Source organism: Natator depressus, chromosome 2 (genome assembly GCF_965152275.1).
Source record: "Natator depressus isolate rNatDep1 chromosome 2, rNatDep2.hap1, whole genome shotgun sequence".
NCBI lineage: Eukaryota > Metazoa > Chordata > Testudines > Cheloniidae > Natator > Natator depressus.
The window spans coordinates 116,343,681-116,877,988 of NC_134235.1; the positions used below are offsets into that span (position 1 = coordinate 116,343,681).

The 534,308-nt window shown below is 43.0% G+C and overlaps 8 protein-coding genes and 1 long non-coding RNA gene across 13 annotated transcripts; 5 read left to right on the forward strand and 4 right to left on the reverse strand.

The window, feature by feature from the left end:
• Window positions 1–356: 356 nt before the first annotated feature.
• SLC22A23 (solute carrier family 22 member 23) lies at window positions 357–162,161 on the forward strand. 2 transcript variants are annotated; one of them, XM_074944930.1, is made up of 11 exons: window positions 357–896; window positions 31,105–31,208; window positions 34,024–34,178; window positions 115,544–115,712; window positions 127,495–127,622; window positions 138,121–138,216; window positions 141,103–141,205; window positions 145,012–145,244; window positions 148,976–149,008; window positions 149,699–149,822; window positions 160,841–162,161. In XM_074944930.1, exons 1-11 carry the CDS (start codon window positions 357–359, stop codon window positions 161,187–161,189), a joined length of 2,034 nt encoding a protein of 677 aa, XP_074801031.1. In that variant the 3' UTR covers window positions 161,190–162,161. The 2 variants fall into 2 exon arrangements, with proteins under 2 accessions (XP_074801031.1, XP_074801032.1); XM_074944931.1 differs by lacking the exon at window positions 138,121–138,216.
• Window positions 162,162–170,397: 8,236 nt separating this feature from the next.
• Window positions 170,398–179,131, reverse strand: PSMG4 (proteasome assembly chaperone 4). Its single transcript, XM_074944933.1, has 3 exons — window positions 178,890–179,131; window positions 175,996–176,071; window positions 170,398–171,030 (listed from the first exon to the last, which is right to left on the reverse strand). Exons 1-3 carry the CDS (start codon window positions 179,106–179,108, stop codon window positions 170,909–170,911), a joined length of 417 nt encoding a protein of 138 aa, XP_074801034.1. The 5' UTR covers window positions 179,109–179,131; the 3' UTR covers window positions 170,398–170,908.
• A 19,513-nt stretch (window positions 179,132–198,644) lies between these two features.
• On the forward strand, window positions 198,645–202,743 carry LOC141982653 (tubulin beta-2 chain). The gene is made up of 4 exons (XM_074944932.1): window positions 198,645–198,819; window positions 200,659–200,767; window positions 201,099–201,209; window positions 201,466–202,743. The coding sequence occupies exons 1-4, from the start codon at window positions 198,763–198,765 to the stop codon at window positions 202,524–202,526; spliced, it is 1,338 nt and encodes a 445-aa protein (XP_074801033.1). The 5' UTR covers window positions 198,645–198,762; the 3' UTR covers window positions 202,527–202,743.
• Window positions 202,744–204,274: 1,531 nt separating this feature from the next.
• LOC141982655 (uncharacterized) lies at window positions 204,275–223,224 on the reverse strand. The gene is made up of 3 exons (XR_012638168.1): window positions 223,049–223,224; window positions 208,279–208,381; window positions 204,275–205,277 (listed from the first exon to the last, which is right to left on the reverse strand). It is a non-coding gene; the product is annotated as an uncharacterized LOC141982655 (long non-coding RNA).
• A 231-nt stretch (window positions 223,225–223,455) lies between these two features.
• Window positions 223,456–226,671, forward strand: LOC141982657 (tubulin beta-1 chain-like). The gene is made up of 4 exons (XM_074944938.1): window positions 223,456–223,597; window positions 224,507–224,615; window positions 224,902–225,012; window positions 225,401–226,671. The coding sequence occupies exons 1-4, from the start codon at window positions 223,541–223,543 to the stop codon at window positions 226,459–226,461; spliced, it is 1,338 nt and encodes a 445-aa protein (XP_074801039.1). The 5' UTR covers window positions 223,456–223,540; the 3' UTR covers window positions 226,462–226,671.
• BPHL (biphenyl hydrolase like) lies at window positions 225,400–252,688 on the reverse strand. 2 transcript variants are annotated; one of them, XM_074944939.1, is made up of 7 exons: window positions 252,533–252,688; window positions 245,177–245,280; window positions 242,394–242,560; window positions 235,619–235,772; window positions 234,080–234,211; window positions 231,016–231,139; window positions 225,400–227,161 (listed from the first exon to the last, which is right to left on the reverse strand). In XM_074944939.1, exons 1-7 carry the CDS (start codon window positions 252,658–252,660, stop codon window positions 227,074–227,076), a joined length of 897 nt encoding a protein of 298 aa, XP_074801040.1. In that variant the 5' UTR covers window positions 252,661–252,688; the 3' UTR covers window positions 225,400–227,073. The 2 variants fall into 2 exon arrangements, with proteins under 2 accessions (XP_074801040.1, XP_074801041.1); XM_074944940.1 differs by lacking the exon at window positions 252,533–252,688 and adding an exon at window positions 250,601–250,712.
• Window positions 252,689–261,246: 8,558 nt separating this feature from the next.
• Window positions 261,247–373,781, reverse strand: LOC141982656 (ribosyldihydronicotinamide dehydrogenase [quinone]-like). 3 transcript variants are annotated; one of them, XM_074944937.1, is made up of 17 exons: window positions 373,732–373,781; window positions 359,810–359,937; window positions 316,695–316,859; window positions 312,049–312,179; window positions 310,629–310,742; window positions 306,815–306,916; window positions 289,587–289,789; window positions 285,744–285,897; window positions 284,469–284,606; window positions 281,796–282,036; window positions 279,117–279,266; window positions 277,777–277,853; window positions 274,891–274,987; window positions 269,587–270,195; window positions 266,570–266,647; window positions 264,398–264,550; window positions 261,247–262,522 (listed from the first exon to the last, which is right to left on the reverse strand). In XM_074944937.1, the coding sequence occupies exons 2-17, from the start codon at window positions 359,928–359,930 to the stop codon at window positions 262,236–262,238; spliced, it is 2,820 nt and encodes a 939-aa protein (XP_074801038.1). In that variant the 5' UTR covers window positions 359,931–359,937; window positions 373,732–373,781; the 3' UTR covers window positions 261,247–262,235. The 3 variants fall into 3 exon arrangements, with proteins under 3 accessions (XP_074801038.1, XP_074801035.1, XP_074801036.1); XM_074944934.1 differs by lacking the exons at window positions 306,815–306,916; window positions 310,629–310,742; window positions 312,049–312,179; ... (1 more) ...; window positions 359,810–359,937; window positions 373,732–373,781 and adding an exon at window positions 297,978–298,090; XM_074944935.1 differs by lacking the exons at window positions 261,247–262,522; window positions 264,398–264,550; window positions 266,570–266,647; ... (8 more) ...; window positions 359,810–359,937; window positions 373,732–373,781 and adding exons at window positions 305,606–305,794; window positions 318,136–318,288; window positions 320,982–321,065.
• A 161-nt stretch (window positions 373,782–373,942) lies between these two features.
• DUSP22 (dual specificity phosphatase 22) lies at window positions 373,943–433,148 on the forward strand. The gene is made up of 7 exons (XM_074944941.1): window positions 373,943–374,313; window positions 381,848–381,881; window positions 393,836–393,918; window positions 410,229–410,278; window positions 423,033–423,107; window positions 424,764–424,935; window positions 429,902–433,148. Exons 1-7 carry the CDS (start codon window positions 374,293–374,295, stop codon window positions 430,085–430,087), a joined length of 621 nt encoding a protein of 206 aa, XP_074801042.1. The 5' UTR covers window positions 373,943–374,292; the 3' UTR covers window positions 430,088–433,148.
• Window positions 433,149–474,160: 41,012 nt separating this feature from the next.
• IRF4 (interferon regulatory factor 4) lies at window positions 474,161–490,796 on the forward strand. Its single transcript, XM_074944942.1, is given in 10 exon segments — window positions 474,161–474,529; window positions 474,531–474,585; window positions 474,588–474,805; window positions 475,509–475,695; window positions 476,680–476,768; window positions 477,376–477,517; window positions 479,986–480,093; window positions 481,547–481,900; window positions 487,232–487,344; window positions 489,864–490,796. Coding segments are annotated over 10 exon segments (1,779 nt in total). The 3' UTR covers window positions 490,008–490,796.
• The last annotated feature ends 43,512 nt before the right edge of the window (window positions 490,797–534,308 follow it).

The window sequence follows — 534,308 nt, forward strand, 5'->3', positions numbered from 1 at the left end:
GCCCCCGGCTTGCCCACGGGACCCGTAGCGGGTGCTGGGGCAGGGAAGCCGCGGCGTGGCCGTGCGGAGCGGAGGCGGCTTTGCAGAGGCTTCCCCAACGCGGCTGGGCGCCGGCGGCGGCGCGGGGCAGGCTCGGTTGCGGCTGCCGGCGGCGGGGGTGTCTCGGCCGAGCGCGGCTTGAGGCGCAGGGCAGGGGGGGTCCCCGGCCGCGGGCTGCGTGGGCGGCTCGGGTCGCCCTCCCCGGGCGTGCGGAGCCTGCGGCGCAGTTGGCAGCTCCGCGCTCACTTCGAAGCGCCCAGGCTCGGAGCGCGGCCGGCCCCATCCCGCCCCCTCGGCTCTCTATGTGAGGCTCCCGGATGGCGATAGACCGGCGACGCGAAGCGGCCGGCGGAGGCCGGCAGCTGCCCGAGGAGAACGGGTCCCTGCCGGCTGGGGAGGCGGGCTCGGCAGCCGCAGCGGCGCCGGCGGTGGCTCCCCCCGCGGCCGCGGAGATCCAGACCCTGCCGCCGCCGCCGCCTGCCGGCGGCTCCTGCAGCCCCCTGCTGCTGGACTACGATGGCTCCGTGCTGCCTTTCCTCGGCGGGCTGGGCGGCGGGTACCAGAGGACCCTGGTGCTGCTCACTTGGATCCCGGCCCTTTTCATCGGCTTCAGCCAGTTCTCGGACTCCTTCCTGCTGGACCAGCCGGACTTCTGGTGCCGGGAGGCGGACGGGCAGGGCAACGGGACGGGCCACTTGACCCGGGGCCCCGCGAACCACAGCCAGAGCGGCATAGGCGGGATGCTGGGGGCCCCGGCGCTGCCCACCCCACCGCCGGGAGACAACGCCAGCCAATGCCACTGCCACGAGTGGCAGTACCGGATCAGAGCCGGCCTCGTCCAGAACGTCGTGAGCAAGGTAAGGAGCAGGGGGGGCTCCCCCGGGCATCGCCCCCTCCCGCGGCGCCGCCCCCGCACTGCGCCCCTGGCCACTCTGCTCCAGGGCTGCTGGCTTATTGGCAGTCCTTAATTTGTGCCGGGTCTGAGCCCCCACACCTCTAGGCTTGGCCGTTCGTAGCCCTCGCCCCTGTGGGCTTGTTGCCTCAGTTATGAAAGTAAAAAAATTGCTTGAGCCCCAGCACCTGATTGCTTGAGCCTTGACACCTCTTTCATTACAAATTAAGTATTGCTTATTTGTCCCTCCAAGCAGGGGCGCTGGAACAATTTGTATAGTGGGGATGCCTAGAGCCATTGAACCAAACTGTAAACACTGAAAATGATGGAAACCACTTAAAGCCAGGGGGTGCCAGAGCACCCCTAGTTCCAGTACTTTTGCCTCCAAGCTCATTAACACAAGCCCGCCTGACAACTGCATGGGCTGAGGGGCTACAGAAGCTAGAGGACAAAATATGCAAGGTGGGTTTGAGTGTGGAGTCCTTCCCCCAGGGGAGGAGGGACACCCCACTTAAACTTGTGCTCAGACATCTAGGAAGGAAAGCAGGCCAGGTGGCAACTAGCTGGTGTCTGGGTCACATGCTTCTGAACCCTTATCTACTTCCTGAATGCCAGATTCTTTATAGGTTTGTTTTTCTAATGGGACTGGCATGAACAAGATATATTACCGGCAGGTGTTGGTCAGAAGTTACACCCAGCTGTGTCATTGAACCTGAATCCTTAACTTGCAACAACTCTTGTTAATGTAATTCTGGGCCTCTCATAAACACAATTGTCAGTATTGCCAATTTTTGTGGCTGTTTTGAACATGCATATACACATATACATATATACAACCTGAAGAATAGGTTGGCACCACTGGGCTTGTCATGAAGCATTTGAACCCACACATCCAGAAGCAAAAGCAATCAATAACCCATTAGCCAGCTAGCCTTGAATAAATCCCATGCTTTGTATCCTGATGTACTCTTTGAACTAATGTATTTAAAACCCAGCCGCTTTTTTCCTTTCCTCCTCTTTCCTACCTACTCCAATATTATTCTAGACTTCTGTCTCAGGTTTATGTTTGAATGCATTTTTGTTACTACATTACAAAGTCTTGAGAGACAAGAAATAGGACATGGGGTCTACAGTCAGTGGCTGTTTTACTGATATACTCATCTAATCTTCACAGTTTTCAGTGCTAGCACTAATCTCTCAAGAACTACAAATCCATTGGGCTAATGAAAAGACTATTTTAAAATAAAACCTTTCTACAGTTGTATCATGGTTGTCAGCAAACAGCAAAAAGAAAACACTTCTGAACAGAGAACCTCAATCATTACACAGGCTGCCCCTGTACCAATACAGCATACTAAGTAGATCAGTTTTAGATTACACAACAAAAGCTGTTGAGGGTGGCAGTGAGGAACACAGATTTGAGAATCACACGAGTGGTATGCACTGTGAAATATAAGTATTTCTTTTTGGCAATGTACTTAGTGAAGGAATAAAGGGAGACACATGCATTTTAGGTATAGAAATCATTCTAATCAAAAGGAAAAATGTATACTGCTTGCTTTGTATTGCATAAAGTAATCCTGTAAATCATAAATGTGGTTTATAGTTAAAGCTACAATGAACTGTCAGTATTTCCATATATGCTAATTAGCATATGTATAGCATATGTATAACTTTGCCGTTACACGTGATGAATTTTTAATATATGTTTGTTATTTACATTAGTGGTGCAAAAGTCTTTTTTGTACCATCTGTATACAATTCATTGATATTAGTAAACAACTGTAGTTCATGAGATATAAAACAAAAATGTTACATCATGAGAGTTCCCTTAATCTCAAACCCCCAAAGCTCAGCAAAAATTAGTTCTCACATGGGAACTCTGTTTGGATTAACTGTGCTGCATTGCTTTCCACAGCTAGACATGCAGTAATCAAGTGACCAGTCTCGTTGCTCTTTCTTGCAGCCAGCACAGGCTCATATCAGTTATTGGAAAGCATTTCAGTTTTTCAGCATGTCCCTCAAAGTGTACATGGTGTGAAAAAATCAACCAGATATAGAGCAAGCAAATAAACCCCAGAAAAATTCACAAGCACAATGGGTCAAAAATCTGTCATATTCCCTCTGCAAAGATGAACACACACACACTGAATTTAGTGTTATGTGATATAAAACTGCAAATCTGAAATTCAGTGTTTGGTGGGGACAGATTTTCTTCTGTTATGACTGGAGACTGAGCTATGCATATGTTCTAGGGCAGTAGTTTTCATCCTGTGGTCCATGGATCCCCAGGGGTCTGCAGACTGTGTCTAAGATTTCCAAAGGGGGTCACACCTCCATCTGAAATTTTTTAGGGGTCCACAAATGAAAAAAGGTTGAAAACCACTGCTCTTGGGCAGTGGTTCTCAACCAGGGGTACACATACCCTTGGGGATACGCAGAGGTCTTCCAGGGGGCACATCAACTCATCCTTATGTTTGCCTGGTTTTACAACAGGCTACATAAAAAGCACTAGTGAAGTCAGTACAGACTAAAATTTCATACAATGACTTGTTTATACAGCTCTATATAGTATACACTGAAATGTAAGTACAATATTTGTATTCCAATTGATTTATTTTATAATTATATGGTAAAAATGAGAATGTAAGCAATTTTTCAGTAATTGTGTGCTGGGACACTTTTGTATTTTTATGTCTGATTTTGTAAGTGTCATAAAAATAAAGGGAAGGGTAACCACCTTTCTGTGTACAGTGCTATAAAATCCCTCCTGGCCAGAGGCAAAACCCTTTCACCTGTAAAGGGTTAAGAAGCTAAGATAACCTCGCTGGCACCTGACCAATGAGGAGACAAGATTGTTTCCCCCCCTCCGGATTTGAAAGTAAGGGTTTGTCTGTCTGTCTGTGTGATGCTTTTGCCGGGAACAGATCAGGAATTCAGTCTCAGAACTTCTGTTAGTTAGTAAGTAATCTAGCTAGAAATGTGTTAGATTTCCTTTTGTTTAATGGCTGGTAAAATGTTCTGGATGGAATGTATATTCTTGTTTTTGTGTCTTAAGGTTTTGCCTAGGGGGATTCTCTATGTTTTGAATCTGATTACCCTATAAGCTATTTTCCATCCTGATTTTACAGAGGTGATTCTTTTACCTTTTCTTTAATTAAAATTCTTCTTTTAAGAACCTGATTGATTTTTCATTGTTCTTTAGATCCAAGGGTTTGGGTCTGTGTTCACTTGTACAAATTGGTGAGGATTTTTATCAAGCCTTCCCCAGGAAAGGGGGTGTAGGGCTTGGGGGGATGTTTTGGGGGAAGACGTCTCCAAGTGGGCTCTTTCCCTGTTCTTTGTTTAACACGCTTGGTGGTGGGAGCATACAGTTCAAGGACAAGACAAAGTTTGTACCTTGGGGAAGTTTTTAACCTAAGCTCGTAAAAATAAGCTTAGGGGGTCTTTCATGCAGGTCCCCCACATCTGTACCCCAGAGTTCAGAGTGGGGAAGGAACCTTGACAGTAAGCAAGCAAGTGAAGTGAAACTTGGGGATATGCAAGACAAATCAGACTCCTGAAAGGGGTTCAGTAGTCTGGAAAGGTTGAGAACCACTGTTCTTATGCCTAAAGCAGGGAGATAGCAATCCTAAAATACTGTGTCTGTGTGTGTATAAAACCTTATTGTGACGTTGACAATAAAAAGAGCAGAGAGCATTACTCCTTCATCCTGTAGGCTATAGCTGTGTTTTAAAAAATGCATTCCTTGGAACAATTTAGCACATAGGGCAAATCGATTTTAATGGATAAATAAACAGCTACGGTCTCTGCTGTCTTTTTTAATAAAAAAAAAAAAAAACTTTAACAGACTTCAGAGGGTTTTTTTAAGTATAGTTTTTATTTTTGGTGTGTTTGCTTCTTAAAACTTGGCAGATCTTTCCCACTAAGCTGTAATACTATATAATTACAATTATAGCATTTTCTAAAAGTCAGGATGCCTCTTCAGTTTTGGTTTATTACAAAGGAATGGGGAAAACATGCACACAACAAAGCATCATTTCACCCTGGCTCAAGTTTTCTCAGGTGAATCCATGGGAGTTTTGTCACTGATGTAACTGGGAGCAGGACTGGGCCATAACTGCTAATTCCCATATAGGTATTCCAGCTTCCTTTGTAAAATGGAGCTGCACTGACTTATTCAGAAAGATGGATGCTCAGGTCTCCCTCTTTCTCCCTCCTCTCCCCCACTAAATAAACTTGTTCTTATTACGCAATGTTCCGATCTATCTAAATAGGGTTTTATGTAATGTATCTTGGACTAATATACACTCAGCTGTGTGATAGCCAGGGGTTATATTGAAACTGCACACAGAGAGCCAAAAAAGCGTAAATCAAAAAGGCACTTTAACTCGGCCAGTATATCCTCTGTTTTTAATCTGCATTGCTCCCAGGTAATAGAGGAAGAAAAGTGAGCTCTGTCACGTTCACCTACAATATCTCAACTGTAAAATTCTTCATGTTTTTTGGTGCAAAGTGTGTTTTGTTGCTTTCTACTTCTTTTGTGTGTGGGTTTGGAATGTCACCTTCCTTTGTTCTTCTCTGGCAGGCAGTTGTCCATTAATTAAATGGGTCACTTGAACTAGCTTCCCACCCTCTCTCCTCCCAGTACCCTTCAACAGACTGTAGCCTCTTGCCCAATGTTATACCTGGGACTTGCGGGGTTGAGGTCTTGTCACTTTCAGCACAGCTTTTCAGGGTATCCATTTCTGCCTCTTCTTGGGTCTTTGTTGGTTGTAGTGTTGAGTTAGCTGGTTGATTAATCTGCAGCAGAATGTTGGTTTCCTGGGGCCATGCATCATTCCTTGCCTTTCTGATATTTTTCAAGAAAGGCAAAGCTGCTCCAGGCGTGAACGAAGCACTGAGTTCTTGACTGAGTTATAGGGGGAGCTGCTTTTGAAAGTGCTGTCAGTCATGAGGAGCTGGAATCAGTAAAAAGGACCACACCGTTTATTATTTAATATTGTTGAAATAATTACAAAGAAGCAGCTAACTACATAATTCAACCACAAGAATCTCAGTGGCCATATTAAATCACAGATCTGGCTTACTGTCCTGATTCAGTGCATAAATCATGGACCTCGGCATGGTACTTAAATGAATCTTCTTCTCTAGATGTATTTATGTATTATTACAGTTAAATGTTACTTTGAGAACTTGGACTTGTCTTGTTTGTTTTTCTCACACGATTCACTTGTCTTGCCTAGATATCAGATGCAAATTTAGATGAGGGTACTTCCTGTTCATAAATGTCCTGGGCTGAATAAATTCTTGAGACAAAAAAAGTATCAGTAATGATCGTATCCACCTTGGTACTTTTATGTGGTACTTTTCATCTCTAGGGCTATGTCTACACTACTGCGGTAAGTCAACCTACGCTATGCAACTCCAGCTACATACCTTAGGTTGAGTTACCATGGGGTCTACACCGCGGGGGTCGATAGGAGAAAATCTCCCATCAACTTACCTTACTCTTCTCATCTGGGGTAGAGTACAGGGGTCGACTGGAGAGTGATCTGCAATCAATTTGGTGGGTCTACTAGACCCGCTAAATCGACCGCTGGTGGATCGATCTCAGAACGTTGATCCCCACTGTAGTGTGGACCTGCCCTCAATCTCAAAGCACTTTCCAAAGGAAGTAAGTAGTATTACTCCTTTCAAGCTGTCTGGCTTTCCCAGTTAATCTGGTTAGGAGAATAGGCATCTGCTTATCCAATGCGATATAGTGCATCCTACATTGTCACTCAGGGCATGGCTACACTGGAAACTTCAAAGCACTGTCGTGGGAATGCTCCTTTGGCAGCGCTCTGAAGTGCGAGTGTGGTCACGCGTGAGTGCTGGCAGAGAGCTCTCCCAGCGCCCCTGGTAATCCCACCTCCATGGGGGGATTAGCTCCGAGTTCTGGGAGCTTGTCTACACTGTCGCTTTAAAGCGCTCAGACTTGCTGCGCTCAGGGGAGTGATTTTTCACACCCCTGAGCCAGCAAGTTAGAGCGCTATAAAATGTAAGTGTAGACAAGCCCTGTGATGTGGACAGATATACTCTTCTATACAGTCAGTTTCTTTATAAATTGGGAAAACATTTTCCCACTCCCTTGTGTAGTGGAGGATGTACGCACTGGCTGGGGAAGCTGCTTTTGCCCTTCCATGAACTTCTAGCTGCCTCGTGTATGCCCTGTTCTCAGCTTCCAGTTGATCCATGCCTCTTTGTTCTGCTTTCTCCTCAACTTCTTCATTGGCCTTGTGCCTTTGATAGGCTCTCTCCTTGTTGGTCTTGACAGTGTCCTGGGCTGCCTCGGTCTCCTTGATCCGCAGTTCTGCCATCTGTCTCTGGTGCTCGTGTTTTTCCTGGGCTGCCAGGTGATGAACTCAGGCCTGTTCCACTGCAGTGTTTTCCTCTGTGGTGCCTGCCTCTGCGGTGTCTGAGGCAGGAGGGTCCTTGGACGCCGGGTCAAAAGTTATGAGAAAAGCTCTTAGCACCTGAACTGGGATTTACTTTTTGTGGGATATTCCCCTCTCTTTACATAACTGTTCAAGTCTTTTCTATCAAGACCATCCTATGACTGGGTTCAATCACTGTGTCTCTTCTTTAGCCTTTAAAAACTCTCAATGTCAAGTTTAAACTTTTAACAGTGCTGGGTTATGATCTATAAACCCAGTTGACGTGTGGCATATGAATCCTGCCAAGGTTATGCCAGTGTCAAGTTGTCTGGAATGGCTCAGGAGCATGAGCACCACCCTCAGGGCAGACTGTTAAGGAGAAGGGCACACACTCCAAATTGGTTTTGAGTTCTGTAATTAGATTTCACCAACCAGGTGTCAGGTGTGAATTCCTCAGGCACTACAACAGCCTCAACATGGAGTCACAGACACTCCTATCCATTTTGCCCAGGCAAGCTTGTCTTTGTGATAGATGGTGCCATACACCAAAAATCACAACAATTTTCAGATTTCTCCCTGTCCCAAAGGACAGGTCACTTACTCTAGTCACTTTACTCCTGGGGGACTTCTGCGCCAAAAAATTAAATTGACAAATTTTATTTGTCAAAATAACACTGCATAATCAGGCCAGTTCCAATTATTTTGGTAATTTATTTCAAAATACCTGTCAGCAAGTATTTCTGTAACAACACAAACACACAGAAAAATTGCCCCAGGAGTAGAGAGTTAAAGAAACCCCTATGACAACCCAGTTCTTGTTTCTCTGCCCCCTCCTACCCCCAGAGCCCAGCCGGGAAGCCAGACACTCACAACCCCTCCCCCCTCAGAGCCCAGCCATGCCCCACCCCCAGCCAATATACCCAAACCCCCTTCCCCCCCAGAGCCCAGCCGTGGGCCTCCCCAAACTAGATGCCCGCACCTCCTCCCCCCAGACTGCAGCTGTGGTCCCCCCAGCCCAGATAACTGCCCCCCTACCCCCCAGAGCCCAGGGATCCAGAGGGAGAAACAGCCTGCTGCTCCATCACAGGCTTGTGTGGAGTTTCGTGCACACTGCTGTCGTCTTCCCTCAGGGTTTTTGGGGAACTGCAGTTGCTGGGAACTCTCTACTCCCCCCATGCCCTGCAGTGTCTTCTATGTGTGAGCTGGCCTCTGCCAGGTCCAGCAGCCTCTTGTGGTGGCCAGCAGCACTGCAGCCCATTTCTAGGGGGTGGGGGGAGGAAATTGTGTGCAAAAAACATTAATTTCTGCAAAATTCTGCATTGCGCAGTGGCGCAGAATTTCCCCGGGAGTATCAGTTGGACCTTAGATCTCACACCAAAGAAAATACTTGTAGTTAATCTTATAATAGATTAACTAAAGATTTATTAACTAAGGAAAAGAAATTAGTTATTTAGAAGGTTATAACTGCTAAACATACACATACAAATGAGTTACCATCTTAGGTTCCAAAAGGTAATAGAGGCTGCTGTAATATGCAAGCCCTATATGTCCTCTAGGGCTAATCCAGTCTAGGGGTTCCCTTGCTTAGGCCTTCCCAAGCAACACAGAGATCCAGTTTCTTTCTGTCAGGGATTTTTATTCCCTTCCCCCAGAGTTCAAGCTGATGGGATGAGTCCTTGTGCACATCCACACCCATGAAGAGGAGAAGCAGCAGACAAACAAGTCTTTTGTCCTCTGATGTTCTACAATGATTTGTCTGGTGTCTATGGGCCATCTTTTGTTGGGCAGGAGATAACGCTTCCTGTGACAAACTAGTATGTAACACTTGCTAATGCTTTTCTCCTGACTGGGGGGGTGTGTGTGTGTGTGTGTGTGTGTTACAGTTTGAGCAAACACTTTTACAATTACAGAGCAAACACTTAAATATTACCTTATAACACAGGATGCAGATATTATAAGTGAGATTAATGCATCTTACAGACCAAACACTAAGCATATTTTTATAAACCAAATAGCTATTTTACTAATCCTAACACACAGGTGATCCAAACTGGTTTCCAGCTGTGCCTTTTTAAATATTCAAGTGATGCCTAGAGGCCTTGGCAGGAGCTAGCACCTGGTCTACCTGCATCACTACCCCCATTTTACAAATGGGGAAACTAAGGCACAGAACACTGACATGATTTGCTTAAGGTCACCATAGCATTAAGGAGGAATGCTGTGGCATTACTACAGTGAAGTGAAATAGTTTAGAGACCATGACTTTTTCTTTTTCTTTTTTTCTTTTTTCAGTCAGATGAAATAAGTTGAAGCTGCCAAGTCTGTGAATGTATCAAGGGGTGGTGAGTTCTGAGAACCAATAGCAAATCAGTCCAGGGATTTAGGTGATGTATAGCTACTTAGGGCAATGTGCCAATAAAAAGAGGCAGCTGCAGAGTTTGGGGAGCTCCAAAAGGAGTTTGGAATTAGCTCTCTTCTCTTTAAAGCCTGGATCTATTAATCTTCTGGGCGCTCTGCAAAGCCTATCTTTAATCCCACAGCTCTGGGGATAGAACTGAGGTAATGTGAAGGTTTAACCTATGTTTTGTTAGGTTTTTTTTTTTTTTTTTAGTTTTTGTTGCCCTTCTCTGTACTTTTTCCAATTCTAATATCTTTTTTGTGGTGGGTTTTTTGACCAGAACTGCAACCAGTATTCAAGGTGTGGGTATATCATGGATTTATATAGTGGCATTACAATATTTTCTGTTTTATTTTCTATCCCTCTCCTAAGGGTTCCCAACATTCTGTTCGCTTTTTTGACTGCCACTGCACATTGAACAGACGTTTTCAGAGAACTAGCCACAATCATTCTAAGATCTCCCTCTTGAGTGGTAACAGCTAATTTAGACCCCATAATTTTGCACATAGAGTGGGATTATGTTTTCCAATGTGCATTACTTTGCACTTATCAACATTGACTTTCATCTGCCATTTTGTTGCCCAGTCACCCAGTTTTGTGAGACCCCTTTGTAACTCTTCAATCAGCATTGGATTTAACTACTTTGAGTAATTTTGTTTCATCGGCAAACTTTTCCACCTCACTGTCTACCCCTTTTCCATATCATATATGAATATGTTGAACCGCAATGGTCCCAGTACAGATCCTTGGGGGAGCCCACTCTTTATCTCTCTCCACTGTGAAAACTGACCATTTATTCCTAAACTTTGTTTCCTGTTGTTTAACCAGTTACTGATCCCTGAGAGGACCACCTCTCATCCTGAAACTGCTTACTTTGCTTAAGAGCCTTTGGTGAGGGACCTTGTCAAAGGTTTTCTGAAAGTCCAAGTACACTATATCCACTGGATCACCCATGTCCATGTGTTTGTTGACCCCCCTCAAAGAATTGTAATAGATTGGTGAAGCATGATTTCCCTTTACAAAAGTTGTGTTGACTCTTCCCCAGCGTATTGTGTTCATCTATGTGTCTGATAATTCTGTTCTCTGCTATAGTTTCAATCAGTTTTCCTGGTAGTGAGGTTAGGCTTGCTGGCCTGTAATTGCCAGGATGGCCTCTGGAGCCTTTTTTTTTTTTTTTTTAAATTGGCCATTACATTAGCTACCCTTCAGTCATCTGGTACCAAGGGTGATTTAAGCAATAAGTTGCATAGCACAGTTAGTAGTTCTGCAATTTCATGTTTGAGTTGCTTCAGAACTCTTGGGTCAATACCATCTGGTGCTGGTGACACCTCAGTTCCTCAGATTTGTCACCTAAAAGGAATGACTCTGGTGTGGGAATCTCCCTCACATCCTCTGCAGTGAAGATCAATTTAAAGAATGCATTTAGCTTCTTCGCAATGGCCTTATCGTCCTTGAGTGCTCCTTTAATATCTGGATAGTCTAGTTGCGCCACTGATTGTTTTGTGGACTTCCTGTTTCCAATGTACTTAAAGAAAAATTTGCTGTTTAGTTTTTGTCTTTCGCTAGTTGCTCTTTTAAAAAAAAAAAAAAAATTTTTTTTTGGCCTAACTATATTTTTACACTTTACTTGCCAGAGTTTATGCTCCTTTCTATTTTTCTCAGTAGGATTTGACTTCCAGTTTTTAACGGATGTCTTTTTTAGTCTCTAACCACTTCTTTTACTCCGTTGTTTAGTTATGGTGACATTTTTTCGGTCCTCTTGCTGTTTTGTTTTTGTTTTTTTTAATTCGGGGCATATATTTAGTTTGAGCCTCTATTACAGTGCTTTTTAAAAGGTTTGTTTACTTCTTTAAAGAGTCAGTACCCAGCAGCTTGCCACATTAACTGACGTTAACAATTACTTCAATTCAAACACAATACTAGAATGGTGTAGATTAAAATAAAACAAGTTTATTAAATGGGACATAGTTTAAGTGATGCCAAGTAAAAGAAATAAAGGTAGAGATGGTTACAAGCAGATAAAAGTGAAAACATGGGTCTAACAGTCTAAAACTTAATCTAGCAAGGTATAGTCTTTGCTTAAGATGGTTTCTGTCAGCAATTATTCTTTGTCCAGCATGCCTGACTGTTTCTCAGCCAGGACCTTCCACAGAAGTACGAGGTGATGGTTTCCCTTATTGCTTTAGGTTCCTTATATTCCTAAATAATTGTCTTTGTTCTCAGAGTTAGGAAGGTCTCCTGGGGATTCAGTCTCCTGTGTCTCTCTGGGGTGCAAGAGCCATTTTAATTCTCATTTTTTCCTCTCTCTCTCAAGTTCAGGCTCGAGACAGCCCTTGCTGGTTTGTTTGATAGCTTTGTTTATAGCTAATATGTAAATTGCGGTAAACCCACATTCCTTTGTCTAGAACAGACCTGTTTATTACCTTTACCTAGGTTAGGCTGTCATCTTAAACATGTTCTAGTAACATTATATAGAGGGAATTCATAACTTCACAAATAAGTTTAGCATGCATTTTACAATGATATTAATGACCAGCGTACTATTAGTTTTCAAATGATGCCTCACAAGGCATATTTTGTACAAACATCATTGCAGTAATGTGTAGGTGTGAATACCTGGGTGCTTAGCGTCACACAGTTCCAGGAGACTGTCACAGGGGTGCTCAACACCTTGCAGGATTGAGCCTTTTCATACCTGAGGAAAACAAGGTGTGCTTTGCAGCATGCCCAGATAACTGACTAATATGGACTCAGGCAAGCTGGGTGGGGAGAGAATGGGTGTTTGAGCACAGAATGGTGGGGAAGGAACTGAGTTCCAAAGCTTGAAGGCATCTCACGAGAAACCTCTGCCAGCATGTCCTTCCTTATTAAAGTGAGGGTAGTTGGTACAGTCATCCATACTACTGTCAATTGCAGTAGTTTCACATCAGGTGAGCCTTCATATAACAATGTTACAAATCACTTACTGCCTTTATAGGGTATAACACCTTGCTCGCCACCCAGAAAATAATCAGCAGTTGGCACAGATGTGAAGCACAGGTGTCATATGCTCTCTATAATACATTATCCTGCACCCACTTCGTATCTGAATAGTTTCAATGTACAGACCCATTTATAGTTATCTCGATGTGATAAAGACATATAGTAGGTGATGGCACCAAGGTGTACTCATACAAAAGAAATGATCACCATGTCCTTTCCAACTACAGATGGAAAAAATATATTTTTGGCCAGTGCTGCTCTCTGAGTATTCAGAAGCAGACCAAGATCTGATAAAATATCTAAATTACAAACTTACTTTGCAAAAGATGAGTTCACTTCTTTAGTCAAGAAATGCGGATATAATATATGCCACTTCTGGCTGCATCCTTCAAACTGCCAGTGTTATCTCAGTCTTGTCAGGGTCAACTCTCAGACAGCTAGCCCTCATCCAGCCTCTTAAAGACATGGGTTCATTGTTTCCGCTGCATGAGCTGGGTCAGAAGTGATACAAATGAAAAATAATTTCTGTTCCAGCTTACGCCTTCACATATCACAAGAACATGAAATTAATAGGCAGCAGGTTTAAAACAAACAAAAGGAATTTCACACAATGCACAGTCAGCCTGTGGAACTATTTGCCAGGGGAAGTTGTGAAGGCCAAAACTATAACATGGGTCAAAAAAGAACTAGATAAGTTCAGGTAGGATAGGTCTATCAATGGCTATTAGCAAGGATGGTCACGGATGCAAAACCATGCTCTGGGAGTCCCTAGCCTCTGTGTGTCCGAAGCTGGGAGTGGACAACCTGGGATGGATCACTCGATGATTGCCTGTTCTGTTCATTCCCTCTAAAGCACCTGGCATTGGCCACTGTCAGAAGACAGGACACTGGGCTAGATGGACCATTTGTTTGACCCAGTATGGCTGTTCTTATGTTACCTACATATTAAATATGCCTTCTCTCTTCCCCCCCCCCCCCCCCCCCCGCCAGTTCAGCAGCCTCACATGCACATTGAGTAGGAAGAGTGACAAAACAAGTTCCTGCAGTACACAGGATGAGTTCCAAAATTACTCTGAGACACCTTGAGGAAAGTAAGAATGACCATTCATTCCTGTGGAGGGGGTGCAGATGTGTCAACAAAACCTTACATTTAGAGTTACCCAAAACAGTTGACAGATTGAGAAGAATTGGTATGGGTGCTGCTTTGTGCAGTTTGATACTTTGACTTTAGATGTGTTCACAATCATAGTTGAATTCCCACCAGATCTTTCCAGAAAAGTTTATGTAAAAACAGCTTTTATAGCAAGTACTGCCGCAGAGGAAAGGCTTAAAATATATATTTTTCTTTTACAACAAATGAATTTTAAAACTACAAAACACTGTGCATACTCTGAGAATTTTCAAGCCATCATGAGCAATTCACACACAGAATTAAATAATCTCTTAAACTTGTTTCAACTAGAGGGCATGTGGAGAGTCAAGGACCAGGCTAAATCCACAAATCTCCTTTTATTAGAGATTTGAGGAGATAGCAAAATTGCATGCTCTGAAGATTTTCTGGAATTACTGCTGGAGATTAAATGTGGGGATTCAGTGTCTTTCCTCACAGTTGTTCTATTATTGGTCATCAAGGTACTAACATAGGAAACACTCAAAAAGCAATAGTGATTTGTAATGATGGATCAAATTAAAGTGTGGGATTTGGCAAATGAGGCAAATCACGAGGGTGGTTATTTTGTGTGTCCAGAAATTTCAGAATTACGAAGATGTTGATGGAGAATTCTGTATAAATATAAACAACGAATTATTTTGTGTTTGGTGTTGAAATCGTGCATAATTATTTGGCTGAACTACAAATACTTGTTGGTGAGCTAATGTACCATATTTGTTTTTTTGACTTTGGCTGTTTTGGGATCGAAATATTTTTAAATGGTCAGTCTGGGAAATACAGAATTAAACTTTTAATCTAATGCTGCCATTAGAAATCAGGGAAATCAAGAGACTTGTATGTCTAATGCAGATTAGTATAATTTTTTTCCAGTTATATAAATTAAAATTTGTTGGCTGGCCTACGTCCTCAATATAAAATACTTCATACCTGAGAATCATGACTTTAACGTACCATAAATAAAGCTTGTAGTATTTATGATGGATTTTTGCTAGTATTAGTTTAATTCTTCTCTTCCATATAACATGTTGAAATCTCTCTTCAATCTATTTAGACTTGATATAGATTCTTTCATACAATTTATATCTTTGTGTGAGACCTGGTGTTTGCTGGACCAGCTCCTTAGTTTGCTCTAAAAATCAGGTGGAATATTTTGATCTTTTCCTGGAATTAAGCAAGAACACTTTAAAAGTATTGGTAACAATTTTTGGTTCTGTCTTTGGGGGTCCTCAATAGTTTTCCTCCACTCCCTTTCTCTACTCTCCTTCATTCCAAAAGCTGTAATCTGCAAAATACGAGAGTTGTCAATTCTTTGGGTCATAGTGGTGAGAGACACTTAAAGGATGAAATAGAAGGCATCAGTTGGACACTCTGACGTTCAAAAGGTCAAGCACTTCTCATCATGAATGTTAAGTGTGAAAATAGATCAAAGCCTTACATTACAATTGACGATTCCAATCTTCCTACTAGTATTGCCCATCTTTCTTTTGAAAGAAGGACATGTTTTTGAGAGCACTTCTGAGAGCCCACTGTAAGAGAGCAAACCAGTTTCTATTCCACTCCAACCCTATCTAGGTTGTGAATGTATGGATTCACTAAGCATTCAGTTGTCTGAAAAATGCTTGCATTCAAAGTGTTAAAAACTTGTTCAGCAATCGGATGAAAAGAGTGTTAATATGTAACTAAAACGTTTGCGCTTTAAATGGTAAGGCTCTCTTTATGATTGTTAAACTGCTATTAAAACAGGTCTGAAAACTTGTTTAACGTTATACCCAGTTGTCACAGAGCCAGTGCCACAAAAATGTTTTGTTTAGAACAATGGTCATCAGCAGCTGAAAACTTAGCAATGACAATTGTAAAACATTGTTTTCCAGTACCTTTCACAGTTGATTCCTGGTGATACATGCTTTTGCTCCCAGAAATTTCATGGTGCTGGGATGAGGGAATTGGCTAAAGTTGTCTTTAAAAAAAAAAAAAAGAAAAAGAAAAAAAATTGATGTAAGGATAAATCAGTTTTGTGATACTAGAGTGTCATTTTCATCTGAAAAAAACTGTAATATTAAAGATGCATGATTACAGCACAAAAAGACTGGATTTCTTTTCATGGGGGAATAGGCTAAGGGTTAGAGGTACTTTTCCCCTTGTGTTTTTTCAACTGATTGCTCCCTGTGCCATGAGGGGAAATAACTAAAGAGGAAGTAGTCATCTTAGAAACTCAGTGTTCAGTTATTTGTGCAACACAGTTTACATCCTTTGTTTTTGTAAATGTCCTAGATAAGATACGATACGCACAGAAGAATTCACATAAATGAAGAATTCCACTGAACTTAAAAGAACACAGTAGCCTCTGGCCTAATGGAAAAAGAGCAATGTTCAGTGCTGCTGCGTAGAAGGAGCCATGGGTTCAGGAAGTAAATGGCATCTGTTTACTTTCTGGGCTGGTAGCGATTATACAGATCATAAAGAAAATGGCAAACTTGTGCCTTGATCTTGCTAGCACTTATGTACGTGCTTAGCTTTTAGGCATGCATGTGAGTGTTTGCAGGATTGGGGGAGTTTAGGAGAAGCACACAGTATTGCTGACCTTAAGCATTCAAAAATCATGAGTAGGGCACTAAACAATCATGAAATTAGCTTAAGAAACGTGATTTTAAAAGATTTTTTGATGGTTTTTATTTTCCTTCTGGATTTAGGTTTAACATTTTCGAGATTTTCTCCGGAAGTATGTGAACTAGAGAAGTGCCTTTTTTTTTCTTTTCTTTTTTTTTTTTTTTTTTACCAAAAGTAATGTCTCCGATCTTCACAAAATCACAGCTTGGGCTTTAAGAAAAATACCAAATATTACGAAACTTGGATTGAGATCAGATGGCAAAATACTGTACAGTACTTTTGGGGGAATCGGAGCACAGGTTTCTGATGTTCATGGAAACTGAAGGCAAAATGATTGTAAGTGACTGTAATGGGATCGAACCTGGGACCTCTGAAGCTAAATGCATGAGCTAAAAGCCACATGGCTCTTAGCTAAGGCTATAGAGCAGATTTATTAATCTCTCTCTAAGTGGTCTCGGTGTCCCTAGATGGGACAGAACACCACACCCAGGAGGTGTGTGGGTTACAACTGTTTGTAGGCATCATGACAGATCTCCCAGGGCTTTGATGTTAGGCCAAGATCGTGTTGACTTTATTGAGGTGAAAAAGAGACTCTGATCCCATCAACTGAAGGGCAAGTAATCTGGAAGTGGAAGTCTCATATTTTTGGGATGGGTGAATTCTAAGATGCCTGGAGGTAAAGGCATATCCCTGTCTCCAAAAATAAACAGGAGGTGAGAGAGAAGTGGGAGGTTGATGATGCTAGTATTATTAATTTAATCCCTTTAAGCAGTTAGAGAACTGTTTGCGGGACATATGATTAACAAATCAATATTAGCAATGATTGTGTAATTAGTAAACTTCCTTCCTTGTTTTTCATAAAAAGCATGCCAAATCTGTTATCAAATGTATGTACCTCTTACTGGGGCTCAGGAGCAACAAAGCTGCTAATAATGTTAGCTGTTCCTGATAAAACTGAAACCTAAGAGTAGCTGATCTTTAGTGTCATAGTACTAGAATTTCAGAAACTTTTACATGCCTGAGATCTTGCTGGGATGGTCAGTGGATTGTTTGAGGATTTTTCAACAGCATAGGTTTCCAAGATACTGATGATGGAGTTATCAGGGGGTTAATTTTTATAAACTTCCCAGTGTAATTGGCATAGCCATGGAGCAAAGGTATTTTTCCTGATGGCTCAAGAGGAAGAAAAGGCTTACTGTATTAAAGTATAGACAGGAATTCCACTTCTGTTGTTAGCTGTTAACTTTAAACTTTGTGTGTAGAACTTGTATGGGATGTAGTAGAATGTACTAGGTTGGGGTGTGACATTATGCCCCATATCAGGGGTGGCCAACCTGAGGCTCCAGAGCTGCATGTGGCTCTTCGGAAGTTAATATGCGGCTCCTTGCATAGGTGCTGACTCTGGGGCTGGAGCTACAGGTGCCAACTTTCCACTGCTCAGGCCCTGCCCCCACTTCATCCCTTACCCCAAGGCCCCCGCCCCTTCCTGCCCCCTCCCCTGAGCCTGCTGCACCCTTACTCCTCCCTCCGCCATCCCAGAGCCTCCTGTACCCTGCGAAACAGCCGATCGCAGTGGGCAGGAGGCACAGGGAGGGAGGGGGAGGCACTGATGGGCAGGGCTGCCGGCGGGCAGGAGGTGCTGAGGGTGGTGGGGGCGGGGTTGGCTGATGGGGGCTGCTGATGTATTACTGTGGCTCTTTAGCAATGTACATTGGTAAATTCAGGCTCCTTCTCAGGCTCAGGTTGGCCACCCCTGCCCCATATCTTCATAGAAATATTATGATATTAATATGGCATAACTAAAATATGTTTTGTGCAAGATGGGGATCATGTGAGGTATCATTTACGGAATTATCAATATTCCTAACTTCAGATACAGTTGTAATTGTTACATATTTCTGTATGTGTATTTGGGCAACACCTAAACCAGAAAGTATGCAGTCAGCCTGGATGAGCCGTTAGGAAGGACAATAGGACTTTGAAGATACTAATCTCCATCTTTCCTGAGAAGTTTCCTGGGATGCTGCTTTGACACTGCAGGGTCATGTGATTGTGTCACCTGGTACAGGATACCATCTTGAAATGCTGGTACTCTTCCATAGGAAGGGGTTGGGGATCAAAACTGGGAAACAAAAGATTCCCGCCATATGCAAATCCTATTTAAGGCTGGGGAGTAAATTAATCTGGGCTCTTCTCCGCTGCCTCCCCGCCTAAGAATGAAAACTGCTGAGAACACCTTAAGGAACAAAGCTGGGGGAGGCAGGCACTGAATCCAGGAGAAAAAGGTCAGCCTGTAAAAGGAATTCCTGGAGATTTAAGCTGCAAGCAGTGTAGTTTTTACCTTCAAGAAACTTTGCAACCTGCTTGAAACAACATTTAGGGTGAGAAATTATTTGTAGCCAGTATTCCTGAGTGTATTAAGTTTAGTTTTCATGCTTTGTTTTATGTTCTCAGTAATCTGCTTTGTTCTGTTTGCTATCCCTTATAATCACTTAAAATTTACCTTTTGTAGTTAATAAACTTGGTTTTTGTTTACTTTGATACCTAGTTTGTGCAATTCTTAACTGGGGGAGGTGGGGAGAAAGTTGTGCATATCTTCCTCCACCTTGAGGGAGGGGGTGAATTTCATGAGCTTACGCTATACAGATCTCTATACAACACAAGACACTATAATTTTGGGTTTACACTCCAGAGGGGGTGTGCACTAGAGTGCTGGGCAATTCCCCGAGCTTAGTCTTCCCACACAGAGCTGATTGCAGACTGAGATTCTACAGCTGGGCGAGTCCCTACCTGTGTGTGTGCTGGAAGGGGGCTTGAGAGCCTGTCACAGCAGCACAGAGTAAGGGGAACTCAGGCTGGTGGGACAGGTGGGCTCAGTGGGACCCCAGCACATCAGGTGGCACCCCAGAAGGGGGGGGGTACAACCTGTCACATGAGGGTTCTGGGGAAATATAACGTTTTTTGTTTTGTTTTTCCCTGAACAAGAAAACCATATCTTAGGGCAATTCTATAACTGGGGATGAAACCACAAGATCAAATACAGTCCTCTAGAGTAATGCAATTGACAAATCACAGAATCTAACAAGAACCATAAAATCAATAAATGACTTGGAATTGCACTAGTTTTCCATCTCTCTAGCCACAATAGAGACAGAGCAGATGATAATAGCTTTTCTCAGAGAGAGCCTGCGGTATTTCTAGCATGTTAAAGGCGAGCTGTAGCTGATGGGTTTTATTTACCAAGCTTGTGGGTGGGGGTGCAGCCTATAGAACCTACAATAATGCATCTTTTTAAAAGACAGTGATTTTTATTGCTTATATTGGTTGGAAATGAGGTGAGGGGGAGCCCCATGGTACTAAGTAGTAGTTTAGTGGACCATTCAGTGTAAAATGATTGACAAACACACAGAGCTATTTGGCCCTCTGCCATAGAAACCTGGGGCAAGTAACATAACCTGTGTGTGCCTGCCTTTCCCTGTAAAATGTGGGTGAGCAGATTTGCTTCAAAAGAGTGTTTATAAAGTGTTGGGATGGCAGATGATCACACATACATACGTAGATAATAAAAATGTTAACACATCACCTCAGTGCAATGTTAACATTGAAATATCAAGCTTTAGAAAATCAGGACATTTCAGAAGTTAATGTGGAAATTTCAAAGGGTGACATTTTGGGCAAATTACAAGCATCTGAAAATGGTGTTGTAGAGGATATTTTTTTGGCAACTGTAACTACGGTCCGTGCTAGCACTTGCTGTATTAAACATGACATGAAAAAATTTATTAAATACACAGCTTTGTGATATTCTGCAGAAAAGTAATTTGAAGGATAAGGATGGGAAACTATTTCATAAATACCATATACACAACTTTCTTTGGAGGACTATTAAGCACTTTTTTCAAAGCCCGTATAGTATTTTTAATTATAGGTAGTGACGCCTATAGTTAATGTTGCCTGGCACTTTCCATTTATAAAACCCTATTTTCAGTTGCGTATAACTTTGCCAGGATTGATCTGTTGGGGCTGAAATTTTCTATGTTGGGTGTGTGCCTCAGTCTGAATTGTTTTGAAAAGTGTCAACTAAAATGCAGTTTCCAAGAATGAGGTGAGGCGAAAAATACGTTATGTCTATGGGTTTAAACAAAATAAATGAATTACACCATTTTGCTGAAAAGCTCTAATGGTTTGGAGCAGGGACTTGAAATTTAGTGGGAGTTGTCAGCTGGTACTTTTTTGCAGTCTCTATGAAAATTTACCCAAATTTTGGCCAAGTTATAAGCCTCCAAGGGTATGTCTACAGGGCAATAAAACACCGGCTGTTGACCCATGTCAGCTGACTCAGGCTCACAAGGCTCAGGCTGCATGGCTATAAAAGTGCATTGTAGATGTTCGGGCTCTGGGATCCACCCCCTTAGTGGGGTCCCAGGCTTCAGCCTGAGCCCGAATGTCTACATTGCAATTTTATAGTCCCGCTAACCTAAATCAGCTGGCAATGTAGACATGCCCCTAGAATCTCAGTCTACACATGCCCTGTAGAGACTTATTAGCGTTTGCAAGCTAACTATTTATTTGAAGTCTAGGGCTCGGTTTCAGTACTGGTACGGCAGCCATCTGTGATGAAGTTGGGAAGATTTACAGATATCTTTTTGCTACTTGGAGTCCAGCATCTTAGAGCAACATGACCCTGAAACAAGGAAACTTGTTTTCCCAAAACCTCAAAAGACTTGTTTGCTTTCTGTGTTTAATTATAACCATTCTGATCTAGATTTCCAATAGCACTTGTTTAAAACTAGCTCTTGGTAACTGAACTCACTGTTTTCCAACTAGATTGAAGTATGTTTGATTACAGTGTAGTGCTTTATGTGATTATTTTTCCTCCCTTCCGCGTCCCTCCTCCCCCACCAACACAAACAACACTCCCCGTTCATAAAATCAGAAACAACTTAGGCAGAGAAAATATTTCAATTAGTGCTGGTCAAAAAGGGGGTGGGGGATTTTTTATTTTTACATTTTAAAAAAAGTTTTCCACTTTTTCCCCTTTAAAATTTCATCATCATTTTTCTAATGTCAAAATTTCAACTAGCTATATAATTAGTCAAAAGTGATGAAAATTTTACATAAGAACGGCCATACTCAGTCAGATATTCTGCCAAGAAGCCAAATAACTCTTGGAGGAGAGCAGATCCAACAGGTTGATAAATACGTTTATTTGGGCCAGGAGGTCAACATGCGCCACGATCAGAAAGGCAAACTGTCACGCAGAAAAAAACCTGGATGGTGCTCATTCAGTGAGATCAAGGACATCCTCCAAGGAAAGATCAGCAAAACAACTCATGCGAATCTTTTTAACTTGACAGTGTTTCCAGCGATGTTATATGGCAGTGAAACATGGTTGCTGACAAAGACTGAAGAACATCAACTGTCTGTCACACAGAGGGTGATGGAACGAACATTTTTGGGCATCCCCAGTGAAACAATTAGGCAGCAGTCTGGAGTGCAAGACGTTGTCAAAAACAGGGTCAGCAAAATGCGGTGGGCGGGACACGTGGCCCGACTCAGCAACCAACAAATGGACCGCAGCTATATCCAAGTGGTATCCGCAAGAACAGAAATGGCCATGCGGTCGACCTCCAAAGAGGTGGGATGACTTCCGAACAAGGAGATACGGACATGCATGGTGAAGGAGGGCCAGAGCGAGAGAAGATTGGAAGATGTGTTGTGATCGGCTCAGTCTCAACTGATGAAGGACCGACAGTCTACGCAACTAGCCTTATAGTTTAAAGTTTTTTCTCATATCTAACCTAAATCTCCCTTGCTGCAGATAGGATCTGGCCCTAAAAGCTCAGTACTTCAGATTTGCTAGTTTAAATGTGTATCCTTGTTGCTGATGATTGTAAGGTGCGCAAAGAGTGTACAGTGTTGTAGTTGTGCGGATCTAGGGGTAGAAAAAACTGTTAATAAATATGGGCTGTGACTCTTAAGAATTATGGATGTCAGCAAACCACCAGAAGCAGAACTTCAAATGTAATAGTTGATCTGGCATGTCGCCTTGGAAGGTTCTTCTTTTGGTCATTTTCATGTGGCATGACTGCATGGCTATTTCAGTTCAGCATCTTTTATTATTTCTAGTGTGTTTGCTTATTTTAAAAACTTCCTTATGCAAAAAGTGTGGTCAGCCTGCATCCCTCTTATGAAGGAAGATGCATTTTTTAAAGTGGTTTTAAGTGGTTTTAATGTCTCTGTCTTGTGACATGGCAATTCTGGGAACCAGCTGCTGCCCAGCTCTTCCGTAGTCCAAGGGAATCTTATTTCATCTATGCTTAAAGAAAAAATGAGCCCATGTACAGGCATTATGGTGCAGTGTACCGACTCTTGCTTGTTCTTTCTTTGTTGGAAGGGGTGGTGATTGTCTGAGCAGCTTGCTTTGCGAGCTTGAATCATGTCACTCTTCTCTGTTAGAGTCTCTTCTTACTCCTAAAGGCAGATTATTAGTTTCTGTTGGAAATGCCTCAGATAGTGAGATACTATACTGAAGAAACTCTATAATGATGTCTCAACAGAATTTATGGTGGAGGTCTTCCTGTAAGCATCTAGAGACAGGGTTGCCTTTTCATATATTTAGCATGCCCTCTAAATCATAATACAAAATGAATAATTTGAAATACAGTTTGATAACAAAAACTGTAGTTCTAGTTTCTGGATCATTTGTTTAAATACATGCCTTTAAAGTAGTTTTTAACTTCTCTCACCCATTCCCAAGCATTATTTTTTGCAAGGGTGTTATGCAGTAGGTATGGAGAGCAAAGACAGATTCAGAGATTTGCAGGAAAAACTGTCAGGATTTGGTGACCGCCTGGATCTAGGGGGAAGGAGGAGAGTGGGGAATTGGAAATTACCTTAGGGCTGTAAGCCTAGGTGAGGTGCAAAATCTGGATAGAGGTTTTTGATGCTGTTTAATAGCATAGTGAATGCACACTACTCCTGAGGTAATTCTGCACCAAAAAAAAAAAAAAAATTCTTCACACAGTATTTTAAAATTCTGCATTTTTTTTTGTCAATAAATAAATGTGGAGGCTCCAGCATGGCAGTGGGGAGCAGAGGCTACTGGCTGCACAGAGGTGGGAGATCACCCTGCAATTTCCTCCCCCCATCTCTCCGGGACATAGACTCAGCGGTTTGGCTGCACCCTACCCTGACACAGTGCAAGGGCCAGGCCTGCCCCAGAAATACCCCAAGGCCCTTTCCCTCCATGCCATGTGCACCAGGTATGGGACAGGCAGGCTCAGCCCAGCAGGATCCAAGCATGGAGAGGTTTAGTGGGCGGGGGAGGAGGGGATCCAGGTGTGGGTTGAGAGGGTTCTGTGTGGGGAGTCCAGGTACAGTGGGGATCTGGATGCACAGGGGCTCTTGGGGTGGGGGTATGGGTGCATGGGCAATGGGACTCTGCAGGGGGGTCCAGGTGAAGGTGGTTGGGGCTCAGTGGGGGGGGGTCTGGGTGTGGTGGAGCTCAGCAGGGGGGTCTGGTGCTTGGAGAGTGAAGCTTGGTGGCGGGGTGGTCTGGGTGCAGCTGGTTGGGGCTCAGTGGAGTGGGGGGTCCAGATGTGTGGGGTTTGTTGGGGTGGGTTAGAGTATGGGGGGGTCTCTGTGGGGGTGGTCTAGGTGCAGGGGCAGAGGTCCAGATGCAGAAGGGAAGGAATGGGGGGTGGGTTTCTGGGTGGGGAAGGAGGGTGAGGCTCATATCATGGGGGCCAGATGCACAGGGGTTGGATGAATGGGGGAGCAGCTCCCTGTACAGTGACAGAAAGGGAAGAACCTTTATTGATACACTAGTCACCTTAATAATTAACAAACTTAGGGCCACGTTCTGAAGCAAAGTTTCAACTGACTTCATTGTGAGTCATGAATTGGTAAACACTGAGTAAGACCTCTATGGATTTGGCCTGTGGTAAGGAGGTTATGAGAGAGTTACTTTTCAGGTGTTTAAGTTTTTGTCAGACACACAATGAGAGGAAGCATCAGAATAATCTGGTTTGGTTTTAGCCTATGGTGTGGTGGCTCATCTAAATCAGGTAAATGTTAGGATCCTAGGTTTTGCCAAAAAGTACGGTTACATTATAGAAACACCTGCAACTTGTTACCAACAATGTATCAACATGTGGCAAGCTCTTTAAATTGCTGTGGTGTTGTAAACTGACTTGGTACTGCTGAATTCTTTAGGATTTCTTCAGTCATTTTGAAACACAATGTTAAATGTAACAATTGTAATCTATTACCTCAAATGGTCATTTCATCCCATCTCCCAAACCAGGTGGGGTTGGATGGGAGACATCCAGGGCAGGTCCAAGGAGCTGTTGTAAAAGGTGTCATAGACTCAGCATGCAGCACTCTTCCTTCTGGGTCAATATTGTACTAACTCCCCACTGCGGTGTTGGGGGTACCGCGCTGCCAGAGGTCTCTCTTTTGTTAAAATGTGAATATGGTATATCCATCTTCACCACTGTCATGTGATTAGGATATGTTTTGTCCACAGTATGCCTTTTGAGGTATCCTTCTAAAAGTCTTGATCTGCTAGACATTAACATCTCATTGGATTGTATGTGCTATCATCCTTGGTAAAGTTATGAAGTTTGGCGCTGTGTGTGTTACTGAAACATGTTGTGAGGTTGAAAACACCCACAAGCAGCCTTTCAGGTACAATAGTAAAAAGGCCAAACAATGTTAATGGCTTATTGAGGAAATCATAGAATATTAGGGTTGGAAGAGACCTCAGGAGGTCATCTAGTCCAATCCCCTGCTCAAAGCAGGGCCAACATCAACTAAATCATCCCAGCCAAGGCTTTGTCAAGCTGGGCCTTAAAAACATCTAAGGATGGAGATTCCACCACCTCCTTAGGTAACCCATTCCAGTGCTTCACCACCCTCTTAGTGAAATAGTGTTTCCTAATATCCAACATAGACCTCCCCCACTGCAACTTGAGAACATTGCTCCTTGTTTTGTCATCTGCCACCACTGAGAACAGCCTAGCTCCATCCTCTTTGGAACCTCCCTTGAGGTAATTGAAGGCTGCTATCAAATCCCCCCTCACTCTTCTCTTCTCCAGACTAAATAACCCCAGTTCCCTCAACCTCTCCTCATAAGTCACGTGCCCCAGCCCCCTAATCATTTTCGTTGCCCTCCGCTGGACTCTCTCTCCAATTTGTCCACATCCCTTCTGTAGTGGGGGGACCAAAACTGGATGCAATACTCCATGTGTGGCATCACCAGTGCCGAATAGAGGGTAATAATCACATCCCTTGATCTGCTGACAATGCTCCTACTAATACAGACCAATATGCCATTGGCCTTCTTGGCAACAAGGGCACACTGTTGACTCATATCCAGCTTCTCATCCACTGTAATCCCCAGGTCCTTTTCTGCAGAACTGCTGCTTAGCCAGTCGGTCCCCAGCCTATAGTGGTGCATGGGATTCTTCCTTCCTAAGTGCAGGACTCTGCACTTGTCCTTGTTGAGTCTCATCAATTTCTTTTGGCCCAATCCTCCAAGTTGTCTAGGTCACTCTGGACTCTATCCCTTTCCTCCATCGTATCTACCTCTCCCCTCAGTTTAGTGTCATCCACGAACTTGCTGAGGGTGCAGTTAATCCCATCCTACAGATCATTAATGAAGATATTGAACAAAACCGGCCCCAGGACTGACCTCTGGGGCACTCTGCGTGATACCGGCTGCCAACTAGACATTGAGCCGTTGATCACTATCCGTTGAGCACCACAATCTAGGCAGCTTTCTGTCCACCTTATAGTCCATTCATCCAATCCATACTTGCTGGCAAGAATACTGTGGGAGACCGTATCAAAAACTTTGCTAAAGTCAAGATATAGCACATCCACCGCTTTCCCCATATCCACAGAGCCAGTTATCTCATCATAGAAGGCAATCAGGTTGGTCAGGCATGTCTTGCCCTTGGTGAATCCATGTTGACTGTTCCTGACCACACAAGCACAAGGGTTACCCCGGGAACTGTGTACAGTAGAAACCTCTCAGAGAGCACAACACAATGGGAACTGTTTGACCCAGGTCACAGCAAAAGAGCTTTCCAGCAAGTGGGAAGAAGATATAAAAGGGGGGAAATGACATCATGATGGTACCTCACTCTCCCTACAACAACACACCTGGAAACACTGGAGGAATAAAGACTGAACGGGGGGAGGTGATGGTCCCAGGCTAAGGGATTGCTAGCCTGTGTATGAAAACCTGGAAACCCCAAGCTGCAGAGCCAAGGCAGTTTGTGCCTTAAGAATCTGCCAGGCTGTTTATCACTCAGGGTGAGAATTTGCTAATTCACATCCTCCCTATCTAGTGTGTTACGCTCAGTTTGCGGTTTTGTTTATTTACTAGGTAATCTGCTTTATTCTGTTTGCTATCACTTATAATCACTTAACATCTACCCTTTTGTAGTTAATAAACTTATTTTATGTTTTAATCCAAACCAGTGTGCATTTGACTAAGGGGTCTGGGGAAAATCTCAGCTTGGTTACCACAAATGTGCATGGTCCTCTTCACATTGAGGGAGAGGCGGACCGGTAGTTAAACCCATATACTGGCCAGATTTGACCAGGGCAGGACGGTACTGCTCTGGGGTCCTAGGCTGGGAAGCGGGGTGTGTCCCTACCTATGTGAATGCTGGTGAAAGTGCAAGCTTGGAGGGCTTTGCAACTTGTCACAGCAGCACAGTGTGAGAGGGAGTCCAGGCTGGTATGGGTCAGAAGGCTCAGTGGCAACCCAGTTCCAGGTGACACCCTGGGGGGAACCTGTCACACAGTCCTTTTGAGGTTATTGATCCTAGGGTATTATTTGCAAGAGGAGGGGTGTTATGCTTGGTATCCTGGCCAAATTCCAATCTGAGTAAAAGAATCTCTCAATGTAAATTCCCCTGAAATTTCAGTTAAATATAGTAGTCCTCATGTCTTATCCTAGGGCTTCATCTTGCAAACATTTAAACACATGAGTACCTTTTCTCCCCCAGAATAAATTACTGTTCTTCTTAGAGTGCTTGTTCATGTCCATTTCATATGAGGTGTGTGTGCTCACCACATGCACTGGTGCCGGAAAATTTTCCCTCTGTGGTATCGGTAGGGGACCGACTCTGGCGCCTTCTGGAGTGGTGCGCACATGCTGCGGTATAAGGAGTGTCACTGGCTCCCCCCACCCTCAGTTCCTTCTTGCCGCCAGTGATGATGCTGAAACGTCGTCTGCTTCGGCTAGCCCTTTTCACTTTGTTCAGTATTTCAGACTTTCTTGTAAAATAGTTGTACATAGTTAACAGTTTCCCTTAGTGTTAGTGTTTTACTTAGTTGGTCCCAAATGGGACTTAGCCTAGGGATGGGGCATGACCCAGTCCCTAGGCTTTAAGCCCTGCGATCACTGCAAGAAACTGATGCCCATCAGCAATCCGCATAACAGTTGTTTCAGATGTCTTGGTAGGTCGCATATAAGCGACAAGTGCCGAATTTGAAAGTCCTTCAAACCTTGGACTAAGAAGGAGAGGGACTTCTGCCTCAAAGCGCTCCTCATGGAGTCAGTACTAACTCCAGCACCGGAGCAGTCGAGGTGCAACTCTGCCCCGAGCACCACAGCATTGGTGCAGAGTGTCCCACCTGCGCCGATCCCCGTCCCTGGCGTCTTCCAAGAGGCTAAAGAAGACTGGGAGAGGAAGATCTCCTACATCCCTGCTAGGAGAAGGAGAGGGCAGGAGGGGAGCCAAGGCCCAAGGAGGGTGGCTTGATACCTCCTACCAGGAGTCTGGCCCCAGCTCAGGTTGAGTGGTCCCGCCCACCCCGACCCATGTCTGCCATACCGGACAGTGACGGGGGCCTTCATCAGTTAGAGGTCCCGTCGACGCCCTGCAGGCAGCGCAGGATATCCTGGCACTATTGGTGCCGCCCACACCGGTTACAGCAGTACCCTGGTCTAAGGGTAAACCCGCCTTGGGTCCTTTCTATAGGTCCCCAATCTCAGTGGCACCGTTCCCCATTGCAGGGGACGTTCCTCCGGTGCTTGATCGCATGGAGTCACCAGGCCTCGAAGGCAGAGAGGCAGGCTCAGTGAAGCCCTCGTCAGTCTCCGGACTCAGGGCACTGCTCGCAAGGTTCGAGGCGTGCCTCGCCTGTGACATGGCACAGGCCTGCAGAGGGTCCGCCCTTCCTGGCATCAACAGCACTGGGACCAGCCCAGTGCTTTACCCATGGCTCGGTACTGGTCGCAGGCCCAAGACAGTCGGTCTCAGCAGTGGAATTATCAGCTCGCTGATACGCATCACCGTGTCATGGATCCGTGTCATAGATCGGGGAGTAGGTTCTTCCTGGTGACCGACCCGCTCCAGCTCCCGGTCCCGCTCTAGATCCCGGTACCAGTTGAGCAGCGTGACTGAGGTGTAGGTCACTGGGACGTCATCACCAATCCACCAAACCCTGCCGGTCTCCAAGGACTCGCAGAAGGGACTTGTCCCGAGCAGATAGCTACCTTTCCAGGCGCATACAACGACAAAGTTCAACTGCGACCCCATCTGGCCTTTCTGCCAAAGCTGGTGTCTTCCTTCCATGTCAATCAAGACATCTTCCTCCCGGTGTTTTGTCCCAAGCTGCACATCACTAATGAGGAAAGGAGCTTGCACGCCCTGACATCAGATGTGCTCTGCCGTCTTACCCAGAGTGTACCAAGCCCGTCCCCAGGTCAACCCAGCTCTTCATCACAACAGCAGACAGGATGAAGGGCCTTCTGGTGTCATCCCAGGATTTCCACCTGGATCACCACCTGCATCCAGACGTGTTACGAGCTAGCACAGGTCCCACTGATGCTGATCACGAAGGCCCATTCAACCAGAGCTCAGGTGTCCTCAGCAGCCTTCCTGGCACACATTCCCATCCAGGACATTTGCAGAACCATGGCATGGTCTTCGGTTCACACATTTACGGTGCATTACGCCCTCACACAACAGGGCATAGACGACGCTGGGTTTGGCAGAGCTGTGTTGCAATCTACACGTCCATGAACTCCTACCTGCCTCCATTGGTACTGCTTGGGAATCATCTAATAGGGAATGGACAGGAGCAAGCACTTGAAGAAGAAAAGACAGTTATCTGTTCCATAACTAGTGTTCTTTGAGGTGTGTTGCTCATGTCTGTTCCATGAGCTGCCCTCCGTCCCCACTGTCGGAGTTTCCAGCAAGAAGGAACTGGGGTGGGGTGGGGGGGGAGCTGGCAGCCAGGGCCGGCTCTAGGCACCAGCAAAACAAGCAGGTGCTTGGGGTGGCACGTTTCTAGGGGCGGCATTCCAGCGCCGGCAATGCCACCCCTAGAAATGTGCCCCAGCTCGCCTCTGCTCCACCTCTGCCTCCACCTGCTCCCCTGAGCGAGCTGCCTGGGAGAGAGGGCGGAGGCGGAGGTGAGCTGGGGCCGGGAGCGGTTCCTCTACCCCCCCTCCCCGTTACTTCCTGCGCCTCCCCCCGCCCGACCCTCACTCACCTCCACTCCACCTGCTCCCCTGAATGCGCTGCCTCTCCCTCGCCGGAGAGGGACGGGGGAGAAGCGGAGCGGCGGCGTGTTCAGGGGAGCAGGCAAAGTGGAGGTGAGCTAGGACAGGGGTTTGCGGGGGAGGAGGTGGGGCCGAGTTGGGGAGGCACGAAATAAAAGCGGGGGCTTGAGGACATGTTTGTATTGAAGTTACTGGGATCCAGGAGAGGAAACTGATGTGAGGCCACTTGCAGGTTGCCCTGGGGTCATGAAGGGTCACTCGGGAGGAGACCACTCATTTACACTCCCGCTTTGGAGTACGACAATTTCAGCAACTGAGATGGTTTTAGAGTGCAATTCCAGCACCTTCTTATCCTGGCACCGTAAAACGGCACTGTGGAAAGAGCTGAATCAGGCCGACACATTCTCGCACTTGATTCTCCTACTGCTCTTCTTACATCTGTGTCAATAGAACGTAGCCTTTCCTAAGTGCAGGCTTGTTTTTCTTACACCATCGTCCCATCTTACTCTAGAGAAAGTGGAGTACTGACGGGGGCTACTATACTGTGTTGCAAAAAGGTTACCGTCAATTGATCTGAAGTAGCCTGAACCTGGTGACTCTGAGGCCTGTTACAAAACTGATCATCTTCCCCAGGCATTTGAAAACAGAGGATTAGGGAAATCTGAGATTTGAAATTGTCTAACTTCCTGGTGGTGGTTTACATAGAATTCTGCTGCTGACATGTTGGGGTATTATTTGGATATATTTTTAAGTTAGTTTAAGACTACCTAGAACATATGGATAGATGCCCATTTTTATAAATCCAAATAAACTTGGGAAGAAAGATTTAATGACCAAACTTATTAGTGTATAACTAAGCACCTGATCCAACTCTCACCAAAGTAAAGGAGAGTCTTTTCATTCCCAGTAATGTGAGTTGGATGTGGACTTGAATAATGAATTAAGAATATTTTTAAGTGTGAATGCTAAAATTGAAAAGAACACCTACAACAACATCTGTATGTTTAAATGCACCAGAGAGGAATCAGGTATGTTTCAATGTACCTATCTCTTTTCTTCTTTCAGTGGGATCTCGTTTGTGAATCTTCCTGGAAAGTCCATATTGCTAAATTCTCCCTACTGGTAGGCTTAATCTTTGGCTACTTGATAACAGGATGTATAGCTGACTGGTGAGTGAAAAATCTTTTAATGCTATATAATTTAAATGAATAAAGATGCTAAGTATCTCTCTAGAACTTTTTTAAAAGTTTCTATTCAGGAAGAACCTTTTAATAATTAGATCTGCAGACCTCTGAAAAGAGTAGCATGAATTGGCAGTATAAAATTGTTTTAATTGCTTGGGCTGAGTCACTTATAGCATGATAAATAACAAAAGGAAAATACTTAACTATTGACTTCTAATTATTTGCTGTTGACACACTTTGGTACTGCTGTCATGACAGAGCAGAATTAAATATTTTCTAATTATTTAAAAATGGAGCGTTTGTTTTAGATAGCACTAGCCTCTAGTGTTCTGTCAAATAGATACTACAATTACAAATTACTTTTTAGCCATATTTGCTGGTAAAAGGGACAGTGTCAACTCACATTTGGCCCAGAATGTTCATCTTATTTTTAAAAGGCCTTTACAAACCTTTCCACTGTTTTGCTATTTTTTAAAAGTTGTTTTGAAACAAATGAACATTCCCTTGCAATGTTTGAAACCCAAATATTGCAGCATTAAGAACATACATATCTGCATTTCTCAAAGTGTGGGGGTATATCCCTCTGGATTACTGGGGAATGGGAACATTGATAGAACTCTCAATTATTCTCCAGAATCTGCTTTCACTTTAAAAAAAAAATCTCTAGCTGGTATGATTACAAAGAAAAACTTTATACTATAACCAAAGTGATATATGCTTGAGCTTGCAGAAAGCCTGAAACAATAGCTTTATGGTATGAACCTGCCCCATTCATTCCAGTGGATGCTAACTCAGTTGTCAATTATTATACTTTTTTCACTACTGATTGAAGCATGGAAGAGATGAGGGAGATGTGGTGTTATGAAGATTTACATGATTACTGCTCACTTTGGTGCCATACCTCACAGCTGTAAGGAGGCGAACCCTGCAGCATGTGTGAAGCAACGTGGCCCAAAGCTTCACAGCATCTTAATTTCAATTTTAAATAATAAAATAATGTGGCATTTAAATATTTATTTAATGTCCAGTATTAAATATTCATTGCTCCTCAAAATAAAGCCTTATGGATATGTATGATGGCATATAGTTTTATTTCATTTAAATAAAATTCTAAAATTAGGGTAGATCTTAAACAACATGTGACAGAATTGTGGGGAGATGGGTGAGAGTATATGATTTGTTTCATTGCCCTGCAGAAGGGTGTGGGTAGGGTGCTCAGCTTTTAAAAGTTTGGGAAAAACAGATGTAAGTGACCAAATTTACAAAAGGGAAACTGACTTAATTTATTTGCATTGTCTAAGTTGAGAGAAATGCATGAAATGAGAGAGCATAAATAGTGACATAAATTGGATTTTGAAAATTTTCACTTTTAATAATCTGAGCTTGTGGTAGTTACCTAGATAAAGAAATTTGTTTGCAGCATACAGATTTTTAAGTTGATGGTGTTCCTTTAGAAGGAAACTTCTAAAGCTATAAGTGATGACCGCATGACACTATCTTGATTTTCATTTACCAAGTAATTATTAGGGGAAATCTTAGCTGTGTGGGTAGGTATAGGTGGAAGATCTATGGGATCCAGCATGTGGAGACTCCATTTATTCGAACTGGGGACCAAATCCTTATCCAACAACCAGTGCATTATGGATGGTAGCACGTGTTCTAATACAGTGTGCTATGGGCAGTTTGTCACACTCTGGGCTAGCACAATGTGCTACCAAAAAAATGTTTACTGCTTCTTTCTACAGGAGCACCGTGATCACTGGAAATTGGGCTTACCTAGAATTTTCAGTGTATGGCAATATTCATGCTTATATATGCACAGAGTTTGCCCCTCACATGTTCTCTTCAGACCATTTTTCTTTTGACAGCGGTGCATATTTTATAGCATTAGATGCATGTATCTGCAAGTGCATCTGAATATCCCATCCCATACACTGCTGGTTGCACAAAGGTCCATGGCTGCTTGCATCCTTTGTCCAAAACAAAATGACAGGTGTCTGGCTGCAAATAATGTTGAAACCTGTGGCCCTTTGGAAATATTCTGCGTTTCATAGCTGGTGGATTGTGGAATCCAGGGGGGTGTTGATTGAGATGAATAAAGCAGTTCAGTCCTTTTAGAGGTATTGCTTCAGGTTCTCTGAAGACTCAGGAAAGTGATGCTTCTTCAGTTTATACTTGGTTTACATTTTTGAGGCTGTTTCCACAACCACCGGGGCTAGAAACTTTAGTTTTTAACTAAACGAAAGCTGAGATTTGTGGAGCTGAAGCATGTGGCAAGAGGAGAATTCGCTGGTAAATTTAATGGGCATGGAAAATGTCTCTTCTCTTGAGGGGAAGCTTCTATTAATCAAGTGACCTTTCCTCACTATGGAAAACTAAGGGCTTTTTCCCAAATGGCCTGTCATAATTTTTGTTAATGGCTTGCACTCAGTGCAATTTTTATATATTTATTTGCTGTTTTGTTCACTTTCAGGCTTTGAAAATGGCTCTTATATTAAATAGTGATGCACTTAATGCTATTTGCTTTAATCTGTTCATAAATGAATTTGTCCATGAAATCTTTGCAAGACTAACCAAAGCAATAATTGAATTTAATAAGCAGAAATGTGAGAAGTGTCTGTGTGGGGGGGGGGGCGGGCGGGGAGGGAATGTGTTGACTGCTATTAAAAACTGGTAGCAGCATTTGGGAGGAACTATGTAACTTGTTCCCAACTGTGCCTATGTCCTCTGCAAGACATAAGCATCTAGTATTGTGTCCACCTTGGATTTTAACACTATTCTCCCCACTTTCCGTTTGTAGGGTTGGTCGACGGCCAGTGCTACTCTTCTCGGTTATATTCATTCTGATATTTGGACTGACTGTGGCTCTCTCGGTAAATGTGACAATGTTCAGCACGCTCAGATTTTTTGAAGGGTTTTGCCTGGCTGGAATAATCCTCTCCCTGTATGCACTGCGTGAGTATTACCTTCATCATTTAGCCAAAAACATGTTTTGCTTAAATACACAGTCTGCTATGTGTTATACTTCCTGCAGTATGTCTTTCAAGAGACTTGTACAAAAAACAGTTGAATCCCAGAGTTCTTTTGTGTCTACTGCATTGGTTTTGTTCCTGGAAATTCCTCCTCCCCCGCCCCAATTCCCATTTTTTTCTTGCGTTGCTGGAGAATCAGCCTATGCAGAAAACGTGTTCATGAGTTTGCAAATGGAAGAAAGGATTAAACAATGTTTATTCTTTTGAATTTCTTTAACCTGGGAGTTGCCTCCTGTGTCCTGGCAACGTTCACGGCATAACAGATGTCAACATGATTTCACAACAACTCTTTTCAGCGATTTGAAAAATCCTTGTCTCTTTGTATGTATGGTGGCACGTGATTTTTACTGAGATGTCTTTGATATTAGTAGCTGGGGTTATTCCTCTATATAGTCATTTAGAGAATTGCGAAAGAGAGGGAAAATTGGTGAAGTCTCATGCTCTTTCTTTGAGTCACATTGTTCTCTGAACTGCTTTGCTTTGTTTGCTGAGAGAAACTGGACGGAAATCTTGTGAGAAACTAATGCTTGCTCACTGTCGTGTAAGGAGAGAGGACTGCTGGTTGATATGGTACACCTAAATGATGTCTATACTGCACTTAGACAGCCTCATGCCAGCTGACTCAGGCTTGCAGGCCTCAGGGTCAGGGGCTGTTTAAATGTGGTGCAGACATTTGGGCTCAGGCAGCGGTCCGGGTTTCTGGGAACCTCTCAGGATCCTAGATCCTGAGCTCCAGCCCAAGCCCCAACATCTGCACTGAATTATAGAATATCAGGGTTGGAAGGGACCTCAGGAGGTCATTTAGTCCAACCCCCTGCTGAAAGCAGGACCAATCTAAATCATCCCAGCCAGGGCTTTGTCACTGGAATCAAACAACCCCTTAACCCAAGCCTTGTGAGTTCGAGTCAGCTGGCATGGGAAAGCAGCAGGTTTTTAAGTGCAATGTAGATCTACCCTTACTAGCCAAAATTTTCAAAAGCCTCCGGTTCTCCCCCCCCCCCCCCCACCCCCAAGGTTTTGGCTCAGCACTATATGAAAATCAAGCTCCTTTAAGGCATCTCAAGTCAGGGACACAAAAGACTAGTCACTTCTAAAATTGGCTGCTATTTTTATTAATCAGAGAGTTAAAAACAGTTATTAAGTGTGACTTCCAGCTAAATTAATAAACATTCTTCAATGTCCAACTCATAGTTTAGGCAGGGGAAAGAGAAATGGCATAAAAGATAAATCCCTAAATCTGATATTTTCACAGGCCTCTGCCTCTTTCTCTCTCAACCTCTCTGCATTATACTGGAATATAGATAAAGATATTCCCTTCCCAGGAGCCACGCAAAACTGTTTTGGTTGGCAGCTGTGTCTGGAGTACTGCCGTAAATACAGTGGAATGACCATGTACAGTAGCATGACCATAATTAGCAGCTAGTATCTTATCGAGAAGAAAGTATGGCATTTTATTCTTTTATTTCTGGCACTGAAAAAAAATTTATCAAAATATATCCTGGAACCTTCAGTACAGTTCTTCATAAAGTTTTATTTATTTCCTATTGTAAAGTAGATTAATATTCAGTCCATCAATCTCAGGATTTAGCACAACATCCTTAACCTGCACATACATAAGATCCTTCATAGTGCTGGGTTGTTCTGTTTTTGTTTTTTTGTCTTTAGGTTACATTGAGAGGAGATAGGGTGATTAATATATACAAGATTTTGTTCAGTGCGCCATAATAAATTCTATGGTACCTCGGATACATTTTCTTCTCCTGCCTTTGCTCATATAATTCAAATCCGGCCCCAGCTTTCAGTGTTACTAAGTAGAAGTAAACCGTACAGGTGTTTACAGCCTGCAAAGGTGGTTAGCCTGCCACAAAGATGTGTTTTAGCTTCCTAGTTATGATTGGACTTAGTGCCCACCTAAGGGAAATTATAAATGACCATCTCAGATGCTTTGGGAATGGAAATAGTATTAAAGTGTTGCTTGAAAACATAGGACTGCTAAGTTTTAGTTTCCTTGCAAGGCATTTGGAATGGCAGAGTTAGAACAGCTAATGATTTCTTTCCTTTCGAACACCCCTAATACACTAAGGCAGCGGTTCTCAAACTGTGGGTCGGGACCCCAAAGTGGGTCGTGACTCTGTTTTAATGGGGTCACCAGGGCTGGCGTTAGACTTGCTGGGGCCCGGGGCTGAAGCCGAAGTCAGAGCCCCACCGCCCAGGGCTGAAGCCAAAACCCGAGGGCTTCAGCCCTGGGTGGCGGGGCTCAGGTTACAGCCCCCCTGCTCAGGGCTGAAGCCCTCAAGCTTTGGCTTTGGGTGGTGGGGCTCAGACTTTGGGTTTGGCCCTCCTGCCCAGGGTCATGTAGTAATTTTTGTTGTCAGAAGGGGGTCACAATGCAATGAAGGTTGAGAACCCCTGCACTAAGGGTAGGTCTACATGGGAACTACACCTGAGCTAGTGCAGGCATGTTTACTCGAGCTGGAATTACACCTTCCCTAAGTGCATTAGGGTGTTGGGGAGGAAAGAACCTAGCAATGTAGCCATGGCCGTGTAGTGGGCTAGCTACCCAGAATACATACTTTGCGTCTTGGATGAGTACATACTGGGGTGGCTAGCCTGCGCTGCTGCGGCTACACGTCTATTTTTAGCGCACTAGTCCAATCAGAGGTAGCACAGGTATCTCTGCTTGAGCTGAAAATCACACCTTCCAACCCCAAACTGAGCATTGGAGAACTCACATTCTTTCAAAGACAATGGTGAGATTGAATTGTGTGAGAGAAGAGAGGTATCAAATCCTCAGAAGGGTTTAAAGACACAGATGCTCTCAGAAGAGGTCAGATGATTCAGAAAGAGATTGAGGCGGAGACTGTTGGGAAGCAGTCTTATCCCGCAGAAGTTGTGGGAGCGGGGCTCTGAGTTGAGAGGTCTACCTTAGGTAAGATAGATGTGTATAGGCTGTTCATTGTTTTAACAATCCTTTTCTCTTGCTATGCTGTGTTCCTATGTTAAGATTAAACAGTACTTTGTTTTTAAAAAAAGGCAGTTCTGGGTCACTGTATGAACCACTGGTCACAGATCCCAAAGGGAAGAACTGAAGGTAGCTGAACCTAGTCAGACCTGTTGGGGGTAAATGCAGTTGATACACAGGGCACTGTAACCCAGCACTCTGCCTCAGAGTGGGAGAATTGCAGAATTCTGCCTCAGAGAATTTGAAGGCTCGAGGCCTGACACCAGAGAGACGGGGGCAGTCAGACACACCAGAAGAGGGGACAGAGGTGTGCAGCTAACCCTGAAACATGATACACACGCAGCAGCCAGAGGCACGCTCTCTCCCACTGCTATCCTGAATTGGTTTGCTTGCGGCCTCCCCCGGGTTATTAGTCATACTGAACAAAGTGCACTCAGCAAACATGACAATTGCTGAGCATGAGCATGTGATGAGGAAGACATTGATCATTTTTTTGGTTCTGACACAAAGGTAATTCCCATCCTTAGCTCGCTTAGTCTTGTAGGGCCATTGCTCTGAGAGTTGTTGTGATTGACTTCTGCGTGGCACCACCGATTGCTTACTTTAGCTTTATATTTAAATAGACAGGAAAACACTACTAAGGCCCAGATCCTGCCAATGACTCTGCATAAATAGCAATTTGTGACACATTTTGCTCCATTAACTTCATTGGAATTCCATGCAAATGCAGGGGTCCTATAGTGTAGAGTGCAAAATGGAGACCAATGGCACTTGGCATAGGATTTTCTTATCGCTAAAATGCGATGACACTTGTCATATTCATTAAGAAGGCACAGTCCTCCACGCTAAAAATCTTGAAGGGGAAAGTATCTTTCTGGGTGAGTAGAACTGGCGTACTAACATCCGTGCATGTTCTTCTCTTTTATCGTTTCAAATGATTTTGTGCTATTGCAAAGAAACTGATGTTATTGCAATGCATCCCTCTCAGTGTACCAGAATGAAGAACAGAGCTGGAGCATTGCCTCCTAAGGCATAGCACAAAGCAAAGGGAACAGGAAACTAAAAATGATAGGGAAAGAGACCGCCTGCAGTGCAACTAAGATTTTTTTTTCTCCCCTACTTTCCTGATTTTGAAGTTTTCTATAATGTGAAGCAGTGTGGTGATAAAGGAAAATGGCGATGATGTGAACTGAGGTCTCTCAGTGGGTGAAAAGGTTATTTTCTGCCAAATGCTGCGGACAGCTTTAACATGCCATCATTCTAATGACCTTACCTGAGCCTAGATAGCATGAGCAGTGGCACAGATTTGCACACAATCATAGAATGCTCAGTAATTTCATGGGTGACTGAGCTGCAGACTGCTTTGAGAAATTAGAAAGCATAAACTTGAATGAACAGGTACATAGGCTCTGAAAATAGGTTTGTTATAAGGGAGGAGATGTATTTCCATGTCACTGCAAGGGGGTTGGTGCCCCTGAGCCTCGGTGCACAATAAAAGGAAGTAGGGCCACATTGTTCTAGTCTCTTTAAATTTCCGTGGAGATACCTGCTGTGGAATTTCTAGCTCATTCTTCAAAAGACAATTCAGATTGTCCAGTAATCTTTTCAATTGTGATGTCTCTTGTATAATTAATAAGCTTTATGGCTTTGTTTTCTTAACCTTTTAATCCTTTAAAATGGACAGACTTTAAGTTGGCAAAAGTTTAGCATGGGTCCTATTGACTCACCAAGAAGGGAGGCTGCCTTTTGATGATTTTTTTTTTCTGGAAGACTTGTAACCTGTAGTCGAAGGCTAGAGTTTTAGCTGAAGAAAGGCGCAAGACCTGTACAGAGCAAATCCAGCTACTAGGCTGTGGGTTTTCAGGGCCAGATTTGCAAAAGAACGATGCTACCAATTAGGCAACAAAATAAATGGTCAGATTTTCAGCATGGTAACTGCTGAGCTTTTTTCAAAAATGTAGCTATATGTGTGGGAATGTGAGCTCCTGGGTTCTGAGCACTTTTGGTAATCTGACCTTGAATGGGTACGACCACTCCAGCGTCTAGTCAAACCCTCAGTACACCATTATCTTCCCCCAACCCTTCAATAACAAAACGAACAAATATAGCCGAAACGAGTTACGTTAAGTGTTGGAGAGAGAGAAATTGTTCAGTGCAGTCCAAATCTGAACGACTGCATGACTAAAGCTATGAAATGAATCTTTCAAGAGGGGGAGGGGAACATTCAACCAGCTTCCTGACAGACTGAAATGAGGTTTGACTTTGTGATGCCTTGATAAGGTTCTGTTCTGGTGACAAGATCAAGGTTTTAAAATTAACAACTTCTTGTTTATATAATCACTGTCTACCCTAACTAATTATATTCAGCTTTGGTGCAGCAAGAGTGATCACAGACAGATCCTTTGAGAGAGGTTTTCACCGGATCTCACTTCAGTGTATCGAACAGTGCAGTATTGAATATTGCTCAAAGAACAAATTCAAATTTCTGAAATATCTGATCGAGGTGCAGGTTTCTATACATGGTATATTGGTAAGTTTACTGCTACTTAATTTTTTAATTGCTGCTGTATAAGAAACATTAAGTAAAATAATATAAATTAGGGAGCCCCCAAACTGCTCAACCTAGGTCTGTGTTGACAACCTTTCAGTAACCCCCTGTGGATTGTGCTTAACCTGCAGAAAATGAAGCAGGATGCAGCCCACGAAACTACAGGTCCCAGCATGCAATATTTCATTAAAAAAAAATCTCCCTTGCTCCACATTCTCTTTCTCAGCAAAACCAAATCTTGACCTCTGACCTTATCAGGTCACCTCAATCTCTTTATTCCTGCTCCCCATTATTTTGTGTTGGTTTTTTTTCTTCTTCAGGGCATATACTCTCCCTTCAGGGCATTTGCTGACTGCTCCATTTTAATCCTTACATCTTCTGCACTTTAGCATTATAGTTGCTCCAGAATGCATTGCTCCCTTCTGACACTTGTCAACCTTCTCTCCTCCCGGAAGTAGCATTTGAAGATGACAATATCCCAGCTGTGACCCTGAGATTACGTTGAGTAAAGGTTGGAAGTTTGTCAGGAGAGGAGAGGAAGTATTTAACTTTTTGGGAGGTGAGAAAAAGTTTGAATAATTCAAAAATTGGAACTGGGTTTTATTTAATCTGAATCAATTTACTCATCCCAGTTACTGGAATATTTCAGGTATCGGCTGTACGGCTAAGAGAAATCCATAGAGTCAATCCCACATGAGATGTAAAATCTAAACTTTTATTTAATGTATTTTGAGCATAATTGGAAATGCAGCCCAACCATAGTGCTGTGGATAAATACTCTTGTGGATGACCGTGTTATCCAATATAATGGGTCAGATGAGAAAAAATCAATCCCACAATTTTCCTTGCTCAGAATACAGCCTGCAGTCTCCATGTGAAGTATCCTCTTCTAATTGTTCCAAAAGAGCTTCAACAGCTTTGGTATTCTTGGTGTGAGAAGTCTGGTCTATCTCACAAACACATTATATTTCCGGGACAACAGTTGTGGTTTTCAGGGCTATTTTTATCAAGACACTCAAATAGGAAAATAAGAAACTCCTCTTAACTTAAATACTGAGGAAACTTATTCTCATTTACACTAGGGTCCTTTTATTAGAGCTGGTTGAGAAATAGTTTGTGTTCCCATGAAAAATCTTCAAAAAAACTAACAAGTTCTCCTTTTTGTTGAAATTTTTTGCTGACATTTTTTTTACATTTTGTCCAAAAAAACCCCTCTGAAAACTGAAATTTTAGTTGAAACCCTATGAGACACTGGCTTCCTCACCAGCCTGGACAATTATCAGCCACACCAAATAAGTCTTTAGCTCTTGGTTTTGGGCTCCATTTATTGTCCAAATGACCACGTACTCACGCAAGGAAAACAAAGCTTCCATTTCGGGGCTTTCTACCCAGTCACCATGTTGCCCAGTCCTGACCACTAAAGTCTTCCTTCCTTAGGGACTGCTGCAGGTCACTGTCCTTTCCTGCAGCTTCTCTCCACGCTCCCCCCCATCTGAGCCACTTGCTGACTTTTGTAATCATTTAGTCCCTGTGACATTCCACAGGGTACAATCTGTACCGTTGAACAGCTGTGTCCCCTCAGTTCTTAACCTGGGATGCCATTTACACTGCTTTGCTGTAAGAGCAGCCACTCCTGGCCTGTTCACACTAGCATGTAAATTCACTCCCAGCTGAATGATATGAGTGCTTCTAGTCAGCCATTCCTGAATTATATTGCAGAGCAACACCAGCAAATTCCCAGTCCCAGATTTGTCCCCAGAAATGTGCATTTTGTACTGCCCAGTTCTTTCCTTCTGGACAATACACTCTCGTAGAAAGTCCATTATTTCATTAATAGAAAATGACAAATCCTGTTATCTCAAATGGAAGTTTCCAAACACACACTGTCTTAGATAAAACAATAAAATAAGTTTATTAACTACAGACAGATAGATTAGATAGATTTTAAGTGATGAGGCATAAAAGTCAGAATTGGTTACAAAGGAAAAAGGTAAAATGCAAATACTCAACTTAATAAGCTAAGTGAACTTGAAGCAAAGAGGTGTTTTTTTTTAACCCCTTGCTCATAGCAGTCAGGCTGGCTCTTTCATCCCTGACCACTCCCCCAGTTCAGTGGTACTTTTTTTGTCTTTCAAATGGTGTTTGATGCTATGAGTGGAGAGAAGTGATTTGGGGCCTCTGTTCCTCATTTTTATACCTTTTCCTACTCTTTTATACCTTTTCCAGCCAGTCTGTTCCATTACCAAAATGTAAATTTCTTCTTCATGCCAGAGAATAGCCACTTAAAACTGGTGATAGTCTGTTTGATTATGCTGACATCTGACTGAGATGCTGACTAGTTATTTGTCTCTGAGGAACTGGTTTGGGCTGCTTCCCCAGATTTGGAAGATGCCGTAGTAACATCATAGAGTAGAATCTTATACCTTTACATACACAGTTGCCACACACATTTTACCAGTACAATAAAGATCAGCAAATGATGAGTTCAAATGATACCCGACAAGGCATACTTTGTATAAAGTTTATCATAGTTGTGTAACAGTGGTAAACATAGGGTACAGATTGTCCCTTCCCAGTTGGTTCTGATGATTCACCAAGGCTGGCTGGCTGGCCAGCCCAATGCCTCTGGCCCAGAAGGGTATGTCTACACAGCCCACAGAAATGAGCGTCCCCACTCAGGTTGATAGGCTCAGATTAAAAAGGCTCACACTACCACTCTAAAAATATCTGCATAAAACCAGGTGGGCTTCAAAGCCTGAACTCCAGCCCAAGCTGCAAATTGAAAACACTGTCTATACAGCTATTTTGAAGGAACTAGCATGAGTCCAACTAGCCTGAGACTATCCACCAGGTGTGGGCGGCTTGCTCCTGTTGGCTGTGTAGACATACCCTAAAGTAGTGATTCTCAACCGGAGGTCCGCGAGCCCTTTCAGGGAGGCTGCAGAGCCCCATGGCTGAAACCTGATTCCCCCAGGAGAGGCATGGGGCTGAAGTCAGCAGGCCTCCCTCTCCCCCAGGCCAGGAGCAGTGGATGGATGAAGCTGGGAACCCCAGAGCCATGCTCCCTTCCCCCCAAAGCTGTGAGTACCACTGGGAGCCCCCCACGCCGCATACACAGCCCTTAACTACCCTCTGAGCTACCTTCCTGCCCACACACACAGCCCCTAGCTACCCTTTCCTTGCACCCTGAGCGGTTTGAACTGAGTCCCACTTCGAGTTATATTTTTGGTTGTGTCCCCCCACAGCCCAGACAGGCTGGGTGGCCTCATGAGTGAGTCAGAGGATGGAGGCGGTGCTCCCTCCCTGGACACTGCTGTGTGGAGTTGGCTCCAGCCCTGCCAGCCCTCCCTCTCTCCCCCCAGATAGAAGTAAAACTATGCCTATGCCCAAGGGTTCCCCCACGGCCCAGAGCCCCATGCTCTCCCTCCCCGTGCCGGACCCTGGCATTTTTATAGCATGTTGAGGGGGCCTCAGCAAGAAAAAGTTTGAGAACCTATACCCTAAAGGGGCAAGCCACCCTGTTACAAGCCCTCATACCCCCCCTCCCCCGTCTTTGTTGAAAACAAACATTTGCTGTGGACATTTTTTTTTTTTTAATGAAAGGCATTTTTGTTGGGGGAGGAAGCGGGAGGGAATACAAATGAAAAATCCAGCCCAGCTCTACCTTTTAGATCACTCTGACAGTGTAAAGAGGTGTTAAAGTGGGTGTAAATGTAAGTTTTGAAACGTTTCCATCTTGACACTGCTTTACCCTGCTAGATTAGTATAGAGAGGCCCTTGGTGTAAATGAAAATCATGCCCTGGATTTCGGATTGACAGTGAGAAAATAACTTTGATTCTTTCACGTGAACTTGTATTTTTTTCTGTCCTTGCCTTTTGTGGCAGAAACTAAGGAGCATTTTTTTGTTCTGTAAATCTGAAAACTTCACAACTGCTCTTCTTTTGGCACTACGGTCTCCCTCCTGTGTTGATTCCAAAGGGGTGATCAGTGGGGAAACCAGTGAAAGATACTTTTAATTTTGAATGCTCTTTGCACATACATGAGATGTCCTAACCTCCTTAACTTCAGTGTACCTGGTCTAACCATGCCAGGATGCTTCTCCCGTTCTAAACTCTGACTTTGTTCTCCAAGGTTATTTTCCCTTCTGCATTGCAATAAACAAGTACAGCTTTTAATATCATATATACATAAAGATTGCTGTCTGGCTGTATGTTTAATGCAACATATAAACTAATATTGGAAAAGTTTAGCAACATTAAGGCTGAGAAATCATGGGAAGGAATTGAGAGATCTGAGCTGAGATTTAAAATGACAGATGAGAAAAGTGAAGGGAGAGAGTAATGGAGCTATTATTGGTACTTTAATAATTGTATGTTCTAAAGATAACCCTACTGTTTGCCTCAGGGACCAGAACACACATATCAGTGTTTGAAGATAGCCATTGCTGAGTTTCTATCCCCAAAACACAATTTCAAAGCAAAATAATGCAGTAGTCCTGGGAGGGTAGGTAGCTTTTTTTTTTTTTTTTTTAAAAGAAGCATTTGATTTAAAAGGAAATTGTATCAATTCTGTATTGAACATCCTGTCAGTCCTCAAACCTAGGAGTTTGTGAGTGAGCGAATAGAAACTGTATTGCAGCAGGGAACACTATATCATCTGAGTGTTACCTCCAACGAGGGTTCCCTATAATTGATGTAACAGTTTTATGTGGATACAGGGGAACTTCTGAAGGGTCACAGTGCTTCTAGCAGCAACAGGGCTACCAGCTTGTCCAAGCGTGTGTTCTGTTCCTTCCTGATGATGATTACGTTCCCAAATTGGTTGGTAGCACTGCGGGGGAGAGAGTGTCTTTCTAACAGAATGTTTGTTTGCTGCCAGCAACCATAAACTCCATGTTAGCCTCGTTCCCAAGGATCCAACTCTCCATACTTCCTGAACCACTGGGAATTAACAGCTCTCTAATCTTTGCTGCACAAACGATGGCATTTGTCCATTCTGCCATGCTAAGTTATTGCATTTACAGAGAACAGTTACCTCAATCTTTGTGGTCACAAAAGTCTTTGTCCTTCAGTTATCACGGACTTACAGTTAGCATTGTACATTCAGGATTTTCCTGTCTGCAGTGTAAATGATTCAGAGATGGAGGTGTGAAAGGCTCCCTGTGCTCTCGATAGGTTTCAGTATCTTTCCCAAGTGAGGATCTGCTGTACTGGAGTGTTCCTTGCCAAAGCCATTTGTGTTCAGCCTCTTCTGATAGAGTTTAACGTGTAAAGAGCTGTGGGACCTTGGATGAGAAAACGCACTGGAGTGCAGAGCATTATCAACATCATGTATCACTATTAAAAATCTAAACTTGGGGACCAATGCACTCAAACACAGAAAATGGATAACTGAAATACCTGGATAACATATATGGCAAAAGGTTAAACTAATCCCCTGAGGAAAGGGTGACAGAAAAGAGAGGATTGTCTTCAACATAAAACACAAAGTAATTATGTATCTGTTGAACTGATGGTGATTAAACACATTGACCAGGTGGTTTTTGTAGAAAATCCTTTAAGATTTGTCCTATATAAAGTTACCGGGAAGAGGAAGATGGAGTGGAACTCTTGGGGAGCTCGCATTGGTACTGAGTAAAGGCCTCTATCCTGCACAGAAAACCATGTAGGCAGGCAGCTGCATTGTGATTGGGGCCTAAGAGAAACTCTTCACCATGTCAGTAGTACTGTACATCCAGTATTCCAGTCCTCAGTGAGAGGCCAGTAATGAGAGAGGTTGGGAGAAAATGTGGGGGAAGTAGAAAATACAATGTTGGGGGGAGGGGAGGGACTGAAGACAATTATAAGAAAGGATACATCCATGATTTATTGTAGGAAAGAATATGGAGTGAAGTTAGGGAGGAAAAACAAGAGACTTATTAAAATTTATAAATTGGGAGAAGCAGCTTGTCCATATTATGGTTCCATTCTAAAACCTTGTTATAATTTTGGCGTAGAAAATTGACTTAGTCTAAAAGTTGACATATTTACATATAACATATGAAGGCAAAAAAGAATGTTTCTGTGAAGTGTGTGTGGGGGGGAACGTCATAAAATAGCTTTTGATCTGAAAATTCATTAAAAATTACTCTGCATTGAAACTTTAACCTCTCTCTGAGATTTATTTTATTTTTTAGTCCTCTGTCTCCAAAAGTGACTTTATCCTTATCCTTTCTCTACGGGGCAGAACTAAAATGTCACATTTGACCACTTTGGAACTAGTGTAAGAGAGGTTTTGAAATCTATATCTGGACACAGGCAATATTAGCGAGGCTCAGATTTGGCTCATTATGGAGAGAGGTTCAAGCGTGATTTTTGTCTCAAGTTTGGTCCCATCTCCTACTTCGGGTTTTCTTTTGGTGTCTATGCTAGATCTGGAATAGCATACTGAGTACCTGCTTGTATTCATGGATCTTTACCAGGTGTGTCTGGCCCATCTCTAACCCCTTCTTCAGGTGGCACACTTTCTTCTTCTTCATCACCTGTCACTGTTGCATTTCAATAATCTATAGTTTTCCAAATATCCCTCCCAGTGATATCCTTTAGATCCAACCTCCAAGCATTGATCAGAGCAAGTAGCACATAGCAAGATGGAGGACATGGGACTCCTGATAAGATGGGGTGTGATTAAAAACCATTTCACTTTAGCTAGAAGAAAAACCATCATTTACACGAAATAGTGAGGCGTGCTAACAATCAAAGGTTGCACGTAGGTTTGAACTATGCATCACCTAGTTATTTGAGGTTGCAAGAACAAAAATGCAGTACAATTAAGAGTATTGACCATAAAAAATCTGTCAGAGCCTAGTGACTGCTAATATGAGAGCAGTACTGCTGTGTGATGCCATGATATCACAGAGATCCCATCATTGGGTTTCAAGTGGCTGGTGAAATTTGTAATGAGATATTAATGTCTTTAACAGTTAGGCCCAATTTGCAGTGAGAGACACTGTTGTCTGTTATGATTATGAAATACTCTAATTTTCCCCTATTCTCACACTTCTTCTATGCATGTACTCTCCCTGTGGCAGCTTGCACATTGAATTTATAGTCTGATGTCGCTCTGCCCACAAGAATGAAACATGAAGTAAAAAATTTTATGGGAGATCAGTTGTTTCAGAAACAACTCCCTTGTCTGTACTAAGTGGATTAGAGCGGCTTAACGAAGGCTCCCTCTCCCCGATTCCTAGATGGAATATAAAATTTTAAAATATCTATTCATAAATCTAGCAAAAGTTTGGCAAAGTTTCATATTCTTGTCAAGCAGGTTAACGGCAGGTTCAAGAGCACTTAATTGTGTCCGCTGTAAATGCAGAATTGTATAATCCCCATCATTGACACTGTTTTTGCAAGGTTATTTGCTTGTGCGTGTAGTTATTAGTTTGTTTTTTCTTCTTGGTAATAGGTTGGAAGTATCCATTTTACAAAAACATCCTGCATTGGTATCAGGAAATAAATGGCAAAATCCTATTACAGAATATAGTCGATTATATGAAGTGGTGGTGTTTAATTTCACTTGCTAAAGATTTCTGAAGATGTGAGTGTTTTTTCTAAGCAGCCTTTCTCTGCAACTATGCTAGAGAGAACCAACTTTTTTTAAAAAAACAGGACTTCAAGCTATCTCTGTTTTAAATAAAGCAGCCATCCTTAATTGAGGAATCTTCACTGGTGAAAGAACACTTAGTTCTTGTTGACCCATTGCTAGGGACACTATCATGTACGTACCTACTTATGTAAATTTCTACAAAATTAGGCCTGTAAATTACCAATAAGCAGAGCTAATATAGATATAATCTTTAAAAAGCCTATAATGAGCAAGTTTTGAAGCTCCTCTAGGCTTTAAAATTGCCCATCTCAAGAAATTCTCAATTTACAGGCCTAATTTTGTAGAAATTTACATACGTTGAACAGGTGAAACTTCTTCCCAAAATGGTCATCTTCATTTGAGCAGACAGTCTTCACTTTTTTTCTTAGGACATCTCTGTCCTGTCATAGGGAAAAATTAACCAGGCAAAAGAGAAATGCTTCTTGCAGATCCTTTAAAGAAAAGCATGTCCATTATTGGTATCTGTGGTTCTTCTTTTAATTTAGCACCCTTCAGCTCTTGGAATGAGCAGGCTATATCCTTGGGCTCATTTAAAAGAGAAAAAATCCACTGAAACTTGATTAGAGAACCAGATATGATCAGGTCTCAGTTACTGGACTTCCTTCTCGCCGGCAAGCTTTTGCTAGCAATGTGCGAGGAGTTTCAGCAGAGAATAAATAGAAACCTGCAGTCAGCAGATGACAATAAATAGTCTGTTGCTCAGAGTAAAGCTTTCTGTCCAGTGACTTGGCAGCGAGTGACTAGGCCCTCAGGAGCAGAAATGCAGCATTGCAACGTTACAGTACTGAAGGTCAGCTTCTTACATGGAAAAATGAGAATACACAGCTTCATTGTTTTCTTTTTCTTCACTGAGCTTGTTCTGCAGGAGAAGGCTAATTTTTATAAGCTTGTTGTATGTAGTGGGTGAATAAAGGAATAGATGTTGCTGTCAGTGTCCAGTGTGCAAGAATTGAAAGATGGTTACAGGGCTGACCTGTTTTTCAACCTCCCGCTCATATGTATTGCAAGAGAATCTTGATATCTTTATTTGGAACTGCAGTGGCATGTTTTGTATTTTTTTTGTTTCCCCTCCTCACCCCCCTCCCCGTTTCTTTCTTCATTTAATGAATTTTAAACTGTCACTTAGGAGTTGACATGAAAATGTGTTGCTGAGTAATTATTACATATGAAAACTGGGCATAATGGGCTTTAAAAAACAAGGTCAAAGGGGATTTATTATGCTGCACAGATTGGAAAAACATGTAAAAAAGAAGTCTGAAGTAAGAGTGATTAAGTTTCTGATACATCTGCGTTTTATTTGGGTCAGGAATTACAGCGCTGAGGAAACTCAGTTTCCATATCTTAAACAGTTAGGGAAGAGGAGTTTTTCCTCAGAATAATCTATCTTTTGAAAAGGAGAGAGAATGGGAAAAATCAGACATGATACCTCAATCAGGTATGCTGTTGGTTTGTGCTAACAGATATGTAACAAGTATCCACTTTGGAATTGATTTATACACAAATACCTTTATTCTGGTGGTATTGGACTTGGAGTATTGTTTTGTGAAGTAGTATGATGCTTTCTAAATTAGGATGATAGAATTTCAGGATTTAAAAAAAAAAATACATTAAAGTAATACATTTAAAATTTGCCAGAGTACATAATTTCCAGAAACTGTATACAGCATTAGAATTGCATCTCTCTCTCTCTCTCTCTCTCTCTCTCTCTCTCTCTCTCTCTCTCTCTCAATCGGGGATCTCAAACTCAAATCACCACGAGGGCCACATGAGGACTAGTACATTGTCCCAAGGGTCGCATCACTGACACCTTTTCATATAAAGATACAAAAGCCCTCCCCCACCCCCACTCCACCCCTTCCATGAGGCCCCACCCCTGCCCCAGCTATTCCAACCCCTTTCCCAAATCCTTGCCCCGGCCCTGCCTCTTCTCCGCCTCCTCCCCTGAGTGTGCCATGTCCCCGCTCCTCCCCTCTCCCTCCTGGAAAGTCCTAAGCCCTGCCAAACAGCTGTTTGGCGGTGGGAAGTACTGGGAGGTAGGCAGAGGAGCAGGGACTCAGTGGGGGGTGAGAGGGGCTATGCGGCCCACGGGCCCCGTGTTTGAGACCCCTGCTCTAAATCTTTAATGAACCCAAACTGTTGTGAAATAAGATTTACGCTTCATGGGGAAAAAGAAAAGGAGTACTTGTGGCACCTTAGAGACTAACCAATTTATTTGAGCAAAAGCTTTCGTGAGCTACAGCTTACTTCGTCGGATTGAGCTGTAGCTCACGAAAGCTTATGCTCAAATAAATTGGTTAGTCTCTAAGGTGCCACAAGTACTCCTTTTCTTTTTGCGAATACAGACTAACATGGCTGTTACTCTGAAACCTGGCTTCATGGGGAAACAAACATATATACAATACATTAAAAATTTATTGGTAACCTACTGAATTTATCTAAAAACTAAATTGAATTAAAACTAAACCAATTTAAACATAGCAGAAACCTCAATGCTCCAACACAGACTTTATTATTATGTGGAATTTTCTGTTGGGGAAAATTAAATTAAATATTTTATTTTGGGTTGACTTTTATCTTTGTATCTTGAGCTGCTATGGTGCTTTGTGGGAGTTGCAGTTCTGGATCCTTCATGCCCCCATTCTGCCCTTAGGGCCCAGCTCCATGGACTACATTTCCCATGAAGCTGTGCAGTCTCTCCATGTTGAAGAGCCAACATGGTGCATCATGGGATCAGAAATGAGGAGAGATTGGGTTGAAAACAAATATCAAAATATTGGAATTTCCCACTGGATGGAAATTCTGTTTTTTCCATCAGTTCTAGTATATTACACGGACAATTTAGGCACAATAAATTTATTCACCTCTTCCCTTTACAAGTTTGTTGTGAATTGAGACATATTTACAAGAAGATCTTCAGTAAATGTGATTCAAAATGTCTTGTAACATTCCTGGATGATGATAGATAATATTTAATAGAGCTGAGCATGTAAATATTTTATTTCTGCGAGGCGTATGCAATTGACTCCCTTCTATTAAAAGTTTGCAGTTATCCCAGGAATCACAGTAGCCATTTACACTTACTTACTGCAGTTTCTCTTATACTGTGTTTGATTTCCTGTAATCCTAAAATTGAAGGAAGAGTTCTTTTCCTGTGTGGAGCCCCACTAAAGTCCTCAAATTGCAGGATGAAGGCCTAAAATTGTGTGAAACCATCTTCTATTATCATTTGGGATCCTGGTATAATTCTCAGTTCCTTAGGAAAATGAGTCAGTACATGCTGCTCTGTTTTTTATTTGTGGATTTGTTTTGTGTCCATATCATACCTACCCGATGTATTGCTGAGGTAAGCTGACAATTTTTATCGTTACATGAATCCTGTGTGGAGTGTACGTTGAGACTTATATATACACTCCACACAGGATTCATGTAACGATAAAAATTGTCAGCTTACCTCAGCAATACATAGGGTAGGGGTGTGTGTGTGTGTGTGTGTGTGTGTATATAATTCTCATTCTCTCTCTCTCTCTCTCGCACACGCACAGAGAAAGCTATGTTAAAAGAACATTGAGTGCTTGCTTGACTTTGTAACTTTAAAGTTAGGAAATGCCAGAATTAAGGTTGCCTGGACAAGCAAAAACAAAATATTGAATATCTGCTCATTAACTGAGCACAGCCATCCTCTGTACTAAATGAGACCAGTATCCTGTGAAGAAAGTAGTGTATGACCATGTAGACGGTATCATAAATGCATATGCACAACAGGGCTGAATTAAGGTTAAATGGGCAACTTTCTTTCTGGCATTTCTTATCTTTTACTTTACAACCTTAATAATGTTCTTTTTAACATAGGGATTTGTGTGTGTAATCTCCTAGGGTTTTAAAAAAGCAAACTGAAAAAACAAATTCCATCAGGTGGCATCGTATTGACATCCATCCACATGAGTCATCATCAGGTTTGGAATCATTATATCCACCACAGAGACTTCTGCACCTTGATCTAACAGAGCAACTGATCACAGTAGTAGGTTGTCATCCTTTGTGTACTGACATTAGATGGGGATGGGACACTTTGGCTGTGGGTTTCACTGACAATAGAGAAATGAGGATACTCTGGAATCTTGGGTTGCATTCCAGGCTCTGGACAGGAATGAACTCTAGTGGGCACATACGCTTCTGCCCCATCCCATACTACTTGTCCCTGTCCCAGTCCTATTTCTTCCCCATCCCTGGCTCCTTGTCTCAGTCCCATTCTCCTCTCCTAGACAGTTCCAGTGTCCACTCCTCGAGCTTCTCATCCCAGTCCCTTTCTTCTTGCCCAGCAAGACCTAGTTTCACTCCCCCAGACTCCCAGTCTGTGTTCTTCCCCAGTCAGTCTCAGTTCTTCCCCTCCTAGTCCAGTTTTTCTCTCTTCCTCCCTCTCTAGTCACCTATGTTCCCTGTCCCTACTGGTTCCTAATCCAGATCACCCACCCCAGGCTCCTCATCTAATCTCCACATCTCCTCCACCCTCTCCCAGCTACTTGTCCTAGTCTCTTTTCACAGCCAGTGCCAGTTCTCCCCTTGTGCCCTGACTCTTTCAGATCTGTTTCTCCACACCCTCACCTCCTTCTCCCCACCCCACTGGTTCTCAGTCCCATATATTCCTCTAGTTCCTCATTCTATCTCAGTCCCCCCTCCTACCCTCCTCCCATTTCCCTCCCTGGCTCCCACTCTATCACATTTTGGGATTCAACCCAGACCAGTGAGAAGTTGCATCCCCAACTGCCCTGTATAATGTTTGATGCCTTAAATGCTTTGCTGCTATGGCTCACAGACCAGACACCAACAGACAAGTATGCAGATTCCTGTGTGTCTGTGTGCTTGCAGCCCTGGTTCAGTACTCTGATTCCAGCTGCCTGCTTGTTACACCCTCAGTTCGAAATTTCCCCCAAACTGTCTGCCCTGAAGTGCCCTCTCCTGGAATATTCAGGGAAGTAATAAAGTCCTTAGTGCTTTTAAAGAGACAAAAGCAGAGTGTATCACTTTAACTGGAGCTAACAATCTTTTCAGTTCAAATGCAGAACTGAGTTGGATTATAGTATAAATAAAACAGGTTTATTAGCAAAAGGACATAGACTAAATTTGATACCAAGTAGAAGGAATTGGAGGTAGAATGGGTTAAAAACAAACAGTAAAAATATGCTTTCTAGTAGCTAAGACTTAACAAGGTACAGCCTTGGTTCAAAGTAGATTTCTTACCAATCTTTTTTTTTCCAGCCTTGACTGACTTTCTCTCAGTTGGGACCTCCCACAGAAGTACAAGGTGCTAGTTTCCCTTGACTTCCTAGGTGGAAGATCTTTGCCTAAACACATTTCTCATATATTGTCACTTCCCAGAGATTTCAACCCTCTTGGTTGAAGGACCCATCCTTCTCAGTTTGCAGGAGCTCTGGCCCTATGTCTGTCCAGTGATGGATGCCAAGATGGCTATTTTTCTCTCTATATATCTTCTCAAACTCACTGTTTTGGCCTCAGACTCAGGGTGACCTCATGCTGTTCTTCCTTTCCTGTGGATTTCCCATCCCCCTGCTGATTCGTATGTAAATGAGGCTTACATTGTTTTGATTCCACCATGCTTAATTTACATTGGAGACAGGAGGGTAGTTGCCTGCCCTCCTGTCTGGGAGAGAACCTGTTTCTCTCCCTTTATTTGGTCACAGACTTTAGGGCATAATATTTGTGAGTATCCCTAACTCCTCTTATAGTGTTAATACCTACATTTCACAATGATATTTATCACCAGTATGTCACCAGTTTGCAGATGACACCTTATGTGACCCATTTTACCTACAGGTCATGACAACAGTGAGTTGGGGAACTCTGGGCTGGTCAGGCCAGCTGAAACTCACTGCTACATACCAGGGAGTCCGTAGCCATCTGGCACTGGGGTGCTCTTAGGATCACACCTCCCCCCCTTACAAAACAGCAGGACGGTTAGTCATTTGTTGACCTCAAGGCAGCAGGTCAGAGCCCTCTTTTATGGACAGGGCATCTGCCACCATATTTCCGTTCCCCTTTGTATGGAAAAAAATACAACCCTGTTTTGTCTCCTTTGTTCACAGTCTCCAACACACAATGTCAGAGAGTATCCATAATTTCACCTTCAGTGTTGTTACAAACATTTCACAGTGATATTAATAACCTGTGTGTTTCTAGATTTCAAACAATATATTCCATGTCACCTTTTCAATAAATACCACAACACCAGTGTGTTAGGTATAGTTAGGTCAGGCCTGACGAGAGCTGCTGATACAGAGTAGTGAACAATTTCCCTCTCTGCCTCCCACTGCCAGTCTTCTTGCCTAACTAATCCCAGTTTCCCCCAACTCCCCATCCTAGTTTCTACCTACCCCACCCCCAGGCTTCTTGTCCAAGTTGACTCCCATCATCCCTATTCCCAAAGGTCTGGCTTTTGTCCCTGTTGCATTTGAATCAGGCAGCTTCCTCCTCCACAGTGCTTGGACTTAGCAGTGGAGACACTGATAGCACAGGAGAGACAAGCTCTCATTTCAGGGGTCCAGACCTGCCACAGCCTACAGCAGCCCATAGTTTGAAAGTCCTGCTCAGCTCCAGGGTTGGAGCATGGCCAGTGCAGATGAAGTCTTTGGGAAATTTAGCTCCTATAATCTGTCTACCAGCCCTGCCTACGTTTATAACTTTCAGATTCTTGCAGTGGTAACATTACATTCTTGCAGTAATGACATTATTGACTTTACTCCAGTGTGAAGAAAGACAACAATATTCCATAGCTATGATAAATTTTTGTTCAGATACTTTGAGCCATTTCCAGTGAGAGACCAAGAGGAAAAAATAAAAGAAGAAAGACAGTAAAGACTAGTTAATGAGTTATATTTCTGTGGGTTGGAGGGAATGAGGGGGAAGTCATGCATTTGCAAATATTTACCTTCAAAATAACCAATCAAAATGAGGCCACCACCCAAAAACTGCATGGAAAGGGAACTAAAACATCATCCTGAATTATAATTATCCCAAAACAATGTGGGGTCATTATGCTCTAAATTTCAACTCTGATGATATTTTGATAGACTGTACAGTAAATGGCAAAACTTTTACACCTCCCAGGGTTGCACAGGATTATATGTAACAAGTATGTGTAACATGGGTACTTTAAGATGATGAACATAATTAAGCAGACCTAAGGAGGCAGTGTTTGCTGGGTTTAGGGCTCTAGTGATGTGTTCAGGCAGGGAATTTTCATCCCCTATTCAGGCAGCTGGGCTGTATTTCATGCTGCTGTTAAACTACACAATGTTAGTATTTTCATTAAGAGACTATCTTCACCTCTGTCATGTTATCAAGTTTCACATGAATGATTTTGCCCTCCAAATTGTATCCTTATGTCAAACAGTAAAGTATTCTGTGCTGCTTCAGTTGCTTGCTTGTTATGCAAACAAACTAATTGCATCTCATAAATTCAGGAAGCTTATGCACATAACTGTGGAACAAGTACACCAAGTTCTTGCATAAAGGCTGAGTAGTGCAGTTGTTTTTAGGACTTCGTCAGTTGCTAAGGAAAAAGTACAAAGGCTATGGGATACATGTGTGGCTGGCAAACTACTTTTGATTCAGTGGTTCTCATTCAATTGTTTTGATTCTTCCCTTCTTCAGAAAAGAGGTATATGATGTGAGTGTTTGTAGTGATCATGATTTCCAGATAAAGCGCTTAATGCTGTTTGTTAATTTGGCGTAACACCTCAACTGAAATCCCCATGCACCGTGTCTTAACCCTGCAATGTCCTCCATCATAATGACCTCTTCTTCCCTTGTGGAACACTTTCTCCTTGGAACTTACGTGCTAATACTATTCCAGAGCAGTAATTTGAACGCTGAAAGCATCATTAGGATTGCTCACTGTGCCAAGTTTATTTATTGGCATAATTGTCCTAATAAAATATCTTTTTGCAGTGATGATGTGACCTGAAGAAGAGCTCTGTGTAGCTCGAAAGCTGGTCTGTTTCACCACCAGAAGTTGGTCCAATAAAAGGTGTTACCTCGCCCATCTTGTCTCTCTAATAAAATATCTAACAGATCATTATTATTAACTTGGTTATTTACAGATATGTTTGTCCTCTTGCCAGAGGTCAAGAAGAAGCTCTGTCCATGGCTATGGATGTTCTAAGTGAAAAGGAAATCATTGAAGTATGTGAGATTTTACTCTTAATTTAATTTCATAACTCAACACCTGGAAGGATAGCAAATCACAAATAGAACTGGTGTAACTAGCAGGAAATGTGTGTGTCCCCCCCATTCTGTGGGGGACAGTTTTACATAGAGGGACTTTTGGGAGATGCATCTTCAAATAGATGTTACCTTTGTGCCCCATTAAACGAGAAATTGGTTTTCAGCAGCACTTCACTAGTGTATCCAAGTCAAGGCAGACTGATTAGCTGGAGGACAGCCAATTTTGTGATTGTCATCTCCTGTTTAATACTCACCATGTGTTTTGATACACACATCCGTGTTAAAACTCCTTCCCTCTGGAGACATCAGTATACAATACAGTAAATGAATTTGTTAGGAAATAACTTGATAGAACCAAACATCCAGCTTCCCTGCTTTCCTTTTAATGAAGAGAAACATTGTTAGCTTGAATCATGTAACTCTGAGTTAGTCACAACAAATGGTGCAAACCTTTATTTGTGCTTTTCTACATTTGATTTATAAATGAGTGGTCTGGAATACACCTGAATATATTGAAGTGCAGTTTGTTTCTTCTCGGTAAATGTAAGATATTCCACACCTGTACATAGAATGTGTTCAGATAGGTCACCTAGATTTCAGGACAGAAAACACATTTTTAAAGCAGTTTTTGTATGTGTGTATTAGTGGGAAAGAGGGTCTTCCAAAATTACTGTGACCAAGGTTGTCAAAATTTGGGGGGGGGAATGAATATTTCTTGTACCAATTACTTGCTGTTTCGCAACATAAGAACGGCCGTACTGAGTCAGACAGTACTGGGATCTTGTTTAGTCTTCTGATAGTGGCCAATTCCAGGTGCTTCAGAGGGAATGAACAGAACAAGCAATCATGGAATGATCCATCCCCTGTCATCCACTCCCAGCTTCTGGCAAACAGAGGCTAGGGCCACAGAGAATATGGTGTTGCATTGTGCCCATCCTGGCTAATAGCCATTGATGAACTATCCTCCATGAATTTATCTAGTTCTTTTTTGAACGCTGTTATAGTTTTGCCCCTCACAATCTCTTCTGGCAACGAGTTCTACAGGCTGACTGTGCATTGTGTGAAGAAGTACTTCCTTTTGTTTGTTTTAAACCTGCTGCCTATTAACCAGCTCTACTCATTACATTCTTACTTGCATTAATTTGAAGAGAAGAAAGGATGGAGGTGATAGAACTCCCTGGAATTAACTGCCTATGGAAAAATAAAGTGTGTATTTGAATTAAAGAACAAGACCAAATCCCCTATTGTAGCGTCTTGTCTGCCCAAAATATACTATGTCTCTGAAATACCAAAGAAGTTTGATTGCTATGACTGTTTTAATAATTCATTTACCCTTTGATGGCTGCAGACTTTTTGTCTAGAGTAAAATGTAGTATTCGTTTCATATCTCATGTGTCCGCCATTTAGGAGACACTGCCTGCAAATCCAGGACACGAGTCTGATAATGGGGAGTTTTTTCCATCTCTGATTAGTGTAATCATATCTATACATAAGCATTTATAATGACCCCTACAGCAGGGTTTGGACACGGGACTTCTAGCTCTATAGCACAGACCTCTACTACTTGAGCTAGAAGGGTAACTCCATTAGCTGGCAATAGGTTGTTACCTTCCATGGGCTAGCTTCTAAAAGGAGACATGATCTACCCAGTGGTTCTCAAACTGGGAGGCGTGACCCTCTCCGGGGGTCATGAGGTTATTATGTGGGGGGTCGCGAACTTTCAGCCTCCACCTCAGAGGCTTGCTGTGTGAAAGGGGTTACCAATACAAAAGTTTTGAGGACCACTGCTGCGCGTGCGTGCACACGCACACACTTCCCCCGCCCCCATCCTCTTCCCCCCCCCCGCTAGTAGTCTGAAAATTGTCAGCCTGAAAGAGTAGATCTTTATAGATGGAGAAGGAGCTGTTTCCCATGAGCTAAATGCTGACTCAGCCCCTGCCTGGGTCCCTCCCACAGCTCCTGAGAGAGAGCCTGTTTGGCTCGGCATTGCTGGGACCTGCCAGCTTACACTTTGATTTTTGGGCATGTCTGTTGTTAAGAATCATTTCTGTTGGCTTGTTGTTGTGTTTAAGACACACACACAAGTGCATATAGTGTCTCAACTTCCTGAGGGTGCTCCAGTGAAGGCTGTCTGTTCAGTGAAAGTGTCATCAAGTAGGTGTGTGCTGTATTTCCCATCCCTCCTCCTCCCTCTTTGCCCCATGGCTTTCAGTTATTGAAGGTCTGTCAGGTGTCATTCTCCTTTCGTCATGGCTCTTAACTTTCCATCATTCTGGAGTGTGATAGAGAAAAATAAATATTCTGATTGTTTTGTTCACGCCAATCCTCTCCTTTTTTGAATTGTGAATATACTGGACTGACTGAGTATAATATGACCATACTATGATATATAATTTAAGAAGAGAATTTTAGAGGCAGTTGATTGTAGATTATGGTGCACAAGAGGGGACCAATGTAAACCTCTTCATACATCCTTGATTTATGGACCCCTGACTAAAAAGCATCGCTCTTTTCAAGAGGTGACAGAAGAGGAGGGATTGGGAAGGCTGAGTTTTGGAGTGTTGCAGAGGCAGTGTTCTTACTCCCTGGGGAAGAGTGTGCCTGGAGTCAACCAGTAGCAATCACCTAGGTCCAATTAAGAGTGGTTTGTAAAGGCTTCCACAGGGAGCCATATTCAACTGTTTGGCTAAAGGAGGGGAAGCTGTGATTGTCTTTGGGGGCTAGGGGCAATGAAAGAGAGGGAGATGGGATTGGAGGGGAGACTTGGAAAGATGTCTGTTGGCTGGGGAAAGGGACTGAATGGGGAAACCTGCAACAGAGGGAGGCAGAAATATACAGATGCAAAAATGTTAGGAGTGTAAATTAAATCCAAGGGGTGGGAAGAGATAGAAGTGAATAGTTGAATTTTAGGACTGTATTTTAAGGTTTACAGATACTGGTTGAATGGATTTATGGTCAATACAAACTCTGATTTTAAACCTCTCCCTTTCTACCTTACAATCCTCTAATTTTAACTGTGTGTTCATGCGTGTCTGGTGAAAGAGAGAATTCCCTGCATCACAACAACTGAAAACTACATTGAAGCCTCTTCTGCTCTCAGATTTGTGTGTGTGTATGGGGGGAAGAGGAGGGAGGGAAAGAGAGTTATTGGCTTTGTAATGTGGGAAAATGTCCAGGAGAGATGTGACAGGGATCATGAATCTGGCTTTATGACTGAAGCCATGTTTCAACCCATTTTTCTAGAGACAAAATGCTGGTGTGATAACTCCTTACCCTGCCTAATCTTTTTGAATCAGGATATGGAATTTGTCTTGAGTGTCTGTAAGTCAGAGCATGCTAATTACATGGAATGGAGGAGTAATACAGTTTCAGAGAAAGGTACCTTACCTTTTTGGTGAGACAGTTGTCTGTTTTCTAATCAGTAATCTAATCTGTAGTCACTCAAAACCAATCCATGTTGCACTGTTCCCCTGTGGTGGTGTGGTTCATCACACATCTGAAAAGTCCTGGTTAGAATCAGTGACTAATAGAAAAACAGCATTGTGTTTATATTTACTTTTCAATCATTGTTCCCAAATATGTTGTTGGACAAGATGTTTTAGCTGAAAGCCAAAGAAAGCACCAATGTCCTTGCAGAGTAGATTATGCTGTTCCTTCCCATGATCATAGAAATGCAAACGTGTGTGTGTGTGTGTGTGTGTGTCTGGTTTTTAAATTGCTTTGACATACAAAATGTTAATACAGTTGCACTTTGCCTCATATTTAAATCAGATCATTACAGTGATGCTGTCGCAAAAATATGGCCTACTTGCTCTTTGTTTATAAATCCATGTGGAATTTACTCCAGATCTTGTTTATAAATTTGTTTAAAATTCACCGTTCTGTCACCAACAAATATATACACTTAACTCTCCCTTCCCCATAAATCTATCAGTTTAGGTATGAAGGTCAAATTAAAAACAATGAACATGATAAGCTTCATTCATCTCCTGTAGCAGTAACTTCTGAACAAAAATTGAGGCCAGTTTTCAAACTTTCTTGTTCCTATTAGGGAAGCTAATCCTATGTATGTCGGGTGTTTGCTATACAGACATCAAAAGGCACATTTGAGCACCCAAGGCCCCAGACCAGTAACGCGCTAACACATATTTGTTACTTTAAGCATTTAAGGCTCAAGGTTTAAACGTGTACATTTAAGCACCAGGCCCACTGAAGCCAATGAGTGCTTTCTTCCATCCCTCAGGAAATGTGTGAAGTACACAGTACTTTGCCTGAATTTCTTTACCACGAGTAGTTATGTTATTGTAACTGTGTGTCCTCTGGAAAATGACCCTGTGGTCATGTTGGTTATTACCCTGTGTAGTAAAACAGCAAAACAAATACTAATTAATTGAATGTAGAGATGGGGAAGGAAGCAAAATTAACATGGAGAAAAGAGCTTCAAATATTAATGTTGCTTTATAAGGGAAACAAATATATTTATGGAAAATGAGGCAACCTTGTCAGGAATAACTGAATGGCCAAATATAATTAACAAGCCTTTTGGAAAACTTGTATATTTCTCTGTCTTATTATGTCATTAATGTAGCTGCTTTGTGATGAGATTTCTCAAATGTGTTGAATGCCCTAGTGTGCCCTGTGCTTGCGGTGCCGGTAGCACCTGTGATCACTACTGGAGAAATGAGTCTGCTTATTTGGGGCCAGTGGAGAATGGGAAGTCAGGTTTATTTAATATGGATCTGATCTCTGAGCTTGCTGGCATTCTTTCTTTTACAGCTGGCAGACTATGAGAAAGAGAGAGAATCTGGAGACCTGCTCATAATTGGATAAAATGGGACTGCTAATTATGTTTGGGAAGCTTGCCTAGATTGTCATAAATATTTCTATTCACCTTTAAGACCAGTTTTGTTTTAACAAAATATGAAAAGGGAGAAGAATCCACAGTGATTGTCATTATATTTACATACATTCCTCTCCCTCCTCCCAGCAGTGATCTGCTTTTGCTTAGACCCTGGCTTCTCTATGCATGGAAATATAAATTAAATACTGAAATTATTCCTCTAGAGATATGTCCGTACAATTCAAAAGGTCAGGGCATAGCTACCCCACCCCAACAAGCAGGGCAGGGACAAGATTGTGACCTTGCTTCACTCTTGCTGAAGGTGGGGGAAAGTAATCTGTGTCAGGCTTACTTCCTCCTCTATGCCAGTTCAGTTCTGGGGTGCTGGATAGCATGCTGGGCAGCAGAAGAAAGGCTTCCCCCAATGCCCACTCGTGCCCACCCACCTGCTTGGGACCTGGGTAGAAGCCTGGTAGAGCTGTGTACATACAAACATACAGGCTCTGGCCATGTAGGTAACCTGTACAGGGAGAGCAAGGGGTCGCCTTATGTCCTGTTACTCCTATGCACGTGCATCAGGACTTGCAATTGAGTTATTCCTGGTGGAGTTCTGTACAAAAAAATTAAAAATTCTGCACACAATATTTTAAAATTCTGCGTATTTTATTAGTTAAAATAATGCAATATAATCATGCTGGTTTCAATTATTTTGGTAATTTATTTAAACTATAATACAATGGATGGAGAATGGGAGTGGGGGGCATTGGAGGAAGTCACCAAACCCCCTCTGTCTAATAGTAACGGAGCTAGTACTGACCCTTTACTTCTAGTTAATAGTCAACAAATATATGCAGCCATAAGCTCAGTGTTACATCACAGTCAACTGAAGAGCAAGTGAGGGCTGGGGACTCAAAGTCACAATTTATATTGGCTACTGACAATCTCCAGAAAGGTCAGTAGCAAACAGTTCATAGAGCACATTTTGATAGGAATTTTTTTTCAGTCCAAAAATTTAGACCAGTTCTGATCACTAAAGCACCATAAGCATTTATAAGGCCACACTGTCCTTTACAATAAGGCTCCTTTATAGCACTTTGGCAGCATAAAGGATCCTTAAAATTTTTACACCTGTTTTATGCTCCTGGGGGAATTCACTAAGAACAATGGGAACAATTCACTAAGCAGACAGGCTGCTACATTCTGCTCTGGCTGAGGGAACAGAGCCTGCCCCGCTCCTATCTCCTCAGAAACTCCCCAAAGCCCCATCCCTCCATTCCGAGAGTGCCACAATAGTGAGCGAGAAGGACAGTGTCTGTCTGTCTGTCTGTCTCACAGACGCATGACTGCCCAGCTCCCAGCAGTGATTTAGGCCGCAACTGGCTGCTCTGAGTGCCCAAATTAACCTGCCTACACTGCTGGGGAGGGGCGTGTGACCGCTCTTGCTTCCCTTTGTTTTCCTGTCAGAAATCATTTTTCTGTGGGAAAGCAAAGAAATCTGTGGGACCATGAATTCTGCGCATGTGCGGTTATGAAGAATTCCCCCAGGAGGATTGAATGCTTGAAGAATAGGGAAGTGTCTTAGTCACTTGCTTATTTTTTTGTCATGCCTTTTGGCTTTAATCTTTAAGAGATATAAATGGGGTGAAGAAAACACTGTGCATTTTAGGTGTGTATTCTACTCCTTTGCTGATCAGGAGAATCTGCCTAGGTCTTGATTTCATGCTGGTTTCCTTCTATACGCTCAGGTCTCCCCCCAGCTATCAACCAGCCTATCCAAGTGCATAGGTTGGGTGGTATGTCTGCAGTTCTTCCCTCATCCCTTGTCTCAGTTGAATCCAGTCTCATGCTGTATTGGAGTGTGTTCTTCAGTGTATTCCCTCCTCTTCTTTTAGGTTGTGCAGTAGCACGGCAGAGCATTTGTTATGCTTGAGTGCTATTTATAATCTGTGACATGCATAATAACTGCTGCCTATGTTTCAGGCCCTGTGTACTTTGTGACACATTAAACCTAAATTATGTGTCAGCGCTGTCTGATTTATGGGGCAGTGCTGCACTGAAGCCTGGGACAAACTAGAAAAAGTGCACCACAAAATGAAAATATAGAACCACTGCATATTATTTACTTGCCACTCAGCAGAGAAACGTCATTCCTGTGAATTTTAAGAGTTCTGAAAAAGGGGAATCTTTATGGGCTATGGTCAGCTGCGGGAAGTAGGGGTCAGACCCCAGTAAGAGGGGCAGAAGTGGCTGAATCAACTGTGGGAGGGAGTAAGAGGGGGCTTGCAGGAGGAAGCAGCACCTCTTCAGTGTGACTTATGAGCTCTGCATGACAGGTATATGCCTCTGCTGCACAGCCCCGAAGCCTTGCAGCGCTTCTGCAGAAAACCAATAATATTTATTGTTTGTATTACCATGGGGCCTCGGAACCCTAGTCATAGACTTGGACCCTACTGTGCTAGGCGCTGTACAAACACAGAACAGAAGACCTCATCCTTGCACCACCAGTGGCCTCCCTTTAAAACTTCTTTGTGACCGAGCATTATGTACGTCACCTCAAATGTATCTTGTTCAAAGATTGTATGGATTATAAATTGATGATCATGAGAGATGAGGCTAAAGGTGTATTTAGCTGGTTCTTCTCTGTAAAGAATATATAGTTTTTCCTTGCTGTGACCCTGTTTGTAAGGGTGGTGGAGCTCACATGTTACAGAAATGTTACACTGGATGGACTTCAGGTGGAGTCTTGATCAGCTCTCTCGATGAGAGAAAAAAGTGGAGGGAATTCATCTGAAGGCAATTTACAAGATGTGGTGAAGTAAAAATGTGCTGGTAACGGAGACCCTTCGGCCATGGGCTCTTTTTTTTCTTTTTTTTTTTTTTAAGTAACCCAAGTGTTCATTAAAATTGCAGGGTGAGGCACTATTTAAAAGTGAGACTCTTCTAGTGGCAGGCAGGCTCTGTAGACTAAACAAAAAAATCCCTAATTGCTAAAGGACCCATTTAATCCCGGATACTCTGGATGCATCAGAGAGCAAAATTTGGCTCAGTATGTGCTAAGGATGTTGTTTAGTCATTATTGAAAGAGAGGAAATATACGCTTACATTCCCTATCTCCTGTGGCCCAAATTGTTGCTGGCCCTATTTGGGTGTGCCAGAGGCAGACGAAGGTGCAGGGAAGATCCATGCGGGAGACATCTGTAACATGGATGCTAAGGTGGGGATTGCAGCTGAAGAGGATGGCTAGTGCTACCAGCAAAATGACTGTCCATGCTTGGAATAGCAATGAGGCCCATAGCATAGTACCAAGAGCACTGGGGAAGGACAGGGTGCACCATTTCAGAGGTGTAATCAGGCCCGCTACCAACCACACTCCCTTCAGCCAGCAACTCTGGAGGCTATGTGCCTTGTGCAGGTATAATTCTTCCCAGGCCTGCTGCTCAGCCAGTGCACTGCCTCCCTGCTCAGCCACCTCTGTGAGAGCTCTCCTGTGATCGTCAGGTAATCTATCTGTGCAGAAGGTAAACTTGTGCATGTGGACAGTCATGCAGGCAGACCATACAGTGCTCAAACTGAATGATAACTGAATGAAGATTCTTTTTAGTTAAGTTAAAACAGACTATTTTGTTTGTTTTAAAACAATTAAAAAGGCAGCCTCTCTGTAAAACATGGCCAGGACTTATACCACCATGATGTAGTGCAGCCTCCCAGGGTTTTCTTTAGGTAATAGTTTGCTCTGTGGCGGTGTGACCTCCTACGTTCCGAGCTATTCTTTTTATTAAACAGGCAAGATGCAAGGAAAGAGAGGGGGAAACATGGGTCGATAGCATTGCTTAAGTGCCAGCCAATTCAATACCGTGGTTCCTCACAGAGTCATCGTCAGTCTTGAGGAAAACGTTTGAAGGAGACAAAAGGGCTCATCAACTGAACTAAATTATTCATCAGAATATTAAGAGGAGCGTGCCAAAAAGGGGGGAAAAAGTGAACCTCACACTCCCTACTGCAGCCTGTAATGATCTAAAAATAGAGCTTCAGTCTCTGGGAAAGACCAGAGAATTTTAATTAGCTCATCATGCTGAGCAGCTTCAGTGTGTTTCAGCATGTTCTACACAAAGGTGTTGCCAGGCATTCTTTCCTGTTATACTAATTTTTCAGTTGTTTAAATAAAAATGGGGGGTGGGGTGTGTGTGCGCGCACGCATGCGCAATCGGTATGCCAGTTACCTAATATGATAAATCTTGTGACTAGGGAAAGGCCACTGGGGCCTTCTGTTCATTCTCCTTTTATTTTCCCCCTTTTCCTTCTTTCCTTTCATTTTTGTGTAATTTTTTTAAAACTCACTGATGTTTGTTCTGTCATTATCCATTTCAAACAAGTTATTACCTATTTCATAAGGTCACACTCCTTGATAAGTTTTTTATCCTCCCTCTTCCTTTTTGAATTTACTTTTCCATACAACCTTTTTGAATGTGTGTGTGGTTTTTTTTTTATTATTTGAATGTTATAATTTCAAAGCTTCTAAGATGCTCCTTTAGTTGACTGACTTATAGCAACTCCAGATGGTTGAAATCTGCTAACTGTTTGCTGGCCTATGTTAAAGAAGCTGGCGGTCTCCGCTTATTTTCTTGTGGACAGGCGTCTACCCCCTTACTTGTCAATTTGTCAGCACAAAAATGAGTGATCCAGTGGGTGGTTGAAAGCTTCTGTTCTTCCCCTTTTCATCTCTTCTCCTTCCCCCCCATTGCTGTTGTTGTGGGAAGTCTAGGCTAAAGAACTGAGGCTTTTGTTGTGTTCTAAACGTGGTTAGGTGCTGGTGGTGATTTACATTACCATAGCACAGCGGTTCTCAAACTGTGGATTGAAACCCCAAAGTGGGTCGCGACTCCATTTCAGTGGGGTTGCCACTGCTGGCTTAGACTTGCTGGGGCCCATGGCTGAAGCCCAAGCCCCACCACCCGGGCCAAAGCCAGAGGGCTTCAACCCTGGGCAGTGGGGCTCAGGTTACAGGCCCCCTGCCTGGGGCTGAAGCTTTTGAGCTTAGGCTTTGTCCCCCCACCCCGGGGTGGTGGGGCAGCGGGGCTTGGGCAGGCTTAGGCTTCAGTCCTCCTTCCTGGGGTCGTGTAGTAATTTTTGTTGTCGTAAGGGGGTCATGGTGCAATGCAGTTTGAGAATCCTGGCCATAGCACATAGGAGACATAGTTATGGACCAGGATCCCATTGTGCTTAGGCACTGTACAAATACAGAACAAAAAGTCCCTGCCTCAAAAAGCTTATAGTCTAAGTAAAGCTGCAGGCAATAAAGTACCATGGTAGCTGGTCCCTCTTTCTGAGTTTCCCCGTCCTATGTTTCTGGCCTTACTGGAAGCAGGATGTACCAGAAATCTCATGTATTTCCCTAGCCCACAGGGAATCTACCAGAAATAAGATGTTAATAATTATTTCTAAATTAACTTTGTAGACCACAGTCACAGAGAAACATCTGAATATTTTGGATGGTGGTTTGAATAAAACTCTAAACCTGTGGAGGCTCGCCTCTTGAAGCTAGTCAGAAACTTTCTGTCACAACATTTTTTAAGATTTTTTGACAATCTTGGGGAATGGGGAATGGGAATTTTCATGCGAAGGAAAATCATTTTTCTGGAAGAACTGAAAATGAAGAGAAATTTCAATTTTTCAGTGAAAACTTGAGACATTTTGACCAAAAAAATTTTTTTTGATGATTTTCAACATGAAATAACTCCCCAAACAGCTATATTGCCCTTCAATAATGCAGACATCTCTCCATTCCCCTGAGATGTAGAGGACAAAGGGTTATGCTCCAGGCAAGTAGCAGGAGTGGAAAGGCTATTATAAGAACCGTAAAATGTGTTGATTCTTCGCAGGGAATTTTTCATTTGGGCATTCAAGTGCTGATAGTAACTTAGGCAGTTTTTATTTTTTAAATGTATTTGTGGTGCTTGGCAACAAGTTGGGCACTTTCCAAACTGAAAAGAAAGTATGGTTCTGGCCCTGAAGAACTCATAATCTAAAGACAGGCAGACCGAGAGTTGGGGGAATAAGTAAAACATCTAAACAGTTAAGTGAATAAAATTATTCACCAGTCACTCTTCAAGCTTGACATTCTCAGTCAGTACATTTTCCATAGGCATCTGTGCAGAGCTGGCCCTTCATAAGGGTCTGAGACGTGAAGAGTGTAAGACACACTGTCTATAGTGGGTGGCATGGGAGAAGTCACTGAGATCTTTGTGTGAGAAGCTGAGAAATAGTCAGAAGAGGACAGCACTTTTCATTGACCCATTAGGATGTGAAATTGGGTCCTGCTGGTTAAAAGTTACGAGAGCGGTTATCAGTTTCATAGTTCTCTCAATGGAGAGAACTTTTCTATAATAATAATAATAGTCTTTTCTATAATAATAATTATTATTCTGTAGCACTGTGTTTGGGTACTTTTATGTTTTCTCTAGCCGTTTAGCTCCTATGGTTGCTCTTTAGGTATTTTTTTTACATCCCCACTCAGGCTATGTCTACATGGCACACCCTTAGCTGTGGCATGTAGGGTATGTGTGGCTACATGCTGTAGTGAAAAGCAGGTTGCATTCACACTACTGTGTTAGCTACCTGCAGCAGTGAAAGGCTGTGGCAGTGGGACATTATGCTGCTAAAAATAGCAGTGTAGATGGGAGAGGCACTGCTGGGCATGCAGAGAGCTGTGTAGGGTACATAGTCTAAGGGTTCAGGCATGTCTTTTAACCTACTTGCCTAAGCAGTGTCTCACAGTCTGTGCTGCTATTAATACCTGTGCTAGGGGTGTGTGCGGCCTGTGTACTTTACACGCCGCTGTAAGAAGTGTGCAGTATAGACCTACCCTCAAATATCTTCCCAGCCAAGTCTGCCAGAAAAGTTTTTCATGAAGATGATATAGTCTAGTTCATTGCTTGTAGACTTATTAGGTTTTAAGTATCTGCATTAAGTGGCATTTACCATCTTTAAACCCAGACAATCCTTATCTACTGTAACTCCTTATTTTAGGCTACATTGTTCTTACTTATTTAAAGTTCTATCTAATTTGAAAAACCTTGGATTTTGTACCATTACAAGAGCTTTCACGAATCTTCATGTTATTATTGGTGGCCTGAGGACACTGTGATTTGACATTAATGAAAGATATGTCTCTAAATCCCTTAGATTGCTTTGAAAATCATAATAATGACATCCAACAAGGCCTGTAGAGTGCCAAGCAATGTGCATACAGCCATGGTGCAAAAATAATTTGGAGGTTCTTTTTCTCTACCGATGCAAAAAAATTGTTTGGGTTCTAGCTATCTTGTTGTTATAACTATAGGGATGAAAATGGATTTTTAAGCAATGTTGGAGTCCAGAATGCCAAAGGGCAGGTTTACACTAGTGCTTACTTTGATATAACGTAAGTCACTTGCGGGTGTGAATAAGCCACCTCCCCTGAGTGACGTAAGTTACACTGACCTAAGCTCCAGTGTGGATAGCACTATGTTGGTGGGAGACGTTATTGGTCAATAATTAAGTTACAGTGATGAAAGGTCACCCTGATTATCACTTCAGTCTTCTCTCCCGTAGCTGAGTTTTGAGGATTGTTCTCTCCTCTCCTCTCCTCTTCGGTTGTTAGATGTGAAACTAACATCTGAGGAAATGGCATGGAGAAACCACTCAAGTCTCAGCCAAGCAAGAGGGATTAAAAAGATAATATGGTCCAGATGTCCAGTCAGCAGCAATGATGATTAAACTAAACCCTGACCCCGACATCACTCATGTCAGAACACTGGTGTGTCAGAGATCACTGAATCTTTATTGCTGCAGCGGAAAGGCTGATCGTAGTAAATTTCTCTTGCAATAGAGCTGATTAATATTCACTATTTATGCTGATAGTCAACACACACAGAAACCCCACTAATTGTTTCAACAGAGCAATGTGGAATCTAAATTCCCATGGTAACTTTTTTTTTTTAATGCAGATATTTGTCATCACCAGACCCAGGGTTTCAGGAAAGATAGACATGGTAGAACTTGTCCAGAACCTGATGGAAATTCTGTCATCTTTAATTGATGTTCCTTTTTGTAAGCTGCATATTTCAAAAAGCACACATCCCAACTTCCTTTGTGTCTGATTGATTGATCTCCAAAGTGGGATGCAGCTCAGGCCCATCAGGCAGGCTATGGAAGCTCTGTGCTTCCACCCATGCTACCTTAAAATTCATGATGCTATTAAGGGACAGGTCTCACTTCATTAGGCCAGCAGCATTAGACTGAACTGACTGGTGTTCTGCATATGGTAATGAAGCAACATTTCATATTGACGATACTCTGAACACCAGTTCCAACAACATGCATAATAAGCAAGTGAAAACCTTTACAGTGCAACTAGTCCTACAAAGTAGTCCATAGCATCTGAAAGCAAAGTGGTGCAGCAGCTGACACAGAGATGCCTACCCTAATGGCACAAAGCGTGCAATTCCAAATGTGCTGCAACCAGCATCTTCAGCTAGTATTAGAAGATGCTTTTGTTAAAACAAAAACACACATTATATGGTGGCTGGTTATGTTGATTTCACCTGCAGCTGGGATATATTTACTTCTGTATTTATTACTAAGGTTGGAGTTCTGGAAAGGTGGTATCTTACGTACCAAATTAAGTTACATATTGTACTCTGTCCAGAGTCTGAATCATCTGACTTTGTTTCCTTTGGGAATTTTATTGGAAAATCATCAGACATCAGCAAACTGGTGACAGTACAGTATGCAAAGCAAAAGCAACTGAAATGAAATAAATTTTTGAGTGAGGTTAAAAAATAAGCATGAGTTACAATCTCTCTTAGAAGTCTTGTTTAGCTGACAACTTGACAAATAAATTGTGTATTTAAATTCTGGTTCCCTGTTTTTTGTGTCTGAGTTTGCCCTTCAATTTAAATACTAGTTATATAACAGGTCATGATTAATTTTATTACATTAAATACTTAACCATTAGTAGCACTCGGATGTCTTGGGATGAAACTAAAGTTGGAGTGAAAGTTAAGGGCTTGTAGTGGAGTTCTGTGTGATAACATTCCTACTTCCATACCTCTCTGGTGTGGCTTCATACCACAGAGCTTCTATTGCACAGAAAGAGAGACCACTGCATCTTCAGTAAGTTGTTAAATGTGTGTGTGTTTTATTAAGCTTCCTTGTGGTGTACTACATTGAAATACAGTTCATTAGATTGTCCGTACAATAGAGCAGGAGTAAAGAGAATATTTTGCTTAGTGTCTATCCTGCCCCAGACCAGGTTGAACTGATAATGGATGTTAGTATTTAATTGAACCCTGCTAAAGTTATGAATGTTACTCGTGGTGCAGCCTTTCCAACATGTTAGCGGTTCACACTACTAATAATGAAATAATAGTTTTATAGACCAAGCACTGGGAGATTCTAAACAATAAATATAATCTAAAGTTGCTTTTCCAGCCACTAAGTACTACATAATTTGAAGCTTTGTTAATTTGTTGGATCTACTTAAGTTTCTCTCCCAAAAACAAGGGTCAGACTTTCTTGTCAGAAGCAAACATTTAACGCTTCGTTTCTCTAATCCAAACAATCTCTACTGTTGGCAGCCAAACTGCCTATGCGGCTCCATGCTCTGTTCTGCCAGCACATTCTTCCTCCCTTATAATATCCTATTTGCTTGTAATCTTGTATAGTGCATCTTAAGTACAGACTTCTTTAAAGAGTGGCAAACCTGCTTAGTTTGAGGGCAACACACCTTTATATGTGGGTTATTCTGATGCGTCAGTTTGCACTCTGTACTTCATATTTTAATTTCTGTTTTTCTAAATAGACCATTCCTGACAAAATAGAGGAGTAGATAAAATCTCAATGGGGGAAAAACGAAACCTACCGATCAGTACTCCTGCAGCTTCATCTGTGGTACCAATAGTGAAAACTGTGGTGTGGACAGGACTCAAGATCTTCTTACCACTGTCATCTCTACAGTACAACTCCCACCATTGCTGCCACAGGTGAAGCTGCACCAGTGATGAATTAGGGATCCAGCTGTTGCCATTGTAGACAAGGCCATGGTGCCTAGCTGAGATCTTGGCTCTGCAATGGTGCTGCAAGCATGAATGGAGATGAGCCAGGAGAAAAGTCCAAGAGATGAAAGCCTTCTAGCATTGCTTGTTGGCACTTGCGGTGAGGTTATAATGTATATCAATTTTCATATTTTCTTTTTTTGTGCCTTGGCAGCTTATATCTGAACTCATAGATCCAAATCAAACTCCTTGGAAGTGGTTCTTGCAATCAAACTTTGTGGCTTATTTGATTCAGTGACAGCGTACCTCAATGCGTTGTGCCTCTGTGTAATCTAACAATTTAAAATAAACTTTTAAGGGCTCTCTGGCATGCTGATAAGCCAATAGCACTTAGTTTTGATGGAGTGTCTGTCCCCATATGAAACACAAGTGTCCTTCCCTAGGTTCTGTAATTTGTCAGCTATGGTTGTATCTGTTATTTTCATTAACCTAGTTGTCATTTATCCAGAATGAAGTGTTAGTGGTCAGAGCATAGACCTGGGAGTTGGGAATCCTGAGTTCTGGTTTCAGCTCTGCTACTGTCTCACTGTGTGACTTTAGATGCGTTACTTATCCCTTTGTCTTAATTTCCTCATCTGCAAAATTGGGGATAATATGACTTAATGTATTGTGAGTTAATGTATATAAAACAATTTAACATTGTGTGTGAAATGCAAAGTAGTATAGAGTCACAGTAGTGTTTCTAATTCCATTGTCAATAGCAGTAACCATCTTTCCATCATAATTCTGCTTTTTTATCTACCTTCGATACACTCCCTCATTTTTTCACATATGTATGTTTTAAGAACTCTATCTGAACAAAAACAAAAAGCCTGGCTAAAGTCCAAGTATTCTGAAAGTGATCATGGTAACTCGTTAATAATAAATTCTTTTTCAAAATACATGAGTATTTGCAGCCTATTTTTTGTCAGGTATTCTTCATGTACTAGTGATTGGTTTCAACAGTAATTTGTCATCTGTTGGACCAAAGAAACAATTGTACTTTCAGCCCAGTTAAGTAAAACCCACTTTTTTTGTTTGTTTTTTTGTTTTGACCAGGATTAACAAAGAGTAATCAGGTTTCAGAGTGGTAGCCATGTTAGTCCATATCAGCAAAAAAACCAAGGAGTCCTTGTGGCACCTTAGGGGGTCAGTGCTAACGAGCCAATTCAATTAAGGTGGAAGGGCTATTCAGGGCTATTCCACCTTAATTGAATTGGCTTTTTAGCACTGACCCCCCACTTGGTGAGGCAACTCCCATCTTTTCATATGCTGTGTATTTATACCTCTCTCCTGTATTTTCCACTCCATGCATCTGATGAAGTGGGTTTTAGCCCAGGAAAGCTTATGCCCAAATAAATTTGTTAGTCTCTAAGGTGCCACAAGAACTGCTCATTGTTTTTAAAGAGTAAACAGGTTTATTTTATTTGTGATAACTGTCTGTTTACACATACACCCATAAAGCATATTTAGGATTTGTCTTCAATTTGTTTTTAAATGCTGTACTGCTTATTTCACAGGCTGGCTTTCAGAATTAATCAATTTTAAAATAAATAAAAGGTGCTCCTGGCTAGAGCTGGAATTTGAGAGGGAAACAAACACTGTCCCCCCTCCCCCCCCAGACTTTTGGGACAGGGATTTATGAGGTCCCACTAAAAATATGACTGTGAACTGGTCAGTTAAGTAGGTGCATTAAGTTATGCAGTTAATGTAGGTGGTCAGTTATGTAGGCATAACAGAACAAAGAGTGAAATAAGCAGAGGGAGAATTAGATTTTTGTTAGTCATCCAACTGCAATTCTGATGGTAGGCAGTTAAATTGCCCTTAATATTTCAGCTTGTTGGCATTTGTATTGTTTCATTGTGTTCATACTGTACTTACTAAGTAGATCAATACAGCTGATAAAAATTTCCAGCTTCCTGCTACAGTATTGCCAACTCCATGCTTTCAGAAATCATGAGCTGATCTTCCAGAATCAAACGACTGGCTTAAAAAATCATGAAATTTTAAAAAAAATAATTTTTGGAATTGTTTTATTTGCCTTCTGGTGCTGGAGCCATTAGGATCCATGTTTTCTCTGCAACCACAATAGCTAGAAACTTTATTTTTTACTGAAAGTTGAGATTATCACATAATAACCTGACTCCAGGAATTGGGACCTTTAGGAAAATAATAAAAATTGCAAGACTTAAAATTGTGAGAGCTGGCAACTAGTTAGCTCCAAATGACTAATCAAATATGCGAAAGGAATAAAAAGCAAAAAAAAAAAAAAAAACCACCCCAGCCTATGAATTGCATTTGTATTTAAAAGTCATATGGCTCACAGATTCAAGCTAATACAGTGACAGTATGTCTGCATAGGAAAATATAATCTGGTGAACATTACTTATCCAGTGAGAGTAGCTGAGACTATAACCCTGTAATATTTATATGATATTTTACAGAGCCTATTCATAATACTAATTGCTTCACAGTATTTAAATGAAACAATATACTGCAACAATATAAAGCCTGTTAATTGAAGTGCCCATTGTTAAGAATGCCCATCACAGTAATTGCCACATGAAACACATCCTATCTCTGACTGGGTTGGTTCAAGTAAAACTGGGCTCCCTGGAAAGTTGTGGATGAAAGGCCTACATCCGTGAAAGCCCAAAACTTAAGTATGAATTTCTACCAGTGAGTGTGGGGGTTGGAGTTCAGCTCCATGACAGCCCTGTGGGCATAGAATAGGTAATGTGTCCAGAATGGGAGAGGGGGTGGTAAGTGAGGGGTGGGAGAGTGAGTTACAGGAGTAGTGGGTCAAGATTTCCAGGAAAATAGGAGATGGAATGTAACCTGCGATTTGCCCCCTTCTGAACACATCATGATTCTGTAGGGACTTCAGAGTTCCTGTCACAGAGCGCTCGGTCAGCACGTTTTCCCAACCATGAGGCCCTGAGAAATAAACAGCACATTGGCTCTGGTGAGGCCTCCATGACCTATGAGCCGCCTGAGGATTGGGCAACAATGTCTGAACTTCCTCTGTCTCACTCATCTATCCCACCTTCTCAGCAGCTGTTCAGCCCACTGCCTTTCCAGACAGCCCAGCGGGGGGAGGGGGGGATAGTGCTTTGCAGCATGCCCACAGGGGTAATAAAACTAGGATATGGCAGACAGTGAAGGGACGCAAATTCCAGAACAGAAGACCCTTTCTAAGCATGTGCTGCTAGCAGCCCTCTGCCCTTTTTAAATCAAAGGGGCACCTCAACTGATAGCAGCTGGGGCAGTGTCCCAGCAGAAGAGCTGATCTTTGAGATAACCAGTTCCAAAACTCTTAGTGGCTTTATAGATTAAAATAAACACCTTGAATTCCACCCAGAAATGTATTGACAGCCAGTGGAAATTATGGAGCATAAGAGTTGTACTCTGCATAATCCACCAATACATGACATGCTGTATTTGCACCAGCTTCAGTTTCCAGCTAGTCTTTCAATGCAAAGCACTCCACAGTTATTTAATATCGAGGTCACAAATACATGAGTAATCACTGTAGTGTTGTCAACTCTAATGAGCTTTCCACAAGTGACATGATTTTGGCTTGGGTTGGAGTCAGTCTCGGGATAATGAAAGAAGCTCCTCTCGCAAATTTGAGCCCTCTGATTGGCTGCCTGCCTCACTTGCCTGCCTCCTGGGGTAGAATAACCAGTCAGAGCTGCTGCAGGCAGAGCTCTCTCCACTCCCTATAGCAACCCAAATCCATTCTCACAGGAGGGCAGGGGGGACAATGGAGCTAAAGAGCCCAGGAGTTCAGAGTGACTCTGCTCCTTCTTTCCTCCTGTGAGCAATGGGGACAGGATGGTGCTTCTACTCCTCCTCCTTCCTCCCTGCAGCACACAACCTAGGAATGGGGAGCGGGGGTAAAAAGCCCGTGGAGCTGCCTCCCCCAGCCTGAAAGAAGGGAGAGGGGACCCCGCTGCAGTCTGGGAGGGTGGGTGAAGAGCCCTAAGAGGAGCAGAACTGAGACTGGGGAAGGGATAGCGGAACTGACGGGGTGGTGGGAGAGTGAATTTATGGAGGTGGGAGCAGAGTAAGTGCAGAATTAATTGCTGGGCAGTGAGTGAGCAGACGGGGGAGGGGGGAGCAAGCTCCTGCAGCAACAGCCAAAATCGCCTTACCCGGTAAATGTGAGCACATTGGCAACGCTAGCTGTCATGAACACATTGGGGATGGGCAAGGGGGAGTTTAAAAATCAAAAGACAGACCAAACATACACAGTACAGTCTTGAGGTGGGGGGATGGGGGTCTTCCACGCCATGATTTTTTGGGGTCTGACTCATGATTTTTGAGTTGGCAGGACTGGTAATGGTGGCAACGGTCTGTACTGAGGGAAAAGGCTGCATGCTCAAGTGTGCAGGTTTCAACTGAGGCTTTGAACTGGAACGTTTTGTATCCATTGTCACTGAAAATTTTAAACGTAGAGTGTATTAGCTTATACCAGCACAATCTTAGCGTCCGCAACTAATTTGTGTTCAAGGCCTTCAAAGAGCATATAACTTCAGATGTAAGGACAAGGCACGGATTTTAAGTGGCTAGCAGAATAGGTAAAAGCTCAGATGGCATTTAAACATTGCTTGTCACTGCCAAGTTTCCATGAATAAAATGTCAAACGCACCTTTTAAACGTGAGATCTTAGTACACGCCCACCTTCTTTGTAAGTGGCCAGGGAGAGAGCTTTTCACGTCAGTATGAGTTTTATTATATACAGCTCTGTATAATCGTTATAGTAACTGATCTAATGACAATCTCCTTATAGGCCTCAAATTTTGGCTCTCCTACATGGTGTCTTATTAAAGAGGAGTGAGAGTGATGGAGCTAAACTGGTGTTTTTAAGTCTCTCATAGCTGTACTGTCTCAGAAAACGCTTGTGCATCTTGAAGCCTTCTGGACAATTGATTGCTTTAATGTAAACATTCCAGTCCTTGGAGCTTAGAAGTAGGTGGTGAGTGAAAAAGGGAAGGTGGAGTGGTTTGGAGATACCAAGGGAGTGGCCTCCATTTCTAGATTGAGATAAATAGCGAGGTGGATAGCACTCAGAATGATTGATCTGACTTTCATAGAATCATAGAATAACAGAGTTGGAAGGGACCTCTAGAGGCCATCTAGTCCAACCCCCTGCCCAGAGCAGGACCAATCCCAACTAAATCATCCCAGCCAGGGCTTTGTCAAGCCTGACCTTAAAAACTTCTAAGGAAGGGGATTCCACCACCTCCCTAGGTAACACATTCCAGTGTTTCACCACCCTCCTAATGAAAAAGTTTTTCCTAATATCCAACCTAAATCTCCCCCACTGCAACTTAAGACCATTACTCCTTGTCCTGTCATCTGCTATCACTGAGAATAGTCTAGATCCATCCTCTTTGGATCCACCTTTCAGGTAGTTTAAAAGCAGCTATCAAATCCCTCCGTAGACTAAACAATCCCAGTTCCCTCAGCCTCTCCTCCTCCTTTGTTCCCAGGAGACTTACTGAAATTTGTGCTAGGGCAGGAATTCTGATGCTCATGTAATTTTACCTCTGATTATGAGATCAGATTCAGCTAATTAACCTGCAGGTGTGAAAGGGTAGATTTTGGTGGTGTTTGTTAAAATCTATCTTCAGGTATCTTGTCTCAGTTTAGCAGCGGGAGGCAAGTTCAGTAGTGGACCCTCCTTTAGTGAGAGTATTAAATCCCAGACCTCAGAACAAACACTACTGTGCCCTATGCTCAGCATTTCTGTGTGGGCTGGCTTTCCTGAGTGAAACTGAGATATCCTGCATTAAAGGACTTTACCAGAAAGGTCATCCAGGCTCTCATTGAGAATCATATAAATGTAGGGCTCAAAGGGACCTCAAGAGGTCATCTAGCCATCCCCCGATGCGGAGGCAAGACCAAGTATACCTAGACCGTCCCTGACAGGATTCCACAATCTCCCTTGGTAACCTATTCCAGGACTTAACTACCCATATAGCTCGAAAGTTTTTCCTAATATATAACCTATATCTTCCTTGCTGCAGATTAAGCTAATTACTTCTTGTCCTACCTTATGCGGATGTGGAGAACAGTTGATCACCTTCCTTTTTATAACAGTCCTTAACATATTTGGTATCTCCCTCTGCCCCCAGTCATCTTTTCTGAAGACTAAACACACCCAGTTTCTTTAACCTTTCCTCATAGGTCAGATTCTCTAAACCTTTTATTATTTTTGCTGCTTTCCTCTGGATTTTCTCCAATTTGTCAGTATTTTTCTTGACATGTGGGGCCCAAACCTCAACACAGTACTCTAGGTGGGGCCTCACCAGTGCCAAGTGGAATGGAACAATTGTCTCCCGTGTCATAGGTACGTCTCTCCTGTTAATGCACCCTAGAATACTATTAGCCTTTTTGGCAACTTCATCACATTATTGGCTCACATTCAATTTGCGATTCACTGTAGCCCTGAGATCCTGTTCAACAGTACTACAGCCTTGCCATTTATTGCCCATTTTGTATTTGCATTTGATTTTACCTTCCTAAGTGTAGTAATCTGCATTTGTCTTTATTGAATTTCATTTGTTGATTTCAGACCAATTCTCCAATTTAACCAAGGTCCTTTTGAATTCTAATCCTGTCCTCCAAAGTGCTTGCCGCTACTTCCAGGTTAATGTCATAAGTATACTCTCCACCCTAGTATGCAAGTCATTAATGAAAATACTGATTAGTACCAGACCATGGACAGACCCCCTTGGGATCCCATTATATATATCCTTCCACTTTGACAGTGAACCATTAATAACTAGTCTTTGAATTCATATTTTCAACCAGTTGTGCACTCACTTTATAGAAATTATATCTAGACCACATTTCCCTAGTTTGCTTATGAGACTGTCATGTGGGACTGTCTCAAAAGGTTGGCTAATATCAAGATAAATCACATCATCTGCTTCCTCCCATCCACTGGACCAGTAACTCTGTCAAAGAAGGAAGTTAGGTTGGGTTTGACATGATTTGTTCTTGACAAATCTGTGTTGGCTGTTATTTATTTCTCTATTATCCTCTTATTATTCCATTATCTTTCTAGATATCAAAATTAGTCTATAATTGCCCAGGTCCTCTTTGTTCCCCCTTTTTAAAGATAGGTACTATGTTTGCCCTTCTCTGATCCTCTGGGACCTCACCTGTCCTCCATGAGTCCTTGAAGATAATTGCTAACAGTTCTGAGATTGCTTCAGCTAGTTCCTTAAGTGGCCTAGGGTGAACTTTATCAGGCCCTGCTGACTTGAATACATCTAATTTACCTAAACATTTTTAATTTACCCAATCTAATTATCTAAGTAATTTATCTAATGTAACTGACCCTTATGGTCCATTCTAACCTTGTGATTCTGTGAATCTGTTCCTTCCCTACTCTGGTTTGTATTTCTTCCCCCTTGTGGTTAATATTAATTGTGCTAAGCATCTGGTCACAATAAACGTTTTTAATGAAGACTGACACAAAATAGACATTAAACATTTCAAACTTCTTGATGTCATCAGTTATTAGCTCTCCTTCCCCAGTAAGTCATGGATTGACACTTTCCTTCATCTTTCTCTTGCTCCTACTGTATTTATAGAAACTTTTCTTATTGCCTTTTGTGCCTTAGCCTTTTTGATTTTTGTCCCTACATGCATGTGTTGTTCTTTTATTCTTCTCCTTGGCAATTCATCCATGTCTCCACTTTTTGTAGGATGCCTTTTTGATTTTTTCATGTCACTAAAGAGCTCCTGATGAAACCATATTGGCCTCTTACTAGTCTTCCTATCTTTCCTTTGGATCAGGATAGTTTGCTGTTGTGCCTTTAAATATTGTTTCCTTGAGAAAACTGCTAGCTCTCCTGAACTTTATCTGTTAGATTTTCTTCCCATGGGATCTTTCCTATTGTCATAGCCTTGAATTTGGCATCCCATTTAACTTAGCACCCTACGTGACTATGGACGGGCCGCCGCAGTTCGTGAGAGGGGGAGCATGTAAAGGGCTGATGGGTGGGCAGCAGAGGCAACAGGTAACCAGCCGCCACCTGGCGCCTGCCCACAGTCACCAACCACCGCAGCACGCAGCCAGTGCCAGCTGGAAATAGGATTGGGGCGGGGCCCAGCTGGCCGAGAGCGGGTACACAGCGGGGACTGCGCTGAAGGACCAGCAGGGGGAACGGCCAGCCCCGCATGCTGCAACTTTGCCCTACCACCAGCCTTGCACACCACCCCCATCGTTAGCCACTGGACCCCCCCACTCACCACTGGTGGGCGAGTGGCTGGCAAGCAGGGATCCAGCCAGCACCAGGACCCACCAGTACTGATGGGGCAGTAGACAAAAAATACGGGACAGTTTGCCCGTTTTTAAGAAAAAGTCGGGACACCTGCCGGAGGGCTTAAATACGGATGGTCCCTTTAAAAACAGGACATCTGGTCACCCTAGTGTGCAACCAACCACCTTGACTTTGTCCTTTTACTTATTTAGGCTGGGATTTTTAGGGGAACCTAATTCCCATAGGATCTTCTAAAAATTCCAGTTTTCTTTCTTTCTGAATCACATCTTCTTGGAAACAAAAAACTAAATAACAGGAGCATGTTTGAAAATAGAGTGGGGTTTTCATGTATTATCTGGCATCTTCACAAATTTCAGGAATGCACGTAGCATGTCAGAAGGTTAGAATTGATGGTATTTCAAAAGCTGCTGTTCATACGAGTGAATCCCTCCTCAAGGAATCTCTGATTTTAAACAAATAAACCATTATTTTAACAGAATAAAAGATAAATCTAGGATGTTGCACTACTTTCACGGATACCCGCTATGCAGACCTTTTGTGGCAAGGTTGCAATTTTCACACCAGGTGGAAATGTGGATTTTGCATTTAGGAGATGTGTGAATAAATCTCTCAGGAGATCACAAATCATTCCTCTGTGTCAGGAATGCAGAGGGGAAATGTCAGTATCAATGTGTGTATATGAATATATTAAAGCTGGTGGGAAAACTCCAATTTTATTTCCATGGTAAACTTCTAGCAAAATTATTTTTATTTGAAATATTACATGGAAATAATATTGGAACACTGATTTTGTTTAACATTTTTGTGGAAAATTTAGATTTTTTTTCATTAAAAAAAATCAAGGAACAAAAATCTCACTTGAAAATGAAACAAAAGTATGCGAGCATGCGCGTGTGTGTGTGTGTGTGTGTGTGTGTGTGTGTGTGTGTGAGAGCGAGAGAGAGAGAGAGGCGCAGCCCTAAGGGAAAGATGTCGGATGACAAATGAGATGTCTCACTGCTTCCAGACACTTTTATTGTTTTTCTTTTAATACCAGTATTTCCTCATGAGGAATTAGCAAGCTAAGGAGTATTTTGTTTCAGTTTAGCGACTCCTTTCTCTTTAGGAGATAGGTTCTACCTCACTGAAACAATCTATGTCACAAGCTATCTTTTCTTACAGATCGAACTTGATTTTGAGTGGTGTGTTGGAGGGGGTGGTAGTAAAGGAACCTATCTAATGCTTTTACTTGACCACCTTGCTTTCAGATTTCACATTCAAGAGACTGTCTCAAAATCTGATCAGAGAGAGAAAAATTGTTTTTCCTCAAATGGCTATCTCTTTAACTTCCTTTTCATTTAATAAGGTGAGGAGAGGGGATCCTCTCTGAAAAATCTCCTAGCTGAAAGGAGGTCCTAAATGCAGAACAAGCACCTTGGAATATATCCCTCTAATTCTGACCCCGTTTGGATTCTGTCCTGATGTTGATCATGTCCTAGCAACATTAATCTAATAGCATCCCTTGGCTAAATCCCTAGGGAATCATCAGGTTCTTATCTCCCTTCTGGTTGTAGGCTCATGTACTGAACAACAGAGACTTGGCTTTTTTGAGGATAAACTTTAAACAAACAAGCCCACTGAATATTGCTCTGAAATCAGTTACTGTAGCATTTCAAGAATTCTGCATGCCAAGGCTAGGGTTAGGAGCAAACAACATAGCTTATGCTCAAATAAATTGGTTAGTCTCTAAAGTGCCACAAGTACTCCTTTTCTTTTTGCGAACATGGAAAAAGTCACTCAGACTGAATGAAAATGGAAATTAGAGGAGAGGGAAGTGAAGCTACTCATCCTTGAAGATTGCTTCTTAATCTCAACTATACTCCTTGGTATTAGATACAGAATATATAGCTGCAGATTGGTATGCATTTATTTTTTAATATAATAAGTTCTTGAGGTTTGCTTCACTGCCAGCATTGTAAATATACTAAGAAATTGTTTATCTATTGCCTTCCCTTCTCTCATCCCGAAGATGTTAAGCCACTTAAGGTTTCCCAGCATATTACATTAGCTTCAACACAGAAATATCCATTTGGAACTCTAATAGCAGTATGTAACAGATTTCTTATGTGGAATATGCTTTACAGTGGTAGAGAATTTAATTTGCTAACAGAGCTCTTTAGCTGTTGCTTCCTTTGCTATAATCCTATATAAACTGCATTGGTCTTTGGAGAGTTCTTGGGTCTCAGTTACTGACCACAAAGACTATATTATAGGAACTAATTTTAATGTCATATCAATCTAGCAAGTGGTTCATTTGAATATTTGTCTTTTTTTTCCAATTTCCAATCCTTTGCATTCAAGAATCTCTTGCAGTCATAGTCCACTAAAATCACCTAAAATTCCCATATCATTAACGAATTCTAGGTGCAAGGTTTAAAACAAAACACAAATGCATATGAGAGAACACACACATGTGAGAATACATTCCTCCTTCCCTTACCTGCCAAGACCTGAGGATTCTTCTCCATTTTACTTGCAGCAATGGATGATATCTCGGATGCCTATAAGATTGTAGGGGGAAGTGCTGTTTCCAATGTTTGTGAGGCCAAACATTGCAGTGAAAGCAGAATCCCTGGTGCTGTTTGTGACAGGAAGCAAAAGTCCTCCATAGTCTGTAACTTACTCATACTGCATATTGTGGGAACTTAAATGCTTTCAACACTTTTTGTAAAGCTTTGCTTTTCACCTTTAAAAGGAAACATTAATTGTTGAAATGGGCTGCAACACGTGGCACAGTAGCTGTGGCCTTGGATATGTGAGGGGCAGGATGGGTCTATTATGAGATGCAGCTTCTCCTGTTGTCTTTTCCCCCCAATCTCTCTTCCTTCTACTCTCTTGGCAGGCTAGTTCCTTCACTGTCACTTTTAATCAGGGGAAGAAGCCAGAATTTAGGTCAGACTAGATCACAGTGGTCCCTTCTGGCCTTGGAATCTATGAATCGACTGCTCGTTCAAAGCAGGAAAACATGGTAGTGTTTGATAGAGGATGTTGTCATTAAGGAATATCGATCTTCACTACATTATGGATGTGGAAAGTCTATGTCCAGGTGCGCCTATGTGCGGTGCAGATATACATATGTTCTGCCTCTAAAAACACACATGCATATTTGAAGAATCATAACCCATTGGTCTGAGATTTATGTTAACCTCTATTTTTCTTTCATCAATTAAATATATTGAATTCTCTTACACAATTTAAAATTAAAAATAAAGGTTGGTGTGAAGAATTTTTTTTCTCCTCTTTCCTCCTCCCCAGCTAAAAATATTTGGCTGAGATCTGAAGGTCGTTCAAGTGGGTTGGAGGTTTGTTTTTCAGATTTCCTCCACCCACACCCAAAGTAACAAGCTAACTTTTGTGGTAAAATGAATCAAAAACTAGTGTATCAGCTGCACATACGATAATAGTATTGTCAGCTATTAGGCATTGTAATCCATAAAAAAAATTCTGCATGCGGTAGAATGTAGTCAATCATATTTTCATATTTTTGTCAGTAAAATATTTGTCTTTTTAAATTAAGCAGTATTAAAATAGGTGTTGCTGTACTTTGGAAACCAGCTATTGTCTATGTAACGGTAGTGGTGGCATTTCAGCACATGGCAATGTGATTCTTATATATTTCAGAAACAGGATCATTGGTATTCGGATCCTTTGGGTAGTATAAATGAGGGTCATTATTATTTATTTAACTGCATATAATAAATCATGCCATCTACTGCGTTATATGTGAAATCAAGGAGAGAAGGATGGAGTAGAACCTCACGTTCAGCTTAGTACTAAATACCAACTATAGTATGGGGCAAAAGCATTAGAAATAAACTCTAGGCCTTATACAATTTATGTGCATTATATTTTAATTGGGGTCTCGCTCGTCAGAGGTAGGAATGTCTTCCTATAAAAATGTCTGTCTGTGTCACATTGAGATCATGGAGCAAAGACCCATAGGTTGTTCACTGCTCTGTGTCAGCAATTCTTGTCAGACCTGAAATACTCACAACACCTAACACATTGTCGTAATCTATATCTAAGAGGTGTCATGTAAGATATCATATGTAACGTGGTAACGTGCTAGTCCTGAAAATCATTGTATGGTGTATGTATGGGGCGTGTACAAAGAGTTATAAATATGTGCTAGAATTATGTTCTTAAAATGTGTTTGGCAAGCTATGCACAAGCACAGTCTGCCCTAGACAAAGGAACATGTATTTGCTTGTCTGACCAGCCTGCTCATCAGGAAGAAACAGTGAAGGTACATATACATAAAAAGTGAATGAAGCCATCAACCTAGTGATAGGGGAGATAGTCTCTTAATTTTCACGATTTGGGGGGGGGGGGGGAGGAGATTGCAAAAATTAACATGGCATCAGCTCCCTGATAGACACAGCAAGCTGAGCCCCCAGGAGGGCTTCCTGCCTCTTGAAGCAAGGTCAGTGGACTTTGGGATGATATAAGGAGAAGAAAAAGCTATTACTTAAGGGATTCAAGCGGCCAGAGCTTTGGCTTCTTCAACCAATGGTGTTGAAGTCTCTGGGAACCAAGTTTAGGGGAGAAATCAGCCTCGGCAAAGATTCTAATTTGCTGAAATTGTTTTACCATTAGAAGTGTATGTGGTTGCTTGCAACCCTTTCTGTCTTTATTCCTTATACTTGGTATCACTTAATCCTATGTCCTTTTGTTAAATACATTTGTTTTACTTTTACTATAAACCAGTTCAGTGCTGTGATTGAAATAAGAGTGTGTGTCAAACCCCAGTTAAATTAATGAGCTGCAGAGTATTGTCTCTTTAATGCAGCAAATAACGGAATGATTTCTGAGAATGTTCCACAAGGGCTGGACACTGCAGGGCAGGTGGTTTTGGGGAAATTTGTGACTGGGAGGGTGTCACTCTGAAAAAAGGAACTGAGTGGTGGCAGCCAGGGTGTGATCTTCATGCTTATAAATAGCTCTTGGTGTCAGGGCTGTGAGCCACAGCATTTAAGGCACCCAGAGTTGGAGGGCAAGTGGTGACACAAGCCCTTACTGGTTTGGGTTGAATCCCAGAGAATCACACACACCTAACTCCCAAGTTTCTAGTAGGAGGGGCTAAATGGGGTAATGGCAAAAAGATAGTGATAACAGGTGGGTGGGTGTATTTGCTTCACAAACTATAACAACGTTGTTTCTGTAGGGTTACGCTCTGTCTGAAACCCTTCCAGAAAAAGGCTGATTGCTGATCCCATGGTCTCAAAACCTTGTCGGCTTAAAGCAGAAAAGAGGAGGAATTCTCTGAAAACGTTCCTCTTTGGGGTATTCTTTTGAGTTGTATCCTAAGTAAGGGTTCCACTGTCTACTGTACTTCTGTTTGAAAGAAAGTTTAAAATTGGAAGGTACTGAGAATTTCTTTGAGGTGATCGAATTTTCTCTTCCGTATTTGAAATAAAGTGTATATATACTATTAATGTTTTCAAAAGGTTTAGGGAGAATAAATGACTACCTGTTGGAAGAGTGTTCAGTATTTTAGCAGGAAATTGGATCTGCTATAAATGCCAAAATAAATAAATAGATCAAAGTGTTCACACGTGGGTGTTAGGCACCTAAACCAACATTTAGGCACAGAAAAAAATGGCCTGAGTTTCCAAAGTTACTTGAGATCCTGAGGCTTCCACTGACAGCACCTTCGAACAGTTGGGCACTTGTTTTAGGTGCCTCAATATAGAGATGGCTACGTAGATTTAAACATCTGAGGCCGTGATTCTGCAAATACTTTGCATCAGTGTAGCTTTACTTTTTGTGAATAATCCATTACATTGAAAGTTACTTAGATGTGTAAGAGTTTGTAGGATTGGAGCTGGCCTGAGTTTTTGAAAAATGTGGTCTTAGTGTTTATCCGTGACATTTACTTGGATTCTGAAGAAATTATATCTTTAAAAGATTTTTCTTACATCTGAATGAGGGTCTCTCTCTTTTTAAAAATTGACTTATTTACTTGCAGACTTGTAGTAAAGATTTGAACTGCCTTTTCCGTCTGTGTGTTTACCCTGTAGCAATCATTACACTTCTTAATTTCTAAATGGAAAAATATTTTGCAGGTATTTTTCATTCATTTGCATATGCTGACTTATCTCTTATTGGATCATCAATGATTAATCAGTACAACCGTACCGTCATTTTTCCTCTCTACACTACCTGGTCTGTAGTGTAATTACCATACAAAACTTCCATGCTTTTTAATTCAGACATAGTACACAAGATGTTGGTTTTTTTCCTGGCTCTGGTGGACTGCCTGCTGATTTGTTTCTTTGAAGGAGGATTTTGAAGATGAAGCTGCATCAGCTCTTTGAATTCTAATCTCCAGTGATATTAGTGAATGGTTCTGTACTAGTCACTAGGTCAATATTAAAACCAAGCACTGCTGTCCAAATTACTGTGATCTGTATCAGTATTGTCAGTTTCTGTTATCTGGAATTCAGAAATTGGCCCTAAATTAATCTCCACAAAATACAGAAGGTTACAAGTGACAGTCCTCAGTCTATACCCTTGCAGGCCCAGTTTTAAGAGGTGCTGATTACTGTTAACTAAGGCTACAACTTTGGCATGGACATTTTTAGTAAATTTCATGGTAGAGATTCAGGGGGAAAAAAGATTAATCATGGAAAAGGTACTATCAGGCAGCAGCAGAGACAGACAAACAAACAAACCAACCAGCAAATACAGTACTGTACTGTGCCTGTACTGCATCTTAAAGGTAGGTACATCAGGTTGCCTGTTCCCACCCCTACCCCTTCTCACCAGGGTGTGCGGCAGCCACTTACAGGTAGGAGGTGGTGAATGCAGTTTTCCCCTCTTCCTCGCCCCTGGCTAGGACAGAGACAAGCTTGCAAGGTCAGAGCCTGGGAAAGAAACTTCCTCAGCTGCTACTGAAACCAGGCTTGGAGTGTAAGCTCCTGCCTGCACACTGTGCTCTGGAGGAGGAGGTCAGTTTTAAAGGGCCACAGCCTGCACTGTGCGCCCGCTGACACTCCAGTGCCCCAGGGGTACCTCACTCATCACACTTGCAGCCAGGGGGCTATAGCCAGCTGCCTGACCCGCCCCCGCTCCGAGCAGTCTGCCCATAATGGCTTGTTCAGAGTTACAAACATTTGAGACTTACCAGCAACCTCCATTCCCAAGGTGTCTGTAACTCTCAGGTTCTACTGTACACAAGAGTTTAATGCGACTGCTGAAACGTGAAGCTTGGGGTGAGGAAGGGGGTTGGAGAGCGAGCCCCTCCCGCACTCAACCCACAGAGGGGAAGGGGGGAGGCCCCTATCCTGCAGGACTGGGCATTGTGACCTAGCACACAGGGTCATAGAGCTATTCAGTTTTGGCCCATCCACCTCTCCATCTATGGCCGGGCAGACAGGCCAAACCTTTGTAGTGCCGTGACCCCATGCACCAGGTGACACCACCACTCAGTTTGGGGGCCTAATCAAATGTGTCTTTATAACCAAGATCTTACAGACTTTATTGAAATTCATGATTTCCGTGACCTCCATGACAAAGTTGTAGGCCTGCCCTTGACTCCTCTTTACTTAGCTCGGCACCTCCCAGCATTGAGCCAAAAGTGAGTAGCTGTCATGAGGAAACAGCCACTCTACTTATTCTAATAACCCTGCCAAACTCAGCAATTAAATGGTGGAAAGAGTAACAAACATGCTGTGTTCTCGGTTTCATGCTTTGCTGAAATACAAGGTCCTGCCAAGGTCAGCTTCGCTGGCAGTTGCTTTTCTCAGCCACTTGTATATGTGTGTTTAGTGTCAAGCACTTTTTATTTAAAGAAACCATATGAAACACTTGTATAGTTTAATTATTTTTCATGCTCTTTAGTTTGTAATGTCACCTTAGAAGCTTGAACATCACCTTCTCCCTATCAGCCGTGCCCTTTTCCTATGAGGGTGAATGTATTGAAGAGGCTGGGGTAATCTGCATTTCCAATAGAGCTGAGTTCCCATGGCCATTTTTGTTCTGATTGCTTCTTTGGTTAGGCACAAGCATCACGGATTATGTCAATGCAACTGTGAAACTGCGGGTAGTTAATTCAGTGAGTTTCAGGCTTTAAAACCCTAAGTGCTCTCTTATCAGTGTGTTTCCATGTTTAAAGACCCCCCCCCCCTTCTCTAAGATAAATGTATTTTAATCAGAATGTGTGGTGGTGATTTGGCTGTGTTGGGCATGTGCTATTTTCAGCAGTGGAGTTGTTTCAGCTGTGGAGTAACAGTGTTCTGGGCAATAGTTTTTGACCAGCTTACAAAATAATTTATAAGTGGAGGATAACAGCCCTGGAAAGGGCCTCTTTCAGTAATAATTTAGTAATTCAGTGTAGCCCACCGTCCAAGGGTTTTGTTGCAAGGTTGTTGTTTTTTTCTTTAGACTTGTTGTTGGGTTTTGTTTTGTTTTTTTGCGTGGCTACAGCTCCCAGAGTTTTCTTAAATTATCTGTCCATTGTGGGAGTATTGGTTTGCTTCAGCCACCAGCAACGTTACTATCAAGCAACTGATAATAAAATACAATACAATATAAATTACCCAATTTTAGAATAAAGATCGTCCATGCCTAGCAAAACTTTTGGTGATACTACTGTGTAATCCTGTCATGGAAAGGAATAGATCCGGGGGCCTGATCTCCACTCCAGTGACTGCTTTTTCTCTTCAGGGAGCATCTGAGTTAGTGACCATTCCCCTGCTGTGGTGTCACCTGTAAATCAATCACTGAAGATCTCCATTTCTGGGGACAGCTTGGCTGGCCTACTGCCTGCTCTGGACCAGTGAACGGAATCAAGTAATTTCTCCATTGGCTTTTGCTGTTCTTTCCCTTTAAAATTTGAGACCCCCTAGAGCAGTGGCTCTCAAACCTTTTTACTGGTGACTCCTTTCACATAGCAAGCCTCTGAGTACGACACTTTTTTATATATTTAACACCGTTATAAATGCTGGAGGCAAAGCAGGATTTGGGGTGGAGGCTGACAGCTCGCGACCCCCAGTTTGAGAACCCCTGCCCTAGAGTGCTTTATGCTAAAGGCCTTCCCTTCTTTTCCACACAATCAGTAGTTCTTGCAAGAGGGAAAGGAAGGATTTCCTGAGCTCAGAGTGCTCTGCAGGGTGTGCCTTTTAAACTAGAAGATGGTAGGCCAGAAGAACACACTGTGTCTGTCAGCAGTAGACCAGAAACACCTGCTTTCTACAGAAGAGAATGTACATCAGAATGGGACTTGGACTGTTTAGATCCCTCTGGTCTCTTTCCGAAGAGCAAAGCCATACATCGACATGGGCATGAAGCTAGTTGGCTGTATGACCTTTCTTTTCATCCCTCCCCCCGCCCCATCAAAATGATGAAGCTAGTGGGGAACCAGGGCCTGTTGAGAGAATGGGAGCTGTCTGGGGAATATTGGAGACGTAGGTCTCAGTGCCACAAAGATTTAGATCCCAACTTTTTAGTGCTTATCCAGACCCAGACTTCAAAACTACTTGAGATTTGTTCCTGGACAGTTATACCCACTGCCTTCTTTGCAGGAGACCTCCCTCCTGAAAGGACAAATGCCTTCATAAGGACTTCACAGTACCCAATAGCAGCTGGAAATCCAAATTAACTGTCCATTTGGTAGGTGGTGATAAAGACAGTGTGCTAAAACAGAGGTTGAGGGCATAATACGGTCCCTTCTTCACTCCTCCGTTGGCCCCATGACTCTATAGGAGGAGGTGAAGTGAATACATTTTAGTAGGTAAAAGGTGGTATTCTAGGAAGGAGATTGACAGAGGCACTTGATATGCTTGGATGGAAATCTGTCAGTGCTGACTGGGAAACAGCTGTGTGGGATTCCATGGCAAAAATGTGTAATTTTAATTCTGTTTTGGTACCAGTCTTGGTGGTACTTCTATTGTCAAACCCTGCTGTAAATATATTGGAGTCACATGTAACAGCAGTGAATGTTAATTCTGAGAGTCCCTTGAAGATGCTTGAGGAAAGAAAGGAATCCTTATAAGAATAAGGAACCAAAATTGGATAGAAGTCGAAAGACGGGAAATGGGTAACTGCCTTATTTTCCATATTCATTTTAGTGGTATGGAAAAGACCATATATCTGTGACCACCAAAGTTTATCAGTTTTTCTCGGTGCCTAATCTACAGTTGCAGATTTTGCCTGGGTACCTTGAACTGACTGACATCTTCTCCATGAGAAATTAAAGTTAATTCAGGTACTGCAGAGCTTTGCATTCCTTTTATAGGCAGGTCTTGACCTATTTATACACAGAGAGAGAGAGAGAGAGAAATGTATGCATCTAAAACTCTCTCAGAAATTGCAGGTAAAAATTAGTGATTAATGCCATAGTTAGTCCCACTATTTTTTAAAGTATAAAGCGAACAATGCATATTGTACCTAATATGTGGACATGCTCGGGGGGTCATAGTGACTACCCTTCTATATTTTATAGTCTCTTTAAGTAAGTATTTACCATACAACGAATACAAATGTGATGGTTAAATTAAGGTAAAACTAAAGAAAATAGACACCAACATAGATGGCCTTAAATCACCAGGTGAGTGTTTGCAGTGATGCAAACCAGTGCTAAAGACCAAATAAAATAAAACCTCCTCACAAAACAGGCTCCTCTTTGGACTCCAATAGATCACATGTTGTAAAGAAGGTGTTTGGCTGTTCATTCAACAGCAGGCAAGGATTTGTGTCCTTCAAGTGTTTAGTGAACAATAGACATTTCCATTGTGCAGTCTAAGATAAGACTGCAAAGGAAGCAGGTTTAATTTGATGCTCTTTTTGTTTGTTTGTTTATCAGTTTTGCTGACAAGGTTTAATTGAAGAAGTGTGAAAATGATGTTACTTAGCAATATCAAATTTAACTTCTGGCTAAATTTAGAAGCCCAGTGCAACAGCTGTCCTAACTATTGGTCTTATTTTCATATGGTTAGTTAGCTAACATGCTGTGTCTCATTTAACAGTCGATATCCATTTATCATGATGACTAATAACACATGGCACAACTTGCCTAAGGGCTTCTCTATGCATGAAAATTAATCTGAAATAAAGTAGAATGTGAATTTAAACCAAATTAACTATTCCGGATTAATTCCATTTGCGAATGCTTTTATTCTGGAATAAGTGCCTTATTCCAAGTTATTTAAATCCCCTTTGGAAGTGAATTAAACTAATTCAAAATAAGAGTGTCCACAGCTTAATGGAATAGCTGTTCTGGAATAAATCCCCACAAAAACAAGCACTAAATATTAAGATCTATTAAAACAAGAGAATAAGAAGATACAGGAAAGGAAAATAGCAACACTAATAAAAGACTGTCTTACTTAGAAGCATATGTTTAACATTGTTGAACTCGAACACTTCTTTCTGTTTTCAGTGCTTAAAGCAAGCAGAGATTTTGAATGCCATTTCCCTTTAAGAATGATATAATTGGTGGCTCTCCCGAGGGCCCAATTTGTGCATTCCCCCGTTCCTTCCCCTCCACCCACAAATGCACTGACTCCAATGGGAGTTCTTGGTTTGCAAGGAATATAGGTTCTGGCCCTAAATGCAAGAAAAAGGTTCATAAATGCTTATGTTTAAGGCCCTACTTAATTTGCAATATTGTGGATTCTGCAATGTTAGGCTTCCACCATAGTTTTGATTTTAATTAGCTTACTTTGCACAGTCCACAATTTTGCATACATTTTGAGGTTTGCAACACCCATTTTCCCCCCATTAGTACAGTAGAACCCCATTTATCCAAGCGGCTAGGGCTCTGTGTTAGAGGGCTTTCCCTTCACCCTCTCCCCTGGTTCTTGTCACGTAGACAGAAAGCAGAAGACCAAAAGTCAGAAGCGCAGACAATACAATGTTTGTTGGGATTAATTTCCAAGCAAACATATTCCAAAGCCCTTCACACCAGTCAGATTTATCTCTATATGCTGATAATCTGTGCCCCAGTGTTCCGTTCCCAGCTTTGACACCGCAGAGCATTTACCCTGTGTCCCCCTTCCCAGCTCTGATGCCACAGAGCCTGGCCTGTGTCCCTGTTCCCCCATTCCCTATTCCTGTTCCCCCCCCCATTTAACAAACATGATTCCAATTTCCCTTCCCCCCACTTCCTGTTTGACCCCAGTTTATGTAGTAATAATCTCAGCTATACCTTAACCAATTATTTTACTGAATTTAACAACCAATCCTAACATATTGTAACATAATTCTGTAACCAATTATATCCCACTACCCTAATTAATTTACACCTAGCAAAATTAATTATATATCAGACAGAAACAATTAGAGAACCAGACAGATTAACAATAGAAAAGTGGGGGCCATAAAGATAAAGCAATACAGAAATGAGGGTTTCACAACCACAGCCGTCGAAAAGTGATTTCTTGCCAGACAGGATGCTAGCAAACTAAGTTTTCTTTAAGCATCTTAAGATCTGTTTCTTTATCTGGTGGTGATGGGCACTAATCAGGACAGGATAGTCTTCCTAACAGCCCAGTACCACCTTATTTCAATGTGAGTGGTTTGGAATGTGAGGCTGTCATCATATGCTTCCTAGCTTATGGCTGCCCCTGCTGCTTCACCAAAGGCCTTAGCCTAAGAACAAGGCCTCAGAATATCCAATGAAAGAAGGTCCATACGCAGGCGGACTGTGATTTTGATTCTTTGTTTTTATACCCCTGTAACTAGCTAAGTGATAAAAACACACCTAAGTTCTTAAAGTATAGGCCTTTACAGGCAGGCCTGAATATCTATATTCTAACACTGAGGCTCTCAGTCCCATGCATTAATGACTGTAATAGATGACTGCAGTAAATGACTGCATAAATGACTGCAGTAATGACTGCAGAAAAATGTCTGGTTATCAAAAAAATATTAGCAGGTACAACATAATACTTGAGTGTTTATATTGTTCTAGCTAATTTTTCTTTAACAAATAGGTCTTCTCTGGCTTTTCCAAATTACTGCAATTAATAAAGGGTCATTATTACTTGTCCATGATTTTCCATGTCTTTTCTGTAACTGAGCCACAATTATTTGACAATCATCCCGCGATTCAAGTAGGGCCTTACTTATGTTCTACGAATTTTTGGCTAAATAAAAAGGTAATTTTAAAATGATGTTGTCACTATCTAATTGACTACAACCTCCTTCTTATTGATGTTAAATCAAGAACCTTCATCTGCTCTCTGGTTAGTATTTTTACAGTCTCTGTTGGATGCTTGAGCTGAAGCTGAGCTAAGGTCTAAGCCCTTCCTTGGTTGAGCCTTTTTAGATGGAGTTTTAGTAGCTTTGACTTTATCATGTCGCTTGATCTGGTCAGACTTTCTGGATGCTGTTTGTGCTAGGGTTCACAGGCTGAGGCCAGAAGGGATTATTGTGGTAATTTAGTCTGACCTCCTGCATAGTGCAATATATAGAATTTTACTCAATGTTGCCTGTATCAAGCCTCATAACCTGTGGTTGAATAAATTCTCCTCTTGACTCAGTCCTGCTCAAAACAGGCAATACTTCTGGCCCTGCCAAGAAGGCGGCATTATAAATAACAGAGACTAAAAAAGAAAATTTAAACAAGAAAGCTCCTTGATTCCTGCCTTTATGCTGTGTGTCTGTATGATTGTAGATTATTTAATGTTCTAATTTTGTGTAGTTACCTTTGTTTTTGAAAGATTTACAGTAAGATCTATTTTTTAAAAAGATTTACGTTGCTTCTTGGTTTCTTTTTCGCTCCAAATTCAAGACGCATCCCAATTATATAGCCCCCTCTGAGCTTTATCCTTCACTGAGCAAACACCAGATTTCAGTATAATAAATATGACTCTTGTCTGGCACCATTTTCCGAGTGTCTTTGATAGCTGAAAGGTTTACGGCACACTCAAATGTCTTTAATCTTTTTTTTTTTCCTTCCTGATTTTGACTGCAAACATCACTCGGGGATACAGATGAACTGTTCACATCTTCCTGGCTTTGATAACCTTTATTTTAAAAGAGTCATGCATCAAAAAATATGGAGTTGCAGTGACTTCACTTGTTTCATTTTTCCCAATACCTGCCTTGTGTTCAATTATTTTTAGTTAGTGGCATTTAAACTGGAATACCGTGATTCATTAGTGTCTTGGTGAAATCTGCATGCTGGGTGTTCCGTTGTTTCCTGGATGGACTGCGTGGTGATTATCTTAATGCCATGAGAAACCTTGTGCGTAGCTCAGATGAAGTCTCAAGTGAGCCCTTAAAAAGTTACTACTCTGTCTCCATATTTTAACTATTTAGTTTTATATTAACTCATGTGAGATTTGACTCTTGAAGGCAAAAATGTAAAACATTAATTACTCACTACTGTTTCTGTAAAATCATTATTTTTAATCATAAGTTTGCAAACTTAATACTTGACTATTTTGTGAAGAAATGATGTAAGGGAATGCTGCAAAGTGCAATTTAGAATGTTATTCGTTAGATTGTCCTTTGAGGCCTCAATTCAGCAAGATACATGCCTAACTTTAACTATTTGAGTCTAATAATTTCATTGGAAGACAATGGAATTATTAGACATATACCTTTGTAAATTGATGAATCAAGACCTGAGTGCCCTAGATATTTTTTATATCTGTTTGTAATAATCTATAAGTCATTCATGACATGGAAATTCCAGTTGTATTTTATTTTGTGATAAAGTTTCTGTAACAACTTCAGGTCCTAGTCCTTCATTGGGATCTGCTAGTATGGGCCTTTGTAGCTTTGGGCCCATTCTTCATGAGTGCTAAGGTCTGTCATTCTGTCTGTCTAGGTTCTTATACGGACCCCTTGAGCACAGTGTCTGAGCACCTCATAATCCTTCATTTTCCCCCTCACAATAGCTTTGTGAGGTAGGGAAGCATTTTCCTCATTTCAGAGGCACAGGGCAGATCATAAATAAACACTGTGTCAGTGCTGAAAAATGAACCCAGATCTGTCTGTGCTAGCGGATCCCAGTGCAGATCTAGACCCATCGCTTTTTGAGTTCTCTAATGTGGAACTACTGACTGATTGTTCATGGCTCAGTGTGGGGAAAAGAGAACCAGATGTGAGGAGGCTGCACTGGAGCTCTAGGTCTTCCCTGTGTCTCAGAATCTGCAACCCTTCTGTTCGCCTCTATTGCCATTAAAGGGGACGTTAGGATGGGAGCTTTTCTTCCACGTGACATGTCAGAATGAGTCCACTGTCCAAAGGAGTGGTGACTGGATGTGTCACATGTCCCTAGGACTGCATGTGTGGCAATCAAGGTAAAGGTCATGTTGTCACTTGCATAATGTAAATAATGTGAGTGTTTCAATAGAAACTAAAACAATTTGATCGTTATCATAATGGAAAGATAACTGGTTTTTGTGTGTGTGTTTGTAAAATCTTTAATATTTGCCTACAAAATATCACATTGAAGAGAAAAAAATTATGCTAAACAATGCTGTAGTTAGCAGTAATTACAAATCTCAGTCTGTGAAATGTATAAAGAAATATTTAAGATTCGGGAAGGAAGAGTTAACAGCCATAGCTGCATTTCTAACACACACTATAATTATTAAAGAATTATTTACACATTTTCTCTACCTTTTTCAGTTAAAATTACATGATGTGTGCACAGTTCATTAACCTTTTGAAATCAGAACAAGTCAAATACATTTCTCTTCAATGCAACTGGACGTTTCCCAAGAAACTCAGTTTCTCTTTAATTTTGTGTAAATTAGTTAAGCACATTTTTGTGGCTTTTGCTTAGACCAAACCATAAAATGTCTTCTTAAAATTCTTAAACAAAGCATTGCCATTTACAGAAACAGACCATTTGTTGGAGAAAAATGATTGTCTTTTCAGGAAGATTGATTATGCAAAGTGACTGAGTACTGTATTTCTCCAATGTACTTGTTAAAATACTTCCTTCTTGGATGTTAACACTGTGAGAATACTGTCAGAACCTAGCTACTGTAAAACAATAGGAAATGGCAGGACTTTTCCATCCATCCTGTAGCAGGACTTGAGCTTCTAGCAACATACTGATGCAATTGCTGTCTTTATCCTTTGAAAACAACACTCATGCCTTGGGTACTGAGTAGTGTAATAACTTTATAGATTTTTCAAGACCAATTCTGAGAAAATGGCAAAAACTGGTGGAGGATGTTAGGGTTTATTTAATTTACTGCATGTTTTTTGTGGCAACTTTGGGAAAAAAATGTTGAAATGCCAGATGTCAGCTATTTACTGAACAGTTACTTTGTCACTGCTCTTTGCCGTCAAGTGAGATTTTCCACTTAAAATAAAAAGAAATTCCCAGAAAAAAACTTTGTGAGGTAAAGTTGAAGTACATATTGGTTACCCAAGGATAAAGCCCTTTCCAAATGTAGTTAGTAAAACAGCCATTTAAAAGTCAGGAAATTTTGAGTTAAGATGAAATTTATCAAAACCCCCAAATTATTATTATTTCTATTGGGATAACACCTCAGTTCCCTTAGGGGGGACCCCATTGTCCCAGGCATTGAGCACACAAATAACAAAAAAACGTTCCTTGCCCCAACGTGTTTGCAGTTCAAACATTTCTGTCAAGCTCTTCTTCCAGGCTGTCCAACTTTAGCTTTCAGAAGCTGGAGGATGCAGCAAAATGCAATATCAGGAAGATTTCTGTGCTACCACATGGCAACCGTGACCCCTGTGTAAGAAATCTCATAATCGTAGATTAAAAGTGAGGGGTGAGGGCTCTGAAAATTTGCCCAGAATCCTTGGTGCAGGTAGCTGCTGCTGAAGCACTATGAGATAAGTTACCCAGAATGTCCCACCCACAATAATTGCCAATACTTTAGGTATGGATTTGAAAATGTGTATGTATGTGTACACACACAGCATCTTTTCTGGCATCCCAGATTTTGCTGTGTTACTTGTAACTAGTTAAGTTAACCATGCCTCTGCCTGGTTACAAAAATACTATGCTTAGTTATATTGGGGACAGGGCCAAAGATATAAAAATGGCAACATTTCATCAGCTTTCTATTGTGGAATCCGATTTTCTTTGTGAAGACAGCCCTTCTTAGTCAGGAGAAACAGTCAGTCCAGTGAGGTTTCCTTCCTCAAAGCTTTTCTAAGCAGAAGACGATAATCAAAACACAAGAACCTGGATTTCCATCCCCCTTAGAACTTCCTACCAGATAATTGCAGTCCAATGTGTTCCATAGTACTGCTGTCACAACCCTCTTTTTCCAGCATATCCTCTGAGAGAGCTCATTTCCTCCTCAGCCTCTTCTTATGTTGCAAGCTTCTTCCAAATATAACTTCCCTCTCCCAGACATTAGCTTGAAGTTTGCTGTATTTGTAAGGAATGATGAAGCTTAAGATAACAACCTTATTATGCTGGAAAGTGGGTGGGGGGAAACTTCTTTCTATATCAGTTGGAATGTTACCAGTTTAGGGCCAAATTCTGCAAAGTCTCTGTGCACAGAACTCCCATTAACTGGGAATTCCTTGAGCAGCAGGATTCTAAGACCAGACCTCAAGATCTATCCCTTTCTTTTCTCAATTTTAAGCTAGTGTCTGCCCTATCATGCAGCTTACTTTGTGCTCCCCTGTCTGTGTCAACTGGTTGTCTTTCCTCGTATGTTTATGCCCTGATCTCATAAGTGCTTTCTGTCACGCTGTCTAGAGTGGCTCACAACTATGTGTAGGCAGATACCCTATAAGCCTATAATTAGATTTCATCAAGCCAGTAACAAAGGTGAACTCCTGGATCACTATAACAGTTTTACCATGGAATCACAGACAGTCCCTTTAGACTCTTCAGTCTATCTGGACACCCAGGCAGACTGAACATAGTGATAAGTGGTCACACCAAAAATCACATAACATTCAGATTGCTTCCAGTCCCAAGAGACCAGTCACTTACCCCAGATCTACTGGTATCCTAGATTTTACATCAAAGAGAGTGCCAATCCTGTTATAAGAAAACAAACTAACAAATTTATGCATCCGATGAAGTGAGCTGTAGCTCACGAAAGCTTTTGCTCAAATAAATTTTAGTCTCTAAGGTGCCACAAGTACTCCTTTTCTTTTTGCGAATACAGACTAACATGGCTGCTACTCTGAATCCTGTAATAAAGTATCTAAATGTTTACTAACTAGCAAAGATAAATAAGAGAGTTATTTACAGATTAAAGCCAGCAAACATACACACAAAAATGAGTTACCATCTAAATCCTAAGAGTGACAGAGTTGTAGTGATCTGTCGATTAAAAGTGTCTTTCAGAGTGGACTGGGAAGATAACCCCCCAGGGCTGTCTGGCTTTGATTTGGTTTCTCTGGCCATGTGACAGTTCAAACAGCAAAGAGATGAAAAATCTTCACAAACTATTTCCTTCTTCCAGCATTCAAATTGATGGGACAAGGCCTTCTGCACGTACTTCTCCATGGGTATGATAGGGCCATTAACCAATCCTTTGCATTGCAATGTACCTTGATGGCCCATCTGATTTTGATACTACTTCTGGATGGGTGGGGGGGTGGGCGGACGGACTGGACAATTCATGTGCCTGGGTTCACAAGTTCCGAACAAACATTTTCAAAGTTCTAAAGCAAAACTTACATATTTTCTCATAGCATGGAACAGTGGTTCTCAAGCTTTTTTTTCTGCAGACCACTTGAAAATTGCTGAGGGTCTCGGCACACCACTTAATGATCTTTCCAAATGTTGCTTGTACCATTAGCTAACTATTGTAAAGCACTTTGGATAAAAGTGTTATATAAAAAAAACTTTAAAATAATAAATTTTTTTTTGTTCTACGAATAAAAGTACACAACTCGTATTTCAATATCCGTAGTCTTACCTTTCTAATGCGATGGATGTGCCCTCTCTCCCCTGCTGCGGCAGCCCCCGAGCTGGGGCGGGGGGGAGAGTCTCTCCCCAGCCACAAAGCTGAGGCTGGGAAGGAGGGCCGTCTCTCTCTGGTAGCCGCAGCCCTGGAGCTGGGGAAAGTCCCCTTTTTCTCTGGCCGCTGCAGCACTGCACATCCCAAATTCCCCCCACCACCTCTTCTCACCCCACTGCCCCCTCCCATCTACACCCTATTCCCCCCCAAGGCCACCACCTCACCTTACATATGCGTCTTCTCCATGGTTCAGGCACCTAATTAGCGGAGCCACGCCTGTCCAGCTCCACTAATTAGGTGGGTGGCCCTTCGTTCTCTCATGTGTGGCCGCCCAGGCGTGCACCTTAGAGGGAACTATCCATGGACCACCTGAATGGAGCTCGCGGACCACTGGTGGTCCACAGACGACAGTTTGAGAACTTCTGGCATGGAATACAGACATTGCAAGTGAGATTAATGCATGCAACACCTTACAAGCATTTCATAGCCCTGGTCTACGCTACGGGGTTAGGTCAAATTTAGCCACGTTAAAAATGACCTAAAAATGACTGCGTCCACACAATCAACCCCGTTCCATCAACCTAAAGGGCTCTTAAAATCGACTTCTGTACTCCTCCCCGACGAGGGGAGTAGCACTAAAATCGACCTTGCTGGGTTGAATTTGGGGTAGTGCGGATGCAAATCGACAGTATTCGCCTCCAGGAGCTATCCCAGAGTGCTCCATTGTGACCACTCTGGATAGCACTTTGAACTCCGATGCACTAGCCAGGTACACAGGAAAAGCCCCGGGAACTTTTGAATTTCATTTCCTGTTTGGTCAGCATGGCGAACTCAGCAGCACAGGTGACCATGCAGTCCCCCCAGAACCGTTTCTACGCTCCCCCTATCATCTCATTCCCTGAGGTTATCAAAGATTAGAAGGCGAAAAAAACACTCGCGATGACATGTTTTCCGAGCTCATGCAGTCCTCCTGCACTGATCGGGCACAGCTTTTTGCACGGAGGCATTCAGTGGCAGAGGCCAGGAAAGAATTAAGTGAGCGCAAAGAGCAGAAGCAGGACGCGATACTGAGGCTAATGGGGGAGCAAGCAGACATGATGAAGTGTCTGTTGGAGCTGCAGGAAAGCCAACAAGAGCACAGTCCCCCACTGCATCCACTGTATAACCGCCTGCCCTCCTCCCCATGTTCCATAGCCTCCTCACCCAGACGCCCAAGAACGCGGGGCGGGAGGCTCCAGGCACCCAGCTACTCCACTCCAGAGGATGGCCCAAGCAACAGAAGGCTGTCATTCAAACAGTCTGATTTTTAGTGTGGCTACAATAAGCAATGTGGCTTTGTCCTTCCCTCCTCCCCCACCCCACCCAGACTACCTTGTCCATTATCTCATTTTTTTTTAATAAAGAAAGAATGCAAGGTTTCAAAACACTAGTTACTTTATTTCGAAGTGGGGAGGGTGGCTGGCTTACAGGGAATTAAAATCAACAAAGAGGGTGGGTTTGCAGCAAGGAGAAACGCACACAACTGTCACACCGAAGCCTGGCCAGTCATGAAACTGGTTTTCAAAGCTTCTCTGATGCGCAGCGCGCCTTGCTGTGCTCTTCTCATCGCCCTGGTCTCTGGCTGCTCAAAATCGTATACCAGGAGATTTGCCTCAACCTCCCACCCCAGCATAAACGTCAACAAGCAGCAATAACAGTGGGAATATTGGTTGCACTGAGGTCTGACCAACAGCGCCAGTGAGCTTTTAAACGTCCAAAGACACATTCTACTCGCTCAGCCTATAGTTGAACTGCTCCTTACTACTGTCCAGGATTCGTGAGCCATGGGGGCAAGGGGTAGGCTGGGGTAGGTGTGACCGCGCAGTGCTGCCGGCTGGGAGAGCAGCCTGAGGCAGAAGCCTCCAGCTCGCAGGAGACCAGAGTTGCAGTGGAAGTGGTGGAGCCGTACACCATGCCCTGGAGGTTGCTAGGAGCCAGGCAGGGAAGACGTTCCCAGAACTCCCGGCCAAGCTACATGTCCGACGAGGACGGCTACCAGTCCTACTGCACCATCTGCTGCAGAGTTGCAGGAGAGCCAAGCTGCGGTGGAGCCATACACCAAGGACAAGGACGGCTAGCAGTCCTACTGCATCGTCTGTTGTGAAGGCACCCAGGACCTGCTGCTGTGTAGCAATGCCAGCTGCTGCAGGTGCTTCTGTGTCGAATGCTTGGAGGTCCCGGTAGGGCAAGGTACCTTGGCCAAGGCAAAAGAGCAAGAGCCCCGGAGCTGTTACATGTGTCAGCCACAGAAGTGCTATGGGGTGTTACAGCGCCGACCGGACTGGAAAGTACAGCTGCAAGACTTCTTCACCAGCGACAAAGGACAGGAATATGATGCACCTGAAATCTAAAAAGGCCCGCACATTTCCCAGAGTCACTACCCTTGATAATAGAATGTCAATGATTGCATTGGCTACTTGAATCACAGCAGCCCCTACAGTAGACTTGCCCACAACAGCAGTGGTGATGGTGAGCTGAGCGGGCTCCATGCTTGCCGTGGTATGGCATCTGCGCGGGTAACGCAGGAAAAAAGGCGCAAAATGATTGTCTGCCTTTGCTTTCACGGAGGGAGGCGTGACTGACGTACCCAAAACCACCTGCGACAATGTTTTTGCCCCATCAGGCATTGGGAGCTTAACCCAGAACTCCAATGGGTGGTGGTGACTGTGGGATAGCTACCCACAGTGCACTGCTCCGTGAGTTAATGCTAGCCACGGTAGTGAGGACACACTCTGCCAACTTAATGTGCTTCGTGTGGACATACGCAATCGACTGTATAAAATCGAATTCTAAAAATCGACTTCTATAAAATCTACCTAATTTCGTAGTGTAGACATACCCATAGAGTCTGAACACTAAATACATTCTTATAAGATTAATACCTATTTTGAGCAAAACTAACCTAGAGGTGCACTGATCTGGTCTCCAGCTATGAGTTTGTCAGTTCTTAGCTATGCCTGCAGTATTGGCAAGAGCTGGCACCTGGCCTGCCAGTGTCACACTTTCTCCCGTGCTTAACTTTATACATGTAAATCTTTGCAGGATTGATATCTTATGAGAAGATCTTGGGGGCAGGGACCATCTTTGGGTTATAACTTTGTACAATGCCTAGCACACTGAGGCCTGGATCTCTGGTTTGCGACCTCTTCATGCTATTACTACCAAAATGGTGTTCGATACATTTAGATGACAAAAAAATGGCTGTAATATGACTTTTTTTTTTTAAATTGGTATAAAGTTAGTAAAAAGAAAAGGAGGACTTGTGGCACCTTAGAGACTAACAAATGTATTTGCGCATAAGCTTTCATGAGCTACAGCTCACTTCATCGGATGCTTATGCTCAGATAAATTGGTTAGTCTCTAAGGTGCCACAAGTACTCCTTTTCTTTTTGCGAATACAGGCTAACACGGCTGCTACTCTGAAACCTATAAAGTTAGTGTTTAGGTAAATGAGGGAGCAGCAGCGGCTAGAGCCTGGCATATTGCAGACAGCAGCTTCACAAGCTTCCTTACCCAGCTCCTTATAATGCCTCTAAACTCTTCCAAAGCCAGGCAACTCTCACAGCTCTGGGTCCCTCTTAAACAGAAAGTACTAATTTTGCCTGACTATTACCTAATGGAGACCAGACTCATTTCACTTGTTAATTTCAGTAAGTAGGAATTTGAACTATGTCTACAAAGGTGAAAGGCCAACTGACTTCACCAAGTACCTTCTTCCAAAATTACATTTGATGGCCCTGATCCTGCAATTGCATCTATGTTGGCAGACCCTTGTGAAGCCCCATTAGACTCAGGACAGGCATCATGGATCAGATTGTGGAATCTGGGCCTATGTTAGGTATGCATTAAAATCCTTGTGTTAGGCTCTGTACAAAGGTGTAATAGTTAGTCCATGCTTTGAAGAGCTTACAATCTAAGCAGCTGAAAATAAAACATGGAAACCTATCATCTGTTTTAATTCCATTTCAAATATATAACCCGCTCCTAATTTGAATACAGCCTCGTATCTTCAACAAATATTATTATCTTTCCAGGTGTATGTATCGTCTGTAGAAATCATTCCATCAAAAAGTGAATCAGAAGTAAATTTTTCCTCCAGAGAATAACTTACATTTTCTGTATGTTCACACAAGTATGCTACTTAGCAAATAAGAGCTGGTTGGAAAATGGAGGGGGAAACATTCCCTATCCTTTTTCCAACTGTTTTGTTGTTGCTATTCTGTTTTTTTGTTTTTTTGGTGGTGGTTTTTTGTTTTGTTTTGTTTTTTTTGGTCAACTAGAATTTTCCAACCAGCTTTCCTAGCAAGGTCACATTATATCATTTTAATATTATCTTTCAGTTAAATTTTGTCACTGAATGTTTTTGGAAAGTAAAAGCAAATAACCTTGTCCTTCTGTTGTTTTTTTGCCATACAGCTACAACCTGCACTGTGAAGTTCAGTCCTTTTTATTGTTGATCGAGATAGGTATTTTACCTACAGATGCTTCAGTATAAACCCTATATCATTGTAGCATGTTATTGCTGAAGGCAGACATACCCATTAATGCAAAAACAATCTGTCACTTGCAGTCTGATCATCTCTCTTCCTCCAGTGAATGCACATTGATGGCAGCAGCCGACATAATTTGCCATGTCTAAATCTCCAATTTTCACATCACGTAGGACGAGCCTGTCCAGAGTGCATGACATTAATCTTTAAAACAATTATACCTTAGAGGCCAAATGTGTGACAGCCTTTTACAAGCATGTTTACTATATGCTTCTGATGTCTTGGCTGTCCTGGACATGTTTTCTGACTCTGTTCCATGCAAACTGAATATGGACTCTTTCTGATGCTGGTATGATGGTGATTTCCTCCCTCCCCCTTATAGTTCAACTCTTTTACAGTGCTGATTGGCCCTTAGAGTAGGACACTAGCTTTGTTTAATAATTTCTCTTGGTATCGTATAGAGTTAGAAATACTTGTAAAAATACAAAATCTGTAAAAGGTGAACAAAAGAATGTTTTTGTTTTTTTACTAAATATGTACTAACTATAAGGCAGGACCTCGTTGGTGTTGCTGATCTAATGTACAGCTGTTCCTTCAGTTGGGGATATGTTTTTTCAGACTAGAGGATAATCTATAAAATAGAATATTTGCATACTTGATTAAAATCTAAGGAGCTCATGAGCAGGGAGTATGCATCAAAGCTATCCATGTAAAGGTCTCCTCTGTGCTCTTATCTCTCTAGGTCAGTGGTTCACAACCTATTTACCATTGTGGGCTGCTTATGCGGCTTTCTGTGTTATGTCAGCCACATCCACACTATACATATACATAAACACTACCTGTATGGTCCTGAGGCTATCACATGGGCTGCAGCTGTGTGCTGATTGGGCCACGGGTTGACAGCCACTGCTCTGGCTGATAAGCTAGAAAGCGAACAGTTCAAGGCCTGTTGCCTAAGTTTTGCCAGCAATACAGAGTTCCATCAGGAAAATGCTAGAATCAGAAGGCTGATGTAAACGTATTCACTTGTTCTGTTGAATGAAATAATTGTGGAAGCAGATTCTCTCACCAAGTGCATTTCTTGTGCAGAATTGGCACCCAGAAAGGCTGAGATGCAATAGTCTGTCTCTGTGGAGAGGGTGGCTCTGGAACCCTGCTAGTGCATATGAGACCGGCCTTTCACCATGCTTGGCCATCTATTAGCTTGGAAATGCTTACCAGACCTGAAACAGGATGATGATGTGCTGCTTGTTTGTTTGTACCTTTTGAAGACCTGTGTCCCTTGGCTCTTTTCCCTATTGTGAAATGCAGTGGAGCTGAAAGTGACATTAATTGAAATTCACAAATGGCTATTGTGGATGATCACTCCCTGTTTATTTAACAGAAGAAATTGTTATGCAGATGCATATCTAGTGAATGCCTTTTCTCTTCCCTGATTGAAGTGATTGTAATGTTATCAAAATTCTGAAACAAATATGCTTCAAATGAACAACTCCACCATCTGTAGAGGAAAATTAGCCCCCAAGACACCTCTTGCACTGTGTTTTGTGTTGGCTATTCCAGTTTGTAGCATGCATGTGGAGTGTTTTGCTATCAGAGAAAAGAAAAAAAGGCCACCATGATTTGATTTTACTACAACAAAAGCAGCCACCTGCTATGAACAGCAGCACCATTAGATTTGTGAGGTATGCATGTGACCGAGTATTTCCTTTGGAGCATGTTACCTTCTAGAGGGAAAGGTCTAATGAAGCAGCCCCGTGTCACTTAGCATTGTTATAGTATGGGATTAAAAATATCATAGAAGTTATCAGTTATCCGATGAAGTGAGCTGTAGCTCACGAAAGCTTATGCTCAAATAAATTGGTTAGTCTCTAAGGTGCCACAAGTACTCCTTTTCTTTTTGTTATCAGTATAGTGACATTGTGAAAACAGGAGGCAGAAAGAAAAGGAGTACTTGTGGCACCTTAGAGACTAACCAATTTATTTGAGCATAAGCTTTCGTGAGCTACAGCTCACTTCATCGGATGCATACTGTGGAAAGCGTAGAAGATCTTTTTACAGGAGGAAGAAAGAGACCCTGAAATGGGAAAAGAAGGTATAGAATGAAAGGAAGAAAGACACCATTTATCAGAATGGTAGGTAGCACTTGTGAGGACACACTGGGCTATGGCAGTCTTGAGCTGCTTGTTTATAATAATCTCATTAAGTATACAATTCTGGACACTGGGACTAGAGTGTGTATGGTGAATCTGTATGTTACTTGGTGGTCTAGAGCTTTTGTAAATTTATTTTGGGCCCATCTTTTCCTTTTTTGCAGTATATTGCTGATACTCGCATACGATGGTTGTCATTAAAAAGCTCCAGTATTTGCCAGGAGTTACTTTATGGTGGCATAGAAGATACCACAATTTTCTTCTAGAAGTAGATTAGGAAATAATTGTGGTAGCAATAATTCTGTGGTATCCATTAACTTTTAAATGGCAACTACTGTAGTTTGCCATGGAGGTAAGTGTGTGTGTCTCTGTGTGTATTATAACAGGGAGGGAGAGTTCATCTTGAATAATTTTGACTCTTCTCAAATATCATGAGTAGTGGAGTTTGAATAGAACATTATTGTCATGTTTAGGAGGGACTGGGGTGACTGGAATGAAGAAACCGATTTTAAGGAAAGAAACTAATCTCTGCCAGCCAAGATGTGGGAGAGGAGGAAGAGATGGGATGATCTTTCTGTATATACAGCTCAGTCTTCAGCTTCAAGTTGATTTATGGTTTAGCCCCATATTAGAGCACACTGCAATGTTCTAATATCTAGATGACAAAGGCATGGGTTGTGGTAGCAAGGCGCACATCTGGAAAAAGTGGCAACAACTTCCTGGCCGGAAGTGGATGAAGGAGAGCCATCCTGGCACCACTGCTATATAATTATCTAAGAACAGCTAGGAATCTAACAATATCCCAAGATTGTGAATGTACCAGGTAATAAAAGACAGACACGCATCCTCAATTAAACAGGCAGATATAATCCTCCCCCATCCTACCAGCCCTAACAGCCTTCCCTGTCACAGAGTTATCTGTAAAACATGGTAATCTGTGAGAATGAATCTGGGGATGGGGTATACTTATGGAGGGGGGGGGGGGTCATTAGACTGTCCTGCATACTCTCAAGAGAGTAGTCAGCTGCAGTTGGCTCTCACAGAGGCCTCTGGAAACTTGGGTTCCATTAGCCTCTGAGTGTGGCCTATCAACATAGGTTTCCTTGTCCCCCATGGAGAGATGTACCACAGCCTTAAGTCATAACATTTAATGATTGGTCCTTGATTGGTTAAAATTTCGTATTGTCTCATCTCCGGACCCAGTTCATACTCCAGATCCAGACTCTGGCCAACTGTACGAACAGCGCCAGCAGCCACCTAGGACAGTCCTGTACCATCATGATGGCTGTCATGTGTGAACTGTCCCAGAATCATTGTCATCAGTGTGGATGTTCGATATTAAGCTCTGTTGGCCTTGGTCCTCCAATTCCATCTCAGCGGGGGACTTCAACAGACAACAAAAGAGCTTTACTGTGCAGTGGGCTGACACGCACTTTAGCACCCATTTCAGCACCATCCTGGCACTTTCAGACAAAATCGATGAGCTGCATGTAGTTCAGTTTTGGGGGTGAGAGACCTCCTGAACTTCAAATCAGACACTAACATCACAGTCACACCTGGAGCCAGCCTGTCAATCCTTGTATTGAATACCTGGCTGGAGCCAACTGGGCCTGCGGTACCGTCTACCCCGGTTTCAGTCATACATAGAGAAATCGTTACATTAGAAAATATGCCTACTGTTTGTGAAAAGAAAAGGAGGACTTGTGGCACCTTAGAGACTAACCAATTTATTTGAGCATAAGCTTTCGTGAGCTACAGCTCACTTCATCGGATGCATTCAGTGGAAAATACCTATGTGTGTATAGTTCACATTTTAATGCAAGTGGACACATAAGAAAACATGAGCCATTCTGTGTGGAAACCACCCTTGGAAAGCACCTGTGTCATGTGTGGATGCATTTTAGAATAACTTGTATTATACTGTGCTATTTCAAGACAGTGGAAAGTAATCCAATTTCTTCTATTCAGTCAATGCAGTTTAGTCTATTACTTCTCCCTCTACTTGATAAAGGATTGGATTTCTCCAGAGAGTGAATTTGATTTCTCTTTTCTTTCTCTGTCGCTGTCTTTTGTTTACATGTGTTGTCTCTGCATTGTGGTGTGTGATAACCTTTCCTTATGCACTTTGCTTTTATTTATTTAATCTATCTTTAATTAACAGAATTTCCACGCAGTCCTTCCTTATTTGCTCCTGGTGCCAGCACAGGTGACCAAGGAAGACCGTTCTTGGTCTCAACTCACCCAGGAGTGAACACAGCCTGTAGCTGGTGCTATTGCAGCCACGCTGAATCGAAGTTGTGTAAGCTGGGAGCAGAGTGTACTCCGCGTGTGTATGAAGTGTGCAATGTTTAGAGGGTTGGGTCTGATAAGCCTCTGGAAATTGGGATATTGATCCTAAATGTCATCGTCTTTCTATTTTCAGTAGGGCCTAGGAGCCCCAACCAAGTTTGGCGGCTCCATTGTGCTAAGCATTGTACAAACACACAGTGAGAGATGATCCTTGCCCCAAGGGGAGCACTCCGTTTAAACAGACAAGTCAGACGAAGGGTGGCAGGTGAGACAGAGGCACAGAGAGATGGAATGACAGGTCCAGGGTTACACAGCACGCCAGCGGCAGAGCCAGGATTAGAACCTAAGTGTTCTGGATCTCAGTCCACTAGACCGATTGGACCAGAACCACAGGGAGACACTCATTAGGTCTTTTGGCCACTCGACTTCAGCCTTGGCTATGCTCAGGAACCTTGGGAGGAGGGGAGAATGAAGAAATTAAAAATGAAAAGTGTATTTTTTTTAGTGGATGATTTCATTTTTGAACCACCGAAATTTAGTTCTTAGGCTTTTATACTGTCACCCTTCACTCTAATATCTGAATCCCTCCCTAGTAAAATTGATAGCAGTGTCTCTAGTGGACTTCAGAGTCTCTGACCCTTTCTCACTTGTTTGTTTGTTTGTTTGGGGGTGAGAGGGGCATGCTGTGGTGGTTTTTTGTTTTGTTTTTTTGTAGGGGAAGAGTAGTAGAAGGGGGTGTCTGTTGTGTCACTCTTGTTATGATGGAAACGCTTTGTCAAAAAGGTAAGTTTTTGCAACATTTCCTCAGGATGGTTGTACCCTAGAGATTCATGTCATCTCTACTCTGAAATTTGTTCCATAGCTAGATTCTGTCAGCTGGCAATGCTTTTTTCCTGGGCTCTGTTTGTCCTAGTGGAGCCCAACTATCTTGGTGGCTCATAGGTTGAAATCAGGTGGGATGTTCCAAGGTACAAATGGCAGTTAGCACCTGGAAATCTCTCTAACAAGTAGCTGGTGCTTGGTCCATTAATTGCTTCATGGTTTGGGATTAGAGCTGGATGAGCTAATCATAGGGACTCTTTCAAAGTCTTTAACCTTTTCCCTTTTCATGTGTTTTTTGCAAACAAGTTGTGGCTTTTTAAAATAAATGTGTTCACAATTCATGCATGTGCAAATACCTAATAATAATTCCTAGCTCTTTTATAGCATTTTTCATCCATAGATCTCTAATGAGAACAAATGTATCTGCTTCAGAGTTGTTGGCAAATGCCCAAAGCAAACAGTTTGCTATTTACTTGTTGTTACTTCTCTAAGTAACAAAAAGGGGAAAGACATGATCAAGTCACCAGGCCTTTGATTTGCGCAGGTAGAGAAGGGAACTGTGTGTGGGTTTGAAGGAGCTAGGTCAGCATTTAGGACATTTTTAACAAGGTCTTGCTTGAGAAGTCACTGCTAGGGGGAAATAAAAAGGCTCTTGTGTTATAATATTGGGAGGGAGAGCTGAGAACGAGGGTACTAATTGCTGTGCCTGATCATTTCAAATCAATCAGCCCCTTGTAACCTGTGTACTATTTCCATTGCTGCATGTAGCCTGTCGTTATTGGTTTTCTTTTCATAGACATTTTCTTTTGACCACCTCCAGAGTCTTGTAGGAGAGAATTGTTCTGGTCTGGAGTGGAGCTGAACTCCAGTGAATGTTACCTCTGTTAAGTTCCTCTGCCTCACAAGCTTTCAGTGATATGACTGGTGGAAATCCTGCCAGCATGCACCAGTCTGAAGCCGTAATCACTCATTTTGTACCACCTTCAGCAAAAATGATGCATCAGCTTGAACTGCATCAGTTTTAGCTTGGCGTCCTTCACAGCTCTTGAAGCTCTAGTCTAGAGACTTGTCCAATCCTGTTCTGAATACTGTACATTGTTCCCAAATCTTCCTCCCATTTAGATTGTGTACAGTGTTGTGATCACCTACATTTTGTCAATCAAGTGGCAATATATCAGAGGCTTCTGCTTTCATAAATCTTTACCCCTTGCTAGCAGGCTGGCGAAGAATGATTGATCTTTACTGGGCAATGCAGAGCCCATTGTCTTTTACAAGCTATTTCTAAGCTTCAGAAAGCTATAAAATCAAACCTTTCAAGGCTAATGGCTCTCTGAAGATCCTTTAAGGATTGTGTACAGGTTTAAAATGCACAGTGTCCTATTTGTCTACTCACATAGGCCAAAAGAGTTACTTGCTTTCTACACTACTTTCTGAATTATTCACGAGACATCTATATCCACATTAAACAATTTAAATGATATGCACCTCAAACACTGTATAATCATTATACATTGACTTCCTAATGTTGTTAAGCAGTAGTTTTTGTGCTTACTGAGAACACACTGGATGCATTTGTAACATTTCCTAAAGTAGCTCAGAATTCTTCCACTTTAGATTGTGGTGTGGCAATGAACTTGCTTTTCTTTGTGGGGACGTCAGTCTTTGAAACTACAACTCATTTATTGCTGATCTCTTCCAGTTTCCTAAAGATAGTTTGCTTAGTGCGTAGGGTGCTGTGACTCTAGAAACTGTGTTAAGTAAAATGCAGAAGTAATAACAAGGATTGTGGGGTTCAGTGTACTGAAAAAAAGTAATTTCTGTATTGCAAAATCCAATTTACGAGTTCACAGTCAAAATCAAGAGTCCCAAGGAATAACATGGTGTTCTATTGACTGATTCATAAGAAGGGATGACGCAGTTGCTTGGAACTCAGATTTGTAGTTAGCTTTCATGTAATTTTGTTAACAAAATATTTAGTCTTATCACAGACCTAGTCAAGGGAGTGTCAGAATATACAATGAGGATCTAATTACTGGTATAGCTTTAGAAAATCAAGAAGGACAAACAGTATGATAGAGCCATCTTTAACATGTGGCCCTCATGTATGTATATTCATTCATAAAAATGCATCTTTCGTGGTTTCTAGGCATGTGTATGAAACATGCATATACCACTAAACATCTATCAGTGATAGTAAAGAACTCTGTATCCATCTGAGGGAAAAAATACTCACCAGCCCCCTCCTTAAAGCAACATCTCAAAGAAGAGACTGAGAAAAAATATAACCCATAGGTTCCGTAAGGGCCTGATTCTCCCCTCCTTACACCAGCTTTATGCTGAAACTTGCTGAAACAGATGCATTTATACTGATACGAAACTTGTGTACTGGATAGAAATCCAGCCCCAAAAGTCTATAAATCTCTGGCTCTGTCTGAGCAAGCTGGAGAGAATGCCAAAACTGAGGGCCCTTCACTGAGAAGGTTCTGTGTTTAAAAACAAATGTAGAAACGGGCAATTCAAGTGTCCCAGCTAATCTCAACTGCTTTGTTAGAATGTAAACGGAGAGCCTGGATTATAGAAATTCTACTACTGTGTTGGAATGTGCTTGGGGTGGGTGAGGGATGGGGGGTTGGGACTAGTTTGGGAGTTTTTGTTTTTAAAAAGAATATTATAATATGATGCATGCGGTCTGTACATTGGTACAGTGGAGATTATCAATTGACAGATTTTTGTTTGTTTGGAGTTTAGATTGCATTATTTGGAACTGCTCTTAATGCAGCACAATCCTTTTTTGTCTCAGTTATACTGGCATTTAAAGGCCATAAGGGATCACTGTGATCATCTAGTTTGAAAGCCCTGTTCATGCCTACTTTTGAATCAGGAACCTGTTCAATGATGGGCAAATGTGATCCTCACTGTACTCCAGAAACTAGCTCCTGTGATTAGAACTCAGGACCTCCTGGTTTCTATCCTGCTGCTTACACCTCCAGACCACACTGCCTTATTATTTGAAAGGGATTACCAACAGGCTTTCTAAACAATATATAATACATTAATTGTTTTAATTGTCATACGTGGTAGTTATAGATAGAGCCCTGCGTGGATACAAAAAAATGGATCCGCATCTGCGATATTTAACTTGTATCCGACTCGCGATCCACACTCCACTTTTATATGTATCCTCACCAGCACTCTATCTCACTGTTACAGCCCTGCAAGGATGTAAAAATTGGATCTGCATCCAATCCATGAGCCGCAAAAATAGTAAACAATACATCCATATTGGATGCAGATATTCGAGGATATAAACGGGTATCCACAGATTTGCAGGGCTCTAGTTATAGATCAAAAATACCCCTCAAAGAGTGTGCAGGAATGTGCAGTTCAAAAATGTCTGTTGTACACATACGCACATTTCTGCAAATCACACATTTCCACACAACTATGTGTATATATAGCTTTTTCCACACAGGGAGTAATGGTCCTTAAATTCATGCCAGGATAGGTTAAGTTAATAGCTGCAGCATTCCTGTATGTACCCTGTACTTGCTACAGTGCATATATTGAATGGAGGCAATAATGAGGTTATCTAAACAAAAATACTTATTTTCTAAGATAATTGGCAGGCTTTTATGGGCCACCACTCTGTGCATTGATCAAATCTAATCCTTCATATCTCTGTTTCCCCATCTGTAAAATGGGGATAATGATGCTTACATCCTTTTGTAAAGTGCTTTGAGATCTAATAGATGAAAAGCTCAACATAAACGCTAGGTGGTATTATTATTGGTATCTGTGATGGGGTAGGCTGCCAGAGAGGGTTGTAGCTCCTAGTGGTCAGCCCACCCTACCACCTTGATTGGCCCTTTCAGGGTTTGGAAAGGTCCAGTGGATATATGTAGAGGCCTAAGGGTCCTGGGATTGGGAATGGTGATTAGGGAAGGAATCTGGAGGATTTACCTTTTAATGACCTGAAACAAAAGGCAGGGCAAGGGTCCCCTCTCACCTCATCAACTGGGAAGGATTGGGAGAAGCATAGAGACTGCCTCCTCCCATGCAGCCAACCGATACTGATAGGAAAAGGCTGGCCTACTGAACCCTCCATTTTGGAAGGCTAGTTGGGAAGGGTGTTGGGCTGAAGGAAGCTGGCAAAAGCCTTGCAACTAACTAAGGTGTAAGGCAAGAGGCCTGACACGCACAAACCCCAGATCCAGAAAAAGGGCTGAAGGGAACACTTGCTTGAAGGAGGGAAAGACAATATACTCTAAGGCAAAGAGACTCTTGGAATACAAACCCAGTCCCAGTGCGAGGGAACACCTATTTAGAGGAGACTGATACTGACTGTTTAAGGCGGTGTCCCCAAACTGGGGGAGAGTGTCCGCTTAAGGGGTGTGGAGGAATGTTCGGGGGGCGCACGGCAAGGCTTGGGCTAGCCTCCACAGGGGATGGGGAGGGAGCGCCACCCAGTCCCACTCTGCCCGCGGTCCCGCTTCTGGCCCCAGCCCCGCCTCCAGCCGCAACCTTGGTCCCTGACTCCTGGCCTGGCTGCGGCTCCGCTCCCGCTGCCAGCCTCGGCCCCCAACTGCAGCTCTGGCCCTAGACTGGCCCCAGTCCCTGGCTCCAGTTCCAGACGTGGCCCCTCACCCGGTCCCGGCTCCCTATCACAGCTCCCAGGGCGGGTAGGGGGTGGGCAGATCACATTACGGGTGAAAGGGGGCACGGCATAAAAAGTTTGGGAACCACTGGTTTAAGGCCGGGGCAGAGAACTGCTAGCAGTACAATCTAGCTGCCATAGGAAAGAGCTGAGACTGGCTTTTAGGAAATTCTTCTGTAGCTGGTCCCAGGAGAAGCTGTGAGGAACCCCACGCTCAGGGCAGGGGCAGCAGAATCTGCATATCTTGTAAAAATACTTATGAGAGAGGTAAAGGTGAGAGCAGCCAAGGGAAAATGGTGAAGGGACTGAAGGAATGGTCGTTAGTCGTCTAAACAGGGTCCCTGGGCAGGAATCCAGAGAAGAAAGTGGGCCTGGGTTCCCTCTCCCCCAGGCCAAGAGGAAAAACACGGGTATCAGGAATAAAAGAAGCCAGGAACAGCAAATGCCAGATAGAGGCCAGAAGACAGGCTTGAAGGACATTCTGATTTTGAATTTCTATTTTCTGGACTTTTCTGTTAACCCCAGAAGGGGAACGGACTGAGCAGAGACCTGGCCACATATCTCAGACTGTTGTGGCACAGGGATAACTGAATGGACTCTAGGTTAAGAAAAATCCCTGTAGCACCACACCCGGACACTAGGAGGCACTCTTGAGGTGAAAGACCCCTTATGACAGTACCATGTAGTGTATGTGGCAAAAACAAAAGGGGTGTGTGCGGGGGGTTGGGGGGGTGTGATTACAGTGACTCTCTTTAGTTTGAATTAATGGGAACAGGCTACATAGCACTCCTCCCCCAAAGGAATAGATTAGGAAACTCTTAGCTAAATGGGAGAAACATAGGTTCTGTTATACGTTCATACTATGGATGGGGTAAGTTAGACCTCCATACTGCAATGGATATGTGTGGGCATACCTCTGAGTCTGCATGGAGTCACATGAAGTCAGTGGTGCCCTGTGTGGGCTGAAGGGTCTTTTATTCATCACAGTGTCAGATATTAGTGCGGTATTGTGAGAGCCCTTCTCTTTGACACAGTGATGTTTAGATTGCCTTGTTGACAGGGTCAAGAATGCTGGTCTGCCAGGTGTCTGCTGAGAACTACTATTGTAGCTTCTTGTATCTTTTAAGACTGATGCCACAGATCTTTGGGAAGTCAAGAGACTGATCTAATGTATATTATATTTGGAGGTTTCAGAGTAGCAGCCGTGTTAGCCTGTATTCGCAAAAAGAAAAGGAGTACTTGTGGCACCTTAGAGACTAACACATTTATTTGAGCATAAGCTTTCGTGAGCTACAGCTCACTTCATGCATCCGATGAAGTGAGCTGTAGCTCACGAAAGCTTATGCTCAGATAAATTTGTTAGTCTCTAAGGTGTCACAAGTACTCCTTTTTTTTTTATTTGCATTAGTGATGCTATATTTAATAGACACATCGAGTTTGTGCTAATGTTACTTGAAAGTCATGCTAATCCAGTAACTATGGCAATTTTTCATCTTCTCCAGAGAAGTGGGAACAACTTGATCATACATATATGATAGCCCGGAGATTATTTTGCTTGTTTTCTTCTCTGAAGTTCTTTGCTTTTTTTATACAATCAATAGTTACTGCAAATGGACAGTTACATCAATTATGCCCCACTGAGTCAGAAATGCAATTATACAATTTTGACACATCTTTCTGACTTCATAAAAAACTTGATCTTATTTCTGCAACTTTCCATAACTGACACTCACCAAAGCTCAGCCATTGGAAAGTTGAACTTGCACCTGTCTAATGCAGATTTTTTTGTTTCTAAAGCAACAAATCTACTTGTACTTACTGAAAGAATAGTGGAGTGTGAGTGACTATGATGTTTAATTTAAAAAACAAAATAGCTTTATGCTTAAAGGCTATAAAAACATAACTTAGAGGACACCTGCCCACCAAGGAAAAAATGGAATTGGTTAAGCCCAGTGTACTTCATTACTGGGAATGATGCCATATTAATGTGATGGGAGCTCTGTGTTTAATCTTGTTTTACTAATTAAACTGTAAAATCCTTTTTATATGCAACAGTCAGTGTGTTTGGGGTTTATTTTTCCTCCTCCTCTCCCCACCGCCAGAACTGGGTTGTGGTTTGTTTGTGGCTGGGATAATGAAAATTCTGACTGCTTCACTACAGATACATTTTCCTTGGTATTGGTTGGCAACGTTCCTGTTCCAGCAATAACCTGCTAGCCTTGGAACAATGTGATAAACGTTCTGCTCAAATCCCCATCCCACATACAACTTGGCCTCTGATGAAGACATTTTATCTCCCTCTTCTCCCCTTCCCCCGGTTTTCCATTATCCATCATCTTAATCATTTCATAATAATTTTAACAACAAAATAACTGGCAGAGTTCCAGGGAAAAGCACATTGCCTTTGTCAATGCTATCATGGTGACAGACATTTTTCTAGCTTATGTATCTATTTCCACTTGCAAATAAGGGCTGCACAATAAGTATTTGTGGCAGGCTTATTATGCCTCAAGATTAACCCGTGGAAGCGGATGTAGACAAGCAGAAAGTGTAGATTGCAGGGTGCCACTGTAGTTCTAGCTGGAAAAAAAAATCGATCAACATTAGGATGTAGTTGTATGATCTGAACCAGTTTTATTGTTACATTTCTGTTGATTTTGAAAATGTGATTCTGCTAGATCCAGCTTCATTTCAACTATCCAGAATCCAAGGATTTTAAGGAGTTTTATCAAGCAACCCTGTGTCATAAGGGCTGCTGAGATTACTGATGATGTCAGTGGTGATGGATTTCACTGAAGAGGGAAGAAAGGGACAGATGGGAAGCGGTCTTGCTGAAAGTTGAGTGAGATCCCCGGGGGTGAGGGGGAAACAGCACCGAAAAGTCCAATTTGAAATGGGATTGAGTACTAGCATGATAAATTTGGAGGAAGGTGGCTTTCTATAGTGGCTGGAGGGCTAGATCCTGCAAAGTGCCAAGCACTCGCAACTCCCATGAAATTCAATGGGAATTGAAGGCACTCGGCACCTCTGGGGGTTTTTCAGCATCTTGCAGGATTGGGCCCTAAATCTTTGGGACATGTGAGCTTTTACTTGCCATAAGTCTTCAGTAAAATATTTTCTTGAGCCCAGGACTGAGTGAAATACTTTCTAAACAGACTGTTGTATCCACTTGGTAGATCAAATTAAAAAAATTGTGATTGATGGTAGTACATTGGTTCCAGTGCGATAATAAATGATTAATGAGCTCCTCTGTCATTAGGGATCGCAAAAAAAATGTCCTTGCGTTGACCTTCAAATTTTGCATGTGCCTTTTTGTTTCAGGAATAGAACTCTGTCCTCCTGGGCACCGGTTCATGGTCACCATGGTGGCAAGCTTCATTGCAATGGCAGGACAGTTCCTCATGCCAGGGCTGGCTGCCCTCTGCAGGGACTGGCAGGTTCTCCAGGCCGTCATCATCTGCCCCTTCCTGCTGATGTTGCTTTACTGGGTGTAAGTATTTCCGCCTTGTTTCTTGTTTGTAAAGATGCTCGCTACTAAGGCTGGGTTATGGGGTGGTTTTGATATCTGGGATTATTATAGTCTGTATCGAGCTTTTCTTTTTCACAGTTATAAAATGTCTCCTTCAGCAAATAGGTAAATCTGAAACCAAGCTTCAGAAGAAAAAAACTCTTACCCTCTAAGGTAGCTTCCTCTACTTACTTTCCCAGTAGTGGGTGGGAGGGAGAGGAGAGTTCTGCTTTGGTGAGCTGCCATATGTGCTTCATACTACTTTGGGGAGGGGACATGTTGCAGTCACCAAGGATAAAAAATTAGAAGAAAAATAGGTTCTCACCAGCAGGGTGTTGACAATTGTGCCGCAGCCTTAGTCCTTGGAGATCCGTGTTTCTAAAGTCAAGTTTTCCCCTCAAACCCAGAGCTTGGTTCTTGCCTGCCCCTTCAGTCTCTTTGGCCTGGGCTAGGTTAGGATTTAAAGCAATGATGTTAGCATGTATTGGCCAACGTGCAAACTAGCCCATTTTAAATCTAGTGTAGACAAGGTACATTGCCCTTAACATGTGCTGAGCTCATGCTCCCTGAGAGGGTCTCTGCACAGCAGCTGGGAGGGTATTTCTCATCTTGGGGAGACAGATGTGTAGCACACTAAAATTAACAGTGTGGCCATGATGGCGTAGGCAGTGGCTCAGGGAAGCCACCTGAGTCCAGACCCAGGGGGTCAGGCAGGATTATACTCCAGTGGCTAGCCTGAGCCACTGTCCATGTCATAACAGCCATGCTGTTATTTTTAGCATGCTTGCTCAAGCAAAGCCAGTGTGTGTCCATCTACCCATGCTGGGAAGTATCCTAAGGCTCCCACGAGGCTTCTCACTCAATCCGCTTAGTGTTAAAATCTACACTGCCTTAGGGCTTGGCTACATTTGCGAATTACAGCGCAATAAAGGAGCCCCGGGTGCCCTAGCTCACTACCCATCCACACTGGCAAGGCACGTAGAGCACCCGGACTCCACGGCTACAGCGCTCCTGGTTCTCCACCTCGGTGAGAAGATTAACGCTTGGTGTGCCTTGGCTGAAACACCCGGGCATCAGTGTGAACAAGATGTTGCATTACTGCGCTCTGAACAGCCTCCGGAAATGTCCCATAATCCCCTTAAGTCAAGTGACCACTCTTGTCATTGTTTTGGAATTGTTGCAGGAATGTGGATATGCCCTTTGAAAGCTCCGTTTCTGACTCCCGGCATGCTTATCTGCTCCGAGACAAAGCAACCATTAGTGTAGAATGCTGTGTGTGTGAGAGAGAGGCAGTGGGCAGGGTCTGCTGCTGTCTGAACTTAGAAGACAGCATGCTGACATGCTCCCAGCCCCCCCCTAAAAAAACCCCACATACACACAACACACTCCCCGTCACACTCCACCCCCTCCCCCCCATTTGAAAAGCATGTTGCAGTCACTTGCGTGCTGGGATAGCTGCCCATAATGTACCACTCCTAATGCCGCTGCAAATGTGGCCACGCCAGCGCGCTTGAAGCTGTCAGTGTGGACAGACTGCAGCGCTTTCCCTACTGCACTCTCCGAAGGCTGGTTTAACTCAAAGTGTCTACATCTGCAAGTGTAGCCATGCCCTTATCTGTGCTGTGCAATGTAGTTGTGTTAGTCCCAGGATGTTAGAGAGACAATGTGGGTGGACCAACTTCTGTTGGTGAGAGAGACAAGCTTTTGAGCTGACATAGAGCTCTTCTTCAGGTCTGGGCAAGGTACTTAGCGTGTGGCAGCGAAATACAAAGTGGAGGAGATTGTTTAGCATAGGTAGTTAGCAAATGTTGTAAGGTAAAGTGGCTCGTTAACACCTCTGCAGTCACAGGACAAAAAGAGGGAGTTAATGGATTACAGATTGTTGAAGTAAACCATAAATCTGGTGTCTCGGTTTTGTCCATGTATTTTGGTGTCTAGCAAAGTTATGAATTTAAACACCAGGCTTGTCTTTTGAAAGTGTCGTGCAGGTTTCCTTTGAGGATGAGGACCAATAGGTCAGCTATGGAGTGATGGTTTTGTGAGAGTGCTCACCCACAGGTGATAGGGTGTTTTTGTCTTTTATCACTTTCCTGTGTGAGTTCATTCAAGAGCGTAGTTATGGTCTGGTTTCACATAGTTGTTGTTGGGGAATTTAGTGCACTGGATGAGGTACACGTTGTGAAGGGCACATGTAGAATCCATGGATCTTGAAAGTTGTGTTGTGGGGAGTGTTGATCACTGTAGCAGTGGAGATATGTCTGCAGGTTTTGCATCTGTTTTGAGAGGATCTGGTGCCGCTTTGAGTTGGTGTCTCCTGGTCTGTGCGTTTTAGCATGTGTACCTTATCAAATGTTAGTTTTACCTAATCTGTTGTTTTATTTTACTTCCTACCCTTCATCAGTTGTATTGGCTGAATGTTCACTGCTGTTCAGTCATTCTACGCCGGAATACATTGTAGCATAACAATTCCTGTTTTAAACCGTACATATTGCTAGTGTACAATACCAATACCATCCTTTACAAGTATTTTATTTGATAGTGTTTAACTGTCCTTTAGGAAGAGAGGTTTCAGAGTAGCAGCTGTGTTAGTCTGTATTCGCATCCGATGAAGTGAGCTGTAGCTCACGAAAGCTTATGCTCAAATAAATTGATTAGTCTCTAAGGTGCCACTAGTACTCCTTTTCTTTTTAGGAAGAGAGATGATTAACTAGCATAATAACGCACCAAACAAACCAACAAAACAAACTTCTGTGTAAAGAGACTTTTTTTCATATTATAAACACTGCCATGTCAGAATTTGATTCACTACCGGTAAACTCAATGCAAAGGCCCTGCTGCCATTAATGGGAGTTGGAAATCTTAACCTTTTATCCCAGACTAAACAAAGGCCTTTATGGCACGCAACTCATTTTTTCGTAGGGTAATTGTGGGGAAGATGGTGAGAAACAGAGGAGTCTGAAGTTTCTCCCCCCCTCCACAATCAAAACAAGAGCCCACTGATCCCTTCTTTTATAGGCAAATCCTGCTCCCAGCTGGAAAACCCTCCTCTGGTGCTTCAGTTTGTTTAGCAATTGATTGCTTGGAAAAATCACGTAGGGATCTGTAACATTTTTCCCCTTCCTCCCCAACCCCATAAAAAGTTGCTGTTGGGGTATTTCCTTCCCTCTGTCTCCTCCCCAAAAATATCAAAATAAGATTTAAATCCTCTTCGCATCAGGATACCAGCTGGAATTTATACCAGCCGGAATTTATCACATCGCTCCTTTTCTTCCATCTCCTTTGGTCCATAGTGCTGCTAAAAAGGATCCAGTGCAGGCTGGGAAGAAATGCACACCCCCACCAAGCCAAACTAGGGAAGATGAGGCCAGTCTCAGAGGCCATTTGCAGGAGCCTCGGGGGTGTCTCATCTGCCTTTCTTCATCCCTTTGGGAGTGACTGTGTCCTGAAAAGCAGATGCCAATGGCTGGGGTGGGAAGCGGCCTCTCGCAAGGCATGAGGACAGGAGCTCCTCAACAAGTCCTGTCATGCTCCACTTGCTGGCCCCGACCTCCTTGAATCAATAGCCACCCCCAGGTGTCCCCGCACAAGGTGCATTCTCCTTCACACCGCGCACAGTCAACCTGTGGAACTCCTTGCCTGAGGAGGTTGTGAAGGCTAAGACTATAACAGGGTTTAGAAGAGAACTAGATAACCTCCATGAATTTAAGTCTATTAATGGCTATTACCCAGGATGGGTAAGGAATGATGTCCCTAGCCTCTGTTTGTCAGAGGGTGGAGCTGGATGGCAGGAGAGAGATCACTTGATCGTTACCTGTTAGTTTCACTCCCTCTGGGGCACCTGGAATTGGCCATTGTCGGTAGACAGGATACAGGGCTGGATGGACCTTTGATCTGACCCAGTATGGCCGTTCTTATGTTCCTATGGTTTTGCTACTGGCCAAATTCTGCCCTTGGATATGCACCTGTAAATCCCATTGAAAACAGGAGGGGAAGGATGGAAGGAAGGTAGGATTAGGACCTGCTTATACGGTATGATAATGGTAGCAATAACCAAAGTATCAAAACTTGTGGAGTCTGATTTTTCTTGAACGAGCAGAAAGGGACTGAAAAGATTTGTTTAGTTATGCTGGGTGTACAGTACACGTATGCTGCATGCATACCTCTCACCTGTCACATCTTTTTAAGTGGGATGCTCCTTTTATGAAGCAGATAAGGTGGTATCATTTTTATAGTTCCTTTCCTCTCAACTAGGGTGTAGGAGAGTAGTTAATTGGGCACGTACTGTGTGCATAGTTGAGGGGGTGGGGGGCAGTGAACTTACATTTAATTGTAACAAAAGAAAACTTGAAAATTGCCCTTCCTTGTCGCTTGTTAATTACCCACACAAAGTAATCAGCTAAACAGTAGAAAGGTCTTGTGACCTACCATATTGTCTCCTCCCTCATCTTCCCCCCTGATTTGTGATCCCTGATCCCTCTCCTACTCTGAGAGTGCTGTTCACTTCCCTCATACATCTCTGGGTCTAATCTTCTTCCATCTCTGTGCTTGCTTTGCTCCCCCCTCACCCTGTATTATAGATACCATGCTGTCATGGGCTGTGTAATACCTAAACAGATAGAGCTTGGAGCAAAATACTTATTGAGAGGGAGCGGAGCAGCTCTATACAAAAGTGCAGGGGTGCAAGGCCTGTAATAGTCAATGACAGAGCTGTGGAATCTGGATAGTCCTAGACATGTGGAAGACCATAGAAGTTTGTGCGTAAGCCAGCTCTGAGAAATGCACTTAAAGGCATGTACATGAAAGAAGTCAGGGTCCTAACTATGCACTTAGGCACAGATTTCAGATCACCAGGATACAGAAGGCTTTCTGTTTCCTCTTTTTGGTATTAGATGCTTCCTGGAACTGGCTGTCCTGAAGGTCAGCAAGTGTATTAATAATTAAAACAAAGAAACCCGACATACTAACTAACTGTTAAGGTTGTGAAAAGGGCTAGCTGCGTTGGGTGTAGGTGCACAAGTGCCATAAGCTGAGATTTATCCTTTCCCCATTCTCCTCAAATGCAGCAGCTTGAATTTTAACTGGTTGCCCTGATGCAACCCCCTGGTGCAAACACAGTTTACTCTAGTGCAGTCAGGGCCGACGCCTACCCATACACAAACTACGCAGCTGATAGGGCACCAGGAAATTGCAGCTGCGTGCTGCTCCAGCTCCTGCTCCGCCCCAGCCCCACCTTCACTACACCCCTTCCCCAAAGCCCCTGCCCTGCCTATTCCTGCCCCTGCTCTGCCCCCACTCCCCTGAGGACTGCAGCAAGGGTTGGGCCTTCACTCACCAGCGGTGGGAAGTGCAGCAACTTGACCCCAGCCATGCCACCGATGAGTGCTGGGGGGCGGTTCTCACCCTGCCCCCCAATTCCCAAGGCTTGGAGCCAGGGGAGAAGAGCAGAGCAGGCTGGGCCGGGTCACTCCACTTCCCGCCGCCCCATGAGTGCTGGGTGGGGCCAGACCCTGCACTCACCGGGAGACAGGAAGTTGAGCGACCCGGCCCCAACCCACTCCACTCCGCTGGCTTGTGCTGTGGGGTGGTTCCCCCCCCACCCCCCCAAGCCTGCTCCTGCCCTCCCGCGGAGGCCTGGGGCCAGCCCTTCTCCCCCTCCCCCCCCACGGGGGGGCTGCGTAGGGCACCAGAATGGCTTGGGACAGCCCTGATTGCAGTCCACTGGTACCATTTACTCTGTTTGCAGGCTGGGGTCACACTCCCAAGTATGCCTTGAAATCTTTGGCACTGGCTGCAGCAGTATTTGTGTGCCAGTGACACCCAGTGCAAAAATTCTAAAAGGCATCTTCTCCCTTCCCCATCTTCACTTGTGTATCTCCTTCCTCCTTTCTGCATTCTCTCCGTTTTACTGTATCTCTCCTGTCCTCCTTTCTGTGTTTTTTCCCTTCCCCTCTCCCTTTTTAAAAAACTCCTTTAGACTTTTTCTGTGGTTTGACTTTTTCCTTGCTGTTAAGGATTGTTGTTTTGTTGTTTCAATGCTCCTCATGCTCCTTCCCTCTCTCCCAGTGGTCTCTGCATGGACAGCAGCAAGAACTTCTACACACTGAAACCAGAAACTGACAGTAATTCTAGTTTTTCCCTCTTCTGTTTTTTCTGTGGGTAAAGGGCTTGTTTTACCTTTACTCTAGAAGGAAAGGAAGTCTACCAATCATCTGACTGCAGCCAGCTCAGCTTTAGGCACTGGGAAACTGACCAACCCTAATCAATTACCCTTAGCAGAAAACTTTTTAAGCTCTTTACAGAGAGTACTCCAAAGGGAAAGATGGGATGGGTGAGGTAAAAAAGGGGAACTTTGCCAAAGCTAACAACCGGTTTTTCCCCATCTGACTAGAGGAGAAGATGTGGGAGGGTGACTACCCATCTCAGATTAGGCGGGACAGTCCCAAAATGCAGAGTTCAAGCCCTGATTCTCAGCTGAGTGACTCCGGAACAGCATTTGTCCCGGATTCCGTGTCAGTCTCTTCCTGGGTGGGGCTGAGGTGGGCCTTAGCCCCACTTGGCCATGAGGCCTCACCCCCCAGCCAGACCAGAAGTTGGAGCCAGGCAGTAGTAAGAACCACCCAGGGAGCTCTGGGCACTGTGGGGAGCCCCAAACCCTCCACCTGCCCTGGCAGCACTCCCCCAGGTGGGAACACGGGCTAGGGACTGCTCTTGGGCACCTAACCCCTACCCAGGGCAGATGGAGTGTTCTGGGCTGCCCACAGCAGCCCGGGCTCCAGGGTGGCTCTTACCATGGCCCAGCTCTGGCTTCCAGCATGGCTAGGGGGTGGGCTCCTAGGGAAAGAGGAAGAGCAGGGGGTGGGGCCACAGATGGGGTGGGGTTCCTGCATGTGTCCCACTTTTGCCTTTTGAAAAGGGGGTAACCCTAGGGAGGAGCAGCAGTTTGACAATAGAGCAAATGAAAGAAAATGGAAAAATTTCCTATTTTGTTTGTATTCTGAAAAGATGTTGGCAAAGCAGCTACTTGTAAACATTCTTTTACTATCCTAATTTAAGCCAATGCAAGGAGATACAGTTGTAGCGAACTAGAGATGTGAAATCAGGCTTCAGGGCTAACTTCTCTGTTTTGTTTGCTTGCTTTTTTTTTTTTGCTTTCAAGTTTCCCATCATGCTGCCTAAAGTTTGGAAGTCAGAGCTGCAAAAATCCCACCTGTGTGCGTGCACGCCACAAGTCTGACAAGTCCCTGTGTGAGTTCACACAACTGAAATTGAAACAGTAAAAGAAAAGTAAAATGCATTAAATATTTAAAAGAGAATTTTAACTTAATATGTTGTTTAATCTCCTGGAGTTGAGACAAAGTAATTAGGGAAGTTTATTTGAGGACCTCAAGATGCATGTAATCCCTGATTTTTATCTTCTATTTTTTGGTGTCTTCTATCTCCTGCTGTTGCTCATCAGACTGAGCAAATAGAGCAACTGGAAGTCTTTTGCCTTTGGGCTTGAGCATGTCCAGTGCTGGAATTGTACACAAGCTACAAGGGAATGAGACACTTTTCTTTCTGTTTGCTCCTGAATGACCAAAACAAAGATCTTGGAGGACTGGAAATCCTTTTACCCTCTCCTCTCCTCTCTTCTTTTTCCAGTTTATGTCCCTGACAGGCTGCACAGGTTGGAAGCTGTAGCCTGTCCAGTCTTTGAAATATTTTGTTTTGAATCATCTTACTCCAAAAGGAAGTGTTCAGTTAAGGTTAGATGTGTTAGACCCCAATCCTGCAATTGTTAGTGCACAGGCAGACTGTCCACATGGAGGCTCCATGCAGCAGTCCACCTGCTCGCTATTACTTATTGGCTTGGAGCCTCATAGAGGAAAATATCACCTTTATACAGTTGGGGACAAGATACTTACACAGGTATTGAGGAAGTGAGTGTCTCTGAAGAGGTAGATGTGTGTGTATGTTTTTTAAAACCTCAGCCCTGAAGATTTTCCTGTGCTTGCCAAATATAGATGCCAGCTGTCTCATTATGGCTACAACTGCTTCAGGGCTTATTCATGTTTCAGTGCCCAGGCCTATTTTGCTGTGGCAGCTGCTGAGAAACACTGCCTGCTTTCTGACAACAGGGGCTGTTGTGCCCAGTAGGCTGTAGGCCAGCTGGTGAGTGCTCCTTGCTCTCCTTGCCTCCACCCCTCTTTGGTGTAAGCAGAATTGGGCACAGTGTGGTTTAGCTCCAGGAGAAGGATGGTGACCAGCTGCTCAGTGAAATGGTGGCAACAGCCCCTAGCCCAGCTCTGCAGTGTGTTGCATGATTGTATGCCCAAATACGGTGATTTGGCTGAGCAGCCAGCTAGCCACTTTCTAGTGCAGTCACCCCATTTTCATACATAATTGCCAGCACTGTGTACGCAAAATGGGTATCTGTTTTTAAACAGTTTGACCCTGACCATTATTTTTAGTTTCTTTCCCCTCTGTCCTAACTTTTCTCTCCCCAATTGCCACTATACTCTTCCTTTCTACCTTCTTTCATTCTCTCCCTCCCTTCTTGTTTCTAACTCCCTCTTTACTAACATCTTGTTTATTCACCACCCCAATGATCTCTTTGGCACTGGGGCTCTCACCTTCCAAATGTATGTGAGGGGAATGTTGTGGAGGGTGAGCAGGAGCCAGAGTGAATCTGAAACTGTCACCCCTCCTTTTCTTGAAGTCAGTGGAACTACTCACATATGTAAAGTTAAACTAAGTGTTTGTGGGATCAGGCCCCACATGTGGGTGAGTTGACTCTCAGCCTTCCTTTTCAGTTACATTATTCAGAAAACATACATGATTGATGGGTAGGGTGAGTGGGAATAATTTACTTGTCTGTCCTTTGGACTGTGAGCTGCACAAGGCAAGGAAACTGCCCTCTTCTCTGCTGGAGAGCTCCTAAATCATTCTAGCCACTATCGGAAAGAATTATTGAAAATAAATAATAATCCATGATGCAGCATGGAAAAATTGGGACAAAAAATGATGCTTTGGTACTTGGAAGGAATTTCTACCATGGAAACCGTCTTCAGAGCCATTAACACCATCCTTTTCCAGCAGTTGCTGTACAAATAGGACTTCGCTACGAAAGGTTTTTCTGGTGGCTTTTGTTCAGTTACTAAGCGGACTGTTCCAAAGGATCATTAGAGTAACAGCTATTGCTGCCAGCTATCAAGGGCAAAACAGTGGATGGTGTGTTGCATTCAGTGGCTTTTTTTGAGTCGATTTGCAAAATGTGCCATTTCCACAACAATATGTTCTGCTCGAAAATTTGCTGAGGCAGACACATGATATCAATGCAGTATAATGAGCTGTCAAAGGGAATGGCTCTCCTATTTGCAATACTTACTTACTGTTCTTCGACACGTTGGATTGGAGGTCATTTTTCCTTTTCATTCTCCTTATTTTAATGCATAAAATCCATATGCTTTTTCTTCATCTAGGATTGCATTCAAGCCAAGGGTGATGTCTTGACTGTATTAACCTGAAATGGCGGCTGTTTTATGGTTCAGCTCCTTTACTCCATTCCTTTGTCACCCTGCTCCCTTACGTACATAAGAGTTGAGACTGCATTGGTGACAAAGGTCACCGCACTGTGGTGGAATTTCTGACTAGTATAACTTTATTTTACAATGCATCTGTTACACAAACTGTGTCATCAGATGCCCTAGAAGATTAAATATACTTACTGAGTTAAAGGCAAAGAGAAATTGAGGCCTATACCAGGGAGAAGACCGCAAATCTTGTGGACCTATTTCAGCTGTGTGCTTTGTAAAGTCCCGCACATGCCTGTTTGGCTCAGTATGAAAATAAATGGATTTGAAAATATAGAGAAGGTTAATAGTTAAGACAGAGATTTAGGGTGAATGTCTACATTTAATGGAAATAAATGAGAACGCTATGAAAAATATATATTTTTCAGGAGAACCACCCCCAAAATGTTGTATTCATGGTACAAAATTGTGTGTTTTGTATTGCAGCATATGAGTCCTTTCGTGATTATTGCTTAAACACCTGTATCTGATCAAATGCTTTTTAGTTCCTCCTCATTGGATATAGGTCGTGGGGCAGCAGGTCGGATCAGAGACATAGTTGACAGCAAGGGTTTTTTGTTGTTGTTTTTAATGACATCCACACCAGCTGCCTCTTAGTTCCTGATTTATCAGAGCTTTCATATGTGAACTAGTAATTTCTGACGACATCTACTACTAATCTGTGTTAAGCCTGCATCTCTTAAACAGCCTACCCTTCATCAGACAATCTGTTAGTTCTCCAAACTTGCACAAGTCTTACCTTTAGATTTGGTTAGATACTAATAGATTTTCAAGGCCAAGCAGTACCCCTAGATCATTTACTCTGACTTTCTTTATAGTACACGCTGCTATATGCAGGTAAAACTGATATTTTTCATATATTCTGTCCTTTCTTGAGGTACAATGTAAATCAGATTTCTGCGAACTCATATCCACATTGCTCTTTGAAGTTCATATCAAAGGTGGATGTATTCCCAATGTTGCTCATCCACCACCCTCAGGAATAATGACGTATTAAGCGTATATGGTGTGTCCTCTCACACTCTTGCTAGTAAATAAATCAGAAGTAAGTGTGTGAAGTTCCCCTACACGGTTCAGCACTGTTTCCTGTGAGATTTATATTCAAAGTGGCATTCCGTTTTACTTGACTTAATTCCATATTTGATACTGTTGTACAGAGGAGTATCCCATATAGGGTGTTTTTATGCAGCATATCACACAAATAAAGCCATATTATTTTCACTAAAGGGAGCTTTCGTAGTAACAAAATTGAACATAGTGTTAAGCTACTTATTACATATTTATCCAGACTAGGAATATACGTATCACTGCTCTGTCAAAATACCTTAAAATCTGTTTATGAAGCTGGAAATTTTTGACTTATAGGGGAAAAAATAGTGTTTTGCAGATAATTTTAAACAATCTGCCTTAAAACAAAATTAACATTGCATTGTAATCATAAACAAGTTCAACAGGGTATTTTCCCCCTCCAGCTTTAAAAGACTTCCAGTCACTTCCTTAACTAGAGCGCTGGGTGAGAATTGCTATTTGGAAACTCTCCCACTCTTTTACTCAGTTGGCAGCTGGTGGCTTTTGCTGACAGTGATTCCTAGGGCTTTTCTACATGGCAAGTTAGTGTGCGGTAGGCAAGCCAGGGTGTGAATCTGCAGGGCGCCAGCTTGCTGCTCTCTAACTCAGCATCTAGATACTTCGACAGCCACACTCCAGGACTTTTATTGCGCTGTATCAGTCTCCACACAGAGTTAGCACATGGGGAGCTGGAGCACTGTAGATTCACACCCTGACTTGCCACACACTAACTCACCATGCAGACAAGTCTCCCCAACCCTTTCGTATATTGTACTAATGCGCACAATCCTGTTACCCGGCCTTATTTTGTTTTCTATTACCCCATTTTACAAAAGATGTGATGCAACAGGAATTGGTTTCTATGTGCATCTGTATAAAAGAAAACATGGTGGGAGGGTGAGATATTAAATACCCCTAGATAGTTTACATAGTGGGAATCTTACCCTTTGTTTTTGCACTGTTTGCAAAAAAAAACATTTTTTAAAAAAAATGTTCAGGCAATTCTTACTTTACCATTTCCATGTTCTTTCTTTGTTCTCAAATAGTGTAAGTCGACAAATGCAGTTTCCGCCTGTTGATAGATCCTTGGAAGCATCCACTAACACATTTTGTATCTCTTGAAGTATTTTCCCGGAGTCCCTTCGGTGGCTGATGGCTACACAGCAATTTGAGGCATCCAGGAAACTTATTCTTCACTTCACTAACAAGAACGAGATGAACATTGAAAGTGATATCAAAGGAGTGATGCCCGGTGAGTAGGTTTGCCCAACAAGCCAGGCAGTGGAAGTCCAGACATACGAATTGCTTTGGTTTTTTTGCAAGTATTCATGTGGCATAACTGCCCCGGATTAAATAATCAAGTCACCGTCTGTAAAATTACCCTATTTATTCATTCATTTATTTATTTTACAATTGTTGAAATACAGTCCTGAACTCAGTAGCTGTGTTTAAATTACTCTGCTTATTGGATAGTCCTAGCAGTTATATTATTTCTCATTTTTCAGTGCAATATGTTTTTAGAGGCATCTCTCAGTACATTTCACCCTGGCTAGAGAGACCACCATTAGCCTTTTGCTATTTGCCCTTGTCTATAAATGAGATTATGCTCTTCAGAACACATTAATTTATTCATACGGAAAAGTGGCAGCAGCCAAGCAGCAAATTCTAAGTAATATCAATGAAGCAGATCTAAAAATAGTCCCAATTTCTTTCTATTTCTTAAAATCTTACTTTGCTAGTCATTTCAGTTTCCTTTTTAAGTCACTGAATTTTTAAGACAGTTTCCTGGTGATGGTCAAGGTGGTTTTTGTTGGAAATTTAAACCCGGTTGGCTGGTTGCGTGAAGCTTTTAAGAAGAGCCGACTATTATTGTCACTAAGGTTGTCATTGACACGGTGACGTTATTGTCCTTCAGAGCATTTCAGAAAGCGAAGGGCTTTATATGGCTCTGTCTGTGTACAATTATAACAAAGGATAGAATTTTTCTGAAGCTCCACCAACTCTGTTGTTGCACCTGTCAAATTCTTGTCACGCTCCCGTTTACTCTTCAAAGCACTGGCAGTACCCAGAAATACTCATTTACAATGTCCCTTAGAATGAGTATCTGAACGGTCAGTCACCCAGAAACCAGCTAGTACATTTTTTCAGTGTACTTCTATAGCTTAACCATTCTTCGGTTAAGTCTGCTCTCTCTGCCCATCACTATGAATTAGTGCATTTCACCCAGTGCAGAAAACTCATCCACGGCTTCATGAGCAACTGAAATCCCAATTAAACCCTTAACATGGGAATAGATTAATCCATAGGTTCTTGCGATGGCCTCTCTGCACTCAGGTGAATTTCACCCACAGAGTGAAAAATGTCACTATTGCACCAGAAGCTAATAGACTAAATGATATTCTTATCCTCAGTTATTTGTACATTAAAAATAGAAATCCTAGCCAGATGTTTGCTTCAGCTTGGTATTTATACCAAGTGGTCTGTTATGTGGTGTGTGGCCCAATCTACTCCGTTGTCAAGCTTATTTGATTATAATATTGTTTTACGTATATATTGTTGTAAACTGTCAATATATATTGTATCTTAGATTACAGTACGTGTATGTAAATTATATGAAATATAAAAAAACCCGACATTAAAAAAATGTTATTTAGGAGTTAGGTTGTAACTAGAACTAGAAGTACTAGAAAGTACTAGAAAGTTAGGAAATACTAACTACAAGTACTAGAAAGTTAGGAAATACATAGAACACCATAGAACATACATAGAACACCATAAATTTGGCAGCTTGAATTCTCCCTCATGGGCATCCAACCTGTTGAGTGAATGGGACAGGATGAAGTCTGTGATTCACAACTTAGCTCCTCTGGCACAATGGAACTTTCTATAACAGGAGTCGGCAACCTATGACATGGGTGCCAAAGAGGGCACGCGAGCCGATTTTTAATGGCATGCTGCTGCCTGCCGGGTCCCAGCCACCGGCCCCGCTCAGCCCGCTGCCGAACCCAGGCAGGGACCCCGGCAGGCAGCAGTGTGCCATTAAAAATCCTGCCCACCCCGGCCCGCTCTTCCTCCCCCCCACCCCACCCCGGCAGGGTGAAGAAGCTTGGTACTGTTGGCTGCTGCTGCTGAGTTGGCAAGCTCCCCCCACCTCTTCCCCCAGCGTGCTGGGTTCCCGCCCCTCCTCCTCTCCCTCCCTGCCGTCCATCAGCTGATGGCCCTTGCGAGGGAGGTGAGGGAGGGGGAGAAGCTGAGCCACAGCTTGCTCACTGCTCCAGGGAGGAGGCAGAGAAGAGGTGGGGACGGGGCCTTGGGGAAGGGGGGTGGAATCAGGGCATGTCCCCTCCAGCCCCACGACCCCAGCCCACACACCCAGCCCTCTGCCCTGACCCCTGCACCCCCCTCACACACACCCAGCCCTCTGCCCTGACCCCTTCACCCCCCCACACCCCAGCCTCTTCCCCTGACCCTTGCACCCCCCATGGCCCCAGCCCTGACTCCAGCACCCCACACACATGCACCCCCCACACATACCCAGCCCCCCCCCACCCATTGCCCTGACTCCTGCAGCTCCCTCATATGCCCCCAGCCCTCTGCCCTGACTTCTGCACCCCTCACACATGCCCAGCCTCCCCACACACCCCATGTCCTGATTCTTACACCCCCCACATTCCCGCCCCCACCCTGAGCACCAAACAGGAGCTCCTGCACCCCCCAAACCTCCACATTCCCACCTGCACCCCTCGCACCAAATGGGAGCTGCCCAGGTAAGCCCTCCACCCCCAAACCTCCTGCCCCAACCCTGAGCCCCCTCCCTCATTCTAGCTCCTGACCAGACCCTACACCCCAGCCTGCTCCTTCACCCCCAGCTCTGTGCTCAGTGCACTCTCACCCTCAGCTCAGTGCAGAGAGAGAGGAAGAGAATGGGCTAGAACCAGGGAGAAGGTAGGTACCCACTCTATGTGGGCAGGGCCGGGATCCCAGACAGGCAGCGGGCTGAACGGGGCTGGCAGCCGGGACCTTGGCTGGCAGGAGCCGGCAGACGGAACCCCGAGCCGGCAGCGGACTGAGAGGCAGCAGGCTGAGCCGCTCAGCCCACTGCTGGTCTGAGTTCCCAGTCGCCCACCCCGCTCAGCCCGCTGCCAGTCTAGTGTTCTGGCCGCCGGCCCCTTACCAGCCGGGGTCCCAGCCACAGGTCCCACTCAGCCAGCTGCCAGCCTAGTTGAATGGAACCCCAGGCTGGTGGTGGGCTGAGCAGGCCGGCAGCGTAAGATCAGCATTTTAATTTAATTTTAAATGAAGCTTCTTAAACATTTTGAAAACCTTGTTTATTTTACATATGACAATAGTTTAGTTATATAATATATAGACTTATAGAGAGAGACCTTCTAAAAAATGTTAAAATGCATTACTGGCACGCAAAACCTTAAATTAAAGTGAATAAATGAAGACTCGGCACACCACTTCTGAAAGGTTGCCAATCCCTGTTCTATAATAAGGCTAAAGCTCTTCTGTGCAGAAGACAGAACTTTTTGGGGGGCTGGTCCACAACTGTGGAATCAACTCCCCCAGGAATTAAGGACCATCATAAATCTCCTCACCAAATGCAAGGTGCATTTTTTTTTTTTACCTTGCCTTCTCTAACATAAACATATAGCAGTGAGTGTTAGGGTGACCAGATGTCCCGATAAAATCGGAACTGTCCCGATATTTAACCCTTTGTCCCGCATCCCAATCAATGTATGATCAGGACGCCGTTTGTCCCCATATTCAGGTAAGGAGGCGAGCGGGAGGGAGGCGCTGACCCTGTGGGTGCTTCCGGGCTGGAGCACCCATGGGGAAAAATTGCAGCCAAGCTCCCCCCTCCTCGCCTCCTTCTCCCCTCAGTGTGCCGCATCCCTGCTCCTCCCCCGCTCCAATACTTCCCTCCGCATAACAGCTATTTGGCAGCGCTTAGCACTTTCTAGGGGGGAGGAGCAGGTACGCGGTGTGCTCAGGGGAGGAGGTGGAGAAGAGGCAGGGCAGGGGTGGGGACTTGGGGAAAGGGGGGTGGAATGGGGGTGGGGCGAAGGGGGTGAAGAGGTGGGGGGTGGGCGAACACCCACCCTGCAGAGGGGAAGTCGGTGCCGTAGGGGTGAGTGGCAGGCGGGTGAAGAGGCGAGTGGCGAGAGAGCGGGCAGGAAGGTGAGTGGTGGGTGGGGGACTGAGGAGGGACACAGCTAGCCAGTGGCAGGCAGGGGGATGAGGAAGGGTGCAGTGGGGGGGGGCCTGAGCAGGGAGGGGGCGGGATGCGGAGCAGAGTGGGGGCGGAGCCTGTGAGGAGCGGGGGGGGGCTGTGGGCGGGGCTGATGGCACCCCAATGTGTCCCAACATTTTAGTGTGGTGATCTGGTCACCTGAGTGTGTGTGTGTATATTATTGAAAACCAAACAAGAAAACCACACAACTTCCAAAACAAAATACATGATAGATATTCCTCGTGTTGTTTAATGCACTGCTGGAAGGTGCTCAGATACTATAGTGAAGAGGGTAGCCTAAGAACCTATATAGAATAGAATATCGTGTCCTATGGAAAATATATGTGATCATGTAATTAAAAACTGTATCCTAATGCATACACACAAGGGGGTCAAATTAAAGGCACACAGGCAACTTTAAAATGAGCATATCCTAACTTTATACTACTTGAATTTGCAACCTAAATAACCTTTTTTAACTGTGGTGGAAGGACTGATTTTGTGTATTTAATTTTTGTATGTTTACAATTTGTATTCAGTTTAGTGAGCTGCATTGACTTGAAATCTTTTATTCATCTTATATTGTGTGCTATGGCATAGGGCTAAGGTGTTCTATTAATTAAAAACAAATTTCCTAGAGGTTTTTTTAAAAGGAAAAAGGTAAAAACAAATTCTGTCACGTACAACGATAACCTACAGGAGACATTTTAACAATATTTTCAATGGAGGAAAATGAATTGTTAACTATCAGAATGGTTTTATGGCTATTGTCACGCATAGTCATAGCTGGTTATTTTTTCACATCAGTGGTCCCATAGCAGGGACATATAAAGATGACTCCCTGTTGTTCATTATTAAGAGGAAGCCTTACTTCTATGTGTGAGACATAAGAACGGCCATACTGGATCAGACCGAGTATCCTATCTTTTGACTGTGGCCAGTGCCAGATGCTTCAGAGGTAATGAACAGAACAGGGCAATTTATCAAGTGATCCATCCCCTGTCGTCCAGTCCCAGCTTCTGGTAATCAGAGATTTATTGACACCCAGAGCACGGGGTTACTTCCCTGACCATCTTGGATAATAGCCATTGATGTATCTATTCTCCAAGAACTTATTTTATTATAATTATTATCTAATTATTTTCTGAACCCATTATAATTTTGGCCTTCACAACATCCCCCAGCAATGAGTTCCACAGGTTGGCTGTGCATTGTGTGAAGAAGTACTTTTTTGTTTGTTTTAATCCTGCTGCCTGCTAATTTCATTGGGTGGCCACTGGTTCTTGTATTATGAGAAGGAGTAAATAACACTTCTTCACTTTCTCCATGCCATTCATGATTTTATAGACCTCTGTCATATCCCCCGAAGAGCATTTCTTGATGCTATAGCTTTCGTCTCCATCTCTGGATACATCCACGCACATCAGCTGTCAATAAATTTTGCTGACATTACCCTTTGCAAACTTAGTCGAGATACTGTTAAGAAACAGGACACGTCTGTTTCTGCCTCCTCACTGATGCCAATGCTGTCTTTTTCTCTCTCCCTAAGTTTTTGTTCAATTTTCTTTGTTTTTGTTTTGTTTTAAACTATCTTGGCAGCCCCATACATTAAGGTTTTCCTGTCTGCCATGCTGGAGGGATGCATTATAGAAAATACTAGCAAGAGGGCAAAATGTTCTTAACTGAAAACCTTTATTTGCTTAGGTTAATGTTAGAGGTTAAATCAAGAGAGTGATGGGGGATGTCAGAAAAGTCTTGGTTTTGAATTATTAAAAATCTGATCTGCATGTAAACTGTAGATTTGTGACTACACAGGTTAGTAAGCAGAGAAAAACAGATAATCATTGCGGTCACCAAGGCAAATCCTAGAGAGCCATAGCCATCCATCTCCATCTCTAGCTAGGTTCTAAAGGTGATCTGGCTGGATATTCAGTTTATGTTCATTGGCAACCTTATTGTTCCACCAGAGCTTTTGGTGATCGTGTGATTGCCAGCCATGTAGCAGCATTCCTTGGTAAACATGCTTTGTGATTTGCTGGTCTTCCGTTCTAATAATACATCCATACCAAGAAAGCCACCGAAAACAAACCAATGCTGATGGAAGCAGTTGCTGAGTTCATCTACAAATACCTTCACTGCTGATCTTGTCCTGCCTCTTACTATGCAACAAGTGACAAGCACAACAAAAGCATTTTTTTAAAAGTCAGTCTGTTGTTCTTCAGTCTTCTTTGGCACCCACATTTCACTGACATGCAACTGAGTTGGTATAATTGTGGTTTTATAGATCTGCAGCTTTGTGGTAACCTAGATGTCCCGATGTCTCCACAGAGGCTGCTGAAAGAGCTGGAACGTGGCAGTGGCTGCGACTATAGGAACATTAGTATTTTTCCAACATCTTCCAGCACGGTCTATGATGCTTCCCACGTATTTGAAAGTTGCCACTTGCTCGATATCACTCCTGACGTGTTAATACTGAGCTGGCTGTAATGGAGGCTGCTTGTTGATAATGGTCAGGGACTTAGTTTTTTCTGGATTAATAACCAGAGCAATGTGTGTTGCTTCTTGCCAGAAGAGAATGGCTCTTAGCTGCAGTGATTCACCAGACTGGGCAAGGAGATGTCATTAGTGTAATTCGCTGTCTCAAAACAAACTGACGTTCAGCTTGATGCCACCGAGAGAGTCTCATCAAGTTTATCCGTCAGCCAGTCAGTGGCAATATTGAGCAATGATGGTGACAGGATGCAGCCTTGCCAAACTTCTGTGGGAAATACGGAGCCATGCTATGTATCTGCCACTGATGCAAACACAGGTTTCTGTTCCATGCTAGGGCACCTCTGTCAATGACCGTATTTTCCCAGGAATGCCGTATCACCTCATGACATCCCACAAACTTGCTCGATGCACTGACTTAAAGACCCGACAGAAGTCTATAAAAAATGCTGTGTCTGGCTTACTAAATTCAGCCACCTTCTCAAAAAGCTGTCTCCGGGTGAAGAGCTGGCTGAAAGTGGAGGGACCAGGTCTGAAACTGCACTGAGTATCCTGGCCATTGCCCCACAGTGCATCACTGATTCGAGACATAAACTCAGAAGCAAGGACATTCCCTGGGACCAACAACAGTGTAATACCTCTAGCTGCTACAATTGTCGTTATCATCTTGTTTGGAAGAGGCAGAATAACACCCTTCTTCTAGTCATTGAGGATGATGTTAGCATGCCATATGGTCTGGAAAAATATGCAGCTATGGCACAATACTCTCCTCTGTTACCCTACAGGGTCGGTGCGTTCACGTCGTGAGGGCGTTTCTACTGAAGCTGACTGACCACCCTGTGACAATCCGCTCAAGTGTCCTTGAAGCTGAAAAGGTCAAGGGTTTGTGTCTGCCACTGGGGCAAAAATGACTAATGAAAACCTGGTCATCAGTGCAAAAGGGCCATCCTGATACCTTGCAAGTTGGCAGCAAATGAGGAAAGCAGATGCTTCTGCTTTATGTTTTAAGTGTTGAGTGAAGGATGGGTGATAAGCTTGTATTTGTACACAACAGGTGTCGGGGGCAGCGTCTCAACATTGGTGCAGAAATTCCATATTTTCATTTTTCCTATTGTAGAGCTGTCCACTAGTCTACTTTAACAGCCTTGTGTCTTCCAGCAGAAAATACAGTGCATAGCTTTGCTTTAGCTAGGATCCATTGTCTCTCACTATTCTGACTCGCCATATTATCTCACATAGCCCTGTGTGACAGAATTACACAATACATCTAAATGATAGACTGCTTCTGTAGATCCCTAGCAATGAAAATGTGAAGCAATCTGCAGCTGGAAAACCCACTGTAATTCTGCTTGTATGTTCCCATCAAATTAATATGTGCGACACAACAGATGATTACAGCAACTACTTTAGTCACAGACGTGCCCTCAGGAAGTTGGTGAATGCTGATTCTTTATTATTGAGCTTATAAATGGGTGAACCAGTTTTTGGGTGGAGGGGGAAACTCCTTGGACTTGAATTTCAGTCCAAACAGTGAACAGATTCTGAGCCCTTTGTAAATTTTTGATGTTATTCCCACTACCTGGTGAAAGTTCTCATCTGTCCACTTGCTGGTGATACTGCAACTCAAACTGCCTCAGTGTGCACCTGAACCAAAGCTTACTGGAGTCAATGGGAAGATGGACCACGTGAAGAAAAAAAGTAAGGGGAAGAAAAATTGGAACCCCCTGGAAATTCACACAATAGAGCCCCTCGGGTGAATGAACAACCTCCCAAGACCACTCTTAAAGGGTCTCTCTGAAGGAATAAATGGAATGATTTAACAGCAGTCCCATCCACACCTGTAAAGGTATGCAGTCAGGTCAACAAAACCTCATATAAGGTACATCTACACCGGAGCTGGAGGCATAATTTCCAGCTTGGGTAGACGTCTGCATTCTTTGATCAAGCTATGTAGCCACGGCAGAGTGAGGGGCTAGCCGCCCAAGTATGAAACTAGGGTTTCAGATGGGCTCAAACTCGAGTTGGCTATCCCATTCCACCACTCAGACAGTTATGGTTATGCTTCTATTTTTAACATGCTAGCTCAATCACAGCTAGCGTGGGTATATGTAGCCAAGCTGAAAATTATACCTCCAGCTCCCGTGTAGACTTAGCCATAATCAACAGCGTCAAAAGCAGCTGAAAAGTCTAGGTACGTTGGCAGAGACATCTGATCCTAAGTTATCAGTAGGAGCACAACCTTACCCAACAAAACCAGCACAGTCTCAATGCCATAACTGCACCAAAAAGCAAACTAATGAGAAAAAACAAGCTTATCTGAGGACTCCTAGATGACTGCAAATTTGCATTGCTCCAACCTTCTCAGTAGCCTTGCACAGAGCGGTAATGTGGTGTTCATTATAAGCTATACTTTTCTGAGAGACAGAATAAAGGAGAAAACTCCTCCTCTTCTGGTATTTTTATTTTTCATTGCTTAACAGCCACCTTGATTTTTGCCAGGAACAGTTTGTTTCATGAAGATATTTTGCCTTTAAAATCATATTGTCACCACCAATTAGAAACTGAAGCATACTAGTTAGAGTTGATTTGAAAAATGAAAAACTAGTTCACAAAGAATTTGAAATTTCTAAGTTCTTTTCATTTCAAACTTCATAATCAACCCTTTTTATTGAATTTTTTATCAAAAAACATTGTCGACATTTTTGTTTACTAAAAACCTGTTTTTAAACAGAAAATCTCAATAAGCATGGCGATAACATTTTTATAATATTTTTGATAAATGTTTGTTAAAATGTAACTTTTTTCAAAATAAAGGAATATTGTGACAGTGTTGACAGGAAAAATTTTGCATTCAAAGAAGTAATTTTTTGATGGGAAAAACTTCCACCAGAACTAATCCAAGTGTTTCCTTCGGTGAGGCATAGAAACAGCCTGCATTTTAGGGTAGCTAAAAGACAAGTTGTTTTTAACCAAACAAGACTGTAAATCACAAGGAAGCATATAGATGACGGATCATCTTGAGGAAGGAGAGGAACTGTTTGTTGAGGGATTTTGAAGTCACAAAACTCCATTCTGCCTCTACGTTATTAAAGGGTTGTATTCCATTTTAAATAGTTTGTATATTGTGGTGATAGGATACACTCTACACTTGAGACAAAGAGCCAGATCCTCAGCTCATGTAAATCAGCATAACTCCACTGCAGTCAGGAGAAGTGCACTGATTTACACCATGTCAGGATCTAGACAATTATTTACAGTTAAGTAAAAGGTGATTTCACCACTGTTTTTGTTTATGCCGTGCTATGGGCTACTAGAAAGTCTATACTGGTAATTGTCTTAGTTTCAGACCTGATGCTTCCATGAAAACCTGCCTTTGTGCATGTTCCATTGTTTTTTGTAAATTCCTTGATGAAAAATAACTATTTGACCAGACTGAACAACCAAATAGTCCCTTCTTTACTTATCTCTGAATGAAAATCTAATCTGGAATGCCTCTCTTGACATTCAGGAGGCAGATGTTCATTTCCAAGATATGGCCAATCAACATAAGAGAGTTGAAGGAATACTTAAAGTGTACAGGGAAAAAATGCAGATAGAATTGCAAAGGCAGTCAGCAGAGAGTGAGTAATCCAATTAGAAATGAGAACTTGCAGGGAGTTCCATGTGACTCAGAAAAAAAGGTGAAATTTGCAGCCTATTTCTAAATCACAGGAGCAGAATTGCTTCTGAAATAATATGCATTCCTTAGCCCATTCAGATGTATTACTATGGTGATAGAATGATGACAAATGCTGTATATCAGTATAGTTCCATATGTGCTATTTGATTGTTTTTCAGCTCTCTCTGTGTGTGTGTTTTAAGTAGGAAGCTACATTTTAAAAAAACCCAACATTAAAATAAGCATGCAAAGTCAAGCACTCAGAAGTTAGGAATAGATTGCCTGTGCAGCTCTAATTTGGTCTCCTTGTGTGTATGCGCATGAAACAATCTTTAATTACATGATCACACACTATTTTCTCCACAGGACCCCTGCCTCAGTCAGTGCACAGGATGGATGATGGTCGTGGAATGAAGCTGTTGTCTGTAGGATCTCTACCTCATTTGTTGCAGAAGTTGGAAGGTGTGTAGTGAATGATACAGAGGATTGCAGGCAGAGAAAGAACAGTGTCATGGTTAAGGCAGCTGAATGCTGCCCAGGAGCATTGGATTCTTTCCCTGTCTCTGCCACAGAGTTCCTCTGTGATGCTGGGCAAGTCACTTAAACCAAACTTTTCACGGGTGGCCATTAATTGTGTGTTCCTCATTTTCTGGGTGCCTGGCTTGATTCCCTGGCGTCTGATTTACAGATGAGCTGAGCATTATCGGCTGTAGCTTAAGTTAACGGGAGCTGTGATTTGAACATGTAATGTTCTATATAATGCTAAGTACTCTGAAAAGTCAAGGCCTTCATTTATTCCAGTGGGGCACCAAAAATGGTGGATATCTTTGACAATTTCAGCCTAAAACTCTGTGCTTCAGTTTCCCATCCATAAAATGAGGGTGGTAATACCCCTAGGCTCACTGAAAAGTTGTAAAGATAACTTCATTGATCTTTGTGAAGAGTTCAGATGCTCCAGTGAGAGCACCGTAGAACTGCTCACAAGGAAACTAATAATTTTGTATTCAGTACAGGGTTTGGCTGGTGTGCATGAAATAAGGCCTAAGGCCACACATTGAACAAGGAGGATAAAAAGAAATATTAAATAACTCCCCATTCACTGCATAAAGAGGGAGTCTTGTGGAAAAAATAGCATGTGATTAAAGACTGTATCGTAATGCATACACACAAGGAGACTGAATTAAGGTTGCAAGTGAAACCTTTACTCTGGCACTTCCTAAGGTGTGTTGGGAACCTTAATGTTCTTTAATGTTGATTTTAAAAAATGTAATTTACTACAGGTGGGCATCATGGGCTAATAAAATGAATACAGGGTAGGGAGTCTAAGTTCTAATCCTATCTCTGCCGCTGACTGACTGACTGGCGGTGAGCAGGTTACTTCCCCTCTCCGTGCCTCAGGTCTCCCTCCTGCAAAATGGGTGTTGTGAGGATTACTTCTCTGTAAAATACTTTGATGATGAAAAGAGCTGTGAAAGTGTTTAAATGTTATTGCTACTAACATTTGAAAGTGTAAGATACGCATATTCCCCTCCAGGGCTCTAGAATCAAACCATGCCCATGGACTAGAGGTGGTTTTGAATGTCCTTTTGCGGGGCTTTGGTTGATGAGCTTTGCTTCATTCTCTTTGTCACAAGGCAGAAGGGAAGAGGTAGGCAAAAGCATTATAAATTTTGGGTTGGTAATAATGGGCTCAAATTAGTTTCATCTGAAAGCAGCACTTCACCCCTCTCCCCCACCCCATTCCCTTCACTTTCTTTACTTCACCAGTGGTTTTCATTCATCTTCTTTTATCCTGTATCCCATTAAAAGGTTGGGAAAGATAGAGGTACTAGAGACAGCCAGACTGTTAATGTATGTATGAAGTGAGCTGATGCAAACTACTGAGGGAGGCTATGTTGCAGTCTCATAAGCAGTCAGTATATATTGTGACTGGTCCAAGACTTTTTGGATGGCTTTTTGAATGCATAAACAGGGGAATCTTGAGTAGGAGTAGAGAGGTTATTTTACCTCTCTATTTGGCGCTGGTGGGACTGCTGCTGAAATACTGTGTTGAGTTCTGATGTCCACAAATCAAGAAGGATGTTGATAAATTGGAAAGGGTTCAGAAAAGAGTGACAAGAATGATTAAAGGGTTAGAAAACGTGCCTTATAATGAGAGATTCAAGGAGCTCAGTCAGTTTATCTTAACAAAGAGAAGGTTAAAGAGTGACTCCATTATTAGTACCTACAGGGGGAACAAATATTTGATAACAGGCTCTTCAGTCTAGTAGAAAAAGATATAGTATGATCCAGTGGTTGGAAGCTGAAGCTAAACAAATTCAGACTGGAAATAAGGTGTAAATATTTACCAGTGAAGGTAATTAACCATTGGAACAATTTACTGTAGGTTGTGGTGGATTCTCCATCTCTGGCAATTTTTACACCAAGATTGGATGTGTTTCTAAAAGAACTGCTCTAGGATTTATTTTGGGGAAGTTCAATGGCCTCAGACTGGATGATCACAATATTTTTTCTGGCTTTTGAATCTATTAATCTAGAAGTGTTGAGGCAGGTACAGTTTGTACTGCTGGAATGTAGAACTGTTGTGACGTTTCTAGCCACAGCTGCTTAAGTTTTTACTGGGCATTTATCCTTGGAATCATTTGTAACCGTTCCAATATCTTGGAAAATATGATCTAATATGTTTATGTAGCAGCTAAATTAATCTCGGGATTAGATGTTTGGGTAATACAGTGCTCTTCATTCTGTTTTGTACCATTCATAGACTGTTTTTGTGCAAATACCTATTCTCTAAGGGTTGTCTGTATTCCACTACAAAATGGCAAAGACAAGGAAGTGTATGGTCTCCAGTCCACTCCTTAGATAGCACAGATCCATATTACAGAAATGCTATCAATTTTGTCACACATGTGAGGACCCTGTCTGTGAGAGGCATATCACTAGCAGAGTATGTTACTGATTAGGACTAAAGTACACCGGAACATCTGCTGGTGTATCAGGCAACTTGACATCTCTCAAAGACCATCCATCTACATTCCATCCCTAACTCCCCAATTTTTGTTTTACATATATTTTTAAAATTGCGAGTAGCATTGGAATCTGCAGGGAGCCACATGCAGCCCTCCAAGACTGCAGAGAGGATCAACAACACATAGAAGGATAAGAGAGAAACAAGGAGTGTGTGTGTGTGTGTGTGTGTGTGTGTGTAGCGTGGTGTGGCCTCCTCAGAGCTCTGAGGCAGGAGGGAAGGAGAACCCTGCTGGCTCTCTTCCCAGAACATCCAGAATAAAATCTGAAATCCACTGGCTACTCTGCTCCCTCACTACATGACCTTCTGTTTTGTTTCAGAGCTGGAGAAGGAGCTTACCAGGAGGCCCAAGAAGGTCTGCATTGTTAAAGTGGTGGGAACCAGGAACCTGTGGAAAAACATTGTAGTATTGTGTGTGAACTCGTAAGTCCAACATATTCCTGTCAAGTATGTTGAATGTTTTTTCTGTTGGTAAACTGAAAGTAGATGTGGACGGTGATGGAAATATAGAGACTCTTCTGCCCCATTACAGGACCCTTAACCCAATGTCTTAGATAGCTGATCTTTGATAAGAAGAGTGAGCTGTACCAGAAGAGTGATCTCGTGTAGAAGCTTAAGGAAGTAGTCATCTGACATTTTAAGCTGTGGAGCAAAAAGCATAAGGTGCTTTCTTGGGAATGGTAGCTGTGCAAGTGCATTGTTGTGTCAGTGACCAACTGTATATCTCTGTCTTGCAAAAACTTGCTACTCTGGGTAGGATTTTCTGAATGACAAGAGCACAAGTTGCACTGACTTTCACATGAATTCCACTCTCTCCTCCCAGTTTTAACAGGACCTGTGCTCCTAAGTCACTTAGGGTACATCTACACAGAGTTTTAAAATCATGGTAGCGAGTCTCAGGCCCTGCGTCTACAGACTGAGGCTCATGCTACAGCGCTAAAAACAACTGTGTAGATGTTTAGACTCAGCTGTAGCTCAGGCTCTGAAACACAAGGTGCAGGGTGGGCTTTTGAGGCTGAGCTCCAGCCCAAGCTGCAATGTCTGCACTGCAGTTTTCAGCACCGTAGCTGTACACCTGGGCTCTGAGACTCTGCCACAGGGTTTAAAACAGTGTCGATGTACTTTTGAAAATCTCACCTTGTACTTCCAATGGATAATGTCAAGGAAGCAGATCAGTCCGAACTGGTTAATGTCTTTGGTGTATTCGATGGTGTCCTTTTTAAATTTAAACCAAAAGGTTCAGTAGTTTCTTGTTGGGTCTTGTTGAAAATTTCTCTCAAGTGAGAGGTCAAGCTGTAGATTTCCATTATCCTGGATTAAAATTAATGACTACCAGTTTCAGTTGCATGTCTTAAATTATCTGGGAGGTAGAAGGGAGCAAGTGAGGTGAAAAGTCCAAGGATATTACCATCTTATCTTTATTTCATCTTTATTTCAAATAAAGCAGCAGGGAAAGGAGGAAATAAGCACATATTGTTGATTTGAATGTAATCAATTGCACAATTATAAAACTGTTTGCATAAATTTATCTACAATCTGTTTAATATTTTCTAAAATTTAATGGATTTATTTGGCAAGGGAAGAAGTTGCCTGGCAATAAATACTAAGCTGTGGCCTGTATAGTAGCTGACCATGATGTCCTGAAAACTGGACAAAAAGGGCTTCAGTTCCTCCAAATCATTAAAGGGGTATACAGGGAAAGTGTACTTTCTCAAACACAGTAGTGTGACACCTACATTTTAAGGCCTCAGTCTGGCAAACATCTACATGAGCGAAGTTAAGCATGTGCTTAAGTGTTTGCAGGATCACACAAAACTGAGAGAGCGTCTCACGTATGAAATAAAAGTAAATGTATGGGCTTGAAATCTATTTCAAAATGACCCTGACTACTTTTGAGGGTGGGGAAGGGAACAGGAGAAAGTGAAGGGGTAGCCATCGTGGTGTTTCCTAGTATGTCAGGTATATAAAGTGCCCATTTGGATCACCTGTGTGATTTTTAAATTGGGATGGGGTGGTGGTAGTAAGACCAGAAATTGCCCTAGAAAAATTATGTGTAGAAATATAAGTTCCCTGCCCATAGTTGGAATTTCCACTTGATTTTAGGGCTCCAACCTGTAATCTTCATTCTCATGAGAAGTTACAGTGACCCATATGATTATGAATTGCAGCATTGGATCAACTGATCCTGCCTGGGTGAGGCCCATTGATTCTAAGGATCTGTCTGTGCTGAATCAGTTGCCGGATCAGCGCCTTAATTTACAGTGTCAGTTGGTGAAAGAAGTGGTGGGCTTTTAATAACCACTGCGATGGCCTCATGCATTTTGGAGCAATTTTTTTGCTGCTAGACTGAGTTTATAGCTACAGTAACTTAAGTGGATTTATGAACATTGTATGAATTCCCCCTTCGCCCACCCCACTTTTAATTATACTTGTTTGGAAATTCCGAAGACCAGAATAAAAACAACACAAAGGATGATTTTTGGCCATTGTCAGTGGAGAAGTTCTGCATTCTTTGAAGAGTCTGAATCAAATTTGTGTTGGTCAGGCAGATCTCAAGTTTATTTTAGGGAAAGAAGAGCCTATTTTTCATTATTATTATTATTCCTTTTGCATCATGTAGTCTGTCCTGAGATTCAGGCAGTTGTGAATTTTGGGAAAAGTAAAACATTTCAGGGGAGAAAAAGGAAATTTTTTCAGGGCACATTGATTTATTTCAAAAATAAAAGGCAACTGTTTGAATCTCCTCAGAATTTTAGGATGTTAGAATAAATCCCAGGGATGTGGATTAAAGGGAAGAGCACAGGTAATAAATTGTATAATGCATTAATTTATCTCATGGGTCTTCAGTTTATCACATGGATATATTTGTGTAATATATTAGGGTTGTCTAGTTGTATATTAAATAGTGTTTGTAAGATATCAAGCACCAGAGTTAAGACAGAAAATAAATTCTGTACAGATTTTTCTGTAGATTCTGAAAGCAAATGAAATTTTGTACAAGAATAAACAACTACGTGTCCTGTAGTGCATTCTGTCAATGTAAAGTATATCAATTTTGCAGTTCCAAAAGGTGCACAATTCTATCTTGGCTTTCACTGACTGGTCTGCTATGCACAGAGCTGTCATTCACTTAGCTGTTATAAATCCCCACCATTTGTTTATTTAAAAAAAACAAAAAGCTTTCCATAAAAATCGTTTCAAATTCCTGAAATTAAGGAAAATCCTGATAGATGGTGTACTGATGTAACATACTAGCCATTCATTCTGGAGACTTAGGCCCAAATGTGGCTTAATGATGCACATGTGGAATGAATTTGGCAATACTTAGTCTACTCCTTAGTTAATGTAGCAGGTCACATTACCTAAATGCTACAGAATTTGCCACAGATATGAGGCCCTTTTCTGAGAGAGGTGTCGCGCTGCCTGAGGAGGTACTGATAGCACTAAAATACACCAGTAGCTCTGTCCGCACATGAAATGATTTTACATTGCACTAAGATCTGGCACTATCCATATGAATCTCACCGTACCCACCATTTATTTTGTTAATAAATATTTGAAACAGGAGAAATGGTCGATAGAGGAACCTGTTTTCATGGAAAAATAAGTGGAGGAAAGTAATGCTGAAGTATGGCATGAATCACAATTCAAGCCATAGATTTTCTGTTTCATAACCATCATAGTAACAAATTAAATACAGGTTCAGTCTGTCACTTTAAATATTCATTTTAAAAGTTATTTTGCCAGCAGCACTACCTTGGGGATTGAGGTTACTATCTATGGTGTGATCTGTTTCGTATTATGCTTCCTTGCAGCCCAACCATAGAGCCCTTCTTCATAAAACTGATCACAGCAGTACTCGTTCTAAAGGCCAGATGTTAGATAGTAACTGAAGTCTATTAAATTAATCTGAAGGTTGCTTCCAATCACATAATAAAAATGTAATCTCACATGGCTTGATTTGGGAACTGCTGTTGCTTAGCACCTATTAGAATCAGGTCAGTTGATCACAAGTCTTTTGGTTTGATCAATTTTTGATCATTGTTTATTTGTATTACAGTAGAACCTTGAGGCCTCAAAGTAGCTAGGTGGGCTATGTGTTGTATGCGCTTAGTAAGAGAAGTCTCTGCCTCAAAGTTTTTCCTTTTCTTTCCAGCTCCTTGTTGCATTGCAATATTTGCTTGCCTGTTCAGAAGTCGTCTCCCATTGTCACTTTCTGTCTCCCTTAGGCTGACCGGGTTTGGAATACATCACTGCTTTGCAAAAAGCATGATGGGTCATGAAGCGAAGATGACCATCACCCACAATTTCTATGCAGACTACTATACCATGGCAGGGATTGCTCTGGCATCCTGCCTGGCTATGTGCCCAGTCGTTGGGTTTCTAGGGCGAAGAGGAGGACTGCTGCTGTTCATGATTCTGACAGCTCTGGCATCGCTTCTACAGTTAGGCCTTCTCAACTGTAAGTGAGGGCATAAGTGACTTGCACCTTGATACTGGTCAGAGAGCATTACCTTGCAAAGCTGCATGAGGCCTTGAATCAATGGCTGTTCTCAACTGACATATGGAAAAAACCTGTCTATTGCAGAACAGAAGAGCAGTAAATCAGCTCTCTGTGGATGGTGCAGATTCATATGCTCTACAATCCTGCTGAAAGCGATAGGGAATGTAAGTCACTGTAGATTTTGGCCCATTCTCTGTACATATTCGACTACAGTGAAACTCTTTTGTTCTCCCTCCAATTTCCCCTTTATTCTTTTGGTTCATTGTTCTAGGTGCAGGGATTTATTCTTGTAGCAGAGCTCAGAGCTAGTCACCCACGCTGAGAAGAGTTAAAAACAGAGTGGATTTCAATCTCCGACGATGTGTCAAAATTGATTGTCTGGGTTTTTAAAAGGGGGAAAAAAAGAGTTTTCTGTTGTCTTAAGACAGAGGTGGGCAAACTACGGCGTGGGACTGTCCTGCCCGGCCCTTGAGCTCCTGGCCTGGGAGGCTAGCCCCCTTCCCCTCCACCGCAGCCTCAGCTTGCCACGCAACCAGCGCTCTGGGCGGCGGGGCTGCGAGCTCCTGCTGGGCAGCGCGGCGCTGTGGCGGGCTTCGGCCGGGCCGTGCGGCTGTCAGTCCTGCTACTCTGAGTGGCATGGTAAGGGGGTGGGGAGCGAGGCGGTTGGATAAGGGGCAGGGGACAAGGAGAAGGGGGGGTTGAATGGGTCAGAGGTTCTGAGGGGGGCAGTGAGGGGGCGGATAGGCGGTGGGGGCCAGGCTGTTTGGGGAGGCACAGCCTTCCCTACCCGGCCCTCCATACAATTTCAGAACCCCGATGTGGCCCTCAGGCCAAAAAGTTTGCCCACCCCTGTCTTAAGAGAATTCATGGAAATGGCATGCAAGTTTTACCAGATTCTTTTTTCTCCACGGAGGCTGCAAAGGAAATTAGTTTCCCATTCTTGGTTCCTTCTCTTTCTCAGATTTTCTGACATGCAATGAGTATGCTTAGGAAGTTGAACTGATTGATGGCAGAGTCCCAAAATTCCCATCCTCTTATAATTGCAAAAGAGGCAGTCTCTATCGGAGACAAGAACAGTATATTCCAAGTCTGTGGGTCGATGCTGGGTGGGTTCAGGTTGTTTCTGGTTTTGCCACCCTTCTAAAAATAGTTAAAAAAAAAAAAAAAAAAGGCAAGTATCTGAACATCTGTCAAATTGCCTTTTGGAGAAAAAGCCAGAGGGGAAGATGTCTCACTACTATAAAGTTAGTGGGAACAGTCCCACCCAAACTGGAGGTGTGTTCTCTATCTCCTCCCTCCCCCTTGGTAAATTTGTGTGGCCACACATTAGCAATACACAGTTAGCAGTGTAATTAAGAAATATGTATAGCACATGCACGTGTCTAAGTAATTATTGTCACACTGCCTGCTATGGAACGCAGCTAAGAACACCAATCGCAGGTCAGACTGACAGAATACAGGGCATATACCCTCAACCGGTGGATTAGTCTGTCAGAAGACTTAATCAAGCCAGTAACAAAAATGTGTTTCCAAAATACTGTACTGCTTATTATGAAGCCAAAGATAGTTCCCTTCGGGCCCTCTAGCCCCTCATGCACCACCCAGACAAACCAGACTACAATGGTAAATGATTATTAAAACCAAAAATCATATGTATTAACTTCCTCCAGTTCCAGAAAACCAGACACCCGCCTGAGGTCAATATATACTCCAGGATCTTACCAAATACCACATTGTAGTCAATCTTTAGAAAAGTAACTAAAGATTTTTTTAATTACCAAAGAAGAGTTATTAAATGATTAAAGTGAATCACATACATTGCAGATGATGGCAGAGTTTATAGATCAGGAGAATAGCAGTGATGTTAAATCTGCTAGCTTGCAGTAAGTTTTCCTGGATCACCCAAAAGATTGGGGGTCCTCAGTCCATGTTCAAAGCTTCCCTTTGTTAGAAATCATAGTCCAGAGATGTGGAGCAGGCAAGAGGCAAGGACGTGATATCACAGTCTCAAATTTATATCCCCAGTCCATGTACCTGGAAGGTTACTGGCACAAACATGGGAGTCAGGAATCACATGTTCTGTGTGCCCCTGCTGAGTCATGAGGCATCCATTGTCTACATATTCTCTGAGGCGTGGGGAAGGGGCCCATCGGAAGAGTTGATTTCCCTTAATGGCCCATCAACCATGGCTCACTGGTCTTGATGTAAATCTGTTCTTGTGGGTGTTACCCAGGAACACATGTTGAGTTACAAACACATAGCAAAGATTCATACAATGAATACAAAGATTCACATACAATGATAATACATGTGTATAAACAGGGTAACCATTGTTCAACAGATTACAACTTTTCCAGTGATACCTTACAAGGTGTGCTTTGCATAAGATTTATCACAATTGTGCACCAGTGTTGATACATCAGTGGTTGCAACAGTGTCAATACATGAGTGGTGATACCAAAACATGGTCATCTTCCTTTTTATACAGTGTCACAATAATACTCTGCATAATGATGAACTACAAAAAGCATGCCTTTGAAGAAACAGAATTATGGTAGCTAGATTACAACTATTTCTAAATTATTTTTGTTCTGCTGTGTTCCATTCTGAAACTCGAAGATGGACATAGAGAATTAATGAGAAGCTTTCTGTCATGCCCATGTTAAAACATTCTGTTCCCAGCTGCTGAGAGCAACCGAAAGTCAACAAGAGGTGCAACTTATTGTCACTGATGCACTTCTTAACATATTGGGTTTTTCAGATGTGCCCCCATCATATACTGTTTGCCCTTTGTCCCCCTCCCATTTCTAAAAACTGCCCATACAAAAGTAGGAGGAAAAGGCAGCCTTGAACTCTGGAACAGCTTGTATCCTTCTACTGCGGTCTGTCCCCCTCCATCACATCCCACCATCACTCCTTATAGGCAGCTAGGCAATGGTGTGAAGAGAAATGAATGGCCATGCTGTCTGTGTAATTTGTTAAAGGGTGTGTGTGTGTGTGTGTGTGTTGTAAGACCTCTGACAGAGGGATCTCCTTCCAGATTTGAGGGTTTCTCCTGAGTCAGAACTTCTTTAAGCTCTCTGGAGTAACCCAGCTGCTGGGATGTTCTGCCAGGCTCGCATAACTATTGTTCCGCTTTTTATGTAGCATTACTTAGCGCCGCGTGGGAATGTGGGCCAAAAAGCAGCTTGTGAATAATTTTAAACACTGTAAACTCACTTTGGATTTTGGCAAGGGAAAAATATGTGTTTTAGCAACGCAGGGATGCTGATTGTAATGGTTTCCTTCTCTAACTAAAGCCCCTGTGGCCATTCCCTGAGGGTTACAGCAAAGCTTGACTGCAGTTTCTTTTCCTCCTTTGTTACCAACAAAGAGACTTTTGTTTAAATTCAGTGCTAATTCTGGGTCTTTTCAAATGATTTACCACTGTGCGTTTATTATCATCATCTCATTAGAATTCTGTCCTCCAGTTGGGAATAGGCCTGGAAATTGCATGCCATGTCAAACTGGTTTTGAAAGACTATTGCAATCCAGTCATGATACTGAAAGGAAAGTTTATGGGGAGGAGGTGGAGGGCTGTAGTTTGGTTTGGTATGGGGGGGAGGGTGTTGTGTGTTTGTTTTTCACTTTGAATAAATCACATATTTAACTCTCTCTCTCCCTTTTTAATTTATCTTTTGCGGATCCAGTGATTGGAAAATATAGTCAACTTCCAGGCTCAGGTACTGTTTACTAATGTCTATGCAGTGTTTTAGAACTGCTTGCACTCTGACTGGGTGTATCTGAAAGGCCAGAGTCGCTAAGGATACAGAGCCTGAATGCAATAACTGCTAGTGTTCATGTGCAAGGTTGCTGTTGAGCTCAATGTCCTAGGGCTCTTCTTGTAGAGCTGGTTGCTTATTTTTACAGCTCCTGTTCAATGCACCTGTGGCTCTGATCAGTTGCAGCATAAGGATTTTTTTTGCAGGTCTGTGGTAGAGATGAGAACATTTTATTTATATCTTCCTCTATTGCAACATCTGCAATGTCTCAACCACAGAATTGTACTAGGTCATGATTAATTCTGGTTGTCTCCATATGGCTACCAGATTTGGGTGGGAAGTGTCCAGTGCCTGAAAAATTGTTTGGAGACATTTCTTGAGCTTTACCTCTTTGTGGTGGCTGTTGATAAAAAAGTTGGAGACTGTTTTTACTGCTATTTTTTGGCAATATGTTACGATATTTTTATTTATGTTTTGGGTAGTTGGTACATGGCTTATTAAATATTGATTTAAATAAACGTTGGGGGAGGAGACTCAAACTTGCATCTAAGGTAAATGAGTGACTTAATATGGTATTCTTGTTTTATTTCTTGGGGACTATATACTGATTTTGCTGAGCTCAATTTCCATGTGCATGTGTCTGTCTAACAGGTATGAGTGACAGCGTCAAAGACAAATTCTCTACTGCATTTTCCATTGTGGGTATGTTTTCTTCGCATGCTGTTGGAAGTCTTAGTGTTTTCTTCTGTGCTGAAATCACACCAACAGTAATAAGGTAAGATCTCCGAACTTCCCATGTTGGGGTGGGGAACCAGTTCAGATGTCCTTACTTTATTAATAATTTATTGTGTAATGCAAACTTTTATTTATGCAAGGTGAAATCTCTAATAATCTGATACTGTCCAATGGACTCTGGGATGTTCTGTAGTTTGAGCAGTCTCTTGGGAGCTACCTTGCATATAAATAAAGAGAGTTTTATTTACATCGCTTCAGACAGTTTCACCCTTTCTCCCATCATGATAATTCAATATTTTAATTAACAACTTGGATGTTGGAATGAAGAGAATGCTTATAAAATTTGCAGATGACACCAAGCTGGGAGAGGTTGAAAGCACTTTGGGGGACATGATTAGAATTCAAAAATATCTTGATAAATTGGACAATTGGTCTGACATCACATAGGAAGGAAAAATCAAACACGCACATGCAAAATGGAAATAACTGGCTAGCCAGTAGTATTGCAGAAAAGGATCTGGGGGTTCTCCATGTCCATCAAGGGTAGGACAAGAAGTAATCATCTCTGTTTGCAGCAAGGAAGATTTAGGTTAGATATTAGGGAAACATTTCTAATTATAAGGATTGTTAAGTACTGGAATAGGTTATCAAGGGAGGCTGTGGAATCCCCATCATTGGGGGTTTTAAAGAACAGGTTAAACAAACAACTTGGTGTAGGTATATTTTATCCTGACTCAACATGGGGGGATTGGCTAGATGACCTCTTGAAGTGCCTTCCAGCCTTACTTGTCTATGATTCCTTAATTATCAACAATACTTTTTACATTAAGAATCGCATGAGGCGTTGTAGCTAAATTTGGTTTGATCTCCAGTTCTTCCACTGTGTTGTGCTTCAGTTTTCTTGCAGGCTGTGAAATGACTGTGTGCATGCTAAAAAGGGAAGCCTGTGCTTAACGTGCTTTGCTTAATTGGAGTATAACCATTAAAATTATGCTGTTGTCACTTGGTTTAATAAAAAGTACCTCTCAGTATCCCCAGGGGTTTGTGAAAGTAGTAAACGCATGCATAGGTGCCAACTTTTACTTTTCCCCGGGGGTGCTCCACATCCTCTCTGTCTGAGGCCCCGCTCCCACTCTGCCCCCCCCTCCCTGAGGCCGCACCTTCGCTCTGCCTCTTCCCACCCTTCTGCACCTCCTTCCCCCAAAGCCCTGCCATCACGCCACCTCTTCCCGCTCCCACTCCACCCCCTCCCCAAGGCCCCTGCCTGCCCGTCGCTTGCTGGTCTCTGCCTCCACCCCATTCCGAGCTGCTGGTGGGTGCTGAGCACCCACTGTTTTTTTTCCATGGCCCTGGAGCACCCACGAGTCGGCGCCTATGCATGCATCTCAAGTCTGCACCCAGGCCGTTGAGAGAGAAGTTTATGTCTGGCCCTGTGTGAGTGTTCTAAAGGGGGGAATAGGCACAAGCAGCCCTGCTTCCGTCCAGTGAAAGCTTCAGCCAAAATTCAGTGGCAGGTTGGTGAAGAAAAGAGGGGGGGCAACCGGTACAGCTAGCAGTGATAACAGCCCCAGAGGTGATGTCAATGGAACTGCACCTTTCAAAGGTGTATCATTTCCCTCTGCATTCATCCCCTCTCCTCCAGCACAAGTGGTAGCATTATGCCTTTCAAAGGCCGTTTAGTGGTCTGCCTCTTCCCTCACCTCCTCAACACAGGCCTCTCTTAAAGGAGTCAAATAATTTGCCCTAAATATGGCCTTTGATATCCTGGATAATAGTGAAAATGGGAAGTTTCCCAGCCCTTTCTTTGCAATATCAGTTTTCCATTTTATTTATTCACTTCTCTTCTTACAGCATAATCTCATGCACTGGTCATACACTGCATTTGTACATTATGGATAACAGTTGAAATAGTGCCAAAATGATTTAGGTGCTTTAGGTCCCATTGACTTTCAATTGGATTCAGGCTCTTTAAAAAGGGAAGGTGGGGTGGGGGGAGAGAGAGAGAGAGAGACTGAAATGTCCTTACAATATTTTGTCATCTGTGTAGAAAAGGGTCAAACCTTTCTTTTGTTTAACTCAGTGTTGTTTTTTCCAGCTGTGTGGCGTGAGGTACATATTTCACAAATTACATCATTTTGCAGAGGAAGCTATTGGTTGTAGAGAAGAGAGTGTAAGCTAGTTTGAATCATTACTAGCTTTTGCTTGCTAAGCAAAACTCACCTTTCATTTGCTATCATAACTATGAAAGGGTTATTTTAGGATATCATTCCAATAGGTTGTGTTCTCTAGTTAGCTTTTCCTAAATTACAGATGAAAACGTTTGTACCTTAGTTATTTTTCTCACAAGAGATGATAAAGTGGAAAAGATTTTCTAGTTAGTCATGAAATTAAAAATTTAAAGGGACACATCAACATGTAATCAAATGCAGTTGTTGGGTTTTTTTAATTGTTTCAGGAATTGTGACTGTTTTTTGACTCTCTGATGATTTTTATGGTTTTACAATAGATTTTTCTTTTTTTGAATTTTCTCCCTGTTATGTGAAAGAACTAAACAGAGAGGAAACTGGCCAACTGAATGACTAACCAGAAGAAACAGCTAAATGTTGTCAAATGGACAAAGCAAACCAAAAATGTCCTTTTCCTCTAATCCCACACCAAAGGCTCTTAAGCAAAGTAAGCAGTCATGGGATAAGTGGAAATGTCCTCTCAGGGATCAGTAACTGGTTAAAAGACAGGGAACAAAGGATAGGAATAACTGGCCAGTGTAGAGAGGTAAATAGCAGGGTCCCCCAAAGATCTGTACTGGAACCTGTGCTGTTCAATGTATTCATAAATGATCTGGAAAAGGGTGTGAACAGTGACACGGCAAAATTGGCAGATGATACAAAATTACCCAAGAAAGTTAAACCCAAAGATGACTGTGAAAAGGGATCTCACAAAACTGGGTGACAGGGCAACAAAATGGCACATGAAATTCAGTGTTGATCAGTGCAAAGTAGCACACACTGGAATACATAATCCCAACTACACATACAAAATTAGCTGTTACTACTCAAGAAACAAATCTTGGAATCATCATGGATAGTTCTCTGAAAACATCTACTCAATGTGCAGTGGCAGTCAAAAAAGCTAACAAAATGTTAGGAACTAGTAGGGAAGGGATAGATAATAAAACAGAAAATATCATAATGCCACTATATAAATCTATGGTACACCCACACCTTGAACACTGTGTGTGCAGTTCTTGTCACCCCAGCTCAAAAAAGATACATTAGAATTGGAAAAGATACAGAAAAGGGCAACAAAAAATGATTAGGGGGATGTAACAGCTTCCATATGAGGAAGGATTAAAAAGATTTGGACTGTCCAGCTTGGAAAAGAGATGACTGAGGGAGGATATGATAGAGGTCTAATAAATCATGAATAATGTGGAGAAAGTTAATAAGGAAGTGTATTGACCCCTACAGATAACACAAGAACCAGGGGTCACCCAATGAAATTAATAGGCAGCAGGTTTAAAACAAGAGGAAGTATTTCTTCACACAGTGTGCAGCCAACCTGTGGAACTCGTTGCCAGGGGATGTTGTGAAGGCCAAAACTATCACAGGGTTAAAAAAAGAATTAGATAAGTTTATGGAGAATAGATACATCAATGGCTATTAGCCAAGGTGGTCAGGGATGCAACCCTCATGCTCTGGGTCTGACTGCCAGAAGCTGGGACTGGACAGTTCTGTCCATTCCCTCTGACGCATCTGGCACTGACCACTGTCAGCTGACAGGATGCTGGATGGACTGTTGTTCTGAGCCAGTATGACCGTTCTTATATTCTTAGCACATTTCAGACAGAAGTGTGATTGCTAAGCTGATGATATGCCTTTGCTCAGGTGTCATGAAATAGGCATCTGGCCATTTCTCCCTCACGCCCTTTACAGGGCAATTGTCTTTATGAAATACTACCCATAATGAATTGCAATTTGGCAAAGCATCTTATTTTCAGGACTTGACCTATGTTCAACTGATGTTCCAATCAGAGTCTTGTGGGAGGGCGTAGTAAGGGAATTGGGGGAGTCATTGGGTTTTTCAAACTAATTCTTCATATTTTGTTTGTGAGGAAAAATAATATCAATATTAAGGTGCTTACAAGTAGATTGGCTGTTGTATGATTGCTACCATGACAATCAATAGCATTTCCCAACACTTCTACACTGTTTTCAATAAGCAAAAGGTTGTTTTTGAATAACCCCAACATCAGGTTCCAAGAATTTATCTTTTCCTGCTAGAATCTACAATATATGTTTCAGAGACCTAAAGACTCTCAGGAATAACACAAATATTTATTGTTGAGAGCCTTATTACCCTGACATGTTAATGCTGGTCAGCCCTGATTCATCGTTAAAGAGTTCTAATTCCTTGTGCCAAGGAGTTCATTAAAAAGCTCCTTTCCAACACTGAACTAAAGCACTAAATGAAGCTGATAATCCTCCTCCAATAAGCATGATGACAGAGCCACTGAGGGTTGTGCTACTTACCAAAGAGACCAAGGTTTTAGAAAGGAGTTGATTGGGAGACTGTTTTGTTTTCTCCTTTCTTTCCCTCCCCTGCCAGTTTCTAAAAGGGGGAGAACAGTACCGGTTCCTAGACCCCTGAGGATAGGGAGTAACTACGTATTGCTTGGCCTTGGCATTGCTAATACCACTTTCCCTCTCCTTACTGATAGCAGCAGTGAAGAGAAAAGGTATGTGGGAGGAACAGTGGGGATTTTAGCCATCAGCCACTGTCCACTGATGGCTCTAACTAAAGTAAATTCCCAGTGGAGATTAGGGGAGTGGAGATTGCTGAGGTTAAAATCAGATAATCACATCAGGATTTTAAATCACAGCACTTCACACAGTGGAGTAAGACTGGGGCTCTAAGGCACAACTGCAATACAAATAAATAATCTTTTCAATAATTGAAGGGGTTTTTGACTCATTGTCACATCAGACCACTTGCATTAGAAAGGGTCAAATACTTGAGAAAAACTAAGGTGGGATTAAAATTGCTCTTTTGTGCTTCTAAATATTAGAGAGAGGTGCAAGCCATATTCCTGGATTTAGTTTCACTTCAGTGAAGAATTTCTGAGATAATATTTTGCTATTGTTATTTTAAACTCTTATTAGTAAAGTGTTCTGGTGATGTTTAAAGCTCTAGTAGACCAGAAAAAGTTCTAAAATATGAATAGGGAAACCTTTAAAGACTACCAATTTTGAACCAGGCTCTTTCAACGTTTGCACCATTGAGGATTACAAGAGCAGTTTTACAGTCTTATAAATGATCCTCTTGTACTATTCTCGCTCTTATTAGCTTACATAAATGTGAGCAAAGCCTACTCTCTAGTGGTAACACAGAGAATGGCAGAAGTCAAATACAATAGCTGCTTTCTTAAGATCTGATATGCTGTAATGTAATCTTTGGAGGATATACATTAATTAAGACTGAAAAAGCCACATGAGGAAGCTATTTTACAAACGGAGAAATTGAGGGAGAGGTTTGATTTGTCCAAGGTGTTGCAGTGTGTCCATTTCAGACGCCCAAACCACAGCTTGAAACATTAGGCCGCAGTCTATTAATATTCAATATGTTAGAGAAAACTGAAACAAAAAACTGCACCATCACATCTCAGGAAACTTCTTGAGTGAGGAAGAACAATATCTGGGAATCGAGCACCCCAGAAAAGTTGTAAATCCTGCCTGCTGTCACACCACGCATGAGAAAGAAAAGTGAACTGCAGAAGTGTGCTGCACTTCTCAACAGAGTTGTTTCATTGCTTCACTCCTGCGCGTCTATTGTACATGTCAGCGAGGAAAACATCTGCAAATGTTGAACTGACATTATTTTAGATTATAAAAAAATGCAGCAAAAAATAAATAGTATAGTGTTTTCAAGCACTGATAGTGCTCCCTGATTTTGTTTCAACCTACAGTGAGAGAATATCTCTCTGACTTCAACTACAGTGCTACTTGACATACAGTGAACCTAAAATTGTTCCTTCTCCCTTAGTTTTCCTTGCAATGCATTTAAATTCCTCATTTAAATGCCTTTAAAATCCGGGTGAGCATTTTTTTTCCCCAGTCTTTGAGGTACAATACTGAATAGATGACAGGTTCTCAAATTGGGGTCATGACCCTTCAGGGGGTCATGAGGTGGTTCTGTGGGGGTCACGAGCTGTCAGCCTTGAGTCCACATTAAATGACATTTTAATTAACTCCCTTGTTTTTAATTGGGGGGGAGGACGCGGCATGGCGTCACACTCAGAGGTTTCCCATGTGAAAGGGGTCACCAATACAAAAAGTTTGAGAACCACTGACTCTGTGGACCTGATTCCCCATTGCCCTGCCCCTAGCGTAGTCATGTGCACCAGTACAAAATGAGCATATCATGCTGCTGTGGTAGAATTTTACACCCTCTTTGCACTAATGTAAATGACTGCACAATGTCCAGGGCAAAGGAGAATCAGCCCTTTGTCACTATTGCACCAATTTGGGGTGTGGTCCTGCTAACACGTCTGCATTTGAATACCTAGTCCTGTGGGACTACCCATGCGAGTATAAATTCAGAAAGTTACTTAAATGTGACAGGGGGGATTTAATTGCAGAAACAATAGATTTAGGTAGGTTTTAATTTTTCAGTGAAAAGTTGGCTAAAGCTTAATGCCAGACCCCAAAATTTCTACTACCAACACAAAATCCAGTAAACCCTGCAAAAATCCAGTTTCTTCTATAAAAGCCTGAGAAAATCACTCTTTGTCTCTGTAAAGTGAAAGGTAGATAATTAAACATTGCAAGGAGGGATTGCTTTGCTCTTGTCTACTGGTCTGAGCAGAATATTTTTGGTGTCCTACACTTCCTGCACTTAAGCAGCCAAGCTGTAAATTCATGGATACTGAAAAGATCCGGGATATGGGGATTAGCTTTTGAGCAAGACGGCTGGTGGTCAGAGAAAATCTAGAAGTCAGAGATTTGTAGTGCTGGGTTTGATTTATATCATAGTGTATAACCTATCTAATGGTAATAAAAAAGTAGCAGTGCAGCTTACCACCGAATTTGAAGTTTTAGTTGTGTGGAAAAGGGAGGAAGTTGAGCACCGGGAGAACTGGAACATGTTGACTCACAGGAAAGTACTGTCTGTGCACAAAGGACACAGAATTTAAATGTAATGGGGCAGTATGCAGGTATCAGGCCTTGAAAGGGTACCACAGAGAGTGTCATGGGTCCTGAGATCATCATGCTGCTGCAGTAGTGGAGTGACACAGACACAGAAGCTGTGGCTGACAGGTGACTGAGTTCTGTGCTGAGAGTGAGGGTGCGGGAGCACAGCAGAGAAAAGTGCAAAAGAAAATGGGAGTTACTGGGAAACCTGCTACTGGGTTTCAGGGCAGGGGAGAGATGAGCCCTATCCAGTAGCCTGAGGGAGAACCTAAAGTTGTTGTTGCTGCACTGAGGACCCATTGTAAGGTGAAACCAGTCCTGGGAACAACTGCTAAGGGTCAAAGCTGCTGTTAGAGAAAAGTGCCTGAGGGAATCCATCTGCATCTGGAACAGCCATTCTACCTAGACTGTAGGGCTGGAACTTTCAAAGGGGCCCCAGGGGTTAGTTCTGATTTGCAGGCATGCTGAGCGTTCACAGCTGCACTTGAGGTCAGGGGGAGCTGTGCTCTGAAGATATGAAGCGCTATGTAAGGATAAGTACTCTGAAAGATCAGGTCCTAAGTGTCTCAGATTGGGCAACCAAAATTAGTGTATACTTTTGATCTTAAACTCTCTGCATAGGTGGCAGCCCCCCTATCAGCTCCCCTTCCTCCCCATGCCTCCTGCCCGCCGCAATCAGCTGTTTCACAGCATACAGGAGGTTCTGGAGGGCGGGGGGAGCGGAACTGGGCAGGGAGAGGCGGAGCGGGAGGTGGGAAGAGGTGGGGGAGGAAGAGGCGTGGTGGGGGTGGGGCCTTGAGGGAAGGGGTGGAGTGGGGGCAGGGCCTGGGGCAGAGCTGGGGGTCCAGCACCCCCCAGCACATTGGAAAATCAGCACCTGTGTCTCTCTGTGCCATAATTCCCCATGACTAAAATGAGGATAATGATCCCCCCCGCCCCACCTCACAAGGGTATTGTGATTTATTTTCACAACATTTAATGTTTGTGGAGCCCTCAGATAGCATTGTGATGAGCACCATAGAAAAGCCTATGAGGACATTTAAAATTGACTCCAGAGCTGGGTTTGAATAGGGAGAAGTGGTCCATACATTGAACAGTGAAGAGAAAACAAAATTTTGAAGAGCTGCTCATTCAGTGAACACCATCATTCTGTGCACTGAGTGAGGCAGGGATCATGTAATTCATGACTGTATCATAATGTTTACACAAAAGGGGACCGAATTAAGGTTGCCCAGGTAACTTTAATTCTGATATTTCCTAACTTTTTTGAGTACTTGACTTTGCAACCTAAATAGGGTTTATTTTACGGTGTTTTTGTGTGTGTAATCTAAGGGCACCTCTACACCAAAAACTTAAGTGGAGTTATATTAGGTCAATTTACAGTCACTGGTGCATGTCTACACTACCCTCCTTGGATCAATGGTGTGTGTCCTCACCAGGAGCTCTTCCACCGACCTAAGAGGGGCAGTGTGGAGAGCTGAGAGCCTGGTCGCTCCCTGCTGGAAGCCTGGCTGCCCCATAGGCTCCTGGGCTCCCAGCAGACTGCTCCCCACTCTGGCTCCCTGTTCCCTGCCGGGAGTGTGGTCTGGCTGCCCAGGGCTTCTCGCCCCAGCTCCCAGGCTGGAGAGCGGGGCTCTAGCTGGAACTGTGAAACTGACAAGAGAGCTAACAGCTAATGTAAGTAATGCAGTGTCTACACAGACAATGTCGCCCTAACTACACCGACGTAAGCGCTACGCCTCTCATGGAGGTAGAGTTATGATGTCAGTGTAGTGGGGCACTTACATCAGCGGGATAAGGCTGTAGTGTAGACACTGACATATTTAAGTCGACGTAAGCTGCCTTATGTCGATCTAACGGTATAGTGTAGACCAGGCCTAAGTATATGCCAGTGTTTGTTATAGTGTAATGAATTATTTATAACAATGGTTTGGCTTAATAAATGCACCTTTTTGTAATCTCAAAACATTTCAGAAATGCTAATTAACCTTCACAACACCTTTGGTAGGTATTATCTCCATGTTTCAGATAACATTGCTCTGCCTCAACTTCCCTACGAGACTCGTCCAAAATCACACAGTCAGGAACAACTCTTGACTTCCTGTCCTCTGTTCTGACCACTAGACAGTGCTTTTTTTTTAAAAAAATCTACATTTTCTGACTGTCCCAAAGTATTTGCATCCAACACCACAGCGCTTTATAGAAGAGGGATTTCAGAACCTGGTATTTCTTATAGCAGATCAAATCTAATATCATATCTCCATCAGTGGCCCATGTAAAATACGGCAGAGGCAGCAAAAGCCCCCCCTACACTGAATAATGCACCTGTTATTTGTTACTGGGCTTCCTTTGGTCTTCTCTAAACTAGAGATATTTATCATGCTAAGGGAAGTGTGGTTTCCATAGCATGATTGGACATATCTGCATGGGGGAAATTTCTACAGAGTTGTCTACACACACAAGTTTTACCACTTTAATTATAAGGGGTACAGCTTCACCACCCCACCCCCTTTGTGTGGACAAAGTTATGCTGGTATAAAGGTATTTTTCTATAGTAGATTTCAAACTGCTTTACAAAGGAGGTCAATATAGAGTCATAGACTTATTGCCAGAAGGGACCATCAAATCATCTTGATTGACCTGTACATCTCAAGCCACTAACCCTGCCCAGTTGTCACTACAATGATCTGAATAACCTGCATTAGACTGAATTATTCCAGCTTTCCAGATACTATTGTGTGCCATAGGCAGAGAATAGAGGGACTGAGGTGCTCCAGTGCCTGAGGCTCCTGCAATGGCAGGGAATTGATTGGTGAGATACAATTATCCCCATTGTACAGATGAGGAGACTGAGACATGGAGAAGTTAAGTGAAGTTCCCAAAATCACCCAGCAGACCAGTGGCAAAGCCAGGACTAGACTCTTCCCGTGTGGGATTGGGAATAAACAATCCGAGACTAAAGCAATTTATAGCCATATAACTGCATCCCTGCTAGGAGCCATACCTGTCGAACTATTTCAGTCAACAGTCACTCCCCCCCCCCCCCCCAAAAAAAACAGTACCATAACTGTGTGTAATCAGGCCTGCTTTTAAAATAGTCTACACTATGACTGTAAATTAAGTATAGATTGGCCTGAGCCACTTTTAATGAAACGCTGTCAAGATCACATTGGACTCTGGTTCTGTAAAAGCAGGGCGGACTGCCTTAAATCGTCTCATCAGGTCTACACAATAGGTAGGCTCTAATAGGGTTAAAACCTGTTAGAAAATTTCCCCAGCACAGAGATGCCCATTGTGACCGTGCACAACAATGCTCCAGCTACTTGACATGGCTGTGAAACACGGCTTGGATTGGACTTGCTTTCAGTAGGGCCAAGTGTTAGTTTAGGCTGAACCATGTCAGCCTGCATCAGTTTAGTGACAGCGTGGGCAGCACTGAGTCGGTTCAGACTGAAGCCATTCAAGTAGTTCACCTACTGCTGTCCCACGGTGCGCAGGAGACCTTTCAGAATCTGCTGGAATGCGTCATTGCTGGGAGCTGCGCTGGGCATTGTAGCTCGGGTACCTGGAGAACGTTGCAAGTGAGACTGTTTGTAGCAGCTCTGGGGTGAACCTGGGCCAAAGGAGCAATGCGTCAAACATGAACATGGACGCACTGAGCCATCTGCACTTCATGCAGGGCAGTTCAGTTAGGAAGGGATCAGGTGGCTGGTGTAGGCAAAGTCGTCAGGCTTTGAGAATGAGGATGTAAGCTTTGCTGACCTCTGCGGCCACTGCTTGTGTTTTTGGTTGGTTGGTTTTTGTTTTGTTTTTTTTTTTCAAATACACAGCTGCTGTATTCTGTATGTGTTGAGACTGTTTGTCTTTGTAGGGGAGGTGGACTCGGACTTGTCCTGGCCAGTGCAGGCTTTGGTATGCTGACTGCACCTATAATGGAGCTTCATAACCAGAAAGGCTACTTTCTGCACCATGTGATCTTCGCCTGCTGTACGCTCATTTGCATCATCTGTATTCTTCTCTTGCCGGAGAGCAAGAACCAAAACCTGCCTGAGAACATCCCAGACGGCGAACACTACACCAGGAAGCCCCTCCTGCCACACAAGAAAGGGGAGCAGCCTTTGCTTCTGACAAACTCTGAACTCAAGGATTACTCTGGCCTCCATGATTCGTCAGCTGTGGGCGACGGGGTGTCCGAGAATACCACTGCCAATGGGATGTAACTGGGTGGATTTTTTTATTTTATTTTATTTTATTTTTTTTGGGAAGAGCACTTTGGGTGGAGGTGTTTTGCATAGGTTTGCAGACCAGTGATGGAACAGATGGATACATGGGGGAATTCAACTCTGCTGCTAAAGTCATTTATTGTAGGAATCTTCAACTGGTGTGCAAATTACTTTTGAAAAGGTTATGGGGGAAAATAACGCATCTGAGAAAAGAACTGCCCGGAGATAACCCTTCCAAACTTTCCTTTCCTGGAATTAAATGTTTGTATTTATTTTGATTATCATTTTAAAGAAGCACTTTACTCCCCTTTCCTTTCATTGATCACATGAATGAAGCCATCTTATTTCAAGAGGTGCAGCCATTCCAAAAAAAGAAATGGTGTGATGTTTTCTGTTTTCATTTTTGTTTTTTGTGTTTTGTTAAAGGAAAGAGGTATCTCTGCTGCAAAGTTGAATCCACTGAAACTTACACGAGCATAACATTAGCTCTGCCTGTCTAGAAAGTCAAATCCCCCAGGTTGCCTGCTCTGTTTGTACAAACAACACAAAACCTGTTGTGATTCAAACTCTGACTGCATTTGATTTAGCATAAATTAGGTTTTGATAGTGTTCCCATATGTATTTAAAAGTTATTTTCTAAATTAGAGTTGATTTTGTACTGTAGTTAAAGCAGTCAGCAAACTACTACACAAATTAGCTTAGTTTTTTCAATCAGGATCAGCCTTATACATTATCACAGTCAGCTCTTTTAGAGATTTCCTGCAGGTGATTAATAATAATATAAACAATGGAAATGTGTTGACCAACAGTGATAAAATTAGTTTTTAGCAAGAATGGTTTTAACTAACAGGAGGTCCAGTATCTGTGTCCTAGTGATCCAGAGAATATTTCTGGTTAAAGGAGACAAAATTTAGGAGTATTGGCTACAATCTGAAATGCTTGCTCCAAAAGGGAGTTTAGCTGAAATTTCCACGAGTACAAGAGCTGTGACATTGCATGCCCTGATTGTTTAAAGCCTATTCTTATTTAAATGGATAAATATTTGAGTGACTATTAGAAGAAAAGGGAATGAATTGATTATTTAAATAAATACTGAAGATGAAAAAAAGAAAGGGCTGTTTAAAATGTTACTTAAGTAGAGGTCAAGAGGGCATTCCTTATGAAATGGGTCGTCTTTAATTATACATTTTAAAACCTCCTGTCCAAGCCAGAGTTGTAATTACTATATATTTTCCTGTCTCCTGTTTGCTATTTCTGACCCAAGAATGTGCTCTTGTAGACTCTCCCTTTAAAAAAAACAAACAAAAACACTATAGGATGACTTGTTTGATTAAAGTAATTTAAAATGCCTCTGCTTAGTAAAGTAAGAAGCAAATCGTTCATTTATTGTAAAGATGGCTTCTTGATAATAGCTGGGTGACCTCCTTCTTCCAGTCCCCAAGCCAGCAACAGATTTACATTGGCCATCAGATTTTGATTCTTGTTGTGTGAATGTCTTAAGGATCTAGTTAATACAAGGACATTCTGAGCTTAAAAGCGCTTTTGTATCATTGTTAACAATACCCCCACCGCTACCTTCCTTGCCTTGTCCACACAGGCCATACATTTTAGATTTGCCCAGTGGCACAGCCATTTAAATGAACAGAGCAGCAGGATATGTAATGTTGTATTGAGCATCCATATGATTGCCACTTTGTTTGATGGACATCTTGCATTCGTAGGCATGGAAAGGCTAATCTGCACTTTCCTCTTCTTCCCTGCCCCTTCTTTTGCTCTATATATTGTCTGTTAACTACTGTACCTACTACTTACATCCTCCATTAGGCTGCCTTTGTCCTCTTGTAACCCACATGAAATCAGCAAGTCTGTGAGCAGTGTACTAAGCCACACAGCCGCAGATGCTGATGAGTGCAAGAGGACGAGCAGGTCTGGAGAAGTGACAAAGATTGTTGTGGTTGGAAAATCAATGTTGTCTTAAAGCTGCTAACTTTTGTACAGAGGATGTGGACATTTGGGTTCTTTTGGAACCACATAAGAAACACTGGACCAGTTGATGGTAATTTTGCCTGGAGTTACGCTACTGTTTTCATCGTAGTTAGACTTGCTGTGACCGCAACAGACCAATTTTTCTTACACTCTCTAGTTACTGAACGGTTTGAAAGTGGCCACCTCTCCTTCGTTTTGTTCTGCGTTCAGATTTTTGCAGTCTGCATTCACCTTGAAAATAAGGCCTTTCAGTTTGTGCAGTATTCATGTGCCAAATTTGTGTAATACCTTTTGCCTTTTATATGAAGCTTGTTACAAGCCACATATCAGGAGAAGTGGGTTTATATCAAAATCTAGAAAATAAAACGAATAATCATCAAGGGAAGGGGGCCTTGACGCAGGAGAGCAATAGAGAGAGCAGAAGATTGTTTGAAATCGGGCATGCGCATAGGCTCAGAGCTGTTACGCAGCACCTTGCAATCCATACACCATAGAACAGCTTTTCAGTTCACGATCTCCGTGCATATATACTCAGGCTACAGTACAAACCATGTCGACCTTTCACAAGCCTATTAGACGGACTGCATTTAGCACTGTTATGGTCCTGGTGTGTCATCGCTGTTGTCCACAGCACTTTATAGTTTCCTATTCTGGTGTTTGCTCTTTCATTACAAACAGTCCCAGCAAAAAGAACTGTTTAAACATATCAGCCTATTTATATAAGAAATAAATACATTAGGTGACGGGAGCACTTGGCAATTTTTTTTAAGTTAATTTTTGTGAAATTGACTTTTGTGTTTTGTTTTGTTTTTTAATTTGCCTGAGATGAGGCATTTGGTACTGGTCCTTTAAAATGAGGTCCCAACACCTATGGTTTGCTTGACTCAGCCATGGCAAAAACAGCAAGTGATAGTCTGTCTCAGTAGCTCTGTTATAGCTCATTTGAGAGGAAGAAAGCCTGTTTTTTAAAAAGATATGAGCCATCAGCTTTTGTGGAGTGTATCTGAGGCTGGAAAGTTTCTGGGGAGAGACAGACAGGTACTAAACGATGCAGGAGGTTATAAACAAACATCAGTTTCCTAATGTGTTCTGTCCGGTTCTTTGTACGGTTGGGTACTCTGGCAGTTTTTTAACAACTGTCTGTCAAGCCATAAGCTTCTCGGTCATGGTTCTCCACAGCGCAGAGGAAACACTTTTCTCAGCCGACTACTGTTCCCAGTCAATGCAACAAGGAAAACATTCAAAGCTTTGCTGTCCGTTTAGGCCCATTTCTTTCCATGAGCCCTCATTTATTCTAGCCCACTAGTGGGGTTTTTAGTTACCATTTAAGGGGTGTGTGTGTGTGTTTGTTTTTGTTTTTAGAATTTTTAAACAGAATGTGAAAATGGCATTACACTTGATCATTTTAAGGGGTGTTTTTTTCAGCAATGTTTCTGTTGCTAAACACACTGAAAATAGATAAGACGGGAAAAACCATGTAATCTCTTTGCCACTTTTGAAAAGTGTTGTTTTGGTTAAGCAGGGTTTGGTTTTGTTTTAACATGGAAGTATTTTTCTTAAATGATGCCACTTCCTGGAGCCAAATGCTTCAAGAGCACCAAATTGGAAGCAGAAGTGCCATTAAATGAACTCTGAATGTCAAGTCAAATTGCACCTGTAGCTAGCACATAAAGACAACACTTAAGTGCGGGTTAATCTCCCACGCTTTAACTTAAAAAAAAAAAAAAAATCCTCATTTTAACTGTATTGTGTGAAATGTCTTGGGAAAGGAGTACAGTGTGTTTATGTCTAGTGGGTGAGACTTCCCTCCCCCCCCGCCCCCAGTTTCTGATGAAGTTTTATTAAAGAATGATGTTACTGTATGTTTTGATCATGAGTAGTCTGGTGGTGCTTATTCATAGCACAAGCGTAAATCAAGTACTGAAAACAGTCTTACAAGCTAAATGTCTGCATGATGTTACATCTGTTGTACCTACTGAAAAACTTTGTATGTAAATGTACAGAAATAAAAAGGTGTTGCCCCATTAGCATACTTCCTTTTGAATGTCTTTCTTGCCTTCGGTGCGATGAGAGTTTAATGCTGTGCTTTCCAAAACACCCCCGCTACTGAAGGAGTTGGATGAAATTTTTAAAACCTCCCGTAACAGCCCTAACCCTTTTTATTTAAAAAAAAAAAAAGAAAAAGAAAAAAAAGGATTCTCTAACTAAGGGTGCTTCAGCCACCACATGCCGCCTTAAGGTTGGGCTTCAAGGAAGAGGATATGTTGCAGCTGAAGCAGTTCTGCTGCTCAACTACAAGTTCCATTTGCAGAAAAGACACAGCATGATCCACGGCCCTGGGACTCAGAAGACCAGGATTCTGTTTCTGACTTGCTGCACAGCCTCGGGCAAGTCATTTCACTCATCCGTGCCTCTTTCTCCTCCCATGCTTCGTCTGTCTTGTCTGTGTAGACTGTAAGCTCTTCAGGACAGGGGACTGTCTTACTCTTTGTACAGTACCTCTATGCACTATTGTAATCTTACGGTTGCTAATAAAATTGATCTCTTCTGGGTTCTAGAGTCCACGTGGAAGGAACCAAACAGTGTTGACTTTAGTTGGGGATAGACAAAGCATCCTTTTACAATAGGTTATTTCTGGGATCTAGCTGTATACAATAAGTAACATTTTCTACCTTCATAATTTTACACCTGTCTGGCTGGCTCCTGAAGTGCTCTCCCCACTGCTACTAAATTTGGCTAAAATATCAAGGCAAAAATATTGTTTACCTTAGTTGGCTACTAACCCAGAGGTCAGGCTAGCTGACTCTGTGTCTCGAGATGTCATCCAGTGCTTTAGTCAAACCTGAGAAGACAGCTGGCTTTAGGAAGATGAAGACCGCATACAGTTTGACAGCTTTGGCTTGAGTATCACTGGCATATGCTATGAGGCTTGGGGAACCTTGATTGGTGATTGCATTGTCACCTATACTATTGATGTATGTATGCATTCATTCACCGTGATTTCACAGAGGCTGGGAGCTGCTTTCACATCAGGAAAGCTGATTTGGTACATTTCATTTAGTTTTCCATTGCCCATATTGCCCGATTCCCTCAGTATATTATTGCTGTTTCCTTGCAGGAAAAGGGCAACTCATCCTTCTCACTTGCCTAAGGCAAGTGAGGTTGACACCATGACCCAAACTGTCATGAGGGCTCTGCTGAGTGAAACTGAGACACAATTTACATGTAGAATCATGCTGCATTTATGTTGCATTAGGGCCATATTTATCCCTTCCCCCACTAGGACTAGAGAAAAAGGAGCCTTCCCACATCTGTTGTGCATATTGCACAAGACCCAGGGACAATCGCAATCTCTGCACTTTTAGGAACACAAGGACAGCTCTCTGCAGGGCCACACATTGCTCCAAAGAGGGTGGGGTGGTCCAACCCGCCTCAACTAGCCAGGGAGCACCCTGCACTATCCAAAGGGATGCTTCAGCATACATGCTCCTACCTGAACACCCGGGGGGGTGGGCAAGAAGGGAAAATACAACCTGAGAGACAATCTCTCTCAGCTCCCCCGGGGCAATGCTGGCTCCATATTATGCCAGTGTGAGGCAGTATACTCCAGTGGCTAGGGCACATGACTGGGAGTCAGGAGATACGGGTTCCTGGCTTTGACACTGACCTGCTGTCTGACATCTTGCAAGTCATTTCATCTCTCTGTGCCTTTGATTCCCCTCTGACCCTCTGTCTTGTCTATTTAAGACTTTAAGCTCTGAGGTAGGGGCTGTCTCTGATTGTGTGTGTGTGTATAGTGCCATGGGTCCTACACTCAGCTGGGGCCGCAACTTGGTGCTATAATACAATTTGTTAAATCATATTGACTCTGGCTAATTATAATTTAACCATTAGTGTACACACTCTTGAGAAGAATTCACACGCTTTGTGGCCAGCAAAACAATGCTTGATGAGGATGGAGTCTGTACTGTTCTGTCTAAAATGCATTGCTTAGAAACACAGGTGGTGAATGGTGACCAGGGAATGAGACCACTTAGTATAGTGCATAAATACACAACAGGAAAGTTAAGGCTGCTGATCTGAACTCAGTTTCCAGGCTTATCAATAAAATCACAACCTTAGCTCTGAATTAACACAGCTTTTGGTTGATCATAGAAGTGTAGGATGGGAAGGGACCTAAGAGGTCATTTAGTCCAGTCTCCTGCACGCAAGACAGAACTAAGTAGTAACTACTGACAGGTGTTTGTCTAACCTGTTAGTAGAAACCTCCAATGATGGAGATTCCACAACCTTCTTAGGTAATTTGTTCCAGTGCTTAACTGCCATGACAATTAGGAAGTTTTCCTAATGTCCAACCTAAACTGCCTGTGCTGCAATTTAATCCCATTGCTTCCTGTCCTATCCTCAGAGGTTAAGGAGAATAATTTTTCACCATCCTCCTTGTAACAACCTTTTATGTACTTGAAATTGTTATGCCCCAACCCCCCCTAGTCTTCTCCAGCCTAAACAAACCTAATTTTTTCAATTTTTCCTCATAGGTCATCTTTTCTAGATCTTTAATCATTTTTGTTGCTCTCCTCTGGACTTTCTTCAATTTGTCCACATGTTTCCTGAAATCTTGCACCCAGAACTGGACATAGTACTCCAGCTGAGGCCTTATCAGCATGAAGTAGAATGGAAGAATTACTTCTCCCAGAATGATGTTTGCTGCTTTTTTCTTTTTTTTTAAATAAAGTGTTACACTGTTGACTCTTAACTTGTGATCCACTGTAACCCCCAGATCCCTTTCCTAGGCAGTCGTTTCTCATTTTGTACGCATGCAACTGATTGTTCCTTCCTCAGTGGAGTACTTTTCATTTGTCCTTATTAAATTTCCTCCTCTTTATTTCAGACCATTTCTCTAATTGTCCAGATCATTTTGAATTTTAATCCTGTACTCCAGAGCACTTGCAACCCCTCCCAGCTTGATACTGTCCACAAACTTTGTAAGTGTACTCTCTATGCCATTATCTAAATCATTAATGAAGACACTGGACAGAAGTCGACCACCCCACTCAATATGTCCTTCCAGTTAGACTGTAAGCCACTCATAACTACTCTCTGGGAATAGTTTTCCAACCAGTTATGCACCCACCTTATAGTAGTTCCATCTAGGCTGTATTTCCCTAGCTTGTTTATGAAAAGGTCATGTAAGACTTCTGATACTGTCTCACTAAAATCAAGATATACCATATCTACCCCTTCCCGCTATCCACAAGGCTTGTTACCTTGTCAAAGAAAGCTATTAGGTTGGTTTGACATATTTTGTTCTTGACAAACTGATACAGTTACTTATCAGCTTATTATCTTCTAAGTGTTTGCAAGTTGATTACTTGATCCATTATCTTTCCAGATACTGGTCTCTAATTCCCTGGGTTCAACAGAGGCCAGGTGAAAGCATAGGTTTTGGTCCTTACCTTTATACTCTTATTGTAGAAACAGGGGCTGGCAACAGATACTATGTATTATAATTTATTTATCAAAAAAACTCTGAGCAGAGACTAGATATAACCAGAGGTTGAAGTTGTATTCTCTAAATAAGCATTATTTGCTATATCTACCTTTTAACTACTGACCATAAAGCCATAATAAACTAGGCTGAGATGGCTTTTCTAGAGCCTGCCAGCTTCTTTGTTTCCAGGGAGCTATTCTAGCAGCATTAATATTTTATACTTACAGCGGAGACTTTCCATGCACTCCAGTGTGAGGTTTGTTACTTTACAGCTGGGGAAACCGGTTATGCAACTTCCTCACTGTCACAGAGCAAGTCAGGGTTAGACGGAAACAGAATTCGTGTCTCCTGCCCTTCAGTGCCCCACTGCTCAATCATGAGAAAATCCTGCCTTTGTGCCACTAGAACTTCATCCCTCAGGCTTTTTTAGGTCAGAGTCTCACACACTACTTCAGAAACTCCCTTTTAATAATAGCTTGCACATGTACAGCATCTTTCACTGGAGGATTTGAAACTGTTATTTAAGCTTTGAGAGATAACAAAGCACAGAGGGCTCAGGGAAGGGAAAGACGAAAAAAATCCTAATTTCCAGCCCATTCAGCATATTGACAACGATCACTGGGAATAAAGACTCATCTCTACAGCCATCAGGTTTCCACCGGTCCCGTACATCAGTGTTTTTCAAACCGTGGTATGTAAGGCGCTGGGTCGCCTTGCTCTGGTCAGCACCACCAACCGGGCCAGTAAAAGTCCCGTCGGCGGTGCTGCCTTGCTAAGGCAGACTAGTGCCTACCTTTCCCAACACCACGCTGCACCCTAGAAGTGGCCAACAGCAGGTCCATCTTCTAGGCATGCGCCCTGCCCCCGCCCTGAGCACCGTCTCCACACTCCATTGGCCAGCTCCCAGCCAATGTGAGCTTGGTGGGGGGGGGAGGGGGGCAGAGCCACTTGCAAGCCTCTGCCTAGGAGCCAGACCTGCTGCTGGACACTTCCAAGGCGCAGCACAATCCACAGTGTACCCTGGCTGCACCGTTGAAAAGGAGCCAGCAGAGGTAAGTCTGTGCCCCAACCCTGCACCCACATCCCCAGCCCTGAGCCCCCAAAACCCCTTCCTGCACCCCAAACCCTTCATCCCCAGCCCTGATCCCCACCTGTGCCCCAGCCCAGACCCCCTCCCACACCCTGAACCCCTCATTCCCAAGCTCTGAGCCCCTCCCACAGCAAACCCCTCATCCCCAGCTCCGTTGGGTCGCGGGCATCAACAATTTTCTTCAACTGGGTCCCCAGAAAAAAAGTTTGAAAACCACTGCCTTACATAATGCCTGTGTAGAGTTACTTATTCCAGTGCCCTTAATGTCAAACTACCCCACTGTATTTTCCCGTTCAATACCCTTCTAAAGTGAAGCTCTATTCTGAAGAGTGTAAAAGTGGCAGTGTGGTGGTCCATGGCTATTGCATCTAACTCAGGGGTCGCCAACCGGCGGCAAGCGAGCTGATTTTTAGTGGCACTCTGCTACCAGCCAGGGTCCCGGCTGCCGGCCTCGATGGACAGACCCCCGGGCCAGCAAAGGGCTGAGCGGGGCTGGCGGACGGAACCCCAGACTGGCAGCTGGCTGAGCAGCAGCAGACAAGACTCTAGATACATAGCACATACTTACTAAGTAATAAAGCACACTTTAGGATCAAACATTTATTTCCTTTTCAGCGGAAAATTCCTTTCCCTTTGGAAAGAACAAATTTCTGCCATTCTCCCACCATACTGCAAACGAAAGTGATGTCAATGTGACTTCCTTTTATTTAATTTGCTGATTTTTCACAATAGTATGCCAGGCTTTCACATAAGCACTAGAAGAGATTTGTTTTCTCTTTCTCTAATTATGATACATAGTATGTTACATGTGCAACTAAAATGCAGAGAACATTCCCTGACTGATTACAATTTCTAGGTAGGTCAAGCTCCATGCATACACAAGTTTCCAATATCTTGCTTAACTCACAACATTCCTCCCCATATCCCTCAATCCCCTTTCTCTACCATCAGACCATCTTTAACGAAGCAGAGGAACTCAAAAAGTTTGGAAGAAATAAATTTTTTAAGTTCTACTCAAGTTTGGCCCAAACAATTTTGTAAAACAAACACAAAGTTCCAAAATATTAACTCAGTGCCTGTCAATATGGAAATCCAGTCAGTTTATTTCTTTTTAAAAAAAGTAACAAATTAGCTTACAATGATGCAAAGTTAGAACTTCTCTGGAAAAGCCATCATTTCTTCCTTGATTCTGTTCTCTATGTGTAATGTGAAACTGCTGTCTGTATTCTGAAGATTGTAGCTGACGAAGATCTGTTTTTTAGTCTTCCTGGCTAAAATACAAAACCAAGAACAGTCATCCGTTACTCGTTCCTATATTAGTGCTGGTAGTAATCAAACATTTTATGGAGAGAAAGGAGGCAAGTTTTCCATTCCGCAATACAAATGCACTGACCTGGACCAACCACCTCTAAAGTAGTCGTATAACCTATATACCTACTCAGTCTGGCTTGTTGGCTAAAAACCTTAGGTAGCAGACAGCGATGAGTGCTGTGTGGCAGATATGGCAGTTAGGTTAGGGCCTGATTCAAAGTCCACAGTAGTTAATGGAAAGGCTTCAATTGGCTTTGGATCAGGCTCTTAAGCATAATGTAGTTCAAGATAAATTATAGGTTATACTGGACTCCTTACCAGATTACACAGACTAAATTGAAGAGATAATTTATGCTCAAAGATGATTTGGGGAGGCGGGGGGATAGAATTAAGTAATTAGACATTCAAAAAAGCCTAGTAGAAAAATTCTAGGATAATCTAATGATAAAGTAGATACCATATTACCTGATCTATGTACATTATACCAGTTATTTTCCATGGCAGACCTAACAGTGGTGGTTAAAAAAAATAAATCCCCAAACTGTGGAAAGATGGCTCTAAACGATCAGCAGGGGAATGGATGACATGAAAAAAAGTTACAGTATAGAAAATAGACTTCCTAATTTTGATAAAATAATACCTAGGCACTCATACAATGCCATCTTTAATGAACTGTGCAAACTAAGCAATGGGTGATATGTAGGCAGCTTGGGAAACCTGAGGGACAAAAACTGAGTTGCCCAAAATGGTAACTGGCGATAGGCTGAGATCCATAAAGATATTTAGGCTCCTGTCACTGAAATAAATTGCAGTGTTATTGTAGCCCTGTTGATCCCAAGATGAGAGAGAGACAAGGCAGGTCAGGTAATACCTTTTTGGAAGTGAGGAGCCCTTGTAATCTTATTCATGGTGTCAGAGCCAGAAAAGAACTCGGGTGTTTTGAGCTACCAGTCCCATGCCCCTTTCGTATATAAGGCCCAATCTGGCAAAGCACTTAAGTACAAACTTAAATGCTTTGCTGAATCATCACCTTAGTACATCACTCTCACGGATCTTGGGAGACAGACCAGTCCTCGCTTATAGACAGCCCCCCAACCTGAAGCAAATACTCACCAGCAACCACACAACAAAAACGCTAACCCAGTAACCTATCCTTGCAACAAAGCCCGATGCCAACTCTGTCCACATATCTATTCAAGTGACACCATCATAGGACCTAATCACATCAGCCACGCCATCAGGGACTCGTTCACCTGCACATCTACCAATGTGATACATGCCATCATGTGCCAGCAATGCCCCTCTGCCATGTACATTGCCCAAACCAGACAGACTCTACGCAAAAGAATAAATGGACACAAATCTAACATCAGGAATCATGACATTCAAAAACCAATAGGAGAACACTTCAACCTCTCTGGTCACTCAATAACAGACTTAAAGGTGGCAATTTTGCAACAGAAAAGCATCAAAAACAGACTCCAACAAGAAACTGCTGAACTGGAATTAATTTGCAAACTAGATACCATTAACTTGGGCTTGAATAGAGACTGGGAGAGGCTGGGTCATTATACAAATTGAATCTATTTCCCCATGTTAAGTATCCTCACACCTTGTCAACTGTCTGAAATGGGCCATCTTGATTATCACTACAAAAGTTTTTTTTCTCCTACTGATAATAGCTCATCTTAATTAATTAGCCTCTTAGAGTTGGTATGGCAACTTCCACCATTTCATGTTCTCTGTATGTATATATATATCTTCTTACTATATGTTCCATTCTATGCATCTGATGAAGTGGGCTGTAGCCCACGAAAGCTTACGCTCAGATAAATTTTGTTAGTCTCTAAGGTGCCACAAGTACTCCTGTTCTTAGTACAAAAGTCATTCCTGAACACAAAGCCACAACTAACAAAGGAAACAGCATGAAAAATGCTTGAAATGGCAATGGGAGAAAGAAATGTACACCGCAGATTTCCAAAGAGGACAGACAGGTATCTTCCTTTCATAAATTCTTTCACTTAGACCGTACAGGAACAAATAACTTTTCTGTGTACCAAACTAGATATTAATTTAAGACAGGATTGTTCCCCAGAATATTCCAAGGATTATCTTCTGTATCTTAAAAAAAAAAAAAAAAGATAGTCAGGAATTCCTAAAAATCTCAATCCACCTCAGCCAGCTGGAAAATCAAAGACAGAAAGACTGCACTCTTCTGAATTTCTCTTTTAAAAAGCAATTTTGAGGCAGTTTCATTATTATACCAATCAATTCAATTGACTTATCTTACATTCTAATAGAACGATCAACTTCCTCTTGGCTCAGTGAGACAAGGGAGCCCTATGAACTGCTTCTGAAACGGATTCATTTTCTTTTTAACAATTCGCACAATAACATTAATGGAATGTGGCTTGTTGCGCTAATGTGGCCCCTGCCAATACCAGGGCAGACATGGTACAAAGCCTCGTGTTATCATCAAGGCTTAAAAATTCTCACATTAAATAACTGGAGTACTAATTCTAAACTGAAAGTTGAATTAATTGCTACACCGCTTTAACCAACAGACTGAGTTGTGAATTACTTCTGCACCATGTCTGGCCTTAGTCATCTGGAAGAGACATGAAATGCAGTTTCCAATGCTTGTGAATGCTACTGGTCCCTTGACGCTTTTTGCAAGAGTAGTCCCGTGTCCTGGTTGAAACTCCAATAGGACAGTTAAATCCTGCCCCCATCTAAATTGCCCTGCAGAGTCAACAGGATATATGCCCTGCTCATTTTATTCTCTTGAAATGAGAAGAGAAGGGGAGATTTTGTACACAAAATACTACAATGATCTCTGATGTTACTCTGTCTCCTCATCCCCTCAGAGGGGTGAGAGCTGCAACTTCAAAGAACTGGATGGGTTTTGTGCCACTCAAGCTAGTGAAACTAGGAAAATTAGGAAAAACTTTTTCACTAGGAGGGTGGTGAAACACTGGAATGCATTACCTAGGGAGGTGGTGGAATCTCCTTCCTTAGATATTTTTAAGGTCAAGCTTGACAAAGCCCTGGCTGGGATGATTTAGTTGGGGATTCGTCCTGCTTTGAGCAGGGGGTTGGACTAGATGCCCTCCTGAGGTCCTTCCAACCCTGATATTCTATGATTCTATAATTCTATGAAACATCGGCCCAGATCCTTAAAGGTATGTAGGTACCTAACTCCCCTTGAAATGAATGAGTTCAGTGCCTAAATACCTTTGAGGATCTGAGCAGTAGTTCTACAGCTGGCTGATCCATAGCCACACAGAGCAGATGCCATTCCACAGAGCCTGCCTGCTCTCCTTTAACCTAGGCAGCATGACTAGCTCTTGAGCTGTACCGAGCACAGCAAGTCCTTCTACACAGCAGAAACGCTGGTTAACCAGCAATGAGATCCACAGCATCCTGATTCACAATCTCAACATTGCAATAGTCTTGGAGAAGAAAAGGTCCTGTAGGATTGGGAGAGGGCACAAACATGGAGGAGAGTTACTGCTCCCCAGCTCATGGACTTACCACTCCTGTTCTGACTACTTGTGCTCTCACCTATAACGTGGGTAGAGGGGAGCATTCAGTTAATGGGTTCACTTTCTGGCCTACAGCAGTGCTGTGAGCTATTGGACAGATGCCCCATTTCACTGCTGGGTGAGGAGATTCCTGTGTGCATATGTCCATTTCCTTAAATCTGCAATCTGGGCCAATAATTTGTAGAGTGCTTCGGGATCTTTCTGGCTGAAGAGAGCTGTAGAAAAGTAGGATGTAGAGGTAGCCTTTATTTACGCATGCACAATTCTGCACATGTGTGTGTGCAAGCATCGGTGCTGGCATCTGCAGAGTGCAGGCGCGTGCACATTAAGCTGCCTAATGCCTGTGCATGGACAGGCACGAGAATTGGTACTTAAGCAATGAAAGACTATTTAAAAGTGCATATGCAAGTGTTTGGGGCGAGGGAGTGGATAGGGAGAGGCCGACCTGAAAGTTTATTCCTGTCCCGTATTAATCACTAAACGAAACACGGGGATTACTGAAATGCAAAGCCCTCATTATATTCGTTATCAATAATGTCCCTCAGCAGCGGTGCCAGGAGATTCCTAGGATAACTCTCCTATTACCAGCAATGAAACCTAGTGCCTTCTGCCTTTCAAACGCTGTAGTTCAGCAGAACCTCAAGAGTTACGAACTGACCTGTCAACCACACACCTCATTTGGAACTGGAAGTATGCAACCAGGCAACAACAGAGACGGGAGGGGGGAAACACACACAGTACTTTGTTAAACAAACTACTAAAACAGTAAAGGGAAAGTTTAAAAAAAGATCTGCAAGGTAAGGAAACTGCTTCTGTGCTTGTTTCATTTAAATTAAGATGGTTAAAAGCAGCATTCTTCTTCTGTTTCAAGGCTGCATTAAGATAATGTTCAGTTGTAAACTTTTGAAAAAACAACTGTCATGTTTTGTTCAGAGTTACGAACATCTCATGGTTACATACAACCTCCATCCTGATGTGTTTGTAACCGAGGTTCTACTGCAGCTATATAGGTGTAGAGAACGGTAGCACTGACTCAGTAAGGTATTTAAGCACATGCCTAACTTTAAGCAGGTGAGCAGTAGAAATGTGAAAAGTTAGGCATGAAGAATTCAAAGCCATAGAATAAAAGTTTTTCCTCAAGAATGATTCACTCTAATACTTTGCTTTAACACAATGCAAGCTTCAAGCATGGTCAGACAATATTTAAGCTCATGTCTACATGAGACAAACATATGCCTCTTACTGAGAAGTCAGGCAGCATTACTTGTAGTGACAGCAAAGGTGATTCATTGCCAAAGATGTGAGGTGAGAGCAAAAACAACCACAGAATTTAAAAAGCACAAGTGTGTTATAAAACATCTGAACCATTCAAGAACGCACCTAGTCGCTGGGCTAGAGAATTTGAGATGGTGTCAGAAGCATCTCCCAGGAGTGATGTAGACACTGGAATGGAGTCCTGAAAAGAAAACAAAGAATCAGTTATTTATTCTGTACTAAAATTAGCTATTTTTTCCCTGAGGAGATGGCTGCAAGTAATAAGTCACAACAATACTCACTTTTTCTGTTTTGGTTTTAAAAAAGAGGAATCCCAAAAGACTTACATTTCCTACAGTCATTTGAGTCCCTATGTCCTACCATGTCAAGGTGAATTCCACCAAAACAACCACCAACCAAATCACAGTGTCCTTTACATTATATAAAGATGGTGGAGGGGAGTTTCAAAACACCAAGGAGCACTTACAATGAATTTGTAATTACACTGACTAGTATTCCCAAAGCCCTGAGGCACTTTTGAAAATCTCCCCTGGTGTCTACAATTTTTTTATACAGTGTATCCATTAAAATAGTCTTTAATTACACACACCCATACTATTTCACAAATAATACAATATATAGTTTTTAAAAAAGAAAAATTCCATAATCTGGAAATACTTGAATAAACACCACCTAAATATCCTGTCCCATTCAAGAATCCAATTCTGCAATCCTTGCTTACGCTGAGAAGTAAACAAGTAATTTCACTGAGACTACTCACATAATTGTTACTTATTGAGGAGTGCACAACTGGGCCCTCACTGAGGCATGGGCTCCTATGAAGCCTGTCACTGAACAAACACTGCCTCATAAAAAACTTTATGCACTGGACACATTTTCAAGTGTGTGTACCACTGTGCATGGTCTGACTATGTCTACATTGCAATTAGACACCCAGAGCTGGCCTGTGTCAGCTGACTTGGGCTCATGGGGCTTGGGCTGTGAGGGTGTTTAATTGCAGTGTAAACATACCCTATGAGGAAAGTTTCCTACACAGTCCTGCCCATTTAAAGTGTACTATATTGGCAGTAAATGATGAAGGGCTCCTAACACAATGGGGTCTTGGTGCATACCTGGAGCTCCTAGAGGCTACCGCAATCCAAATCACAACACATAGCCATAGACTTTAAGGCCATAAGGCCTGAGCATGTGGGCAAGACGCACCTGGGAAAGAATTTGCTGTAGTAACTCAGAACCCTGCCCATCTAGTGTCCCATCTCTGGCTTTTGGAGATATTTTTGAATTAATCAATTCAATCCCCATTTACTCGCTCAAAGAGGTATAGTTCCTTACTATGTAGTAAATAAGATGTACTCTTCCACAGACCTGTCTCATTCAATGCCCAGATCTTGAATCCGCTAAAAAAAATTACTACACAGTCAAAATTGTCATGCTGGCACAGCCTGCTATGTCCCCCTTGGGAATACTGGCAAATTGTTGTCACATATATTGCAATTGTCAAAATCTACTACAGATGAGCAAAGTGCAATTTTCAATTGAGCCAAATTAGCCAGCCAGTTTGTTGAATGGAGCATTCAAATGGGAGTCAAGAGACCTGGATTCTAATCCTGGCTCTGCCCACTATCCTGATGCAAGACGTTGGGCTGTTGTGTCTCTTCAATTCTGTGCCTCAGTTTCCCCCATCCATAAAATGGGGATAACACTTACTTTCTCCTGTAACGCGCTGTGAGAGCTACAGAGGAAAAAATGGTCTAATACAACACCCACTGAAATCAATGGGAGTCTTTCCATTGACTTCAGTAGTTTGACCGAATCCTCTAAGAGTTAAGAATCATGATAACACTTGAAGACGCTTTTCTGTCAAATTTTACCCATTTCTCTGCCAAATAATATACTTACACCCTCCATCTATTTGACAAGATGCTGCCATGAAAGGGACTATTCCCTCTCCCTCCCACATAAACTCTTCTAGTTCTCAAAAGCTGCTCAACTGTTCATCCTAAAATTTCAACTCTTGGGAGGGAAGTTCAGCAAAGGTATAAATGACAGAAAAGGGGTTCAAATGGAAATGCTTGGGTAGTGTGTAGACTACAAAAATAAAGAGTGGGTAAAATTTTCAAAAGCATTTAATCATGTAGGAGCCTACATCCCATTATTAAAAGTAAGTCTAATTGAAAGTAATGGAATTTAAGCTCCTAAATAAGTGCTTTTGAAAATTTTTCCCCGGCCTGGCCTACACCTAAAACTTAGGGCTGGGTTATCTAAAGTTAGGTTGGCTTGGCTTCATGACAATGCATAGGGCATGCAGCCCCAGGTACTGCCTCTCAGAAAGGTGGATTTAATACAGCCACATAAGAACCCCCTTCTATTGCTGTAGTAAGTGCCTATGCTATATCAGTTTTAGGTGGGAAATGATGTTTAAACACCCGGGGGTGGGCGGAGCTGCCTACCCCCCAGCGGCTCTTGCTACAGCCCTAGTTGCGTCTACACTGTGTGACCAAGTTAGGCCAGCCTAACCCCCAGTGTAGACACAGCTAAGTCAATCATCCTTGGACGAATTCTTCTGCGGGCCTAGTTGTTGCCTCTGGAGGGGATGGGTTGACTACAGGGATGGCCAGACCCCGTCCCTCGCTGGAGCAAGCACCGACCCTACCACGCGCCGCTGGGTGCACCCAGCCCCCACTGCGCAACTTGGCACCTCCACCCGGGTTTGCCATCTGTAGAACTGCATTAGCCCGCCCCATCCTCAGCTACCCCCAAGGCGGGCCAGGCCCCGTTCACACCATGTCAAAGGGGATCCGGCCTGTTTACACGAGGGTTTAAAACGTGGCAGGCGCTAAAACCCGCTTTGCGAACATCGTCCTTGGGGGACCGGGCCCGCCGACCACCTGCCGGCCCCGGGGGTCCCGCGGGGGCGGGGCCGGGGCTCTGCGGCCCCGGCGGAAAGGGAAGGGAGGCGGGGGCAGGAGGCCGGTGAGTGGGGAGCGCGGGGCACTCACGTGGGGGCTGCACATGGCCACAGCCAGGCTGCGGAGCGCGGGCTCCGCCCCCACCCAGAGGAAGAGCGAGTCCCGCAGCCGCATGGCGTGGAAGTGCACGAGCTGCTCCCCGGCGCGCCCGCAGAAATCGTGCAGGGAAATCCCGGCCGGGGGCGCTCCCTCTGGCGCGTGGCGCGGGGACCCCGCCGCCGCCGCCTGCTGCTGCTGCTGCGGCTCCATCCGCCTCGCGCCCGGCCCCGCCTGCCGCTGCCAGGCCAGAGCAAACGATCCCCGAGCGCAGGCCTGGCCCTTGCCGCGCCCAGCGGCGGTGGGCAGGGGGCCAAACCCGGCCCGCGCCACGGGAGGGTAGCTGAGCTCCTCCCCTCCCCCGCTTCCCCCCTCCCGCTCTGTCCCTCCAGGTTGTTCCCAGCTGCCCCGGCCTTATTCCTGCTCTCAGCCTTCACCCCCAGCTGCTGTCCCTGCAGCCCCCCGGGGCGCCCCCTGAGCTGAAGCTGGGGGTGCTCAGGGCCTCTAAAATCTGGCTGTCCAGCTGCAACCCCTGCCGGGGGCCTTCCGCTGCAACCCCCACTTCTCCTGTAGGGCGTCGGCTTTGGTCCAAATCGGAGATGGGCCTTGGGACTGAGGGTCCCCATATTGTACCCGACCTATGGGGGGGGAGGCGGTGTGGACATGTAAAGGCAGTGCTCCTCAGTCCAAGCCTTGTTACTTCCACATCCATCACGTTCCGGCAGGATCTGGCTAAGGTTTAGGGCCATGCCGCGGGCCCCCGCTCCTGGAGGCACAGGAGCATATCACAAGCTCAGCTTTCTTTTCAGGGTTGTGAAGCGGTGAAACTTGAAAACGTGACCCGTGCAGCTGCTGTTGGCCGCAGTCAGCAGAAATCCTGATGCTATAGCTCAAAAATATGAACTGCCCCATGCATCTCACTGGTATGGGGTGGGGGGTGTTTAAATCCAAGACCCACTGCTCTGGAAAACCCTGTCAATTCTATCCATCATTGGATTTTGTATGTGGTGAGAAGCATGCGGTGGTCCAACTCACCCCCCTTGCTCCCGGGAGACATGCTCGCTGCTCCGGGGGGGCTCATGTTGCCACTCCTGAGATGAGAGGTTGGAAGGAGAAAAGACCTCACAACCACTCCAAGCAGGGGCCAGGCCACTGAAGTCCCCATCTCGTACTGTGCCTAGGGTCCTGTATTGCCTAAATTTAGTCATCCTCTCAGGATGCTCCTGTAGATAACAGCAAATATACAGCACTCTATCCATAGATCTCAACGCATTTTACAAGGGATAGTAAGCGTTATTATACCCACTTTACAGGCGGGGAAAGTGAGGCCTGGAGAGTTTACAGGCTTGCTTTGAAGAGTTGCTACGCCACCACAATTGTATTCTAAGTCAATTGTAGGTGCTCTGCACCTTTGAGAATCAGCTTTTTTTATTCAGGAGCCTTCATATGGATTTAAGAGCCTAACAAGGTATCCAAGTCTGAAAATGTTACCTCTTGTCTTTTATAGAAAGATTGTTCTGTACACTACTCTAGGCTAGGAACACACAAAGTTACTATGTACATAGGAAATATTGAAAGGCAAAGATGTGTTTTGTTTTTACCCAAAGGAGAATTGTGAAAGTGTGATTGTGGAAATAATCAAGTAGCCATCACTACACACTCGCTTCAATACAGGAGAAGTAGGATTTGATAGGCTGGGGGAAACCCGATAGGTGCGGAGGAGCATGTGGATTGGACAGAGACATCCCTTAGGGGAGGATCTACTAATGGAGATTCTCTATGTCTTAGTAAGGAGAAGAGTATGGAAGATGATAAAATACAGGTAGGATCTGATGAGAAACAGTCAAATGAAAAAAAGTCTCATTCAATTACATCATGTAAAGGGAGACAGTTAAAAAGTGACAAGTTTTTAAAAGTGCTTATATACCAATGCTAGAAGTCTAAATAATAAGATGGGTGAACTAGAGCATTTCATATTAAATGAGGATATTGATATAATAGGCATCACAGAAGCTTGGTGGAACAAGGATAATCAATGGGACACGGTAATACCAGGGTACAAAATATATCAGAAGGACAGAACAGGCCGTGCTGGTGGGGGAGTGGCACTATATGTGAAAGAAAGCATAGAATCAAATTCAGTAAAAATCTTAAATGAACCAAACTGTACCATAAAATCTCTATGGATAGTAATTCCATGCTCGAATAATAAGAATATACCAGTAGGGATATATTACCGACCACCTGACCAGGATGGTGATAGTGACTGCGAAATGCTCAGGGAGATTAGAGAGGTTATTAAAATAAAAAACTCAAAAATAATGGGGGATTTCAACAATCCCCATATTGACTGGGTACATGTCACCTCGGGACAGGATGCAGAGATAAAGTTTCTTGACACCTTAAATGACTGCCTCTTGGAGCAGCTAGTCCTGGAACACAGAACAGGAGAGGCAATTCTTGATTTAGTCCTAAGTGGAGCACAGGATCTGGTCCAAGAGGTAAATATAGCTGGACTGCTTGGTAATAGTGACCATAATATAATTTAATTTAACATCCCTGTGATGGGGAAAACACCACAGAGGTCCAACCTGCAGCATTTAATTTCAGAAAGGGAAACTACACAAAAATGAGGAGGTTAGTTAAACAGAAGTTAAAAGGTACAGTACCAAAAGTGAAATCCCTGCAAGCTGCATGGAAACTTTTTAAAGACACCATAATAGAGGCTCAACTTCAATGTATACCCCAAATTAAAAAAACATGGTAAGAGAACCAAAAAAGAACCACTGTGGGTAAACAACAAAGTAAGAGAAGCATCCTTTAAAAAGTGGAAGTTAAATCCTAGTGAGGAAAATAGAAAGGAGTATAAACTCTGTCAAATGAAGTGTAAAAATATAATTAGGAATGCCAAAAAAGAATCTGAAGAACAGCTAGCCAAAGACTCAAAAAGTAATAGCAAAAAAAATGTTTTAAGTACATCAGAAGCAGGAAGCCTGCTAAACAACCAGTGGGGCCACCGGACGATTGAGATGCTAAAGGAGCACTCAAGGATGATAAGGCCATTGCAGAGAAACTAAATTAATTCTGTGCATTGGTCTTCACGGTTGAGAGGATGTGAGGGAGATTCCCAAACCTGAGCCATTCTTTTTAGGTGACAAATCTGATGAATTGTCTCAGATTGAGGTGTCATTAGAGATGGTTTTGGAACAAATTGATAAACTAAACAGTAATAGGTCACTAGGAGCAGATAGTATTCACAAGAGTGCTGAAGGAACTCAAATGTGAAATTGCAGGACGACTAACCATAGTCTGTAACCTATAATTTAAATCAGCTTCTGTACCAAATAACTGGAGGATAGCTAATGTGATGCCAGTTTTTTAAAAGGGCTCCAGAGGTGACCCCAGCAATTACAGGTCAGTAAGCCTGACTTCAGTACCGGGCAAACTGATTGAAATGATAGTAAAGAACAGAATTTTCAGATGCATAGATGAACATAATTTGTTGGGGAAGAGTCAACATGGTTTTTGTAAAGGGAAATTATGCCTCACCAATCTACTAGAATTCTTTAAGGGGGTCAACAAGCATATGGACAAGGGGGATCCAGTGGATATAGCGTATTTAGATTTTCAAAAAGCCTTTGACAAGGTCCCTCACCAAAGGCTCTTAAGCAAAGTAAGCAGTCATGGGAAAGAGGGAAAGTCCTCTCATGGATTGGTAACTGGTTAAAAGATAGAAAACAAAGGGCAGGGATAAATGGTCAGTTTTCAAAATGGAGAGAGGTAAATAGTGGTGTCCCCCAGGGGTCCGTACTGGGCCCAGTCCTATTCAACATATTCATAAATGATCTGAAAGAAGTGAGGTAGCAAAATTTGCAGATGATACTCAACTACTCAAGATAGTTAAGGCAGACTGCAAAGAGCTACAAAAGGATCTCTCAAAACTGGGTGACTGGGCAACAAAATGGCAGATGAAATTCAATGTTGATAAATGCAAAGTAATGTACATTGGAAAACATAATCCCAACTATACATATAAAATAATGGGGTCTAAATTAACAAGAGTCATTGTGGATAGTTCTCTGAAAACATCCACTCAATGTGCAGCAGCAGTCAAAAAAGCAAACAGAATGGTGGGAATCATTAAGAAAGGGATAGATAATAAGACAGAAAATATCATATTGCCTCGATATAAATCTATGGTACGCCCACATCTACTGCGTGCAGATGTGGTCGCCACATCTCAAAAAAGATATATTGGAATTGGAAAAGGGCAACAAAAATGATTAAGGGCATGGACCTGCTGCCATATGAGGAGAGATTAATAAGACTGGGACTTTTCAGCTTGGAAAAAAGACGACTAAGGAGGGATGTGATAGAGGTCTATAAAATCATGATTGGGTGTGGAAAAAGTAAATAAGGAAGTGTTATTTACTCCTCATAACACAAGAACAAGGGGTCACCAAATGAAATTAATAGGCAGCAGGTTTAAAACAAACAAAAGGAGGTATTTTTTCACACAACGCACAGTCAACCTGTGGAACTCCTTGCCAGAGGATGTTGTGAAGGCCAAGACTATAACAGGGGTCAAAAAAGAACTAGATAAATGCATGGAGGATAGGTCAATCAATGGCTTTTAGCCAGAATGGGCAGGGATGATGTCCTTAGGCTCTGTTTGCCAGAAGCTGGGAATGGGTGACAAGAAATGAATCACTTGAAGTTTACCCATTCTGTTCATTCTCTCTGGGGCACTGGATTTGGCCATTGTCGGAAAACAGGATACTGGGCTAGATGGACCTTTGGTCTGACCTAGTGTGGCCTTTCTTATGTTCTTATGAACCCAAAGGAAACATTTGATATTTTGAAACATTTGAAGCAAATAGGAAGCTTGAGTTTTAGGTCTCTGCTAGTCAAATATACAGGAAGATAAATACAGAAAATATTACACAGAAGCGGAATTGCATCTAAATAGGTGCAATCAGGAAAAGAACACAATAGAGAGAATTCTGACAACAGCTGCAGTTGTGATGGCTGGAGTCCACCAGATGGCACAGTAAATTGGCAAGATGATATGCCAAAGCTAGAGGTAAACTGGGATACAGCTGGCTATAATAAATTACACTCCATTTTCCCAAGGATCTGCAGAGCCAAAGTCCTGATTCTTGAGTGTTTTCCAACATGCTATCCCATACCAGAAATCTCTGGGAGGATAATGTTGATACTGTCCTTACTCAAGTCTGTAGACAGCAAGTTTACTCAGAGGGAGGTTACTGGTATTTGCTGATGTGTCTGAAGAAAGTGCAATCCTGAAGGAAAGGTGCTTCCTTGGGGATGACCACTCTGTCCTCCTCTTTCAACCACCAGGATACAGCCAGGCTGTTTGCTTCCTAGTCCTTCATAAGATAGAACTTTGTTTGTTGTGATCCTCACTGACAACAGCTGATGTAATGAATCCGGACATGTCTGCTCTGCTTTCAGGGGCAGCGAGTTATATGGGCCTGTGGTACCCATGTTCCAGGAATATTCAGGGCCCAGGGGCCCAGCTCCACCAATGTTCAGGACCAGGTCTCTCCCCCGCCCCACCTGCCACCCCTGCGTGCCTCTCCCAGAGTGTATCTCAGCCCTGCCTGCTGCCCCTGGGCCTCTCTCCGCGCCGCTCCCAGAAGCGGCTGGAATGGCCCTACGGACCCGGGGGGCAGGCAGGAGGTCTCCGTGCGCTGCCCCCGCCCCAAGCGCTGACTCCGCAGCTCCCATTGGCAGGGAACTGTGGCCAATGGGAGCTGCGGGGGCAGTGCCTGCAGGCAGCGGCATGCAAAGACACCCCCCCCCAGCCCTCCCGCCTAGGAGCTGCTGCCAGACGGATATGCGGGTCGCCTTCGGGAGCCGCCCAGGGTAAGCACTGCATCCCTCACCCTCTCCTGCACCCCAACCCCCTGCCTCATCCCAAAGCCCGCACCCCACACCCAAACTCCCTTCCAGAATCTGCACCCCAACTCCCAGCCCCGTATCCAAACTCCCACCCAGAGCCCGCCTCCCAACCTGCACCCCAACCCCCTGCTCCAGCCCAGAGCGCACACCCTGCACCCAAACTCCCTCCCAGAGCCTGATCCCTCCCCCTCTCCTGCAGCCAATGTCCCTCCCAAAGCCCAAACCCCCTCCTGCACCCAAACTCCTTCCCGGAGCCTGCCCCCAAACCTCCTCCCGCACCCAAACACCCTCCCAGAGCCTTAGGCAAGTGTGTGGGGGGGTGGGACTTGGACCCATTCTGGGCACCACCAAAAATTATACAAACCTGCCGCCCCTGTCTGCTTGGGGCTTCAGTGTTCCCATTGTATGGAAGGCTGTGGACTTTTAAAATCTGAAAATAGTATGTAGTATGCTAGTATAAACAGACTGATAACCTCTCCAGAGTTAGCTGGCAACCAAGGTTCCATTATAATGCTCATTTTCACCCTCCAACCCCCCTATGTGTCTCTGGCAATCCACAGCTCCATGTTTTCAAATTTTAAGGGTTAACTTTCAGGTTGAAGCAGAATTTTTTTCACTCTTACATTTAAGGAAAATTTATAAAAGACTGAAAGTTTCCAACCCTTAGAAATCATTTATTTCTGATCCTCAGCCCTCCTACGTTATTATTCTGCTACAGAATGGCTGAGTGTACCCGGGCATGGGAATCCTCAGCTTCTGTAAAGCTGACATAGCTGACTCTGTCTCACAATCCCCCACCTCAGGAATTGGGAGGAGGAGCAAAGGCAAGGCCAAGCATGATGTGTGTTCCCTTGGATGTCTCCACCAGCATAATGTCCCATAGGGGCCCATTACAACCTGACTCTGAACCAGTCCATGGCTTCTACAGGGATAAGAAGAGTGGAAAGGTGGCAAAAAGCCACCTTTGCCCTCCCTCCTAAGTGCATTTAACTCTGGCTCAGGCTACCTAATGATCTGGCTCAAAATGGGTAACATTTCTTTGTATCACGCTGTATTGTTAATGTGATCACATTCTAACTCTGCATTTAGTGGGGGGTATAATGTAGAAAGATTTATCCAAAACCAGGGAAAATAAATTGTTTTGCAGTGTTGTAGCTGTGTTGGTCCCAGGATAGTACAGAGACAAGGTGGGGGAGGTAGTACCTTTTATTGGCCTAACGCTGTTCAAAAGTTGGTCCCATAAAATATATTACCTTGCCCACCTTCTCTATTCATCACCACTAATGCATGGTGTCCGTCACTGATGCAGAAAGGAAAACAGCGTGACAGATCAATTTCCACCTAAAGGCAACCATACAAACATAGGGCCAGATTCTCCATTGCATCTGAGTAGAACCTGGATGCAATGGAGTGGGGTGAGTGCCACCAGGGAGTCCCCAGTTGAGGATCTGACATAGCAAAGCTGCACTCCACCACACCCCTCCCCACCTCTGACATGCCACCTTATGCTGAGATCGATGGAAGTAAGGACTGCTGATATGCTGGTTGGGGGCCAGAGAGCTCAGCACCTTGCAGGACTGAGCCCTAGCTCCTCCAATGGCTCTCCCCATTTCACTGCATCAAGTTCAAACTTCTTTTCCTCACCTCTCAGGCCCTTTGCTATCCTGCCCCACCCTACTTGTCTGCTCTTATCTCCAGGGACACTGGAACAATTTATATAGTGGAGGTGCTGTAAATCCCGTATATGATGGAACCCACTTCAAGCCAGGGGGTGCGGCAGCACTCTCAGCACTTCTAGTTCCAGCACCTGTGCTTAGCTCTGATTGTGTTGTCCCCATCGCCTTTGCTTCACCAACTGTAACAGCCTGCTACACCCATTTGCCACTGTCTCACACACACAGCTGCATGCTGTCTTTCATAGGACTCCTTAAATATGAAATCCCCTTCTTGAACTGATTTATAAGGTCCTGTAACCTGTTCCTTCCTGTCGCTTCACAATACCCACCTCTGCTGCACTTACCATATCTAGCTATAATAAAGCAACTGCAAGTGTGTCTATATTATTTCTTGTATCCCTCTCCCCCTGCCCTTCATATGGCAGTTGTCTCCTTAAGCTGTAGGTCTGTCAGGGTGGGGTTCATGTCTTTATGTGTTTGTACTGTGCCTATGGAGACCTGATTCAATACAAGTGACAATAAACCAATAGGGAAATTTAGGAATGAATCCTAGGCTCTAATGATGGAGGCCCCATCACACATGTTCATCTTCTGCAACAGTGTGTTATATTCTCTGAAAGTTTCCCCGTCTCATTTTCATTTTAATCTCATTCGGTGTTGCCTTCTCTCCTACGTGAGCACCTGCAAAGAGAGCTCACTCGCTTGGAAACTGCGCCTATCTCCTCGTGTTGGGTCATGTTTCTCTTCAGCCCATCCAGGGTTTGATTTTCTTTAAAAGCTGCTGAGAACTGAGTACCTTTTGCCATTCATTGGCATTACAGGTGTTCAGCACTGTGAAAATCAGGGTCGTAACAATCTGCACAATGAAAATTCAGGCCCAGAAATCCTATATTCTGCCCAACCCCAGGTGTCTATCTCAATACGTCAGACTTCTGTCTATAGACTGTTCTGCATATTTAATACATCGCCCGGAATACAGCTGCTCTGTGTGGAACATTGCACACTCCTCTTTAAGACTGAAAGAGAAAAACACCCATCCAGAGAAGTGGAGGTAATGGTTGCAGTGGGTTTGAAATGCAGCTGTGAAACATGCTGCAGAGTGAGTGGACTTGTCTTGGGGCAGATCATTTGGTGTGAAATGAACATATTATTGACAGTTCTGGAAAAGTATAAGAGGCAGAACACAAACAGAGGGGAAACTAACTATATAACAACCTACACTACCCGTTACCTTTTTAGCAATCTCACCTTTATTATATGGCAATGAAAGTTGAATGTAATTTATTATGTTATGTCACATCTCCTATTTATGAGGCTGCAATTAGTAGGAGCTGTGCTGTAAAGTTGGCTATCACAATACCAATACAGTAGATATAATGAAGAGTATACACTACTTGTGTGAGTGAATATGATGCTTGCATAGTACTTTGGCCAGGTCTACACTGGCACAGTTACACCACTGTAGTGTACACTGTAGTACAGATTAACAGAAGGGGTTTTTCCATCAATGTAGTTACTTCCCTTCTTCAAGAGGCAGTAGCTAGGACAACAGAAGAATTATAATGTCAACAGCTTACTGTATCATCACCTTTTCCCTTAATACAAAAGAAAATCTTCTTTGATGGGGTTTGTAAGTCAGTTGTTCAAATTTCTCTCAGTAGATTGGCAGGGAGTCTTTATGGAGTGAGCAGATTCTCTGCCCCCCATAATGCCATTCTACCAACATGTTCTGTATGCACAGCATTGCTTTACATTATTTTAACAGAGCTCATCTGATGACCAGTGTGATCCAATGATCAGCGCACAAATCAAGACTTCTAGATTTCATTCATGACTCTTCTACTGCCCCTGCTACAAATCACTTGTGCTCTTTGTGCCTTATTTCATCTGTCTGTAAAATGGGATAATTAAATAATACTGACCTAGTTCCCAAGGCTTTAATGAGGATTAAGGGGTGGATAACACTTTTCATGTCAGCGCCTCTATATGTGCAAAGTAATAACATTTTCCTGTTGTAGAATGAGACATTCTTTTCCTGTTGTTATGTGAGTCACTGGATTAGCTTGTCTTAGAGCCAGCAGAATATTCACAATGTCCAAATTCATACACAGGAAGTGCAATGGTTAATGACTCCCTCGTTCCCTGCAGGGGTTAGAAGAGGTTTTCCCTACTAGGTTCATCTAATAATTTACATGGATATAGCACCTTTCACTTTGAAGGATCCCAAAGCAGCTTGCAAAGTTTGCCTCTAATGCCCGCATTTTGTGCATAAAAGTGTCTATTGAGACTCGTGGTGTCAAGAAGTGCACCAGAAATTGGAGATTACATACCTGTGATCTATCTCGTAAGGCTCTGGGGAAAATAGGCAGGCAATGGAGGTGTAGAATGGAAATGAACATTGGAAAGGGTGAGAAAAGCTAGGTAGAGTAATGAGTGAGTAACTAAAAAGAAAGGTAAGAGAATATATTAGGGAATTTCTCACTCCCCATATTTCAAAATTATGTCCCTAGCCTCAATATAATATATGAAAGGGATGATGTATCCTGCTATATTTTGTGTCAGAAATAGCTCTGTGTAGCCCACTTTGTAAGTGTGTGTTCTTTGTCTCCATCTACAGTGGATAAGAGTCTAATACAGCCCCCAGCTACAGAGACTAGCTCTTTTGCTCAAGTTGCAAAGATTTGTGCTTTCTGATCTATAGATCACTTATTCAGTCCATGCTGTACTGGTGGCACCTTAGAGACTAACCAATTTATTTGAGCATGAGCTTTCGTGAGCTACAGCTCACTTCATCCGATGAAGTGAGCTGTAGCTCACGAAAGCTCATGCTCAAATAAATTGGTTAGTCTCTAAGGTGCCACCAGTACTCCTTTTCTTTTTGCGAATACAGACTAACACGGCTATTACTCTGAAATCAGTCCATGCTGTTGACCACAATGGTGGTCATCACGTATATGGGGGCTTGACTAGAATTCAAATTGCGTCTCAGATGCTTGGGATGAGCTTCCTTTGTCCAGAAGAAAATATGTAACCCACTGGTAAGATGTGTGTTATTGTGGTGGTTACAGAGCTTGGAGCACCTCTGTCACCTACCTGGTCTTGCTGACTTCATCTTTTCAGGTTCAGCTTTGTGCATTTACCTCTCCCAGGGCAGAATTCTGCAATTCTCCCACTCTTACACTGGGTCCTGGGCACCAGCACCCTGGATATCAATCATGCTTATCCAGTAGGTCAGACTGAGTTCTTGCCCCATGTCTCTTTCCTTCAGGAGTCTGTGACCAGTGGTATCCAGTGACAAAACAGGCTTTTTACAACAAAGTATTGTTTGTTTTGCAGTAGGAACAAAGCATAAGTGGTTAAAAAAAGTTTTTAAAACAAAAACAGCCTCCATGCATGTCTATCTTACCTAAAGGCTTACCATCCCCCACTGGTTTCAGAGTAACAGCCGTGTTAGTCTGTATTCACAAAAAGAAAAGGAGTACTTGTGGCACCTTAGAGACTAACCAATTTATTTGAGCATGAGCTTCCCCCACTGGTAACTTAGGCAGGCCTAGCTTCTTCAGATACCTCAGCAGGTGCCTGCCCTTCGGTCTGGTTCCCCCAGACAAACCTTCCATTTCTGGAGAGGGAGAGACCTTTTTTAAATTGCCGGAGTTCCTTTGTTCTGTGTTCCCAGGCTTTGGCCCTTCTGGACAAAACTAGTTTTGCTGGTTGGCAGGGGAGGAGAAGGTAAAATTTTCAAATATTCCTGGCTTTGTCCCTTAACAATCCTCAAGTGTTTATGATGGGGTAGATTTTCTTGAGCCATTCATATATATTCATACAGTAAACATCCCAGTAATCAGGTCAACATACAGCAGCCGTAACTTGTTACAGAACAGCGCCACATCTGTCACAGTTATGTGTTCCCCTCTCCGTGCCTGATCGACAGAGGACATGGCTCTTTAGCACAGGCTCTGGAGGTTCCTGGTTCAGTGCCTACCATTAGTTTACATCACACATGTATGTGATTTCCCAGCACAAATGAGCCTCATAGCCACTACTCTCATCATCTAATCAGTGTATCTGCAAAGTGTACATCACTCATTATTACCAGAGGATGCTTTCCAGAGCCATCACTTATGGACCATATTCCTGGATCTAGGGTTAATTGCAAAATAATGTTTAGCACTCTGGAGTAAATCCATAGAAGTCAAGGGAGTTGCTACCTATTTAAGCTGGTATAATGAGAGAAGAATTTGGTCTTTAGGCTATCTCCTTTAAATGATTAATGGGCAGAATTCCAACAGGTTTAGTTTGGCTGCATGTCTCACTTCAAAAACCTTGAGTCACATCATTGAACTCTTAGCTGATAAATATGATTTTCCCTTCTGCTGCACAGAAAATGCCAGAAATCACGCGCCCTCCTCCCTTTTCAACTTGTCTTCTTATCTGCAAAGTGTGATGCGGCAAGCTGCTGCCATAGCTATGGAATCACAGAAGCAGCTCTGCTCAGCAGAAATTTTAATGCATGTGCATGCACTGAGTTCCATGTGACATACATCTGTTATGCATTTTTCATGGAACAGACACAAATCAGGCGGAAATTGTCCTGAAATACTGTAGTGAATGACAAATAGAAAAATCAGGATAAGAGGAATTCACTGCATTTGGGAATAATACCTTTAGTGCATTCAGAGCCTGATCCAACGTCCATTGAAATAAACAGAAAAATGCCCACTGACTTCACTGGGCTTTGGATCAGGCCCTTAATAAGTAACTATGCACATTAATTGTACAGAGGGAACAGGAAACACTGGAAGTTTGGACTCATGAGTTTCTGCCTGATGGATCATTCAGTTACACAGAACCGCACCCACTGGAAGACAAGTCTCCAAAATTCAGTCTCCAACTGAGACTCAGATCTATCACAGCGAAGGCCATTCACATATAAAGGCCCTGTGTCTCCACCCTCCTCCCTGCCTCCTTCTATTTCACCCCAACTCTCCTGGAAGACCAGCTCCTACAGCATAAGGAGATGGTCTGGAGATGACCCTTCAGATCTGCCAGCAGTTTGAGGCTATGCCTACACTACGAGTGCTACAGTGGCACAGCTGCAGCACTGCATCATGCTGCTGTACCATAGCCACTTGCTACAGCGCTGGAAGGGTTTTTTCTATTCTCTGTAGTAAATCCACCCCCTCGCCAGGGGGTAGGTAGGTCCACAGAAGAATTCTCCATCATTCTAACAGTGTTTAAACCGGGGGTTAGGTTGGCTTAAACTAACAAACAAACAAACAAACAAACACACACACACACACACACACTGCGTGATGTCGACCTAGCTAGGTCGACCTAAGTTTTAGGTACATACCAAGCCTCAGTTTGACTAGGACTCTGCCAGCTTCTGTAAACCAATCCCAGGTAACGGAAGACCTAGCTAATACCCTGGGACTGTGTTAGCACAAGACTGCTATGCTCAGAGTAAAGCAACACCTGCTCAGTGGCCCCTGAACTCTGCCTTTCTCAGCTGCAGCCAGCCTGCTCCCAGATCTGCTTCCTGCTGCCTCAGGCTGAGTGACAGGTGGTAAAGCAGAGCTGGGGAGACTTCTCTCTATGTGGCTAGGAATATGGGTCAATTCCAGAAGGGGAAGGGGAAGCCATGGTATTGTTAGGGGTGGGGGAGGACATTGGAGAACTGTGGAGGCAGAAAAGGGAACTATGGGGATAAAGGGATGTTCACTGAGGAATCATGGGTAGAAAAGAGGGAACTGTGGGGGCAAAGGGAGAAGCTAAAAGTTTTTAATAGATGATTTTTTTTAATGAGCTGGAGGGTTTTGTGTGCATGCTAGTGATCTGAAGGTTAGTTTTCACCTCCTTTTTCAACAATATCAGTGTCACCAGCATGTCCACAGAACCTTCTGCTGGATGCAACTCATCAGCAGAATTGTCCCCTTGCAAAACTGTTAACATGTGGATAACTATACTCTTCCTGCAGCTAGCTGAAGCCACTCCATGCAACAAGCAAAAGAGAAGGGAGGAACTTGAGAGAACTGAAAAATGCTTCATTTAGCTCAGTTACAAAGATGACTGTTTCAATAGCATTCCTAGCTCCGGCTGGCCCAGGGAGCAATGGACCAAATGTATCTCTGAACTTGAATGCCCAGTGTCACAGTACAGTATTTTGCTACCAGATGCCCATGTTGGAGTATTTTGCATAAGAAGAGAATCCTTGGGTTAGAGAGAAATAAGGTGAAAGCCAAAAGGCTCTAGTCGCAAAGAGAGTTTTTCTTGTGCCCAAGAATTCAGTCCACATCTCCTGTTCCTAAAGTAGTTTTACCCAATTTCTCAAGCCATGCAGATAAGGATCAGATTTGCCCAGTCTTATTTAAATTACAAACAAATACCTGATTATGAGATAAAGCACCAAGAATAACCCAGAATAGCAGGTGAATGTTATTATTATTCATGCCTTGTTTTTTCGCACACAGCAAATTTGTTCCCCAGGAATCTAGAAACAGCTGTATCAGCAGCTCATGTGTATTGATACTGGAGCCTTATTCATATTCATACCAGGAGAGCACTGCACATAGGAATAAAAAAAAATCATTTCTTCTATTGACTGGTACACCACACCATCAATATAGGTAAATTAGGCTATGAGATTTATTACAGCAAAGAGTCGTTTGTCAATGGGAGGCCTAGGGAAAACCATGGAAACTCTGCCCCTAAACTGTCTGCTCTCTGACTCTAACTGTTCAATAACTGCCTAGCCAGGGAAAGCATTTCCAATTCCTCCTAGACATTTTTCTGTGGCTTATATTCTCGTTTGCTAAATATAGGCTGAGACATTATTGGACCCTTGTATTATCACTTGCCCAAATAAGGGCACTTCTTTGACACTTAGTAAATAATGGATAAACAAGCCAATACATAACAATCCTGTGTTGGACTCAGCACGTTCTGGAAAGTACTGCGTTCGCTCTGTGAGCATATCCTGGGCAATGCAGAGTGCCCTGTGAACCCCGGTTGGCTTCTACTGCACACCTACAATCTTCCCAGTGACATCTGTGTGTTCTGTTTCTATTGACAAGGAGACACCTGAGAGCTTTTCAAGTGAGATTGGGGATGCCCATCTCAATGGATATTGGATGGGGTTTTGGCTCAGAGCTTTGGTTGGGCTTTGGCATGGTAGGGGAATTCTGTATTGTTATCTTAAAGCAAAAAAATTAGTGAGCAGAGGTGTAAAAGCTGGAGCAAAAGGTTGTGTTTATTTGTAAAAGTAAAGTAATATATTGTAAACATTAATAAATAGAAATTAGGCATAGAGTGACAGTAAAACCTATAATTTCACAAGGTGAAAGTTAAGGTTAATTTATATGTATTGAAATTTTAAACCTAAAATCACCCTGGTTTAGGCTCTGCAATTTGATCCACATGGGCAGACCATTATTCACTCATGCAGTCCCACTGAAGTCAATGGGGAATTTGCACAGACACAGGCGTCCAGCTATGAGGATCAGATTTCAGAAGTGGGGGTCTATGCTTGCATGTTTTGGTCCATTCCCCCATCTGTCACATGTCATACATGTTTGAACAGTAAGATCCTGGGAATACGGGCTGTTTGTTTGGGGCAGGCCAACGTTGGTGGCCTAGCACAGTGAGCTCCTGATCCTGACTTTGGGCACTCCTTCAGTACAAATATTAAGAAATAAGTTTAAAAAAAACAATACAGGGTAACTCAGGACTGTGCCCTATATTAAGACCCACAATCCACAGCCCGGAGACCTTTGTGTCAGCTCCCTCCTTTGAAGAATTTCAGGAATGCAACACAGCATAAGAGGACAGAAATATATTTTCCCCTGTAGAGGGAAATGCAGCCCTTTCTGACTGACACTGCAACATGCACCACAAACTGTGCTGCTGTATGAGGCACGGATTATTTCCTTACTATGAAGTAAGATTGATTCTCTCTCCTGATCTTTTATTACCTGGACCAAAAGGGCCTTTGCAACTCTCTCAGAACCTGGAAGGGACAGTCAAGTCTCTCTCTCAACAGGGGACATTTCAAGTGATGAAGCAGCAGGGTCAGAAAGGGATCACATCCAGCCCTGTCTCAGCTGGAAGGATGGTAGCCATGGAAGAGAAGGGTAGGGGGAAGGGTAAAGTGGATAAAACCAGGTTGATCCTCTGAGCTTCATTAGGTAAACTCTCAAGTGACATCATCTTAGTCCTCCTTTCATGAGTGCAGTGGGGATAAAAGTATAACCCCATGGCCAGCCCTTTGCTTTATGCTGCAGCAATTTTCCCACTCCTGCGTTTGCAATGCTTTTAAATGATGGGAAAAGAACGACATGAGTGAAAATGTTGCAGAGGTTTTTTGTTCCCTTCCTTTTTGTGCAGGCTGCTTCTGAGGCTATGTTGGTTGCCTAGGAAACTGCAGCAGGAGGAATTTGATTGAATGTGTGGCCAGACTGAACGTCAGAGCTGTGGGCAGAGTTTCGATTGAGTGAGAGAGACCCGAAGTCAATGGAAAGATTCTCATTCACATCAATGGGTTTCAAATACAGCCCTTACATAGACGGTTGTAATATCTGGTATTTAATTCCCTCCCATCCAATAATCTGAGTTTATTCTTATTGTTCATTTTTAGGAGTAAATACCTGGGTGGGTTTTTCCCCTTCCCGTATTTACTCAATTGTTTTCTTGGATTAGCTCAAAATTTGGCCTCTGGCTCTTCCGGGATGAACTAAAAGTAGGGGTGGGGGATCTTAAAGGTCAGCATTTCCCTTTGGAATTTTTAGCTCAGAAATACTTGTATTTGGGATATATATTTTATGAAAACCTAGGCTCAGATTTGTGATTCGGTGGGGTTGTAAATAATCAGTTTGACCTTAATACTGAAAACCTGTTTATACACATAATTATGCATACATTAATAGAATGTCTATACTGTATACACTTTTGCACATTGGAACGTTGATAGTTCTGCCAGTAGCTAGCCAATATGCAATTTATGGGACCCAGCATAACGTTTAGCATTGGTAACACAACTACTGCAAACTCCTCCCAGTTATACAATTAAATTTGCACTAATTGTGCTGCAAGCTGCAGTCTTTTTTTTAGGACAGTATACATAGCTACAATGCAGTGTTTACTGTGAATAATCTATGTAAACATTATTCTGAATCGTTACCTGAAGGATCTAGTGGTCTGGTGAAAATAGGCTTAATAAAATGGAAATTATTTTTAGGAATGTAATTATAAGAATTAGATGTAGAATATATGCTTAACCTGCCACAAAAATGTTGGCTTGGAATTAAAACTACACATAGTTTGCTAAGTGTAGTCAACCAGATAATTAAATTGCTCCTTGTTTAGACCTGTAAAAGCAGATTTTTACAGGGAATGTAAGTGATCTAATTGTCTTTGAAATCACTTATTAAAGATAAAACCCAACTCAGCAGCTTTCAAGCAGACCAGTTTGGAAGTTGAATGGCTTTTAAAGGAAAGGATGCCAAAAGAAACAAGTGGCTATCCTAACAATGCTCTGCAGAACACCTTAGAACATCACATCCGATCTGCAATATTCAATATTTAGGCGTACTGAACTGTATAAGGAAGATTTGGAAGGATTCGTCATTGACAATGATTGGAGAACAGAACAAAGAAAAGAAAAAAAATGTAGCAAAATGCTGATGTAAATTCTGGACTCTGCTGCATTTTTTTATTCCAGTGGAATATCTGGCAGATTTATTAATATAAAGATTTGCTAAAATCTGAGGGGAAAGGCTATTTCCTAATCTTATAATATGGAAACAGTATATGCGTTTGGGCTCTGGGTTTAATTTCTATTTAATGGAAATTCACAGCAAAATAAGTATACATGTGGACATCAAACGAAATGTAAAGTGAAATAGACCATAATATTGGTATCCTACATGATTTGCTGAGCACAGAAAAACATTCCTAGTGCAGCTGCAGCATAAAAGATACTGCTCCTACACGCTTTCAGAGGTTCGATCTCTCTGTCTTGCATTATTACCACGTTCACTTTTGAATCATTTGCTCATCTTGCCCCTATCTGACATATTTGGAGTTCTCCCAGTAATCAGGATATTGATGTACTGTGATAAAAAATAAAAGCAAGCAACCTGATGAAACAATTATAGACTACCGTATCACACACATTCAACTTCCCACCTTCTCCGGCCCCTCATGCTCTGATAGCGTAGTGTAAATCTGCAACAACATGACAAACCGCTACAGGTTTGCTACAGTTTGATCGGTTTTGCAGCAGAGGTCAGATAAAGCTATGCAACAAGAAAATTTAGTCTATGTTTTGTGCACGACGATCGCAAATAGCTGCCTGGCATGTGGACAGAGGTCAATGTTACATTGCTCGGGAGCAGCTAGGAGGATTAAATGCAGTCTCTGTTGTTGGAATATGAAAAGCTGACCTCATCACCTAGAAAACATCAGGCAGCATTACTCATGGAATATCTGGAAATACGGCCAAGGTTTGCAAGGGAAAAGAATAATAATAAAAAAAAGCCATTAGCAACATAACCTTTGCGGAGGAAAAAAAATCCTGCTTTGTGGAAATGAACCGGTTTAAAGTCTCACCGCGGTTGATCCTATTTTCTGCAGGCTGTTTCAAAGTGATCCAATGTCTCATTCCAGTGAGGAAGGTCTAAATGCAAAACAAAAAAGTATATGGCGGGGAATATTTTTAAATTGGATTGTATGCAGATCAGGTTGTGAAGTTTTTTGTTAAGTTTCACAAGAATCAGTACTGACAGCGGTCTCTGATCTCCTTGCAGATCCCTTAGCTCCTCCCTGGACACACCTATCGGCAAACAGCTAATTGCATGTATGGTATATGTGTGTGTTTGTGGGGATGGATATGTTAATAAGCAGCAATGTTTCTTTCTAGTATCCTTTTTCATTGTTCTTTTGTTCCACGAAACCGACGAGCTTATGAAAGCCCCCTTAATCTCCTCTCCTCTCCAGCAAAAATAAAATAATCAAATGACAGTAGAGTTGCTATTTAAACACTCATTGAAAAACAGGCTGGGTATCACACAACTGCATGTTTCAGAGCCCGAGCCATGTCTCAGACAGAGCCCATTTTCCTGTCCTGATCCTGGAGCGGTCCCTGCTTTCCACCAGGTAGGAGGATGCGTCCCTCAAGAAAACCGGATATATATTAAAAACCACTTGTAACCCTCACACTGTATCTAGCGGCTCTTGCAGGGTCCGAGTTTTGGCGATCACCCCCATGGGACCACGAAGGACATCTGGGGGATCTGGCGTCCCCCAGCCAGTATTCTGTAAATACATGAGGGCTCTCAGACGTGGAAGAGGGTGTGTAGAATTGCAGCGAACTCCTCTCCTTCCCCCTCCCCCAGCACCTTGCAGTGTTTGATGCTGCAGCAAAGGGAGCTGCCGAAGAAACAAAAGGCTGAGGAAGGCGGATGCGGATGGATCGATCTATGTTCGAAACAGGTTAACGTCTTCCATTCGCACAGCCTGGCTTCCCTTCACTCTTTTGTGTAAAGAAAAGGAGGACTGTGGCACCTTAGAGACTAACCGATTTATCTGAGCATAAGCTTTCCTGAGCTACAGCTCACTTCATCGGATGCATTCATTTTGTGTAAGCGCCAGCAAAGCACTTACGCTATGAAGGCTGCTCTTGTACTGCAAGGGAGACATTTCCCTCCGTCCAGTTTGCCTTGAGCTACCTGCCCGCAGGGTTCCCTTTGATCTCCGTGTTATACAGTGTCCGTGAATGTTACTCGGCGGAGGGTGCAGAGGCTGGGGCCGTCTCGCCAGGGCTGGAGGAGAGCAGGGGGCTGCTCCTCACCCTGCTCGTACAGCGCTACTCTCGCTCTGCACGGGGGGCCCTGGGGGAGCAGGAGACGCTCGTTGCCCCCCAGGCTGTGACAAGCCCCCTCCCAGCTGCTGAGGCTGCGGCTCCCCACTCCGCCCCCCGCCTAGCGCCCCCCGCCTCCCGTGCCCAGGAGACAATGCAGCAGCAGCAGCAGCATCCCCCGAGCGCACGGCGAGGCCCCGCCCCGGCATTACATCACCCGCTTGAGAAGGGCTGCGGGGAGCGGGCCTGTGACGGAGGGGGCGGGGCCAGCAGCCCCCCTCTATAAAAGGAGGAGCTGGGGGGCCGCGCGGCTCAGAGCTCACAGCTGCAGGTGCCGGAGCCAGCCAGGGAGCAGGAGCCGTAGCCGCCAGCCGGAGGCAGAGGGTGTTTGTGGCCGTGTGACTCGGGCGCCATGCGTGAGATCGTGCACATCCAGGCTGGCCAGTGCGGGAACCAGATCGGAGCCAAGGTAAAGAGCGGGGCCCGCTCGGGGCGGGGGCCCCCGCTTGTTGTGTCCCTCGCCCTGGGGCTGGGAGAGGGCGGCTCAGTGGGGTGCGCACGCGGGGGCTGGAGTTAATTAACGCTCCGCTCGCCTTGGCTGCGCTGTATTATATAAGGGCTATTCACGGTCACTGTCCAGCGTGTCCAGCCTCCTTCTAAAAGGCGGCTGCTTTAGCGCCTGGTTGGCTTGTGTCCACACAGTGTAACGCTTTAGGGCTGACCTGCGTCGTCTTTGCTCGCGCTCCTACTGAGAGCCGCGGAGAACCGAGGCGATTCCGGCAGCGGGCCGGGGTCGGGCGAGAGAGAGTCCTCTCTTCACCCAGCCTGGCTGCCGTGCTCTGAATCACAGCCCCTGTCGCCGGCGCAGCCGCAAGCCCAGCTGCGGGCACCTCCCTGCAGGCTCCAGCCGCCTCGCCCTTTGCGCGCGGGGATGCGACTTCTCGGGCATGAATCCGATCCCCGCGTGCTCGCCACGCCCTCCTGGTCCCTGTCAAAGCCGTCGGGCCGCCCGCCTAGCTAGGGCACTGCAGACCGCCCGAGCCCGCTACCCGCGACAACCTGCAGCTGTGGTCCGCCCCTCCCAAGCCCACAGCCCCCGTCTTCTGCCCTGCGCCTGGGTGAGTCTGAACAAATGGCGCTCGCACTTGCTGGTGACTCTTAAAAAATCAGTTGCCACGTTGCTGCTGTTCTTCCCCGTCATGGATTCGCTCTAATTGTAGCTCTGCACCTTCAGCTGCTTCTGACGAGGAGACGCCTTGTCTGCTGTGTCAGTCATCCTGCTGCAGTTACCGGTTAGGTTAGCCCACTGGCCACACACTACAGGAAGGCGGGGGTGGGGGGGGGGAAGGGATGTAGATCAGGGTTCTCAAACTTTAGCAACCTGAGGACCCCCATTTTGATTTTAAAATTTTCAGGGACCTCCCAGCCTCCCTGCTTAGCCCTTGCCCTGCCCCCTTCCCCTGGGCTATGCCTATGCCCCTGCCCCACCCCTTCTCTGAGGCCATGCCCCCACTCACTTCAGCCTCCCTCCTTCCATTGCTTGCTCTCCCCCACCCTCACTCACTTTCCCTAGGCTGGGGCAGGGGTTTGGGGTATGGGAGGGGGGTGAGCGGTGCAGGAGCTGGTGTAGGGGGTTGGGGTATGGGAGGGGGTGCAGGTGCAAACTCTGGGCTGGGGAGGGGGTTGGGGTGCAGGAGCAGAGGCGGAGTGCAGGCTGGGGGAGGGAGTTTGGGTGAGGGCTCTGGGCTAGGGCAGGGGGTTGCAGTGTGGGAGGGGGTGCAGGGTGTGGGTTCTGGGCTGGGGCAGGGGTTGATGTGTGTGGGAGGGCGTGAGGGGCTTACCTCATGCAGCTCCTAAAAGCGACTGGCACATATCTCTAGCAGCCGAGAGGGGTCTCCATGCGCTGCCCCTGCCTGCAAGCACTGCCCCCGTAGCTTCTGTTGTCTGCAGTTCCTGGCCAATGGGAGCTGTGCAGTTGGTGCTCGAGGAGGGGGCAGTAGACCCCATGACCCCCTCTCCACCCGCCCCAGGGGCTACAGGGCTGTGCCTGCCACTTCCAGAAATGTGGGGGAGCCAGGACAGCTGAGTCTGTTCCCCAGCATGCTGGAGATGTGCCAGGGAGGGGGAGGAGTTCCTTAGTGGGGTCTGCAGAGCCCTGGAGTCCCTTCGAGGACCCCAGTTTGAGAAATGCTGCTGTAGAGCATTAAAAGGCCTGCTGGCAGTATGTGGAGGGAGGAAGGGAGGGGAAGGTCACACAGCTGACAGCCTAATACAATTATTAACTGCCCTTTTCAAAACCACATTTCAGTTTTGGGAGGTCATCAGTGATGAGCATGGCATTGACCCCACTGGCAGCTACCATGGAGACAGTGACTTGCAGCTAGAAAGGATCAACGTTTACTACAATGAAGCCTCTGGTAACTTTTTGTTTACGGCTCTGTGTCCTCCTGAAATCAAAACTAAATGTTCTAAAGCACATACGTGCATCAGAGGTTTATGTAATTAACTTCAGTGCATTCTACACTCGGTAAAATGCTCCCTCTGAATTTGTATTAAATCCTTGGCAAAGCTTTAATGCCTACTTCAAATTCAAGTTGTCACTTCACTCAAGGCTGTTCTTTTTAAATACCATTTCTTCACTTGTCTGGGCAGTAGCAGTCTGTCTCCAGTGAATTGTGAGGAGCACAGTAGCCCACTTGTTAAACAGCTGACTGCAAGTCTGTAATCTGGCTTTTATTCCTCCCACAGGTAATAAGTATGTACCCCGTGCAATCCTTGTTGACTTGGAGCCTGGCACAATGGACTCTGTCAGATCTGGACCATTTGGCCAGATCTTCAGACCTGACAACTTTGTCTTTGGTATGTAATTGTATGTATCTATGGTTTACTATTGTCAAAGCTTTAAATTGAACACCCACTCTGTGCCTAAAACTAAAACAAAATTTACCTAGCTCTGTGAAACTTGCATGGTACTTAGCACAATGGAGCCCTCATCCTTGCTAGGAGTTCCTAGTACTGCTGTAATATAAATAATGTTCTGTCCTAAATGGAGCATGTGAAACTTCTCCTTCATATTCTGGTGACTAAATCAGCATCTTTCCACTCCACCTTCCAGGTCAGAGTGGTGCTGGAAACAACTGGGCAAAAGGCCACTACACAGAGGGAGCTGAGCTAGTGGACTCTGTCCTGGATGTGGTAAGGAAGGAATCAGAAAGCTGTGACTGTCTACAGGGTTTCCAGCTGACCCATTCTCTAGGTGGTGGCACAGGGTCTGGGATGGGAACTCTCCTCATCAGCAAAATTAGGGAGGAGTACCCAGACCGTATCATGAACACCTTCAGTGTAATGCCATCTCCGAAGGTGTCAGACACAGTGGTTGAACCCTACAATGCCACCCTTTCTGTCCACCAGTTGGTGGAAAATACAGATGAAACCTACTGTATTGACAATGAAGCCTTGTATGACATTTGCTTCCGCACGCTGAAACTCACAACCCCTACCTATGGGGACCTCAACCACCTGGTCTCTGCCACTATGAGCGGTGTGACGACCTGCCTCCGGTTTCCCGGACAGCTGAATGCTGATCTCCGCAAGCTGGCAGTCAATATGGTGCCTTTCCCCCGTCTGCACTTCTTCATGCCAGGGTTTGCCCCGCTAACTAGCCGTGGCAGCCAGCAGTACCGGGCTCTGACGGTGCCAGAGCTAACGCAGCAGATGTTTGATTCTAAGAACATGATGGCAGCCTGTGATCCCCGCCATGGCCGCTACCTGACTGTGGCAGCAATATTCCGTGGCCGAATGTCCATGAAGGAGGTGGATGAGCAGATGCTCAATGTCCAGAACAAAAACAGCAGCTACTTTGTTGAATGGATCCCCAATAATGTCAAGACGGCTGTCTGTGACATTCCCCCCCGTGGCCTCAAAATGTCTGCCACTTTCATTGGGAACAGCACAGCCATTCAGGAGCTGTTCAAGAGAATCTCTGAGCAGTTCACGGCCATGTTCCGGCGTAAGGCTTTCTTGCACTGGTACACTGGTGAGGGCATGGATGAGATGGAGTTCACTGAAGCAGAGAGCAACATGAATGACCTGGTATCAGAATATCAGCAATACCAAGATGCCACTGCTGATGAGCAAGGGGAATTTGAAGAGGAAGGAGAGGAGGATGAGGCTTAAGATAAAAAGGCTTAGGAAAATCTTTAGTAAAGGCAGGCAAGTGTTCTGAATGAAGTCTGTTCACAGTTGTGGTGAAGCATGCTTTATTATGTCCTTTGGTACCCTCCACTGTTGCCTCTGTCGCCAGTTTTGTAACCTTGACACTGTAACAGTAGTTGCAAAAGTAACTCTAAAAATCTTCTGTTTAAATGGCTAACTTCTCAAATATAAAAGGCATCTGTGTTCCAAATGGTGTCTTAGACTTATTTCTCTCCTCTCAGACCAAGAAAAGCAGAGCTGGAACTAGCTTCCTAATTGCAGTCTTACATTAAATTATGGGTGTGATTGGCAAATAGCCTGAGAAGTTGTGTACCAGTAAAGGGATCCAATCACTTGCACTGACATGCTAGTAATTAAGATAGTTAATAATTTTTGGAGAGAGTAAAAAATGCAGTGCCCTGGTGTAAAAGTCAAACAACCAATCTATTGTTGGGAAAGTTGCTTTGACTAATAGAAACAAGACACTTCACTCAAGGATCTTGCAACTTCTGTTTACAGGAATACATGATAGTGAGGTCAGCTAGACAGTATTAACTTATCAAAACTGATTTCACAGTGTGCCTGCAGCCTTCCCTTGTCGTTCAAGAACTCTTCTTAATGCACTTGTTACAGGGCTTCCAGCATGCTGGGCAGCTTCACCTCCCTATGACTTGAATGATCCTGAGCAGCCCAGTTCCCATTCGTGAAATGGGAAAAGTGTATGCAGAGAGGCAGGAGGTTAGAATTGCATTAGCAATATTGTAGTCATGGTTGAGAGGGTATGTTCATGCCCAAAGAGCTGTTCAGGCAATTAATTCTTATTCTCAAAGGTGAACACTTTCCAAAATAGCAGCTAAGCCAATGCACCAACATGCTACGCTTCTGGTCAAACTGGATCATTCTAGTACGACTTGCTTGGAGGTTACACACAACATAATCAAAACAGAACTTAACTACCCTCTTGCAGCAGACTTTTTTTAAAAGAAGCCTACGAATGGCTGTATCCCACACTAGATCTTGGCCTCTGCAGAATTCCTGCTGGCTTGTAACTTTAATAGTAAATGCAAAAAGAAATGCACTTCACTTTCACAGGAAGGTCAGAGGAGGCAGGAGCCTTCTAAATTATTCTCCTTCAGTTGGGGATGTGTGTAGGGGGGAAGAGTTAAAAGGCATTTGCTCCCAAAGGCCATAGGTAACCTGAGGGTGAAAACTGCAAGGGGACCAGTGACCCTATAACACATCCTAAGGGGCTCCAGGTGTAGAGGGCCTTTGGGGGGGCTCCCTAAACTAGAGTAAATCCAACCCAGCAATGTAGGATGTTGGAGACAAATAGCCTCTTTGGGCAGGTTCTGACTACACTTGTTATGTCCTGGCCTATCTGTCATTACTGCAGGGAGCAGCTCTTTTACACATTAAAATTTTTCATGTCAATAATTCTCATTAAGGTGGCAAGTACAACAGTGCATTCAAATGTTTTGTTTCATTGTTTCTCTTTATTCAAACTTTACTTGACACAGACTTTCTCTTCAGGCTGAAAGTCAAAATGACAGTGGTATAATAGTGGGCAATAACAGAAACACTCCCACTGTTGCTTAATAAGGGCCCTTAAGATATTGAGCTCAACCTCTGCTGAGCTAGGAGCACAAACCCAAAGGCCTGCTCTCTGGCCTTAGGTGAAATGCTTGGTCAAGCTAATCTTGCTTGACTAAGAGTGAGCCCACCATCTGTATTTAACATTGTTTTTTACCTTACTATTTTACCCCAACTTGTCTGCTTACACAGCTCTAGCTGTGCTGTTGTGATGCTTTATGCATCCGATGAAGTGAGCTGTAGCTCACGAAAGCTTATGCTCAAATTTGTTAGTCTCTACGGTGCCACAAGTCCTCCTTTTCTTTATACCCTAAGTTATAGTGCCTCTTACTGAACCTCAATTACCTTGGGCCTCATGAGAGTCTTAGGCTTTGTTTTAAAGGTAGAAGATTTATTTACTTCCCCACCCCCTGTCTTAGAGTTCAGCTTCTTATTCTAAACCACAGGGAGGGGGATGCATCTTTCAATGGGGGCGGTCCCTGTACAGCTGTTAGATCATGCCTCCTAGCAAAACCACTTGTTGTGCCTCTTATACCACAGCAGTGTTATGGTTAAGATGGTTCTAGTAACTCATTGCACTACGCACCCACTCTTGCACTCAATAAAAATCATGTAAAAGTAGGCTGCTTTGGCTGTCAAAGTAACCCTCCTTTTGAATGGCCTGGTGGGGCTGCACTTGAAATCTTGTCTGCTTTCATGCCTGCTCTAACGGTGTTAAAGTGTACAATGCTGCCTGTGTTGCCTGGAAATTGGGGGTGGTGTAGAAGGGCCAGCACTTTCCTTTTTAGGGATGGTTGCCTTGTGGAAATTACAGCAAGGATAACTATGCAAAGGGGGCAGACTATTCCTCCATTCAGGCACAGTCTGTAATCTCAATCATCCCTGTGACACAAATCATATGTAGCTAAAGATTGGGGGTAGTATGGTACTACTTACCGTAGCTGTGACTGTTACAACTCTCATTCACCCTCAGTGCGTTTAGTCTCCCATTCTATTTTAGCATCATCAATATGTCCATGAGATAAGGCTTACGGGGAATTAGCCTACTAAGTACTGATGCTTTCAGTACTGCTCATTTGCTAGAAAGCAGCATGCCTTCCTACCCCTTTGACGGTTTGCTGTCCTGTGTGGGTTTTGCCAAATCTGCCAAAGAAGAGAAGCATTAAGATAAATAATAGGATATTTTTGGATAGAGTATCTTCTACAAAGCTCAGTAACCTGTCAATCAGTCCATGCAAATATAAGGTTACAGTCTATGAAAAATTATCTCTGGGCACGAGGTGGGGAAAATATTGGATTTGTGGGGGTGCAGGAAAAATAAATTATAAGCCATGGAGAGAAGATGGGTTTCACATTTGGAATAGGTACAGGGGTTCTCAAACTTCATTGGACTACAATTCCCCTTCTGACAAAAATTACTGTGCAACCCCAGGAGGGGGCACTGAAGTCTGAGCCTGCCCCAGGTGGCGGGCCAAGGCCAAAGCCTGAGCCCTGCTGCCCAGGGCTGAAGCTCTTGGGCTTTGGCTCCAACCCTGGGTGGTGGGGCTTGGCCTTTGGCTTCTGTCCCAGGCCCCAGCAAGCCTAATGTCAACCCTGGTGATCCCATTAAAATGGGGTCATGACCCACTTTGGGGTCCTGACCCACAGTTTGAGAACTGCTGGGATAGGAAGATTCAATATCATTTTATACCTAGAACACTAGAATCCAACTGAACCTTTAATATACCCTGGAGACTGCCAATTACACAAACCTAAGGATTTCGTATTTCAGATAATGAGCAGATATGCCCTTCACTCCCTCACCATGGTTACACTTCTCTCTCACAAAGAAAATTTGTGCATCTAAGCAGGGTTCCAGAATAGAATCTGCCAACCCCTCACTGCTATAAACAAGCATTTGACAGAGGCATCATAAATGTCCAGTTGGAGTGCATCTCCTCTATTATCTTGTGTATCAAATGGGGCCTCTCTTTCAGATTCGACTGTGATACATGAGGAAGGCTTATGCATTCTAAATACCTCAGATAGTCTCTATTTAGCAATAGTTATGGGTGCAATAGAAAAGATTTTGGCAAGAAATATACAACTGAGACTTAGTGCCAACCCTAATTGGCGGTTTCCAGTAAGGCCTCACACATCATTAATAGTTAGAACCAATGCAGTCAAAAATAAGGGGATCAGTTCCTGTCATGTAATTGTGTGAGGTGGATATCTGCAGAATGTACCTAGTGGATATGAATATATAAAGAATATAATTCATGCAAACAATTCTGACAAGAAAACTCTCACTGTCGATGGTGTGGAGGTACTACACTACTATGACAGGGCTGGATAATCCCTACATAGTTATATAGGGTTGATTTATTTAAAAGAAAAAAACACAACAAACTCCTGAGGTGAGGGTCTGGTATCAGTGAGATTGCCTCTTCATTTTTCCATTCATTAATTACCTCTGGGTCTCTAGTCTTTCCTTGTGCTGAAACTCTGCCTGGGGAAAGCTGGAGAAAGGATAGGTCAGTGGTTACAATGCTAGCTGCACTTTTGGGAGAACTGGGTTCGGTTCCCTGCTTTACCACCAACTTTCTGTGTGACCTTGGGCAAGCTAGTAAGGCCCAGATCCTCAAAGCAATGTATTGGGAAAAACAAGATTTACACGGGAACCAAGGCAAAGTTATTCAATTGCATTGTGATATGCTTCTGAAACTTGGCAAATGCCAGAAAACCACAACAGGAAACTTAAAGCATTCCAGCTGAGATGCTTACAAAGAGTAGTTGGTGTCCACTGGTGGAAAAAAGTAACCAGTGCTGGTGTGTTACAAAGGACTGGCCAGCAGACTATAGAGACAATGATTTGAGAAAGAAGGCTGAGGTGGTTTGGACATGTTATATGGCAATATCAAAAAACAATATTCCTCGCCAAGCTCTTTACTGGATATGACCTGGGGGAAGATGGAAAAGAAGAGGACAACTGATAAGAAAACCATTGAGAAAGATGTTGCTGTTATGCAAACAGACTATAATGGAACAAGAAATGTGGCATTAGATAGACAGAGGTGGAAAGACTGGGTTGTCTCACGTCACAAGGCATGAGAGCATCTAATAAAATAAGAATAGATCCTCATAGGTATTTAGGAGCCTAGTTATGTGCCTACATACCTTTGAGGTTCTGGGCCCAAGTCTTTCTGGGCTAAATCCACGAAGGGAATTAGGTGTTACAGTCCCTAACTCTTAGGTGCCCTGTCACGTAGCGGAATCCATAGCCATGGATTAGGTGCCTAGGCTCCCTATACAATGCCTGGGGAACGTTAGGCACCTAAGAATGGGATTCAAATAAGCCAGCAAGCTGAGTGGGTGGCTGCCTAAGCTAGCCAGTAGGAAATCCAGAGAAGAGTGTGGCCTAAGCCTCCTCATGGAGTTAGGTGCCTGCCTCTGGGCCAAAGGGATTCTCAACTGTGATCAGCTAAGCCCGGTCAACCCTTTCTTGTGAAAAACAGTGGAGCAGGGAAGGTGTTGGTTGTGATGCTGCTGCTGTCACTGCCACCCCCTTCCTCTTTCTATCCAATAACCCCACGGTCAGAGTACTCACCCAGGGTATGGGAGACCAAGGTTCAACTCTCCTCTCTGCCTGATTTGGCTTGGACCCAGGTTGCCCACCTTCCGGGTTAGTGCCCCAGCTGTTGGATATAAAGGGGGCAACTCCCCCTCCTTGGTTGCCTTTTATGTGGGCTCAGTGTGCTCTGAGAACACCTACGACCGGGCCCCACAAAGGCACTCAGATGGGGGAACACCTCGTTTGAGAACCCCACCAGGGCTGAGGCATGAGCTAAGGCAGCTCGGTGCTGTCAAAACTTAGGTAGCTTTGCACATGCTTACAAGCAGAAACTTAGGGGAATTTACCAGTGGAGACTTAGGTGTCTAGGGATTTTAAGCACCTACAGGGTTAGGTGGCAGCTGAGCAGAGGTTTTTTTGAAGCCCTTAGTGGTGCCTAAATGTTAAACTTACACACCTAAGATGGCACTTAGGTGCTTCAGTACCTTTGTGGATCTAGCCCTCTGTGCTTCCCTCTATAAAATAGGGGTACTAGTGAGGATCAACGTGTTAAAGAGTGTGGGATGCTCAGATACTATGGGAATGGATAAGTACCTTAGATAGACGATAGCGCTGGTGCTGTGTGTGTCCTCCAGGACTCAAATCCACATGGCCTGTTCCATTGAAGTCAATGTCAATCTTTCTACTGGATGTTAAACTGGGGTCACAGAGAATGAAAATGGCAATGTGGGTTAGCAATGTGGAGAAGGAAAGGAGGGACCCCATAATCTTCAGCTCCTCTCTATGTGGGTGTTGTCAAACCCATACCTTTTATTTAAGTTCCCCATTGTTGTTTAGCTTCCACTGCAGAGCTGTGGGAGAGCAGTGTCAAGAGAGGAAGCCAGTTTAGAACTCTCAGGGAAGAAGTAAAGGGGTGTGTTGGGGTGTCTGGTGATGTGAGGCACGTAGAGGAAAACTTTTGCATTTTTCCCTCCCTGCCCAAACCCTAGAACAGGGGTAGGCAACCTATGGCACGCGTGCCAAAGGCAGCACACGTGCTGATTTTCAGTGGCACTCTCACTGCCCGGGTTCTGGCCACTGGTCCAGGGGGCTCTGCATTTTAATTTAATTTTAAATGAAGCTTCTTAAACATTTTTAAAACCTTATTTACTTTACATACAACAATAGTTTAGTTATATATTAAAGACTTACAGAAAGAGACCTTCTAAAAACGTTAAAATGTATTACTGGCATACGAAACCTTAAATTAAAGTGAATAAATGAAGACTCGGCACACCACTTCTGAAAAGTTGCCGACCCCTGCCGTAGAGGGTTAGGGGTGAGGACAAATCCCATTGCTATTTGCCTATATGGCATGCTCCAGGAATACTGTATAGGATTAACTTTTCCATAAGAAAGGTAATCTCAGGGGCCTAAATAGGTTTATACTAACATTTGCATACCTAATGTTGTGTAAACTATTCTAGCCTCTAATTAAACAATTGGTGTTGTCTCGTTTGCTACATGAGTTTTTGATTTAATGAGCCCTGGCTTTTTTGTTTGCCCCAATTACCAGGAGATGAAACATTCCCTTAGGGATTCCAGGACTTTCACTTGTATTTGGCTCACACCCTTTCTCCTCAAGGGACTCTTTATTTTCCTCTTCCACCTGTATTTGTGGCTCCACAGCTTGAGGGTCTGCTTGTATTTTTCTGGCTCACCTTGAAGCTGTGGGTCAACTGTCCCCCTGAATCCACCCTGTATATAGCAGGCACTGGTTTCTTACTTAGAAACACAAACCCCACCACACACTCTTTCTGTGCAATATTCCCCGGTTCTCTCTAAATATGTGCTTTTTTTTTTTGTAGGAACCAATTATGATGCATTCCAGCTAGTACTAGTTGATGTCAGTCCAGCCAGTTAAGGCCATTTTCACCCCCTTGTTCAATTCTGCAGCATTTACACAATTAAAAAAATATATTAGGCGCCAACTCTGCAGCTGGTTATATCAAAGGTTTCTTTCTGCAGTACGTCCCTGATATAAGATTCAATTACAGTTAAGGACCCTTGCAATCCATCCATCACTACCTGCGCTGTGTGTTCTCCTTGTACAAGTGGGAGTGGCAGCACCTGGACCTAGCTGCTCCTGTGTTGAGCCTCAGACACCTCCATTTTGGATTCTTTCTAACACAGTCCAAGTGCACAGCATGCTCAACTGTATGAAAATTCAAAATAGAGGCACCTGGGCTGTGGCATGGGGCTAGCAAGGTGCTGCAGGACCCAATGCATTTTGGGAAAGGAAGGAGACTGATTGGACCCCTACCCCATTGGACACTACTACAAGTGGAGCCCCTGCAATGCTCATTTGAATACAAGCCAGTGGGGGGTTGGGGTCATGGGAGAGTTCTGAAAGGACTACCTCCCAGGGACTAAGCAATCAAGAGAAATAGTGCAGGTGATAACCTTTCTGTATCCTCCAGCAGTTTAACAAGGAAATTGGTTTCTCACCATTAGTTTCAATTTGATGCAAACTATTTCGCTCTCCATAAAGTCACGCTAGTAGAAAGAGAAGTGATAGCTATTCAAACACTTGTCAAAAGGTTACCAGTTTACATTCTCCGAGCAAGCAAGACACAGTTTAAGGTTAGCCTATTCTCCTCACCCGCCCCTCCTCAAAACCTTTAAATGTGGGTGTGATGTTACTGACGTCTACTGTGTGCATCCGATGAAGTGAGCTGTAGCTCACGAAAGCTTATGCTCAAATAAATTTGTTAGTTTCTAATGTGCCACAAGTACTCTTGTTCTTTTTTTGACATAACCTGTGACGGTATAGATCATTGTTGCAACCACTGTTATATATTTGCAGCAAATATTGTACAAAGGTTGTTGTGTAAGGTGTCTATGGAAAGGTTATGATTTGCTGGTTATGATTATATTATCCGTATGGGTGTATCATTTTTGCAGTTGAAGTTATGAATATTGGCTATGTACTTCTATATCAATGTGTTTTGATTCTAAGTAGCCTCATTGAAGCATTTGGTAAGCTTCTTGAGAAGGGACTATTCTCAGTAAGTGCCCAATCAAGAAACACTTAACTGATAATGGATTTTGGGAGATGCCAATCCACATCTGAGCTTTCCTGGGAACATTCAAACTAACATGTAAACAATGGTGTTGGCCTGTAAAGAACTAAGTCATGCATGGACATGTGGCTTGCCCATGTGACTCCAGGCTCCTTCTTGCTGCTGGGATCGTCCACAAGGCAGAGGATATAAAAGGCTGCTGCAGCTCCTCCATTTTGTCTTCAATCCTGCTTCTTGCCTCTGGAGAGACTTTGCTACTGAAGCTCTGAAAATAGGATTGAATGACCCATCCCAGCTGTGGATGTACTCCAGAGACTTAATTTGAACCTACAGTTTATTCCATCGCTGCTACAAGCCTGAACCAAGAACTTTGCCATTAGTGTATGTAATTGATTCCATTTGACCAATTCTAGCTCTCATCTATATCTTTTTCCTTTTATGAATAAACCTTTAGATTTGTCAGTAAGATCTAACTTGTATATTGACCTGGGTCTGGGGCTTGGCCCTTTGGGATTGGGAGAACCCTTTTTCTTTTACTGGGGTATTGGTTTTCATAACTATTTGTCCCCATAACGAGTGGCACTGGTGGTGATACTGGGAAACTGGAGTGTCTAAGGGAATTGTTTGTGTGACTTATGATTAGCCAGTGGGATAAAACCAAAGTCCTCTCTATCTGTCTGGTTTGGTTTGCCTTGGTGTGCAAAGGAACCCTAGCCTTGGGCTGTAACTGCCCTGCTTTAAGCAATTTGTCCTGAATTGGTGTGCTCAGTTGGGTCCCACCAAAGCCAGCATCATTACAGTGGGATTCTGAATTCAAGGAAAGGAGAACTGAGTTAGCCCTACTAGTTTCTTATTTAATCTTTGACTTTTGTGCAGTAGCTAACCCTTTCCTAATGTACCTCAGTTTATCAATATTTTTGCACTTGGCTTCCTGGATTAGTCAAAGGCATTATTTTTTCTTTTGGCCATAATTCATCTATAATTGAAGTGATGGAAGTGTTAACAATACTCCATCTCAAATGGACTCTGAACACACTTATATTGAAAGCTGAGACAGATGTTTTAGGCACCAAGCTATGCCATCTTTGTTGAGTGTCCATCGTTTTGGTTTCAAGCAGGTTCTCACATTTTTCTGTTTATGCAATCGCAATATACTGCCTATCCCTAAAATTAATAATGAAAAGATCCAAGTGGCGGCGTTAAGCTCAAACTAAGACCTACATATATAGAATGGAATTCTGGCTTATTGATCTGTTAAATTTTGCTTCTTTGCTAAATGCATAATCTCTGTCTTATTATTTGTATTACAGAGGCATCTAGATGTTCCTTGTCCTAGGTATTGTACATCCATATACTAAGAGCCAATTCCTGCTGTAAGAGCTTACAAACTAAATAGATAAGTCAGACAAAAGGTTTAAGGGAAACAAGGCACTGAAAGGTGAAATGACTTGCCAGGTCACACAGAAAATTAACGATAGAGCCAAGAAAATACCCACTTCTCCTGAGTCTCAGTCCAGCATCCTATCCACTGGATTACACATCCTCTCATCCAGTCTTATCCAGATTGAGCATAATCTTTCAAGAAACTAAATACTACAGCAAAAAATATCTGAGTAATTATGATGCTCAGTAAAGCAGGCTTGGATTAAGCAGCTGCAGGACCGTGAGAAAAATGAGAACTCGTGTAAGATTCTACCGGAGAGAACATAAAAATGTTTTAATTGAGAGGAATACTAGATGAACTCCAGAGAAATTTTGCCCCAAGGCACTACTTTGGTTCTGAACTCAGGGTGTAACTGTAATTTCTACTTGCAAACCCATTATAATTAGCAATGTCTGAAAGTTTATTTGGAAAAAAGAAATTTGTCACCTAGTCAAAATGGTACTTTTATAGCTCTGTTCTGATACTACAAGTTAGAACCAACTTCTCAAGCCAACAGATAAGGTTTTGCGTTTGCCCAGTCTATAGTTAAATTGCAAGTAACTATCTAATTGCAAGATAAAGCACTGAGACTAAGGAACAAGAGCAACTCTGACTGGCATGTGATTGTTACAATTCATACCTTGCTCTTGCTGGCATACAGCACATTTGTTCTGCTAGAAATAGTTGTATCGGCATCTCATGTATATTGATATTGGAACCTTATTAACATTTATACTAAAAGAGCACTGCTCACAGGAATAACAAATACATTTTCATCTATTGGATGGCACCCCATCAGTGTCGTTATCTGCTGAGTCCAATATTCATGGCATAATGTATATTTATCATCAGGGGCAGCATTTGCTATAGGGTAGGAGGACACTTCCTCCCCCCAGCCTTGGGTTTGATTGCCCAGACTTTTAAGCAGCTGCCTAGGGCAGTAAATTTCTGCACAGCTGCCTAGAGTGGCAGACTTGGCCCGGCTGCCTCTCTATCATGACAGGGGCAGCTGGGCCAAACCTGCCATCCTACGCCTATGAGGAAGAGGTCGGCACGCTGAAGTTTTGCCAAAGTAGATTTTCTTGAGCAGCCTCTGGTGCTGCTCTCCTCTCTCTGCCAGTTGGACAGGAAGCAGCAGCAGTGGCCTGGGCAAGAGCTGAGTGTGGAGTGAGCTAGGCCCTGAATCTTCCCCAGGCCACTCATGGTTGAGACACGTGACCCCCAGATTGCTCCCCTCACTCCCTGGCATAGGACTAGCACACCACCTTCCTCCAGGATGGGACACCTATGAGCAGCCATGGCTTCAGCAGGGAAGTGGATGCAGGGATGCTGACATAACTCCCCGCTGCCCTCCCTCCCCCAATTTTTCTAAAATGATGATCCTGGTTATTATGTTTATTATGGTGGTGCCTACAGGCCAAATGAGAATGAAGCCCCATTATGCTAGGTACTATATAAATATAGAATAGGAGAGACAGTCCCTGCCCAAAGAGCTTACAATCTAAATAGATAAGAGAGACACAAGGTCAGGGAAGAACATGAGTTTCATTCAAAGACAGCTGTTCCCATTGAAGGAAAGTGGATCTTTGTAGAAATAACATCGCCCTATGCCCACAAATTGTGCTGCATCTCTCTCTCTCACACACACACACATTCTTTCTATTTTATCCTTAGCCAATCACATGGGATTTAGACAATGTAAAACACAAGTACAGGAGACTATATGCTAATGCCCTTTTTACTTATGAACAAATCAGCATCAAACACAGAAAGCGTATGAAAGACCGATGCCCTAGCCAGAGTGACCACAAGTGATGGCGTCACAGCAGGCATTGTGTAGTGAAGTTCTCAGATCTGGCTCAATCCTGTTAATCCACAAATCAATGCGGCAGCCCCACAGCTGGCACCAGGTAGGGTTAGGGCATGCACCCCTTTGTACGTCAATGGAAAGTTTGAGAGCACGGTGTGCTGGGGTGTTTTTGTCTGTCCTGGTGACATGGCCAAAAAGCACGCAACACAGCTTTTAGATATAATGAGTGACTGGAGTAAGGCCAGATCGCTGTGAGACTATGACATTTAGCACAGAGTGAAACCATTTTATACTCAGGATTTGGCACTGACTGCATGGAATGCCTCTAGCCGCTCCAAGTCTGCCTGTAAGCTGGTCCAGGTTTCTAACTCATAGAAATACAGGTAGTACACAGGTTTAATAGATCCTGAATTTTGGCTCAGCACAAAGATGTTATGAACAAAGAAGTTTATTTAATCGATCTATATATTGCTCATCACTGTTGTGTCTGATTACCTATCTAGCACATAGTGGGCTGTAATTAGGAAGTAGGAATATTGATTCTTCTTATGAACTTTTATTACATGATGTAAAAGCACCTTCATAAAGTTTCCCAGCTCCTTGCTGAGAGGAACAGTCTTGTGTTTCTCAGCAGTGCATACAGTACTTCAATTGCAGCAGGTCCAAAAGGTGATCTCAGGCAGGCTTCATCAGCTGGAAGAATGGTGGCCATGGGGTAAAGGGTGAAAGACAAAGTGAATAAAAATAGATTGATCATGAGTAGGGCCCTACCAAATTCCCAACCATGAAAAACATGTCCCGGATCGTGAAATCTAGTCTCCCCCCGTGAAATCTGGTCTTTTGTGTGCTCTTACCCTATACTATACAGACTTCACAGGGGGGAGACCAACATTTCTCAAATTAGGGGTCCCAACCCAAAAGGGAGTTGCGGGGGGGGGGTCACAAGGTTATTTTAGGGGGTGGGGCGCAGTATTGCCTTCAGATCTGCGTGTCTGGAGTGTGGCAACTGTTAGCTGGGCACCCAGCTCTGAAGGCAGCTCATTGCCAGCAACAGCACAGAAGAAAGGGTGGCAATACCATGCCATGCCACCCTTAATTCTGCACTGCTGCCCTCAGAGCTGGGAGGCTGGAGAGTGGCGGCTGCTGACTGAGGGTCCAGCTCTGCAGGCAGCAGCGCAGAACTAAGGGTGGCCATACCATACCATGCCATCCTTCTGTGCTGCTGGTGATGGCAGCTCTGCCTTCAGAGCTGGGCTCCTGGCCAGCAGCTGCCACTCTCCAGCTGCCCAGCTCTGAAGGCAGTGCCGTAGCCAGCAGCAGTGCAGAAGTAAGGGTAGCAGTACTGTAATCCTCACTATAATAACCTTGCCAAACCCTCCCCTCCCCCCAAACTCCTTTAGGGGTCAGGACTCCTAAAATTACAACACTGGCAAATTTCAGATTTAAATAGCTGAAATAATGAAATTTACTATTTTAAAAAATCTTTGACCGTGAAATTGGTATGGCCTTAATCATGAGGATTCCAATAGGAAAAGTCCCCAGTGAGTTATGTAGTCTGTCCTCTATGTGTACCCCAGTGAGATTAATACCATGGCCAGATATTTGGTCTATTGTTTATGCTGCAGCAATTTCCATACTCATATTTGCAATATTTTCAAACTATGCAGAATAATTGACAAGAATGAAAATGTTACAAGGGTTTTTGTTTCCGTCTTCCTTGTGCAGACTGTTTCTGAGGTTGTGTTGGTTGCCTAGGAAACTGCTGCAGTAGGAATTCGATTGAATGTGCTCCCAGACTGAACATCAGCATTGTGGGCAGTGTCAATTGATAGACGTGTATGTGTGTGCACACCCACAATGTATACGCTGGATGCTATGGCCCAGATCCACAAAGGTATTTAGGCTCCTAACTTCCACTGATTTCAAGGTTTTTGTGGATCTGGGTCTTTGGTTTTTTTTTTTTTTTAAATTTGTAATATCAAAGAATCCTGAACATTCATGATGTTATGTTAGCTATTATATTTTTCTATCTAAACACAGTCTATGGCCAAGATTTAAAAAAGTGGGTGCTTAAAATTAGGCTCCTATAGCCATATTTAGATACCTAAACAATTTTCAAAAGTGTTCCACTATGGATGCTGTTGGGGGGCTAAGCACTTTTGAAAATCAGGCCAAATTTTCAGGTATCTAAATAAGTTTTTAAAACACCTTGATACTATCCCCAGTTATATATAATATATGGAACAAGTGGGGAAAAAAAGGTTACAATGAAAAGACTGCTCAAGATTACAAAAGCATGTGTCTAGCAAATTTGGGAATATAATGAAGATTTCTTGACTCACAGACCCGTGCTGTAACCATTGCAGCATCATATCTCCTTAAACAGCTTTTTAAACTTCCAGTCCTCACAGGACCAAAATCATAATCTTGGCAACACAAAGCAAACACTCTAGCTGTAGGTGTAACCACACAATTAGAATATGCTGAATTCACAGATTTTAAATTACCTATCGCAGAGGTTGCTTATTGTTAAGCAAATATTGTTAAGTACCATAGAAATATATTGAACATTATGAGGAAAAATTAATAATACAACCTCGAATGTATAAGGGCTTCAGCATTCAAAAAGTCTGTTCTCAAGCTGGTGCAAAGATCTCTGAGCAAGCACAATCCCTTGATAATAACCTGACTGTGTGTTTTGCTACTGCAAATGTTGTAGTAATAATAATAATAATAGTGTGGCAAAGATCATGGGGCAGATCCATGATAATTTACACCAGCTGAGGATCTGTCCAGGAGCCTCCTAGAAGATCCCCAGCTTGCAAGGAGGAAGCTCCACTGGAGCAAATTGAGAGATTCCAGATTAGTGGCCGCTTTTGAAAATTTGTGCCTAAGTGATACACCCAAGGTCAGAGCAAGCCAGTGTCAGAGACAAGGACAAAACTCAGAAGTCTCAACTCCCAGTTTTACCCTCCAACCAGTAGGCAATGCTCCTTCCTTTAGGTGTAAACACCAAAACAAGATTTGAGGTGAACTCAACAACTTTACAATACATTTTATATTATTGTTTTAAAAAAACAAAACACATTATTGTGAACAACTGAGTCCTTTGCTTCACTGGCCCCATCTGACAGCTCTGTAATTATTACATTGTAACTTCACCATTACTCTTGATATAGTGATACTGTGACCAACAGGCCATCAATCTGATGATACAGTTAGCGCCAGATTCCCATCTCCTTCCCCCAAGCCCTACTTTCAGCACTGTGAATCTGTCATCAATTTTATAAGTGGACTTGATGGTTTCTGCACAATTCATTTTAGACTTATCAAATTGAAAATCATTCCATGTTTCTTACATGATGAATAGAGCAGTTGGAGGAAATTTTGGGTCAGTATCTCTGGGGTGGTTGAAACAAATCTGAGGCTCCCTATCAAGTCTTTAAATTACCCCCAAATCTTGAGCCATGTCTTCTGGTGGGTTTAGTGCCACAAGGAGTGAGGGGAGGATCTGTGAAATAGTTAGAACAGGAGCACATCGCTGGGTGGGTGGGGGCTAACTGTGGACAGAATCTGTGTATGTTAGCACTGGTTGGGGCACAACAAAGAAAGAAATCCTGTTATCCCAGGGGGATAAAATATCATCATCACAGAGACCTCTCTGAGCACAAATCAGCTCTACACCTCTATATCACACAGTGCAGGTAGCAAATCTCATGCTAGCATTTCTACTTTTCCTATGTGTGGTCAGTCTCCATGATGCAAGGGCCTCATGTCTGCAGGCTTGGGCAGCTGTAGGTGCTGCCATTAACAAGAAGCAGATTCATCCTACTTGTGGTTGAAATAGGAAAAACTGGTCTTTTCACCGAAGCAAGCATCAACCAACATTAATCATGTAAGACCTGGAAACCGATGTGGGTGGAACAATTAAAAAAAAAAAAAAAGGCAATACATGCTCTACTGCTATGCTGCAGTTTTCAACAGTAGCAGTGGCCGTATGACATATTCCCATCTAACCCCTCTCCCCCCACAATCTGAGCACTGCTCTAAAAGAAGCAAACAGATTTAAGACTTTCTCTACATCTAGGTCACTTGATCCCTCCCCAATCACCTGGCCATGCAAAATGAGGTCATTTCTACACAACTCCGTATCAACAACGTTGTGTAATTTTTTTTGTTTGTTTTTTTAAGTACAACTTGAACTATTTATATTATTCCTAGGTTAAACGAATTACCTGTTCTTGTAATTGCTTTGAAAATAAAAAAAGCGATGTAAGCCTTTAGTATTATCATACTTTGCTAAGGCAGGAAATACTAAATCACTAAAAATCACAATTTAACAATTGGAACGAATCTATTATAATTTATGCAAAATATAATAAGCAGTTTATTCAGGAAAGCAGTGTGCACTTCAGTTTCTTAAGACTGATGTTTTCAACCTACTGGTCTCTGCCATCCAGTGTAGGAGATGTGATAGCTTTCTGGTGAGTGCCTGAATTTTCCCTTTAAAATCTATGCATATTTAAAAAAATTGTGATCAGTTGCAGCAAGCCTACGCTTATCGTCCAAGTTCAGTGGTTCCCAATGCTGTGTTCAAATTATATATTGGATGTGAAATGGGAGCCTGACTGCAGAATTCCAGATGACCATGGATCTGTGAGTTTAAATTGCGAGAAACCTATTCTAGTACAGGAGGCCTACCTGCAACATATCTTCAATTAATTAGGATCAAGAGAGGTCTAAATCCAGAGCCTCAAAGGTTATTTATAAAAAGAAAAGGAGTACTTGTGGCACCTTAGAGACTAACAAATGTATTTGGGCATAAGCTTTCATGAGCTACAGCTCACTTCATCGGATGCATTCAGTGGAAAATACAGTGGGGAGACTTATATACATAGAGAACATGAAACAATGGGTGGTACCATACACACTGTAACCACAGTGATCACTTAAGGTGAGCTATTACCAGCAGGAGAGTGGCGGCAAAAACCTTTTGTAGTGATAATCAAGGTGGGTCATTTCCAGCAGTTGACAAGAACGTCTGAGGAACAGTGGGGGGGGGGGGGGAATAAACATGGGGAAATAGTTTTACTTTGTGTAATGACCCATCCACTCCCAGTCTCTATTCAAGCCTAAGTTAACTGTATCCAGTTTGCAAATTAATTCCAATTCAGCAGTCTCTCGTTGGAGTCTGTTTTTTGAAGTTTTTTTGTTGAAGAAAAACCTTCAAAAACAAAAAAACTTCAAAAACAGATTCCAGTGAGAGACTGCTAAATTGGAATTAATTTGCGAACTGGGTACAATTAACTTAGGCTTGAATAGAGACGGGGAGTGGATGGGTCATTACACAAAGTAAAACTATTTCCCCATGTTTATCCCCCCCCCCCCCCCGCACTGTTCCTCAGACGTTCTTGTCAACTGCTGGAAATGGCCCACCTTGATTATTACTACAAAAGGTACCCCCCCCCCCCCGCTCTCCTGCTGGTAATAGATCACCTTAAGTGACCACTCTCCTTACAGTGTGTATGGTAACACCCATTGTTTCATGTTCTCTATGTATATAAATCTCCCCACTGTATTTTCCACTGAATGCGTCTGATGAAGTGAACTGTAGCTCACAAAAGCTTATGCTCAAATAAATTTGTTAGACTCTAAGGTGCCACAAGTACTCCTTTTCTTTTTGCGAATAGACTAACATGACTGCTACTCTGAAACCAAAGGTTATTTATGTGATTTCAAATGAAGATGGGCACCTAAATATCTTTGACAGTGTGGGGACTACTGGTTAGAGTACAGGATGGGGAGTCAGGAGATCTGGGTTCTAGTTCTGGGTCTGGTACTTGCTCATTGTGTGGTATTAGGCAAGTTTGTTGCATGATTTCAATTTCCCCATCTATAAAATGGGGATAAAAACATGTCCATTTTTGTATGAAAAGTGGTGTATCAGTGAAAAATCTGTCCATTACATAGGTACAGATAAGAAACAAGTCCAATATTTTTAGACTGAATTTAGTAGTATGCAGCAAGTTGGAGGTTTTCTGTTTCTTTAAAAATATTTCCCAAGGGATCAAAAGGTGTAAATGTTCTGGTTGATTTTTCTGGTCCAAAAACACACAAACAAAAAAACCCCTCACCCAACCTGCTTTTAGAATCTCTTCCTTAATAAAAAGCACAAGAAAAAGAAAAGTTGAAAATAAAATTTAGGATAAACAACTGGGTCATTCAAAGGCATTATCCTGCCTCTGAATTGAGAGATTGTAGTGGATAGAGGAATCTGGTGATATAAAGACTTTCCAGTCCCCTTCCCCCACTATCCTGCAGTATTTACTTATGATACAAAAGAAGAAACAAAAGGCATTACTCTTGTTTACCTAATAATCCCTGTGATGTGTTCCTGCCGGGGTGCCACCAGGAACTGCGGTACCACTGAGACACCCCCACCCCCTACCAGCCTGGGCTCCCTTTACACTGTACTGCTGTGACCAGCTTGCACTTTCACCAGCAGATGTACAGGTAGGGACACATCCAGCTGCAGTTACATGCAGATGCTGTGATCAGCTCTGCATGGGAGGGCTTCAGTTAAGGAGCTTCCCAACTATTCAGGCATCCCCTCCCCCCATCGGAATGTAAACCCAAAGTTATACTGTCTTGCGCTGCACAGGGAACTGTACAGCACAAGCTCATGAAATTCGCCCCCCTCTCAATGTGGAGAGAAATCTACAATAGGTTTCTGTTCCGAGTTATGACTCCCACACACTGGTTTTAGACAAAAGCAAAAACAAGTTTATTAACTACAAAAGACAGAGTTTAAGTGATAGCAAACAGATCAAAGCAGATTACCTAGCAAATAAACAAAACATGCAAACTAAGCTTAATTTAGCAAATCCTCACCCTATGTAGTATTCGTATCTGATCTAAGTGATGATACAAGCAGGCTGCACATTCTTAAGGGGCAAGCTGCACTTGCTTACAGCTTAGAATTCCCAGATGTTCCATTCACAGGCTAAAAATCCCTTTAGCCTAGGTCCAGCACTTTCCCCAGTTCAGTCTTTGTTTCTCAGGTGTTTCCAGGAGTCTCTTTGGGTGTGGAGTCAGTGAAGAAGCACATTGATGTCACTCCCCTCCCTTATATAGCTTTTGCATATGGCAGGAACCCTTTGTTTCAAAGCTTGGTTCCCACACCAGTCAGTGGAAAAAACCTGATATCCCAAGATGGAGACCAGTACAAGGTGACCTGGGCACATGTCCCTGTAGCGTCACAGCAGCCATGCATTGAAGGCTGTCTGCAGCATCCTCAGGAAAGCCCCCGGGGTGGGAAATAAGTTTCTGCTAAGGCCTATTATTCTCTTTAATGGACCCTCAACCTGAATGGGTCCTTCCCAGCCAGCCATCTAGACTGGGGCGGGGGCAAACTGTGGGCCGCTTCCGGCCCATCAGACATATTTATCTGGCTCTCAAGCTCCCGCCAGAGAGTAGGACTGGGGGCTTGTGTCACTCTGCATGCATCCGATGAAGTGAGCTGTAGCTCACGAAAGCTTATGCTCAAATAAATTGGTTAGTCTCTAAGGTGGCACAAGTACTCCTTTTCTTTCTGCCTGCCCAGCGTTCCAGCCGGCGAGTGGGGTTGGGGGCTTGCCCCACTCCTCCCGCCCGGCGCTCCCCAGTCCCTGACTCACAATTTCCTTGATGAGCACCATCTTCCAGCAGGCACAGCCACACTGTGCAGGCACGACTTCACCGCACTGTTTCTAGGATCGGAACCCTGTCCCTACGTGGCAGCTCCCCCCCACACGGCAGCACACCCAATCCCCTCCCAGTCTCCTGTGGCCCCAACCTTGAGAGCCTCAAAATCACCCAGGGGCCGCACCTGTCCCAGCTAGGGTGTCTGTGCCCATGGCAGTGCCTGGTACGGCACCTTGGTGTCAAGGGCAAGGCCCCTAGGAGTCCCCGGTACCACTCCTGTAGAGCCTCCCCACCGCACCACATGAGTCCCCCCCCCCACCTCACTAACATCTCTTATAGAGGCCTCCCCATGCTACACCCCATAGAGTCCCCCTCCCCCACCGGGCATTCATGGCCCGCCATACAATTTCCATACCCAGATACGGCCTTGAGGCCAAAAAGTTTGCCCACCCCTGATCTAGACTGAGATCTTTTTGCCTAGTGAGCATACACAAAGGTGTAAACACATTTGTAATACAGATATATAGTCAATATTCCTAACTTCAGATACAAAAATGATACATACATACAAACAGGATAATCATATTCAGTAAATCATAACCTTTCCAATGACATCTCATATGACTTACCTTGCGTAAAATGCATTATGATTGTGTCATAATCGTATCATAATATCACCATGAAGAATATGGGGTGCAGTGCCACACTCCCCTCTACCTTTAACACATTATACTTAAGAGCCCTGTGGCACTAGAAAGCTTGTCTCTCTCACTCACAGAAGTTGCTCCAGTAACAAAAAGAAAAGGAGTACTTGTGGCACCTTAGAGACTAACCAATTTATTTGAGCATGAGCTTTGGTGAGCTACAGCTCACTTCATCGGATGCATACTGTGGAAACTGCAGAAGACATTATATACACAGAGACCATGAAACAATACCTCCTCCCACCCCACTCTCCTGCTGGTAATAGCTTATCTAAAGTGATCATCAAGTTAGATAAGCTATTACCAGCAGGAGAGTGGGGTGGGAGGAGGTATTGTTTCATGGTCTCTGTGTATATAATGTCTTCTGCAGTTTCCACAGTATGCATCCGATGAAGTGAGCTGTAGCTCACCAAAGCTCATGCTCAAATAAATTTGTTAGTCTCTAAGGTGCCACAAGTACTCCTTTTCTTTTTGCGAATACAGACTAACACGGCTGTTACTCTGAATCCAGTAACAAAGTTACCTCCCTCCCACCTTGTCTTTACATACATACAGGCGCTCAGCTCATATAAGGCATGTCACTTAGCTGACACAGCTTGTTACAGAAGGGAAATCTGTCCTCCTTCACTTCTTATTTTTGAACATAGCAGGATCCTTCTTGACTGTCATGCCCAGGACTCACCGTGGAGGGTGCAGAGGCTGGGGCCGTCTCGCCAGGGCTGGGGGAGAGCAGGGCGCTGCTCCTCACCCTGCTCGTACAGCGCTACTCTCGCTCTGCACGGCGGGCCCCGGGGGAGCAGGAGACGCTCGTTGCCCCCCAGGCTGTGACAAGCCCCCTCCCAGCTGCTGAGGCTGCGGCTCCCCACTCCGCCCCCCGCCTAGCGCCCCCCGCCTCCCGTGCCCAGGAGACAATGCAGCAGCAGCAGCATCCCCCGAGCGCACGGCGAGGCCCCGCCCCGGCATTACATCACCCGCTTGAGAAGGGCTGCGGGGAGCGGGCCTGTGACGGGAGGGGGCGGAGCTCCGTGGCGCGAGGGGCGGGGCCAGCAGCCCCCCCCTATAAAAGGAGGAGTTGGGGGGGCCGCGCGGCTCACAGCTCTCAGCTGCAAGTGCATGAGAGAGCCAGGGAGCAGCCGGAGGCAGAGAGTGTTTGTGGCCGTGTGACTCGGGCGCCATGCGTGAGATCGTGCACATCCAGGCTGGCCAGTGCGGGAACCAGATCGGAGCCAAGGTAAAGAGCGGGGCCCGGTCGGGGGCCCCGCTTGTTGTGTCCCTCGCCCTGGGGCTGGCAGGGGGCGGCTCAGTGGGGTGCGCACGCGGGGGCTGGACAGATGCTGTTGCGGTGTCCAAGCGAGGTCGCTAAGTGGGGGTGGTGCTGGAGGTTTGGGAACAACTCCATGTTTACCTAAAATAATCTTCAGCTGACCCCTTTGAATCAGTGCATCAGAGCACCTGTTTCAGCTCCCCGTTGAGTCGCCACTTCTACTCCATAAAAGATAATGGCACTAAAGGGAAGATTGGGCATTGTCTCGGCCGGGCGTGGGGAAGCGTATTACGACAGCCTGATTGCCGTGCTCTGAATGCACAATGGCGCTCAGTTCCTTGCTGATGCAGCAGACAACTCCCTGTAGGCTCCGGATGCCTCGCCCCCTTACACGGGGAGGTAGCTGTGCTTGGAGCAGCGTCAGAGATGCTTCAAGGGTGTCACATCTGTGTAGGTTCTTTCCTGTAGTATCTAACTGGGTTCCTAATGTGGGAAATTTCCTTTCTAGTGTCTAGCAACGTAAATCACTTTGAAGACTGCAACTGATTAGAGATACTGTAATTCTTAAAGCCTATGGTAGCATTTCTGAAAATGATACATTAACCTAATTGTAACAAGCATTTGCTTACTGCCTGATGCTGCAGTTTCCTGCTCTTCCTTCTTAATCATAATTGCAGCTCTACCAATTCTTAACTGCTTCAGGGGCAGGGGGGTAAACCCCTTGTCTGTGTTTGTCTCATCAAGGTGCAGTTATTGGTTAGGGGCCTCGGCAGGGGCTAGGTCCATGGAACTGGAACAGACATGTTGGCAGCATGTTGGATCACCCCTGACAGCCTAATGCAATTACTAAGTGCCCTTTTCAAAACCCTATTTCAGTTCTGGGAGGTCATCAGTGATGAGCATGGCATCGACCCCACTGGCAGCTACCATGGTGACAGTGACTTGCAGCTAGAAAGGATCAACGTTTATTACAATGAAGCTGCTGGTAATTATACACCACTTATTTCTTCAGACCTTCATAATTTTACTAAGTAAGCCAAAATAAGTCAGGTGTATCGATGTACAGTTCATTATTGTTGGGACACTACTGTAAAGGAATTTGCTATTGACCCTTTGTTAAAGGACACTGAGTCTTTCCAAGATGGCTCTACTTAATACTCTTTCCCTTCTGTCACTGCAGCAGTCTTTCCAGTGAGCTGTGTTGAGCCTGCTCAGAGCAAAGCAGCTTGCTGACTGCAAGTCAGTTATACTGGTTTTTGTTCCTTTTACAGGTAACAAGTATGTACCCCGTGCAATCCTTGTTGATTTGGAGCCTGGTACAATGGACTCTGTCAGATCTGGACCATTTGGCCAAATCTTCAGACCTGACAACTTTGTCTTTGGTATGTAACATTATGTATAGCTGCAGCTGCAGTAGTCTTTGGCTCCTGTGTTGAGACAATGAATCTGAAACATCCCTGTAGAGCTGCTGATATTAATGTCTCTTACTGCATACATTCAGTGTGCCCTCTGTTTTTGGGTTGTTTGCATGAAACTTAAATGGAATAATTTAGCTTTTAACTTGTGGACTTGTAAAGTCCAAATACAAATGGAATCACAGTATACACAATAGTCCATTAATTGTAGTAAATCGATATAGCTTGGTAAAACTATTCCCCTTTGTCCATAAATTAGGATTTAATAGCATTTGTGCCTTGTACACCATATCCTAAACAGAGTATGTGAAACTAAACTGGTGACTAAATCAGCATATTCCATTCCACCTTCCAGGTCAGAGTGGTGCTGGAAACAACTGGGCAAAAGGCCACTACACAGAGGGAGCTGAGCTAGTGGACTCTGTCCTGGATGTGGTAAGGAAGGAATCAGAAAGCTGTGACTGTCTACAGGGTTTCCAGCTGACCCATTCTCTAGGTGGTGGCACAGGGTCTGGAATGGGAACTCTCCTCATCAGCAAAATTAGGGAGGAGTACCCGGACCGTATCATGAACACCTTCAGTGTAATGCCATCTCCGAAAGTGTCAGACACTGTGGTTGAACCCTACAATGCCACCCTTTCTGTCCACCAGTTGGTGGAAAATACAGATGAAACCTACTGTATTGACAATGAAGCCTTGTATGACATTTGCTTCCGCACGCTGAAACTCACAACCCCTACCTATGGGGACCTCAACCACCTGGTCTCCATCACTATGAGCGGTGTGACGACCTGCCTCCGATTTCCCGGACAGCTGAATGCTGATCTCCGCAAGCTGGCAGTCAATATGGTGCCTTTCCCCCGTCTGCACTTCTTCATGCCAGGGTTTGCCCCGCTAACTAGCCGTGGCAGCCAGCAGTACCGGGCTCTGACGGTGCCAGAGCTAACGCAGCAGATGTTTGATTCTAAGAACATGATGGCAGCCTGTGATCCCCGCCATGGCCGCTACCTGACTGTGGCAGCAATATTCCGTGGCCGAATGTCCATGAAGGAGGTGGATGAGCAGATGCTCAATGTCCAGAACAAAAACAGCAGCTACTTTGTTGAATGGATCCCCAATAATGTCAAGACGGCTGTCTGTGACATTCCCCCCCGTGGCCTCAAAATGTCTGCCACTTTCATTGGGAACAGCACAGCCATTCAGGAGCTGTTCAAGAGAATCTCTGAGCAGTTCACGGCCATGTTCCGGCGTAAGGCTTTCTTGCACTGGTACACTGGTGAGGGCATGGATGAGATGGAGTTCACTGAAGCAGAGAGCAACATGAATGACCTGGTATCAGAATATCAGCAATACCAAGATGCCACTGCTGATGAGCAAGGGGAATTTGAAGAGGAAGGAGAGGAGGATGAGGCTTAAGGCAGTTAGTACCAGAGGAACTCTACCAGGCATGTGGTCAGAATGAACTCTGATAATGGTGATAAAGCATGTTCTTCTTGGCCGTGTACTTGATTATCCTCTGTCGGCATTATGTAACCTTAACAAAGTTCTCTATGTAATAACTGTAAAGTCAAGTTTATTGACGGCTTTGATCTTAACTTTAAGACACATAAAGGCATGTGTTCAAAATGTCTCCTGGTTTGTTTGTTTAAAATAAGTCTCCACTTCTCATCCAGCATCTCTCTTTATATATAGTCTTGTTAACTGCACATTCAGTGCTTCCTGATATGGAGTTAAGTACTTGCTAGATAACAATCTTGATCCAGTCAGACATATTTAATGCTGCTTCACTAGTTACTTTTTTACAGACAGATTCATCTCTGCCATGCACTACTTTTTTACCAAGCAAGATATAGTAAGGATCTTAAAGGTAGATTAAGTGGTATAAATGCAAACAATTTCCTTTTACAGTTTCTTATAATGGAGAATCAAACGGCCAATAAGTCAGCGACATGACTGGGATGGCCACAGAGGGAGAATATAATAATTAAATATACTAAGATAACCTTACATACTTAATTTTTTTTAACTCTATTGTAGGAAATCTTCTACTAATCTGTTGAATTCTTCTGCAAAGCGTAAATGTAGATTATGCTTTCCTTCTGGCATCAGAAACAACCTAAAAAAAGATAGTCATGTAAATGCTAAACATATACTTGCATATAAAACACATAGGGCCACTGTATGACCGTGGTAACCAAGTGCAAAATTTGAAGCAACTCCTATGGTTTTTTCTTTTTAAACACTCTAGATTTCCTTTGGTGTAAAGTCAGAATCTGGCTCCTCCATTTAATAATTAGCTGAGTTATTCTTAAAATTGAAACCTTGACAGTCTATAGCTAGTGCCTACAAATCTAAATGCCATCTCTGGGGAAGACAAATTGGTGTTGGATCAGGGAAAAATGTGTTAGATGAGCTGTAATTGTGAATCTCTGGGAAATTTTCTCTTTAAGTCAGCTACTTGCCAGAAGCCAGATACTTGGTTTCCACTAGCGTAGTGGTTCTCAAACTTTTGTACTAGTGACCCCTTTCACATAGGAAGCCCCTGAGTGTGATGACCCCCCCCCCTCCACCCCCTTATAAACTAAAAACCCTTTAAAATATATTTAACACCATTATAAATGCTGGAGGCAAAGTGGGGGTTGGGGTGGAGGTTGACAGATTGTGCCCCCCCAAGGTAATAACCTTCTGACCCCCAGTTTGCAAATGCCTGCACTAGCGGGTTTAGAGAGTTAACATTCCAGAGGTAGCATGAGATGTTAAACATCTCACTAATGTCTCCTATGAGGCAACACTGGAATAGAATCTACAGTACTTGCCTTCAGGGAAAAGAGCAGGGTGATGGTCATGAGTTGAAGTGATCCTCTGAAAAAGGGGAGGGAGTAGCAATGCTGGAGTGGATGGAGGAGACTTGTGGTGAGGGCAGTGTGACACTAAGTGTGCCAGCTAAGTAACTAATGGGTTGGGCTGGGTATTAAGTTTTGCTAATGGAGCAAACCTGTATGAATTCTGAATGAACAGGGAAGCCTGTAAAGTAAACTCTAATTTTCATTTTGACAGAGGTTAAACCAGCTAACTAAACAGAATTTACCTGTTTTGTCTTCATAAAAATGGCTTCTGTTTTCCTAATCCTACTCTACTGCTAGTGTGCACTGTGTGTTGGAAATAGTAATAAAATGGAGCTCTAGCTGACAGACTAGTCACAGCTAGGAAGAGAATGAACAGCTGTATTCCACATGCTAAGAGGATGCATTGCCACAGTTTCTAGATGAGGTGAGCACTGCTTCAAGATTTTGGGTAAAGGGGTTGAGAGTAACATCTCTGGACATATTTGTATTCTGTACCGTTTATTATTCCAAAAACACTGATGCACTTGAGCAAAATAGTTGACTGTCACTTCATGTTTATTATGAGACCAGTGTCCAGTAGTAAAATCTCAGTAAATGTGTAGATAGAGCAGCTATGACCTTAGCATTCAGTGCTAACTGGGCTTCCTGCTCCAGCTGTAGTATTTCAGTGCTTTGTTAGCTCTGCTGAAGGGGACAGCGATTAGATATCATGGCACAAGGAGTGCAGGGGCAGTAATTCAGATGGGTGGAAGTGGTCTTAATTACATGGTTTCACTTTTAGATTAACAGATTCCAAGGTGAGAAGGCACCATGGTATATAGCTCAGAGGCCACAGACCTTCCCTAAAATTAATTTCTAGAGCATATATCCTTTTTATTTAATAAAAATTAAAAAAAATCCAGTACTGATTTAAAAATTGCTAGTGATAAAGAACCCACCATAACCCCTGGAACACTATTCCAGTGGTTAACTACCTTCATTGTTAAAAATTTACACCTTTATTTCCAGTCTAAATTTGTCTAGTTTAAACATCCAGCCACTGGATCATGCTACACCTTTCTCTGCTAGATTGCACAGCCCACTTAGACTGTAATGAAGTCACCCCTCAACCTTCTCTTTGAGCTCCCTGAGTCTATTTATCTTAAACAATTTCACTACAAGAGATGTTTTCTAATCCTTTAATCATTCTTGTGGCTCTTCTCTGAACTCTCTCCAATTTATCAACATCCTTCTTGAACTAAGGGCACTAGAACTGGACGTGGTATTCAAGCAGCAGTTGCACCAGTGTCAAACACAGAAGTAAATAATCTCTCTACTCCTATTCACGATTCTTCTATTCATGCATCCAAGGATAGCATTAGTCCTTCTGGCCTTGGTGTTACACTGTGAGCTCATTATCAGCTGATTATCTGCCCCCACTCCCAACTCTTTCAAAGTGACTGCTTCCCAGGATAGAGTCCCCATCTTGTAAGTATGACCTGCCTTCTTTGTTCCTAGATGCAGTTCCAGGTTTACAATGGTGCCAGAGATCAGACACCCTCCCCCATGAGCCCCAACCACCTCCACCCCCACCCAGATGAACCCCACCTCCCCTGCACCCAGACCCCTGACTGCACCCCTCCACCCCCTTTCCCCCAGCGGCTGAGCGCTAACTACTTTCACTTGGTCTCCCTTGCAGACTCCCATTACCCCTGCACCTGGAACCTCCCTCTGCATCCAGATCCCCCACTGAGCTGCCTGCACCCAGACTGCCCCACACAGAACCCTCTTACTCCTATCTGGATCCCCCACACTTGGATCCTGCTGCCAGGTTGAGCCTCCCTGCCCACATCTGGTGTGCCTGGTGCAAAAGGGGCAGGGCCCCAGGGAGTTTCTGTGGCAGACATGGCCCTTGTGCTGTGTCAGGGTCAGGTTCAGCCTCACTGCCAAGTCCCGGTCCCAGGGGGGTGGGGGAGGCTGCAGGGTATTCTCTCATCTTGGTGGCCAGTGCTTCTCCCCTGCCATGATGGAGCTTCCATGTTTGTTTATTGTTAAAAGAAAAAACTGCAGAATTTTGAAATATTATGCACAGAATTTGATTCAGAATTCCCTCAGGAATATGTGGTGCTGTAATGGTGGGACTGTGAAGGGGGTGCTGGACAATAGGTGATCTGTGAGTGAGGGAGCTGGGCAGGGGGTATGGTGTGCAGGGTGCTGTGCAGTTGTGGTGGGAGGTCAGCGGGAGGGGTCTCTGGGCAGGGAGTGCTGGGCATAGCAGGTCTAGGGGCATTGGGCATAGGGATCTGTAGGGGAGGTCTGGGCGAGGGGGCGCTGGGCATAGGGATCTGTGGGGGAAGTCTCTTGGTGAGGGGATGCTGGGCATAAGGGCAGGGCGCTGGGCAGGGGGCAGTGCGGAAGGGGCATGCTGGCAGCACAGGGCTGGGCGGGCCAGGGTGTGTCTAGCAATTTTGGGTTTGTAAACATTGCCCTTGTGCTTGGCTGAGAGGGACCACTCCCGCTGTGCTGCACCTAATTGCCCCCAACTGGCCCCTCGCTCTGCTGACTGCCCCCCCATCACATGCCCTATTTCTCCAATGGGGGCCCACAAATATATTTGGGGCCGGGCCCATAACAAGTTAATCTGGCCCTGCCTAGATATGCACCTTTACATTTGGCCACATTAAAATAGGTACTGTTTGCACCCACACTGCTCTAATCAGTGACCCGTCCTCTTCATTATTTACCACTCCCCAAATCCTTGTCACCTGCAAACTTTATCAGTAGTGATTTTGTTCTCTTCCAGGTTATTGATAAAAATGTTCATAGCATAGGGGCAAGAACCAATCCCTGTGGGATGCACTAGAAATGCATCTGCTCAATGATGATTCCCCATTCTCAGACATTTTGAGGCTATCAGTTAGCCAGCTTTTAATCCTTTTGACGGCTCACTCCTTTTTAAAACAGTACTATAATGTAAAAAGGATAGTCTGCGCTGCTCTCAATGTACCATTCTGGCGATGCTTACAAACAACTCCATCCGTGTCTGAGAAATTCTGCCTAAAGATTTTCCATTTCCATATTGTGTGTTCACTTCTTCCCTTCGCAAAAGGTGCTTCAAAACTGTGCAGCTGAAGGCATGACTCACCGTGATCCTTTGATGTGCGTATGAAGGTAGTCCGCGTGAAACTGTGGTACCAAAGGGTCTTTTCCACCATGTATTATAAATGTTGGACACTTTATGTGAGGCAGTAAATGTTGACAAATGTTACCTGAAAAACATAGGTTAAGGTTATGCTCTTTATTTTAAAATATGAAAGTTTAAAACTGAAAAAATTGTTAGAAACTAGGGATTTCTATTGTAGCTGTGATCACTAGTACCCATTGGCATGTACAATGTAGTCACCCTGCCACAGAGGGATAATAAGCAAGTGCCAAACGTACGCTGCCTAGCATCAGTACACAAACCTCTTTCACCAAAGATGAAATACATAATATATTTCTACTTCTGTGTGATGAGCTGTTTACTAATGAACCATCACTACATAGCAAAGCCAGTGCATGAAATATTTGTGGCACCCACTTTTCTAAACATTCTAACTGCACATAACTAGACAATGCATGGATTGCTTGGCTATAATTCATCTCTTCCGTCTCTGAGGTCTATGCCATCTCATGTTTATGCTACTGTTGGTTATTCTAGGTTATCAAGCTGCAGGTTACCTGACAATTTTTTTAAACCTACGGTATAAAAATTAAGTATATAAATATACAGTAATATCTGCTCATAATGGACATTTCTCTTTGTAATAGGTGTCCACCTAATCTAGAATTAACCAAACCAATCAAAGGTTTTTTTTCTGTTCTTTCATTTAATGTAAACCTGAAAATAATGTGCATTCTGCTTCCCTTTTCCACACATCTCCATTATACTGCCACACAGCAATACAGTTTATGCACTCTTTTTGGCTAGCTTTCCATTCTTGGCTTTGACTCCTGCTTTCATGAGTGAGTTTGTGGGTAAATCAAGGAGGGGAGAAACTTTCATTTGATATTCCAGACATTCTCAAACCATTTTTGCTTTCAATTTACAAGGCTTTCCTCACAGATATCGGCAGCCTTAGAACCCAGTTCAAGTGTATATATTCATGCTGTCCCAGCTCTCAAGTCACTCGTTGCTAGTTTTAAATAATGATGCCTCCATCTCACCCATTACCTTACTTTTTTTCCATTATTGCCCAGTAATCATTTTCACTTGGTACTTTTCATCCAAGGATCTTAAAGCACCTTTTCAATGTTGTTTAAGCTTCAGAACAGCAAGTACAGAAAGGTGAAGTCGCTTGCCCAAGGTTAGAGAGTCAAGAAATAGACACAACCGTCCTCTGCTTTAATCACCAGATTGTACTTCCTCCCTTAGCACAGTTGGTACACTTTGCAGGAACATTCTTCAATTTTGCAGCTTTAAGCCACTCATGCAGCATCTCCTTAAAAGTCACCATCCTCAGTGAGTTTATAATTTATTTTTTAGAGTTTCTTGCGCCATCAGCTTTCCTGCCTATTCATGGCAAATAGTCTTGAGAAATTTTAAGCAACAGGCTGTGTTTGAGCACAAGTTTTTGCTATTCTACTTAAATCATGTTCATGCATGATTAATTCCAGTTTGAATGAAAGCAAATCTAGTGTTCTTATTTGTCCCTTTTCTTGATTTCATCCACTGGTACCTTGATGCATGACTGGCTCTCAGTACAAAAGTAGCTAACTGCCTTTCACAGATGACCTAGTGTACACTGGATCAGATCGTGCAAGATGCTGATGGCTGAGTGCTGCCAACTATTGCTGACTGCAGAGGGAGATGAGAATGCTCAGCACCTTCCAGTGCTGGGTCCAGTTACAGCACCTGGGCAAGTCCGCTAGTTGTTAAATGTTTCCAGGTGGTCTTTTTCCAGGGAGACTTATTTTCACAGGTGCTGAAAATTGTGGCCACTAAAGGTTGTGACTACTGCTTGCAGATGGCTGTCAGCCAAGGTTTCACTGCATATATACCCCAGACTTATACTTACCCCTATCTAAGGGGGTGCTATTTTTTAAAAAAAATGACAAAAGAACTGGAATACAACTTGTTAAGATGCCTCCCTACTGGGAGAAATTATGGTACCAGCTGACTGGCATCTTTCTTACAAGTCTGTCTCTGGATTTGAAGAAGTAAAATGTAAGGAAACACTTTCCTTGCAGTCATTTGATGCCTACTGTCTATTCAGAACCATTGTCAGATATTTACTATTTTGGTTTTAAGGACTAAAGGAACATGCACATAAGGGAATCTTGGGCTCTTTGCCTTGTGTGCACCATATGTACTGTATATATTGTTTGCATTCAGCAATTTAAAAGCAAATTTGCTATGAATTAAAACAGAAAATTGCTGTTTAGCAATTAGGGTCAATCTTATTTGCAAAGTCTATAGGAAGAGTTTATTCCCAAAGATTTTTAAGAGTCAAGCTTAAAAATAACATAGTTGTTCCTGAATTGTAACTGACTTATTTTAGATGCTTTATCTTTGGCTGCATTATTTTAAATATGCTTTGTTAAATCTGAACCACAAATCTTTGAAAACCAACCTTCCCTCCCTTGCTTTCAATACCTGCTGCTACCTGTAGAAACCATAAAACGAATGCTCTTTTGGGCTATGTCATATCTCTCAAGTGGAAAATATTCCCTCATTGAAAGAGAATTGAAAAGGAACCTGAGAAGAAACTCTCCAACTACATCTATTTAAAAATGATATTTTTAGTAACTTGGGGGGGAGGGATAGCTCAGTGGTTTGAGCATTGGCCTGCTAAACCCAGGGTTGTGAACTCAATCCTTGAGGGGGCCATTTAGGGATCTGGGGCAAAAATTGGGGATTGGTCCTGCTTTGAGCAGGGGGTTGGACTAGATGACCTCCTGAGGTCCCTTCCAACCCTGAGATTCTATGATTCTAGGCTTGTGGCAAAGCAAAGGCAGAGAAAAGTGTCAGCTAATGACTTCCAAAAGCTCTTTCCTCCTGTTCATCACTTAGATTCTGTGAAGTGTCTGCTGTATTCATGAGCGCGAGTCCGCTGGTTCATAACACTGTGCAGTGTGTGCATCTCGTTCTTCCTCTGCTGGCTGCTAAGAGCAATGTTGAGAGATTTTTAGCTGCAACTTTTCTACTGCTGCAGTTGCAGGAATCTTACCATCTGGCTTGTCAGCAAACTGAGAGATTCCATCCACCCAGGCCTCACAAGTTTTTGCAAAATATTCATGTCCATACACTTCTTCCATTGGTTTCCTGATCTTTTCACTCCATTTTGAAACATCTCGGATAGCTATGTAAAATGGCATTGAATACATTAGACCCTTTTCAATAAACAAATAGCATTCACATAAATACTTGAGTGTGCATTTTAAGAGCCAATTACAAATGTACATTTCAGATGCAAAATTCTGTCAAAGGTTTTTTTTTTAAAAAACAATCCATGGAAGGGGGAAAAATAACAAATTAATTTCAATGTCTGTATCAGAGTCCTTTCTGAGTTCAAGTTGCAAATTGTTGCTACCGTGTTTGCAAGGGGTGGACAAATATGCTCTCTGCCTGCAGTGGGAGGGAAGGAGGAGGGAGGTGTGCTTGCAGGATGAGACCCCAAAGCATGTACAGTCCTTTTGGTGGGGTGAGGGAGAAGAATGTTTATCTGGAATCAAAGTTCAAATCATAACTATTTTTATAGAAAATGGGTAGGGTATAAATGCCCTGCTCTAGGACAGCTTTCTGCTCTGGCCTCTGGATGGAAGCTGGCACCTGGGTTATTCACTAGTGTTCAATGTCAGGAAGTCTTTACTAAGGCATTCCAGTATGCTGACATCATAGTACATTTGCCACATTCTTAGAGGAAACCAGGATCTGCCTACTCAGTGGAGTCCTGCTGACTCACTGCATGTTACTCAAAGCTGTACAAATAATCTGGAATTCTACTTTACTCACCTGTTTGCCAGGTTTAAAAATTTTGTATCTCTCCAGCTGACAATAATGCCCATAAAGCAAATGTCCCCAAGAGTGATAACTACCATACAGCATCAAATTTGGATACAAAAGCAAATTACAAATAATTTTCAATAAATAGCAATATGCAATTTCTAGAAGAAATAATTTTCCCAGACATTTCTCAGGTCACTGAAATCAGATTTTTTTTCTGCGTGCTAAGTTTCTTTCTTTAGGTTTTTCAGCTTTTGTTTTGCTGGAAAAGTTGCAGTTAGCCAGAAATCCAGGGTCTCTCTACTTTATAAAGCTTTTTTTTTTTTTTTGTCAATAGAGCAAAGAATTTCAAGGGAATTAAAGTGGAAAAGGAAACATGGGTGATTCATTTTTTCCTGCACACAAATGAATTTTATTTGTCATTATTTTCTGATTGTGTATTCTGACCTCAGGAGGGGAAAAGTTCTTTCATTATATGCTAGAATACTAGATATTACACACTTTTTAAAAGTTTTGCTCTCGTTCCTAAGGAACGTTTTTCCTTCTTTTTTATTGCACCTATGATGGTTTGGGGGAGGAGGGTTTGTGTCACTAAGATTTTTAATCTATTCCTGTATTTACTAAAATAGGGAATTCTGTGATGTGTTATTTCCTTTAAATTGTTATATGTTTGTAATTATTTTAAAGGATCAATACAAAGATACAAGAAGAGACTAAGTTATTTGCCATCAGACATGTCTCCATTCACGCAATTAATACTTACCATTGTAAAGCTTCAGATCCTCTTGAGTAACAATGGCGTTTGCTCCCCAAACAACTAACTTATGGATAAGGGTTGGATATTTTGCAGCTGCTATGAGAGCTGTAATCCCACCATCACTCCATCCCAGCAAAGAGAACTTCTTAAACTTCAATGCCTTGATTGGTGTGACAAAATCACAGTAAAAATCACTGGCCTTCACTACTAAACAGTTGTATCTACCTGCAGTCAACTGTTTCTTGAAAATGAATAACTTCAACCAAAATCTCAAATTAAGTTAAATTACGATTAACACACACAACTAAAATGGAAATACAGACTCCTTTGCTGAATGGTGGAAGACTTAAGGACAAGTTCAAATATCTAGAAATTATATTTCCCCCCACTATGGTTTGGGCTATTTAATGGAGTAAAGGCTAATTACATTGACAGTAGATTTTACATTAAAACGGGCAGCAATTGAAAAAACCCTATTTAAAGTAAAAGTGAGTGTGACGCTGCTAGAGATTCTTGGATTGCCTTCCTGTAGATTTGAAGAATCTGTATGGCAGTAGGTGACTGCATCTTAGATGAGACTGCCCTGGTCTACACTAGGATTTTACATTGGTAAAGTAAGTCTCTCAGGTGTGAAAAATACACATGCCTGAGAGATGTAACTGTACCGCACTAAACCCCAGTTTAGACAGCAGTAGACAGAGGGAAGAACAATTTAGCTACCGCTTCTCGGGGAGGTGGATTACCAATACCAGTGGGTGAACCCCTTCTGTTGGCATAGGTAGTGTCTAGACTGTAGCACAGGGATCGGCAACCTTTCAGAAGTGGTGTGCCAAGACTTCATTTATTCACTCTAATTTAAGGTTTCGCGTGCCGGTAATATATTTTAACATTTTTAGAAGGTCTCTCTCTCTAAGTCTATATTATATAACTAAACTATTGTTGTATGTAAAGTAAACAAGGTTTTTAAAATGTTTAAGAAGCTTCATTTAAAATTAAATTAAAATGCAGATCTTATCAGTTTAGTGCAGTGGTTCTTAATCTGGGGCACGCACCCCGTAGGGGTGCGAGATGCCCTTTCTGGGGGTGCAAAACTTGAGAGATTTTTTTAGAAGGTAAATCATACAAAACACAAATTAAGCACAGGCACATAAGTACAACTACTTTGTTTCATCAAACCTATGTATTTCTTAACATTATACATTTTTTAACTATTACTGTAATATACAAAGTTTGTAAGTTTTCAAGTTTTTAAGCTAATTGTAGTGTAATTTTTGATAAGGGCTGCAGAGTGTTGAGCCCCGGCCAGGAGCAGAGCCCTGGGTTGGCTGCTGGTACCCCAAGCCAGCAGGAGGGCCCGAGCAGGGCTGGAGGCCCGGACCCCAGCTGGCAGGGGGCTGGGCAGCTGGAACCCCAGACCAGCAGTGAGGTGAGCGGGGCCGGCAGCTGGTATCCCAGGCCTGCAGCAGGCTGAGCGAGGCAGATGGCCGGGACCCCGGTTGACAAGGGGCTGGTGGCTGGTACCCCAGACTGTCAGCTCACCCGCTGCCGATCTGGGGTTCCGCCGGCCCCGCTCAGCCCGCTGCCGGCCGGGGGTTCCGTTCACTCAGGCCAGCAGCGGGCTGAGTGGGGCTGGCGGCCAAGACCCTAGCTGGCAAGGGGCCGGCGGCCAGACCTCCAGACCGTCAGCAGGCTGAGTGGGGCCAGCAGACAGAACCCCAGACCGGTGGCGGGCTGAGCGGTTCAGCCTGCTGCCGGTCTGGGATTCTGTCCACCGGTTCTTGCCATCCGGGGTCCTGGCCGCCAGCCCCGCTCAGCCCGCTGCTGGCCTGGGGTTCTGTTCACCCAGGCAGGCAGCGGGCTGAGCAGGGTCAGCAGTGGGGACCCTGGCTGGCAGCAGCGTGCCAGTAAAAATTGGCTCACATGCCACCTTTGGCACGCGTGCCGCAGGTTGCCGACCCCTGCTGTAGCATTTTAAGTATAGACAAGCCCTGAGAAGCAGTTACTAAAGAGTCTTAGAAAAAATAAAGGTTAATAAAACCTGGAAAACAAGAGCTGGTTTGCTGACACTTGTTAAATATCTGTTGTGGGTTTTAGAGAGTGTACGTGTGTGAGAGCTACCTAAACTGGCTGAACTTTTTAAAAGCATCCACTAATTTAGAGTGCTTCAAATTTTGAGTGTCCAACTTGAAACAGCTAGGGCCTGATTTTATGAGGTTCTGAGCGCTCAGAATATCAGCTAGAGTCAATGTAAGTAGCTGTGGGTGCATTTCACCACTCAAAACTAGGCTTAGAGGGTCCAAGTTTTTAAAAGTAACCACTAAATTTGTTCCTGCAATTGCGTGCACCCAAAATCTGAGTACTTCAATATCTAAGCCAGGGGTCGGCAACCTATGGCATGCGTGCCAAAGACAGCACGTGAGCCGATTTTTAATGCCATGCTGCTGCCTGCCGGGTCCCAGCCGCCGGCCCCGCTCAGCCTGCTGTCGAACTCAGGCCGGCAGTGGGCTGAGCGGGGCCGGCAGCCAAGACCCCAGCAGGCAGCCATGTGCCATTCAAAATCCTGCCTGCCCCAGCCCGCTCTTCTCCGCCCGCCGTGGGGACAGGGTGAAGAAGCTTGGTCCGCAGCTGCTGCTGCAGGGCTGGCAAGCTTCTCCCCTCCCACATCTCTTCCCCCAGCATGCTGGGTTCCTGCCCCTCCTCCTCTCCCTCCCTGCCTCCAATCAGCTGATGGCCCTTGTGCGGGAGGGGGAGAAGCAGAGCTGCAGTGCGCTTGCTCCGGGTAGGAGGTGGAGAAGAGGTGGGGAAGGGGGCTGGGAGCATCCCCACAACCCTAGCCCACACCCCCAGCCCTCTGCCCTGACCCCTGCATCCCCCCAGGACCCCAGCCCCCCCCATGCCCTGACTCTTTCCCCCCCCCACATTCCCAACCCCACCCTGAGCACCAAACAGGAGCTCCTGCACCCCCCAACCCCATTCCCACCTGCATCCTCCCACCAAATGGGAGCTGCCCAGGTAAGCACTCCACACCCAAACCTCCTGCCCCAACCCTGAGCCCCCTCCCTCATTCTAGCTCCTGGCCAGACCCTGCACCCCAATCCTCAGCCTGCTCCTTTACCCCCAGCCCTGTGCTCAGTGCACTCCCATCCTCAGCTCAGTGCAGAGAGAGAGGAAGAGAATGGGCTAGAACCAGGGAGAAGGTAGGTACCCACTCTATGTGGGCAGGGCCGGGATCCCAGACCGGCAGAGGGCTGAGTGGCAGCAGGCTGAGCCGCTTAGCCCACTGCTGGTCTGGGGTCCCAGCCGTTAGCCCCGATCAGCTCACTGCCGGTCTGGGGTTCTGGCTGCTGCCCCTTGCCAGCCGGGGTCCCGGCCACAGGCCCCGCTGAGCCAGCTGCCAGCCGAGGTGAATGGAACCCCAGGCTGGCAGCGGGCTGAGCAGGCCTGCGGCATAAGATCAGCATTTTAATTTAATTTTAAATGAAGCTTCTTAAACATTTTGAAAACCTTGTTTACTTTACATATGACAATAGTTTAGTTATATAATATATAACCTATAGAGGGACACCTTCTAAAAAATGTTAAAATGTATTACTGACATGCAAAACCTTAAATTAAATTAAAGTGAATAAATGAAGACTCGGCACACCACTTCTGAAAGGTTCCCGACCCCTGATCTAAGCAATTTGGTACAAATCCACCTTTTTTTGTGCTTAGAGGCATGGTTTTGGCATGTTAAATGTGAAGCTGGATTGAAGCCACTTAGAAAACATGATCTGAAATTTGAACTGTTCTTGGTTATAACCGTATACTTTAAATACTGCTTCATGATGAGTTTCAATTAAAAATGTTTATGTTGAAATGATTGCCTTCCCCTAAGGAAGCAAGATTGTAGCCCACAAAGACCTTACTTTATCCTATGTACTACTTCCCCCTAGAACTTGGCAGATTCTAGGTCACATTCTCTGCTGCACCAAGATCCACTAACAGCAGGAAGAGAGTAGTGGGGACAACCAGGGAGCCAGTTACGGCTTCCTATTTCTATGGGCTATCTTGTGCTGGCTCCGGTCCTGTAGTATGACAGCATTTCACTTGAAATTACCTCCGTCCAGGGCCCCATACGTAGTGTGGCCATGTACTGTCTGACACAATTGCAGATTGTTTTTAAGTTGCTGTATAAAATAAGCTTTCATTTGAGTCAAATGTAAATCAACACAAGTGATGTCTGCCTGAGTCTGCAGTCAGCCTGAAACAATAATTCAGAGACACGTGAACTGATCCCTTTTGGCTCAATGGGATGTTAAAATGGAAGTATCAGAAGGTTTTAAATATCAATATTAACTATCTCATTGCTGAAAATTTTAGAAGCAATGCTAACGTGCTTATTGGTCATTGCTGGATGTAGTGGTAGGCATCGGAGCAGGGTGCAGTGAAGCAGGCTTAAAATGTTCTTTTCCCATATTAAATTCCGCTAGTAGTTATAAAGAGGTTTTTATTTCAAAAAGGGATTTAATTCAGATGGTAGATGGTGACACCTGTCTTGCACTGTTATCTTGTTCTTCAGAATCTCAGCTTTCATTTTATTAAGAAAAGCTTATAGCAGTGAGTTGGGAAGAAAATTTCAAAATATATGAACCAAGTCTAACAGACACAGATGCTAGCTAACAAAGCTATTCCTGCAAAACCCCCAGGCTGGCCACAACTACGCTGGCAGAAGAGTGCTTCTGTTGGCACAGCTAATGTCATTTGGGGAGATAGTGTAGCTATGCCAGCAGAACTCTGTTGGCATACACTGCATCTCCACAAGGGGGCTTGTCAGAATAGCTAAACCACTATGTGGCAAAGGATTCGTAGTGTAGTCAATACAAGTCTGTAGAAAGCCAATAGGTCTGAGGGCTTGTCCGCACAGGCAAGTTATACTGGTATAAGCTAAGATGAGAATTTAAACTGATATACCTTATGATTCCCCATGTGGACACACTTATTCTGGAAATCCTAATCTTCATTACTAGGGCTGAGTCTTTAGCTACTGTGCTATCATACAGTATTTGTGAGAATGTATAAACAAGTTAATCCATGCTTCATAAGTAGGCTTGGCAGAATTTGTTTGTTTTTTTTAAATAATTTCAATGGATAATGTTTGTTTTAAGCATTTTTTAATTTTTATCAACTTAAATTTTCAGTTGTGGGAAATTATGCGAGGGGGGTGTCAGACAATTATTTAATGACAGTGGTTGTTGATATTCAAAAAGATAAAGCTTTACAGCCATTAAAAAACAAATTGTCAACATCACATGTCAAAATATACAAAGTAAACAGCCTGAATTAAAACTCTAATAAGTTCTCAAGCAGCATTTTTTTCTTTGCCTATCTGTAAATTTCTGTTGATTGAAATAATTTTTTTCATCAGTTTGTATAAAGTGAAATCAATGTTTGACATTCCATAAAAAAAACCCAACCCTAATCCTTCCAAGCCTATTCATAAGAGAGATTTCAATAATCCTTTAATATACGTACTTATAAACATACAAATCTTCAAAAGCGGAAGATATGCTACACAGTTTTCTGTTGCCAAAAAATCTAGTCAGTTATACTTTTAACTTTAGCACTGATTAAATGTGAATGGGATGCTGCCCTGCATTCTACCCAATTGACTACAAAGCATCGGATTATGTACTCCTTTTGAGGACAGCATCTTTTTTTTTCTGTCATGCATTCATTAACTGTTTGAAGAGAAGCAGGTAAAAGGAGTTCCAACCTTTCACATTTGGAAGCCAGTCACCTGCTCATGATAGCATTTTTGTCCTGGTTAGCCAGAGTGGTACTGGCTTTGTACATTAGTCTGCATATACTGTAAATCAAGGGGCAACCAGATTTCATGACTAGGGAAAAACATTTCTCCTGTGTTTCCTGTCAGACTTATTTTGGTTCAACTAATCTCCTTATGCAGCGTACTTTAAGAAGGCTGCATTTTCAATTTCCCATGGGTCTGCAAAGTTGCTGCTGTTAAAAGAAATAACTGGCTTCGCTGTCCAAACCCTATCTGATATTTCTGGAACATATTGCATTGTCAGGATTCTTAACATGGCCAAAGATTCTGTGTAGTTTAACATAAGGAATTCCATTTACAAGTTGCCAATATGGTAGTTAATATTTTATTGTCAGGCTTTCCTTTAACATTAATGTGGCACAATCATTAACAAAACAACGGGACGACATATTTTTCACTTTATGATTCTACAAATCAGGCTTAAAAAGCAGGAAAAACAATGACAGACATGAGTCATGTTTTTTGTACTCACAATATGTGTAAATTATATTTGGTGTGGATTTAGGAAGCCTCTGACTCCCCATTCTAACTATTTCAGGAATAGACCTTACAATGGAAATGTCAGTTTAGTTTGCAGGGATCAGATGTTAAACCTCGTAGCTAAGACATTTTGCAAGAACCTGTCACTCACTAGAGAACCTGTCAGCTACAATCATTAACTGTAGGTCTTGTTTTTAATATATAGTTTTCCTGGACTTCATTCAACTATAAAGTCACAAACATCCTCGGATAAAATATTTGGAATAAGAACGTGCTGCTTCCTTACATAATTAATTCCATGGCTAAATCATCTGTGTGATAAAAGGGAGATGGAAGCAGAATGTATCTCCATCCATTTTAAGCACTTTTGCATAATTTAATATCAGCAATTACTACTGTAAACATATAATCCTTGACTTCATCCCTCCCCACCACCATTAAGGAAAACCAGACTTTATCTCAGAACAGATTTACCTGCATCAGATCAACAGCATCTCTTGCATCCCTTTCAAAGAAATCTGGAGGAAAATCTCGAGCTGGAGGGATGGAATGTCCATAGCCCCGAGGATCCCAAGCAACTATTGTGAACAGCTGCTTGTTCATAGATTTGAGCTGTGGTCCAAAATCAGTTTGACTACTCCCTAAAAACATTATATCCTGATAAATTAATCACCACATTATACAACTACCCTATACATGCTACAAATGGAGGTGAGGGAACCCCTACCTTCAAATAATGTGAAAGTTGAGACCAATCCACAAAAGTGAGGTACCTTTCTCAGCCTTATTGTAAGTAGGAATTGCAACTAGCAGAGGATCAGTTGTGCATTAAAAACCTTTAGTAGTATTCTAATACATTTAAAGGAAATTACTACTCAAAAGTATGCAATCTCACCGAATCAGCAGGACTTCATAAATTCACTTAGTTGGGACACCTACCAGTGAAGAGATTTAGATAAATGGTATGGACCATGACCACTGCTTAATCACAACAGTATGAATAAAAATTTTGCTGAATTAAGATGTTTTCTTCTAAGTGGTATCAATAGGTAAGTGTTGGTTAAGCAGGTAATATACCCATTTTTAGAGTTTTCTGTAGCACCCACTACTGTAGGATCTAAGAAGGCCTTGATTTGGCAATATTTTTCAGACTTACATTTTCAAACATTTTTTAAATTTGGTGGGGTGTCAGCAAATCAGTTGGGCTGTCTGAGTATAGAAGATTCTATTGGACTACAATCTCTATGAACACAAGGGTTGAGATAGCAGTTTTGTGATCAAACTTATTTAGCCCTAGTATAATGTATTGAAAGAATGTAAATCAAAATCTCATCCCATAATGGCTCTACACTTCTTCTAGAATTTAAAAGGGGCTGTTAAAATACTTTTAACATTCCGATTAGAATACCCCAAATTCCTCCTTTTACATCAGTAATAGTAACTGGAGACATAACAAAACCAGTGGAAGTTTATGGGAGCACATGGGCTCTGAAAAAGAATCCCAATACCTCCATCATCTACAGCATGGTGCAATTAGGTGATTATATTAAGGGATGAGTTTTCTTCCCTTGCAATAATGTTTAATGGCCACAGCCAGAAGCAGAATACCAGGCTAGATGGAGAAGCATTGGACACTGACCTGGTATTATAAATCAGCTACTAATTTTATTAGTAGATAGTGCTGTGATCCCAGTGCTTGATACCATTAAAAAATGGGTTACTTTATTTTTAAGGGCACCTTATGACTAGTCTATAAAGGATAAATGATTAACCACTTATTAAAACAACTATTAATTAATTGACTCCGTGGGTCAATAGGTTGCTTATAACCATCTATAACACAAAGTCCATGTCTCTAATATGCTACTAATTATTTAACATTTTATAAAATGACACCAAAAAGTATATAATAGTCATTTATTTTTTTTACTAAATGTTAAAACATGCCTGTACTAACACATTATACACCAAGCTTCAGCCCAAAGACATTTAAAATTGGTAAGACAACAAAATCTGGCAACTAGTGTTTTAATGGTGGTAATTAAACTATAGCAGTGTACATTTCAAAATAAAACAATGTATACATTGCAAAAAATCAATTTTGAATTCATAAGTGGGCCTTTCTTGACTTCTCTCAGAAACAGGATGAATATCAATAATGAACAATTTAAGAATTATTATTTCTCAGATACCATTAGAATTAGATATTCCCTTTTCTTCCTATTTTTTTGCCATCTCTCCAGAAATGTCTTCCAAATTTATGTATTTTTAAAGTATTTTATAACAAAATATTTTTATGTCTAAAAGAAAAACTGCATCCCACTTTGCATATCTCAACAATCTATGGCCCTGAGCCAGCAACCTACTTATGCATATGCATAATTTTAAGCACCTGGGTAGATCTAATGAGTTCTTGGCAAGAAGTGGCACTAAGCAAATGAGCAGCTGCATTCTGCATCAACTGTATGTATTTTCTGGGTGCTGCACCATAGTGACTCACTCTGGAGATGACAAAGGTAGCAATTACTGTGGCAAGGTCAGTATCCAAAAAGAGAGGATGCAACCACAAGCTAGACATTCCTGGCCACTGGCACACTCAGTCTCCAAAAGCAGCTGAGAATCGAATATAACTGATGCATTATGAAACTGAATAACCAAAAGGTGAACATACACTCTTATTAAAGAAAAACCAATATCATCTCTGCTATTTTCCCCCTTCATGAGAAAGCTCTTGTTTAAACAAGATGTAAATGCAGCCATCAGTGTTGTTCATTATTATAGCTGGAATTGGAAGGCGCTTATACTCTTTTTAGAGATGATCATTCATTCAGTCTTTATATACTAAAATATAAAACAACGGAGCTGACTCGCCATTGTTTGTACCTTGCATAGTCATTTGCACCTGTGAAAAGTGGATGTAAAACATTACTAAATCAGAATGGTAGCATTTTACATCCACTTCGTGGTGGTGTGAGTGTCTACAGAAAGTGCAAGGCAATGGAGATTCAGGCCTAGAATGTTTGCATTTAGAAGGTCTCTGGTGTTCTAAATGAGTTTGTAAAACTGGTAAATGTTTAAAATAACTGATTTTTCCTAACTCTATTACATGTACCAAATTCTAGTTTTTAAAACGTAATGCATAAAAAAAGTAAAAAGTTGCTGAAAAAGATCTTACAAAAAGAGTACAAAATAGCTTTAGAAAAATCAAGAAAAAAAAAATTCCGATATCAAGTTGTAATATGACAAAAGCTCCTGACCTAACATCCCAGGAAGCAGCAGAACTGCATGATCCCCTTGTCCTGTCTGTTGATAATGCAGGGGCACTCCATTCACTTTGATTTTAGCAGATGTTATTGAAGTACTAGAAGGAAAGAAAATTATTGAACATGCTAATATCTCATTACAGTGCAGTCATTCAATGGACTATGCAGTAATTACTAATGCTAGACACTGACAGCACAGTCATATTTAAAGGGTTCTATTTGCCTTTGTGGGGGGGGGGCGTGTTGAGTGTGTGTGTGAGAGAGACAAAGAATCAAACAGAGTGCTACGGGAAAACAGAGGCAGACTACATAGGAAGTCAGGGATGTGACATTTTTACTTTATAATACTGTGTAGTTCTGCAAAGTGTCTTTTAAAACAATGTGTATCTTTTGGAATAAAACAAAATGTTGCAAACCTGCATAACATTCTAAAAAGAAACCTCTTACTGAACACCTCCTCCCACCCCCCAAAAAACCTCAGAAGTAATACTGTGTACCCTCCCCAGCACAGAAGATGATAGGACAATGCTTGGAGCAGGAGCCAGTACTCTGTGGCAAGATGGAATACTGGGAGATCCAAAAAAGAAAAGAGGTAAGTTCTAAGTTCTGAATGACTCTCTTAGCTTGGCTATTGGAGGTGTGTAGCACATTACTAAAGTGATTGGAATTTTGTTAAAATCCTTGGTATATCACTTTTCAGCACTTCGTTCTATACAGTACCCAAATGAAGTGACAGATACAGTAGGAATAAAAGCAGAAAAATGGTTAGGTCTAGTTTGTGCACACCCACATAGGGAAGCAAATGGGGAATAAGGCACTCCCCTTGCTGCCCTGATCACACTACCTGAGTCTAGGCATGCAGGTTAAAGGGGCACTGCATTCCTGTTTACTACGCTGCCTTGCCCCTTGAGTAGGTGGGCCTGGAGACTAAGCAGAGAGTCTTAGCTTTGCACCTCCTAGGAACTGGCCAGTATCGGTAAGCCAGCATCCTAGGGATAGGAATACATTATCTCCCCTAAGTGCAAGGAGGTAACACCTCCACTTGTATGGTTCCTGTGTAGCCTTTGCGGCTGGCATTTTTTAAACTACTGTATCATAATCATGTTAAACTTTGGTGGCTTCGGTATGTCACATGATACTGATGGTAGCACAATAATAGGAGATTTTAAGAAACAATCAGTGTAACTACAGCTTTAAGTGCCTACAGAAGTGTGTTAAAAATAAACAAACAAACATTAAAAGGAAATATCACTGTATTGCTGAACTGCTTCCAAATGGCTGCTGTTGTTGCACTGAACCTCATCCTCTGCTGCTACATAACAAAATGTGGTGTATGGTTACTTATGATTCACAAGTTGTGTAATGAAAAAACCTATAGCTGGGGACAGGGAGAATCACATCATACAATTCAATTCAATGTAATCTGAGCAGAGGGTATTGTTCAATTAGAAAATACATTATTGTGTAAAATGTTCCAACAGGAAGAAGTAGCAAAGTAAGCCTTCAAGATTACACAAAAGTCAGTTACAAGCGGAGGAAAATTAATGGTAAAGATACTTGTATTTATATAGTTTGGAATTCTGATACCATCATCAGATAATTCTTAGAGGGATCATTGTTACATTCACTGTTAGGCCTTTGCTAACCTGCTACATATTTATGAAAATGTAAATTAATTAGATTTTTAATATATATTACTACTTGGAATATTAGTTGGTTTTAGACCCTAAATGTTTCCAAAGTGTAATCCGTGAACACAGGAACATGGTGCAGTAGAATTTGACTTATCCAGAAAAGTGATTATTTTTTCCCCTTGAGTCTCTTTCAACTGACTGTTGAAGCCTGTCCGTTTCAAGTGGCTGGAGCAGAGAAAGGAGGTATTAGTGCCATTTTGGGTCATTTTTCTGCTCTGAATAGCAAAAATCTTGCTGGATATTGAGGAAATGAAGTACAAACCCATTTCCCATTGAAGAGGCAAGATAACTTGATTACTTTTACTTTTGTGTAAACTTCTATTCCAGCCACATGAGAACTCAAATATGTAAGTGTGGGAGTTTTCTTCTATTCTACTCTCTCTAGGTTCTCATGCAGCTCTCATCACTGTAGTACCTGAGCACCTTATAGCAGTGCATTAAGTGTCATGAGTAACATTGGTCACTTGTTTTTTTTCTCTCTCTCTCTCCCATCCTCTCCTCAGGGGAGAATTGTGTGTGCACGGTAGTTGATTTTCTTTTTCTTTATTGTATCACTATATGTTACATTTGGAGAAGGCAAGACCAAAGAGGTGAACCTTGCACTTGGAGTGGAAGGTTATGAGGTTTATGATGATGCTTAGTTCCTGTGGGAGTTCTTTGCACAGTTACGGACCAGTCCATGAGAAAGCTCTGCACAGGTGAGCTTTACCCTTCCAGGTTATATCTTCACTGTAGAAAAAGGTGTGTTTTTACACAGAGAGCTAACCCAGATTAGCAATGTCAATGTGAAATCCTAGTGGAGACAAGGTACAGGTAGTCTTTTATCTCAACTAGCCTCATCAAGGTAACACTTACCTGTGCCATGTCTCTACTAGGATTTCATATCTAGAAAGCTAATTCAAGTTAGCTAGCTCCACATAATATCACACCTTTTACTTTGCAGTGAAGACACAGTTCTACTCTCTACTCTATGCTACTACTCTCAATCCTGGCCAATCAAGGAAGCACTTGTTACTAGCAAAAGTGCTTTTTTTTAGGAAAGCATTCAAGCATGTGCTTAAATCCATCCCTATTCAGGAAAGCACTTACACACACACTTAACTTTAAGCATATGTGTAAGTCCCATTGACTCCAGGGGCTTAAATATTTAAGTACTTTTCTGACCAGTATGAGTGTTGGCCCTGAACTTCTGAGCCCTCTTTCCACCCCTGTGTAATTTCCTGTTCCAGGCCAATGGAATAGTCACCCCAAACTACAAGGACAGCTTCCTCAGTGACATGTATGAAATACACAGATGCTCTACCCTTTCTTGCTTTTTCTCCATGAGCCTCCCAGTGCTCCATAGCCCATGAGATTTACTTAATTGTACTTCTATTAGTTAATATGTCTAAAGTTGTAATTGTACGTTACGATATGATAGCACCAGATCTGTACTGCACACAGGAATATTTGGATCCAAGGGCAGGCTGCCAATAATCTCTCAAAAAGTCTGCACTTTAACCTGGCATTATTACTGTGTACTGGAAGGTGAGTAGAGGGCACAGGGTGTTTGCACAGAGATGGGGTGAGAGACTGAGATATTTATTCATTTTCCCATTTAAGCAAAAATGTTTTTTCTAAGCCATAATCAAGGAGGGAAATAACACCATTAGGCAAACAAACTTCTATTAGTCCATTGTCACTTTGTTATTTAAAAAGGATACTGAGTATATTTACACCATAACATTGTTGTAAACTCTGAGGTGGACCTTCATCAGGAAATGTTTTTTGAAAATACCTGACATTTGGTGCAATCTGGGGCATTCCAAAAGCCAACTCCTGTAAAAAATCTGCCTTTCAGAAATATTTTATGAGCCTCAAGGATGCAGTCTACAATGTTTCTAACAGTGTCCATAAAAGGATGAACACCACCAAAAGCAAGGACATCACTTCAATCATTCATTCAACTAGTTAAATCTGAACAAAGGGCAATTTTAACATAGGCACCATGTAGATTACTGAGAAAGCACTTTAGAGACAGTGATAGATCAGACATGAGGTATTAACCTAAGTAGGAAAGGACAGTTGACTGAAGTGAGACATTATTGTAATTCCGTATTTTATCCACTGTGAAATGATGTCAATGGATATCATTAAAATGAGCTGCGAGAATAGTCCTGGCAACTGGAATTTTAAATAATTTTAAAAGGCTTTGGCAGTAAGTCATGTCTTGCTCAAGAGGATAAAAGACCAATTTCTAAATCTCAGTTTAATACCATTCTTTTAACTGTACCAAATATGAAACATCAGTGAAACTAATGTTTTTCTACACTTTGTTTTCTTACAGAATGTTGTACTTTGATGTTGTTAATGATCTTTAAATACAACACTGTTCTATGATTTCACTGTATGGTTCTTGTCTTCTGGCATAGCTCTGTATTACACACTTACCTCATTCAAAAACAGGCATACGTGTTTGCATTTTGCCTTCCAATTAATTTATACCCTAATAATTACAGTTCTCTTCTGACTAACTTATCTCACTTTAAAAAACAAAAAACACATATGGACGTCTCACCATTTGGTTACCTAATGGTTAACCTTTATTCATTTTACTACTTTACCTGCCTTAAATATCATGGGTGAAATCTTTGCCCCATTGAAGCCAATGAAAGTTTTATTTGCTTTTTTGTAGGAATGTTACTTTAAAGCATTAAGGTTGAGAGAAACTTTCTTTCTATGCCACTCACAAAACAACTTCATGATTTAGTGAGATTGTTCTGTTATTTATTAAGCTTTGACATTATGCTTATCTCTGTGCTAAACACAGAGGTAAGCGGCTGACTTAACCCCTGCCACATAGTTTACATTCAGGACTGAATTACTTCTACTTTAAATCATTTTTCATAAAGCAACCCAAAATGAACAAACAATGGCTGTACAGACTCCTATTCCTAATTTATGGTAGTGGGAATTAAATTGCAGCCCTTTGTTCACAAGAAGGCAGCCCAGACTGTACATAAACTAAGTGTTTATGTAACACAATACTGTAGTTGGTAATGGCACTTACCAAACTAAGGATCTGATCCTGCAATTAGATCTACATGATCCATCTACACAGATCCTTTGAAGATTGGGGTGCAAGTCCAGAACTGGTTTTCATGACTATGGCTCACACTGGAAGAGTCATTATGCCATTTATAACTGAATGAATTTTGACTATCTGTTGTGGGGATACGTTTTAACAAATTAATTTGACTATTAAAACTGATCAACCAAGCTTTTTGTACCTACCCTACTGTAAATATCTATGCATATAAACCAAGTTTCATAACCAAATATGATGCAGCTAAATGTTTGAGCTTAGGGTAAGAAGTATGGCACATCCATAGATCACTTTTTGAACAACACTTAATAGAAAGCACAGCTATATTAAAAAAAAAAAATAGTAAAACACAGCACTTGTCTTTTGATTTAAAAATTTCATTCCATGAAGGTTATTTGACTATATCCTTCACTATGGTAAATGAGCACCTCAACTCAATTTTAACTAATCCTTGTAGGAACATTTAATATCCCATTGCTTGAAACCATTTTAAAAATTGCAAAAAACCCTGTCTATCTTTACTGACAAAACACAATCACTACCCTCCTGTTGCCTTTTTTTTAAGTGGGCAATGAAGTGGTGTTTTTACAGACCTCTGGGGGAAAACTATACTGCTTTCCTTTTTCATGTTGCACTTACACATTCTGTAGCCTTTCCCTCTGACCAGTTATTAACTGCATGTGAAGTGACCTTCTGCTGAATGTGTGATGCTGCCTCACACTTGCTCTTGAGCCATGTAAAAAGACACTGTCGGAATTTCATAGCTAATATATACAGACCTTTTTATCTGGATGAAGACCAAGTGAGGGGCTGCACCACAAACTCAGCAAATCATCACATTTCTGTGAAGTTAATATGTAATCAGTTGGGGAAAAGGCTATAGAATCAGCAAATCAAAATGCGAATCTTAAAAAATTAACCACTCTATTTTTTTCAGCAGGCCTGAGATACCCCATTTCACTCCCTACTTAGAATAGGTAACACTCAGAGTGTTACCGGTTTGTCAAAAAACATTAGGCATAGTATAAAAATGTTATTGAAGCATGTAAAAATAAGAGCAATATTATTGCCTTTGCCAAACAACAAGCCCTTGCACGTCTTTTATGACTTCCAAGATAAAATTTGCAGTTTTGTTTGTCCCGGCTACACATCTAAGAGATTCTCTGCTCCTTGTATCTTCCTCCTTGATTTTGACAGGTACAAAGGTCTTTTGTTTTGGAAGAGCTGACAGTATGCACAAGATCAGATAGATCAGTGCCCCCTAAAGCCATGGTAGCTTGATAATGAAATGGAAATTATTTGCCGTGTGTGTGTTAAATGGGACAGAAATGTCACTAGGAGGGATCCAGCACACTGGATGGAGAAACTGCGATCAGCAATGTATGGACTGCGAAGTATGTTTTATGACTATACTATAGAGAGGTTAAGTCTGTACAACATAATGCTCAGAAAAATAAAATTTCAGTCCATGCTGGTCAGAAATTGTGCTAGAATCATGCTAATACAGATTTTATCCCCTTGACTCCATCTACCGTAACTTGTGGAGGCTGAGACGTCAATTTTCTGCCTGGTTATGTTGGTCAGCATAAACAGGGCATTGGAACAAGATTTGAACAGTGTCTGAAACCTGTTTTAAAGAACGTATGCCTCATTTCACACCACTCAACACAACCATATATGTGTACAGAAAACTTGTTTTTAAAACAATGTTTAAAAACATTTCCTACCTGTAATGTAGAGAGGGCCAAAGGCTACAGGCCCATAGTCCTGAACTGGGAATTACATTCAATCAGTAGTGCCCAGAAGCCTGTGCTGGTGCATCTACTTCTAGAACAGTAGTTTTCTGCCCCCCTAAAGCCTGGCTCAGCCTTGCACCGTCCATAGGCTGAAACCACATTTGTACTGTAACCACAAATCATGCTGCTGCATTGTGCTTTGCAGAAATGGGATGCAATTTGTGAAGGCCAAGGGAACGACACTTCAGTTACAGCTACACCACAAATCCAAGCTGGGCTTTGGCTGGGGGCAAAGGACTGTGGCATGAAGAATGGATTTGCAGGGGCAGCTTTTAAATTCAGCTGCCAGCCTTCCCCTTTCCTTTCTCAGTCTTTCTTCCCTACCACATCCCTTAGCAACCCTGGCTGCTTCCAGCAGGCCGCCGGGCCCCTAGTAGAGGGGCTAGGGGTGCAGCCTGGCACCTATGGCGGGGGGACGGACGGGACAGGGACTCAGCCCAGAACTCAAAAAGAGCAGAGTGGGGGTGGACACTAGTGACAGCTCCTTACACCAGAAAAGAAAGCTGAGGAAATGAAGCGCCCTCCCCCAATATCCCTACATAGCCTACTGCCAAAGCCCAACCCACAAATACCCCCCGCCCCAGCCCGATCCCCCCCAACCCCCCTAGCTTTCCCCAAAGCACTACACCACCCCTTCCTCAAAACACCACCCTCCCCACTGCACAACCCCCCGCCGCCCCAAGGCTCCCCAGCAGCAGCAGCGGGCTGAGACGCCCTGGGAGGCGGGGGCGGCTCCGCGCTGGCAGCGCCGCGGCCTGGCCGGGGCTGACTTTACCCGTAGGAGGCGGCAGCGGCAGCAGTAGCAGGTCCCCGGAGCCCGAGCGGCGCCGCCTCCCGCGCGGCCGGCGGGAGCTGGGAGAGGAGAATCCGCAGCAGCGCCCCGCCAGCGCCCGGCCGAGCCATTCCCGCTCCCCGCAGCTGCCAGCCGCCCCGCCTCGGGCGCAGGGCGGGCCGCGGTGCTGCAAAGACCCCACGCCCCCCCGGCTCCCGCGTCGCCTCGCGCGGGCCACCCCCCAGCTGCTCTGGCCCAGGGTGCCCCCAGCGCCGCGCCGCTCCTTGGGGCAGTGGCTGCGCGAGGCCTGCGGGAACAGAGCGGAGCCGGGCTGCTGGAAGCGCGGCGAGGCTGGCCGGGCCCCCAGGGGGAGCCCTGGTGCAGGAGCTGCTCCCAGGGGAGCAGCTCTCCCTCGCTCGCCCCCCCTCTCCGCGTGTGCCCGCTCCTCCTGCAGAACGGGGGCCCCAAAGCTGAGTGAGTGGCATTGCGACCTGGTGCACGGGCTACAGTGCCACGCGGGTGCAGCTGGAGGGGCTACCCCTGAGGGACCCCCGCATGCTCCTCCTCCTCGCTGGCCTTGGGAAGGCCCAATGCTGGTGACTTGGCGCCCCTGCCCATTGGTGGAATGAGTGTATGGCCCTGGGCGCCACTGCCCCACACCTAACAGCTCACCCTCCGGTGATGGCTTTGGGGCCCATTGCGTGGTGCTGTGCCCATGTCACTCACACCAGGGGGATGGGTGGTCTGTGCCACCAGACAGCCAGAGCAAGGTAGGGTGACCAGAGAGAAAGTGTGAAAAATCAGGACGGGGTGGGGAGTAATAGGCATCTATATAAGAAAAAGCCACGAATATCGGGATTGTCCCTATAAAATCAGAACATCTGGTCATTCTATACCAAGGTGGCCCTCCTCAAGGAGAGTGAGGCCCGTGCCACACACAAAGTTGCAGTGGTTTACCTTGAGATGTGATTTTTTTAAACCAGGTTAGTTAAATTGAGCCATCTGTGCATGGGGATACTTAGGTATGGCTGCACTGAAAGTGCTTCAGTGTAAACACTACCTATGCCAATGAGCGGGGTTCTCCCATGAGCACAGGTAATCCACCTCTCTGCGAGGTGGTAGCTAGGTCAACAGAAGAAATTCCATTGACCTATCACTGGCTACACCGGGGGTTAGGTGCTTGGCATACCTAAATCTCAGGGATGTGGATGTTTCACACCCCTGAGAGACATTGCTATTCAATGTAAATTCTCACTGTAGAGCTATGTCTACACTATGAGCCCATGCCTGCATAGCTATGGCACCATAGTCCCCTAGCGTAGACACTGCAGGTATGTCTACACTACAATCACTACAGTGTCACAGTTCCAGTGCTGTAGCTGCACCACCGTAGTGTGGTGCTTACTACGGAGAGGGAAGGGGTTCTTCCGTTGTTGCAGTAAATCCACATCTCTGAGAGGCAGTAGCTAGGTTGATGGAAGAATTCTTCCATCAGCCTAGCACTGTCCACACTGGGACTTATGTTGGCTTCCTTACGTGTCTCAGGGGGTGAATTTGTCACCCTGAGCGATGTAGCTAGGTTGACCTACGTTTCTAGAGTTCTTCTGTCTACTTAGTAACTGCACCTCTGACAGCATGCTTCACTGAGGTCCTGCTGACATAGGTATGTTGCCTGGAGTTGTGGATTTTGCACATTTCTACATGACATAGCTATGCTGGCAGAATTTTGTAGTATAGCCCCGGCCTTATACAGGAATAAGAGTGTCTATGTGGGAGTTATATGGGTATAACTGTAGCAGTTTAAATTCACATCTGAGCTTATACTGGTATACCTTTTTCATTGTGAGGGAGTAGAGAAATTGCTGTCCAGCAATGGTGACCCCTGGGGGCGGGCCCTGAAGGGTCACATGACCCTCCCCACAATGCCGGGGGAGAAGGACAAGGCCCGCAGCCGGGAGATGAAGGGGCAGGGCCAGAGCCGGAAGGGAAGACACTGGGCCAGAGCCTCTCCTAGTCCAGCCTCCTCTTCTGGCCACGCTGCCTGGTGCGGCACTCTCCCAGGCAGTCTGCGGCCACACTGCTTGCCCCCATGGGAGTAATGGAGCATGGCACAGAGAGGTCAGTTCTCAGAGTGAGGGGCTAGTCAGGGGCAATGGGCATGGCATGGCAGGGGCGGCCCAGCTCCGCCCAGCCCAGTGCGAGGGCGCTATTTACAAACCAGCAGGTACCAGACACACACTAGCTTGCCTGGCCCTGTGCTGCCATCATGAACCTTCCCCTCGGGGGTGGACCCATGCCACGCAGCCCCCCTCCCAACATACTCCTGACTCCCTATGGCCAGAGCCCCCCCCCAGACCTACTATGCCCAGTGCCCCCCCAATCCCTCTCACACAAATGCATAGTGCCCTGCACAACACCACCCTGGCTCAGCACTCCCCTGCCCACAGCCCTACCATGACTGCCCAGCACCCCCCACAAAACCCCCACTCCCTAGTGCCCCAACACATAGATCTTCCCTGCCCTCTCACAGCCCAGCACCGCCCCTGCAAGAAACCCACTCCCCCACGCCCTGCCTCTGGCCACGCTCACTGGCCCTGCTGGAAGGCAACTGTGTGCCAGCAGTGCAGCCAGAGCTGGTACCAGGGCGGGGAATTGCTCCAGTCCCTCGGGAGTGGTGTGATCAGCCAGGCCAGGACCTGCCCTGGCCAGGCTCCCTCAAAACACACTTCTCCTGGAGGGGCCCAGCCAAGCTCCCTGCATTGTCCCCGCCCCCCACCTGAGACTGGCCAGGCTTCTGCACCAGTCCCAGGCGGGGAGACAGGTGGGACCTCACAGGTGGTGGGAAGCAGAGACTGCCCGGAGCCAGAAGTGCACTGGGGTCTGGCCAGGGGGCAGAGAGGAGCAGGAGGTGGTGTTACCAAATATGCCCATTACTTTAGGGTATGCTCATTTATTAGGGTTATTCTTCTGGGGGTGGGGGAGCGGGATTCTGTAATTCTATTAATGTACTACTTATGTCACTTGTGTGGTCTACTCCTTCCTTCTGCAAGTTCCCTCCCAATGGAGCTATCCTGCAGGACCTAGGTTCCCCAGGACTGGGTCCCTCCAGCCCTAGAATTAGATAAACACACACACACACACTAACAGAGCAAGTCTGAGCGGACTGGGTCAATCAGCACTCTCAAGCTGATCCCCTTATCTGTCAGTGTACTCAATGGGCTGGGTCAAGCAGCACTTTCAAGCTGTCACCCTCATGTGCCCTTGGGCTCAACAGGCTGGGCTGAGCAGCAATTTCAGCTGCCCACCCCTTATGTGCCACAGGTTTAACACGTCCCTATCCCACTTTCACGTTACACTTGTACTGATAGTAACCCACTTGATGAGCAAACCCCACAGTATTTTTGGGCACTACAGGGATCTTTAGCTTAGGTAAAAGAAGCGTTGCTGCAGAGTAAATGGGGGAAGCTACAAACACAAAAGAGTAGAGTTCAGAGAGAGAGAGAGAGAAGCAACCAGCTTAACCATAAAAGTTATTTATTGAATAATAGTGATAACTACACAAGGAGAGCCTAAACTAACATAACAAATTATTAAATACCTGAGTTAGAAAGGAAGACAGAGAAAGAGGGGGATCTCACCCACTCCAGGAGGCTTGGACTGGTCAGGGTTCCCAGGTGATGGTGGTAGCTCAGGGTCCTGAGGGCGGGAGACAGGCAGAGCCCCCAGCACGATCAGTCAGGAGAAGGTGGAGTCCCAGTGGAACTGATGCATAGTTTGGATCTAAGCATCAGAACACTGACTGGAGGGTGAGTAGGGATTTTTGTAGAGAAAATACAATGGTTCAAGGGAGAACACTAGATTTGTTTATAGGTAAACTGATGACTCAAGGGTTTTCTTTAGTGGAGACAATAGGAGCTGATCACTCTTGGCTCTGGGTGGTGTTTTCTTCCAGGGAGCTCACAATGTAACTAGGCTGCTTCAGTATTTTGGATATCAATAAAGGATTTATTACTAGAATTGGTCTGATAATTCTTGAGCTGGGTGTGTGCAGGCATAGGTTCATTAACACCTGGAGCAGAGATTCCCATGATGCAGTGCGTCCCTGCTTTTCTGATCCCAGAGTTCAGTGTGGTTCTCTGTTCTCCATTCTGTATGCAAACTGAGATGTCCCCCGGTCCCATCTTTCATGCAGATGAGGCTAGGGGAGTTGTCTCTGTTTTCCATTCTGTATGCTAATGGAGATGTCTTAATCTTGTCACCCTTGTCAGGAGGGGGTCTAGGTGTGTCTCCCAACGCCCTTCACTGCTCTCTGCAAGCCTTTTCTCTGGTTGGTTTTGATTCAAGCCGGGGGGGGGGGGGTGTTTTTCATGAGTCAGACAGGCTAGATACTGTGCCAGGCTTCTGCACCAGTCCCAGGTGACTCAGCTCCAGGGAGACAGGTGAGGCCCCACAGGTGGTGGGAAGCAGAGACTGCCCGGAGCCGGAAGTGCACTGGGGTCTGGACAGGGGGCAGAGAGGAGCAGGGGGGTGGGGCCGAGGAGGCAGCAGGTGGCCAGGCCAAGAGGAGCAAGTGGTGGGCGGGGGGAGCTAGAGGGGTCTCAGGGCACAGTGCAAGCGGAGCAGGCCGGGGCCCGTTCTGAGCATGGGCCCGGCTCCATGGAGCCACTGGAGCCATTGTAAACCCGGGACTGCCACAGATGCCAGGAGGACTGGAGCAGAGCCCCCACCCCCAGGTAACATGGGCTGGAGAGAGCGTGGGGCGCCCCAGCTAGGAGTGGGGTGGGGATGAGTTATGTGGGAGGTCACATGGGGAACAGGGTGGGGATGAGTCACATGTGGGGGGACGGTGATGAGTCATGTGGGGAGTCACGTGGGGAGGTCATGTGCCCCCTTTAGCTGGTGCCCCCTTTGTGTCCCTCCCACTAGTTGCCTCTCCCTGGGTCCAGCATAGTGGGAGTTAAAGAAAACCTTTGGGTTCAGCCAGCCCCGCCCCACTATACCTGGAGCCAGTGCCAGGCCTGGGGGGGAGAGAAAAGAAGGGAGCCTAACTCATTGGGAGCTGACTGGTGATGAGGTATGAGTTCTCTGCCTGCCGGAAGGGACAGAGCAATAACCTGCCAGCTAGCACAGCCACTTGAGGTAAGTAAGGCCTCCCCTGCCAAGGGGAGGCTGCAAATAAGCCCCAGCACTTGGGGCAACTGAACTAGTGGGGTCATGCCCCAAACTGAAGAGACATGTAGGAAGTAGCCCAGGGAAGCAGGTCTTGACTCCCTGCCCATCTTCCCTGTTCAGGGGCTGATTTACACAGGGCCCTGTGGAACTTGGTAGAGAGGTAGGGTTTGGGTCCCCCTACCACTCTCTCTGGCCTTACAGACTGAAAGACCAGCAATCTAGCCACTAGACTGCCCGGCCTCAGAAGACCGTATCACACCCATAAAGACAAGTCCTTCGGCCTTGTCTATCCACAAAAGTTTGTACCTCTTTAACTGTATCAGTATAGTTTGTTTCAGAGTAACAGCCATGTTAGTCTCCATTCGCAAAAAGAAAAGGAGTACTTGTGGCACCTTAGAGACTAACCAATTTATTTGAGCATAAGCTTTTGTGAGCTACAGCTCACTTCATCGGATGCATACTGTGGAAAGCATAGAAGATCTTTTTATATACACACAAAGCATGAAAAAATATCTCCTCCCACCCCACTCTCCTGCTGCTAATAGCTTATCTAAAGCGATCACTCTCCTTACAATGTGTATGATAATAAAGGTGGGCCATTTCCAGCACAAATCCAGGGTTTAACAAGAACGTCTGGGGGGGGGGGGGTTGTGAGGGTTGTACCCCATTGTGAGGACACAGCTACGCTGGTATAAATGTGCTTCTACTCAGGGGTGGCAGGTTTGTATAATTTTTGGTGGTGTCCAGAATGGGTCTAAGTCCCACCCCCGACACACCTGCCTTGTAAGCTGATACATACAGAGAGGACTCCCTCCAGCTCTCTTCCTCCCTGGCAGCACACTCACCTCGCACCACTGTCACTGCACGTGCTCCTAGGGCCCCTCTCAGGTCCAGGAAGCTCCCTCGCCTCCCCTGTGGTGGGTGCCAGGGGAGGGGGCTGCCATTGTGCGCCTTCTCCCCTGCTGCTGCCCCTCACTGTAACCTCACTGGGGGTGGGGGATGGGGCTGCCCCTTGCCTAGCATGGGGCAGGATTTGTGACTATGGGAAGGCCCTGTGCTGGTGGAGGGTCCTGCCAGAAAAGGGAAGGGTCCGTCCGTCCGAGGCGGAAGGGCAGGGTCAGCCTGCCCTGGCACTAGTGTGGGGGATGCTAGGACCCTGCGGTGGCAGCTGGTGCCGGGAGCTGGCAGAGAAGAGCGTAGCAAGCAGGTGCAGGGGACAGCCGCCTGCTGCCAAGGGTGCAGGCAGGGATGTGTGGGGATGGCAGGCGGGGCCGGAGGAGAGACTGGGTCCCGAACATTGGTGGAGCTGGTCCCCCATGCACTGAATATTGCTGGAGCATGGGCACCACAGGCCCATATAACTCACCACCCCTGCTTTCAGTGATATAGCTTATTCCTTATATGGGAAGGGGAATAAGTTATATCAGTATAGCTGCATCCACACTAGTGGTATAACTATTTTGGTAAAAACTCACACCCCTAGTTAATATAGTTATACTGGTACAAAATCTCTGTCCAGACCAGGCTGTAGATAAACCAAAATAAGTTGAGGTCAACTGAAATAAGCATTTCCACATAGCCTTTTGCATTGGTGTAACTAAATCAGTTTAAAACCTACACTTTTAATTAAATGGTGCAGCTTTCTGTGTATAAAAGCCCTAAATTTACAGGCACAAGCTAGTCTTATGAGTGTCCGCACAGGTGCTTGCCTGGGGTTAATGAAACTATTTTTTTTAAAACTGATTTGAGTTATATCTGCAACTTCTGTGTTTAGACAAGCCCTAAGTCTCATATTATCTTCCAATGCAGAATGAAGCCTGGAGGACCAAATTTTCAGAGGTGCTGCATGCCCTCTGACTCCTACTGGATTCAATAGAAGCAGCAGGGCCTCAAAGAGCTAATTTATTTTTTTTCAAAATTTCTCTTAAATTTTTTCACAAAAAACTTTGAACAATTTTCATGAAGAAGTCAGGTTTTTTTAACCAGATCTCATGTTCAGCACGCCTGAAAATTTGGCCCCTAGCCTTTATGGTTGCAAAGTCAAAGATTGAAAACAAGTGTAACCAATGCAGTGATATCGGCTCAAGCCTGTTGAGATACTGAAACAATACCTCTCAGAGGAGTGAACTGCCCCATTCAGTGCAAGGTGTTACCTCTGAAGCCTAACAATGACATTTACATGTAAACATGGAGAAATATTTTGGCATTGGTTAGTGTGTGCAAGAAAGAAGGAATTATCTTGTTATGCACAACTACTGCTGTGGTTTTCCTTTGGGCGACAGGAGTCTGGTTTGTGGGCAGAATGTAGAAGTGTACCATCGTTTTTATTTATTTCCCCCAACGATTCCTTGAGTGGACATCCTGGTTTTACTGGGTTGTCCCTGTTTTGTGTGTCAGCCTTTGGGCCCTACATAATTTGTCTGAGACCAAAGTTTTGTCCTGGTTTCGATACAATGCACAAATTCACTCTTGTGTTGGTTTGGCTTGCCTGTATCCCTAGGAGGGATCCTGCTCCTGGAAGTTGGAGGGCGGCTAGCATGGGTGGGGTTGGACAGCAGAACAGAGTCCAGGGAGATCCATGTGGACCCTAGGGAAGCTAAAGGTTAAGTGGATAGAAGACTACTCCTTTTTAGCAGGGATAGGAGTTAGACAAACGACACCCAGCAAATACGACGGTAGGAAATGCCACAAGTTGAAATTCTTGAGTTTCCTCAGAAAGAACGAGGAGTACTTGTGGCACCTTAGAGACTAACAAATTTATTTGAGCATAAGCTTTCATGGGTTAGTGCCACAAGTACTCCTCGTTCTTTCTGCTGATACAGACTAACACGGCTACCACTCTGAAACTTGAGTTTCCTATGAGTTTTATTCTCCTTTACCCAAGAATGGAGCTCTATTTAGAAACAATAGGAACAGTCAACACATTGCCAATTGAAAACTATAAATTATCATAATACATTTTCAGGGCTACTAATCAAAGGTTGTGTAGCGAAGGATATGTCTACGCTGCAATCAGGTGTGATTGCAGCACAAGTTAATTTAGCTAACATGACTAAAAACAGCAGTGAAGATGCGTGGGCTGTACAAGCATCCCAGGAAACTTGGGTACATACTCGCATTGCTAGTCTGCACTGAAGCCTGTGTCACCACATTTACGTTGCTATTTTTAGTTAGGTTAGCTAGATTTAAAACTAGCATGGGTAAGCCTAGCCATGCTGCAATCACACCTCCAATTGCAGAGTATGTCCACTTCTTATTTGAAAGATAGTGGGGTTCAAAGCCTGTTAAGATTTATTAGAATTCGTATTAGCTTTTTTGTCATGATGGATAATTATTTTTGCCACTTTTCAAAAGCCAAAAGGAGAATTATCTGATCCAAAAAGTTGGATGGAAGTTCATATATTTGTGGTTTTGGTTGAGGTCACAGCCACTGCCCTTCAAAGAAGGAGTAGTTTGACCTAATTATTCTTAGTGGATGCAAATTTGTGGGCCAATAATTTTTCCTTGTGGGTTCCATACTCCAAGAAAGTCTGTAATTTGTACGCTCTATCTCCAGTGTGACTAGAAAGTTCATCCCTTCATTTCTGGTTAATTAGCCTGAAATGAAATGCCTGACTGATTTTCCAAACTTTCCAAGTTTCAAGGCCTTTTCTTTGGCTCAGGTACATATTAGTTTTCCTTTCCCTTTTCATAAAGCATATATTCCCGAATTTACTCCCATCACAGAATGAAAACTAAATAATAATAAACACATTATCATAATCCTGTGAGAAGGCAGTTCTTGTAATGTCAATTTACACAGTGGTTTCTATACTTGATAATCATTATTGCTCTTACACCAATACTTCGTATTTTTTTATACTTCTGTATTTTTATTAAAGTTATAAAAAGGGCACTTTAAAAAAATAAGGTGATGAATCTATAAGGCAATCCGAGTTATGACGATCTCCTGTGGATATTGGCTGTGCTTAGAAGAGTTGAGGCGTTTGGTTTTGTCTTCAATATGGTGTGACAAAATCCATGATATGCTCTCATTGATGTGAGTTTTGCGTAAATGCCATGCTTCTTTTAGGCAGTAATGAAGGCACTTTAAACACAGCTACGTGCATGCTTTGAGGTAGCAGTCCAAAAGTTCTGTGAAAAAATTAGATCCAAATGCCCACCACCACCCCTTGCCAATCCCTTCCCTTCCATGTTATTTTTCATATCATATACAATTCAGATTTTGTTTTAACTTTTTTTGTCCTTGGACAAAGTTTATTAGATAAACCTATTATCTTCACTGTAAAAGGAAGAGCTTCTTTCCCCTTCCTTCCCCCCCGCCATCCCCCCCAGGACAGGCTTTTCATAATTGTCCTGTCTTCAAAAATTAAATGTTTTGAGCTACAGGATACTGTATGCTGCTTGACAGAAATATGTGCATGTTCTAGACAGGCGTCTTTCATGCAGCACTTTTACAAGATTGTTTCATGTTCTCAGTAAGAGGATCTTCAGATAAAATATCACAGCCATTTCCATTAAGTTTCCAGTTCGCCTACTCCTGGTTCATTTTTATCAAATCATTAAGGAGATCTATTCTCTTGCAGTCATAGAGGGCTCTGGCCAGCTTTCCTACTGTAGGTCCTTTGTAGCCTTCACTCATAACCCATTTCTGCAGCATTTGGTAAACTTTTTCTTTGAGTCCATCTCGTTCGTAGTCATGGTCAATTTCATCAATCTGTGGCTCACTAAAGCCCAGTTTACGAGCACAGTGTTTCCACTGTTTAGCCAAGTTCTCTCTCACTAGATTCAGGTGTTTTTCAGAGAGGATAGAGGTGCTATCTGCAAAAAGAAAGACGAGCGTAAGAAGACAGCATTGTTTAAACTCCCCTTCTCTTTGAATGTCTCCCCTCAAAATATGGTCACTAGTAATTATAAGATTATAGGTGGCTTTCATGTAAGCAATTGGTCTAGTGATTAAAGAAGAGGACTGGATGTCAGACAGAAATCTGATGAGGTTCAACAAGGACAAGTGCAGAGTCCTGCACTTAGGGTGGAAGAATCCCATGCACCGCTACAGACTAGGGACTGAATGGCTAGGCAGCAGTTCTGCAGAAAAGGACCTAGGGGTTACAGTGGACAAGAAGCTGGATATGAGTCAACAGTGTGCTGTTGTTGCCAAGAAGGCCAATGGCATTTTGGGATGTATAAGTAGGGGCATTGCCAGCAGATCGAGGGACGTGATCGTTCTCCTCTATTCGACATTGGTGAGGCCTCATCTGGAGTATTGTGTCCAGTTTTGGGCCCCACACTACAAGAAGGATGTGGAAAAATTGGAAAACGTCCAGTGGAGGGCAACAAAAATGATTAGGGGACTGGAACACATGACTTATGAGGAGAGGCTGAGGGAACTGGGATTGTTTAGTCTGCGGAAGAGAAGAATGAGGGGGGATTTGATAGCTGCTTTCAACTACCTGAAAGGGGGTTCCAAAGAGGATGGATCTAGACTCTTCTCAGTGGTAGCAGATGACAGAACAAGGAGTAATGGTCTCAAGTTGCAGTGGGGGAGGTTTAGGTTGGATATTAGGAAAAAATTTTTCACTAGGAGGGTGGTGAAACACTGGAATGGGTTACCTAGGGAAGTGGTGGAATCTCCTTCCTTTGAAGTTTTTAAGGTCAGGCTTGACAAAGCCCTGGCTGGGATGATTTAGTTGGGGATTGGTCCTGCTTTGAGCAGGGGGTTGGACTAGATGACCTCCTGAGGTCCCTTCCAACCCTGATATTTTATGATTCTATGACACTCCTAGATCTACTACTGTTTTGCTTTTTTGACCTGGGACATGTCACAATTTCCTTGTGTCTTTCTTTAATCATATGTAAAATTGAGAAACTACCTCACAGTGGTGATATGAGGCTTAATTAATGTTTATAAAATGCTTTGATATCCTTGGATGAAAGATACTGTTATGACTTCTCAATTAAATACATTAAAAGTATGCAGTAGTGGTTTAAGCCAGTATATACGAATACTATGACTAGGGTGACCAGATGTCCCGATTTTATAGGGACAGTCCTGATTTTGGGGGCTTTTTCTTATATAGGCACCTATTACCCCCCCATCCCCATCCCGATTTTTCACGCTTGCTATCTGGTCACCCTAACTATTACCTTTTAAAATAGTCCTGCCCCTCCTGTACTGAAATGTTTGAATTCTCAGTCAGGTCCACTGATCCTAGTTTTGCTTCCACTGCTCTGCTTTTTTTTCCTCTGTCTTTATGTACACATCCACAGGTGCTGTGACTTGGTGACTCATGAGACAGTGCACTGTGTTGACATGCTTAATGTCAGCTTCAGGTTTGGTAGAGGCAGCTGCGGGAGAATATCAGCTAAGAGGTGATGAAACAGGGTGGGTGAGGGAATGGTGTAATAATACAAAGCAACGTTAGTACAAACCACCACTCATGATGATAACCTTAGGTATTGCTTAACTGTAATGCTATGTGATAAAGGAGGACCCAAAATGGCTAACTTCTGAATACAACAGGGAGCAAGATGCACTGTACTTTCCCTAAAGATGGTTCTCAGAAACAGACTGTCAGCCTTCAGATTGTGCCGAAAGAGTGAGGCGAGCAGGGACTAAGGGGTAGGGTGCACAAGGAACAAAGAGTTGATTGTAAAGAGGAACATTATGAAAGAACAGAGAGAGATTGCTCTTACCAAATATACCCATGTTTTCATAATGTGCATAAGAGTTTTGCGTGTTGACTGGAACACTGCTTACATACAGATTCTGGTCTTCAATCGCCATGTGATTGTAGGCTCCAATTTGAATTCCGGTACTGTTATATATGGTGTATTTTGCAGCGTCATCTGTGTAAAGGCAGTTTAAGACTGATATATAATCAAGTACATGCAGTTTAGAATTCAAGAGATACGATGGCAAGGGCAAGGAAGAATGATTTATTTTGTATTTAAACCAAATACAGCCATGATCATTATTTTGTATTTAAACTAGAAACGGCCTCTCTTTGGCCACTGCAGGAACTTTGCCATTATTAATTTATGATACTTCTGTACTGGCTGCTCTTGGTGTGCTTTGGGTCGTACAAATAGAGGAAGTCACAATCCCTGCCACTAGGATCTTACATTCTGAATTGAATAGGTGATACAGTTCAGAGACATAATTCACTGGGTGAAAGATGAAAGTCAATCTCAAAATATCAAAGTGGTGGCGATGTTCCTTTTAAAAAAAAAAAAAAAAAAAAAGTGTGCGTGCAGAGGATTGGGGGGCCGGGGAAGGAAGATTAAGAGAGATAGGGAGTTCTGAGTTTGTGACTTCAATGGTGCTACACTGATTTACATCAGTTGAGGATCAGGCCCCAGATCTTTTGTGAAATATTTAATGGATTTAATATTACATGTATCAGATTTAATATATACAGAACCTTATCTTTATATGGCTTCACTTCCAGCTATCTACTGGCCATTACAGCAGGACTGGCTCTCGGCGAGAAGCATGCTGTGCTCCGTGAATCTGCAGATGTACAACCCTTGCACTTTAGAGAAGTCCTGGGCAGAAAACTTCTGGGTGCTCCCCCATGGTTAGTGTGTCTCTGTACTGTCCCCTCTGAGGGGCTGTACCTTGGAGGCACAATAGATTACTACATTTCTCAATAGGCACGGCTGAGATTCTAAGTGCATAAAGATCAGGAAGTTCAAAATGGCACAGTCCCTTAATATGCTTACGGTAATCAAGATAAGAGATGAGGAGGAGACAAACAATATCTCTGAGATCTTTTATAGGTGTAAAAACTGAACCACAATGTTGAATTAGTAGTTCTTTGCATTTAACTTGTATGTAAAATCAGTGCTATTTTAGATTACAACCATATTAGTTCATTTTATATCATGACAATAGTTTCTGGAAGATACTTAGGTAGATGTATTATAAATTGTCTTTGAGTGAGAAGACTGCAAAACAAGGTTGAACAATTTTCTGTTGTTCAGAATTGACAATAAAATGGTATTCCTGCTCTGAAAAATGGCTATAAATGGCCCCTTCAGATCTGCTGTGTGTGTGTATCCAGAGTAACATCTGCATACTTTATTGAAAACAGTCATATTCAGTTTGTAAAGTGTCACATACATTTACATTTCCTTAGACATGATTTTCAATCAGTATCAGTAACAACTAACCGTGATAAATATAAAATTAAAGAGTAATGTCCCTGCCATTGGTGAATATGTAGCAATTAGGGATATAAATACTGTTTAAAAAGTTAACCATTTAAATGATTAAAAATATGTCATTTAAATGGTTAACCGATTAAATGGCTGGGCCTGCTCCGGCCAACGCAGCTGGGGCTGCTGGGATCGGCCGGCTGGCCAGGGGTTAATGGTTAAGGCGGGTTAACTGGTAAGACTAATTCTTACCGGTTAACCGGTAACCTTTTACATCCCTATTAACCAACCACAGATGTGTTTATTGCTAACTACTTCAACAGCTTCATTTTTATTCAAAAATGCTTTTTTGAACAAAGCCTAAATACAAGTGAAAAATGAAGCTTTTGAAGACTCAGATTTGGCTTATAGTTTCACTTCTCAAAGAAGTGAATCCAGGTATGAAGTCATGATTTCACAGTTCTGTAAAGCCCTGGAAAATCATGCAGTTTGTCTCTCAGAGCCATGACACTTCATATCTCTGTACTTTATAACACATCTACATGGTGCTTAATGATACCTCTTTGTTTTACAGGGTATCTCATTAACGGTTTTTAGAGGTAGAGATTTCAGTTTCACTTTTTAGTAAAGCTGGTCCAAAATTTTTGAAATAAGGTTAGCATGCATTTAGTGTTAGTCGTTAGGAAATATCAATGCTACAGCATTTACCTGTGATTTTGTGTTGTACAGGTGTAGTAGGAGTATATGCAAAATTCCCCTTCTTAAAAGGATTGGATTCCGTTTTGCCTGAATAATTACAAAACACACAAATGCAAAAGTATTTGGTCATCAAAAACCTAAAGGCACAAGTACTACTTATACTATTATAAATATTACAACAGTTTTGAACACAGTTAATGCTCCTAATACAGAGGGGGGAAGGGGAAAAGGTGCTGTTACCCCAAAAGCTAAGAAGCTTTTTAACAAATCCAATAAAAGTATATTTAATTAAACAAATCATAGTTTAGTGAAGTGCCTAACAACCTTACTCCGTGTCAAGATCCTCTAGCGTAGACCCTGCATCCATACAGAGTCTGCGAAGTGCCAGTGTGACCAGTGGGATTCCACACAGATGTAAGAGTTCCTTTGCAAGCAGATTCCAGTGCAGGATTAGAGTGTAGATATGGATTTAGGTACCTAATTTTAGGTACACAAATTTGAAAATTCCAGCCTAAGGTAACACAACAACAAGTTAACAGAAGAGCTGGCAGGTCATCTGATTCTCAGGGCTTGCCTATATGGAGCCTTAGTGCGCAGCAAGCCAGGGTATAAATATACAGCACACTAGCATGCCATGCCCTAAGTCACCCTGTGGACCCTGCTGCCATGCACTAACTTCTATAGTGCACTTTGACTTACTGCTGTTTGAAACACTAAGTATGGAATTTTTAGCACGTGGCAGCAGCGTCCATAGGGCAACTTAGGGCACAGCAGGCTAGTGTGCTGTACATTCACATCCTGGCTTACCATGCACCAAATCTCTGGGTGGCCATGCTAGTAGTCTGGTACTTTCTCCACTATATCATGCTGCTTCTCAGTAATCTCTTCTGCATTTCTTTTTTCTTTCTATCCAAATATTTGAACATTAGTGATTTTGAGAGTTACAGTTTCCACCTGCAGATGTGACAGTCACAGCTCTCACAAACTCCTCGCAATCAATATATTGATATAGACAGCAATCGCAGACTCTCCATACATCGGTTTTTTGGTGGGTTTTTTTGGACAATGAAATCTTGCATTCTGTCAACTCTGTAGCACCTGTGGTTTCTTAGCCCACGTGACTAACGTAGCTGAAGTCAATATACTTAGACTGACTTACCGTGGTGTCTTCACCAACTGCTGCCGCTCCCCAGTCGACTCCACCTGCGCCTCTCGCGGCGGTGAAGTACAGGAGTCGACGGGAGAGCGCTCGGGGGGCGATTTATCGTGTCTGGACTAGACACGATAAATCGATCCCCCGCCGGATCGATCGCTATCCGGCGGGTAGTGTAGACATACCCTTAGTGTAAAGTGCTGAAAAAGAATGCCAGACCAGGAAAATCCAGCATCTAGGGTAAGATGATTAATCTGTATAATACCTTGTCCTTTTCCTAAATGGTATGGGACAACCTCCACTGAACACACGGTTATTGACCTGTTTGTTTGTTTGTTTTTGCTAAACTCTCAATATTCTCTCCCTTCTTGAACTCTATAGCCTTCTGTTCCTAAGGATACATACCTCACCTGCAACTGCTAAGGGGCATTGCCATAGCAGCATTATATATAACCTGCTCTCTGTGCAGCTAAGAGTATCAGCTTCCTGTTGGCTTGAATTTAGGGACACTTATGAACATGGATCTTTCATCTGGTAGAGCATTTACCCAATCAAGCCACCAGAGCTGGCAAAGATTCATTTTCTGAAAGGTACCAAATATCCTCACTCTAACACTGTTTCTGTGCTGCAACTGACCTGCAGTAAGATTCTGACTCATTTTACACACCTTTGTGAGTCTAAAATCAACTACCATTTGCTTCTAGCACAATCTGGTGATTGTTCTTGTTTATGGTTCTTTCACCCTAGATGGGCTGGGAGAGGTCATTAGTTATTTAGCTGCCCAACTTACTCCCTGGGGAATTTTGTGCGAAGAATTTTTTATTTTTTGGCACAATATTTTAAAATTCTTCAAATTTTATTTGTTAAAATAACACTACATAATCATGCCAGTTTCAATTATTTTGATAATTTATTTCAAAATACCTGTCAGCAAGTATGTCTGTAACAATACAGACACACACAAAAATTTCCCCAGGAGTAGAGAGTTAAAGAAACTCCTATGACAACCCAGTTCCTGTTTCTCTGCCCACCCCAGAGCCCAGCTGGGGGTCCAGACACTCACAACCCCTCCTGCCCCCACCGCAGAGCCCAGCTGTGGGGCTCCCCTGCTAATATACCTCAACCCCCTCCTCCCCAGAGCTCCACCGGGGGGGCCCCCCCTTGCCCGGGCACTTGTTCCCCTACTCCCCCAGAGCCCAGGGATCCAGAGGGAGAAACAGCCTGATGCTTGGTCCCAAACTTTCATGGAGTTTCCTGCATACCACCCTCTCCTTCCCTCAGGGCATGCTGGGAACTGCAGCTGCCAGGAACCCTCTAGCTCTCTCCTCCTCCCCCCAGCAGTGTCTTCTATGTGCAAGCTGGGTTCTGCTGAGTCCAGTGGCCCCTAGTGGTGGCTAGCAGCACTGCAGCCCATTTCTGTGGGGGAAAGGAAATTCTGCAGGCACAACATTAATTTCTGCAAAATTCTGCATTGTGCAGTGGCACAGAACTCCCCCAGGAGTACCAACTGGATAACAGCATGCAGTCAGTGGCTTGATTCTTCTCTCTTACACTGATGTAAATCAGGAGTAACATTGACATCAATGGAGTTACACCAATGAAAACAAGCACGTGAGGAGAATCAAGCCCACAGCATTTTAATGAACTGAAGTGATATAAGTATCAGGAAAACGAAGAGCAGTGGACCATAATATGTCTAAAGGAAAGCCTTTGCTACCAGCCTTTGCTACCACAGCCTGAAGAGTATGAAATCAGCTGCTTGTTGGTATGTGAGCTACAAATTGATCAGTGGCCATCTTACTTCTGGAAGACGACAAAAGGAGTACTGTTTGTGTTTTAGACAAAAAAGTAGTAAGACCAATATCTCACCTACCTGTCTCTGTATTCAAGCTCTTTGGAATCCAAGGTGTGGATGCTTGTGGCTGCTGGTCTAGGCCAGATTCAGGCACAGGAGGTTTATTCAGACTAAATGTATTGGCTGAATTTGATCCATAGAGATCCTCTGTACATCCTGCTATTGGATCTACAGGCCTTGTCCCATACATAATATTTGGATTGTATGGTAAATTTTCCCATATTGGAGTTGTTGCAGCTGGTGGTGGTGGTTGTTTTAAATGACTGTAACTGGTCACGTTACTATAGCAACTGGCTTTTGATCCTGTGCTTTCAGCTTTCAGATATGGTTCATTCATCTGTGGAGCAGCAGGTGGAGTTGCAAATGGATCAAAGGACACCCTTCGTCTTCTTTCCTCCTCTCTCTTTTCAGCACTGTATACCAGAGGTTGGCTTTCAAAATTATCCATCCGGCTGCCATACTTGTGGTAATTTAATTCATCCTGCAATTTTCTTTCTAGGCCCACAGAGGCCTCAAAGGAGGTCTCACAGCTCTCGACAGGCTGGTTCGCCGGAAAGGGAGCAAACATGGCTTCATCCACATTGCCAGTCATGAGACCCTGAGAGCTATGTAGGGAATTGGGCTGATCTGCAGCAGGGAAGGGAAATTTAATACTTGAATTAGCCTATAATGCAAAGATATACCTGTCGTTTTCAATTACATCTCAACAATACCATGGTAGTCTAGCATTTTTATATTAAACAGCTAAATAATTCATAACTAAAAGGTAATCTCTTCCAGAAAAGATAATATATTTTACATTTTACTTAAGACCTTTTCATCAGAAATAATCTTTATAAACTGTGGGTCTGACCATACTGAAATCAATGGCAAAAGCTCAGTGACTTCAATGCTACAAGACCGGATCCTATAGACCAGTGGTTCTCAAAGCCGGTCCGCCGCTTGTTCAGGGAAAGCCCCTGGCGGGCCAGACAGGTTTGTTTACCTGCTGCGTCCGCAAGTTTGGCCTATCGCAGCTCCCACTGACCACGGTTTGCCGCTCCAGGCCAATTGGGGCTGCGGGAAGTGCGGCCAGCACGTACCTTGGCCCGCGCCGCTTCCCGCAGCCCCCATTGGCCAGGTCCGAACCTGCGGATGCGGCAGGTAAACAAACCGGTCCGGCCCGCCAAGGGCCTTCCCTGAACAAGCAGTGGACCGGCTTTGAGAACTACTGCTATAGACAGGTTTCAGAGTAGCAGCCGTGTTAGTCTGTATTCACAAAAAGAAAAGGAGTACTTGTGGCACCTTAGAGACTAACCAATTTATCCAATGAAGTGAGCTGTAGCTCACGAAAGCTTATGCTCAAATAAATTGGTTAGTCTCTAAGGTGCCACAAGTCCTCCTTTTCTTTTTGCCATAGACAGTATCTATAGGGATAGTAAATGTTTCAAGCACCACTGAAATGCAGCCACCTCTAAGTGGAACATGGCACAGAAATACAACACAACACATCAGGCCAAGAACGGAAGAATGAAAGGTCTTGGACTTTAGAGGGCCTGGTTCACTAATTTACCTCCAATGGAGTTATATTGCACAAAATTGGAGAGAGATAGTGGAGAATCAGACTCTCAGAATTTCACTGTAGGTGCTACTTTAAACAGCACTAAAAGTCATGTTTCTTTCAATGATCCTATCACAGCAAATCTCAAGTTAGAATGATGCATTCATGAAGGCTGTGTTTTTAATGAACTTTGATTTTCAATCTCTGTCTAGCTTGTTCTTCTAGAGTTCAGAGAATATATTTTAATAAAGATCCATTTAATGTCTGTGGGCGAAGAGGGAAGTAACCCATGATTTTCACCTAAACCTTACAGATAAATTCTGTCCTTGGATGGTTGTGCACACGTAGCTTCCCTTAGAGACAATGAAAGGTTTGCTTGTGGTCTGAACTGGATTGTTTGAATTCTAATCATTCTGGAGCATCGCAAGACTGAACAAATAGGTCAAAACCTGCTTTTTTTATCATGTTTGTAGTATGGGGCTGAAGAGGATCTCCTATTGCGATTTAAAAGGATTACAGCATCAACATGGAGCTTTGAAATGGTCTTGCAGATGCTGGGCATCACTGAAAATAATGGGGCTCAAAAAGGCCATTGTAGCATTAGAACAAAGCTTATATGGGACTGGATAGTCAGGGGATTGGTAATGATGTATGGAATGTTGACCTTCCTATCTCCAGAATACATGTTTGAATCCAATCCAGGTTGGTGGTGAATGAAAACCATTACTATCTGATGGCTGCTCCATGGTAAATGTGACTTGGTTGACTTACTCTGGTTTCAAGTGGATATATATCACCACTGCAACAGGAAAAAAACAACCCCACCGTAGTTGGCAACTGTCAGCACTCAACAGACAGGTGCTAGATTGAATGTCAAGGACTGTGACCGTCTCTACAAATGATCCTCCAGGGCAGGCTTGAGGACTCTTAGGCCATGTCTACAATACCACTTACGTCGCTCAGGGATGTGAAAAAACACACCTCTGAGTGATATAAATTATGCCAGCATAAGCGGTAGTGTGCAAAGCTACTGCCACTCATTGGGGGTGGTTTAATTATGTTGATAGGAGAGCTCTCTCCTATTGCATCAGTACAGCTGTGCCACTGTCAGATCTCTAGTGTAGACAGTCTCCGAGAATGTCTACACTGAGTTTTAAAACCCAGGGCAACGAATCTGAGGCTCAGGTTGGAGCCTGGCCTCTGAAGCCTAGGGAGGCTGCAATGTCTACACTGTTCTTAATGATCTAGCATGAACCCGGGTCTGTACACCCGTAGCAGGGAGTCTCAGAACCTGGGTTTTAAAAACACAAGCATATACATGCCCTTACACTACCACAGGCTGCACTGTGTCTATCTGCTGGATAAAGAGAGGACTTTGATTGTCCTCTACAAGGTTGTCAGTGGATCACCTTTCACAAACACCACATTCACACCAAAGTTTTTTTTTTTTTTTTTTTAAAGGATGAGAGAGTTTGTAACATGGTGCTGCTACGTTTTAATATTTTTCCTAAGAAAACATAACTTACACATTGAACATGTAGCCCTGCTGCTGCCCGATTAAAATCCATTACCTCTGCTGAAGAACGGTGTGAGTTGCTGCTAACCTGTCTTGGGGGTGAGGTTTGTCAGGCAGATGACAAGACTGATCACATAGTATTATCTGAACTAGATTATCTTCAAAATGGTCTGAGCAAAAGAAAACTTTGCAGGAGGTGTTTACTGGATTTTCTAACGTCGTTTATATGTGCGTGTGTGATGGAATGTGTAAACCTGCCTGTGATGGGGCGTGCACTGCGCACTGGCCCTGCAAGAGCTGAATTAGGCCAGGTAAGCCCAATCTGTTAATTAGGCTGCAAACTGGAGCTTTTGGGCTGGAGGCAGATAATTGGAGAGTGGCTCACTTGTGCAGGAATGGGGGCGGGGGGTATATAAAATACAGGAAACAGGGGGGCTCCTGGGAAAATCTGCAGTCACCGACTGGGAAGAGGGAGGAGTGTTTTGGAGGTAGCAGAGATGGGTAGCCTGTAGTTGCTCACTGGGAGAAGAGAGTGGTGAAGCTGGCAGACCCAGAGAAGGAAGGGAGAGCCAAAGGTTAGGACAGCTCAGGGAAATGCAGTAAGGTATGGGATGGAACAGACTTGACTGCTGATTAGAGGGTACCTGAGCCAGAACATGGAGTACAGAATGGGCCCAGGTTTCCCAACCAGCCAATAGGGAAGCGCATAGGAAGACTGCCTGAGTCTGTTTGGCAGAAGAGACATCTTCCCTCCCCCCTCAGAAGGGGAAAGCACAATAGTGACCTAGCTGGAGGGGTGAGTCACAATGAGGCCACAGCAACTCCTAGAGCGAAAGAGCGGCTGCACACAGGTGGAGAGATGGTTTGCAGCCTTGGGGAAAGGTGTTGACCCAGTGTACTGTTCCCCAGAACAGCCAGGAGGCAGTGCCAGACCTGCGGTAGAGCACCCTGTCACACTGCCACAGCTGAAAAGGGATTAACTGGAGCCTGAAAGCTCTATTAGTACTGTCTGGGTACACCTGGAAAGGGTGAGTCAAGCTCAAGGAGGCCTTGAAGGAAGGAGGTCAGGGCAGTTGGGAGGAGGCCCAGGAGAGAGGACATCTAATGTGCTCTCTGAGTGGGAGAGGGCTGGCAAGCGCTAGTAAGAGAGGTAAACCAGGAAAGTGCAGAGGGAGGATTAGCTCTGCTAGTCAGTGTTCTGAGAACAGGATGAAGGATTCTGAGAACTAGACAGAGAGCTTATAATCACATGCCCCAAACTGCTGGGAGTGGTTTAAACGGTATTCTTTTTGTTTGTCACTGCTTAGCAGAGAGACAAGGACTGTAGAAAGACCCGAGGAGGAACAGAAGACATTTGAGTTGATTATTTGGGATTTTAAGGACAGTGGTGACCATGGAAGGAGGGTGACACTAGGGGAACCTGGCAAGGTCCCAACACAAGAGACCATCTGAAAGGCCATAGGGGGCACTCTAGGATGGTGGACCTGTTACACAGTACTACAGATTTGAACCCCTGCTAACAGGGCACTTGGGTGAAAGAAGTACAGAGACACACCTTCCACTACAGACCTAGTGGTATGGCCACATATAATTATCTACAACTATATACTTCCTCAAAGCTGTGAAACAAACCAGGATTTGAGCTGATATGTGACAAAGGATGGAACAGATGAATGGAGTAACCCACGACCAGTCCCATGGTGTCCAAGGCAGAATCAATAAGGAGCAAGATCTTAAAACAAGTGACACATTCTAGTTTTTTTCACTCTAGTTGTTCTCAGGACACTGATAAGGTTGGACTGGAAAGGGGAGATGATTCCAAAAATTGATATAGCATGGTACTGAAGCCTAAAGACCAAGCAAAAGTTTGTTGGTGTGAATCAACAGAGGACAGGTTAAGGATGTGATCAAAGTGAACATATAATGTAATGGACAAAACAAGTATTGAACAAATGAAGTACAGATGGAAAGAGAAAATACTTTCTGCATGGAAAGACAAAAGCACAAGAGTTTAAAAATAACCTGGTTTTTCAAACTGTAGCGCCTGGAAATAGTGATCAAGAGATAGTGTTTCTGTGACTTGCATTTTAGAACAGCAGATAAATCTGATCTTTTTATTCAGTACTCCAGATTCTCTCCCGAGTTCTGAACAACTGGGTCTGTTCGTTACAGCTTTTAATAATAATGGAATCAATTTTATTTGTCCCCAATTTTGCCCTAAGCAGGCAATATGAAATAAAGTATTATGAAGTGATGTAGTAATCACCTGTTTGTGCATGTCCGTTACTTGGAGATTCTGCGACAGCGTCTATCTGAAGGGACTGCATCCTCTTCACAAGTTCAGTTGGCCCAGGGTACACTTTCTGTACACAGGAAAAAAAATATCATGAAGCAGGTGAAAGTTTAAGCAACGGAAGTATCTTTACTGTAGAAACCAAATGCATCCCCTCAGCGAGTGGCCCAAGTGAACAGCTTGCATAGATTTCACGTTCTTTGGTGGAATGCTGGTGGACCATGATCCTTGCTTTGTGGGGCTTGCTTACTAGTGAGGTTAAGTTTACAGACAAGCAGTGTCTGCTTTCAAGGAAGGCAGGAATGATTACTATGTAAATATAGGGCATGATTCTCTGATCTGGCCAAGTTGTGCCCTTACTCACACTGACTACTACCTTAGTCCATGAGCTAATCCCATTGGACTAGACAGTGACTCTCTGCACTGCTTCCACCTCAGGGCTGTACCTACAAGTCATAGACTTATCACAATGCAATCTATAGGATTGCTTGCAGAGTAAGATGCTGCTTAAAGGGTAGCAGAATCATGCCCTATTTTACGTATTTACATGTAGAGCTTAACTGGAAAAAAAAAATCCATGGCTATGGCCTTGTTCTGACAACTGTTTATATGTGGGATATGGGGACAGTGAGCTTGGTGAAGATCCTTGGAAGGAATGTTTCATAGTGTTTCACTGCACTTTCACCTTTGCAAATCCTTGTCTTTATTTCTCAAGGCCGAAGAAATAATCATCTTTACCCTGGCATTTTGATGTTCCAGCCATTCATGCCTTTTTGATGTCCTTACTCAAGTAAAACTTGACGTCAAGTGCAGTTTTACCAGATTAAGGACTTCTGGATTTGACCTCTTGTTCTTACTTGCACTTCTCAGAAGGTCATTAGTCACTGTCTTACCAGGAAGTCTTTTCACAAATTAAAAACCAACAACAATCTCTTACTGTAAACGTATCTTGATCCCAGGTGTTCAAAGTTAAAAACTTCATTTTGGCCTTCTGTTAGGGCCTCATTCTGACACCCTGCTTATGTAACTGTGTATTACCCTGCTCCAGGAAAAGTCCCATTGGTAAAGAGTGCAGCATACTCCACCTTTGTCTTATTTAAAAGGGATTATTTTCAGAGAAAAGTGCTACTCAAAAATCAAACAGTAAAAAGCTTCAAAACATATTGGTACAGCTTTGTTACTTGACCATATTCATTTGCTTGTATGTTGTATCCTTATCTCCTACCCCTTGTCTGTTTCTGCCTTCAGACTCTCAGCCATTGAGGGCAGCGATTGTTTCTTTTGTGCTTGTGCAGAACCCAGCACAATCCTCATTGGTAGCACCCAAAAGCCCCATAATATAAAATATTTACTACTCAGAATTAGTATGGGTGTTAGAATCAGTTCCAGTAGAATATTTATTGTCTGTTTTGTCAACTTTATTTTGCAAAGCTTTGCTATCTTGCCAAAGAATACTGGACACGTCTTCAAAGTCACCGCATGGATTTCCCATATCAGAAATGTTTTAAATTCCCCATCCTGCAATTTCAGGGAGAGGGAAAGCACCTGACAAAATATGGCTGTGTAGCAGAACGGCGGCACCATGGGGACACTTTCACTTATTAGTTTAAAATATTGGGGATGCAATCCTTGTCACCTGCATATAAATGGTACTTTCATTTCAGGGTTCAGCCACAGCATCAGGCCCTTAATGTCAGTAGGACTACTCCAATAAGTAAATGTTTTCTAGTGTGACTAAGGGCTCCACAATCTGGCCCAAAGCATTTGCCAGGAAGTAACTTGCCTTTCATTATTATTTCAGATCAGGAAAGCATCCTTCTGCATAACAGTTTGCAAGCTACATCCAATGGGAGGAACAGGGAACCAAGTTACAGCTGAGAGAGGACTCAAAACTTTGAATTTCCTGACTTTTTTCTTGTTTAGATTACAGTAATGCTTAGAGGTCTCAACCAGGTTCAGGTTTCAGAGTAACAGCCGTGTTAGTCTGTATTTGCAAAAAGAAAAGGAGTACTTGTGGCACCTTAGAGACTAACCAATTTATTTGATCATAAGCTTTCGTGAGCTACAGCTCACTTCATCGGATGCATACTGTGGAAAGTACAGAAGATCTTTTTATACACACAAACCATGAAAAAAATGGGTGTTTACCACTACAAAATGTTTTCTCTCCCTCCACCCCACTCTCCTGCTGGTAATAGCTTATCTAAAGTGATCACTCTCCTTACAATGTGTATGATAATGAAGGTGGGCCATCTCCAGCACAAATCCAGGGTTTAACAAGAACGTCGGGTTGGGGGGGTAGGAAAAAACAAGGGGAAATAGTTACCTGGCATAATGACTTAGCCACTCCCAGTCAACCAGGTCAACCAGGTTCAGGCCTCTCTGTGCTAGGTACTATATAAACATATAGTAAACTCTATGTATTCAAAAAACTCAGCAATAGCACTTCATAAGCTGTGAACCAGATTCTGTCACCTTAACTCATGTTGAATAGTAGCTTGCTCAACAAATAGTCTCTTTTAATTTCCATTAACGTCAACGCAGTAACACCAGTATAAAACTAATGTAAATGTGATTTCAGCAGGATTTCTAATGGAGGAAAGTTCTACTCACTGGCGATCAGAATCTAGCTAACAGGGCTTTTTTTACATTTAGCAGGGGCTGGATTCTGCCATCCATACTCACACTAAGTAGCCCTTTACTCCACAAGCAGACCTATTGGACTAAGTGGGAGTGCTTATCGAATACAGTATTACTTAGTGTGAGTAAGGGTGTTAGAATTTGGCCCTGTATGTATGTATGTGTGTGGTTTTTTTTACTTATAAGTTTACGCTCGGAAGCATCTGGGATGCTACTTACCTTTATCTTTCTCAAGTCATCTTCAACATCTTTTTCTAGTTGCTCACAGTAAAATGGCTTGTATTTCTGACTAATTTCTGCAGGAAAGGAAGATTTGAGGAAAGTAGTTTTAAACAGCAAATATAAATGACTGTGCTGCTTAGCTCACTTCCATCAAAACATTAACTAGTTAGTTACATAAGTTTATAAACAGGAGTGGGCTCATAAAAATGTAAGCCATGTTAGCAGGGCTGATTTAGTCTTAAAAAAGAATGTAATAACTGAATTCTTGTTCACTTTTAAGTATTGCATACACTCAGCTGCATTGGGCTATTTAATAAACACCTCCCTACCCAACTGCAAAGCCCGCACAGGCTGTGACTTTAAGACAGGTGACTACAAAGATAGTGAGGGACAGCCAGGGTCTTCCAACAGCATTAGGCTTGGCTTCCTATGTTCTAAGCTCCTGTAGTGTCTTAGCAAGACAAAGGAACACTTCTATCCAGCTTTAGGGTCAAACTCTGCTATATAATCACTGGCCTGAGCCAGGGAGCTCTGGATAACAGGTGTCACCCATAGCATATGCCCTTTTCATGTTATCAGCTGTGTAATGGAACCCTATTCTTTGAGAGACCCCCGCTAGGGTGCATGGAGGGAGCAGGTTTCTGTGCTCCCCTAAGCACAAGGACTGCAATTTGGGACTGGCCCTTTTGCTGGGCATGCAAAAAGAGGGATAAGCCTTCTACCTCATCCATCCCCCTCATCTCACCTGTGCCATGGGGAGTCAAAAATCTGTAAAGCACCTCATATACAAACTATATCCCAAATGGAGTGCCTTGTTCCATGAGTGGTCCCATTGACTGGGTCTGCTATTAACAGCTTTATAATACTACTTACCTTCTCTGAGAAGTATTTTATTATCATTGTCTCCAGTTTCCTGATGAGGAGAAACTGAGGCACAGTACTCCTATAGACCTGATGTACTAGCAGCAGAATATGCAGGTTTGAGAATGGGATAGCAAGTAGGCCCCTAACAGGATACTGAAGAGCTTAAAAAAATGCAGGGGGTGCATGTTTGTGTGGTGAACTTTTAAGCTGGCAAAGCTCCACTGAAGTCAATGAAACTATACCAATGTATATCTACAGAAATATGTGGTCCAGAGTTTATTCAGAATTCAGATCATGGACTTGACTTGTGTGTGTGAGGAGATTAATTTTTATTTTGAAAAGAAACCTAAGACACACAAACCTGTGACAAACAAAAGTCATGACCTTCTGAAAGGAAGGATTAAGCTCATTTGCCATATTTTGTAAAACACAGGATATGTCCAAACAAAAATAATCCTGAAGCAGTATTTTACCTGAGAAGGTCGGACGATTCTCTGGCTTTTGTTGCCAACAGTGCTTCATTAGATCGATAATTTCCTTTGGACAACTGTCTTTAATATCTTCTGTATTTGGCCTGTCCCCTTTCATGATGCCAAAGCAAATGTGTGTTTCATTTATAGCATCTGAAAAACAAAATCTCAGATCAGACTCCTAATCACAGGGTTTTGCTACCATGAAAGGTCATCTTCTAGAAGCAGCAAAGAAAGTGCCTCATTTAGAACCATAAATCTGCTGGCACATGAAAATGCTTACTCTATGGATCTGACTCTGAAACCCTCACTCGTGATGAGTAGTACTTACTGTGAGTTAAGTTACTTGCATGAGTAACTCCTACTCAATAGGAGTTAGGGTTATGGAATTGAACCCCCTAGGGCCTGATTCTCAGTTGCTTTGTTCTAGTGCTTGGAGTAAAAACAGGGATGTGGCCCCAAAGGCAGCTTTAAGCCATCTTACTGTTCCTGTATTCCAGGGCTGTTCAGGGGCCTAGTTGGCAACCAATATAAGTGAGAGCAGCCCTTAGCCTGCTCCAACTTCTGCTCTGCTTCCCATGGCCCTTCTGTGCCAGGGGCTGGGAACAAGTCTGGCATGTATCCCTTAAGCCAGCTCTCCACCAGCAAAGGAGGCCCACTGCACTGGAAGGATTTTCCTGGGGCTTTCTCTGGCTCCTTTCAGGCCCAGAGTGGCAGAACTTAGCATAACTAAGAAGTAAGTGACCAGTGAGCAAACGCAAGATTAGTGCACATAACACTCTGACTATGTCTACATTTCAGAGACTATACTGGCATAACTATGTTGCTGCAGCTATGCAGACATAACCCTATAGTGTAGGTGCAGCCTACCTTGACAGAAGTTTTCTCTGTCGCTGTAGGAACACCAACTCCCTGAACAACAATCTCTACATCAGTGGAAGAATTCTTACCTCGACATAGCTGTGTCTACACCCGGGGTTAGGTTGGCATAACTACATCAGTCAGGGGCATAGAGTTTTCACACCCCTGACTGAAGTAGCTGTGTTGACCTAGCTTGTAAGTGCAGACCAGGTCTAAGTGCAAATGCTGCAGGTAAAACTTGTCTGCCTTTTGAAAATCTGGCCCAGTCAGTATTTAGTATTTTAGTATCTGGTATAGGTTTCAGCACAAACAGGTTTGTAACAGGCAGTTAATGCAGTGTGTAGTGTAGTATAGTCAAGTGAAGTGTAGTATGGCAAGAGAAGGTTATAATCCCCCAGGTGAAACGTGATTGGTGAAACAGAAGTATGTAGAAGGGGAGGAGAGAGAGAAAAACAAAGGTGGTGTTACTGGGTGTGGAGTGGGGAAGGGAGTTATATAGAACAAGAATTAATAGTTAACAAATTTAGTAGCATCTATGACACATGGGGATCCAACAGAAACCAGTCATTTTACTAGTAAACATCCCCAACTAGGGCATTCATTCAGAGTCTAGAGTTTTACTAATCTAGCAAGGCCTAAGTAAAATGGAAAACAACAGGGGTTTAAAATTGAAATGGTTCCCAAACTTGAAATCAGTCTGTTTGGACTTCAGGATGATGACAGAGCACCACCACCAATGCCTGGGAGTGAGGTATTTCAGAAACTAACACCAGCTTTATTGTACGTGCTCAGTTAGTAGAAGCACTCCTAATGACAGGTACTGCTTTCAGCTCTGGAAGCCTGAATTCAAGTGTGACTGAACCTCCAAGTAATACGAGCTTAGCAGTTATTTGTCCACAACATGTAGAACCACCACACAGTTTGGCAGAAATGTCAGTTTCTGCTCAGATGAGATCCAGAATTGCAATAGCAGGGATGATGCAGGTCAGGTGCGAGTGCCACTGCGTAAATTATGTGGAGAAGCTTGTACTCTGATGGCCAATCCTAATCGGCTGCAAGCAATGCTCTGAGTTTCCACCACTCACTAACATTCACAGGAAATTCATCAAAGGAAACAAATACAGTATGGAAAAGTAAGATGTGCCTATGTCTGCTATATTGTAACTGAACTGATTTTAAGTGTGTTATGGATGTTACAAATTGGGATTTCACCAAATCTTCGATATATCTTAAGACTGATAAGAGAAGTGGTCTAGTGGTCAAAGCACAGGACTGGAAGTCAGGAATTTCTAAATTCTAATCCTGGCCTTGGACAGTAACTCCTTCCATGGCCTTGGGCAAGTACGTAACCCATCTGCCTTAGTTTCCCCCGAGGATAATGACAACAACATAGGTGCACTGTGAGGATTAATTAGGCCTTGTCTACACTTGGAAATAGCCCTAATTTAGCAATCAGTGGCCAACAATTGCTGTAGCTGCATCAATGCTGATCCTTAAGTGTAAACAAAGGCAAGCCAGGGTTTGCACCAACTGAGCTAATTGGGGCTTACTGCTGCTTCCAGTAGGGATAAACTTCAATTAGCTCCATCAATACAAACCTCTACAGGTCCTTGTCCACCCTTAAAAGGCAGTACTGGTGCAGCTGTACCAATTATTGGTCACCAATTGCTGAATAGGAGCTATTCTTGAGTAGAGACAAGAATTTATTTAATGCTTATAGGATGTTTTGAAAATGTTATGTGCTAAGTATTATAAGTCTTAATTTTATAGCTTCCTTAAAGCAAACTCATTTAGCAATACAAGCCTCTCCAAGTGACTTACTTTCATATGGCTCTTTGTTGGCAAAAATTGCCCAGAGCACTATGCCAAAACTGTAAACATCTGACTTCTCCACAGGTTTTGTGTTAACTGAGAGTAAGTGCTCAGGGGCCATATAGTAAAGAGTGCCAGCCGCGCTCCTGGATGCGCTCTTGGAAGTGCTCTTGATTTTCCTCTGCCGGCTGGTCTCTTCTTTGGTCAATCTACTCCAGTTTTTAAAGCAGGCGACGCCAAGATCTGCAATCTGTAAAACAGGTCAAATCAGAGCTACTGAAAAGGAGGATGTGGCTAATAAAGGGGAGAGATGGAGCAAATTGTTTTCACATATTACTCAAGGTTTGTTAAATATGAGGGAATATTTATTGAAATGACTTATCTGAAACTCAAACTCTTCAATAAGTGTAACCAAAGAGGGTCAATTAAATCATATTTTAAAGATCTCTGTGAATTTGTTGCCTGAATCAAATATTGCCAACTGAGACACATTGAATTTTAACATGTTGAGACACTGTTATAGCCCAACCATGTTATAACACAACTTGGCTTTGCTTATATGTATGAGACCAAACTGAGCTATAATCATGTTAGAGAACAGAAGTTCAGGGTGAAATTCATCCCAGTGCAGGAGGTCAACACAGATAAACGGTGGCTAAGATTAGGATAGGCCTAGATGGGGAATTAATCAATTCCATCCCAATTACAAAGGGGTTTCGACAAAGCTGTCTCTTAGCCCCTTTTCTTTTTAACTTTTATATCAATGTTTTAGCATTAAAAGGGCATCAGAATTCACGACCTCCCCCACCCCCAATATGAATCACTTTGTGTTAGAACCATGTTGTCTGTATAGAATATCTCAAACACCATTGGGACTGAAGCGTTTATTTAAACTCATTTGGTTTATACTGTCGATGGGAGGGCCTCCTGATAGATTTGAAAACTAAAGTAACTGTCTTTAGTCAGAGACAGAGGTTTCATAAATGGAAGATCAATGGGCAGTATATTGAACAAGTTAGCTCCTTCTCCTACCTGGGTATCTGATTCTCACAAAATTGTTTGTGGGATAAAAGTGTTCTGGTAACAAAAGAGGGCCTCAAATTCAATGCAAGCTGTGTTACATTTTTCCTGGACTCCTAGGGGCCACTTAATTGCACCACCCCTTAAGAGTATTTTGAGTCTTGGATTTTGTATGGCGCTTGGATTTTATATGGCACAGAAATATGGGGATGGAATGATCCCCACTGCCCCCGGGACTGGAAGTGATTCAGAACAAATTTCTCAGGAAGATTCTTGGTCTCCCAAATAATACCCCTGCTGCTCTTAGAGCTGAGACAGTTATGAATTCTATTCTGTCCAAAGTGCAATATGGGAATATTAATATTTGACTTTGCATTCATAGCATGCACCCATAGCGTTTGTCAAGGTTTGACTTAGCAGAACAGTTCAGTAGGACTTTTTTTTACCTAAATTTGCATTCTCTAGGTTTCTTGGAATTGGAAATAATTAGATTTATGTTTAAAAATGTGAAATCCATAATCTGGTCGAGAATAGAAGATATTAATAAGCAAATATATTTGGTAGTGATTTCTATTTCAAGTAGGTCACCTTGGTTCCTCCTTGTTAAAAAGACTCCTGGGTATGCCAGATATTTAGAGAGTTTGTGTAATAACTTGGTAAGGAGGGCCATTAGAGTTCTCCATTTTCAATCAATGAAGACCGCTTACTTAGAAAGCTGATATACTGGCACCTCTGTCCATGAGGCTTATGGCATTATTTATTACATTGTAACCTGTATTGCCACTTACAGTCAAAATGGCTTTCCGTGTTTTTGTCCCGGATGCCTTTTTCTATGCCCTCTCAGATCAGGAACTGTTAAGAACTGACAATGTACAAGTGACATATATCAAGCAACAGAGTTTCCTTACAAGGGGCTCATTAAATAACTGCAAGTAATGACAGGAGACAGTTTCAGTAGTTCATCTTCACAGGACATATGTCCACAGGACAAAAGACATGGGCTGCTGCAGAACATGCTCAGATTTTACTCGGCAGCAGGCACCGTGCATAGGGGATTTGATTCAAAGCACCTGAAGTCAGTAGAAAAACTCCAGCTGACTTCTCTGGGCTTTGGATCAGGCCCACAAAACACTTCTGTGAAGGTCTGTGTCGCTGCTTTTCTTCTGTAGCTGCTGGCTGATATCTAAAAGTAAGGAAGAGAGGGAAAGAAAAGCACACACACAAAAAAAGGTTAAAAAAGGAAAATGCAGGAAGAGGGAAAGAACAGGAAGAGAAAACACAGATGAGACAGGAACAAAGGTGTGATATTTGCCATAAAGCAGTTTCATGTGCTGTTCTGGTATTTCTATTTTTTCTCAAGTTGTGTTTGTCTAAAATTAAAAACTTGTAAATAAATAAATGAATAAAATAACCAAGTGAGCAAAGCCAGTATTTTCTCTCTACTTTCCATCCCATGTACTTTTGGCAGAGACAGATAATGAACATTTCAGGATCAGCTTGTCGGTGAGCCACCACATTTTAAAGATGGGCTACTAAAATTTGATTTTTGACAGCCCACTGAACTACTAGTTTATTAATCCTTGATAAATTGCAGCCTATATAGCAAGAGCCACACCCTACAGCCCAAATCACAAGTGTTGTGTGTTTAAATTCTAACAGTACCTTAATGTGAAAGTCGTCGTCTACAAGGATGTTTTCTGGTTTCAGGTCTTTGTGTACCAAACTCTGCTCATTTAAATAAAGCATTCCTTCAATGATCTCCAAGATGAACCGCCCCTTCACAGACAAAGGAATAGTGGACTAAAATAAAGGAAATACAAATTATCAAAACTATTGCATAGTACATCATAAAATGAAACAAATGGCCTTTAAAAGGCTCCCCGTCTCAGCCTCCCACAGTACCTTTACTCAAGGTGGGAATTAAATATCACTGAAGTCCTTCTTGGAACTAGATTCCACTCAGTTGCACCAGAGTAAATCTGGAGTAACTCCACATTTACACTGGTGGAACTGAGCTCAAACACCGGCCCTCTATGATTACTCCTCAGCGGTGATGCATCCACACAACTCTCATAGATTTCAGTGGGAAATGAACGCATGTACCTGAGGGCAGAATTTGGCCCAATGATTAAAAGACTCAAATGAGTCTATCAAAGGCTACTGCTATGTTAGATCCAAGATCTAACTCACAAGGGGTTAAATGCTGCCCTACTTGCACACACTGTAAATTAAAGGGGATATACAGCAGGGGTCAGAGTGGTTGTGGGAAAGAATATTTTACCCAGCAGCATGGTACCAGAGCAACATTTCGGGTACTCTGCTGCCAATACTCTAGCCCTCTCTAGGACCTTGTGCACCACTATATGGATAAGCCAGAGGGATAGTAGGCCTTTGGATCCACAGAATGGCAGATTCATTAACCATTCCCAGGCACCTTTCCAACCCCTTCCACATTCCATGGAGAAAAACTTCCTAGAGTGCACAGGCAATTGCCTATCCCTTCCCCCACACCCTGTGAGAACCAAAACAGTTCTGCTGCTTTTAGAATCTGTTGTACCTGTAGAGGTGAGGCTGCATTTGGCCCTACAGCAGGGAAAAGGGGATCAGAAATTGAAGATTCTATGCATAGTTATTTCCTTTGGCAACAAAAGCCACATCCTGTCCTTTTCAAACTTCTTATCAACTTTGACTGGAAAGTTTGCTTTCACTTCCCCTTATGAATAAGCTATAAACAACATTTCACCTGTAACCTTCCTAAACCAAAGCTTACACCAAGCAAATCACTGATTTTTTTTTTCTGCCAAATAAATGCAGAGAGTAAAATCTCTAAAAAGCCCTGCATCTTTTAAGTGATTTTTAAGATATTCAGCAGTATCAGCTTCCCACAGTAATAACTGATGAATGCACATATGAGAGATTATTTACTTCACTACTCACTGTTTTTAGTACTTTCATCAAGTTTCCCTTGTGCACATATTCCATCACCAGAGAGTAGTTTCCATCTTCCAGAATGATGCCTAGTAATTTTACCACCCGATCGTGACTTAGTTTGCGCATAATCTTGCCTTCTTCAAGAAGGGAAGCATTATATCTGTGAAATGGAAACTACAGGATTACATTGTGTACAGGTATCAGACTGGTAAGAGCATAGTAAGGCATAAATATCCTGTTGATTCATAGTGAAAGTGATGGCCAGAAAAGTAAGTCCATCTTCATGACCTCTGTAAGGTGGGCCAGATCTTCAGTTGGTTTAAATCCACTGAATTCGGTTTATACCATCTGAGCCTCTGGCCTAGTAACTTTTATATCTGTTCCCTACTTAGTCTGTCCACATACTCTTAATTTAGGGCCTGATTTTCAGAAAGTGTGCAGGTATACATGCTTTGTGAATGCAGTGCTGGATTTGTGTATGCAGATCCCTGACTTGCATGTAGCTAGCCTGCTTACAAACTTGCTGAAAATTAGGCCTTCAATAACTTTTTTTTTTTTGAGTTTTGGAAAATGGTTTACATTAATCTTTGAGGACATGGCTATTATTTGGCCTAATTTATTACGGACATGTAAGATACCAAACACGGACTACTTTAGATTTGTCATTGCCTTCTCTATAGCTAAAAATATAATAATGTAGTTAGAATCTCAAAGCAAGTTAATCTTTTAAAATTGCATTTTACAAAGTGTTCTACGTACTCTCCTGTGGGGATGAAGAACTAGCCAGGGGAAGGGGAGACACAGACAGACCTCATAATTGTTCTACAGAATCTCTACTTCCATTTAAAAAAAAAATTAGCCTCTAGCTGTTGCGGGTTCGAAGGAAATTTCAAACCATGACCCAAGTGTAACTGATGCAATTATATCTGCCGGAGTTTGCAGACAGTCTGAAACAATAGATCTGAAAGGTATGAACATCTCAGTGGGCACAAGCTCAGATGCCAATGAATATACTTTGTAAGTCACTGCTTAATATAAAAAATTAAGGAGGCAGTTAGAAATACAATCCAACTTCATAACATTATAAAAATCGGGGTAGGCCTTTAGCAATAGACGGTGGAGCTGACGGAGGCACAGTTTCATATTCCCACAGGGGGCTCAGTTTTCAAAAGTTTGTGAAACACTGTCCTATTGGTTGAAAGATCCACAAGTGAGATGCCTAAAACACACAGCGAAAGAGGGAGACACAGAGAAAGAGAAATGAAAGGGCTTTGGATAGTTAGTGCAGGAGCTTGAATGGAAGTATGTAGGGCTTGGTCACCAATTTGTGTCAGTATAACTGTTGCTCCACACCCCTGAGTGACACAGTTATACCGACCTAACCCCCAGTGTAGCCCACGCTATGCCAACAGGAGGGCTTCTCCTGTCAACCTAGCTGCCGCGCCTCAGGGAGGTGGAGTACCTATGCTGATGGGAGAAGCTCTCCCATCGGCGTAGGTAGCATCTTCCGTAAGTGCTACAGCGGCGCAGCTCCACCAGGGCCGCTGCAGTGCTGTAAGTGGAGACAAGGCCTAGGACTCTTTAGTAAAGCGCTAGTATTCCGGGACTGACTTACAAGCTAATTTCAGACAGGATTTATTACAGAGGGATCATCCAACCATGGCTGTGGACAGGGTTTAATTTGTCATGAAAGAGGTGCACAAATTAAGCAGTAGTTGGGAGGCAGGAGAGCAGCGGCTGCTGGCTGGCCGCCCAGCTCTGAAGGCAGCACTGCTGCAGCAGCACAGAGGTAAGGGAGTCATGGCATGGGTATTGCCACCCTTATTTCTGCGCTGCTGCTGGTGCCAATGCAGCCTTCAAAGTTGGGTGGCCAGAGAGCAGTGGCTGCTGGCTGGGAGCCTAGAGGTGCCAGGGCTATGAACTGCCATGCCTAGCGGTGCCAGGACTTAGCCCCGGCAAGCCCAGGCACAAATTAAGCGCTGGCTGTGGATACTGGATGTTCATAACCCTTGTTATTCTGGATTAATGGCTTGCAACACTGATTGTCCAATGCCACATTCTGCTTGGTCAGCTGGGCCTGTTGGTGATCTGCACCATCACTCAAGAGTGCACAGCTAGGAGCTCATCAAGAATGTTAAAAAAGGAATCCCTGTAAGCATTGTGTTAAATGGGGCAAAGTAAAGTTAGTGAGAAGAAAAGGAATTGTGGCCGTACTGCAAGAGGAAGTAGCAGCTTCCCTGTAGTATGTTGTGTGCTAGCACTCTCCCAGGCTGTGATTCAAAGGGTAACTGCCCCCTCCCAGCCTTGAATATCATTCTACAGCAGTACAGAAGAGGCTGGGCTGCTTTCAGCTGCTCTAGGCTCAATTAGGAGCTTTTTAAAGGCTTCTGATCAACACTTTAAGTAAAAATAAACGTAAGGATTTGAGATAGAGGAAGAGAGAAAAACAACAAAGGCAGCCAGAAGGTAGGGGAGAAAAGCGTTGCAGGCAGCAGTCTGTGGACTATCAGAGTCTCTTCATTCACTTCCCGCTCTTAAAACTAAATTGGGAACCGTTCCATAGTCTCAGTTCAGTTTTTGTACTAAACTAGAAGAATGTGGGTATTTGTGTCCTTCTAGTGGTTGGTCCACATAAGAGGTTTACGACTCTACTCCTGCTCCCAGCGAATGGACTTAGAGCCTGACCCAAAGTTAATGGGAGTCCTTGCATTAAATGCAGTGGACTTGACCTCAAGCCCTTAGTCCTTCAGTTCAAGGGATAGAGGCTCCTGCTCGTCATGGTGTAGTGCTGGGGTTCAAACCCGGCTGTTGGCCTGGGCAGCATTAGTTAAAATAACAGAAATTGTTTTCCTGTTACTCCTAACTGGAAATGTCCAGTTAAGTGCCTGACTGTGTTTTTCATTTACATGCTTAAAAAAAAGTGCCATCCAGTTGAGTTTTTGCTCTCATTTAGGCACACAAGAATTTGTTTGCTTTTAAGGACCCCAGGTGGAAATGGTTAAATTCCCAGGTAATGGAGAACTTCATTATAAAGATGAGGCAATGCTTTAGAAAGGTTAGCTTTGGAGAAAAAATAAAAATCTTAGTGGAAAGTCTTACTGGTGCCTGCAATATCCTTATACAACACCTTTCTTCCAAAGATTTTAAATGGTATTTAGTCTCTCTCGCTTCATCTGCAGATCACAAATTGCTTCACAAAGGAGATCAGTATCATCATCCCCATTTTACAAATGGGGAAACTGAGGCACTGAGCGGGGAAATGACTTACCCACAGTCACACAGCATAGCTGTGGCAAAGCAGGGACTTGAATCCAAGTCTGAGTTCAGTGCTCTATCTACTAGGAAACACTGCCTCCCTTTAAAATAAAGTAAATATGCTTCAGACCAATCAATGAAGCAGAGAAGTGCAATGTAGGGATCACAGCAACTGCCACTGGGGTGCAACACAGCAATGCTGCACACAGAGATAGTACATAATAGTTCAGGACAGCTAGTGAAGACGAATTCGCTATACAGTCCATGCAATATTTCACTAATGAAATGCAATTTGCTAATAAAAGATTCCACCCACATAATAACCATAAATCACTCTTAGTCCTAACGTAGAACACAGTCTTCATCATCTTCAGTTTGGCGAGTTCACTATACAGCAATGTGCTGCACATGTTATATCCATCCTGAAAATATTCTCTGCACTGAAATGTCATTTACTCTAAGATCTCTTTACACTACTTTGGCAGTGTAAAAGGGCCTCAAAATGGGTGTAAACGTAAGGCCCCTGTACACTGTCAGAGTGATGTAAAGGGGTCTTAATATAAATGAGAATCAAGCCCTCTCTCTCCAACTTACTCTGTGCGCTGGGGTCCCGTATACACTGTTTTTAATACCACAAGCCCATGTTTCTTGTGATAACATAAAGAAACCATTCCAAATCCTCCAGCATCTAGTTCTTCCTTCTGCAGCAAGTCCTGCGTGTTCATGTGAATATCTTCCAGTGACATGTTTGTAGCCTCCAAGAGCTTAGGGTTTACAAAAATACAATACTCCTGGATCTGTAACATGAAGAGAGAAGACAAAGAAAGTGTCATCATCCAACATTCATCTGTCACAGTAAATGAAGATCTAGTTATGCTGGTAGGCCCAGATCCTCAAAGGTACAGCATTTCAATGCCTAACTTCCACTAAAATAAATGGGACTTAAGTGCCTAAATACCTTTGAGGATCTGGGCCCTGGGGCACTGTGTACCTCAAAACACCCTGGAACCCCCGTATTTACCACTGTCATATAATTATGATATGTTTTGTACAAAGTATGTCTGGTGAGGTATCATTTTAAAAGCCTTGATCTGTTGGACATTAAGATCCTGTTGGATTGTATGTGCTATCATTGTACGGGAAGTTATGAATTTTTGCTATGTGTGTGATACTGAAATATGTTGTGAGGCTGGGAACACCCACAACCAGCCTTTCAGGTACAACAATGGAGTAGCCAGACAGGCTGATGGTCCATTAAAGAAAATCCACTATCCCAGGAACTGTATTCAATGGAGACTTCTCGGAGGTAGCACTTAGACAATGTAGAATGCTTGACCAATGGAGGCAGATCCCCATGTCACAAGCATAGATCTTTCCAGCAAGCTGGAAGAAAGTATAAAGAGGGGAAGTGACATGACTCGGTCTCACCCCTATACATCTCAACACCTGGAAACATGTAGGGAGGACAAAGATTTTGAAATGGGGAGGGAGCCCCAGGCTGGAGGACAGTCCCAGCCTGTGTATTGAAGATCTGTGACCTGTTTATACCATCTATCAGGGTGAGACACTGCTTGAATCAAATCCTGTTTACTTTATAGAAATCAGATTGCGAATTTCCTTTTATTTCTTAGGTAAGCAACTTTGATCTCTACACTTACTACTTATAATCACTTAAAAACTCTCTTTCAGTAGTTGTTAAATCAGTTTTATATTTTACCTAAAACAGTGTGTTTTGGTTGAAGTGGTTGGGAAATCTCAGCTCAGTTTACAAAAGCTAGTTTGTGTCCTCTCCACATCAAGGGAGGGGTGGACTGGATAATGAACTTACACTGGTCAGGCTTCTGACTAGGGCAAGACAGTACAGTTTTGGGGTGCCGAGATGGGGGGAATTGGCTGGAGTCTCTCTACTGTTTTATTCATGAGTGGCTGGGAGAAGCATACATGTAACTCAGTTGGGTGTGTCCCTGTCTGTGGATGTCTGTATAAGAACAGTACCTGCCATAAGTTTGTGGCTTGTCACAGCATCACAATGTGAGCGGGATAATCCAAGTTGGTGGGACAAGAAGGCTCAGCAGTCCCACAGTTAAGGTTGCACCCGGGAACCCCATCACAGGCACATAGTATCTTGTTTATTTATCAGCATCACAAAATGATAGGTAAGTGGGCCCAACTCAGAGCTGATTCAGGTTGCAGTGTCCGGTTTTCAACTGGAACATCCGCTCGAAAAGGGACCCTCCCCAGCCTGGTGAAACTGAGCGAGTGAGTGAGAGTGGGGCAGAGCAAGCGACAGAGGGAGGGGGGATGGAGTGAGGAGGGCGGGGCCTCGAAGAAGGAGCGGGGCAAGGGCGTTCAGTTTTGACTGATTAGAAAGTTGGCAACTAAGCAGCATCTCATAAAATCAGGCCCAAAAATCACAAGTGGTGGTTTATGGTGACTTACTGTCACTCTAACATTTAGATCATAATAGTACTTGGTTTTTCTACTGGAGGATCTCAATGCATTGTTCAAAAATTGATGAATCAGTTCTCAGCTTGTAATGTACAGCAGTTGAGTATTATTACCCCTATTTATAGATGAGACTATTGAAGGGCAGAGAAGTTAAGGACCAGATTTTCAAACGTATTTAGGTACCTAGAGATACAGATAGACACAGTGGGATTTTCAAAAATGCCTAGCGCCTAATCAATGGGACTACTTGTAGAATAAGGTATTACTCAGTGTGAGTAAAGGTGGCAGAATTGCACCGTTTCTTATTGCTTCTTCACGTCCCTCAGGATCCTCCCTTAACACACTCATGAATTATGAACTAACACTCTGTAAACAGTGTGAACCCTCAACAGAGATTGTGGTTTGTTAAGCACAGAAGAAAGTTTCTCTTCTCACAGTATAACAGAGTGTGCTGGCTCTCTAAGACATGCTTAGAGACAGCCCTACCCCAGAATGGCTGGAATTCTGAAAAATGTAGTCTTAGGTTGATAAGAGTTAGAGGCTGTCAGAGGGTGCCAGGGAATATAAGTAGCCCCTTTCCCTGAGAACAAAAGGGAGAGTACAAAAGGAGCAAGAATTCTTGTGAGGATCCCTGCATACACCATAAAGAAAGTCACAGAGTTCTTAGTCTCTTCAGCCTGGGAAAGGCTTTGGAAAAAGCCAGGTAAGAGCTGACGAAAAGGCCTGAAAAGACAGCTGAGTAAAAGTATACCTTATGACCTTGTCTTCACTATGGGGAAAAAAGGGGTGCGCTCTTATTTGTGCTAGCTAACTTGAGTTAACTAAGAAGAGGTAAAATCCTAGTGAAGACTAGGCAGTTTAGAATTTTCACATTAAACTTTAACTCAACCTGCTAACTTGTGTGAAAACTACAAACTGCCTTGTCTTCACTAGGATTTTACCTTGCGTTTAACGAATGAGTTAGGAACACACCTATTTTTCTTTTTTGTAATGAAGACAAGATTTAAGAGGCTACCTGGGTTTGTGCTAGGTTGCTTTCTTCTCCCTCAAATTCTGGCCAGGGGCTTAATTAATAGGTTTGGATGATTATAGTAGCCCAAGTACACAGACCTGGGAACAGGGTATTGTTGTCAAGGGTTGGCTGCTAGCAGCTGCAGCAGATTAGCCCTTTAAGGCAGCAGGAAACATAACTGCATTAAGGAGTGGGAGAAGTGAGTGGGTGTCTAGAACGTGGCTAAACAAACTGTGAATGCTTACACTGCTGGCCTGTGGTTGTCTGGCCTTTTTCTCCTCCTCAAGCAGGGGAAGGGCAGAATCAGTAACGGAGCTTAACTTTTACTTGACTGACTAGCACACCAAGGTTCCATAGCAACCGGCCTGCCTTTGAATAGGGAACCTGGAGGAGGAACTGTTTTGACTGCAGAGCTAGAAAAACCTATCTTGAACTTGAGTACTTGTGGCACCTTAGAGACGTTAGTACTCCTTTTCTTTTTGCAAATACAGACTAACACGGCTGCTACTCTGAAACCTGCCATCTTGAACTGGAAACTAAGGGAGGGTAAAGGGTGTAAACTTGGGGAAGGAGAAGAAGGGAGAGTGTGTGGCTGCATCTAGTGCCTGCTCTTCTGTCAAAGGACCCATGCTTGAGCTCATCATTCCCTGAGGGCCCACCAGCAGGGTGCTGCTGGATTGACATGGAATCCTGAGGGAGAGCCCATGGCCCAAGAAGAGAAGCTAGAACATACCTACACCAGATTCTTCTCTTATCACTTGTCATTACTTTGAAAGGATATAGTTTCAGTTAGTTGGAGAGCTATCCTACAAGCAAGGAAACTCGGGCAATGGCTGCATTCAGATGGACAGAAGGTAAGCCCCTACCATACATGGCTATCAGTTTTGGTACATGGGCTAGGCTATGTCATTGATCTTATAAGGGAGCTGTGAGGCTTAACTAAACTTGTAAAAACACTTTAAGATCCTTAAATAAAAGGTCCTGCTATATGAAGACAAAGTATTTGTATTGTATATTTCTGACACCTAAATCTATCTATCATACTCTAGCTGCTCTTACCCTAACCTAAATCTTCCTCAGTCTGGATTTTCACACTTGTGAAGATAATCTCATGGGACTGAAAGTCAAGATCTGAGTTCTCTTCCAAGCTCTGCCCTAGACCTTGGGCAAGTGCCAACGGCAGTGTTGCTAACACTTGATTTTATTGGAAGTCTTGTGACACTTTTAGTGTCCTTTCTTAAGGTGTGGTAAAAATGAGAAAGTAAGCAAGAAATAAGAATGATAGATCGTGGGCTAATGGGATTACCTGAAAATCTCAGCTTTCATTTTAAAAATAAAAATAGTTCCTAGCCCTGATGGTTGCAGAGAAAAGCTTGAAAATGTGACCCATAAAGACTCAAACAAGAAGGGCAAATAGAAAGTTAATTTTGGAATCTTTTTAAAATCATATCTTTTGGGAGGGCAGGGAGCGGGAAGCTAGCCCTGACTCACGCCTTTTGAACATTTAAGGTTGGCAATATTGTGTCTTTGCCTCAGTTCCCCATGTATGAAATGGAGTGAAGATGCTGCCCTACCACATACAGGTGTTGGAAGGCTAAACTTTTTGAAGTCAGATGTAATATCATTTTAAAGTTTTACTTCAAAGAATGCAATGGGAGGAAAATAGCAAAGTGTGTAGCTTAAAAAAACCCAACACCCTGAGAAAACTGGAATCCTTTAATTGAAATGAAAGAAATCCCATGTAATGTAAACATGGGACTAAATGCATTTTAAAATCTATAAACCCATAACATTAAGATCCTAACTCAGTGACAATATATGAGTAGACCTAAAAATACAGTTCTACACACACAAACATTATTCATGGTCTTATATTACCAAGAAATGAATTCATGCCCTCAGGGTCGTCTTTTTTTCTTCTACAACAGAACAATTAATACTTAACGTGACGCAGGGAATGCAGTTCCCTATGCTATTTCATAGCCCGACTTTCAAAATGCATGTACACAACTGCACACCTACTATAACTTGCCTCTCTAAATCAGACATTTGCACATGCAATTGGTCAAGTACATAACTAACTAGTCATTTCTCATCCACGTAGCCAGTATGCACATGCAAGAACTGCATGTACATTTTTGAATATCAGGCCTTTAAAACTACACCAATTCTGTTGAAATTTGGAATTACTGTTATATTAAGTACTGTAAAACTTCCTGAGTGAAGACAGTTTTTGCCCCAAATAGCTTACAATCTAAGGCCCTGATCCTGTCCCAAATCACTTATGAATGTAAGTAATTGCAGGTCAGCAAATAGTCACATTGATAAAATAGAACACTGGGCATATATTTTTGAATATTAACAATCCTAAATGTTGAAACAGGACTCGTATGAAATTGTAAGCATGAAATACATCTTGATTGAGGGCCAAAACTAACTAGGGTCCAAATTCTGCAAAGTGCTGAGGACTTCTTGCAATGGGAGTCCAGGGTACTCAGTGTCTCATGGGAGATACTTAGTACCTTTGGGATTATGCACACACGATCAGATCCTAAAAGGTATGTGGACACCTAATTCCCATTGATTTCAATAGGAGTTAGACACCTAAATACCTTCTTGAGGATGTGGATTTAAATTAGACTTTTGCCTCTTTTGCCAGCATCTAGATGTGAATTAATTTCAGCCCAAGGAAGCAAAATTCCAGGAGAAATAAATGAGTTACATTAAAAACAGCAATGTTACAATACTTCATAAGGTGGACATGCAAGTTATACATTTAGGTGTAGCTGCACAAGGAGTAATGCTGCATAACTGTAAGATTATTTTTCTGTAAGCCCAGTTCCTTGTTTTGCAACTCAGTATAGTTGTCCTCCTCTCGGTCTGAACTCTACTTCTTATCTCCTCCCCCCTGAGATGACGTGCACAATGTCCTCCTCATAGGGATTCTCACTGGTGCTATGGTCAGTGGTAAGTGATCTATTTTCTGTTAAAACGTAAGATCCAAAGCTAAAATTTCTTGTCACCAAAGCAATTATTTGGGTGTTCAAGTCATTACTTAAGCTTCAGTTCTGATTTTTTTTTTAAAATGACAGTTTTCATATAACCAATCTGAAACCTCATAAAGGATGTACTAGATGTAGATTAGAGCTCATTATGTTGAAGGACTTCTGGTGGTTTCTTGGCATATGTCAATTATTCTACTTTCTAGTGAAATCACCAGAAGTGAATAACCACTTAGCTTATTCAACACTAAAAGAAAAATAGTAATTCTCTGTTTCTTGGGGATCACTAGTGACTTCCCTATTTCATAAATTGAAGGTCCTCCAGTCTTGCTTGGGTCATGTGGGTGGAATGGTGGCGGTACCTTCATGTGGCCTTAATTTCACCCACAAATCAGTGCCTGTTACACCTCCCTTTGAGTATCTTGAGTATTTGAGTATCTTCACCCGTCACTGAGTTCTGCCCCAACCCTTCAGGGGATTAACCATGTTTTATGCTTCATTAGTGTCCTGCACCCATTTCTTGAAATGTTGAATAAGTGTGGTTGCCAACTTTCTATTGGCAGAAAACCAAACTCCCCTGTCCTGCCCCCTTTTCCGAGGCCTCGCCCCTGCTCACTCCATCCCCCTCCCTCAGTTGCTCACTCTCCCCCACCCTCATCGTTCATTTTCACTGGGCAGGGGGTTGGGGTGCGGCCAGGGGAGTGGCAGTGAAGGCTCCGGCTGCAGATACGGGCTCTGGACGTGGGGCCAGAGATGAGGGGTTTGGGGTGCAGGAGAGGGCTCTGGGCTGGGGCAGGGGTTTGGGGTGCAGGAGGGGGTAAGGGCTCCAGCTGTGGGTGTGGGCTCTGGGGTGGAGCCAGGGATGAACAGTTTGGGGTGCAGGAGGGGGTGTGGGCTCTGGGTGGTGCTTACTTCAGGCAGCTCCAGGGAAGCTGCCGGCATCTCCCTCCAGCTCCTTAGCAGAGGCGCGAGCACATAGCTCTCTGTGCTGCCTGTGCCTGCAGGCACCGCCCCCTCACCTCCCACTGGCCGTGGTTCCTGGCCAATGGGAGCAGCGGAGCTGGTGCTGGGAGCAGGGGCAGCGCACAGAGCCTGTGGCCTTCCCTCTGCCTAGGAGCCAGAGGGAGATGCTGGCAGCTTCCTGGGAGTTGCATGGAGCCGGGTAGGGAGCCTGCCTGCGCTGCTGACCGGACTTTTAATGGCCTGACCAGAGATGCCAGGGTTCCTTTTCGACCAGGCGTTGTGATCGAAAACCGGACAGCTGGCAGCCCTATAAATGAGAACCCTTTTTACCAAAACCGAGGTAGGGTATACACACAGCAAGTGCTAGGAGAGCGGGGGCAGGGGTGAAAATTCTCACTACTTCCCCCTTCCACCCTGGGCGTGGGAATGGGGTATGGAAATCCCCACTGCTCTCCCAGCCAGGGAGGATGAGCAGACAGATCCCTGCGCTGGCAGCAGGCCGGGGGCTCCCCACCTCAGGCCGGGGGTGGGACGAGAGGAGATCAAAAATCCTCTCTCTCTACTACTGCCTTGTGCAGACCGAAACCGTCACCGAAAGGAAGCAGTGGCGGAGGCAGCCCAGTGGATGAGATTATTTATGACATATGCCCGTCGCTGTCCGGGCAAACAACCCCCGGCAAGGCGCCGAGAACCCTTTCCTCGCATCACACCGTCATTCGCACAGACAGCCCCAGGTCTGGTCCGGGACCAAGGTACAAAGTGGGGGGCTCCCCCGTGCGCACGCTCCCCTTCAGTTCCGCACAGCAGAGCCGCACAGTTCGGAGCCACTCCCGAGCGAGGTGGCTGTTAAAGAGACCGTCTCCTCTCCTGCAGACCCGCCTCCCCACTGAACCCAGCCGCTTTAAAGGAGTCCCAGGGAAGGACAGGCAGCTGTCTGGGGCTAAGGCCCGTCTGACGGGGGGGGGATCCGCTTTCCTCCTTTGGCTGGGGGTTGGTGGGCCGGTTTTTCAAGCCCTGGCAGCACACCAGAAAAAGCAAGTCAATCGAGGGATCAGGACACAACAATCGCGTCTGAAAACCTCCTGTGACAGGAGCGGATGCGTTTGTAAGAACGAAAGTTTGTCTAAATATTATACAAGATATTCACCATAGTCTAGGAGGCTGACCTGCGCTGGGAGCTGGAGCAGGGGGAGGGGATATAGAAGGCTTGTTCCACCATTAGCATTTGGTAAGAGATTGCAAAAAATCGGCCTCCACAACATGGGGTTGAGAAATTGAAACTAACTCTCCCTTTTCGGCAATAGCAAAGGAAGTCTGCTGAAGAAAGACAATCGAAGAATCACATATTTCCCCTCCTCTCCCATTTCATCACCCCAATAGTCCTTGATATTTAATATTATTACACCCTAACACATGCAGTATGTACACCCAAACGTCCCGGGAAATAAAAGGGAAGCGGGTTCCAGGCAGACCTACGTGTAACTCAACGAACCTGTACAAACAAACCAACAAAAATCTAGTCCCCAGTTAAAGACACACAGAGTGAAAGTGCTCTCTTACCTGCCTGTGCACGGAGCACTAACTCCAAGAAGATCGAGCCACTGCTGTCTGGCTTCAGCTCTTTTACCAAGCCTGGATTGATTCCTTCTCGCTGACGCCCGCCTTGCAGTGGGAGGAGTCATGTGAAACCGCATCAACAAAACCGGATCCCCAGCTGCATACATGCCAGCAGGCTGGGGAAGAGAGGGGAGCCTCTGGACAAGCTAATGAAAAACTGTACCATTCTTATAGGACTCTCTAGTTTCAAAGATTAAGTTCTGCCCTGATTTACAGACTGCGAAGCCACATGGAGGTCAGTGCGTAAAATGGTGTACTGACAGCCCCAAAAGATCAAAAATCATAAGGGGTTTGAGCCTTAGCCTGCTAAACCCATGGTTCTGAGTTCAATCCTTGAGAGGGCCATTTAGGGATCTGGGGCAGAAATTGGAGATTGGCCCTGCTTTAAGCAGGGGGTTGGACTAGATGACTTCCTGAGGTCCCTTCCAACCTTGATATTCTATGATAATTCTATGATAAGACTGCTTGTCCCAGACCTGAAGAAGAGCTGTGGGTAGCTCAAAAGCTTGTCTCTTTCCTCACCAGAAGTTGGTCTAATAAAAGATATTACCTCACCCACCTTGTCTCCACCTGCCATGAAATTTTTTTTTAAAAGGATTTGCAGAGGTTTGTTGATTTGCTATGGCCCTTGTTTGCATTGCAGTTAACCTTATGTTAGCAATACACAAGATAAATTAACTGGGGGTCTACCCTGTAGCTCAGAGTTCAGTGGCCCCCTCACTGTGCAGCAGGAATAGAGGCGCATTGCTGTGTGAACACAGAACACGTTAAGAGGAAAAATCATGGTTGAACCCAGATTAAATCTCCAGTGAAGACAAAGCCTTAGTTTCGCACATTGTGATGTAGAGAGCTTCGTCTTGTAGTGAGGCACCTGCTGTGGTGAGGTACCTGTTGCAACCTATGGTGCTGACCTTGGGCAAGTCAGTTAATCTCTGTGGCTCAATCTCCATGTGCACAGAATACTTTCCTACCTCACAGATTAAGTTCCCTCTAAACTACGTGGCTGTGCAGCTGCCTATTAAGCCCCACACAGGGGCTCAGTTCCGCAGCCGGGGGAGAGACACCTCTCCCCCAGCATGGACCTGCCGCGGCCGGGGGAGAGGCGCCTCTTCCACCACCACCCTCAGCCCTGGGGCTGCTGCGGGGAGTCCTGTAGCAGCCTGCACCCCAAACCCCTCATCCCTGGCCCCACCCCAGAGCCTGCACCCCCAGCTGGAACCCTCTCTGAACCCCTCGGCCCCACCTCCACCACATTAATTTTGTTATGTGCACCAATATGGAGGTGATGTGTGACATAACAAAATTCATTCCGCACATGCATGGAAAAAATAAGAGGGAACACTGCATCACAGGGATGCCTACGAGAATAAAGTCACTCAAGTTTGTGAGGCATTCCAACGCTATGGCAATTGGGACCAGGTAAGTAGCGTGAGGGTCAAGGAGATGAGAAGGTCTGTGGACAACCTCGTAGAGCTGTACTTTAAGAAGCTTCAAAGTTCTGCTGGCAAATCTGGTGGAGTTTATCAGTTCCTTGGAGGGGAAATAGTTGGCAAGAAATAAAAGTTGACACAAAGTTTTCATGATGAAAGCAGAGCTACTCAATTCCAGGAACTAAATAGCTCCTGTTCAAGGAAATTTACAGTTCACCCAGTACGTGTAAAATAGCTATGTATGCATCAGAATCTCTAAAGAATACTTTGACACAGAAATTCTATAGTGAGGTGTTAACTGTTTCTCTGAACAACAAAAATATTAAGTACCAAAGAATATGCACTGAAGCATCTGAATTTCCATCTTCAGGTGGTGTTGTATTAAACTATAGTACAGACTAGATACCCATTCTCATGACTTAAGAAACATCGTCACCATCTTAAAGAGGAAATTCCCAGACCTGGGAATGACAAGGCTGCACAGCTGCCCTGGGCTTTCTCTAGGATGAATACAAGGGTTCTGGTTCCCCCAATGCCCTTGAAATATCTGTAGGCAAAACTTTTATACTTTGCTTGCCTGGCCAGGATTTGGCACAGGGGAATTGAACGGCTCTCTGCCACTGTTTGTTGTGGCTGACTTAACTTACAAGTAGACACCTGCTCTCTTCCCTCCCCCTCCACCCCCCCAAAAGCTGACAGTTTTGAACTCCTTTTCTTAAAGGAGATAACTAGCATTGTATTTTAACAATATTTTGAGAGAACTGCACTGTCAAACTGAAATTTGATTCTCTCTAATCTGTAGAGTTAATACAAGTCTTCTTTTCATAGATTCCAAGGCCAGAAGGGACCATTGTGATCATCTAGCCTGATCTCCTGTATAACAGACCATCAAATATCCCCAAAATAATTTCTAGAGCTGACTTTTGCAGTTCAACTGATTGGTGGGTCTAGGCATCCTCAGATGGAATAGGCCATTATTAATACAAGCTAATTATTGATAGCCATTTTAGCAAGTTGTGAAACATCATGGATATAGTTACCAAATTCTGATTCAGAGTACAGTCGCTTGGTTAAGATTGCTTTTAAAAAGGTTTTAAAAAGGTTGGATGAAATCCTCACTCCACTGATTTCAGTGGCAAAAATCCTAGACCTCAATAGGCCAGGAATTCATCCATATTTGCTACTTTACATAGCAATGTGAAGGGAAAGGCTGACATCATGGGGGTGGGGGAAGAGAATTTCAATCTCCTAACTAATCATTTCTTTTCTATCGATCTATCCTGTATATAACCAGGAAAAGGTTTAGTCTGGAGTTCTCTCCAATCGAACAGCTTTCAAAATAATGCAGGGTAATAAAATATATCAGTGCATGTACTCTAATCTGTTTATATAAAAAAAGGTGTCTGCACCTTTATTATTATAGCTAGATTATCTATGTCCAAAAAGTACTTAATTGATCTAATTCTACACCCTTTTGCAATTTGACTAGCTATAGCCAATTACTTGACTACACTTGTGGTTCAAAAATATTTCAGTGCAAATAGCTGCGCATAGTCAGCTTATTAGTCAAAGGGAAAGCAGTGCAACATAAAAAGGAGACATACATACCACCCTTTCAGAGAAGTAATCTCATAGCATTCACCTTACATAGGTCTGCTTTCAAAGTATGCACTCAAGACTATCTGTATTTATATTGTGGCTGTTTACAAGCTAAAGGCACTCCATACATAACCCCACTTGTCTCTAGCAGTTTTATACTGATTTTTCTACACTGTCCTGTACTTTTCTTATCTTTGTCTTGGATACCTCCTTCCAGGCACCTTAATTGTACCAGGACTTATTAGTCATACATCTTGTTTCTGTCAGGTTATGTATTTGTTTGAGCCAAGAGCAGAATTCAGCTGTGCAAAGTGTTATGGGCTACACCTTAGTGTGAGTGAACAAGTGTGAACAGCATTCTGGGAAAAGCATAATACAGAGTACAGGTGTGCAACTTAGCATAACTACCCAGCAATCATACATAAGAATGGCCATACTGGGTCAGACCTAAGGTCCATGTAGCCCAGTATCTTGTCTTCCAACAGTGGCCAATGCCAAGTGCCCCAGAGGGAAGGAACAGAACAGGTAATCAACAAGTGATCCATCCCCTGTCACCCATTCCCAGTTTCTGGCACACAGAGGCTAGGGACACCATCCTTGCCCATATTCATTGATGGACCTATCCTCCATGAATTTATCTGGTTCTTTTTTGAACCCTGTTACAGTCTTGGCCTTCACAACATCCTCTGGCAAAGAGTTCCACAGGTTGACTGTGCGTTGTGTGAAAAAAATACTTCCTTTTGTTTGTTTTAAACCTGCTGCTCATTAATTTCATTTGGTGACCCCTAGTTCTTGTGTTATGAGGAGGAGTAAATAGCACTTCCTTGTTTATTTTCTCTATACCAGTCATGATTTTATAGACCTCTATCATATCCCCCCTTAGTTGTCTCTTTTCCAAGCTGAAAAGTCCCAGTCTTATTAATCTCTCCTCATATGGAAGTGGTTCCATACCCCCTTATTGTTTTTGTTGCCCTTTTCCGAACCTTTTCCAATTCCAATTTTTTTTTTTTTTTTGAGATGGGGCAACCACATCTGCACACAGCATTCAAGGTGTGGGCCTACCATGGATTTATACCTGATAAGGTGTACAATATTAATGTGCATATAATACATATTATGCACAACACACACACTGGCTACCAAATATAAACATTAGCGTGAAGCTGGGTGTAGGAAGGCTAATGTGTTTAATCTTTAAAATAGGAATGAGAAGGACCAGAATCATGGATGATTTTTTCATCTAATACAGAAATTTAAACTTACTGAGCTGAACCAATAAAGATAAAATGAATAGTTACTATTTTTTAGCAGAAATTGCCCTATCACTTCAATGTCCTTATGGGCTGTCCTGAGAAATCAGTAATGTAAAAAAATCAAGAAAGGAATATACTGTAGAGGATATTATATGCTTCCCCCTCCCACATGTCAGTGGTCCTTGGATTAATGATCAGACAACGTCCATTTCTATTTTACTCCATGTCTTGAAGACCACATTTCACAGTCAATTCATTGTCAATCTTTTATCAGAAATATTTAGAGAGGTAATTGGATTAAGGGATACAAGATATGTTAGACAACCAAGAGAGAAATTACTAACAACATATCAGTAAAGAGGACTGTCAAGCTGACTCCACTGACTCAAGAGCGTGACTGTTAAGAACCAAGACACAAACCCCTAATTGGCTGTGAGCTCTAAATTTAGATTTCACCAACTAACTATCAGTCAGTCTCCTTGGATACTCAGATCTGACTCACCGCCCAGGTAAGCTTGCCTTTGTGATAGGTGGCCCCTTATACTAAGTATCACAGCAATATTCAGGTTATTCCTAGTCCCAAAGGACCAATCACTTACCCCAGGTCAATTGCACCTTCGATGTCACACCAGAGACAATGCTTATAGTCAATCCTACAATAAACTATATACAGATTTATTAATAGGAAAAAGGAAACAGTTATTTATAAGGTATAAGCAGGTAAACATGGATACACAAATGAATGACAATTTGTTACGAAAGGTAACAGAAGCTTCTATAAGCAGCAAGCAAGCTCTATATGGCTCTTTGGGCTAACCCAGGCTAAACAGCTGGGGACCTCTTGTTTATACCTAGAAAACCTTGCCCTCCCATAGTCCAAGTAGCATAGAGATCCTCACTTCCTTCTGTTTAGGGGTTTTATTCCCCCTCCTGCCATATGCATTCAGCTGAAAACTCAGCTGATGGGGAGGAATCCACTTGCATGACTCACCTTCATGGGGGAAAAGCAGAGCAACAAAGTTGTATGCTCTTTAATGTTCCACACTAGTCTGTTTGGAGTCAATGGGGTTTCCCTCTGGAGAGGACATAACAGCTTTGGATGCAGGTAATAAGTTATTAAAAAAAGAAGTGGCAAATGTATTCCCTGCATGTGAAATCATAAGTGTCATACAACTGTGGCAAAGACTCAGGAATTTTATTTAATGCAACTGAACCAGAAACTTTAGTCAAATAAGTAAAAATAGTATCCCTTAAAGCCAGAATTTTCAGAAGAGCTCAACCACCATCACTGGGGAGAGCCTTTCAGAAGAGCTCAGTACCTAACATGTTGAGTTTTAAAAAAAATATCTGGCCACTTAATTTTGGTACCTAGTGTGGAGCTGAGCTCTCCTGATAATCTCTCCCCAGTTGCTGATACGGCTCTGTATTGCTCTCTCTTCCCGGCACAGTTCCTTCTAGAACCTTCAAGACCCCCTTATGCCTGGCATCATGACATTTTTTTTTTAAAGTGTATGTGTAGCCTGACAATAAGCATCATAGGAGATTGATTAGCAGTTTTGTGGAATTAATCCCATGTGACTTCCTCACAAATACTCTTAGCTAGAATTTCCAAGCATCTGCATTGTGCTGTTATAGAATTTAAGAGATGTGCCTAATTTTACCCTGACTGCAGTCTATCAATTTCTGTTGACTTTAGTGATTATAGGAGCAAGACTTCTCTGTATACATCCTCTTAATTTTTTGTGAGCAGAATATGCATTTGTCTTCTGAATAACACCTTTGATCAGTCTGCAAACAAACTGAGGATTTTTATTCTGAAAAAGTAAATATGCATGGACAGCAACTGCATTTGTATCTTACTATGTCTACCTTCTTCAGTCTGAACATGGATTTACGTGACTGGAAACATTGTAATCTGGTATCTACATCTTGCACACAACAGGTAAACATTCACAAAGAAGCATAATCGTATGTTTAACAGTATGTTAAGGTTGTGACAGCAACTGATCAGAGCCAGGAAATACACAATTAAGCATGAAACATACCATATATCCTACCACAAAAAATTCATCAGTTACTTCCCAGAGCCAAATTATCCCACTGAAGTCCATGGCAAAATTCCCAAACATTAAGAGCCAACCCACATCTACTGGTGTATCCTATTAGGCATTGACCCACACTGGGACAGTGGCCACGGCAGGTGTAGCGGGCAATGTGCCTCACCAAGTCAGCCACAGTGCCAGAGTCCCCCGGGGAAGCACATTTGCTGCTACATTTGTATTTAGGGGGAGGTACATCAGGCATTCAACTCCAGGGCTGAATAGCTCTGCTGATTAGTGTGAGGGGCCACAGCAATTGCCCTTGATCCCTCCCTCTTCCTAATGGGGTAGCTAGTGGCAGCGTAAGTGGGGACCAGTCCTTGAACTCAGAAAAAAGTATCCATTAAAATGTATGAGGAGGCAAAAATGGCAGGGGGCTTCACGTACCCTTCCTTGTGTACACACAACAATGCAATGGTGAAGGCACCAGTGTTGTATATTCATACTTCACTTTGAATTTGCTTCCTTTATTGGCATCTGAAACTGTCTTAAAGCTGCTTTACTATAGTTCAGTTGTAAATCTTAGGAATTTAGGAACTGACACATAGATCTGTTTTGGTATTGAAGGTTAAGGCTGGCTATAGTTCTCATGTAACCTAAATTACTGCATATCCTATATACTCAAACTGTACAATAATTCAAATGCAGACAAAACTTGCTTAAGAGAGCAGAGTTGACTGATAACTGGCTGTGACAAATCTTATTTATCACAGGATATTTCCAGGTCAATTTAACAAAAATGGCAGCTGGTGCACAAAAGTGTTGAAGTAAATCTGGCAATATCTTTCAGGTGTTTTGCAGGTCACCTGCGTCTTAGGGCAATAGCCATTATCTGTGATTCAATCCTATCCTTGTATGAACAGGCACTACTCTAAAAACACAAACAACCTGGTTATATACTAGGCACTAATATTTACTAGTTAGGGGGCCATGTCCCACACAGCAAGGAGCTGCACCACTCATCATTACACTGTACTCCTAAGAAGACAGGAAGATCGAGGCCATATTGCTAACTGAGCTATTACCAATTGGCTGTCTTTGGGTGTAATACAATCCAGCAAGTTTATGAGACTGACATTATGCATTGTGACTCCCCCCCCCCCCATACATGGTAAGGTACAGCATGAAGGAAAGAGAAAAGATACAACTGAGACAATTCCTGCAACTTCCCCGCCCCCATATCTCTCTAGTGTTGTGCCTGAACATTACTTAAAATACAACTCAGGAGTGCAGTTTATAGGCTTTTCCTCCCAGATAGTCTTCAGTCGCTGTGCCCAGGAGGTCAGCATCTCCTTTCTTTTCTCTTCTGTCACGTACTTGGGAGCAAAGCAGATCTGAGGAGCAAGGACTTTGAAACCACAGAAGTGCATTATACCATGCTAGATTCAAAGGACAAGAGACACATGTCAGAAAATGGTTCAACTCTATTTTTGCTACAGTTAAAGAATTCCGATTTTAAAATATTTCTCCTACCCCATGTGGGGCATGTTTTCTTTGATAAAACAGCATTGCTTTAAACTATCCATGTGGAAGGACAAAAGGATGCGGGAATGTACCTTTGCAACCACACTTGTGGACAAGTGTTGAAGGCTAGCCTATGATGCTTCTGAGTTTGATTAGTGTACGTTGTTCCCCAGTTCCTGGAACAGTTTTGAAATGCTATTGAAGCTATATAACTTTCCCTTTCAACTGTCATACACTTCCACGTTTGATGGCTGAACATTTAGGATACTATTGACTCTTCTTGGATTGTTCCTGAATGAAATTCATGTTTCATCCCTGTACTTCTATATTTGTTTTAGGCACTTCTGAATCTAGCTGAGTCATGCAATTCTGATTCACACAGTTCTGAATGAGTTTTAATGCCCTCTGAGTGAGCTAAATTCACTAACCTTCCTCTTTTCCGAACTTCAGGATATATTTACGATTAGCACCTTTCCATTAGTTGCCTTTTAAATGATGCAGCCAAATGGGCTTAGTAATGTTAATGAGTCTGCCTAGCTAGAAACTGCAGAAGAGTTTGTTAGAAGATGGAAGTGTTTCTGGAAGATCTAGGCCAAGTGATTCAACTAGTTTATGTCAGCAGGTAGATGTCACAGCACACCATGCCAGCCACACAAAGATTTCCCAACAAGCTGGCTCTTCCCTAGTCATGCTATTATATGCAAATCTCTTCTTTAATTTTTTTTGCCCTAATAGCAGCAGAGAAACTGGAAAACATGAAACCTATGTCTCAAATCAGAAGGAAAATAAAGACCTAACATTGCTCTTTCAAAATCGGATGGATTTTTTTAAAAGGAATCATGATTTCTGTGGGGCCTGTCTCTTGACTTTGAATGCTTGGAGTTGGCAGTACTATGAAAGTGCACAGTTATTGAGCAAATATTCATATATTGTACCTGGATGGGCCACAGGAGATAGCGAATGTCACCACTGACCCCTCCTTTTGAAAACATTTCTTCATCTCCTCCAGTGGTAAATGAAAGTAGGGCTAGTTTATTCTGGAATGAAGAAAATAAGACTTAGGCACATTTGTTTAAGAACAAGTGACCTGGTAGCTAAAAAGGACACTTCAGAAACACTAGATTAACTTGGCAGAACAGAGATGGATGAGGAAGCTGACCCCCTTTTCTGTCCTCCTCAGACCCTGGCCTTTTCACACAGTACCACTTACTGCATCTCTGGTACACAGCATGTTGATATATGGAGTAGTAAAGTGTGTGAAAATAGCTCTGTGGGAAAACATACATAAAAATGCATGTTACTTGGGACTTTACCTTTTGCCATCTGTAAAATGGGGAAGATGCTTGCCCTTCCTTGTAAAGTGCTTTGAGATCTATGGTTGGAAAAATTGAGTGCTAAGTGTGTTTATGCTCCTCCCTCTCCCCAAGATGGAAACTGCATCCTGTATACATAGTAGTCTTCATTTAAAGCTTCTCAGTTACCCAACTAATCTATTCTCAGGCATTTGTTATGTTCTTTAGGTGTATTCCTTGCACTAAGTATTTTACCAGACCCATGTTTCCTCAGATTCTATAACCATGGGATCTGCCACAGATTTGTACCCCAGCATCTAACTCTTATTTATGGCTGCCAAGGGAACCTTTCAAATGTGAACTGAACACAACGGATGCAGCAGCCTCGTTGTCCCAAATTTGCAAACAGGCCAAAATGACAGCTTTTAAAGGGTCTGAATCGCCTGTGTTTGTCTCACTGGACTATTTCTGAAATCTAAAATGAAAACTTAAATGTTGGCATTGTTAAAATGATCAGCAAATTAAATAGTCAAGTAATCTACATATCCATCATTGTGGGATATTGGATGTGAGAAATAAGCATCTTCAAATCTTCAGCTAATGACTAGCTCTGCTATTCACAATGCCAAGAACAGCTCAAAAGTTATGAATTGGTGTCTGGACATGCCAATCTTGCTTGATTATAGGGTAGAGAGTTGAAAAGGGCAAAAGTGAATGGCTAAGATAGGAGGTCACAAAAATCCACACACACGAACCACAAATAATACTGAGCACTCAATTTATAAGACTCCAAATGAGGTTTTATAGCCTGAGCCCAACCTCTGGCATTAATCATGGAGCAGAAATCTTTCTACCCAATTCACCGCTATTTGTTATAGATTATCTCAGTCTTCATGCCATAGTAAGGTGGCACAGTTTGAACAATTTAGGGCTATGGACCAACTTAAACTGGTCACAAATTCGGATGACCTTGACAGAGTGGGATATGTTTGCATCAAATTATGAACTCGTTTTTTATTAGGTGTTGAACACATGTCTAAGTTGAACGCAGAGGGGAGCCTATTGTATTGCATTCCAGACACCTTTCCCAGGTAGGGAAGCTTACTGAATCCTCAAAGGACCAGCAAGACTACAATTTACGGCCATCAGCTTTGTCACTCAACTACTTGCCTACTCCTATAGAGCAATGAGCTCTCTATGCAGGTGGGGCAAGTATGACTGGAGGAAGGTTTGGAGCACCCCAATGGAGCATATAATAGAGAGACAGAAGTCTATTTGGCGACGGATACTGATCTGGATGCGGGGGGTGGGGGGTGGGAGATGACCATCACCACATAGAAGGAGGCTTTGTTGCAGGGCAGAGGGCAGGAAGGACTCTGCCCAGCCTGAACAGTGAGGTACTTTGGACTCACAGAAGGGCTGAGATCAGACATGGGGAGGCTGTGTCTCAGGACTTGTTTCCTTTTCAAAGATCAGTAACTCTCTAATGTTTTTTAAGAGAAAAGTGATTGTGGTTAAGAAATTCCTTTGCTCAGCCTGTGCTTCTTGCTTGCCTGCCACATGGTTCCTAGAGAGGTTAAACTAGAAGCCCAGAGTGCTCACAGCCCAGGGGAGGCTCTGGGGAAGCATTTGTCAACTGACTGGAGGGATTGGGATGGCAGCATCCTATATTCCAAGGGCAGGCATCAGACAAGAAGTCTGAGCCTGGGAGTGTGTCCTTGGGACCCAGAGCTAGAAACAGTGACTAGTTATGACCTAGACCCAGCTGGTTTGGACCAGGTGGGACCCAGAAATTATCCACTTACTACAGACTGACCATACAATCTGGCCCCATGTCCCACTGTACTAGTCTTCTTGAAATGCTAGATCGTTGTTCATTTCCTCACCCCACCTTCCTTCAGCTATGTGTGCACATTACTGGATTAAAAAAAAAACCCCTAAAAAGTATTTTCTACCATGAAAAACTGTTTTTTTTTAGGTTTGCAATGGGTACAGGGTTTTTTTCTTGCCTGTAACTAATTATTGTACTCTTTATTCTTTTGTATTTCTTACTCTCTTGCCCATTAAACAAATTTATTTTCATAGAATAGCAGGGAAAGGTAAAAGAAAAGACACATGCATTAGGGCTGACAAGCGGTAGTGCTTCACCTCTGTGCTTAATACGCAACAGCTGATTAAAATGAATAGTCTGTCACCAGTAACTATGTCAAGCATTTCTTCCTGTTACACCAGAGCTTTCTAATGCTCTAAAATATATCTATTTTAAAAGGCAGAGACTGCTATAGCTGCTTATTGTATCTTCCAGATAGCTTACTAAGCACAGAGGGCTCCTGCAGGATCTGCACTGGCTGCCTATTGGTCTCTAGGTGGACATTAAGATGTTAGTTATGACCAATAAAGCACCAGGGTTTTATAGAATGGGCTGGGGGCAGCCTACCTAAGGCACTGCCTCTCTCTCTATGCCATACTGCCACAACTGTGCTTAGCAGGAGGGCTCAAGTTGGATCCTATTATTGTAAAAGAGAGGGGCAGCTCGCAAGGCATTCTCCACAAGATCAAGTCTCTGGAACTTGCTCTGATATTGGCAGCGTCTGATGATCATTCAAGCATGCTGCAAAAGACACGTTTGTGTTTTTGGAGAAGGCAAAGGTGTGCTTCCTAGACGATGGAGCGGTGGAAAGGAGTTTTTGTCGGTGGCAGGCTGGCTAAGTTCTTGCTGGAGTGATTATGTAATGCTGCTGAAATTTTGAATTGCTTCTTAATGTGTGTGTGTGTTAGGGCACCTAAAGCCTAGTACAGGAGGATTTTTAGTTATTTTAAATAAATTGCATGCCCAAGAATGTACTACACACCCCAGAAAACAAATACATCATCCCTCCCCTGCAGATTCTGCAATCCACTTTCAGAAAAACCTAACGTGAGGGTCCCAGCCAAGGCAGGAGGAGGAGAAGGGAGATAATAGCATATGGCTGAGGCTTGCACGCATCTTGATAGTCCTATTTGCATCATCTTTCCCCCATGCACACTTGTCCTGGGCAAGATGGAAGGATCTGCCAGAGGATATTCGGTGGGTAGAGAGTCTGACCATCTATATGAAATGGTGCAAAGCCTTTCGCTATATAGACACCCCTTTCTATTCCCAAACCACTACCAGCCTCCCACTCCTACTCAAAATTAAACACCCCCTTCCCTACGCAGAGTTTTTATTCTGAAAAGGCAGAAGTGCCCGAGACTCCATGATGTTGGCACTCGTATACTAGAGGGCAGTATAAAACTCTAAGGTACAGAGAAGAAATAAGTTTTTAGGAAGGATTTTGAATGATCACTGAGTGCCACTAAAAAGCCTAAATCTCATTTATCCATTTAGATTAAAAATAAAATTACAGCATAGGAACAGACAAGAATTATACAAAAAAAAAAAATTGTTTAGCCTAATGTAACAGTCCAGGGAACATACCTTGAGTAAGCCATCATCATAACACTGTGGGAAATTGTGAGCAAATCCTTGGACCAAGACTCTGTCTATCCAGCCCTTCATAATGGCAGGCATGCTGAACCAATACAAGGGAAACTGAAACGCAAAGCAAAGGCTCTTGTTAATAGTGAGATGTAATTGGCAGAGGTACACCATTTCCTTTGGCCTTGTTTCTATGCTAAGAACATCTTATCACCTTAATCAGTCAAGCCATTCACAGATCAAGCACTGTAAATAAAGCCTATCATTCAGAGAATGGAGGAACTATATTTGCTTATGGTTGTGGGGTTTTTTTTGTAATATTCTTTTGAAAAATGCCATGAGATCTCCAAATGTCCGTGAGTTTTCAGAATCTCTTACACCTCAACCAAAACATGAGCCTTCTGACAGACACTGGATTCATGGGGCAGAGGGGCTGTCAATTTTCTGTAGCACCTGGCTTTTTTCATTTCTGCTATTGACTAAACCAGAGGTGAGCAAACTATGGCCCGCGGGACCATCCTGCCTGGCCCTTAAGCTCCCGGTGGGAGATGCTAGCCCCTGGCCCCTCCCCTGCTGTCCCCCCTCCCCTGTAGTTACGCGGGCAGTGCGGCTTGCGCCCACCCACCTCCCAGGCTTTCCAATAAGCCAGTTCTGCTGCTCTGAGTGGCATGGTTAGGGGGTGGGAGAGAGGGCTGGATAAGGGGCAGTGGGTCCCTGGGGGGCAGTCAGGGGACAGGGGGCGGTTGGATGGGACGGAGTTTCTGGGGGGTGGGGCAGTCAGGGGACAAGAAACAGGGTGGGTTGGATGGGCGTGGGAGTCCCGGGGGGCCTGTCAGGGGGTGAGGGTGTGGCTAGGGATTGGGGCAGTCAGGGGACAGGGAGCAGGGGGGTTGGATAGGGGGTGGAGTCCCGGGAGAGATAGTCAGGGGCGGGTGGTCCCAGGAGGGGCAGTCAGGGGACAGGGAGCAGGGGGGGTAGATGGGGCGGAGGTGCTGGGGGGAGATCCTGGGGAGAGGCAGTTAGGGGCTGGGGGGTCCCAGGAGGGGGCAGTCAGGGGACAAGGAGTGGGGGAGAAGTTGGATGGGTCAGTGGTTCTGAGGGGGGCAGTCAAGGGGAAGAAAGTGGGAGGGGGCAGAGACCAGGCTGTTTGGGGAAGCACAGCCTTCCCTACCCGGCCCTCCATACAGTTTCACAACCCTGATGTGGCCCTTGAGCCAAAACGTTTGCCCACCCCTGGGCTAGACCTTGTAAGATCACAGCCCAAGCCTTATCTGCATTATCAGCATGAGCAGTGCATTGAAAGTAAATGACAGTGGGAATTAGGTGTCTAAACTTTCCAGCTTTTTATAGTTTCTTTATTACTGTATTTGTTTTAACGCCATATTAAGACCATAAGATTATTAATAAGAAAAATCATGACCTGAAAAATCACTAAATCAGCAGCTTGAACCTTCCTCTGTTCCTCAATCAAATCACTAGCCAAGCATCTTCTCTTGTAAGCTTCCCATGATTCCACTCCATAATCAAAGTGTTCTGAGTTGTGCAGACAACCTGTGGAAGAAACATGGACATTGTTTATCCCACTTCTAGCATTAAATCCACATAAGATAATTCAATACAAGTCACAATCTGCTGTCATAGATTGGAATATTTCATCCCATTGATTTATCATGAGCCGCACCATATTGTAAGGAGTGATAGATGAACTGCTGATTTTTTTTTTTTTTTAAAGTGTAGGTGAATCTAGTACTTGCAAAAGTATCAGTACTCGTTTACATTAAGGCCCCTCTGTCCCCCTTTATGCTACCAGAGTGGTGTAAAAGGGCCTTAATGTAAATGAAAATCAAGCCATCAGAGTTTAGGGCCTGATCCTGAGCATCTGCTAAGGAGCTTCACCTCTTCCTGAAGTCCATGCGACCAGAGTGGGTGAGGACTTTCAAAGACCTGACGCGGAGCATGGGTTTGAATCAGACAGTCTGCAACCTTCCTTGCCCACTTCTGCCAGTGCTCTTGTAACATCAGTCTTTCGGTTCTACGTTTTCCTTTAACAGACACTGACAGCTCTGCCAAATTGTGTAATGGCTTTGCACTTTCACTTCCTAAATTAGGACAGCATCAGGATTAAAAACCTACCTCTTGGTGAATGGCTTTCTTAACTATGATAAACACTTGGAAACCAGTTTTAAATTTAATATGATCTCCACTGGGTTTCTCTCAAGTTTTTACTAAACTAATAAATGGACAATGGCATTACCATATTCCATCAATGTGAATCATACTTAATAGATGACACAAACCCCAAACATACATGAATGAACACTTGGGAATTATTTGCAGAAAGCATCTGTAACCAGATAGCTCCTTGGGAGGAGGTGTTTTGTAATGATGCCTCTTTAAGAAGACACACAAACACTTGTAAGTTATAATACACAAACATTTGGGCCCAAAGGCACAGGGCTATTAAAAAACCTCCAGTCTTATTCGTAAGGGCCGAATCCTGCTACTGTTGTAGTCAATGGCAAAACTGTCAAACTCAAGGATGTAGGATGGATTCCTAAAGTGATATCCTCTCGTACTGTGGTTTTCAACCAGTGGTCCTTGAACCCTTGGAGGCTCTGCAGACTATGGGCAGGTCTACGCTACCGATTGCGTTGCTCTAAATTATCTTGCTCAGGGGTGTGAAAAAACTCCTCCCCCCCCACAAGTGATGCAAGTTTCACGCTGTCCACACCAGCACTAAGTCAGCAGGGGCCACTCTCTCACCAACATAGTTTCTGCTTCTCATCCAGGTGGAGTAATTATGCTGACGGGAGAGCTGTCTCCCGTCGGCATAGCGTTTTTTCACCAGATGCACTACAGTGACGTAGCTGCATCAGTGCAGCTGCTCTGATGTAGCACTGTAGTGTAGACTTGCCCTATGTCTAAGGGATCTGCAAAAGGTAACTATGAAAATAAAGGTTTTAGAGTAACAGCCGTGTTAGTCTGTATTCGTAAAAAGAAAAAAGAAAAGGAGTACTTGTGGCACCTTAGAGACTAACCAGTTTATTTGAGCATGAGCTTTCGTGAGCTACAGCTCACTTCATCGGATGCATAGCATATCGTGGAAACTGCAGAAGACATTATATACACACAGAGACCATGAAACAAAACTTCCTCCCACCCCACTCTCCTGCTGGTAACAGCTTATCTAAAGTGATCATCAAGGAGGGCCATTTCCAGCACAAATCCAGGTTTTCTCACCCTCCCCCCCCCCCCCCCCCCCACAGACACACATACAAACTCACTCTCCTGCTGGTAATAGCCCATCCCTCTTTGAAACCTCTCTTTATAATGCGCATGATAATCAAGGTGGGTCATTTCCAGCACTAATCCAGGTTTTCTCACACACCCCCCTCCAAAAACCACACACACAAACTCACTCTCCTGCTGGCAATAGCTCATCTTACAATGTGCACAGCAATAATCCAAGTTTAACCAGAACGTCTTGGGGGGGGATTTTGTAGGAAAAAAACAAGGGGAGATAGGCTACCTTGCATAATGACTTAGCCACTCCCAGTCTCTATTCAAGCCCAAATTAATAGTATCCAATTTGCAAATGAATTCCAATTCAGCAGTTTCTCGCTGGAGTCTGGATTTGAAGTTTTTTTGCTTTAAGATAGCGACCCTCATGTCTGTGATTGCGTGACCAGAGAGATTGAAGTGTTCTCCGACTGGTTTATGAATGTTATAATTCTTAACATCTGATTTGTGTCCATTTATTCTTTTACGTAGAGACTGTCCAGTTTGACCAATGTACATGGCAGAGGGCATTGCTGGCACATGATGTTGTTAGGCCCTGTGATGGTGTCCCCTGAATAGATATGTGGGCACAGTTGGCAACGGGCTTTGTTGCAAGGATAGGTTCCTGGGTTAGTGGTTCTGTTGTGTGGTATGTGGTTGTTGGTGAGTATTCGCTTCAGGTTGGGGGGCTGTCTGTAGGCAAGGACTGGCCTTTCTCCCAAGATTTGTGAGAGTGTTGGGTCATCCTTCAGGATAGGTTGTAGATCCTTAATAATGCGTTGGAGGGGTTTTAGTTGGGGGCTGAAGGTGACGGCTAGTGGCGTTCTGTTATTTTCTTTGTTAGGCCTGTCCTGTAGTAGGTGACTTCTGGGAACTCTTCTGGCTCTGTCAATCTGTTTCTTCACTTCCGCAGGTGGGTATTGTAGTTGTAAGAATGCTTGATAGAGATCTTGTAGGTGTTTGTCTCTGTCTGAGGGGTTGGAGCAAATGCGGTTGTATCGCAGAGCTTGGCTGTAGACGATGGATCGTGTGGTGTGGTCAGGGTGAAAGCTGGAGGCATGTAGGTAGGAATAGCGAAAAGAAAATAACAGAACTGGATTTGTGCTGGAAATGGCCCTCCTTGATGATCACTTTAGATAAGCTGTTACCAGCAGGAGAGTGGGGTGGGAGGAAGTTTTGTTTCATGGTCTCTGTGTGTATATAATGTCTTCTGCAGTTTCCACGATATGCTATGCATCCGATGAAGTGAGCTGTAGCTCACGAAAGCTCATGCTCAAATAAACTGGTTAGTCTCTAAGGTGCCACAAGTACTCCTTTTCTTTTTTCTTTTTATGAAAATAAAGTTTCAGAGTCAAGAAAAGGCATTCTGTTTTTATGATCAATCAAAAGCATGCGAATACCCCCATCTACAGGTCAAAACCTGGAAGTGTTGTTGTTACCATAGGTTTCAGAGTAGCAGCCGTGTTAGTCTGTATTCACAAAAAGAAAAGGAGGACTTGTGGCACCTTAGAGACTAACCAATTTATTTGGGCATAAGCTTTCATGAGCTACAGCTCACTTCATCGGATGCATTCAGTGGAAAATACAGTGGGGAGATTTATATACATAGAGAACATGAAACAATGGGTGTTACCATACACACTGTAACCAGAGTGATCACTTAAGGTGAGCTATTACCAGCAGGAGAGCGGGGGGTGGGGGGGTGCGTAGTGATAGTAGTTTTGTAGTGATAATCAAGGTGGGCCATTTCCAGCAGTTGACAAGAACATCTGAGGAACAGTGGAGGGTGGGAGGGGGGGATAAGCATGAGGAAATAGTTTTACTTTGTGTAATGACCCATCCACTCCCAGTCTCTATTCAAGCTTAAGTTAAATTGTATCCAGTTTGCAAATTAATTCCAATTCAGCAGTCTCTCGTTGGAGTCTGTTTTTGAAGTTTTTTTGTTGAAGTATTGCCACTTTTAGGTCTGTAATTGAGTGACCAGAGAGATTGAAGTGTTCTCCAACTGGTTTTTGAATGTTATAATTCTTGACGTCTGATTTGTGTCTATTTATTCTTTTACGTAGAGACTGTCCAGTTTGGCCAATGTACATGGCAGAGGGGAATGCTGGCACATGATGGCATATATCACATTGGTAGATGTGCAGGTGAACGAGCCTCTGATATTGTGGCTGATGTGATTAGGCCCTATGATGGTGTCCCCTGAATAGATATGTCTAACACCCTTTCTCACGCTGCATCAAATGCCAGGCCAAGCACGTGCCACATTTATAGTTGAATTCTGGTCAGCCAGTTTTCAGTCTAAGACTTCTATATAGCTCAGTGGTTTGAGCATTGGCCTGCTAAACCCAGGGTTGTGAGTTCAATCCTTGAGGGGGCCATTTAGGGATCTGGGGCAAAAATTGGGGACGGGTCCTGCTTTGAGTAGGGGCTTGGACTAGATGACCTCCTGAGATCCCTTCCAACTCTGATATTCTATGATTCTATAGTAGGGGTCCACGGACCACATGTTGAATTTCCAAAGGGGTCCACACCTCTCTTTTTGAAAATTTTTAAGGGTCTGCAAATGGAAAATGATTGAAAACTACTGCTCTAGTAAATGCCCACAGGAAGAAAAAGCAGTCTTACTAATTAGCTATTGCTTTACACCAAAAGTCTCCCTGTTTTTTCTCTATAGAGCACCTGACCCTTACATCAAACAATGCAGCTTTGGTGTGTCAAATTGGTAAAACTGTGTTTACAATCCCAAAGAGAGAGATTTTAAAAATGTACTTCAACTAGTCTCACCAATGATATCATTTCTTGTTGCTCGTGGCTCAAATTGCATTGCGTACAGATCAGATGTGGTGACGTTGCAGCCCTGTTTGCTCAATTCTTCTACTGCAAGATTCTTTAAGGATCCATTTAGAGATTTGGGCTCTTGATGTGCATAAATTATTAGTACTTTTCTCCCTGGAGTTAAAAAGAAAAGAAAATCTCCAGATACCATGGTGATGGATACATCTAAAATAGTATGCAGAGAGAGGGCCTCGTTCTCCATTGTTCAGCACCTTGTTTACTTTCGGACCAGTGCAAAGAGAGGAAAACACTACTCGGTCATAATGGTAGCATTTTATATCCACCTACCATTGGTAAGAGACTATGTGAAGTACTGGGCAATGGTGAATCTGGCCCACTGAGTTAATCTTTGCTGAAGTGGGCTTCCCTAACTGGAACTCAGTGGACTGAGGGGAAAGAAAAACCAAAAGTGCCTGGAGTTACAAGTTAAAATCTTCTGCTTATTTTATGCATGGCCTCACTGTTTCCTGGCAGTATACTCAAGGAACTAAACAAATAGTTAACATCCATAATACAATATAATTTTTTAATAGAACCATAGCAGTATTCACTGAGCACAAAGGGGGGGGGTGGGTGATGTTCCTACATACATGAAGACAGTGGTTTATTTATAAAAACTGCAGTGAGAGAAACTTTCACACATGGCTTAAAACGGAGGTGAGGTAGACCTGCAGGGAGGAAAACTGCATCTCTGAAGAGCCAACACAGAAAAAGGCTTGGTTATCTGATTAACTACATTTCAGTGGTAGAAGCAAGGGATGGATATGCCAGGTCTCCATCAGCCTGATGATTAAGTTGGCAGTTTCAAATATAGCCAGGAGTCTCTCAGTTAAGGGCTTGAACAACCACTTTTCTGCTTTATCATCAGTCAATATAAAGAACACTGTAAAGAGCAGATGTTGATCTATTAACCAAGTGTGTTGCTGATTCTAGCATCACATAAAAGTAAAAAAGCATCCCTGCCAAGAGGTCATTACAATCCTCAAGCATTGTGTTCACGTGGTTGATGTAATAAGAATATAAATCCATTTGAAACAACTATGATCTCACTCAGTAACTTATTCAAGAAAGTAAAGGAAGGACAGTCACGGATTTGCTGCTTAAGAGCCTGTTCCTGCAAACACTACGTGCTGAATAGTCTGCAAAGTGCTGAGTAGCATCAATTCCCATCAAGCTGAAGGCACTCAGCACTGTAGGTTTGGGGTAAAATTTGCAAAAGCACCTAAGTCCACTGGGATTTAAGAAAGTAAGTGACTTAGGTGCTTTTGCAAATTTTACCTCACAGCCCCATCCAAGCACTGATGGAGCTAGGATATTTCTGATTCCAGCGTGCACAGCTCCGAAATGAGTAACAGTCTATCGCTACCAAAGGAAAATGATCTCTTCTTACCTGCCATTTTTTAATAGTCTTCCTCTCTAGAAAATCCACTATTGCCTATAACAGACTCCCAAAAGAGAGATGTGCTCATTGAAGAAACACCATAACAGTGAAAAGGACACGCTTTCCCTTTCAGTACCACTTGGCTGAAAGTGCACACCTAGTCTGAAACAGAAGGAGACAGGTTGCAAAAGAATAATTAAAGAAACAAGAGGTGGTGTAGCCATACAGATTGCACTATAACTACAAGGAGCATATGATGGTTTACTGTGGTATGAAGGTTTTATCAGTGTAAATTTTGGATGGCTGCTTTAGTCACTAGTGGTGAAGTGACACATAAGTTATGTACATCATCTCACACAAGTATAGACACATATTGGGCCAGAATCATTGGTATGCTCTGGCTACTTTACACTGCTCCAGCAAAACATCTGTAAACTCACCTTAACTATCTGGTTAAACTGGATTTACAGCTGCTTTCATCAATGTCTACAGCAAATTTTACTAATTTGGAAGGTGCTAATTCCTCTCATAGCTTCTCAGAAAAACACTTCAAAATCATTTCTATCCACAACTCTCCATGCCTCAGCATACATTATAAAGATTTATATTAAATACTCACTGAGTTGTGTTTATCACAGGCAAACATTGAAACCTGCATTTCAGCCTCAAACAGCTGCCTTCAAAACACTCAAACCCAGCCTGAAGGCAGCTTAGTGCTTTTGGTTACGAGTCTTTGGGTCACAGTGTGACCCCTTACTCACACTGGTGAGCATTTTCTCACGCACGTACTCATAGTTGTAACTGCTCCCCCAGGTGTGTTAAGAGCTTCACCAAATGCCCCTTTGTGTTTGCCTCTCATTAAAATCATAGGCTAAATGCATGCTATTTATGGTGAAGAATGCCTTATATTGCAGGTAGCCTTACTGAAGTCCATGGGACTACCGGCGGAGTAAAGTACTTTTCAATAGGCGTAACATTTAGACTGGCCCAGAGAGTCCTAATTTGTATACACTACCAGTGTCTTCATTGCCCGCAATAAAACATTTTAAATTAATCTCCATGAAAGCAGATGGGGCTCTGACATCTGCTCACTCTGCTTTTCTTCCCCATTAAAATGTTACAATAAGAGGCATGGCATGCATATGTGTGCGAGGTTTGCCACTTAGCTAGGGTTACCAGATAGCAACTGTGGAAAAAACAGGACAGGGAGTGGGGGGTAATAGGCGCCTATATAAGAAAAAGTCCCAAAAAATGTGACTGTCCCTTTAAAAATGGGACATCTGGTCACCCTACACTTAGTATAAGTCTAATACATCTGTTTCCTAGCACTGCCGAGTCTTTGCTGAGTTTTTCAAACCATCCTCCTGACAACTTCTATAGTTGTGGAACCTTTGCAAGTCCCCTGCTGCCTGGCTGCTTTAGCGTCTGTGTAAAGTTCAAACCCATCAACACCACTTCCAGACAACCTATTGCATGGGCATAAAGAATATGTCTTCGCTGCAAAAAAACTGTGTACTTTTACACCAAGGTGGGGTGTCAGGATTGTCAACTTTAGTTGGATGTATTCCTGGAGATTTCATCACATAACCATCTCTAATTAAATAGATTAATATTAAATTCCTGGAGGGTTAGCAACCCTAGTCTCAGTGTCAAAATCACAAGATTTTGCAGTGAAGATGTAGGCTCTAGCTGTCTTTACAATATGCAGCACATCACAAGGAAAGCTGCATGCATCTCGGGCTTGGTCTACACACTACAGAATTAGGTCGATGTAAGGCAGTTTACTTCGATGTTATGTCAGTGCCTACACTACAGCCTTGCTGCTGCCGATGTAAGTGCCCCACTACCCCGCCATAATAGTGCCACCTCCAGGAGAGGCATAGGGCTTCGGTCAGTCTAGTTAGGGCAATGCAGTGTCCATGTAGACACTATGTTATTCACATCAGCTGATGGCTGTCATACTTGTCAATTTCATGGCTCCATGCATGGACAACGGGTATCATAGGCCAGGGGAGGCTAAGCCTTCCCAAACAGGATGAGGTACACCTCCTTTTGGAGGAGCGCCGCTGCCAAAAGGGCGCCCGCGCTCTGCCCTGAGACCCTGCTCCTGCATCCCGCTCTTCCCCCATGGCTCTGCCCATGCTCCTCCTCTTCCCGCCCTCACTCTGCCACTTTCCTCCACGCCCCCCCCCACCCAACGCTCGCACCTCTTCACCCCCTGAGAGGCAGAGAGGAGCTGGCGGCAGGTGGGGGGGCCTCAGAGGAGGGGACAGAGAGAGGCACGAGCCACAGGTCGAGCAGGAGCCTCAGGACAGAGTGGGGGTGGAATGCGGGTGGGTTTGTGGGGAGGAGGCCGAGCTGGGGTGGGCTTTGGGATGGAGCAGGGGGTCAGGGTCATGGTCCAGGCACGGACAGCCCCCCCTTCTAAGGAGCATCTGGCACTCAGGACCAGCCTCCCCCAATACAGGTGTCATGCGCTGCCCCTGGCTTCATGCCTGGGCCGGTGGTGGGTTCCAGCTAGAGCCTAGCTGTTCCCCATTCTAGCTCCCCACTCCCAGCTGGGCCGCTGCCCTGGCTCCCCTACAGCCAGCTGCCCACTCAGGGAGGCAAAAAGCTCTGGGGGCAGCTGGGCTCCCAGCAGGGATCTGCGCGGAGCTGAGAGCCCTGGCTTCCAGCCCCCCACATTGCCGCTCTTCAGTTGGTGGAAGCGTTCCTGGTGAGGACGCACACCACCGACAGGAGGGCAGTGTGGACATCAGCCACCACAGTAACTACTGCAGTGGTTGTAAGTCAGCCTAACGTAGGTCAGCAGTGTAGATATGCCCCCAGTGTTTTGCAGACTGGGCGCTTTTTACCTGTTGTCTGGGTCAGAAGGGAAGAATCCTGTTCCTGGATGAAAAGGAAGCTGCTGCTCTTTACAGGGTTGGAAAGGACAGTGTGAGGGGGGGAGAGAGAGGAGTGCAACTAGCTCCACGGACAAATGAAACTCCCACCTAGTGGACACCCTCCACCTCCTCCCTCCTTTCATTGTTACAGCTGCAGAGTCAGACCAATAGGAGACTGTTGGAAGCACTCTCCTTACCTTCAAGAGTGCCAAGGACCCACATGATTGGTTCCCTAATGATTCTGCTGATTGCTACCTTGTTTCTCTCTGCCCCCTGGCAGCTCGCCAGAGAGGCCCTCCCCACCCTCTTATTATGGCCTTGGGAATGCTGTTGATTCACTTTGTAGACAGCCTCGTGTACTGATGCACGCTCTTCAGCAGCCGTGACACAACTTTCAAGGCAAGGATGTGAATTTCCACATTTTTGTCTGATCTCACACCCCCTGAAAGGACACCTAGGATACTGGGAGGGCCCCCCACACAACTTTTTATTAGGGCTAGATCACACTATGCTCCCAATTCCACAGACAAAGGGGGCCTTAGGGAGAGGCTGAACTGCATGTGTGCTATTTACTATTCAGGCTCCACAATGAACTGCTTTCTGCAGACTCTGGCAGGGCTACTTCAGCAGCTGACCTGGCTTAAGTGCCCAACTCCAGGAGAGAGTGCATGGCTGAAGATCCTGAGTGGTGAGAGGTGCCTATCTCTGTTCCACCAGCCAGGTGCATTAGGTCAGCTGCTTAGGTGCCTAAGACCCTCTCTTCTCCCTTCCCTTCTGCTTGGCATTTCACTTCTGGCTAGCTTTAGCAGCTCCCTATGCAGCTTGCTGGTTTCTGAGGATCCCTTTCTTAGGCACCTAATTCTTCCCATGCGTTCTGGCATCATTATCATAATGGGTGGTAAAAATAACAGTACAGATGTTCCCACTCAGGTTGGAGCTCGGTCTCTGAGACACCCCTCCCCCTGCTTGCTGGGTTTCAGTCAGAGCTCAAGCTCCAGCCCGAACAGGAACATCTACGCTACTATTTTTAGCTTTGTAGCACGAGCCTGAATCTACACACCCACACTCTGAGACTTGCTCCTGCAGGTTTTATTTTCTATAGATATATATTTGCAGTATAAACGTATCCTTAGAGATTAGGTGTTGGTACGCTGGGCAGAGTGCTCCCTAAGTGCCTTCGAACATCTGGGCCTTTGTCTTTATATTTGTCCCTAGCACACGCAGCACAGTTAGAGCTATGTAAATAATACCAAGAATAAGAATTTCTACTACAAAACCATTACAAGCATTACATAATTAATCCTCATGAGGAAGGCAAGGTAAGACAGCTAAATACGTATTTACTAACTTCTTCCATCCCTTGCAGTGCTCACTTTTCAATTTTGCAAACAGACATCAAAAGAAGAGCGCAAGGCCCCAATCTTGCAAATATATAAGTCAATAAGTGTGTGTTTAACTTTACACATGTGCGTATTCCCATTGAACTCCATGGAACTAGTCATGCATGTGTAAAATTAAGCACGTGCATAAATGTTTGCAGGACTGGGACCTTTCAGATAATTAACTGCCCCCATTCAGCTCTCTGGGCTATTAACTGTGAAGAGTTAAATGTCAGCATTATTAATCATTTCACGATTTCATTTTTTTTTTTTTAAGCAGAAACATCTATGTATTTCTGGGTAGAGCTATCAACACTTCTTCAAGGCTCTCAACAGAACTCTGGGACAGAGCGGCCTAATCAGTTTTAGGAACTGATTTATTCCTCCCCTTTTATGTAACTGTATGGTAGAGAATAGAGTTGCTTGCTCGCCTCCCTATTTTTATGTTAAAGGATCCCTGAATGTGCATCTCTTGAATGGGCCTCCCCTCCCACCTCCCCGGGCATTTCCCCTTCGCTGCACTGAGAATTTGTGTATTCAGGGCCAATAAGGTAATTAGCTGGCTGTCTTCTTCATCCTCTTTTCTCTCGACAACATTCATCTCTCCAACCCTCCCTCAGAGCAGAAAGGACATTCTCTTTCCATTATTTATTGCTCTGCCTAAGGAGTTAATTGCTGAGTGATGCAGAATAGTTGCAGCTCACGCGCAGCTAGAGCTGGGTGGAGATTCTCCTCTCATCCCACGTAAATCAGGAGGACTGAACTCAGTGGAGCCATACTTGTGTAAAGGGAGGAGTATCTGTTTAGGGTTTCCCCTGCATTGGGGTGACAGTAGCAGCTGTTCTCTTCCACTTGGGACACAGACTGGCTGTTAGCTATTTCCTCACAATCACCCCAGTAACCCAACTGTGCTGCTGTAAGGACTCACAGCAAATCAGCATGAGGCAGTATGTGTAATCCTGGTGGGATATTTTGTGGTAGGGTTCTCTCAAGCCTCCTGTTGGAGCTGATCCACTGTGGATAAATAATTAAAGAGTCACTGGGCCAGAGACCGAGAGAGAATGAGAATGACTCTGCTGCTTGGTGGTTAGAGCATGTATGTGGGAGACCTTCAAATTAAGATTAAGGAATAGGTAAAAGGGGGCATTTATGGATGGACAAAAGAGAGGGATGACTGTTATACTGAAACATTTCAGGCAAGACATCCTGAAGGACGGTTGTGACATTCTATACCTTGGGGGAGCGTCCTGTAACCCCCATATTCTTCATTTTTATATCATTGTGATCTTGCATATAAAGCATGCCTTATGAGGTATCAGGGGAAAGGTTATGATCTGCTGAAAGACATTGTTCTATCTAAATATGTGTATCACCAATGCATATGAGATTATAAGAATTGTGTTGTATGGTTTTCACTAAAATACGCTGTGGATTTGGGAGGCACCCAGATACTAGCTATACAGAGACAATGGCAAGGGAGGTAACCAACACTTGGGTAGGTGCAGTTCAACAGAGACCACCAGCCATTGTCCAGCAAGGGAGCTACAATGCAATGACTCACCTGGATGAGGCCACTCCAAGGGAATTGCTTAACCTTGCCTGGGGACTCAGCAGTGCCCACCAGACATGCCTGGACTTGTGCTCTCCAAGCACATGCGACTGAGGGTATAAAACAAAACACTTGGGCCCCATGCTTGGCCTTTCTCCTACCCCCACTATGCTGCAAGTACTGAGGACACCGAGGAGACTTAAGACTCCAAGAGAGGAGACTGGCCCAGGTTTCAAGGGTGAAATCTGCACACTATGAACTACAATATCCAGTGGGGTGAGAAAAACTGCTTAATCTAGATGTTGCTCCGTCTAATAGAGTTGAGAGTTTAGACTGCATGCTTATATTTTATTTTATTTTGGTAACTAACTCTGACTTTTTGCCTATCACTATAATCACTTACAATCTATCTTTTGTAGTCAATAAATTTGTTTAACTGTTTATTGTTACTAGTGGGTTTGCCTGAAGTGTGTGGTAAATCTGATCAGGTGTATATCCACTTTCCATTGATGAAGTGGTGAACCAATTAATAAATTTGCACTGCTCGTCTTCAGCATTGCAAGATGGTATATCCCTGAGGTACAGTGCTTGGAGCTGGGGGGATTTGGCTCTGGTGCCTTTCTCTGTGTGATTCATGAGTGGCTGTGGGAGCATTCATGCAATCTAGCTGGGTGGAGGGTCTCCACCTGTGGTTGTGCTGAGTGATCACAGCTCCTGGAGGGGTTTGCTGCTGGTCACTAGTAAGGCATTGTGAGAGACAGCCCAGTCTGGAGAGAGTTCAGGGGGCACTGTGGTCCCACAGTCCCAGGTTGCACCCTGGGGATCCCATCACAACAGTAGCTCACCGAATTCCTCTAGTTGGCTGCATGGGCAAATGGAGAACACTGGAAATGTTACAGCTGTTCCGCTGGCCCCATACTTCTACAGAGGGGACAAAGAATTGTCCATCTTGCCTAGAATGTAGCATCTGATCTAGAGAAATAAAGGCAAACCGATTCCAGTCCCTAAACTACTGTTGTCTTTTGAAAAGACAACTTGGGATATAGTGTGACCAGGAGACAGAAACTTGCAGAGTCTGACAGGGCAAGAAGGAGGCTAGAACAAACCCAAACTGGACAAGGAAAGAATAAGCAGTGTAAAGTGAGGAAGAAAGTTTGGCTACCCACTGCCAAAAATAAGCTGTATGCAAAATGCCAAGACCCATGTAATGCGTGAGGGAGACAGTCTTTCATATAAGCCTTGGGCCTGATTCTTTTTCCCAGGTTAGAAATAACTTCCACTGACTTCAACAGGAATTACTCTGATCCTCTGGTTGGGCAAATCCTTGGTTTGAGAGGACTCTGTGGAATCTCTCCCTGCTCTTCCTCCAATAGCTCATAGACAAGACTGGCAAATGAGTCACTGCTCAACTCGGGGTGTCAAGTGGTATCCCAAGAGGGCATGGTTGGATTATTCCCAAGAATTCCATGCATCTTCACAAAGGGCTGTCCTCCTTAATGTGTGTGTTAAGAACCTCCTATACGGCTTCCAGTCTGGTCTCATGAGCATTTATTGATTTTAAGCCACTCAACAGCATTCCCCACAGTATCTAAACAAAGCTCTGTTTTGTTCAAGGTCCTTTTGAAGATCCTCTCTCTTCCTACCAAGAATCTCTTCCACTGACTTTATTAATAAATTTGAACTTTAGCTCTGGCTTTTTTTCTTGAGTGAGACAGGGTTGAGATTAATGATAAAAGCCCAGTCCCAAATGGTTTTTCTAACCCAGGCAGGAGCTGGAGTGCACTGGTTGGAGAGACCTGAGAAAACCCTCCACTGGATGTACTCTTAGTGGATTGAACTGCCGGAGTTTGTAAAACTTGCCCTTGATCACCGGCGGAACAGCTAGAATTGTGTGACTGCATAAGGAGCTGAGAGACAGAGAGGAATCCACTTTAAAGATGTAATATTGGTGCAAGTTTGATGACACCAGGGACCAGATTGTGTTTATCCCTCCTTCAGTGGGCCTAGAGACTGCACAGGTATGCCCTATTTAGTGCATCTAGCCTGTTTGCTGAACAGGGTGGGTCTGAGGCAGTTTGGCTCCTATTACCTTTGGGCTGATGCTTGCTCCCAAGGGCACTATGTCCGTTCCTGGGAATACTACAAAATAAGGTCAAGCTGGTATGTGAAGTTGACCCAGAAAATTGTCTGGGATCCAGGTGGTCTAATCATTGCTCCCACCCCATGTGTGATACAAACGAATGACCAATTCGGAATATAAGTAGCTAGTAACAAAATCTTCCTGGAGTCCAGTATCACAGGCCTGCTGTGTGACCCTGAATACGTTACTTCCCCTCTTTGACTCAGCTTCCCCATCTGGTTTCCTCTATGCAGTGCTTTGAGATCTCTGAATGAAAACAGTAACTATGAAAAAAGAATACCTCCCTCTTGGATCTAGGTTTGTACCCCAGAGTAAGGCAAGTTGGGATTTGAACAACCATGTTGTCTAGCCCCAGGCTTAGACAACACAATGTTTAAAAACTGAAGACTCCTGTCAGCTTGGCTCTATGATTACTCCTTCCAAGCTTCTATTGGTGGAAGATTTTTTTTTTTGGAGGGGGGGGAGGCTAGTGTAGACACAGCCTAACCACCATCAATACAGTGAACCTGATTCTCCTCTTACACATGCTGGAGTCTTTTGGGAGTAATTCCCATTGGCTTCAACAGGCTTTGGATCAGACCTATGGTCACCAGTAAGTGGTAAACACCATCTCCGTCCCATTCGGCATAGGATTATTATGCAGCAGATTCTTTTCGTTTGAAGTTATGTTTGAGTCTACAGCATTGGGATAGCAAGCTTCTGCCAAAGAGAAACCCATCTCGATTCTCTCATATCCCTCAAAAGCAGCTCTTTCTCTTACCTGTGTCACTTTAACCAGCAATACAAGACCAACTGTCTTTGTAACCATTGTTCACTCTCTGGGCTGAAATCTTTTGGGCTTGCAAAACCACATATGAGCTGTAGCTCACGAAAGCTTATGCTCAAATAAATTGGTTAGTCTCTAAGGTGCCACAAGTACTCCTTTTCTTTTTGCGCATACAGACTAACACGGCTGCTACTCTGAAATCTATTCAGCGTGTCCATGTAGTGCCACCTAGTGGCTAATGCGAGGGAATGTCCTGATAATATAAGCTGCAAAGTCCTACGTGACAGGATTGTGGGGTTTACATTTTTAACAGAACAAACATCCTGACCCAAAGTAAATATATAAGAAAACGTTTTAAGTAGCCAATGGGCCCTGGCAGGACACATTTCAACAAAGAGAATTCCCATCACCACAAGAACGGATAAGGCAAATCCTATTCATTAGAGTTGAGTGAATTCTGAGGGGAGGGGAACAATTTCACTCTGTCTATCCCCCTCCCATGTTTCTTTTCTGTGACTATTCTAGTGAATTCTCTCATGCTGGGCTAGCGGGGCTTGCAGGAGCAACTGAGGATCAGGACACTACAGGAGACGCTTTTGGTATCACCACAGGGTATGTTGGGCAGTACCTGACATTTTCCTCTCAGGTAGCAGTGATGAGCCATAGTCATTCAGTGATACCAATCTTTAGAGCAGCAGAGGTGACAGCAGGGCTGGGTAACACAGGAAAAGGAAGCAGGAAGAGTGTGTAACTGAGAGAGCTACTTACATGTGGCTTTTTTCCCCTCTGTCTCTGAGGTCAGTAGCGAGTAATAGGAACAACAATGGCAACAACTAAAGTTGAGAAATCTTCATGCTAGCTCTAAGTAAAACACAATATTTGCAAGGATAATGCATCTTGGAACACACTATCGCCTATTTAACTACTGAGTTGTTACAGTCATATTTTGTAGCAGACTAGTAAATATGATGTAGTATATTTCTTTACACATTTTAAAAAGCCTTAATAATATGAAATTTCTCACAGCCTCTGCTGCTAAATCTTTACCAAGAATTGAGGGGATTGGCCACTAAGTTTTTCAGTAAGAGTAAGAAATCCTCAGCAGCAAGGCAGTAATTATATCCCAGGGAATAACAAAGTGGATGAATTTCCATGAATTAAGAATTTTGTGAGAGTTTTAGCTATTCTACTATACCCTAAATATATAACTGATCCAACCGGGGGAGAGGAGTGGGGCGAGAGGAGCAAAATAGGAACAGCAGGCATCTTCATCCATATAAAGATGTGATATCGCCAAGAACATCCGTGTTACCTAGTTGTTAGTTTCATGGGTCAAGTTAAACCAGACACAACTGAGAGTGTGTCTTCACTACAATAAAGGGGTGTGTTTTAAGAGAGAGAGTTAGCTACCTTGTTGTAAAATCCTAGTGTAGAAAAGGCAACCTTGAGGTACTGTTAGTTTTATCTTGATGCAGCTAGTCGAGGTAATTGGAAGCAGTCGGAGGGCAGAGGGCTGGGGTTTGCCTACACCAGCTGCACTGACGTAAAACTACCATTTTCCTTATCTTCACTAAGATTTTACAATGACGTAGCTGGCTCATTGTAGAAGACAGACCCTTTTACTTGTGAAGATGCAGGCTTTGGTTTCACTACGAAAAGGTATGTTTTTACATTGGATTAGCTATCCCAACATAAAATCTTAGTGGACCCGCAGGCACAGCAGGTAGTTTTCACCTCTATGGAGTTAGGGCATATCTCTTGTGGACACTCAGGAAAGTTAAGACGAATCAACTAAAGGTGTGGATTGAAAGTGCATCCTGTGTGGATGGTCATTCAGAGGTAAAGTGGCCTTAGTTCACTTTAGCTTAATTCCCTTTGAAGGGATACTAAGGGCATGGCTACACTTGCAGATGTAGACCACTGGGAGTTAAACCAGCCTTCGGAGAGCGCAGCAGGAACAACGCTGCCAAGTGTTTACACTCTCAACTGGAAGCGCGCTGGTGTGGCCACATTAGCAGCTCTTGCAATGCCACAGAGAGCAGTGCATTGTGATAGCTATTCCAGCATGTAAGTGGCTGCAACATGCTTTTCAAATGCGGGGGAGTGGGGTGGAGTGTGACAGGGAGTGTGTTGTGTGTATGTTGAGGGAGAGAGAGTGGGTTTTGGGGGGGCTGAGAGCATGTCAGCATGCTGTCTTGTAAGTTCAGACAGCAGCAGACCTCCCTCCTCCTCCTCCCCCCGCCTCTCTCTCACTCACTCAAAGCAAGCAGCATTCCTCAGTAATGGTTCCTTTGTCTTGGAGCAGATAAGCAGCCAGCTGTCAGAAACGGAGCTTTGAAAGGGCATATCCACATTCCTACAGCAGTTCAAAACAATGACAAGAGTGGCCACTTGACTTAAGGGGATTATGGGATGTTTCCGGAGGTCAATCAGAGCGCAGTAATGCAACACCTCGTTCACACTGGTGCCGCAGCGCTCCAGCGGGGGCACAGCAAATGTTATTCCACTCGCCGAGGTGGAGTACCAGCAGCACTGTAGCCGCGGAGTCAGAGCCCTCTACGTGCCTTGCCAGTGTGGACGGGTAGTGAGCTAGTGCGCCCGGGGCTCCTTTATTGCGCGGTAACTCGCAAGTGTAGCCAAGCCCTAAGGCCTAGTCTACACTTAAAACTTAGTTCTGCATAGTTATAGCACTCAGGCTGTGAATAACCCTGCAGTGTATAGGCAGGGGACAGAAGCATTTTTTCCATGGTGTGGGAACACCACCTTCAGTGTAGATGTGGCTAGGTCAATGGAAGAATGATTCCATCGCCGTAACTATTATCACTTGGGGAGGAGGTGTTCCTACATCAGTCGAAAATCCCCCTTACATCAGTGTGGGCTGCAACTATGCTACGGGGTTATGTTATCATAGCTATGGCATCATAGTTATGCCACTCTAGTCACCATCATGTAGACATGGTCTTTGCTTCTGAATAGAGTAACCAGATGTCCCGATAATATCGGGACTGTCATGATATTAGGGGCTTTATCTTGTATAAGCAAGGATGCCCCGCACTGTCCGAAAAACAGAAGTGTCCCGATTTTTTCATACTTGCTATCTGGTCACCTTTCTTCTGAATGAGAGCACCCATACAAGGGTTCAGTGCACCTTAAATTCACACCTTTAGTGCATTTGGTTTAACTTCCCATGTAGACAAGCCCTAAATTGAAGTGAACCCTATACTCCCATTTGGGGTTTATGTCAACCAGTTACGTCAAGGGAAAAATTACAGTGCCTTGTCTTCATAAGGATTTTACATTGACATATCCATTTCAATGTAAAAACACTTTTCATTGCGCAAAAAAAAAAAAAAAAAAAAAAAAAGACAACCAGATCCTAAAGCTAGTCTAATGACAGGTTTCAGAGTAGCAGCCGTGTTAGTCTGTATCCGCAAAAAGAAAAGGAGGACTTGTGGCACCTTAGAGACTAACAAACTTATTTGAGCGTAAGCTTTCGTGAGCTACAGCTCACTTCATCGGATGCATCTGATGAAGTGAGCTGTAGCTCACGAAAGCTTATGCTCAAATAAGTTTGTTAGTCTCTAAGGTGCCACAAGTCCTCCTTTTCTTTTTAAAGCTAGTCTGGTTCCTTTCTCCCCAATTAAGAATTGTCCTACAGCAGGAATCCTTGACAAGTCAACAGATTATGCCATTGCCACCTACTGACCACAGGTGTCTTCATGTAAAAATTGTGGTGATGGCTGCAAAACTGACTTTAATGGCAACCACTTTGTATGAGTTTTAAATCCCAGAATGCAAGAAGTTAGCCTTATGACATTTGAAAAAAATCTATGTGTATCTGACTGAGCGGTTGTTTTCAGAATGATTTTTTTCACCTGTATAACTTCCAGGGCTTTGCCAATTTAGTTTTAAACCCTAGCCCTGTGATGGATTTTAGTATTAAGGAGCGTTGATTTTTTCCACATACCTTTGAACAAAATAAAGGGCTCTGGGGGGGTAGGGGATGTCTGTTTTTAAGCTACTGGACTTCATAGTTACTCGCTGCCATAGATGTCCGGTTCTCATCTGTCTGGTGAGGGGTAAAAATTATGGGTCAAGTTGGGACTTTGACTTTCTAGGCAAATAAATACACATATGAAGGGAAAATAAAGCTTTAAGAGGGAGCTCTAGTAAACTATTAGGCTGAGGGAGTCTATAATTTCATCATCTAAAATAATGAACTCTAAGTAAACCTCACCAGGTGCATAAGGTGCTGCCCCTGCTGAGTCAATCATGTGTGACAAAAAGTGCTTAAGAAACAACTAATTTTAGTTATTCTTTCCAGATTGCTTTTCACGGGTTCCTCTTACACAGTAGTTTATAGGGGGTTCTGATTCTCCATTGTGTTGTGGTGGGTTTTGTGTTGAAAGGGGTTAGGGGACTGAACAGTTTACTACTAGTTGGTGAGCAACATCTGCTCATACGACGTCTGTCCAGCTGCAAGCCAGCTGGGGAGGAACCAAAAACCAAGAGAGCCCTCACTAGAATAGTGTTCCCTGATTTAGGGAAAATGATGCACTGGTCAAACTTATATTGTGGTGCCCTTTCTTTGAGTTTGAGAACAGCAATGTGGGCCTTAGGGAGCGAGGACCAGCTCCTGGCCCCAGATCCTGGTCAGGCTGCACAGGGAGGAGTTTCTGAGCCCAAGGGTCCTCTGGCCATACACCCCCTGACCACCTAGCAGGAGGAGAGCGGGTGCGCGGCCCCTGCCCATGGGAAGGGGCTGGCCCGCTGGCTTCACAGGGGTGAGCCCTGCTGCCTGCACCTCCCCGTCAGGCTGGCAGCTCTGGGTGGCATTTCCCACCCCCCACCTGGCTGGCCAGGGGCTCCAGACCTGGGCTCACCTGCACTCACCTCTGCTCTGGCAGCCCAGGCCCACCAGCTCGTGGCACTCGGATGGCATCCCCCTGACCACTGTGCCCTGGGCGGTCACCCATGTCAACCACCCATAAGGCTGGCCATAGTTACAAGTGACTTGGAGCACAATCTTTCCCCTATACCATATAGGTTAAAACCTGGCATCTGAGACAGCAGGCAGCTATGAAGTTCAGATAGTTTCAAGATAGACACAAAACCCTTTGTATTGTCCTATGGAATAAATGGTAACACGGACAATTTCAGAGAAGTCTCTGAATTACTGCAGTAGAGAGTCTTCAAGACTTTAGTAGGGACAAACAAACATCTATGTCTTCAACACTTGCCCCCACTCTGAACAACTGAAATAAAAGTACTCTTGTTCTAGTGAGAACAGTGCTCTGCTTACTTGAGGAAAATCCACTAGAGGGAGGAAGAGAGCTAAGAACACCATTAAAAAAATGGGTAGTTATACAACAATGGGTCCACATACCAATAAATTCTCACTTATTTTCTCCTACAGCAGTAACTGGATAAATAAACAATTATCCAAAGCTTTTCTTGTGTTAGCCTGACCCCTTATAAATCTTCCCAGGAACCTGAGCGCCATCTTTTCAAATGTATTATATGGTTCATTTTAGTGCTTTCATTCCCTGCTTCCCCCGGGGCGAATAATGGAGTTTTCAATTCCGCGTCACATCCAAAAAATTAAAAAAGAAAAATCGTTCTGGGTTGAACAACATGTCTCATTTCAATTTCTAGCTTTTAAACATGTTTTTGCATTTTCTGCAGAATTACAGAAGGTAATTCTGAAATGCAAAATCACTTAGACCTACAAAATGGAAACATTTCCTTTAGGAAATGTTGTAACTTTTTGACTTTTTCAGGTCCCCCCCCTCCCCCCCCCCCCCCGAAGGTATACAGTTTGGCAAAACTGATACAAATTTACAAAACATTTCCCATCCCCACCCCCAAGTTTTGGAAAAAAAATGTCACCCTGCTCTAACTGCAGTTACTTCAGTGGTCCTTTCTTGAAGGACAAAGCTACTATTATCTGTAATATGGATAGTTTGCACTATGGGTAAATCCACTAATGTATGAAAAGCACTCAGCTACTGTGGTGCTGAGCACAGAAATACCTATATAGATAAACTATTATTTATATACTTACACAGCCAACATTACCCTAATATCTGATCACTTCCCTATTATTTATGGATTTATCCTCAGAACACCCTGTGAGGTAGGGAAGTATGATTATCTCCATTTTAGAGGTGGGGAAAATGAGACACAGAGATTTAGGCCATGATCCTGCAAAAGTTAAACACATATACTTAATTGTACACCCTGAGTGTCTCATTTGAAGTCTATTCACAGTGCCTAACATTAAGCATGTGTGTAAATCTTTTGCAGGATTGGGGCTTTAGCTTGATCTGCCATATGCTCATCAACCCCCTACAAAAGAGCAGTCAGGGCCTTCTCAAGAGTAGATTTAACAGAAATATTCCAACTGCCCGCCACCAGAAAGCACTCCTACAGAGGGATGTTTTCTTCTTGATAGGTATAACTTATTACTGCATTCTAAATACACAGCCTAGGATAACTACTGGTGAAACTAAATTAGAGTATTACAACCTTCTAAATCTAGGACTATAGTTAGATTTTGGCATGTGGCTGAATATGGCCACACTGTGTTGATTTAAAATCAGATATGGCATAGATGCAGGTCATTGTGGGCTGAATTATTGTGTGGGCACCGTGTTTTGTGCATCTCTTGAGAGTTCTGGTTTTAAGAAATGTATCCCTTATCTGATGAAGCATTGTCAGTGTAAAATGAACCGAAACTGTGTCTGGTCAATGTTATCTGCTGCTTTAGAGTGAGTATCCTGCCACATGTCTGTGTGAATTAGTTAGTTGGCAAAGCTTAAGTGAGGCAGTCAAAGAGGCATGGCCCATGTGATAAGTTGTGTGCAGCATAGTTGTAGCTGTGTTGGTCCCACGATATTTGAGAGACAAGATGGGTGAGGTAATATCTTTTTTATTGGACCAACTTCTGTTGGTGAGAGAGACAAGCTTTTGAGCCACACACAGCTCATCTTCAGGTACTCCCAGCCTCACAGCAAAATGCAAGGTGGAACAGACTCTTTGCATTTATCACATACTGCCACACACATTTTCATTTTTTTGTTACACCAGTGTGGGGGTATCCCCCCCGTACACATCCCTCCCACACAGAAGACCAACTTCCCTGAAACACTCTAACTAGTCTTCCAGATCCACCACCGCTTTAAACAGAACTCGCACATTTTAGAATTACTTCCTTAATGTACATCTGCGTGGTTCTTCTCCCCCCCGCCACATTTCCTTTGTGCTGCCCACAGTACTGCAAACCCCCAAAGCATGTGAGCAGCGTTGAGAAATCTCCTAAGCCCCTTTTCATCTACGTCATTATCTAGCACACCTCTGTCAGCACTCACCCTGCGGAGGCCTTTTCCCCCGACTTGTCTTTTTTGACCTTTTCATTGACCTATCCCCACGTAGCTTCTTGTCTCACTCAATCATGCAAGCTACAGTAATTTGTACTGTGATTAATTGCTGTGGTTTATAAATCTCAACCTGAAATGCTGGGCATCAAGATAGGAAACATCCTACTGTGCAGCAGTCAAGGATGATGAACAAACCCAGGATGGAAAGGTGAAAGAGAACGACTTCCACCCCCACCCACCACCTTCTACATAAATTGCAAATCTGAGGTCAAAAGAATCCTGGGTGTATTTCTGATTACAGAAAGATGATCCACAGTCTCCTGTTTTGGTAGTAAAGGCTGTGAACCTGAATCTCCACACCACATAATATAAATCTCTCAATACTAGCAATATTGGCTCCTTCGAAGCTGGAGGGAAACTGAGGTAGGAAGTCAGGTTTCAGTTTAGTTGCTGTCCCACTAGGTGATTGCTGTCATGGAAATGAGAATTTTACTCAACCAGTAAATGTTTGTATTCGTGTTAAAGAAGACAGAATGGATAATTAGTCAGCCCAGCCTGTCATGTCGCTGAGTTCCTCCTCTTGTCCTGCTTAAGCAATAGCAAACTGTACTGCACTTGTGGTATGAAAATGTGTTTTCATTCGTGTTTGCACTCTCCTTGAAATGCAGTATGATGGGCCTGTGATTAGGGGGAAGAATCACTTCATGTATATGGCCGGTGACTGTCTGAATAGCTTTGCTTTTTTTTATTACTACTTACATTACAGTAGCACCTGTAAACCTCATTGAGGATCAGGGCCTCAGTATGCTAGGTGCAACTCAAACACATTGTAAAAGGACGCCTCTGCCCCAAAGATCTTACAATCTAAGACAAGATGCAACAAATGGATGGAACAAACATCACTGGAAGGATGAGAGAACTGGTAATAAGAACAGGCATTTGTGTAGGCCAGCAATGTGCACAACTAGATGGGAGTGAGCCAAAGTTTAGAAGTTAATTCATTATCAGATAACGGAAGCCCATGCTGACCATCTACTTCATTGGCTAGGCTGTCTTTCTTGGGAGCGTAACAGGAGCTGAGCAGTCTCCTTTGGCCTGAGAATGATAGTAACCAACATTTCTTTCTTTTGCTTTGTCTATCAAAAATATTGGCCAAAGTACCTCTACTCTGCTCTTCCTTTTTTTCTCTCGTGGCCCTGCTTAGGAGAAGGCTGGGTGAACTCCAACAGTGAGACTTTCCAGTGGATCATGTCCTTGGTACAAACAAGCTTGTATCTGGAAATGAAATAATGCACCGTCTACTGTCTCCTGTTGTGAGAGAAGAGTATTTATGTTTACAGGAACACCGTGTTAATTAAAGGAATTCACTCAGCAGCAGGTGAAATCCCCTGCAGGACAGGCAGAGTTGTAAGGCTGTGCACAATCCACTGTTATGAATTGACAAAGTGCTTATGGTCTGTTCTGCCATTCAGATCACTGTAACTAGCACACACGTACAGTAAACAACTGAACCACTTCTTTTGCTAACATGTCATTATTTTCTATACTTTCAGTCAGACTAAACTGAAGTGACTGAGAATGAAATTGAAAAGTCTCTCACTCTTACCATCCCAGCACCCTAGTTACCAAGATTTCAAACCATACATTTGTGCATTAGTAATGATTGTAGTAATGATCTTGTGCAACATTTTCCCTTTCAGTTGTGAGTATGGATGCATCTAATGCTCTAATCCATTTTTTATGTCCTTCCTGTCTGTACCTGGCAGTATTTATTCCTGGAACACTGGATGAGATGATAAAAGAATGCCAGCTTTACAACTAACTCACAATTTGCACAATTTTGGGATTTGAAAAAAAGGCTATACCCTCTGTACCTTACCTTTTGACAGTTTAATTGTAGATGAATCATAGAATCATAGACTATCAGGGTTGGAAGGGACCTCAGGAGGTCATCTATGCCAACCGCCTGCTCAAAGCAGGACCAATCCCCAACTAAATCATCCTAGTCAGGGCTTTGTCAAGCCTGACCTTAAAAACTTCTAGGGAAGGAGATTCCACCACCTCCCTAGGTAACGCATTCCAGTGCTTCACCACCCTCCTAGTGAAAAAGTTTTTCCTAATATCCAACCTAAACCTCCCCCACTGCAACTTGAGACCATTACTCCTTGTTCTGTCATCTGCTACCACTGAGAAGAGTCTAGATCCATCCTCTTTGGAACCCCCTTTCAGGCAGTTGAAAGCAGCTATCAAATCCCCCCTCATTCTTCTCTTCCGCAGACTAAACAATCCCAGTTCCCTCAGCCTCTCCTCATAAGTCATGTGTTCCAGTCCCCTAATCATTTTTGTTGCCCTCCGTTGGATGTTTTCCAATTTTTTCACATCCTTCTTGTAGTGTGGGGCCCAAAACTGGACACAGTACTCCAGATGAGGCCTCACCAATGTCAAATAGAGGGGAACGATCATGTCCCTTGATCTGCTGGCAATGCCCCTACTTATACATCCCAAAATGCCATTGGTCTTCTTGGCAACAACGCCACACTGTTGACTCATATCCAGCTTCTCGTCCACAGTAACCCCTAGGTCCTTTTCTGCAGAACTGCTGCCTAGCCATTCAGTCCCTAGTCTGTAGCAGTGCATGGGATTCTTCCATCCTAAGTGAAGGACTCTGCACTTGTCCTTGTTGAACCTCATCAGATTTCTTTTGGCCCAATCCTCTAATTTGTCTAGGTCCCTCTGTATCCTATCCCTACCCTCCAGCGTATCTACCTCTCCTCCCAGTTTAGTGTCATCTGCAAACTTGCTGAGGGTGCAGTCCACGCCATCCTCCAGATCATTAATGAAGATATTGACCCTTGGGGCACTCCACTTGATACCGGCTGCCAACTAGACATGGAGTCATTGCTCACTACCTTTTGAGCCCGATGATCTAGCCAGCTTTCTATCCACCTTATAGTCCATTCATCCAGCACATACTACTTTAACTTGCTGGCAAGAATACTGTGGGAGACCGTATCAAAAGCTTTGCTAAAGTCAAGGAACAACACGTCCACTGCTTTCCCTCATCCACAGAGCCAGTTATCTTGTCATAGAAGGCAATTAGGTTAGTCAGGCATGACTTGCCCTTGATGAATCCATGCTGACTGTTCCTGATCACTTTCCTCTCCTCTTAAGTGCTTCAGAATTGATTCCTTGAGGACCTGCTCCATGATTTTTCCAGGGACTGTGGTGAGGCTGACTGGCCTGTAGTTCCCAGGATCCTTCTTCTTCCCTTTTTTAAAGACGGGCACTACATTAGCCTTTTTCCAGGCATCCAGGACCTCTCCCGATCGCCATTAGTTTTCAAAGATAATGACCAATGGCTCAGCAATCACATCTGCCAACTCCTTTTAGCACTCTCGGATGCAGCGCATCCGGCCCCATGGACTTGTGCTCGTCCAGCTTTTCTAAATAGTCCCGAACCACTTCTTTCTCCACAGAGGGCTGGTCACCTCCTCCCCATGCTGTGCTGCCCAGTGCAGTAGTCTGGGAGCTGACCTTGTTTGTGAAGACAGAGGCAAAAAAAGCATTGAGTACATTAGCTTTTTCCACAACCTCTGTCACTAGGTTGCCTCCCTCATTCAGTAAGAGGCCCACACTTTCCTTGACTTTCTTTTTGTTGCTAACATACCTGAAGAAACCCTTCTTGTTACTCCTAACATCTCTTGCTAGCTGCGACTCCAGGTGTGATTTGGCCTTCCTGATTTCACTCCTGCATGCCTGAGCAATATTTTTATACTCTTCCGTGGTCATTTGTCCAAGCTTCCACTTCTTGTGAGCTTCTTTTTTGTGTTTAAGATCAGCAAGGATTTCACTGTTAAGCCAAGCTGGTCGCCTGCCATATTTACTATTCTTTCTACACATCGGGATGGTTTGTCCCTGTAACCTCAATAAGGATTCTTTAAAATACAGCCAGCTCTCCTGGACTCCTTTCCCCCTCATGTTATTCTCCCAGGGGATCCTGCCCATCAGTTCCCTCAGGTTGTCAAAGTCTGCTTTTCTGAAGACCAGGGTCTGTATTCTGCTGCTCTCCTTTCTTCCCTGTGTCAGGATCCTGAACTCGACCATCTCATAGTCACTGCCTCCCAGGTTCCCATCCACTTTTGCTTCCCCTACTAATTCTTCCCGGTTTGTGAGCAGCAGGTCAAGAAGAGCTCTGCCCCTAGTTGGTTCCTCCAGCACTTGCACCAGGAAATTGTCCCTTACACTTTCCAAAAACTTCCTGGATTGTCTGTGCACCGCTGTATTGCTCTCCCAGCAGATATCAGGGTGATTGAAGTCTCCCATGAGAATCAGGGCAAGTGATCTAGTAACTTCCGTTAGTTGCTGGAAGAAAGCCTCGTCAACCTCATCCCCCTGGTCCGGTGGTCTACAGCAGATTCCCACCATGACATCAGCCTTGTTGCTCACACTTCTAAACTTAATCCAGAGACTCACGTTTTTCTGCAGTTTCATACCAGAGCTCTGAGTAGTCATACTGCTCTCTTACATACAATGGAACTCCCCCACCTTTTCTGCCCTGCCTGTCCTTCCTGAACAGTTTATATCCATCCATGACAGTACTCCAGTCATGTGAGTTATCGCACCAAGTCTGTGTTATTCCAATCACATCATAATTCCTTGACTGTGCCAGGACTTCCAGTTCTCCCTGCTTGTTTCCCACGCTTCTTGCATTTGTGTATAGGCACTTGAGACAACTCGCTGATCATCCCTCTTTCTCAGTATGAGGCAGGAGCCCTCCTCTCTCGTGTTCTCCTGCTCATGCTTCCTCCAGGTATCCCATGTCCACACTTACCTCAGGGCTTTGGTCTCCTTCCTCCGGTGAACCTAGTTTAAAGCCCTCCTCACTAGGTTAGCCAGCCTGCTTGCGAAGATGCTCTTCCCTCTCTCCATTAGGTGGAGCCCATCTCTGCCTAGAACTCCTCCTTCTTGGAACACCATCCCATGGTCAAAGAATCCAAAGCCTTCTGTACGACACCACCTGCGTAGCCATTTGTTGACTTCCACAATTCGACGGTCTCTACCCAGGCCTTTTCCTTCCATGGGGAGGATGGACGAGAACACCACTTGCGCCTCAAACTCCTTTATCCTTCTTCCCAGAGCCACATAGTCTGCAGTGATCCACTCAAGGTCATTCTTGGCAGTATCACTGGTGCCCACATGGAGAAGCAGGAAGGGGTAGCGATCTGAGGGCTTGATGAGTCGCGGCAGTCTCTCCGTCACAGCGTGAATCCTAGCTCCTGGCAAGCAGCAGACTTCTTGGTTTTCCCGGTCTTTTAGATGGACTAAAAAGAACTAAGAAAAGAGCAACAAGTTTCAGGTGGTTTAAGGGGAGGATTTATCAGGAAAGATTAGAGCTAAATGTGTATAGTTTGGCTAAGAAGGAGCAATTAAAGAGGTCACAGAAGAACAAGGAAAGGACAGAATCCTGGAAGCAAGAGAAGAATGTAAAAACTTAGTACAGGTATTTGACAGCTGTAAACACCAGAGATTTCAGAGGAATTATTTGAAGATGATATAAGTAGATACAAATGAAAGTAAAGGGATGATATTAGCAAAGGAAAAATTTAGGCTCAGTATTAGAAAAAACTTCCTCTAGTTTGAGGACCTCCTAGTACAGGGGGTGGGCAAACTTTTTGGCCCAAAGGCCACATCGGGGTGGGGAAATTGCATGCAGGACCATGAATGTAGGGCTGGGGCAGGGGGTTGGGGTGCTGGAGGGAATGCGGGGTGTGGGAGGGGGTGTGGTGTGCAGGAAGGGGCTCAGGGCAAGGGGTTGGGGCAGAGGAGGGGTGCGGGGTATACAAGGGGGCTCAGGGCAGGGCGTTGGGGTGCAGGAGGGGTGCAGCAGGCGGCTCAGGGCAGGGGGTTGGAGTGCAGGAGGGGTGTGGGGTGCGGCAGGGGGCTCGGGACAGGGTTGGGGTGCAGGAGGTGGTGTGGAGTGTGGCAGGGGGTTGGGGCGCAGGAGGAGTGTGGGAGGGGGCTCATGCAGGGGGTTGGGGTGCAGGAGGGATGCGGGGTGTACAAGGGGGCTCAGGGCAGGAGGATGGGGTTCAGGAGGGGTGTGGGAGGGGGCTCAGGGCAGGGGGGCGGGGTGCAGGAGGGGTTCGGGGTGCGGGCTCCGGCCCGGCGCTGCTTACCTGGAGTGGCTCCGGGGTGGCAGCGGCGTGCAGGAGGGCCAGGGCAGGCTCCCTCCCTGCCTGCCTGCCCTGGCCCCGCGCCGCTCCGGGAAGCGACTGGCACCATGTCCCTGCGACCCCTGCGGGAGAGGGGGCAGAAGGCTCTGTGCACTGCCCTTGCCTGTGGGTACCTCCCCCAAAGCTCCCATTGCCCAGGAATGGGGAACCGCAGCCAAGGGGAGCTTTGGGGAGGTACTCACAGGCAAGGGCAGTGCGCGGAGCTCTCTGCTCCCCTCCCCAAGGGGCTGCAGGGACATGGTGCCGGCCGCTTCTGGGAGAGGTGTGGGGCCGGCAATCCTGAGGGCCGGATCCAAAGCCCTGAGGGGCCGGATCCGGCCTGCGGGCCATAGTTTGCCCACCCCTGTCCTAGTAGAATGTGGAATCTCCACAAGGAAGTGGCAAAGCCCCATTGTTTGGGACACTTACATTCTCTGGGTCAATCTTTAGTAGCTTCTACTGTGGGAAACAATCCTACATTGTCAGGGGGTGCTGGAGATGACAATGGGGGCCTTTCAGCTCCAGCCGCTAGGAATGGTTGTATCTGAGATGGCTTACATTCTTACAGAAATTTGATGCAGAATAAGATAAAGAGCTGCACCACCAATTTACATGTTCTAATCCAGCCCAGATTAACAGTGATCAGAAATTATTTTTTCCTAGTTCTTCAGTGGTCCACATGACACAAGTCTAGTGGCCTTGATCCAGTTGCCAGTGGACATCCACATCACAAAAAACACCACCCGAAAACAGCCACTCCTGAGGGTTAGGCTCAGGGTTTAGTCATGACGAGATGTTCCTTTTGTCCCTGGCTCAGGAATACTGAGGCACTTTAGCAGAGGAGTTTGGGAAAGATGGCACTTGCTGCTGTTTATGCCATAACTGTGGCTTCCCGGGTTTGGAATCAGGACCTTTCAAGACCAATACATTCTGGGAGGTATTTTTAATGAAATGTACTTTCAGTACCTTACACATGAGGTGGGTACAATAAATGACTTTCTTTTTTGTCACTGCTGGGAAATGTCACACCTGTTCTAGTGGAGACAGATCTTTCTTTCTATTGCCACTCCACTCATCATTTCCTTAACAGCACTGTCGTGTTCTTCACTGTGAAAACACATGGAATTCTGTCTTTAAGAACATCCTGCTGATAATAGCTCATCTTAATTAATTAGCCTCTTACTCCACCTTTTCATGTTCTCTGTATGTGTGTATATATATATATATCTTCTTACTATATGTTCCATTCTATGCATCCGATGAAGTGGGCTGTAGCCCATGAAAGCTTATGCTCAGATAAATTACTAAGGTGCCACAAGTACTCCTTTTCTTTTTGCAGATACAGACTAACACGGCTGCTTCTCTGAAATAATAAATAGTAGCCAATAACAGGCCAAATAATGAATCCTTGGTGAAACTCTATTGATGTCAATGGTTACACTAGAGATGAATTTGGTCCAATCATTCTAATAATCAGTAATTTTCACCCTCAAGCCACATATTGATTGCTAAGTCTGGATTAAAGTGGGGGGGTGCGGGGGGACGACACAGTGGAGTTTTTGGCTTTGGAAAGCTGAGCTCAACCTAACATCTGACTTTTTTTTTTTTAGCATAAATTTGTGAAAAGTGTGTGTGTGTATATATATATATATATATATATATATATATATTTAAATGTGGGTGACTAAATCCTCCAACCCCTGTTTGAAAAAAATCCAGTGGTGAAACCAGTGCTAACTGACTGAGTAAGGCAAGAGTGACTCTTTTGCAGAGTCTGTAATGGGCTGTGGACACCCTCTTCAACTTCCCAACTAGGACTTAAATAACTGAAGATGAAGCTAAACTCAGAGAATCTTTCCCAGTTTTTACACTGAGCTCATTGCATGCGGGGGAAGGACTTCTGAAGGTTCGTGAGTGCTGTGTGAATAACTTGTGCCGTCCATCAGTGTTTACTAAATATCATGCTTTGATGATGACTCAGTGCTTTCAATACATGCACATGGCTTCCACAAATACCAGGGAAAGCAGCAGTCCTAAAGTTGCTTCTTGGGGTTTCTGGTCTGAGATGCTACTTGGCCTGCTAGCACCAGCTTCTTCTTTTCACAACGTTGCTTTTGGAAAGTAGTATTCTCAAGGAAGGAGTATTACATTTATTATCAAAGGACGTATTCTCCCAGTCTCTCTCTTCCTTATGGACAGCAATGTCCATCTTGATGACCGCACTGGCCCTCAGTTCCCCTCACTCACCCACTTATTTGACTGCCATCCTGGATCAGCTCTCCGCAGAGGTCATTCACTCAACCTTGGGGTAGCCTGCAAGGTGTGTACACAACGAGGATGTTGACGTGTCTCATTTAACTCTTGTTCTCCCAACCTTTACTTTGTTAGCACTTGTTATGATCTGCCTAATTGCCTTTGGAGCAGGACCATGTCTTTATATGTCTTTACACAGCACCCAACACAATGCAGCCATGACCTGGATTATGCCCCAGGCTGAATTACTTCTCTGCCCTGTTGCATGTTTGTCATCTGGCTGGACCACTGTCAGTCCCCTCCCATCACACAGGTATCCCAGACCTAAGGAGAACTCTCTGCGGCTTCCAGAGAAAGGATGTTGCTATGGATGCAACTGACTCTTTTCCCACATGGAAGAGTGAAAGTTGTGTGCAAAGGGGGTCCTGGCATGTCTTAGGGACACAATCAAGCCCACAGTTCCCTTTTCATTTCTGTTAAGTGATTTCAGTGGTATTTTTACAATTTATTCCTATGGAATGTAGAGTATATTAGGAACTTTTCAAAGCACAAAAGACACAGGGCTTGTCTACATGATCAGAGAGCGCATGGCAAGCCGGGCTGTAAATCTACACACTGTATAGACACACTGTGTATGACACACTGTGCCGACCCTTTCTACAATGGGATTCCCCTTTACAGGGGTGGGGGGCCCCAAGGCCAGCTGCTGCTTATAGAAATCTTGACAGCACATGAGGATGTTGCTTTTGTGAGGATGGCCCTGGCCTCCCTTTCATTTCCTGGGACCCATGCAGTGCCAAGGGGCTGCGCAGGGTTTGTGGGTGGGCTCTACAGCCTGGGCTGTGCCTTGGTTTGTCCCCACATCTCCCTCCTCCCGCTGCCCCCACAAATAAACATACTCAATATAGTAATAGTTTTTAAATCAAGACTAGGGGAGAGAGGAAGAAGAATGGTTGTGTTTGAGGGAGGTAATGTGTCTGACAAAGAAGGAAACAGTGTCTCCTGTCCCTGATGTGTTTGATGACTAGAACAATCTCAATCTCTGCCATCAGCAATAATAAAAGAGCCTTACCACAGGGAAAGAGCTGGAATCACGAAAACCAAGGAATGATTTTCAGCAAGACCCAGAACCAAACCAAATAATATGAAGGAAACCAGAGAGTGAGATGTAGGTGTAGTTCATAGCTGTTGATCCACAAGCGAAGTGGGGATGCCAACCAAAGGCCCTGATCCTGCAAGAGCCTGAGTGCCTCCTGGAAGGTACCTTCAGTTCCTGTTGATGCCAGTGGGAGTGGAGGGCACACGTACCTTACAAGGAGTAGACCCCAAGAGACTGAGCTAATGGAATGTCACTCTTTATTACACAGTGATCTATGTTTATTAAGACAATGTGGGTGACACAGATACCCTCATAATCATTCATTTTGTTGCTAAATCACTGACTTCAGGTAAAAGCCTATTTGGTACTGAAAGTCATCCGATGGGTTTAAGAAATCCTGGATTGCCATTAACTAAAGCAGCCATGTGACAGTGTGGGTAATTAGTGGTCAGGATATCTTAACATAGAGAGTCTCTCACAAGTATAAGTGAAAACATGGATAGATATTTTCCTTAAATTAGTCACAATCCAGGCCAAAAGATTTTAGCCCAGAGTAATTTCTATTAAAGTTGCACCTGTATATTTACATTCCAACTTCCTTTCTTGGAAGCTAAGGTCTCATTCAAAAGAATCTTGCGTATGTAATTACTGGAATAGTACTCAATATTTCTAATTTGGAAGGATGGAGGGCTGAGTTGATCTTGCCAGGATTTGAACCTATGGTTCCAGGGACTCTAACACGCATGCTTTGGTAGGGATCATCTTTTTGATCTCTGTTGTATATCACCTAGCACAATAGGATTCTCATCCATTCCTGGGGCTTCTAGGTGCTACCACAATGCAAATGATAAAGAATAATAATTGGTCTACTGGTAGGGTGAGCCCCGTTGCAAAACAAAAGACTGTGGCATTTCCCTGTCTCTGTCAGCCACTTTTGTGTGTGTGTGTGTGTGTATTTTTCTGCTGGGAGTCCTGCAGAAGTACTTCGCTCATAGTGAGTAGTACACTGTTACTTTATGTACACTATGTAATGTTAGAACAAAATAAAAGCACATTCAGACTAGCTCTGTTCAAGTTCCTTCAAACTGATGTTGAACACCGTGAGTCTGAAGGATTCACATTTTGCAAAGTCATCACATCATGCAACAATTCACCAAGGTTCGTGGTGGATTCTCCATCACTGCCAATTTTTAAATCACGATTGGATGTTTTCCTAAGAGATCTGCTCTAGGATGTATTTTGGAGAAGTTCTGTGGCCTGTGCTGTGCAGGAGGCCAGACTAGATGATCACTGTGGTCCCTTCTGGCCTTAAAAATCTATGAATCTATGCATCAGAATGCACCCTGATGATGTCATCAGCCTAAAGAGCCCTCTCACTTAAAGTCTGGGAGAAAGGATAAACTGCTTAAATTTCCTGCCCCCTGTACTCCATCCATGAAGTGTTGGCTCTGCTGGGCTGGCATCTCAGTAGCTATCTCACCTTGTCTGTTTTGGGTTTGCTCAACCTTATAGCTAAGCCCTCATCCCCTTTACATTTGCCCAACACTGCTCAACAGTGACTCTGTAAATCAGTTAGAGAGTGGTGCTGAGAAACACAGAAGAGAAAATTCCTCCAGTTCATTTACAAAGAGCGTGGCTAAAATGTGGTGCATGAAGTAGGAGAATGGGGACATCCTTAAGGGTCTGACAGTGATGTGCAGGGTGCCCCCAGAGCATGATATCTCAGCCATGCGTAGTTCACCCATCTTGAAAAAGGAAGCATCTCGTGATGAGAGAAAGCGAAGGGGACCACATGCATAATGAAACCATGCTATGAATAATGAAAGTACCATCTATGGTGCAGGTATCCTTTTCTGTCTGAAATCTGGGTATTTCATTTTTAGTTTATTTTTAATAAAGAAATTGCAAATTATGTAATATAGATGTACACTCTCATTAGGGCCTGAAGTAATTTTCCTAACTGTTCAGAAAACATCTCCAAATGATGGGTTTATGGCTGAAAATACAGCGCACGTGAGCAACATCATGGTGGTTATAATGTTGTGTCACTGAAGCAATACTTTAGTTGTCAGACTAAACTCCCAAATCCCTTACCAATACCCCTGAACTCTCAAGGGGTAGGCAGAGCAGTTTTGTCCTTACATAACATCATTTATTATATAAGTCACAGTTACGTGTGTCTATATTGAATAGTTATAAAAAGGTTACAGCTGAACCTTTATGAGCAGGCAAAGAGTAAAAATACAAGTTGCTAGAGTGCGCTGGATTGGCCTCCTGTACGGCCAAACCTCAATCCCTCAGCACAGCCTAAGTATATAGGCTACACACAGGAATGTTCAATGCAGCTCACAGCTGATCCATACCAGAGCTGGATTAACTCTCCTGTGGGCCTGGGGCTATTAGATTTTGTGGGGCCCCTGTATACAAGTTTTTTCCTAATTTAAAACAAAATTATCACAACTATGGCACTGAGGCTATTAATGCTATATTAAACTTACCTTTTAATTAACATAAACCTGTCCTGTGGTTACATTTCAGTCTTAAAACATGTAGAATATAGTTAAGTTAATTCAAAATAGCCTACTTCTTACTTTAGAACAGCTGTTATACTAGTTTCTTTCTGGGAGGGAGTTTGAGTGCAGGAGGGGGGCTCCAGGCTGGAGCAGAGTGCTAGGGTGCAGGAGAGGGTGAGGGGTGTGGGCTCTGGGCGGGAGTTTGGTGCAGGAGGGGATTCTGACCTGAGGCAGGGGGTTGGGGTGCAGGTGTAGGCTCCGGCTGGGAGGCGTATACAACAGGCGGCTCCTGGTCGGCGGCGCAGCTGGGCTCAGGCAGGCTGCCTGCCTGCATGCCGTGGCCCCACACTGTTCCCGGGAGTGGCTGGCTGCTGGCACATCTCTGCCCACCCCTGGGGGAAGGGGCACGGTGTGTCTCCATGTGCTGCCCGTGCCCTCAAGTGCTGCCCCTGCAGCTCCCATTGGCCGGGAACCGGCCAATGGGAATGCAGGGACAGTGCTGGGGGCAGGGGCAGGAGATGAAGGCAGAGGAGTTTGTCACAGATCTGCTGGCCACCTCCTTGCACTGTTGTGGATAAGGCCCTGCAGAGTCCATTTCTATTTTATATGGGGGAGGTAGACCTCTCCTGCATGCCTTCCCAACATGCTGCCATCTTCCATGCAAAGTGGAACTACACCAGTGCTTCTGTTTTAGGGTTCCTGGGGGATGGATTAGGAAAAAAAGACATTGGGGTTTGCTCCTTAAGGGAGTTCATAGGTTAGACGTCACAGTAGAACTACATAGGAGGATAATGGATGGGGTAAACATAAAACTATGATATATAATTGCAATAATGTGAACTGAGCCAGAGTTTGTTGACCTGTTCTACTGAATAACCTTAGAAAATTCCATAGTGAGAAACCAGCTCATCCATGTTTCATTTCAGCATGTGCCCACCCTTTATATTACTTTTCTCATTGTCCTTAGTTTTTGTTTTTTTTTAAATTTCCCTTTCACTTCTGTGCTTCCTTTGTGGGTTACAACTACTTACCTGAGGCCAGTGAGAGCTGCTCAAGGAGGTCTACATAACATTATAATCTATCAGTGACTGATAAATTACTCTTCTGCTAAACATTTCCTTTCCCACCATAAGTAATTGAGTTTGGGCCTTCACAACCCCATGAGAAGTTGAGCAGTGAATGTGCTGATGGCCAGTTGTTTACATGTAGCTTTGTTACATGCATTGTGTTATGCACGGGAACTTTTCATTGTTTTTCAGCGCACATCACTTTATGCAATTGTAAATTTTCAGTCTACAAAATGTCGAGCGCCAGATCATCAACCCTGCTCTAGCCCCTCTCTGTGTTGGCTGTAAAGTGGGACAGCTGGGGAATTCCCCAGCAAGGGGAATCCCCAGTTGGTGCTGAGCTACCCCTTTCAAAAACCCACATCTGTGCAGGGGGCATGGGCAGAGCTTGCTGCTCTCTGTCATAATGGCCCTTAGAGAATTGTTACACACTGCCACAAGCCACCGACTGCTTATCTCCATGAGTAAGGGAGCAATGATGGCAGAAAACCTCCTTGGCTCACCTGCCTACTTGAGTGCCATGCTGAGCATAACTTGACCAGATCCAAGAATCTGATGCCCTAAAATCCAAACCCACAACCATCAGATCGTTGAGTTTTATTTAAATTGGACATTTCCAGTGACATTAATCCACCTTGGTTTTAAATTTCAAATAAAAAAAAAGTGTGTAACAAGCATGTATACAGAAAGAATAATATTAAGGGCCAAAATCTAAGGCCTTTACTCAAGCAAAGATTCCAAATTTTGCCTTAGTAGGTACTGCAGGATTTGGTCCTCAAGGTTTACATAAATTATTATAACTAGTACAAGAGCAGTGAGGTGTATATTTTAGTCTAAAAAATTCTATAATAAAGATCTCCTCTACCCTCCACTGAGAAAACAACAGAAAAAAAGGTTATTGTTAAATGCGAGTAGTTTGCTCAATGCTTTCAAAGACAAGTGAAATCACAGAATCAGATTCTGCTCTCAGTTACACTAGCAGAAATCTGAAGAAACTTCATTGAAATCAATTATAACTGAGATTAAAATCTGGTTTAGAATCTTCTGAGGAATTCAAAATTTAAAAATCTAGATAGGGGAGGTTAGGCTTAGTGTCTTTATTGCGGTTTTTAATACTGACAATCGCACAATTTGGCTTCAGAGATTTGTTTCCCCAATTAGAAAAGTGAATAAAATAAATGTACTAGATCTGTTATAGACACTACTGTGGGACACTCAATAATCAAATTCCCAGTGATCTCAAGGGATACCGTCAACTTCTGAAAAATCAGTGTGTGTATTGAGATAGGTAAATTTTGGATTTACCTGCCAAATTTGAAAAATGGGGTCACTTCTGCTAATACTGTCTTACATATAGTGCCTTTTATCCCCATGGGTTCAAAAATATATGTAATAATGCATAGCAATAGTGTTCCACAGGTTAGGGCAGAAAGTTAAAAACAAACTAACTATTGCATCCAAATGAAACTGCAGGGGAGATATATATAAGTGATAAGTTAGAATTTGACCAGGATACTGAGGTTAACAACCTGTATTTCCCAAAAGTGTCAAGAGATCCTTAATACCTAGAACCTTTAATATGCTTTATCCAAATACAAAGAGCACAGTGTTTCCAGTGTGCTGTCTCAGAGGGAAGAGTGCTACCTACTCAATCCCAGTGGCCGCATCCTTTCAGCATCCTGGCTTTTTTCCTGGAGATCTCCCATCCATATACTGGTGAGGCTCAAGACACTTAGCAAACAATTAGTTTTAACTGTCAGTAGAACACATTGTACCATTTCCTTAAGTAAAGAGGAAGCATTTTCTGACAGCTTGCATCAGCCATATCCTTTGCAGCGTGTGCCAGTGAGTGGTGAGAGGTGATGGTGATGATAAAAGGGGCCCTGCCTGGGGATCTCATAGGTCTAGATAAGGTAAATAGCGATTGAAAGGTCAATGAATGCTACTAATTGATCTCCAGCCAAGGGAAATCACTTCTCTCAGCAACAAATACAGGCTTAGAACAAGGTGCTGCCTCTATCCATGGTGCTTATATGGCCCCCATTGCCTTAACACCTCACAATCTTTCATGCCTTTAGCTCCACAGCTCTCCTGTAAGATAGAGAAGTGTTATTATCCCCATTTTACAGATGGGGAACTGAGGTACAAAAAGACTTTCCCACGGTCACACAGGAAGTCAGTATCAGAGCAGGGAACTGAACCTATATCTTCTGAATCTCTAATGCCCTATCCACAGGAGCATCCCTGCTGTACTGCCTTATGCCCTGGGATTCTGTGTGGGGCCAAAGGAAGCATAGAAGAACTCAGAGTTGTAGGCATGGGGGTTTCAAGGATCATTTAAAAGTTAGCATTTTTTCAAGAGCAGAATCAAAGAAGGTAGCAAGGGGAGAGTCCAGTATGATGGCCGCTCACCACCAGATAAAATGGAAATGGATCTGCCACGGTATCCTCACTTTTTGCCTCATCAGCCAGTAAAGCTATGCAAAATATGCCTGTTCCTGTTTGTACAGTGTAGTGTAGAAGAAGTGGGTCATCATAACCCTATAAATAGTTTGAACCCTTTAGTAGCTTCACTGGTTTGTCTGTTTTAGAAGCTAGCAGAACCAGGCCAGAGCAGCAGTGTCTGTATGTAGCTAAGCCTTGCATGTTGTACATTGCTAGTACACATGATTATTTGGACCCCATTGTGTATTTCTTCCAGATTACATTTGTTGTGTAATGAGCAAAAGACACAACACACAATTTTGGCAAAATGAAACCCATGCATTAGCTTCACATGGCTCTGTTACCCTCACACTCCACTTCATGTTTTGGGTTCATGTGCAAATGACAATTCAGTGAAATCTAAAGCATCGCCAGCAAACATGGGAAAGGTTTGTCAGTTTCACTGTGAAATGAAACTTGCCTAAATCAACTTCTTCATGGACTCTCCTCCCACCGATGAGTCCTGGGAGTTCCCCTTCTTGGAAAGTTTTCTTCTGTGGCTCATGGTCTCCATGATAGCCTCTCCTCTGATTCCCACCTAGCTCTTTTGAGGAGCAAGGCAGCAAGCAAGCCTATTGTGCCCCCTCTGTCTGGTGAAGGGTTTTCAGGATGACCAGAGTTGAAAACATTATTCTAAGAGATTCTTTTTCTTAATGAACCTTGACACGCAGCAGATTTACTATGGTTTAGGTTTTGTTGCTTTGACAGCCCCTCTCATGGGATGGATTATGACTGTGCAGGTGCATGGGAGAGTAGAGAGAGTGTATGCCTTCATGGGGGCCAGCCAGCCAGCCTCAGGGCCACATGTGGGACTGCACGAGATCCCTGCCTTAGTCTGAAAGGTTTGGCCACCTGCTTGGGGCAGGGTATTCTGTCCTATAAGCTGGCACCAGTCTCTAAACAACCAAGTAACAAAATAGCAACTCAGGATTCAGCTGTCTGCACCTTTAAACAAAGAGGGGAAAAAAACCTTCTAAATGCAAGTGCTTGATTGCAACACTTAGGGCAAGGCACTGGCCTGGGTTCTGCGTTAGCCTTGAAGAGCTCTTCCTCTGTCCCAGTCTCACCCAGCTCTGCTCCTGAGCAAAAGGCAGCAAGCCTTCTTAAATGGCCTATTAGTTCCTGATTGGTCTGTATTTTCTCCTGACCTTTCTAGGCCTCTGGAGGACTGTCTTGTTGGTCACCTGATAGATCCTATCACACAGTCACAACCCTGGATGTATGGTTTTGGCTCAGGTCCCTAACTTTCGCACTCCCTGTTAAAATGCCAGAAATATTGAGTGACCCTTTACAATTGCCATAATCAACATTTCCTTACAGGGCTAAAACCTAGAAGTGGGTCAAGAGAATATTCATCTGTCTAATGCTGAAGAAAATCTTGATTGTGCCTCACGGTTTGCTTATACCTGCTGATGAAAATTCTCTGAAACCAAAGGGATTCTAGTCTCTAAGCATGTGGCCTTACAGCACAGATTAATGACATGCTGTGTGAGGTGAACGGGCATGAAGAGAGAAAAGGTAGAAGGGAAGAGTTAAACTGTCAGGGTTTTTTGCAATAGTGGTATCAGACAGAGCACCTGCAGCTTTCACTCGTGTTTCACCCACAGCCATTGCCTGCGACTGTTGCCCACTTTGATAGAAATTATCTGAAGTCATGATATGACCCTGGTTAGCCATTTGACCTCCAAACTACCCATGAGAACTAGCTGCAGTATTTACTCTTACAACTGCATCCCGAATGCTGGGATGCTGCCCAGCATTTTGCAGTGTTATCCACTAAACAGTGGTAAACGGACAGTGGACTGTAGCTGTGCCAAAACTTGAGTTACAAACCTGGGCCCAGATTTGTCAAAAGATTTATTGTTGTTTGGGATTCTTTTGGTGAACTGGGGCAGGATTATATTTTGTTGGGTGACCTGCACACAACGTGGCCATTTCCCTTGGTTTCAGCCTAGAGTCAAGTTGAACCTGATGGTTTCAGCAGAGAAATTTTTTTTGAGGTTTTGGGTTCATTCAAATCTGAACTGGAGTAAAACTCATGGGAAATGAACAGATGACAACTGAAATGGTTTGGCACAAGTCCCTGTATATGGAAATTGCCAAATGTTGCATGAAAGATAAAGTTCTCTGCCATTTTCACCACAGAACACTTACTCCATCAATTTGAATACCTTATTTTGTTTTACTCTTTACTTCTGGGCTTTAATAAACCAAGGAGAGATGGGCACAAGCTGAAAAGCTCAGATCTGAATCCCAGTTTTCCCAAAGTGTAGATGGGTTTGGCCTTGGGAGTTTGGTTTAGTTCCCTCTCCAAGGCCAGGTCTACACTACAAACATATATTGGTATAACTACTTCTCCTCTCAGGGGTGTGAAAAAGCCACACCCCTGAGCAACGTAGTTATACCCACCTAACCCCTGTGTAGACAGCGCTATGTTGGCAGGAGGGCTTCTCTCATCGACATAGCTATCGCCTCCTGGGGAGGTAGATTAAGTATGCCAATGGGAGCAGCTCTCCAGTCAGCATAGTAGCATCTTCACTAAAGTGCTGCAGCACTGTATGTGAAGACAAGCCCTAACTGAGACTCATTTTATTGCTTTCTTTTTGGCTTTTCCCCTTAGAATAGAAGGAATCTAAATTTTGCTTCATCAGGCTGAAATATTTGCTGTTCTGCTGACTAAGACGCTAGTTTCCAATGTGGGAAATAAAACAGTTTAGTCCTGAACAATACCTAAGGCCAAGACTTCTTTTCCTGTTCTGTTTTCAGTCCACCTGGCTGATATGAGCTCCACTCTCCCTAGGGCACTCCCATTACTAGATCTGAGTGAGAGAAAAGAATATTGGCATTGAGATGTGCCATTGTTATTATTTGGTGAGCACTGCTGATAGAAAAGATGTAAATAAAGGCTGCCCCGAGGCTTAAAAGACAACACAGACAAGACAAGATACACTGCGGGGAAGAGGAAGCTATTAACTTCGAATTTTTTTCTTTGGCAGTTTCATACTCTGCCCTCCTTAAAAGTGTGTGGGGTGGAGCACACATTTGATCAGCCTGGCTTAGTGTTTGTGGCCATATGGATCTAAGAGAAGAATTTTGCCCCAAGATGTAGTGTAGAGATAAGGCAGAAAGATGGGCTCCAAGCCACAAAGTTCAGAACTTGATCCAGTGACAGGTCTGGATACGAATTACAGAGTTTGGTGGTGGTGGGGTTGGGTCTGAAGTTTTTGTTTGGGTTCATCTCTAATAAAGAACAAAAGAGAGTTCCAGCAGGAATAATGAGGTGAACATGCTTAATGGCATGGTAAACTGTATCCATCAAATTCTAGCTGCAATATTCCCCCATCATAGAAATAAAATAAAACCAAGAATTGCACTAATTCAGGGTAAACAAAAGATGTCACTGTCAGACACAGAAAAAAAGACAGATTGATTTAATAAACCATCACACTGAAACTGTTCACACTGATATGTCATCATGATACATTAACGATTATTTTTACTTTCTTTGTTTATACAATGGGAAATCACTGAAGATGCTTATGTGTGAAAAACCCTAAACCTTACTTGTAAGCTCCTTGGTTTCTTTCAAGTGTTATAGTAATGCTTCCAAGTTCCTGTAAATGCCCCCACACTTAATACTCAGTCTGGAATGTGAAACCACCACGGTTGACCCTAAAGAAGATGCAGAGTGAATCACTACACCGACATGAAAGAAGAAGAATGTAGAGAATAGAAAGTATGTGAATTGTGAAGACAGAACGCAGGGGAGGTGGCAAGACAACAGGGGAAGTTTACAAGTGTACACAGCGCTAGACATCGAAGGGAAAAAAACAGTTGGGGAAATGATTTAAAAACCTCTGGCACAATGTGAGGCCTAATCCTCATGTTCTCTTTGATGTCAGTCAGAACTTCCATTCACTCCTATGGGGTTGGATCAGCTCGGATCTGTATTTTGTGCTCAGGATCAGTGCTTTTCCTCTTAAATTCTGAGCATCTTTAGAAAGCTATATCTATATTGTGTGTTTAACCCCACTTCTATAGTCATTTCAAATGTCATACTCTTCCCTTCAGTGCTGAGTCACCTTATCACAACATATCATGGGCCAAATCTTGAAGTCCTTACTCAGGACCAAATTCTGCTCTGACAGCTATCTGGGAGTAACTCTACCATTGTGTAAGGCTGTAAACTTCCCCTGTTCTCCTGCCATCTCCCCTGTGTTCTGCCTTCACAAATCGCATATTTTCTGTTTTCTGCATTCCACTTTAGTGGAGTTCCTATGAATTTACAGCAGTGTAGCGAAGCAGAATTTGGTTCTCAGGTTTTACTCAGATAAAACGATTGACCTGGACCATCTCCCCAAGATCAGTACTTGGATGTCAGCCCCCCTTTACCCCTATCCTCCCACTTCTTCATTGGCATTTTCCGTTGACACCATAACCCCGTCCATGGAGTTTTTGAAGGGTTCAGGAACTGTGTGAGAACCAGGTACAGTGAGAGGGTGGATTAGGGGAGGAGACTCATAGTCCCTCCACCAGTCCCTTGGGGAATCTGCTGAGAGGTTAACAGCCAGAGGCTGCATTTATTCTCTGTGAGTCCCCTCTACTATGGGGAACTCCCCCTTTAGGGGGAAATCCAGGTTCAGCCACAGGTGGGGGAGTCCCTGGCGTTTGGAGCTGGGGGGAAAGAGGGAATAGGGGGACCCTGAAGCTGCTGCAGAAGAACAATGGCCTCTGTACAAATGACGTCTATGGGATCCCCCCACATTTGCCTGGATCTCAGGGGATCTGCAGACTTGGGAGCTGATCCTGTTGCCTGTTCTGTAGCAGGGCAAACTGTCCCCAATGGGAAAACTCAGAGTTTTCTTTCCCTCAGGCCGTTCCACAGGAAGAACAATCTGGCTCATGGAAACCAATGGAAATTTTGCCTGTGTAAGCAATCTCAGGATCTTTTGGAGGGGATTTTTATCCATGTCTCTGTATAACAAATGGGCACAAGGTATATTTATAAGATATTAATCAGTTGCTGGTCAATACTTTCGTTTTCTAATAACCATAGAACTTGTGGCCACAGGGCTGCTTCCTTTGACTAGACTGACAACAAATACATCTCAAGCATCCCGTCAGGGGTGGGCACTGGCAGTGCAGCTTAATGGTTAGAACCAGGCTGAGGGTGCTAGCAACCAGAGCTAGGGGTCAGAGCTGGAGTCAGGAAGGGCAGAGCTGGGCTGGAGCAAGACAAGAGTATGGCAGGATAAGAACGACTGGAGCTGCAAGCAGAAACGTGGAGCACGGTGGCCAGTGCTGAGCTGCTGCTGAGCTTGAAAGCAGGCCTGCTGGCCCTTCAGTCAATCGGGTGGGCTGGCTCCAACCACAAGTCAGCTGAGCTCATTCATCAGCCTGGAGGCTGGCCTGGTTAGTCAACAGGCTCAGCTGAAGGTACTCAACCTGGCACATCCTAACTGGCTAAAGGAATAGCTACACAACAGATTTTTCAGTCGTCCACCAACATGCCTGCACCACCCAGAAGTAATACAGTATTGCAGTGGGATGTAGGGTAGCCCTCACTCTTTTCTGTGTCCTGCATATTTAAATGTAAGGCATTCCCACTTCTGTCTGCTAAGGGGCACAGCTGTCCGGGCACTCAGCATGGAGAGGATCTTACCGAGTGAGTTGCACACGCTGTCTTCTGTTCTGGGAATTCTGTCTTTGCTCTTTGTTTGCCTGCTGGCTTCCTCAGTCTACAATAAGTCATCCAGACTGAAAGGATATGATTTACACTTTGTGCCTGGAAAACAGAATGGCCCTGGTTCTCGTTTGCGCTGAGGCCTTTTACAATGCTTTGCCAGTGTAAAGGAGACTTGCAGTGGACATCCATTACATTTGTATCCACGTTATGGACGCTTTGTTGCCAGAGTTTGTACAGAGGTATTACTGTGAATGAGAATGAGGCCCAAACTATATGATGTGGTGGTGGTGTGGTTGCTTAGAGTAATATGGATACCTTTATACTCTCCAAATATTACTAGTCTTCTACATGGACGTTTCACGCTGTGTGAGAAAACCAACTCTTTTTTTTTTTTTTAAATGTGTGATTCTCCTGAGTATCTCCTGAGTCTACACTACAGCTACATTGATGGAAGCGTTTTTTCTCTTCACTGTGGTTAATCCACCTCTCCAAGAGGCGGTAGCTAGGTTGACAGAAGAATTCTTCTGTTGACTTAGCCACATCTACACTAGGGTCTCAGGGCATGAGATTTTTCACAGCCCTGAGCAAAGTAGCTAGGTCGATCTAATTTTTAAGCGTAGACCACATCTCAAAGAAAGTTACTAGCACTGCTAGCTGTGCAATATATAATTCTATTAGTGCTATTAATAATTATTTGTAAAATATAGCACTTAGGAGCCCCAATATAGTCCTGGACCCCATTGTGCATGGTGCTGTACAATTATACAGCAAAAAGAAAGCTCATGCCTGACAGACCTTACAATGCAAGTATAAGGCAAGAGACAACAAATGAATACAGACAGATGGGGCAGCACAAGGAAACACAGAGACGCTATTGGTCAGCATGATAGGCCGTGATTTCAGCATACTGAAAGCCTAATCCTTGTCAAGTTTTTATAGAAATTATGGCAAAGGAGAGTTTTAAGGAGGGATTTGAAGGAGGCTCGTGCACGAGTTTTGCAGATATTTATGAGGGGCTCCTCCCAAGTGTGAGGGGCAGCCTGGGAGAAAACAAAGTTCCTTGTTTGAAAATTTAACCAGTGGGAGATGGAAGCTGGTGTCACGGACTGATCAGAGGTGGGGGGTGGTGACATTTCAATAGTGAATGAGAAATGACAAGTAGGTGTGGGGGGGGGGGAGGAGGAGGAAGGGGACAGGCCGTGAAGGACCTTGAAAGTGAAGACAAGTGGCTTATTTTTCATGAGACGGGTGACTTGGACAAAGCAGCAGGCTAGGAAATGATCTTTGCAGCAGCATTCTGAATAGATATGAGTGGGGCAAGATTGCATTGGTCAAGGCCAGAAATAAGGATGTTGCCGTAATTGAATCATGAGATGCTGAGAGCTGGGGTGAGCATGTTAGCTGTGAGGATGGATAGGAAAAGCCAAATTGCAGAGATGTTCTACTGAAAGAATCTGCAAGATCGAGATGCAGCCTGGGTGTGAGGACCTAGAGAGAAATCTGAGCCAAAGATAACACCCAGGTTGTGGACCTTAGTTACACTTTCTTGTCCATGGTGATTGAGAAAGAAGGTAGCAGGGAAGGTTTGGGGGGGAATAATTAAGATCTGTGTTTTAGCCATGTTGAACTTAAACTGATGAGGAGACATCAGAGAGACAGGCTAGAACTGGGTAGGAACCAGATATTCCATTTCATGGGAAAATCCATTATATTGAATTTTTTTCCATTCTGAAATGGAACAAAAAGGAAAAAACAAATACAAATTGAAAATTTCCCATAAAACAAACTTCCACAAAAATACTAGTTTGGGGTCAATTTCAATGTCTTGTTTACATAAAACTGAAGCATTCCATTTTGATTTCAACCTTCAACAATGTGGTTTATATAAAAACAAATTTTCTTTTGAATAGTCATTTCAAAAATAAACAATCAAAACGCTTTGTTCTGAAAATGTTGTCAGGGAACATTTTAACATTTTCAAAATGCTTCACTTCAGGGCGGGGGGTTCTAAACAAAATGTCATTTAAAGAGATCCATTTTTTTGAACGTTCTGATTTTAAAATTGGCATTTTCTGTCAAAAACCCAGTTTCAACAAAAAAATTCCAACCAGCTTTAAGGCAGGTGAAACTGTAGTTTGGACAGAAGGAGACAGATAGCTCTGACAGTGATCAGCTTGGAGATGTTGGCTGAATTTGTGTTTGTGGACGAGAGTACCCAAAGGTAAGGTGTAGAGGGAGAAGGGAAGGGACAAAGGACAGAGCCCAGAGCCCTGTGGAACCCCCCAGAAAGTTGAAGGAAGAATGAAGAGTATTCTTCGAAGGACATGCTGAAGGAGCAATTAAAGAGGTAAGAGGAGAGGACAGAGTCACAGAAGACAAGGGAGAGCAAGATTTCAAGAAGACCATGGCCAACTGTGTCAAGTGGATAGGTTAGAGGAGGAAAGTGGATGAGAAATTCTTGTGTCTGTGAAAGGGGACGAGGAGAGAGTTCTAGGAGGCGAAAGGGGAAGAGAAGGCAAGCTGAGGGGAAGGTCATTGTATTTTATCAATTTTATTTTGGGAGAAATTGGCAAAATCTATTATTATTTATCATTCATTATGCAACAGTGCCTAGAAGCCTCAGCCAGGCTGTGTCAGGATTGAGCACTTCCAGATGAGCCTGAGGACTAACCAGGCCAGCCTCCAGGCAGATTAATGAGCTCAGCTGGGTTTATGGTGACCAGACGTCCTGATATTAGGGGCTTTGTCTTATATAGGCAACTATCCCTCTGCCCCTGAAAAAAAAAAAAAAGTGTCCCGATTTTTCACACTTGCTATCTGGTCACGCAAGCTGGGCTGTGATAGGATTGGCTGAAGGCAGTCAGACAGCCCTGATTTTAAGATCAGTAGCAGCAGCTAGTTGCCGGCTGCTCAACGTTTCTGCTCAACATTTCTGCTCTTGACCTTTCTTGTTCCTGTCCTTCTCTAGTCCCATGTTCCTTCCTGGTTCCTGCTCCGGCACCTGACTCCAGCTCTGATTCCTGGCTCAGGGTCAAACCTCTGGTCGGGTCTTGACACTGGCTCTGCTTCCTGACCTTTGGCTCTGGTTTCTGATTTCCAACTTCAGCTCTGACCCTTAGTTCCCAGCTCGACTTCCGGCCCCCCTGAGCCCGGTTCTAACCATTGAGATGGACTGTCGGCCACCACCCTGACAGGTTGAAGCCCCATTGTACTAGGTACTGTATAAATATAAAGTAAATGACAATCTCTGCCCCAAAGAACTTACAGCCTAAAGTTGAGTTAGTTTTGTATTTGGTGTTGTGTGCAGTCACTTCATCTTTTGATGTGTTCACAATTCCATCAGATTATTCATTTCCATAGGTACCGCTCCTCAAAATGCACCAAAATTAATGAAAACAATATTTTGATAGAAAATGGACTTGAACCTGCTTCTAGTGATGTCCAAGGCAAAAGCCCAACTGATTTCAGACCCTACCTCCCAACATCTTATCTTCTTTACTTGTCATTGACCTCAGGTGAGAATGAGATGAGAATGTATCTCAGTTTCAGCTTCAAAGCTTAAAATTTCATTTCGCTTCTATAATGTCATGTTTTGGTGGTTAAAGCTTAATAGTTTCATGCAAGAAATATTAAAATAGTCCGCCATGTGTAGTTTGCTTTCTCTCCACCTCTCATTTTCAGTCAGCACTCCAAGGATCCCAGTGACATCACAACATGGAAAAGAAACTACCCTATTACATAAAAAGCACTTCTGCAGACTAATTGGAATGAACACGCCTCCTACACAGAAATATTGAAAGGCATCTTTCATTTTATCTTGTTAATACAAAATCAGGAAGTTGCTCTTGCTGTGTGCATAATTCCCTTCAGTCTGGTCAATTTCAACTCCATTGCTGATAGAGGACAATTGAGGTCCTGATCTTACACTCCTTATTTAGGTACAGCTCTCATTAAAGTCAGTGAGAGCTTTGTCTGAATAAGGACTGTATCATCCAATCCTATAGAACTAATATTAGGATTGAAAAGTAAATAGAGGGATCAGATTTACAAAACTAAATTTGGAGGCACTTGAAATGTTGCAAGTGTAAATGACCCAAAACAAGCTGAATATGGAAATCACGCAAAAATCAGCAAAATCTTTCATACTGGACCAGAGGGTGAGAAAAGGTTTGGGAAGTTCCACCAAAACCATTTTTTCTGAGGTTTGGTTCAACCCAAACTTGAATTTCCCCCACCCACTCATTTAACACCTGATATTCAAAAGTACTCACAGAAGAAAGAACGTAGAAGGAAGACTTTAGTTTCAGCTGTATTTCTTATCCTTACTTGCAGGATCAAAAGTGAATCACAAAAGCTAATCTCAGTCGTTCTTTCAGGAACTGGGAATCTCATCTGGAGGCTGCAATGACACAGGAAATGCATATCGCACAAGACCACACTGAGTATCTTTTTAAAAGGTCAGTTAGTAAAGTCTGTTGGTCCATTTTAAAAATTGCACACAAAACTTGCATTCATTTATGTTCTTATTTAAAAAAATGGATGAGGTGCAAAATTCTGCTTTCAATTGCACCACGGTAACTATCATACTCAGAGAAATTACTCAAGCAGCATCAGGGGAGAAAAGCACTTTAGTTTTAGTGTACACAGGTTTGTTTGTATTTTATTGTTGTTATTTGTATTACAATGATGCAATCTTCTACCATCAGCAACAGAGTTGAAATTGACCTGACTGAAGGGAATTAAACACACAGCAAGAGCAGCTTCCTTACTGCCTTTATAATATTTCTGTGCAAGAGGATCTCTCATTCCAGCTGGTCTGCAGAAGTGCTTTTTATTTACCAGGGTAGTTTCTTTTCCATGTTGTGATGTCACTGGGCTTCATGTTGTGCTGATTGAAAGTGAGTGGTGGGGCATGTCTGCAGTACAGCCCTAAGTCACCCTATGTTAGGCCAATTTACAGCATACTACCCTCCTTCTGTTGGTGGCGCACATCCTCACGGGGAGTGCTTCCACTGACTGAAAGAGAGCAGATTCAGGGGCTGAGAGGCTCTCAGCTCTGGGCTGCTCCCCGCCCAGAGCCCAGCTGCCTACCAGGGCTCTTGGCTCCCCACTCCCAGCTGGGGATGCGGGGGAGAGAAGGGGCCAGCGACCCGAGCTTCTCAGTTCCCTGAGCAGGGAGCCTCCAGGCAGCAGCCCAGCTGGGAGCGTGGAGCCAGGAGCAAGACAGCCAACAGCAAATGTAAGTAATGCAGTGTCTACACAGACACTTTGTCGCCCTAACTACATCAGCATAAGCACTATGCCTCTTGTGGAGGTGGAGTTATTATGTCAGTGTGGTAGGACACGTATATCAGCACAACAAGGCTGCAGTGTAGACACTGATATAATTAGGTCAATGCAAACTGCCTTATGTCGACCTAACTGTGTAGTGTAGACCAGGCGGTGGAGAGAGATGATGCTTAGAGGCGCCAACCAAGACTGAGGCCCCATTGTTCTTTACAAACACATACTAAAAGCCGCTCCCAGCTCCAAAGATTTTACAATCTACACAGACAGACAAAGTGAGGAGGAAAGGAAGTAGTATTATTTCCATTTTATAGATGGGAAACTGAGGCCCAGAGAGATTACATGACTTCTCCCAGGGCACAGAGTCTGTGACAAAGGTGTGAATTAAACTCAGATCTCCTGAATCCCAGATCCAGTGGCTTAACCACAAGACCATCCTTCTCTCATTTAAAAAAGAAAAGAAAAGAAATATACAAAAATACAGATTGATAGAAAAGGTACTAAGATCAAGGGAGCCATATTCATTTGTAGCCTACCTAGATTAAAGATATTTTTTAAATTTAATATTTTCAACTAACTTGAAGTGTCAGTTGTTTTAGGAGGATGTAAAAGAATATGTAGTAGATAATATACCTTTTTACAATGGAAAGTAGAGAATTAATGATAATATAGAACAGGGGTTCTCAAACTGGGGGTCAGGACCCCTCAGGGGGTCACGAGGTTCTTACATGGGGGGGGGGGGTCATGAGCTGTCAGCCTCCACCCTGAGCCCCGCTTTGCCTCCAGCATTTATAATGGTGTTAAATATATAAAAAAGTGTTTTTAATTTATAAGGGGGGGCACACTCAGAGGCTCTGGGTGAAAGAGGTCACCAGTACAAAAGTTTGAGAACCACTGGTATAGAGTATCAAGGGTCTTCCAAAAGATCAGAGAGAGTGAAGATGCATAAGTAGCAGAGATGGTCCCAAATGAAAACCTTGTATCTCTGGATCTCAAACTTGGATGAGAGTTTTAGCTCTATAGACTGAGAGGAAAGGAAGGATAGGTCTTAGAAACGTTGTGTAAGAATTAGACATGGCTTGGAAATGTAAGTCTAGAGAGATGAATAAGTGAAAGATGACACCTAGATTATGAGTCTCAGTGGAAGATAATGGTGACATCCATGGTACATGAGATAGGGGGGAAGACAGGAGGGAGAAAGATAAAGAGCTTAGTTTTAGTTGTGTTGACCTTAAGTTGTTGGCTGGACAACCAGAAAGACTGGTCACAATTTTAGTTTGGATGGAAAGAGAAAGATCCAGACTAGAGTCAGATCTGTGAGTGGTCAATGTAGACATGATATCTGAAACTGTTTTCAGACAAAATCACCCAGTTATAAGTAAGGTTGCGATTCTGTCACGGAGGTCACAGATTCTGACTTTCTGTGACCTCTGACTTCCACAGCTGCAGTGGCTGGTATGGCTGACCCCAGGGCCACCTGCCAGCCACACTGGCCATTGCTGGAGCGACCCTGAGGCCAGCCGCACTGGTTGCTGCTTGGGTGGCCCTGGGCAGCTGGCCCTGGGGAGCACCTGAGCATTGGTGGCCCTGGAGGCCATCAGGAGAGCGGTCCCTAGGGGCCTTGGAGCAGCGGCTGCTGGGTGGTCAGCCCCCACCGCTGGAGCAGGGGGCCCCCAAAGCAGCAGGCTCTAGGAGCAGAGATTTAGTCATTATGGGTATTTATAGTAATAATCATGGACAGGTCAGGGGCCGTGAATTTTTATTTATTGCCTGTGACCTGTCCATGACTTTTACCAAAAATACCCATGACTAAATCTTAGCCTTAGTGATAATATATAGAAAGATTAAAGAAAGGTCAAGGGTGAAGCTTGGTGAGACCCCAACAAATGTGAGAAAGCATGATGATCCCCCAAACAAAATCTCTGCAGGAATGATTAGAGAACTAGGTGAAAGTGGGGTGTCAAAAGCTGAGGAAGGACAAGATTTCAAGAAGAATATGGTCAGTAGTGTCAGTCAGCCAACAAGTAGAGGAGAAGTTTGTGCAGGCCCTGAAATTTGGCATAGAAAATGTTGAGACTTTGAAAAAGCAGTACCTGTGCGTTCTAGAAATGGGGGAAACGAATTAGCCCTATTTAGGTTTTGTTTATGTAAATAGCTACTTCTCTCATAGATGTCACCTATTCCTATGGCTAAACTGACCCTTTCTCTTACCTGGATTCCTGACTCTGAACATGTGAAATGTTGGGGATCAGATCCACATCAGGATGACAGAAACTTGCTGGTAAAGTACAGAACCACAATTAGAAATTAGGATTGTTTTTAAGAGTGAAATTTAGACATTTCTAATTTAGCCCTGAGTATATTTTCATAGAGGCTCTCCTCAACATTCGGTTTTGTGGATGGTCTCAGGTTTAAAAAATACAGGGCAGAATTTTCAGATGTGCTCAGCATTGACCTTCAACAACTTCTCCTATTGAAGCTAATGGTAAAATGACAAGTGACTGTAATACAGGCCGAATTAGGCCAATACAGTGTGGTTTTGAAAATCCCACTCATAGATGATTAATGACACTGCTCAGAATATTAGCTGAGATGGAAAAATGTCTAAAATTAATATAATCTAAGATTAGGGGTTACATTTTACAGTCTAGAAATGTGTTTTCGGTGTAGGTGCCAGACCAGCTCAACTTTTTTTTACACGCATACCACTCCTGCAATGACTCCTATACAACAGAGTAGCAGCACTCAGCCTTTACCAGGCGAAAAGCCACCACATCATTAAACAAAATTTTGAAAAGCCGCAAACGATTGAAACAATATTCAGAATACCAACAACAGTATGTAACAAGTTTATTGCCGAGTAACACCTGAAATATTCATTAAACTACTAATAATGGTTACAATATGAGCACTTTGACCTAGAGAGAGATCTGGTTGGCCATCATTTTCCAGAAGTCTGATTCTGTTGACTTTGCTGACACCCATATGTCTGTCTCCATTTGTGTTTTTATTTGAAGTAACAATTTTCTCTCCTCCCAACCATCAAATTAATGCCATGGTAGGCATTAATCCACCCTGAGAAGAGAGTTGTATGCATGCCTAAGGAGAACCACAAGCTGGTTAAAGTGTGGCTCTACTCTGAAAAGCCACTATGGAAGACCGGCACCTTCTTACTCTATAGAAGCAGTCCCTGCATGCAGTTAGAGTTGGCTGCTCACTTTGGTGCCCAAAGTAAGTTTTTTCCTGGTTTTTACTCCCGTGAGTCCTCTGGAGCCACGTACAGCTAAGGGAAAATGAACTGGATTCCATTCCATCTGGTGCATCAGCAGCAGAGCTGTTGGCTAAATTCCTCTCCATTTTACATGCTCAAACTCACTGAAGACAATGAGACTATATAGGCATCAGACTGAATCTGAATCCTTCTTGTGCTGTCAGACATCACTTTTAGGGCACAAACACCCCTGTTTACCATGCTGTTTCCTGGAATGGCTACCTTGATCTGTTTCTAGCATTTAATTTTTTTTGTTTTTAACAAGGATAGTTTGTTGGCCTATTGCCCTCCCTCAACCTGGAGGCCCAGTGGCCTGTTTTTTGTCTGGACCCTACCCTTTGACCTGTCTGGCTTGTGCAGCCCTACCCGGAGTTAAAGCTCCCGCTGGTATACCTCTCGGAGTCCTTGGAACACAAAAGCCTTCCCACCACATCAAGGTGCCCAGGGAAGGCTAAAGGCATCAGCAGAGGACATAATTTGGTTTGCAGACCCTCTATTACAGATGAGGATGTGCAAGAAGGAAAGATTCTATCTTGACTCTTAAACGCCTGGCTGAGTTTATATCACTGGCAGTTATAAAAACATCGTATTTGGAAGCTGAACACATTTATTATGCAAACCACTGTGAGATAGCAAACATGATATCTCACTGCCATTGGTATTGAATCATTTTTCAGAATAGAGCTGCACTTTAAATGCTGAATCTTATCTAATCTCTAAAGTCTAACACTGCCCTAGGGGAACACACGAATGGAGTAGGTGTTATGTATGAAAAGATATTTCTTTTGGGTCAAGGGGGTGCAAGTTAGATGTACCTGAAATTAATTCTCAAGGCCTAGCCCTCCTGAATTTAACCATGGTGTTTGAAAGGAAAGCATTGGTGAGTAGAGTTGACCGGAAAATGGTTTCTCCCTCTCCTCCCATGGAAAATTTGGATAAAACCAAACAAAAACCGTTTTCCTGGAAAATTTTCAGTTTTTCTCAGGAAGACCAGGCACATTAGTTTTACCGTGAGGTAAATGTACTGAGGTTAACCCCTGGAAGAGGTATAGGGCTCTTTACCTTACGTGGTGTCTGGTCTTCACTGTGTCATTACCTTAGGATAGCTCATGCATATTATTAGTTACCCTGTGTTAAAAAATGCACCTTTTTTTAACATTGAAGACAAGGCCCCTGTTAGTAAATGGCTGATTCAATGTACACTGAGGTATTCCATGATATAGCAATTTCATAAAATGAACCAGAATTCCTAAGTTTTACCCAGACAAATTTCCCAAACTGTCAGAGTCCAACCTTTGACTTCACTGGAAGAAAGCGCATGCACCTACAGACAGAATTTGGTTCAGAGACAGCTATTTGTACTGCTGTCAGGTCTCATCCTGCTTCAGAGAGATGCCCTGTCATATTGCTCAGACTGAAGTAGGTCAGTAGACAGTGGTTTTGTGAACTGGTACTTTTAAAGCTCTCTGTTTAAAATCTTGACACTTACTTTGGTACCTAAATAGGAGCTGCGTTCTTTTGAAAATCTGTCTTCTTATAGCTGTCACTGGAGTGGAATACCCTGTATATAACTTGAAATTGTGCTCACTATATATGGGTTTCTCTATTTCTGGTAAACTGGCAGTGGGAAGGCAAGAGTGTTTTTTAAAAGACTGTTGCCCGTCTTCCGCATACACAAAGCAAATGTTCTGAAAAAATAAGCTTTGAACATTTATGACCTTGAACATTGACTCCTAATCTACCGGGCATCGGACTGGCATGAAAATGTAACATCCCTTGTATTAAAAATAAAGGACTGTAATATTCTACAGTTGTAATCCAAAACATTGCAGTAACACTACTATAAGCTGTAGTGTTTTGGAACATAACTGTAGAATACGGTCGTACATTTAGTACATTGTTTTAAAATATAAGAGATGACGCTTTAAAAGCACTGATGCAACTTTTCAGTTCTTGTTTAAACCCACTCTTGAAGCACTATCACTCAGCTCTGGTTTTGCTTCCTAACGTCAACTTGCTTTCAGCTGAGCTTTTGTTTTTCGAAGTCTGAGAAACACACCTGTTTAAACAATGAAGAAAATACAAAGGAACTTTTGAAAATGGCTCAGTATCTATTATTTCATAACTGAAACCAAGTCAGGTTTCTTTTGTATTTTAGCATGATATTGCAAGCCACACAGGAAACCTACCTTCATTTCTATAGTGACTTATTCTAGAATATTTGGTCAGATATTATCAACTATATTAAATAGTAAAATTACTCAGTGCTGGCACCACTCCTAAATATAAATCCATCTGTATGTATTATGGTGCTATTCAGATATTAAAAGAGAATAAGATGAGTTTCATTTTCTGCCAGTGACAAATAAAGTAACCATCAAAGCAGGTGAAATAAGAAGAAGAAGAAAAAAGGATATTGTGAAATTTCCTCACGTCTGCTTTCTTTATTTACAGAAAGCTAAGATCAAGTGATTCTTTTGCTACAATTGTTCTTTGTGGGCCCCATCCTGTTCCTACTGAAATCACACAAAACAAAACTTGCTAAACATAAGAGGGCCAGATCCTCAGCTAGTGTAAATCCATGTAGCTCTGTTGACTTCAGTGGAGCTACACTGATGATTCATACCAGCTGGGAATCTGACCCAAGAGTTTGCACATTTGTCTCAGGGAAAGGCTTAGTGGCATTTTAAGAGCAATGCTATGCTGTGTCTTCTCTGGTGCACCACACAGCTCATCTGGACTATCAAAACACAAATTCAGTCAAGACATTCCAAGGCGTTTAGTTTCAGTCAAGTTTCCAAGAATGGAGGAGGACGTACTTGCTGGTCTAACTTATTTTAGCCATTTCTCAGTTCACCATTTGGCTATACTGAATGGAAGCAGACCACATCTGACTGACTGTAACTTTCCCTTAGTCGTACAAACCTTGTAGATTGCATCAGCATTTCTAAAATCTAAACAAATAAGCAGGGATGGAGAAAAGGACAACCAGATATATTTACAGTATGAAAGCAGAATGATCGGATCTTTTTAGAGCGCTCTCCTCTTCAGAGCCCACCATGCAAAGTATTTTCACATGCTAGTATGCAGTGAGGTGAAGAAAGCCAAGCAATTGAAAGGAACGGGTGGGGAGACTGTCTCCTGTGTCTTGCTACCCAGCAGTTTGCAGTGTCTTCCAGAAAAACATCTATGGTGCATGTCTGCTGAAAACAATGTGGTAGGCTAACCTCATGGGCATAGTCACAGCTTCTTTTAAAGCCTGATTCAAAGACTCCTACTGGATTCAATAAACGTCAGCTCATGTTCCTGATGGTTCTGTGTTGATGAGACCCCTGCTCCTCACCAAGCTTCAAAGTAATTTTTTAAATGGTAATTTCAAGAAATTGAGCTCTGCCCACTCCAAAAAGTTCTTGTCGCCTCTTAGGGATCTCTCTTCCACATATTGCTATTTACTTACCTGCTGCACAGGAGAGTTGTGAAGATTAACTTTAGTGAGATTGCACAGGTGTAAACTGAGAGCAGAAAATGGCCTATTAAAACAATATTTTTCCTCTAGAGTCCTTGTATACAATGAACAGCAACAGAAACAAATAAATGTTTAGCTTATGAGCAGGAGTAAATTTTGGTATTTCACTCCCACTCAACAACGGGTTATTTATAGTAACTAATCATATATGCAATATGCTTTTTAATGTTCTTGTCTCCATTGAAAATGTTTAATGTTTTGCAAAACGTAGAGTTCCAGAATCCAGTATTTTATTATATTTGAAGAAGATTCTTAATTGATGGAAAATGTGTTACTATTTTGGTAACACTTTGCTATCTAATTATGAAAGATAAACCGAATTGTTGACCGGACCATTTACTTTCGTACATATGCAGCAAAAGTGAAGGTGGAAGACAGATCAGGTAAGTGGATATGGTAAAGTCAAGACAGTACGAGTCATTGGTTAGAGTTCACTGCTCTAAAAGTTATAGCAATGATCTATTTTTAACATGTTCTTTCCACTTGTCCCACCTCCCCAAAAAGGCCTTTCAAAAATGGAGTAAAATCAGAATTGTTAAGGCCTTTTAAGTACTCTTTTTCCACATATTTTAACCAAGAAATTCGTAACAGTCAAATAAACCAAGTAGCTGCAACCCATCAGCCATTCCTGTTGAGTTTTCAGCTAGATTAATTTTTTAATTGCTTTAGGTACATGTAAACAAAGGTTGCTGAATGATAGCTTTACAGATATGAAAATGCAGTTATTTGATCAATGGTTGCTATGGCAGCTAACCTACATCTAGATTAGCTTGTACATTTCTCCAAAAAGCGTTACAAGTCTGAGCTATTTTTTTACATTTACATTCCTCCAACAGCATTTTGATAGACTGCTTGGTTTGCTCCTTCTGTCTGAATTGTCCATTACTTTTTTGGCCAGGTCCTTGACCTCTTGTAAGGCTCCTTTGTGCCATTTCTGCCTTACGTCCTCAGTTGTGGATTCACCCCATACATCCTGAAATGTCCTCCAGGCCACCCACTGGTGGAGAGGATTGGAGGGGCAGATCAGGGGTGCGATTAGGGAAGGACTGTGATCCAGCTATTCTGGCCAGCAGGTGCAGCCCTAAGTCGGTTCGCTATAAAATTTAAAGGTCAGAATTTGCTCTCATCAGTTACATGGGGATTTGAATAAGAGCAACTCAGTTGACTTTAGTGGAGTTGCTCTAGATTTACACGAGCATAAATGAGAGCAAAATTTGCCCTTAAGGCCATGAATTAATAAAATTGTGTCTGAATTCAGCTCAGTGGAAACCATCATTATAATAAACGATAATGCTTATCACTCATATTCAAAGTGCTATGTCTTCTGCAGTGCATTAGTAATGTAGTATGGGCTAGAGTAGTTTTATGTAACTATATATATTACAGTTATCCAGCAGGAATCCCAGAATTCGGTGAGACTGCCCTGCATCCAGCTCTCTCTCCTTTACTGACCACTCCCCCAATCCAACCACTACCTAACCCCTTGTTGTTTGTTCATTTGGTTTTAAGCTCAATTTATTTCCCACAAAACTTTTCGATGTCATAGAATCAGCATTTTCCAGTTGAAAACTGTTCCACTGGAAACTTTTTGATTTTTTTTTTTTTAAATCTTCTTCCTTGCCAGCCCTGCAAAATTAGTCATGAATCCCTTTCATTGGAAGCCAGCCCCACTCTGAATCAGTTTCTGCCAGATAAATAAAGGATGAGGTTGCTTTCTGCCTGTTGTAGAGTGTAAACACAGCAGCCCACTGTATTTACCGAGGGATCAGAAGATAACAGGCATGGGTTATTTATTTATTTTTCTTTTAAGGGTGTCAAACTTAACCTGCAGTTAAAGCAGACGACTAGATTTTTTAAAAAATCGTCAGTTTCACCATCAGTTTGGCTCTGATTTTTACCCAGACAATTGCCTCAAAGACAGATGCAGCCATCAGGGAACTTAGCATCACTGAACTCTTGTATGCAATGTCAAAAAGTGGCTATTGCTCTGCATATGCTTCACATGTTACCTGGCAATACAAAAAAATAGGATTTTTGTGGTTATATGCTATGCTAAAATAATGCCACTTCTCAGGAATGCTGAAAGCTATCAGACCCAGCAAGTGCTTTTATACCCAGCTAGAGTGTGCGTTTATTCAATGTGATCACCTTGGTTATAGATTGCTCTTGCCAGTCAAGGTTGTAGTCGATCACAGACTGAATACGATATGATGCTGCTGCAAAAAAAGACAAATGTTTTTCTGAGATGTATTAACAAGAGTGTTGTATGTCAGACATGAGAGATAATTGTTCCTTTCTACTCCACACTGGTGACACCTCAGGGGAGAACTGTGTCCAATTCTGGATGCCACATAATAAAGATGTGTACACATTGGAGAATCCAGAGGAGAGCAACAAAAATGATCCAAAGTTTAGAAAACATGATCTATGAGGAAAGGTTGAAAGTACTGGGTTTGTTTAGTTTAGAGAAAAGAAGGCAGAGGAGGGACATAGTTGAAGACAGTTATGTACAAGGTTGTCATAAAGAGGACAGTAATTAATTGTTCTCTGTGTCCACCGGGGGTAGGACAAGAAGTAATTGGCTTGGTTTGCTGAAAGGGAGATTCAGGTTAGATATTAGGGAAAAACTGTCAAACTATAAGAACAGTTAAGCACCGGAACACGTTATTTAAGGAGACTGTGGAATTCCTCTCAATGCAGGATTTTAAGAATAGGTTAGACAAACCCCTGTCGGGGAGGGTGTAGATGTAATTAATCCTGCGTTAGCCGTGGGGGATGGACTAGATGACCTCTTGAGGTCCCTACTAGCCCTATATTTCTATCATTTATTTTGGCTTTAAAGGCTTGAAAACAATGCATATATTTAACATGATGGATCAGATCCTCAGCAGGTGTAAATCAGTGTATGCGCCATTCACTTTAACTGATCATATCTGCTGAGGATCTGGACATGTGTGCAATATAAAACAGTTTATTATACAACAACAAAAGAAGAAAATAAGTACTAAGAATAACCTGGTAGTGCAAGAGATAATGGCATAGAGAGTACACTTATAAAGTTTGTGGGTGATACCAAGCTGGGAGGGGATTATGATCTTGACAAATGGAAGAAATGGTCTGAAATAAATAGGATGAAATTCAATAAGGACAAATGTAAAGTACTAGATTTAAGACGGAATAACCAATTACACAAATACAAAATGGGAAATGACTGTGTAGGAAAAGGATCTGGGGGTATAGTGGATCACAAACTAAATATTTGTCAACAGTGTAATACTGTTGTAAAAAAAAAAAAGTGAACAGCATTAGCAGGAGTGTTGTAAGCAAGACACAAGAAGTAATTCATCCTCTACTCAGCACTGATAAGGCTTCAACTGGAATACTGTGTGGATGGCCAGTTCTGGGCACCTCACTTCAGGAAAGATGTGAACAAATTGGAGAAAGTCCAAAGGAGAGCAACAAAATTGTTTAAAGGTCTAGAAAACACGTCCTATGAAGAAAAATGGAAAAAACTGGGTTTGTTTAGTCTGGAGAAGAGAAGACAGAGGAGGGACATAAGTCTTCAAGTATGTAAAAGGTTGTTATAAAGGGGAGGGTGATAAATTGTTTTCCTTATTCACTGAGGACAGGACAAGAAGTAATGGGCTTAAACTGCAGCAAGGGAGATTTAGGTTAGACATTAGGAATAACTTTCTAACTGTATCGGTAATTAAGCACTGGAACAAATTACCTAGGGAGTTCTGGAATCTCCATCATTGGAGGTTTTTAAGAACTGGTTAGACAAACACGTGTCAGGGATGGTACAGAACGCAGGTAGCTGGAACAGATGATCTACCGAGGTCCTTTCCAGTTCTACATTTCTATATTATACTCCTGGGGAAATTCTGCACTAAAAAAATTAAAAATTCTGCACATATTTTAAAATTCTGCAAAATTCTACATATTTTGTTTGTCAAAATAGCACAATATAATCATGCCAGTTTCAATTATTTTGGTAATTTATTTCAAAATACCTGTCAGCAAGTATGTCTGTAACAATATAGACAACGAAAAAGATTCAGAAAATGTTTTTTGACAAATAGATTCCTTAGTAGGCATATTAATACCGAACTTGATGTATCTTTGCTGACAACTATCTTCTGGTTCAGTGAAACTAAATGTTTCATTTAAACAAAATCATTATACAAAAGTATGTTATATAAAAGTATTGTAACGACCTGGCCTAGAAGGAGGATAGCAGCCTTAAGGACTGTTTTGTGTCTGTCATGTCTTGTCCAAGTTCAAGCTTCTATGTGTATTGTAAGGTTTTTGGGTCATGCCACTGTAATGGGTGGGGGGGGGGTTGGTGAGTTGTGGTAGTTTAATTGTAGGATAGCCAGTGGTTAGCATGGGGAAAGGAGACCCAGGGTAAACTCTGTGTGTGTGGGTTGGGTCGTGTACATGGTTTGCCAGCCAACACCCATTCATCTCTGGAGATGGTATGAACGCCCTCAGGCTGGAGCGGAGGGGGATGGGTTCAGGATGGCAGGGAATACATAAGGTTTTTACGTTGAGACTTGCTGCTCACACAGCAGTAGTGCTCATGTGTGTGCAAAGACATTATGTGTATACATAACTAATACATTTGATTCGCAAAACCAGAAAAAAAACATTTTGGTGGAAATCACAAATTCTGTGTGAAAATATAAAATTCTGCGAGGAACATTAATTCTATGCAAATTCTCCATTGCGCAGTGGTGCAGAATTCTAGCAGAAGTAATATTATGGCAAACTGCAATTAATTTCTTTTTAGCCTACATTTCACAAAAATACTGTAATAAAATACATTTGGGGGACCATTGCCAATGAAATATTAAAGACTGTTCCTATTCTCCATTGGTTAGGCACAAGAGAGGGGAGGAGGAAGGTGCTAACTACTGCACACGGACCAATTTATGTTCTCCTCCTTCAGCAGAACTGCTGTCATCAGAAAACGACATAAGGAATGACACTGTAGGGCATTTAGACAGCTATGGCCTTGTCATGACTACATTAAAGCAGTGATTCTCAAACTTTCCACATAACTGCCAGTTTATCAAATTAAGGGCTTAATTCTGTTACCAATGAAGTCAATGGAACTTCTGGTTTTGACTTCAACAGGAGCAGGATCAAACTCTGAGACCTTGGCTGTATCTGCCATTGCCTCCATTTAATTCTCATCTCCCATTTAATTGTGCACATATCAAACAACTAGGGAGCTTGTTGTCAGCAGTTCAGGATCCAGGCTTTCAGGCAGAGATGGCGGGTTTACAGGGGCTATTCAAAAACGGTGCAAAATGAAGTCGGAAGCCCATGGAATGATGGGAGGGAAAGAACTGCATCTTGGGACGGAGAGCGCACCCCCAGGATGCACTGCGATCTGTTCCCAGAGCTCCCAGCGGCAGAGGGTGGCGAGTTCCGCAGGAGGCTAGCTACCCACAATGCAATGCTCTGTCGATGCAAGAGCACCAGCTGTGGACACGCTCCGCCGACACGAGGAACGTTGTGTGGGTGTGCACAGTGATATAATTAAAGTGGCTTCTGATGTAACTTCAGTCAACTGAACTTTGCAATGTAGACATGTCCTAAGGCCTAGTCTACACTACAAAAATAGGTCGACCTCACAGCATGGCTCAGGTGAACAATTTCACACCCTGTGTGACACCTAAGCAGCCCCAAGCTTCCCTCAACCTAGCCACCGCCTCTCAGAGAGGTGGATTTATGACCACAACAGAAGAACCCCTTCCATCGCGGTAGCGTCTACACTACAGCCCTACTGGGAACACAGGCTGATCCTGGAAAAAAGCTGGGGTACCGGGGGTTTTACAGAGACCCTTGGAAACCGCTGTACAGATCAGCCTAAAGCCCAGCAGCGGTTTCCTGGCGCAAGGCCCTGAACAGAAGGTGTTTTTTTTCCTGTTTTTCTTTTTTAAAACTAAGCCAGATTTGCATAAACGGCAAGAAATAGGTTTGATTATTTCAGTGTGGCAACTTGTGTTATTTTGGCCCTGACTGCTAGGAAACTAAACAACCTCCCGCTTCATCCCACACACCCGCAGCAGCAGCAGCCGCCGCCGCCGCCGCTTACTCACCCTTCCAGGAATGAGGGTGGGCCGGACTCACCCTCATCTCTCTCCAAGTGTGCTACAGGCGGGGGCGGGCCGGGGTCGCTTTGCACGGCGGGACGTGTAGTTTTCTCAGGCAGGTCTCGGCGGGGGAGCCGGCAGCGGCGGAACTACAAGCCCCAGGGCAGCCGGCGGGGGGTGGGGGAGGACGCTTGCTAGGCGTTTGGGCTCTAATCACACGTGGGGGTGGCGAGCCCTGCAAACAGAAGGGCGAGAGCCGAGAGGTGGTTCCTGGCAATGACGCCCTGGTGACTAGTTCAGCTGTTCTCCCGTGCAGCGAGGTCCAGGGGCAGCCAAGCGGAAACCCTCCTCTGATCACAAGGCATCTAGGAGAAAAGCCTGGCCACGCTGGGGGCAGCGATGATCCTGCGCGCTCTAGCTAAGAATTGACAGTAACCCCCTCACCCCATACACACTCTCATCACAGGGCAAACACTTTCCCATGCACGTTGACCTGCAGCGTGCAAGCAAGCTTAGCCTGCAGCCAAGAGTTCTCCCGCAGTACTAAAGTTCAGTCCGCTTAGAGCCATGGGGAATGGGATGAACAAGGTAATGCTGCTGCTTCTTCTTGTTATTCTTTGTGTGCGTGTGCGTCGGGGTGTGCGGGGCTCCCCAGGATCGAAAGGTTGCTGTAAAGATCAATCCACCACCTCCCCACATCGTCTCCTCCCCCTCCCTGCTTTGTTTTGCAGTAAACATCCTTATACAATGAGGGGTAACGAGCCGTTGCTATAGGCGTTTATGGCCAGCTAAGGTCAAATGAGGTTTTTCTGCCTAACTTCGATTTTGGCTTTTTGGAAAGGGAAGGAGACGATGGCTGAAATTCCCCCTGGGGGCGCGTTTCCTGGTTAGCAATCTGCAGCTGCCATGCATGCACGATTATTTGGTTTCAGCTGGTACTAAGTAGGTCTGTCTTCCTTCCTCTCCCTGCAAAATACATTTGCTGTAGACTAGTTTAGCAAAGTGGGAGTGCTAGACAATTCTACTCCTGATCCCTCACGCGCCTTTATAAACCTGCTGTCCACATGACTAGTACTCAGGGCGTATATGTATATTTCTCGGTTGTCGTTTCCTTGTTGTGTGTGTGTGTTTCTCGGTTTTGCACGAGAAGACGGAAATGCTTCAGGCAGCCAGAGTCCTTACAGCTACCTAGATGTTCAAGGAGTATTCTGGGCACCCCCTTTAAAACCATCCATCACGCAGAGGGGTAGAAAGATCAAGATGCCAGACTTGTTGACTGCGTGGGTATCTAGTGAAGCTGCTGGAGGAAAATAAATGGCGTTCTTTATGTTTCGCAATCTCCTAGGCATCTAACAGTTCCACAGTTACCTCTTTTCCCCCCCCCCCCCCCATGAGTCAGTCTCAGGACATGTTGTGTTATACCACATGCCTTGAAGAAGCCAAGTCAAAAAACCTTTATCGTGATTGTTGTGGTTCTTGGCTCTTTTGTTGTATTATTTGTTTTCTTAAGTGGGTTTTTGGGTGTGTCCTAGAAGAAATGTTTGAATTTCTATAACTATCTGCAAAAAGAAAAGGAGTACTTGTGGCACCTTAGAGACTAACCAGTTTATTTGAGCATGAGCTTTCGTGAGCTACAGCTCACTTCATCGGATGCATAGCATATCGTGGAAACTGCAGGTCTTCTGCAGTTTCCACGATATGCTATGCATCCGATGAAGTAAGCTGTAGCTCACGAAAGCTCATGCTCAAATAAACTGGTTAGTCTCTAAGGTGCCACAAGTACTCCTTTTCTTTTTTCTTTTTACGAATACAGACTAACACGGCTGTTACTCTGAAACCTATAACTATCTGGATTTTCCTAGCTGATGCCATTCAGTACAGAGGAATCTGGATGTCTTTCTTTTCTCTTCCAGCATCAGCTCTTTTTGTGTTCAGACGCTTGTTTAATGCAAGTTAATTAGATTTTTCAAACTAACATATGGAGGCTGATTGTTTACTGATTACTATAGGCAGAAGGTTTAACACACTCCTGGTGGTTCTTTTGCCTCACACTTACTATTGAGGGTGCCAAGGATCCCACTTCTTATGTATCTGTCTAGCACTTGAAGGCCATGTGATTAGTAGACCGAACATGAGGTGGGAGCCAGGATATCCTGGCTCTGACACTCACTTGCTGTGAGGCCTTGGGTAAATCACTGAGGGCCTGATCCTGGATCCACTGAAGTTAATGGATGCAGGATCAGATCTTTAACCTCTCCCTATTTGTTTTCCCATCTGCAAAATGGGAATAGTAACACATACCTGCCTTATATGTGACTTTGGGGACGTGTGGTCAATTGAAAATCAATTATGGATCTCCCTCTGCTTTATTTGGGCTATTTAGGACATAACCTTCTAATTACTTTGTTTTCACAGATGGTAGGTGGTCAACAGTTCTTGAAAAGCAGGCTCCTTTTAATGTATCTCAAATTGGATACCCAAAAATTGAGGTCCTCAAAATCCAGAGTCATTTTTGAAGATCTTGGTTGCTGGTTTTATTCTTGGAATTGTTAGAATGTGGCACCAAGCATATTGCCTTTTCTGTCAGTGTTGTGAGCCAGCAATAACACAAGGGATTAAGAGAGGCTTGGAATCATCAAAGCTGATTGTTGGATGCATGTGGCCCCCTGAGTCATCAATGCCTCTCAGTATCAGTGACATTGGTTGGTAATTTGAGTGCTTCTTGCAGTATAGCCATATATGATGGAGACTACAGAGGGACATGATTTGAGCAGCTCATCAGATGGTGGATTATTTCAATTAAGAGCATCTCTTTGTACTGAAGCCAAGAGAAGATTAATTGTTGCCCCTAATTGTTCAGGAATGGAAAAGCTCCAGAGGCTGTTACAGCGTCTGTTGGTTCTTGAGCTCTTGTCACTGTTGTGTTTTCTAGTCACGAGTGCAGTGGGGTTCCTATGTTTTGCGTTTAGTTAGAAATGTGGTATACATGTATTTCATAGGAGTAAGTGTACCTGATTTTATATGGGTTTTGCAGCTTATAGAAAGGCTTGCAGAGGACTGAGGCACTTTTTGTCTGTCACATCTTAGCAAAAACAGCTGTGCTGCTTGTTCTCAAGCCTGGCACCTAGTCATCCTCCGGGTTCTTCCAAAGTAAGTTGTTTGTAATATTATTATATTGTAATGTTATTCCCATGCAACACAACTATGGGAAAATGGCTGGCTAGCAAGCCCTCTCAAACTGCAAATTCATCACTTAACTGCAATTAATTTTCAGTGCCTTAACCTTCTCTCAGAGTAGCAGCCGTGTTAGTCTGTATGCACAAAAAGAAAAGGAGGACTTGTGGCACCTTAGAGACTAACCAATTTATTTGAGCATAAGCTTTCGTGAGCATCCGATGACGTGAGCTGTAGCTCACAAAAGCTTATGCTCAAATAAATTGGTTAGTCTCTAAGGTGCCACAAGTACTCCTTTTCTTTTAACCTTCTCTCTGTCTTTAACCTCTTCAGTTGAGGGGCTGAACTCCTGCAGATCTTTTTCTTTACTTAGCCCATCGTCTATCACAGTAGTTTCTAGAGATCTTTCTAGTCCAGTCAGAAATGGTTCCAGTGATGGGCTTTCCACCACTTCCATGGAAAGACTATTCTGCAGTCCAACTGATCTGATTGCTAGAGAGTTTTTCTTAATAGTCTACATTTTCCTTTTCTTAATCTAACTGCTCATGCTTGAACTAAAACCCAGGTCAGAGATAAAGATTCATGTTGATTTCTGTGTTTCAAAATCATGCATGACCTTAGAACCCCCTCTTCTTCATTCTGTAGTTTGACAGCTGAGATCAGATGGGAGATAATGCTCAAACTGATATAACTTAGATTTATTTATCTGTAAGCAAGGCATTCTCAGTGAACAGCCTTCCACTGGGATTCACTCCCTTCTTGGTCTGATACTCTGAAGATCAATTCTTTTTATTCACTTAGGCTTTCTTGAAGGGATGGTGGAAGTCTCAGTATTTCATAGGGGAAGATTCTTTTAGTGGCACTGTTAAAATGGCATCTGGGATTTATTCGTGTAGGTGTGTTATATATCATGTGCTTAGTGATCTTGTAATAAGTGCCCTATATAAATTGCGTAGGTAAATAGTATTTAATAAAGAGATTGATTTACATTTTTTCTAAGTTAATCTAGATAGTTACAGCTGATGTAAATAGTTCCTTGGAAATCAATAGACCTATGTCAGTTTACATCAGGTGAGGATCTGGCCCATCGACCTATGTGACTTTCCTGTGAGGCTTAGTGAAATAGGCTAATCCTCTTGTTCTTGCCCTGCATCACATTCTTCTCATAATCTCTGCACAAAACCCATTAAACTGCAGTGAATTTCCATGGATTGCTTAATAGATATTAGTCAAAACAACTTTATGCAATAAGTTATGTTAATGTAGTCTGAGAGTATGTGTCTATTTAGAAAATAATGGGGCATTCAGACATCCACTTAAAAGATTTATGTATCTGAAGAATTACTAGGAGGTTGATAAGTATCGGTAGCTCTCTCTTAAAAGGGCTGTGCCATCACCATATTTATTCTGACTTTCCCATTAATGCAATTAGGAACTGATGACTGACTTAGATGGCCTTGGTGATTGGTGGCAAAGTAGAGATCTTGTCCATGGTCGTATTTACTAAATAGCATTTGCTTCATATTTGTTTCAGCTCATATGAAGAGCTCTTGTTTTATTCACAAAGCAGTGGTTGAAAAGTTCACGATATGGCCACCCTTCTCCTCCCCCTCCCCTCTTCTCTCACATGTAAACACCCATCCATCACTCTTCATTTGGTTCTAATCCCCCCTTCTCCATAGTCTGAAATTGCATTTGCTGAAGTCAGGGTGAGAGGACACAGCTGAAAGTTACCAACCATAGCATAGTGCCGAAATATTAGTAAGCACTATAGGAAGAGTCACCTTTTTCCAGGTAGCTTTCCTCCTTGGTAAGGTTTCATTCTTTTAGAATGACTCCTGAGGCAGCCTCTTCCTTGCAAGACATCCTAATTTCCTTTGTTGGTTTCGTAATGCACAAATACACACTTCTGTTTTTTTCCACCTTCACTAAGGACATCCTATTTAAAGAGCATCTTCCTTTTTATCCCTCCTCCAGTCTGTCCGTCTACCCAGTCTGGGCATTTTCTCTTTATGGTTTCTAACCCTAGTGGTAATGACTAGAATGTAAGCTCTAATCCTCTCTTGGGAATATACGCTTGTTAGATAAATGCTGCAGTCCAGTCTGAAATACTATAGCATACCTACACATACAGAATATTGCATTTGTATTTGGAAATTTAAACTCAGACTGAAGTAGTTGGCTGGGTCGGGTTGTTGAATTTTGTGCCATTGTGATCTGTTTGGGAGCATATTATGCCAGCAGTTGCTGGCCCTTCACTTATGTCACAGGTACAATACTCCTGGAGAAGCTGCTAATGTGAACAGAGGCAATGGCCCATACCTATTTAACTAGGAGGGACTGAAGCTGAGTCAGAGACACAACCACATCTTTTAAAAAAAACAAAACAAACCAGAGTACCATGAGGGGTGTGTGTGTGTTTTTTTTTTGTTTGTTTTTTTGTTTTTTTCAAGCACGTTTGAGAGAGAGTGAAAAGTTTCAGGGATGGGTCCCCACAGTGGTCCATACTAAGGAGACCAAATTACATGCACTCTTGAAGTAATGACTTTCTAGATGGGTCAGACTTTGCTCTCTTTATAAAGGATGTTAATTAGTAAAACTCAAAAGGGGGGTTATAGTGGGGTGGTCACCCTGCTCCTGCCCTGAAGGGGTTAAAAGCAGTCCTGGAGAGGGCTGCAGCTGGGTAACAGGGATTAAGAACAGCTGGGGAAGCTGAGGGAGTAGCTGACCACAGCTGTGGCCAGCTCAATCAGGGCCCAGCTGGCCCTTATAAGAAGGCTGGGGGCTAGAAGCAGAGTCCCACTGTAGTGGGAAGGGCTAGCTGCCTGGAAACAGTGCCAGAGCAGAGTAGCACTGGGGAGTTCCAGCCTGATAAACCCCGAGGGTGCAGGCCTTGGTGAGTGCCTACAGAGGCACTGGGGCTGCAGAGGGGCAGCCTGAGGATAGGCAAAGGCAGTAGGTCCTACCCTCTTACCAATGATGAGTGGCTTACATTGCAGTCTGCCCCAGTGAACGGGGGCTAGCTGATGACTGGCAGTAGCCACTGAGGCAAGGTGGGTCTAGAGGGTTGGGGGCTCCCTGGGAGGGGAGACCCAGAGTGGGGATCCTGCTGGGGCAGAACCCCAGGGAAAAAGGAACCGGGGTCTGGGAGGGACATGGGGCCAGTGACAGGTGAGACACCAGAGTGTAGAGGGCGCTCCAGTGCTGGTGAAGAGCTAATTCCCTGGACTACCAGCAGGAGTCGCCGCACTGGTGAATCTTGTCCCGCTACAGGGGTAAATCATGAGCACGCATTAGCTGTGTTAAACTTGCAGGCCTCTGTTTGCATAGGTTTTTGTCAAACATTTTGTCAAAAGCTTTGGTTCATGTGGTTTTGCAGCCCTTGACTTTTGCTTTAAGTTTCACATTCCTTCAGATCCCAGTATGGCAAAAGCAAAAATAAAAATGAAATGGATGAGCGTCGTTCAGCCCTGAACATAGTTAAGGGAATTGCAAAGGTCCATTGGGTCTAGGCAACATGGCCTTCTAGAGCTGTTGACAGGATTGAACCTGAGGGTTAGACATGATGTGACCTGACATGAAGAGGGAATGTAAGTTAAAGATGTAGGGGAGGGAGGTTCATGCAAGATAATGTTGGCCTGAAAGTGTGGCTCTTCTGTTTTCTTACCTGATTGATAATGGCATAATAAGTATTAAAGATTGTTTTTGTTTGTGCAACCTATAGGGTAAAACACCCTGGAAACTAATTTACAGTCCCATATGCTGGGCTGCTATGCTCCATGACACAAATCATGTCCCTTTTCAACAAGATGGTTGTTGTGAAGAAAGGTCTCAAATGCCAATCCCTGGCGAAAGTACTTCATACCTTTTAGAACTTCCGAATTGCTGGACTGAGCAAAGTGGGGGGAGTTTTTCCTTTAAATAGCAGTGCTAGGGAGATTGTTGATGCAGTTGTGATGACATTAGGGCGTTGCTAAGGCAGTAGGAAGTTGGTGCTGACATGTCATTGATGGTGGTATGCTTTACATGTGTGTTAAGGAAAATGGATCATATTTTAGCTACCTTGTTTTTGCTTCTTCAGGGGAATTAGATGTTGGTCATAGATGTCCAAGTGTCTGTCATGTAGTGGGAGAGAACAAAGGTTTTACTTTTGAGTTGTGGTGTGTGCCCTTTTCTTTTCTTTTTCCATACATGCTCTTTTGTGTGTTGGCTTCAGTTCAGAGGAGGTTTATGAAAGGGTGGGAATGGGTAACATCACACTGTTAACCACACGTACTCAGACTGCACAGAGCTGACCCTGAAGAAGACCTTGAAACTCCCAAGTTAATGTAACTGAGAATAGCAAAAGCATATAGGAGCACTGCTGGGGAGCACATAGTTTGGGGGAGAGGGGCGCGGAAGCGCAACTGAGTGACTTTCATTGATTCTCACTCTGTTCATAAGTGATATTTGCAGTGATTTCTTATATTTAAGAGTACCTTACTGAAATGTAGGGTGACAGTGGTCTGACTTGCCTTCCTCCGCTTCAAGCACTACAAGATCTGTTGGATTTTATTTTCCAGTCCCTTCACTGACTTGTTCTGTGTCCTTAGGCAAGTCACTTAAACTTTTTTGTGTTTGATTCCCCATTGATTCAATCAGGGTAATACATTACAACAAGGGTTTTACAAAGCCTATTTTTGAGATCCTTGGGTGGAAGATAGTAATATTTGACAGTTATACACCATCAACCCTTAGTTATGTTGGAAACATTTCAAAGTGCAGCATGCCTGAAGCATTATAGAATGGGAAAGTTACAAGGAGAAATATATAATGCTGCCAGCACCTTTAGATTCCATTAGACAATAGTCTGCGGCAGAAATATGTTCCATCCTGTATGCAAATCAAACATTGTCAAACTGTGCTACCACAAGACCTCTATATTTGATACTATATTTCTTTCTCACAGATTCTGCCTGGCTTGTTCCTTGGCAACTTTAAAGGTAAGATTAGTTTTATGGTTACAATTTAGGATTACTTAAAAGTCTGAAAGTGTTGGGTCATACACAGCCCTACAATATTTGCTAAAATCTGTGCAAGTTCTTTATCCCCATTTTGCTTAATTTCTGAATCTACCTGCTAGCACTAAGAAGAGAATGTTTTCTCTGTCACCTGTACATGCACTGCACAACTGGTTAAAAATGCACACACTCTCCTGGGAGCATGCTTCACCTAGAATTCCCAAATGTTGGCCTCTGTTGTAAATTGGTTCTGCACTTTTCAGACTGGCCTGTGAGCCAGGCCATTTTTTTGCAAGCCCTCCTCATTATTAGTGGCTTAATTTGCCTCCAGTTCATTGCTCTCATTATTGTGGTTTATAGATCAGAACTGTTCAGGAGCCCTATTATAAATGCTTGTGAAACTGAGAAATACAGAGTTTGATGTTTGAGCAGCAGTATGTAGTGTTCATATTGTAGACTCAGACCTGTTCTCCCTCTCCCTCTCTGTGTGTGGTTTTTCTTTCCATTTGATTTTTAACCTAGTACTTGTAGAGCCTTATCTTTAAGAAGGCTAAGGCTGAGAAAAGTTCCTGGCACCCAGCAGCTCCCACTGTAATTATTTATTGTTAAGTATTTGGGACAGGGACCATCTGCTCATTACATACGTGTACAGCACCTAGCACAGAGGGGCTGTTTCATGTTCTCAGTGTATATAAAATCTCCCCACTGTATTTTCCACTGCATGCATCTGATGAAGTGAGCTGTAGCTCACGAAAGCTTATGCTCAAATAAATTTGTTAGTCTCTAAGGTGCCACAAGTCCTCCTTTTCTTTTTACAAATACAGACTAACACGGCTTCTACTCTGATCCCAGCTTGGGGTCTCTAGGTGCTATTGCAATACCGCCAATAAATAACTGGTAACATCTACCTAGAGCTACGCTTAGTTGTGAGCAGCAGCAGTGTGCTGAGTGGAGACTGCACATGCCTCCATATATTTGGTCTGCTCACGTGACTGGACAAGGTCTGTTCCTTTCATTTCATATTTAGGTGGTGCTGCACCAACATTCCTCTCCACCCCTCCTCCTGTGAAGTATTTGGTAGCATAAACCTGCAACAGGATACTGGCACTGTTTGTCTTGTCTGTATCTGATCCTGCCGTCCCTTGTTGCCAGGGGGACGGAATTGCAGGGTCCATCCTGATAGTTATTTTGCTCCCCTTTCTGTGTGGAGCATCTTTGGAACATGCCCAGAGGTGCAGGACGAGTTTGAGGGGCACTCCCATGCAAGGTGGCAAACATGAGGATCGTGCTGGGCTGCGTGGGGTGGAGGGAAGTTGGTTGTGTCAGCTGTGTAGGTGATGGATGGAGGGGAAGGAAACGAGAGTGGAGGCAATGACAAGTTTGTGATGGGATATAGGGTCTGGAAACAAAGAACATACAGAAATCAGAAAGGGCATGTGGGGGGGCTGGGAGGAGAAAATAAGGAGGGAGAGAGGGAGAAAATCCAGAGACGGTGTATCTTCTGAGTTGAGGCAGTACTTTCTGCTTGTGACAGAGCTAATCTTGGCCTCGCTGCTGGATGAGACAAAGTGGGAGAGGACTGGAGAGGGATGGATGATATCTCGCATTTGATGTCAGATTGCTTCTGTTTTTCTAAGTGCAGTGAGGGGGGGAGGGGCCCTGGAGTGGGGGGGACGGGCCCACAGTGCATGGTGTTTGACTCTGAAACTGGCCCTGTCGTCATGCCAGCCGTGGTGGCAAAACTTTTGATAATACTCCCAAGAGAGTGAAACTCAGACCCAGCATCTGTTTCTCAGTGTGGTACTGTTTTCACCCACTGAGTGACTGAGGCAAGGCAAGATGAAGGGGAGTAGGCCAAGGTTGCAGAGTGAGTCAGCACCTCAGCCCAGATTAGATCCTAGAACCCTTCTGGCTTGTCTTGCTGTAACCATTCAGCTATGTGCCTTGAAAATGGTCTATAAATGGTATGTCAAATAACTTTTAGCATGATAAAAACATGGTGTTAATGAAGGTGGGGTGAGTGTGTAGTATTGGGATCCAGTTAAAAATAAATGAAGCTGAAGTGCGTCAGCTATTTCTTATCCGGGGGAAGGGCTGGTGTCAATATGAATGTCTGCTTGAGTGACTGTCGCTGTTTGTTTGTTTAATAAAAATAAAGGTGGGGTTTTTTTAAATGGCCTTTGCTCACATAGTATTTAATCAATACTCTCCACCATTGTGAGGTCATGTCAGTAGGTAATTGATCTCCGAGTTAGTCACATCTCTGGAGCAGAAGAGTGACAACAGCTGTTAAGTTTCAGAGTAGCAGCCGTGTTAGTCTGTATCCGCAAAAAGAAAAGGAGTACTTGTGGCACCTTAGAGACTAACCAATTTATTTGAGCATAAGCTTTCTTGAGTTACAGCTCACTTCATCGGATGCATTAAAGCATCAGATGCTGTTAAAGCACTTTGTTAATTAGAGAGACAAGGTGGGAAAAGAATATCTTTTATTGGACCAACTTTTGTTGGTGAAAGAGACAAGCTTTCAAGCCACACAGTTCTTCAGACACTGTACCTTTGCCAGACCTATAGAAAAGCTCTATGTATGCTCAAAAGCTTCTCTCTTTCACTAACAGAAGTTGGTCCAATAAAAGATATTACCTCATCTACTTTGTGCACAGATACAACACTTTAATAAAGTTAATCTTTGAATTTCTAAAAAAATTTCTTAACAGTCTAATAATGCTAATAGCAATAGTGGCAGAGTGCTAACATTGCGAAGTAATACAGTGCTGCTGAAACAAGGCAAATATAAGCTTGCCTAGAGGAATTTGATTACTGAGTTCTTTTGCAAGTGTTCTGATTTACATCACATGCAATGTACGAAAGACAGGACAAGACTTCGAATAGTGAGTAGTGATTTGGGTGCTGGACTTGAGACACCCATAGTCAGAGAGTTGGTGCCCAGTGCTTTCTGACAATCAGGTCTTCTATGGTGTCTCATGCCAAGAAAGCTTGGGTTTTGCAAGTGATTTTTTTTGCAAGTGACTTTTTTTGAGTATTAAAAATGTGTGGTGATACAGATGTCCCCTTAGGTGGTTAAAAATCACAGATCTTCACAAGCTGACTAGTGCAGTTCTAGGTTAGTAATTGCATGGGAAACCTCTAAGGAAACTGAGATGCTATGGGAAGTGGTATGAGTGATTCAAGCAGGTGGTTCCCTGCATTCTCATCAAAATTGATGTAATACCCCAGCATGATGTTAGAGGGTGCTGTGCTTCTGGAAGTTCCATTGTTTGGAAGGGACAGTGGATGTTCTGACCATGGAATTTTTTTTACCAGACTAGCAGTCCTACTTTTGTAGCTATGTAGAACCTGTCTTTCAGGGCTCCTGAATTGCTGTTCTGAAGTTAAGCCTCAAATTGTCTATGTAAGGTAAAGAGATTCAGACACGTTTAACTATGGATAAACCGAAGCATAGTTTATGAAATGGTTGCAGAGTAAGTCAGTGGTATGGATGAGGATAGAACTCCGGACTCCTGACTTTCAGGCTACTGCTCTAATCTTTCGAAAAGACAGCTTCAGGCAGAGTGAGAGTGCCTTGATAGCGTCTTGGGATCCTTGGGAATGGAAAGCTTTGTAGAGTACTGATTCAGGAAACCATTGAAGTCCATAGGACTTTAAGCATGTGCTCACAATACTTTTCTGAAGAGAGATGGATTTAGGAACTTAAGAGCTTTCTTGAATTGGGACCTCAGCTAAAAATTAAAACTGAATTACATTCCTAAGGTACAAAGTGTTTAGGAGAATGTGCATCCAGAGAACTGGGCAGTTCAAGCAGAACCGCTGCCTTTCTTACAAAATATTGAGGAAGAGTTCACCTTTTAAAACCCAGGAGACCATTAATCTTACAGACTGATTATCTTCTGGGTTTCCTTTTGTTCAGGAGCAAGGCCTTGCTCCTGAACAAAACTCCATGGGACTGGTAGCTTGGTAAGAGATGTGGGGATGGAGGGGTTGAAGGTTGGAAGAAGCCCTCTTCAAAATAAATCCTTGCGCCCCCCCCCCCCCCCCCCCGATTTGAAAGAATTCTGGTCTGTCAAATGGAAATCAAAGTCCTGCAGTCCACTCACAAGCTAGTGTAATCTCCCTTGATGAAGTGCCATAGCTGTTGACTGACAGCTTTGGTCTGAAAGCCCCCGTATGTCTTTATTCCCACTAGAAAGCTGGTGTCTGCTGTGCAGCAGCTGACAGCTTTTTCTGTATTCCCATCTGAAGAAATTTCTTGTTTTTTCTAATACTCTGGTGGGACAGTACAAGGGTTTTGCCTCTTTTCCCATGCAGCAGTAGGGAAATATTTTTCATCTACATGAGTGCCAGCTGGGTCTTTCAAGTACAATTGATTCCAAAAACCAGGGCTCAATAAACTGTAATAAGAGTTAAAGGCCATGCAGTTCTTCAAGCTTGAATACAAAGTAATACATGTCCTTTCTGCTTGCAAACATGTCTGGAAGATTTGAGTTTTTCCAATGGAATATTTGGGGGATTTTCGATTCTGAGGGGAAAGCCGCAATGTGAGGCTTAATTTCCCCCAAAGAGTCCAGTGGCACTATGGATGAAGTGGACAGCTTAGCTGAAGTTTCCACTCTTCCTGTTCCTCAACATAAGACGCAGTGCACAGCAAATGATTCTGCCGTGTTCACAGTGCCATTGAATTCCTCTGAATAAGCTTGTTCGAGGTTCTTTCAGGAAAAGTTCCCTTTGTGGGGGCCCATTTGGGGTTCAGCCTTCAAGAAAGAAGAGGGGGTTAATATCTTTCAGGATTGCCCTCCTGGAATTCACAGATAATTTAGATTTACAGGCCAATACAGCGAAAGCTTCAAATGTGGATTGCCCTAGGAGGGGAAGAAGGTACAGGGTAGAGCCCTCTGTGGGACTATTGTTTTAATCCCGCTCCTGTCCTGCCCTGCAATTCCCACTCCCACCTGCTCCCATGTTGTTTCTTGCATTTTTATCCTGGTCTGACCCACAAAAACCTTAGATCCCACAAAGCCCACGAGAGAGACCGATTCCTCCATGCTACTTAAAAAAAAAAAAAAAAGTCTGTTAATGTATTTTATAAATAAAAATGGAATTCGGACACAATTTTTACCACTAAAAGAATAAAATAAATCTTGCTTAAACCATGTAAAAAAATACAGGTTTCAGAGGGATGGGCTATTACCAGCAGGAGAGTGAGTTTGTATGTGTGTCTGTGTGTGTGTGTGGGGGGGGGGGAAGAGTGAGAAAACCTTGATTTGTGCTGGAAATGGCCTTCCTTGATGATCACTTGATGATCACTTTAGATAAGCTGTTAGCAGCAGGACAGTGGGGTGGGAGGAAGTTTTGTTTCATGGTCTCTGTGTGTATATAATGTCTTCTGCAGTTTCCACGATATGCTATGCATCCGATGAAGTGAGCTGTAGCTCACGAAAGCTCATGCTCAAATAAACTGGTTAGTCTCTAAGGTGCCACAAGTACTCCTTTTCTTTTTTCTTTTTAAAAAAATACATTAACTCCTGCTGTAATAGACATCAACTCTTTCTATCCCTTGCTTAAATTTACATATTAAAACCTTTATTTAAAAAATTGCTGAAATTCTATTTGACAAACGGAGATTTAGTGTTTTCCCCCAAATTACTGCAGTCTGGTTTTCCCCCCTCTTCCCCCCCCGCCTGCAGCAAAGTACATTTTACCTGCTATTATGGCCGCAAGTCCTGCAGGTCCTTGGGATCCCAGCCCTGCTGCAGGGCTCTAGTTCAGGGGCACTGTGTTAGCCAACTAGTTAGACCTCCTTCCTTTCTCCCCCCCCCCCCCCACCCCCTTACAATGCAACTACTTAAAATTTTGAACAAGTTTATTTACAGGAATTAAAGTTTCGGGAACAGGAAGGGTGGAAGTTTTGCCTAGGCACTCAGTGATGTCACAGAACAAATTGCATATTATGGATGGAACTAAGCGTGTCCTTGGGAACCATGGGGAGCGAGGGGAGGTGGGAAACAATCCTCAGTGGGAGCTGTGGGTGCTCAGTATCTCTGAAAACTAGGCAGTTTATGTAGTAGGGATGCCAACTTTCTAATACCTGAAAACCAAACACCCCTGCCCTGCCCCTTCCCCCGAGGCTCTGCCCCCTGCCCCACCTGTCCACTCCCCCCCATCCCCTGGGCCTCCTCCCCTGCTGCCTGTAGAGCTGGGCTGGGAGGAGCTGATGCAGGCCCAGCAGAGGTCAGTCCCCAGACCGAGGGGGTGGGGAAATCGGGGCACAGCGGGGTGGGGGGAGGGGCAGACAGGTCTCCCCGCCCCGCCCCCCCCCCCGACGGCACCAGTATATACTTTGGAGTTTGGTCTGGGAGTCAGGCTGCGGAGTGGTAGGAAGAGTAGCAGCTGCTAAGCAAGGCTGCTCCAGCAGCAGCAGCAGCTGCTCTTCCCACCCCCAGTGGTGGAGGCTGGTTACTGCAGATAACTTATGCTCAAATAAATTGGTTAGTCTCCAAGGTGCCACAAGTCCTCCTTTTCTTTTTGCGAATACAGACTAACACGGCTGTTACTCTGAAACCTGCAGATAACAGGACTTTTAGTGGCCGGTCAGCTGTGTTGACCGGACACTGCCAGTTTTCCTTTTCGACCAGATGTTCCAGTTGAAAACGAACACCTGGGAAACCTATTATGTAGGTGTGCCTAACTAAAGTACCAAAATTTTAAAGTTTTGGCCTAGGCCTCCAGCCAGTTCTTCTCAAAAATATCTTCAGGGTGTATCCACTAGGAGAAAAGATGTGTTCTTTAAAAGCCTAGTGAAGGCAAGGTAGTCTTCAAATGTATTCACAGGTTGAGGTAAATGTTAGCAGGAAGCTGAGAGTTTGCCTCAAGCTGCTAACATGTGATAAAACTATAGCTGGCTTGTCTTCACTAGGGTTTTACCTCATTAGTTATGTGTTAGTTTAACACGTAAGAGCACAGCTTTTATTCCCTAGTGAAGGCAAGGCTGCAGGGTTGTGTGTTTTGGAGGAGGGCGAGACTGCATACAAACTAGAGCAGTGGTTCTCAAACTTTTATACCGGTGACCCCTTTCACATAGCAAGTCTCTGAGTGTGACCCCCCCCCTTATAAATTAACTTTATATATAGTTTATAAGTTTATATATAAGTAACACCATTATAAATGCTGGAGGCAAAGCGGAGCTTGAGGTGGAAGCTGACTGCTCATGACCACCCATGTAATAACCTCCCAACCCCCAGTTTGAGCACCCCTGAACTAGAGGACATTGTATGGTGAGAGAAATATAATAACCCACCACTTCCCCCCCCCCCCCCCAAACCCCAAGAAATACAAATCTAGTTTGAGCTAATCTCATTGATCTGATTATTTTAGCTGCGAGATTCCTCACAGTCTGATGCCACAGACATGGACCTGCATCAGTGTAATTGGCTTTCTCCACCAGAATGGTTTTGGCTTTTACTGGATAAGAAGAGATGGGGAAAACTCTAGGAATTTTGAAGGAAGGGGAGGTGACAAAATCTTAGGGAAATTCTTCTCATGTCATTCGAATGAAAGGGAAATAATTGTTTTCACCACCCATCTCTTGAAGGGATTATTAATGATGAGTTGGGTCTGCCTGTCTACTTACTTGGCCCCATCATGTCAGTATTGAAGAGCCTCCCAATCATTAATGAATATATTCTCAGAGGAACCTGTGGGGTAGGGGAAGTACTATCTCCATTTTACACATGGGGAAATAAGGCACAGGAAGTGTGTGGTACAGTGGAGACTCAATCCAGATTCTACCAATCCTGTTCCAGTGCCTTAACTACAAAATTAATCTTCCTCCTTGGCTATATGGCTGTGACTCTGTCCATACTAGTACGAGGAGCTAGGGCTAGGAGCATGGAAGAAAATGAAGCAAAAGAAACCTAGGCTGAATGTGGGGGGAAGAGGAGAAAGGGGGAAATATATCAAGATATGTGAGGAAGGACTCTCCCAAGGAAACTGTTTGGTGCCCCCATGAGTTGAGAGGTTTTAAATTATATTGGATGAAGCATTAGACAGCCTGCTGTAGGAAAGAATCTTGTGCAGGACCTAAACAGATAGGTTAGATGTGACCTAATAGATTTCTTTTAGCTCTGATTTCTAGAGTGTATCTAACACTGTGACCTTGAAACATCAGCCTGCTTTGTATGGTGCAGTACTATAGTGATATGCTAAATAGTGAATCAGAATTACAGTTCTAGCACTGAATGTTCTTGCTTTTTGATCCCTTAACATAACCATTTTAGATATGAAATTGAACATCTCTGTTATGCAGAAATATTGTGAGGAACAGGGTATCTAATCTGTATAGCTACTGAGGACAGCTTCTCAATCTTGTCTGTTATATCAGTGATTTGCATTGGGGAGAAGCAAGGGAATTTCCCTTCTTTAAATTTATATATTCCATGGGTCTAGAGACTTGGATAACATACCAGCCAGGGACTGTATTTTTTTTCCTCCTCTGTATATTTTCTGTTTGAATTATGTATACTGTGAACTGCAATTTATCTTGGCATTGTTTGTAGTGGTCTTCTAGCTGTGTTGGTCCCAGGGTATTTGAGACAAGGTGGGTAAGGGAAAAGATATTACCTCACCCACCTCATTGATCTCGGTACACAGTTTCAGGATCAATGTGTGGTTCTCCTGTCCTCTTCTGTGAATATCCCAAAACCACTGTCTTACTATACAGCGTTGATTTTATTGAACTCCAGTTAACTGAAGGACTAAAATGTTGAAGGGTAGTACTGTGTGTTCTTAATGACACTGCTAGCCAGTCAACTTCTAAAGGGAACCATTTGTATTGTAAAGCTGGCTGAGCTGCAAAGCTGCTTGCCTTGACAGGGCTTTGGGAACCTGGAGCACGGTTTCTCCTGAGCCATTAGCATTCTCTTAAATTATAATTTATTTGTCTTACACTAGCACTAATTGTGATCAGAGCCCAACTGTGCTAGGCACTGTACAAACGCATAATAAGAGATGATCCTGTCTTGAAAAGCTTATTAAATTGACAAGAGAGCTAAAGGCTGCGAGGGGGAAACGAAGGCACATAGAGATGAAGTGACTTGCTCAAGGCTACATTTAGGTCAGTGGCCAAACCACATCCCTTGTGTCCCATCCAGTGTCATATCCAATGGGAAATGCTACCTCCCTAAAACTAAAATTTAGGTTCCAGCTAGCTGGCCCTGAAGTATGCAACTATATTTGGAGGGTGCACAGTACAGACTTAAAAGCCCAACTGGGCTGGCTTCTGTAGTTTTCCAAAGCCATCACTTTACAGGTGGTTTCTGAGACCTCAATAATCAAGGATGCACTTAATATTATTAACAACTCTGTTCCTCTGAAGCTCTAGCAGGTTACAGTGTCAGCAAGTCTCATAGTTATCCTTGGAAGTGCTCATTCTTGTTATGAAGAGACCTTAAAGAATTTGAATTATTTGGTGCTGAATTCTGTCTGAAATGGGGACACAGGAATCCAAATGAATAAACACCTATGCTCTCGTCACACATATTGGACCTTCAGAGTAGGTGAAACTAGACAGTTTTGATTTTTCTCTGATTTTAAGAGAGTATTTTTCATAATCGGGTATGGACTTGTTAACTCTCTTCTATTGTGTTCAGATCCTCAGCATTTTGTCTGTTGGACAATATGATTAAATGCCACCTTCTGCTTTCTGATTTAAAAAGGGTATTGAAACTTCATAGTAGAGAGTAATGACTCGAATTAAGAGATGCTGATTGATCTTTTGCACGTACATAAAGAACATACAGGTGATATTATTGTTATTTTTGTACCAAGGAAGAGCCGATTTAAAAAAGCACAGACCACAAAGGTTTCAAATCTATTTAACCAGGCTAACACAAACTAATTGTATAGGCTGGTTTTAAGACAGGTGTCCACATAACAAAGAACACTGTTATAATTGACACGTATGGCAGCCTTTCTCAGTCAAGAGATAAAGATTAGAGACAAACTGAACTTTGACCCCCATGGTCTTCCCTCCTGGTCTTGTTGATGGGCCAGTGTAGGGAAGTTGCACTGTGGCTACAGAAGATTTCAGTCTCCAGAGCTGCTGTTTTTAACTCCGTTCATGTAGACATAATCCAACTAAACTTCTTTAAAATGTCTACCATCAAATTTTCAGGCCTTAACCTGCATTCCAATTCTGAGCACCTAATGGTAATTCTGAATACTCCCTGTACCTATAATGAAGGGCTCAAGATTAAAAGTCACCTTGGGAAAATTTCTTCCTCAAAGTTACTTAATAAAATATATTAAATTGGTACTAAATAAATCAGATTTATTTAGTACAATGTTTTCTTATTTTTGATGTAACTTAGTTAAAGATGTGGTTTGGTACCTCTCCCATGTTGAAACTTACCAAATCTCTTTATAAGCACTGGCCAAACTTAAAAGGAGTAGAGCAGGTATGGTATGTTACAGTTACTATGTCCCTCTCTAGTAGCTAGTCTACAGAGAATAAGAACCCAGTATTGCTATATGCTGACGGTACTTCCAGAAGCTGAAGTGGCAGGGGCCTTTGCTTTTTTTCCACAGATTCACTCCTCACTGATGACTATTAAACTTTTAATCTTGTTTTAAACATCTCAGGCAAGGACTCTATTATACTTTTGTTTCTGAGGGTAACCCTGTGTGTGTGTTGTGCATAATGCATAGTGAATACATGATGGGATACTATGATGTAAAGGCTTTGTTGGGGTGGCTACTTTAGCCATGAGTGGAGCTGGTTGAAGTAATGAGAAATTTCAAAATTCAAAAGTTGATTAAATTGTTATAAATTTCCCTTTCCCCGTGTTGCTCTGCTTCCTATAGAGCTAATAGAAATCTTGTGAGTTTTGATGAAATGTTGAATATTTGGGCGGGGGAGACTAAAAACAAAACAAAAATCCTAAACTTTTCCCCACCAACTTTCCTAGTGAGTTTTGCAGGTCATCTCAAACAAATATCTATAAAATCGTAATACCACATTTTCACACACACTATGTATATAGTGTATGTGTATTGCATATTCCTCAATTTTTGTGTGTGTGTATATATACACATACACTGTTTCTTGTATCCCTTTGTTGGTAAAATCAAAAGTCCAACTGTACAAATCTTGGATGGAAGAGAAAATGAAAAATGTAAGCCCCCTCTAAAAAAACTTAACATTGTTTTTCTAGACTTAAAATGTGATTACTTAGGGTCTTCCAGGGTTAGAAGCAATTGGGGTGCATTTTCTTGGGAAGCTGGGAATTTCTCCTGTGTAGTGTAAGAAATCTCATGTTTCTAGCTCTGCAGAATTGTGAGATATCAGGCCATAAACCTTTAATGACTGAATATTGCCTGCTTTGGCCACTGTAACTTGTGTGTTGGGGTGGTGGAAGGGGACATGAAGGTGGGACTCTCTATTTGGAAGTTAGTAGGAACACTTGTGTGGTAAATTGATCTTAAACAACGATGGCAGTTTTGAAGCTGCTTAGTGCTACAGGGTTTGAAATGTAAGCATAAATCCAAGTGCAGATGGATTAGTATTAGTGGGCAGAGAATAGGTGAGACCGTCAAAGGTGTATGATAACTTGCATTTATCACATGGCTCTAAAATTTATCATATGTCTGTTATCTGCGCACGTTGTGTGTGTGTGTGTGTGTGACACAGACACTCAATTTGCAGATGCAAAATATGTGAAACCGACGACTTAATAATTTAGGGATGTTTTCTTAAGCTTGTTCTTTATATAGTATATCGTTTGGTTTGGAGTTCTTGTCTTTTTTTGATTGTGGTGTTTTTAGAAGAACTTCACAGATGATCATGATTTTCAACATGTGTGAGAGAACTAGGAACAAAGCTTTTTAAGAGAAACTTAAAAAAATAATCTTTTTTCCCCCCACTACAGATGCTCGAGATGCGGAGCAACTGAGCAAGAATAATGTTACACACATTCTGTCAATCCATGACGGTGCTAGGCCTATGCTTGAGGTAAGGGGGAATCCATCATACCTCTCGTTAACCTGAACATGAAATAATGGCCTGTCAACCTTCATTTAATTTGATCCTTATTACAATTGTTTGACACAACTTTCCGTATTTTTCTCTTGGAAACATTTGGCAGTCACAGTTTTGTGAGTCAGTCACAGTTTTCATCACTGGTATTGTTACAACAGGCAGTCCCAGCTGTCAAAGGAGGATTCAGTTATGGTGTTTTATTGATTGACGTTCTGTTTTATCAGAGAGACAAGGTGGGGGAGGTAGTATCTTTCATTGGACCAACTTCTGTTGGCGAGAGTGCATGTTCTTAGCCCAGTAGCAGAGATTACTAAACATTCTATGTTGATTTCTAGGATGTTAAAACCCATTTAAAAATATCCCTTTACCATAACATGCCCCTTGCTAACACTGCACGGCAAATTATTTGTGCAAGAGGCTTCAAATCCTTTTCCATCTAAAATGTAATTATCCAGGCTTGACAAAAAAAATGCCATAGCCTAGTAGCCTGGAGGGAATACACCTGTGCTGCTACACCCCAAAAAACCACTCATTCAATTTACGTGGGCAGATATTTGCCCCCTCTGCAAATTAATCCATTCCTTCCCCCATTTTATTTTACTTCTACATATTGTGAACGTGTTCACAACACAGAAGATGACTGCTGGTGCCGCTGCCACTACTGCTCTCCTTCTGAGCCTATATGGCTTTTTTTGTTTCCTAATGCCTCCACCAATCAGAGGGCTTCTGCTTCTAGTGCCATTTCCCCTCCAGTAAAAAAAAAACAAAAAAACAATGGATTTAGCCACTCCTGTAAAATTTCCATTTGACCTGGCAAGCCGGTGAATAGGTTGGGTGTATTTTAAAAAAAAAAAAATCCCTACCTGGGGAAAGTAGGGTTGCCAATTTTGGTTGGATGTATTCCTGGAGGTTTCATCACATGACATAATCCTTTAATTAAAAATTAATCTTTAATTCCTGGAGACTCCAGGACAATCCTGGAGGGCTGGCACCCCTAGGGGAAAGACAGTTAAAGGTGAACTGGAATTTGAAGATTGTCTTTGGGCTCAGTACTGTGGATCAGCAAAGCTAAACCTGCTCACTTTTTGTTGAGTGTGTGTTTGACTTATTAAGGTGTGCCTACTGTATGGTCTAAAAACATATTGAATTTCAAGACTGCTGTTAACTGGAGTGATATACAGATGCACTCACTAAAGAAGATGTAATCACACTTTTATGTCTGTGCTGCATGTGTTTCCTCTGGGGTGTTGTCCTCTAAAATAAACAGAAGCTTGCATCTGTCTTGTCATGATTTTCTAGTCAAGGTATGGGAACTACTTGCTGCAGAATCCAGGTGCAGTCACAGTATTCAGTCTACAACCTCCTCTCATGTGGAAAACCAATGTTACAATTTTGTCCACAGTTCTTTAAGTAGAAAGAAGATTGCAAGTTCCTTTTGTTTTTCAGCGAAATTATTATTAATTACATTCTAATTCATGGTTTTAATCCGGTATTCACTTGCAACTAAGTACTTACAGATGAACGAAGGTTTAGAAAATCTTGTTACAGCACTTCATTACTTCCATTTAGGTATGATTACTTGTCAGGTTGTAATTAAGATATGTGGAAAACAATGTGTTGGTACTTTGCAGGTTGTCTTGCTCTTGGAGCATTGAAAAATAATGTTTAGGGTTTAGGCTTTGTATAAATTCTATTTGCTTTTAAAAGATTAGTAGCTTTGGCTTTTTCTCTTGCCCACTGAAGTCAACGGCAAAGCTCCTATTGACTTCAGTGGCACAGCGTTAGGTACCCAGTTCTGTAGCTGCTCTGTCAGTGGAAATTCCGCTGAAATCATTTTGAGATTAATACAGGGAATGACACTAAAATCAGACCCTTAGTAAACTTTCCTGTTTACGTAGATACCTTAGTCACCCCTAAAAATCAAGATGGTAGTTGAATTGAACATTTGCCAAAGTGTGTGGGGTTTCGTTTGTTTGTTTGTTTTTTAATTTCCTATCCTAAGTGTAAGAAATATTGCAACTATTTCACTCAACTTAAATAAACTGTGGGAAGAACTTTTTTGTTTTGTGTTTTAAAGTGGTAAACCTAGTACATTAAAGTGATGGCTGTGTTCAGTTAGCTGATGATCAGTACTATGAAATCACATTCATTTTCACATAATGTGTTCTCTTTATTGACCAGAGAAATTGTGTTCATTCTAGTGAATCATGCTTAAAGGGTCACTGTCACATAGGTTAGCTCTCAAAAATTCTTGCAAAACCTACTACCACCAGGTGTTACTTTTTTTTTTTGTAATTTCAATAATAGTTTTTTGTTTTGATCTACTAATAATTCTTCTGTTCAATTTGAATATGCAACACGGTAGCATCTTGCTAGTACATGAGAACCAGAAAATGGAATTGATCAGTCTAATTTCATTGTCCACGTTGACTCAAGAATAAAGCAAACAGCCATCATAAATAGTGAATAGTATATTTGGTGTATATTCTAAAATCTAATTTTAAAAATCTGTTGTTGATGCCGATGAGGACATTTTAAAAATTATTTTTGACCTGAGAGTGATTGTGTATTTGAACCAAATACCTTCTTAACTAACTTTTTTCCTGTTCTGTTCCTTGTTTTCTGCACTATTAGGAAGTATGAAATGTCTGTTCCCCCCCCCCCCCCCCCAGCTTGCCACATCAGGAGAAAATGATTGCCTGGTTGGGGTTCATATAAAAATGCTTTAAGTTTTTTCAGGAGAAGTAATTGAGAAACCAATAACTTTTCAGTGGGTTTTGCTTTCAGAAGCCCTTTCTGGTAAAGTTCAACTCTATAAATCCTCTGAGTTTGCTATTTATAGTTAGCTAATTAACAAAGATTAGGCTCAGGAAGCTATTGCTTGCTTTCAGAATGTAATATCTGCAGACAAAATGTTTTTAAAGTAAATAAAGTCTTGTATTCTACTTGTGGTACAATAAAGGCTGAAAACAGCTTTTTAAAGGATTGTTTTTACTTTTTGTAGGGAAGGGTATGGCATATTATAGGTATGTGGTGAAGCTTGACATGACTTAAATTGGAAAAAAATTAACAGAACATGAATTGAGCAATCTGTCACTGTTGTGTGCTTAGTTCTTTTGCTCTCTATGTAACACTATTTTAATGTAAACTAGCACTATCTTTTTAAAAATAGAGCCTGTAATTAATTTGTTCATGAAGCCCCAACATTGAAGTGATCTAAATGCTGAACACAGTCTTCATACAGATATCCTAACAATGCATACAGCCATTTGTAATTTAAAAAGACATGCCTAAAAGTTTGTCAGGAAAAAACGGATGAAGTGATTGTGGTGGGTCCAACACACTAGGGACTACAAAATATGATCATGAACTACTTCAAATGAGTGCCCTCAATAAACAGGGACACATGGGCCACCATTCTCTATCTACCAGCATCATTTCTGTTTTTGCCTGGGCAAGGAGTAGGTATCTCTGACGTGTTAGTTCCTCAGTATAATCCAAGCATTCTTCCAGAGCAGAGGCTGAACTTGCATGGCCACAGATGATTGTTCATGGATTTTATGTGACATACAGATCTTAGCATAGAAGATGCTCAGATTCCAGGCCATCACCTCACCAATTTGCTGCTTGGATGCTTCAAATTCCAGATATAAACTCCAGTGCGCTCTGGGCATGAGAAATAACAAGGAATCGGTGAGCTGGGAGCCTCCTCTAAAAGATAATATTGGTCAGTGATCTGATGGCAAGAAGGGAATGTCAGCTATACCTTAGCATCAGCGCCTCTGATGCAACAAGGAATAGGCTCTGGTGGTGACACAGGTTTGGAATAGACCAAGCATCAACATGCACAGGTTGATGGGCAGACCTGACCCATGGGTGTGATCAAAATATCTGATCTTCAGACAAAACCCAGAGGTGAGAACAAGCATGTAACCAGCCCTGCTTTTTGCAGTGGAAAACCCAGAAAGTCCATGGCTTCCAGGAATATCCAAGCCATTAGAGTTGTTGTTCACATGCACTCTGCAACCTCTGAGGACAAGAATCCACAAGGGCTCTCAGCAATGCCAACACGTGATCCTTAAAGCTGATTTTTACAGGTTTCATTTCTGTTGCTGTGGGCTGACGGGAGATAAAAAGTTATCACAAAGGACCCGACACACAGCCCACTGAAGTCTCTTCATTGACTTCTGTGGGCTTTGAATCTGTCCCAAGGCAGGTACAACACTGGCAGCAGGAATACGAGCTTTCCCCATATTGTTTCATGGTGGAAGTTTTTATTTTATTGTATTCTTGTGTTGCATTCATTGAGGTGCTCAGAGCCTGCAGTGAGGAGCACAACATAAATACTGAGAGTGCATTTGAGTTCTTTCTATTTTAGCAAATGTCACCCAACTCTGCTTTGGAGCAGGGCTTAAGTAAGTTACTATTAGCCTGTCTTCAAGCATTAGCTTAGCTTAACAAAAAGAAGGTTTAAAGAGTGATTTGATCACGGTCTATAAGGACTTGCCTGGGGAACAGAAATTTGATAGAGGGCTCGTCAGTGTATCCGACAAAGGTATATAACAAGATCCAATGTGTGGAAGTTGAAGCTATACAAATTCAAACCTAGAAAGAAGATGCATATTTTTCACAGACAGGGTAATTGACCATTGGAACAACTTATCAAGGTTTGTGGTGGATTTTTCCATTACTGGCAATTGTAAAGTCAAGGCTGGATTTTCTCTAGAAGATGTGTGCAAGAGAAGTAGCCATATGTCCATCAAGAACTGGATTGACACTATGAACTCTTCTTATAGAATCCAACAAATATTTGTCAGTTACTAGTACATTATCATTGCTGTTAAGCTAGACCAGAGTTGAAACAGTAAGTGTATGATTCCTATTCCCCCGTCTCCTGGGGTTATCTGGTCTCCTAGGGTTAATTTACAATATTCTGTCATTTTCAGACTGGCCTCAGTACAGAACTTGCTGTGATGCAACACTGTTGTATAGCAGATTTGTATGGGGGATTTGATGACAGCCTTCAACTACCTGAAGGGGGTTTCCAAAGAGGATGGAGCTAGGCTGTTCTCGGTGGCAGATGACAGAACAAGGAGCAGTGGTCTCAAGTTGCAGTGGGGGAGGTTTAGGTTGGATATTAGGAAAAACTATTCCACTAGGAGGGTGGTGGAGCGCTGGAATGGATTACCTAGGGAGGTGGTGGACTCTTCATCCTTAGAGGTTTTTAAGGCCTAGCTTGACAAAGCCCTGTCTGGGATGATTTAGTTGGGGTTGGTCCTGCTTTGAGCAGGGGGTTGGACTAGATCGCCTGATGTCTCTTCCAACCCTAATCTTCTATGATTTGATGATTCTATGACGTAATTAAGACATTTTGTTTTGAGACTCATGCTTCTGAAAAAATGAAGAGTAGCATGACCTTAGAGGCATTTTAATGTTCCCATTAAAGTAGCCTGTAGTGCTATTTTCTGTCACAGAACGCTTGGATCTTCACCATTCCCTTTACAGTGAGTCGCATTTGAAGCTGGCCCTTGTGTAGGTTTTGTGCTTTGTGCACGTGTGTGATTTTTTTTTCTTGCTTTCTGTTTCTAAAAGAATTGATTTTTCTTTTTCATGGGTATTAGAAGAGAAAGGGATATATAGTTGCAATTGTTAATCTGAAACCATCCAGGTGAGGCTAAAGTAGTTGAGTTATATTTAAATCCCACCAAACTGGACAAGCTTTTGGGTTTTTTAAGATCACACCGCTCCCTTTACATTGTAGGCAGTTGTAATACATGTCTATAGCCCATCCACACACCGGTGCAGTCTTTGGTCTATAAGAGATATCTAGCCTATGTGGGGATACAAGTCTGTATAAGTGGTCCATCAGTAAGGTAGTCCTGTCATTGGAGCTTCTGTGGTTTGATGATCAATTTCTTTCTAGGGCAAATATAGGGATTTGAAAGTATTATACATAGTTGTTTAGAGCATAAAATAGCTGTGATTGCTGCTTAGGAAACACTCTATGGTGCATGCCAATGAAATATCATAATCTTCCTCCACTAGCTCTTCTATAATGTAAATTTTTGTAGTGTGGTTTTTTCATTCTTTATAGTTAACCAGAGCACCTGCAGGAAGCAGAGTTATTTGTTCTTTTAAAAAAAAAATTCAGATCCCATTCACTATGCCAAGATAGATCTTGTGCACAATATCTCCAGAATAGTGCTGTGTATACCTCCCCTCCCCCATACTAATAGCTATGTAAAATAAGCTATGGCTTGTATGCTCTGTAGAAAGGAAAAAAACAAAAAACCTCGAGACAACTTAATGCAGTTATCTATTTTGGTTGATTTTATTAGCTTTTTCTTGTGCTCCTGTCGTCACATATCTTGAATGAACTGTAGCTTTAAGACTGAAGTTTCAAGGGACCCTCGTAAAGAATTTAGATCCCAAATTTGATCTTCCATACAGTCACTCAGAAACTGACGGGGGGGGGGGGGGGAAGAAGGAATATTTCTGAGAGCCATGAAAACAATCCTTCAAGCTCCTTGAGTTTGCAGAAGTAGTCAATGCATGGCTTATTTTCAGTTCTGCTAGCATAAATGATGCTAGTTCACCTAGTGGCAAGAGGTTGACAGCATGTTAGTTTGGACTCCAGGATTAAAATAATAGTTCTCCAACAAAGTTTGTGCCAAATTCTTTGAGGCCTGCAGTTAAGAGCTGATTTAGAGTAAAGCCCACATACTTTTTGAAGGGATTCTTAAAAAATGGAAATTCAGCCCAATTAAAGCTAATAGAAAGGAACCCAAATCATGGCAGGTAAAATATAAGGTGAGTTTAAGAGGAACAAGTGAATGGTTGAGTATAGAGGCAAAGATATACTTAGAGTATCTTGTTTTTATATTCAAATCAGTAAGTGTGAAAGAATGAGGGGAAGTAAAAGAATGAGGACGTTGCAGAGGAGCTAAATGATTTCTTTGCGTCAGTTTTTCACCACAGACGATGTTGCGGACATACTTGTTCTTTTCAGGCACTCTTAGGGATGGAGAAGTCAAAAGAGGATATGCTGGAACAAGCTGATAAATAACAAGTTCCTTGGACTGGATGGAAGATCTAAGAGTTCTGAGGAAACTTAACAAAAGTGGCTGATCTGCTAGCCAAAGCCATGCAATCTCTCTACTATCAGCTATTATCCTGGAAGAGAGATGTCAGTTTGATACTTATTAGAGACCTGGTAATCATAATATATCCTTATGGGCCTACACTTAGATTTGCTGTTTGTGGAAATTTCTTAAATTTCTGTGTATGGCCAAACATTTCAGATATCAAACTTAAAGTGGGCTGTACATTTTGCAGCTTCTGGGCTCAAAAAGTTCCAGATGAGTAGAGGAACTAGCTAGTTTCTTGGCATAGAGCAGATCAGCTGCTTCAACGCAGTCTTTGGCTGATATTCCTGCTGCTGCCTAAGATATCAGCTCTTGGTGCCTAAGAATATTATTTGGGGCATGCACAGCATAGGGTTTCCACTGAAATATTAAATGGTGATAGCCACACCATGTTTCAGTTTTCTAATACCATGTTCCGTGTCCTGAAAGCTTCCTCCACTACCTTTAACTTCAGTTTTGAGATGGACTCTTTTCCCCCCCCCCCCCCCCTTGAAGCACTTTAAGAGATTTCCAAAATTCTGGGGGAAAACCCTGGTTTAAGATGAAAGAAGCAATTTCCATCTCCCTAATTGGTAGAACTACAGGTGCAGAAGATAACTAACCTTCAGTATTCTCTCTTTAGCTCCGTAATCTCAAGGGAATATCCACACTCAGAAACCAGCCCATAAGTCTTTGGTTTGGACTAGAAGTGCATCATTGCTCTGACACATGATGGCTAAATTGGTTTCCTAATGTTCCCCTATCAATCCATGCATTTTTTGAGTTCAGGCTAAATCTGGACTGATGCTGCTCATTATGTGTAAACCTCCAGACCTTTTAAAAAAAAAATACAGCTTCTGTACTGTATATCATGGAGCAGCTCTTGAGATGCAAGAAGCTATTTGTAAATAAAAATTGCTTCTTGAGGAACCGATGAGGAGAAGAAATGGATCCTTTAGTAGTGATTGTGTAGCACATTCTGTACACTGGCTCTGCAATCTTTTTGTATGTAGGCCAGTCTTAGGGGACTCTTAATGAGTGCGTTCTGCTGGCCAGATAGCATACAACAAAATGCAATTTCCAAGTCATTAACATGCTACCAGAGTGAAAATTAGTTCTTCCAGTTGTTAAATAATTAAAGTCAGATTTAAACTGTTCTGTTTGAGTCTCTTCCAATAGGCTCCTACCTCAACCAGTGTCACAAATTGTTATTCTTCAACAGTCTGGTCACAATCAAGAGGAAGCTCAGAAGTGCCCATTTTAAATAAATATAATTTTCATATACATTTCACTGCTTATTCATGATTAGAAGAATTTCCCCACGAGAGGTTTCAAAAGATTGTGCTGAGCAAAATAGCTACCATTTTTCTTTCAGCTGTAGTGGTGCGAGAAGACTCCTTTATTTAAAGTACAGTTCTTCTGACTTTGGCTGAGTTCATGAGGAGTTAGGAACTCTGACCTAATTTCTCAAAAGTGACTAGTGATTTTGTATGTCCACAATGAGACACCTGAAAGAGGCCTGAATTCCAGGAAGTGCTGAGTGCTTACCCTCTTGATGTTGGTTCCTTGTAGTGTCTCAAGTTAGACACTCAACATTAGTCATCTCTGGTGGAGACTGCTGTGGCGATATACTGACTCGGTTCATTCTTTGGTTTCCCTAGTTATTCCACCTTCCAGGAGAACTCCAGCCTTTGTTGGGTAGAACTAACATCTGGTGGAAGGGTGGTTCTAGAATCTTTCCACTATTGAGGCACCTCTACTAGGGGTTAGGTTGTTGAAAGTATGGGTCAGTATTGACCCATTGACTGGATATTGATTGGTATGGGTCAGTATTGACCCATACCACATTCACTGGAACACAATGAGCCCTTCTACTTCCATCTAGGAAAAGATGTGGAAAGTGTGTTAATTTTCATTTCTAAAAATAGATGTAGCTGTTTCTGATCTTAATGATTTTTTTTTTAAATCTGAAAATGCTTCATAAGATTGCTGTGAGATCCTTATGTAATCAAGTGCTGTGAATATAAAAAGGCTACTGTATTATTAAAAATAAATAAATATTACAGGACCTTCCCAGCTTCAGTAGTTCAGATTCCCCATAAGTCTATTTCATTTATTTATGATGCCCTCAAAAGCAAACATGAAATAACTCTACAATGTGATCGATTAGTGGTTATTGCTGAAATATAAATGTGTTTTCTATGAGTCATTAATAAAATCAACAGCATTTGTAACTGCTCCAGAAAGTAACTGAAAGGACAAACAACGGTTGACTGGTTTTCAGTTAGGTGGTTCTGTAGCTGTACTGGACAAAACTCTTGGTAACCTCTTGCTGGTTTGCCTTGAGGAAACCTTATCTGCTGGCTGTTTCCCACTTTAGCTTTTTTGCTGAAATGCCCCTAAACAAAAATAAGTACTCCCATCCTCATCTGTTGATGTGACAAGTCAGATTAACACATGGCTTTTGACTAACCTGAAAGAACTTGCCAGGTGCTAGAGGTTTCCTATTTGCATCTGGGTTCACAAATTTAAGCTGAGGGGTTTTGGTTGTTTTTTTAAAAAAAAAAGAATTTCTTGGAAGTCGTTGATGGTATCTTTACATAAATTTAAATACCGAGAAGTTTAATGCCAAAAATGTAACATTTATCTTTTAAAAAATAATGATTTTAGAATAGAAATTGTGGTGGTGGTTTTGGACAACTCAGGGTTCGTATTTCTCTTCCCCCCCCCCCCCCCACCCTCTTCCCCCCACCACTGATTGACTAGAAATGGAGATGTTAAAGTTACAAAACTGAGAACTCTCAAAGGGGATAGAGCATTGAAGTCAAACTCTATCTTAAGTGTTACTTTGCATTATGAGTCTGTTTTTTAAGTTCTATAACTCTCTTCTCCCTCCCCCCACATAGTGTTGCTAGATTACTCAAAAACATTAAAGCAAAAACACCCAAATACTTTATTAGATTTTTTTATACTTCTGAATACACCATGCAATACTATTTATTTATAGTTTTAAGTTAATCAGGCATCATTCTTGGTGAATTCAGAATGTGTCTTTGATTATAACAAACTATCCTATGTTTGTAACCTGAAGAAATAACAAGACGTATATGTTTTGTCATGCTTCTATTCGCTTATTCTTGCTGGAGATTCTTGGTATTGCTTTTGTCAAGATGAAATCTGCAATGTGCTGTTTGGATTTCCCATTCTCACATACAAACCTACTATCTCAAGTGCACTAGATGTGGTTGCATCATTTTGCTGCTGCAAAGTCTTGTTCTGCATAGGAAAGTTCAAATTGCTTAAGTTTGGTTGATAAAATTAAGCTAGGAAAGTAACATCCACTCTATTTTTTTCATTTCAAATTAGCCACAGATAAGTAGAATAGGAAAAAATTAAACTAGGTCATAAAAGATATTCATTGTTTTTCCTGTACTTTTTTCTTGTGTGTTATATAAAGTATTGAATATAATCCAAAAATGTAAGACTTTATTAAAAAAAAAAAAGCTAATAAAATCTCTCTCACACACACACACACACACACACACACACACTTGGAATGTTATGGTTTCATTGAAGATTCCAAACATTAAACAAGTGTGCAGTGTTCAGAACTTAATAGGTAATGACACCTAAAATAATTAGAAGTTGTAACATATTTGCTGTTCAGTTGATAGGTTTTTATTAGCTCTCAGTGTAAACCCTAGCTATATAAAATATATTTAAATTTTGTTTCTCATTTTTGAAAACTTGAGAGAGATAGTGTAATGATTTGGCTTTATTTTACGATGTATGGCGAAATGGTGCAAGCATGGTATTGTTTCACAAATAACAGTGAATTTTTTAGAAATTTTACTTAACTCTCGCTTGTTTCAGCTTTGACGATCTTGAAATCAGAATACTTGTTCTGGTTTTGTTAGCTCTCACTGTATCGGTTTAACTGTAGCCTTTAGTTTCAGGGCCTAAGAGACAAAATTCTAGTTTTGGTGGTTACTCTGTCTGCTGAAATAGAAAACTAAAAGATCATTTTCTTTTCAGTATATTAGCTCTCCAGTCTATCATGTATCATTAACTGCACTGGAAAAAACGTGCGCGACCTCAATTGCTTCTGGCATCATACGAAAACTAGCTAATATCAATAACCTTAGAAAACATCTTAAAAAATGAATGTAGGTGTATGGGTGGGGTGTTAAGGATTTAGAAGCAACAGTTGGAGGATAGCATTGAATTAAGAAGTGGTCATGAGAGAGGCACTGTGATGTAGTTGGTTATTCAGCTTATGTATAGATCTAGGAAGTTTGTACAAACACTTGAACTTGTGTGGTGAATTGCTGAGGGTTTGTTTTTTTTTCCCCTCAGTTGGAGCATAGAATTCGGTTTGCTTTACAGCAATGTGTCATTTTTTATAACTCCGAGAAAATATTTAATTTTTTTTATGAAAAAGCTGGTTTGGTTTAATCCAGGGAAGGGTCTGTTTGGAGGGAGAAAGAGGAAAAAATGTTGGCATGCAAGATATCGGTTGAAGGAATATTTCAATGTGAATATACCAACTGCAGCAGTAAGTAAGTAATGTGGATTTGTTCCTTCACGTTGGATTTATAATAATTGCTTTTTCATCAGCTCTTGTAATAAGGTTTTATCTCTGACCTAAAAAAAATTCCATTTTTGAGAAGGGCAAATATTCTATGAACTCAACAAATTTAATGAGTGGAACTGGTCTGCTGGAACCTAAATCCAGTTTTTTCACTGAAAAATCCATCTATTATTCTACCAGATGACAAAATGCAAGTTTCCTTTTGAAAGAAATACTGAGTTATACACATACACTTAATGTTTAGTTTGCCTGTCCCACCTTTGTTAATATTATTTATTTAAATCACATAGTAGGGTTTATTCTTGACATTTTCTAGCAATATTATAGCTTCCTGAATAAATCTGAGGCCCATTGAGGCATTGGAAGTCTTCCCATTGACTTCAGCAATCTTATGACCAGGCACAGACTCCTTGTTGTCATGATGAGCACATACCCAAGCAAGGAAGCAGACACCTCAGTGATGTTTTTGCTTCCTCCTTTGGCTTGGTCTTTGTTGACGATTCTAAGATTGCAAACGCAACTAACTACTGAAATTGTGAAGCCTATGGCATTTTTGCACACTAATGAACAAGCTATGAGCATCTGAAAATCTTAGTCTACAGTATTTACTTGTTACGTTGACACACACTGTTCTGCTTTGCTTAGAGTCCCTTTGGGACAATTCTTAGATGTTATCTGCATTGTACGTGCACAGGAAAGACGGTGATGTCTCTGGGGCATAACTGCACAAGAACACTATGATGTTGGGTGGTTTTTTTTAATTATCACATAGACAAGAGGGCTCAGAAATTAAATAACTTCCTGTTACCAGTATCCTTTTTTTTTTTAAAGTGCACTAAGTTTGTAAATATATCAAAATTGCCTGAAGAAAAGCGAATTCAGCATGGCAAGTCTTGTTATCAACAGCAACACATAAATTATCTCTATTGGACAGTGGCCGAAGTGTTTCATTTACAAACGACTGCCCAGTATCAACCAGTATAGTCCCTCTATTTAATTAATGCAATTAAAATTAATGCTTTTGATTCTAAGATTTTTTTTTTTTTAAAACTATCTAGGATCAAAATCTGATTATGGGGCGGGATTTTAAAAAGTTGGTCAGTGCTGTTCTAACTGTGCTCCAGTTGAAGTCATTGGGAGTTTTACTGTTGATTTCAGTGGGACAGAGAGAGGCCAACACTGAACATTTTTGAGATTCTACCCATAATTTTCATTTTCCTGTTGGAGGAGGGGGGATTTCCTGGGAGGCCTGGGAGGGGAGTTCATTAGCACCGCCTTCCAAAACGCTCCAAGGTGGCACGCATTGGTAAAGCACAGAATTCCAGAACCTTTGTGTTGAATGGCCCTGTTAATCTGACCCTGAGAGGTGATGAGCACCTCCCATTGAGTGTAACTCCCGTTGGCTTTATTGGGTTGTACCTCCCAGGATCAGGCCTTGGAGGAGCTGTTTAGCACAATATGTGGTCTCTTGTAGGCTAGTTTCGTGCTTGCGTGTGGTTCTGTGGTAGCTGTGAATTCACGTCACTCTTGGCATCATGCAGAATGGGAATCGGCCATCTGTGACAGAAAAGAACACTGTGTGCTCTAAAACTGACAGTACTTCTTCTTTTTAAAGTGAACATTTTCTGAAAGCCCCTCTTAGTTCAGCTATTGGAAGCATTCAGCATGTGTGATAATTGTTGAAATCAGTGGGACTATTTAAATGAGTATGGGATGCAGGATTGGGACCTTTAATTGCATGATACAATGCTGGCCTCAGTGTGTTTTCTCTCTCCCCTCCCCCACCTTCTTTTCATTCCCGTGTTCTGCCTTGTTGAAGGGTAGCTAATGAGTACTGGGCTCCTGGTACTGAATTGTCCAAAGGAGAAAAGAGCATTTAATATGACCTGAAAACGTAAATTGCCAAGCTTCAGCAAATGTAGGGCCTAATGCTATAAAATTTACTCATCTGAGCAGTCCTCTTAAGTTCAAAGCTAAAGCTTCATGGTGAATACCACTGTGTAAGGAGGTAATGATACCAGCTCTATATTGTAGCATTGTCTAGTCTAGAGAAATCAATCTATTGTTTTTTATATGCACATTGTTCTACCACCAGTTGAGTGCCTCTCCGCTAGCCATCTTGACTCTGTAAGGTTTATTATCCTTGTATCCACACTAGGGCTGCTTTGCCCTGATTCAAGTGGGGGTGGCTGCCATGTTCGACAGTTTTCATTTTTTGACAGATGTCAGAGATGCCATTTAGCTGGCAAGCTTCCATTGTTCACCAGCTGAATCTCTTCTCTTCCCCACCCCCAACGATGTTTTGTCATGCCCACACAACTCTCCCCACATTACCTTCCAGAAATATTACCAGCTCCCACTCTGCAGGAGCTTAGCTGAGATTATGCTCGCTTTCACTGTAAACCCCTCTTCAAATGTTCCCCTCTCCCTAAGCCATGATTTCCCCCAGCTATGCCTTCCACACTTCCAATAATCCCCACGCTCTGTCTGTGCCACTTATTCAGTGAACCATTGACAGTTCACCAGTATAGTCTGTGACACACTTCAGGTGGAAATAAGTTGACAATCCACAGGTGGATTAAAGGGCTAGGAAGAGGTTGGAAAGCGGTAATGGAGTGGCTGTGAAGAATGCACTGGCTTGCTCTGACATACCACCTCTGGTTCTTCATATTGAGAACATAACGGTTGCACCATCAGAGGTTTGTTGTCTCATGTGTGGAGTAGCCAGAGGTGGGGTTGGAGATCATGGCCTGGGGAGAGGTTTATATTTGAGGAGGTCATAATGAGCCTGATCACTATCTGAGATCCTGGAGATGTCCTAAAGAGGGAAGTAACTAGGTATATTTAAAACTTGTGTGTAGAGTATGGAGTACTAACTTCTTTTGTCATCGCTCTTTTTGTTACTTATCTATTACTTTGTCACTTTATTGTCCAAGCTCATTTTTTAAACTTGTTTCTGTGGCCCTTTGTAAAACACTCCTGAAAAGGCATTGCCTACTTGACTTTTCAGATCAGAGTTCTTCTAAGAATATATATTGCGGTTCCTTATTTCAGTACATAATTCATTACACTAATAGCTGACTAATAAAGTGAGGACTTCTTATTGGAAGATACGCCTGAGTTTTAAAGTCCTCGCTTTCAAAAAATAACCGATTTTCTCTTCCAAAATGCCCTCCTTTTTGTTTGTGTTGCTAAATACGTAAGGGAAAAACTGAATGTGGCATTCTGCATGATAAATAGTTTTTCACAAATTTCATTTTCAGCATTCATTTTGACAAGTCAGAACGGTATAAGATGTGACTAGTTTCCAATGAAACATAACAAGAATAATAGTTTAAGATGATGAATATAACAAGTTTTACACCTTTCTAATAAAAATGCTGCCATTTAAAAAATTCACTTAAGGATCTTTTGGAGTAAACATGACTAAGCTGTCTGTTTCTTAGCGACAAAACATTTGTGAAAACAACTTTTTAAGTCTGTATGCAATGGTGTTGTAACCACATTGGTCCCAGAATATTAGAGCAGTGGTTCTCAAATTTTGTACTGGTGACCCCTTTCACATAGCAAGCCTCTGAGTGCGACCCCCACTTAAAAATTAAAAACACTTTTTAAAAAATATTTAACACCATTATAAATGCTGGAGGCAAAGCGGCGTTTAGGGTGGAGGCTGACAGCTCACGACCCCCCCATATAATCTTGCGATTCCCTGAGAGTCCCAACCCTCAGTTTGAGAACCCCCGTATTAGAGAGACAAGGTGGGTGGGTTCATCACATAAGAATGGTCATAGTAGGTCAGACCAAAGGTCCATCTAGCCCAGTATCCTGTCTTCTGACAGAGGCCAATGCCAGATGCTTCAAAGGAAATTAACAGAACAGGCAATTATCGAGTGATTCAGCCCCTGTCCTCCAGTCCCAGTATATGGCAATCGGAGGCTTAGGGACCCCCCAAGCATGGGGTTGCATTCCTGACCATCTTGGCTAATAGCCGTTGATGGAGCTATCCTCCTTGAACATATCTCATTCTTTTTTGAACCAAGTTATACTTTTGGCCTTCACAGCATCCCTGGCAATGAGTTCCACAGGTTGACTGTGCATAGTGTGAAGAAGTACTTTCTTGTGTTTTGTTTTTAAACCTGCTGCCTAGTAATTTCATTGGGTGACCCTCTGGTTCTTGTGTTATGTGAAGGGGTAAATAACACTTCCTGATTCACTTCCTCCACACCAGTCATGATTTTATAGACCTCTCTCCTATCTGTCCCTTAGTCGTCTCTTTTTCCAAGCTGAACCGTCCCAGCCCATATGGAAGCTTACACAGAGCTGAAGAAGAGCTCTGGGTAAGCTTGTCTCTCTGACCAACAAAAGAGATTACCGCACCCACCTTGTCTTTTTTTTTTTTTTTAAAATCTGGGCAAATGAGGCAAAATCTGCAGTTACTTGCAATACTACAACTCTTTCATAATCAATGGAGCTGCACAACTACTAGAGCAGAATTTGCCCATTGATCTGTGACCATTATGCTTCTGTCCTAATGTCGTGTTCTCATTCCTGTTTACTACTTTATACAGGGAGTGAAATATCTGTGCATTCCTGCTGCCGATTCACCCTCGCAGAATTTGTAAGTTTGGGGTTTTTTTTTTAATTCAGTACTAATGCTTGTTTTGAAATATGTTGAAGGACCTGATTCTGATCTCTGAGCAATTTTACACCAATGTAGGTTTAAATCTGTTGGGTTTAGGGGGAATTACTCCTGGTTTATATTGAGATGACAGAAGAATAGTGTCCCCCCACCCCTTTTTTTAAGTGCTTTCCTACTTGGTATGTCTGCTTTGCTACCAACAATATCCAGAGTTGTTGTTGTTAAGGCAAAATTTTTGGAAGGGATATTAAACCTTGTGCTTCAGGGCTGGTCTGTGTTGCAAAGTTAGGTCAGTTTAACTAGATTCCTCCAGGACTATGAAAAAATTAAGACCTTGTGTGATGTAATTAAGCCAACCTAAGCCCTGGCATACACTCTGCTAGGTTGATGGAAAAATTGTTCTGTTGACCTAGCAACCACCTCTCTGAGTTGACTTTTAATACAACGATGGAAAAACAGCACCACAGCAGTGCAGCTGCAGCTCTGCAGCTGTGTCACTGTAGCATTTCTGGTAGAGAGAGAGCCTTAGCCATAGCCAATCTCTACATTTTAGAGACCCGGAGGAGACCTATGTGGGGTGCAGATCATGGCACGTCTTCCTACCGTAGGGTTCTTACACCTTCCTCCAAATCATCTGGTCCTGGCCACTGCTGAAACAGTATACTGGGTTAGGCCTGATTCAGTATGTCAATTCCTATGGTCTTCTGCTTCTTGTAATAGGAATGTATCTATGTGAAGCTGCTGCTTTTTTAATTAAATTAAATTAAATTTTTATTTTAACTATCCACGGTCCATGTAACTGTCCTGAAAGTTAGTTGAGCTGACCCTGGGTTTAACATTCCAAATCTTTGAATTGATGGTATGTAGGAAACCATGATCTTGAAGTAATCAAAACATATTTCATAAGAAGACTTGGATGGCGACCAACTCTGTCTTCTAGTGCTCACTGTTTATGTTGAGGAGAGGTGGGGGGGTTTCAGCCACTTCCTGCTAACTAGTTATGTAGAGAAACAGAAGTAGTTGAAAGGGCCTGGTACCTACGGAAGGAAATGCAGCACTGCTTTTTCTCTCAGATCAGAGCAATATTCCGGCTGATGCTTTCAGTGGATATTTTTAGAGTATTTTGTTTCTCATACTTTGAAGAGATTCCAATATGACACTTGATGTTTCTTAATTGTTCTTTTCACCCTTTCCAATGGCATATTTCTGCAGTTATAAAAATCAATTTAACACAATTTTGTGTAGTAAGAACATAGCCCGTGAACCTTTTTTTCCCTGTCAGAGGTACTGAACACCCTCAAAGGCAACTGTAGTCAATGAGCTGCATGTTCTCAGTGCTTCTCAAAATCAGACCCTGAGTGTATTACTCCCTTAAAAATAATAGTAGCCCATAGGCTATTAAGTGGGAATCCAGGTTAGAGAACAGAATAGGATTTTCAGAACTAAGACGGTGGATATGGAAGCAATTTTTTGCATTGTTTTGAGGGAGAGTTGGAAAAATTGTGGAGGTTCATTTCATTTCCTTTAGGAAGGAAGCAACTTAAGAAACTACAGAGGCCTCTTTCGCATTTGTTGGGTCGTCATTAATCATTTGTCAGTAGTTGGAGATCCACTGGGTAGTTGTAAAAAGAAAAGGAGGACTTGTGGCACCTTAGAGACTAACCAATTTATTTGAGCATAAGCTTTCATGAGCTACAGCTCACTTCATTAGTCTCTAAGGTGCCACAAGTTCTCCTTTTCTTTTTGCAAATACAGACTAACACGGCTGCTACTCTGAAACCTGTCATTATACTGGGTAGTTGTGAAAATGTTTGCAAATCTGCCGTCTGTGTTAGAAATCTGGACCACTTTGTGAATAGAAAGAGGACACAATTTCCAGCGAATGTTAATTACATGTGCAATGCAACCAGCCCTAGTCATTGCATGTCAAGGAAATACATTGAAAAGCATTCAAAAGTAATTAGCTTTCTGGCACTGTACCAAGACTCTTAAAGCATTAATAAGATATTTGCATGAGTATTGTTTCTGTTATGCTGCAAGCATATACGGTTCTTGCTTCGGTATCAGATGGTTGCAAACAAATTTGGTACTTCTGATATTGATACATTTGATCACTTAAAACTGGATGAGTAACTGACTTTTTTCTTTTCTTCTTTATACGATGGAAAACTTCAAGTATAATGCAGTGTCTCTAAATACTGATGGTACTTGCTTTTAATATAAAAACTTCATAAGGTCAAAAGAAGCTTGTTTTTATTCAGGTCATAAGAATGTAATATGATCTTATCCAAACACTGTTTAAAAGTATAGGGTGTTTATCAGTTTGAGGGGGGGCCCTGTGGAAAGAGGGGATCTGTCCCTTTCTGATTTCTTTGTGTCTCTCCCCTTCTCAGAGAGAGACTGACAGCTGCAGAGGAAAACAATAGCATTGCATATAAAGTGCTTTTACCTAGTGATTGCTGCCGAGTGAAATTGACTAGGATCACATAAGATGCTTGTCTGTATTACTCAGCAGCTGGTTTTTCAGGTAAAGTTCTTCTGAGGTGGTGGTACTACTTTTCTGCAGCTGCTGGCATTTGTCGAAGGGGACCGGCTTAATGCATGGTCAGAGTGGATCTTGGGACTGTGGAGTTGCTAACTTAAGTTCGCATTAGCTATGTTTTCCTCATGGAAATTTCTTTTTCAATAAGTATAATATACATGATGCACTTACAGTAAGCATGTTAAGGGCTCTCCTGTTCCTGAGAGAAATCAATTCCCAATAAAATACAACAGTGAAAACAGAATACGCTCGCGTTCTTTGAAACTGTGTGTGAAGATTCAGTTCTACTAGCATTTTCTGCTCCTGCTTAGAATTTGAATTAAGCAATCATTGAGGCCTAGGTCATTTCCTGGGAGTTTAATGTGAGTTTGGCCTCTGCAGTGGGAATTTGGCCTCAGGCCATTAACTTCTGCTGGTCACTGATTTCCCTGACAATGCCCTCTCCTAAGGAACTTTTACTCTAAAATTAATTCTGTAGAAATTAAATATACCCTTCCTCACTCCATCTTATTTCTGTACTGTGTGTTTCTAGGGAATTAATACCCAGTTATGCTAGCCTATTTAGGGTAGCCATATTTCCCAAAGGGAAAACAGGACACCATGGGGTGCTGGCTTAAGCTCCCCACAGCCACTTGCCCGAGGCTGCTGCTGGCACCCTCCCTCACCCCCCTCCCACAGGACTATCATTAGTCACTCCAACCCTGCCTCCCCCCTGCACGGGGCTGTCATCTCTGCTTATGTTCCTCCTCACCACACCCCACTTTTATTTAAAAAAAATAAAAATAAAAAAAATGGGCATTTGTCCTGTTTGCTCTTGCCAACTGATCAGGGCTAATAAAAGGGACTCTCCTTGCCAAAATGGGATGTATGGTAATCCTGAGCCTATTGGGCTTCATGGTTGCCTTTTGAACTCTTCCTTTTGGCTTAGATTTAATATTACAGCCAGTCTGTCTGATAGTGCTACAGTAGCAAAATGCCAAAGAATCATACAAAAGTTCTAAGTAGTTCTTAGTCCTTCATTTTTCCAGGTTGGATTGCTGAAGAGAAAATACCACTACATTTCTTTCCCTACTGATGCTTTTTTCAACCCTAATGCATTTCTGAAAGCTCAAGTAAACACTGAAGTGTAGAGCTGACATGGAAAATCCCTCATTTAATTTGTATCAGATTATGCTTTTTATTAAAACATGATTGGAGAGCCCATTCACTGCTTTACTTCGTGTTGGATGTGCCCAGTGATATTATAAAGAAGCTGCAGTTCATAATATTAAGTTGGCAAGAGAAGTGTGAAAGTTGGATGTTGTAAATTACACTGAATTGTCAGTCCAGTGCGTAGATTGTTAATCAGGACAGTTGTTTTACTTTTATGTAGCAAATATTGATTTCCCATTTCATTGTTAACATAGAATAATTTGCTATTCAAGGGGTGAACATAAACCAGTACCGGGTTGAGTTGGCAGATTGCTTGAAACAATAGCTCTAAGAGGTGTGAACTGCCCCATTGATCAGAGTCAGGGCTCCATGATTCCATGAACTGGCAATGAATTCGACAGGCGTGACTGCATTAGGATTTCCCTTCTAACTTTTATGAAACTTGAACAAGACAATCACGGGTGAACACTACCACAAGTCTAAATTTGATGCTGTAAGAAGTAAACTAGCTGCATAGTGACTCAGCATACTAAATGTCATATCTGGAAAATGACTAATAAAACTGGACCAAAAGTTCACTATTAGCCATGCTTAATTACTTACTCTCTCTCCCTCCCTCCCTGAGAAAGACATCACCCATTTACCTTTGATAGGTTTCAGAGTAACAGCCGTGTTAGTCTGTATTCGCAAAAAGAAAAGGAGTACTTGTGGCACCTTAGAGACTAACCAATTTATTTGAGCATAAGCTTTCGTGAGCTACAGCTCACTTCATCGGATGCATACTGTGGAAACTGCAGAAGACATTATATACACAGAGACCATGAAACAATACCTCCTCCCACCCCACTCTCCTGCTGGTAATAGCTTATCTAAAGTGATCACTCTCCTTACAATGTGTATGATAATCAATCAAGTTGGGCCATTTCCAGCACAAATCCAGGTTTTCTCACCCCCCCCCCCCCAGCCGTCAAGAACACTATCCCCGATAATGTCACGGCTAACCTTGTGGCTGAACTTTGTGACTTTGTCCTTACCCATAACTATTTTACATTTGGGGACAATGTATACCTTCAGATCAGCGGCACTGCTATGGGTACCCGCATGGCCCCACAGTATGCCAACATTTTTTATGGCTGATTTAGAACAACGCTTCCTCAGCTCTCGTCCCCTAACGCCCCTACTCTACTTGCGCTATAGTGATGACATCTTCATCATCTGGATCCATGGAAAAGAAGCCCCTGAGGAATTCCACCATGATTTCAACAATTTCCATCCCACCATCAACCTCAGCCTGGTCCGGTCCACACAAGAGATCCACTTCCTGGGCACTACAGTGCTAATAAACAATGGTCACATAAACACCACCCTATACCGGAAACCTACTGACCACTATTCCTACCTACATGCCTCCAGCTTTCACCCTGACCACACCACACGATCCATCATCTACAGCCAAGCTCTGCGATAAAACCGCATTTGCCCCAACCCCTCAGACAGAGACAAACACCTACAAGATCTCTATCAAGCATTCTTACAACTACAATACCCACCTGCGGAAGTGAAGAAACAGATCGATAGAGCCAGAAGAGTTTCCAGAAGTCACCTACTACAGGACAGGCCTAACAAAGAAAATAACAGAACGCCACTAGCCGTCACCTTCAGCCCCCAAATAAAACACCTCCAACGCATTATTAAGGATCTACAACCTATCCTGAAGGATGACCCAACACTCTCACAAATCTTGGGAGACAGGCCAGTCCTTGCCTATAGACAGCCCCCCAACCTGAAGCAAATACTCACCAACAACCACATACCACACAGCAGAACCACTAACCCAGGAACCTATCCTTGCAACAAAGCCCGTTGCCAACTGTGCCCACATATCTATTCAGGGGACACCATCACAGGGCCTAATAACATCAGCCACACTATCAGAGGCTCGTTCACCTGCACATCCACCAATGTGATATATGCCATCATGTGCCAGCAATGCCCCTCTGCCATGTACATTGGTCAAACTGGACAGTCTCTACGTAAAAGAATAAATGGACACAAATCAGATGTCAAGAATTATAACATTCATAAACCAGTTGGAGAACACTTCAATCTCTCTGGTCACGCAATTACAGACATGAAGGTCGCTATCTTACAACAAAAAAACTTCAAATCCAGACTCCGGCGAGAAACTGCTGAATTGGAATTCATTTGCAAATTGGATACTATTAATTTAGGCTTAAATAGAGACTGGGAGTGGCTATTTCCCCTTGTTTTTTCCTACCCCCGCCCCTCCAGACGTTCTGGTTAAACTTGGATTTATGCTGGAAATGGCCCACCTTGATTATCATACACATTGTAGGGAGAGTGGTCACTTTGGATGAGCTATTACCAGCAGCAGAGTGGGGTGGGAGGAGGTATTGTTTCATGGTCTCTGTGTATATAATGTCTTCTGCAGTTTCCACAGTATGCATCCGATGAAGTGAGCTGTAGCTCACGAAAGCTTATGCTCAAATAAATTGGTTTAGTCTCTAAGGTGCCACAAGTACTCCTTTTCTTTTTACCTTTGATATTTTTTCATCCCAAAGCATGTTCCATAAGAAAGTGGAAAAACTTGTTAGGTCATTGTAGAAGATGTATTGATGTTTGGCGCTACTGTGGAAAAACACACCAACGTATTAGAGAGACATGGTGGGTGCGGTAATATATTTTATTGGACCAACTTCCCACCTTGTCTGTGTCTCTATCCTGGGATCGACAAGGCTACAACTATACTGCATACATCAACCTGTGTCACTTTTCTAGAGATCTAGGGGCAAAAAGGGGTCAAGTGAAATCCAGATAAAAGCATCAAGTTTTTAACTGACCTAAGCAGTTAGATCTTGGAGAAATACTGCTTAACTGTGATACAGTTCTTTTTAAAAAGCCATGCATGCCGCTAATAAAGTCTGTTAGGTTCAGCTGCTGCCTACAGGTTATATCCCTGCAAGCCAACACAAGCACCATATGGTGTCAAAATTAGGTCTGGTCGAAACTTTTTTCAGTGGAAAATAGTTTTCTTGACTGAATGAAAATGTTTGCGCAAAGTATCAACCTTTCTTTCTTTTGTCTGTCTTCAGACAAAAAACTTATGTCTGAAAACCATAGTTTTCAGCTTACATTTTTGAGGTTTTCAGTAACTGAAAACTAGAATATTTCAGCTTTCATCTTTTCAACAAAATGTCAATTTATCCAAAGGAAAAAACATTTCCTGACCAGTTCAAGTCAAAATGTTTAGAATTAGACACACATTTTAAAGTCTGGAATTGCAGAATTCCTCAGGAGATCCTCTTCTGAAAGAGTCATTCATAGAATCCTAGAGATACGTGTAGGGTTGGAAGGGACCTTGGGAGGTCATCAAATCCATCCCTCCCAGCATGCTGAGACAGGACCAAGTAAACCTGGACCATTCCTAACAGATGGTTTGTCCATCCTGTCCTTGAAAATCTCCAGTGATAGGGATTCCACAACCTCCCTTGTTAGCCTATTCCAGAACTTAACTACCCTTATAGTTAGAAAGTGTTTCCTAGTATCTAACCCAGTAGTCTCCAAACGCTCAGTCCCCCTTACCCCTGTCCATGTCTCTGCCCTCCTGGAACCAGGGCCATGGCTTGGGGGACAGGGGTGGGGGGGAAGACGGGGTAAGCAGGATGAGGCTGGGGCCACAGGTGGGGGTGGGTCTGGGACCAGGAACAGAGTCACGGCCAGGGCCAGGGCTGTGAATATCCAGAGCAAGGAACAATATTATAAAGATGCTCTTGGTGGTGGGTACCATATCAGAGGAGTGACTGCTCAACTTGGCCTTATGGGACCTCTTGGACTGGTCCAAGAGCATCTATGCCCCCTCTCAGCCACTCAGTCCCAGAGAGAGTCAACTTCTCCAGTACCTATAGCAACCAGAGAAGATCCTCCTCCTCCTCCTCCTAATCTACAACCTCCCTCCTTTTTGGAACCCAGAGAGGAATTGAAAACTAGAGAGGAACCCCAGAATATTTCCCCCACATTTCTTCCTCTTCCCCAGAGGAAACATGACTACCTCCTGAGGACTTTAAAGGTTTTCATTGGCCACATTTGTACAAACTCCTGGACATCTTACAAACTCCCATTCTGGGAAGGGTTGCCCATCCCATTAATTAAGTCTTGTTTGAACCTGCAAAGATCCTTTAGCAGACACTGGTCTCCATTCCACCCACTGCCAAATGAATGGACAGATGGTATCAGGTTCCCCAGCAAGAATTTGTGTATTTCTTCACTTATCCCATCCCAGACTCATTAGTGGCAACAGCAACAAAAGAACATTTGAGGCAGTCTCACCCTCAGGCTACCCTGAAGGATAGGGAGTGTAAGAGACTGGACCTATATAGCGAAAAGGCTTACATTACCATAACCCTTCAGATGAGGGTGTGAAATTACAAGGCATTTTTGGCCAAATGCACCTTTATTAACTGCTCAGAATTTTTTTTGACAAACTGCCTGAAGAATATAGGGATCAGTTTTTGGTCATAGTCTCCAAGGTCATCTCACTGCTTGAATGTCTGTCCTGGCAGCTATTGGTGCATCAGATCCTGCATCATTTCTGATGGCTACAGCCATTTCAATGAGACACTCTTTTTGATTGCAGGCCTCTAGCATTCCTAAACAATTAAAAATGCAGTAGAAGATCCACCATTTGAAGGTGCTAAACTGTTTTCTCAGAAAACTGATGCAATGCACATGTTGAAAGATTCTTGTCAATCGTTTTGTTTGCTGGGTGTTTACATCCCAGTAACAAAAAGAGGAAGAAGTTTGAGGCCCAGAACACAGTACAGATCTTACTACCAGCAGAGATCTCAGGGTGCCTCTAGAAGGAGATCTAAGCCACTTAGATGTCCCCCATTAGCATCACAGACCCTTTTCATCAGACTTTGTTTACTTTGAAGCAGTCGTTTCGATATCTCAATCGATGACTGCATGCTGACTGTTTCATCTTCTACATCCAGACCCTCCATTTTGGAAATGTTATCTCTCTTCTATAGTGCATGGACGGAGATTACATTGGACCAATAGGTGCTCAGCACAGTAAGAGAAGAATAGGTTATCCAGTTCATGTACCTCCCTTTCCCTGACCCGCCTTCCTTGTCCCTTTTCAGGGACCCATCCCATGAGGTTGTTTTACATCAAGAAGTACAGTTTCTATTGGAATTGGGGCCAAGAGAGGAAGTTCCTTATCAACACATAGGGAAAGATTTCTATTTATGCTACTTTCTGATTCCTAAAAAGAGAGGTGGCCTTCGGCCCTTTCTGGATTTAAGAAATCCAAACCATTTTATCAAAAAGACAGTCAACCTGACATCTATTATCCCCTCTCTTAGAGATTAGAATGCTGCTCTTGACCTGCAGGATGCGTATTTTCACGTGGCAATACATCTTGGCCACAGAAAGTATCTTTGATCCATGGGAAACAACATGCACTGCCTATACACTGTGCTGCCTGCCAGCCTACCCTTGGCCGAAGCCTACATCATCAAGTGTATGATGGTAGCAGCAGCTCACCTGCACCATTTAGGAGTTAAAATATTTTTCTACCTGGACAGTAGGCTTGGTCAGGGAAGGTCAGGATCTCACAATCAAAAAAGCATTCTTGTCGTCAGACATCTGTTCTTTTGTCCAGATTGAAAACTGAATGTAGAGGAATCAACATTACAAGCAATGCAGCAAGTAAATTTCATAGGCGTAGATCTTGATGCCACGATTTCCATTGCTTACCACCCGACAAACAAGTTCCAGTCCATGGTCTTTGTCAGAGGGCCTCAGTTCCAACCTGAGGACCACAGTGAATTAATGTCTAGCATTGTTGGGTCACCATGGCCTTGAGCACGTGAGTGGACTCAGCATGCCAGACTTTACCTCAGATGTCTGTAGACCTGGCTTCACTTAGCATAGCATCTAGCAAACATTTTCTGGATTTGCTGCTTTGTGTATCTGCCCAAGAGCTTCAGCCCCTGTTAACACCTCAGAATGTAGGCAGAGGGGTTCCATTCCTTCCACCAGAACCAGTTATGGCTTTTATAATAGATGCATCCACCAGGGATTGAGGGGCCTATCTGGGTCAACTTCAGGCTCAAGCACTTTGGACATCTAAGGAACTTTCATTCCATATAAATATGCTGGAACTTTGAGCTATTCTTTGGGACTGTGAGATGTTCATTACCATCATCAGGTGGTTCAAGTTCTTACCAACGACATCACCGCTATGTTTTATCTGAACAAGCAGGGAGATGCAAGGTTGTCTCAGCTATGCCAGGAAGCGATCTGCTTGTGGAACTTCTGTACAAAGACCAATATCTCACTAAATGCCTTTCACCTCTTGGGAGCGAGGAACTCTGTATTGCAGATTCCCTCATCAGATACCTCCATAGATCATCACGAGTGGTCAATAAAGAGGCCGGTCTGCAGTAGAACCCCATTAGTGGGGTTATCCGAGAATAGACCTCTTTGTAACCAACCTGAACAATAACTGCAGGAGGTTCTGTTCTAGGGCAGGTCACAGCCCAGGTTCCATTATCAATGTCTTTATTTTTTCCCATGTTTTGCCCATGTTTCCTCCAGTTCCTCTGATTCCAAGGATGATAAGAAAAGTAAGACAAAGAACCCTAATCCTCATAGCGCTTGCCTGGCCAAGGCAGAACTAGCGCATGGACGTACAGCAACTCTCCATCTGGCCACCCACACCTCTTTCTCTGCTTGAGAATTTTTTGCCTCAAAACCAAGGGAAGTCACTGCACCCTTACCTACAATCTCTTCACCTAACAGTCCTGATGATCTCTGGTTGGTCAATGAGGAGAAAGTCTGCTCCTGAGAAGTCCAAGCTGTTCTGGTGAACAGCAGAAAGGATTACACCAGAGCCATGTAGGAAGCAAAATGGAAAAGGTTTTCAGTCTGGGTGGAATTGCATCAGTTATCTCCTGGTAACACAGAGATTAGACATATGTATGCCAGACTGTTACTGCATCTGAAATCCTCTGGTCTCTCAGCTCTCCATTGAGCATCAATTTCTGCAGTATGCCCATGAGTGGAGAGGTTTTCAATCCCCTGGTACCCATATTTTGAAGGGGTCTTATCCATGTTTACCCTCCAGAGTCTGAACCAGTACCTTCCTGGGACCTGAATTTTAATACTGTCCCATTTGATGAGACCCATCTTTGAACCTTTGGCAACAACATCCCTGCTGCTGCTGTCAGTGAAAATGATAGGATGATTGGGAGGGCTCTGACATTTTACCTGCACTGCACAAAGTCTTTCAGATCCTCTTCTAGACTGTTTTGTTGCCTACGCTACTGGGGACTGGGTTAAAGGGCAACCTGTCACAGCTCAGCATATTTCACACTGAATTTCAGATTGTATTGAGCTTTGCTATGATCTGGCAAACGTCTCTCTGCAAAGGAAAGCAGCCCGCTCCACTAGGGTTCCTTCCATTTTGTCAGCCTTCTTGAGTAACGTTCCAATAGCAGACATTTTGCAAAGCAGAAATGTGGTCATCTGTACATACCTTCTCCAGATACTGTTACCTCAAGGTTCATGAGGGGACGCCAACTTCAGCCAGTTGGTGTTGCGATCTCTCTTCAAGTTATCTGATATCCACCAGCTGCAAGGAGACTGCTGGTGAATCACCCGCAGTGGAATGTGTGTGTGCTCCACGGAGGAAAAAATGGTTACGTATCTGTACGGTAACTGTTGTTCTTCCAGATGTGCTGCGCACATGTACATTTTGCGACTCTCCCACCTTCCCCACTACTTTGAGTTTAGCTTACCAGCAGTGCAAAGAAAGGGAGAAGGAGATGGCGATCACACCCCTTTATACCCTTGGTTTGGTGCCTGAAGATAGCAGGGGCGCATGTGCTGCCTGCTGGTATGGCTGGTAAGTCTCCAGCTGGAGTGTGTTTGGTGCACATCCACCTACAGTGGAATGTACATGTGCACAACTCATCTCGAAGAACAACCGTGACTGTACAAGTAAGTAACTGGTTTTTGTTATGAAACATTTATATTGCAATAGCTCCTAATGGCCACAACCAGGTTGGGCCACATTATGCTAGGTGCAGTACAAACACATAACAATGACCACCTACACTAAAGAACTTCCAGTCTAAAAGATGGCACCTAATGAGTGGATGAGCCAAACAAGTAGGCTGGGATCGGAAGCAGGAAAGACAGGGAAACAAATTGTAATAGGAGGAGCGCAAGTTCTTCGTAGTGGTGGGGCTACACTGTGGAGGGCTTTGAAATTAAGGAGAATAAGTTTTGTATTTCATGCAGTGGAAGAGAAGGAACCAGTGAAGAGTTTTGAGTGGATTGCTGTAGGTGGAGTAATGAGCCAAGAACGATCTTAGCAGCATTTTGGAAGGATGTGAGTTGGGGGAGGACGGAGTTCGGAATCGTCAAAGCCAGAGAAGAGGAGACTGCAGTAGTCAAAGTGCGAAGTGATCAAGGGCTGAACAAGACTTTTGGCAGTGTGATCAGAGAGGATAGGTGGATCTTGGAGATATTGTGCAGGAAGAAGTGGCAAGTTTTAGATGTGGCCTGGATGAGCTCAAGTCATTGTGATGTCTACTGTGACAGAGAAAGAGGAGGGAAGGGAGGTCTTTACAGAAAAAAATCAGGAGCTCTGTTTTGGCCGTGCTAAATTTTCAGTTGATGGCAGGACCTCCACAAGGAAATGTCAGAAAGACAAACTAACATAGTTGCTTGCCGGGAGGGAGGGAGATTTGCCAGTCATCCACAGAAAGTATTTGTCAACGGTGATTATAAGAATGGTGCCTGAGATACCAAAGTTTCCATTCATATTTAAAATAGGGAATAATCTAAGGCAACTGCGTAGTATCTGTTGGTTGTCTTTTTAATGTACTGTATTCTGGGAACAATATGAAGTGGCTTTTCATATCTTTTTCTCAATTTTTTTTTTTCTCTCTGAGTCATGACTTTACTAAAGCCAAGTCCTTTGTGTTTCCCTCTTGCTTCTGTTTTCAGGACAAGACATTTCAAAGAGAGCATCAAGTTTATCCATGAGTGCCGGCTTAGAGGTGAGAGCTGTCTTGTTCACTGGTACGTATGTCAATTGTTTAAGAATATTCTAATTTTTTTCCCTCCATATTTTTTTTAAGTCTGTGATAAATTAGTGTTGCCCACCCTGCTCTTTTTTAACAATAATACTTCTGCATTTATACAGCACCTCACATCTGAGGATCCCCCGCCAAAATTAAAAACGCTTGTTAAGCCTCGCTCCACTCTGGATATTGAGGCACAGAGAAGTTAAGTGGCTGCCGGAGCACACAATGTGTCAATGGCAGAGCCAGGAGTGAAATCCAGAGCTGCTGACTCCGGTCCCCCACTCAGACCTTGGGACTATCTGTTCACTGTGTTATATTTTAACAGCAGTGTTGCATCATCTATTTGTCTGATTCATGCTAGTCACCATTTTCTTCTCTCACAGACAGTTCCTGTGATCCTAATAATTTTATCAGTTCCTGTTGCAACTATTTTTGCTGCTTTAGGGCTGCTGGAAATGTTCCTCTCAACAGAAACTGGTGTTTTAAGCTTCACTGAAGCATTCAAATATCACAGCTGTTGCGAGCAGATTACTGATTAGAGAGGGAGTCCTGAGACATTAACTGCCTTCAAAGAGTTAGAATATAGAAAAGGAAAGCCCATCATGGTTTTTCTTACTGTCATTACTTGTGGTCCCTGTGCATTGCTGCAATGTCTAACTAGCATTTCAGAACCTGTATCTAGAGTCAGGTCCAGTAGTTTGAGCACTGGGCTTGGAGGTAGGAACTCCAGCATTCTAATCCTGTTCTGCCATTGGCTCATTGTGTAGCTTTGAACAAGTCGATTAACCTCTCTGTACCTCACTCTCTTCATATGTAAAATGGGGACATTGACCTACTTCATGAGGGTGTTCTGAGACGGTTGGTTGATATTGTGCTTTATTGTTTATATTCTTTGAGAGTGTGAAGTGTTAAGTGAGCAAATCTACAACTGTCACTCAAGTGTATTCTTTATCTATAGTAATAACACCACTTTTCATCCAGAGCTGTCAAACCACTTGACAGTGGTAGGTTCTGTCGTTCTCCCAGTGTCACAGATGGTGAAACTGAGGCACTGAGAAATAGTCACAGAGCATGTCAGTGGCAGACTCAGAAATAGAACTGAGAGCCCTGAGTCCTGTGCTCTAATGTTCAACTCTGTCTGAAAGTTTTTAATGAATTTAAACCCAATCTCATTAAAATGAGAGCCTTTTCCAGCACATATAGATCTGTCTTCTTATTTCATGACCCTGTTCTCTATGGGGGCGTGTTTTGTTTTTTATGTCTGGGTGACTCGTATCTAGTTTTTAAGAAAAACAACAAATACAAAATTGTTCTCACGCTTTCTCATGGAGGCTTTGTATTTGTTCTTTGTTTAAAAAAACTCTCATCTGAACTGAATTTCAGTACAGCTCCTCTCTTGGGGTGCCCATACTGCATGTAGATTCACTTCTCTACATTTCAAAGTCCAGTACATTGACCTAAAGATATCTTAATAGTTATATAGGAACAGCCACCACAATGTGCTCATTACTTTAATCTCCTTAGTTTAGGTAATATATTTTACCTGGTAAAGTGCTGTGTAAATTTATGATGCTATATGAGACAATGAGCGTATTTATTTTAAGACTTTTTATGTTTTGTATCTATTTATTTTGTCTCATTTCTGCTGCAGTCTTGCTGGAGTCTCTAGGAGCGTAACTTTGGTAGTCGCTTACGTCATGACCATCACAGACTTTGGTTGGGAAGATGCATTGTCTATTGTAAGAGCATCGAGATCCTGTGCCAATCCTAACATGGGCTTCCAGAGGCAGCTACAGGAGTTTGAAAAACATGATGTTGACCATGTAGGTGATTTTTGTTGACCAATTTGGTTTCTTAAGCCATAAAGTTTTGGACTGTCTCATAACTTTAGAAGGTTAAAGATTAGAAGAGAAATGGCCCAGAATGCAGCAATAATACAAATGTACAAATGATGCTAATGTAAAAACTGTTTTTTCACATCTACCTAGGATGTTAAAGCAAGAAAAAATAGTTTTTTCAAATTAACAATGCTGTAAACAAAACTTGAGATCTGAAAGTCAAGCTGGGTTCTCTTCCTGGCTTATGCATCATCACCAGTAACCAACATTTTGTATCACTGGAACTTAACTAACAATTGTGGGGATGATGCATGAACCAGAATGGAATCCAGCTCCTTCTCCTTGAGCTGGGTTGGTTCTGCAGGGCTAACGGGAGTTTAGAAAAATAGTAATAACCTGTTTTTGTCAATAACATAAACAATACAGCTGAACACACACTGGGAACAGGTCTGTTGAGTAAGGAGGCACTGTTTTTACATAATCACTTTTCTGACCATAACTCCATTTTACATTGCTCAGCACATTTGTCCTCTCTACTTTCTCAAGTCACTCTTTTTTTAAAAGAAAGTAAATGAGGTAGGGAGGTGGCTTCATTTTTCTCCCAGGATTTCTTGCAGTAGAGAGCTGAGAAATTACTGTGGCATTTCAGTAATGCAGTTTTCAACTGTAAATATTTGTTTTTGGAAACTATTTAATTAAATATTTCCTGGATCATTCAGAAATGATATTAATGGGTGGGTAACTGACTTTTTAAGATACAATATAAAGGGACTTTCCAGACTGGTCTCCTTCCTCCCTTATATGAAGGTTTACAGTCATTTCAGATCTAATTGGACTGAGCTAATAACCCTAATTGTCATTGTATATGCAAATAACCTTGAGAAGAGTAACGTCTTTTTTTTTTTTAATGTCACAATGGAAGGGTGCAGCAGTTTCCTCACTGAAAGGGAGGCAGTAGGCTACAAAAAGAAATGCTCACCTGTGGACATAACTTGTCGCAAACGGTTGTATCTCTCAACCACAACTTTTGGGACCAGATCCTCAGCAGATGTGAATCAGTGTACTTCTATTCATTTCAATGGAGCTATGCCAATTTATACCAGCTGAGGATCTGGGCCTGAGTTTTTAATTACAGCACCACTTGTCCAGGGTAGCTCTGTACAAAGTATATTGGGGTTTCAGGACATTTGATCCGTTAGATTTGATCTTCTAGGCTTTTAGGCATTGAAGATCCTAACGTGTTGTGTTGTGTATCCTTCATAAATTTCCCTTAAATGTGCCTTAAGTTCTCATCTTTGATATGACCGCAATATATATATATTTTGCTTATTCTGTATGTTTGATCCTGCAAGATGCTGAGCACTATGGTCCTGATCCAGCAAAGCACTTAAGCATGTGCTCAACTTTTAAGACGTGAGCAGTCCCATTAATACTTTTACGACTATTTGCATGCTTCTTAGTCTGTGTTTAAGTGCTTTGCTGGGTCACGGCGCAATTGCTGAGTTTCTTACAGAATCGATCTCCATATAGTTACTAACTGAATGGATACCTCCAATCTAATATATTTCATACTCTTCCTAAACTTGCCAAACACTACACAGTTGATTAGGAAAGAGTCATGTGACCTAAAATAGTTTTGCCTTCGTAGCTAATCAGTGATAGCAGGGCTTAGAGTGGGAAGGTGCTGCCTGCCAGCCTTGCTTTGCCCAGCTGATAGACAGCAGTGGAGCTACAAAAGCAAGAAGAGAGAGCAGGAACCACTTATTCTTTGAAGGCCTCCTCCTCCCCGCAACAGCTGAGCAGAGTAGGAGCAATTGTAATTGTTTCTGCATTGAGGCTTCACTGCCAGGTAAGTGGGAGAAGAGTCAAGGCAGGAAGAAGGAGAGGCAGGTTAAAGAATTTGAACGCATTTGTAATGTGCTTATTTGATACAGCAAGAGATTATATAGGCCAGGTCACCAGCTGGTTGTAAATTGACATGCCTCCATTGAAGTCATTGGAGCTATGCTGACTTATACCCGCTGAGGAACTGGCCTTATGTAAAACGTTGACTGCTTAAAACGCCTGGTTTAGCCACTGATCCCACAAAGACTTATGCACATACTTAACTTGACACACATGAGTAGCCCCATCAACATCAAACTAAGCACATGCATAAATCTTTGCAGGATCAGGATCTGAGGTTGAAGTTGTATCTCTCACACTCACACACTCTGCAATGGATTTTTTTTTTTTTTTTTTTTTTTGGCAGATGCATATTTTACAAAATGTTAAACATTTAAGTTTTCCTTCCCTTCTCCCCGCATCCAACTAAACCATTTAAAAAGCACAGTAATGCACTTCCAGGTATGTATTAAACAGCCGATATACTACACCCTGCCCCAGCATTGATGTGTTGAAATAAGAACGGTCATGCTGGGTCAGACCAGTGGTCCATCTAGCCTGGTCTGCCAACAGTGGCCAATGCCAGGTGCCTCTGAAGGAATGAACAGAACAATCATCAAGTGATCCATCCCCTGTCGTCCACTCCCAGCTTCTGGCAGGTCAGAGGTTTGGGGACACCCAGAGTATGGGGTTGACTAATAGTCATTGATGGACCTATCCTCCATGGACTTATCTAATTCTCTTTTTAACCAGTTATACTTTTGGCCGTCAGAGCATCCCCTGACAATGAGTATATCGTGTGTGTAAAGAAGTACTTCTTTATGTCTGTTTTAAACCTGCTGCCTATTCATTTCCTTGGGCGACCCTTTGTTCTTGTGTTATAAAGGGGTAAATAGCACTTCCCTACTCACTTCCTCCATGCCAGTCATGATCGTATAGACCTCTCTCCTATTCCCCCCCCCCCCCAATCGTCTCTTTTTCCAAGCTGAGCAGTCCCAGTCTTTTTAATTTCTCCTCCTATGGAAGCTGTCCCATCCCCCTGATCATTTTTGTTGCCCTTCTCTGTCCTTTTTCCAGTTCTAATACATCCTTTTTGAGATGAGGCGACCAGAACTGCAGGCAGTATTCAAGGTGTGGGTGCACCATGGGTTTATCAAGTGGCGTTGTGATGGTTTGTGTATTCTTTTCTATCCCTCTCCCCTAAGGGTTCCCGACACTCTAACTTTTCATCATAGTTTTTTTGACTGCTGCTGCACATGGAGCAGGTGTTTTCTGAGAACTAGCCACACAAACTCCAGACTCTTCCTTGAGTGGTAACAGCTAGATTAGACCCCCTAATTTTGTATGTATTGTTGTGATTGTTTTCCAATGTGCATTATTTTTTATTTATCAGCATTGAATTTCATCTGCCATTTTGTTGCCCAGTCACCCAGTTTAGTGAGATCTCTCCGTAACTCTTTGCAGTCAGCTTTGGACCTAACTGTCTTGAGTAATTTTGTATCATCTGCAAACTTTGCCACCTCGCTGTTTGCCCTTTTTCTCGATCATTTATGAGTATGTTGAACAGCACTGATCCCAGTACAGATTCTTGGGGAACTCTGTTATTTGCCTCTCTCCACTGCGAAAACTGACCTTATTCCTACCCTTGGTTTCTTATCTTTTAACCAGTTACTGATCTTATAGCACCTTCTTTCCTATCCCATGACTGCTTACGTTACTTAAAAGCCTTTGGTATGGGATCTTGTCAAAAGTTTTCTGAAAGTCCAAGTTCGCTGTATTAACTGGCTCATCCTTGTCTGCATGTTTGTTGACAGCCTCAAAGAATTCTTAGATTGGTGAGGCATGATTTCTCTTTTCAAAAACCATGTTGACTCTTCCCCAGTATACTATGTTCATGTTTGTGTCTGATAGAATCATAGAATCTCAGGGTTGGAAGGGACCACAGGAGGTCATCTAGTCCAACCCCCTGCTCAAAGCAGGACCAATCCCCAATTTTTGCCCCAGATCCCTAAACGGCCCCCTCAAGGATTGAACTCACAACCTTGGGTTTAGCAGGCCAATGCTCAAACCACTGAACTATCCCTCCCCCCAAACTAATTCTGTTATTTACTATCGTTTCAAGCAGTTTGTCTGGTAATGAAGTTAATTGCCTGTAATTGCCAGGATAGTCTCCGGAGCCTTTCTTGAAAATCAGCATTACATTAGCTATCCTCCAGTCATCTGGTACAGAGGCTGATTTAAGCAATAGGTTACATGCCCCAGTTATCAGAGTAGCAGCCGTGTTAGTCTGTATCTGCAAAAAGAAAAGGAGTACTTGTGGCACCTTAGAGACTAACACATTTATTTGAGCATAAACTTTCATGAGCTACAGCTCACTTCATCGGATGCATTCAGTGGAAAAAGCTTATGCTCAAATAAATTTGTTAGTCTCTAAGGTGCCACAAGTCCTCCTTTTCTTTATACCCCAGTTAGTAGTTCTGCAATTTCATATCTGAGTTCCTTCAGAACTCTTGGGTGAATACTATCAGTTTAATTTGTTAATTTATTCTAAAACCTCCTCTGTTGATGCTTCTGTTTGGACCAGGACACCATGATTGTGAATAGTTCCATAATTTACCTTTGTGACATTTAAATTGGTAAAAATGGCCATTACTTTGCCAGTTCTTCCGCCCAACGTGTGCTTGTATTTGTGGACAAGCATGTGCTGTGGGAGTACCTTATTCTAAATTTAGAGCCCAATTCAGCAAAGCACTTATGCATGTGTGTAACTTTTTAAGCGTATGAGTGGTCCCATCGACTTCAATGGGCCGACAACTATGCTTCATCACACGTTTTTAAGTGCTTTGCTGTTTCAAAGCCATAAAGTGCAGTATTTGGGGCACTCTTCTTTAGACAATCAGTTTAAACCTTTTACAGTCTAACCCTATGTGATTTGGACATTATTTTGACTACTTTAATGTTCTTGAAAAAGATGTTTACTATTAAATGGTGGTGTAAGAGGAGTATTCTTTCTGCATCCGGTTTGTGTTAATAACTAGCATATCTACTATGTGTTTAACTTCTCCAGTTCAGGCAGTGGCTGAAGGAAGAATATGGAGAAAATTCTTTGCAGGATGAGCAAGAAGCCAAAGTTCTTCTGAGTAAATATAAAGAGCAGGCAATGACGCAACCAAGTCCTGGTGGGAGACAGTGGAATAATAACTTTTCCTCATTGCCTTCCCTGTCCTACAACAGCTACACAACAGAGACCTAATCACTCCAGGCTGGATTCACTCTCTTCTTTCCTTTGACCTGTTTAAAAACAGATGTCACCAGTTTCCCCTCCACTCTCTACAGAAATCATGCGAGCTGTACCCTTGTGGAAAACGTGATGAAAATACTATACAGCGTGTGTGTGTGTGACACAATTTTACAGTTTTATGTAACATCACTCTCTGTAAGCTTCCCTGCAGAGAGACACCCCTTATGTCAGGTTCTCACTGCCCTCAAACTCCACCCCCTTCGTAATATGTGCCTCTCTAAAAGAGACTCGTATGCGCATGATAACATTGTCTCCAAAGAATGAGCTTCCAAAGTGTGTGAGCACTTATGCATTTTTTGCTTGTGCTGCGGGTTGCCATTTGAACTTAGCTACCTCAAAAATGCTGTTCTTGTCACTGAGGTTGTAAATGCAACTTTGAAAATTGCCTCGTATAATCGCAGTTTTACACTTGATGAATGCAAAGTGTGTGTGTCATAAAAAAAAATTTGAGAGGTTTCTGGCTTTCATTTAAATTCGTAGTTGTCACTGGTTTGAATTAAAAATTAAGATGTGTGAATTCCATCTATTTTGCCAATTTAAAACCAGTGGTCAAGTTTGTCAGAGTGCACATGTAAACTAAATTTTAAACCAAAGTAAAAAACTAGAGGCCAGATTCTGTTTCTGGTTATCCTGGTATAAATCTGGAATAGCTCAGTTGTAGTTATTCTGGATTTACAACAGTGTAACTCCAAGCAAGTTACTGAAGTTGTTCCAGTTTTACACTGGTGTTATGGTGAGGAGAATCCTTACTTTTAGACTTTGATTCGGAGCATGCAGGGGTATTGCTTAAAGATTCCAGAACAGAGAAGGATGCTCTCCCAACCTGCAAGGACATTTCAAGTGTATACTGTGGATGACTTGAACATTCAGTAAGAGAGAGATTCAGCATACTGTACTTAACCAGAATTTTTTTTATTTCATGTCCTATGATACCCTAACTTACAAAGATTTAACGTGGTCCCCTTGATGCTTGCTGCCAATGTCTTCACACAATGATGAACTCTGGGATGGACTGGAGACGGACTGTAGGGATAAAGTAAGCCCCAAAATATTTTTGACATCTTATCCATTTTAATGGAATGGAAAGTATGGATATTAAAAATCCATTAATGCAAAAATTAGGATTTACATTACTACTATATTCCATCTCAGTCTGCACTAGAACTTTATGTTGTGGGCCTCATCGCACCACACAGTGCTAGTATATTACATATGGTCAGAACAAATTGTTACTCTGTTGGTGGCAGGTGTTGGGATACTGTAGACGTGGAAAAGTCTTAACTTTTGTTTCTAACCTAATAGCTTGCTGAATACCATGTGTGCATGTTACTTAATCTTTGCAGACCACCATCGTTCGTAGATAACACTTGGCTAGCAGGCAAACAGGAGACTATATGAATTTCAATAGGAGACAGGTTTAGTAATTGCCCAAGACAATACTACCTTCTATGCATCCGACTGATGGAAGCTTCCATTCACGGTCACTAATTTTTGTAGACTGGAGACTTTCCTCTTTGTAAAAGAGTCTTACACACAAGATTGAGAATGATGAACTCAAACCTGTATTCACAATAAGATATGTATAGCATTTTTGGCACATGTACCAAAAAAAGACAGTTGTCAAAAGTATTCCAAGTATTTACAGCAGAAGTAAGTCTGTGTGTGTGTGTACACACAACATACAGTTGTATATACCAATGTTAACTGCATATGACACATGTTCCAGAATGTGGTGTTGCACTTTTTTCCACAGCAACACTGTGGGTGCTGAAAAATTTTAAAGTTCCTTTATGCTGAGAACAGTTGGAGACATCTGCTAATGTGTTGTGTTCAGGTTTGTTCTTTGCTTTTTTGTTTTAATTGGCTGGTTGACTTCCAAAGTGTCAACCTCTGAAACAACATTTGATGCCTGCATAGTTGACAAGTCTCAATAGCCATAAAGCCCACACACTTGTGAAGCTGCAACTGGAAAGCAGACTCAAGAGTAAAGTAAGAAGATCCATAGGTGGGAATTGGAGTGTTTGTTCCCAGCACACACTCTCTTTAATGGACCAGAGGAAGGTATCTGCGTAGATACTTTTAGCTGGGGTAGTGTAGATCTTCATCTCCCTGATCTTCAATGGTTGTGTATTACCCTCCTAAACCTAGGCCACAATTGCACCATCCTCTCCTTCAAGAGAGTAGAACAGAATTAAGGGAGAGAGAGGGCAACAGCAGCATAGGGAAGCCTGGGCTGCCCTGTCCATGTGGGGAGTGGGACGGTAGGATCCCCTGCATTAGTAAGTTATCAAGGCACAGAAGGGATGGCAGTCGCAGCTAAACCTTCCTCCGTTCCTTTAAGAAAGGAGCGAAACAGACATTGTCCAGAAACATAACACAATCTCTTCTCTTACCAGCCTTCCAGTGACAGCTTAAAGGGCTAATTGACTATGTGGATATATGATTATCCACCAGAGGACAGTCAACATTCAGGTGATTGACTTTAGCAGTGTAGACTGTGTCCAGTTTTTTCACATACTTTCTGTATTTGTATTTCTAAGCCTCTGCTTTATTTTGTCTTCCACTATCAAATGCATGAAACTTTTTAACAACTTATTGAGCATCCTGATTTACACAGATAACGTACTATTTTGTAAACTTAATGTTTTTTTGTGACTGCAAGCAAACATTTTAGCATGATTCTACAGGTAACTTCATAAGTATTTATTACCCTGATTTTAACCTGGAAAGAGTTGTTGCTTTGATTATTTTTTTGGGGTGATTGGAAAAATATTATGGCAAATTCTAACTTTAAAAAAAACAAAACAAAACGTTGTTTATAATGGTCACTGTATATTACTACGTCAGTGAAAGATTACAGTAAATACTTCAGCCAGTTAGGAACTATAAGATCAGTAAGCTTGGTTCTCTGTCTTCCTTTTGGTATTCTAATAAAGCCTCATCTTTGGTTGCTTTTCTCGATGGTTTGTATTTAATAAGTTCTACAATTTTCTATAAATAAAAATAAATGTTAATAGCCTATCTGTGTATTTTCTTGAAAGACCTAAATTAATATTCTCTGCTAGATCCCTGGTCCTTGGCTAGCATCCCTACTGTTTACAAACAGAGCCTACCATGAACTGATTCACTCTGGTGTTCAAGTGAAGTTGCGCTTCGCATCACAGAGATCTCTGCAGCCCAAGAAGGATCTCCTGAATCCTTCCATGGGTTCATTGATCTCTGCCAGGTGTGTCAATGCCCCTCCCCCCCACCCACCTGTTTTTAAAAAAAAAAAAAAAAAGGGCAGGGGAGGAAAGGGAGTACTAGCAAATGTTTTTACTCTGAACAATGGAAGCCTTGCTAAACTTGGTCACTGTAGTGCCACTGTCTGCAGTACCCAGGCTGTAGGAGTCTGAATTCTTGTCAGCGTTCAGCCAATTAAAGACCAGTGTGAAAACTGACTTGAAACTGAAAATCAGGAATCCCGGTGTTAATGTATATATTTAAATAGCTCCTGTGCTCTGCTTAGTGTATTCCCATGTTCCTTGAAGTCTTTAAACCACGATTTGAGGACTTCAATAGCTCAGCCGTAGGTGAGAAGTTTATTTCAGGAGTGGGTGGGTGAGATTCTGTGGCCTGCATTGAGCAGGAGGTCAGACTAGATGGTCCCTTCTGACCTTAATATCTATGTTCCAGGTAGGCTACTTATATGAAGGGGGAACTGGTTATCACTGCAGTAGCAGACGAGAACTGTTGCACTCAGTTCCCCAGACAGCTGAGAGCTAGAACAAGACATGCAGTGACTTGTTGACATTTTCCCCTTTGGCATGTATTCTTTTCCTAGTATGCCATTGTTTTAGCTGTTAATTCAACTAACTGTATTTTACCATGTGTTGCTGTGTGGCAGTGGTGGTATTTCTTGCTTCTACTAACATAGAGCCTAGGAGTTCACTGTGCTAGTTATAACCCACATTACCATAATGTGGGTCTTCGTTCACCCTCTAGTGGCTGGTCCATCTAGGAGGCTGATGAGTCATACCCTTATGGGACAGTCATTACAAAGTGTATTCCATTTACAATATATGAAATGTGTTAAACAGTTAAGCTTCCCAGAACTGCCCAATTAACTCAGATAGTTTTTATGACACTAAGATATTATTGCCTCATAACTGGTCAGTAGTCTTTGGGAAACCAAAACTATTGACCAGTTTAGCCATTGCCTAAGACATGGCTTTATGGTTTAAAACAAATGAACCTCGGTCCAGATCTACACTACAAAGGTTGGTTGGGTATGGGGGGGAAAAAACCCACACCCCTTCACCGGAATAGCTATGCTTCCAAAACTTCCAGTGTAGATGCGGCTATGCTGATGTAAGAGTTGCATTTGTCGTATAAACAAGTTGTTGGTCCCAGATAATTTTGAGGCTCTGAAACATTTAATGCAAAATCTGATATATTTCAATGATTTTCAGATATCGGGTCTGATCCAGAGCCCACTGCTGGGACTGCTCACATGTTAAAAGTAAAATTCATTTGTAAGTTCTTTGCTGAATTGAGCCAGAGCCCAAGTCAGCTGGGTAGTTAGCATGATTCCATAATATTGATTCGTTTTATTATTTATTCCTTTGTGAACCACCGCTTTTTCAGCGTAATCTGTTCTAGCACTGAGTTTTAGGGCCTGATTTTTCTCTCATCTACACCATGGTAGGCAATAAGAAATCAAATGAAGGGACACCAGTATGAGGAGAGAATCGGGGGCCTTAATCTGTTTCGCCAATGTAATGCTATACTTTCCATGAATTTGCAGTCCTCTAAGATGTGTATTATCTGTGAATTTGATTTGCGTGCCTTCCATTCCATCTTCCATGGTGTTAATGAAAAATGTTGGACTACATCAGACCCAGAACTGACTGCTGCATGACTCCTATTCAATGCCAACTGCTAACTGGACCATGACTCTTTAATAATTATTCAGTATGAGTGTGAGGTGCACCCTCTTCTATATCACTGACTATAAAATAACCAGATACCAGTGACCATTTTCATCTCCCCACCATCCTCTTCTCACTTAGGAAGATTAAGATGATGTGTCCTAGGTTACTGGGATCTTAATAAATCAAAGCACTGAGCCTCAGTGTTGCTTTATTGCTCATATTAGGACTGCATGACAGTACTCACTAAACTTCCCATGTCCTGTCTTAGCATACAGGGGGCTAAATGTGACAGTGGGGTGATTCTTTTGAGGGCAATGTCTCAAGGCGTTGATGATATTTTTATAGAATCCCCTGGAGATGTAAATATGCGACTGTTACAAAGTTAGTTATTTATAAATTATATTCTCAGCAGAACTTTAAATATGGTTCTTGCTTTACCACATGGGCCGAGCTCATTTAAATTAAACGATCTGTGACTAAACTTTGTAGCTCTCCAATATTTTTCTCTTATCCTTTGACAAGTGGGCAAATTCTTGTCTGAACATCTGCAAGTTTAGGTTTGCATTTGCTGTAGCTAATTATGCAAACTGCAGTTTACAAAGAGTTAATCACTCACAAGTTGCAAGATTACATACTGTAGCTTTCGTGTAGTTTCTAGTACAATTATTAGGAGCTGTCGTCTAACAGTATAAGCAGGTGCATTACCACCATGGAAATACAGCAGAGCTCATAATCCTAATAAAAGGTCAAAGTCTTCCTGAGATAAACCCAGTCCAACTTCATCAAATTAAGGCAGAATTAGGTTGCTAATATAGATTTTTCAGATGGTTTTATCCCAGCTTCTATTCCAGGTGCAATTCTCATACATAAATTGTATCCTCCAGTTTGCATCTCCAACAAATTATGAATAAAATGTTGTAGTGTCTTTGTAGCTGTTAGTCACAGGATATTAGAGAGACAAGGTAGGTGAGGTAATATCTTTTATTGGACCATCTTCTGTTGGTGAGAGACAAGGTTTTGAGCTTACACAGAGCTCTTCTTCAGGTCTGGAAGACTTACTCAGTGTCGCAGCTAAATACAAGGTGGGATGAATTGTTTAGCATAATCTGTTCCATCTTGTATTTAGCTGCGACGCTCTGAGTACGTTTTCCAGACCTGAAGAAGAGCTTGGTGTAAACTGATAAAATATTTTGAGATTGACCTCTAAACTACTTGGCTTCAGGTTCAAACATGTAGTTCAATATGTCTGCTGCTTGGGCCAACAGATAATCAAGGGTGCAAAAATATAGCCTAAGTTTTGTGCACATGCATTTACTGGAGGTCCTGTTTGAAAATCTGTGCCTAGGTTGCATTAAAAGGCAGTGATGTTTGTTTTGACTATTCAGACACAAGGAACAGGATCTTTGCTATGACTACCTTTTTAATAAGTGAATTCTAAGTAACTTTTTCCTTGTTAATTTAAATATATATTTTTTTAAATTCTGATGTTTATCCCAGGACCCCTGAGATAGGTTAACTAATGCAAATGCCAGCATACTATACAGTTTTGCAAGATCTCTTATTTGTGTCTGTGATGGGATATATCTGGCCTTTGCGGCTTCCTACAGGAGTCCCCTTGCTTCTGCTACACCTTTCCCCAGGAAGCACCGAAATGACAGGAAAATAGCAGCAAAGGCCTGCCTAGAGGCCTCATGGATGCAGCCAGTTGGAGCCCAGAAGGCTCAGAGCTGCAGGGCCTTAGCAGGTGAGTTCCTGGCTGGGCAAGGAAGGGTGCTCCTCTCTGGCCAAAGGAGCTTGACGGATAATAAGAGTTTTTTCTGGCTGCATTTGCTTGATCTGGGTTTGCAGGGCGCGAGGACCTAAGAACCTTAACCCTGAAGTAAGGGTGGAGCTAAAAGGCGCCGGGTATGGAGGAGGCCCAGGGAAGCAGCAGCAACAAACTGAAGTCAAGCAGGGCATAGCTGCTGTTTATGGGGTCCCTGAGTTGGAACCTGGAGCAGTGGGTGGGCCTGTCTACCAGCCACAGTGGCATAAACCCCAAGAGGGCACAGGTCTTAGTTGAGAGCCCAAAGAAAGGGGTGAATTTAAAGGGCCTAGAGCTGGAGTGGAAGACACTCACAAGGGCAACGGGACTCTTCATTTATTGAACTCTTTACTACCCCAGAAGGGGTTCATTTGGACAGTGACACCAAGCCAGGGAAGATTCACCAAGGTTGGCTGGCAGCCTGCAGTGGGCATGAGGGATGAGAAAAGGACGGAGGTACTACACCCAGCCGCTAGGAAGCACTCAAGAGGTGAGTGCTCCCTTTACAGTATCACTAACATTTAATACAACTGAATACATTTGCCATGGAGCATCTTGCAAACTTTGTATGCTGTTGCTCTGTGTACACTAATGCCTGAAGTACAGACAGTCCTTTGACGTCTGTGGACCTCATTTACAACAGTCATGTGCCCAGTAATGGCTCTCACCAACATTGGATGTTAGTTTGTTCTTAAGAGGGCATGTTGACCCACAACATTGCTGAGGTTGTCCCTGACCTGTTTTGAAAAAGAGCCATAGGATCCTGAACTTCTCCCTGAGATGTCGGAGAGATTTTGTTTGAATGACCCTCCCAAAAGTTGGTTCTAGATTACATAATGATTTTAAATAGCATTTCACTCTGTTGTGATCAGCTTATTGATTGTCCATATATGCTATAGAGAAAGTTATGCAGTGGCGCTCTCATAGACCCAGCTTAAGAACACAAGAATGGCCATACCGGGTCAGACCAGTGGTCCTTCTAGCCCAGTAATCCTGTCTTCTGACAAGGGTCAGTGCCAGATGCTTCAGAGGGAATGAACAGAACAGGGCAATTATTGAGTGATCCATTCCCTGTCTTCTAGTGCCAGCTTCTGCCAGTTGGAGGTTCAGGGACCCCTGGAGCATGGGGTTCCGTCCCTGACCATCTTGGCTAATAGCCATTGATGGATCTGTCCTCCATGAACTTACCTAATTCTTTCTGTTTTGCATCCTGCTTGTGACCAATACAGAGTGGTGCACCATATTCTGAGCAAATGCAGAGATTACCTTGATATAGCCATTCTTTCGCCTGTGGAACATGTATCGTCACAGAGGGTGCCTCCTTTCACCATTCATAAATAAGTAACAGCCCTTCTGCAATCCCTGTGTGTCCTCAAAAAGATGTGAGACCAACTTTGTCTGTTGCCATAAAGCCTTTGATCTATTGCAGTGGCTCTTTAATTTGACCCTTTAATGATGATTATTTAGCTCAGTTTTAGTAGTATCTTTCCCATGGGCCTGATTTAATACCCATTAAAATCAATAGAAAGGCTTCAATTGAATTCAGTGGGCATTGGATTAGGCCCCCGCCCCCACATTTGGGGACATCTTCTGTCTCATGCAGTGGTTGGCCAGTTGTTACCTCCTGTCTAAAGTCCCACCCTCTTTACAAAGGTCACCAACTCACGGGACCTGGCTGACCCATTTACAATACGGCTGCAATTTCTAATGTTTACGGGTCCTAACCATGTTTGGAGCAATGTTGTACCACTGAGCTAAAGCCTTGGGCATGTCGACTTTCCATTTTAATAGGGCTGTCAAGCGATTAAAAAAATTGTGCGATCACACTGTTAAACAATAATAGAATATCATTTATTTAAATATTTTTGGATGTTTTCTACTTTTTTCAAATATACGTAGATTTCAATTACAACACAGAATACGAAGTGTACAGTGCTAACTTTATATTTTTGGTTACAAGTATTTGCACTGTAAAAAAAACAAAAGAAATATTTTTTCAAATCGCCTAATACAAGTAGTATAGTGTAATCTCTTCATCATGAAAGTTGAACTTACAAATATACAATGATATACAAAAATAACTGCATTCAAAAATAAAAGAATGTAAAATTTTAGAGCCTGCAAGTCCACTCAGTCCTACTTCTTGTTCAGCCAATCACTCAGACAAACAAGTTTGTTTACATTTGCAGGAGATACTGCTGCCTGCTTCTTGTTTATAATGTTACCTGAAAGCGAGAACAGGCGTTCACATGGCATTGTTATAGCCAGCGTTGCAAGGTATTTATGTACCAGATGCATTAAAGATTCACATGTCCCTTCATGCTTCAACCACCACTATAGGGGACATGCGTCCATCCTGATGACGGGTTCTGCTCGATAACGATCCAAAGCAGTGCGGACCGACGCCTGTTCGTTTTCATTATCTGAGTCAGATACCACCAGCAAAAGGTTGATTTTCTTTTTTGGTGGTTCCGGTTATGTAGTCTCCACATCAGAGTGTTGCTCTTTTTAAGACTTCTGAAAGCATGCTCCATACCTCGTCCCTCTCAGATTTTGGAAGGCACTTCAGATTCTTAAACCTTGAGTCAAGTGCTGTAGCTATCTTTAGAAATCTAACATTGGTACCTTCTTTGCGTTTTGTGAAATCTGCAGTGAAAGTGTTCTTAAAACGAACATGTGCTGGGTCATCATCCAAAACTGCTATAACATGAAATATATGGCAGAATGCGGGTAAAACAGCAGGGGACGTACAATTCTCCCCTAAGGACTTCAGTCACAAATTTAATTAATCCATTATTTTTTTTAACGAGCGTCATCAGCATGGAAGCATGTCCTCTGGAATGGTGGCCAAAGGGTGAAGGGGCATATGAATGTTTAGCATATCTGGCATGTAAATACCTTGCAATGCTGGCTACAAAAGTGCCATGCAAACGCCTGTTCTAAATTTCTGGTGACATTTTAAATAAGAAGAGGGCAGCATTATCTCCTGTAAATGTAAACAAACTTGTTTGTCTTAGTGACTGGATGAACAAGAAGTAGGACTGAGTGGACTTGTAGGCGCTAAAGTTTTACATTGTTTTGTTTTTGAGTGAAATTGTCACAAAAAAAATCTATGTTTGTAAGTTGCACTTTCACGACAGAGATTCCACTATAGTACTTGTATGAGGTGAATTGAAAAATCCTATTTTTTGTTTATCGTTTTTACAATATAAATATTTGTAATAAAAAATAATATACACTTTGATTTCAATTATAACACAGATTACAATATATAAAATATAGAAAACATGAAAAATATTAAATTTCAATTGGTATTCTATTGTTTAACAGTGCGATTAAAACTGCGATTAATCGTGATTAATTTTTTTGAGTTAATTGCGTGAGTTAAATGTGATTGATTGGCAGCCCTACATATTAAGTTCCTTAAGAAGTAATGCTGCCTTCTGCTCTGGAAATAAGATGCTCTTTTGGGTGGAAAAATACTGAATAATGTTTGTAATTCTAGAAACCTTAGGGATCACACAAGGATTTCCTGGGCCTTTCTCAGCCCCTATCAGTGTCATTTGTTATTTGTATCATTAGTAATAGGTGTTTTGGCTATTTCACAATGACTCAGCCACAATCAGTAATAATTCTATTAATATATTAGTTGCAGCTGAGTCCACACAAGGGACAGACTATCACTTTCAGCATCTGCAGTGCACTCACCTTCAATAATTTTCTTGGTTAAAATTCAGTAAATAGAGCTGACCTTAATTTCCCCAGATTGGATGCTTCATACCAAACATGACCATGATAGGGGGAAAATAATTCAATTTTTGCAAATTTTTTAACAGATCTTTTGATTATCTACGTTAAAAAAGTCAAACTTGTGCTCCCCTCTAATTAGCGGTCCATTAAAAGTGCACCAAATTTCAAGACTGGTTCAAAATGTCAGGTGAACAGTTTAAATGCTGTAAGTAAGACTGAGATTTGATCCTAAATTGTCCACTGTCCTTTGCAGAGGTCAACAAAAGGTCAAGATTCAACTTTAAAGGAAATGTTGAATGATTGGCACAATTCATTTCCATCAGCCATCAGGGAGGCAGCATAGTCCAGTGTACAAGGCACTAGACAGAGTCTGGAGGTTTGGATTTTGTTCCCACCTCTGCTGCTGATCTGTTGTGAAACTTTGGGCAAGTCACTTCACTTTTCTACTTCAGTTTCTAATCTGTAAAATGGGGATAAATGATGCTAACTTCCTTGGTAAAGCACTTTGAGATATGTTGGTGAAATGCACTACATAAGAGTTAAGTATTTATTATTAAATTATGAGCATCTATAGGAGAAAATTTATTACATTTCCTTTTTGAATTTTGTTAATCCTCGGTGCAAGAGAATATGCAAATCAATACTCCCATTGGTAGGTGGAGTGCATTCTGGTAGCTGCGTACCGAGCATGCTTGCTGAGTTTTGACCCTAGTGGAGGCAAATCATGGTAGTAAACCTTGGCTACAAATTGCTGCATTTTGACTTAAACTAAGGAAAGCGCTGAACATGCTTTCCATATACAGGATCTAGTGAGCCGTAATTGTCATGCAACAACATCCCTCCATAGTATTATTCAGAGCAGTGAAACCACAGAGGTAAAATGGCATACCGAGAATACAAAGGTATCAGAAATTAGCATTGACCAAAATATTGTGAGCACTATAAGACATGCCAAAGGGTATTCCAGACGATCGAGAATTCATTCACTATGGAAATGAGAGAGAACCTCCGTCCCGCCAGTATTTTGGACATATGAATAGAATAGTAAAAAGAAGTGATGCCCACAGTCTCCGTGGTTAAAGATGGGCTCATTATAGGGAAAAACATGTGGCTAGCTAGTACATTTTAATGAAATCTGTTACAATGTATGGCAAAGTGACTCACCAGGTCATAAAATAGTCCTGATTGGGCCAGACCATTGTCCTAGTGGTGGTGCTTCTGGGCTGCTCTCGAGCCTGGATTTGATTTAAAGTAGCAACGCCTTTTTTCCCCAAAAAATATTTGGCAACTTCAGCCATTGCCGAATGTGGCTGCCCCTCTTCTGAGCAGTTTTTCTCGGACAGAGCATATAACACCCATGCGCCAGTACTACCTTGCAGCCAAACAAAGAGCTGGAATTCTTTATATTGGTACTGATCAAGAAAGCCTTGCATTTATTTAGTCCTTAGGTCTGAATTGGGGCTTTGCTACGGGCATTGAGCAAGGGGCAGTGCATAGTTATACTGGCCCAGGAGCAGCTAAGAAAACAGATTATGATTCAGACTCACAATCTGGTCCCAAATGACCCCTTTTACTCCAGGGTTGAAGGAGGAAGGCAACTCAACTCTGAGTTCATTAAATAACTTGAATCAATATGATGCTTTAACTGATTATTTTAATTGTGTACAATAGACTGTTTGGATACCGATACGCACATTATGTACATACACCCCCCAAATAATATGGGGACTTGGGTTTTGAAAACAGTTCAACTGTGGGGCAAGGGAACAGGTTCTTTTTAATTTGCCCAATTACTATGGGAAAGTTCTAGGGGAGGAGGCAGCAATCCATGAATCAGTCCGCTCGGTTCATTTAAAAATGTCTCTTCATGGCTTTTGTTCAAACCAGGAACACTATGAGCCACAAAGGAAAACAATTAGTTATTGACTAGAATACAGTATGGTTTAGATAGTAATGTTCCATTAAGTTTTTAAAACCTGTGAGCTACACAAATATATATGGGGACAGTGATGTGCTTCCAATCTTTTAATAAGGGGCTACAATTTAAAAAAAAAAAATCCTTTAATGGAGATAAAGCATGGGGTATGTGAGCTTGGAGAGAGCTTGGGCAAGGGACTGGAGAAATCTAATCATTTGTTTTCCCATTTAAATAGAAACTCAAAATTGTACTCGAAGGAGGCTTCACCACTTGGCAAATAAGTTTATATTAAGTGCACGCACTGGCTGCTTCCTGAAAGACATACTGAGTATATTGATATTGTAGGAGGTTTCCTATTTGTGAATTGAAAGCGGCAGATCGTGGAGGAGAATGGAATGCAAATCTTCAGCAGGAGTTGCAGGCATTTGGTGCATTCCAAAGAAAAAGACTTTTCCGAAGTGACTAGTGATTTTGGTTTCAGAGTAGCAGCCATGTTAGTCTGTATTCGCAAAAAGAAAAGGAGGACTTGTGGCACCTTAGAGACTAACACATTTATCTGAGCATTTTTTCATCTAACATCTAACAAATTTATTTTGGGTCCTCAGTCTGAGAAGCTGAAAATTAGCCCCCTTTGAAGAGGATGGGTGCTGAATGCTTTCTGAAAATCAGGCCCAGTCCTGGTGTCTCAAGTTGGGCACTCAAAAGTCGAGGCACTTGAAATCATTGGTCACTTTGGAAAATGTGGGCCTTGTTCTCCAGATGCATATTTGTGAGCCCTAAGGATAAAAGCCATCCCTGGCAGAGGTTAGTTTAGCAGCATCCGGAGAGTGTGTGAAATCCATCAGAGGGTGTGAAATCACAACAGCCCTCTTTCATTTGGCAGCAAGGCCTCCCTATCAGACATTGGTGTGTGGTAACATTTCATGCAGACTTTTTATCTCAGATGGGCTCTATGTAATCTTTACAAGATTGCAAATGGAATATAGGCTGGTTTGAGATTTTGAAGGGATTTCCAGTAAGGTGGTGTCTTAAAGCATCATAGCACTTGATGACTCGAATGGGAGTCAGGACAGTCTTTCATTTGAGATATGCAGATGATAATGATTGTCATCTTTGAAAGTAATTTACCGAACATGATGGAAAAAGAAAGATCACAGAGTCATCATCTATTTCAGTCCTATAATGAAATTCCCCACACTCATTCTCCCTCCCAAGGGATGACAGCAATGAGCCACCTCTCAGCTTCTATCACAGTTGGTGGTGTTGCCCTGCAGTGGACAGCTGCTTAGATTGTGTGATGGCTGAAAATCATAATGGATAAGGAGAACTAAACCAGTGTCACAGTGGACTGGCGCATTTGGTCACTAAAGGTAAGAAAACATAGGAACACATTCAAATGTGGGCTAGGCTGGGCTCTGATTTTTGGCTTATTAGGCTCCTGTGGCTTTATCAAACTGTGGGGGCTTTATAATCAAACAAATAGGGGATGGTGGCAACTGGAGATGTGAGATCCAGGGCAGCTTTTAGGAGCAATATGTGTTTCTTGAAAGAGGACCAACAACAGGGTTTTTACAGCTATCAGATGGAAAGAGGCAAACCAAAATAAGAAGGCATTTCTTCAGGAACAAGCACCAGGCAGACAGTGATTTTTTTAAATTGGCCAAAAGAGGGCCATAATCATGTAGACTGAGAACTGATTAGTTAAGCAAATATAAGACTGAAAAGCCTACTGTGCAGGTGCTGATCTTGACATTTTAATGGGCATCCTCATGCTAGCCCTAACTTTGACTCTTCATGCTAATATTTCATATGTTGGAGGAAAAGTTCTGCCTGCATGCAGAGGGGCCACAAAAGACCCCAAATGCAGTGGAATTTCCATCCTCCCGTTGCATAGGAGATTGGGATTCTGCAGCATCTTGTGCTCAGAGAAGCTTGGCTGAAGTGCACAGTGAGTTGTGGGAAGACTAGGAGAGTAGTTCTTGGAGTTTTTTTTTTTTTTTAAAGGTAAACTTGAGCTCCCTTGTTGGTGCTGTTTTAGTGCATGAAATATAGCTGCGGTATCTCACCCATCCACTTGGATTGAGCTCATTTGGAATAAGGCTCTTCTCTTCTGTAATAAGAGCATCCATGCAGGGAGTTAATCAGGAATAGATAGTCTGCTTTAAATTCACACCCTTAATCCAAATTAATTTCTCAGTTCAGTCAAACACAGAGTAACAAATGTATAAGTGAACAATTTTTCACAGTGGGCACTGTTGTAGCTGTGTTGCTCTCAGGATATTAGAGAGATGATTTCCCTCACCCACCTTGTCGCTCCAGTTTTTCACAGGACATTTACTTTTACCTGAGAACAGTTATACTGGTGAGGATTTTTCTTGTGTGTCCTTTTAAGTATCACTTCCCATCTTTTTGCTAGATACTTAAAAAAAACTAGTTGCCCGCAGTTGGCGTGGAAATCTCTCCCATGTATTTGACTCTCAGATTCCGTGTTGATGGAAGACGTATTAGGACCTAGGTAGATCAGAAACAATCTGTTCAGTGCACCATCTTCCTCTCTTGCAGTCCACAACTTCTGTAACTGACAAGAAACCAGGATCCTGTTCTCATTGAAATCAATGGCTAAACTCCTATTGACCACAATGAGAACACGACCGATCTTTAAGTTTCCCAGGCCCAAAGCTTGTTGAGGACACTCACTGTGTGTGGTCATTTAGTTCTTTCTTTCAACACTCTCACTAGCCGTGTTATAGAAAAGAGAACAGAGTGAGAGCTGTCAGTAAACACTAATATATCATTAAAAGAATTTATAATATTCTTTATATTGTAAGAATTCTGTGGTGTGTGTGTGTGTGTGTGTGTGTGTGTATAAATATAATTTTTTTAAAGAAGTCAGTTTCTTCCTCTACATACCAGACCCCGTCACAGCAAAAACAGTTCTTCTGTGTTGGAGTAAAGGAATACATGCCTCCTGAAAGCAAATTGGTGTTATAAAGATCTTAAAACTTAATAGATTTTTACTATAAAATAAGCAGTCTTTAAACCAACTTTAGCAGTTATTACTGTACATGGAGTATAAAAACATCTGTCACTTACATAACGCCTGATGAGGATCTCAAAGCGCTCTGTGAAGACTGCTAGGTATGAGCTTCCTCAAGTTACAGTTGGGCAAACTGAGGTATGGAGTGTCATGTGACTTGCCCATTGTGTCCCAACAAAGCAGTGGCAGGTTGCCTGACATCTAGATCCTTGTTTTAACCACTAGACGATGCTACCTCCCTTTGTGTGATGTGTATAATCACATTTACCATAAATGAAAAACAGGAGCTAGAATTTATTTGAACAGAGGTGATTTTTAAATCTAATCCAGACCCACACCCCACCCCCACAAAAAAACAAAACAGTTATGCAATAAACGGAGTACTATTGAGTGGGTGAGGGAAATTCTTGGTGTTTTCTATCCTGCTTTACTTAAACATATCGTGCATGGCTAAATTTGCCTCATTAGTAATGTGCAAAGCTTTATTTTGCTTCAGAAGAGACGCATTTGCCCATGCTAAGAACTCCCCCTTCAGCACGTCCTTCCTGCTCGTGTTAACCAAGAGTAACCATGCAGGCAGAGACTTTTTTTTTTTTTTCCACCAGAAGAAAAGAACAGAAGTTGCCAGAGCTCATGAAATAGACCATCCCGATTAGATCAGCTGTCAACAGTCACTGCAGCTGGCTGTTTGTCAAAAATATTGTGGGCCAACATCAACTGTCAGATGAAAATCACAGAACTCCTGTATATCCTTAAGTTAAATAGGTGGAGAACTCATTTGTTTCTAAATGGCTAAGTGGGAGATTTTTTGAAGGCGCAAAAAAAGTTAGGCATCCAACTGCCACTGAAAGTTGATTTCCTCTTTTTGCCTTTGAAAATCTCCCTTTTACTGTCCAAAGTACCTTGCTTCAACCAGCTACTGTGGGGTAAGTAGTTCTAAAAACACACATTATGTACATGAAACCTTCCTCCCCATACATTAATACAGACATGTCTTCTGTGTTCTATCTATTCAACAGGTTTTTAAAATTGCACAATAAGGCACCAGCTATCTTGAGAGGTTTTATGTCCACGTGTGCATGTGTAATCTGTGTAAAAAGAATATTAACACGGTTGCAAAGTGAAACCCTCAAAAGTTAGGAAGTGCCAGAATTAAGGTGGTCTGTGCAACAGTTAAGAACATAAGAACGGCCGTACGGGGTCAGACCAATGGCCCATCCAGTCCAGTATCCTGTCTGCCAACAGTGGCCAACACCAGGTGCAACTTTAATACAGCCCTCTTGTGTGTAGGCATTATGGTACAATCTTTGGTACATGATCAAATTATATTTTTTCCACTGGCCCCCTACCTCATTCAGTGCACTGGATGGACCAGCTCTTGGAATGAATCAGGGTTGTGTAGTGAAGGAGACTGTTGTCTTTAGGACCCCTGCTTCATTTATTTTCAGAAGCTGGAAGAGCTGTAATGAATGAGGCAGGGAATAGCAGGAAGAGACAAGACAGTTTCACATAAGATAATTAATTGCTGCCCTGGGGAATTAGATTCTATTCCTGCCATTGTTCCTATGTGTTGCTGGGCAAGTCACTTACACCCAGCTTTTCATAGGTGGTCACTAATTGTGTTTCTCTCATTTTTTGGGTGCTTTACCTGAGACCTGGGTGTCTGATATGCACAAGTGCTGGGCACCCACAGCTGCAACTGAAGTCAATGGGAGCTGTATTTTGAACATATGAAGTGAAGTACTCTGAAAAATCAGGTCATCGTAAATTGAGCACCCAAAATTAATGGGTATTTTGACCTCTCTCTTCATCAGTTCTCGACCTGTAAAATGGGATGAGGATATCCTCTTCTCTCACAGCCAGGCTGAAAATATGTTCAGTAATGTTTGTGAAGCACTCAGATATTAGTCATAGGCATCATATAAAATCTCTTGAGGGAATTAATAATTCTATCTTCAAAGCAGGGTTGGAACAGCATGTAGTACTTAAGGCCTGGGGCCACACATTGAACAACAAGGAGAAAATGAAATATCGAATAGCTTGTTCATTAAGTGAGCACTGTCCATTCTGTGAACTTAGAGGCAGGGGTACTGCAGAAAAAATGTGGTCATGTAATTAAAGACTGTATCATAATGCATAAGCACAAAGGGGCCAAATTAAGGGTGTGCCACAAACGTTGTGCCACCCCTCCAGACAACCCATCCCAATCTTGCCCTAACCCTTAGTCCCCATCCCCTCCCGCACTCTACTTCACGCTCCTTGTCCCCAGTCTCCTTGCCTTGCTGACCCAATTTCCCTCACTCACTGACTCCCGGTCTCTTTCCCCACTGCTTTTGCTCCTCAGCTCCCAGGCATAGTCTCCTTGCCAAGTTAGTCTGTGCCCCACTACTAGCCTCAAGTATCAGTCTCCATACCCCAGGAGTCCTTGTCCCAATCTACTTATCCAGCTTTCTCCCGTAACACCGTAGGTCTCGCTCTCTTGTCCTTTCTTCACTTGAATCAGATGGTTTCCTCCTCCACACTGCCTGGAGGCCAGCAGGAGGGTCGCTGATAGCAAAGGAGGGAGGGTTCCCTGCTGTATGCAATGGTGGTGTAGCTGTGTCAGTCCCGGGATATTAGAGAGACAAGGCGGGTGAGGTAATATATTTTATTGGACCAACTTCTGTTAGTGAGACACAAGCTTTCAAGCTACTCAGAGTTGCTTTTCAAGTCTGGGAAAGGTACTCAGAATGCCCCAGATAAATATAAGATTGAGAAGATAACATATATGCTAACTACTTATGCTAAACTAAGGGACTGTTATGGGGTCACTTCCCCTTGAATGATCCCTAGAATATGTGCTAATGACTTATCTGTATCGATCTTGTATTTAGCTGGGACACTCTGATTACCTTTCCCAGAGCTGAAGATAGGTTACCTGCTGTCAGTCCTAGTGCTCAGTCCCACCCCAGCCTGGAGCAGGCATTATAGGGAGAATCCAGCTTTCTCCCTGTAGCCTGGGGCTAGAATATGTTGAGTTGCTCCGTGGGGAAGGCACATGCACGGTCTGGTCAGAACTCTAGAAACTGTAAGAAGCTCTCTGAGGATGGAACTTTTAAGGATTTTAGCTGCCAAGCTGTAGTAAGTCTCTACTGAGCATGTGTGAACTACAATTTTTCAGAGGCTTAAAACTTGGTCAGATTTGCACAGATTTTCAAAGGGAAGATCAATGGCACATCTGACAGTCCACCATCTGCAATATTTCAAGTCCCATCTTCAAAGTATGAGGGCTTTCAAAAACAAGGTTACCAAAATGTATTTAACATTGAAAAACACTGTTGCTTCCCCTACTCTTGTTTTCAGAAATGGCCCAACTGTTGCAGCTGAAATGTTACCAAAACACACAGCCTGAGGCAAACCCCTGACATGGAAAATTTTAGGCCAAATGGTTAAAGTTTGGCAAAGTTATAAGCAACTGAAAATAGGATCTTATAATGGGATGTGTTAGGCAAACTTAGTAATAGGCTTTGCTACCACCACCACCACCCCCCATTTTTTTTTTCTGTTAAACTTCATCTTCACTATTGTAAAGAGTGCATCCCTCCAGCACAGAGACATCAAACTGCTGTGATTCTAACTGAACGTCTTCGTGATTCCTTTTTAAATAATTCTCCTCCCCCCCCACACCCCCTGCCCATGGCATTTTAAGACGTCACACAGCCCCTTATCTCAGAGCAAGGACTCAGCTCAGTTTATCACCTGTAGCTGTGTATCCTCCTGCATGCAATGACCCTGATCTTCAGAGATGCTGAGCACTCACACAACCATTGAAGTCAGGGGAAGCAGCAGGTTCTTGGAACCTCTGAAAATTAGGCCCCGGGAATCTAGCATTAATAGACTTCCCAGAATATATAGGGTGGGGAAGAGTCCCCCTCCACGCCCTGGAACTTGTCCTAGGTAGGATAAGCATGCACTTTATCCCACTAAGGAATACCGCAGTCTCACTGTGGTTCAGGAGGCTCATTGGCTGAGATACAATGCCTCAAGGAGCTTCCCTTTGGGTGGGGCATCTCTACAGTGCCCCTTAATGTGCACCATGCCTTTAAAGGCACAATTTAGCACTATTTGTTGAGTCACAAGAATGTGATCAGCACTGTCCAGAACAAGATATGGTGTCAACCCTATAGAGCTCACAGCCAACCTTGTAATTCCATCATGTTCAATAATATTCAGAATCTAGGTAACTATCCGATCAGATGGGGTTCTCAATCTAGGGGGCTGCAGACGGGTATCAGGAAGTTGTGACTACCCTGCCCATCCCATATTGCTAAATGGGAGGAAGAATCCCAGCTATGTCCCTGCTAGCTGCAATGGGTGGGGGAGGCAGTATGGGAAAGGTTGGGAACCAGTGATACAGGGCGTTTAGAAAATCAACCTACTGCCTGCACTTTTGTTTCTAGCAGCATTTACCCACTTGTCAAATCACAATGCAACTTGATCAGGTCCACATGTTATAGAAGTGAAACAAATGTTTCTTTAAAAAACATTTGGATATTTGATGTAAGTTGAAGTATGATTGCATCATGTATCAAGGGGCGAGGAAGTTATCTATTTTTGAGAATGAGATGGAAATATTTTCTGGCTTCTATATTGATCAGACTGATCGCTGACAGTGTGACAAATTCTGACTGGACTTAGACACCATGCAGCCCCATTAAGTCCTTGGCTACAGATATTTCTGCTTAAATCATTCTTCTGCACATCTTTTGGGGCTGCACCAACTCTTTTCAAAGTGAAATGCACTTGCCAGTGTACATTCATATAGATCTCTCTCTCACTTTATTTTACTACCATGTTGTAGTGATGTAACTGAAGATAGAATCAGACCAATGTTCTACAGAAAAAGATGTATTTATTCGGCTGCCTAAAGCATTATAATGAATCACTGGGATTTTCCTTTGAAGAATTTAGAGTTTGTCCCTGCTTGTGTACTTCAGTGGTCAGTCTTTCTTTCTGGGTGGTGCAGTTCTTCTTTTCAGGAGGTATTACAAGCTTTGGGAGAGGGAGCACTTGACCACACTAGTAACAGTTGCTGAACAGGCCCAGGGTTGAGGCTTTGCTCCTCATCAATCCAGTTAGGACAAAACAATACACTAATATCTTGAATTGTATGAGGCACATAGTGCCTTCACTATGATTTTTCACTTTCTAAAACCTCTGATCATGCAGTCACTTTGTAATGATATATGGCGTGCATCTGAACATTCTATCTGTGGATCTCCACGTACTTTATGAACACGTATTATGCTTTACAACTTCCCTGAGGCAAATAAGTATTATCATCAGGGCTGGGGAACTTCATGACATTTGGGATGTTGTGAACCTTCTAGCTGTACTTAGGGATTGCAAAACAAATTTGCATTCATGAACCTTTTTTCTGTAATGTAAACCCCAAGGATGTCTTGATTAAAAACAAAAACAGAAGGACAAAAAACCCCAGATGCTTTATTTTCTAGTTAAGAACTGCTTGTGCTATGTATAAGGGTAGAAGACCATTCCCTAACACCCACAAAGCTAAACAACCGCAAGTACCCTAGGATCTAGCTCCTTGCCCTGCTGAAAGCGGCGGGGAGATAGAGACCTGCCTCCTTTGCAAATCTCCTCCCTTTATGTGTGGGGTGGAAGGAGGAAATCCCAATGGGGAATGTTTTGGGATTGGTTTTTCCCCCTCACTTTTTAAATTTATTTATATATATAAAATAAAAATAAAGTGTGAGAGAGAGTCTAAGGGGTGTGGCGTAAAAAGAAAAAAAACCTATATATATTTTTTTCTTTTTACGCCACACCCCTTAGACTCTCTATTTTTTCTCTACTCTAATCTCTCTCTCTTTTGCTTCCAGTTCATTTTTGTTTTTCTCTACTCTTTACTTTGAGCCTCTCTGAAAGGTAGCGCTTACCCAGAAGCTTTCAAAATGTAACTGATCTTCTGAACCCATAATGTCTGTGAGGGTTTGAAATTAGGCACAATTAGTTCATCCATCTAAGTATTATGCCTATTTTATACCTGGGTGAATGGAGGCACAAATTGGTTAGGGTAAGAATATTCAAACCTGGATTCCTCAAATTAAGCACCCAGATAATCGGCCTGATTTTCTGAGATACTGAGCACTAATAATTCCCATTAAAGTCCACAGATCCACATCAGATATGGTATCCTCCAACCTCTGTCCTGTAGCAGTCCAGGCCACTAGACCTGGCTTCCTCAAAGAAACAAGGAGTGCTCCTAGAGTTCATTGTTGCATGGAAAGTCTATAACCATGTCTGCCAGCTCCTAGTCTTGGAAAATTACTATAGGTTAAGTCCCACCTCCCCTTTTTCTTGCCTTCTAGTGGAAAGGAAGGTGGAAGAATTGGGATCCGGAGAGCACTTCCCAGTGTGGAGCAAGGCAGCATGTAAGTGCTGGTAACTGGCCTCTTTCCCCCTCCCTGTAACAAGCAGGTGGTCATAATAAGAGGCTTCTGGAACTTCTCTGAGCTTAATCCTGGGAACACAGAGGTGGCTGCCAAGTTTCAGGCATCTGGTGTGATGTTCATATAGTTGTTATACCTCTCCACTGCCCCTTTGGAATCTTAGGCCTGCACCCTTGGTGAATCCCTTCTCCAAAGCTTCTCTTTGAGCTCTTGGAGAGGAATATAAGGCAGCCAAAGCTTTCCTCTCTTACTGCTCCCCCTGCTGGATCCAAATCAAAATGAAGGAACTGGGAAAAGGAGTTGTGCCTGGCTGTCCCAGTGAAGTCTGAAACAGAAAGGAAAGCTCTAACCACACCAACAAAGGAGGTTGAGCTGTATGGGAGTGCTGCTCACCCAACCCAGGGAGCAGAGAGCGAACAAAGCTCTCCTCTACTCCAGCTCTTCCCTCTCCTAACCTCCCCACAGCAGTAAGGAAGATAAAGAGGCCAGAAAGGCAGGGGAGAGAATGGTGCATGTGATAGATGACAAGGATTTAAAGGAGTGGGACAGGATCAGAGCAGAATAGGGCCTGGGCTGAAGGGGGGATACAAATCTTGGGTTGCCAACAGTCCCTGATTACAATGGACAATCCCCTTATGTTTTTCATCTCTGTACCACAAGATCAGGAGTTGCTGAATGCTGCAAAAAGCAGCAAGAAATACCCCTGACGAATGTAGGTGAGTACTGCTGCTTAATTATTATGAATAATAATGATGATATCAGGAGGGGAGGTGGGTGGGAGTGCTAAGAAAACAGAGCCTTATTTTTAAAATGCAGTGCTGGCAACCCTAGATACCGAAGAGGACAGGGGCCGAAGAAGGTGTCTACAAGGAAACTCCTACCTTCATCAACCACCTCTCACTACCTGCTACCCAGTGGTGCCAATTAGGAGGAGTGAGGTGGGGGTGGGGAACGCTGCTGCTGCCGCCATCTAGGTTTTTGCACTTGCTGGAAGTTCCATGGACCGGGGGGCCCCTTCCCTGGCCACTTTTAAGCAGTGGTCCCATACTAAAGCAGTACGGCTGCTGCCAGAGAGGTCTGGAGCATCCCTCTGACTGCGTGGTTGCAGCACCACTGAAATTTGACCCACAGTCCCCTGCCAAGGGAGACCTGGGGTCCGTGAGGGAAGGGGAATGAGCAGGGACCCCCCGTGCTGGGGAGGGGGAGGATGAGAATTTGCCCACCTGCAAGAACTATCTGAATTGGCACCACCTACCCACACACCTGACAACCAGCCCGCCCCTGTCAAGCTGCTCTAGGCTATCTCTGGCTGCCCTGTCCCACTTTGCTCCTGCCCAACTTCCCCTCTCTGTCACCTTCCATGGGAGTGAGCCAGGGTGCCCAGCAGTGGCAGCAAACAGGAGGACTAAGATAGAGCGGGTTCTCAAAAATGGGTGTGCTCATTACACCAACAGACAGGGCTCACAAATAGCCAGTACATGCCCGTACGTCGAACTGGCACCTCTCTGAGACTACGCGCTCGGTCTTCAGAATCTCAGCAGTGTTGTTTACTAAAATTAAATCCCTGCTGAGCATAATGTTCTCAGTGTTCGCTTTCTGGCATTTTTGCCTGAACCGAGCTGCCTCAGTCTGCTAATAGTGGAAGGAGATGGGGGCTCTGACTCACCTTTCTCCCAGGACACAAGCCTCAGGGCCCTAACAAAGAGGGAGAATAAGTCCAATGTGTCAAAAAGCAGCATCCTTCTGACCTAGGCTTATTTCCTAATTCCCAGTGACAGTTTGCTCTGGCACAGCCTGACTCCCTCAATCCTCCCCTTGCCCCACGCTGAAGGGGGCAGAGAGATTCCTGCCTCCTTTACACACCACCTCCCTTTGTGTGTGGGGTGGAGGGAGGAAATCCCACTGGGGAACATTTTGGGATTTGTTTTTTCCTTCACTGAGGAGAAATTGGGCAGCTATAGTGCTGCAGTCCCCCAGGGCAGTGCCAGATTAAAGAATTTTGGGGCCTTGTGAACTAGGGAAAATCCCCCCCCCCCCCCCCACGCATCATCTTCCTTAAACTAGACAGAGAAGAGACCCAGCTGCCTACAGTACCATACCTGAATGGTGCTGGTTCACCATACCTGGGCCGGATTACACCACTCTCTGAAGTTTGGCCTGCCTCCCCCTGCCCCATTTGAGTCATGACCCAGGAGGAGGCAGCTGGGCCAAACCTGGTCAGGGCCCAAATAGGGCTGCCATCTCTGAGAGGCAGAAAAATGAGCCACTCTTTCCTTCCCAGATGCCCCACCCACCAGCCTGACCCTCTTCTTCCCTTCCCATGCACTACCACCAGCTTGATCCTCCTCTTCCTTTCCCAGGCATCCCTATCATCACCCTCCAACTCTCCTGACCCGTGAACGTCTATACCCACCCCCTCTCAGGAGCTTCAGCCCAAGAAGCCCTCCACCCTCCCCACCTAGGGGCCCCTTCCTAGTTACAAGTGGGGGAAAAAAACCCCAGGCATATTGCAACTGGCAATGCTGGAGAAAAGCTGGCCAGGCCAGCTAAAAACCAGCCAGGCAGTAAACCTAGGCCTAAACATGGTTGTGGGACCCGCAGAGATCAGGGTCCCTCTGCAAATGTACAGAGTGCACATCGGTTAATCCAGGTTTGCTCCTGGGAGATTGTTCAGATCCCAGAAGGTCCCAAATCACAGTGTAAGATCCCCCTAATGTAATAGATAACAATACTGTACCACTCTTATGTGTAAAAATTAGTAGAAGAAAATATCTACTGTTACCAGTACAAAAAAGAAAAATGTTTATTTTTTATCTTGACTTTTACTAATTAGAAATTATACTTTGTTTGGCAGCTTGCTATTTTTGTGATTTTTTTTTTCTTGCCCCTGTGTTCCTCAGGCTAGTCACATTTCATGCATGACTTCTTTTAGTTTATTTATATCTGAGACATAAAGAGAGATTGCTTTGATGTTACTGTGTTTCTAAAAGCTTTCTTCAATGAGGATGGGACCGTGTTAATTGCATTTATAAATGTATTGTCATATGATGCTTTAGCACAAGTGTTTTCCCTGTTTTAAAATTGTAATATGCACTTTAATTTGTGGTTAGTAAAATATCAGACTTTTAAAATCTTTTTGCCAGTCTCCAGTTTTTTCCTGTAATTGGGTCAGCAGTAATGCATCTCCTCTTTGATTATCAGGTGTTCTGTTGGTTGAAATTTGTGCATTGAAAGATGTTTTGACAAAGATGGTTTTTGACCAGAATGATCATTTTTTGAAGAAAATTTTCCTTTTGGTGAGATTCCTCCCCCTCCATTTGTTTTTAAAAAAGGAAAAATCAGTTGCTGAAGTAATAAATAAATAGGTAAAATATTTCAGCTTTTGAAAAGGAGAAAGTGTTTCCTACTGGTGTAGTGAAAAGAAATGGGAGTTTGAATACCAGGGATCTAGTCCAGGTTCATACTGACTATGTTAAGGTTTTATGCTGGCGCCTGTCACTGTACTATCTAGAGCCTACCACATAAAATCAATAGCAGTAGCAAAGTCCCTTGTGGATTTTATGGAGTCTCTGGCTCATCCCCCTTTTGAGGGTAAGAACTTTGGTGTGGGGGTTTTGTTTCTGATTTTTAATTGTTTTATTAATTTAATTTTTGGGGGGATGGAGAGGTTGATTTTGTGTTTGTGTGTAGAAGAGAGTGTCAGTATTGCCAGCATCATTTTTATAGTGGCAAGGCCTTTTCGAAGACTCTCTCTGTACCCATGGGTAAGTCATTAGCCTTCTCTGTATCACTGTTTACGTATATCAATAATATGATTAGGATGGGGTGAATATTGCAAAAATAATCTACTAATCTTCATTTAGATTTTCAACTATGAATATTACAGAATTTTTGCAGAAAACAAATATCAAAATTGAAACTGTATTTGCACCAAAACCCTGAATCTAATGAATTTACACTCAAAAATGAATGAACAGAAATATAGTGTGTGACTTGTGTGTCTAATCAAAACACCTCACTTTATGAATGAAAATACAGTGAACTGTTTGTAAATGACCTAGTCCAAGAATTAGGGCTCGTCTGCATGACGAAGTTAGTCCAGGTAGGGTATGAATTTAAAAGCTATTCCGGAATAAGAGTGTCTACACAATGAGCTACTCCAGAATATTTTATTCTGCATTAGCTATTCTGGTCAGTTTCCCCGTGTATACATGCCCTTATCTGGCAAATTTTTAATAACAAATGCAAGCAAACTAGTCTGTTCATGCACAAATCACAAAATAAAAGACACGCTACATTTGTTGTATGAATTATTTGTCAATTATTAGCCCAACTCTAAAAATGAATGTTATTACAGAGAGGTGTTGTGAACTTGTATCTGAGTGTTCCTAAAGTGCTTTGGGATCCTCAGCTGTTACATAACTGTAAAATATTATGCTGAATGAACCATAATACCCCATACATTGATTTTAAAGGTTTTGAAAAAACATAGTGCATTCGTTTACTAGCTAAGGCAGTAGATCTAATGTTTGATGTTACTTTCTGGGTTGTGAGAAACCAACAGTAAGTCAGTGTGTAATAATCTCTTTGAAATTTCCGCGCACAAGAACATCCTGTGCAGTTAACAAAAACCAAACAAAATAAATGGTGGGAAGGGGGGTGAATTACTGTAGCCTAACAATCCACTCTTTAGGATAAAGGCGTCATAAAACCATGCCCCACCATGCCCACCAGCAGTCTGGATAAACATAGAAGTCCACTGTCAACCATTATATATTCAAGCTATACCATATTCCTTTAAAAATGTTTGTATGGTCTCTGAAAAACCCTAAGCAAAAACATTCCTCATTGAAACTCTCAGAAAATGGACAAAGTCGCCTGGAACTGGTACATGAAATATTTCATCCAGACGACCACCCTTCCTTATTTCCCCGCCCCCCCCCACCCCCAGGAGAAATTCCTGACATTTTTTTATACACTCAGTAAGGATTACAGGGGATATGCACAAATGGTATGTTGGAATAGGGGTCACCTGACTTTCAGGGATGCTGAGCATCCACGGCTCCCATTAGAATCAATGAGAGGAACAGTGGAGACTCATTACTAGAGCTCAGCCAATAATTGATTTTTCAGGTGAGTGGCTGAACTGAAAAATCAACACATCCCTCCACAAAAAAATGATCCCCCCCCCCCCCGCACCAAAACAAAAAACTGAAAAAAAAAATCATGTGGTTCAAATGAAAAATTTCAGATGTTGATTTGAAATGACTTTTTCTAAATGAAATGTTGATTTGAAAATGCTGAAAGGTTTGATTTTTTTTCTTTTTTTTTTAAAACCAAACAGTCAAAATCATTCACTGAATTTGACCCAAATTTATGAATCGTTTTGGTGGCCCCTCCCAAACTGCATTTTTTGGCAAGTTTACTATTTGCCCCCCCCCAAAAAAAATTGCCTAGCTCTACTCAGCGCTTCTAGCAATCAGATCAGCATACAGTGATATACAGAAGCCATTCAAAGAACTACCCATGAGATGTTCATGAATGCTCATGATGCTCAAACATGGAGACTGATCCTCAGTTGATGTAAATTGTCATATAGCTCTATTGATTTCAATGGGGCTAACTGTTTACACCATCCGAGGATTCCCCCCATGATCTTCATGCAAGTAAGATCAACAGTGTTGCCAGGGCATGGGCACCTTCAACTCTTATGGGGGTCAGTTGGAATTGATGGTTTCGGAACCTCTCACAGTCAGCGTCTGAATGATAAAATGACTCAATCAGGTCACAATTTTATCATTTCAGTCATGGTGCAAAGCTTCTGTTCGCTGAAAAATTGTGTGTGGTGTTAGAAGAAAATTGACTATTGCTTCTTCCACTATCATGTAATATTATGTATCCATTTTAGAATTATCGATAAAAATACTTCAGCTACAATCTCTCCTCTCATACCTCAGAAATACCAACTCCACTTTTATTGCAGCCCACTTTAGGCAAGTTGTAGTAGATAAGCATGCAGCTGCCTGCTTTCCATGTGTGTTCCTCAATTTAAGGCCCAAATATAAAGTGAAATAGATTATGTCAACCCAGAAAGAAAGAACAAAATACTGTTTGCCTGCAGGAGTTCACTGTTTTTTCTAGAACGTGGAGCCATGTTCTGAGAATGGAAACTACCACCTTAACCACTGTGCAGCTCACTTACGTATCCAAAGGGTTGTCTCAAAATGAGAGCACATTGTTCTCCTGTCTCTTCATATTCCAGAGTTAGGCTATATTTTTATAACTTGTGGTATTTGTATATTTACTCTTTTTTTAAACATTTATGATTATACACAAATGGAAAATTACAAGGAGAAAGATGAAAAAAGTAATCATCTTGTGTGGAGAATGCAATTGCCTGTTTCTTATTAGAATGAAGACAAAATATAGATACATACCAAAGGTTTAGCCGACCCTCTGCACCTTGAATATGACTATTTCCATTTATATGTACCATCATTCAAAAACACACCCCTGAGTGACATAAGTTACGTGGGCATAAGTGGTAGTGTAGACATGGCCTGAGTCTCTCTAACCTGATTTACACATTCCCACCTTAACAACTAACCTATATTAAACACATTATGCATGTTAAATTACTTGAGTCCCGATTTGTTTTATTGTGGTTTTTTTTTTAATCAGCTCTCCAAAATAATGGTTATGCTGCTAAAATAACAGCCACTGTGCTAGGTGAGCCCTGTTAACACTAACCCAGTTGCAATCTTGCCATCCCATTGTCCTGCCTGCCCATCATGATTGTATGGGAGAATGGGGCGATGGGTGGGGCTGCGGGCGGAACGGGGGAGGGGCTCTGGACTTGGCGCTCCAGGCCAGGGTGAGAGCTCTGCCGCAGTCCCAGCCGGGGCCAAGATCTCAGCCCCGCCTCCCCCTCCACCCCGGCCAAGGCCAAGAGGGGGAGAGGAGAGGTGGAGGGCAGGCAGAATGGGGGCAGGGCTGCAGAGGAAGGGGCAGAACGCAGGAGGGGCTCCACGCTTGGTGCTTCAGCCAGGGTTGAGAACTCCGCCGCAGTCCCAGCCAGGGCCAAGCTCTCAGCCCCCCCACCCCCGCTGTGGCCCCAACCAAGCTCTCAGCCACCCCCTCCCCCGCCTGGCCGGAGCCATGGGAGGGGCTGAGAGCAGTGAGTGGGGGTGGGGCCTCAGCCGGAAGAGGTGGGCATGGGGCTGGCCTCCCCATGGGGAAGCTTCACTTGCCACCCATGGCTGTGCCACTTTAAGGTCTCTAGTGTAGACATAGCCTCAGAATTTCTCACTGAAGGCCCAATTTTGATTGTAATAGTGGCAGAGTAACGCCACATCCCAGTGGTACCAAAATCCCCTTGTATGAACAACAACCCTAACAAATGTGTCAAACCCCACCCTCCAACTGCACTGAAAAGAAAGCCCCACCCCACCAAGAACATCAGTCATACATCCAGCGTGAGCACTCCCTCTTAAAGCCTGCCTATCATCTCCTATTTGGCAGCCGCTTTGCAGCACTTCTATGAGGACAAAAAGTACTAGAGCATGTGTGTTAAAGCTATTCTGTGAAGAGGGTAGGTATCAGTGAGATTTACAGAGAGAGTGAGCGTAGAATACAGCCCATGAGTAGGGAGCAAAAAAGCCTACCAGAAGTGTATTGTTTCAATTGTCTGGTGTCTTGTGTTGGTAGGGGCTGGAGAAACTCAACAAGAGGTAACTTATTTTTCTCCTTCGCTGTTGAGGAAGGGTTTGTTCACATGGTGTGCTTAGAATATGGCGTTTGGAAATTGATAAGATGCACAGTAGGATTACTTGTTGTTCAGACCTGTGCATTTTCCTGCCCCTCATAAGGTATCTGCCATTGCATGCAACAAGAGTGGATATTGTGGACAATAATGATCAGCATATTAGCTGGGTATTTCTGATAAAATGATTAGCTGAAAATGGCTGACAATGTTGATACACAAATTGGTATGATTAGGGTTAATAACCCGTTGCAATGAAGGGGGCAGATCCCCCTTCTCAGTGCTCTTACAATCTGTCTGCAGGCTCACACTGCAGAAGTTCAGTGTGGAGACATTTTCTTCCTAACCATAATGTTTTAAATAAATGAAATCTTGAATTGTGCAGAATTGTAATCTGTCATGCGACCCAGATCACAAAACAGGAGGATTGTTTGTTATGAATACAACTTGCAGTCATGAGGGCCATTACTGAAAGAAGAAACCATTCCTGGTGATACTTTTCGTCTCTCTCTATATTTTCATAAGACAAACATGATTTGCAAACATGTTCGTGAATAAAATCTTTTAGTTTAGTTTACGGCTGTCTCGGGCCCTATTATTAGTTACTAATGAGTAGTCACATGACGTGTGAGTGTTCAAGAATGTTAATCCATGAAGCATCCATGAATTTTTAGCACATCACTTGCAGTCTTTTTATCAAAATGTCTTTCTAAAAGATAGGCTTTAGTTCAGCCACAGTGATTGGCTCAATAATATTCACTGATGTACTAGGGAAGAATTCTGTCCACTACAAGAATAGTCAGAAGGAATTCTATAGGATGTATTTTGCAGACCGCAAGAATAGGTTATTATAGTAGTTGTTTTGGTCTGTAATATCAATGAAAATGAAGAGTTCACAAACTAGCTATAACCTGAAAATGATTTGGCAAATACTTATTCATAATGAATATATTCATGGAAATCAGGATAGATTTGTGAACAACTTGTTATCCAAAAAAATAATTTTTTTAGCTCATAACTTCTCAGTCCAAAAATTCCTTTAATTTGATTTAAAACAGTTTAAGATAGTCAAAAATCAGAATAAAAGAATGTTGTTCATAATGACAGGTTCCGCCAGCTCTGTTTACTACTTTGATCACATGCCATGATAACAATTGCATTAAATGTGACGAGCAGATGAAACACCAGTAAAATATTCCTGAGAGTGGGAAAAAAATGTAATAGCACTCATGGGGCATGTCAGTGAATTGAACATATAGGAAAAAATATAGAATAACCTGATATACAAAAATCCTGCTTTTTTTCCACAAGAATCATATTAAGAAAAAAGACATTAATTTTTTAAGATGAGCGTGGATATGCAGGTGACGTGTGCAAATGGTACGTATTAAGTACCTTGACATGGGAAAAGGAGTGTCAAAAGAAATTAGTGGGCTGTTTCATATGAGAATTCAAGTAGTTGGGAGTTTACACAGGCCCAGATCCTGAAAACACTCTGCTGTGTCTACACTAGGCTATATCTACACTATATCTAAAAAACACCCATTTAACTGACATAAGTTTCTCCGACAGAAGTGCCAGTGTCGACAGCTCTCCTGCCGACATAACTACTGCTGCTCTGTGTGGGTGATTTAATTATGCTGATGGAAGAGCGCATGTAGACAGACATAGCACATGTAGACATAGCCTTATGTACACATTTCACTCCACCTACCTAAATAGTCCCATTGACTTCAGTAGAACTACTCATGTGAGATAAATTACACGTGCAGAAGTCAGAGCCTAACGTTAGAGAGCTAAACTGATTGTGAAAGGAAAATGTAAGCTAATATCTGTGCTCCAAATACAGGTAATTTTTTTCATATAGTTCCTTTTCTTTTTTTTAATGAAGGATAATTCTTTAATAGTAATCTGCAATTGCAGATTACTGCAGGGATGAGGATAGAACAAACTCCTAAATGGAAAAATGTCTAGATACAAGTCAGCCTGAAGACAAGACAATGTTTTGCACAAGTCAAAAACAATAATATTCCCAAAACAAAAATAATTAGATTCTTAGAAATATAATCATGAGAAAGGGGGGTCTGAGATATTTGGCATATATGTCATGCTCAGGTTCAGATACACATTACTCAGCACAGCACATGAGCTATCCCACAACAGCTTTTTTTCCCCTTGACATTATACATACATTAATCTCATCTGGAATAGTGGCAGGATAGTAGCTGTATTGCAGATGTTCCCAGTGGTAATTAGTGGGTATTCCTTAAATAGAACTAGACATGGAGATACCTACAGCAAATTAGATAGATTATCTTGTAAAAGTACATAGGCAAAATAAAAATATGAATCCAGTAAGACACTGTATATGGTAAATATGGTTAGGCATATATAATTTATACAAAATACATCCCACATCCAACTCTCCTTAAAGTCAGTAGAAAGACTCCTGCTGGCTCGAATCTAAATTTACTCTAAGTCTAAACACTTTAGAGCTAAATTCAGGCCTGATGAAAACCATTATCCCAAATTGCATTCCAGTCAGGCTGAATTTGCTTTCTAGATTTGCTGTTATGGACAGATATGCTTTGATAGGAAGCAAGGCAATACACTGGGAAACATATATAACATATATACATTCTAAAGGATTCATACACTTTGGTAGCAAATTTGAAAGGAGCTATGGTTTGCAGGCAATTTTGAACAATAAAATAACTTTCAGATTGAACCAAAACCAATTTTTAAATTAAAAAAAATTTTTTTTTTTTTTGTGAATCAAAAACTCAAAGAGAATTTCACTTTGGATCAAACAAACTATTTGGTTTGACAAAAGTGAACCATTTTGTTTTGATTTTTGACTATCTTAAACTTTTAAATCAAAGGAATTTTTGGAATGAAAAATTATGAACCAAAAAAATTGAAATGTTTCATTTCATTTTTGTTTTTTTTAATTTTTAGTGAAACAATTTGATGAAACTAAAATATTTTGAAAATTCATTATGGTGTCACTGATCCTGCCCCTGCCCTCCTCATCCTAAAAAAAAAAAATTAAAAAAAAAAAGCCAAAAAATTCCCAGTTCTACATTTGGACAATTAACTACAAGCTGTAGACTAAACAAGTCAGAATTCTGGCAATATTTCCAATCATTGCCAATATATTCATCCACCCCAATTCCCCAGAAAGAATTCATATCCAGCTATAGATGCTTTTCATCGTTGGCTGCCTTACAGTATGCTGCTCCAGACAGCAGTTTGAGAACAGGACCATCTTCATGATGTGGAAATGGGGGAAGATTTTATAACCATATAATAATGTCTAGCTTGTACATTGTGCTTTTCATCAGTAGATCTCAAAATGTTCTACAATCTTTAAGATATTTATCACCACAACTTCCCTATGGTGTAGAAAAGCGCTTATCCCAATTTTTTCAGATGGGGAACTGATATAGAGTGACCAGCAATGTTTAAAATGTTGAAGAAAGTATAAACTAAATAACTAGAAAATAGAGGTGGGATGTGAGATACTTTTGTAGCTAGTATAACTTTCATAAAAGGTACGTCAATGTTGAGAAACAAACAGCTAAAATTGACTAATTGATTTTATTGGCTTTCTCAGTAGCAAAATTATATGGCAAGATTTCCAAAAATGCTCAGCCTCAGCAACTTCCATTGTTCTCAGCTCTTTTCAGTGTAAGTCCCTGGGTGCTGACCACGTTTCACAATGTGGCCATTTCATTTAAGCTGCATCTGCACTAGAAGTGCTGCAGTGGCGCAGCTGCATTAAGCTGACAGGAGAGAGCTCTCCTGTCGGCTTAATTACTCCATCTCCCATGAGAAGCAGTAGCTATGTTGGTGGGAGAAGCTCTCCAGCTGACATAGTGCTGTCTACACCAGCCCTTTAGTCTGTGTAATTTACGTCACTCAGGTGTGTGGGTTATTCAGACTCCTGAGCAACATGAATTATACCGAAGAAAATTCTAGTGTAGACAAGATGCCTAAATGGGACCGGAGAGGTTTTGAAAATCTACTCACACTGGAATTCATGATAGTCCATCAGTGGAAAAGGGTTATGAATATGCAGCTTTTTACCTCTATGGGATTGGTTCAAATAATCAGATATAGTTTGGTAGTAGCCAAATGTAATTATTAGAGCTGGGCACACAATGCAGGATTATTTGTAAGCATTCCCATTTTTCAAGGAGTTTGCTTCACCTGTGTTCACACCCCTTTTGTGAACTTTTTACAAATGTTCTAAGAACAAATTTACCAACATGAATATTTACTAACCAGCAAAATGTATGCAAACATTACAAAATATAGAAAGTGAATTTTTTACTTATAATCCTGAGTATTCATACCAGAAATCTTATTCTAAGGGTTAAACTCATTCATCAGGGGAACAAAATGTACCATGTAATCTGCGTGTTTGGTTAAAACAGCTCAAATTCCCAATTTCAAATATCAAATACTGAAAGCAATGTGCAAAGTGAACAGTTTGCAAGCACTGCGCAGGCTGAAATATTTGCATAGTACAATCTTTGAATAATTTTGAGCAATGAATATATTTATGGAAAATGTGATCTGTTTGCAGACAATTCACAAGCAGCAGAAAGAGCTGTATTTGATAACTAAAATACAATATGTACTTAGTTCATCCAACTCTCCTTGTTACCAGCTGAGGATGGCCATTTGGTATCCTACCATATGTGAAAAGGGTTATGGTCTCAGTCCAGTTCCTGGTGGACAGGTATCCATATTATAAAATAGCACCATTCCAACTGGAACTAATATCACCCTTTGACTCTCAACAGAGAGGCAAGAGGTGAAATTCTGGGAGTTTTGCCATTGACTTCACTGAGCTCAGGATTTCACTGCCGGATTCTATAGACATGGAGGACGAACTGTCCTTTTTTCCCCTTGTGAGTTGAGGAGGGAGATATGTTAGTTCAACAGTACAGTGAAACTTTCACAGCTAGCGATGTACCATTTCTGAAGTTTGCCTATGTGGCAAAGAGTAACAACCCTCGGAAGAAAATCTACTTAAATTTTCTTTTTAAAGAAAGGTTACAACTACTCTTTCAGATGTTACTACATATGAGAGAACTCTTTTTAGAACACGCATTAATTTAGGGGAATATGAAGTCTTGAGAAACATTCTAGATCATTAGATTACAAAGCAAAAGGGAAATAAAAGGAAAGAATGTAAACAAATTTGGACAAAAGTAGTTGTAAGAAAATATAAAATTGTGCATTGTTTTTTCTACTTAGTCATGCAGATATTTAGTTACATTTACTTCTGTGGTATTTTGCTTTTAAATGTTTTAAATGATTACATAATTAGTAATATGATATGGGGATTTTATGAAAGGCGAGCACAGTAGGTCACAAAATCAGGAAGAGCAGCTGTAGAAGCTATGTCTAAATAAGACATCACCAGTGCTCATGGCAAAAAAAAAAAAAAAAAAAAAAATGGAGAATGTTTAGGATCCAGATGTTCTTTACTGTGGAAGTTAGTTCATCAAAACGCCGCCAGATTCTGCTCTGGTGTGAAACTGAGTTTGTGAGGTTCTTGCTCTAAACTCTTGAATTGTGTTGACAACTTTTAGGGTCTTTCTACATTGTAAAAACAACTAGGACTTGTGACGTGGTTTCAATACCACAGTCTTGAACATAGTTAAAGTGAGAGTCCATCTTGCTATGTAAATATGTTTTTATGGCTGAACCTTGTTTTAGCCTACAGGACTTCATCTTGCAAACACATAGGCTGGGATTTTTGAAGAGACCACAGAGAGTTAGGCTCCCAGCTCTCAATGAAAGTCAAGGCTAATGAAACTACTCTTAAGCCTTTGGAAAATTCTAGCCTTAGGCAACAAGAGCCAGATTTATAAACATATTTAGGTGTCTAAAGATGTCAATAGGTGCCTAGTTGAATTTTTAGACGTGCCATAGGGGAGTTTCATTGGCATTGACTTTCACTGCGAGATGGATATCTAACTCATATAGGAACTTTTGAAAATCCCACTAGATGCCTAATTATCTTTGAAAATCTGACCCCAAGTGTGACAGATATGGCAATTTCTTGTGATATCTTTGAAAGACCCTATGGTATTAAGTATATGTATTATTGTGGGCTCTAATTGTATATAACTTCTTCATGGGGAAGATGGGACAAAGATTGCAACCCCTTGGAGTCCATTGTTTTACATGAATGGTATATGTATGGCTGTGTTTCCCTCCAGAAGGGAGGGCTGCCACAGATCCTCCAGGAACTAAAAACAATGGGTGGTGGTGAAGACAAATCACCCAGGTTGTAATCTCCTCATAGAGGTGCTATCTCTTAGGGAGGCCCTCATATACTAGTTCAAACTGGATTCTCCAAAGACCAACAAAAAAAGGACCTTTGGATAAATAGTCTGAGTTTGTTGACTCAGGGCCTTCTCTTTAATCCAGCAAACAGACAGAACCTTCTGTTCAAGCCAAGGCAGGGCCCAATCCTGCTGCATACTTATGGAAGGAGTTGACCTTTTAAGAGCCTGTAAATCTGGTAAGCTTTTAGCATGAGTGCAGGTTCTTTTATTGATTGTATATATTTTCTTTGTAATGCTTTGGCCTTAAGAATAAATGTGCTTGTTTATAAAGGGTTGCATGATAACTTGTAACTGCTGGCAACTACAGCTGTTCAGAGCCTTTGAAGAGAAAGCAAAAATCAAATTCTGGCCTGTTTCAGCAGTCTGACTTGCTGGGGATATCACTGTATAAGCAGGGAACTGTGCAACTGGAAAAAACCCTGTCAGCAGGGAGAGACATGGGTCTCTGCCCAAGATAAGTGATGGCTCAAGAGCCTGAGCCTAGAGTGGATGCCTGTGAGAAACCGTGGACCGGGAATAAAGGTGCAGCAGCCCTGGAACTATGACACCAAATTGCTTCGTTGCTTACGTGTTTGCAGGATTGCACCCAAGGATTGTACTATTGGTTAGAAATGTAGCTAGCATGGTGTGGTGACATATATTTTGTTCTTTTTAATTTGTAATCAATCAAACTAGACACTCCTAGAAATGTAGAAAGATCTTATATAAATTTTGGAAGTTCTTTATGCTTGCAGATAAAAGTAGCCCTCCATAATAACTTTATACGGTTTCTTTCAACAAGACCTTTCAAAAATTGTTAAAATGGATTATTGCCCTAGGACAAACTATTCAAAGTTTATTTTAAAATAGTTATAGCCTGTGATTGGTCCTGGGAATTTGTGTGCATTAATGACTAAGGGCTTGTCTATATGAACATTTAGTTTGTGGCAAGCTAGGGTGTGAATCTAACCCCCACTAGCCTGCTGCATACTAACTGTTTTGGTGGATCCTGCTGACTCACACTAACAGTTTGCTAGTGTGCTTTAATCTACTCTTGTTTCAAAGCAGGATAGATCAAAGTCTACTAACAAACTTAATGCATGTCAGCAGGGTCCACAAGAACCTACAGAGTGAGGCAGACTCGTGAGAGCAGATTCACGCTTCAGCTTGCCTCGGACTAAATGTTCATGCAGATAAGCCCTAAGGATAACATTTTCAAAAGCATTGAAAGTCAGTGGGATTTATCCTTTTATGTGCTTAAGTCACTTTTGAAAATGGCATGTAGGCTCCTAAGTCACTTGGGCACTTTTAAAAATGTACTCTAAATCATTTACCAAATAGTTGGTGTTTTGAAACATAGCTAACTGAATTCTTAAAGAACACTGACACTGAAGCTCCAATTGTGGTGACATAAGTGCCGCCTTACCAAATTCACGGTCCATTTTGGTCAATTTCAGGGTCATAGGATTTTAAAAATTATAAATTTAATTATTTCAGCTATTTAAATCTGAAATTTCATGGGGTTGTAATTGTGGGGGTCCTGAGCTAAAAAGGCATTGTGTGTGTGTGGGGGGGGGGGGTTGCGGTACTGCTGCCCTTACTTCCGCACTGCTGTTGGCGGCGGCGCTGCCTTCAGAGCTGGGCAGCTGGAGAGTGGTGGCTGCTGGCCAGGAGCCCAGTGCTGAAGGCAGAGCTGCCATCACCAGCAGCAGTGCGGAAGTAAGGATGGCATGGTAGGGTATGGCCACCCTTACTTCTGTGCTGCTGCCTGCAGAGCTGGGTCCTTAGTCAGCAGCCAGCGCTCTCTGGCCACCCAGTTCAGAAGGCAGCAGTGCAGAAGTAAGGGTGGCAATACCGCCTCCCCCTAAAATAACCTTGCGATCTCCCTGGAACTCCCTTTTGGTTCAGGACCACCAATTTGAGAAACGCTGGTCTCCCCCATGAACTCTGCATAGTATTGGGTAAAAGCACTCAAAAGACCAGATTTCAAGGTGAGAGACAGATGTCATGGTCCGTGACGTGTAAATTTTCATGGCCATGAATTTGGTAGGGCCTTAGACATAAGTGGTAGCGTTTTTGTTGCTATAAATCAAAAATGGCTGCACCAGTTTAATTTTCTTTCAAATTTGGCAGAGCTATTCAGTACTAGGCAAAGCTCATATAAACCAGATCTGAGCCTCCTGTTCCCTTCCCTCTGCACCATGGGATTTGGTGGAGGGAAGGAACAAATCAACGTCACCTCTTAAGGGATCCACACCTACTCACAGGAAGGGGAGAAGTTAGGGGCCTGATCCTACTCAAGCTGAAGTCAATGGCTAAACTTGTATTGACTCAAATGGTACAGGATTGGGCCTTTAATGCCTACACAGAGCCTGAATCACCATTGCATTCATCCTTACCTACTTACTTGTTTAGATTGTAAGGTCTTTAGACAGGGACTAGCTACTGCCCTCCGTTATAGTGTCTAACACAATGGGGCCCTGATCTTGACTGGTCCCTAGGCACTACTGCAATAAACATGATTAATAGTAATAACTCCCATTTTATGTTGGTGCATCTCCATTGAAACCAATGGTGTTACACTGGTATAAACTGGAGTAATGTATTAGTGAGCATGGCCGATAGTCTGCAGTAATTTACACAGGTTCCCCTGGTGCAGCTTGGAACTCCCCTTCTCCTCTAACCACCCCCTAAGGGGATTTCAGGGTAGTCACAGTTGGGGGAACACCTGAATGAATGGCACTGTACAGGGGCCTCTAGCAACAGTGGAGCCAAGGGACCTCAGTAAGACTAAAGCTTTGCTGCTGGCACATTTCCCCTATAACTTTCTGATTTAGGCGGTAGAGCTCACAGCTTCTTCTCCAGGAGACAAACCTCACCCTTATACTAGAAGAATTCCAGGGAAACTCTGCCAGTTGAAATGTGACTTTACACTGACTTACGTGGAAATAACTTGCCTAGGGAAACATGGGGCCCAAGGAGTTTGGAAGGAATTTTTTTGGATGAGTTAGAAACCTCTGAAAACAGGACTTTCTAATGCAAGTATCCTCTCAACCTTATTAGACCCTGACTAATGCACCATTTCACACATCCATGTTTAAACATTATGGGCCTAATTTTTTTCCATGGATACAAGGGTGCAATTCCCTCTGAAGTCAGCAGGGACTTCATGTGTGCATGTGAAAGCTAAATCAGCCCCCTGTGTATGAAATACTTGTGAATGACTGTTTAGAAGAAACAGCCACTTTTCCTGGCAAACATTTAGATAGTTTAGTCAGTGACCTTAAAAGTGTGGTTAATATAGGGGTTATAAAGCAATACAAGCTTTCTGACAGCAGGCCTGCAAACTTTGTATTCGTACAGGAAAATTCCATTGAAGCTAAATGTGAGTTTTGTGTCAGGTCTGCTGGACCTTTTATTAATATTTAGATCACTAGAACGGGAGATTATGCTGCAAGGTTCCTGTATTGTTCAAAACATAATCAAGGCCAGTGGATGATTAGGATTTCCAGCCTATACAATATGCACATTATATTGGTCACCAGTCTGCAATAGTTAATTAAAATAACATAGTTTAATTATTGGACACAGTTTTCCAACCTGGATGCCTAAAATTAGTCCCCTAAACTTTTGATTATCCACCTAAATGGCCTCATTTTCTGAAACCCTTGGCACTCACATTCCTATTGATATGAACTGCAGGTGCTCAGTGCATCTGAAAATCAGGGCACTTCTACTGAAGTGCCTAAATATGCATTTAGGAGTCTAGTTTTAGGCATCCAGGTCTGAACTTTCTGGCAATTGGGGCTAATTCCCCATAGAATGCTTTTTGGCGAAGTTGATAAAAGACAACCAAACATTGTTGGTCATCTGTACTGTCTTCATAAAATATTTTTTTTGCAAGTTCTGCTGTTTTTTTTCTCCTACGGGTTAAGGGTTTTTTCTAATAATTATTTTAACTTCAGCTGAAAAGTAAGATAAAAAACCAACAACATTACTCCAAATTGGGGAAAGGATCTAGTTCTGTCCTGAAGGGCTTGTTCTGACTTTTTTCACGTTGAGACGGTGCTCTTTCTTTCAGACTGGGGAAAGTTGCCATTTATGATTAAACTAAATCAATATGCAACACTTTTATATATCCAATGAAACTTCTGCCTTAGTTCTTTATACCATCGTTATCATCCTTGCTTCTAATGAACAATATCCAAACCAGGCCTTTTCTGGGAAATATTAGTGATACTTTAGATGGCTATGTTTAACCATGGCTAAAGCTGTGAACTTATCTTGCTTTGATGTTTTAGGCGTCTATGACTGTGATAGCTGCAGATGTGAACAGTATATTTAATTGTTGATTATTACCGAGTTCTTGGAATGTGAGTGCCTTCGATTCGCACTAAAATTTTATTTTAGACATGGCTTTGAGTTGTATTATAAACCAAAACCTAAAAGTGCTTAAAAAAACCCTTGACTTTAATTACATTTAAATTTCAGAAGATGGCGTTGAAGATTAGCAATTAATATTCTAAACACTGTATGTATCCTATACATAGACAGCCAAAAAAATCAATGTGCGATGACTGTTAATACCACATTCAAAACAATGTTAAAAACGGGTGCGGGGGGGGGGGAAGGGGGCGCTGCTACATGAAACGTGTGTGAAACCTGAAAGGTACTAAACGACTTTTGCTAGTCCAAACCTCGAGCTTCCTCCCCGCGCTTAGTTTAGGAGAGTCTGGTGAACAGTTACTCTGTCTCTCAGTTGATTTTTTGTTTTTGTTTGTTTTTAAACAAAGATATTAACAAGTCATTTACAACCAGTGCTCTCTTTGCATATCATGAGTTCAGTCGCTGCACGGTTTAAAAGGGGCCTTCCTGGGAGAGATTTGGTTTGCTCCGTAGAAAATTTTCGCTGTAGTTTGATCGTTCCTGTTTGCATACATCTCGTTCTGACGCTATGAATGGTATGTGCATGATCTGTGTGTGAACGCATCGGCTGTCCCACACCGTCTGTTCTTTTAGCATTAAAAATGTATCCGTTTCAGAATCCAGTTCACTGACGTGTAATCCATCGAGGGGAGAAAGGAAAGTCGGAAGAGTCACCCAATAATATACAGATTAGCACTGTTCTAAAATCTATATGGCTTTAGAGGGGTGGTTTGATTAGAAATATATTACCGCAGACTTGAATTGTAACAAGCGGAATCTGATCCCTCCTCCCTCCCTTCCACCCCCCCCCAGGTCTGGTACAATTGACTTTTGGGGCTACTGCAGTTTATTCACCTTATATACCGTTTGGCTTTGAATACACTTTTTTAAAAAGCCCAAGTGACGGGGGGGAGTGGCGTGTGAGTCTGATCATGTGTTGAGGAAGGGGAGCTAGTCCTGTGTAGCCCACGTGTGACCGCTTATGACTCTGGAATGTCGGCCCATGTGTACAGCAGCGCCTACCCTTCTCCTAACCCCATTCTCTTCCTGGCCCTCGGTTAAATCTGCTGCCCTGAGGGCACGGACAAACAGTGTTCTCTGGCAAGGACTTTTTTGCCACAAACTGTAAGCCTTCCACCACCATAAGGTGTGATCTACGGGTCGTTTACAGTAAAATAAAGCTGGCTGTAAAGCAGGTGATCAGGCAGGGATTTCCCGTTCTATTTATATGTATATCTGTATATAAAAACGATTCGGCGCTGTACTTTTCCCACGTGTCACCGTGTCTAGGTAAACCCCCAGCGGCCCGCGCCGCTTCAGTGCAGCCCCCGCGCTCGTCTGTATCCCTCAGTCAGTCCAACCTCTGTAAGACTCCGCCCCCAACCTCTTCCCCCCCCGCCCCCCCGCCCCATCTGACAGCTCTTCAGTCCTATAAGTTCCTGCTTTCGCTCAGTTTGGTTGTTTCATATCTTTTTTAACCATTTGAGAAAACAGGCTGCCTCCTGCACTGAGCGGCTGGGTGAAAGAGGTAAGAGACCGATCATCCCCAATGATAATTGGGCGGGGGAATTGGGCATTTCTTTGCTTATTTAAGCTGGTAGTGATCTGATCCTGTTCTGGGAGTGTAGCACATTGAATGAGCATTATCTGCCAAATTCTCCCCCTCACTTTGCTTTACACGGTAGCTTTCTCAAGAGAAAACTGTTCAACCCATATGCTCACCCCTTTAGCCCCAGAGCGATTGCTGTCTGGGATCTCAGAAGTTAGAAATGGACATAACTTAGTAGAGCTGTCCCTCAGACAGGATAGAGTGCCTGCCAGAGGATGTATTAAGCTAGCATTACAGTTGATCATGGGCATTTAGTGAGAATGTTGCATAAAATGAATTCAGTTGCAACAGGTCGGATGCGGGGCGGGCGGGGGGCTTGCTGTTGAAAACAAAGTTACAGAATTTCTTGTTTTTAAAATGATACATTCTAAAAGCCTGGCTGGAGTGAATGATCCTACATTTGCTCTTTGGGGGTGGGGTGGGAGATAGACTAGCCTTGTCCTCCCCCCTCCCTCCATCTCTAATTTCTGTGATTCTAGGAGAACAAGGGTTACTCCAGCACTTGTAATTAAGCAAATTTACATATTCATTTGTTTCTCTCTCTATTGAAAAAAGTGTGTGTGTGTGTGTGTGTAATAAAAATAATATTTTTCAATCCTTAAATTAACGTAACCCTGGCCCTGGCTAGAACCTGGTAGGAGATCACACATTTCGATCTCCGGCCCCTACCCTCCTTGTCTGCTTTCCAGCAGCAGCCCTCGAGTCTTGCAAGACACAGATTTTTCTGACTGTGCTATTATTTTGGAAAGGGAGGAAAAATAAAAGTTTGGGGAGGATTCTATTAAGTTACATTTTTTCCCTGTCATTCTCTTTTCCTTCCTGGCTTTTAAAAATTATTTTTAGTTAATGTCTAAACCACGCCAGCTGGGCAGCTCTGGGTTAAAACACGCGCCTGGCCTCACGCCGTGGTCTAATAGGAGGCTGGTGAGCGTGCTTCTGCCCTTCAGACTCTGTAACACACCTGTCCTCACTGCTACTGGGAGTCCCAGGCTGTGCCAGGAGCCTGCTGGCATTGCAGGGCCTGGCTGGCTTCAGTGGGAGCCGGAGGGGGCGGCATGATTCCTGTCCCTTAACCCCGGGCTCCGGACGGAACCCAATTCGCTCTCTTTTCGTAAATGTTACTATAAGGCTTTTACTGCTGGGTCACCAACGGGGAAGCGGAGGTGGAACCGGTCCGTGCCCTGCCCGGCGATCTCTCCGAGGGCTGAAATAGTCTCTAGCGCTATGAGATCAGGCTGACCTTTTCCGCTCTCTGTCCCAGGGTGGGTCGGTCAGACCCACCCCCACCAGCTGCGTGGAAATGATGTTCGCTAGAACAATTTAGTGATGGAAAAGTCCCAGGCTCGGCAGCAGCCGTGCACTAGTGGGTGGGTGCAATTACCAAACACTCGGCCACCTCGAAGAAGTCAGAAGGGAAACTGCAAAGCTAGGGAGCGCCACACACACTTACAGCTACGCATGGTGTCTGTGTGCGTCTTTGTGTGTCAAAATGCATCACACGTACGTTTTCCCGGTCGACTCATAGCTTGTGTGAATTTCCTTCATTTAGGATCTTTCCAGTCGATATCCAGTTCTAGATCTGTTCAGTACATGCGTCTGTGTACAGGCGTCTTGCATTTGTGTCTATGCGGATTATTACACACCCTTAAAGTACAGCAGCTTACTTGTATGAGGGATAAGCTTAGTGCCTGCTCGGTCTGTACCAACTTTTAGGTATAGGTATTGGTATAGTCTTGTATTGCTTGTGAATATCATAGATACAGGCATGTCGAATATGTTACGTCCTCCATGTATGGTTTTGAAACATACCTTCTTGGGCGGACTCGTGAATTAGCATCATATGTATGCACACACCGTGTGTGTGTATTTATGAGGACAATATATGTATACACACACGCACTCTTAGAGATCATAGGCGCTATTTATAACTATTTGTGGTTGAGGTTTTCAAAGCAGTGCCGGGGGGGGGGGGTTAGTATTTACATACGAACACAGGTGTATACACGAACACATGCCCAGCTATACTCTCAGTATCTGTTTCATAAACACACACACACACACACACACAGGCGCGGGAGGAGCAGGTAGAGATAAATACAGTGTCTATCGAGGCACGTGGAGTCGCTGTCTCTCCCCGTGCCCAGGAGCAGCCCATCCATGCAGCCAGGGCGCAGTAGCTCTCAGGGCCAGGGCCTGGCCGACTCACCCCGCCGGGAAGAGGCTCTCGCTGGGCCCCCTTGCTGCTGTGCATCGGGGAGAGGAACTTTCTCCCGTTCCCCTCCCAGGCTCGAGCCCCGTCGCAAAGTTAAGCAGCCCGGGCCGGCCCACGCCTGAGGCTGCAGCTAGCGGGGTGGCGTTTAATAGCGGGCGTCTCTCTCCTCTCCTCTCCTCTCCCCCCGGCCCCCTTGCCCTCCGTAAGCTGGTGCCCGGGCGTGTGCAGCGAGTGCGTGGCATGAACCTGGAGAGCAGCGAGTGCGGGATGAGCTCGGTGAGCTGCGGCAACGGGAAGCTCCGCCAGTGGCTGATTGACCAGATCGACAGCGGCAAGTACCCGGGCCTGGTGTGGGAGAACGACGAGAAGAGCATCTTCCGCATCCCCTGGAAGCACGCCGGCAAGCAGGACTACAACCGCGAGGAGGATGCCGCCCTCTTCAAGGTAGGGGGCGGCCAAGGGCCACTCACCCGCCCTCTGGGCGTGTCTCTTGCCGTCCTGCAGCCCCGACCCCCCTGGGCGGTGGGAGACAGGAGGGATCGAGTCCTTAGCAAGAAGGGCAGGATCTCCCCTTGGCGTGGCCCTGAACAACAACCCGAGCCGAGCCGCTGGAGGTCCTGCTCTCCAGCCAGCCAGGACCCACCGAGGCCCCATCCCGCACCGTTGAAGCCAATGGGAGTTTCGCCCTTGACTTCAGCGGGCGCAGGTCTGTCTTTTTCAAGCGCATTGGTTGCTGGTTGTTGCCTGGAGCGAGGCTGTGCAGTTTCTCCCAGAATTAATGCAGTTAATTGCTTTCCTCAGCAAGCCCTCTCGGTTTTGGTTTTGTTTTATTTTAACGAGAGGGTTGCCCGCGTCCATATGGAACACTTCCCCCCTCCTTCCTTCTCCAGCTGTAATCATAAACCTTTGTATGGTTGGAGAACAGTTATTTCTGCATTCACCCAGTCACTTTTCTTCTTTCTCTTACTATTTTATCTTGCCTTTGATACTGTTTTTATTACCTTATCAAGAAACCACCTCGCATATACTTTAGCATAAACCCATAGGGAATAAATTCCCCACTCGATTGCAATTTCAGCTTTTGTGATTGTCTACCTATAGCTTGATTTTTTTTCTCTTTCTTTTTGAACGTTTGAAATGTTTTCAGGCTTGGGCTCTTTTTAAAGGAAAGTTCAGAGAGGGCATTGATAAACCAGATCCCCCAACTTGGAAGACAAGGCTGCGGTGTGCTTTGAACAAGAGCAATGACTTTGAAGAACTGGTTGAGAGAAGCCAGCTGGATATTTCTGATCCATATAAAGTGTACCGAATAGTTCCAGAAGGAGCTAAAAAAGGTAGGCCATCTTAGGTTTTATATCCATTTAAAGTCTCATTTTCCAGTGTGCAAAAACTGAAGAGATGGCCAATGTGCTGTAAGTCACTCATGTCATGTATAATCATACAGTCACTCATGTCAGACTTGGTAGCAATCAATACAATAAACAAGATGTGCAGTACTCAAGTACGTCTTATTTGGATAAATTTCCCTTTGACTTACATTGGAGGTTTTGCCTGAAAAAGAACGGTGGGAGTCTGAATCGTAGCATTTGAAAAAATACCCCTTTGTTGGAGGTACAGGCATGCAGTATGTAAATTACTGGAGGGATTAATCTTGGCTCTACAGCCTCTATTTCAATTTTAAATAAAGTGATGCCTGTCTTAAGCAACCACTCAAGAGACAGGCAAAAATACGTTTGCTTAATGGACTTCAAATAAAGGTGGAGCAGACCTGAACTCATTAAGAGCCAGATTGTGCCGGACTACTTCAGGGGTGAGCAAGGTTAGCGGAGTGCATTATCCTCCCTAGCCCTCTTTGCCTCTGCATAGCAGTCAAGTAGGGTCACAGTCCAGGCACTCCCCTGTGCTTCTATTTTCCTAGAAGCCCCAGACCCTCAAGACACCCCAAAAAGGGCACACAGCAGGCAGTCATCCCTCCTATGCACTGGCCATCAGAGCTGGATGGGCACATAAAGGAAATATGCTGCACCCCTTGAAGGGATGTGAGCAGCAGGTGCTCTTCCTTCATGCACTGGGAAGCTCTGGGAGACAGAATTCCTCCCAAAGGTCCCTCTGCACCACTCCCTCTGTAGGCCAGTATCTATGAAGCACAATCAAGCCCCGTGTTTGGGGGTGGTGTAGGATGGTCTCTTAAGAGAGGAGATTGCTTATTAAGGGTGGTCTTTTGTACAGGTTTCTCTGCAGTAGATCATTTTCAGGTTTATTTAAGATTATTTCAGGTTTATTTAGTAACTTTGTTTTAATCCTTATCATGTATGTAGGAGCAAAACAACTCAGCCTAGAAGATCAACAGATAATGATGAACCATCCATACACAATGACTTCTCCTTACACTTCACTACAGGCTCAGGTACAGATCAGTCATGTGTTATTTTTTAGCTTGTTTGTTGGGTGTCGATTGAGCTAATTTTTGCAAGACCATATTATACTACAAGTCTTTCTATTCTGGTCTACCACCATTTAGTTCTGCTTGGAAAAAGACTTTTTTTTATAAGAAACTGAGAAATCTGGAAGCAATGTTTTTATCACGTGAAACCACAGGGCAGCTGATCCATCTGGGATTTTTTAAAATGTGAATTACAGCTCTGTTTTGTTAGGTTTTTTTTTGTAAAAATGGATGTATTGCCCTAGTACTTCTGGTGCCAGAAATTAAACATATGATGAAACAGTTATTCTACAGTAAAGTTTTGCAACATGCTCCAGTTGCCTATTATAATTTTGTCATGTTTATAGTTTACACTAATGGTGACATGCAGCTCATTTGAAAGCCTTCTCCTTTTGGCAAAATATCATCCGGGTGGTCTGTGTGATGCTTTGATCTACAAGAGATATGGGAGAACAAATAACAAAAAGTCTCCTGCAGAACTAAGGAAACTTTCTAATATGGGAGATTATGTGAAAGGCGGCATCAATTCTGATTGCAGCCAAATAAAATAATGTCTCATTAAACTGAACAGGTGTCAAACTACATGGTACCTCATGAACGTAACTGGAGAGATTTTGCCCCAGAGCAGCCACACCCTGACATCCCCTACCAATGCCAAAGTGTTCCTTTTGCAGCTCGCAGTCACCATTGGCAAGGTCCTGCTTGTGAAAACGGTAAGAACATCTCCCTGGATGTCAATTGCTCGCTAATCTAAAGAGACAATATGTGACCACCATAGAAGGACTACAGATTTCATATTTATTATTCATGGCTTCAGTGGCATTGGTATGGATGGCTTGATTTTCAGAAGTTCTGAGCATCCTTCAATGACAGCTGCAGGTGATCAGCACCGGTCATCTATATTGACACTTATTTTATTTTATTCTTTTATTTGTTTTACTGTAGTGCTTAGGAGCCTTAGTCATCACCATAGTATCTCATATTGCCAACCCCAAGCGTTCAAAAATTGAGTCACCCCCCCCCACAAATGATTTATAAATGAATATGTATAGATAATTTTTTTATTTGTCTTCTGATTTTTGAGTCTTTATGGTTCATATTTTTCACGTTTTTCTTCATCATCACATAGGTTAGAAACGTACTTTCCCCCTCTTAAATGAAAGCTGATATTCTCACATAGTCATAGCATTCCAGGATCTGAGGGTTTGTGAACTGTACTAAGTATTGATAGAGTTGGCAGCACCGAATCTGAGCACCTGAAAAACATGCAAAGTAGGGAAGTCTTTACCTTATGTGGGGAACTGAGGTACACAGAGATTAAGTGACTTGTTCCATGGTGACACAGGAGGTCTGTAGAAGAGCTGGAAATTGAGCCCGGATTTCCTGTGTTGCAGTCTAATGCCTTATTCACATGACCATCCATTGTGCCGTGTATGGCTGCAGGCTCAGACTCTCAAGGGATATATGCTCATTTCAGTATGCAGGGATTTGCTCCATAAGTACAGCTCCCCACATATCCATATGAGAATAATCTTGCAAAAAGTAGAAATCCTTAGTCCAAGATGAGATAAGGAAGGAATACTTAAAGCGCACAGGGTATTAGAACTACAAAATATAGTCCTTTAATGGTTCAAGTGCAATGAAATAAACTTCTGTTTACATTTGTCTATTGTCAGCTGAACACTCTACATTTAGACAAGTGAGCTATTTAGTTGAAATTTTATAAAATTCTGCCCTGATTTACACCCCATGCAACAGTTACTTCAATGGGGTAGTGAATGTAGGTTTTGGTCCTTATGATCTATTGAACCTATGCTGAATAGAAACACTAATTTTGAAGTGAACAGTGTCATAAACTCTTAGATACTATGGTAAAGACTGCTCTAGAAAATGCTAAGATAGAGAATAAAAGAAACACGGCATTTTCTAATACTAGAAAGAAGACCATAACTATAATTTTTCTCTGGAAAATTTATCTGTTGATTACCTGATAGAATCTTAGCATATACAGATTTAAAAAAATCACTGATATTTTTGCTTTGTTTTTTGTTAGTAACCATGAACATTATGTCAAGCTTTAGTAATAATATTGCTTTTCCTGGTTTCAATTTCATTCCTTCATCCCCCAGTCTTATGCTTATCATTACAGCCGTTCTTTAAAAGTCACTGCTCCAAAGCATCATTTTCCCCGCATTGTATCCCGGGTCAGCGGGCATTCTGAAGACACAAGAAATACAGGGCCTTCTATCTTTGTGGCTTAAAAGAAAATGAGTCAATCCCCAATGCAGCAAAGCATTTAAACCCATGCTTAATGGGCCAATGGGATGTCAGCATATGCTTAAAGTTAAGCACATGCTTAAGTGTTTTCTTGTATAGGGATGGATGTAAACAAATTGTCAAGTGTTTTCCTGTCTCAGGGTCTAAGTGCTGCATTAAGCTTGTATCAGAGAATTGGGCAATAGTGGTTTACTCACTGGATTGTCTTGTTTGTCAACAGTCACTCAGGTATGCCCTTGGCACAGGTTAAAAAGTGAACTAGCTTTGCAAAGAGTCAAATCTGTCTATGGGAAAGAGTAGTGTAGCTTACCTGCATCATAAATATTGTGTTTATGATATAAAGCCCTTTGAAATCAATGCTAAGATTCCTGTTGACTTCAAGGGACTTTGGACAGGTGTTATCACATTTCAGTTTGCCTCAATATTATCTCACTCACAGGAAGGGATAGCTCGGGAAAGGACTAATGTTGGCTGTAATATTAAAACTCTAATACTCTACTGCAGGAGAATCTCTTTTCCCTACAATTGTCTTCTTTCTTTAACACCACTAAAGACACAATGACTGAATATTTGAGTTGCCTTTGATAAAACTCCTTAAGACCTGTGAGAATGAATGGATTATTTTTCATCAGCCTTCAAGAACACCATTATCTAGTTAAAATGCAGATTATTTCTATGGGAGAATAATATGCACGGATATTGTTAGGTAAAAGAACAATACTTAAAAGATCCAAATAAGAAAAATCTAGATAACATCTTGAGTGGATAAAATATTTTGGTCAAGGGGAAGTTTTTTTTTATAGAGCTGAAGCTCAGAAACTCTCACATGCATAGCTGTGAACTCTAACTTTGCTCTTGGATTTTAGATAGCTAGATATCATTTGACTTTTTTTTGTGAAAACAGGTTGTCAGGTGACTGGAACCTTTTATGCTTGTGCACCATCTGAGTCACAGACTCCTGGGATCCCAATAGAGCCAAGCATAAGGTCTGGTGAAGCTCTTGCACTATCAGGTAAGTCTATAACACCAGGCTTTCATGGTGAACCATCCAGGAGGCTTTCCTTATAACTTTCCAAGTAAATGTTTTCTCACAGTTTATAGGGACTTCTTTTGTGAGTGCAAGTGACATTTCCTTTCCAAATGACTTCTGTGCATATACACTTAGGCCTCAATTCAGCAAGATTTTTAAGCACATGTGGAACTTTAAGCACTCGAGTAGTCCTCACTGAAATCTGTAACTCAGGTTGAAATCAATGGGACCATTCATGTGCTTAAAGTTACACATGCTTAAATACTTTGCTCTTTCAAGCAAATTCTTGGGTGCTCCTCAGTGAGTCATCAGATAGGACAACTGCTGACAGGTGAAGCAGATTCTTCTTTAGCACACCACACAGCCATATTGCTTTTGGATTCAGAGGTCTAGTGGTTTTTTTTTTTTAACCTGGACCATATCCTTTCTTGAAAAATTCTATTTGTTTGTTCAACATTTTGTCCTATGGATACTTTTCTGTCTTCTGTGTTGACTGCATCAAGATTTGCATCATTTATTTATTCTTGATAAAATAAAACCTCTTGGTACATTGGTAATGACACTTTCACTCTCTGAAAATAAATCTGTTCAGCCAGTTTGCAGTTGTTCAGACTCAAGGGTGGCTTTTTTATTTTATTCCTTATTTGGAAATGTAGGAGCTAGTTTGTTTTTTAAACTAACAATGGAAATTATCTGGAGAAATTGATAATGCAATGTTAAGGGGAGAGACTTGGCTGGCAAATGGCAGGCAGAGTTAAACACATGCCTAAGTGCCCTTCCTGAGCAGGGCTGCTGTCCTGAAGGGGTCTATTTGCACAGCCCTGCACCAGTGCTGTGCAGGATCAAGCCCTTAACAATCACTCTCCTGTGTCGAGTGACCACTTTAAAACTATGCCTAAGATTTCAAATATAATTTTGTCTGTGTTTCAGCCAAAGACCACTTTTACTAGGCAACTGATTGCATTTTTGCAAGTCTTGTGGTTAGTTGCTTAACATGGTTCTATACGACATCTTGAGAGAAGCATAGCTATTTTCTGATTTATCTAGGAGAACATCTTGAGACTGAGCATTAATTCCAATTAAACCTGTGAAGTACAAACACTTTTTTCCCCATTAATGAAAATATGCAGCTTGCCAGGCATTAATGTCTAGCATATTTTCTGCTCTCTGCATCACAAGCTATGCAATTCCCACTCCAGGGTCCTCTATTGGTAGAAGCTGGTGTTGGAGTCTGTGCTTCCATATTTCATTATTTCAATTCAATCTATGTTTTTCCCTAAATCAGGGATAAATTCTGAGAGATGCTGAGTATTAGAAATGATAGGTGCATAGCACCTTGCAAGATCTGGCCCATTGGCCTTAATAATACTGTGATGTAATGTAAAATACTCACAATATTGAACAGCAGTAATTTTTTTCCAAAATATACTTACAGACTGTCGACTACACATCTGTCTATATTACCGTGAAATACTGGTGAAAGAGATGACGACTTCAAGTCCTGAAGGCTGTAGAATATCTCATGCCCAAAATTATGAGGTCAGCAGCTTGGATCAAGTTATCTTCCCGTATCCAGAAGATAATGGCCAGAGGAAAAACATAGAAAAATTACTGAGCCACTTGGAACGAGGAGTAATACTCTGGATGGCACCTGATGGGCTTTATGCTAAGAGACTTTGTCAAAGCAGGATCTACTGGGATGGACCTCTGGCTTTATGCAGTGACAGGCCAAATAAACTGGAAAGGGAGCAGACCTGCAAACTTTTTGATACTCAGCAATTTTTAGCAGGTAATTTTCAATTTAGGTTACATGTTGTCTATATAAATGTCACCAAATCATTGTCATTGTGGTTCCAGATGGGCACTATTAAAGCGCTCTTTGTACTAAATTACTCCCACCGAAGTGGTTGGGAGACGCAGATGCTCAGCTGCTCTCTGGATGTGGCCGTATATGTAGGTGTTAGAAGAGCACAGCTTAGGAATACTGTTTTATTTGTATATTACCATGGTTAGTTCTGCTTTTGATACACTTATGTGGCTCCCATTGAAAGTGATAGGAACCACTCATGCTCAACTGAGGACAAGGTAAGGCCTGTGTCACTTTATACTGAGTGGGAGGAGCCCAACAAAATAGTCCTTCGTAAGATTGGATAGTCGATGGGACCACATTCTGATTTTGGATCCACTGGTGTAAATCTTGAGTAACTCCATTGTCTTCAGTTGATTTACTCCAGACTTATGCTGGTGTGAGTCTGAAATCTGACCCACAGTATTTAAACATGAGCAAGTATTAATCCCAACAGATATTTTTTAAATCTGTGTTTTGGTGTGTGCGTGTGTCTATATTTAAACAAATATTCTGGAAAATATTTGTGGGGTGGATTTATAGACTCTGATTTTCAACAATCATCCTATTAACTAATGGCATAGGGCAAGATTGTATCTTGCCCAACACACCTGCAAAAGTGAGTAAGATGTTTGAAGGCACGCCCTCAACCCCCTGCACTGGTTATTTGGATTGTGGGTAGCAGAATGGAGGGGAAAACAGCCCCACAGGGATACTCCTGCTCTGGGAAGGGAGTGGATGGAGTCTTGGCTCCAATTTCCAAGATGCTGACCAGCACTTCTGAGCTAGCACAGAGAGATGAGCAACCTGCTCCAGGGAAAGGGGTGGATGTGGATTACTTCCCCTCCCCTAGAGTAAGGGGAGAAACAGGGCGGCACAATTATATGCTGCCCCTTACTAGGGCTTGTGGCAGAGCTACAGTTGAGCTGTTAAGTTTTAAAGTGGCAGTTTTAGAGTCTCTCCTCCTGTGCAGAACACCTTACTGCCTTTCAGACCTATATATTGGTATAAGTTACAGTTTTGTAGAAAAATAATGCAATGCTTTAAAAAATACCCCAAATGAGCCACTGCCTTTATAATATTTCATTTTCCAGACTTTGATGTGTCATCCTAGCAGAATTATCAAGCATCATATACATTTAAATACACATCTGAAGAGGATATGAAAATTGACAGTTAAAAAGGGGAATTTGAGCTGAATTTATGGGGTTACAACTTCTATTGTATGCTAATTGTAAGATGTATCGTTATGCCTGCAATCTTGTGCCTGGAAGTCCTTTTTCCTTTTTCAGATGCCACTTTAAATTAAATCTGGCTCTTCCAAACCATTCACAGGATATGTGGCAGTATCTGTTTAGAAGCCTATTCCCAAAGGTTAACTTAAGCACAGTTTTCTAAGTTATGTGTTTGCAAATGCATGTGCAAACACGCGTACGATTGCATGCTTAATTTGTGTGCAGTTATCACAACAGTGTGTGCAAATTGGGGTGTAACGTGCAGCTAGCCAGGTAACTTCTTAAGTGACTATTTTGCCATGCACATACCATAGCTACACATTAATTTTGGTTAGTGAGCTCCCAAATCAAGTGTACATTTGGGTGCGGACAGTCAGAAAATCAGACCCTTAGGGGATGGAAACACTCCAGACTTCTACTAAGAGATGCATGTCCCAAAGAATTCACAGAAGGAAGATGCAGAGCCTGGGCTGTGGCCTTTAATTGATACGGCTGTGTATTGGTGCGGGGATATGTCCGTACGGGACTCACTGAAAGACTGGGCTTTGTGATTCTGGCATATAGTACAGGGGTGACCACATTCTAACGTCTGGGTTATTTATGGAGAGATCTGAGTGATGACTTTAGCAAACCAGGAGAGAGAGAGAATTTGGAGAAGGCTCAAAGACTGGAATTGGAGAAGGGTATGAAGGGGCGTTAAGGAGGCTTGCATGAGTGGAGAGTAGGCAGCTGGAGCTAGAATAGAAGGAAGTGAGACCTGATTTGGGGAGGCATGTGAAAACCTGGCAGTTGAAGTCTGAATTTGACCCGGGAGATGAGAGGGAGCCAGTGGAGCTGTTTAAAGAGCAAAGTGACATGCTCAGAGCAGTGAGAGGACCTCAAGTACATGCTGTCATGCATTTGGAACAGCTGGGATTCTCTGCTTCTCTTTCATATTGAAGATCATTTCTGAAACTCTTCATGGGCCAACTCCCTTCTCTATCCCATCCCTTCCCAGGGCTATTATGCTGCAATACCTTGAGAATCACTGAGGCTGAGGGCTTGTCTACACTTACTGGGGAATTGAAGCACGATGCGTCGGTGGTCGATTTTAGCGGGTCTAGTGAAGACCTGCTAAATTGACCGCAGATTGCACTCCCATTGACTCCTGTACTCCATCTGAATGAGAAACGCAAGGGGAGTCGATGGGAGAGCGTCTCCCGTCAACATCGCCTTGTGTGGACCCCGCGGTAAGTAGATCTAAGTACGTCGACTTCAGCTACATTATTCACATAGCTGAAGTTGTGTAACTTAGATCGATCTCCCCCTGTAGTGTAGACAAGGCCTGAGTAAAATTCTGTGACAGAGGAGAGGTAGGGATGGGGTTCTTTCCCCAGTAGTAACACTGGGACTTATTAATCGGGAATTGCACCGACCCCAGACTCCTCCTTGCCCCCTCTTATGACACCTAAGTGAGTGCAGCGTTGGATGATCATACCAAAGGACTGAAAATCTCCCCCTCTGCTCCTAGCAGGTTGTGAGCATTTTTAGGGCTTGTTGGAAATAGAGAGAGAACATTACCTACTTTTTTGTTCAAAGAGAACTGTACTCTATTTGTCATTAATTATTAATTTATTATTCATCATTATAATTTATTATTCAGTTGAACGTAGAGGCCTCAACTGAGACTAGAGCCCTGTTGTGCTGGGCACTGCACTTACACAGAGTAAGAAACAGTCCCTGCCCCAAAGAGCATTCAATCGGAATAGAGAAGACAGGCAAATTGTGGAAGAAAGGAAGTGTTGTTATGCCCATTTTATGGATGGGGGAAGTCCGGCATGGAGAGATTTTGTGACTTGTCCAAGGTCTCACGGGAACTGAGCCCACATCTCTTGAATCCCAGTATAATACCTTAATCACAAGCCCAGCCTTTCTCTCTGCAAGGTGCTGTCCCCCATCCCAATATTGTGTTAATTTTAAAATATTTTATGATTGATTTCCTTTTGCAAGGTTTCCCAAAAGACACGAACCACATTACAGAGCATTATTAGCTCTTTATAAGTCAATGACATAAAAAAGACCTCATGTAAAGCAAAAGGTCCTAAGGATGTTGAAATAAAGATGTGGTTTTCTTTTTTTTAAATTCAATTAAATACTGTTAATTTTACGATGCCACTGGCCAATGTATTTTAACCCAAGTGGAGCCCTCTTGTAAACATCTCCCCCACACATTGCCTATTAATATAAATAATATAAATATTTATATATTTGAGAGGCAGTATTGCCTAGTGACTAGAGCACTGGACTGGAATTCAGGAGACCTGGGTTCTTTTCCTGACTGTGCCACTGTCCCGCTGAGTGACTTTGTATAGGTTACTTCCCCTCTCTGTGCCTCAGTATCCCCATCTGTGAAATGGGGCTAATGATGCTGATGTCCTTGGTAAAGTGCTTGGAGCTCTGCGGGTTAAATGTGCTGTATAAGACCTATATGGTGTTGTTACTGTTTATTAGAATCAAAGGATGACTATAACCAAATTTGCACTTTGCACATTGCAGCCTTTTGAGATTTTCATGGTATTGTATTATAAACTAACATTTTTGATGATGATATGTTGTGCCTAAAGAAATCTCAGTGCTTTACAGAGCAATAGAAGGGATGGAATCCTGACCCTATTGAAGACAATGGCAAGACTCTCACTGACTTCAGTGGGGCCAGGATTTCACCCAAAGTGCCTCCTCTGCAGAGTTTGCAGTATAAAAATAGACATGACCCAACAAGTGACAGCAGCAGAGAGGGGAAAGGAGGATGAGGGGGGCGATGAAAGGCCACAGATGTCACTGTGTTTGAGCCTGGCCCTTTTCAAAGGGTCTGTCCACACTGCAATCTGAGATGTGATTGCAGCTTGGGTAGTCAGACCCACACTGGCTTTCCCTGTGCTAAAATGCCTAAAAATAACAACGTTGATGTGGTAACGTGGGCTCCAGTGTGGATTATACAAGCATGCTGGGGACTTATGTGCATTGCGAGTCCATGCGGCCTCATTCAGACTGCTATTTTTAGCTCTGCTAGTGCGAATATGTCTACCTGCGCTGTAATCACACCTCTGATTGCAATGTAGACATACCTATAGAGAGAGCTCACGAGATCTCTGGGACCCTGGCTCCTGTAGTAGAAGCGAAAAGCAAACCATCCAGAAAATATGTGATCCGAACTAATTACATTCCTGTGGATTCATGACCTGGCGGGGGGTGGGATGGACAGTATACAGACACTAACATGGTTGTGTCTGGGCCTGCTCCTACTGAAGCCATTGTCTTAAGTGGGAGTAAGATCAAGCCCTTACAAAGGTGTACTAGCTGCATTGCGAGCTAGTCCTGAGATTTGCCATCTACTTTCTAATGAACAATCCATCTTCTGAGGTTCAGTCATCACAAGTAGTGGGCACAGAAGTATAGTCTGAAGTCAGTGTAAACACTTCTGTTACTTAAATTGCTCTCAGTTCTACTCTTAAGGGTGACAGGCTTTCCTGCAACATCTCAGCACCATTGTTTTTGAAAGAAGTCGTGCAATGTGACTTACATAGCATGATCCTTCTGAAATGTATATGTGGATGGGAGAAACTTAAACCGGCAAAGTTCAAAAGTCCTGAAGAATGTTTCAGAAGTTTCTGTTGTTGAGCCGAACACAAGCATGAATCTGAGGAAATCCCAATTGCTGTTTATATGAAATTACTCAAAATGCAATACAAATAGAATAATTGGAGTCTCTTAGCTCTTGGAGGGAGACAAAGTTTTCAGCTATTTGTCCCTTGCTGGTACTTATCTGTGTTCTCTCCCTGATCTGTGGCAAAGTCTCCAAGATCCTTGATGCTGGTATCTCTCCTTTCTCCCAGACTCGCTTTCCCTTTGCTAGACCCTGTCATCACTTTTGCCAGTTGTCCAATAGAACCTCTTCATTGCTCCTGTTGTCTGCTGTTCTGCTCCAAGGTCCTTCACTACTAACTCTGGAACTCAGCCATTGATGGTGAGGATTTTCTGAACATATCTTTTCTGTCTTCAGAATTGCAAGCTTTTGCCCACCATGGACGTCCATTGCCTAGATTCCAGGTTGCTCTGTGTTTTGGAGAGGAATTTCCAGACCCACAAAGGCAGAGGAAGCTAATTACAGCCCACGTAAGTATGATTTATTTCATTTCTTAGTTTAAAATGAAGAGTATGTGAATCTGACAGGCAGCCTTCTCTTCCTCTCATCAGTAAGCTGTGAGGGAGGCAGTATAGTCTAGTGGCTAGGGCACTGGACTGGGAGACCTGGGTTCAGTTCCCTGCTCTGCCATTAGCCCGCTGGCAAGTCATATCCCGCCTTGTGCCTTATTTTCCCCATCTGTAAAAAATGGAGATAAGAAGACTGACCTCCTTTGTAAAGCGCTTTGCGATCTACTGATGAAAGCACTTGAGAGGCGCGATTACGACTATTAGCTAAATGGAACAGTTTGACGAGTGTCAGCCATGTGACACTAGTAAGCAGGGCCTTGCCTAGAATATTATTGCATGACTGCCAAAGCTGGCGCATAACTGTGGATTCTTTTAAAATTGCCACATAAGTATGCTGCAGCATCTAAGCTTTCTCAGAGATACCCCCTCCCCTTTCGCCCCTCCTAGCCTCAGGTGTCTGCACCGCAAAATGCCATAGCAGACTGAGGCAGGCTTTACTGCTTGGGTTACTCTTGCTTCACCTCTTGGCGGCTATCTTTGTAACCCTGGGCCTTGACTATACTGCATACTTTTACATTCATTTCCCTGCAGTAGTGCAGCTGCACCAGTGTAAGCAATAGTGGAGGCTGGGATCAGCTGCTTTCCAAAACCCGAGCTCCACAAAGGAGATGTACCCAGGGTCTCCCTGTCCACGCTAGAGGCAGGGTTTAGTTTATTGCCATTCTCTCCGAAGTGGGAGAATATTGGTGTTTCATTTTGTAAGTCATCCAGATGCTAAGGTGATGGGCCAGAGATTTTTGTAATAAAATAATTACCTTCCCTTTACAAATTATGTAACTTCCTTACCACTATCTGCCTGCAACGCATTGCCCTGTGGTTCCCCTGGGTAGAGGATTACAGCTTCCAAGTTCAGTTTGCTGTCCTCCCCAGACATCCTCTGTTGGAATGAATGTTCCCATGGTCAGGTTAGCTTTTTCTTCCTTTCAGAGATCCTCTAACTCTAACACATGCCCCCCCAACCCAGACATCAGTCCTGCATCTTTAGATTGCTGGGGAGTATCGAGCCAGGAATACAATGGCGTAATTATTCGAGCAAAGATCAGAGATATCATTGGACCTCAAGCCTCCTCATTCCCTGCTTAGGCCCCCAACAGTACAAATTCTCTCCTACATCTCCACCATCCATAACACCTCCCACTTCCCAGCCACTCCCTCTCTCCTCCCATCTGCTTTCCAAATTTCTGGCCTCCCTTCAAAGTACCCTTTCCCCACAGCCCTCCTCTTCTCAAACATATTCTCTCCCTCCGCCCACAAAGACTCTCCTCTGAGCCTGTGCCCACTGCCCCCCCCAACCTTCCTGCCCCCATAACTCTCAGTGAGTTTGGTCTCTTCTCCAGCGCTCTGCCTCATACCTGACCCTGGTTATGCTGGCTGGCAGCTTAATCTCTTCTCTGGAATTGGCTCAGCCCCTGCCTTGGGTCCCCCTGTTCTGCACTTGGAACTGATGGGGGATGGGGAGGGCGGGAACTGAGCAGGCTTCATAGAGCACTCAGTTGCATGCCTGCCCAGCAGAGGCCCAGAACAGCCCCTCGCAGCAGGCGGTTACACCTGCAGTTGCTTCCTTCCTGTCCAGCTGACCAGTCCAACAGCTGATGAGGGGAAGTGGCGAGAGATTGCTGAATTGCTACAGTAAGCATCAGCCTCAAACTCCTGTCCCTTCCTCCACTGCTGATGTCGGCTGAAAGCTAGGGAGGACATGTTCTTCCCCCTGCCACCCACACACCTTTCCTCCATAAAGTGATGTCCATGCAGGGCTGCGTCTAAATGTTTAGAGGATCTCGGATCTTTTCTCAGAACATATTTGTTCCCCATTTATAAGTCTCAAGTTTTTATATCCTAGGAGTCAAAGTTAAGTATTTAACTAAGGCACTGTGCAAAGCTGGGGCCCCTTGGGGCTAGTGAGACAAGCAAAATGAGTAGAGCTGCTCAAACACTTCACAAAAGCTTGGCCCTATTAGACCAGTGCAGTGCTGAACAGATACAGTTAGGGATGAATGCACATACAATAACATTTAAATTTAGAAACGTTAGACTTGGACTCAGAATAAGGGACTGATTTTTAAAGTTAAGCATGTGAAACCGGGCCTGCATTTGGCCGTGCCTAATTTAGCCATAGAAATATGGGCACACACAAATCAGGCGTCGCATGTACATATGGACTAGCTGACAGGGGACATTTGCAAACGCATGCTTTATGCAATGGGTATTTGTCAGCAAAAACTGCAGCTAGCTCTAAGAATCTGGAGTTGAAGTAAAGGCAGAGCTCAATGAGAACAGAGTGCATTTTCTTTCCATTTTGGTATGTGGAACTGTTTTATTTTGGCTTGTTTTAAACATCTTTTTATTGTTGAGTAAATAGCTAATACGAACAATATGGAACATGCTATCATGCTTCAATAACATTTTTATCTGTTGTTAAGGTTGAGCCAATGTTTGCAAGGCAGCTGTATTACTTTGCTCAACAAAACAGTGGACATTTTCTGAGAGGCTATGATTTACCAGAACATGTCACTAGTCCAGAGGATTACCACAGATCTATTCGCCATTCCTCCATTCAAGAATAATCTCCTCAGAAGGAGTGTGTTTAAGGCTTTGTAAAGATGATGCATATTGGAAGAACAGAGCTGGATCACATCTTGGGGATCCAAATCACAGCTGGATTTATTCAGGAAAACAAAGTCTCAGAGATTGGAAAATGAACCAGAACAACAATATCGTACAATAGAAACTATGGGGCTTCAAGATTTGGATGGTACATCTCACATAGATTCCGCGGTTGCTGGGGATAACTGTGAAAACTGACAAAATGTTTGATATGTTTACATTGTTTAAACATTCTCCATGGTTTGAGGATGACTTCTTGCTGAAGACTTAAATTCAGAGTTTACAATGTTATGATATTTGCAGAGCTATTTATTTGTGATTACAAATCTCAGGGCGGGGAAATATATTGGCAGTATTCCCAGCATGAAGCTGTAGCTACTGTGGGAAAGATGGCACACAAGTGGCCTAGGCATCCATAAATGTTTTGTTGTGAATAGCTACATATGTAAGTGGTTAAGAATTTAGATTGTTAAGCGTGGTAAACTTTTTATGCCTATATTCTTCTATGAAAGTTTCAGTGTGTATTTTTTTTTAAAAAATCCAATCCTAATGAGAGAGATATTTTTATGCCTGACATTTCTCTTCACAGTGAATTTTGTTATTATCACTGCTGTTAGTAGATTGATACCCATAAAAGCACTTAGAAGAGTTGTCTAGATGGCGTATTTGGGGTAGTACATTGTGAAGGGTGGCCATTTAATGTTGGAGAGTCAGCAAGCAACTGATGCTTCTCTCTAACAATCTCTAGATCTGGGAGTTTTTGCTGTCTGTGTGGCAGGTGGGATCATTGATTTGAATTCTAGACCATAGAATAAAACAGGTTTTTGAGAAAATGACTGTAATCTTTGATAATTATTCTTTCATATATGATTATATTTTGGTGGTCATTCTCACTGGCACATATATGTAACATGAAATAGATTTCCAAGGTACATTTGTATAGATATGGTAAATATTCACAAAAAGAGTCATTGACTTACACAAGGTCAAGTTCTGCTTTTGGCTGTGCACCTACAGCTCCCTTCCTTGTGTACGGAAGTCCAGTGGGAGCCAGGTGTCCAAAGAAGAGCAGACTTTGGCCCATAGTATTAGTAGAGCTGGGAATATCTATCCTAACTTTTTGTTTTAAAAAGTAAAAAAAAAAAAAAAAAAAAAAGTATAATTTCAGGAAATTTACAACTCTTAATGCTGGGGTATTGATTATTTGCTTGCATATGCAAATGAACTTGGAACTCCTTTGTATGACAGAGAGAGAGAGATCTGTCAATATTGGGATGTGTGTGTGAAATTCTACAGTCTATGTTATGCAGGAGGTCAGACTAGATGGTCATAATGGTCTGTTCTGGCCTTAAAAATCTGTGAATTTATATTTCTCATGCCAGAAAGATCCTCTCCACGGTTAGAAATATACTTTGTTTGAATTTCTAGCTAGAACAAAATTGTATATGGTCTGACAGCAGACTCACATTCTAGGGAACTTTATACATCTTAAAGATGCATACTATTTTGGGATATAATATCCCCCCTTTTCTCCCCTCCCATAAGGCCAGTTTATCAGTTCATTATGTTTCAATGTTCTTCTTTACTTGAAATATCTTTCCTGACTTACGTGTTCTTAGGGGAATACACTATCTCACAGACATTCAAATCTCTTTATTAGTCAGCCTCCAACCCTTTTTAATTTGCACACTTCTATGTATATTTTAGTCCAGTGAAGCATGCAGAACTTCAGTTGAAATCAATGGGACTTTTATGTGCAGGACTGAAGAAATGAACTGATATACAGCATTGGATGTGGTTTTAACTTTTCCTAATAGTCATTGCTTCACTTGTTGAGTGTCTCCGCACACATCTCAGAATCTAGTCCTGGACCCCACCAGTTCAGCTTTGTAGATCAGATGTGTTGTTTTCTGAGGTGGGGTTAGTTCTTAAGGGCCAAATCCTGCATTGCCATCTCCGGCAAGAGGCTCAGTTAAGTCAGTGGGAGGTTTGTTTATGTAAAGATTGCAGGAACAGACCATAAGAAAGGAAGTCTGAAATATGAAAACATTCAGTGTTAGTTCACTTTGCAAAGCATTGAAAAAGATGTATTTTTTCCTTTGCTGAATTGTAGACGTTGCAGGGAATAAAAATCACTGAGGGCCAGATTCTGCTATTGGATGCCTGGAGCTCCCATCAGCTTCAGAATTTGGACTTTGATGTCTTCTATGGCTTATGTGAAATCCTGATTCTTAAAGTCAAGGCATAGTGGTATCTGTTTTCAGTATCACTGCACATTGGAAAGATATTGAACTATTTGTCCAATTCATCAAGTTTGACTTGGAATATGCTATTTTCAGGATGATATTACTAAATTCCTTCGGGAAAATACAAGAGGTTGTAAGTTAGTTATGTTGGCCTTTGACCCCGCTCCCATGGAAATCAATAGTGAAAGTCCCATTGACCTTTAGTGAGAACCAGATGATGCCTTATGGGAGCAAAGAATGGCACTTACTGTTAAGTGATCAGTTTTAATCCTTCTGGAATGTGAGGGGAGTTTCAGATTGTTCCATCAAGAATATAAAGATCACAGCTTCATAAGCTTCTATGTTTTAGAATAAAGGCTACAGAAACACTGAACGTTTGTAGATTCATTTACAAATTACATTTATTTTTTGCTGGTAGATATTTTAGGATAGGTTAGTGTTATGTAAGTCTAAAAGCTGATTGTGTTGAACTACTTGTTGTTTGAATGTGGTACCTTCCAGGAAAGCAGCGAATTGCAAGTATAGAATGAGGCAGCTTCTCAAAATGTGTTCCAGGTTTTACCCATTATAGCCCTGGAGAGAAGAACTTTCCAAACTTACACTGATTTTACCAACACCTTGGTAATGATGGCCAGAATTTCACAGGTTCACTGTAGACAACCTAGCATTGCTGTTATGGTACTGCCCCGATTCAGCTAAGCACGTAAGCTCTTCGTTTGAGCATGTGCTTAAGTCCATTCCTACTCAGCAAAGCATGTACGTGCGTGCCAAATTCTAGTGCTTTCCTGAATTGGGGCCTAAAGATTGAGGTACTGGAGTGTGTGTTTGAGAGAGAGGAGAGGAGTTTTGATAAGACCAAAGGGAGGTGATCAAATTAAACAATAGGAACTGTCCTAGTGGAGTAGCAACAGCATATGCCATTGTACTCAGTAACCCAAAGCAAGAGGAGAGTCTGCAAACTGTGCAAGAGATCTACAAAGTCTTTTAGGAAGGGGAAACTATCCATCTCTTTGTGTTGCATCTTCTGCCATCCAAAGTCAGAGGTACATTAAGCTTGGCTTTGGAAGGAGCTTTTAACTATACTCCCCTCAGGAGCACAGTACAGTAAAGTTAGCAGCTGTTGAAGAAGAAGGGATTTAAAAAAAAAGAAAAGAAAGAAAAGCATCCAATAAGAAGTTGCATGTGATATCCAGTAGGACTGTCTGTAAATTCTGAACTAATTATGAGTACCCTATTTGTAGTGTAGGAAAGCCTCCAGGTGAAAATTTATTTAACACAAACAAAAAGCCAGAAACATCTATTTTTGAAAAAGAGCAATGAATATCTAGAATGGTACCGTGAATTACATTGTAAATTGATTTTTAAAGACTGTGTTTGACTTATGTGACAACATGCTATTGTTCCAAATAACCAATGGATAAATAAAGTGGGGAAAAAACACCCAAAACATTTTCTCTGATTTAAATGTTTTTACCCCGTCACTAATGTGAAAGCATTTGAATTACTTCCTACTTCTGTTAAATTCTGTTTATAGCTTCTGAAGTCTACTTCCTTCCTGGTAGGATTTCAGTGGTATTATATCTCAAATGTTTTACTTCTAGCAAGACTGATGACAAAGATTGATCCGTGTTTTAAATGGAGTCCATTGTAATTTGTCAATATTGTAATCTCATTCTAATATATAAACATTGCTACAACTGTCTTTGATCTTTTGTAAGAGCTTCATGTCCAAATCCCAGAAACTATTTGCTTTCTTGAAAAATTGGCTTTGTCTCACTTTAAGTGGTTCAGTCTACTGTTAAAAGCTCATTAACACTTGCGGGGATGTAGGTTAACCAGAAATGAGAAGATATATTTAAGCGAAGTACAGCGTAAGAGGCTTTGTGGAAAAAACACAGGATTCACGTGAAAACCCCCATGCTTTGTACGTATGCTGTTTACATCAGCATTTGTCAGCAAAGTGGAGGTGGGGAAACACCATTCTGATCAGAGAGCTTTGAGGAAAAAGTAAAGCATTCAGTCATGCTGCTGTAGATCATTGTCTCCTTCTAGACCCTAGAGATACCATAAATAATGTGGTTCCTTTTTAATAAGAATAACCTTTTTTTTTCTTTTAAATTGATTTGTCCTTTCTCAGAAACAATTGTGTGCCATTTGTGTCAATTTTAGCTGGGCTTGGCGTGGGATTTGTGATCACTATGGTATTTTCAGAAGAATTAAATATCTTATCTCCTTCTTATTAAATTTATAGCAGATTTCCATTTCATATTTATTAAGGACTAACTTCTAAAAGAGATTGTTTGTTTAATTTTAGATGCTGTTGTGGTCAGTGGCATTTAGATAGATTGGATCCAAGAAAAAATTAGTTTAAATACCCTTTTTTATATGCTGGCTGTTGGGGAATTATCAGGCAGCATAGTAACAAGCTAAAAGAGATTTAGATTTTAAAGGGGTTCAGACTGAAGGTTAAAATACCTTTAAATTACAAAGGGATGAATATATCATTTACACATGCGTGTAAGAAAGGGTAGAAATTGGCCCCAAGTGTGCAAATACAGAAAACTGGAGGCTTAGGTTTTCTGAAGTGACATTCAAGAAGGAAGTAACATAGTATCTTAAAATAGCAATTCCTTGATGTGCCCCATGCGCTAAACATCTGAAAATCTGAAAAACACTCTGGTGTAGGATTTAAATGATTACATGGTGAATTGGCACCTGTTTTTGATAATCAAGTAGACAGATCATATATGAGTCCAGAAATAGGTAAGAAATCTTGGCTCTGATCCTGTTTGTGGTGCCACTGCTTTTCACTTCACTTCTGGCAGTTTGTGATCGTAAAGCTGGTGTAGGTTCCAGGAGTGTTGGAACAATTTGCATAGTGGGGCTGCTGAGAGCCATTGAACCAAACTGTAAACCTTGTCTATGATGGAAACCACTTCAAGCCACTTTGTTCCAGCACCCCTGTAGGCAATCGTGGGAGGATCACCCCAGTGCTGGAGGAATCTTCTAGTGCCATAGAAGTAGTACCATAGTGCCATTGGCCAGGTGAAAAGAGACTTGGCCAAGTTTTCCTTATGTCCCTGGATCTTATGAACCCTACTGTTACTGGCTACTATGTAGGCCCTGTAAGCCAATTGGAAGCTGGTGTAAATGAGAGCAGCCTTCAGGTTGCTCTGAGATAGGGTAGGGGATCAGCCCAACACACAGATGGCTTGGGATTGGAGGAGTAAAAAAGCCAACTTTGCGCAAATCCCCATGTGCTGTGCACACTTCAGGCACAGCTGAGGGTCTGAGTCCTTGTCACTTACTCTGGTGGTTTATATGCTTAGATTATAAAAAGAAAAAAGAAAAGGAGTACTTGTGGCACCTTAGAGACTAACCAGTTTATTTGAGCATGAGCTTTTGTGAGCTACAGCTCACTTCATCGGATTGAAGTGAGCTGTAGCTCACGAAAGCTCATGCTCAAATAAACTGGTTAGTCTCTAAGGTGCCACAAGTACTCCTTTTCTTTTTTCTTTTTACGAATACAGACTAACACGGCTGTTACTCTGAAACCTATGCTTAGATTATGTAGCTGGACAGAATTGTGATGAAACACAGAGCATCTTTTTGCAAATACATTTTTATTCTCTATCATTGATTGCACAACATGACTAGCCTATGTGCCTAGTCATGTCAAGAGAAAACTCCTGCCGGCTCTTTTATGATGTTGTCTGTTTGCCAAGTGATAGCAGAATTTGGAGCTTTGCAGTAGGTTAGCTAAAGTTAGTTTCACAGACTCACGGTATCATTTCTTCTTCTATCTTTATTCACAAAATCTGCACAAATCCTGTCCCTTGAGCAGAGATGACAAAAATACCAAGACAATTTCATTTGCAGAAACCCCAGATTTTACATCTGTGTCCCATCCTGTAGCTGGGAAACAACTTCCTTTCTGACCATTGGTGTCTCTGTTCTGCAATCCCCTGACAGTCCAGGTGTGATTGCTGCAGCAAATCCTTAGGGGAGTCCTTTGGGTAAAACTCCCTCTGTTTAACCCTTTCTATGGAGACTTTCATATGCAATACTTACATTGTTCACACATGTATTTCATGGCTGTCTTTACCATAAGCAATGATGCAAAACATCACTGCTCACAAAACATTGCTCCTTTGCACTTTATTAATTGTGGCCAACTTTTCAAATCTGGGTGCCTAAAATGAAACAGCTAAAGGAAAGGCCTGAATGTCAGAGATGCCAAACTTCAACATCTTCCATTAACTTCTACTAGAATTGTGGGTGCTCTGTGCTTCTGAATGCAGGCCACTTGTTTAGGAACCCAGGTTGGAACTTGGGTTATATGCTATCTTTAGTCTCCATGCTCAACTCCTACCCATATTAATGGGGACTGGGCAGTTTTGTGTATTGCTCCGTCCTCTGCTCCTGTTTTTGAAAATGTCCCCTGGCATCTCAAGTCATCTAAGCAGAAGCCAACCTTTACTCTAGATCTCAGTTCCTTCTGGTATTTATGCCCTCCATCTCCCATCAGATGGCCTAGCACTATTCTCCATGCAGGATCTGCAAGAAGAGGCAGAGTGTTCCAGCAGTTAAGGCAGTGGTGAGTGACTCAGGAGACCTGCATTCTAGTCTTAACTTAGCCACTGACCTGCTGTGTGAAACTGGGCAAGCCATGTCACCTCTCTGTGTGTTCGTCTCCCATCCAATTTCTGTGTTGTCTATTTAGATTGTAAGCTTTCCAGGGTAGAGGTTGTTTTTTACTATGTAATTGTACAGGCTTAGCGCAGTAGGGCACAGATTTTGATAGGGGCCTCTAGGCACTACCAGAATACCAATAATTATTAGTAATAATTTCTTGGGGCCTGCTGGTTATAATTCTCATTTTCTAACCCATAAAAATGCTCAGCAGGGCCTTCCAAACCATCCATGCTTGGAATTGCCACAGAAACCAAATATGCCACGTATTTCAGGCTTCTCTAACACACTGATTGTTTTTTCTCAATGAGATGACTGAATCAATTCTTTCCTCCACAAGTGGAGGATGAGCATTTCCAGTTTCTAATGATAGTGTAGATAGAATGAGATAAGATCAAATTTCTCTGTCTTCCTCACTTTACTTTAGTTTCAGCTTTTCTTACAGCTCAGGGCTTTGTATCCTCAGAAACCAAAGTTTTGGGTCAGGACTAGCTGCACCTCCAATAAGTCATTTTCATTTCTTCTTTTCATGCATGACCAAGAGCTTCATCACTCTTCATGATTGTCCCCTCCCATGGAAAAACCCATGGGAGGGATAGAGAGTGAGCTAGAGAGAGAGACTTCAAAAATATAGTGCATTTCTAAATGCAGCGTGGCTGTTGCATCATCCCCTGTTCAACGCGGGGATGGTAGCCTTCTAGATCTGCGAAAGGTCACGGCTACTTTGTGAAACCCTGAGAATTTCAACCAAACCTGCAGAATTGTTGACGTTCTCTGCCAAAGGCTTCCCCTCCAGATGGCTCCTTGGCTACCCCACTGTGAGGAATCACTACGGTGGTGGTGGTTGTATGGGGACAGTAATGGTTGCACCAGAAACACAAAGCTCAATAGCTTGTTGCCAGAATTGAGCTGGCTGTGGAAAAACTGTAACAGAAAAGACAGATTTTTACAGGTTTTCTTTTTGTTTGTTAGTTTAAAAAAACAAAACCCACCAAATACTTTCCAAATGAAGGCCTGTTCTGACTGAAAGTTTTTGACCAGCTCTGTCACAGAGGTTTGCTCTGTGTCCCAAGGAAGCATGTGAGGTGGCTGCTCCCCTCCTAATCATCCAGCTGCAGCTCCCCAACATTGTGGTAGCCCTGCAGAGGAATTTCTGTGAGCTCACAAGTAGGAGGAGCATGCAGTGGACATGCTACGCCAGGCTGTGCATGTTTCCATTCCCGTCTTGTGCATTTGGGCTTAAGTCCACCTGAAAGGGGGGATGGCATCTAAGATCCTGTTTCTCACCTTATACCAGTTTAGCAATAGCATTATTCCTGATTTACACCAGTATAAGAGAGAGGCAAATCAGTCCCACAGTTACGTGGAGGAAAGCTGAGAGAGGTGCTTTCCTACATTGTAAGGTCAGGAAAGACCACTGTGATCATCTAGTCCAGTGATACTCAGCGAGGCTCGCGAGCCGCAAGGGGCTCTATAATGTGACTCCTGTGGCTCTTTGTAGCACATGATATTAAAAACCTGTGTGATTATAATTATTAACCAAAGTTATTAACCAATCAGGATGATTTTACTATGTTATTAATCAATTGTAGTTGATAAAAATAATACTTGGTCAGTCATTTTGCTGTAAGAATTATATATATATATATGAAACAATGAATTCCCACTATTGTTGCTTTTTTGGGTAATGTTGGTCACTAATTTGGCTCCTGAACCACTGAGGTCTGAGCGTCACTGATCTAGTCTGACCACCAGCATGCAGGCCAGATGACTTCCTTGAATTATTTTCTGTTTGAACTCTCTGCAGCAGAAACCCTGAGCTGGCCCTTTGCCATTAGGAGGTTTGTATGCAATAATTAAGCTGGTTATTTATTTAAAGTTTGTCTGAGATGGAAGTGGGTATCGTTTAATAGCCACTACACAGGAGAGTGATAGTCTCAGTGGTTTGGCTGAATTTTTGCCTTGTTTACAGCCATTACACTACAAGAAAGGCTTACCCAAATACCTTATCCGCAGTGTTTAAATTTAGAATACATTGATCTCTATCTGTAAATTACAAGGAAATGAATATATCAAGTTGCTCAGGTGACATGAACCACAAAAGGGAAGCTTAAGTAGTGATGACCTCAGAACTTTGAAAAGACCACCCCAAAACTTTGATTGGTTGACTCTTGTTAAAGGAACATTATCCTAGCCAACCTGAGAGCATGCCAATTTGCACCCTTTTAGTGATGAATACATCTAATGTGGGAACAATGAGCAAAGAAAAGTGTAACAACCCTTGCAAATGTTAAAATATTTATTCCCCCCCACCCCTGTGCCTGATCCCTCCCACTGTGACACCACAAATGCTATTGTTATGATTATTTCACATTTCTATGGCAGTAGTCCCTCAACCCCACAACCACGGTGGGCCCCATTATGCTAGGTTCTGTACAAGCGCATAATCAATGACAACCCCTGACTCACAGACCACTGCAATGAGTCATCTGGAATTTATCTCTGTTCAGGGATCTCATCAGTGATGAATGCCTCCTTTCCCCTGGCCAATGGTGACATTCAGCAAGGATCTCTGGTTTTTAGCTGTATTCTCATTGCGAAGTTCACCTTCTGGAAGACATAGTTTACTCAGCCTCTAAAATCAGATTGGTAAGATCACAGCTCACAGGCCGGCAATAAACCCAGAGGACTGGGTTCATTCATGAAGGTGGACATGTGTGCACATAGGATTGGTGATGCCAATGCTCCTTCCAGTTGACTGCCCGGGGAGCTCTCTTTGTGCTGAGTTCTGTTCTGCTGATTTTGAACTTTGCAAGAATCCTTATCACAAGAAGAAAAAGTTAGTTTCATTATTTTTATTTTATTCATTATTACAATGTCCAAAATTACACTCAGCATGTTTGCAGGAGAAATAGCCCCTTCCCCAAAGAGCTTGCAGCCTAATTACAGTAGGTCCTGAGTAGACTGGAGTAGAGGTCCTGAGACTGGCTCCGGAACATTTGGTCCCTTGGTGAGCAAGTGATGTGGAGTGAAGGGGGAAGAAGCGAAATGAAAGGTGATCCAAGATGGAGATGCAGGAGAGAACTGGGAGACAATGGTTATCAATGGCACAGCCTATGAATGTAGCGGTGAAGGGCAATGGGAAGCTAGATGACGAGGTAAGTGGAAGTCCAAGGAGAGCTTTTTGAAGATGACAGACTGGGCCATACTTCTACTGTGAGGGGAAAGAGCTAGAGGAGAGTGAGAGACTAAGGAGGAGGCGTGGGAGGGGGAAATGTTGGGACAAGGAGAGACAGGAGGCAGGAAGTGATGAGGTTGCAGTGGCAGGTCCTGTGAAGAAAAGGATGCCTCAGGACAGAAGAGAGGTTTTAGGTGGGAGTTGATGGTCATAAATGAGCAATGGGGTTACATGCATGGGAATTAATAAAGGAGGGACAATAATGTGGGTGGCAAGGAATATGACAGAAGTAAACAAGGAGAGAGAATTAATTACTGCTAGAGAAAGTCTCTGTGTACTCAGGACTTTTGCCAGAAGGCATTGGGGAGGAGTGGAGGAATCCGATGTTGGGGTTGCACCAGGATTCAGTTTAGGGAGGTGGACGTTGTGCCTGAGACAGCAGAAAGACAGCCAAAATTGGAAGAGCGAATGGAGTGAATGAATTCAATAGCAGAGTCCGGTAGAGAGAACAGAAGAGAAATCATGGACAATGAAGATACAGAGGTCATGAAAGGGCCGGGTGGAGAGGCATAAGTGTGGTGTGGAGGGAGATGAGAAGATGGTGAGAGAGAGGGAACTGAGATACCAGAGATCAGATAAGAAGCAACGTTTAGACTGAGAACTTTTTAAAGGAGAGTGAAAGTTACCAAGTGGTCTTCATGTGGTGAAGCCCTAGTGAAACTGGGATGTTGAATAATTCCTCAGTTCCTCACCAAAGTTGAGCAAAGCTTCCCTGGGCTTCATGTAAGAATGGCTCACAACCACACTCACATTCATACACACTATGCAGACACAGCCATCTGCATCTACGACATCTGAATGTCTTTTTAATTTATGGCAGCAATTTTTACCAAATACCCTTTGGGCTCTACTTCGAATCAGAAGGGACTTTAACTGTCTAGATGTAAAATTGCTGACATCAAAATGAGTGAAATCAGGCTCATGTCCCAAGAATACAAGTTTGTCAATTGATTGCAACAATTCAGGAGAAAGAAAATGCCTGTGAAGCAACTTCTGTGTCAGAAATATTTTTAAAAGAGGTTTCAGATCAAGAGGAACACTGGGTTAAATTCCCCTCAGGTCCCAGAGGGGATGGGGTATGTTGCCGTGGCTGAAAGAGACTGCAACTTCTTCTGACAAAGAGATTCTTCAGGGAGCCAGCTCTGCCCCCGCCCCCCCGGTGGCCAGGGATATAGATCCTGGTTTGGGCAGAGGAGAGAACATCCCTCCCGCTCCCTCCACCAGCAGGAATCTCAGTGACTAGTGAAAACTAAAGCTCCTGGGCCTGATCCCCAGCTGCTTTAAACTGATGTAGCTCTGCTTACTTCAGTGGAACTCTGGCAGTATAAGCCAGTTAGGGATGTGGCCCGGTCTCCTCCAGTGGAATTCCTGCTCTTTGCAGAGATAGTCCCCTCTGGGCCCTTTGCGCCATGCCTGATTTTATTTCAAATTATATTTGGTCCTGCAATGATTTTGCTGGGAAGCTACACAAGTGTAAAAGTCGCAACCTGTTTAACTAGCAAAAAAGACTAATTTACTTTGCTGAAGTCAAAGCCGGTTTTGCGAGCAAAGGAAGTGCATGACTGAGCCCAGAATGTACAGTATTGTTTTGAATCAGCCATTTCCAGTATCCTTGCTCCTTCCCTTTTCATATGTAGTGACTCGACCTGTATGCTGAGCAGCTGCCTCTTTTGCCTTGTCTCCTTCCAGCTGCTTCACAGGTTGCCCTGTGATTTGCTAAAGTTGGCAGACAGAAAAAATCTCAGTGGTGGTGGAGTTCTACACAGTACTTTAAAACGTGAATGACTTGTTAGTAGAATGCCAGTATCACCTAGAAACACTGGCTGAGAGCAGGGCCCTACATTGCTGGGCACTCTAAGCATGTAATAAGAGCTTACAGTCTAGCTACACAAGATGGGAGAGAAACTAAGACGCAGAGAGATGGAGAGATTTTCCCAGGGTCACACAGAAAGTCTGTGGCAGACCCAGGAATGAAACCCAGATTTCCTAATTTCAGGCATCCCAATCCAGCATGTTAACCACAAGACCATCCCTCCTCAACTCACATTGCTCTGTGCTAGCTAGGTACAGGGCTGTTGATTTAATCATGATTCTAAATAGATTTGAATCAAGTCATTTTATAAATTTGTCCAAATGAAATATTCATTAGCTACTTCACGCTAGTGTTTATAAGCAATAGTAAATGGGATTTTAAGATGTGCCCAGGACAGGTTGGGAAGACATAATTGTCTGTGGAGCAACATAATATCACATATGGCCTCAATCCTGCAAACAAGTTACATCTGTGTTTCACTTTATTAGAGTGAGTGCTCCCATTGAAGTCAGTGGGAGTAAAGTGAAAGTATTTTCAGGATCAGGGGTTTTTTTTGCCATGGAAATAATTATCTCACTGTCTGATTTAGTCACTGCAGCAGGGTATTTGCAGTCACTAGGACATAAGCACTTGGTTAGGATAACAGACAAGCAATTGATTGGTTTAATTGAAGAGAAGAGCAACAGTCTAGGCACTTCAGAGCATGTGGGAGGAAGTGGTGTGTTTCCATTGTGACTGGCAGCGAAGTACGACTAGTTAAAAACAAGGTGGTTTGAGGAACAGCTTGCGTGTTGATGGCATTTCCCTATTCTGTTTGTCAAGCAAAGGTGGGAATGTAAGCGTCAGAACTTACTTGAATCTCTCCTTTTACAAGAAAAGCCAAGCAGCCTCCACTGGAACTATTCTGAGTGCCTTGCTCTTGTTGACAGCCAGTCCAAATGTGTTTGTGTTGTAGGTGCTTGTGGGTGAAACAGAAAGAAAAAAGACAAAATGCTCAAATACACAGGGTACTGGTGATGCTAATGCATCTGTCGGGAATGTTGAAGGTCTGTGAGCCATAGTACACTAGCAAACTGCCCTGTGGTTATAGCTAAAAGCAGAATGACAAGCAATGGGGCAGATTCCCCACCAGTTTCACACTAGTGTAACTCCACTGATTTCCACGGCACTATCCTGGGATAAAACTGAAGTAAACCAGAGGTCAATCAGTCCCATTACTCGCTATGTGGATGCTTATTAGACACATAACCCAACAGTTTATAATCCTGCATGTATGCCTATATAATTTTTGCCTTGTGTCTAGAGACCATTCCTCCTTATGGTAATTGTGAGCTGATTGCAGGACGTGGAGGGTTGTTAATTCCCTAGTTCTCCTTCTGACCACATTGCCAAGTCAATGGATGACTCTGCCCAAAGGACACTAAAACAATGAACTTTAAAAGAAAGTTGGCTGTAGACACCTAATTTCAGTATTTTCAGTGAGTTAATCTTTTTCAGTCAGTGTCTGGTGAAAGACTGAGAATGACAATGACTGCTATAACTAGCAACTTTAAGAGAACTGTCTGCCACATCATCAGAGGTGCCCACAGGTGCATTATCATCATAGGTGAGTGAGGAGTTTGGCATCTCCCCTCTTAGGAGCTGGGGAGAGCTAGAAGTGGGTGGAGTGGGGATGGTTGTGTATGTGTTCCCTGAGGGACTTTATTAGGAGATTGATGCAATTACTTTGAGGGTCCGTGATGAGAGATTAATGAGCGACTGTGGAGGTGGGGGGGGGAATTAGGCACTGTATTGGAAGGAGAGTTGATGGATTTGCTGTAAGACTAAGGGCTCCTGTCATAGTTTACTTGGGCAAGAGAGGAGGGGTCATCTAAAAATTATCACATTCCTCTCTTCACTTCAGTCACTCCCGGATCACTTCATCCTACAAACCCACCCAGCTCATCCACTCTGTAGTCCCCAAGGAAGTCAGTCCCTGTCCTTCCTCAGGTGTGCATTATGGAGCTTTGGGGCCTAGCTGCTTGAAGAGCTGTATCAATTCCCGTCTGATACCACTGCAGTTGTAATCGACAGAGCTGCTCAGGCTTACAGTCCCACTGTTTTAAAAGGTGGAGGGGCAAGTGGCAGAGCATTCTTAGCGATGCATGTTTCATCCCAGCTCATCTTGATCTGCTGGAAGATGTATTTGGTGACCTTTTGAGAATGCTGCAATATTTTATGTTTTTCTAGTTTCTTTCAGGGTTGATGGGGCTATAGAGAAGACAGTTATTTGTTTTAAAATTGAGGGCTCCTTTTAGGTAGATTCTTTTTAATTTCCTTTTGTCACAATCTCAGTTAGATTATTACTTGTGTTTTAAATTCTGCGTGTGGAGAGCTACTGTGAGTCATGCTGTATGAGTCTGAAGTTAAATAAACGTATGCCAGAATCCTCTGTACCACCTGCTGTGGGGTTTAAAGAGAGATGCTGTGGAAAACAGAGCAAAGGAATCTGGGACATATCTGAGGCCCAAAGGTGCCTGCTACACACAACTGAGGAGAATCAAGGACATCTCTTTAGAGGGGATTATTTGGCCAGAAACTTCCTATCAGAGAAGAACTGGATTGGCCTCAACGGTGAATAGCCTGTTGCTGAGTAACCAGAGTGGATCTAATAGTAGCACAGTAGCTCCTCCTCATATGTGACTTCTTAAGTAGCCAACTGTGGTCCTTAGCATAGTCCTAAAACCATCACTGCTTGTTTGAACTCAAGCCATCAGAGAGTGTCAATCCTTGGGAGTCCAAGACATTCTGTATTCATAACAGTAGGAATAAACTGGCAGCACAGAATCCCTAGAAATATTATTCTGGAAATGTCATCAGAGGTCAGAAGTCTTGAATTTATCTCAGTGTTCCCATTGTACCCAATCAGCCAAATATAGGCCAGTTGCAGCATTGTAAATCTGAAAAACTGCACTGGTTTTAAGAGGGCAAAGAGCATTTTTTGCAGCTGCATTTACAATCAAGGCTACTATCATTTCCTCCCTCAAGAAGCACTTTGGCTGTTATGCCAACAAGGAATCAGTCCATTGGCACTACTTAGGCTAAGCAGTAGTTGGGGAGACATTATTTTATTTCTTTGATTAGTTAATTCTAACAGAACCGTTCAGATTATTTGGAACCATCAAGTTGTGCAATAATTAGTTTGCATAAGCACAGAATCTTATTGTGGTTATTCCTGTCCTGCCTCTCTCCCCACCCTGTCTTCTAGGGTTTGTTACACTTGCTTGTTAAGTCACGTTTCAAATTTTGTAAACTCTTTGAGGCATATGTGTTTGTGCTGTACCTACCACCATGGGGCTCTGATCCTGACTGGGCTACCATAGTACAGTCAAAGAATAATAACAGTAAATGGAGAAGGCAGGGCATGTATAACAAACACATTCAGAAAGGAAACACGCTTACAGAGTGATCGGCTGGAAACCATCTATCACAAAAGCACCAGAGTATATTGAAAGCACCATCCCCATTGTCCTATTACTCTCCTGAAAGCTACATCTCACTGAAGCTTCCCAAAGTAACCTGCTCATTCTTTGGTCCAAAAGGACATTTCAGAGAACAGGTGGGCTGAGAGTTTTCAAAGTTACCGAGGTGATTTGGGTGCCCTATTCCCATTAAAATTAATTGGACATCTAAATCCCTTTGGCAGCTTTCAAAATCTCAGCTCTGGTGCATTTGCAAGCAAAACTGAACGGCAAAAGAAGTGAGCCAAACCTTTTCAAGCAAGGGTTTGTTGGTGTGAAGCTGTAGGGTAAGCTTCAGGTCAATCTTTATTTAATACAAATCGTTGCACTCAGCCTGTCTGTAAAACCACAGACAATGAACAACTGTTACTGGTTTTGTTAGATGCTGCTGCTACTACTGGTTTCATATCAAGTCATTGATTTCTTTATAACGATGTTCTCTGTGTATCTGGGACATGCAGTCTGTGGAATGCGGCATCCGTGAATGCTTTGTAATACGATCAGAAAGGATTACTTTATACTTTGTACTCAAGGTAAAAATGTCATGCATTTCTCTATTACACAGAAAAACAGCACCATGCTTGACCACATTTACTTATGTAAACACGAGTGCCTTTTCTCCTGCGGTTGGCATCAGGAACTCCACGCTAGTGATTTTCTGTTTTATTGTGTTTGAATTAACTAGCTTCCTCACCCTCTCTTCTCCTCCACTTACTGTTTTGGCTCTTTGATATGCAAAAATGTTTGCTGAGGGGAGTTAGATGGTTTGCGTTAGTTGCATATTTGCAATGTCATTAGCTTAGCTGGGTAGGTGATGGTTGACTTTTAAGAGGAAAGGGAAAATAGAGGATGTTTTTACATTTCCCCTGTAACTTTAAACAGTGCTCTTATGGCCCTGGAAAGAGAGCCTTCCTTTCAGCTAGGGAGGGAGATGGTCCACAACTCACAATCCTGGAACTCAAGGCACCTGGTGTTCAAATCCCTTAGACAACAGTGAGGGAACCATTTTCAAATGTGCGTAAGGGCTACAGTCACGAGGGGACTTACGTATTGCAATGCCAAACTTTTTGGCACCCTGCCACCAGGGCCGCCAAGGGGGGGGGCAATTTGCCCAAGGCCCCGGTCCCGAAGGGGCCCCCACGAGAGTTTTCGGCGGCACTTTGGGGGCGGGTCCTTCAGTGCCGCCGAACACACCTGGATTGAAGGCCCCGCCACTGAAGACCCGAAGACCCGCTGTGACAATTTGGTGGCGGGGGGTCCTTCCACTCCATGTCTTTGGTGAAGTGCCCCGAAGACCCGGAGTAGAAGGACCCCCGCCGCCAAAGACCCCAGGCCCCCTGAAGCCTCTGGGCGGCCCTGCCTGCCACACGGTGGAATTCACAGCCTTGAGCAAGACACCCCATGCATCGTATAGGGAGTGTTAGGAGCCTAAGAAAGGGATTCACGGCAGCCATTAGGAAATGCTGAGAACAAGGGTGGGGATTAGGTCTCACCCCTCACAGGTAGTTAAGCACCTAGCTCCAGGCCAGAGGCAGGCGCCTCCCTCAGCTAGTGATTCCCAACCCTGAACCATCTCCTGGAGTTAGGCACCTAAGCCAGGGCAGCCTTTCTCCTGAAAAAAAAGGTGGTTAGGGCAGCCACCTGGGTTCAAGTCCCTGGCCCAATTCAGGCAGAGGAAAATTGGCCTCCTGCATCCCAGGTGAGTATCTATCCACTGGGCTATGGGCTATAATGGGGACCCGGACACACACACAGGCTGTGTTTTGTGAGGGTTAGATCTGCTCTGAGAACATCTATTGGCTTGGGCCCCACAGATAAGATAGGCAAGTCTGGGAATCCTGCCAGGGTTTAGGCACTAGCTAGGCCATGCAGCACTGAGGCTTAGAAGGTCTAAGTAAGTCCCTGTTTGGTTCTAGCCCTTAGAAGCCTAAGGGTTTGTCTCCACTACAACCACAGAGTGTAACTGCAGCATGTATGGACCTACCTGTGACAGCGGAGCCAGAATAGGGGGGCCCAAGCAGCCCCTGGCCCATGTTCCCACCCTCCAGAGGCCCCAATCCAGGGCAGGTGGAGGTTCCGTGCCACAGCTACCCACTGGAGGCTTGGCGACCCTACTTCCCACAGCTGTCCACACGGCTCTTACTGTGGCCGGGCTGTGGCTCTGAGGCCCTGCCCCCCCGGCCGGAGCTGGGTCGAGGCAAGAGCTGTGCTGCGTGAGCAGCTATGGGGAGCCTGGGTCCCTCCACCTGCTCGAGAGGAGAGGGGGAATCTGTGAGGTGGGGACATGGGCAGGGAGCTGCTTTTGGCCCCTGGGCTGGGGAAGGGTGGGCTCTGGCTTCTGGCTTGGCTGTGGCCTCATGGGGAAGAGGAAGGGGTGGGGGCCCCTGCCCCCCCCAACTTTTGGGAAGGCTCTGCTGCCTTTGACCCAAGCTAGCGGTAATCCAGCTACCAGAGCAGTGAAGCTGCAGAAGGGGCTTCTGAGTGGGCTGTACAAGCCTGCCTGGGACCCTGGGTAATTATTTAGATGGCTAATCCTCTTTGAAGCCCATGCTGCCAAGCTTTCACTGCTAGTACAGTAAAGTTAGCGCGGGTATGTCTACGCTGGCTACAATCCCGTCCCTTAGGATATGTCTCCTCGCTGAGCTGGTTTCCAGCTTCAGGCGACAGACGTAAGCCAGCTCTCATTGAGCTAGTGCACCAAAAAAAAGAGTGTAGCCATGGGAGCAAAAGCGGCATGAAGGGCCAGCCAGCCTGGGTTCATGCCCATCAGGGACACTAGGTAAGTAGTTGGGGTGGCTAGTTGTGTCCATTACTCGCGCTACATTCTATTTTTAGCACGCTAGCTCAGTTAGAACTAGCGTGAGTTTGTTGGGTTAAGCCAGGACTCCCTCCGCCCCCACCCCCCATTCCAGGTGCAGACATAGCCCTAGTCTCACTGAAAGTCACCCCCAGGGCCTGGCTACACTTACGCTGCGGGTGTGATTCCCAGTTCGTGAAGCCATACCTGGGCTAGCTTTGCTCCAGCTGGTGCCTAAAAATAGCAGTATAGCATGGGTAGGATGCACCCAGGGAGGGGCTGGGGCGGCTTGTACTGCGCTAGCTAGCCAGAGCTGGCACACATGGTACTCTGGCTGCATTACTCTTTTAGCTGGTAGCTGAAGCAGCGCAAGCGTGGGTACAGCTGCAGAAGCTGGGCATCACACCTCTCAGCTCAAATGTAGCTGTCACCCTCGTGTCCTGTCACCCATAGGCTCACTGTGCCTCATCTATGAAATGGGATTAATAGTACTTGCCCAAGGTAGATAGTTAAAAATGGCATTAAACACATGGTCTGAGCTGCAGAAGATCATGGGCATGGTTCTGATCTGAGCTTATGTTAATGTAACTCCATTGACAGCAAAGGAATTGCTCCTGCTTTACAGCACTGTAAGTGAGAGGAAAAAAATCGGTACAAAGATGTGCTTAAGGATGTCATCTCATGCTTTCAGCTGTCAGGAACTGGCACTGATAAACCAGCCTTCTCCCCAAAGTGGGCCACTGACAAGCAAAACTTTCCAGGTATTCACCAACCACGTCTGGCTTGAGTCGCCACTTCACATTTACACCTGAGCAAAGTGGGTGTACAATGCTAGGATTCTGATCTGGTGGAATGTGTGTGGGGGCGTAAATGACTGCACAAGGTGCGAGGTGGGGGAGATCCAGGCCCTTCCTATATGCAGCATGATAGCAGCCTGCTCTGGGCTTTAAGTGTCTAACTGCCATTCATTTCAGTGGGCGTTAGGAGCCTAAAGCCCTTTGAGGATCTGGGCTCGCACTGGAGTGTTTGTTGCAGCTGCATAAGCTATTGGGATGCTGCGAAAAGCCCCCAGAGTAGTCTATTAAATAGGGGGGGTTGGGGGAAAGCAAGGGGTCAGTCCAGCTAAAGACTCTGCCCCAGAGCCAGTCACAGTGGCACCTCTTTTGCTGGAGTAGAAAGGTTAGCCACCAATGCTGAAAAGCCTTAGCGCTGCACCAACACGTACAGTTAGGTTTCGTACCCCAGCCTCGGAAAAGCTCCTGACTAGGGCTGCTAGCCAAGTTGCTGAGTGGGATGGTGCTGCAGTGACTGATCCAACATTTAGAGTGTGACATTTACATTCGGCTGCACAGAAGTACGACACCGTGCGCCAAGCCAGCTTGAGACCACTGCATTCTAGTGCCTGTTTCCTAGGTCATAAAGGGAGCGGATAAAGAAAAAAAAATACTGTTAATTGCCTGTTACAGCTTTTTCCACCCTTTTGCTCTGAATCGCGGGTTGCTGACATGGTAACAGCAGGCACTGTAAGGACAATCAGTGCTCTACTCGGTGGGCATTAACAAGTGAAACAAAACTTTCAAGCCTAATATTTGTGTTGTACGTGCCAGGTTTTTTTTTTTTGGGGGTGGGGTGGGGGGGAAGGTTTTGAAACTCAGCACCACCCACAGTTGCCCGTCAGCGACTTGTCTGTGGTTTGTTCAGCTGGGTTCTTAAATTACAAATAGGTGGGATGAGTCCGACTCTTACAACCTGTGGTCTCAGCCTGTTTTCATCTTCAACAGCAGCATCATGGGAATCTGGGTGCATCCAGTCCTTACTGGATGTTGTGGGAGGGACAGCTTTTTCCATTGCCGTCATGGGTCTGGCTGCACCTCTTCTGGCTTAGCTCCGAAGGGAGCCCCACTCTTCCAGCCTGCTTTCTCTGGGCGCTATTGTTCACCCAATCGTGTGGTGATGGGCTGTCATTCATCGCCGTTCTCTGTGCAGGTGCCATGTAACAGGCAGCGGCACTAGCTGCACTGAGAGGGGGGATGGCCGGACTCCACAGCCAAGCCAACATTGGTGGCAGGACACTTAGCTCAGCATGGATAGCTAGTGTGGGCAGAGTAAGCTGAGCACCAGGCATGGGCCAGGCCAAAGCAATTCACCCCTATGCTGCTAAGGAGGGACAATGAGCTGTGGGCAGATGAGCAGACAGAGTGGAGCAGGTTGAGACTGAGACACAAATTAAAGCATGAAGTGCTACTAAAGCACACAAACGTGTCCCCAGCAAATGGCATGGCTGTCCCCCTCCACCAGCAAGAGGGTTCATCAAACTTGGGTTTGCTGATGCAACATGGGCTTGACTTGTAGCCCCTCTTCCAGTTCCAGTACAGTGTTCGGGCACAGCGCACTGTTAGTGCATTTCTATTATCCGAGCAGGTGTAAAACCCTTTGTGAATACCCATATTACTCAGCGCAAGGGGCTCTGCTATATGTTTGACTGGAACTGTGCACCTCTGAGTGCGGCTGTTGGGCCCCAATGTTTATGCTACATTATTCAGGAAGAGTTCGGTTTTAACTGTTCAGTAGATCAACTGTAATAGCGTGGAGCACGTGAACAATTCTGCCATCTGTATAATGTCTGGGGCAGGGGGGAAAAAAACAAAAAAATCACATGCTGCAGGCCCCCCACCTCCCCTCCGCCTTTGAAAGGCTTGTGGAAAGTAGCACCAGGAGGGTCTAGATACAGGTCAGTGTTTTTATGCATGTCCCCATTATTCTAAAAACAGAACACTGAGTCAGATATGGACCAGGAGGAGACACTTCCATTTGCTCCAGCCCCTTTAGTCCCTGAGGTGTACTTATTTTACTTATGTAGTTACTGTATGAATTGAAGCCCAGAGTGGGGGGATGAATGTGTGTTCATTTGGTAAAATGACGCTAATGGCAGTGGGGTGGTGATGCTTGGGGAGGTCCCTTTTTCAGTGGTTACAGTTCAAAGACTAACCTGCACCCATTAAACCATTGAAATTAGCTTGGTTTCAACAGCTCCATTCTCTCAGGGACCGTAGCGCTATCATTTTCATTATTGTGTGCCTTCCTGCTTTTCAGCGACGCACTCAAGCTGCAAAAACTGAAGTCCGGCCTGTCCTGAGGTTCTGAGCTGTTTGATGCCAGGCTTTTGTCACAGGGCTAGGAGTACACCATCACCATTTTATGATGACATCATTGGGCCCAGTCCTCACTGCTAGGCAAGCTTTACACAGTTGCAGGTGTAAGCGGGGGCAGGGCAATGATGGCTTGCAGACAGGCTTATACCCCTTGACTTGGAGGGGGGGGCAAATTTAGAGCAGCTAAGGTGATCTTATCTGCCACCAACTCCACTCTGTTGCAGTATTCCAGCCACACCCCTTTTCCTGACATGCCTCATTGCGGCTTGCGTTAGAGATGGCCAGACCAATGCTGCACAACTTGAGCTTGCAAATGCTCCCGGGGGCTTCCTGGTCTGGTGAAGCCACCTGTCTGCCTGTCACAATGGTACAAAGCAGATATAACGGCAACCAAAGAATCCCTTCTCTGCTTGATGGGGAAAAGGATTTGAATAGGGATTGACCATCTCTTAGGACAGTGCGCTAATCACTGAGCTATGGGCTAGTCTGAGGTAGGGGTCCCTCACTCTCTCCTACTGAAGCTGTTCCACTTTGGACAAATAACCATTGGTGAGGACAAAAAATGATTCTAGTCCAGTGGTGAGAGGATGCAGGTGGGAGCCCCAGGGTCCGGTCATCCTGCTCCAATCCCTCTGTCATTATTAACACAAAGTGGAACAGCCTCAATAGGAGAGGATGAGGTAACCCCCCACCAAAATACCCCGTAGTTCTGTAGTTACAGCACTCTTCTGAGAATAGGGCCCCTATTCAAAGCCTTTCTCCCCGTCAGGCGGATAATGGGAACTTGAACCTGGCTCTCCCGCAGCCGAGCTGAGTGCCCTAAATAGGATCAAAGTGAGCAGGGAGGAAGCATCATGTCCTCTGTTCTCTTGCAAGAACAGCTTAGGCCCCTAAGCTGGCTGACTCCAGGAGATGATTCTCAGCTGTAGAGTGCTGGCAGAGAGAGGTATCTCCCTCCAACCTGGACTTAAGGGTGGGGCTGAAGCTACACATCTCTCATTGGCTAGCTTAGGCAGCTCCCCACCAAGCATGCTAGCTTTTGTGGATCCCATGCCCACCTCTCCCTGTGCATTGTGCTGGGAAACCAGGTGCCTACTCAGGCTTTGTGGATTTCAAAGATTTTTCCATGTGCCTAAAAGTGGAGCCAGGCCTTGGTGTTTATCTTCCTTCGAGAGGTGGGGGCTTAGGCCACACTCCTCTCCTCAGCATTTCCTGTTGGTTAGCTTAGCTTGCTGGCTTCTGATGCTTCCTTTTGTGGGTACCTATCTCTTCCCATTGTATAGGGGGCCTGGGCGCCTAAGTCGGAGCTGTGATTTCCACCTGAGGGCAGGCTGCCTAGCAGTTAGCTGCTGCAATGCTCATCTTAAGGACCCCCTATCAACCTGGCCTTGAGGGGGTTAGGCAATGCAACGCTTAAGCTCCTTTGGGGATTTAGCCCCATGTGACTAGCCAAAGGCCATACAGGGAACCTGGAGCAGAGCTGTAAATAAAGCCCCCGTTTCCTGAATCCCAATCCAGTGCCTTAAGATAGGGCCCAGATCTTCCAAGGTATTTAGGTGCCTAACATGGGAGTTAAGCATCTGTCTACCTTTAAGGATCTATGCCAAGCTTCTTACAGTAAGCGCCAGGCAGACACAGGGAACCTCATTGACTGCAGTCAGGAATCTGCACAGGTGGAGAAGCCTACTTGCTTAAAACTAGTGCAGCATCAGGACCTTAGCCTGAGGAATGGGCACAGTCGCCCCAAAAGAGTGGGAAGCCCTGATCTAAGAAATACTAAAGAGACAGATTAAATCAACAGATGCAGCTGAGGGGAGGGGGTGAGGAGAAATTCAGGCACAAGTGCATGAAACTCTGCCGTGCTTAATTAGGAACGAGTGGCAGGGATGTGATACCAGTGAGCAAGAGGTTTCAGATGTTACCCAGAGAATTAGGGCCTGACTTTCAGAGGCACTGAGCACCTGTACCAGCAATTGATTGAACACATGGGTGTTCAGTCCTTCTGATAAACAAACCAACCCTTATTTACAAACCTACTTTGTTGCTGAAAAGTTAGTGCAATAACTTGAACTCTCATAGGAAGTCTCTAATCACACAAGTTTCAGATCTCTTATTTGCTTTTTTCCCCTCTTACTTTATACATGGTATTACACATGAAAACGATATTAAAAGAGCAATATGAAGGTTGCAAATTCAATTGCTCAGAAGTTAGGAAATGCCAGAATTAAAGTTGCCTCATTGTGCGTGCATGTCCATAATTTCCTAGTTTTTTAAAAAAAGCAATCTAAAAAATCTGAAATTCCCTCAGGTAGCATCATATTGACACACACATTGATCAGCAGCAGGGATGGAACCTTTAGATCCACTGCACAGACCTCCGTCACTTGAGCTAACAGAGTGACTGGTAGCAGTAGCGGGTTGTCATCACCTATATTATCCAGCATTTGCTGGGGATGAGACCCCATTTTGTTTCAACACTATTTGCTGACAGCAGAGGAATGATGAGAGTCAGGCATCTTGAGTTCCATTCCAGGCTCGGGAGAGAAGAGTGCTCTAGTGGGCACAGATTCTTCTGCCCATTCTCCCACAATCGTGATGTCTTCTCCAACCTGTCTTGTCTCCTTTCCATGCCTGGATCCCTGCCTCTCCAATCATCAGGATCCTCACCCCAGTCTCAGGCTCCATGCCCAGCCAGTTCTCTGTGCTCACTGTCCGAGTCCCAATCTCCCCCTTCTCCCATTGAGTTTGAGTCTCCTTGCCCAGCTAATCCCAGTTCCCCCTCCCCAGCCCCTTATCCAATCAGTTTCTCCCCTCTCCCACCTCTAGCTCCCAGTTGTGATCTCCCTTCCTCGGCTCCTCAGCTAATCTCAGTCCTTCCCACCCCCTCCCTGGATCCTTGTCCTCCCTTCTGTCTCCATTCTCATTGTCCAGCCACTCCCCCTCTTCCTATTTCTCCCCAGCACCTTGTCCAATCTTAGTGTCCCCCGCCCACATCCCCAGCTTCCCTCACCAGCTCCCAGTCTCCACATCACATGGTTTACAGTCCCAGTCTCCTTGCCCCCCATTCTAAGTCAGCATCTCTCCTCCCTTCCAATCCCACTCGAACCAGACTCTGAGCTGATTTACTCCTGTTCCTCTCCCTGGTTAGGCTCTTGTCCCTTATGCATTCAGATCAGATGGCTTCCTCCTCCACACTGCTTGGGTGGCAGTGGTATGCGTATGTGGGTGTGAGAGCCTGGGAGGGAGGGGTGTGTGTTTGTGTGCGCGCACGCAGAGCACTGCAGGGACAGGCTTCCCACTCTTAGTTCCAGTGCCTGGTCTCACCCCATCCTGGAACAGCTGACAGCAGCTATTACAGGGAAAATCCAGCTTTACACCTGCAGGCTTCAGCTGGGTGCCACCTGCGCAGTTGCTCTGGGGGGACAGTGTATGCACAGCCTGGCCGCACGCAAGAGCTGTGAGGAGACAGAGCATGGCCAGTGATGACAGAATCTTTGAAAACTTCAGTTGTTAAGCTCTAGCTAATCTCCACTGAGCATGTGGAACCCTGATTTTTCAAAGGCTTACAATTTGGGCAAATTTGGGCAGATTTTCACTGCAATAACACCACACACACACACATCCCTGACCCAAAGATCACCCCTTCTCCCCCATCAAATTTCAAGTTACTGATGCCAAGGGAAGGTCACCAGAACTTTTTAACATGCAAACAAGTATTTTTTCTTCGCTACATTCTTGACAGCAGCTGAATGATTTTGGCTGATATCTTGAGGGGGAAAAAAAAAATCAGCGTGAGACAGACAATCAGGATGGAAAATTTCAGGCCTAACAATTAATTTCTAGCAAGTTATAATCAACTGAAAACAGGGTCTTATAATGGGAAGTGTCAGGCAACCTTAATAATAGGTAGTGCAATCAGAATAATAGGCATTGCAATCAGCCCTGGCTATAATACAGTCTTTACATTTTCAAAGCATGAAAGCTATTGTCTGCAGTTTATTTGCCATGACAGTGAAGAACTAACCCTCTTTCTTAAAAAAAAACAAAAAACAAAAAAAAAACCAAACTTTTTTTTGACTGAATGGAAGTGTCTACTGCTCCATTTTACAAATGAACAATGAGGTTTCCTGAAATGAAGAGCCAGCTTTTATTCTGAGCTGGCTTCCATGAAATGTGCATGAGAACGTCTTACTCTTATCACTGAGATTGTTATGGAGGAACAAGAGACTGTCCAAATCAGCTTGGCAAGTGAGTCATTGGTCTTTGGGTTTAGTAGCAAAAAGATCTGAGTTTCAAGTACTTTCTAAAACTTGTCAAGAAGTTCTAGGTGGTTATAAGGAAACAACTGAAAACATTTGAATCGCTCCCCTCTTCCCCAGCATTTCTTTCCTCTCTCCAAATTAACAGCAATCCCTGTATGGGACATTTTGTGGAACTAAAAGAAGTGTCAAAACTGCAAGACCAGACAATACAAACCCAGATCATGCTAGATAGACTTAAGGTGGGAGGTAACAGTAATAAAACAAGAAAAGACATGCATGAATAGGGAGAGGAGGGGTGGGAGAAGGAAAAAGAGGCGGGGTTAGGTGGTATGGAGGTCTGGCATTCTTTGAGTAGCTTTGTCAAGTTGTAAAACTGCTTAATTCCATAATTCTGGAGCCATTCTGTGAAGCGTGCATTATTTGGAAACAGGCACAAGCTGTCATTTACCTTTTTGTACTTTTCATTGGCTGCTTAACGAAAATAAAATTTTAAAAAGCGTAAAGCCCGCATTCTACAATAAGTAGGGAGACCCACTGAAGTCACAGGGGGCGCCGGTTTCAGTGCAACTCTGAATGGGCACACCAGTCCACACAAGCTACATGTGGTTAGATCAGGGCCTATGGACCAGAGTCCAGCACCTAAATACCTTTGAGGATCTGGGTGTAAATGACTATCACACCACAAGCCTTACAACCCCTTGGCTGAGACGATCTCCCAGGATTGCTTATTGCTGATGCTCTTTGTCATTAATTTTCTTTCCTACTTGTAGGATTTCTCTCCCCAGCAGCACACTCCCAGAAGCTGCGTGCTTGCTCTTCTCTCTGGTCTTCTCACTCTCTCTCCTTTGATGACATCTCTCTGTGGCCAAGCCTCTGTTTTCGTTCTCTTCCTCTGTTGCCTGTGGCAGAGGTGAGATGTCTAGAGAATAGTAGGGAAAAGCTACAGAGATTTTTTTCCCATTGGAACAGACAGCACAGGATTGTTCAAAAATACTTCACATTTTATAAGATCCACAAGTCAAACGGGTACCTGGAGGTCACAGTCACTTAGAAGCATTCCAGGCACTCCTTGGAGACTTTGGGCCAGATCCTCAATTGCTTTAAATCAGTCTAGCTGATTTACACCACCTGAGGATTTGGCCTAAATTGGAAAAGAGAAATTAGGTTATCTAGTGCTGTCTAGATCATCTATGGACCATCAGGACTGTGCCTCAAAGTAAACAACATGGTTATTAATGATAAATTATTAATAATAATTATGGTTATTCTTCATGGATCTTGTGGTAGTACTCAAAACAGGCTATATGGTATACATACATAAAGGAAGACAATGCTAAAAGGAAACAGTTGTTTATATTAACCTGTGCAACTCAATGCCACAAGGTATTATTGAGGCCAACAGTTTAGTAGAATAAAAATGGTCTAGACATTTATATGGATAATGAGAATATCCACAGTTAGATAGGATAAAAATGGGCAACTAATGTAAACTCGCGTGCTTCAGGGCACAAGCCAATCACCAACTACTATCTATAAAATTATTCATCCAACACACTCTCCTCCTGCCCCATACAGGGTGTGGGCACTTGCGTGCTTTCTCTGCTCCAGCATGACACAGAAACTACCGCAATGCAGTCCTGGGGATGCACATCACCTCAAATGCTGTGAGGAGCAGGTGGAACCATGGTCCTGCGCTCCCCCATTATCCTTGGAGTGGACTGGTTGCAGGGCAGGAGCAGGCTGCACCTCTTTAAAGGACAGTAGAGCTTGCATGCAATTGTGCTTCCTGGAGGGGCAATGCTTCCCTGAGCCTTGACTGTGGTGGGGCAAGCCGAACTTTACCCCAACCCAGGCTGGGGTCCAAATGGCACAATTTGGCTCCCAAACATAAAGTGACTTTCCCCTTTCTACCCTATTCTCTTACACCATGTTACCTTTCCAGGCTGTGACAAAATGAACAAAACCTTTGTGAAGCTGGAGTCGAGGTTGAAATCATGTATCAGTGATTAGCGCATTACAGGGTTTGATAAAAAACACTGGCATGGCCAAAAAACCCAAATCAGACTCACGGCTTGAGAAAGATGCAAGCTTATTAAAAGAAAACCAAAGCAAACCTCAGCGCTGAAAGAAGCCAGGAAACGAGACCTGAAGGTTGGTATTCCAACCAGTCTAACGTTTAACAGCAAGGAAGTTCAGTTAGTTCGGGACTGTAGTTGAACTGCCTCACTCTCCCCTCCCCACGCTAAGTGGCTTGATAAAGAGCAGGAAGCATGTTAAAGTACAAATTGGCCGCCAGCCACAGAAATGAAAAAAAAAAAAAATAACCCACTTTTCAAAGGGGAGGAACCTAAGAGTCATTTAGCGAGATTCACTCATACATGTATAAGCTCAGATAAAAAGGGAACAAACTGCTTAACCCAGCTAGAACAATCTTGGCATACATTCTTCATCTTAGACCTTGTTGATGGGAAATGTTGTGTGTATAGTGTATGAATTCAGGCAACACCCAACAGCAAGCAGCACCCAGCAAGCTGATTTCCAGATGAATATTTACTACGATGTGGTCAGTAGAGGTTGACCATATTGGGTGCATGTCTGATCGTCATACCCATACGGTCACTTAGTAGTAAATATAATTTTAAAACAACCTTTTCTTTTAAACTAAATCTTCATTTTATGACTTCAGAACAGTTATAGGAGTCATATGGAGCTCTCCTGGGGCGTGTCTACACTGTCAAAAAAGGTGTGCTCTTACCTTAGGCTAGCTAACCCCTGTTAGCTAACTTGGATTAAAACAGCAGTGAAGATATGGTAACTCAGGTTCAACCTGAGGGGCCCCTATAGGCTTTAACTCAATGGTGTAGCGGTACAAATAGAAGTGGGTAAACTAATCTAAACTCCATATTCTCCAAATGAGAAGTGGCTAAACTCCATTTACTCATATCTACCCTTGACGACTTTACTGCTTTAACTTGAGTTGGTAATCCAAATTAACTATTAACTGCTACTTTAACCAGAGTTGGCTAGTATAGGCTAGCTAACCAGAATTAAAAATACACCTTTTATTTTATTTTTTTTTTTTTTGCAGTGGACACACACTTATCATTATAACAAACTATATAACCTATTCAGCATGAACTGGCCACAAGACTAGACAGGCTGTTTGAGGATCTGAAGCGTGTTTTTCAAATGTATACCCTTCTTGAAAGCAAGATATTAAGGTTTAAGATAATAAAAACAAAGAACACATGTTTCTTGATCTATTATAGTGGCACTCTAATCCTGATAGCATTGGGAAAACTGCAGTCAAAGGAGGTGATTTTAAAATCTAAATGCTCATTTTCAGAGGATAACAAAAATGACTGGGTTTATACCTGATATTTGACATGATTTGCTGCTTATGGGAGACTTGGGAAGGTGCATGTCTAGTGGTTAGAACACAGAACTGGGAATTTGCATCCCTAACTCTGTCACTGATTCACTGTGTGACCTTGGATGAGTCACTCAACTTCTCCATGTCTCAAGTGATACTTCTATAAAATGAGGCCAATAATACTGACATGGAGAACTGTCTCTGAACTGATAAACACATGGGAATTTTGTCACTGACTTCTCGGGGGCCAGGAGTTCACCCAGGTAAGCATTTTGAGGTCCTGAGTTGAAAGACCTCATTTTGGCATTATTATAATTCTATTTCGCTGAATTAGAATTATAAATAATTTTTTCACATGGAAATAGATCTCATGTTAGGGTATTGTTTAACTAGCATGGTGCTGATTTCTCTGAAAGTTGACCAGGTCCTGGTCATACATGGTCATTTATAGCTCTTAGTACAATGCTCATCTATGGTATTTGCCATTCTTTCCATATCATTCCAAATCATGCAATTTTAGAGGAGGAACAATAAGCAAAGGTTAGAGGAGAAAATGCTAACTTTAAAGTTAAAATAGAAGCTCTAGAGCTACTTGGGAGAAAAAAGTACACAAATACACATTTCATGTAACATATGACCAAATACATAATCAATATTGTCTCCAATATAGCTCATATGTTTGGAACTACAGCCCTGCCTCCACTTATGCCTGTGTTTAATTTTAAGCATATGAATAGTTCCAAATTACTAAGCTTAGCGCTGTTGGTCTCTCTCACAACTGGTCCCTCCACTTAGCAGCTAACTAAAGTCAAATGGTCTCTAGACAGAAGGCGACATAGGCTTTCCAAGTAAAGATGACAGGTTTTTTTTGCACAGAACACATTATCATTAGGGCTGATTGAATTTTTTCCATCAAAACTTCTTTTTTAAAATGTCAGTGTTGGTCAGAAACAAAAGTTTTTTCTGCTTTTCACAAAAACCTGAAAAATTTCCAAGAAATATTTCAATGAACATGAACAACTTTCATTTTTGTAAAAAAACAAAAAACAAAAAACCCTGACCAGTTCTGACTATGCTGTACAAGTTCTTAGTATTCAAAATATGCCGCCATGTTATCTTCCTCTTCTATGTCATCGGTTCTCTTGTGGCTTATACTAAGGCTATGTCTATACTGCATGCTTCTTTCAGTGGTGTGCAGAGTATGCACTCAGGTAGTCCCCCCTCCACCCTGCACGTGCTTAAGTATACACAAGCAGAGTACAGACATGCCTGAATGGTGTGAATATGTACCCATGTGCATAGTCTACACTAGTGGCTCTCAATCTTTCCAGACTACTGCACCCCTTTCAGGAGTCGGATTTGCTTTGTGCACCCCAAGTTTCACCTCACTTAAAATCTACTTGGTTACAAAATCAGACAAACATATAAAAGTGTCCTAGCACACAACTGCTGAAAGATTGCTCACATTCTCATTTTTACCATATAACTATAAAAGTAATCAATTGGAATATAAATATTGTACTTACATTTCAGTGTATAGTATATAGAGCAGTATAAACAAGTCGCTGTATGAAATTTTAGCTTGGACTGCCTTCACTAGTGCTTTTTATGTAGCCTGTTGTAAAACTAAGCAAATATCGTGATCAGTTGACGTACCCCTGGAAGACCTCTGCGTACCACATGGCTACATGTACCCCTGGTTGAGAACCACTGTTTTTCATGGCTCTCTACTTGCCCAAGCCATGCCTTCCTGTCTACACTGCTATTTTTAGCCATGCAGTGTCTTTGCTACATCTCAGCTGCTGGAGCATTTCCCAGCTGCAAGGCAAGACTTGGGCAGTGGGGAGAGGATCTGGCAGCAGGGAAAGGCTCCACCCAGCTCCCCACTGCTGGTGCCTTTCCCCATTGAAGCAGTGAAGAGGCGGCAAGAAAAGGCTCTGGCAGCTCCTTGCTCCTGGGGCCCTTCCCCACCACAGGAGGCTTCCACTGCTGGAGCTTTCCCCTGCTGCACAGACACACTCTGGCAGCAGGGAAAGGCTCCAGCGGGAAAGGCAGTGGGGATCCTTTCTCTGCTGCCTCCCCCCAGCCAGAGCCTTACACTGACACCTGTAGCTACACACTGCAGTGTGGACATAGCCTGTTTTTCACTGTGGCGTATAGCTACATGTACCCTATACACTGCCACCAGTGGTGTGTGGTGTAGATGTAGCCTAAGATTTGTAAGCTTTCTGGGGGCAGGGATTGTCTTTTTGTTCTGTGTTTGTACAGCACCTAGCGCAGTGGGGTCCTGGTCTGTGACTGGGGCTCCTAGACCCTGTTCTTCCCTGCTGCAACCCTCATTCTACTCCTTTCACTCTCTCTCTTCAAGTGTAACGGGCATCATGCTACCATAATTACCTCCCCCTTTCTCTTCAAAGAAAGAAAATTTCTTTTCAGCTACACGCTTATCTACATCATGCTGTGACTGGACAACAGCCTGTCCCACATCCTCTGTATTCAAAGGGACCACTCAGTCCCCAACTTCCTGCTTCCCCCCCAACCCTCCCCAGAGCAAAATAGACTGAGTTCTGTGAACTTCGCTAGCAGAAGTGCCACGTGGTTTAAATATTGTTGTGTTACTGGGAGTGGAGAGAGAAAACGTAGGTTTAGGTCCCATATAAATAGCAGGGCACAGCCTCACAAACACAAAAGGTCAGATTTGTTGAAATGTTCCTCAGACCCCTGACTAGTACACGGACATGGAGTCTACTGTGGATGGTGGTGGTGGTCTGACTTTACCCTTCCCGGCTACACTATGCATGTACATGAGTGATGCCATTATTAACGCGTCTGGGACAATGAAATGTGGTGAAGAGAGAGAAAACTGGAGATTCAATAACTGCATTTTGAAGAAATTATTTCAACTTTTCAGAAGTGATTTATTGCAATGTACAAGGTAGGGCAGGGACAGACAATCCTGACCAGCTGTGATTTTAATATATGGACTGGGGTCAGTTGCTGCTGCTCTTCAAGCGTATGAGGAGCTGTAGAAAGTTCTCATTTACAGCTTTGAAATATGAATCCACTAGATGAAGGTGGCGTATGATTGGGTTTGGCAGTATTCAATTTTTTATAGAGAATCTTGGCAGATAATATCAACGTTTATTTTTAAGCATTTTCCCCCCCAATTTTTATCTATTTAAATTTTATGGGTGGGTGGGCCAGACAATAATTATTTAATGACAATAGCCATTGGGATTCGAGACGTTAATAACCATTAAAACACAAATTGTCAACATCACATACCAAAATATAGAAAGAAAATATTATTAATTCAAACTCAAATATGTTCCCAAGAAGTTTTTTTTTCTTTTTCACTTTGCCTATATGTAAATGTCAGTTATTATCAATGGAAATTTTTTTTGTCACACTGTGTGAGTATAGTGAAATCAACGTTTACCGACATTTACTGATAAAAATCTAATTTTCCAAGCCTACATATGACACACAACGCTCACTGTTCTAGGTGTTTTCTACAGGTGCAGAGAAGAGAAGTTTACTCACCTTGTGCAGTAACTGAGGTTCTTCAAGAAGGTTGTCCCTGTAGGTGCTCCACTTTAGGTGATGGCGTGCCCCTGCACTGGTAACTGGAGATTTGCAGGAGCAGTGCCTGGTTGGGTTGCAGATGCGCCGTCGCCATCTCTTGCCGCTCCAGGCGGGTACATAGCACTGTGCAACACCCCCCCCCCCTGCCCCGGGGTTCCTTCTTTACCTCAAAATACCTAGTGTGAAAACTCCGAAGCGGGGGGTAGAGGGTAGTGGAGCACCCAGAGGAACAACCATCTCAGAGAACCTCAGTTACTGCAAAAGGTGAGTAACCTTCTCCTTTTCTTCTTCTTCTTTGAGGAGTGTTCCTGTGGGTGCTCAACTTTTAGATGACTGTCGAGCAGTGCCCCTCAATGGAAGGGAGGGGCTTCAGAGTTGCAGTCATGGCAGACGATAAAACCATTAGTCCGAACAGAGCATCTGATGATATGCTAGATATGATATCATAGATGAATGCTCTTTGGCAGAGGTTCTCAGACTGTGTTCCGTGGACCACCAGTGGTCTGCGAGCTCCATTCAAGTGATCCGCAGATAGTTCCCTCTCAGATGCACGCCTGGGCAGCCGCACACAAGAGAATGAAGCCACACAGGCCCGGCTCAATTAAATGAGGTGCCTGGACCCTGGAGAAGATGCACATGTAAGGTGAGGTGGTGGCCTGGAGGGAATAGGGGGCAGTGGCGTGAGAAGAGGGGGTGGGGGGAATTTGGGATGTGCAGGGCTGCGGCGGCCAGAAAAAGAGGCGGCTTTCCCCAGTTCCAGGGCTGCGGCTGCTGGGGAGAGATGGCCCTCCTTCCCTACCCAGCTCGGTGGCTGCTGCGGTGGGGGAGAGAAGGCACATCCATTGCATTAGAAAGGTAAAACTACTGCTATGAAAATGAGAGTTGTCTGCTTTTATCTGTAGAACAAAAAAAGTTAATTAAGGGTTTTTTTTTTTATATATATAGTGCTTTTACCCAAAGCACTTTACAATAGTTAGTTCATGGTACAAACAACATTTGGAAAGATCATTAAGTGGTCCGCTGAGAACCTCAGCAATTTTCAAGTGGTCCGTGGAAAAAAAAGTTTGAGAACCACTGCTCTATGGCATAACATTGTGTAAAGGTGTGGGCTGATGCCCATGTTGCTGCTTTGGAGATATCCATAGTGGGCACATTGTGAAGGAAGGCTATCAAAGTAGACAGAGCTCTGGTGGAGTGTGCATGGGTCCCCGGTGGGGGTTTTAGGCTACGTCTATACTATGGACCTCACAGTGGTACAGCTGTACTGCTGCAGCTGTTGTTGTTGATAACAAAAGTTAATGCACCCGGAGATCCATTTAGATAGCCTCTGTCTAGATATGGTATCTCTTTTTGATCATTCTGTGATGGAAAGGAATAATTTTGGTGACTTTCTGAAAGTCTCTGTTCTCTCGATGTAAAAGACTAGCGCCCTTCGGATGTCTAGGGTATGCAGTGCTGGTTCTCATTTATTCCTATGCAGATTTGGGAAGAACGATGGGAGATGAGTGGGCTGATTCATATGGAATGAGGAGACAACCTTAGGTAAGAACTTGGGATGCAGTCTTAAGGTAAGCTTATTTTTGAAGAATGTTGTATATGGGGAGTGTGTGCTGTGAGGGCTCTCAGTTCCCTACCCACTGAGGGGACATGATGGTGATGAGGAAGGGCATCTTCATCGAAAGGTGGAGTAGTGGACATGCGGCTAGTGGTTCAAATGGGGGTTCGGTAAGGCCTTGTAACACCAGATTGACATCCCATGATGCAGTAAGGGTTTGTATTTTGGGGGTAGATGTTATGAAGGCCCTTGAGAAAATGCTTGGTGATTGGGTGAGTGAAAATTGAGAACTCATCCATCTTGTGGTGGAATGCTGTGATAGCTGCAAGATGTACTTTGACCGACCTCATGGAGAGGCTCGATTTCTTAAATTCCAATATATAGTCCCGTACCAATGGTAGAAGAGAGGAAACCAACATGATTTGTCTATTTTGGCACCATGTATTGAAATGCCTTAATTTGTGTAGGTATGTATGTTGAGTAGTTGCTCTATGACTATTTAACAGACTACCCTTACTTCCTCTGAACAGGTCATTTTGGCTTCTCGGAGCCACAGAGTAGCTACCTCTGGAGGTGAAGTCTTGCCAGATTCGGGTGGTGAACCTGGCCCACATACTGGGAGAGGAGAGGAGGTAGAAGAGGAAAAGTGCATGATGGGCACACGGCCATCTTTAGGACGTAAGGAAACTACATTTGCCTGGGCCATGTGGGGGCTATTAAGATGACTCTACAGTTGTCTGTCCTGATCTTGTGTGTGACCCATGCTAGAAGAGAGGCCAGAGGGAAGGCGTCCCATTTGATGAGAAAAGCATTGCCCAGGGAACGGGGATCTAATCCCACTCTGGAGCAGAAATGTGGGCACTTGGCGTTCTGAGTTGTCGTAGAGAGGTCTACAGCTGGGGACTCCCACTGTTTGAATACATTCTGTAGTACTCCAGTCTTGGGAAAATTTTCTGCTTAGTGCATCTGCAGTGGTACGCTGCCCATGGGTCCCACTATAGCTGTGGTGGGAAATGCATGAGTGGTGGCATCCAGGGGTGTCCATACAAGTTCTGAGTTTCAGGTTCCAGGTGATAGTCCCTTTGTTACAATGGACCTGCTCTGGTAGATGTATGGGGAGGTAAAGAATGATGGGAGGAGTAGATTTCTCCTTCATCCTTGTCACCCTCATCACTTGAAAAGGGAGGAGCAAATCTAGATGGTATGGTAAGATGGCTTGTATGGAGCCTGCTGGAGTGAGGTCGATACTGAGGAGAGGAGAGTCCGGTGTCGAGGAGACTAGGAGATTCTTGTGGCGAAGGAATTGCAGCGGTACCAAGAGCATAGGTATCGAGGAAGGTGTTTGGTGGTACCGATATCTGGGGTGCAGTTGTTGGTGCTGAGGATAGACTCTGCTCACTGTGGAGACAGAAGGTGGTGCCATAACCTGCAGTGATGTCAAGCTGCTCGGTGCCGAGTGCCTCATCGACTCCAATGGTACTGAGGCAGACGGTTTCGCTTTCCCATTGCTGCGCTTGTCTGAGCTAGCCTGCTAGTGCAGTACCCACAATACCAGATGGTCCCTCAGAGGTGGAAGGTCCCAGTGCAGTTGGTACTGATAGGCTCTGCTGAGTCGGAGAATGTGGTTTCTTGGTGGGTTTTCTCCCGTGAGGGAGGACAATATGCTGATCTAAAGGTTCACTATCAATTAAAACTTAATATCCTAATATAAGAGAAAAAAAGGGTGTGGTTTTTTTAGAGACATAAAATAAATGGTGAAGGAGAGGTAATTATAAACTAGCCAACAATGAACTATTCACTAAATAACCAGACTAGCTAGATTAGAGTAGTGAATACATTCCGTGGTACTCCAGTATTCAGTGTTTATATAGATACAACATATAGAGGCACTGCTAAGTGCTTTGACTCAAGCCAAAGGTGGTAGAGAAGAAACGGGGTGGGGGTGGGGGGTTACACAGCACTATGTAGCCACCTGAAGCAGTGTGAGATGGGGACAGCACATGTGCGACCCAACCAGGCACTACTTCTACAAATCTCCGATTACAGGAAATCGCCCTAAAGAGGAGCACCCACAGGGACACTCTTCAAAGAAGAACTGAGGGATTCAGGTTCCCACAGAAAGTTATGGGCAGATTTAGTGAGAAACTATGTATGAAGAAAAATTGCAGATTCTTCAGGGCTTCCTGAGGAGGCAGTTTCTGGCAGGAAGTTCTCTCGGTACACGTGCCTTTTTGCAGCAATACAGAGGAAAGACACCCAACCATTCATACGAGACCACAACATTTTTTCTGAGCCCTCATTAGCGCTCCATATATTCATTATACATTTATCTATTACTAATACCAACACTGATGAGGGGGATGTCAAGATTTTTCTACATGACTGGGCCTCCCAGACTTTCCACTTGAGAAAAGACATCACCACCACCACCACTCTGATATGTTGATTTCAATGAGAGTCCAGAAAACCCTACACGGCCAAGTTTAATACAGCGCCAGCAATGGAATCACATAAAGCTGCAAGACATCAATCAGAAACTTCTCCAAAGCATAATCTCAGAAAGTCAAATGTTGCCAAAAGACATGTCATTGAACCAGCTGCTAGAGATATGAAGTTGAGTTTAACATATCTGTTTTATTAGTAACATCCAAGAGTTATCCGTAATACAAAACACTTGCGGATTTCAGTCAACGGCCACACAAAAAAGAGAGTCTTTTCAAAGAGGCACATTCTCCCTTTATTTTGCAAGCAGACCGATCTCCCATTGGTCTCAATGGATGGTGCACTAACTATGAGGAGCATAATGCTTTATGCATACAGGCACTGGTTATTATGTGAACATGTGTCAACAAGCTGACACTTTGGTACAGCCACCCTTCAACTAACCTAGGACTTGGGCTACTTAGGTTCAAGTCAGTACTCTGCCACGGACTTTTAAAATGACATTGGGCTAGTCCCTTCCCCTCTCCGTGTCTTAACTCCATGCCTGGACAATGAGGATAACAGCACGTTGCCTCACAGGGCTTCTGTGATGGAAAAGACATTACAGACTGTCAGGTGCCCAGATACTACGCTGATGGGGGCCTAAATACCTAAAATCGAGAGCTAGGGCTGTGCTTTTGAAAAGAATTCAGAGGTATTTTCATAGAGTTTGAGATCAAAAGGGACCCTCAAGTCATCTAGTCACACCTCCTGCATGGCACAGGCCACCAACACCAGCCAGCGCCCGCACACTGACCCCAGCTGTCACATCGCAGTACACAATTCAGGTATGATCCTGCCATTCTTTTATGATGATACTTTAAAAAATATATGCAGCACATCCTTAACCTGTGGGATTTAATTGTCAAAAGGTATCATCGAGGACAACAGCTTAGTAGGAATCAAAAAAGTATTCAGTGTTTATATAGGTAAGGAGAAGTCCAGTCAAATTAGATAGCAACCCCCCCCCACCCTGCTTTTTTTTTTTTTTTTCTTAAGGGATACAAGTCCTAGTGATTCAGGGTATAAGCAGCTGACCACAGCTGCTAGCACATAACCTATTCAAGCAGCAGGTATTTGCCAGTATCAGAGACAGGATAGTAAATGGACCACAGGTCTGATCCCACCCGGCACTCTTTATGTGATGTACCTCTCTCTTTGTGCTGAAGAATTTAAGGTGTTCTCAAGGACATTATTATTTTGCGAGCTTTCAGAATGCATGATAGATTTTTTTCTTACAACATGAAGGATTTTATTGACGTGTACGTCTATCTTGTGGCTGGTGGCAGTTTATAAACTCCGATGATCATAGCTAACATGGCATTGTGCAGCTTGGATGGAGGGATCAGCTTCTGCCACTTTGAATGTCTGATGTTAAAATGCCTGAACAGAAAAATTTGGAGGCTGTCTCCCCATGCAGGCCATGCTTTTGTGATTAGAAAAGTTGCATTCAAACATTTACCTTATAACGTTTCAGAGCTGTCCTGGCTTTATTAATGGATTCCCATAACTCTCTGTGAACCTACCTACTTATTTAGCTCACAACCCAAAAACACTAAGTAGCACATCAGCATTTCAATTTTATAAGTATCTACAGAATATCTAAAAGATTAACTCAAAGGGGAAATCACCTCTTTGTCAATATAAAAAATGCAAGCCACTTCAATGAACAAAATTCATCAGAAAATGTGAGTAATGAGCAGTGATGAGGATTTTCTCATCTTGCTCATTTTAAATTATATGCTAGCTGATTGGATAGTATATACTGAAAATCTGCTTATGACCAAATAAAATAAAATAAAAATAAAAAATTGAGGAAAGTGCTCTTTTTGCTGAAGCAGGATCTTCCACCACAGTGAGAATTTCAACATACTTTTGTTGAATTAACAGAAATGTCAAAAGCACAAAACCCCCATGCCACGGAAATTGAGACAGATCAGCACCTCCCAGTTGTTCCTAGATCACCCAAATATTTAGAAACAGGCAGGGAGGTTCCATTTAAGACCAAATTCAAATCATATCTCACCTTGTTGTTCCCTCAATCTCTGTTACTGACAATGAGTAATTTACAGATGTTTCATCCAGAAAGATGCCAAATGGTCTAAAAGCCGAACATAAGTATATAGTATGCACCAAGATCTGCTACAGATACAACTGAATTCAGATTTCTATTCTGATCCTCCTTTTTCAAAACTTTCCAACTCAAAAGGAATTTGAGAATTTTTTATACAAGAAGGAAGTTTCAGCAGAATTGGTTACACTATTTTATGCAATGAGAACATGAGGAAAAGAAAACACATTTCCCCCATATATTCTGATCAGAAAAGGTTCACTTTGACAACTGAAAAACAGCTGCATTTAGAAAAAACTGTGTCTTACCAGTTAATTTCATTAGTCCTAAAATAGCAAGATCTTTTGGTACTAATGGAAGGAGGCATACTAATGGGTATGTCTACACTACTTTATTTAAGTTGCCCACAACTATCTTCTTTTAAAGGACTTAAACGGATCACTTGGTAACCCGTCTGTTCATTCCCTTTGGGGCACCTGCCATTGGCCACACTCAGAGGACAGGATACTGGGCTTGATGGACCTTTGGTCTGACCTAGTATGGCCGTTTTTATGGTCTTAAGCACTTTGGGTATGTTTACACTACAATTAAAAACCCACGGTTGGCCTGTGCCAGCGGATGTCAGGCACATGGGGCTTGGGCTGTGGGGTTGTTTAACTGCAGTGTAGATATCTGGGCTTGGGCTGGGACTTGGGCTTTAGGATCCTGCAAGGTGGGAGGATCCCAGAGCTTCGTCTGAAGCCCAAGCCAGAACGTCTACACTGCAGTTAAACAGTTCCGCAGTCAGAGACCAACAAGCCCAAGTCAGCTGGCATGGGCCAGCCACTGGTGTCTAATTGCAATGCAGACATAATCCTTTAAGTGGGTTTGTTCAGGACTTTACATAAGGGCCTGCCTACTCCATCAGGGAAACTGGAAGAACTTGTACAAAATCACAGGCCAATAGCTCTGTATTAAAGAACTTATGCCAATTAAGGATGGATGAGTTCTGAACATCTCAATTAAAGGTCTTTTAGAATCTCTGCACTTGGAATTAATGGTGCTCATGAGCCCTGGAGGATAAGAAGGCTGCTGCATCACAGAGTCTTTAACACATGGTAGCTCTAGATGAAGAAACTTACAAAGGTGAAGGTGAAACTTACAAACGTTTGTAATGCTCCTCTCAGAAAAATAGCTCTGGATTTTTTTTTCTGTTCAACAATTCAAAAAACAAAAACAAAATGCAAAAGACTACTGTTTGCTGAAATGCTCAAGTAGAAATATCAAGCATGCAAAAGTCAGAACATTCTAACAGAGAATGCCGCTCTTGTAAAAGTATCTTGTCTACATTTTACATTATGTAGCATTTTCTCTTTTTGTTCCCATTGAGTGAAAGGATATATAGAAGCAGCCTTAACTTTAGGAATCGCCTGACATTTGCATGCATGTTATTTGAATCTTCACAGTGCATTAATGCTAGGATTTTGCATTTAATAAGAAAATCACTTCGCTTACCACTGGAAGAAAAGCAGCCACCTCTGGAATGAAATGGAGCTGCTGTCAGCATTACTGCACAACAGTTTAGGGAAAGAAATTAATAGCAGTATAGAAAATATGCTCTTTGCATTTGTCTATACAGTGTCTACAACACTGAGGGTGCTATCATATTATAAACCATTAACAATAAAAATAATATCCATTTGAAACTGCAGTGTGAACCTTTTAAAATTCAATTTTGTGTCATTCAATAGACAATTAGTGCCCTCCAGCATTGTTCCAGTATAGATTGCTACTTGCTACACAATCACCCCCATTTCCTGAAGCACCTGTTGTTTTGTTTACTATCCACATGATCACCACGCCCCAGACCTTCCTAATATATGAAAAGTTTACGATTGTTACTCAAGGTGGGATAGCAGTTGGGTAGTAACAGCTTTTGGTCACTACCTGCCTTTGCCTTGACATTAAGCAGTGACTGACATAGAGGTAACAAAGTCTAAACCCCCTTATTAATTCCCTCGAAGCCATTCTGTCCCCTGGACAGATATAAACAAATGTGTCAGTCCCATTAAAAAAAGATATCTGAGATCAAAAGGAGCAAATAAGAGTCCCTATCTAATAAACGTTCTAATTGTTTGACATTATTTTAAAATTGCTTAGCCTTTTTCCTTGGGTATAAAATTTGATCCTGGACTAGGAACTTTTAAGTTAATTACCATGCCAGAGTGATTATTTTACTACTGTGTGACAGTATGGAACAAACTTGCCATCACTCTAGTCCCATTTGAGGTCTGCCATCAGTGTAACAAGGCTAGCTGCAGATGTAGTTCACATCGAGTCCTGAAACCCAGACACTCCAAATCATATTTATGCTCTCCAGCACAATGTAATAAGCTCTACTGGCACGGCAAGGACTACAAGCGCTGCCAATTGTTTTGACAAGTCACATATCTTTTACCAGCTCTAGCCAAATATTACATTTCCAAGTGCCCACGTGTGCCACAATTCATAACATGAAGCAGATTTGCTGACACATACAAGTGTCCTCTTATTGTCACAGATCAAGATGGGTCCAAATTCAACCCTCAGATCAAAACACCCAAAACTGGGCAGTGTTCAAGAGCCAGATCTGAATTTTAGGGTTTGAGCCCATCTGTAGGATTAGATACCATTTTGCTTGTATTTCAATTTTCATTTATTCTGATAAAGGTCACTGTAGATTTCACATTGCAAAATGGTTCCACAACGTGTATAGCAAATACAAAAGATGCAGGGCCCACTCATTCCCTACTGAGATCCCAGATTGGGACAGATGTTAACTCTGTCTCTTAGGAAGTACATTTTCTGCGTGCGCATGGGTTTTCATGTACAATTTGACAATTGGCCTAATCCGAAGCCCACTGAAGTCTATGAGTTTTTCTATTGATTACAATGGGCTTTAGATTAGGCCCAATATAACAGGAGTTTTGATATGTTTGCATGTTGTCTTTTCTAAAAAGAACTGAAGATCATATGTAATCATGGTAACAGCCAAATTCTGGTCTTGATGTTGCCTTTTTTACAAAGCCAGAATAATCTCTAGAACATGCCATTTTTGCATGATGTCACAAAATCACACACACTTAAGGAAAACACTTGAACCACTTAATTCAAAACCCCAGGGGGTCAGTTCAGAAATAGTTTCTATAATATAGTTTCTAATGCTTTAACCAGTCAAGTGTTAAATGTGTATAGGCAGGGGACTTCCAGCAAGTTCCTGGCAAGTCACAGATCTCTCTGTCAGGAAATTTCTGTGTTAATCCAATTTTTCTTTTTAATTAATCCTCCTTTCACCTAGTTTTGCGTCAGTCTGAACAATGCCCCTCCCTCTTTGGTGTTTAGACTTTCCCAGTATCTGCAGGCATGCATTCTGTTCCCCCATACTTGTTGCTCACCTTATATTTATTTTTTTAGGTTTTTCCTTATAGATTAATCTGTGTTGTATGTCAGTCATTTTGTGTCACTTCTTTGATTTCCCTCCAGTCTGTCTCTCTCTCTCTGGTAATGGATGTACCCAGAAATGAATGTTCAATAGTTGCATGGCAATAGGGTATGTGAATAAAAATCTCCCCTTTAGTACACTTCTCAGGGATGCAATAGGCTTGGCAATGGTTTGGTAAGTGGGTAAATTCAATCCCTCAGTCATCCCCCCTCCCCTTGTGCTACAGCACATAGAGCCCCACAGAGCTACAAAATGTCCAGCCCCAACCCCTCAGCACAAGCGTCTCACCTCCTTCTTGCTGTCAGATAGTGAATTTGTACTGGTTCTGGTATATTTAGGGCTTTTGATGCATGTGGGTGGGCAGAATTTGCTTGACATCCTTGATCCACAAATCACGGCCCCAATTCTGCAAAGACTTGCACACAAGTTTCACTTTAAGTACGAGTAGTCCCCTGCCTATTCATAAAGTTAAGAGCGTGTGTAAATGTTTGCAGGATTTTGGTCCACGTTTCCAATCTTCTAGGTTCTTCTGTATTATTTCTCTGCTCCAAGAGTGTTCAACAACTCTCTATCAAATATAATCTGCAAATTTCATTGATGTACTCTATACCTTCCACAGCCTATTAATGAAGATGTTTTAAAAACTCAGGTTTGTTTGCCAGGATTTGTTCTTCATTCCCACACATTGCTTGTTTCTTTTGGTGACACTATCCTCTGTATGTTTATGGATTGTCCCCTTATTTGTTTAATTATTTTACGAGGGAGTGATGTTCACTTTAACTGAGTCACTCCTCCCTGATTATGTTTTTTTTCTTTTTTAACTTCAGTACCCCATTTGCTTTCCCCCAATCTTTTGGTACCACCCCAATCATCAGTGACTTTTCAAAAAGTAATTCTCAGTAGTTCAGTAAATTAGGGCTCATCTACCCACTGTACTAGTTTGCACTAGGGTGGCATAAATTCTAATGGGCACTAATTTGGGGCACACTAACTGGTATGATGTGTGGACCCTGTTGGCACACAGTAAAAACTCCCTAGTGTGCATTAACATAGTACTGTTTGAAACAGGACTGCATTAGTATGCACTAGGGAACTTTCATTGTGTACCAGCAGGGTCCACAAGGAACAGGTAATGCAAAACACCCTAACGTGCTGGAATTTACACCCCACTCACATGGACAAGCCCTTTGTGAGCTAATTCCTTAACACCTCAAGATGCATAACATCTGGACGCACTGAGATGTGTATTTCCTGCACCTGTTATTTTTAATGAAGATCTATTTGTACATGCTTGTTGTCACTTCCTAATTTCCCAAGTTTATTTTTCTTTTAAATGGTAGATGAAAAGACCCCCAACAATCCAGCTCATTCTTTTAGAGTCGTCATTAATCTTTCTTAGGTATCTAGATGCTGATTCAGAAGGGATGTACATATGCATGTACATAACTTTAAGAATGTGAGCAGTCCCAATGACACTTAAAGTCAGGCATGTTCTTAAGTACCTTGCTGATTTTTGGCCTTATAGAGGCCCCTCAGTGTAGTATCTAGGTCCATTTACTAATTGGCTCAGTTTTTCTCCAGTATTGCCACTAACCCGTACATCTTTATAAATACTCTTAACCCTTAAAACACTTTTGCTATCATGAAGAGTGTGTGTGTGTCTGCATGTGTGCTCTCTTCAAGTCTTATTTGACTATGTATTCTGGTGTGGTCCCCACAATGCTTTTCCATTTCCAGTAATGTACTTTTTACTCACTGTATTTTTGAACAGGTCCTTGTGAAGCCGCATTGACCACTTCTTGTTCCTCATAATCTTCTTTTTCAGAGGAACTGTAGTCTGTTGTACCTTAATTATGGTATTTTAGCATTCTTAACCCCTCTTCCACCCAAGTGGATTTTAATAATTTTTTCCATTGCACCTTGTTCACTAGGTTTCTTCATTTCCCCCAAATCTGCTTTCTTGAAATCTAATACTCTTGTACTACACTGGTTCATGACCCCTTTCCTCACCACGTTTAATTCAAGTAACATGCGAT

Coding starts and splice junctions, on each gene's coding strand:
- SLC22A23 (XM_074944930.1), top strand. CDS start 357: ATGGCGATAGACCGGCGACGCGAAGCGGCCGGCGGAGGCCGGCAGCTG. Junction 34,179..115,543: donor CCTCTCCCTGTATGCACTGC/GTGAGTATTACC, acceptor TTTTTGTTTCAG/GAATAGAACTCTGTCCTCCT. Junction 145,245..148,975: donor ACAGTTAGGCCTTCTCAACT/GTAAGTGAGGGC, acceptor TTGCGGATCCAG/TGATTGGAAAATATAGTCAA.
- PSMG4 (XM_074944933.1), bottom strand. CDS start 179,108: ATGGAGCCGCAGCAGCAGCAGCAGGCGGCGGCGGCGGGGTCCCCGCGC. Junction 176,072..178,889: donor TGGCCATGTGCAGCCCCCAC/GTGAGTGCCCCG, acceptor TTTTCTTTTCAG/GACTCCATTCCAGTGTCTAC. Junction 171,031..175,995: donor TTCTCTAGCCCAGCGACTAG/GTGCGTTCTTGA, acceptor TTTGTATTTTAG/CCAGGAAGACTAAAAAACAG.
- LOC141982653 (XM_074944932.1), top strand. CDS start 198,763: ATGCGTGAGATCGTGCACATCCAGGCTGGCCAGTGCGGGAACCAGATC. Junction 198,820..200,658: donor GGAACCAGATCGGAGCCAAG/GTAAAGAGCGGG, acceptor ACCACATTTCAG/TTTTGGGAGGTCATCAGTGA. Junction 200,768..201,098: donor TTACTACAATGAAGCCTCTG/GTAACTTTTTGT, acceptor TTCCTCCCACAG/GTAATAAGTATGTACCCCGT.
- LOC141982657 (XM_074944938.1), top strand. CDS start 223,541: ATGCGTGAGATCGTGCACATCCAGGCTGGCCAGTGCGGGAACCAGATC. Junction 224,616..224,901: donor TTATTACAATGAAGCTGCTG/GTAATTATACAC, acceptor TTCCTTTTACAG/GTAACAAGTATGTACCCCGT. Junction 225,013..225,400: donor ACCTGACAACTTTGTCTTTG/GTATGTAACATT, acceptor TCCACCTTCCAG/GTCAGAGTGGTGCTGGAAAC.
- BPHL (XM_074944939.1), bottom strand. CDS start 252,660: ATGGCTCGGCCGGGCGCTGGCGGGGCGCTGCTGCGGATTCTCCTCTCC. Junction 245,281..252,532: donor GCCGCTGCCGCCTCCTACGG/GTAAAGTCAGCC, acceptor CTTTCCTTCTAG/TACTTCAATAACATCTGCTA. Junction 227,162..231,015: donor ACGCACATCAAAGGATCACG/GTGAGTCATGCC, acceptor ATCTTTTTTTAG/GTTGTTTCTGATGCCAGAAG.
- LOC141982656 (XM_074944937.1), bottom strand. CDS start 359,930: ATGAGATTCCCAGTTCCTGAAAGAACGACTGAGATTAGCTTTTGTGAT. Junction 316,860..359,809: donor CCTTCTACGTTCTTTCTTCT/GTGAGTACTTTT, acceptor TTTTAACTCCAG/GGAGAAAAGTACTAATAATT. Junction 264,551..266,569: donor TGTACAACACAAAATCACAG/GTAAATGCTGTA, acceptor GCCTTTACACAG/ATGACGCTGCAAAATACACC.
- DUSP22 (XM_074944941.1), top strand. CDS start 374,293: ATGGGGAATGGGATGAACAAG. Junction 374,314..381,847: donor TGGGGAATGGGATGAACAAG/GTAATGCTGCTG, acceptor TCTTTCTCACAG/ATTCTGCCTGGCTTGTTCCT. Junction 393,919..410,228: donor GTGCTAGGCCTATGCTTGAG/GTAAGGGGGAAT, acceptor TACTTTATACAG/GGAGTGAAATATCTGTGCAT.